This window comes from Scheffersomyces xylosifermentans (genome assembly GCF_036884685.1).
Source record: "Scheffersomyces xylosifermentans strain CBS 12540 chromosome Unknown RJT20scaffold_4, whole genome shotgun sequence".
NCBI lineage: Eukaryota > Fungi > Ascomycota > Pichiomycetes > Serinales > Debaryomycetaceae > Scheffersomyces > Scheffersomyces xylosifermentans.
The window spans coordinates 1,220,762-1,779,621 of record NW_027042942.1 but is presented as its reverse complement, the minus strand read 5'-3'; the positions used below and the strand labels follow the sequence as shown (position 1 = coordinate 1,779,621).

General features: G+C 40.1%; 182 protein-coding genes and 5 non-coding genes across 187 annotated transcripts; 104 read left to right on the top strand and 83 right to left on the bottom strand. All coding sequences in view use genetic code 12, as the record gives it.

Annotated features, from left to right (window-relative positions):
* The first annotated feature begins 992 nt into the window (after positions 1–992).
* On the top strand, positions 993–3,361 carry YKU80 (ATP-dependent DNA helicase). The gene has a single exon (XM_064920230.1). It carries the CDS (start codon positions 1,084–1,086, stop codon positions 3,181–3,183), a length of 2,100 nt encoding a protein of 699 aa, XP_064774667.1. The 5' UTR covers positions 993–1,083; the 3' UTR covers positions 3,184–3,361.
* On the bottom strand, positions 3,240–4,511 carry MTG1 (putative GTPase). The gene has a single exon (XM_064920232.1). It carries the CDS (start codon positions 4,403–4,405, stop codon positions 3,296–3,298), a length of 1,110 nt encoding a protein of 369 aa, XP_064774666.1. The 5' UTR covers positions 4,406–4,511; the 3' UTR covers positions 3,240–3,295.
* Positions 4,512–5,066: 555 nt separating this feature from the next.
* KTI12 (Kti12p) lies at positions 5,067–6,126 on the top strand. Its single transcript, XM_064915884.1, has one exon. It carries the CDS (start codon positions 5,167–5,169, stop codon positions 6,043–6,045), a length of 879 nt encoding a protein of 292 aa, XP_064774665.1. The 5' UTR covers positions 5,067–5,166; the 3' UTR covers positions 6,046–6,126.
* Positions 6,127–6,986, bottom strand: RJT20DRAFT_128528 (rRNA-processing protein). The gene has a single exon (XM_064917295.1). The coding sequence runs from the start codon at positions 6,934–6,936 to the stop codon at positions 6,193–6,195; it is 744 nt and encodes a 247-aa protein (XP_064774664.1). The 5' UTR covers positions 6,937–6,986; the 3' UTR covers positions 6,127–6,192.
* Positions 6,987–7,625: 639 nt separating this feature from the next.
* RJT20DRAFT_145584 (uncharacterized protein) lies at positions 7,626–9,506 on the top strand (the record flags this gene model as incomplete). The annotated part of the gene is made up of 3 exons (XM_064918809.1): positions 7,626–7,665; positions 7,789–8,447; positions 8,499–9,506. 3 exons carry the CDS (start codon positions 7,626–7,628, stop codon positions 9,504–9,506), a joined length of 1,707 nt encoding a protein of 568 aa, XP_064774663.1.
* A 1,275-nt stretch (positions 9,507–10,781) lies between these two features.
* On the top strand, positions 10,782–12,453 carry RJT20DRAFT_128525 (uncharacterized protein). Its single transcript, XM_064917294.1, has one exon. The coding sequence runs from the start codon at positions 10,987–10,989 to the stop codon at positions 12,337–12,339; it is 1,353 nt and encodes a 450-aa protein (XP_064774662.1). The 5' UTR covers positions 10,782–10,986; the 3' UTR covers positions 12,340–12,453.
* Positions 12,454–14,446, bottom strand: RJT20DRAFT_128524 (uncharacterized protein). The gene has a single exon (XM_064917293.1). The coding sequence runs from the start codon at positions 13,995–13,997 to the stop codon at positions 12,510–12,512; it is 1,488 nt and encodes a 495-aa protein (XP_064774661.1). The 5' UTR covers positions 13,998–14,446; the 3' UTR covers positions 12,454–12,509.
* A 16-nt stretch (positions 14,447–14,462) lies between these two features.
* Positions 14,463–16,626, top strand: RJT20DRAFT_45760 (uncharacterized protein). Its single transcript, XM_064920229.1, has one exon. The coding sequence runs from the start codon at positions 14,928–14,930 to the stop codon at positions 16,575–16,577; it is 1,650 nt and encodes a 549-aa protein (XP_064774660.1). The 5' UTR covers positions 14,463–14,927; the 3' UTR covers positions 16,578–16,626.
* A 1,280-nt stretch (positions 16,627–17,906) lies between these two features.
* On the top strand, positions 17,907–19,951 carry IME2 (protein kinase). The gene has a single exon (XM_064920227.1). The coding sequence runs from the start codon at positions 18,106–18,108 to the stop codon at positions 19,789–19,791; it is 1,686 nt and encodes a 561-aa protein (XP_064774659.1). The 5' UTR covers positions 17,907–18,105; the 3' UTR covers positions 19,792–19,951.
* RJT20DRAFT_45736 (uncharacterized protein) lies at positions 19,952–21,367 on the top strand. The gene is made up of 2 exons (XM_064920228.1): positions 19,952–20,336; positions 20,462–21,367. Exons 1-2 carry the CDS (start codon positions 20,111–20,113, stop codon positions 21,190–21,192), a joined length of 957 nt encoding a protein of 318 aa, XP_064774658.1. The 5' UTR covers positions 19,952–20,110; the 3' UTR covers positions 21,193–21,367.
* On the top strand, positions 21,317–22,650 carry RJT20DRAFT_128521 (uncharacterized protein). The gene has a single exon (XM_064917292.1). The coding sequence runs from the start codon at positions 21,543–21,545 to the stop codon at positions 22,545–22,547; it is 1,005 nt and encodes a 334-aa protein (XP_064774657.1). The 5' UTR covers positions 21,317–21,542; the 3' UTR covers positions 22,548–22,650.
* A 506-nt stretch (positions 22,651–23,156) lies between these two features.
* RJT20DRAFT_150574 (uncharacterized protein) lies at positions 23,157–24,959 on the top strand (the record flags this gene model as incomplete). The annotated part of the gene is made up of 2 exons (XM_064919027.1): positions 23,157–23,192; positions 23,300–24,959. 2 exons carry the CDS (start codon positions 23,157–23,159, stop codon positions 24,674–24,676), a joined length of 1,413 nt encoding a protein of 470 aa, XP_064774656.1. The 3' UTR covers positions 24,677–24,959.
* Positions 24,960–25,387: 428 nt separating this feature from the next.
* RJT20DRAFT_141225 (uncharacterized protein) lies at positions 25,388–26,696 on the top strand. Its single transcript, XM_064918628.1, has one exon. It carries the CDS (start codon positions 25,447–25,449, stop codon positions 26,551–26,553), a length of 1,107 nt encoding a protein of 368 aa, XP_064774655.1. The 5' UTR covers positions 25,388–25,446; the 3' UTR covers positions 26,554–26,696.
* Positions 26,697–27,541: 845 nt separating this feature from the next.
* Positions 27,542–29,268, top strand: RJT20DRAFT_45724 (zinc-binding alcohol dehydrogenase family protein). Its single transcript, XM_064920226.1, has one exon. The coding sequence runs from the start codon at positions 27,943–27,945 to the stop codon at positions 29,050–29,052; it is 1,110 nt and encodes a 369-aa protein (XP_064774654.1). The 5' UTR covers positions 27,542–27,942; the 3' UTR covers positions 29,053–29,268.
* Positions 29,269–30,700: 1,432 nt separating this feature from the next.
* Positions 30,701–32,390, top strand: RJT20DRAFT_45709 (zinc-binding alcohol dehydrogenase family protein). Its single transcript, XM_064920224.1, has one exon. It carries the CDS (start codon positions 30,787–30,789, stop codon positions 31,900–31,902), a length of 1,116 nt encoding a protein of 371 aa, XP_064774653.1. The 5' UTR covers positions 30,701–30,786; the 3' UTR covers positions 31,903–32,390.
* A 2,202-nt stretch (positions 32,391–34,592) lies between these two features.
* Positions 34,593–37,607, top strand: RJT20DRAFT_135327 (uncharacterized protein; the record flags this gene model as incomplete). Its single annotated transcript, XM_064918395.1, has 1 exon — positions 34,593–37,607. The coding sequence occupies one exon, from the start codon at positions 34,593–34,595 to the stop codon at positions 37,605–37,607; it is 3,015 nt and encodes a 1,004-aa protein (XP_064774652.1).
* Positions 37,608–39,040: 1,433 nt separating this feature from the next.
* RJT20DRAFT_45706 (uncharacterized protein) lies at positions 39,041–41,063 on the top strand. The gene has a single exon (XM_064920223.1). The coding sequence runs from the start codon at positions 39,081–39,083 to the stop codon at positions 40,800–40,802; it is 1,722 nt and encodes a 573-aa protein (XP_064774651.1). The 5' UTR covers positions 39,041–39,080; the 3' UTR covers positions 40,803–41,063.
* A 55-nt stretch (positions 41,064–41,118) lies between these two features.
* RJT20DRAFT_128512 (uncharacterized protein) lies at positions 41,119–43,696 on the bottom strand. The gene has a single exon (XM_064917291.1). It carries the CDS (start codon positions 43,619–43,621, stop codon positions 41,210–41,212), a length of 2,412 nt encoding a protein of 803 aa, XP_064774650.1. The 5' UTR covers positions 43,622–43,696; the 3' UTR covers positions 41,119–41,209.
* An 889-nt stretch (positions 43,697–44,585) lies between these two features.
* Positions 44,586–46,651, top strand: RJT20DRAFT_128510 (cysteine protease). The gene has a single exon (XM_064917290.1). It carries the CDS (start codon positions 44,793–44,795, stop codon positions 46,503–46,505), a length of 1,713 nt encoding a protein of 570 aa, XP_064774649.1. The 5' UTR covers positions 44,586–44,792; the 3' UTR covers positions 46,506–46,651.
* Positions 46,652–47,022: 371 nt separating this feature from the next.
* On the top strand, positions 47,023–48,197 carry SSU72 (RNA polymerase II subunit A C-terminal domain phosphatase). Its single transcript, XM_064917289.1, has one exon. The coding sequence runs from the start codon at positions 47,252–47,254 to the stop codon at positions 47,897–47,899; it is 648 nt and encodes a 215-aa protein (XP_064774648.1). The 5' UTR covers positions 47,023–47,251; the 3' UTR covers positions 47,900–48,197.
* Positions 48,198–51,051, top strand: RJT20DRAFT_128507 (ribonuclease P/MRP protein subunit). The gene has a single exon (XM_064917288.1). The coding sequence runs from the start codon at positions 48,586–48,588 to the stop codon at positions 50,980–50,982; it is 2,397 nt and encodes a 798-aa protein (XP_064774647.1). The 5' UTR covers positions 48,198–48,585; the 3' UTR covers positions 50,983–51,051.
* Positions 51,052–51,436: 385 nt separating this feature from the next.
* RJT20DRAFT_45673 (uncharacterized protein) lies at positions 51,437–53,059 on the bottom strand. Its single transcript, XM_064920222.1, has one exon. The coding sequence runs from the start codon at positions 52,906–52,908 to the stop codon at positions 51,712–51,714; it is 1,197 nt and encodes a 398-aa protein (XP_064774646.1). The 5' UTR covers positions 52,909–53,059; the 3' UTR covers positions 51,437–51,711.
* Positions 53,060–54,300: 1,241 nt separating this feature from the next.
* Positions 54,301–54,738, top strand: RJT20DRAFT_5955 (uncharacterized protein; the record flags this gene model as incomplete). The annotated part of the gene is made up of 1 exon (XM_064920901.1): positions 54,301–54,738. One exon carries the CDS (start codon positions 54,301–54,303, stop codon positions 54,736–54,738), a length of 438 nt encoding a protein of 145 aa, XP_064774645.1.
* Positions 54,739–55,553: 815 nt separating this feature from the next.
* SYS3 (Sys3p) lies at positions 55,554–59,001 on the top strand. The gene has a single exon (XM_064920219.1). The coding sequence runs from the start codon at positions 55,685–55,687 to the stop codon at positions 58,889–58,891; it is 3,207 nt and encodes a 1,068-aa protein (XP_064774644.1). The 5' UTR covers positions 55,554–55,684; the 3' UTR covers positions 58,892–59,001.
* A 199-nt stretch (positions 59,002–59,200) lies between these two features.
* RJT20DRAFT_95927 (tRNA methyltransferase) lies at positions 59,201–60,079 on the top strand (the record flags this gene model as incomplete). The annotated part of the gene is made up of 1 exon (XM_064921604.1): positions 59,201–60,079. The coding sequence occupies one exon, from the start codon at positions 59,201–59,203 to the stop codon at positions 60,077–60,079; it is 879 nt and encodes a 292-aa protein (XP_064774643.1).
* A 101-nt stretch (positions 60,080–60,180) lies between these two features.
* RJT20DRAFT_45662 (M1 family metallopeptidase) lies at positions 60,181–63,085 on the bottom strand. The gene has a single exon (XM_064920220.1). It carries the CDS (start codon positions 62,819–62,821, stop codon positions 60,281–60,283), a length of 2,541 nt encoding a protein of 846 aa, XP_064774642.1. The 5' UTR covers positions 62,822–63,085; the 3' UTR covers positions 60,181–60,280.
* A 660-nt stretch (positions 63,086–63,745) lies between these two features.
* On the top strand, positions 63,746–65,747 carry DPS1-1 (aspartate--tRNA ligase). The gene has a single exon (XM_064920221.1). The coding sequence runs from the start codon at positions 63,937–63,939 to the stop codon at positions 65,641–65,643; it is 1,707 nt and encodes a 568-aa protein (XP_064774641.1). The 5' UTR covers positions 63,746–63,936; the 3' UTR covers positions 65,644–65,747.
* Positions 65,748–67,324: 1,577 nt separating this feature from the next.
* Positions 67,325–67,747, top strand: RJT20DRAFT_96284 (uncharacterized protein; the record flags this gene model as incomplete). The annotated part of the gene is made up of 1 exon (XM_064921625.1): positions 67,325–67,747. The coding sequence occupies one exon, from the start codon at positions 67,325–67,327 to the stop codon at positions 67,745–67,747; it is 423 nt and encodes a 140-aa protein (XP_064774640.1).
* A 1,069-nt stretch (positions 67,748–68,816) lies between these two features.
* SYN8 (syntaxin) lies at positions 68,817–69,677 on the bottom strand (the record flags this gene model as incomplete). The annotated part of the gene is made up of 1 exon (XM_064918394.1): positions 68,817–69,677. The coding sequence occupies one exon, from the start codon at positions 69,675–69,677 to the stop codon at positions 68,817–68,819; it is 861 nt and encodes a 286-aa protein (XP_064774639.1).
* Positions 69,678–72,579: 2,902 nt separating this feature from the next.
* On the top strand, positions 72,580–74,529 carry RJT20DRAFT_147959 (uncharacterized protein; the record flags this gene model as incomplete). Its single annotated transcript, XM_064918952.1, has 1 exon — positions 72,580–74,529. Exon 1 carries the CDS (start codon positions 72,904–72,906, stop codon positions 74,527–74,529), a length of 1,626 nt encoding a protein of 541 aa, XP_064774638.1. The 5' UTR covers positions 72,580–72,903.
* Positions 74,530–77,270: 2,741 nt separating this feature from the next.
* RJT20DRAFT_145574 (major viral coat protein) lies at positions 77,271–78,989 on the bottom strand (the record flags this gene model as incomplete). Its single annotated transcript, XM_064918807.1, has 9 exons — positions 77,271–77,303; positions 77,331–77,417; positions 77,448–77,489; positions 77,514–77,775; positions 77,803–77,847; positions 77,872–78,150; positions 78,181–78,242; positions 78,264–78,331; positions 78,362–78,989. The coding sequence occupies 9 exons, from the start codon at positions 78,987–78,989 to the stop codon at positions 77,271–77,273; spliced, it is 1,506 nt and encodes a 501-aa protein (XP_064774637.1).
* Positions 78,990–92,813: 13,824 nt separating this feature from the next.
* Positions 92,814–94,558, bottom strand: RJT20DRAFT_45631 (uncharacterized protein). The gene has a single exon (XM_064920218.1). It carries the CDS (start codon positions 94,494–94,496, stop codon positions 93,234–93,236), a length of 1,263 nt encoding a protein of 420 aa, XP_064774636.1. The 5' UTR covers positions 94,497–94,558; the 3' UTR covers positions 92,814–93,233.
* A 25-nt stretch (positions 94,559–94,583) lies between these two features.
* RJT20DRAFT_145572 (glutamate--tRNA ligase) lies at positions 94,584–97,084 on the top strand (the record flags this gene model as incomplete). The annotated part of the gene is made up of 3 exons (XM_064918806.1): positions 94,584–94,702; positions 95,542–96,797; positions 96,822–97,084. 3 exons carry the CDS (start codon positions 94,584–94,586, stop codon positions 97,082–97,084), a joined length of 1,638 nt encoding a protein of 545 aa, XP_064774635.1.
* Positions 97,085–97,098: 14 nt separating this feature from the next.
* Positions 97,099–100,481, bottom strand: SMC5 (DNA repair ATPase). Its single transcript, XM_064920217.1, has one exon. The coding sequence runs from the start codon at positions 100,449–100,451 to the stop codon at positions 97,113–97,115; it is 3,339 nt and encodes a 1,112-aa protein (XP_064774634.1). The 5' UTR covers positions 100,452–100,481; the 3' UTR covers positions 97,099–97,112.
* Positions 100,482–101,883: 1,402 nt separating this feature from the next.
* Positions 101,884–103,096, top strand: MLC1 (Mlc1p). The gene is made up of 2 exons (XM_064920215.1): positions 101,884–102,273; positions 102,351–103,096. Exons 1-2 carry the CDS (start codon positions 102,271–102,273, stop codon positions 102,777–102,779), a joined length of 432 nt encoding a protein of 143 aa, XP_064774633.1. The 5' UTR covers positions 101,884–102,270; the 3' UTR covers positions 102,780–103,096.
* A 1-nt stretch (position 103,097) lies between these two features.
* Positions 103,098–103,871, top strand: RJT20DRAFT_45554 (uncharacterized protein). The gene has a single exon (XM_064920216.1). It carries the CDS (start codon positions 103,192–103,194, stop codon positions 103,789–103,791), a length of 600 nt encoding a protein of 199 aa, XP_064774632.1. The 5' UTR covers positions 103,098–103,191; the 3' UTR covers positions 103,792–103,871.
* On the bottom strand, positions 103,871–105,333 carry RJT20DRAFT_45547 (ribosome dissociation factor). Its single transcript, XM_064920214.1, has one exon. The coding sequence runs from the start codon at positions 105,142–105,144 to the stop codon at positions 103,951–103,953; it is 1,194 nt and encodes a 397-aa protein (XP_064774631.1). The 5' UTR covers positions 105,145–105,333; the 3' UTR covers positions 103,871–103,950.
* A 544-nt stretch (positions 105,334–105,877) lies between these two features.
* ARC1 (Arc1p) lies at positions 105,878–107,358 on the bottom strand. The gene has a single exon (XM_064920213.1). The coding sequence runs from the start codon at positions 107,220–107,222 to the stop codon at positions 106,071–106,073; it is 1,152 nt and encodes a 383-aa protein (XP_064774630.1). The 5' UTR covers positions 107,223–107,358; the 3' UTR covers positions 105,878–106,070.
* An 870-nt stretch (positions 107,359–108,228) lies between these two features.
* ZCF11 (Zcf11p) lies at positions 108,229–110,456 on the top strand. The gene is made up of 2 exons (XM_064917287.1): positions 108,229–108,545; positions 108,702–110,456. The coding sequence occupies exons 1-2, from the start codon at positions 108,489–108,491 to the stop codon at positions 110,340–110,342; spliced, it is 1,698 nt and encodes a 565-aa protein (XP_064774629.1). The 5' UTR covers positions 108,229–108,488; the 3' UTR covers positions 110,343–110,456.
* A 1,346-nt stretch (positions 110,457–111,802) lies between these two features.
* On the top strand, positions 111,803–113,296 carry HGT18 (Hgt18p; the record flags this gene model as incomplete). Its single annotated transcript, XM_064921596.1, has 1 exon — positions 111,803–113,296. The coding sequence occupies one exon, from the start codon at positions 111,803–111,805 to the stop codon at positions 113,294–113,296; it is 1,494 nt and encodes a 497-aa protein (XP_064774628.1).
* A 554-nt stretch (positions 113,297–113,850) lies between these two features.
* Positions 113,851–114,942, top strand: RPL28 (60S ribosomal protein uL15). The gene is made up of 2 exons (XM_064917286.1): positions 113,851–113,963; positions 114,433–114,942. Exons 1-2 carry the CDS (start codon positions 113,915–113,917, stop codon positions 114,831–114,833), a joined length of 450 nt encoding a protein of 149 aa, XP_064774627.1. The 5' UTR covers positions 113,851–113,914; the 3' UTR covers positions 114,834–114,942.
* An 871-nt stretch (positions 114,943–115,813) lies between these two features.
* Positions 115,814–116,518, top strand: RJT20DRAFT_96062 (5'-deoxynucleotidase; the record flags this gene model as incomplete). Its single annotated transcript, XM_064921608.1, has 1 exon — positions 115,814–116,518. One exon carries the CDS (start codon positions 115,814–115,816, stop codon positions 116,516–116,518), a length of 705 nt encoding a protein of 234 aa, XP_064774626.1.
* A 128-nt stretch (positions 116,519–116,646) lies between these two features.
* ERV1 (flavin-linked sulfhydryl oxidase) lies at positions 116,647–117,923 on the top strand. Its single transcript, XM_064920212.1, has 2 exons — positions 116,647–117,189; positions 117,268–117,923. Exons 1-2 carry the CDS (start codon positions 117,092–117,094, stop codon positions 117,749–117,751), a joined length of 582 nt encoding a protein of 193 aa, XP_064774625.1. The 5' UTR covers positions 116,647–117,091; the 3' UTR covers positions 117,752–117,923.
* Positions 117,924–118,095: 172 nt separating this feature from the next.
* Positions 118,096–118,620, top strand: RJT20DRAFT_135296 (uncharacterized protein; the record flags this gene model as incomplete). Its single annotated transcript, XM_064918393.1, has 1 exon — positions 118,096–118,620. One exon carries the CDS (start codon positions 118,096–118,098, stop codon positions 118,618–118,620), a length of 525 nt encoding a protein of 174 aa, XP_064774624.1.
* Positions 118,621–120,135: 1,515 nt separating this feature from the next.
* Positions 120,136–121,065, top strand: RIB1 (GTP cyclohydrolase II; the record flags this gene model as incomplete). Its single annotated transcript, XM_064921613.1, has 1 exon — positions 120,136–121,065. The coding sequence occupies one exon, from the start codon at positions 120,136–120,138 to the stop codon at positions 121,063–121,065; it is 930 nt and encodes a 309-aa protein (XP_064774623.1).
* A 3,816-nt stretch (positions 121,066–124,881) lies between these two features.
* Positions 124,882–127,746, top strand: ASG1 (Asg1p; the record flags this gene model as incomplete). Its single annotated transcript, XM_064921629.1, has 3 exons — positions 124,882–125,182; positions 125,246–127,299; positions 127,357–127,746. The coding sequence occupies 3 exons, from the start codon at positions 124,882–124,884 to the stop codon at positions 127,744–127,746; spliced, it is 2,745 nt and encodes a 914-aa protein (XP_064774622.1).
* A 611-nt stretch (positions 127,747–128,357) lies between these two features.
* RJT20DRAFT_45384 (exosome non-catalytic core subunit) lies at positions 128,358–129,657 on the top strand. The gene has a single exon (XM_064920211.1). It carries the CDS (start codon positions 128,612–128,614, stop codon positions 129,506–129,508), a length of 897 nt encoding a protein of 298 aa, XP_064774621.1. The 5' UTR covers positions 128,358–128,611; the 3' UTR covers positions 129,509–129,657.
* A 149-nt stretch (positions 129,658–129,806) lies between these two features.
* On the bottom strand, positions 129,807–132,479 carry CHO2 (phosphatidylethanolamine N-methyltransferase; the record flags this gene model as incomplete). The annotated part of the gene is made up of 1 exon (XM_064921576.1): positions 129,807–132,479. The coding sequence occupies one exon, from the start codon at positions 132,477–132,479 to the stop codon at positions 129,807–129,809; it is 2,673 nt and encodes an 890-aa protein (XP_064774620.1).
* Positions 132,480–134,412: 1,933 nt separating this feature from the next.
* On the bottom strand, positions 134,413–135,903 carry RJT20DRAFT_45376 (aldo/keto reductase). Its single transcript, XM_064920210.1, has one exon. It carries the CDS (start codon positions 135,504–135,506, stop codon positions 134,451–134,453), a length of 1,056 nt encoding a protein of 351 aa, XP_064774619.1. The 5' UTR covers positions 135,507–135,903; the 3' UTR covers positions 134,413–134,450.
* Position 135,904: 1 nt separating this feature from the next.
* Positions 135,905–137,372, bottom strand: RJT20DRAFT_147954 (aldo/keto reductase). The gene has a single exon (XM_064918951.1). It carries the CDS (start codon positions 137,077–137,079, stop codon positions 136,009–136,011), a length of 1,071 nt encoding a protein of 356 aa, XP_064774618.1. The 5' UTR covers positions 137,080–137,372; the 3' UTR covers positions 135,905–136,008.
* Positions 137,373–138,068: 696 nt separating this feature from the next.
* Positions 138,069–138,476, bottom strand: RJT20DRAFT_5922 (uncharacterized protein; the record flags this gene model as incomplete). Its single annotated transcript, XM_064920887.1, has 1 exon — positions 138,069–138,476. The coding sequence occupies one exon, from the start codon at positions 138,474–138,476 to the stop codon at positions 138,069–138,071; it is 408 nt and encodes a 135-aa protein (XP_064774617.1).
* Positions 138,363–140,627, bottom strand: RJT20DRAFT_141182 (NADP-dependent oxidoreductase domain-containing protein; the record flags this gene model as incomplete). Its single annotated transcript, XM_064918626.1, has 6 exons — positions 138,363–138,996; positions 139,103–139,163; positions 139,576–139,937; positions 139,978–140,254; positions 140,296–140,515; positions 140,549–140,627. The coding sequence occupies 6 exons, from the start codon at positions 140,625–140,627 to the stop codon at positions 138,520–138,522; spliced, it is 1,476 nt and encodes a 491-aa protein (XP_064774616.1). The 3' UTR covers positions 138,363–138,519.
* An 858-nt stretch (positions 140,628–141,485) lies between these two features.
* On the bottom strand, positions 141,486–144,027 carry DBP2 (DEAD-box ATP-dependent RNA helicase). Its single transcript, XM_064917285.1, has 2 exons — positions 142,725–144,027; positions 141,486–141,939 (listed from the first exon to the last, which is right to left on the bottom strand). The coding sequence occupies exons 1-2, from the start codon at positions 143,974–143,976 to the stop codon at positions 141,584–141,586; spliced, it is 1,608 nt and encodes a 535-aa protein (XP_064774615.1). The 5' UTR covers positions 143,977–144,027; the 3' UTR covers positions 141,486–141,583.
* Positions 144,028–145,561: 1,534 nt separating this feature from the next.
* Positions 145,562–145,954, bottom strand: RPC19 (DNA-directed RNA polymerase core subunit; the record flags this gene model as incomplete). Its single annotated transcript, XM_064920886.1, has 1 exon — positions 145,562–145,954. One exon carries the CDS (start codon positions 145,952–145,954, stop codon positions 145,562–145,564), a length of 393 nt encoding a protein of 130 aa, XP_064774614.1.
* Positions 145,955–148,252: 2,298 nt separating this feature from the next.
* RJT20DRAFT_135284 (alpha-mannosyltransferase) lies at positions 148,253–149,860 on the bottom strand (the record flags this gene model as incomplete). Its single annotated transcript, XM_064918392.1, has 1 exon — positions 148,253–149,860. One exon carries the CDS (start codon positions 149,858–149,860, stop codon positions 148,253–148,255), a length of 1,608 nt encoding a protein of 535 aa, XP_064774613.1.
* A 3,503-nt stretch (positions 149,861–153,363) lies between these two features.
* On the top strand, positions 153,364–155,833 carry RJT20DRAFT_45323 (uncharacterized protein). Its single transcript, XM_064920209.1, has one exon. The coding sequence runs from the start codon at positions 153,752–153,754 to the stop codon at positions 155,672–155,674; it is 1,923 nt and encodes a 640-aa protein (XP_064774612.1). The 5' UTR covers positions 153,364–153,751; the 3' UTR covers positions 155,675–155,833.
* A 5,486-nt stretch (positions 155,834–161,319) lies between these two features.
* On the top strand, positions 161,320–162,288 carry RJT20DRAFT_95311 (uncharacterized protein; the record flags this gene model as incomplete). Its single annotated transcript, XM_064921573.1, has 1 exon — positions 161,320–162,288. One exon carries the CDS (start codon positions 161,320–161,322, stop codon positions 162,286–162,288), a length of 969 nt encoding a protein of 322 aa, XP_064774611.1.
* Positions 162,289–162,459: 171 nt separating this feature from the next.
* Positions 162,460–163,360, bottom strand: RJT20DRAFT_128464 (uncharacterized protein). Its single transcript, XM_064917284.1, has one exon. The coding sequence runs from the start codon at positions 163,212–163,214 to the stop codon at positions 162,744–162,746; it is 471 nt and encodes a 156-aa protein (XP_064774610.1). The 5' UTR covers positions 163,215–163,360; the 3' UTR covers positions 162,460–162,743.
* Positions 163,361–168,828: 5,468 nt separating this feature from the next.
* CEX1 (Cex1p) lies at positions 168,829–171,723 on the top strand. Its single transcript, XM_064917283.1, has one exon. It carries the CDS (start codon positions 168,912–168,914, stop codon positions 171,252–171,254), a length of 2,343 nt encoding a protein of 780 aa, XP_064774609.1. The 5' UTR covers positions 168,829–168,911; the 3' UTR covers positions 171,255–171,723.
* Positions 171,724–172,306: 583 nt separating this feature from the next.
* On the top strand, positions 172,307–175,429 carry RJT20DRAFT_118874 (OPT oligopeptide transporter protein-domain-containing protein; the record flags this gene model as incomplete). The annotated part of the gene is made up of 2 exons (XM_064915883.1): positions 172,307–172,651; positions 172,721–175,429. 2 exons carry the CDS (start codon positions 172,307–172,309, stop codon positions 175,043–175,045), a joined length of 2,670 nt encoding a protein of 889 aa, XP_064774608.1. The 3' UTR covers positions 175,046–175,429.
* Positions 175,430–176,036: 607 nt separating this feature from the next.
* Positions 176,037–178,793, top strand: RJT20DRAFT_118873 (OPT oligopeptide transporter protein-domain-containing protein; the record flags this gene model as incomplete). Its single annotated transcript, XM_064915882.1, has 1 exon — positions 176,037–178,793. The coding sequence occupies one exon, from the start codon at positions 176,037–176,039 to the stop codon at positions 178,791–178,793; it is 2,757 nt and encodes a 918-aa protein (XP_064774607.1).
* Positions 178,794–178,975: 182 nt separating this feature from the next.
* On the bottom strand, positions 178,976–181,726 carry RJT20DRAFT_118870 (OPT oligopeptide transporter protein-domain-containing protein; the record flags this gene model as incomplete). Its single annotated transcript, XM_064915881.1, has 2 exons — positions 178,976–181,283; positions 181,368–181,726. The coding sequence occupies 2 exons, from the start codon at positions 181,724–181,726 to the stop codon at positions 178,976–178,978; spliced, it is 2,667 nt and encodes an 888-aa protein (XP_064774606.1).
* A 3,187-nt stretch (positions 181,727–184,913) lies between these two features.
* RJT20DRAFT_45293 (uncharacterized protein) lies at positions 184,914–185,856 on the top strand. The gene has a single exon (XM_064920208.1). It carries the CDS (start codon positions 185,063–185,065, stop codon positions 185,714–185,716), a length of 654 nt encoding a protein of 217 aa, XP_064774605.1. The 5' UTR covers positions 184,914–185,062; the 3' UTR covers positions 185,717–185,856.
* A 3,406-nt stretch (positions 185,857–189,262) lies between these two features.
* RJT20DRAFT_96210 (OPT oligopeptide transporter protein-domain-containing protein) lies at positions 189,263–192,010 on the bottom strand (the record flags this gene model as incomplete). Its single annotated transcript, XM_064921618.1, has 2 exons — positions 189,263–191,550; positions 191,590–192,010. 2 exons carry the CDS (start codon positions 192,008–192,010, stop codon positions 189,263–189,265), a joined length of 2,709 nt encoding a protein of 902 aa, XP_064774604.1.
* Positions 192,011–194,594: 2,584 nt separating this feature from the next.
* On the bottom strand, positions 194,595–197,418 carry RJT20DRAFT_118868 (OPT oligopeptide transporter protein-domain-containing protein; the record flags this gene model as incomplete). Its single annotated transcript, XM_064915880.1, has 2 exons — positions 196,941–197,418; positions 194,595–196,898 (listed from the first exon to the last, which is right to left on the bottom strand). The coding sequence occupies exons 1-2, from the start codon at positions 197,349–197,351 to the stop codon at positions 194,595–194,597; spliced, it is 2,715 nt and encodes a 904-aa protein (XP_064774603.1). The 5' UTR covers positions 197,352–197,418.
* Positions 197,419–200,262: 2,844 nt separating this feature from the next.
* Positions 200,263–201,945, top strand: PGM2 (phosphoglucomutase; the record flags this gene model as incomplete). Its single annotated transcript, XM_064918804.1, has 1 exon — positions 200,263–201,945. One exon carries the CDS (start codon positions 200,263–200,265, stop codon positions 201,943–201,945), a length of 1,683 nt encoding a protein of 560 aa, XP_064774602.1.
* Positions 201,946–203,062: 1,117 nt separating this feature from the next.
* On the bottom strand, positions 203,063–205,816 carry GZF3 (Gzf3p; the record flags this gene model as incomplete). Its single annotated transcript, XM_064918391.1, has 1 exon — positions 203,063–205,816. One exon carries the CDS (start codon positions 205,814–205,816, stop codon positions 203,063–203,065), a length of 2,754 nt encoding a protein of 917 aa, XP_064774601.1.
* Positions 205,817–210,422: 4,606 nt separating this feature from the next.
* RJT20DRAFT_45214 (uncharacterized protein) lies at positions 210,423–211,232 on the top strand. Its single transcript, XM_064920206.1, has one exon. It carries the CDS (start codon positions 210,666–210,668, stop codon positions 211,080–211,082), a length of 417 nt encoding a protein of 138 aa, XP_064774600.1. The 5' UTR covers positions 210,423–210,665; the 3' UTR covers positions 211,083–211,232.
* Positions 211,233–211,760: 528 nt separating this feature from the next.
* On the top strand, positions 211,761–212,900 carry RHO1 (Rho family GTPase). The gene has a single exon (XM_064920207.1). It carries the CDS (start codon positions 211,888–211,890, stop codon positions 212,482–212,484), a length of 597 nt encoding a protein of 198 aa, XP_064774599.1. The 5' UTR covers positions 211,761–211,887; the 3' UTR covers positions 212,485–212,900.
* A 2,166-nt stretch (positions 212,901–215,066) lies between these two features.
* APL4 (Apl4p) lies at positions 215,067–217,722 on the top strand. Its single transcript, XM_064917282.1, has one exon. The coding sequence runs from the start codon at positions 215,154–215,156 to the stop codon at positions 217,602–217,604; it is 2,451 nt and encodes an 816-aa protein (XP_064774598.1). The 5' UTR covers positions 215,067–215,153; the 3' UTR covers positions 217,605–217,722.
* RJT20DRAFT_128448 (DNA-directed RNA polymerase III subunit) lies at positions 217,718–219,754 on the bottom strand. Its single transcript, XM_064917281.1, has one exon. It carries the CDS (start codon positions 219,673–219,675, stop codon positions 217,798–217,800), a length of 1,878 nt encoding a protein of 625 aa, XP_064774597.1. The 5' UTR covers positions 219,676–219,754; the 3' UTR covers positions 217,718–217,797.
* A 1,329-nt stretch (positions 219,755–221,083) lies between these two features.
* SKI3 (SKI complex subunit tetratricopeptide repeat protein) lies at positions 221,084–225,820 on the top strand. Its single transcript, XM_064920202.1, has one exon. The coding sequence runs from the start codon at positions 221,124–221,126 to the stop codon at positions 225,357–225,359; it is 4,236 nt and encodes a 1,411-aa protein (XP_064774596.1). The 5' UTR covers positions 221,084–221,123; the 3' UTR covers positions 225,360–225,820.
* Positions 225,821–228,236, top strand: RJT20DRAFT_45171 (MFS transporter). The gene has a single exon (XM_064920203.1). It carries the CDS (start codon positions 226,282–226,284, stop codon positions 227,905–227,907), a length of 1,626 nt encoding a protein of 541 aa, XP_064774595.1. The 5' UTR covers positions 225,821–226,281; the 3' UTR covers positions 227,908–228,236.
* A 2,117-nt stretch (positions 228,237–230,353) lies between these two features.
* On the top strand, positions 230,354–233,282 carry RJT20DRAFT_118846 (serine/threonine protein kinase regulatory subunit; the record flags this gene model as incomplete). Its single annotated transcript, XM_064915879.1, has 6 exons — positions 230,354–231,261; positions 231,415–232,004; positions 232,053–232,556; positions 232,620–232,724; positions 232,767–232,963; positions 233,051–233,282. 6 exons carry the CDS (start codon positions 230,354–230,356, stop codon positions 233,105–233,107), a joined length of 2,361 nt encoding a protein of 786 aa, XP_064774594.1. The 3' UTR covers positions 233,108–233,282.
* A 1,398-nt stretch (positions 233,283–234,680) lies between these two features.
* AQY1 (Aqy1p) lies at positions 234,681–236,112 on the bottom strand. Its single transcript, XM_064920204.1, has one exon. It carries the CDS (start codon positions 235,962–235,964, stop codon positions 235,158–235,160), a length of 807 nt encoding a protein of 268 aa, XP_064774593.1. The 5' UTR covers positions 235,965–236,112; the 3' UTR covers positions 234,681–235,157.
* Positions 236,113–238,243: 2,131 nt separating this feature from the next.
* On the top strand, positions 238,244–244,559 carry RJT20DRAFT_128441 (uncharacterized protein). The gene has a single exon (XM_064917280.1). The coding sequence runs from the start codon at positions 238,288–238,290 to the stop codon at positions 244,540–244,542; it is 6,255 nt and encodes a 2,084-aa protein (XP_064774592.1). The 5' UTR covers positions 238,244–238,287; the 3' UTR covers positions 244,543–244,559.
* Positions 244,560–244,670: 111 nt separating this feature from the next.
* On the bottom strand, positions 244,671–245,705 carry RJT20DRAFT_135264 (uncharacterized protein; the record flags this gene model as incomplete). The annotated part of the gene is made up of 1 exon (XM_064918390.1): positions 244,671–245,705. One exon carries the CDS (start codon positions 245,703–245,705, stop codon positions 244,671–244,673), a length of 1,035 nt encoding a protein of 344 aa, XP_064774591.1.
* Positions 245,706–247,596: 1,891 nt separating this feature from the next.
* Positions 247,597–248,524, bottom strand: RJT20DRAFT_45182 (mitochondrial 37S ribosomal protein bS21m). Its single transcript, XM_064920205.1, has one exon. The coding sequence runs from the start codon at positions 248,325–248,327 to the stop codon at positions 247,746–247,748; it is 582 nt and encodes a 193-aa protein (XP_064774590.1). The 5' UTR covers positions 248,328–248,524; the 3' UTR covers positions 247,597–247,745.
* A 196-nt stretch (positions 248,525–248,720) lies between these two features.
* On the top strand, positions 248,721–249,752 carry RJT20DRAFT_135262 (uncharacterized protein; the record flags this gene model as incomplete). The annotated part of the gene is made up of 1 exon (XM_064918389.1): positions 248,721–249,752. One exon carries the CDS (start codon positions 248,721–248,723, stop codon positions 249,750–249,752), a length of 1,032 nt encoding a protein of 343 aa, XP_064774589.1.
* Positions 249,753–250,944: 1,192 nt separating this feature from the next.
* On the bottom strand, positions 250,945–253,467 carry RJT20DRAFT_95883 (TFIIH/NER complex ATPase/helicase subunit; the record flags this gene model as incomplete). The annotated part of the gene is made up of 1 exon (XM_064921600.1): positions 250,945–253,467. The coding sequence occupies one exon, from the start codon at positions 253,465–253,467 to the stop codon at positions 250,945–250,947; it is 2,523 nt and encodes an 840-aa protein (XP_064774588.1).
* Positions 253,468–254,681: 1,214 nt separating this feature from the next.
* SRP40 (Srp40p) lies at positions 254,682–256,246 on the bottom strand. The gene has a single exon (XM_064917279.1). It carries the CDS (start codon positions 256,019–256,021, stop codon positions 254,951–254,953), a length of 1,071 nt encoding a protein of 356 aa, XP_064774587.1. The 5' UTR covers positions 256,022–256,246; the 3' UTR covers positions 254,682–254,950.
* Positions 256,247–256,589: 343 nt separating this feature from the next.
* RJT20DRAFT_5894 (triglyceride lipase) lies at positions 256,590–257,741 on the bottom strand (the record flags this gene model as incomplete). The annotated part of the gene is made up of 1 exon (XM_064920872.1): positions 256,590–257,741. The coding sequence occupies one exon, from the start codon at positions 257,739–257,741 to the stop codon at positions 256,590–256,592; it is 1,152 nt and encodes a 383-aa protein (XP_064774586.1).
* Positions 257,742–260,372: 2,631 nt separating this feature from the next.
* Positions 260,373–261,311, top strand: PAN6 (pantoate--beta-alanine ligase; the record flags this gene model as incomplete). The annotated part of the gene is made up of 1 exon (XM_064918388.1): positions 260,373–261,311. One exon carries the CDS (start codon positions 260,373–260,375, stop codon positions 261,309–261,311), a length of 939 nt encoding a protein of 312 aa, XP_064774585.1.
* Positions 261,312–261,421: 110 nt separating this feature from the next.
* RJT20DRAFT_128428 (DEAH-box RNA helicase) lies at positions 261,422–264,997 on the bottom strand. Its single transcript, XM_064917278.1, has one exon. The coding sequence runs from the start codon at positions 264,971–264,973 to the stop codon at positions 261,443–261,445; it is 3,531 nt and encodes a 1,176-aa protein (XP_064774584.1). The 5' UTR covers positions 264,974–264,997; the 3' UTR covers positions 261,422–261,442.
* A 202-nt stretch (positions 264,998–265,199) lies between these two features.
* RJT20DRAFT_128427 (uncharacterized protein) lies at positions 265,200–266,328 on the top strand. The gene has a single exon (XM_064917277.1). It carries the CDS (start codon positions 265,509–265,511, stop codon positions 266,208–266,210), a length of 702 nt encoding a protein of 233 aa, XP_064774583.1. The 5' UTR covers positions 265,200–265,508; the 3' UTR covers positions 266,211–266,328.
* On the bottom strand, positions 266,329–268,525 carry RJT20DRAFT_128426 (FG-nucleoporin). Its single transcript, XM_064917276.1, has one exon. The coding sequence runs from the start codon at positions 268,403–268,405 to the stop codon at positions 266,498–266,500; it is 1,908 nt and encodes a 635-aa protein (XP_064774582.1). The 5' UTR covers positions 268,406–268,525; the 3' UTR covers positions 266,329–266,497.
* Positions 268,526–269,906: 1,381 nt separating this feature from the next.
* On the bottom strand, positions 269,907–270,962 carry RJT20DRAFT_45145 (uncharacterized protein). Its single transcript, XM_064920201.1, has one exon. It carries the CDS (start codon positions 270,645–270,647, stop codon positions 270,117–270,119), a length of 531 nt encoding a protein of 176 aa, XP_064774581.1. The 5' UTR covers positions 270,648–270,962; the 3' UTR covers positions 269,907–270,116.
* Positions 270,963–271,193: 231 nt separating this feature from the next.
* Positions 271,194–272,581, bottom strand: RJT20DRAFT_128424 (Golgi transport complex subunit). Its single transcript, XM_064917275.1, has one exon. It carries the CDS (start codon positions 272,240–272,242, stop codon positions 271,382–271,384), a length of 861 nt encoding a protein of 286 aa, XP_064774580.1. The 5' UTR covers positions 272,243–272,581; the 3' UTR covers positions 271,194–271,381.
* A 4,365-nt stretch (positions 272,582–276,946) lies between these two features.
* On the top strand, positions 276,947–279,328 carry RFG1 (HMG domain-containing transcriptional repressor). Its single transcript, XM_064917274.1, has one exon. It carries the CDS (start codon positions 277,441–277,443, stop codon positions 279,013–279,015), a length of 1,575 nt encoding a protein of 524 aa, XP_064774579.1. The 5' UTR covers positions 276,947–277,440; the 3' UTR covers positions 279,016–279,328.
* Positions 279,329–284,395: 5,067 nt separating this feature from the next.
* On the bottom strand, positions 284,396–285,924 carry DRE2 (electron carrier). Its single transcript, XM_064920199.1, has one exon. It carries the CDS (start codon positions 285,611–285,613, stop codon positions 284,552–284,554), a length of 1,062 nt encoding a protein of 353 aa, XP_064774578.1. The 5' UTR covers positions 285,614–285,924; the 3' UTR covers positions 284,396–284,551.
* Positions 285,925–286,824: 900 nt separating this feature from the next.
* On the bottom strand, positions 286,825–288,500 carry RJT20DRAFT_145539 (major facilitator superfamily domain-containing protein; the record flags this gene model as incomplete). The annotated part of the gene is made up of 5 exons (XM_064918803.1): positions 286,825–287,089; positions 287,127–287,427; positions 287,534–287,732; positions 287,787–287,868; positions 287,908–288,500. The coding sequence occupies 5 exons, from the start codon at positions 288,498–288,500 to the stop codon at positions 286,825–286,827; spliced, it is 1,440 nt and encodes a 479-aa protein (XP_064774577.1).
* Positions 288,501–289,603: 1,103 nt separating this feature from the next.
* On the top strand, positions 289,604–292,739 carry RJT20DRAFT_45097 (uncharacterized protein). The gene has a single exon (XM_064920197.1). The coding sequence runs from the start codon at positions 289,713–289,715 to the stop codon at positions 292,287–292,289; it is 2,577 nt and encodes an 858-aa protein (XP_064774576.1). The 5' UTR covers positions 289,604–289,712; the 3' UTR covers positions 292,290–292,739.
* Positions 292,740–294,838, bottom strand: RJT20DRAFT_45098 (uncharacterized protein). The gene has a single exon (XM_064920198.1). It carries the CDS (start codon positions 294,594–294,596, stop codon positions 293,190–293,192), a length of 1,407 nt encoding a protein of 468 aa, XP_064774575.1. The 5' UTR covers positions 294,597–294,838; the 3' UTR covers positions 292,740–293,189.
* A 2,693-nt stretch (positions 294,839–297,531) lies between these two features.
* RJT20DRAFT_128416 (kinetochore-associated Ndc80 complex subunit) lies at positions 297,532–299,769 on the top strand. The gene has a single exon (XM_064917273.1). The coding sequence runs from the start codon at positions 297,611–297,613 to the stop codon at positions 299,642–299,644; it is 2,034 nt and encodes a 677-aa protein (XP_064774574.1). The 5' UTR covers positions 297,532–297,610; the 3' UTR covers positions 299,645–299,769.
* Positions 299,770–300,220: 451 nt separating this feature from the next.
* Positions 300,221–301,080, top strand: RJT20DRAFT_45086 (uncharacterized protein). Its single transcript, XM_064920196.1, has one exon. The coding sequence runs from the start codon at positions 300,242–300,244 to the stop codon at positions 300,995–300,997; it is 756 nt and encodes a 251-aa protein (XP_064774573.1). The 5' UTR covers positions 300,221–300,241; the 3' UTR covers positions 300,998–301,080.
* Positions 301,081–301,870: 790 nt separating this feature from the next.
* On the top strand, positions 301,871–302,251 carry RJT20DRAFT_135245 (uncharacterized protein; the record flags this gene model as incomplete). The annotated part of the gene is made up of 1 exon (XM_064918387.1): positions 301,871–302,251. The coding sequence occupies one exon, from the start codon at positions 301,871–301,873 to the stop codon at positions 302,249–302,251; it is 381 nt and encodes a 126-aa protein (XP_064774572.1).
* Positions 302,252–302,984: 733 nt separating this feature from the next.
* On the top strand, positions 302,985–305,185 carry RRP9 (Rrp9p). Its single transcript, XM_064917272.1, has one exon. It carries the CDS (start codon positions 303,098–303,100, stop codon positions 304,733–304,735), a length of 1,638 nt encoding a protein of 545 aa, XP_064774571.1. The 5' UTR covers positions 302,985–303,097; the 3' UTR covers positions 304,736–305,185.
* Positions 305,186–306,274, bottom strand: RPC31 (DNA-directed RNA polymerase III subunit). Its single transcript, XM_064917271.1, has one exon. The coding sequence runs from the start codon at positions 306,181–306,183 to the stop codon at positions 305,488–305,490; it is 696 nt and encodes a 231-aa protein (XP_064774570.1). The 5' UTR covers positions 306,184–306,274; the 3' UTR covers positions 305,186–305,487.
* A 1,371-nt stretch (positions 306,275–307,645) lies between these two features.
* On the top strand, positions 307,646–309,852 carry INN1 (Inn1p). Its single transcript, XM_064920195.1, has one exon. It carries the CDS (start codon positions 307,822–307,824, stop codon positions 309,382–309,384), a length of 1,563 nt encoding a protein of 520 aa, XP_064774569.1. The 5' UTR covers positions 307,646–307,821; the 3' UTR covers positions 309,385–309,852.
* A 468-nt stretch (positions 309,853–310,320) lies between these two features.
* Positions 310,321–311,064, bottom strand: PGA34 (Pga34p; the record flags this gene model as incomplete). The annotated part of the gene is made up of 1 exon (XM_064918386.1): positions 310,321–311,064. One exon carries the CDS (start codon positions 311,062–311,064, stop codon positions 310,321–310,323), a length of 744 nt encoding a protein of 247 aa, XP_064774568.1.
* Positions 311,065–313,139: 2,075 nt separating this feature from the next.
* RPD3 (Rpd3p) lies at positions 313,140–315,174 on the bottom strand. The gene has a single exon (XM_064920194.1). The coding sequence runs from the start codon at positions 314,754–314,756 to the stop codon at positions 313,314–313,316; it is 1,443 nt and encodes a 480-aa protein (XP_064774567.1). The 5' UTR covers positions 314,757–315,174; the 3' UTR covers positions 313,140–313,313.
* A 1-nt stretch (position 315,175) lies between these two features.
* On the bottom strand, positions 315,176–316,224 carry RJT20DRAFT_45050 (uncharacterized protein). The gene has a single exon (XM_064920193.1). The coding sequence runs from the start codon at positions 315,870–315,872 to the stop codon at positions 315,360–315,362; it is 513 nt and encodes a 170-aa protein (XP_064774566.1). The 5' UTR covers positions 315,873–316,224; the 3' UTR covers positions 315,176–315,359.
* Positions 316,225–316,896: 672 nt separating this feature from the next.
* ALG5 (dolichyl-phosphate beta-glucosyltransferase) lies at positions 316,897–318,263 on the bottom strand. Its single transcript, XM_064920192.1, has one exon. The coding sequence runs from the start codon at positions 317,991–317,993 to the stop codon at positions 317,013–317,015; it is 981 nt and encodes a 326-aa protein (XP_064774565.1). The 5' UTR covers positions 317,994–318,263; the 3' UTR covers positions 316,897–317,012.
* Positions 318,264–319,239: 976 nt separating this feature from the next.
* CET1 (polynucleotide 5'-phosphatase) lies at positions 319,240–321,126 on the bottom strand (the record flags this gene model as incomplete). Its single annotated transcript, XM_064915878.1, has 3 exons — positions 320,794–321,126; positions 320,541–320,730; positions 319,240–320,372 (listed from the first exon to the last, which is right to left on the bottom strand). The coding sequence occupies exons 1-3, from the start codon at positions 320,953–320,955 to the stop codon at positions 319,240–319,242; spliced, it is 1,485 nt and encodes a 494-aa protein (XP_064774564.1). The 5' UTR covers positions 320,956–321,126.
* A 568-nt stretch (positions 321,127–321,694) lies between these two features.
* Positions 321,695–323,262, bottom strand: IDP2 (isocitrate dehydrogenase (NADP(+))). Its single transcript, XM_064920191.1, has one exon. The coding sequence runs from the start codon at positions 323,116–323,118 to the stop codon at positions 321,877–321,879; it is 1,242 nt and encodes a 413-aa protein (XP_064774563.1). The 5' UTR covers positions 323,119–323,262; the 3' UTR covers positions 321,695–321,876.
* A 3,075-nt stretch (positions 323,263–326,337) lies between these two features.
* Positions 326,338–329,304, top strand: GEF2 (Gef2p; the record flags this gene model as incomplete). The annotated part of the gene is made up of 2 exons (XM_064921622.1): positions 326,338–327,180; positions 327,235–329,304. 2 exons carry the CDS (start codon positions 326,338–326,340, stop codon positions 329,302–329,304), a joined length of 2,913 nt encoding a protein of 970 aa, XP_064774562.1.
* A 28-nt stretch (positions 329,305–329,332) lies between these two features.
* On the bottom strand, positions 329,333–331,254 carry RJT20DRAFT_147939 (uncharacterized protein; the record flags this gene model as incomplete). Its single annotated transcript, XM_064918950.1, has 2 exons — positions 329,333–331,058; positions 331,120–331,254. 2 exons carry the CDS (start codon positions 331,252–331,254, stop codon positions 329,361–329,363), a joined length of 1,833 nt encoding a protein of 610 aa, XP_064774561.1. The 3' UTR covers positions 329,333–329,360.
* A 300-nt stretch (positions 331,255–331,554) lies between these two features.
* Positions 331,555–333,149, top strand: KAR4 (Kar4p). Its single transcript, XM_064917270.1, has 2 exons — positions 331,555–332,906; positions 333,114–333,149. The coding sequence occupies exon 1, from the start codon at positions 331,672–331,674 to the stop codon at positions 332,857–332,859; it is 1,188 nt and encodes a 395-aa protein (XP_064774560.1). The 5' UTR covers positions 331,555–331,671; the 3' UTR covers positions 332,860–332,906; positions 333,114–333,149.
* Positions 333,150–334,390: 1,241 nt separating this feature from the next.
* RJT20DRAFT_t82 lies at positions 334,391–334,464 on the top strand. Its single transcript has one exon. It is a non-coding gene; the product is annotated as a tRNA-Val (tRNA).
* Positions 334,465–337,091: 2,627 nt separating this feature from the next.
* On the top strand, positions 337,092–339,648 carry RJT20DRAFT_118798 (uncharacterized protein; the record flags this gene model as incomplete). The annotated part of the gene is made up of 2 exons (XM_064915877.1): positions 337,092–338,336; positions 338,409–339,648. 2 exons carry the CDS (start codon positions 337,092–337,094, stop codon positions 339,573–339,575), a joined length of 2,412 nt encoding a protein of 803 aa, XP_064774559.1. The 3' UTR covers positions 339,576–339,648.
* Positions 339,649–339,848: 200 nt separating this feature from the next.
* RJT20DRAFT_128394 (uncharacterized protein) lies at positions 339,849–341,143 on the top strand. Its single transcript, XM_064917269.1, has one exon. The coding sequence runs from the start codon at positions 339,991–339,993 to the stop codon at positions 340,840–340,842; it is 852 nt and encodes a 283-aa protein (XP_064774558.1). The 5' UTR covers positions 339,849–339,990; the 3' UTR covers positions 340,843–341,143.
* Positions 341,144–341,631: 488 nt separating this feature from the next.
* On the top strand, positions 341,632–343,135 carry RJT20DRAFT_128393 (uncharacterized protein). Its single transcript, XM_064917268.1, has one exon. The coding sequence runs from the start codon at positions 341,707–341,709 to the stop codon at positions 342,766–342,768; it is 1,062 nt and encodes a 353-aa protein (XP_064774557.1). The 5' UTR covers positions 341,632–341,706; the 3' UTR covers positions 342,769–343,135.
* Positions 343,136–344,526: 1,391 nt separating this feature from the next.
* Positions 344,527–346,257, top strand: MDL1 (ATP-binding cassette permease; the record flags this gene model as incomplete). The annotated part of the gene is made up of 1 exon (XM_064921589.1): positions 344,527–346,257. One exon carries the CDS (start codon positions 344,527–344,529, stop codon positions 346,255–346,257), a length of 1,731 nt encoding a protein of 576 aa, XP_064774556.1.
* A 3,011-nt stretch (positions 346,258–349,268) lies between these two features.
* Positions 349,269–353,744, top strand: UGT51C1 (Ugt51c1p; the record flags this gene model as incomplete). Its single annotated transcript, XM_064921606.1, has 4 exons — positions 349,269–350,539; positions 350,597–350,803; positions 350,966–351,315; positions 351,394–353,744. The coding sequence occupies 4 exons, from the start codon at positions 349,269–349,271 to the stop codon at positions 353,742–353,744; spliced, it is 4,179 nt and encodes a 1,392-aa protein (XP_064774555.1).
* Positions 353,745–354,821: 1,077 nt separating this feature from the next.
* MET2 (homoserine O-acetyltransferase) lies at positions 354,822–356,282 on the top strand (the record flags this gene model as incomplete). The annotated part of the gene is made up of 1 exon (XM_064920850.1): positions 354,822–356,282. The coding sequence occupies one exon, from the start codon at positions 354,822–354,824 to the stop codon at positions 356,280–356,282; it is 1,461 nt and encodes a 486-aa protein (XP_064774554.1).
* A 613-nt stretch (positions 356,283–356,895) lies between these two features.
* On the top strand, positions 356,896–356,978 carry RJT20DRAFT_t83. Its single transcript has one exon. It is a non-coding gene; the product is annotated as a tRNA-Leu (tRNA).
* Positions 356,979–357,189: 211 nt separating this feature from the next.
* On the bottom strand, positions 357,190–358,791 carry RSR1 (Ras family GTPase). Its single transcript, XM_064920190.1, has 2 exons — positions 358,339–358,791; positions 357,190–358,249 (listed from the first exon to the last, which is right to left on the bottom strand). The coding sequence occupies exons 1-2, from the start codon at positions 358,343–358,345 to the stop codon at positions 357,483–357,485; spliced, it is 774 nt and encodes a 257-aa protein (XP_064774553.1). The 5' UTR covers positions 358,346–358,791; the 3' UTR covers positions 357,190–357,482.
* A 2,418-nt stretch (positions 358,792–361,209) lies between these two features.
* On the bottom strand, positions 361,210–362,226 carry PTC4 (type 2C protein phosphatase; the record flags this gene model as incomplete). Its single annotated transcript, XM_064921616.1, has 1 exon — positions 361,210–362,226. The coding sequence occupies one exon, from the start codon at positions 362,224–362,226 to the stop codon at positions 361,210–361,212; it is 1,017 nt and encodes a 338-aa protein (XP_064774552.1).
* Positions 362,227–363,086: 860 nt separating this feature from the next.
* Positions 363,087–363,714, top strand: RJT20DRAFT_135224 (uncharacterized protein; the record flags this gene model as incomplete). The annotated part of the gene is made up of 4 exons (XM_064918385.1): positions 363,087–363,170; positions 363,260–363,331; positions 363,420–363,516; positions 363,548–363,714. The coding sequence occupies 4 exons, from the start codon at positions 363,087–363,089 to the stop codon at positions 363,712–363,714; spliced, it is 420 nt and encodes a 139-aa protein (XP_064774551.1).
* A 144-nt stretch (positions 363,715–363,858) lies between these two features.
* On the top strand, positions 363,859–365,474 carry RJT20DRAFT_44954 (uncharacterized protein). Its single transcript, XM_064920189.1, has one exon. The coding sequence runs from the start codon at positions 364,282–364,284 to the stop codon at positions 365,308–365,310; it is 1,029 nt and encodes a 342-aa protein (XP_064774550.1). The 5' UTR covers positions 363,859–364,281; the 3' UTR covers positions 365,311–365,474.
* RJT20DRAFT_128380 (uncharacterized protein) lies at positions 365,362–367,051 on the bottom strand. The gene has a single exon (XM_064917267.1). It carries the CDS (start codon positions 366,905–366,907, stop codon positions 365,639–365,641), a length of 1,269 nt encoding a protein of 422 aa, XP_064774549.1. The 5' UTR covers positions 366,908–367,051; the 3' UTR covers positions 365,362–365,638.
* Positions 367,052–367,808: 757 nt separating this feature from the next.
* Positions 367,809–369,870, top strand: RJT20DRAFT_128379 (uncharacterized protein). The gene has a single exon (XM_064917266.1). The coding sequence runs from the start codon at positions 367,859–367,861 to the stop codon at positions 369,614–369,616; it is 1,758 nt and encodes a 585-aa protein (XP_064774548.1). The 5' UTR covers positions 367,809–367,858; the 3' UTR covers positions 369,617–369,870.
* A 1,447-nt stretch (positions 369,871–371,317) lies between these two features.
* Positions 371,318–373,249, top strand: VMA2 (H(+)-transporting V1 sector ATPase subunit B). The gene has a single exon (XM_064920187.1). It carries the CDS (start codon positions 371,461–371,463, stop codon positions 372,979–372,981), a length of 1,521 nt encoding a protein of 506 aa, XP_064774547.1. The 5' UTR covers positions 371,318–371,460; the 3' UTR covers positions 372,982–373,249.
* Position 373,250: 1 nt separating this feature from the next.
* On the bottom strand, positions 373,251–376,103 carry ACO2 (aconitate hydratase). The gene has a single exon (XM_064920188.1). The coding sequence runs from the start codon at positions 375,837–375,839 to the stop codon at positions 373,425–373,427; it is 2,415 nt and encodes an 804-aa protein (XP_064774546.1). The 5' UTR covers positions 375,840–376,103; the 3' UTR covers positions 373,251–373,424.
* Positions 376,104–377,436: 1,333 nt separating this feature from the next.
* On the bottom strand, positions 377,437–378,384 carry RJT20DRAFT_96395 (RNA-DNA hybrid ribonuclease; the record flags this gene model as incomplete). Its single annotated transcript, XM_064921631.1, has 1 exon — positions 377,437–378,384. One exon carries the CDS (start codon positions 378,382–378,384, stop codon positions 377,437–377,439), a length of 948 nt encoding a protein of 315 aa, XP_064774545.1.
* A 1,299-nt stretch (positions 378,385–379,683) lies between these two features.
* Positions 379,684–380,082, bottom strand: RJT20DRAFT_5852 (uncharacterized protein; the record flags this gene model as incomplete). The annotated part of the gene is made up of 1 exon (XM_064920840.1): positions 379,684–380,082. The coding sequence occupies one exon, from the start codon at positions 380,080–380,082 to the stop codon at positions 379,684–379,686; it is 399 nt and encodes a 132-aa protein (XP_064774544.1).
* Positions 380,083–380,264: 182 nt separating this feature from the next.
* RJT20DRAFT_t81 lies at positions 380,265–380,372 on the bottom strand. Its single transcript has one exon. It is a non-coding gene; the product is annotated as a tRNA-Pro (tRNA).
* A 658-nt stretch (positions 380,373–381,030) lies between these two features.
* RJT20DRAFT_118770 (oligomycin resistance ATP-dependent permease) lies at positions 381,031–385,845 on the bottom strand. Its single transcript, XM_064915876.1, has 2 exons — positions 385,128–385,845; positions 381,031–385,091 (listed from the first exon to the last, which is right to left on the bottom strand). Exons 1-2 carry the CDS (start codon positions 385,644–385,646, stop codon positions 381,261–381,263), a joined length of 4,350 nt encoding a protein of 1,449 aa, XP_064774543.1. The 5' UTR covers positions 385,647–385,845; the 3' UTR covers positions 381,031–381,260.
* A 1,800-nt stretch (positions 385,846–387,645) lies between these two features.
* Positions 387,646–389,325, bottom strand: ISC1 (inositol phosphosphingolipid phospholipase). Its single transcript, XM_064920185.1, has one exon. The coding sequence runs from the start codon at positions 389,219–389,221 to the stop codon at positions 387,890–387,892; it is 1,332 nt and encodes a 443-aa protein (XP_064774542.1). The 5' UTR covers positions 389,222–389,325; the 3' UTR covers positions 387,646–387,889.
* Positions 389,326–390,216: 891 nt separating this feature from the next.
* On the bottom strand, positions 390,217–391,506 carry ARR3 (Arr3p; the record flags this gene model as incomplete). The annotated part of the gene is made up of 1 exon (XM_064918802.1): positions 390,217–391,506. The coding sequence occupies one exon, from the start codon at positions 391,504–391,506 to the stop codon at positions 390,217–390,219; it is 1,290 nt and encodes a 429-aa protein (XP_064774541.1).
* An 811-nt stretch (positions 391,507–392,317) lies between these two features.
* Positions 392,318–393,193, top strand: RJT20DRAFT_128367 (uncharacterized protein). The gene has a single exon (XM_064917265.1). It carries the CDS (start codon positions 392,395–392,397, stop codon positions 393,118–393,120), a length of 726 nt encoding a protein of 241 aa, XP_064774540.1. The 5' UTR covers positions 392,318–392,394; the 3' UTR covers positions 393,121–393,193.
* Positions 393,194–394,247, top strand: RJT20DRAFT_128366 (uncharacterized protein). The gene has a single exon (XM_064917264.1). The coding sequence runs from the start codon at positions 393,668–393,670 to the stop codon at positions 394,136–394,138; it is 471 nt and encodes a 156-aa protein (XP_064774539.1). The 5' UTR covers positions 393,194–393,667; the 3' UTR covers positions 394,139–394,247.
* Positions 394,248–394,279: 32 nt separating this feature from the next.
* Positions 394,280–394,951, bottom strand: RJT20DRAFT_135212 (uncharacterized protein; the record flags this gene model as incomplete). The annotated part of the gene is made up of 1 exon (XM_064918384.1): positions 394,280–394,951. The coding sequence occupies one exon, from the start codon at positions 394,949–394,951 to the stop codon at positions 394,280–394,282; it is 672 nt and encodes a 223-aa protein (XP_064774538.1).
* A 1,101-nt stretch (positions 394,952–396,052) lies between these two features.
* Positions 396,053–396,814, top strand: RJT20DRAFT_5845 (uncharacterized protein; the record flags this gene model as incomplete). Its single annotated transcript, XM_064920829.1, has 1 exon — positions 396,053–396,814. The coding sequence occupies one exon, from the start codon at positions 396,053–396,055 to the stop codon at positions 396,812–396,814; it is 762 nt and encodes a 253-aa protein (XP_064774537.1).
* An 867-nt stretch (positions 396,815–397,681) lies between these two features.
* Positions 397,682–397,763, top strand: RJT20DRAFT_t84. Its single transcript has one exon. It is a non-coding gene; the product is annotated as a tRNA-Ser (tRNA).
* Positions 397,764–398,013: 250 nt separating this feature from the next.
* RJT20DRAFT_44840 (putative sugar transporter, high affinity) lies at positions 398,014–400,165 on the bottom strand. The gene has a single exon (XM_064920184.1). It carries the CDS (start codon positions 399,857–399,859, stop codon positions 398,144–398,146), a length of 1,716 nt encoding a protein of 571 aa, XP_064774536.1. The 5' UTR covers positions 399,860–400,165; the 3' UTR covers positions 398,014–398,143.
* Positions 400,166–405,836: 5,671 nt separating this feature from the next.
* MHP1 (Mhp1p) lies at positions 405,837–410,032 on the top strand (the record flags this gene model as incomplete). Its single annotated transcript, XM_064915875.1, has 3 exons — positions 405,837–406,860; positions 406,999–409,640; positions 409,812–410,032. 3 exons carry the CDS (start codon positions 405,837–405,839, stop codon positions 409,908–409,910), a joined length of 3,765 nt encoding a protein of 1,254 aa, XP_064774535.1. The 3' UTR covers positions 409,911–410,032.
* On the bottom strand, positions 410,033–411,096 carry RJT20DRAFT_128359 (uncharacterized protein). The gene has a single exon (XM_064917263.1). The coding sequence runs from the start codon at positions 410,772–410,774 to the stop codon at positions 410,427–410,429; it is 348 nt and encodes a 115-aa protein (XP_064774534.1). The 5' UTR covers positions 410,775–411,096; the 3' UTR covers positions 410,033–410,426.
* A 715-nt stretch (positions 411,097–411,811) lies between these two features.
* Positions 411,812–413,675, bottom strand: RJT20DRAFT_128358 (uncharacterized protein). Its single transcript, XM_064917262.1, has one exon. It carries the CDS (start codon positions 413,480–413,482, stop codon positions 411,938–411,940), a length of 1,545 nt encoding a protein of 514 aa, XP_064774533.1. The 5' UTR covers positions 413,483–413,675; the 3' UTR covers positions 411,812–411,937.
* Positions 413,676–413,903: 228 nt separating this feature from the next.
* On the top strand, positions 413,904–415,269 carry RJT20DRAFT_128357 (uncharacterized protein). Its single transcript, XM_064917261.1, has one exon. The coding sequence runs from the start codon at positions 414,012–414,014 to the stop codon at positions 414,834–414,836; it is 825 nt and encodes a 274-aa protein (XP_064774532.1). The 5' UTR covers positions 413,904–414,011; the 3' UTR covers positions 414,837–415,269.
* RJT20DRAFT_t80 lies at positions 415,199–415,280 on the bottom strand. Its single transcript has one exon. It is a non-coding gene; the product is annotated as a tRNA-Ser (tRNA).
* A 1,356-nt stretch (positions 415,281–416,636) lies between these two features.
* CEK2 (Cek2p) lies at positions 416,637–417,519 on the top strand. Its single transcript, XM_064917260.1, has one exon. The coding sequence runs from the start codon at positions 416,646–416,648 to the stop codon at positions 417,465–417,467; it is 822 nt and encodes a 273-aa protein (XP_064774531.1). The 5' UTR covers positions 416,637–416,645; the 3' UTR covers positions 417,468–417,519.
* Positions 417,476–421,012, bottom strand: ADP1 (putative ATP-dependent permease). The gene has a single exon (XM_064917259.1). It carries the CDS (start codon positions 420,813–420,815, stop codon positions 417,684–417,686), a length of 3,132 nt encoding a protein of 1,043 aa, XP_064774530.1. The 5' UTR covers positions 420,816–421,012; the 3' UTR covers positions 417,476–417,683.
* A 1,127-nt stretch (positions 421,013–422,139) lies between these two features.
* On the top strand, positions 422,140–422,783 carry RJT20DRAFT_44753 (uncharacterized protein). Its single transcript, XM_064920182.1, has one exon. The coding sequence runs from the start codon at positions 422,230–422,232 to the stop codon at positions 422,554–422,556; it is 327 nt and encodes a 108-aa protein (XP_064774529.1). The 5' UTR covers positions 422,140–422,229; the 3' UTR covers positions 422,557–422,783.
* Positions 422,784–423,010: 227 nt separating this feature from the next.
* On the bottom strand, positions 423,011–424,360 carry RJT20DRAFT_145513 (bifunctional AAA family ATPase chaperone/translocase; the record flags this gene model as incomplete). Its single annotated transcript, XM_064918801.1, has 1 exon — positions 423,011–424,360. The coding sequence occupies one exon, from the start codon at positions 424,358–424,360 to the stop codon at positions 423,011–423,013; it is 1,350 nt and encodes a 449-aa protein (XP_064774528.1).
* Positions 424,361–426,230: 1,870 nt separating this feature from the next.
* On the top strand, positions 426,231–431,037 carry RJT20DRAFT_128351 (ubiquitin-specific protease). Its single transcript, XM_064917258.1, has one exon. It carries the CDS (start codon positions 426,599–426,601, stop codon positions 430,922–430,924), a length of 4,326 nt encoding a protein of 1,441 aa, XP_064774527.1. The 5' UTR covers positions 426,231–426,598; the 3' UTR covers positions 430,925–431,037.
* A 209-nt stretch (positions 431,038–431,246) lies between these two features.
* SFL1 (Sfl1p) lies at positions 431,247–434,246 on the bottom strand (the record flags this gene model as incomplete). Its single annotated transcript, XM_064918383.1, has 1 exon — positions 431,247–434,246. One exon carries the CDS (start codon positions 434,244–434,246, stop codon positions 431,247–431,249), a length of 3,000 nt encoding a protein of 999 aa, XP_064774526.1.
* A 5,826-nt stretch (positions 434,247–440,072) lies between these two features.
* Positions 440,073–442,355, top strand: SOK1 (Sok1p; the record flags this gene model as incomplete). Its single annotated transcript, XM_064921599.1, has 2 exons — positions 440,073–440,345; positions 440,460–442,355. The coding sequence occupies 2 exons, from the start codon at positions 440,073–440,075 to the stop codon at positions 442,353–442,355; spliced, it is 2,169 nt and encodes a 722-aa protein (XP_064774525.1).
* A 1,311-nt stretch (positions 442,356–443,666) lies between these two features.
* RJT20DRAFT_44742 (uncharacterized protein) lies at positions 443,667–445,060 on the top strand. Its single transcript, XM_064920181.1, has one exon. It carries the CDS (start codon positions 443,828–443,830, stop codon positions 444,836–444,838), a length of 1,011 nt encoding a protein of 336 aa, XP_064774524.1. The 5' UTR covers positions 443,667–443,827; the 3' UTR covers positions 444,839–445,060.
* On the top strand, positions 444,871–446,137 carry RJT20DRAFT_128345 (uncharacterized protein). Its single transcript, XM_064917257.1, has one exon. It carries the CDS (start codon positions 445,283–445,285, stop codon positions 445,919–445,921), a length of 639 nt encoding a protein of 212 aa, XP_064774523.1. The 5' UTR covers positions 444,871–445,282; the 3' UTR covers positions 445,922–446,137.
* A 128-nt stretch (positions 446,138–446,265) lies between these two features.
* Positions 446,266–447,039, bottom strand: ADH4 (Adh4p; the record flags this gene model as incomplete). The annotated part of the gene is made up of 1 exon (XM_064918382.1): positions 446,266–447,039. The coding sequence occupies one exon, from the start codon at positions 447,037–447,039 to the stop codon at positions 446,266–446,268; it is 774 nt and encodes a 257-aa protein (XP_064774522.1).
* A 2,448-nt stretch (positions 447,040–449,487) lies between these two features.
* On the top strand, positions 449,488–450,667 carry RJT20DRAFT_44709 (uncharacterized protein). The gene has a single exon (XM_064920180.1). It carries the CDS (start codon positions 449,892–449,894, stop codon positions 450,492–450,494), a length of 603 nt encoding a protein of 200 aa, XP_064774521.1. The 5' UTR covers positions 449,488–449,891; the 3' UTR covers positions 450,495–450,667.
* A 174-nt stretch (positions 450,668–450,841) lies between these two features.
* RJT20DRAFT_107493 (serine/threonine protein kinase) lies at positions 450,842–453,305 on the top strand (the record flags this gene model as incomplete). The annotated part of the gene is made up of 2 exons (XM_064915734.1): positions 450,842–452,045; positions 452,085–453,305. 2 exons carry the CDS (start codon positions 450,842–450,844, stop codon positions 453,005–453,007), a joined length of 2,127 nt encoding a protein of 708 aa, XP_064774520.1. The 3' UTR covers positions 453,008–453,305.
* Positions 453,306–455,631: 2,326 nt separating this feature from the next.
* On the top strand, positions 455,632–456,567 carry CDC28 (cyclin-dependent serine/threonine-protein kinase; the record flags this gene model as incomplete). Its single annotated transcript, XM_064918381.1, has 1 exon — positions 455,632–456,567. The coding sequence occupies one exon, from the start codon at positions 455,632–455,634 to the stop codon at positions 456,565–456,567; it is 936 nt and encodes a 311-aa protein (XP_064774519.1).
* A 228-nt stretch (positions 456,568–456,795) lies between these two features.
* Positions 456,796–458,637, bottom strand: RJT20DRAFT_135194 (uncharacterized protein; the record flags this gene model as incomplete). The annotated part of the gene is made up of 1 exon (XM_064918380.1): positions 456,796–458,637. The coding sequence occupies one exon, from the start codon at positions 458,635–458,637 to the stop codon at positions 456,796–456,798; it is 1,842 nt and encodes a 613-aa protein (XP_064774518.1).
* A 1,744-nt stretch (positions 458,638–460,381) lies between these two features.
* On the top strand, positions 460,382–461,544 carry RJT20DRAFT_128339 (uncharacterized protein). Its single transcript, XM_064917256.1, has one exon. The coding sequence runs from the start codon at positions 460,440–460,442 to the stop codon at positions 461,328–461,330; it is 891 nt and encodes a 296-aa protein (XP_064774517.1). The 5' UTR covers positions 460,382–460,439; the 3' UTR covers positions 461,331–461,544.
* Positions 461,545–462,848: 1,304 nt separating this feature from the next.
* RJT20DRAFT_128338 (ketoreductase) lies at positions 462,849–464,198 on the top strand. The gene has a single exon (XM_064917255.1). The coding sequence runs from the start codon at positions 462,899–462,901 to the stop codon at positions 463,937–463,939; it is 1,041 nt and encodes a 346-aa protein (XP_064774516.1). The 5' UTR covers positions 462,849–462,898; the 3' UTR covers positions 463,940–464,198.
* Positions 464,199–464,992: 794 nt separating this feature from the next.
* SIS1 (type II HSP40 co-chaperone) lies at positions 464,993–466,546 on the top strand. Its single transcript, XM_064917254.1, has one exon. It carries the CDS (start codon positions 465,182–465,184, stop codon positions 466,214–466,216), a length of 1,035 nt encoding a protein of 344 aa, XP_064774515.1. The 5' UTR covers positions 464,993–465,181; the 3' UTR covers positions 466,217–466,546.
* An 865-nt stretch (positions 466,547–467,411) lies between these two features.
* On the top strand, positions 467,412–468,419 carry RJT20DRAFT_95394 (TOR complex subunit; the record flags this gene model as incomplete). Its single annotated transcript, XM_064921578.1, has 1 exon — positions 467,412–468,419. The coding sequence occupies one exon, from the start codon at positions 467,412–467,414 to the stop codon at positions 468,417–468,419; it is 1,008 nt and encodes a 335-aa protein (XP_064774514.1).
* A 9-nt stretch (positions 468,420–468,428) lies between these two features.
* Positions 468,429–470,694, bottom strand: RJT20DRAFT_44676 (uncharacterized protein). The gene has a single exon (XM_064920179.1). The coding sequence runs from the start codon at positions 470,530–470,532 to the stop codon at positions 468,439–468,441; it is 2,094 nt and encodes a 697-aa protein (XP_064774513.1). The 5' UTR covers positions 470,533–470,694; the 3' UTR covers positions 468,429–468,438.
* A 634-nt stretch (positions 470,695–471,328) lies between these two features.
* On the bottom strand, positions 471,329–474,100 carry RFX1 (Rfx1p; the record flags this gene model as incomplete). Its single annotated transcript, XM_064921590.1, has 2 exons — positions 471,329–473,782; positions 473,990–474,100. The coding sequence occupies 2 exons, from the start codon at positions 474,098–474,100 to the stop codon at positions 471,329–471,331; spliced, it is 2,565 nt and encodes an 854-aa protein (XP_064774512.1).
* Positions 474,101–477,810: 3,710 nt separating this feature from the next.
* On the top strand, positions 477,811–479,083 carry RPL7 (Rpl7p). The gene has a single exon (XM_064920178.1). The coding sequence runs from the start codon at positions 477,951–477,953 to the stop codon at positions 478,800–478,802; it is 852 nt and encodes a 283-aa protein (XP_064774511.1). The 5' UTR covers positions 477,811–477,950; the 3' UTR covers positions 478,803–479,083.
* Positions 478,990–480,847, bottom strand: ADE13 (adenylosuccinase). The gene has a single exon (XM_064920177.1). The coding sequence runs from the start codon at positions 480,626–480,628 to the stop codon at positions 479,177–479,179; it is 1,452 nt and encodes a 483-aa protein (XP_064774510.1). The 5' UTR covers positions 480,629–480,847; the 3' UTR covers positions 478,990–479,176.
* A 1,375-nt stretch (positions 480,848–482,222) lies between these two features.
* On the bottom strand, positions 482,223–482,660 carry DAD3 (Dad3p; the record flags this gene model as incomplete). Its single annotated transcript, XM_064918379.1, has 1 exon — positions 482,223–482,660. The coding sequence occupies one exon, from the start codon at positions 482,658–482,660 to the stop codon at positions 482,223–482,225; it is 438 nt and encodes a 145-aa protein (XP_064774509.1).
* Positions 482,661–483,957: 1,297 nt separating this feature from the next.
* On the top strand, positions 483,958–485,482 carry RJT20DRAFT_44567 (uncharacterized protein). The gene has a single exon (XM_064920176.1). It carries the CDS (start codon positions 484,442–484,444, stop codon positions 485,252–485,254), a length of 813 nt encoding a protein of 270 aa, XP_064774508.1. The 5' UTR covers positions 483,958–484,441; the 3' UTR covers positions 485,255–485,482.
* An 834-nt stretch (positions 485,483–486,316) lies between these two features.
* Positions 486,317–487,459, top strand: ARC40 (Arc40p; the record flags this gene model as incomplete). The annotated part of the gene is made up of 1 exon (XM_064920815.1): positions 486,317–487,459. One exon carries the CDS (start codon positions 486,317–486,319, stop codon positions 487,457–487,459), a length of 1,143 nt encoding a protein of 380 aa, XP_064774507.1.
* A 1,210-nt stretch (positions 487,460–488,669) lies between these two features.
* RJT20DRAFT_44562 (uncharacterized protein) lies at positions 488,670–490,476 on the bottom strand. Its single transcript, XM_064920175.1, has one exon. It carries the CDS (start codon positions 490,280–490,282, stop codon positions 488,777–488,779), a length of 1,506 nt encoding a protein of 501 aa, XP_064774506.1. The 5' UTR covers positions 490,283–490,476; the 3' UTR covers positions 488,670–488,776.
* Positions 490,477–491,964: 1,488 nt separating this feature from the next.
* Positions 491,965–493,953, top strand: RJT20DRAFT_150495 (uncharacterized protein; the record flags this gene model as incomplete). Its single annotated transcript, XM_064919025.1, has 3 exons — positions 491,965–492,255; positions 492,280–492,729; positions 492,760–493,953. 3 exons carry the CDS (start codon positions 491,965–491,967, stop codon positions 493,783–493,785), a joined length of 1,767 nt encoding a protein of 588 aa, XP_064774505.1. The 3' UTR covers positions 493,786–493,953.
* Positions 493,954–496,437, bottom strand: ZCF19 (Zcf19p; the record flags this gene model as incomplete). Its single annotated transcript, XM_064918799.1, has 4 exons — positions 493,954–495,616; positions 495,672–495,717; positions 495,882–496,206; positions 496,315–496,437. The coding sequence occupies 4 exons, from the start codon at positions 496,435–496,437 to the stop codon at positions 493,954–493,956; spliced, it is 2,157 nt and encodes a 718-aa protein (XP_064774504.1).
* A 1,322-nt stretch (positions 496,438–497,759) lies between these two features.
* Positions 497,760–498,932, bottom strand: RJT20DRAFT_135179 (uncharacterized protein; the record flags this gene model as incomplete). Its single annotated transcript, XM_064918378.1, has 1 exon — positions 497,760–498,932. One exon carries the CDS (start codon positions 498,930–498,932, stop codon positions 497,760–497,762), a length of 1,173 nt encoding a protein of 390 aa, XP_064774503.1.
* A 2,930-nt stretch (positions 498,933–501,862) lies between these two features.
* Positions 501,863–503,030, bottom strand: FGR50 (Fgr50p). The gene has a single exon (XM_064920173.1). The coding sequence runs from the start codon at positions 502,931–502,933 to the stop codon at positions 502,043–502,045; it is 891 nt and encodes a 296-aa protein (XP_064774502.1). The 5' UTR covers positions 502,934–503,030; the 3' UTR covers positions 501,863–502,042.
* A 2,102-nt stretch (positions 503,031–505,132) lies between these two features.
* PGI1 (glucose-6-phosphate isomerase) lies at positions 505,133–507,013 on the top strand. Its single transcript, XM_064917253.1, has one exon. It carries the CDS (start codon positions 505,225–505,227, stop codon positions 506,887–506,889), a length of 1,665 nt encoding a protein of 554 aa, XP_064774501.1. The 5' UTR covers positions 505,133–505,224; the 3' UTR covers positions 506,890–507,013.
* A 337-nt stretch (positions 507,014–507,350) lies between these two features.
* Positions 507,351–508,241, top strand: RJT20DRAFT_44481 (uncharacterized protein). Its single transcript, XM_064920174.1, has one exon. The coding sequence runs from the start codon at positions 507,531–507,533 to the stop codon at positions 507,936–507,938; it is 408 nt and encodes a 135-aa protein (XP_064774500.1). The 5' UTR covers positions 507,351–507,530; the 3' UTR covers positions 507,939–508,241.
* Positions 508,242–509,174: 933 nt separating this feature from the next.
* On the top strand, positions 509,175–509,923 carry ARC15 (Arc15p). Its single transcript, XM_064917252.1, has one exon. The coding sequence runs from the start codon at positions 509,324–509,326 to the stop codon at positions 509,789–509,791; it is 468 nt and encodes a 155-aa protein (XP_064774499.1). The 5' UTR covers positions 509,175–509,323; the 3' UTR covers positions 509,792–509,923.
* RJT20DRAFT_44407 (uncharacterized protein) lies at positions 509,888–513,067 on the bottom strand. Its single transcript, XM_064920172.1, has one exon. The coding sequence runs from the start codon at positions 512,918–512,920 to the stop codon at positions 509,984–509,986; it is 2,937 nt and encodes a 978-aa protein (XP_064774498.1). The 5' UTR covers positions 512,921–513,067; the 3' UTR covers positions 509,888–509,983.
* Positions 513,068–516,886: 3,819 nt separating this feature from the next.
* CLG1 (Clg1p) lies at positions 516,887–518,149 on the top strand (the record flags this gene model as incomplete). Its single annotated transcript, XM_064920810.1, has 1 exon — positions 516,887–518,149. One exon carries the CDS (start codon positions 516,887–516,889, stop codon positions 518,147–518,149), a length of 1,263 nt encoding a protein of 420 aa, XP_064774497.1.
* Positions 518,150–518,680: 531 nt separating this feature from the next.
* On the bottom strand, positions 518,681–519,433 carry RJT20DRAFT_128312 (uncharacterized protein). Its single transcript, XM_064917251.1, has one exon. It carries the CDS (start codon positions 519,416–519,418, stop codon positions 518,915–518,917), a length of 504 nt encoding a protein of 167 aa, XP_064774496.1. The 5' UTR covers positions 519,419–519,433; the 3' UTR covers positions 518,681–518,914.
* Positions 519,434–520,990: 1,557 nt separating this feature from the next.
* Positions 520,991–521,684, top strand: RJT20DRAFT_128311 (mRNA splicing protein). Its single transcript, XM_064917250.1, has 2 exons — positions 520,991–521,060; positions 521,129–521,684. Exons 1-2 carry the CDS (start codon positions 521,058–521,060, stop codon positions 521,582–521,584), a joined length of 459 nt encoding a protein of 152 aa, XP_064774495.1. The 5' UTR covers positions 520,991–521,057; the 3' UTR covers positions 521,585–521,684.
* An 8-nt stretch (positions 521,685–521,692) lies between these two features.
* YPT31 (Rab family GTPase) lies at positions 521,693–523,094 on the bottom strand. The gene has a single exon (XM_064917249.1). The coding sequence runs from the start codon at positions 522,594–522,596 to the stop codon at positions 521,934–521,936; it is 663 nt and encodes a 220-aa protein (XP_064774494.1). The 5' UTR covers positions 522,597–523,094; the 3' UTR covers positions 521,693–521,933.
* Positions 523,095–523,764: 670 nt separating this feature from the next.
* On the top strand, positions 523,765–526,505 carry RJT20DRAFT_128309 (uncharacterized protein). Its single transcript, XM_064917248.1, has one exon. It carries the CDS (start codon positions 524,983–524,985, stop codon positions 525,280–525,282), a length of 300 nt encoding a protein of 99 aa, XP_064774493.1. The 5' UTR covers positions 523,765–524,982; the 3' UTR covers positions 525,283–526,505.
* A 465-nt stretch (positions 526,506–526,970) lies between these two features.
* ECM22 (Ecm22p) lies at positions 526,971–529,730 on the bottom strand (the record flags this gene model as incomplete). The annotated part of the gene is made up of 5 exons (XM_064918800.1): positions 526,971–528,182; positions 528,237–528,828; positions 528,850–529,149; positions 529,183–529,632; positions 529,666–529,730. The coding sequence occupies 5 exons, from the start codon at positions 529,728–529,730 to the stop codon at positions 526,971–526,973; spliced, it is 2,619 nt and encodes an 872-aa protein (XP_064774492.1).
* A 4,040-nt stretch (positions 529,731–533,770) lies between these two features.
* On the bottom strand, positions 533,771–535,757 carry RJT20DRAFT_128305 (uncharacterized protein). Its single transcript, XM_064917247.1, has one exon. It carries the CDS (start codon positions 535,568–535,570, stop codon positions 534,059–534,061), a length of 1,512 nt encoding a protein of 503 aa, XP_064774491.1. The 5' UTR covers positions 535,571–535,757; the 3' UTR covers positions 533,771–534,058.
* Positions 535,758–539,532: 3,775 nt separating this feature from the next.
* Positions 539,533–541,206, bottom strand: RJT20DRAFT_128303 (uncharacterized protein). The gene has a single exon (XM_064917246.1). The coding sequence runs from the start codon at positions 541,107–541,109 to the stop codon at positions 539,712–539,714; it is 1,398 nt and encodes a 465-aa protein (XP_064774490.1). The 5' UTR covers positions 541,110–541,206; the 3' UTR covers positions 539,533–539,711.
* A 3,594-nt stretch (positions 541,207–544,800) lies between these two features.
* RJT20DRAFT_128298 (uncharacterized protein) lies at positions 544,801–546,887 on the top strand. The gene has a single exon (XM_064917245.1). The coding sequence runs from the start codon at positions 544,937–544,939 to the stop codon at positions 546,815–546,817; it is 1,881 nt and encodes a 626-aa protein (XP_064774489.1). The 5' UTR covers positions 544,801–544,936; the 3' UTR covers positions 546,818–546,887.
* ASF1 (nucleosome assembly factor) lies at positions 546,887–548,379 on the bottom strand. The gene has a single exon (XM_064917244.1). It carries the CDS (start codon positions 547,945–547,947, stop codon positions 547,051–547,053), a length of 897 nt encoding a protein of 298 aa, XP_064774488.1. The 5' UTR covers positions 547,948–548,379; the 3' UTR covers positions 546,887–547,050.
* Positions 548,380–549,824: 1,445 nt separating this feature from the next.
* On the top strand, positions 549,825–551,098 carry RJT20DRAFT_44361 (uncharacterized protein). The gene has a single exon (XM_064920171.1). It carries the CDS (start codon positions 550,010–550,012, stop codon positions 551,069–551,071), a length of 1,062 nt encoding a protein of 353 aa, XP_064774487.1. The 5' UTR covers positions 549,825–550,009; the 3' UTR covers positions 551,072–551,098.
* Positions 551,069–555,423, bottom strand: TSC11 (TORC2 complex subunit). Its single transcript, XM_064917243.1, has one exon. The coding sequence runs from the start codon at positions 555,285–555,287 to the stop codon at positions 551,127–551,129; it is 4,161 nt and encodes a 1,386-aa protein (XP_064774486.1). The 5' UTR covers positions 555,288–555,423; the 3' UTR covers positions 551,069–551,126.
* Positions 555,424–558,860: the final 3,437 nt, after the last annotated feature.

The window sequence follows — 558,860 nt, the reverse complement described above, 5'->3', positions numbered from 1 at the left end:
GAATTTGGTCACCATCAAGAATTATTTCGTAGAAGATATCTGGAAGCCTATAATCTTATGATATTGCCGAAATTTTGTTTACCAACATCCAATATTTCAAAGTTGCTGGGCAATGTTAATTGCCGTTTAGAATACCTCTCATGCAATTGTGATTCTTATTCTATTAAAAGTAATTTTGAGGATGCCCTAACTATGAAGTTCACTTGAACGCCAAAAAAGATATTCCAACAACGTAGGAAAATACGGATGTCAACAAGTCGCATTAACTAAACTATTAAAAGACAAGTCCATAAACTTTAATTTTGATAATGAATTAGATTTGTGCCCCTCAAAGTGCTTTGACAAAGCCAAATATCTAGGATATTTTTCGGAGTTACTTATATGGATTCTGCCATATGAATTGAAAGCACACTTCGAAAGAATCTGTTTGGTGGCTACAGCCTCTAACACGTCCACTATTAGGAGGTTATCGCTAATCGTTTGGAGAATTTCGTCAGGAAACTCATCCAAGCGAGATACAATAGGAATTTTCTCCACCATTTATGTTAAGGACAACTCAGCTGACCAGTAAAAGTGAATTTAAGTTCTAGATTTTTCAATTAAAAAACCTAGAAATAATTGCTGCCGAATCCAATAAATGTCTAGCTTTTCATCATTAATCGAAATACCGGTTAGATGGGCTGGGGCTTAGCAATGAGTTTGCAGCAATTTCAGAATCTCCAGGCTTCACAAGGCGACCTCTCAAATGGCTCCCCTCACTCACAGCATCTTTCATCTTTCTTTATCTGCTTCTATGCATATAGTCACTACACTCTATGATAAAGCCATAGATCCCATTTTTATTTCCACTTATTGCAACCAAAACATCGACTGTAAAATCAATATCGTCATAGTGCTGTTGTTAAAGTATACGCCAAAACAAGCTTTATCACGTGCATATAAAATTCTGCGGCAAGGGTTTATTTTATTAAAGAGTGTCATAATAAAGATCGAATAACCGTATTTAGCAATTAGCAATTAGCAATTTAATTCACTTGCACAATTGGCAAGAAAGGATTGATTATAAGACTTGAATAAACAATAATGCTGACGAGTAAGGAATTGACATTCTTTGTAGTGGATTTATCAGGGCCAATGGTTCTGCGCCATAGTGGAGAAGAAACAGATTTGGACATCGGATTGAAGTACTACTATGACCATGTTGCAAATGTTCTTTTGAAAAATAGAAAGATCGATAGAATGGGGGTCATTTTGGTTCATGGAACAGGCAATGGCAGCGAGGATGAGCTAGAAGTTCTATTTGATGATGAACAGTTTACTTACGAAACTTTCAAGCGTTATAGTGAAAAAATGAGGGCTGCCAACAACAACTATGAATCTAAGCAAAATGAGGAAGGTAATTCAAACATAATAGACGCGACATTACATGGGCTAGACCAATTCAAAGTGAAAATACACTTGAAATACCTAAGAAACTTAGTTGTGATAACAAATGGAGAAGATCCGTTATACCTTGAGGGAGAAGAGTCCTTGGCTGAAAAAATTTCTGATTATACAGACTTCATTAATACCTATGATATTAAGGTCACGGTTGTTGGAGTAGGTTTTGATAAAAAGATCAAAATAACGGAGCAAAAGCAGGAAAACGTGAAGTTTTGGAACCAGCTAATGACCAAATGGAATGGACGCGTCTTAGATGCTGAAGCGTTAAATCGAAACGTCCAATACTCTCTGGCACTAAAGAAAGTGGCACCGCGTGCCTTATACACTGGACTGATGACCTTCGGTCTTGGCAGTGAAGCTTTGTCAGGAGAGAAGAATAGTAATATAAATGAAGTAGGTGGTTTGACACTAGACGTGCAGATGTTCCCAGCGACTAGACCGGAGAAACTAGCATCCGGCCACACATATGACTTGCTGGAGAAGAGTTCATCTAGTGTCAAGCGTATTACAAAGCATTACTATAAGAAGTATAAGGAACAAGACGACCAAACAGAAATTAAGGATGAAGAATCCGGTGATGATGCTGATTACGAAAAAGTGGAGGTTCTGGTTGGGGATTATGTACCTGGTTTTAAATACTCTAAGCATGACATCATTGCGGTAAACCAGGATCTCGCAGAGATAGCACAACTATACTCTTTGGCAGGTATATCAATCATCGGCTTCATTAAGCAAGTTGACTTTCCGTATGCATACTTCACAGATGAATCCAGTTATGTGATACCGTCAAAGTCAGCTTCTCCACTGAAGATGATACTATTCAATTCGGTGGTCAAGAGTTTGCTTGATTTGAAATCTATTGCATTAGCTCGAGTCGTCACAGGTGACGGCAAAGAGGTTCAACTTTGTTCGTTGACACCACAACTTGTACAGATAGAGGGCAAATATTCCTACTCGTTTGTGGCAATCAGGATAGCTCTTAAGGAAGACCAAAAGATAGGTAGGTTTCCATATTTGACCGAAAAGACTAATTCAAATACTCAAATTGAAGATAACGATCTCGACGATTTGGATGAAGGAAAGTCTGCCAATCAAGATGACTCCAGAAAAAGAGAATATCCTTCTGAAGATGTTATTGAATTGATGGATTCTTTTGTGAAGTCGAAAGATTTGGACAAGAACGACAAAGGCACAAGTCACAAGCACATTTTGGCTAACCAGAAGGTGGCTTTACGAGAAACTGAATTTGTCAACTTCGGTACAACTATAAAGGAGATGAACACAGATGCGAAACTATTGCCCAGCAATCCTGCCAATCAAAAGTACAACACGAATTTGAAGAAAATTGTAATAAAGTCATTAGAGAAGGAGTCACTTTGGGATTTCTTGAATGAGGACAAATTTGTAGAGAAATACTTGGTAACAAGTAATAAAAACAAAGCGTCAATGGAGGAAAAATCTACAAATTTATTTAACCTCAACAATATTGTTAGTGGCAACACTGTGAATACTAAAGATTGGCTTCTGGAAATTAATAAGGATTCCCTTCTAACTTCAGAAAACTTGAAGGACAGCTTGAAAATAAAGTACTTGCTAAAGAAAGACACATCCAAAAGAAGACAGCAAGCTGGTACTGCTTTCGAAAGATTCTTCCGTGCAGACGGAGAATCTGCAGAAGAGAAGAAACCGCTGGGAGGATTTGGTACCTTCTTTGATATCAATGATTTATTGGGCGATTGAACTACGATATTGTATATATGTTAATATTATGAAGCCGATTTATATCTATTTACATGGTAGCTTCTCCGTCTAACCTAACATTAATATCCCAAATAATACATGAAAATGCCATCTAATACTTGAATAACCGGTTCTTCAAGTCGAATTCTCTATCCTTGGCTGTTCTTTTTCTATGCTTTGACTTAGCCGTACCATCTGCTCCCAAACTATTTACAATCTTTTCACTGACCTTCATCCCCAAAGTACGGTCTCTTTCTTCCTTAAACATCTTTCTAAGGTCTTTTCCATTGATTTCCAAAATAGCTTGCAAGTCGAAAAGAGCTTTGTACTTCTGCAGATTTCCCTGCTTCCAAACGCTTATCCAATGGGACGCAATTCCCAACTCGTCATAAGATCCATCACTTTTGACCTGGTCTCTTGATTTAGCAATATTGTACAATAACTCATCAATAGAATTTGTTGGCTTATTCATGTAATCAGAATATTTCGACCCTGATGGGTCCTGGAGGTTGAGTAAGTATAACAAGTAATCAGCTTGGATGACCGGATCTATGAAGGAACTATGAACACATCCCACCATTCCGAGTGACAACATCGTCTCTATATCCTTGACTGTTGGTAAGAACACACCCGGCGTATCATGTACCAATATGTCTGGTTCGCTACTGAGTCTTATGATTTCGCTTGTATTCTTGGTCACGCCTGGTTGACCACCAGTCCTTGCCACTTTACGTCTCTTCGTGGAAATAGCACCGGCCAATTCAGGAGCGTAGCCAACTTCTCTAAGAGTATTCACTAGTGTTGATTTACCAACATTTGGCATTCCAATAATCATTAGTCTTAAACCTAACGGAGGGGGTGGTGACATTTCGTAGTACTTCTTCTTTATCAAATCTATGATGGTACGAGCATCGTTTCTATTTCGACAATCAATGGTCAAATGCTTCTCATTGATGGAATCATGCCATTTTTTTAGTAGCTCTGGTTTTAATGCAGACAAATCTTTCTTCGAATAAAGAACGATTTTTTCTTTCTGAGCTAGAACTCTGTCGAATAGGACATTAGTAGTAGATAAGGGAGCTCTACTGTCTCTCACTTCAAGAACAAGGTCTATTTGTGGGGCAAGATGGCCAAACTTTGTAAGTGCCTTCTGGTGGTGGCCTTTAAAGTTTGACAACGGAATGTTGTAGTTGGGGAAGATTCTTCTTGGAATGAACGACATGGTCAACGTCCAAGTATGAAAACCGCTAAAATAAGAAGTTGTAGCCTCAATCTTTATATTATAAGTTACCAACAGGAACAGTGAAATGATGCTATAACTCTATTATTTCTTAATCAGGCTATCTTCACCACAGATTTTTTCGGTACTTCTGTATTTTATTTCAACTACTCGTTATCCAATACCTCAATCTACTCCTGTAACGCTTAATACTTACTATACTTCTGCCTTTTTATAACAAACATTACCTTCAGAATACTGGAAATGATTGTGAAAACTGAAAAATGTCATTGCAGCCGCTGCAGGAGAAGACCGGCACAGAACATCATTGCAAAATATGTCGTACGAGCGTAATATGGAATGTCGTGAAAACTTGGCCATACGCAATACCTATGTATATGTAGATGTATATAATTAGTAATATGTCCTTCATTTTTAGCTGTCGATACCAAGATTTTCTTCTCATTTCCAATAAATAACAAAACTACAAGGACGAATCTGACTTGGAGCAAAAAAAAAAAAATTCTCTTGTCGACAATACATACATATACTCTAACACTATCAAATATCAAGTAGAGCATCTCTCATGGAGCGACGTTTTTATAACATACAGGAACTTTTTTCAGTTCTTCTTTTATCTTCTGAAAGCTTGCAAAATGCTACAGTCTTTAGATGTTTAATTCTTCAAGATAAAGGCGTAGGCTAACTTCGCAAATGATAAAAAAGTTGTAGATCACTCTGGAAGCAAATATTTTATACCTATAATGCCGTTGATAACATTTACGGGACTTCCTTCCTCGGGAAAAACGACTTTTGCCAAATCTCTTCAAGCACAACTTCAGCTGAAAATTGATTCTGCCAAAGAGTCTAACCAGCCTGGAGCAAATTACTCGATAATATACCACTCAGACGAGACCCTCGGGATCTCACATGACGTATACACAGACTCGAACTTGGAAAAACATGCTAGGGGAAGTCAAATGTCTGCGGTCAAAAGAGATCTCTCGAGAAGTAATATTGTGATCTTGGACTCATTGGCATACATAAAAGGATTCCGTTATCAACTCTTTTGTGAAGCCAAAGGAGTGGTCACGCCACACTGTGTGATCCAAGTTATGAATCCTGTTGAAAAATGTATAGAATGGAACGAGTCCGAGTCCAAAGAGAACAAATGGAAAGGTGAACTCATCCAGCAATTGAGCATGAGATACGAAGAACCTAATAGCGACTCCAGATGGGACTCTCCTTTATTTACTGTCGTTGCAGAAGACAAAGACGAAAAGTTGCCTATAGAAGAAATTTGGGATGCTTTGGTGTTGAAAAGACCACCTCCTCCAAATGCTGCTACTCTTGTTAAAGCTACCTCAGGAAACAACTTCTTACAAGAATTAGACAAACAGACGTCGCAAGTCATAAATAAGATACTTCAGCATCAACAACTTATGTCAATCGGAGGAGAAGTACTTATAGACAAAGATCAAGGGCTATTAATAGAAATGCCTTCGATTTCTGTGAGTATTTCGCAGCTTCAACGTATTAGAAGAACCTACATTAGTCTCAACAGAATGAGGAGTGTTGATATTCCAAGAATAACTCCTCTTTTTGTTGAATACGTAAATAGAAGCTTGAACAGCGATGATTAAATCAAGAGCAGCATTCTTATATTTTAGAGATACTTAATTAGCATAAGCCAGAAAACTACAGGATCTAATATACAGCTGTTTTGTCTGGTAAGACTTTCTATAGATATGCAAGTTATTGATGTATGTATATATGTAACGCTAATCAGCTTAACGCTTTCTTTGGTTTTTCCATTTGAATGTCACAGCACCAGAGGCGTCGACTACCTTCTTTTTACTTCCTTTCTTCATTAGCTCTTTGGTCGTTTCCATGCGTGACTCCACTTCCTTCAATTGTTTCTCTCTATTTAAACTTCTCTGTAATGCCTTGTATTGCTTTAACTTCTTCAAATCTTGTTTATCCTTTATAGTTTGGTCTTGTATAGGGTCGTTTACCAATCTCTGGTTTGTCTGAAGCTGTTCTATTCTCAATCTATTTTCCTTTTTGTCTAGAAGACTGGCATCAGTGCCAAAGTGTGCTGCTGGATCGAACGTCTGTTGATCTTGTATAGAATCCACAAACACCGTGTGTTTTCCACCTGCATTAAAGGTTAAGTCTTGCTTTGCTTTTTCTATTTTCAGGAGTTCTGAGAGTCTTGACGTCCTTATATAGTTGACATCTTGAGTTTTAAGTAATTTCACTTGATCTACAGATAACACTTCAGTATCTCTTTCTGATATTAAAACTCCCCTATCGTCCACTCTCTTCTTAGTCATAGCATGGTAGTACTCGTCTGGGTTATACGTAGCCGCTTTCTTCTTCAACGCCTTTAAGGCAGACTGCTTCTTATGGTAGTCTGCAGCTCTTAATCTATAGTCTTTCTTCTTCTCCAAAAGTCCAAATCTGGCTCTATCCAGAGTTTGGGATCTCTCCTTGTGCTGCTTTTTTTGCACATTATGAACTAATTTGACCATTCTTACTCTGTATACAAATTAGATGTTTATAACAGCTCTTTCAAGGTCCTAATGCAATGCTATATTGTACCAAAGTACTGTCTTTCCTATTGAAATATTTAATTTTGAGATGGTCTGCGCAAGAAAAAATTATGTCGTAAATGTCGCGCTTTATGGTAGACTTTTGCAACTATAATAAGGAGACATGATGGGTATATTATTAGTATAGTAGCTCTTTGTATATGATAATAGGTTTACATATGGATTGAATAAAAACCGAAATGATGGCAGTAGTTTCAAGATGGGATAATATAAAAATGATGCTTATCTATATTCCGAGATTTGTGAATGGGGACATCTATTTGTACTTTTCTATCGGAATCATAATAGTTACTCACTTTAGACAATTTCTTAAAGTAATTGGTAAAGGAAATACCATTTGGTAATATAGTACCGTGTACTTAAAAATTTATTTGAGATGATCTCTTAAAAACTCACAAATGCTACTTCCACATCTCCTTTCTATCCATGGTAAATTCTTCTCAGTTGGTTGTTATCACATCATTGTCGTCATCATATTTATCTATGAAGTCTTGGATACCACTTCAGACCATTGCACGTGACCTCCTCCCCAAATCTCAACGAACTTATAAATTTTCATGTAGTAAAATTATGGAGTAAATTCAAGTTACTATTATCAACACTACGCCATGAGTAGAAGGATAATTAGGCCCTTCGCCAGGATTAGAGGTCCGAGTTACCGTGTGAATAATACTGCTTTGTTTTTCTCTCGAAGCAATAGCTCAAAAATCCAGCAACTGAGCTATCCTATCCAAGAAGAAACATCGAATATACAAGAGTCTAACAATGAAGAGTCAGTTCCTTGGTTCTTACGTCAAGAAAGCGCTTCTCCCTTGATAGAAACAAACGAAATAGAGTTACCTACAGTGCCAGAAAATTCTCCACAAACTGTGCAGAAGTTTTTAAAACTTTTGGCCGAGGAATATGGCTTGAAGGATCTTCAATTGTTCGATATGACCATATTACCTGAAGAGCACCCATCCAGTATTAAGAATCAGCCTTCCAATTATATTATCATTTGCACAGGAAAATCAGAGAAACATATCTTTAAAGCAGCCAGTGAGCTCAGACTCTACATAAAGCATAATTACGAAATACTTCCAGCTGTGGAGGGAGTGGTATCTAATGGAACCAGTCCAGCAGCTCGTAGAAGACTCTTAAGAAGAGTCAGAAAGGGAGCGTCAGCAACCGACAATGATTATGGAAAAGTTCCTAATAGTTGGGTAATGTGTGACACCAAAGTAGACAATGTCTTTGTTCATATTCTCACACAAGAGCGAAGAAGCGAGTTAAATTTAGAGTCCTTGTGGTGTCCTGAAGAAGAACAAGCGAGATATCTTGGACAGGAGACAGTTCCAGAGAACTCTGATGACATTTTTATTGGTGTGAGAAGAAACTATCACACTATGACTCCATTCATGATGCAATTTAGAAAGCAAAATCATACGAATGTTCGTTCTTATTCTACCATTGCTAATTCACACGGAGAAATGGGGTTGGAGAGACTTATCGCAGAGGATTTGCCCATTTCTACCCAAAAAGTTAGCAAGTACAGAGGCGAGTTTGACTTAAAATTTGAAGGATCTAGTTTGGAGTCTTATAGAACGAAATTCCAGTTTTACAGGACTCTTCATTTACTTGACCCTACAGTTGTATCCTTTCAAGAAGTCAGTGACAGTATACTCGAAAAATACATTTCATTAAACATCTACATTAATCATAGTGCGGAAAACATTTCTAAAGAGAAGGTAGGCGATGTAATTAGCTACATGAAGCTTTTAGTAGACTCTCCAGAAATGTCATTCACGGGGGAAAGTGTTGGAATTCATATTGATGAGCTTTTTGATAAGTTATCAAGATTTCTATCCTCTTTACTCACTTTTTCAGACAAAGAAGTTGACATATTATCACATAAGGAATTCTTTCCACTCTTATGGAGGCTTTCGATAGTGGAACAAAACGAGTACATTGGTCCAGATTTAGTATCAGATATCATAAGTGGCGAGAAGGAAATCCCTGAAGGTCTTAATGAAGAAAATGGCATCTTACAAGCTTCTAACAGAGCAAGGGACGTCACAAATATTATTAAATATCACACTGAATTGAATCATTTCATTCCAGAGCCATCATTGAAAGAGTTGATCCTTTTCACATATGGTAATGCTGGAAAGTGGGAAAAATTCTGGAAGGAATGGGATGTCTCTTTCGGCTTCCTTGCGAGCGGTGCTCATAATGAATCACCAATGCACTCATGGACCAGGCTAGTAATATATTTGGCATGCCGTAACGAGAAGTCGCTGTTAGTTCATTTCTTACACAACTACTGGAGTAGCCCTAGCTCTGGCAAGCGTTCTTTGATTGAGGACTTTCAGGCACATGGTGGCTCATTCTCTTCAGTGCTAGAGAAGGACGCATTCGTGGCTGCTATGACCAAGATTTTGAACACGGTTAACAATGGGTCTGCCCTGGGATTTGCGGAGGTAGAGACCATTGTGAATCAAATGAAGTGAATATAATTTGTACATAGAATTCAATGAGGACCATTGTACATATTTGGGTCCACTAATGGGTAAAATAATGCACAACTTGAAGGGATATAATGTCAAGGAATTGTAGAATCAGGAGCTTACATCCACAGACTTTATCAAACTCATCAATTTAGTAATCTGAGATGTCATATCTTAGATTCACTTTATATATATAGGAGTTAAATTTATCCTCAAAACAACCAGAGCTATCTTCAGATAGTGTGTGTTAGCGTTAGCACAAATAATAGTAACTAAGAATTTTGACGCCCAAAGAAGGTTATAGGGGAACTTGCCGTAGAAAATATCCGTGTCACGAATTTGAAAGATTTTCCCCACAAAAAGGGATACGGAGCCAGGGAAAATATATATGAACGACGCCTATCGATTCTTCATCCCAAAAGAACGAAGCAAGTAGGGTTTGAAAACAAATGATAGGTAATCAAAACTATGCAGCTCATCACTGTGTGCAGCGAAGGCGGTGTACATGTATATTCCCCAAAATTAATTTCTTGCTTCCTCAGTTCAGTGGTTATCGAATTTATAAACTTAGAATTAAAAAAAGAACTGAAAACTCGGCTGCAAACAGAAACAGCATATACCCAAGGCATAGTTGGTAAAGTAAAGATTGCAAAAATAGTAGAGCCGCCTGCATGCTGTCTTCTCAAAAGGGAAGTGGTTGCATTTTCTACAGTGTTTCATTTATAGTTTTCATTTATTCTTCAAACTAGGGGCCAGAGTTGATTCACTGTCCCAATAAAGCTCACACTACCCTTCAAGCAAATTAGTATTGAGAAAAACATGTTGTAGGTTTGAATTATCTCTCGTGATAAGTATGAACTAATTCGAGCTGTAAGTTTGAATTGATAAAATGAAATTGAAACCACTGTACTAAATAGAAAAGCGCTACCTGCCTTCATCATTACATACTAAACGAAAGGGGAAACAAATAATGGAGATATATAATAATATATGTACGGACATAATATTTCAATTCTCATCATATCATCATCTTGCTTCTAATACATAATATAAATCTTCCAATACCTTATTCCCACGTATGCTTTGGTTTCTATTCTTTCTATACCTTCTATGCTTTCTATGCTCTGTATGCTTTCTATACCTTCTATACCTTCTATGTTTTCTACCCTTTCTATATCTACTATGCCTTCCAATTTTTCTCATAGTACGTACCAGTATACTTTCTCCGCCCATAGCTAAGCTCCATCTTATCTCACGCGACATGCGGGTAACACGACCGCGTCGCACTTCATTTTTACTTAGCGGCTAATTAAATGTTTACTATGAAGATGGTAGCACGAATGGTTAAAGAAGCACTATAAAGATATAGTAAAGTATTGATTGAAATCATCGAAGTTGTCTTGAAGTGGAGACTGGTTAAATAAGTATTGCTGGTGGGGACTAATAGTTTAACGCCAGAATTTCTACCGAGTCAATCCAACAAATGGAGTCCGAAGAAATACTCCAGGTGAGGAGCGATATTAAGAAATGGGAATATGCCTTTAAGGAAAAGAATGACCGTCCACCTTCCAAACTGGACATCAAAGCAAATGTGACTATACGAAGTCTATACCAGAAGTATAAAGTACTCAAATCTGGAGGAAACCCCAATAAGCATATCAAAAGAGAGAGCTCCAAAACATCAGGATCTTCGTCTTTCAAAGACCAAGCATCTCCTTTTCGTGACGAAAAGAATCAGGTAGTAGAAATCAAAATTAGCAGTGATACTGAAGACTCGAATGATAAGAGTGACCACCAGAATAATAACAAAAGTACTAATATTGAGAACACTTCAATTATACCATTCAGCGAACTAGGCCCAACTCCTCAAGCGAATGGAAAAGTGCTATCAATATTCGACGTCCGTTTGACTCCGCCAGAATCGTCGCCCTTGAAGTCGAAATCAGGAACTACTGCCAACCAAAGCGTGCACACTAGTACTAATGATATCCCTTTTGTCGAGTTCAGAACTCCAACAAGAGCCAAAAAATTGGACCTTGCAAGAACGCCAACAACTGCATCGAAGAGGAAAGAACTGGTGTTCAGTAAACTTCGTAGTTTGAGTGAACAGGACAAGATGCCCAGTGAAGCAGACCAAAACGACCACAGAAGATTACAAGATACTACTAATATACCCACAGAAATGGAAACACCTAGATATCTTGGAAGACACAATAAGAAATTTGAATTGGCAAATCCTTCAACTTCCCATCACAACCTTCCTTCTTCACCATTTAATATAGAGGTGCTGCCCTCAAAAACTCCCATGGAAGTAACACCCGTTCGTAACTCTGTAGTGGATTTTCTGGTATCCCCATCTCCCCTTAAGCCACACAGATTTATTTCAAGGAGACTTTCTGACGTCTTTAATGAAATTAAAGCAATAGAACAAAGCGACATTAGCACCGGCATAGATAGCATCATTGAAGATATCAATGAAGATGAGGAAGAAGAAGAAGGCGATTTAGATCCTACTACTCGCCCTTACAAGAAGAGACACATTAAGAGAACTACAAGAAACTGGAAGATGAAGCCTGTCCTGGAAGATGCCGACAAAGACCGTATAGGCAAGAAGGATATCCATATAGAGATTAAGAAAATGGAGGAGAAAGAAAGAGGCACTTTAAATTCTTATATTACATCAGATGTTGAGTCAGAAGAAGATGACAAGCCTTTGAAGGCAAAACATGTACCTGGAGTTAAGCAAGTGAAGCCTGTAAGAATGAACTACCAACGTCTTAAGATCAACGATCCAAGGTCCAAGGCATTCAAAAGAAGAGGAAACTTCCGCAGGTAACCATTGCATTACATTAGGATGAGATAAAATTACTACGATTCATTTTTCATTTTCTACGGGTCAAAATTGGGAGGAAATCTATAAATTTGCATCTACGCAGAAGTCTATTCGACGACTTCTCATTCTGTATTATATCATTGTATTTAAGTATATAAAACACATAATAAGATTCAAGGAATTGCAACAATACCATCCACTCCCTCCAATTCAGAGAACTGGACTCTCGGTTTTAAGACAGGCTGTGAAAATGTCTCTCCCTCGTCGTGGGTACTATCGGAAGTGCCAGTGTATACTGGCTTGGCCCACTTATTCTTATCGCTTTCAAAATCCCAAATATTTCTACTCATATCACGTTCCGAGCTTTGCTTTGTGCTCCTGAGTTCTTCTTCTAACTTCAGGATTTCGGAGTCTTCGCCTTCAGTTGCCTTTGGCACGCGATGTTTCTCGACCATTGTAACTTTTCCATCTTTTATCACCATCTCAACTGACTTTTCACCTCTTCCTGTTCTAGAATTTACGGTGTCTTCTTGTTTTCTCATTTGTTTTTGTTTCTTCTTAAGTTGGAGAGCTCTTTCCACGGGGGAAAGCCACATATTACCAGAAGATATGCTGGGCAATTCGTAGTCGGCTGCGTTGTCTATAATCTTGGTTCTCTCTGCACTGGTATCTTGAAATGTGAGTAAAGTCTCCAATCTTTCTTGTGCCTTCAATAAATCTGGATTCACCTTGCTTCTTTCTATTTCCAAGTTCTCTATAGCAATCTCTTCGTCTTTGACCTTGTCATCTTCGTATTTCTGTTGGGCTTTCTTTCTTTCTGCTTCCGCTTGTTTTAAAGCTCGATCTTGGGCTTTCCATAGATTTTCGCCAGCATTCAAAGTGACAACAATTTTCTTTGCTTTAACCTTTGGTTGAGGGCTACTCAGTTCTGTCGTTCTGATTTTATCTTGTTTATTCAAGAGTTCATTCTTTTCTTGCTTCAAAACATTCATGATATCAACTCTATCCTTTGCTGTGAGTAATTCGCTTCCACAATAAGAACATGGTTGCAACCCCTCTTTGCTGCATATTATTTTACCACAATTCAAGCAGTTAGGGGCAATTTCAAACAAGGGATGTCTCGTGGCCATGCAATTGCAATATCTTCTTGTATCAGATTGCTCGGCTTTGATTTCCAATTCATTCAAGACGCTTTCTATATCCTTCAAATTGTCTAGATTACGCTTTTTCGCCTTAGCTGACGTCGGCATTGGTGCTGCTACTGGGGCTTTCTTGTTATCGAATAATTGAGAGGTTGTGGTTGATGTTTTGGAACTGACTTTTGAAGTACTGTAATTTTTCAGTCGTTGTGAGTCAGAACTAGTTTGGCCAGCTCCACCCCAAACTTTGTCCACTTTCTGTGGTTTTAGTGTGATGTCCACGTTCTCAGGATTTTTCCTTGGTCTCAAAGGTTTCTCTTCATCTTCTTTCATACGAATAAAGTTGCCAATGAAGGTGAAAGCATCGGTAGTCTCTCCAAGCAAGTTCATGAAGTACGTCTGGATCTCAGCTTCGGTGCGTAGTGAGACGGCATAGTTAATGACCTCTTCACAAGATTCTCTGTCTAGGGGCAAAAGATCCCCTATCGCATTGACTGAGTAACTTTTCAACTTTGAACTCATTACGGCCTGAATTGGGAATTAAAAGAGAGACAAGGATATTTCAAAATTGAAAGGTAAAACATATTTAGGGTTACTCATAGTCCGATCTTAGTCACGTGAAGATGTCAAAAATATAAGTAAAAGTCGTTTATGAGTGGAATGGAATAAAGTAGATGCGACACACGACATTTTGACAGATGAGAGAAGAGAGCTGTAACGGGGGAAGCCTTTAATCTCAGATGCTATCAATTTCAGACTTATCATTTCATTTCTTCAGAGATCAGGGCACAGTTGCATCTCACTCGCAGTCACTTCATGTGAGAGGAAGGTGCGTCTGGTAAGTTCGCTTGTTCGCTCATTTTTGATTTCCCTTTATTTCTCTGAGTTCTTGAGACCTCTCTATTATGTAGACCTCTTTCGTTTCTTTTCTTTTCTTTTCTTGTGCTACTCACTCACTCACTCACTCACTCACTCACTCATTTTGCTCACTTCACTTCACATACACAACTTTTCCAACTCTTCGTTCTCTCGTTCTCTTCCTTCTCTTTATCTCATTGCATTCTTCTTGTCGCATTCTTCCCACTGCTCTGTCGCATTTCATTGTCACGCTTTGGAGAGGAAAAATCTCAACAAGAAACAACGGATTTTTACAGCCATCGTTTTTTCTTTTCTTTGTTATCTTCGTTCTTTTTCTGATATACTGATATTCAATAGATTCACTAAGTTATATAGAGTCTATAGATAGGGTATCCCAGTGGAAAATAGTAATCATTCAGCACGTCAGGTAAGAATTTGATTGGCGTTTCTTTTGTACTAACATCCGTGTGTATAGATATACTACTTCAGTTTGATTGCTTTGGTAGAGTGATTTTCAAGTCACACGAAATTACAACAAAGAATACCACCTAGAAACAAATAAATCACCAAAACATCAAACCAAACTCCCTCACGATGTCAGAAAACATTCAGACACCTCCAGACAGCGACGCTTTGAAAGCAAAGTATGCCGAAATCGCCGCCTTGAAGAAATCCCTCGATGAGAAACGTGCTAAACAAGGCATCTACTCTCCCTATCCAATGCCAAACAATGGATATCGTGGAAGGGGGCGTGGAGGAGGTGCAATTAGAACTGGTTATAACTCTCGTGGATATGGTGGATATGGAAATTTCCGTGGCCAGAACCGGCTGTATAGAGGGCGTGGTTCTTACCATGCCCCTGTGATGCATAGAAACGTCAGTGCTGTATTCACCCAACCTCCAATCGACCAGAGTATGACATACGATGAAAGCCAAACAGTGGAAGGCAGCTTGAGTGATATTCTGACACCTGAAGCAAACGGGGATAGTGCTCAAGAATCAACTTCGAGGATCACAGGATACGTAACAACACTGTCTAGAGGTGGCATGTCTTTAGTAAGTACAGACATCTATGAACGAGATCAGCAGAGGTATGCTGCAATCCAGAAACAAAGGCAAGAAATTCAAGAGAGACTAGAACGCCAACGCAGGCTCGCAACTTGGAGAGCTAGAGTTTCCAAGTTTAAAACGAAGACTGATGGAGCCGATAGAATAAAAATAGGAGAAGAAACTTTCGCTGTCACTAAGCAAGGCACCAAATTGGTTCCCTTGACAGTTCCGCAAGAGCACTCAACAAACCTATACAGTTGGAACAACGTAACGTATAAAAGACAACCAAACGGAACCTTGCAGAGCATAGGAATCCGAAAAGGAAAAATTCCGATAGAGCAGTGTCGGTATTATTCGAGAACTGGTAAGTGTACTAATTTTAATTTAAACAGAGATATAATTACTAACCACGGGAATTTTCTTTCGAATCTTTCAATTATTCTTATAGGTCAATGTAAGAAAGGTTCAAAATGCAAATATATTCACGAGCGTTCCAAAATTAGGGTATGTCAGGCAAATTTGCAGAACAAATGTTCTAATCAAAATTGCTTGTATTCTCACGAATGCAGTGAATTTAATACCCCAATTTGTCGCTACTTCTTAGCGGACAAGTGTACAAATCAGAAATGTAAGTACATGCACTTCAAACCAGATCATTATGGAGAGCAAGACTACGAAATTGGGACTTGCAGGCCATTTTCGATCGGCGGGTGGTGCTTTCGTGGCCGCAGATGTCCATTTCTCCATCTTTTCACCTGTCCTGACTTTGAAGAAGAAGGAGAGTGTCCACGAGGAAAGTCATGCTATTTGCAGCATAACGTCAACCTCAGAACACAGAAGCTCATCCAGACTCCTGGTTTGAAGTATGAACGTATAGACGATGGCGTAGTCGTGGAAGATGAAGACGACAAGAAATACGAGGAAGACATAAAGGATAAGAAGATTGTGAACAGCTTCACTGTTGATCCTCAGCTTTTATTCGTTTCTCGTCTGGCCGTCGGTAAGTATGATATTTATATAGATAAAAAGGGCGAGGAAGAAGCACAAGTTAAGAAGGAGCCTGTTGACTTAGCATATACAATTGTTTTCTCTGACTCGGAGGAAGATGAGACTGAAGACGAGCTCCAAGAAGAAGAAGCGAAAACGGAACCGTATGTCAAAATCGAGGAACAAGACTATATAGGGCTCCGATAGAGAGAATGGGAAATAATCATAGAAATTTCATATACGCAAAGAATGATAATCATAGAAAAACTGTAGAGCAGGGTGTATGCCTCGTGTATCATGTTGTATGCCATGTCTATGTGATATCTATATGTTGTAGTACTTTTGTAGCAGTTTCCATGCCGGATTTGTTGCCTTCTTATCATCCAGCACGGTATTTCTAACTCCTTGACCCACTTTCAATTTTGAGATTGGAAGTCACTAAGTAACTATAACTTGCTCTCTCATTATTGCTGTGGTACGGGTTCTCTCGTCAATGCTCTTTCTCAATAAGACCCTCTCCAAATTTTCTCCATAGCAGGGCCACTTAGAGGCATATGTTTACATATCACCAAAATAATAAATATATTAGTTACCTTATATCTGTATAGCGACATGACCATGTGACCCACATATGTACCAATCACCAATTATGACTACCAACTAAGTATATATTTTTGACTTATATTCCATATTAGCACATTTGAGCATGTAAAATGGTCTTTTAAAGATAACCATAAAATTACCTAAAAAAAATAATATTATTAGCATATAATTCATAACTAGTATGAATTACCATATGTAAGCATTTACAGGTATATGACAATTTATACATGGAACTACCCAAACAGACTGTAGTATACCCAACAGATCATTTATGTGCTCATATGTCTTTACGTATCTCCACCCTTTTTACCCTTCTATTACCGCATAATATATATACAACGAAATGACCATGCAAAAGCAGCTAACCATATGAAATCACATGCTAACTACATAAATCAAATAAATCACATAACCAAATACTAACTATATATTCCATATTAACCATATACTGACCATATATGAACCATATATTAACCATATATTAACCATATATTAACGATGTATTACCACCCATTTCAACCACTCATTAACAAACATTCAACTAATTGCCATATTTCCTGGTTACCCACTCTCTCACTCCCTCTAAAATAACCTGGGGTAAGCGATAACAAACCCACAAGAGATCTTCCGATTAGCGACCAAAATAACACACAGGAACAAACAGAATAAAACGGCCGTCCTTCTTTCCTTTTTCGCTCGCAAAGTGCTGCAAATTCGATCAGTCGTGAACACATTTTATTTTGGTAGCATTTGTGTGGTGGTTGTAAATGAACACAGCGGCTGTTTCTTTAGAGGCAATATAACTGTATTGGAAGTTTTTTGGAAGCAATCTTCTTTATATATCTCAGGTAAGTAACAGAGTACCAAAAAAAAAATTGAGTTTTCTTCACTATTTGGCGTGATATTTGTGATCATTTGTGTTGTCTTGGAGACTCGTTAAAGGCTTTACAGTGCGAGATTCTACAGTAAGAGTGATACAGCGTTTAACCGGATTTTATACCACATTTTATGGGAAGAAAGTACCCAGAAAATCATAGAAACCGTTACAGAAACTTGTTTGAAATCTTTAGTTCATTATATTAGCAAACGCTTCAATTCTACGAAGTGTAATTCCTCTAGCCGCTCTTTCAAAATGAGTCTTCACCTGGAAATTCCCCCAGATCTCAATACACCGCCAAAGAGAATTCCTCTCCAATCGCTTCAACAGCGGTACCAGATCATCAGCAACCTTGGAAATGGAAGTTTTGGAACTGTTGAATTGGCCAAATACCGCTTGGATAAAAAAGACTTGTTGAGAGTTAGCGATGATAAGAAAGGCACCCTCTTGGAACCACTATGGGATTCACAGGTTAACAACTCTAATTTGGTGGCAATAAAGACCATGAACCGCCAGCTTCCAACGCTTCATGATTACACCAGAATTAAAGAGGTGAAGTTTATCTTATCGATTGGGTCTCATCCTTGCTTGGTTCAGATCTACGAAATGTTCATTGACGACATCAATTTCCAGTTGCACATTGCAATGGAGTCAATGAACCAGAACTTGTATCAGCTTATGAAGGCCCGCAAGGACATCCTCTTCTCTCCAATTACTTTGAGAAGTATCCTCAGTCAAATTTTGTGTGCTATTCGCCATATCCATAGACACAATTACTTCCACAGAGATGTGAAGCCAGAGAATATTTTGGTTATACCATCTCAACACTACTACGGTTCGAAAGAGGCAATACCACCCTATAGAAGAGACGACAATTTCGTTGTAAAGCTTGCGGATTATGGACTCGCCAGAAATGTTAACAATGCAAAACCTTACACTGGTTACGTTTCAACAAGGTGGTACAGATCTCCCGAAATCTTATTGCGTCAGAAGTACTATTCAAAGCCTATTGACATTTGGGCCTTCGGCGCTGTCGCTTGCGAAGTTGCAAACTTTTCGCCCTTGCTTCCAGGGTCTAACGAATTAGACCAAATATGGAGGACTCTCAAAGTCCTTGGAAGTCCTGTTCCAGCAGATGCAAATTCAGTACATGCTGGCTCTATTCCTATGGGAGGATTCTGGTTAAATGCGCAGACCCTAGCTAGTAGACTTGGATTCATATTCCCAGCAGATCAAGGGATGCAAATTCTTGACATCCTACCAAGTTCTGATCATAAAGAATTGTCTGAAGTTGTTCGCGCATGTCTTGTTTGGGACCCTTCACTCAGAGCAGATGTTGATAGGGTTTGTTCCATGCTGTACTTCCGCGATACCCTTGTTTCCAGTGAAAACAGAGAGATGCTTGCACTTGCAACGTCTAGGAAGCTAGAGCGCAATACAGTGACACCTACAGTCGGACTTGGTGCAATTAGGAGTTCAGATGGCAACAGGGTTTCCAAAAAGACCAAGCTCGCAAGCGAGACATGGAAAAAGCAGCCAGTCCACGAAGCAATGTTGAGTCCCACTAAGATCCTTATGTACGACGATTTAGACGACGGCTATGAAAATGAGTTCATGAACACCTCGGCCCTCTCTAAACAAGATCACAAAGATTTGGACGAATTCATAATCGGTTTGGAAGAAGAGTCTCAGCTTCCAAACGCCCACCAATATGACTACAAAGAGGCTTCAGTGATAAGTTTAGATAAACCCGAATTTCTGCATAATGCAAGATCTTACCACCTGTCACGGAGAAACAGCCGTACAGAGACTCCCGAAAGAGACAGCAATGCTAATATTCCACGAAGTTTACAAGTAATCCAGGAGTCTATTTACACAGAGCTCGATTTGCTAGCCGAGACTTCATTCGATAGTGGACACGAAATCAATGTCAACTCCTAAGTCATGGTTCTAGAAATTACCCAATAGAGCCTTTCTGTCATTCCTTTTGGGTTTCCCAAAAATACCATCCGCCACTAGCTAATTAATACTCTTTCGCTAAACATATGACTATATCTAGCTGCAGAGTAGCAAAGCTCCCCAGATCATCGGAAATGCGTATTACCCCACAAACGTCACCGAGAAAAAAAGAAACATGGGAGTAGTTGTGGCATGTTATATTAAGTATATTGAATCGAGAAAAGTGTGGATTTATTCCTTGTGTATGAGTTGATTTTGACTATCGAAAACACAAGGAAATTGCAGGTAAATCTAAGTTACAATGTGTATTTTGTTATCTACTACAGAGCACCCTGATTTTCCGTTCATATTGCTATCTAACCGCGATGAGTACTTCAGAAGACCCACACAGCCAGCTCACTTCAGACAGCTCGATCACAACCTGAAAGTATTGTCGCCACTTGATTTGGGTAGGCCAGAGCATGGAACTTGGATAGGAGTTACTACCACGGGAAAGATTGCAGTGTTGGTGAATTACAGAGAAGATCGTATGTATAAGAAAAAAATTTGCCCCCCTGGGTTGCTTTCATGACCTATGAATATACAAAGTATTAATAGTCTAAGATAAGAGGAGGTATCGCTGAATTTCAAACCCTTACTAACAGCCTGGCAGATCCATTCAGTGAAGTTTCCCGAGGAATACTTCCTCTAGCCTACCTATGCTCCAGTAAACCCGATGACAAGTGGCATAAAAACCTAGAAGCCTCTCTCAGTCATGTGTGCAAGGGAAAAGTCTCATTAAACCAGATTGGAGGATTCTCCTTAGTCTATGGAGATCTCGCCATAGATGCCAAAACTGGCAAACTTGACCACTTAAACATCTTGAGCAATAGAGGCGATCACGGCCATATTCATTCTACTACAGCCGCGGATTTGGATAGTGACTTACATGGGGATATATCCGGTAGAACAACGTTTGGATTGTCTAACTCGTTGTATTACGAACCGTGGAAGAAAGTGAAATTGGGCGAGTCTATGTTGCATAATTTGATGAAGGAAGCTAAGCAAGCAGAGTTCTCCCAGGAAGAGCTTGTAGAAGAATGTTTTAGGATACTCAGTCATGACACATATGACAAGGAGGTCAAGAAGGAAAAGGGTTTCGAAGGAAAGTTAAAAGAACTCAGGAATTCGATCTTTATACCGCCTTTGGAGACTGGAGTCCTGCCAAGCCCTTTGGTTACCACTGTTGGAAAATTCTATGGTACAAGAACTCAAACAATCATCCTCCTTGATCGTTTCGGAAACCTCAATTATTACGAGAGAAACCTTCACTCCTCTGATAATTTAGACGACGATGCATCTGTTACCACGAGTCATTTCACATTCAATATCGATCAGGAATAGCAATTACTATATAAAATGTGATACGATAGAGCTGAGCACAAAACGTAGATACGACATATTTCAATCATTCATTATATAAATATATATATATATTTATACGGAAAAACTTCTGCTACTGTACATATCTACTAGTAGTCTTCATAAACTCATAATACTTTCATAGACCCAACCTCCCGTGATTCTCTTGCTAGTATTGCTTTGCATACTCTATTAACGGCTACAAGAATTTAGAGCCGAAAAGACCCTGACCGCAATTAATACGATTTTTTCACGTAGTGAAATTTTCAGACAAAGCTGTTGCTGTAGAAAGAGTTCATAACATGAGCTATGGATAGGACAATTGGAACAGAATGTCATTAGAATCATACCCGAAGCAGCCACTCACCTCGGTATACAGAAAAGAAGCCATCACAAAGAAGGAAAATGGTATCTCCTCGGTACTCGTGATGATCCCAGGCAATCCCGGATTAGTTGAATTCTATGTCACCTATCTCGAGTTGATTCAGGAAGAATTCCCACAATTGGAGTTATTTTGTATAAGCCATGCTGGATTTCAAACTACAGAGCCAATAACTACAAAAGAATTCAAGTTCTACGATTTGGAGTTCCAAGTGAAGCATAAAGTCGAGGTTCTCGCTGATCTTATTCATCAAAAATTGGAAGATGGAAATAAAATAGTCGAGCTCTACTTTTTATCCCACTCTGTAGGGTCATTCATACACCAGAAGGTTATTAGACAATTGTTGGAAGACGACAGTTTGCAAGGCAAATTTGTTGTAAAGTTCACCGGGCTTATTTGTCCGACTATAATAGACATAGCACAGTCACAGAATGGTACATTATTTACGAAATTGTTCGCCTATTTGCCTGTTGTATGGCTCTTAGTGTTCTTCTCCCGTTTTATTAACTTCATTTGGTCCGAAGCCAAGATTCGTCGTATTCTTGGAAACCATTTTGTTGAGAAGCCGAAGAAGGCCGACGCACCATCTCTTGAGAGTTGGCAGAACTCTGTAACCGGGGCATATAAGCTAGTTCTGTCTGAAAGACTAATTCAGCAGGCCGTCACTATGGCTAAACAAGAAATGAAGGTAATATTAACCGATGAGGCCATAAATGACTGGTTTTTTTCAAAGCTCCCCGATACTAAAATTTGGGTATTTTTTGCTACCAAAGACTATTGGGTTCACGATGCTGCAAGAGACTACTTGTTGGCTCGTTACCACGACAGTGACAACAAGAATTTACTCTTTGAGGTTGGTGATGTGGAAGATCCAATCACCCATAGTTTTTGTGTTCATCAGAGTGTAGAATTCTCTCTATTGACCATTCAAGCTCTCCGTTCGATTGCCACTTAGAAACATCATCATATGCCAATAACTACATATCCTCCTTGGATAGAAGCTCATAGTACATATACATATACAGATATAGACATATATACGTATATTCACATAGATATATTAATGTCAGATAAGAAGCCCGCCTCATTCTAATTCACCCTCATTACTGGTTCTCATCCCACATCTCCTTATCGTCCAACTCTTTCCCCCAGTATATGGGCTGCTCGCCGGTTCCTGTAAACCCTGTTTTAACTGCAAAAATCCGCATAATTTATGTGAACACTCCATGACTACGAGTCATCCACGATGACTCGCACTTGACTCAACATTCAAAATTTTTTTCCGTTATGACTCTCCCCTGACTGAAAATTATAGATATATTCCTGAGATATAGAGCGTTAATTTTAAATTCTGTTGGCAGATTCTTTTCTGGGTTGTGATTTGCCAACATTTCTTTTCTTGTTCTATCTGATTCATAGTTAGGGTTTTTAGTTTCAGGCGTGGATAAAGAATATAAAAGAGCAAGGATTCGCCAGACATTCGCTACTTTGTTTAAGAGGTACTCATTTATCACTAACTAACAAGGTTACGTTCACTTTAAGGTCATGACCCGTTCTTCTCACGATGACACCCTCTATGGGCAAGGACTTGCCAAAAGCAGTTCGCCAGACACTACCAAGTTGGTGCCTCAAGAAGCAAACTACAGCACTACCAAGGATGAAGAGCTGTCGATTAGTTCTACTCCGGCAGAAACCTTGGATATTAAGGCTCTTGACCGTATCTACAGAAAGTTGGACTTAAGAATCATCCCAGCATTGTGGTGTTTGTATTTCTTGACGTCCTTCGGTTCTAGTGCCTATGGTTTGACATTAACAATGAACCTGAAAGCTGGCCATTCTTTGGGCCAGCACTTGCATCTCACACCACACGATACCTCCACTGCATCAGCTTTGTACTACGTTGGATACATCATCTTCGACGTTCCTATGAATTTGATCATGACAAAAGTCAGTCCTCAAACCTGGTTGTCCAGAATTGTGATCACAGTTGGATCTGTCTACGCCTGCTACCACGTTTTAGAGAACAACAAAGGTCTCATCGCTATTCGATTCATCTCTGGTATGGTCGGTGCTGGTACATGGCCTGGAATGAGTTACTATGTCTCGCTTTGGTATCCCAACGATAGACTGACCAGAAGAATAGGTTACTATTTCACTGCTGCTCAGATCTCTGCTGCTGTTGCTGGTTTGGTCAGTGCTGGTTTCCAAAAGATGGATGGTGTTAGAGGATATACTGGTTGGCAATGGATGTACTTGGTCTACGGTGTAGTCACTGCAGCTGTTGGTATTCTGTTGTTATGGTGGTTACCTGATAGACCATTCAAGACTGATAAACAGGATGAATCAAAATTTAAGAAGATTTACCACAAATTCTTGACCCCTCCACATCCATTAAATGCCGAGGAAAAAGAATTGCACAGAAAGGATCTTGAACACAGATACAAGTTATTAGCTTGGGGATGGAAGGATATTGTAATGGTTATTACTGATTTAAGAATATGGCCATTGATTATAATGTACTTTGGAGTTGTTGGTACTGGCTTTGGTTTGGCTGTGTTTGGTTCTACTATCATTGCTACCAATAACCCTAACCTTACTTCCATTCAAGTGTCTTTATTATATGCTCCTATTTGGTTGTTTGACTTGGCAGGTATTCTTCTTATTACTCCCTTTGCTGACAAGTTTAAGAGATTCCGTGCATTGTTCTTCTCATTTGCATGTTGCATTATCATCGCCGGTATGTTTGTCACCACTTTTGCTAAGGGTTCTTGGAACAAATATGGTGGATTGTTGATTGCAGGTTTCGGATTAGGACCCACTGTCCCAATTTGTATGTCATGGTCTGCTGAGATTTTTGGACCAAGATACGGTGATGTTGGTACCGCTGTAAGTGCTGCTCTTGTTAGTGGTTTGGGTAACCTTGGTTCTGTCACAGCCACCTATGCCTTGTACTCTGGATGGCCAGCTGACAAAGCCAGATTATACAGAAACTCGAATATGATGTTGGTTGTCATGTTGGGTACCAGTATTATTGCTTCTGGAGTTTGTCACCTTTTGAGGAACAAGGTCAGACAGGTTAAATAAGTGAAGTGGTGAAGAGCAAGGAAAGAAATTAGTCCCTGCTATGTTTAATTCACCTAATACATGGAAGTGAAGTCAATATTAGCATTAAGGAGCTCTTTGGATTACTATTTAAATATGAGTGGACTCGAATCATAGTACATAATAATAACATTAATAATATAAACAGTATTACAATAATACAAAGATGCAATAATTTTGACAATTTCAGTAATTTAAACGAAAAATAAGATACTAGAAAAATAGCGGTGAAAATGATCTAATCTAACGTTTTCATTCATTGGTAATATACCAAAAACACATAATTACACCAATTATCATTAATTGAATTCCATTACGAAAATATAAGTTCCATTGAACTGCGGAAATGGAGAGAACAACGGAAATACCCAAAGAGAAGTAACTTAAGAATCAAATTAGATACTTCAATAAACTGAGGTTCCGATCCCAGCACTTTCAATTATAACATGACCAAACATCCAACCAAGATATATACTTTCCTTCCGATCCTGGTGGTACATAGCAACTAACTCTAATTACAAGCCCAAGATCAAGAATCTCCCCACATTTTTTGCACCCGTCCATGCGACATCCATCCCAAAAGATGAATGTCGTTGCCATTTACGTCGATGCGGCTCATTTCCATTTTAGTGAGAACCTCCAGACGCCAAATTTGGTGATACCGTTGTAAGCTTTAAAGACCTGTTTGTTCCTCTAATTCTGAGGAGTCTTTTAGGGCTGAAGCCACCAAAATTTAAGAAGAAGAAGATAAAATGGTTAAATATGACAGAAGCTTCTCAAACAACCACCGAACGTCGTTTCGGATATCAAAATCAAAGAAAAAAGCTGAAATACCTGGTACTTCGGTGCTTGCAATTAATACTGGAGAGATCCCTGGGTCGGCCATCATGACTCTAGACAAACCATTAAGCAACATGGGGATAAACAAAGGAAGTAAATCAAGTCATAGCTCTTTGGTTTTCATGTTGGACAAAAATAATACATTAAATGTCAAAAAGAAGGATGTTCCAGGAACTTCTATAATAAGAATCATTCAGAAAAAGGACAATTACATAAACTCTGCTACGGAGAGTATTAAATACCCCGAATTATCAGGAAAACGCATGTTCACCTCTCCCAGTAGTGACATAGGACCCACTTTCCATACGAGATTGCATTCCGAGCCTTTTCCAGGGGAAGAGCTCTCTATACAAATAACTAATGCAGGAGATTATGAAGTCATCGACCACCAACAATCGCCAGCAGTTGAGGTTAAAGTCATAAGGACGAGAGCAGTAAACGATAAAGCAATACCTGGGAAAGAAATTACATTTGCTGTAGAGAATTTTCCATCGGCCACCAACCTGTCAGTTAGTACTCCTTTAGGTCTAAAAGACAATATTGACTCCCTTGTGGATCCAAAGAACTTACACGACAGGTTATCTCCTGACTTTAATGCCCACAAGTCTCGAGGCTCACGTAGCAATGGGATAAAACGCTCGGAGTCGCGTTCTCCAGGTGAGAGCACTCTAACATTCGACAATGTTGCTGAAACCACTTTTGCATCAACTTCACACATCTCTAAGCGGCAAATAATAGGGAAAACGGGAATGAAACTACAACAGGGAGTCCGGAAAAAACAGGAGAACACGTTAGCGATGAACATCCGTCGTCCCCACACCAATCTTTCTCCTGGAAAATCTATGAAATTCAAATTGCATAATGACAAACGGCATGTTCCTGTTCCAGGGACATCTATCATCTTTCAGAATAACGAAATTACGAATCTTGGCCACCGAAACGGAGCCGTCACCTCTGGGGTGCGTATGGCAGATCAAGGCTCAAAGAGCTGGCAAATATTTACAGTAGAGAATGAGTAATCGAAGATCAAGTGGCTTCATCTATCTTATCTACATAGCAAATATAAATAGTACACAAACATAGTGAGAAATCATAGATTTCACTTCTAACATAAAATTAAATAACTCCTAGGTCATAAAGATGCATTCAAAAATAAAACAGAATTAATTCTAAAGTTATTGCAAGTAACGAATAAACACATCAATGTTAAAAGATAACAACCGAACCTGTCACCTTACCGGTCGCCCTACCGCAGCATCACTAAGAACTAAATCTTCTCCCACTAAAAATAGTCACCGAAAGATCTCGTTTGCTGCAGCACGACAAATTCCTGTAAGTTGAGATTCTACCGCGAGATGGGGTAGTGGAAATAGACGGAACAAACAATTATGTCGCTATGGATCTCAAAAACGTCTTCTGTTGGCTAAATAATGAGGCGAGACGAGAATCCGCGACGTTCAGTTGTGGAGAAGACACAGGACGTAGGCAGTGCCATTACTTACGGTGGAGTAAAATTCAACATGAAAGAACAGCGTTGATACAGTATTTTCAGGCCGCTTTCGCCGAGACCGATAAGGATAGACAAGCCATAGCACGGAGCCAATGAGGCAACGAAAATGAATCTTGACAAAATAGCAAAGTTAACAAAAAGCAAATTAAATCAAGCAAGTAAAAGATCCTAACATTAGACCAGAAGACCAGAAAATATGCTAAAAATGACGTAGCCCCTATTCTTTATCAGGGTCAACTTTATAGTTGAACTGTATTGTTTGAACACTATTGTTGTTTGATGGTGGATGCAATATTATATGGCCCGAACCATCGTTTCTTAACCGAAGGAAGATCACCATATCCTGACACCATCCTCCCACACACTCTTGTAACTGATCTTATGACAGGTACTCACACCACGGTGCAACAACGAAGCGATGACAAATGAGTGCTTAAATTGGCGCGTATGAAACCACTCTACGGAGTAACTTAAACAGTCTTCTCCGAATGTTATTGTTCCGCATTAGTAATACCCCGAGGAGTACAATGTAGATAGTTGGAGAATGCACATACAATTGCACCAGGTCAAAAGAATATATAATAAATGACTTTGGCAAGTGATCTCCTCGTCAGTGTAAACTTGTAGAAATTTGAGTTAATAACAAATTTATCAATTTTTGGAGTTACCAATTTACCAATTTCTTCAATTGTAATTGCATAACAACTGAAGTTGACTTGGTAGACCTAGTGCATTCATTAAATTGCTCCTATTTCTGTTCCCCACGATTCAGAACGGCTATAAATTCAACCTCCAAGTACCATAGTAAGATCATTACGAATTTGCTTTAGTCAAAAATTAAACACCTGAGCACTCTTAAATTTAGAATATTCTTTACCAATCTTCTTCCAACATACCAATGAGTGCCATTAAAGCTGCTGTCTCCTCTGGATCCCAGAAAACAGGAGAATTAGCAAAATTGATCCAAATTCCTTACCCGGTCGCTAGCGATGACCAATTGATCATTAAAGCTGTGGCATATGCCGCCAACCCTACCGATTGGAAACATATTGTTTTGGGCTGGGGTCCTGCTGGTTCCGTTGTTGGTTCTGACGTCAGTGGTATTGTCGAAAAAATTGGCAAGAACGTGAAGGGCTTCGAAGTGGGCGATTATGTCTCCACTACATTGCATGGAAACCATTTGCAAGAAAGAGGGGCATTTGCTGATTATGTTATCGTGGACCCTGATACTTCACTTAAGTTTGATAAGGCATCATTTGATGAAGCGCAACTTGCACCTGGAACTTATCCACCTTCCCCGATCAAAAATTTCGAGGGAGCAGCTGCCATTAACTTGAGTTTAGCAACAGTAGCCTTATCTTTTGCTGATAGTTTAAAAATTCCAGACGATAAGAAAGAAAATGCCGACACCTTTATTTTAATCTGGGGTGGAGCAACTTCTACTGGTATTGTAGCAATTCAAATAGCCAAGTTGGTTTATGGTTTGAAAGTTATTACAACAGCATCAGCAAAGAATCACGAATTTTTGAAGTCTTTGGGTGCCGACGTTGTCTTAGATTACAGAAATCCAGACATCGTCGAAAGTATCATCAAGGTCGCTGGCGGGAAGATAGCCTATGCCTTGGATTCGGTGTCCTCTAAAGAAACTTACCAGCAAATGTATGATTCCACCAAGGGATCTAAAAAGGTAGCATTTGACAATTTGCTATTTTTAACAGAGAAGGATATTAAGCTAGACCCAGAAAGGAAACTGGACACATTCGGAGGTACACTAGTCTACTTAGCAACCGGAGAAACCCAGGTATTAGGAGATTTGGTTATTGAAGCAACGCCTGAGTTGATAAGAAGTTACAAGCACTTTTGGTACGATCTCTTGCCTCCTCATTTGGCTCAACTCAAGACACCAGCTTTGAGAGTTTTGCCCAACGGATTGCAATCGACAAATGAAGCCCTAGAACTCTTACGAGAGAATAAAGTCAGCGGAGAAAAGGTGGTATTCAGGGCTTAAGATTCTACAATAGATGTTTATCTAGTACAAAACCTAAAATACTAGATAAAAAAATGCGGTACAAGATTCCCTCTGAGTCAAGAACCTTAAAGTTATGGCAAGTCTCCAGTGCTCGTATTGCACAGCTTAGAATGTGGTCAATTAAAGAGATTGTGTTATTTCATGAGCTTATAGTTTGTTTCCTTTGTGTAATGGTAATGACAAAAATTATATTACTTAGGATATTTGTAATCTTTACTAACATTTTTTTAGAAGCACCATTCCACCGTTGAATCCAACAGTTCGAGCGAGTTGTAACTGCCCGCTTAAAGGGGGTCGGTGAGCAATATTAATCTCTAACACCCTTATTTACACTGCCATAAGGACGGAGGTGCATTATCGTCAACGTCATCACAGCATCTTCAACGACTCCGTAAGTATTATAATAGAGTATTATCAATGAGTTCGTGGCTCCTAATATAATTTCCCAAACAAATGGCCTGAGTTAATTGATAATCTATGCTTTAGGAATGATGCAGCAAGGATCTTGTTACGGATTCATCTGAAGATCCCTTCTAGTATAAAGCCTAACTTTAAAACGGAAAATTGACCTTTTTTCTTTTCCGATGACAAGCGCACACTATGGTGCCTTTGTGGGAAACCACTGAGCAGAAAAGACTCTTGTGGGCAGCGGCTTAAATGTACTGTCTAAGTTCTCGGTCTTAGCCGGCTATTTTATGGGCGGTCTGCGGGAGACGACTGGAATGCTAAAAGCATAGATGCTCAGTGCTGCGGTGAGGATGTTAAAGTAGTAGTGCCCCTATTGTGCATACCAGTAAACAGTAACCAATGGCTAACCCACCTCCATTACAAAGCAATAATATCGCCATAAGTTGCCACATACCGTAAGAAAGACTTCTAATCCCCAACTGTTTTCCTGTCGCTTAACCCTGGCAAAAAATACTCCCTACACCCGTAAAAGCTTAAAATAATATGCTGGGAAGAAATGACATTTCCGTCGCATATTATTTGGGGCACTTTTCCGATCAGTTAATTTAATTTTTTTTTCCACAATAAAGTTTTTGGCACAGTAAACCTCATGCAGCATTAATGGTGAAGGAGTGGCTACTGGGCGGAATGTAAGTCGGACACGGTCAATAGAAGCGACAATAATGCGTGGGAAGTGCCAGGATAATGGGTGGACATTGTCAAACACAGTTATTTTCTGACAAATCGTCTTTGAACAACGGCCAATGGCTTTTCGCAATGCAATTGCTGCAGCATAGTATTTGACCCACTTTGGTAGGGCCATTGGATGAGTAGAAACGGTGCCGCAAACCACGGTAAAGGAAGTTTTATTCACCATGTCGTCCCTGTAGATCCAACAAACGCTGGTGTCATATTGAGTAAAAAGGGAGTTAAGAACCACCATTTTGTACGCAAAAGAACATACTCTGCATGAGACTCTTACCAACACCCTTCAACACGCCAAATGCATTACTGAACCTTGTGTGTAAAGGAATTCTCCTAATGACAATCCCATTTCAGGCTGAATTGTACTTGGGCCGATATAGACTAGTCACCTTGCAGCTGTATGCAGTTCAAAAGTAGGTTCCTTCAATAATTCTATATAAATAATTGGATTGACCCTTGGTAAGGGTATATTTAGCAATTGTCAGTTTTTAATTGTAATTAGTGCCGAGAATCAGGAATTCTTTCCAAACAGTTATAAATAATTATAATACTAACATTGAGATGACTGTATCTACCATCAAAGTAGCTTTGGCTACAGGCTCCAAAAATGATGGAGAATGGAGTGAAGTTGCATCAATTCCGCTTCCTCAAATTAATGATGACCAAATTTTAATTAAATCGGTTGCTTTCGCCGTCAATCCAACGGACTGGAAGCATTTGTTCTTGGGCTTGTCACCAAAAGGTGTAATTATCGGGTCCGATGTTTCTGGTATCGTTGAAAGAGTTGGAGCTAACGTCACTAAATTTGCAAAGGGTGATTACGTTTCCGGTTTTATTCATGGGGAGTCCTCGTTCACCCAGGGTGCCTTCGGTGAATACTCTATTCTTAACCCTGGTACTGCTATCAAGTATGACAGCTCCAAATTCACCTCTGAAAAATTGTCAGTAGGCGACCATCCTTCAGACAAAATTAATACCTTTGAGGGTGCTGCTAGTGTATCTTTGGGTTTGGTGACAGTTGCTTTATCCTTTGGTCACTCTCTTAAAATTGATACCAATAAGGAGAGCCACAAGGGTAAGTCAATTTTAATCTGGGGTGGTGCTACAGCTACCGGTGTGCTTGCCATCCAAGTTGCTAAATTAGTCTACGGACTTGAAGTAATTGCTACTGCTTCATCTAAAAACCACAAATTTTTGCAAGATCTTGGTGCTGATGCTGTATTTGACTACAAAGATCCTAATGTTGTTCTGGATATTAAGTCCTACGCTAAAGGCTCCATTCATTATGCCCTCGACACCGTTGCCAGCGCTACCACATATCAAGCCACTTACGATGCTACAGAAGGAGCCGATTCTGTTGGCATCGACAACCTATTGACCTTGAACGGCAGCGTCATTGAAACCAAGAAAGACAGAAAGGTTCATTTCGGACAATCTTTGGCTTACACAGCTCTTGGAGAGAGCATTAATTTAGGAATGGGTGTTATCGAATCTACACCAGAGCTTCAAAAAGACTTCGCTCACTTCTGGGAGAAGGTCCTTCCTCCATATATTTCAGAGATCAAGACATCTAATCTTAAGGTGTTGACTCCAGGTTTGGCTTCCACTAATGAAGCTTTGGATTTGTTGAAGCAAGACAAGGTCAGTGGAGAGAAGGTTGTATTCAGATTAGAATAATTGATTTAAGCACACAATGGGTCCGTTTCAGAGTTCTTCCTTTCATACGTGAAGTGGTTTGAGAATGTTGTAATATAAGAAGATTATCTATATGTTAAAGAAAAATGTATTATAAAATTGGTTAGAGTAAATAAAATTTTCGGAAAATGTTTGTCTATTATTTGACGCTTCCTTTTTGATTGTAAATTCGAACTTGCTGTAAAGGAATTTACTTGTGAATGTCAAGCAGTAGCTGTTACACACAATGATTTATATAAATTTGTTAGCTCTTTTGGAAGGATAACGGAGTGGTGGAGAAAATGGTCTTCTACACTTTCCGATTCAAATAAATGAGAAAAAAAGAGTTATAACCCTAATTACCTATAATGAAAACTGCTATTGAAGAGGATTGAATGAATGAGCAGAAATCCCAATAAATCCTTAGATCCTTTCAAAGGTTGTGCCTAGCCCCATTTTATTTGTCCAATTTTCCGGCGTCGGGCATTTGAGACAAAACAAAAGCCTGCTGCATTTATGACATTTCCTGAGCATAGAACTTGCTTCCTAAATAGGCAACGGCCATGAATAAACCCAGTATTCCTTTGTATTTTGTATATAGCATGGCATATTTAAAGACCCTTTTTTAGCCAGTGTTGCACAAGAGAAGGCGATCTGCTTTCTTTTCTTTTTTTGCCTGTGTACCACGTAATCGCTCATTTTGGTGAGTCTCTCCGTTGGTACATAGAATAACGGTACTTCCAATCAGCTATTTATAATTGACATTCAAAAGCACCCTTTTTATTGCAACTCTAGCCGGTTCTTGCCCGCATCCCGAATGCCCAACTCCGGGCTATGTCCATCGCAGCTCGTCGCCAAGGGGTAATGAAATGGCTTGATTTCTTGGTTCCGCAGCCTGGTTACCTCAGCCGGGCCTATTTGGTGATTGCAGCCATCTCCGACTCGCATACATGATAACCGCCACGTGACATCAATCAAATTACCGTTTTTGCATTCGCCGAGGTGCCGAATTTTTGATCACACATTTTTCTCGCTGCTTTCTTTTTTGTAGGAGCACGAAAGCACAGAGTCGGACTACGAGGGGAGTGGATGACGCTGAATACGACGAGGAGAAATAATTGGCATGGCACAGACTGGAATAGTGGCGACCTGCGTGGGTGCATCGATGAGTACGTAGCAGCAAGTTGTCATTATTACCACCATCACTATCACCACTACCATTAGTTGATTTAATTAATATCATTAATATTATTCATTGGAAATGGAATTTTATTGGTGATAATAATGCCGCTGCTGCGATGACGAAAGGTCATCTAGCCCTGGATAAGTACCGCTGTTTTCCGAGCCCAGTGTGGAGACAGCAATGGAATGTGTTGTTTTATGCCAGAGTGGGGCCACCAACGCACTAACGGTGTGGCAAGATATAATAACTTCCATGGTGTCGCTAGAAATCTCATTACTTCACTAAATTTGTCGCTAGACTTCTAGAATTTCTCTCACCACAGAACGGTTTAGAACGTCTACAATTTGCTCCCAAAATGTGTCACTCGGCTAGCCTGTACACCGACTTTCTGCCAGAACAATACACCAGCGACAGTAAACATTAAACAGAAAAAGCAAAAAAAAAAAAGAACGCTGTCACCTCACCGAGCAAACCACATAAGTTCCCTAATTAAAAAAAACACCACCACCTCATACAAGCACCTTCGACAATCATCGAAAAAAATCTAAGAATTAATATTTCCATCTCTGAAATAGCATCTCATATCTTATCTGACCTGATAATCTCTCTTCCACAAATCCAATCCCTCAATTCTCCCATTCCTTCCTCTTTCCTGTTTCGTTTCTGCTTCCTCCTTTCCCATCTACCCCCCAGAAAAATCCTCTATCAGGTATCACGCTCTGCCCCCCGTCGTGCACCTACCACCCACCCTCACCGTATCTAAGGGTTAAAATAGATCATACAAAAATTCAAGAAATCATTAATTTTCTATCACCGTAAAAATATAAATTTGAAACATATTTACAACCATAAAATCTACCACTCAAAGGTAAGGGCCATTGACCAACAACATCGACTTTGGATAGAAAAACCGCTTTTTCATTTGGATTCTGCTCTTGCATCACCCCCAGCACCAGCACGAACCCATCTCTTCCTCCAGATCGTCTCCTCCTCACCTCCTGAGGAACAAAGTGTCGTACCGATTCTCAAGGTCTCGGTCTCATTACTAGTAACATTTGTCCGCCCACGCACCGAGCCCACTCAGCCTGAGTGTCTAAGCCTATTCACCAAAATCACACACCGCCGACTTTCCAAGCAATTTAACGACTGTCGGGTGACACGAAGAAGGTACCAGAAAACCGATTCCTTCTACTCCATTCTCAACAGCCCGTTCCTGACACTCGGTGTTTCTGTGAAAAAAAGTTCAAACTTAACCGCTGACCTTGCCTTCGGACTCATCCCGCTTGTACCATTTACACCAATAAACATATCACAGAGTCGATCTGTTGGTGTAACTACATCTTTACAACCCCATACTTCTCATACATGATATCCCACTGCATGAACTTTCATCGTGAATAGATCTTTCTTTTTGTCCACCTTGTTTTTATAGCGTTATCACCTATATGCCTTATTTTTCAACTACCAACAACTATCCTAGCCAAAAAAGTTCATTTTAAATGTTTTCAGCATGGAATCAATAGACATATCTTTCCAGTTTGACAACAAGTCCGATCAGTCGCTCATCCGCCTCTGGCGCTTGACCAAAAATGATTTCATAGATTCCAAGTTCCTGTCCACGGAACGCTTGAACTACCGTTCATGGCGTCTTTTGAATAAGAAGTTTCTCAGATCACATACTCGAAAAGAGTCCAAAGACGCCACACCCACCTCAGTTGTAACTAATTCTGATACCAAAGCTGAGCCAAGTCCTATTCCACAGCATTATAGTATCCACGATCTTACAAAGGATACGCTATCGGAGCTTAAGCCCAAATCCTCGCAATTTCTTTCCGACAGACCATCCCTATTTTCACATAGTTCAAATTTGAGTCTTAGTAGTCGTCGCAAGAGCACTAACAACAGCAGCATAGATTCATACAACCTTCAGCATAGTATGAAGAATCCAAATAAAAGCAAAAGTGAGAATGGGTCGTCTAACATTCCCTCTTCGAATGACGATGAAGATAACAATGATTATGATAGTTATGATGAAGAAGATGATATATCAGATATTTCGGACATAAGCGAAGAAGAAGATGATGATGATGAAGACGATGATGTGGAAGAAACAGCAAATAAGACAGATGCAAATACTGACGAGGCAACCCATAAGCCCTCACTGACTTCTGAAATCCAAAAAAACAATAAAGAAACTACTAATTCACAAGTTCATCCAGAAGTGCTATCGATGACGTTCACAAGCAATAATAAGCATTTCACAAATCAACAACCGAGGTCTAACAGTACTCCTCAACCGTCATCCAGGCAAAATCAGCCAATAGTACGGTCAAGGACATCATTTGTGAGAGGATTCTCTCCCAACCACTCATCAGTTTCTGCTTCTTCATCCTTCTCACCAACAGCGGCAATACAGAATCTGAGGCTTCCTTCCACTAGTTCCGCAAATGCCGCCAGTGATGGAGCTGCATCAAGAAAACTCTCAGTAGCTTCTAAAGCTCTGAGCAAAAATATATTTTACATCGCCAATTCGCCTTCACCACCTAGTAATAACAACAGCAACACTAGTAATTCTGGTGACTGTGATAATACTTCGCCTCGTTCTAAAGCAGATTATTCTGACTCGAACGTAAACAACAGTCAAACACACCTTCAACAGCAACAGCAACAGCAACAGCAACAGCAACAGCAACAGCAACAGCAACAGCAACAGCCACAAGCTGTGAATAGAACTTCTCAGAGATCTTCCCAACAATCCCAGCTTTCGATACAGTCACAGATGGCGCAACCAAGTATACAACGTCAAGGTTCATTATTTAGTAATTACCATTTGCAATTCAACTCAAGTAGTTCGAACATAAAAACTGCAGAAAATTCCACGTCTAGCATCCTTCATACTTCCTCGTCTCATGCTGGAGTGTCTACCGTCTCGGTTGACAAGCATGCTTCGCACGACGGTACAGCTGATAATGAAGCTGACGAATACGACTCCACGGACATATCAGAAGATGAAGACGACGTCGCTGATGAGGATGAAGATGACGAAGGAGGTGAAGAAGTAGAAGTAGACAATCCAAAAGAAAATAATGCTGATGATAACACAAATATTTTGGAGTCGAGAAGTCATAAGCAGCAGCAGACTGATTTCCACTACAGGAAGGGAATCAAGAACAATCACAGAACCACAGAAAAGATTATCATTAAAGAAAGAGACAATAAGAGCCTTCATAACGGCACAGATGTGGAAAATGACAGTGAATGGCTCTCAGTGTCATCTGAAGATGACAAGAGTCAACTCGGAAGGGACACTGACTTCCATCCTTTACAATTTACGAAGATTCTCCCAAGTGGAACCCAGCTTTCTAATGTGTCTTCAGCGTCAACTGATGTCATCACGACTCCGGCTGAGGAGCTTACTCACCAGCAACCAAACCAAAAGCGTTTCTCATCTCCTGTAATCACCAAACCGAGATCTCTTCTTTCCGGACTTTTCTTGAACGAAATGGCAACGCTTCACTCCAATACGCTGCTGCTAGAGAACCCATTCACTAATGGGAAAGCTGCAAGTACCTCAAATGCTGCTAATGCAGTAAAGCCGTCGCTAAAGCGCTCATCTACTACTGGAATAATTACAATTAATCAGAATATTTCCAACAATCCGAAGGCGCAAAGACCATCAATAATATTTACCAAGAGATTTGGATCTCTTACTGATATTTCTAAGGATTTACATGACCTTAGAGCTACTGTCACAACACCATTGGATGGCCAATTAAGTTCTACAAAAGAAATAGATAATATGACCGATGAGGTGGAGGATTCGCTTCTTGGAAAACAAAAGTCAATAGTGGGGATATCCGATTTTAACGTCACAACGACGTTAACTGGTAGTAATGAAAATGAATTATCGGAGCACCCACGGACGTATGACCACACAAGAGAGACACTCTCTACTAGTCTCAACAAGATCTCCAGATCTGTTTCTAATAATTCGATTAGAAATTTGTTAAGCAAAAGTTCAATCAATATATCCAAATTGTACTCGAATTCTAAGTCTAGATTTGGAAGATCAGACACCAGTTTCACCTCCGAAAAAACTCCACAGAATCACGGAGTTGCTCCGCCACTGAACTCACGGGCCCCCTCAAGATTGTCACATCCAGTTGAGGAAATTGAACCAGCAGCTGTTATAAATAAACCGCGCTCTCTCAATGAAATGCATCTTCAACCGCAAACAGGAGCAACGCCAATTTCACCAAGTCATTTACTGGTGCCTCCTTCTACAACACCATTGGGGCTGAGTAGTAATGTCATCAAATTGTCTCCAAAATTGGGCAACAAGTCCTTGCTTACATCAGAGTTAAGTGAATCATTAAAGGAGTCGCTTATCATTGATTACAAACTTGGCAAAATCCCGCTTCCAACGAGAGTGATTGATAACGATAAATTAATGAGAGGAAATGAAGGCTTAATCGCAGGGGCCGATGATAGTGATTTTGACGATTACCATTCGAAGGGATGGTAGTTTAGTAAAAGTTGCATATGGGGCTAAGTGGAACGGAATACAAAAAAATAGTGGGAGTAGCTACTCTCAACTATTACTATACAATTACTATACTGTACTATATTATTGGAATATTTATTAAATATACATTCATATACGACTGATAATTGAAAAACACTTGTTGCAAGATTTTATAATTGTTATAGTTGACTATCAAGCCGGCGAAAAAGATTGCACCTAGACAACATGTCAACTTCTTTTTAAAATGATTCCATACATGAAATTTTGACACACCACAACACATCGTACCGTTGTTATCAAGCAATAAGGCCATCTTTTTCACCCAACCAAATAAATCAAAATTGACACAATATAGCACATAACTTCTAACATTACATTTGTTATAATGATGTCAATATATCTCTATTAGGTGGAAATACTTTTATATATAATATATATTAGATATACATAGCATAGCATATACCGAATTCATAGCATATAGAGCATGAATAAACATGTTACATAACATATAACATATTCTACATATATAATATATCACATAATACCATCAATGGAAGGTGGTGGGGGGGGGGTAAGAATACAAAGTATACATAAACTATGTTATATAACAATTAATTATATAAGAGTATGTAAATATATACCCCTTACTTTTGATAGCATATAACATATAACAAAATACCGTATAAAAAAAGAGACATGAAGATATATATTTTCCATATATAGATATATAACATTCATACGATATAAGGATATAAGATGTATACATATATAACATACGTATATAATAAACAGAAATAACTTACATACATAGCATATATCATATATAGCTAGAATAGCGTATATAAAATATATCATATATAAAATAAATAAGATATATTACCCATAACCTATATAAGATATAAGGTAACACTTAAAAAAAAAAATAACATAAAGATATATACTATATCAGAGTTACCAAGTATACCATACAGTCTTCACCTAATATAACATGTATATGGCATATGACATTAGATATAAGGTATACAAGAAACCATAGTCTAGAGAAAGTATATAATAACGATTTAGAGATATTGATTGTTATACGAAATATATATCATATATCATATACCATATATCATATATAATATGTCTATACCATAATAATATTAAATACTACATGTATATTAATGCTATATCATATATATTAATACTATATTATGTAAGTATTTATAGCATATATAACATATACAATATAATTACCACAATACAATATACCATATACAACTTAATATTACCATATAGAACATATATATACCATAAATAACATAAATACCATATATACCATACCAGTTGATAGTCTGCAAAAAAACCACCCCATTCAAGCCTGCACACACCACACCACTATCAATAGCTGAAAAATTCCAATTACGATTTTCATTACTTGATGAAGACTAGGTCTATTCACTCAGTGGGACAAGAAATAGCTAGAAAGCCATGAAAACGTGTTACTACGAACTCCTAGGGGTGGAGTCCACGGCCACAGATGTGGAACTCAAAAAGGCCTACAGGAAAAGGGCTCTTCAGCTCCATCCAGATAAGAATCCGGATGATGTAGAAGCAGCTACCGCTAGATTTGCATTGGTCAGAGCAGCATATGAAGTCTTAAGTGATCCCCAGGAAAGGTCCTGGTACGATGCCCATAAGTCCTCGATTTTGAGGGACGAGGATGACTACGAGGATACAGAGGTTGAAATGATCATTCCTAGCATATCTGTAGAAGAATTGATGAGATATTTTAATCCATCGTTGTACGTCAAGATCGACGATTCACAACAAGGATTTTACAATGTCGTTTCACGGCTCTTCCAACGTTTAGCAGCTGAGGAAGTAACCCATGGTAAAGCTCAAGGTGAGCCCAAATTTAATAAATATAAAGATGACGACGTTAACGTGAATGCAATCGATAGCAGCTTCCTTTTATACCCACAGTTTGGGACCAGTAGAGCAGATTATGCTTCAGAGGTGCGGCATTTTTATAATAGTTGGAGTAACTTTGTCAGCGTAAAGTCGTTTAACTGGAGAGACGAATATAGGTATTCTATGGCGCCAGATAGGAGAACTAGAAGAATGATGGAACGTGAAAACAAAAAGGCCAGAGATGCAGCTAGGAAGGAGTACAACGAGACCGTTCGTAACTTCGTACAATTCATAAGGAAGAGAGATCCTAGAGTAAAGGCTGGAATAAGCGAATTCGAGAAAGCGAAGAAAAAGCAAAAGCAGCAAGAGCTTGAAAAGCAGGCCAAGCAACAAAAAGTAAGAGATATCATGGAGAATAAACAGGCATTCCAAGCTCAAGATTGGCAGCAAATGTCCCTTGAAGAACTTAATGAATTGGAACAGATGCTTGAAGATGAATATGATACTTCTTCAGACCTGTCTGATAGCGAATACGACGAAATCGAGAATCATATGGAGGAGGATGTATACGAGATATATGAGTGTTTTGTGTGCAACAAGAACTTCAAGAACAAGAACCAATTTGAAGTTCACGAAAGCTCGAACAAGCATAAGAAGCTTTTAAGGAAATTGAAGTGGGAAATGAAGAAAGAAGGAATAGATTTGGGCATTGATAAGCATGATATAGACTTGGACGAGTTTGAAACTGCAAGCAGTGAGTTCGAATCAGCTGGAGAGGAATTACAAGACGACGTTGCAGGTGATAATGAAAAAGTAGATGTATCACAAAACAAAGAAAGCGAAGGAGAAGAACAAGTTCCAGTCGAAAACGAGGAGCTTGGTGTAGACGATTATGATGTGGATGATGTGGTTGATAGCGAAGATGATGTGGAAGAAACCAAAAAGGTAGTGGAGAAGAAGAAAAGGAAAAATTCTGATATAAATTCTTACTTAAGCGAAGTCGATGACGAGCTTGCTAAATTAGCAAAGGGAATCAAAATTGACGATAGCGATGATGACTGGTCAACCAGTAAGAAGAAGAAAGACAAGAAAAAGAAGAAAAAGGCTTCATCTAGTGTTCCAAGCTCCAGGGAGCTGTCAGCTATTCCTGAAAGTGCACTGGTGACTGTAGGTAGTGAGAAGTGTACGGTCTGTAATGAAGCCTTTGCATCCCGAAACAAGCTATTCCAGCATGTCAACGCCACGGGGCATGCAGCACTAAAGTCATCAAAGGATAAGAAGAAGAAGGGTCGTAAATAGTAGTATTAATAGAACATAGACACAAAATGGAACGAAAGACTACTTCATGGTGTATAGACAAGTTAATGTAAGTACATAACTGCGCAGCTTTCAAGCCTAGTTATTCATTTCATCATAATCAGTGCAAAAGTTGGGAAGGGTGTAGGGTTCTAGAATGCAAGAGCATAGCTTCATATGTCTTGCAGCTCTATCAGTAACTACATTGCATTTGAAACCATAAATTCTTTCCACAAACATTACATCTACATCATTTGAAGGTTGGTACAACAGCAGCGAACAGTCTACATTTCTTATTAGTTTAAGTATATATCTTAATTGTCGATATGTCTAGGAGTTTTTATTCTATTAAAGTGCACATTACATACTTTCCAAAACTTTGACATTGTCCATATGTTGCGCTATTAATCTTACAATGCATTGGAACCACTTTCTTTCAACCCCGTTTTACTCTGTTTAATAATTGCGACAACAGGCTCGTTGATACCCTTGTTACCATGTGCACCAAGACCTTCACCCTTTACCCAACCCAACTTTTCAAGTAACTGTCTTCCTATATTGTCATGACTGATCTCAGGAGCAGCACCTCCAACAATGTCACCTTCCTTGGGTCTTGCCTGGGAGTGGGTGTGCTTTCTTTTATCTTTCTTGCCATCTGTTCTCTCAATCTCATCCTTCGGTCTTTTCACATCAGTACGATTGAAAATGGGGCGCTGCTTCAATATATGCCCAATTTGATCATACCTTGGAAGGTAATGGAAAGTGCTTCTCGATTTGGAGACTTTCATATACATTTTCAATCCATTTGGTCCACTTCTAGAAGATTTCATGTTGTAACACTTCGCCATCTTTGCGACAGTCTTATTTCCATGGCTATCGAGAGGAGGGAAAGACAAGGTATCACGATTACCATCATGCAAAAATAGTTCAAATTCCTTCCTGATATCTTTTATATGCATCGAGTATGAATAGAGCACAGTTAAGTCGTGCTTTTTAATCGCCTGTTCTAAAATCCTTTCTTCTTTCAGGCCCTTCTTGGCCCTCTTATGTGCTCTGTGCATTTCAAATTGTTCCTGAAGAGATTCTCTTAATTCGTTGTCAATATTCATGGAATCGAGATCAAGCTTCTTTTTACGACCAGTGCCTTTGGTCCTAAGGGTTTCAGTTGGATTATCAAGACTTAAGAACGAAGTCAGTGACTTAGAGTATGCAATCAATGCTGCCAAGTCATCCTCCTCTTCCATCGCACCTTCATCAATGAATTCTGTCACCGGCTCGTCTTCGTCTTCATCTTCTGAGCTTTCGGAAATGTAGACATCGGAGTAGTTTGGATGCTCCTCAACTACATCCTTTAATAAATCACCTGTAATAAATTTTATGAAACTTCTCATCCTATGCTGTTTCACACCTTGCAGCATGGCATAGTCCTTAAGTTCATCTTCGTCGACCCATCTAAAATCGTCCATGGAACCGGTGAGATCAACGTTGCATATGTAGTATTGATTTTGTATACCAAATCGTACATTGCTAACTCTTATTTGCGACACATCAAATTCGTAATCCTCTTCCAAGAATCCATACTCTGGATCTTCAGGCACTCCTTCATCAGAATCGGACTCCTCTTCACTGTCTGAGTCTGAGGTATCTGAATCCAGACCAGAATCAGAAACTATCTCCGAGACATCGTCAAGATCAGCATCGTCATCATCATCATCATCATCATCATCAATATCGTACTCAATGTTTGAGGATGAGCCTGTAGCTATGTTCCTCAGTTCAACTGTAGATGTTTTTGAGTATGTTCGTCTTCCATTCACAGACTGAAGCTTGCTTTCAGAGACTTGGTGCTGCTCATGATTCTCATCCACGAATGTAGAATGCCTATTGACACCCAGTGAAGGAAGGTCTATCACTATATCACCATTATCGTCTGTAAATGTATGAAATGCCACTTTTCCGATGTTTAAGGTAGAATCGTGGTCCAACTCCTCAACGGGTTCCAGGGTAACTTGTGAAGAAAACAAGTCAGAAGCCTGTGGTTTTCTTAAATTATACTTTTTAGCTACCTCTGTATCTGCACCATTGTCAATTTCCAAAGAAATCGAATCATATTCCACTTTGTGCTGGTGGATAATGTTCTTTTTTGTGGATTTCTCATCAGTTATACTGAGATCTTTAACAGATAAATCCTCCACTGCTTGTCCTTCTTCCGGAAGTACAACATCCTGAACTGCGTCATTATCATTTTCGTCGTCTTCAATCTCAATTTCTATGTCGTCGTCCTTGTTAACTGCATCCTCATCTTTTTCATCATCATCATCTTCTCCTTCTTCTTCTTCTTCATCCTCTTCTTCTTCTTCATCTTCGTCGAACTCCGAATCTGGAGTTTCTTTCTTGGAACCACTGTAATCTATACTTTCAGTAGAATCTTCGAGAGATACCTTTTCCTTCTCATCGGCAGTTTTCTTCAACAAGTCAGCACTGGGATCAAACACCTTCTTCGCTTTAATAAACTCAATAGGGCGATTGCGAAACGTGCTATTCAAGATCTCCCCACGATGCTTTTCAGTATAATATATCTCATCCACGAACTTACCTGGACGCCTGGACAAGTTGGACATGCTAATTTCCTTCGGAATATATACATTTGATTCCAAGTCCATCAACTCTGGCACGTCAATACTTGTGTGGACAGCAGGCCCACGGTGGTTGTTAGACTTCCCTTTACTCTTCTTCTTTTTGCCATTTATGATTCTTCCACCACCAACATTTCCGCCTCCTCTGCGGCGATTCGAGCCTCCCCTTCGATTTCCACGGGGCATTATAATTTTACTGTAATAATTGTACTTACAAATCTACAAAAGTCTATATACAACTACGGCTAACTACTATTAATGTCTAATATAATCAGTTATGTCATACTCAACAAGACCATTGCAAATTTAATATTTGATAGAGTCATCGCTATCTGCAGGAGGGACTTGATAGGATGCGTGCCTTAAGTTAAGGGTTGCAACATTGAGTTGGATCGAGTCTATGGGGTTTTCGGTGTTTGGGTAGGAGTGTTGAGTATAGAGCTTAGGAGACAAGCAAAGGATTGCTACACATGACACAAGGTACAAAGTATATGGAAAAATAACGCAATTACATACCGCTGAGATGGAGACTAGATAGAACCTTGTCATTGACAACTGCCGTGAGATTGCTGCTAAATTTCTTTGCCAGGAATCTTTGCGGCCTTTGGGGCATTTGTGGCATTTGTCAACGCGTTTCTTCTGAAGGTTTGGGGGATAGAAATTTAAATACGACAGTTTAGAAGTGGAGGAGATTGTCTTAAAGTCGACTCTATCTTATTGTAATGGGCAAATTTGTCAACAACAATACATTTTGCCCTCCAACTACTGTCTCAGAGAGCCGTAACCACGTAAGATATGTCATACCTGCATATACTCGAGATAATCACCTGTGATTATATGCCGTACCTTATATCATGTGTTTTATGGGGTCAACGAAAAGCATTTAAAACTTGAATTATTTGACTTTAACGTCATAGACATATTGCCTCGGCACGATTTAAACCATATATCAAATTTTCGTAACATCTCGTTACCATCTAAGGCCTATTTCCTACCCATCCCGTTCTCATTACTTAAGGCAGGTCGTGTCCCAACCACTGAATCATACCTCTACGCACTACCCTATCTACACACAGTCCTTATCTCATGTCTTAACTATGCGACGCACTCAATTTTAGTATTGTTATTATTATTACCGCTCACATTAGCAGTGCTACCATAATTGGCATTATAATGTGATTATTATTGTGATTACTTAAGACATGGAATGTGAATGTGTAGCAGTGTTCTTCTTGATACAGTTATTGGCGGCTAATAGAATAGTTTAAAGTTAAGCAGTATAAGTGACGGATTGATAGAGTAGTGTTGATAGACGTTGGTTTTACAGTTGGATTAAGACACTACAAAAAAATCCACAATGACAAGTCGGGAGTCTGAGGTTTCTAATGGCAAAAGCGCTTCTATTCGTGGTGGTGGTGGTTGTGAGGAAATTGCTGGTAGTGGCAGCGATATTGGTATTGCTTCCAGTGGAAGTGGAAGTGGAAGTGGTAATGAAAGTATTGTAGGAGTTAATATTGTTGACGGTGATCGTACAGTAGGTGATGCTGTTGTTGTGGAGGCTGGGTCTTCTTCAGAACAAACGGCTATCCCCAGCGAATCCAATTCAACGCCGTTTAACTTCTCCAACATATGGCAGCAAATTACAAACATAGCAGAACAAAGCAAAAGCAGCAACGAGTCTCTTGCTACACAAAAAATCGTAATCCTCGGAGAAACCTTTGATTCAGTACTGGAATCGGAGAAGGATATCGTCTCCAAGATCTGCCTAACATACAGATACGGGTTCGAGCCCATTCAGAGAGCAGTCAATGGGCCTACTCCCCTTTCATTCATGCAATCGGTCTTGTTTAGTAAGAGCTTGATACATAACCTACAGAACATCCCTAGTCTTATCGAGAAAGAACAATTCACATCGGATGTGGGGTGGGGTTGTATGATTAGAACGTCTCAGTCTCTCTTGGCCAACACTTATCTTCGGTTATTGACGGAAGTGTCAAATAAAGACGTGGAGCAGGGAGTAGATGAGGAATATCTCATTTCACTCTTTAAGGATACATCCGATTCACCATTTTCCTTACATAATTTTATCAAAGCAGCAGCTTCTCTGCCATTGAAGGTCAAGCCAGGCGAGTGGTTTGGTCCTAATGCAGCCTCCTTATCGATCAAGAGATTATGCGACCAATACTATGGCGATAGTACTACAACCGAAGAAGAGAAAGGGAGAAAGCTACCAAAAATCAAAGTTCTTATCAGTGAAAGTACCGATTTGTACGATGACCAAATAAAAGAAATCTTTGAAAACGACTCCAAAACTCGTGGATTGCTAGTGTTGTTTCCAGTAAGACTAGGAATAGATAAGATCAACGCATATTACTACTCTAGTTTATTACATCTTCTTTCTTTGAAGCAGTCGGTTGGAATTTCTGGAGGGAAACCATCATCGAGTTTTTACTTCTTTGGATTTCAGGGTGACGAATTAATCTATATGGACCCACATTCGGCTCAGGCATTTGGCGACACAATCGATTACTCTACATACCACACTTCGAACTATCATAAGGTGAACATCAGCAAATTGGACCCCTCTATGATGGTGGGAGTTTTGTTGCAGAACTATCAAGAGTACGAAGAATTTAAGATGAAATGTAGTGAGACATCAAACAAAATTGTTCACTTCCATTCATTAGCAAGAAGCAATTCGGTGCACAGAAATAGAAGAAAAAATTTTGAATTTGTCAACATAGATAAGAACGATCTAAAGGACGAAGAAGAGTTTATCAGCATTGACCGTGTGAAACGGTCCGAAAACACAGAGGACTTCATTGACTTGGGCGACGATGAAGATTTTGTGGAAACAAACACAAATTTAGATTCAGCAGGCTCTGAAGTTGTAAGCGAATCTGACAATTTAGTAGATGGAGAGAATTTAACTGGATCCACCAACGCTATTGAGTCGCAGCTTGCCAGAGAGTCTAAAAGCGCCGATGCCATCGTTGCGAAAGTGATCACATTGGATAACAACTCCATTACAGAAGATGAAGATATTTTAGCTGAGCATTCTTCAACATGAACGGCGTCCACATTATAACTAATAAAATGCAGAGAAACGAAAACGAGAAGGTTTTATAGAAACATAAACTTGCGGGACAAGAAGTATTTAGAGAAAATAGAAGTCTTATGTTTGATTCAAACGGAAATACAAGCGGAAATTAGTAGCCAAAATTATCGTAGCTTTTACTAAGTAGCATTCTATGAAGCATGGATGGAACCTTTTTGCATTTTTTTCCATATTGTATTATTCAACTAGAGGTTAATACTAATTTTGTCTTCCCAATTTTTCATGAATTTTCTTATTCTTTATATCCTTCCATTTCAAATTATGCCCAGATATCTACATCGATCCATTACAAATAACCACAAAAATCACTAAGAAGCACAATAGGATAACAATTACACTTAATCTTCTCCATCCTATATCATACATACTGGCAGCACGGGCCTCACAAACCTGCTTCCTCAAACAAATAGTCGTGTGCGGTCCATTCTCTCTTAACTATTAACGATGGCTAACAATGATTAGTATAGTGATAAATCTAATAGAACTCATCTTTTTATAATATAAAAGTGTGGTATCTTTACATAGGCGGTTCTATTTATAGGTCAACAGATCACACTTGGTAGTTCTGAATTGTTTCTATCTCTGATTATAGCGTAAGTACTTCTTATTCTGTGATTATTAAATAGTAATACTGCTTCTTAAACAATCTTACAGAAAAGAGAGGGCTTGATATTCTATACATTTCGTACACATTAACCATGAAAGATAGTCTAAAAATCTGCACAGTCTGTGCCTCTAATAACAACAGATCCATGGAAGCACACAAGCAACTCAAAGATGCCGGTTATAACGTAAACTCATTCGGTACGGGTTCTGCGGTAAGACTTCCTGGTCCTTCAATCGACAAGCCCAATGTCTACGAGTTCGGAACTCCTTACGAGGATATCTATAATGATTTGATCTCTCAAAGTTGTCGTAAGATGTATGAAAGCAATGGATTAATTCATATGTTGGACAGAAATAGGAAAGTCAAATCAGCCCCTGAAAAATGGCAAAATAACGCTTATGCCGGTAAATTCGATTTGGTGATAACTTGTGAAGAGAGATGTTTCGACAGTGTTTTGGATGACCTTATGTATAGAATGTACACCAAAGAAGATGCAGATGACGTGAGGCAGATAGTCCATGTGATAAATGTTGATATCAAGGATGATAATGAAAATGCTTTGATTGGAGGAAAAGGCATCTTGAAATTGGTCAATATGATTCACGAATTCAGAGTGAAAAAGCTGGAGTACGAAGATGAGTCAGAAGTGATACTCGAGGATCAGATGATGAACATATTGGCCAACTGGCAGAAAGACCATACGCACTTGCCTACATTGTATGGTGTGAGTTACTATTGAAGCAAGGAATTAGAAGATAAGAAAACACTAGCCAGCAAAACGTTATGATGAGAGTGATATCGCATAGCACGAACTCATCTAGAGCACATACCATAACTAATTCGACCTGGGAATGACCTGAGAGATACTGTGTCTCCAGAATGGATACTCTATTGGGACTCCATTGCATCTTAATATATTGAAGTTATTCCTGTTATTCCTTCATCACAAATGCATCTCACCAATTCACATAGTCAAAATAATACGCCAGAGTCACCCTTCTTGTTATTATAGCTTTATAGGTCTATTAAAAATATATGTATTATAATATCACTAAGTTCATTCTGAACCTAAAAAAAGATCTATCTATTCTATTCACATAGTAACAAATGAATACCATTCCGTACTCCATTCACTAGTATATCTCTTATCATCGCTGCTCCCCTTTACTATAACTTCTTTTATCACACTCCCTTGTCTAGTTCCCTATCATCAATCATTACTGTATGTACAACAATTCAATATACAATTATGCTCTTTCTTCTCATAGCACATTCTTTATCACATTCTTCCCTCCGTTTTAACGCATTTTTCTTCGCACTGAAAAATTTGGGATTTCCCAGGCCTCTTCTGATGATGAATGGAGAAGATGAGTAGTAGATTGTCTTCATAGATATTGGTGGAAATCAGAAGATATATAGCAGAGAATGCCGCCAAAAGGGAATATAAATGCCAAAAAGGCAAAATTGTACAATAGTCGTACTATACGAACTCAACTCTCGGACCCAAGCTTCACGGAGAAGGAGAAGTTGAATATAGCAGACTTCCTCAGGGCCAGAGAGTTCGAGATATCATCGTTTGAAAGATCACAATTGAACACCAAATATGCGTCCTCCACTAGGGTTTTCCAGAACTTGCCTCGGACAATGAGAAGAAGAACCGCCTCCCATAATGTTAAAAGAATTCCTTCTCGTCTTAGGTCTCGAGCTCTACGTGAGATGCAAAATTCTACAAATGGCGTTCCCCCCAAGAAGAAACGTCTGAGAGGAAGACAGATTTACGAACTACAAGTAAGGAGAAAGCTCTTAAAGTGCAGCTCCTTACTAAAGAAGGTAGGAGGCTTGCCAAATGACAAGGTGTACGGAAACCTGAATATACGATCCAAAATACAAGAACTCACCAAGCAAATAAAAGAATTGGAACTGAGTGACAAGGAAAGAAAACCGTTAAACAATGAAGTCGGATCTTATGATAACACCGGGATCAATGCTTATGCATCCAGACCAAGAGGAAATATCAAGTATTACAAACGCCAAAAAGAAAATGTGTGGCTTCCAACTCACATATGGCATGCTAAGCGCTTTCATTTGATAAAACAGCATGGATATCAGATTCCACAATCACCAACTCAGAAATGTTTCAAATCCATGAACCGCCAAAACAAGAAGGGTGCTGTGATATTCGATACTTCTTACTATGATACTATCATTGTCGAGATCAAAGGTGAGGAAGAGTACAAAAGCTTGCTTCTCAATATTACCAAATACAAGAAAAGGCTTCCTGATTCATTTCTAAACGGAACCAAGACCTATAACAACTGGATATACTTGGGAGATGAGACAAATAAGGTAGGAAAGGCCATGATCTATTCCAATTTATCAATTAACAAGATTTTGGTACGCGTTTATCCGTCTCTATTCCTTTCAGTATTCGAATATTTGAAGTCTAAAGTCCAAAATTATTTCTCGGAATCCAATATATACGATTGCCGTTACTCATTGGGAAGTATTGACCTTTGCGGACCGCAGGCAATTCCAGCAATTAGCAAAGTTCTTCACATTGTGAAAGATCAGAATCCTGCTTCTCTCAAAGTCTGGAAATTTCTAGCTTCGTCAAATGACTCAGGTATAGTTCCAGTTGGTACAACCATCGCATTTGAAATATGGGATCCGAGGCTCTGGAAAAAGCCAACTAGGGTCCCTCCACCTCAAATGAATACAGAATTCACTATCAACGACTTAGTTGTGTCGCTAAATGAAGGAAATTGCGATGGAATAAATAAAACCTCCATAGAGCACCTTCTTTCTTCAGAAGGAAGAACTGCTTCTTATAAAGACCAGTTATCTATCAAGGCTATAAGCAAAGAGTTTAATAAGGTATCACCTTTGACTAATTCAATTCAACACAAGGAAGTTGCACCTCTGCGCATTCCTGTCTTGGTGAGCAAGATAGGTCAGAACAAATGGACAATTATTGTGCCATGGTATTGGGTATTACCAATATGGATACTGGCAGTGCATGTTCGGCAAGTCTTGCCAGGTGGTTTGAAGCAGTTGCATCAGTTCAATTTTGAAAGTCTCAATCCCACATTCCCACATGACTTCCCTTTCTTAGCAGATGGATGGTTCGCTAATGAAGCCTTGGGGAAGCTTAATGAAGCTAAATATTCCAAGTTAAAGAAGAGTCTGGTTAATACTGCTCGTCCAGACTTTGAAGATCCTGACTTGTTCAGCCCATTTAATTGTGATTGGACTGCTATAAGGAATTTCGTTTTTCTTCGGAAGTTGTCCAAGAAATCAGTTGAAGACCTTGCAAAAAACGAGCCAACATATGTGAGACATATTGAAGAAACGGTTCACCGTGAATTAAACAGCTTACACGACATAAAACAGCAATCAAAAGAAATTTCAAATATCTACACTGGCACTACTCCCCTTCCAATACCAATAGCATTATACAATAAGAATATCGAATTCCATGCTGCTTTTGTGGCTGGTAGTTACGAGATCGAGAATCTCGTGGCAGTCGCCAACAAACAGTTGCCCGTCATTCAAATTGCCATCGAATTGGTAAACAAGGGCACTATAAGTGATGGAGCTAGATTATATTTTGCAGGTACCGGAGCCGAACCAATCCCACCGAAGTTGGATCATTTTTATACAGCTGGTTTTGCAACCAGTGGTGCCTATAACCTAAGCGAAGGACATGCCACTGCAATTGGTTTAATTCGGGCAGACGTGAAACTTCAGTCCAACCACAACTTTTTATTTATTAGAAATATTGGTAAGACAACATTCCACTTGGCTAAATTCCATGAAATATAGAATAGATGTACATAGCTGCAAAATAATAGACACTAACATGGGGTTGCCTATAGCAAAGTGTAATCCGGGTAACAGTCGTTGAGAATAAAATATATTTGGTGAGCATAGTTACCCGGATAGCTGTCAATGGTATAAAAGGAAGTCGATCTCGATCAGAAATTGTAATTTCTGGAATACTTTTTACTCTTCATACTTACCAAGAGATATTGCGGGAGATCAAGTGTTCCTGTGATAATAGGTTTTCAGAGGCATTGCACAGCGCCATGAGAGCATATTCCAACTTCCCTAATGCTCACATATCCTTCGGGGTATTGAGTGGGGTTGTGTGGATCTTGTAATTTTTGATTTCCTTTCATTCTGATCATTTATTATGAGAAGACAGGAGCTTTACCGGATATGAAATTTTCAATCCGTGAATTGCAAGATAGATTGAATTGTCTGATAATCTTTTAATTTTCTTGAGTCTGGCGATTCAGAATGTTAAAATTTTGAGTGGCAACGCATTCTACAACTTTATATTTGACGTTAATAACATATAGTGCGTAAAGTGTAATATTCTATATAAAGTAGTTGGATTACTCTATGGGAGGCCCTTCGTTGTGATGGTCATTACTCTTCTATATGCACCGAATCATAAATTCTCATCAAATTATTATTATATATTATTAGTTTGAACATACTCTATGGATGTCTATAAGTCTTTTTGGCTAAGTGCTACACATAGCTGCCTTAGTTGTGCATTGGTGGAACATGACTATTGTTGTCTTTGAACAAAGCAGTACCAGCTCCATTACTCTCAACATTATAAATCTGAGGTTCACCTTGCTGGCTGTTTTCAGAGAAGTCGTTTTGATTCACCATTCTAGAATTCTCCCACATACGCATCAACGACTGTTTGAAGAGGTTGACGTTGTAATCAATGATCGTCAACGACTTGTCCTGGTTAGAGGAGCTTGAGCTAAGTAATTCTTCGCCGTTACTATCGTTGAAGTCGCTATTAATGTTATTATTGTTGTTGACTGAATTTCTAATATCGTCGTTTCTAATGATAGCCACAAGCGCTAAACCTCTGATCATTTGCTTCAAGTATAATATGGAGCCACTCGAGAGATGACTGATGGATTTCAATTCTTTGACCAGCTCGGAATCCTGTTTTCTGTTGCTTTCCTCATTCTCCACATACAAATCGTCTAAATCTATCGTTATATCTATGAATTCAGCACAAACCTCGTATGTCTGGATGTCAACTGGTGACGAGTCTGTTGCAACGTATATCTTAGAATTCACATCGAACAAAAAAACCTTGTCAATTGACGAGTGCTGTACCAAGTTATCAAGCATATTCTCTAGAGATGGCAATTCTGGAATTAACTTCTGTACAATACGAGAAAATGCTTCGTAGATGGAATGGTCAAAAATAGAAGTCAAGTAAAATGAAACCTGAACACCTTCGAGTCCCAAGTCTAATAATTCGTCTCCTGTCCTTTGCATGATATCCCTCTGAGCGTCTATTCTGTAGTCTTCTGATAATCCATCAATCTTATGGATTAACACTTCAATATTTATTTTAGGATTTACTTTGTATGCAAATTCGATGATCATAGACAAGTTGGTAAGGGCATTGAGATATTCATCCTGTGAGTCAATGACATACACCAAAGCACCGATGCTGGAGAAGAGTCTTTCCGAGTCATAGTTTGGCTCGAAATAGTTCAATTGGCCTGGTAATTCCATTACCGAAAGATCGATCAACGATGAAAACTGCTCTGTTGTAGGTTTTGAGGTACTTTCCAAATATAACGTATCCAAAGGTTGCATATTGTGGAAAACAACCTTGCAAATAGACGACTTGCCTCCTCTTCTCAACCCCATCAAGAGGATCGTGGCATTGGTGTCTTTCGGGTTAGGCAATAATGTAGCCTCCATTATTGCTTTCTGGGATAGTTGTCTAGTACAATTTTTTTTCAATTCTCCACTGGTTCCGATATTGTAATCTCAACCTGGATTTTACCAACTGTCAACTCAACTCTTATCTATCAAAACACAAAGAAAGCAAACGAACACAACCAGTTTCTAACCCACCACTCACTCATCTGCTTAACTAAGGAAATGTTATCGCACCGGGAAACGTCGCTCGTGTATGCGGTCGTGTTGCTACCGAGCAGCTGTATGTATTGTGAGTTGATGCTTGATTGGGTGGGAAGATAGTTGAGGCAAGAGATGGAGGGTTACTGAGATTTCTTCAAAATAAAGAAAGGGGGCGAGGAAGCAGTGGTTAGGCCGTGGGAAGGTGGAATGTGCTTAAGGCTGTCATGAAGAAAGAATGAAAATTGATAAGTTGGTATGCTTGGTGTGGTATGCTTATGTTTAGGGTTCATTATAGCCATTTAATATGTAAAGTCCGAAATAGGCAATATACCAGGTGTCTTGGATCACATGACAATAATTTGTATGGTAAAACCCAAGATGCAGGACGTTGGTAATATTGGCTTCTGAGCCCCACAAAGCTTGGATTGAACTGCTACTCTATTTAGGCTAGGAACGTGCAAATATTTCAAGATGAGAACCATAATATCTCTATCAGTTATATATACGAAATGAGAACTTAATATACTTCTTTAGTGCTGAATAAACAGTTTAAGCCCAACTACCAACTTCTGTAGATCTATAGGGTTGCTGATATACAGGTACCCCTCTATTGTCATGGAAATGAAGACCCATTCAAGTAGCATTGAACTTTAATTTCTTAAAGAGAATATTCACTACTTTCGCTGAAGCAAGAGCGTTGGGAAGTTGACTAGTATTGTATATAGGGAGACTTCAAGCACCCTGTTAATCCATTTTATTAGATTTAAATGTTCTTCAGTGGAATACTTAAAAATTCATTCTTATGCATATAAAATCGATAAAGTTCTGCATATCTTAGCGTTCTTTGCTTGCACACAACCACCCTCTTACCCTCTTCGTAGACTCTATTGCAAGTGACAGTGGTACCAAAACATTGATCAAAAATCTGTTAGTTGGTAATATCATTGTTGAAGAGGAAGGAAGAAAAGTCATTTTAGTGATTAATTCAGTACTGAAAGCTGTATAGTTATCACAATGGAGTAGCAACTTCACGCCCTATGAGGTGGTGTCTAACATGAAGTCTCTCCTCCGTACCACAGAAGAAATTATAATGGCTGCAAATTGAGGCAGGAAACCGTGGCTGATATAAGTGTGTATAAATACTATGCAACCTCTAGACTTCAAATAACCGTCCTACTCTAGAGAGCAAAGTTGTGCGCTCTTTTTAGCGTCCTTTATTTGATTACGATGATGAGGGAGCACTTCTTATGCAATGTTTTTCAGCATCTTCCCCAAGAACTCATAGTCAGAGTCTTGAAGAGCGTAGATAGAACAACCTTGATCTTCCTATGTCAAGAAGAGAGCTTAATCTCAAGAATTGCTAGGCAAGTGACCCCAATAAAACTCAAAGTGTGTGAGAGCCAGAATCACCCACGTCGAAACTTACCACTTGATAAATGGACGAATCCTTCTGGAACATTCCTTAGCACTAGTGGATTTGAAAAGAATAATTTGCCAAAATATTCGTTATTCGAGTTGCACATATATGATATGGATATCATAGTATTCCACTCAAAAATTCCAGAGTTCGTTTCCACATTAAAGATTGTTTTGTACATATCTGACTATATCTCTGCCATCCCCAGCGCGGATTATAAAATTGCAGATGTCATTTATACGACCAAATAGACAATTTAAGTCAACACCATAGGTTTAAAGGACGGAATTGAACAGCTTTGGAGACGAATAAACGAAATCTTGAATTTTCCGGTGGAAACAAGATCAAATGATATTATTGTCTTCAATGCCCTAGATCTTTCTTGCTATAAAAACATCTTTCCTCGTATGACTGGTTTACATTGTTCTGATGTTGTATTTCCTTTGAATAATTTCAGCAAATTATCTGAAAATTTAAAAGTTCTTATTGCTGTATTCGAAGAGTCAGGAACTGGTCTAGGAAATCTTGTACCAGACCTTCCAAGCGGAGTTAGAGAATTATATGTTAATCATAGAGTGAAAGGCTTTGAATTAATGGATTTGAGCAATGTTAAGATATGTAAATTGAAAATTAATTACCATCTGTGCCAAGTTTTATTCCCCCAATGCATCCAAGATTTATAGAGAAACTTTTGGTAACCCCCCTACAATAATAAATTATTCTGCTTGGGAATCTCTCATCAAAGCGGTTGATTGTGCAGGAGATTTCAAAATTACCACAATATGTATTTTTGAGAGTAGGCTGGGATTGTACAACCATTCCCTACGAATACCTTTTTGGCGGGAATAAATAATATATAGTGCTGGCTGCGAAGTACAATCCAATTTATACCACAAAACACATAAAGTAACCTTGTATCATCAACTGCCATTTCCAGAATAACACCTACCACAATATTCGTACTTATCACGTCCTCCACTTTCTTGCAACTTTGCTCTTGAGGACTTACGAACTAATAAATCACGTGTAAGATCACCCTCTCCACCTCGGAATTCTCCAAACCAGAACACTTCCGATCTCATACCATTCAAGAATTTGGATATGGGAAGTATTAATGTTACACATTGTTCGTTTCTTCTTAGTTGACAAGCTGCAATCTAGTATAAATAGTACCTATAAGCCAGAAATCCGTGATTCATGTTTTCGAAGCTCAAAACCTTCTCAGAGGAGGTCACCAAGAGTTTCAATGAGTTGAATCAAGTGGATGGCACCAATGGTGGCTCGGATCGACGTCTCAATGCTATTGCCATCAATGAATTGAAAAATGGAGCAAAAGTGTTGGGAACAAAAACCCCCGATGCAACAGAATTAACGCAACCTGAGGACGAACCGGTATCGAAAGCTCTGACTCCAGTTCCTGGTGAGAATGGGCAATCATCGGTGTCTCCTACCACATCCAATACGGACAATTATAAGGAACCGAGCTCGAATACTTCAACAGGAGCTACAGCTACTCCAACTCAGTCTAACACAAGTCAGAAACAGGATATTGATCTCAATACGCTTCCGCCAGCCATAAGGTCAAAATTGAAGAAGTTTGTAAAGTATGAGGAAAAGTACCCCATTCTTCTTGAAGCATTCAAGACTGAGAAGAGAAAAGCCGAGCTCATACACACATTCGAAAAAGTATTGCAAGAAAATACACCAGTATCAAGTATAGCGGAAGCTGGTGCCTTGGTAGAATATCTCAATGGTTTGAACGAAAAGACTACGCTTCTCAACACAGAATTGAGAAAATACTCTAGAGATAATTCAAATTTGACAAAAAGCAATACTGATTTAAATGACAAACTCAGAAATAGCACTGATCAGTTAAAACGAGCAGTCAGTGAAAGAATTGAAAATGACAGGAAAGTAGATGAGTTGAACCAAAAAATACTGCTTTTAGAAGCTGATCTTAAGGCTAAGACCGATGAAGTCGCAAAAACGTCAGAATCATTGAAAGAACAGACCGCAAAGACAATTCAAGCGGAAAAAGCATTAGAAGATACCAAAAAGGAGATTGTAGCTCTTCAGAAAAAGTTTGAATCCAACAAAACAAATGAAGATGGCATGAACGGAGAATTGACTACTTTGAGAGTAGAGGCAGCTACATACAAAAGTAAAATCAAATCCTTAGAGGAAGAAGTGGAAACCCTTCAGATTGAGAAAAAGCAGCAACAGATGGACCATTCTACAATCAATGCTAACGAACTCTTGAGGCATGAAGTATCAGAACTCAAGGAGAAGATAGATGAGAAGGATGTAGAAATAAAGAAGCTCTTGGAGGCAAAGTCCAAAACTGATCCTGTACCTGACGCTTCTGCCATAGAGCATCTGACACCGCAGCCACACTCCCCAGGTAACGAGTTGACAAAGAATAAAAAGAAAAAGAATAAAAAGAAGAAGGGCGGCTCAGAACCCTCAACTCCGTCTGTTCAGGTGTCAAAAACTAATGTTAAAGAGGAAGTATTAGCAAATGAGTTCTCATCAGTCCAAGAGGAGTTGGAATGGACGAAAGCCGAAGTGAGAAACTTGGAAATTACTAATGAGGATTTGAAAGAAGAAAACAGGAAAATGAAATCCGAATTACAATTGAAGATTGAAGATGTAGAAAACTTAAGAGATCTGTTGAGAGATATCGGAGATGACTTGGTGCAAGCACGCGATGAAATCAAAGAATTGAAAGGGAAACAAATGTCTCACGTCAATGCAATTATCGAGAGAGATCAAGTAGGAGGAGGTACAGAAGATAAGGATTTAGCCTCAGTGAAGTTGGATAATGAAGAGCTTACAAAGCAGATCGCAAAGAAAGAAGCCTTGGTGGAATCTCTCATAAAAGAGAATAAGGAACTAGAAGCAAAATTAGATGACAAATCCAGGCACTTGGAAAGCTCGTTGAAAGAGCATGAAACAAAATCGACGGATTTTGAAAAAGAGATCTTGGCTCATTTGAAATCCTTAGAGTTAGTGAAGGAATCCGAGGCTCTGTTGAAGAGCGATCATGAAATTTTAAGAAAGAAGCACCGCGCATTGGAGGTGGAACTACAGACAGCTAATAAGGAGATAGAGAACTTCAAAAAAGAAAAGGTAGACTTCAATTTGAGAATCAGCGAACTTAATAAATTTAAGAGTAATGACACTTCATTAAAGTTGGAATTAGCCTCCCTCAAGACGTCGTTACTCCACAAGGACCAACTGATAAGAGAATACAAAGATAGAATCCAAGAATTGTCAGAGCAGAAGGACAAGTTGAATGATACCATATCGAAATTAAGAGTCAGCAATAGTGAACTTCAGTTGGCTCAAAAGGCTCTTCTTGGAGAGAAGAGTGAATTAGTCACGAAACAGGAGTTGTCAATTGAAAGAACAAACTCGTTGACAAAGGAATTGAATAAATTACAAGGTCAGAAGCAAGTGGTAGTCACTGAACTTGAGAAGTTGAAGACCAAGTTCGACACTTTAGTGAAAGAAAAGTCCAGCTCTAGCAATGAATATCTCACATTTAAACAGCAGTATGAAGAATTATCAATGAAGGCGAAGGAGTCGTCACTAAGAATAGAGGGATTGGAGGATGAACTTTCTGAGGCTAGAAACCTTTTGCAAGAGAGGACGCGAGAGTCATCAAGCATTCGCCGTTTACTTGTAGATGCAGAAGAGCAGATGAAGTCTAAAGATTCAGAAATGCGAAATGAATTGAAGAGACTTTCAGATGAAAAGATAGAAATCGAGTCCAGCTGTCAGTCATTATTAAAGAAGAGACAGCGTGAAATTGACGAACTCAAAGCTATCATTGAATCACATGTTCAAAAGATCCAGATTTTGGAGAAGAGTACTGAGGAATTGAGGGACAAAAATGCTGAACTTGATCAATTGCGATCGAAGGAGTACTCCGTTGATGGACAAAATGGATCATCACTTGAAGAGGTTCAGCAGACTATCGAAACTTTGCGCAGTTCGCTTCAATCCTCTGCTAAGAAGGTTAGAGATTACGAAAGCTTGAACAATGTTTTGAAGAAGCTCAATGAAGAGTCCAACTTGAAGTTTGAAAGACTTTCTAAGAACTACAAAATCATTACTCAACAGTACAGACAAATGAAAACGTCGGCCAAAGCATCACCAGCATCAAGTCATGATACTTCTACCGATTCTTTGGCCACATCTCCGCGTAATTCTATGGATTCAAGAAATGGTAACGATGGCGGAAAGGAAGAGAATAATGCAACCAATATTGCATATCTCAAAAATGTGTTGCTTGGATTCTTTGAACACAAGGAACAGCGCGAACAGCTCCTTCCCGTGGTGAAAACCCTATTCCACTTCTCAATGGAAGACGAGAAGAAATTTCTTCTAGCATTGAAGTGAAACCGAGATTATTGAGTATCCTTGACCGCTTTAATCAACTTCATTGTTCCAATGATCGGTTCCGCCATACTTCAATACTATATAGATCATATATGATTTCACGCAATACATCATCACTAACAACAGACATAAAATATTTGGATGCGACTTTTTATTCGCAGCCATAAATTTTCGCATTGCAAAAAGAAAAATTTTAAATTTAAAGCTTATGAACAGTAGATGTCTGGAGAAAGTACAGAGGAGCAGGATAACTACGACTTCAAAGAAAATAAATTATACACATTTGTAGACACTGTAAGCAATTGGAGTATGTTGGACCCCTTTGACCAGAAGAAAAAGTCAATTTTGAGTGAAATCTCGTCCACTAATCTGGACTCTCCAGATGCGTCGCCAAAAGGAACAATCGATGAATTGTGCATTCCCCTCATCGAACTCATAAATTCGAACAATGACATGGTAACAACTTCTTCATGTTCGGGTAGAGTGTCTGTTTTTCTTGAGGGCGTCAAAAATGTGAGTGAAAACGACACCAAAATTGGAGCTAAGGGCAACCAAGGCAGATGGGTGTTCGTAACTCACAATCTGAATGAGCTTAACGAATGGTATAGCCGAGTTAGGCTTTACTTTCCAAAGAAGGACGAAGAAATAGATACTCCAGAAAAGAACATAAATACTCGTTATATCCTTTTCAAGTTTGAACCGCTTATATTGCACGTTAAGTGTAGAAATCAAACTCTGGCCATAGCCTTGTATACTACAGCCATGAACTGCGGATTTAGAGAATCTGGCATTGGAAGTAATAATATTGTTGCTATCAGAATATCTATCAAACTAGATGCTCCCATTGGATTCTTGGATGATAGTGATGGCGAAGAAAAGTTGATTTCCGTGGTCAGCGAAGGCTATTTGAAGATGTTGACTAAGTTAGCAGATGATAGATTCAAGGAGAATGCAAAGAAGATCGATGAGCTTTACAAGGCAATTGGGAACATGAACAGCAAGGTGACCGCACAGCCAGATAAGAAGGAGACTAAAGAAGAAAGAAGGGAAAGAAAAATTAAGGAAGGTTTGGAAAGGCGAGGTGCCGTTAGAGAACAAAAGGATCAAAAGAAGAAGGAGAAGGCAGAGAAGGCAGCATTGGAAGCAAAGGGTAGGGATGTTCAAGACAAGGCAGTAACCTCACCATAGCACCATATAGAATTAGTCATGCTTTTAGTATCGGAAAGAAACTCACATGCTCAATATGTAACGCAGAGCATAATACAATGAGCTGACTTGAATAAGGGCGAAATAGAAGACATACAGTACTCTCTATAGTTGTCTTTTTGCATACGACAATGTAATGGTGAACGTACCATGGTTATCTAACTACTTCTGATCTTAAGTTACTTATTTATTGTGTTTTAACCACTCCGTTATTTTAGAACTGTCCCTGGTTCTCCATTGCAATCTTGCAGATATTTGTTCCAAACTTAGACTGACCCTTTTTTGCAAAGCTTCTGGTTTGTCTTTAAAGAATTGCTCAACTTCGTCCTTCTGTTGCTGAGTGCCTAAGCGTGACAAGCAGGTCCCAATTATTTCAAGATGAGTCACAGATGCGAGGCCCACTTTCTCTTCAATGGTAGTCCATTCATCTTGAAGCCACTTCCAGAGTAAGCTAATTGAATCCGGGTGAAACCGCATGCTTCTTAAGGCGTATTCTATATCTTGTTCCTTCAATTCGAGAACAAGTGTCAAGAATTTTTGCAAAATAGAGGTGTCCACAAAACGACCAAGACTTGCCAAAGCATCGTCGCTAACATCTTCATTGTCAGATTTCTCGTATAGTTCAAGCAATTGGTCGAACTCCTTTTGGGAACCATATTTGGCAATGCATTTGAATATGATAATTCTCTGATCGGGTTCCAAATCTATATCATTTTCCAAAAAGGACTTAAATTCCTGGTTACAGTATTCAATGATAGAAGGTTCCCCGACAGCATATGCTGTACCAAAGATAAGATTCTTTAGCTGTTGTACGTCGTACGAATCCCCCTCGCTAATGACGGTACTTCCTGGAACTTGTTTGCTTATGAGCTTCTTAAGAAAAAGATCTAGCCCCTCAAGCAACTCTTTGTCAGCGAAGATAAAGGCATCTTGTATTTCAAAGAAGTCATTCGTCATTTCACTCCAAACATTAAAGTCGGTCTCGTCACTCCACTGCTTTACTAGATTCAAAAACGACGTTGTGGATGTGTAGCCGGACGCTGCCAATTTAGCGCTATCTGCCAACAATCCAATTCGATCTTCCACAGGTAATTTGCCTTTTCTACCAGCAATGCCTAGCTTTCCCCATCTTTCCTCGGAATAGCTGGTACGATAGAATCCCACTTGGTCGGCATTCAATTTGAAGAAATCATCTTCGGTGTCAATTTTGAACTTCTTAGACCTTTCTGTGAGAACTATCGTATCCACTCCCTTGGAGGTACGGACATTCAAAGACAATGGGAATAAAACTTTATCCTCATCTGGTTTGCAGTCACCGGAAATGAGAAATCTATTCTGAGAAATGGTGACTTCTTTGGATTCTTCATCCTCGTCTACGATAACGAGCGGGAAACCAACATTAGAAAGCCAGACATCCATTACAGCATTGATATCCTTGCCACTAATTTCGGACAACACATCCCACAAGTTCTTGGTAGTGGTATTCTTCCAGCTGTATTTTGTTAAATATTTGGAGACCCCTTCAATGAATAGTTCTTCTCCAATCCATTTTGCAATCATTACAAGTACTGCGGCTCCTTTATCATACGTAATATTGTCGAACCCTTGTTCAATATCATTAAGAGTATTAATGGGTATTTCGACTGGGTGAGACGAACGAAGAGAGTCGAGCAGTAAAGAATTTTGTAAGTTGTATACAATATAGGATGTCCATGGTTTCAATTCTGGATAGAATTCGTTGATGGCATACCAAGACATCCAATTGGCAAAACCTTCATTGAGCCAAAGGCCATCCCAGAATTCCATAGTTACTAAATTTCCAAACCACTGATGAGCTATTTCATGAAATACAGTTTCTGCTATTTCATTCTTATCGTGAGTTGATGCGTGGTCTTCTTCTGCCAAGAGATAGTCATCTTTAAAGGTAATTAACCCAAAGTTTTCCATTGCTTGAACTGAAAAATCAGGAATTGAAACTAAATCCAATTTAGACAAAGGATAATCTATTTTGAACACTCTTTCGTAGAACTGTAAAGCAGTCTCGGCAATTTCGAGAGCATAAGTAGCCTGGTCCGTTTCCCCAGGAAGAGTCCATATCTTGAGTGGAATTCTCAGCTTTTTACTTTCAATAAACTCCAACTCACCTACAGTAAACGCCACTAAATATGTTGACATAAGTGGAGTTTGGTGGAATTGGACCTTTTTGTACCCATTTTCCAAACTTTCAACGACCTTAATATCCATATTAGACAATGCAGTGTAGTTTTCCTTGACAACCAACGCCACTTCAAAAGTAGCCTTTAAATTTGGTTGGTCGAAACAGGGAAATGCAGAACGACATGCAATAGGTTCAAAATGAGTAGTGGCTAGGTACTGAGTCTCGCCTTTATCATCTTCATAACTAGATCGATAGAATCCTTTCATATGTTCGTTTAATTTACCCCTGAATTGTATTGTTAAAGAGACTACGTCTCCTTTGGCTAAAAACTTCGTCTTAAATGTGACTGTTTGATTGTCTTCATCAGGAATCACTTCGAGTGGCTTATCTTCAATTTTTGCTTCTTCAATCTCCAATTCGGTGCTATTTAAAGTTATGGAGTTGGAATCCTGCAAAATGTCTATGTCAATCGTTTCTGAGCCTTCAAAAGTGAAATCAACCAAGTTCACCTTAATGTCGATTCTGTAGTGCTGTGGCTCAGCATTTGGGGGTAAAGTTAAAGCCATATTGTAAGAGACGGATCTAAAATAAAGAACTTGATGTATAACAAAGGCTGGGTGAGAGCGTAACTAAAATAATTCAGAAAATACTTCAAGGGCCAAGAATAGACTATTTATACATTGAGGCTTGCGTCGGTTAAAATACTTTGATGTAGATAGCCTAAAAAATATCTGGAACAAAGACATAAATATCGGCTTGATAAGCTAATTGGAGACCGGGCCGTACAATTAGAGCACCAACATGTGCTGTAGTGAGAATAAACACGAAATCAAAGATGACTCATAGCTACACAGTACAATCAGCTTATTTCTTGGTCGTCCGGCTTTATACAACCGTAGAAAGTGTGGAGTTTCCTGATACGCACAATGTCACAATACACTTGTGTAATTTACATGTGGAAGGTTCTCTTGTACATGGCAATGGGCAAAAGAGACCCACTCTGTTTCATTTCGACTTGAAATAGATTGGGGAAACATGCTTCAATTGGGAGTTTTGATTTTGCCTATGCATCTTGAACGAAAGCCGATCCCATAATGCTGAATGTATTATGCCATAGTGATACTAACTGGAGAAAATACTTTGACAGTTTTGCGTGTCTTCGTTGGGAACTTTTTCACAGCGAGCGCATTTCTGGTGGGGCTACTTTATGGCTCCCTACAATCTTCTGTTCAAAAAGCAACACCGAGTATCATTTCTACAACATCGTCGTAGATGAGATATTAGAAATTATGATTTAAAATCTAGTTCTTGTACTTCAAGTTCACTGCATCTATATTTTATATATTACCACCTCGCTTCCATCAATAGCTAACGCTAACTATCACAATCACCTACCAACATCCTCCACCCTCTATCAGTTACTCTCTCCCCTCCTGTACTAATCTCTAACTCTTCTTAGAAATGCGGGCATGTCAACTTTTCTGTCAACTCTTCTGCGAGAATGTCTAACTTCTTCTGCGAAGTGTCTAACTCTTCTACCCTAAGTCGTCTCATTACATAATCTTCCGTCGCAAAAATTTTCCGACATATGAGTCAGGAGATCATAGAAATGTTCGATGGATTTTTCAATTAAAGTTAGAGTACACTTCTACTCTTACGTCAATTCCAGCTCATCAAAGCCATGTCTGCACCAGCTGAAGAATTAGAGAAGCTCACTGTTACCGAGGCTGCCCCACAGGCTGCTGAAACCCCAGCTTCTGAGGGTTCCGAGCCGGTCATCTTGGGTGAAGACGGCAAGCCATTGTCAAAGAAAGCGTTGAAGAAGTTACAGAAGGAACAAGAAAAGGCACAAAAGAAGGCCGAAAGAGAGGCTCAATTGGCCAAGGAGAAAGCTGAAAAGGAGGCTCAAGCTGCTAATGACCCAGCCAAGGAAAACTATGGTAAATTGCCTTTAATTAACTCGTCTGTCAAGACAAACCAAGTTAGAATCAACATCAAGGATTTAAGCGCCGCCAACGATGGCCAACAAGTCATCTTCAGAGCCAGAGTGCACAACACTAGACAGCAGGGTGCTACCATGCTTTTCTTGACCTTGAGACAACAATCAGACTTGATTCAGACTCTTGTCAGAACAAACAAGGATACCGACTCTAACGCCATCTCCAAGCAGATGGTGAAGTGGGCCGGTTCCATCAACTTAGAGTCCATTGTTGTTGTTCATGGAACAGTCAAGAAGGTTGACGAATTGATCAAGTCATCCACAGTCCAAGATGTTGAAGTCCACGTTTCCAAGATTTACACTATCCAGGAGACTCCAGAGCAATTGCCTTTATTGATTGAAGATGCCTCTAGATCTGAAGCTGAAGCCGAAGAGCTCAAATTGCCAATCGTCAACTTGGACACTAGATTGGATGCCAGAGTCATTGACTTGAGAACCCCTACTAACCAGGCCATTTTCAAGATTCAATCCGGTGTTTGTGAGTTATTCAGAGAGTTCTTGTCTAAGAGAGGATTCACTGAAATCCATACTCCAAAGATCATTGCTGCTGCATCCGAGGGTGGTTCCAACGTCTTTGAAATCAACTATTTTAAGGGATCAGCCTATTTGGCTCAATCTCCACAATTGTATAAGCAGCAATTGATTGCTGCTGATTTCGAGAAAGTCTACGAGATTGCCCCAGTCTTCAGAGCTGAGAATTCTAACACCCATCGTCACATGACAGAATTCACTGGATTAGATTTGGAAATGGCTTTCGAGGAGCATTATGACGAAGTTCTTGCCGTTTTAGCTGACTTGTTCGTCTTCATCTTCTCTGAATTGAAGAAGAGATATGCAAAGGAAATCGCCACTGTTAGAAAACAATTCCCAGTTGAGGATTTCAAGGTTCCAGAAAACGGTCAAATGGTCAAGCTTCACTTTAAGGAAGGTATTGAAATGTTGAGAGCTGCTGGTAAAGATGTTGATGACTTCGAAGACTTGTCTACCGAGAACGAGAAATTGTTGGGTAAGTTGGTAAGAGAGAAGTATGACACCGACTTCTACATATTGGACAAATTCCCATTGGCTGTGAGACCTTTCTACACTATGCCAGACCCAGAAGATCCAAGATACTCTAACTCCTACGATTTCTTTATGAGAGGAGAAGAGATTTTATCTGGAGCCCAACGTATCCATGATCCGGAATTGTTGAAAGAGAGAATCATTGCCCACGAAGTCGATCCTAGCGTCCCAGGCTTGAATGAGTACGTCGATGCTTTTTCGTACGGATGTCCTCCTCACGCCGGTGGTGGTATCGGTTTAGAGAGAGTTGTGATGTTCTACTTGGATTTGAAAAACATTCGTCGTGCTTCGTTGTTCCCAAGAGATCCTAAGCGTTTGAGACCATAGTTGATATATTTATGTTTATGTATATTTTTAAGAACATTTAATCAACAGAATGAAATAAGAGACAATACTGTAGAGCACACCTTCCATGTGTTTATATGTAGATACCATTTTCAAGACTCCGACAATTTATTCAAGCCTTTGTCTTTTAAGTCTGCTAACGATATATGGTTGACATTTCCCACCTAGTTCAAATGATGATAGACTCTCATTAAATTAGATAACATTAAAAACAACCAATAGATCACTGGTGTGTGGACATAAATTAAGACTTACTTGAAAAAAAGTATATACTGGGGAAAGAATATAAGGTTATCAATAATTCCCATAGCCAACACCATAACTACTTCGGGATTTTTCAAGTGGTAGCATAAATATAAAAAACGAGATTTTGCTTCCAGCGATTCTTGCGGGTTATGTTCAAATAATGTACTCTTTTCAAGCAGCGTGTTGTTGCAGTAACAAGAAGGAAACTGCAGACGAAAGAGATTACTTCGATATGTATATTTATTCTTCCTTTCCTATTTCAATGTAGCCATTTAGAATTTCAGAGGAAAGTGTCACTTTGTAGGCACTTCCTAAGGATGTCATGTACCTCGCTGTATAACTATTAAATACAAATTATATGAGAGAAATAGTTTCTGTAACACGAGTATTCTACATCAACTACTTTTGCAATGTTGCAATCTTATATTTTTCGGCACTTAGTATCAATCCACACTTCCGGCAATATGACTTAGCTTCTGGAGGAATTCGTGTGCCTGTCTGATATCTTTGCAGCAATTTGATAGATAAGCCTAATATTCGTTCCTAAACAACGAAATCTAGAATTTCTATCACAAACACTCCAGATAAAAAGGCTCCTATTTTATAAAATGTCAAATATCTTTACAATTTTAATCCTGTAAAGCCATTTTCCTATAGAACCGACAGAAATCACTATTCTGGCACCAGAAGGAATTTCGTTCCGTTTAAGGTAATTGTTCACTTGTGAGATATTCATATAGAGCCTAATTCATTTTTGCTTATAATAAGGCACCAACAGTTGATATTCTATAACAAAATCCTTCATATGACTCGTTGACCCCTTAAAAGTCTCATTTCAACTCAATGGTGTAGAAATATTCATTGTTTCCAGTTTGTTATAATGATGGAATTTGCACCCAAATATTAGCCAACTACCCAACCTATTGGGTCGGAAATACTTTCAAAACGAGGGCTATTTCGAGGCATATATTCTTAGTGCGCACATGACCTCCAACACCGTAAGTCATTCCCATCTAAAATCTGGAGAGAATCTCCGTTTATTACTGGACCATACCTCGGAACCCTTTCTGGCATGAAGATAGTACTAAAGAATTTATAATTGGTTTGTCCATTTAATATCACTGTCACTAGCTGGGCTTAGACTTTTGGAAGAGTTAATGATAATCCGACCCAGTCCTCAAAATTACCACGTGATATTAAAAATGTCGTCGTGCTCGTTACAACTCCAGCGACATTAATTCACCCATTTCTCTCATTCAAAACGACATTATATCCCCATACTTAAAATATACACGGTCATAAGAACCTGTTCCTCTAAAGCTTCTTCATCATCACAGAGTGTATTGTTTTCAATATCTACTTGAGCTAGGCAAAGGCATACTCGGTCCCATTTTGTATATATAAGACTACGAGCGGAATGAATCCGTTGAACAAAATAATCTTTCTTTCAGCGTTTCTTGCCTCAGGATTCCTTCTTATCTTGTTGTCATGCGCCTTGTACAATAACTATAAACCACTTTGGGTCATTCTAATATTCTTGTTGGCGCCATTGCCTAACATCGTGTCATCTTCCATCGACAATTCACGCGACAACTTCTTGACATTCAATAATAATGACGGAAACACACCGCTGCCCGTCCAGGAGTTCTGCAAGTCATTGACAGGCTTCCTCATTCTCAGTGGTATTTCATTGCCATTGACGTTCTATCACACCCATTTGATTGAATTGGGCTCGATGGTGATGAGCATTCTTGGAGGTCTTATAGTGTATGTCGATATTGTCGTCTTTATTTGGTTTTTCAGCGAAGAGGAGGAGGAAAATGACGATTTCAACTTTTAGACAGCATTCAGTTCAAGTATACAGTAAGTTTCAGTATAATAGACGTGGCAGGCCGCCAAACAATGTGATTCAACGAAAGTAGAAAAAGTAGATAGGTACTTCGACAGCCGTGAAGACGTCTAAACAGAAATTTATCTTGATCAGGAAAAAATCCGTAATAAAATAATCGAGGCTATGGTTTCATCATGAAAAGTTCTAAAGTACAAAAAGTTGTGTCACTCATCCAATGCTAAGTCATTCATGTATAAATATAGAGTTGTCTTTTAACCTTGCGAATAAGTGTTCAGCGGATGTCTATATACACTTCTTTTGAAGAAGTGAAAGCTTTCTACTTGTCATGCAACTTCTCCTTATGTTCAGCATTAGTAAAGCACAGATATGAACTTTGCCGAAAGATATAGCAAGTTTCCGCATATATAGAATAATAATATCACGACAATTGAAGGAATGAGAATGAATATTTCAGTAGTAAAGAAGGAGACGTCTATAAAGTTTACAAGTAGTAGTTTAAGTCTAAATATTGATTCTTCTCAATGTAGGTGGCAGACAGTGACGAAGCTTTGTTGATATAAACTCAATTACTTCGAAAGCTCTCCTCAAATCTTCCTTTCAATTATTAGCAAGTTTTGTAGGCAGTACTCAGGGTTTCCAGAGCTCCAAGCAAAGGAAACCATCTCAGTCGGCGAAGAAAGTCCGCAACTCTGTTTACAAGAAGTTTGAGAACCTGAGAGACTAAGATACTTCTCTCGGGTTTCTAAATCAAATTTAAAAAATGGAGAACGAATTCGAGATCCCGCAACATCATAGGTTTAAGAAGTTCATAGTAAGGGAACTATAACGAATTTTATCCATCTGAGGTGGCGCCGAGCTTTCAGGAATATCACTAAAATAAATTCATTCTGTGTTTTCGTCTATTGATGTGGTCAGACAACTAAACTTATGTCTGTTGGAACCGTGTTCTAACTGAACGGTGCTATGAATATTGCACATAGTAACAGAATGGCCACTTAGTTCAGTGTTCATTGTTATCTGTTCATTGTTATGTGTTCATTGTTATCAGCAATTATGGTTAATTTAACACTACTAACAACATGATCAAAATCACTGTAAGAACGACAATGGTCACCAAACTACCATTCTCTCGGAGCCTATTCCGGAATTCGTGCAAGCGGTTGGCAGCTGTGTTGAGTCTATAATGTGCGTCTTCTACCCCTCTCTCTAAATCATTCAATATAATCAAATGATCGTCTAGCTCGGTGTTAATTGTTTGTCCCATGGCGTGCAGTCTACTAATAGATTCGTGAAGAACATCAAGGTTTTCATCTTGTTCTAGTAAGGTTTGCTGGTGCTGAGCAAATAATTGCTGATTGGTCTGAGCATCGAATGACTCGGAATCCGTGATGTTTGCTGGATCTTCATCGCTATACGGTTTGAACGCCCTTGTTCCCATAAGTTCATTTCTAAAATTATCATTATCGTCTATGATATCTTCTTGGAATCTGACTGTTTTCGGAAGCGTATCTCTGGCCCCATTCCTAGAACCATTTCCAAAGGCGCTGCCGTTAGTGACACTGTGGCTACGAGGAAACTCGGAAGCCTCGAAAGCGTATTCTTCCACACTTATGGTAGAGTCCTCAGATAACTTGTCATAAAGCGAATTGTACCTTGAAACAGATTCCTCAAATTGAGCAGTATATAGATCAACATTGTCTCCCTTTCGTATCAATGAATTCAAATCGTCCTGGAGATACTTGAGGTATTTTACTAGTTTTTGTAATAGACTAATCAAGTCATAGTTATCGTTAGCAGATGGTGTAAGCTTGAGAACACTCACCAACCGTTCACGTTCTTCCAAAGAAGTCGCTAACTCCTCAAGATATATACCTATCTTGGCATTCGAGGACTTTACTTCGGTAATCGATGGTGCCATCTTGGTCTTTCGGAACGTATATTACTTAGTGGCAACCAGGTATGGTACTTAACTCTAATAGTTCCAATGCAGTTTATAGCAGTACAATCTCCACGAGTTTGCGGGGTTTTCTGGTCAAAATATTCTTAGAATTAATCCCAAATCAAACTGAGTCTATATAACGAGATCACAATCTATTTCAACAAATGTCTATAGTTTAAACCTATAAAAACCACTCTTTAATCTGTTATCAATACTGTCATATTCACTGAAAGTGACAAATAGTGATATCGCTTATGTAATCTTGAATGGTATATGTGCAGGTGGTCATAATCGGTTGGTGATTTTTGCAACCGGTGGAATATACTGTTGTAATGGGGGGTGGGTCATTGAGAAACACTTCTTTTTAACAGAAAAGCCTCTATAATCAACTTCAAGGAAGTTTTGTATCAAAAGAAGAGTTCGTTGTGGAGAATACCAAAATTCATGAATAGCCTGTTCCAGTGTGTTCTGTACATACATATACTATGCTCTACCATAGTCAAACTAGATTCTTGGGCTCGACTTGAAGTGATAGAGCTAAATGGACAAAAGATACAGCTTGAAAAACAGATAAATTGGAGGTTAACTTGAATTCCTATCAACCCTAAGAAATACTCTTTCATTGGTTCACCATGAAGCAAATCCAGAAATGAATTTCCTTACTGGCTGAAAGGTACACTGGCAAGACATAGGAAAAACATCCATAATCTTCTACAAGTCAAGTTCTCACATACAAAAACGTGTAGTGCAACACTCTCCTCCAATCTACCTGATTTGCTACATGCTAGTACTCCTTCAATGATACATACTACGAACATAAACTGATCTACTGCGATGCTGTAACCTATGATGTATATTTAACACTAGGATATGAAGAAGAGGAAATTTATATTGCTTTCATTTACGTCCATAACAAGTAGCAATACTCAAAGAGCCTCGTTTGGACTGAAGAATGGCAGATTAATCATCATATACTCAACTAAAACATTGAATATGCTGCTCCCTTCAAGGTGCGATTTTTGTTGGTTTTCTCCTGTTGCGTTTAGTGGGTCCGGCAAAGGCCCATAATCTACCTGGTGAGTTTCTTCTATCATTTTCCTTTGGACGATTTTTAACTTATCACTAACACCAACAAAGAAGGTACGGAAGTCCTCGTGAACTATGTCATTAGAATCGATACCTGTCTTACGGTTCTCACAATCGGTGGCCTCCTTATTGGCCAAATTAATTGCAAAATTCAAGGTTTCAATAACGCTGTCAGAAATAGAAATGGCAGTTCTGAAGAAAAGGTCAACCCATGCATTTGATCCGTGAATCCACTTGTGCATGTTTATTACAATTAAGAGATACATCCAATAGACTCCTTTTTCTAACCTTGTACAGTCAAGATATTTACCACAAACATAAAAAACCGTCTCTTTTGATTCAATTAAAGTTTGATTCATCAACATTCCCGATGAGATGTTCAGATTCGATAGAGGATCGTTTTCACGAGCTGCTCCAGAACTTGGTGGATTGGTAACGGAGCCGGTCGTATACGTATTGTTAAGATTCGATACACGATCATCTTCGGGAACCAAACCAGAACTTGATGGATTGGATGGGGGCGGCGGTATTCAAGACGATTGGATTTGCAGTAGTGGAGTTTGAGACGTTGGTAAAATCCTGAGCAGACCTATTAATGAACTTCATTCGTTTACTACTTTGAGATTGAGCACTAGTGGGGGCGGTTGTGCCAGGATTTCCTGAGTTGTCAATATCTTGGACAACTTCACTTCTCTGATCATTTTCGGCAGTGTCGAAATTATAGGTGTTTAAATAAGAATTGAAATCGTGACCACCACTCATATTGACATCGTTCCCCCTGTCTCTCTTATTGCCCGAAATGTCTTCTTGTGTACCTTGTTGGACAGACATTATCGGTTTGTGTTAATGCTTACTTCCAGGGGAGTCGTTATGAAAGTAGAAACATAGAAAAATCAACCGCCAGAGCTTTTGTAAACGCCAGTCACTTTTCGCAGCTACATCCTCAATTATGGTAGCGCCTATCTCGGCCGTTCCAATGAATACTCGTACCGCAGCATTGTCGTATAGAAAGCCATTAAAGAAGCGAAGATAGGACCCGAAGGTAGGTTAAGACGTTAGTTATATCGGGTAATGAACACAATGATCTTTGAAAGCTTAAGTTCAGGATAGCCCAAAAAACATACTCACAAATGGATTATCATGTTCAAAGTAACTGCTATTGTTTCCTTTAAGATCGTGGGTCATGTGAGGCCCTAATCCTCGTAGTGCAGTGCTTTATTGTATACAGGTAGAAGCCTATTGTAGATCCGGTTTTTCTGTATAACAATGTTTATTGTAGAGACTCTAAAGAAGTATATAAACCTAAATATTGAAATGGGACTTTACTGGTATTTTATATTCCATTTCGGCTTCTATCATTCTACAAGATTTCTTACTTCTTGTAAATTACTTCCTCACTCCCGCTACTTAAGTTGTGTGAAAGTAATAGGATTAATGATAACCCCAGTCATCTCTGTCTGTATGGACTGAAGATACGTAAAACCGAGACTTGGCTCATTCCGGTAAGAAGGGAGTTTTGACCGTGATAAGCATCTCCGGATTGAATATCATATCGTGTTTATCTTTGATTTTCGCTCGATATTTCGGGTCCTGTATCTTGTTTTCCTTCAAATCCTGTTACAACGCAGCATATTCCCTGGTTACGTTACCCAGTTTATCAATATGAGCCAAATTGTAATTTAATAGTCTAGTGAAGTCTTGCGCATTCCAATTATGATAACTTAGTGATGCTTAGGCTCTGAAATTGAACTCCGAAATATCACGTACTTGCATAACATGACATGAAACCTGAGGGGAGCACTGGAGCGAAAACTATGAAGCATATCAAGAAAAGATGTTTGAGGCTATTTTTGCAACCAAAAAGATCTGAGACCGTGGAGGACTATATCACAACAACATTTTAATAGGGCAGAGTTAAGACATACTTATTTTCATCAATAAAGTTAAAACCATCTATAGTTTAGTGGATGGACCAAGCAAAAGTACTCTTCCCCCGGGAGTAGCACAGCTAGATGCAGTGACTTGTATATTCGTCAAACTAAAATGTTCTTAGGAAGTTATAGTAGCTACATATCAGGAATGAACGTAAGTAGCACTCAAAAAGGAAAGTTTTAGGAAAATGACCCAGGACAGCATGTACTTGTGCAATAGTGGCTGGTTCCATCATATTGAATTTATAAATGATGTTTTCTCCACGTTATTGGTATCAAAATGGATAAAAATGTGGACACTTCTTACCCTTGTGTCAACTTTAATATACGTAGATATAAAAATGCATGAGTTCTTGTGTCATTTGTTAAGAAACCTTCCTCGAAACGTCATACTCCAATGTTTGCAACGTGTGAATGAGCCAACATTACAATCCTTGTGCATAGCAAACAACATGTTTTTCAAGCTTGCTAGAGAAGTGGCTCCCATAAACTTCAAAATAAGGCATGGAAATACATCAATTACTACCACTCGTTTGCCATCTTGGACAAATGATAGTAGTTATGAAGTTAGCATTGTCGACTATGTTAAAATGCCTTCCTTAAGTTCAAATCTTAGGTTACACATCTTCAATATAGATCTCATCTTACTTCATCTCAATATCCCTCAATATCTTTCCAAAACAAAGATTATGTTGTACTTATCTGATGGCGTAGCACTTATTCCCAAAATTCATTATAACATACAAGTTGTCGTTTTTAACGATTTAAAGCCAGCACGTAACAAGAGTCCAGAACATGGCCTTGAAAAGCTCAAGAATAGTTTGCTCAATAACAGTATGTTCCCTAAGGAATCAAAAAATTTCCGGGTAGCTACATTCGATGCCTTAGATATTACTTGCTATAAAAAGTACTTCCCTTACATTGCTGGGATTAGACAACATTTTAATGGAATCCCTTTTAGTGCACTCAAACTCCTTCCAAAGAATTTGAAAGTTCTTGATATTGAACTTGAGGAGTCAGGAATAGGTCCGAATATTGCACCAGAATTTCCAGCAGCATTGCAAGAGCTACGCTTTGTGCATCTGGTGAAAGGCTTTGAAACAATGGACTTTAGAAATTCCAAGTTGCGTAAAATTATAGTAGAGTATCAACAGAATCTGTGCATAATCCTATTCCCAAAGTGTATCCATGAAATTGTTCTTGATAGAACTTTTGTCCAAGTTGATAACTTGTTTGATGGTCTTCAAGACTGGCTGAGTTTCATCCATTCAATAAATTCTTTGCAAAATTATCCTAGTTTGAAAATACTAACGCTAAACATTGGCAATACGCAGGGAGGAGTCATAGGACCCATGGTTAAGCATACGCTCCACAAACATAGCTGGCGTATCGAGTTTTCTAAGCATGGATCTCTGTACCATTCTTGCTACAACTTTGTGTTTCCAACAGGATTACAGGAACTTAACATCTGCGGTCACCACATGGTCAATATCAAATCGGATTTTCAATTCCCTCCTAACTTGATGAAGCTTGTCTTGCTGGAGTTGTTAGCCGACGACTTGCTCTCATTTAAATTTCCAAATAGCTTTTGTTGTCTAATTTTGAACAAAGTGATATCATCTATACGTGGAGTAAAAACTTCACAGAAGGGTTGTTTCGAATTCTCGACGTCACAACTTCAGAACATTTGGGCAATATCTGGTCCACATTGGGTACTCGAAGACTACATCGACTATATTTGTAGACAACATCAATCTAATAGTGGCCATGGTCTGGTTTTCAATTCACATCTTCTCGGCCTCGACATGAGCTGATGGAGTGAACTGAAGCGCATTTTAGGAAAGTGAAAGCAGCAATGCATGCATTATGCATTTGTATGTGCAGGCTCAAGAATTGCAAATTTAAACTGTAAGAAACTTCATAGAAAATAAAGAAAGATAAGCATTACATACAGGTTGGGGTATATTTTGAATGTATATGAGATGTGCTAGATAAGCTTCATGATAGAAGGGGTACGAGATATGTAGGAAGGCGCCATCTTGCCGCAACTTCATGTTCAATTCATTGTGCATAGATTATTTCTGTATCAAAAACTTTATCCAGTTGAAATCACGGCAGGCCAGTTTCCCCATATACAAATCCCATCGCTGGCACAAGGCACGAGATTCCAAAACCCTGGGCACTGAGTGCAAGTCGGATTTCAGTATGTATCTCTGTATTTATTCCTAATCTATGATGATATAATGCGTACTTGTTCAAGTAACTAAAATTATCCTGAAAGATTTTACATGAGGAAGTTATAGCGAAAAATCGACATATCAGGATCCCACTTGATTGACGAAGGAAGCTCTAGGGAAGAGAAGTATTTGGAGAGGGAAAAGCAAGTATTGTAGCTATACCTATATATTGTGATCTTTCTATATAAAGAGACCCAGCTTGCTCTTTACTTAATATACTTTACTTCTTTATAAATTAGAACATGAGTGAGAAGTTCTTGTATGAAGCTTTAAGTGATCTTCCTCAAGAACTCATTGTCAGAAGTTTGAAAAGTGTGAATAGTTCAACAAAATATACCTTGAGTCATGGAAACTATATCATATCTTGGCTTACACAAGCGATGACTCCTATAACAGTAAATATTTGCCTACATTCAGGATTGACCTTATTACCTAGTTGCATTAATAGTAACATTAACATTAGCCCATCCGAATTTATCAAATTGCCTTGTCAGTACTCACGTCTAGAATTGCACATCTTTGATATAGACCTAATATTATTCCATAGTAAAATCCCAGAGTACACTTCCCAAACAAAGATTGTTTTATACTTATCTGCTTTTGTTACAGCCATTCCAAGTTTCAACTATTGTATAGAAGTCATTATTGCAAAGTGTGGGGATCACCAATGTTATCATGCCCTCGAGCAGGGACTTGAAAAGATGATGACTCGAATACACCACGACAATAGATTTCCGAAAGGTTTCACGTCAAGCGAGCTAATTGCTTTTGAAGCTAGAGGTGTCTCTTGCTATAGAAAGCACTTTCCTTATTTGAGTGGTCTTGATTGCTCTAGAATTTTACTCCCTTTGAAAAGTTTCAAAGAGCTACCTTCAAGCTTGCATAGTCTTGTTGCATCATTTAGGGATTGCTCCAATATTCAAGACTTTCCAGCAAGATTAGATCGAACTACGACTATATTTCTAGAGCTTCCAGCAGCAATAAAAGATTTGCAACTTCTTCCCAGCATCAAGAACACTAAGCTTATTGATATGACTAATCTCAAGTTACATGAAATCGTCGTGGAGTTTCAGGACAATCTGTGCAAAATTTTATTCCCCATCTGTATTCATGAACTAGTTCTTGCTAGGCGAATGCTTTCATTTTCTTATGAGAACAATCTGGATTGGGTTCCGTTCCTTAATTTGATCAATTCGTTGCATAGCTACTCTTGCTTAAAAGTTCTTACACTAAGACCCGGGATAGTGACATACCACGTAGTACAAGGGCAAGAACTCAAATGAAACAGAATCAGGGCCATCTAGAGTCTTGCAAGCTCGAACTCGGGTGCTTGTTTGGTGACAACTTTACAGTTCCCTCAAGTCTACGAGAACTTTACATATATGGCTATTGTCATTTCAATATCAAATCAGAAATTCAATGGCCGTTAAACTTTACGAAACTACTATCACTGGAAGTTAACGCTGATCCGTTGGATTCATTGGGTTTTCCTAGAACCTTGGATTGTCTTATATTGCGTAGAGTGCGGTCAAGTCTACATGGAATTGTAATTCCATGGGAGCTGGAGCTTATTGTCTTCACTGGGGAACATCTCCAGTATCTTGAAAATGACTTTTCTCCATTATGGAAAGTTGAAGAGTTTTTCGAGACACGTTTGGGGAAGCCTCATGATCTTACTGGTGACAACTTGTCATTCTTATTAACTAGCTTACTAGGTCTTAATTCAAAGAGCTAGTGCAAGTATTGCCACCTTACAAGCAAAAGTTATCCGATATATATTTAAATTCACACACATATGAAATGATGGATTCCCATGCAAAGTCATGGCATGTGGCTGAACATCTTTTTTAACCCTTATAATCGTGTAATTATTTTATCTTGCATAACAGGAGTCACATAGTTGAAAGTATCTTGCATAATAATGATATCCAGTATATTCCAATCATTCATGTGCAATCCGAAGTTTCTGGTCCTAGACGTTGAAGGTCACCCTGCTTGTATTTGCTTCTACTTCTGAGGAGCTACTGTCTCTTGCCATGATGATAAAGACCAGTATGATGCTGCCCCTCGTCAATAGATAAGTCCTCTGAAATCGGTAAATAGAAATACTCAACGAGATTTGGATCATAAGAATGTCTACAAAAGACAATCCTATCTCTGGTTATAAATTTTTCCCTTGATCAAGTTCAGAAAGTACTACATCAGTCATTCGTTTTATACTTATTTTGATGTTCGTTTGCTATTCATTACTATTGCAAATTTAAGAGCATAAGTATATATCAATACTGTTTCATGCCAAGATTGTTCGACTTAACCAATCATGTCTTTTGTTGCCTCGCATCTTTAAGAAGCTCGTCCCAATTCTGTATTTTCAATACATGCGTTTGAGTGTTGATTGGATATTTGTTTTTGACAACAATTTCGACTCCAAAAGGTTCAAAATTCGGCTTTGTAAAATCTGGTAGCTCCAAGAAAGTTTTGTCTCTCTTTTCAACTTTGGTAATCGTAACATTAACTTCAACCAACCTATCTGTTTTCTGCTTGTTCGCAAGATACATTACAGTCCAAGAAGACTCATTCGGTGCAAATGCTTTAAAAAGATACGAATTTTCCATTTTAATATGGCAATCGTAACCAGCAATACGATAAATCCATGCATAACTCCAAGCATCCAGTAATTTCATGATACAATTTCCGTTTTCTATTACCAGCTTTTTCAAAAAGAACACGCTTTCGTGAGGTGTTCCTTGTTCAATTTCATTTTTGAATGTAAGTAGGGGATAAAATAAGTATGGATTTCCAAAGCATGGAAAGCAAAAGCAACTTACTATATCATTCTCTACCAGGTACCCGTTTGTTTCTTTTACAATGGCTTTGACGGAAAACACCTTATTTCTTGTATCGACCAAATTAGGGTACGAAACAAATAGATTCGCATTATCAAAACCTGCCATTGTGACCCCTGTTGCATAGGATACCAAGGCATTCATCAAGTTTTGCTCGGAAATCCCTTCCAACGGGTATAATTCCCGTTTCATTAATCCAATAGGAAAGCAGTTCGCAATGAAAAGTGCATAATTGAAGATTATTGCTGGGTATTTCTCAATCTTTCTCCAATTGTAAAACAAGTTTGCACTTGTTTCCTCTTGGTTGCAAGATTGTCCTGAGGAAAAGAGAGGAGGAATGTTTATTTCCACCCTTTCCATCAAGAAGGATAAGCCCTCTAACGTGTCCGGAAGCAACGAGAGCATTACTTGACTTATTGCTAAACAAGATGAATGAGCCTGCAACTCTAATCGATTTCTTCTAACATATTTGACAATAAGGTTCCAAATCTTGTCAGATTTGGGGACATTTTTTGTAAAGCGAGTTGGAATGTCTTCCATGTTGAAAAATTTGGGCATCTTACGACCTGTTTTGCAGTAGATACGTGAAGCTAACTTAGGAAGACCAAAATCAAGTTTAAAATTTGTACTCGGGCACCATTTGGAACACATACGCCATATTATTGTGATTTCTTCGTCGGTGAGTCCCGTGAAATCTAAGACTGTAGAATGGCTTTGCTCCGATATTGTATCAACTGGAATAAGCATAGGATAATCGTCGGGTGATGAAGAGTTTGGCCAATTCCACGCTTCGCCGACTGCTCTGGACCATACAATATGCGCTGTACTGTGCCCGTCATTATACTCGACATTTTCTGCTTTTGTTATGTCTCCCTTTTCGTTGAGGAGTGTAAGTTGGTAGCATCTCATTAAATTCATTAACAATGAATGCTGACTTGGGGAATTTCCAGTTCTTTGGCCAACTTTCGGATTTTTGCAACCCAATTCTTCCTTGTCCAAATCAGTCGTTTCGCTTGCGAGAATCTTGGCAACAACTTCGCCTAACCAGATGAAGCTACTTTTGCCTTTAAAAGTTCTCGTTTTATCATTAAAGCTTACTTCCACTTCCGACAAAAACGAGCTTTGTCCTTGAGATTGAAATGGATGAAAGCCAAGCATTCTTGAGTTTGCCAGGGCTAAAGTAGAAATCATTGCAAGATAATTGCAATATAGTCAGTCATTGTGAGATGAATTTCTGAAGTTGTGTTCGTCTGGAGAATTATTTCCCTTAAATAGTAAAAAGCCTAATATTGAGCACCTGTACTTGACTTTCACAATCTGTACAAATCATCCGCATGTCATTGTTGGCATTTAGTTATCCTTTTTTTGATAAGTAGTTTATCAGAATGCAAAAACTCATTGTCGATGTGTATAAACATGGTAAAGCATGAGGTAGGTCTACGCCTGATAGGTATAATTCATGGAAAGTATTCTGTGGAAGAATCAGGTTTACAAAATCAGGGATATTCATGTACTTCTATTATGTTCAGTTGGAATAGGCGGCCGATAGGTTGCATCTAATATGTAAAGTTAATTTTAGCTTCTAAACCGACTGTTCGCCAAAATGAAATGCAAATCGTGACGCAAGACGCCAATTGAACTATTAATGCAACTGCAACTTCGCAACTCTCGGAATGGGATAGTATCGGTAACTGCAACAACGAGTAAATTCTGTCAAATAACACGTAAAAAAATGGAGTCAGCACCATATTTAAAAAAAGGTATGCGTACTTCATCACTTCAACCGTACGGCACGGGACCTAACAAAAACCACCATAGAGATAGCATGTCTTGAGCCCAGTTATTGATTAACTTGATGGCTTAAAACGTGACTGCAAGTGCGCAAAAAAAACAAATAAGAAGAGTTGGTAGTGTACATAGATAAATTATGACTGTGTCTATTTCTCTATAAATCAAAAAAAAATTCGAAAACAAATATAAATGGACACATCAATTTGTCCTACACAAAGAACATTTGACGATTCTACTGTTCAAAAAGAGCGCGCTTCCTGCAGTGTTTCATTTATATTTGAACCGGAAATGGTTCATACCATCCGGTCACTTCTTTGAATAAAAAATGAAAGCACTGTATCGCCCTGATAGGCTTTGGAGATGTTAAGAATCCGTAGGCCACTGCATCGTAGCCCCTTTAAGAGGCTTATGGATGATGTTCGACAGTAAAAGTACACAGCTCTTGAACGCAAATACACGGTGCATTTAAAGCTACCGACCGATAATGATAGTAAGATTGTAACCTGGACTCACGACCCCTCTATTCTACTAAATCTAAATGAAGGACATAGAAACAAATATTTACGTGGTCAGTATCGAGATAGTAGGCGCACTGGTGGTCTGATACAGTATCGAGGGTTTTTATTAAGCCTGTAGACTATTTTAGGTTTTAGGTTAATTGTATGAAATAGTATATTACTCCATTTAGATACATGAGTATGATTCGGCTTTGAATATACATCACTTATCGCTCATCAAATGTAGTAGAGTCTTTCTTTGATTGCCGCATACGGCAATTGGAAAGACTATCTGGTCTTTTCGCGTAAGAAACATATCTGGATCCCATAAGTTTCCATCGCAGTTTGCTACTTTCGACTCAAGAACCCAAGGAAGAAAATCCGATTGAAATTATACATACTTTAGGCGAAGTTGACTCCAATATATTAATTTGGAAGCAAAAAAACAGGAAGATGAGATTCCTGCTTCATACTATAAGTATAATTGTCTTTATTAGGACACTGTTGAATTTGGAAATGTATATTATGCAGGATTGCCTAGATTAACTTCTGTAGAGACAGAAGGATACGGGATGATTTCGATAGTATGATGGGAATGAGAGATATCGAGGTATCAATATTCACACAAACAAGTTTCTATGTTCCATTATATATATTATATATATTGACTGCACTTCAGGAATGGACTTCGGAATTTAACCAAGGAAATCAACTACCTGCATATATTGAATGTTATTCCTGTATATACTCTTGTCCATTCCGAACGAAAAACATTTTGGAAACAGACAAGCAAAGAAATTCAATAGTAGCCATTGTTATGAGCAGAGAGAGAGCTGTATAACTTATAATCATACAAGGGTTTTTATAAATTCATCTTTCTTTGATAAGTATGGGTGTATGGAATTCATGTAATTCCATATAAATAGAAACCATATCTTTATTAGTTCAACTATATTTAGGACTTTATAATCCTCATATTTATATCTTGTTTATTATATCTTGTTTAAATAGATTTCTCACTGCTTCGAAGTCTTCCAACGGAGTTTTATCATATGGTGGTCTGCAATCAAGATGCTTTACACTGGTATTAATTGTTATTCTCCCAAACAAGATCATGGCCATACTATTGTCTTCTTGAAAATTCTTTTAAAAGCCGTTTGTTCAGACTCCATACAAAGTAAAATATTTGAGGCATGTCAAGGCTTTACGTGGTTGGGTTTAGTGAAGCTGAAATTTTCCCAGAGTGGAAGCTCTCTTGATGGCTTAAGCAAGTTGTTCTTGACAATGGATGGTGGTCTATGTTTGGATAATATTAAACTACAAGCGAAGATACTAACTGGTCTACCAATGTCAAGTATAGAAGACCATTTTGAGGAATTTTCGTCCACAGTTTGGTATGACAACCATGTTGCTCTTCTTATCAATATATTACGTCTATATGTATTGATTGACTTACAAGAGAAGGGAGAATTTCAAAAGGGAAGATTTCTTCCTCTCAATAATAAAACTTGGGAGGTAGATGTCAACAATATTCTTCCATTTCCTGACGGTAGCGCAAAGTTGTCATGGCCGGGAGGTATCGAAAAGAAAGGATATCCGAAATTTGAATACGTCAATGATTTCTTCCCAACTTCATCTTCTCCATATATTGATCTTCGAGGACTTGATATCGAGGAAGCAAGAATTGTGTTGTTCATGATGGGAGAGTGGAAGGCTCAGACTAACTTTAAGGTTGATTTCAACAGTTCTATGTTATGCTCTGAAGTCTTTTATAGATATAGGAAGCCAATTAATGATTTGGACTTGTGGCATTCAAAACCTAAAGGCTTTAAAATGCCGAAGGCTCGTGTTATTTTGTCCGCTTTGCGCAAGTATGTCGTTAGCAACTGCTTGTACTATCAATTCCATATTGCAAGCGATTTAATTAGTCAACTTATGCTTACTATTTATCCTGAAAATGTGGAGGGAATGACATGGGTGCAGCACGCTGCTGAGATTAATTTACCTAAATTTGGTTCTATTAGAGGAAGATATCCCTTCCTTTGTCAAGGCGACAATGCCATAGCAATACCAGATCATGTTGAAGAATGGGCACAATTTATTGCTAATCCATATCTATTATTTTCTAGATCATTGGTATTAGCCACTTGGTTCAATATAGGGTTAGCAGCACGAGATTTCAGGGTACGTAATGGGCTTTCATCGAGGGAAACAATAGAAGAATTTTTCTTGAACCCTGAATCATTTTATGCTTCTGCAATCAGTCTCGCTACAGGATCAGAAATTCCTAAGAATGAAATGAAAGGTGCCTACTTGTTTTACCCTTCTCTAGTGGAAACATGCAACAGTTTGAAAGTGTCCTTATCTCTTCTAGGAAATCAATCGGAGATTGTTGAAGATGATTGTGTGTTTCGCGACGTTCCCTTTGTCGGTTCCCCTTACATCTCATATCCAATTGCGGTGTTTGAAGATGCTAGTCCATACAGTGGAAAGTTTTCCCTTCCAAAACCAATCAGAATTGTAGAACATGGAGCAATATACAGTCCTTTGGATACTTGGAAGCTAGCCTGGCTCTGTGAAGTGGCCGGTTACGAGATTCAAGCCTTCAACAATAAATCTGAAGATCAAGAATATCATCATCCTCGCCAAAGCAAGTGGTTTCCGTTGTCTCAAGCTTGCTCGTTAAGTGATAGTAAAGGCTTCCTCGTTACGGGCTTTGTACGAATAGATAGAGATTCGATACATTTGCCCAATTTTCTCATTCCGGACACTTATCCACCCTTTGAAATAGAAATTGAGGTTTGCGACGTGTCATTAAATGATAAGAATGATACTAGAGAAGGCAGAAGCGCCATTTCAAAAGGAGTCTCAAGTATTCGCTGGCGCAATTTAGCAGATTCGACACCTGAAATAGTGAAAGGTTCAATGAAACGGGTTAATGGCTCATTGGTTGCCACCGATTATGATAGAGACTGCGAGTCGATATTTGAAGACATCCGTAGGACTTAGAGCAGCTTTAACTTCGAGCTTTTCGATGCTTGCCATTCAATGCAATGCGACCATAATTGGGAAGGTACATGATGTGAATGCATGGGTTCTGAGAAAAGATCAATTTAGGCTTAGTTAAATGGATATGTATTTGTATACATTATAATAATAGGCTGTTCCAAAGCGACTTCTTCTGTATGATTGGTACTTCTGTATATCATTAACAACAACTCGCATATGAAGTTAGAATTGGACAAGTTCCTCCAATGGTCATTTATTGCTGCAAGATTCAAAACTCGTTCTAACATTGTTTTCATCAGCTGCAAAGCATCGAATTAAAATCTCAATGTAGCATTTCCTCAATTCCCAGTAAGTGCACACGAGAAACGCTTCGTATCAATAAATAGTCTATAGATTGGTAGTTCATACTTGTGTTAGTTTTGGTGATTGTAGCGACTTCCACTTTCAACTTCACAACGGAAGTGTTCAAAGATGTAATCAGTGATACCTAAATTAGATGATAATGCTATATGTCGCCTAAGCGAAGCGATGTTTCCTTGGTCGGCGACCCTATTTTTTAACAATGGAGTATATACACAGTTTTCACAAGGGAACTTGCTTATAGAATGGATAGGATTTATAACAATATTTGTAACGCACGTAATTGGTCAGAACTATTTCTTATTGTGTTCAATAAAAAAGCTGCCTCTCCTTTCTCTATATTCGATACTGGAGGAATTCCCATAAACTTCGAAAGATTCACAAAGTAGCTAACGGAATACTCCTTATACGTGCGAAACATGGTTCTTTCCCAAAGTGATTTGTCTCTGTTCCTATTTTCGATAACCCTCACTCTTATCAGCCTCGACCTCGCAATAGTTAATCTACTTCCTTTAATTACGGCGTCGAAAATCTTCTTTCTCTCAATTCGCCCATCAAGTTTGTTATCCAAGGCCTGGACGTAGTCAAATACCCCTGGCCACTGAGACGGATCTGTCACTTCAATTGGGATTTCAAAGGCACCACTATTAACGTCAATTACCATATCTATAGAGGCCAAAGGATCTCTCGAGCATCCCCCAACCACTGGATGTGCATTTCGTATTATTTCACAATCATCAATAGATATCTTGAATACACTTTCCACTCGCCGCTGCAACTGTCTACGAAGAGCAGGGACAACCTCTGGAATTGAGGTTCTGCTCTCTAAGTCTTTCAAACGTGTTTCATCTGCCTCAATCAATCGAATAACTGAAATTGGCTCATTCGACTCTATTCTACTATGAGTGATCGTTGCACATGATCTGGTAAGGTATTGCGCTCCTAACCCATCATGCCCCTTCATTCCATGTTCGACTCTTAAAAATTCACTTATTGAAAGAATGTTACATTTGGTAACTTGTGCCCTTGCATTTATTTCTTTCATTTTTTGCATTATCTTAACAGCTGCACGGATTGTATTCAAGCTGATCATAACATCGTCTCCATTATGAACAGAATCCGAAAATCCTTCAACGTCAAAAGCTCCAGCAATGTCCATATATGCCCAGTTCAAAACCGTGTTCATGAAAGTAGTCAAGCGCCAGCCCGATAGCAACGTCCCATTAAGTCTATACCACATGCTTGTATTTGGATCAAGAGCGAACATTCTGTCCACCGAATTAATTGTCCATATCATTGCTTCCTTTTGTGCTTGAGACATATCGCTTGAGTATGCGTCCAAAAAAGCTTTCAAGACAGCTTTCATGGAAGTGATTGAATGCTGGGAATTAAAATCGTCATAATCAAAACAAAAGCTGTCATATCCATTCAACATATGGCCAATCCTTTTATGAACTTTACTCGCTTCGGCCTGTTCTCCGATCGGAAACATATGCTTAAGGGATTCCTCGCATCTGAACATCGCGAAATTGCTTATGACAGTACTTCGGAGATCAGTACCATATATGGCACGCTGCTTGCCCCACTCATACTTGGTGGAAGTCCATGCCCTAACTTCCGGGGGGCTCCTGAAGAATGACTCGATTTTCCCTTTTGGCATCATATTCAATGTTACGAACTTATTTCGGGAATACAACCCTTTAATTATGTAGGGATCATCTTCAATGTACTGTGAGTGTACACTGCCTCCAGGCACCCATTCCCATCTATTCTGAATATAATCTTCTAGTTCCATCTTCGGGTATTTGTATCCAAGGGTGCGAGACAATTCAAATATTTTGAATGCGGAATTATATACCTCTTCAGGTAGAACAGTGGTGCAATTAGGGTTCGTTCTATTGTTTCGTTCTGCTGACCAGTCGACGCTGCCAATTCCCCTATTCATTAGAACAGGCAATTCAAATAATTCTGTTAGAGGCTGCAATTGTACTGAATGCGCTGCTTTCAAATGACTTGAAACTTTCTTTAGTCGAGATAGTAAATCATCTTCTCCGCTGCAATTTTTCCACAAGGCTGCACTATCAAGGATTAATGGAATCCAATCTGTCGAAAGCGAAATGATATACACCATAAAACTAGATACTGTTGATTCCACATTTATACCAGAATCGAATAACAATTTTTGAATACATTTAGCGAAATGATATCTTTCTTTTGATATTTCTTCTGCAGCCAGCAAAATTTCCACAGGTCTCAAGTGTGTATGGTGCTGAGCTGTCACTTTGCTCCTGACATAATCATACGAATCTTTGAACAAATTAGGGCGAATTCTTGGATCGACATCAAACACCCTCTTTAAAAACCATTTTATGTCACTTTCGTTGAAGACAATACCATCAACAATACTATATATCATTGAAATGTTTCTCTTCAAAATAGGACCCATTATGTTCGTATCGTAGTCAGTTTTGAGATATACTCCGTAATAATCTCCATTGCGCCAGAGAGTTACATTCCTGACTTCTCCAAACCACTTGAGCGCGACACTAAAACATAATTCTGAGGAATACGAAGATAGTTGGCTGCTTGGAACTACATCCGCCAACATGTGCGTAGAATTTATTCTCAGGACGGCCTGGATTCTCGCACGAAATCTAACCCAAGTTGGAAAGGTATTCAGATCATTGACAACGTATCTATTTGGTTTTCGACCTTCTCTCGATTCGATCAATGTCAACTTCATCCAGTTTTCTGCATTGTGGTGCCCCTTGTCTACCATATCGATACGTGAAGAGGTACTACTTCCTTTTTGCGAATCGATATATCCCGTAAAACTTAATACATCATCACTTGTTATTACTTGAATTCCAGGTAGATTGCATTTCCTGTTCTTCAAATTCATCGAAAATTCAGTTCCATTATTGTCAGGTGAGTCAATGTGCAGTGAGAGTACCAGTATATCGATTTCCATTTGCTTTGTCAAGATCGTACGTAGATTGAAAGAGACCACACCTTCTCTGCGCTTCAAAGCTTCGAAAGACACATAAATTCCTTCGCCTGCTGAAACGGTTGGGGCTTGATATGGTCTTACCCAACATGAATCACCGGAAGCATCATATGGCTCAGCTTTAGAAGATTGCAAGCCATCGAAGTTTACATATAAGTCATAGCCGATAATCTTACATAAATAAGCTAACTTCCAGGTATCAAGCGGGCTGTATATCATTCCATTTTTTACTACCCTGAGCGGAGGGGGCATCAGGTATTTGCCACTGTAAGGACTCGACTCCTCGAACACAGCCAAAGGAAAGCAAATAAAAGGCGAACCGACAAAGGGCACTCCATGACATCTTATCTCCGACTGTTCGTCGTCCTCAGATATTGAGAAGTGATATGTTGAATTTGGCTTTGTCAAGTCCGGAAAGCTCAAAAACAAGTCTTCTCTCCCCTTTACTGGATAGGGCAATCCTGTGGCAAAAGTGACGGCTGATTCAAAAAAATTGAAAGAACCAAAGGATAAAGTACTTTCAATCTGCTCTGTTGTAGAGAATGGTTTATTGGACAATAAAAAGTCTCTCTTAGCAAGTCCTATGTTAAATACTGTAGCTAAGATCATACCGAAGTTAAATATTAGGTCAGGGTTATTTTGTAACTCCTTCCAGTCCTCCAATGCTTTTGCCTCGAGTAGGGCCGAAATCCCATTGTTCAATATGGAATATCTTCCTCTAACTGATCCAAATCTAGGTAGAGTGACGCGAGTGGTATGTGTGAGCCATGTCATACCTTCAACATTTCGAGGACAAGCTGTAAGCAACAATTGTGATACAATATTTGCCGCCTTGTGAAATTGGTTTTGTAATCCATTAATCATTACATATTTGCAAAGTGCGCTCCAAATTAGGCTTGGTTGAGGGATTGGATAATTGATACTAGTTTTACTTCCCCTCAACCATTCTTCCAATGAGGCGATCCTGCTGTCATATCTGTAGTTTACCTGATGAGCAAGTAAAGGGTAAGAAAAGTCTATTTTGTAGTTCGTTTGAGATATCCACTCACCCAACATCATCAAAACTATTTTGGCCTCTTCTTCCAACAATCCCTTTAAGTTGATAGATGGAATACTCCCTGTAGACGGTAATTCCTCTGAAACATAGTTCCAAACTGGGTAATTGCGTCCAACTCTTCGCCCTGGCCATTGCCAAATAACTTTGTCATCAACGAATTTGAAAGCATCATTAATATCAGAGTGAACGTTTGAGTCAGTACACTTCGGGAAAACACCCTTTGTAAACCCCCCTTTGCTTTCTATTTCACTTAAATAGAAAAAGCGAATTAAATTTACAAGTAAGGCAATGTGGTTATCGTACCAACTCCAATTGAATGCGTCTCTCCAATGATCGCTAACAGTTGCTCGGGGTATACCTAGTTGTTTCAGTAGATCCTCTTGTATGTGATTCGAATCTATTGTACCATCGATTCTTAAATATCTCTCACCTATTCCTTCTAGATACGAGTTTCCATCAGTTTCAGAAGAATACACTTTTCCAACCCATGTATATGTTTGAAGAGCTCTAAACTCATTTGAAATTAATGGTTCATTGCCACCACCACGGATTCCTATAAGGAGTCTATTGACGATTGTGCTACAACCATCGACACTATGTCGAGCATATAATCCGTCGTGATCATCAGAAGTAAAATGCCTTACGTATTTCAACATTGGATTTCAACATTGGATTTCAATGTTGCTCATCAGTAGCACCACTTTAGCTAAGAGAAACTTCATGTTGTAATTGTTATGGAATTTGTATGGAAGTGATATTGAAGTGGAAAAAGGTACGTGCATCTACCATTCACATCAGGCAAATACCCTGTTCAGCTGATGCTCAATGCAAGAGCCAAACTTTTAGCACCTAGCGGAAATAAAGCACATCGACAATATGAAGAATGGTCAAAATGCAAGCAATACTCTTCCGAGGATCAGTCAATTAAAGTTTCCGGATTACTATGTAATGTGATGAAACGGATGATTAGTTGTGTTGTAACCTTAAAATTGCAGGGAGAAGAAGGACGTGTTTGCAGGTTAACACAGGCTCAAGGAGGACGCTGCATGTCCTAAGTAGCCAATTGCCCAAAAACAGTAAAACACGCTCCTGTTTAAAAGTCGCTTTTTTTGCTCAAAAAAACTTTAAAAAGGGGGGATTTGCCTCCTCCAGTTCAGTCAGAATTTAAATTGTTGAAGGTCTAATTACCTCCTCTAATTCAATCAGAGAATCAGAGAATCAGAGAATCAGAGAATCAGAGAATCAGAATCAAAGAATCAGAATCAGAGAATCCCAGAATCTCCTCGTCCAATTCAATCAGAATAAAATACATTGTAATTGACTAGACCAAATATACTGGGAGTACAACACGATTACAGTAATAATTAATTGATTGCTAATGAGTATCTTAAAAGGTATCTCATACGGCAACAATTGGTTATTACCAAGCCAATTAAATGGCACAACAACCGTAGTCTCCGACGTAGCGACTTGCTATGAAATTAAGGGAATTACGCGAATTGTTCAAACCGAATTTATTCAAAGGTTCACCTGGGTTGGAATTGTTAAGGTGATTCTTGTGAACGCCGAGAGTAGTCTAGCTGGTCTCCCAAAGAAGTTCCTTACATCTGCAGGGCAAATAGACATTGATAGTATCATTGACGAGTTGAAGAAAACCAGTGGGTTGAACTCAACAGCAATCATGACTCACATTAATGCACTTGTTGGATATAGATGGAGAGATAATCATGTTGGATTACTTTTCAACTTGATTAGATTGTTTGTGTTACTTGATCTTCTTGAGAGGGGTGAATTGAACACAGGTCTGTTTCCAAGTTTTGACGAGGATGGGGTATTAGTTACTTTGTCATTTGACTCACAGAAGGATTCCGGGCCCTCTAATTTTTCTTTTCCTGGTGGAAGGGATCACTTAAACTATCCAGAATATCATCATGTTGATAGCTATTTGCCTGAAACAGAGGATGCTCATATAGATCTTAGAGGTTTTGATGAAGGAGAGGCCATTATTATCTTGTTAATGCTTGGTAAATGGGTGTCACAGACCAATTTCAAAATCGATTTCCACACTGACAAACTCTGTGAAAGAGTATACTACAGATTTGATAATGAAATCTCAATCATTGATAACTGGTTTGAAAAGAAATCGGAGATCAAATTTCCAAGTTCCTCTCAGGTTCTAGAAATTTTGAGAAGGTACGTTGTCGGCAACAACTTATACAACCAGGCATTCACTGCGTTGAATGTTGCCTCGCAAATTTTGGTGACTGCCGTTCCAGATAGCGCTGAAGGCATGGTCTGGTTGAAGGAAATCGTTGAAATTGCATTGCCTAGATTCACATCAGTTAGAGGAAGATATCCTTTCTTTGTATTATCTGATCCCGGCTTACTCGACTCTGATGCTGTCAATGAGTGGGCAACTTTCATTGAAAATCCATACCTTTTGTTCACAAGATCGCTTGCCTTGGCAGAAGCAGTTAACATAGGTCTTAGTATTAGGGAAAGTCGCTTAAAGCGTTTACTAGGCTCTCTGACTTTTGACGAGAGATATTTTCTCCAGCCTGAGACGATGTTTGCTGCTGCTGTTTCATTGGCAACTGGATTAGATATTCCACTTAACGGAATGAGTGGGGTCTATGTATTCTATCCTAATGTGAGCAGAGCATTAAGAGAGCTTAGTGTTGAGGCACAGTCAATCAGCACACAGGACGGTCTTATTTTAAATGATAAGAGTATTATTAGTATTGGGGTTCCTTCAGTTTCATCACCTTTTCTTATTTACCCTCTAAATGCTTTGAATGAAGAATCGCCGTTCTCTGGTAAATTCAGCATTCCCAAACCGAAGAGGTTAACAAGATCTGGCGCACTCTATTCTTTTTTGGACGCATGGAAGGTTTCCTGGGCTGCACATGTTGCTGGTTACAAAGTTGTCACCTATGTGGCCGGCTTTGGAGTGAGGTACACGCAGTACGGTAGATTTACTTCTTCTCATTGGTTGCCAATGTTAACCAATGGTTTGGATGATAATTTAGAGGGGATACTAATTGTTGATTTGGTTAAAGGTCCAAACTGTCAAGTTGGTTTGCCTAACTTCCTCATTCAATCAGACCCCGAAACTATTGTTTCCATTGATGTTCAGAATCATTTTGTCTTAGATCCATATGGAAATAAATTAAGACAGAGTATTCATTCGAATACTAGAAGTATTTCGAAACAGGCTTACAATACCCATTCGAGGAATAATGGTACTTACTGGAGTCTGATGAGAAGAACTGAATCCAGCGTGATTTTGGTTGACAAAACTATACCTTCGGTTATTCCAGCTGGTGTGAAAGGAGGTGCAATTGAAATTGATTATTCTGATAGTCAGTAGTTTTTGTCGAGTTAGATTGTCTATTTTAATATTTTGTTGTTTAGTTGATTGTTTAGTCGTATAGTTTTGTAAAGTATTAATACTATAGAGAATAGTAAAACAAGTTTGATCCAGAAATTTGTAGCAGAGGATGAGGCATCAATACACTGGCAGAATTTTCGCACACAGTTATGGTCCAAGATCTTCGTTCCTTGTTATACATCTCAAGAATATAACTAATCTCTAGCTGAGATCGAAACTATAAATGTTGTTCATAGTGGTACATTTATTGGGATCTCTTTTCGTAAACCAAGGAACTGTCAGCAGTAAATGGCGAGAATAATACATTTCAGCACTGAATGAAGTTGAGTAAATACTACTTTAATGAGAACAGCGAGATTTTCAAAATACACGATATCCATGCTTGGATCATCATTAAATAGTTCACTGGAATCTAAGCTCAGTGACTCACGATTTCTATCTCAGACAGTACGAACAGTAGTTCTCCTTCAATGCTGACCTAATCTAGTTCTCATAAATTCGTCAGAATTTGAGCTTGAAACAAGCTTACTATAGTAAGAAGTCAGGTAATCGATATCAAACTTATAAAGGTTGTTGGTAGATCCCATCTATTTCAACATTGTTGTATTGTACATTAAACCCTTTCAACACATCTTATATTCTTGTAATAAGTCCATCGCAGTTTGGAACTGCCGTAAAGTAACTAATATATTTGTTCCTTTGCTTGGTGAACTTTTGGTGGTTTATGGCAATAATACTTCTTGGAATACAATAACTCAAGATGTTTTGAGACGGTATTTTTCAGAATGATTTGAGCAGCTATAGAATTGCCTCTCTCGTGCTAGGTTGTATAGGAATTTAACATGGTCAAGTCAATCTCAATGGATGCTTTCCGCTGACTTTTATTTGCAGGCATACTGAATTAGGGAGCTTAATCGTATAGAAAGTGAGCTATTCAGTCTCCTTCAGGCTGAGTAGCAAGTTCTAACAGACTTTGGTTAAGCGCTGCGTTTAATTCTGCTATTATGACAGAAAAGAAGCTTTCATATTCCTTGTATACATCGGCCTCGATTTCATTCGGTGTAGCTTTGGCAAGGCAAGCCACTTGATAGACGGTAGCCAAGGCTATAGAAGTCCGTAAATTGTTGTTTACTTGTTGCTTTCTAAGTTCACAGCACCAATTATTTTCTATTGATATTTTGCATTTTTGAGTGGATTTATACATCTCGTTCATCCATTGGAAGATGACTGTATAAGCAGCCACTTTGGAAGAGCGTTGAGGCTGTAATATTAAGTTAAACATATCTTTGAACTTCTCTGTTACAATGCTGTGTAATCTAGTGATCATGTAGATGCCATCTTTGGGTATAGCTTCAAGGCCGCCGAGTAAAGCATTAAAAGCTGCATCACTTGATACTGGAGCATCGCCTACTCGATTGGGGGCTTCGTTGCTCATGGCTATCTGTTGCGTTAGTGCTGTTTTCACAAAATTTACCTGTTAACATACTCTTTCCTTTTCTGTTGCTACTGTTTTTTAAAGAATAAAGGTTACGCAAAGTAACCACCAAAAGCTTTTGTAATCGCTGGTTTAAAATTTTGCAGCTATGACCTCAAAATATGGTAGCGTCAACCTTGCCTACTTTTTTGCAACTTCAACAAGAGGTGTTCATTAGGGCGCTTATATCTAGGGCCCTTGGCGAGTTTAATCCAATTATAACTACTGAATACTGAACACTATATATAATGTAGGTATGGTCTAATTCTAGCAGTACATTCTTGTTATTGATGTTTGGTAATACTAGCCGCATTTGGTCAAACGATATTTATGTTTTCACGTGGATTCATGAGGATCGAATTAGTAGAAGATTAGAGATGGTAGATTCGGACATCAGAGGATGGGTAGTCATCGCTTGGTACGGTGAAACAGATATGTAGAACAATTTCGTTCTTTCCGATCGGGGTTACAGGGGAATAAGAACTTGCTAATTGACTTACATCCAGCATGGCTGCTTTCAACACTTATACCGGCTGCAAAATTGCCACGCTTTTTCTTAATCGTGGAGAACAACGTGGTCTTGGAGAACGATCACAGTATATGTGTCTCTGGTGGCAGTATTAACTACCAAAAACTACTCAGACTCACTGTCTTTCTCATTCGGCATTTATTTACAAACAATCAAGCCTAACCAATAACACAACTAATACTATAGTCTTCCAAACCACCATTCCATAACCGGATCCGGTCTAAAGACTAAACTTAAGACACAACTAATAAAAAATGGAGCTGCACATTTGAGGCTCGCTCCTCATTAATATGTTCATAGAGATATATTTGACTTTCCTTCTACTCTTTCTTTCCAGAGTTCCAAAACCAACCTCCCTTGAACCCAGAGTCACCTCTGGAAGTAGTAACTTGCTCTTGAGATACATTCTCTGAAACATCGGCCCAGTCCTTGGCATCAAATGGCTTTGACTTTCTAATCGTCTTTGTCACAGATGTGCCGTCGTCGAAGAACTCGGTCTTGGTTTCTTTGAATTCAACTTCATTGGTCTCCGTATTGGACGTGTACACGGAGGACAACGATCTAGAGACAACCTTCTTGCTATCATCACCCACTGGTGCATTAGAGTTGGGACTGGTGGCTTCCACAACTGGAAGTACCTCCTTCCTGGCGCTATTTATATTATCCAAGTATCTGTTTCTAGAATTTTCCCTCTCCTTGCGAATGTTGGAATACATTATGTTCTTCCAGTTCAAGTAGTCGTCGAATTTTCTGAAGTAAACACCCTTCTCGCCCAAATCAATGGTTCCGCCCTTTATGGACGACTCATCAATGCCTTTCTCTTGAATTGCATTATCCAAATCTTCCTTTGTCAAAATCTGGCCACGCAATTTCTCTTGCTTATAGTTAAGGAGTTCTACAGGAACTTCTCTGTTAGGGAAGAGACATCTCCAATATCCTCTTGCGTCCCATACTGATTCGCCACCTTTGTTCAAGCAATTGTGGTAATATCTAGTCGATGGCGTTCTGAATGAGTAATATCCAAAAGGGGTCTTTCCACTACGAATTGAGCCTCCGAATCTATCCAGGAATCTTCCGCCGTAGAAGTCACCCATTCCGTTGAAGACACCATCAAATGGCCCTTCGCGACGTCTACCCCAACCTCTGTTGACGTCGCGAACCTCGTATGGTCTAGGGTAAATGGCATCAATATCGGTAGATTCCTCCACCTCCTTTATAGAGTTATCATCGTTGAACAACGATTTAAACGTCTTTCTGGCCTCCTTGAGCTGCTCGGTCGATTCTTTGTCCAAGTCAAAAAGCCAGCCAAGGGAGTAGTCCTTGGCGAAAACATTGAAATCCGACAACGAATCGTTGGTGCGGTTGAAGAAGCCTCTTGTAAACTCAGAGACGCTTTGTTTCAAATCTTGGAATTGTGCTATCATTCGCTCGTACTCTTCGATATTGGCATTGGTAGTGGCACTGTCCCTATTTCTGTGACAACCATGGCGAGAGTGCCAGTCACATCCTGTGGAAGAATTGTCTCCTGCTTTGGACTCAATGTCCAGATTCTCGCCCAGTGCGGATTCGCTTGACTTAGCCATATTGACTTGAATGAACTAAAATGATGTTATATATCAATGGATATTGCTTTGACAAGAAGAACTACATCACCTCTTCTGTAACTAACGATGGCAAACCCGATTTTAGAGGTTTGTGTCTCCTTGAAAGTTGGGGAGAGTCACGTGTGCGAGATCGGTTCCAGAATCAGAGATTTTGCAGTAATAAAGCTGAGTGAGAGGTGCGAAGAGTAAGTAGAGAGAGCAGAGGGTTTGAGGGAGAGTACTGGGTGTGAGTAGAGAGTAGAGTGAGTAGAGTGAGTGGGGTCAATGTACTGCTCTGGGGTTCGCACTACGTCATGTTATATGATACGTTAGATGATAATGTTGTTAAAGGTTAAGATCGCATTGATTATTGTTTAGAAAGGTCGATAGAGGGAGCAGAACGGATATAGAGGCGAAGACGGGTGAAATCTCCCAGTTTTAAGAATTTCAAACAGTGTTGTGGTTGTTCATCTGCGTCTCGTAGTACTGTCTTGGGAACATAATATATTAGTATTGTCTTTGCTCAGAAGCAAATGGTGAGAGAATCATATCATAGAGAAGAGTCCTGTACTTAATAGAATATTCGTGGAGGTGGATATGTCAACGTTGATTGTAAGACCATATATTTCGTTCTTTTTTAATCACTCTTTCCTATCACTGCCCCTAAAAATACCACTATTTAATATGGTATCACATCACTCAAACTGTTGATTCCGGAAGTTTTTTCTAGTTGTCAATTTATGATGAAATTTAATTGAGAAGAAGTAGTCTTCTGAAAATATCCTTTAACAAAATAGACGTTCTGAAAGTTGGTACAATAAAAAAAATTATGCTATCGCCATATGCCAATATACCATCCATGCCGCAATATATTGTAGAAGTGGAAAATTATGGTCTGCACAAAACCATTCCACTTCATATCGATATATTTTTATTATCCCCAGATTTCACCGCTGTTTCCTTCCATGTCACCTTCACAGATGATTTCAGTTGTGCGAGCGGTGTCCCGAAGACACTACTCTAAGAAATTGAATCTCAAGGGTAGTTCCCGCCTCACGAAGAAGACCGGCCCTTCGCTCGGACACCATAAGGCTGAGGAGATCAAGTCTGTGCACCCAACTACTCCTGCCAGAACAAGGTTTGCTCCTTCTCCCACGGGCTACTTGCACCTTGGATCCTTGAGAACGGCTCTATACAATTATCTTCTTGCGAAAAATACCGGTGGGCAATTTCTCTTGCGCCTTGAAGATACTGATCGAACAAGATTAGTACAAGATGCTGAAGAGAATATCTATCAGAGTCTCAAATGGTGCAACTTAGAAGTAGATGAAGGACCTAATGAAAGAGGACCCTATGGCCCTTACAGACAGTCGGATAGAATGGAGATATACAAGAAATACGCTCAAATACTTATCGATCAAGGACATGCTTACCGTTGTTCTTGCTCAAAAGAGAGGCTCAACAACTTGAGAGAATCGGCTACCAAGTTGAAACCTCCTACGACAGTTACCTATGATAGGAAGTGCCTACATGACCCTTCGGTATCTGATGAAGGCAATGACACAGTTCTCAGATTCAAATCGCCAGATTCTTACGAGCCGTTTGAAGATTTAGTTCATGGCTCTTTGAACCTTCAACCGCAGTACAACTATAATGACAGACGATATGATGACTTCGTGATTATAAAATCTGACGGAATGCCCACATATCATTTTGCCAATGTAGTTGATGACTACTTGATGAAAATAACCCATGTTATAAGAGGAGAAGAGTGGCTACCATCTACACCTAAACATATTGCACTTTATAAAGCTTTTGGGTGGGAAGCACCGAAGTTCATTCATATTCCATTGCTTACATCTCTCGAGGACAAGAAATTATCGAAGAGATCTGGCGATATTGGCATTCTAAGTATGAAAGAAAGGGGAATCCTTCCAGAAGCTCTCATAAACTTTGTAGCTCTCTTTGGGTGGTCTCCCGCTAGAGATGTTCCTGGTGTTAGTGCCAACGAATCTATGTCCTTAAAAGAGATTGTGGAAAAGTTTTCTCTTGATCACTTGACAAGAGGAAATGCCAAGGTTAACGATTCCAAATTATACTACTTTAACAAGCATCACCTTAATGAAAATATTAAAAATCCTGCGAAGCTTGATGCTATTGTCGCTGACTACTATCCAGAATTTGAAAAGCTAAGTGACGGTAAGTATAGCAAAAGCATCTTTAAGAAACTACTTGAGAATTTGGGACCGAGTTTAACAACTTTGAAAGATATCGAATCTGTTCACTCATATTTATTTCGCCGTGTGGACTACACAACATTAACAGCAAACATTGATTCTCTGATTTCAATTGAAATTGCAGAAACTTTGGCAAGTAAGCCATTGTCCTCATTCAAGCAAGTGGTCCAGGAGCTTTTGGAAGAGAAAACCGAACTTAAAAAGAAGGATGTCTTTCAAACAGTCAGATATGCCTTATCCGGCGGCACTCCTGGCCTTGGAGTTCCAGTTTTGATTGATACTCTTGGCGAGGAAGAATGCAAGGAGAGACTTCTTGCCTTCGCTGCTTTTCTCAAGCAAATTACATCATAACTTCATGCATTAACATTCTTGTAAATATCTATGTACTGATAGCTTTTCCAGCAAAATCCATGAAGTCTGGAACTGCCGCCTCTTTATCAACTGGCTCAATTAAAGGGCCTGTGTAAATACAATGAACGACCATATCTGGATGATAGTAGAGACCAGTAAGTAACTTGGGAGTGACCAAGAAATACTGCGATTTGTTATTCTGACATGCGGTGTGTACCAAGTATCTGTGTGCCATTTTCTCATTCTTGGGGTCCATTCCTTGATTTATCTCATCTACAACTCTAAATGGCGAATCTGTCAATCCTTGAAGCGACATTATGAAAAAGATAGTAGATACGGCTCTTTCACCTCCGGATTGTGATTGGTGATCTAATATCTTCAATTCGGACTCTTGTCTGAATTTGACCAAAATTTGTAATTTCCAATCTTTGAATTTCTCTGCCTTCGCAAGCTCAACATGACCATCGCTGGCTACCTTAGTGAACCTCTTATTGAATGATAGAGAGATTTTACGTACCAATTCAGTCAATGCTGGTTCCCATTCTCCACGAACTTTCTCTATTCTGGCATCGAGCCTACTCTTTTCACTTTTCAACCGAGGTAATTCCTTCTCTGATGTCTTTATTTCTTGTAATTTCCTCTTTAAGGACTCGATTGAGCTCAGATCAGCGGTGGCCATTACTGATCTTTCATCTATTAAGAGTTGAATCTTTTCTCTAATCACCCGTTCTGAAAAGTTTTTGGCATCTACGTACGATTTGGCGAGATCTGAAAGGATATTACGTTCTTCCTCGGTATAAGACTTACTCTGCTCCGCGATCATCTTTGCTGCATCTCCCTTCTTAATCTTATTATATTCAGCCTTCAAAACTTCGTATTCTTCTCTTAATGCTTCTTTTCTATTTTCTAAGTCTTCAAGAAGCTTTTTTGCTGCAATCTCTCTGTTCTTTGCTTGAAGTACAGCGAATTCTAGCAAGTTAAATTCAATGGAGACTTTGGTCAATTCTGAGACACATTTAGCAAGTGTTGATATGCAAATACTGGTATCTTTATATTTGGTTTCTATCTTTTCTTCTGTTGCTCTTATTTTCTCTGTGTAATCCTTTTTCGAGTCTCTGGTGATCTTCTTAATTAGTTCATCCGTTGTGGCAATTTTTGCAATTACTCTTGCTCTTTGGTTCTTGGTAATACTTAGTTCAGCGAGACGCTCTTTAAAGGAGTCGAGCTCCTTCTTGATTTCCTTTCCTTCGGTGACTTTGTCGTTGTACAACTGTTGAAGTTTCTTTATTTCGTCTTTGATTCCTTCTTCTTTATCTCTAGCTTCTCTCAATTGCTTGGACAATTCAGCCTTGGCTTCAGCATTTATCCCACTAGAGTTAAAATAGAAAGACCTGCCTATCTTTTCTGTGGAATAAAATACCTGTTTTTGTCCGTACTTGGACCGACCTATAACAAAAAGAGTATCCCCAGCGATAAACTTCTTGAAGGGACAATAGCCATTACTATTTGGAGTGGTTAATTTGGTAACTTGCTCTCTATTTAAGGCTCTTCTGGACACAGGGATCTCTTGCAATTTAGATACATCATAAAGCATGCTAAGCACTTCTGGAGGTCCCGAAATGAAGTCAGATAGAAATCCTTCAAATCCAAACGTCTTCACTTCCTCTTGGGTATACAAGGTAGCAACCTCTCTCTGGAATTTTGTCATTCTCATAGGGAAATTAATTTTTTTCGACAGGGCGAACTTCTGCAAGTTCTGGAAGCTTTTCTCGTCAACGGTCGTAATAGATAAAAGTGTATTGTTATCAATAACTTTCTCTAGATGAGGAGCAAATGCTATGTCTGTAGCGTTGCAGCACACAGCTGGAGACTCGAAATACATCCCTTTAAAAGTTGGTTCTGCCCTTAGGAGTTGATGTGCGCTATACGCTACTTCTTTCACATGACTACGGTAAGAACTTGTTGGCTCAAGCACAACCAATTTATCATTATTCCTCAATTTCTGCTCAATCAGTTTAGCATGGTGCATCACTTGTTTGATTGCAGTGTGCTTAAGATTCAACTTATCATGGAGAGTTTCTGCATCTGCATTCACCGAGTTTAATTGATCATTCTTTTCGTTTCTTAAGGTACTTAATTCTTCAATTTCATTTTCTTGTGGAAGCTCCATTCTGTCACGTTCTCTTATCAATGTATTTTTAGCATGTTGAAGTTTTTCTAATTCTGACCGCTTCTCGGCCGATCTGTTTCTTAATGTATTTATGTTAGATTTCAACAGATCTATGGTATCGTAGATGCTTGCCAAGTCCTTTTTTGTGTTGACATATCTAGAATATATCTCCTTTTGGTTGTTATCCACTACGTCCAACTCGGCTTGTTTCTTCTCTCGTGCACTTTGAGCATCTCTCAATTGATTCTGGAGAGGCTTGGTGCTGTCTATAAACTTGGCCAAATTAGCCTTTGCCTCGTCTCTCTTACGCTTAGTCTCACGCTGTTGAAGTTTCAAGTCTGCTAATTGGGCATAAGGTAGAAGTTTTGTATGGTGTTCTATTTCAAGGGTTTTCTTTTCGAACTCTTTGAATTTCTTCGTTTCCTCCTCAAGCAGATCCTTTTCCTGAATCAACTTTTCGAGTTTGGAACTTATGTCATTTATTGTTATGCCTAGTTCGACACTACGGGTATCTTTCTTAATCAAATCTTCATGTAAAGCCAAAAGCTGTCCATCTCCTAGAGTTCTTTCTGTTTCAAGGAGTAACCTTTCAGGTGTAAGCCCTGCAAACTCAGCCACACGTTCTTGTGGCAAGAAATGACATAAGTTGTCCAATTGGATATTGAACCTTTTCCTCAATTCCTTGATATTCGAGTCTGTGGCAGTCCTTCCGTTTATTGTGTAGCGATTATCCGATTCCGTGAATTCCCGATTTATCACTACGGGAGGTTTGTTATCAAAGTTTTTTAGTGTGATTTCGACAGTGCTTCTTGTTTGGCCGGTCTTTATGATCGACTTGAGGTTTTTCCTCTTGATGAGGTCAATCTTGCCCCCAAGACCCAAACAAATGGCTGCTACGAGAGTACTCTTACCGGTACCGTTGGGACCAATGATCATGTTTAATGATGGAGACAAATTGAATTCTGCATACGAGTAGGTAGTGAAGTTTTTCACCTTTACCTTTAGTATGTATCCAGGACGGTACTTGTCATTGCTGTGTTTGCCCTGTATTGCTGTAGAGTCTGCATCGTCATCCAAATCACCATCACTGAGACGAGGCATAAACTTCCTTCTCTTCGCGCTTGAACTGGCGCCCGTACTGGCTCTAGCTTGCCGTGTGTATTGACCAAAGTCCCCTAAACTGTCTATGCTAGTCATGGAGAAAGGCGGGGATGTGATGAAGAAGAAGAAAGGAGTAAGGGAATATACCATTTGCAAAGAAGAAGCTGCTTTCTTAATATCTTATCGAAAAAGAGCGTGTCAACGCGACTTGCTGTAAAGTTGGTGTGGTAGCGCTGACTACTGCTGATGGTTATGTGCAAAGTTAAGAGGGAGGTGTTGCTAGCAAAAGAGTGTGGGTGTGGGTGAGCAAGAGACCAGTTAATGGGCAGTAGACATCAGTAGAACCACTTGTTCCATTCATTTGAGGCAATATTTTCATTGTACATTGTGCGTTGTTTGCCCGATGGGGGTATTCATGAATACACCGTTAGTCAACCTTAGGTCTGTTGCAGATAAGAGGAAGAAGGATGCTCTAACAATTCATGTGAGGTTTTGAAGTTACTGAGCGATATCCTAGTCAATGGGGGTATTCATTAAACCAGACGTTGCTTTAGTCTTCATGAATAACCTTTAGAATATTTTAGTAGTATACGTATTTTAGTAGTATACGTATTTTAGTAGTATACGCAATAGCCCAATTGTTTTGTTGAGGTCTGTCCTGGCACATTGGTGACTTCAAGTAAGGTGCCATGCAGATCAGTCATATAGTAGTCAAATTCCTGCTGCGTCTTACGCCAGTAACAGTATCATAGGTAGTCTGCTCCTTCCTATGTATCCAATCAGAATGATAAGCGCTCAAGAGTTGTCAATTCTTCTAACGTGGATGCTTCTGCGGGGTTTTGAAGTGGATCACAGTTAGGGTTGAGAGGAATGTGACGTATGAGACTTAAACGATCCCTTTATGGTAGAGTCTGGGCAACCAGTAGAAAGCACCGTCCAGTTCCAGAGTACTTCTGAGAAATCGTCTCTTTTGTATCAGGCAACATACAATACGAAAGCAAATGCTAAGCTGCTTAAAAACAATAAATAGGTAGTTCCCGGTGGAGAAGAAATTACCGGCACAGGTTGGCCTTTGGAGAGGCAATTATATTCAATTCTACCTCTACAAGCGGAATCAATAGTTTAAAAGAGAGAGAGAGAAAGGGAATGGAATATCACTAGGGAGAACCAATAAAGAAGTGACCATTGAACAGTCTCATACCTAGTAACTGTATTCATGGAACGCATGATGTACCACAAATCGTCTCAATTCCCATATATGACAGGTCTTGCTCTACATACGTGACACATGTTACTCATATCGACTTAACAATAGTGTGACAACACACTCAAAAGATAATGGCAAAGTAGTTACAATAATCCTAAATCATTGCTATAATCTGAACTAAGTCTCTTATCCAAGCTTCTCCACAAAAAATGGTAGTAGCATTCTTTTTTGCAGCCTCAATCTCCAATGTCTCCTCGCTTTTTTTCTCCGGCGGCTCTCAGCTTTATATATAATCATTACAATTGCTTCTTCACCCTTTTCATATTTCTCTTTCATTTATTTCAATAAATCCATCTTTTAGGTCTCTCTCTTGCTTTTAAGTCTCTCTTCTTCGCAGCCTTGACTGTTGCCCTTACTCCCTCTCTTCAACTCACCTTCACCTCACCACACTCACCTCACCACACTCACCTCACCACACTTCCTCATCCTGTGTCTTTCCCTGCGGGTAACCCCTGGATATTCTCAGAAAGTCTGATTCAAGTTTTTTTGTTGTTGTTGTCAGCTCTCCAATTACACTTACGTAAGCCGTTGTTTACGTTTCCTTTACCCGCCAAAACGTATTTCCAAAACATCAACAACGACTTGATCTGTGATAGACATTAGTTATTTCAGCATAAATACGTGTTTCCAGACTAAAGACGATATACAATGGTATGTGAACCCTAGAGAAATGATGTGGATGCCTTTTTTTCCTGTGAATCAGCCTTACTAACGTGTTCACTCTGTAGTCCCAGAATACCAAGACTTACAAAGACGCATTTGCCTTGTTCGATAAAAAGGGAACGGGAAAGATCCCTGTTGAGCATTTAGGTGACTTGTTAAGAGCAGTAGGCCAGAACCCTACCTTGGCAGAAATCTCCGAATTGCAGAGCTCGGTCAAGGCCAATGAATTCGACTTCGACACATACCAGAAGATCATAGGTAGAAAGGACGGTTTCAAGCCTTTGGGTTTGCCAGAGGACTACATCAAGGGATTCCAGGTCTTTGACAAAGAGCAAACCGGATTCATCGGTGTTGGTGAATTGAGATACATTTTGACTTCCATTGGAGAAAAGCTCTCAGACTCCGAGGTCGATGAGCTTTTGAAGGGTGTTAACGTCACTTCTGACGGTAACGTCGATTACGTCGAGTTCGTCAAGTCCATCTTGGACCAATAAGTGATAAGGCGACCAATTTAGCCACCAAGCCGGGTGACGACTTCTGAGACGTAAGTGAATACCTACATCCCTCGGTGCCCACCAATTAGACAGCCCACTCTGAAACATGATGTAACGACGTCAACACATAATCTACTTTATATATTTATTTACTTCGTTTCTTCTTTCTTTCCTTTTAGCTATCTCTTTCGTGCATAGGTTCAGTATACAAAGATAGTTTGTTCAGGCGTTTGTCGTCGTCTACCGCTGTAAGTTTACCCTTACTAGCAGTATCCATCCAACTACTAACAAAAACAGTTCCTTATAATGTGAATGTTTTGTGCAGGAGAATATTTCAGCTAAATATTTCCTGTGATTCTTTATGCTGTAAAGGTAATAACAGTTCTTGTAGTTGTATTATTCAATAATCGAGATGGTTGATAAGGTGGACGCTGTCGATGTCCAACTAGAGGCAGAAGATTTACGAAAGAATGAGCGTTTCCATTTATTTCCCTACGAAAGGTTGGAGGCATTCACGTTAACGGCTGGAATCATCGGTGGATTGGCTGGGTTCTACGATGGAGTCAAGAGAGCTTCGTTAAGATATCTTACGGAAAATAGTCATCGATTGCCAAAGACTGTAGGAGGATGGTATTTCTACCATAAAAAGAAGAATTACGTTATGATTATTGACGGAGTGAAGACCGGAGTGAAGCAAGCATTGAAATATTCAACCTCTGTTGGAGGGTTCTTTGGTTTGGAGTGGATCATAGACAACTACGTAAGATGCAACAGTACAGACTTCTTGAACACAACCGCTGCTGCCACGATCTACTCAGGTTTATTTGGATCATTTCAAAGACTTAGTGTAGTACAGACAAGAAAATACGTTGTAAAAGGAGCTGGTTTGGGTCTTGGATTGGGTCTAGCACAAGATATGTTGCGTTATGCCAGAGGAGGAGACGTATGGTATCTCGAGAAACTAGGCATAAAGAGACCACAGCAACATGGCCAGCCATTGGCTCCAGCATAAAATCATTCATAGAAAGTAATTGCTTGTATATAGAAGTTTGGAGTATATTACATTACATTAGGGGCGTATGGAATACGCAGATTAGTCAATAAATATATATTGTAATGCAGAACGATCGTATTTGTCTATTTAAAATCATGAATATTACTCCTATACCATCTATTCTTCCTCGTCATCCGTCTCATCCAAGTCTGGAACTGGGTACTTTAAGAGAGCAGCAACACCAGTCAACTGGTTTAGCTGGATTCCAGATTCATGCAAACTGGAAAAGATGAATACTTTGGCACCCAATTGCTTCGCTCTCTCCGTTAAGTCGATGTAACTTCTCCTGGTGTCTATATCATCACTTTTGAAAAGGGCGTCCGTTACCATCAAGTACCGCACAGCATCTAAGTCGAGTGCTTTCGTCACCTCCTCGAGACCGTACCATGCTCTTCCATCATCTTCATTGAGAGCAGTTTGAAATTTCCCTAGAATTTCGGATTCTTCTGAGAACTTTGTGTCACTCAACTTCTTTCTAGTTGCTGGATCCTTCAATACTTCTTCTAAACCCTGTAAATATCCTGTTGATGCGTGTGTGATAACAAACTTGCTTTTATTTTTGAGAATGTCATTGTACACCTTATTGTCTTTGCTTGAGTTTCCTGAATTCTGCGAGGCCGTACAATCTTGCATTATCTTGTCGTATAAAGACTTTGCCACAAACCCTGGCGATGCTAATAATATAACTTTCAACGAATTGAAGTCGAAATGTCTGAGCATGGTCTCCAGAACCATTGTCAAAAACGAATTCATTGCTTTATCGAGATCACGGGTTCCGTATTCGCTATTCTTTCGAGGAATCGACTTTTCTACCTTGGCTTTTAATACAGTCATGGTGTCTGTAACATAGCATATATGGGCCACGCCTTCTTCCAATATCACGGCTCCTATATCAGCTTTTTTCTCAATGGAGCATAAATCATTCAAGATTGTCATGTCGTACTCATCCCAATTGTCCTTTAAAATAGTCAAGTCTTTGTTCAACTCGATTTCTGCGGTGTGGTAACTGTTCAATGGAACGTATTCGTTTGGTTCCATGGACTTGCCGCTGACTCTCATATTGCTGTCTGAAGCAATATAATCGATGTCTTCCAATACCAACTTCAACTTGACCAAAACTTTCTCCATTTTGCTCTTTCCTTTCTGGATTTGCGCCTGGTTTCCCTTCTTGACGTTTCTGTAGGTTAATACCTGGACTGTGTCTCCTGTTTTGAGCAAGTTATATAAGTACCAGAGGTCCTCAGAGTCCTGGGGAACAAAGGTTACAGCGACATTCTTGTCCTTCAATTTGACTCTATTTTTCACGAGCATTTCTGTGACTGTTTATTTAGGTTTCCTGGTGGCACCCCTTTAATTACAGAAGTAGAAACTGATTCTGGTGCTTGTTAAAGAGAAAACAACCCGTAAAAGTCTTGATTTTTGATATTCTATCGTAATAAATTTGTTACTAAAGAAATGAGTCGTTGTGCTGTATACAGGTGTGCTGACTGATGGAGTTGGGAATGAAGTGAATGGTAAGATGGTATGTTATTTGAAGGAGGGATGACCAGACAAAGAGATGAAGTTATAATGGGAAATATATACTATCAGATGTTAGTTTGTGTTTGAATTGGCTATAAATGTATTTGTAAAATTTTGAAATCGGCTGGATGCTCCATGTATCCTCATAGTATTTTCCTTTAGTAAACTGATGCTGCCAGTGAAAAATTCGGTTGAGATTGGTTTTCCAGTGGTTACATTTAAACAGAGATCTAGTACTGTAAATCCCCGTGTGTTTTTTTTAGTTCTTCAGATAAGAACTCTTTTCTCTAAAAAATTCCAACTCCTCCATTTACTGCTTCCAATTATTTAACTAAGTTGTTGCCAATGTCAATACTCTAATCTGATAACTTGTCCCCAGCTCTCCCTCCATTGACTTTCTTACTGCAAAAAAGTTAAAAATTCGCAGCTGTTACGTTGCGCTACCATTTCAAGCATGATATGAAGAAAGCCAATGACAGGTTTAGCAAAGTAATATAGGTCTTATGAAGAGGTATAACCAATTCACGTTTGATTGACTACTGGCCGATGGGATCCTAATAAACTGATGAAAGAATCACTTAAAAAAATATGAATTACTGTAACATTCTTGCTACCTTTACTTTCTTTCTTCCTTTCCTTCCTTCTGTCTTTCTTTCATTCCTCCTTCTCTGGACATGTCTTCTTGATTCGTATATTTATATTAATCAGTGTTATGTCTACTTAACCTCAGCGTTGACAATAGAGGAGTTCTTACAGAGCTCGCCTCTCTCGTTTACCAATCTCTTTGGCTCCTTTCCTTCCTCTGTGTATGTGACTTCAAGCTTCTCGTTGGTAGAGAATCCTGGCTGGACAGCTTCCCAGACCTTCTTCTTTGGGTTCAATTGCTTCTCTGGGGTACCGTTGAAGCCTTCAAAGAAGATCTTCTCACCGGCCTTAGAGCCAGCTGGGGGGTTGACAAACTCGACAGTGTCATCCTTGGAAGCACACAACACCATGGCGCAAGATTTAACACCTCTCATAGTAACAGGTTTTAAGTTAGCAACAACTACAACGTATCTTTGCTGCAACTCCTCAATAGGAATGTACTTGACCAAACCGGAACAGACAATTCTTGGACCTTCTTCATCACCCATGTCAATGGTAGACATGTACAAGGAGTCAGCATTAGGGTGCTTCTCGGCCTTTTGGATGAAACCGACTCTGAAGTCAATCATAGATGGGTTTGGAGGAACAGCAGGACCCAGGGCAGCTGCCTGCTTAGCATTCTGTTCAGCCTTAGCCTTAGCCTTAGCAGCTTTCTTGGCCTTGGCAGCTTCAGCCTTAGCCTTCTTCTCTTCTTCACTAATAGCAGCTCCACCTTCGGGCTTTGCTCCCTTATTTTCGGCAGCTGGGGCAGCAGCTGGGGAAGCAGCCTTCTTTTCCTTAGCAGCACCATCTTGAGCAGCGGCAGCGGCAGCTGGCTTCTTCTTTTCCTTAATTTCTCTTGGAAGTTCAATATTGTGGTTGACCTTCAACTGTTCTTCTTGTGGGACCTCAACAAAAGTGTTCTGGATCAAGTCTGCCCATCTGATGATATGTCTGTACTTGGCCAAGTCGTCAGTAGAAGACCACTTGGATGCTACTGGGAGAGCCTTTTCAAAGACAACTAAATCGGCCTTTGAAGGAACGTTACCAGCAATGAAAGTTTGGGTTCTTAAAGCGTTGTTTAAGGCAATCAATGACTCATCTTCATCAAGTCTGGTGCTTAATGTCTGAAATTGAGAAGAAAGAGCCTTCTGTTCAGCAGACAATTCCGGAAATAACGAGTCCTTAGCGGACGAAACTTCCTTCAAGGATAATTTTGTGAATTTGCTAATCAAGTCAGCCATCTTAACTTACTTTTTACTATATGGTTGACGGTTTTATCAGTGATAAGACCTATTTTAGCCGTTCTTTTTCAACTTCGATTTGAAGAAAAGTGAATTTTTTCGGGCTGAAAGAGTCACGTGAGCTTCTTGGATGGTGTTCGTAAATATAATAGTAGAGGGAAAGGGGAACATATGTGCCGATGGTATTGATTGTAGATATTTATCCAATGACACATGAAATGGAAGAAAGTTTGCAGTGGGTGGGAGGGGGGGTGTAGAAAAGTTTTGAAGAGTTAGACAGGTATTTTTTGGAGTTTTGACTTGAAATATGGTGGAGTCTTGGTAAAGTGGAGAGTACAATTTTTAAGGATGCAAAAAGTCCAAATTATTGAGAAAAGTGGAAATCTGTGGATGTCTTGTTATGACAAGAGAACACTATTTAGCACATAGTCTTTTTGTTTACAATGGTATGTATAGCAAACAAGTGGTCCAGGTGGAATCGACTGAAACAAGTGAAATCATTAAAAATTCATAAAGACACCCGTGGGAATGTTCCTATATTCATATATTAGAAAAAGCCAAATCTTCATTCTATGTCTATGTTTGTCGACATGGTAGCGCCGTTTTCTACTCACCATTTCATGGCAACTGAAAGCGACAGCAAGCCATCCCAAAGTTTCCATCAAAGGTTTCATCGAGGTATCCTATCCGACCATATACCAAAATCAGCCGATTGTATTCTTATAGCGGACGACTCTCAATTACCTACTTCCAAATGAAAGGCAATTTCAGGTTCCCGAATCTTCTTGCCACTTCCACTCCAATTTATATCCTCTACCTTCTACCTTCTTCTCCTGCTCCCACCGGTCCCAGCAAAGCCTCGTACTTAAAAAACATTTTCTCACAGAGCATCTCTCACAAGCAGTACAACTACTACTCAATACAGCCCCAGTATTCTACACCCAAAACACTCTTAAAACATCCAAAACCGACAAAAATCACCATAAACAACCTCCTCTCAACATCGTTTCTATCCACAACATCCCACCATCTCTCCTTCACCATTATATTCCGCCCCTCCACTGCTAGTCCCCCACAAACCATATGGTAGCGCCGCAACGCCTGATTTTTCTTCCTCGCATAAACCACCGTTTTCGGAGTCGTTTTGTATTGAGAGTGAGTAACCAAAAGGTTTCTTTGAGGTACTATTATACAGCGGTTGTAGCGGTTGTTACTTGAGCAGCAGATTTAGTACCGGAACGAAATACAGATAAATGCGAACCAATCATGAGTAGCGAAGACCCCGAAGGAATCCTTGCCGACAAGGATGATATGGTCAAACTGGTATGTTTACTGAGCATTGAATTCAGATGTAGTATAGGTGTTGTTGAACAGAGAGACGGAGAAATTCGTGGAATTGGGGCTTCTTTTTCTGCAGCAAATGTGAAAATACAGCGTCTTAGACTCGGTGGAGAATGCTTTACTAACTATTCCCCGTAGAAACGTAAAAAGACCAATAGAGCTTGCAACCATTGCCATAAGGCACATATGACATGTGATACCAGTAGACCATGTAAACGATGTGTTCAACGAGGACTCGGGTCATCCTGTGAAGATGCCCCAAGGAAAAGAAAGAAATATCTTGCAGACGTTCCCAATACGGCCCTCATGCAACCAAACCGATTACAGCATACAACGACTATAGACTCCAGTAATGTGCTGGGAAATGACCCTACGAGATCCAATATGTACCAAGCCACATCGTTCCAGCAAAGTGCTACTCTTCCTGCCAATTATACTATGAGTGTCCAGGATGACATATACTCATTGGGAAATTTCCCAAACGATAACAATTCGAATAATAATAGCAGTCAAATGCGTTCGTCGTTCAGCCAGAATCAAAGTAATCCCAGTCAGCTCCAAGCATCAGATTATATGCGTAAAGATTCACTTCAAGCACAAGCAAAGAAGCCATATAATAGCCTGAGGAGGACTAATTTCCTCTCCTCGGCAGCGGATTTGGAATATTCCACTCTTTCCAATATTCTTCAAGACAACTTCATGCATGCAAATCATTCAACTTCGAACGAAGGAACTCCCAATTCTATAAACCTTTCACCAGCACTATCACCACACGCATTAACTAACTCTGTATCGACAAATACGAGAGCAATGACTTCTCCTGAAGACAATTACGTAGCCAAACGTACACAGCAGAGATCGCCTTATAAATCGGGAGCGTCGCAAACTCCCTCACCTAATGATCAGATGACAACGAATACAAAAAGCTCAAGAATATCGAATGCAAGTAACATCTACGAGAACCAAGGCTATCCTAAATGTGATGAGACAATAAATCAGTATTTCCTAGGGCCAACGGAATCTGATCATACACTGATGTTTCCAGACGTGATAACAGCTATAGAGTCGATGAAAGCTACCGACCCTGCTGTTTACATTGAGCGCAACTCCAAGCTGGCATTGTCATTTACTATAGGAATAGTACCAGACGATAATCATTACACCAAGGCAGGTGACTCTCAAGACAACGAGTCCTTCTATAAAGAGCCAGAAGAGATCTACGCGAAAGTAAAGAAGCCCTTCTCATATACACCAGGTTACCATTCATTAATTGCCTATTTGAGAAAACGGTTCACAAAGCCTATGTTGGTTAAAATGGCAGAATCGATGGCTGCTTATAGACCATCGTTTATTGCTTGTACAAATTCCTTGAAGGAAGGTGACTTAATTTTTATGGAACAATGTTTCCAGAGAACGTTATTAACATATGATAACTTTATTAGAGTAAGCGGTACGCCCACAATAGTGTGGAGGCGTACGGGAGAGATAGCATATGTCGGCAATGAGTTTTGTATCTTGACCGGCTGGACCAAAGATGAGTTATTGGGCAAACAGAGAAAGTTTATAGTTGAGCTTTTGGACGATAAATCGGTCTTGGAGTATTTCCAACTCTTCCTGAGGATTGCTTTTGGAGACTTCTTGGGTGCTACCATGACCGAGTGTACACTCCTAACTCCCAAAAAGGATGTAAAGATACGAACAGGATGTATGTGGACATTGAAGAGAGATGTATTTGGTATTCCGATGATGATTGTGGGTAATTTCCTTCCTATTTTATAAGAGCATGTATTTATTATGTATGATACGAAGTAAACGAAGTTAGGGGTTAGACTTAAATTGTTGTATTTTCTATTTGAGATTGGTTTATGTTATAATATATATTTATGATCAGAAGTGGTTAGTAAAGCTGATTGAATTAGGTGAATTTCTAAAAAAAAAAGATAAATATTCGTTGAATGCTGGATTCTAAAGTTTATTAGAAGTCTGTAAAGTGTGCTTTTTGGAGTGATCTTACAATTGGATGAGCTATGTCTTTTTCCGTGGTCTGTTTACACCAATATTGATAATATTACAAAAAAATAGCTGCAAAATTATGAAAACTCGCAACAATCTTTCTCCTGTGCAACGAATTCCATGGTAATTCAAAGAATAAGGGCAATTTATAAATCCAATATCTACGATAATAGCTCTTTTCCACCCCATAGTCATTACCTGTGCCTTGTCTATCTGTAGAGTTTGACCTATTTTAACTGAACTGACACCCACCCAACCTCCCACACACACACACAGATGCAGATTCACTGCGCTCGGCTCACACAATTCTTAACTATGCGATTCTCTCAGCAACACACTTCACACCCTTCACACGCTTCACCTCAGCATCCTAACATCCTAACATCCTAATACCCTAACATAAATCTTATCTTAACATATACAGTATACACATTCTCTTCTCTTCTCCTTCCCACACACTCCGCAGTCTGCCCCGTTTAGGAAATGATACGATTGGGGGTTATTGAGAGGGCCAGGGTTCACTACTGTTAATGCTTAACACTAATAACTCTCTCTGGGAACAAGTATGATGTTACAATTACAGTTACAGTTCCGCTTTGCATGGTTGTAGTATTGAAGAGTCATTTATTTGTTAGCGTAGGTAATTCCTAGTTGTATTATATATATATTACCAAGAGAGCATTCCCTTTACGTATTACATGACGAACGAACCTCTTGTCTCTTGTCTCTTCTCTTTTTCCTATTGCCTATTGTTCTATATTATATTAGGTAAGTTCTTACAGCTTGTTGAGCCGATAATTGCTACTCGTTAAATGAGAAGTACTAAGTTAATTATTTATTTAGTGTCAATTGTCAAGTGTCAATTGTCGTTTGGTGAGTGCTCTCTCTATATATAGATATATATATATAATTTCTGGGTATTGTCTATTTGTTAATTGATAGTTGTCTTTTTCAACGGTGTTCAATTTTCTTCGATCTTCAATAGATACACCATTGATTTTTAAGTTCTTAACAGTTCTTCAATACCCAAAAGCCCTATTGCCCTATCTATCATTCGGATAGGCTCGTCTCGTGATTCATCCTCCGCCAAATAAGCCTTCCAACTCAATCGTGACAGTTTAACATCGCATTCTTCGTTTCTTCTACCTCATCCTTTCACAATTACTTCCCCTAACGAAATATCCCTTTCCCTCACCTCATCCCCTCAACCAGAAGAATCCTCTCTGATGACTCTGGCCCCAAATAGCGGATCCACTGCTAAGTTAACGCCCAAGTTGTTGGCTACTGTGTCTGTGATTTGTCTTGGTTCGCTCCAATTCGGTTACCACATGGCAGAGTTGAACTCTCCTGAGCAATTGATCTCGTGTAGGGTATCAATTCCTGGCAGCGTCCCATATGAACATTCTTGGTTCGGATCTCATGGCTTTGTTAGATGTATTACGCTTACCCCACAACAAGTCGGATTGGTCACTTCGATCTTCAGTATCGGAGGTTTACTTGGTTCATTTTACGTCGGAACAATTGCTGATGCCATCGGCAGAAAGAAGACTAGTTTACTCCATTGCTTATTATTCTTGATTGGTTCCGCCTTGAATGGTCTCAGTAACTCCTACTACGCTTTATTGTTTGGTCGTTTCATTTGTGGATTGGGTGCTGGCTCTGCCATTGTCATCACATCGTTGCTTATCAACGAGATCGCTCCTCCCTCATCTAAGGGATTGTTAGGATCAATGAACCAAGTAAGTATCAACGTTGGTATCTTGTTCACTCAATTATTATCCTTGAAATGGACTACAGACAATGATTGGAGACTTTTGTTGTTCATGGCTGCATTAATTGGATTGGTTAACTTTGTTCTCATATTGTTGTACGTAGAGGAGTCACCATTGTGGCTCTTAAACAAGGGCTTATCAACCCAAGCCTTTACAGTGTTACACAAATTAAGAGGAGGTAACTACTCAGAATCTCAAAACGAGGTCAACAGTTGGAAAAAACATGGCGCTGGAACGTCAGACGAAGATGCTGGGTTATTAGAGGGTCAATCCCTTGAAGACGGACTGGGTCCTTCTCACTCAAGAAACTCCACAGTAACAGTCAAGGAATACTTGACTTCACCGGAATATAGCAATTCTAAGATTGTCGCTACAGGAATCTTGCTTCTTCAACAGTTTGACGGTGTTAATTCGATCATTTTCTACGGTGTGTCTGTTTTGGTGACTATCTTCCCCAATCATGCTATCATTATCAATTGTTTGATTTCATTGGTCAATGTCGTCGTCACCTTTGCATCCGCCACCGTGGTTGATAGCTTGGGACGCAAACCGCTTTTATTGACGTCGGTGACTTTCTTGGGTCTTCTGACAATTATGATGGGTTTCGGTATCATTTACACCAATTCTATCTTGTCAATTGTTGGAACCTTTACATACATAACCTTTTTCGCAATTGGTATGGGCCCAATTCCATTCCTTCTTGTTGGTGAAGTCACGCAACCAAGAGCAAAAGCGCTGGCGCAAAGTTGGGGTACTACCATGAATTGGTTAGCAACATTTATAATTGGCTATGCCTTCCCTATCTTGAAGAATTCATGGATTGGAGGTGGAGTTTACTTCATTTTCTCCTTCATGTGTGTGGTGAGTTATTACTTTATTAGTGAATGGATTCCTGAGACGAAGGGCCACGATTCTTATGAAGACGTATGGGGCATCTCTTCTAATTAACCAGGAATCAGCCATTGAATTTTTACGTAGATTTGCTTACAAGCTAAATGCATGGGTAGCTCACAATCAAGAATTTTCATTGTAAAACTAGTAAAATTGACTTTATTACTATAGTACACAAGAGCCCCAAATACTCCCACCTTTCAATTTTGCTATAAATCCGTATAGACAACATCCTTCAAGCAACTAAACTTTTTTGCAACTCTGCAACCATCTTCTGCCTCTCCAACAAACCTCTCTTACAAACATAACAACCCAACCTCTATATCAGTATCACGCGCTTATCACAATATTTCACCCAGGGTTTCAGCCCTAACCTACCTCCTTTCTCTCACTCACCTCCTACATACACACTGCCAGTGCACATTTCTCCCTCACCAGCGAACAAATCGTCCCTCAGTGAGATACTCCTCACCCTTTCCAGCCATTCATAGTGAGGGATTCTTCCTGTACACACAGCCTTCACGTGAGCTCTCAGAACTGTAACAATTTTTTTCACGAAGACTCTCAGTTACTGCGACAGACAGCGAGAAAAAATTTATCAAGCGGTTCTTAAGTTAAGTGAAATTGGACTTCTCTTTCTTTCCTACAAGTTATACTTAATCTATATCATTAACAATGCCTACCAGATTAACTAAAACCAGAAAGCACAGAGGTCACGTTTCCGGTATGTACTAGAAACAAAGACGTCCAAAGAGACGAGATCCGTGGAGCACAGTGGAGTAGAAGATTGGCTGTAGATGAAAAACCAGAGGATGGTGAAAAATGAAGTCCCAGTAGAACGAGAGAAGAGATGAAGTAAATAAGCAGTAATTCATTCCAGAGAATCCAACAGAGAATCATATTTTAGAAGAATTGGAACCCTGTTGTCAAGTAAGATGACCAGTAAGAACCACCATCACATCATATCAAATTTTCACATCAATAAAGAGCATATCAAGCAACAAAGAAAAAGCGAATCCAGTCAAAGTAACGACGCAAGTAATTTCATTGAAAAACCAGTAACTCACATTTCATATCAAGTATCAATCAAATGATTTTCACAATAAATCCAACATATCTTGACAGCCAGTCTTCAATAACACAATTTTTCATGAAAAATTAAAATTGAATTTAATACTAACTAACTATTATAGCCGGTAAGGGTAGAATCGGTAAGCACAGAAAGCATCCCGGTGGTCGTGGTAAGGCTGGTGGTCAACACCACCACAGAACTAACTTGGACAAGTACCATCCAGGTTACTTCGGTAAGGTCGGTATGAGATACTTCCACAAGCAACAAAACCACTTCTGGAGACCAGAGATCAACTTAGACAAATTGTGGACTTTGGTTGAGGAGGAGAAGAAGGACGAGTACTTGAAGTCCGCTTCTGCTTCCGCTGCTCCAGTCATCGACACCTTAGCTGCCGGTTACGGTAAGGTCTTAGGTAAGGGTAGATTACCAGAGGTCCCAGTCATTGTCAGAGCTAGATTCGTTTCCAAGTTGGCCGAAGAAAAGATCAGAGCTGTCGGTGGTGTTGTTGAATTAGTTGCTTAATTTTTTCTTTCACACTAGGGTTTCTAAGTTATATCATGTACTTTCTATATATTTTACATACTCTTCCGAAAGGATAAAATAAATAATTGTATTACGTTCAAGCAAGTGTACGGGAGATAGTCGGTTGTATGATATGGAAACTTTAGGGTATAAGCGTTGCAATGAATAATATATGAGTAGTTAGAGTTGGCACGGAAAATTACACAGTGCGCCTGAGAAAGGAACGGAGTAATTAACAAGAATCAGCACTTAGAGGAATCAACGTTATTTAAAATAGACTACAATTATTATATACATATATTACGTTTTCCATTGAATCTTCATTTTCTTCTGACAGAAGGGCTTGGCTACCTAGCAAATAAATGAAAACCATACTTTTCTTCAGTAAACCCATTACTTGTGCTATAGGATATTTTTCACATTTTTCACCAGTCCATTTTTCACTACTGAGTGTACCACTGAATAGTTATCTTTTACAGAAACCCACAGGACATTGTAATTATTTCACCAATACGACGTCACCAATACTACTTCTTCTTGACTTTCACCTTCAATATAACCACCCCATACATACTCACCATAGACCACACACACTGTGTCTCTAGCCACTTCACCCAATAACTCTCTCAGCTCACAAACCCACCACTCTTCACCCAATAATCACTCTACCACTGCGGCACGGATCTCTACTATCATGCAATTTTCGCAAAATGATCCATCGCATCACTCCTGCACACACCGTACCGTCTGTTTACATTTCCAAACTCATTCTACTCTATTGGATTGGGAAAGGTGTCAGTGGAGGAGTTTTCCCAAGGACAGTTATTCTTCCTTGTTGGTAGACAAGGTTGAGAATGCTCTTTGCTGGAAGTAGGGTAATTTGTCAGGCTCGTTGGAAAACTGGAAAACCACTTTTTTGGTCTTTTAGTTCATCTCTATTTTCGTATAATAGGCCTCTGTTCTTTCCTGTAGAATCTAAGATGTCGTCAAGTAGTGGAAGCTCGGTCCACAGCACTGCCGTGGATACGTCGGAAAACATATGGAAACCAGAAACTGCCGTTCCAGAGAATATCAAGAAGTTGTTGGTGCCTTCAGCTCCAAACAAGGGCGTTAACTATATCCTAGCCTTTGTTCAGATAGTACGTCTTTTGAAGACCCAGAAAAGAACAGGATGGGTGGACAGAGGCATTCCTCCGGAAAGAGTGGAAAGTATCAGTGATCACATGTACAGAATGTCGATTATTTCCATGACCATACCTAATGAGAACATAGACATCAGTAAGTGCGTGAAAATAGCTCTTATTCATGATATCGCCGAGGCATTGGTGGGAGACATCACTCCCTTCGGTGGAGTGTCGAAGGCAGAAAAGCACCGTCGTGAATTGGATTCGATCGAGTACTTGTCGGAAATTATCAAGCCTTACAACGAGCCATTTTCTAAGGAGATCTTGGAGTTGTGGTTGGACTACGAAGAAATCAGAAACATCGAAGCTAGATACGTCAAGGATATCGATAAGTACGAGATGATCCAGCAAGCCTGGGATTACGAACAAGACTACGGTCTTACCTACGACTTGAGTGAGTTCTACGACTCCAGATCCGCCATTGTCTCCAAGGAAATCGGGGAGTTATGTGACGAGGTTATTAGACAGAGAACTTCTTATCTTGCCGAATTAAAGAAGTAGGACCGATTTGCATACCATCTATTTCTTCTTGCATTAATATACCAGTTTTATATCCTTTCGTGTAGATTAGCTTATAGATATTTATTTCTACGAATGAATGTATATTTGACGAATAAGAAGCGACGGGAAACCGAAGTAGTAGCTGGTATTTCTTTCCGGTATTATGGCTGTACCTACAGCTATTATGCGTGTAGGTACAGCCATTAGATATTAACATAGGGCCCCATAAAAATTACATATCTACTCGACCATTTACTATATTTAAAATTCAAAAAAAAGAAAAAAGAAAAAAGAAAAAGATAAATCCAACATTTAAAACCCCTGAAAAGATCATCATATTCTACACCTACAACATAACTACATACTTCTTTCCATCCCAGCCCTCTTACCCGCCATCATCTCCCTCTTCCATCTTTTTGCAATCATTAAAAGCGCTCGTAAATGTGAGGCAGTGCCTGCAGGACCGCTCAGCACCATTAACTTCTAGAAAGATTGACAGATGCTGACAATTAGGTGGAATAATGGGTTCTTTTGGTTAGTAGTTTGAATTTGTGTTGTTAAGATATATTGGAGATGCCCGAACCAGTGGAGGTGAAAACGACGGAAAACTCTTCCAAGCCGGAAATTGGAGTGACGGGGCGTAAAATCATCTATGGTAAAGATGGCAAACCGTGAGTATAGCTGTTTCTTCGAAGAAGAGATGGAAAGAAGACTTGACATGGATGGATTTACTAACAACTATTTACTAGATGCCGTTCGTGCAATAGTTTATTGGATTTTCAGTTTGCCACGGCTGGTATGACAAAGGGTGCTCCGGTAGTGCCCAATGTACCTTCTCCTAAGATCAAGGAGAATCAGGCTGTCGCCGCCAAAAAGGAGAAATATAACCCATATGCGAAGGACATACCACCAGATGTGGAAGTTCTCGGAAAGTCTTCGTGGACTTTATTGCATGCAATTGCAGCCACATATCCAGAAACGCCCGACGATAAGAAGCAAAGAGACATGAAGCAGTTCTTGAAATTATTCGGGAACTTCTACCCGTGTTGGTTCTGTGCTGAGGACTTTACCAGATTCATGGCTAAAAACGAACCCAAGGTAGAAACGCAAGATTCACTTGGAAGATGGTTGTGTGACGCTCATAATGAGGTGAATGCCAAGTTGGGGAAGCCAAAATTTGACTGCAACCTCTGGAAGAGAAGGTGGAAAGATGGTTGGGAAGAAGAAGATTAGGGAAGCAGGCAGGAAATGGAAAACAAAAAAGAAAACGAAATCGAAAATTGTAATAGATTTCGACATTAGATTCTGTCCAAGTTTCTTCTGTATAAAACATAGACTTCAAAAGGTAACTACCAGTTATCAACTCTGTAAATAGCACATATATACACAAGCACTAATGTCTTTATGAGTATGTCGAAAACTGTTATAAAATGCGACAAAGATTTGAAATGCGACAATAGCAATGATAGTAATCTCCCATAGTTTAGCTCGAACGTTGACCATTGGACTAAACATAACATTGTAAAACAGTTCTTTAGAAGTAATAACCTTCAATTGCACAAAGTTTAGGCATTATCATGTCACAATTGTTAGTCAAAGGTTTGCAAGCTAGGAACAAGACTTTTGGTCCTCAATTGAGTGTTAACTGTCGCCGTACTTTCTTAGGCGGTTGGTTAAAGGCTTGGACGACCCAAAGGTTGATTTACCCACCACCACAACTGGAGTTTACGACAAAGAACCGGATTATTCCAACCTACATCACTTCAAGCACCGAGTTGTACGATTTTATCTTGTTCAAGGAGCCTGTTTTGTTAAACTTCACCTACTCTGACCCAAAGTCTAACAAAGTCACACAGGCACTTTTCGATATCTTGAGCAACAGTAAGAAGTACCCAAAAGATTCGGAGAAAGACCCAGTTTATTTGGTTAACATATCGGCAGATACCGAAGGAGGTAGAGAATTGATGCAAACATATGTAGTTGGAAACCAGATTCCAGCAATTGTTGTTTTAAAGAAGCAGGTTCCAGTTTATAGATATGTACCTAACATTGAAACTTTTAGCGAACAAGATTTGATTGAATGGATAAAGACCATCGAATAAGAAGGGGTTAGTGAGAGAATAGCTATTGAGCAGTTCAATCACATGAGTTAGTTATACTATGTATGTTACGTTTTAAAAGTTTTTTGGATCAATTGGGCAATATATGATTGTAGAGAATGCCGTGAAGTTTGGGAACTTATGGAAGAGGCAATCCACAGTAGAAAAGCAGACCAATAGAGCCAGTGAAACGAAACTTCAACTGGATCTTGTTTGCAAATCCTTAGCAAGTACCGATACTATTCGTATCAGACAAAGAGAATCACAAGGGCCATACGCTCAAGGTATAAAGACGGGATCGGGATTTCAATTTGTGACTTCAGTCCAATTAGACGTCTGGATTCAACCCAGATGAAACTCACTTGAACTATAGATGGTTAAGATAAAACGATGATCTGATATGGGCGATTTTTAGTTCAGAGTGGCCGTGAAAAATGGGGTTTCCGATAGCCATTCCGGAACTCTATTTGATTATTTTGATTATTTTATCCAATCAACGTCTGGGGGCTACAGTAGCAAGGCGTTCCTTACATATTGACATTTTCTCTGACCCTCCAGAACTCTACAAATGACAATTTCATGGCCCACCACCATGTTCCAGTAGTGGATCACCAATGGCTGTGAAATCGTTATCCCGCCCAAAAGAAATTCCATCGGTTTCTCAAGCCGAGGAAAATTGCTTGCTCACTATTTACAGTGAGAGTAGTGAGTGACTGTGAGAGCTAACAGTGATAGCTAACTGTTAACTGTGAGAGGCTAATACTGAGAGACAGCGAGACTCTCATAGTGATAGAAAAGAGCGACTGAGTGAGTGAGTGACACACACTGGAGGCAATTTGACAATATACCCATTCACCCATAAACCCATTTCTAGTCATATACCACTTCCAACTCTAGATTTAAAGTTCGCTATGCCCAGACGGCTACAAACCCCCTCCTAGCGGAAGCATCTCGTACTCATATCGGAGCTCAGCCCTACCGTCCCTATCATCTTTTCCGTACTACCCTCTCCATTCCAACTCCTCACTCTTACAGAAACCCACAGTCCTCCCTCCTACCGACACCGGATAATCATGGCCCAAAAAGGCAACCGTGAAAAATAGCGTTACCGTCACCAGAGCAGAAAATTTATTATTAGTAATTTCTTATGAAAACCAGCGGTGAAATATTAGTCAGTATAAGAAAGAAGCGATATTCCTTTGTCAGCATATAGGTTAAGAAAATAGGAAGAGTAGGTGTTTTTCGGGATTACCACGGTATATATAACGATAGGATCAAGTACACAGTCACATTTTACCAGAAAATTGGTCGTAAGCTAGCTAATCTATTGCTAGTCCGTCTGTTTACAGTCTTTTTCACTCCACAGTTGTACTAACAACTGCTACCAACACAAGCAAGTATACATAAAATACAGTAAATTAAATCAAAATGGCCTCTCGCACACCGGTTACGTCGCCTAAAAAGGCTAAGATACAACAACCAATCCCTTTGGCCAACAGAATCCCAGATTTGAGTCATATGCCCTTGATTTCACCAGTGGTGACTCCTTCAACAAGGTTATCGGACACCCCGGTGCCACCACCAGAAATCTCGGACGAAGTAAGACACCAATTGGCATTACCAGATACACTTCCAAAAGTAAACTGCTTGGCAAGAGCCAGAATCCCAACAACTCAGGGCCCGGAGATCTTTCTCCACTTATACGAGAACAACATCGATAACAAGGAGCATCTAGCAATTGTCTTTGGAGAGGATGTCAGATCCAAGACACTCTTCAAACAACGTCCTGGTGAAACACAGCAAGACAGAATGACAAGAGGAGCATACATAGGAAAGCTTTTCCCTGGAAGGACATCTGCTGATCGTGATGAAAAGGCCAATACGGAATTGAAGTTCGAGGCCAACGGCGATTTAATCAGAGAAGCTGCTACTACATACCAAGAGCCAGTATTGGTCAGAATACATTCTGAGTGCTACACTGGAGAGACTGCGTGGTCAGCCAGATGTGATTGCGGTGAACAGTTTGACGAAGCAGGCAGAATCATGGGCGCAAAAGGTCACGGGTGCATGGTATACTTAAGACAAGAAGGAAGAGGTATTGGTTTAGGTGAGAAGTTGAAGGCCTACAATTTACAGGATTTAGGAGCTGATACCGTTCAAGCAAATTTGATGTTGAGACACCCAGCAGATGGCCGTAATTTTTCTTTGGCCACAGCCATTTTGTTAGACTTGGGTTTAACCGAGATCCAATTGTTGACCAACAACCCAGACAAAATTCTTGCAGTTGAGGGTAAGAACAGAGAAGTTAAGGTATTGGAAAGAGTTCCTATGGTTCCATTGGCTTGGAAGACCGGTTCCGGTATTAAGTCGAAGGAGATAGAAGGCTACTTAAGTACTAAAATTGAGAGAATGGGGCATTTGTTGGAGAAGCCCATTAAAATTAACTAGCAATCAGCTGGTACGACTAACGAAATAGAGGATTAAGATACACTGAATGTCAATTCACTTATATTCCAGTCAGGCATCTTAAGTTGAGATAATCGGAATACGTTGCCGATTGGCATAAAAGCCGGTAGGAGGTACCCTCAAGGCAGGACAATCGCTGGAGAACATTTCAGGTTGTGCCAGATCATGCCATCACATATACATAGTTTCATGGTTATTTAAATATAAATTCAGGTAATGCACATTAATAGGAAAAGAGATTCTTTTATGTAGTAGAGAGAAAATGAAATCCGATAGAATTGGTACTTGAAATTTGGCAAAGTGGATCTCATACTTGTAAATTACAATTTGTGGCTGCGAATTGATGTTTCACGTTGCAACCGCGGCTTTATCCTTTGAGTTTATGGTTGGCATAGAGGATAAAACAGAGTAAAGGGGGCCATTGCCCTAAGGGAATGTTTCTCAATTTGGGTGTTGAGTTATCGTGGAAGAAAGTCTACGAAAATTATCAAAGAATCCAAGCAACAACAATAGCGAGATATTTCTCAGGCTGATTGAACTAATTTCTTCTCTAAGTTTTCTCTCAGGACAACAGTGAAACTGATAAGAGTTATCTATTGAAAGTGCTTAAAAATAGCGGAGACATTATACAACCAGGAGGTCAACATAATACCAAGAAAATTACCACCGTTATGAATGTACACCTCTTGGCAAAAGGTATCCTATTCAGTTGCAAACCAAGAATTTGAGGTGATATGAAACTCTACGAGGGAAAGCAATAAACAGTGTTGCTAATGCTATAACAGTTGAAGCCGAAGTGAAATACAAACTTTGTAGACCTTTTACATTAATCAACGAATTACAAATTCTTTAAATCTATTTTAATATTTAGATAAATATAATTTACCATTAATTTTTAATAAGCCATGATCTATACAAAGTCAATTAAAAATATTAAATTATTTAGATTATTAAAATTTTACTGGACCTCATGGAGAGGTATTCACAGCTTTTTATACGGGCATCAATGTTGGCAAGACTCTATTCTGCAAGGGAGAGGAAGTTAGGGTGTCTTGTGAAAGGTTTTGATTTACGAAGACCTATTTTCAGCTTATACGCATTCTGGTTGCAAACTAAGGTAAACCACATGGTCGTTATAACTCGCCATTGGATGTACACTCTGCCTTAACTTGATCAAAACTAAATCATTTGAAACTTAGTAGTATCACTATCTTAAGCATTCCATTCACGTAGATAAGGTTGCCATTGCGGATTTTAACAATTTTAACAATTTTAACAATTTAACGACTTTAATGCTTTTTTTGTGTAATCACCGTCCTCCATCATTATAGCAATGGCCACTTTGGGTCGTGGTTTTACGCATCCATATTACAAATGTCAATATTTTTTTGCAGCCATTATACTAATGGCTATATTACCACTCTTCCAGGTGGCGGCCCAACACTATACATCACTCTCCTCAATCCTGCCACCCCGCAATTTGAATAAAGCATTCATATTCTTAATCCTTAATTGAAATAATTCAATGCCAGAACTCACACAGATAACCAAGAAATCCAATTTGGGTTGAACGGAAAATCGCGGTTAATTTAACCTCATAGTATCAACGGTGCCCTTATAACATTTATAGGAAGCCGTCCCAAATGCCCTAACAATATGAAAGCCGGATAACAAAGCAGCTTTTTGCGGATTACCCTGTGACTCAGATGACTCAACGAATTGTACCACTCAATGGAGTGGGGAGAACAACGTTGACTTGTTAAATCGAAGATGGGATGTTGGGTGCAAGAGCCCCTCATAGGGGTTGGAAGTGGAAGTTGGGGTTGTCACGTGCAAAGTGATTTTGATGATTTCCGTGGAACGGAATTGGCTACAGATAATCCGTATTGGAATAGAAGCCTGGTGGGGAAGTGATCGGATGGGTCTGAATGGGGCTAAGGTCCCGCAAACAGTTTGGATAAGCTGTTCCTGTGAGAGAACAATTAGTAAGACAACATTGCATGTTGTCGCTTCTAGAATATGGAACGACGGATCTTCAATTCCAGCGGTGCTATCCTGTTTGCTCAGCATTGTTCCGGTGTTTTCCCGAGAATTTTTGACATATCAGTCGTCATAGGTCTGTATTACATGTATTACAATGAAAGGATAGATTGTTGGCTCATATGAATGTGACTATACAGAACTATTGTGTTGTATAATTTGGTTTAGACTCGCAGTATGGATATCCCTGGCAATATTAATGCCGTGGTGTGGTGTGCTGCACTCTCCTATACTTTATACGTCAACTAATTAACTGACTGGGTACTATTGCGCTCCCTTGGTACCTTGAATTGCACCCCCAGCTTGGCCAACTGAATTATGAGAAAGCGAAGTTGACGTGTAGAAAGTTGGGGGAATGGGCTGCAATATGGGCTATTTCACCACAATTCTCAGATTTGTTCTGCCTAATTGCATTTGATATGAGTCTATCGGGGCTGCTACCAGCATATATCAACAGGAGCCAAGAAACATAGCTTTATAGTTTAATTCTTCATTAGGTTCATAGTTTGCGCTATTATTTCCCGTTACACGGCATGTCTCTATGATTAAAGTCAAGCTTTAAGTATGTAATTGACTGTCTAAAAAGCTTGTGGTGACGCTGAAAGCTGAAATCTTTTTGAGGTCTCTCTCGCAGTGCAGTGCTCCCATTTTATTGGTATCCCTTATCCTTTCTTTACGTCTTGTTTCTTGATCTCAAAACAGTATCTACGTAAATCGCTGCTTACATATATTGACTTTCTCCTAACCATTCAATCTTTCTTTCGTATCTATAATGGAAACTACTGACTCTGATCCACCTCTGATAGCCCATATTACTTCTTCTCCTCAACAATTCCATGCTTATCCGGGTATACATCATCCACTCACTTAGCATACCCAGGTTTTGCTTGGTTTTTCTTGGTTTTGCTTACACGCTTTTCTTGTGGGTGATTCACATTACCAATGTCTTGTTCGTTCTTTCAATGTCACTCACCTTGCTTTTGAAACGAATTGTTCAGCTTGTCTTCTGTAGTAACCGTCCTTCTCACCCTCATTGTCAATTGAACTCTCACCCTCACTTTACCCTCACCCTCACTCTCACCCTCACTTTCTCTCTCTCCGTTACACCGTTCTTCCTTCTCCCATCTTCGTTCTTCATTCTCACTGCCTCACCCTCACTCCTTCACATACTGAGACTCCTAACCATCACCGCTACCTCCCACGTTAATCCTTTCATTCCTTCCCTTCCTCCCTCTGACCTCTGACTTCCGTCACCTGACCTATCCTGGCACCTTCAGCTCCCCAGTTTTTTTTTTGTTTGTGATATTCGTTCCTTTCGGTGTTGGTTACATTGAATTGGAATTACCTTTGGTGATTGTGTCTCGGTGAAGATCTGTGTTCCTTCGTGTAATTGTACTGTCGTAGCCATCTAGCCACTACAGGCACATCAACAGTCCATTGAAAGACTCACAAACACGACACGAATTGCAACCTTAAAGCCTTCATTCGGTGTGTTCCAGTCTCAGCTATCCTTCCAGTTCTCCTGCTATCATATAAGTCAGTCTCTCAGTGCCAATTTCATTTCCCAAATCAAACCTTTTGCCGAACGACCCATCTACTATAACAATTTGACACAACAAAATGCCCAAAAGAGAAGTAGATCTGCTCGACGACTGCGACCTCCAGGGTAATGAGCTCCTAGATGACAGTCAACGACAGTCCGCATTCATCTATCCCTCAGCAGATTCATTTGGTCACTCCGTGTCAATGGCCACAACCATGTCGGGAAACTCCATCTACAACACCACCAATTCCCCAGCAACTCCTTCGAAACCCAGCGAACAGAAGCGTCGGCGTGTTACTCGTGCTTGTGACAATTGCCGCCAGAAAAAGGTGAAATGTGATGGGAAACAGCCGTGTATCCACTGTACGGTCTACTCATATAAGTGCACATATGACCAGCCCAACATCAGAAACAAGAAGAACAGTGGCATCCCGATTCCATCGTCACAACCATCAGCAGCTGTCCTTCAAGTAGCAGCAGCAGCGGCTGCTGCTGCTGCCGCCAAAGAGGTTTCTGGTGGCCCCAGTGGTCTTGACCAATCATTATCAAGTGACATCACAAAGACTTTGTCGGCAACAGCGTCTCTCTATCCACAGAAAAACCTTATCATGTGCCAGAATATCCTCAAGACCCTTCTTCCGAAGTTGAAAATCAATTGTTTCGATCAGAATTTCAATTTCGACTTCGAGAAATTCCAGAAGGCTTACTCCACAGTTGTATCGAAGAGCGGAGGAACCAATACGATCCCTTCTCTTAACGAAATAAGTGACTTATATTCCGATAACAACTTGAATATATCGTCACCAAACAACACTTCAGTTGTATCCAAGCATGAACGCCAATCTTCAGTGCTGTCTGCTGAAGAAACTCCATTAGGTCAAGAAATAAAGCTCTACCTCCCAAAGAAAGAAATAACTCTTCAACTCATTTACATTACATGGAACAAGGCATGTGTATTATTCCGTTTTTATCATCGTCCTTCTCTTTTGGAAGAAGTGGACCTTCTTTACTCATTGGACCCGTACAATTATGGCGATAGACAACAGAAATTCCTCCCATTTCTTTACCTGATCCTTGCATGTGGTTCACTATTCTCAAAGTCTGCCACCACTTCGGCACATCAGAATGAAAACTTCGAAGATGACGGATTCAAGTACTTTTTGGAGGCACGTAAGTTGATCGATATAAGTAATGTGGGTGATATCAGCTCGATCCAGACAATTGTGATGATGATAATGTACTTACAGTGCTCTGCGCGTCTTTCAACATGTTATTCTTATATAGGAATTGCTCTCAGGAGTGCTCTTAAAGAAGGTTTGCACCGTAACTTATCCATCTTCCACAATTCAAGAAGAAAATTGGATCCTATTGAGGTGGACACGAGAAAGAGGTTATTCTACACTATTTATAAAATGGACATCTACATCAATTCGCTCTTGGGCCTTCCAAGATCCATCAATGAGGATGAATTTGACCAAGACTTTCCAGAAGAACTCGACGATGAGAACATTACCAGAACGGAGTACTTGTATAGCGCTCAACAGGGTCGTTTATCCTCGTCAGCATGCGCCAACCACCACACTAAGTTGATGCTTATACTTTCGCATATCATTAAGAAGTTGTATCCCATCAAGGTGAAAACAACTTCCAAAGATACACCATTGACACCCGACAGAATACATACAAAAGTGACAGAATTGGAATTGGAATTAAAGACTTGGTTGGACAACTTGCCAGAAGAATTAAAGCCTACTGATCCGAACGATATCAACTCTGGAAAGAATATACCTGAGAAGTTTGTCTTGGCCAATTACTATCTCCATTTGGCATTTTTGAATTGTCAAATCATGCTTTACCGTCCCTTTATTCATTTTATCAGCGATGGTCCTAATAACTTCCAAACGTCTGACCCAAGATCGTTGATTAGAGGAAGAAATTGCATTAAAGTTGCCAGAATGGTAGTCAAGTTGGCAAATAAGATGATTGATCAGAATTTATTAGTAGGAACATACTGGTTTTCCATGTACACAATTTTCTTCTCCATTGCATGTTTAATCTATTACTTCCACTTTGCAAACTATAATAATACGGAGCTGAGTGGAGTAAACTATGCTGGAGTTCTTTTCGATGATGACTTGAACATAGATATGATTAAGAAAGACATTGAAATAGGAAAGAAGGTATTGGATTGCCTTAAGAATAATTCAAACGCTTCCTTGAGAATTTTCAATATCTTGAATACTTTGTTTGAGCAGTTGAACAGAAGAACGGCAACTACCTCCAGATTCAGAAATAACAGAGTCGCTGACCCATACATCATTACCAACAATTTACAGAATGAGAATGTTCAGACTACATTTAAGAACTTCGATAAGATGAACCCGTTCGCTAAAAGTGATAGCCAGAAGCCTGAAGGAGAGGACACTAATGGAGTTGCTGGCGATGCAGGCGACAAAAATAAGTATGCCCCATACTCACAGCAGAACCCTCCTGTGAAACAAGAATCTTTGGGCCAATTATTCAGCGATGCATCCTTAGCTACATTTACTTCCGGAGTAGATCTTGCCAATAGTCGTAACGACACTGAACCAATAGATAATTCTCATCCACCTCCGCCTCCGCCAATAAACAATGTTCAGCCATTGTCCAAGGGGGTTACATCTTTACCTACTATTGATGAAAATCCAAAGGATTCTATGGCAGCATCCGTTTCAATGGGTTCCGAAGAAGGATCCAACTCCACTCAGGTTGACTACATGCCCGGTGTATTCGACAAGCTTGATGCACAGATATTTGGGAGAATATTGCCGCCATACATGTTGGAGAAGAACGCTCAAAGATCAGCAGTGCATCAATATCCAAATGATCCAACTCGCCCAGTAAAAGATAAAGATAAGGATATTTCCCTCCGAGGAGGGTCGTACCAGACGCAAATTCCATCTCCATTAAATGAGCAGGCTTCTCAATTTTCTCAGATTAATTTGGAGGACTTTGACTTTTCTCTGCTTGGAGACCCAAGCAATTTAGAGTACTTAGATCCGTTCAATCCAATTGTGAACGAGTCTCCCATGAATAGGTAAAAGGACATTGCTTTCCATTGAAGATTATATTTATTTGCCATAGTAATTCCTACGATTTCATGCAAAATTGTGGGACTTTTCACTATGTATTTGGCATTTTTGTTACCTTGACTGTTAGTTCATGGCTCTTTCTGAGTCTGTCTGTACTACTATAATAGAGGATTAATATTTTGTATAGTATATTTTTGTTTCTAAACGCAAATTCGCAGACTTCTGTACCAATACATATAACGCAAATCATCCCTTGCTAGAATTAGTGCTACGGAGAGGAAATGCACCGGAACTTTATTGGTGGGGTTGTGAAAACACAAACACATAGTTAACTACTCCACAGCAGCATATATCAAAGGAGGTCTAGTAGGACATCTTTATATCATATACATATTATATACATATCATTGACAATATGTCAAGTACATTTCGTTATCATTCATGGGCCATCTATATGCTACTATGTACCATTCACATCTTCACAACATTTCACCTATGTTTTGTCTTCATTTCCACTGTATCATCTACACTTCACTCGCTTCTTCTACAAATCATCCCCATCATTTCCATTTGTACACTTCGCTCCATCATCTCCATCATCTCCCGTCCCACATCTCCCACCCCCCTCATATCCATAGTTGCAAAATTCTTCACCTGCCAATCTCTCACCTGTACACAACACAGACACCTCTCAAAATCGCATCTCGAATATTTCACTTCTTTGTCAGTGAGAAGATGATGGGATGATGAGATGAATGGATGTAGTTATTATGGTTAGCGATAGGTATAAATTATTGTAATAGTTATATTTGTGTCTTATTTTATAGATATACTTACACTTATTCTTTACAAGTGATATATATTTTTGTAGAAAATGTCAGACAGAAGAAGACTTATCGGACCGTTGAATACTATCATACCGAATATAGGCATTTCGTCGAATGCTACAGAAGCAGATGTCTTTAAAGGACCTTCATCTGCAACAAGAAATGAAGACGGGTTACGCCAGTTCTTCTTGAAAACTGGCATTATCGAAAACGCCAACGGCTCAGCATATTTAGAAGTCGGAGGAAACATCATACAGGTGCTGGTTTTCGGACCTAGACCCATCAGAGGCTCCTTTGTGGACCGTGCATCGTTCTCTGTGGAATGCAAGTTCTTACCATACATCTCACAGCCAAACGAACAGTTGTACAACAATACGACTGTCAACGCCGGTTCTACTGCAAACACTGGCCCTACAAATGCAAACGCCAATGGTAGAACAGGCTTGACCAACATCGAACAGAAAATCTCATCATACATTGAAACTGCATTGCTTCCATCCATAGTATTGGAGAAGTACCCTAAATCAACCATTGATATCTTTGTTACCATACTATCTACTGAAAGTTCCAACAGTGGTAGTACCAAAGTCGATGCTGCTTTGCTAGGAATCCTGAATTGGGTCCTTAACTGTTCCTCCGTAGCCTTGGTAGATTCTGGAATTGAATTGAAGGACGTAGTCACAAGCGGAGTTGCTACATTGAAGAACGACAAGCTTTTATTGGACCCAGAAGTAATCTCGTCTGGAGAAGATAATGAAAATACTCTCACATGTGTGGTAAGTTTCATGAATTTGAGAAATGATGAGATTGTGGGGTTCTGGATGGAAGGAGATCAATCCAAGTTTGAAGAAAGCCAGGTAGAGCAATTGATCGACGGTTGTAACAACATGTCAAGACAGGTAAGAGCCAATATCAATTCATACTTCACTAGCACGCTCGAATAATTATTGTAAATATATTAGTGGTTAAATGATGTAAAATTGATGATTTATTTGAAATATTGTATGGAAAAGGTATTGATGCCAACAAAAAAAATAGTAGACTTGGACGCTCTACTTTCCTTCAACTATAGCACTACAGGAGAGTCAGCGAGGTTCAGATTATAACTTTATATGTCTATTTTAGGATATGTACGTTATTTTTTGGATGACTAATTACACTCTGTTATTGTTGCAATGCTGTTTACAACATGGACAGAATTAAAAGAAAGAAAAAATGAGCAATATCGCATAATGAAAACCTCTACTCTTCGCTGCCGCTCGTATTGTAGTCATTGTCATTGTATGACAATTCCTCTAACACCTTCTTGATGTTGATAATCTTGGAAGCGAGTTTAGTAACATTCAACCCATCGACATCATCACTGAGGAATACTTTAGGGCTGATGTTAATGTCAGTAGACTTGGAAATCAACTTACTTAATAACTTGTATACTTCCAAAACATCTTCTGAGTCGTTGGCAACAGCAGAAATAGAGTCAGTGTTAGTATTGATGTTTAACAACTTGCCGACTATCTGAGTTCTGAGATCAGTTGCGAAAGTATTCAAGTTGTGGTGACTGACAGGAACAGTCAAGCTTGGAATCTTTATTTCAAATGGTTCAGAAATGTACGCCACGTCGTGTTTTCCAGCCAAGTGGTATCTGAATTCATAGAGACCTTCATCCCAGAACAACTTCTCAGCTTTGAACACGGCAGTTCCACTATTCTTCTCGCACCAAGTCCAGCGACCAGATGAAGAGATCAAAGTCTTGTTACGGGAATAGGAAGTCTGCACAATTCTGTATAAACCAATCCAGTCTTGCGAAGAATGAGTAGCTTCAGGTGAGTACCATTTTACTTCGAGAGGTGTTCCAACGTCAACGTACTTAGGTAAATATTTGTTATCTTCGCTGGATTCAGTCTTCAAGCCATTGATTTGCAACTTATAATCTGAATTTTCAAATGATAAACTTTGCGATAATTCGACAAGCTTTTGCTTGGATAACTTTGTTTTCGATGTCTTCAATTCCCTGATGAAGTTGTCTAACGAATCTGTGATAGTCACGGAAGAACTCTTTCTTCTTCTACTTGTTTGGTCATTTTCGTAATCATTACTGAGTCTTCTCTGTAAAACCTCTGGTAGTAAGTGCTTCTTAAAAGTCTTGGTTACACCTGAGTCTTTCAATACCTCGTGTTCACCATAAATCTTGATCATATGCATTCTCTCGACAAAGTTGATACGAAGGAAGTTGTTGGCAACCCACAAAAAGCAGAAAACAAGGTTCTCGACAGATGGAACAATGATAAACACACCCATCACACCACAAACGCCAAAAATCTGCTCTGGGTTGTTTAAGTAACGGTATACACCAGCCTTAGTCAAATGGTTGATGGAACTGCGAGACTTGGGAATAAAGAAATCACCGTAAAACCAACCGAAGTAGCCAATCAGATCAATCATTGAAGAGTTAATCCAAGTCTGGGTGAAGACAAGAAGAGCACCAAGGAATATACGCAAGTAGAACCATTGACTAAATAAGTATTCAGAAACGGTGCCTTGAAGGAAATGGTAAAGATTGACACCGAATAATGAAGCATAGGTCAAGTTGATAAGTGAATTGTAAATAATAGCCCAATTGTTCAAAGACTTCTCAAGGGGAATGTCATTGGCTAAGTACCATTTAGTGAAGAACTTGGAGTGACTTTGGAGTACCAAAAGTCCATTAATTGAAAGAGACTCCACGATCTTTATACAAACTGCAAGCAAGAACACAATATCGACGTTAAAAGAGCCAAAGTTCAATACAAACTTATTGCTTGAAGAAGCAAAGATCGGAAGAAGGACACCGTAGGTCAATACCAAGATCAAATTGACTACATCTGAGGCTCTGAGCCAGTTGAAGTTGTATAACCCCACCAAAGGCTTCAAGTTGTCGAAATTCTTCAAGTCCTTTAACTTGACCAATTGCGAGAGGTTGATTTCGTTCTTGGAAGGACCATAGATCTTGTCAATGTGGGGATTTTCAATGTAGTGAAGGAAGATCATCTGCAAGAAGTGGCCGAAGATGGCAATGACCAATACAGTATAGGACTTGGCAATAAGTGCAAATCCGTAGTAACCAATGTAACCAACGGAATACATAGGATGGGGGAACATCTCAAAGACACCATCGAAGATGAGTTCTTCATTGTTGATCTGACGGAAGAAGAAATCTCCCCAGTACCATGCGTAGTCCTTAATGGTGTTATGGGCATTGACTTTGACCCACAAGTTGAAGAGGATGAAACCTCCGCCAACGACCAAACGTGAGTTGACAAGCCACAGCTTCTGATCATGGAGAAATTGATTGTGGTCATTGATTGCACAGGTGTACACTACAAGAACGAAGGTGACGAAGTCCAGCATAAGGACTAAATCGACGAACTTTCTGAAGATTAACCAGGTGTTGAACTCGATAGGATAAGAGTCTATGTCGTAATTCGGACCTCTTTGGGACTTGATTTCGGCACGGATGAACTTGGACAAGGCGGTCTTTGACTTACCATCGAAGAGAGCAAGTTTACGAGACCATTCCACCAATCTGTTGTAGTTGGACTGGTGGTATAATAAGTAACCGATTCCGAAGTTGTAGGATAAACGCCAGAAGATGTAAAGACCGATGAAGATGTTGATGCGGAGTTGGTTATCAGTGACAAAGTAGAACACCAAGAGGTTGGAGAACAAGCAGGCGAGAATCACGAGCTCGAGATTGGACTTACGAACTGTGGGGTCGAAGAGAGTCTTGACCATGTCGTGGGTCTCTGGGACGACGAAGGTGTCTCCCGAGAAGGTGATACCCTTGGGGCCATTTTGTGGGGAGTCTGTTGCAGTGGAAGAGGAGGTCTTTTTCTTAGCCGAAGCCAGAGCGGTTGATACGGACGCCTTAGAAGTCATGATATCGACTTCGGTGGAGTTGTATGACATGAGTGGAAGACGGCAGCAAAAGGAAAAAGGACGTCAAACAACGAAAAGAACGAAAGAACGTAGATGAACGAAAGCGAGATGCAAATGAAAGCGAGATGCAAACGAAAGGGTTCAACCAGTTCTACTGTGTAAGCTAAGTAGAAGGCAGTGGCGGCGAAAAACTAAAATAACGTCACCTACCAATTAGTCCAAAGTGTGGATGAGCCAGGATGTAGGTAGTAGTTAAAGGAGAAACGAACTATGAGAAGGAACGTTGTAACCGGAGGTCAGGTACTGGCAGTATTAGCAGTATTGGCAGTACTAGCAGCAGCAGCAGTGAAAGAGTGACCAGGAATATGTAACTATACGGAAAGCGGATTAGTAAGGAAGAAGATACTAATACGAAACAATCCAGTAGAGTAGACGCTAGACACTATAGATAATTTTAGCAGTAGTAAGAATATTAATAATACTAATAATACTAATAATATTAATATTTTACTGTGGAATCAACGTAGTAAACTATTCAGATAACTGTGACTACAGTGACTATTCAGTAAAAAAGCAGCGTCGAACGTTAAATGCTGCTAATGTTAGCGATAATAAATTGTAACCAAGCCAATGAGCAGTTAAGAAAACCAAATACGGGGTAAGGTTTTCAGTGCGTATGCTGGCAGTATGAGCGTTTGGAGTTTTGGAGCTTTGGAGCGTTAAAGCGTAGGAATCAGTAAGATAGGTTAGTGGAATGGAAAAGTCGGGTTGAGTCGGCTTTATTATCTAGATTCCTGCTGTTTTCGAGTGAATAGTTGGTTGTCGTGAAAAATGTGTGGTAAACCAGTTACCAGCTATCAATTGTGGAGTTGAGTTCCTTAAAAGGTTTTCGTGGAATCGACGGTTTCGTTGAATTTCAAATTCTTCGGTGGTTGGTGGTCGTTATCCGGTCCTTATAGCAAATCACACAAGACGTTAATGATAGGCAATAAGCAATGCAAGGTAGTAAAGCGAGCGAGCCAGCAACTATGATAAATAGGAGCAGGTACGCAGACAAAAAGCAATTAAACAGAGACTGGACTCTAAAAGCTAGAAGTCAGATATCGAATGGGTACTAAACAACTTATTGAATGTCAAGAAAGAAAAGAAACACGAACATTTCTTGAATCAAAACGTCGCTTTCGAAATTTTTCAGATTCCAAACTCCCGGTCCTGCCCTGACCTAACTCGGAATCGGTATCCAATCAGTTAGATTCACACGATAATAACTGTTGGCTCACAAGATTGTTGGTTGCAAAGCTCCACGCCCCTTTTTCGGAATCACATGCCAATTGAAGATTGGGAGCATGTGATTTTTTGGGCTTTTGACGGTATGTATTAAATCACGTGATGTGGCTCAGCCAATAGAGTTAAACAAAGATTGACAGACGGAATGGCTGAGAATTCGGGCTGTTCTTGTAACGTTGAAGCCATCTACATTTCTAGCTTAATAGCCAACTTTGAGAGACGAAAATACATCTAGATTCTTGTCTATTCATCGCGTCTCTGTTGGGTAACCGTCTAAATCTGGTCGTGTAGAGTCCTGTGGCTCATTTTTAGTGCGTGATCTTCATAATTGGGTTGCATATAATACACGATAACTGTTATCTCGTATATTCTAGCTGGTATACAGTCTAAGAAGAATGGGTGCAATATTCTCTAAGTAAGAAGTTAATTAGGTTAAGCGTGATTTCATGTACGACATGAAAACTCAATTCCAGTTGGCTATATACTTAGGAATTTCCAATATGGATATAATATGGATACAGTTGTTTCTCAAATTAGCTAGAAAACTGAAGGAAATTGTAATTCATCCATTTTTAAATACATAACAGCTACAGTTAATAAAGCAATAGCGAAGTATTTTGCAAATTTTTTAATTTTTAATTTCAAAGCTATGTGCAATTCTTTCATACAATAATAATAAAATATTTAAATATAGCCATAAATCTTCTTCGGCTCATAGGGTTCTTCCAAATATGAGATCTCCTCATCGGTAAACTTCATAGTGAGTGCCTCGAGAGCATCATCCACTCTATCTTCAGAATTGAGACCAATGATTGGGAATGCGCCTTTGCTCAAGACCCAAGCAGAAGCTATGACAGCCATACTGACATTATGCTTTTTGGAGAGTTCCTCAACTCTGTTGATGATTTCTATTTCCGCCTTGGAGTTTGTGCCTAATCCAAAGTATGTTTGATAAACATCAGTAGTTGAAGTTCTATTATGGGAAGATTGAGCACCAACTGGGCGAGCTAAAATTCCTCTTGCAATAGGAGACCATGGGATCAATCCCACTTTACCTAATTCATTGTAGTTGCAAAAAGGAATCATTTCACGTTCTTCTTCACGATAAAGTAAGTTGTAATAGTTTTGCATACTGATAAATTTGAACCATCCATTTTTGTCTGCGATGTATTGCAACTCAGCGAAGTCGACTCCTCTCATCGAAGAAGCTCCGATGTATCTAGCATGACCAGCCAATACTATATCATTCAAAGCTTTCATAATTTCGGCCTTAGGAACAGTGTTATCCAATCTGTGAATTTGAATGACATCTACATAGGTTCCCAATCTTTCCACTGAGCCTTTGATTGCATCGAAAATATGCTTCCTTGACAATCCCTTAGAATTGGCATATTCAAATGGGGGATATTCACTTTCAGACATCATATTGAAATCTGGCTTACTTATGTCAATGGTACCATACAACTTCGTTAAAATAACAACTTTCTCTCTAGGAATTTCATATTTTTTAAGAAATTTACCTAAAATCACTTCAGAATGGCCATTGGAATAGACATCGGCAGTGTCAAAAGTTCTGATACCGTTGTCATAGCACTTCTTCAAGATTCTGAAAATCTTCTCTTCATCCTCAATGATCCATTCACCCCATGACTTCTTACCGTAAGACATGCATCCTACAATAATGGGGGATACTGACAATCCCGAGGCACCTAATTTCTTGTATTCAATTAGACCAGACATTGAAATCCCTTTGAGCTTACAAGAACAATTTGGATATGATTGAACGTGAACAGTATACTTTTGTACCTGGGGAAGGGAGAAATCCCCGCCTTTTATACCACAAATTACAATAAACAATCCAACTCCCCCATTGTATTCAGAGGGACAAGATTCACAGCATTATTTTCGATTCAGCTTATATTCCATATAAATTCTGGTTCTATACCACATTTGGAATCCCCGAGATGTTTAGTATCTCCGAACAACAACATTTTCCCAGATAAGTAAATCCGGCTTCATTAAACGTTCTACTGAGCGGGGTTTGAATATTCTAAAAACAAGCGCCGTAAATGCAGCGGAGATGCACAAAATACTCCTATTAAAGGTACATCGATTCGACATTCATTAATATCTTCAAGAAACTTCATATAATTATTTAGTGGCATATTTATTTACTTGATTTGAGACTACAGCAAAGAAGATCTTATCAATTGTGCAGGACAGATTAAACTTATACTACCCATTAGTTATGTTCGGCAAGTTGTTGCAAAACACCCTTTGGTTCATATGGTTCTTCTAAGTAGGAGATTTCTTCATCGGTCAATGTCACAGTAAGAGACTTGAGAGCATCATCAACTCTGGATACGGAATTGAGACCTAGAATAGGGATTGTGCCCTTGGAAATGGACCAAGCAGTAGCAATAACTGCCATACTAACATCGTGCTTTTTTGCAAGCTCTTCAACTCTGGAGATTATTTCATTGTCAGCTTTTGAGTCTTGGCTCAATCCAAAATACATCTTAAGAGCTGCAGGAGGCAACGTCCTGTTACTAGTCGACAGCCCACCAACGGGACGAGCTAAGATACCAGATGCTAATGGGGACCATGGGATTAATCCCACCTCGCCTAGCTCATTGCTCTGACAAAATGGGATCATTTCACGTTCCTCTTCACGGTAGAGTAAATTGTAGTAGTTTTGCATACTTATGAACTTGAACCATCCATTCTTGTCTGCAATGTGCTGCAACGCAACAAAGTCGACAGCTTTTGTGGATGACGAACCAATATACCTAGCATGACCTGCCAATACAACATCATTCAAAGCTTTCATAATTTCTACTTTGGGAGTCGATTTGTCTAATCTGTGAATTTGGATAACATCTACATAGGTACCCAATCTTTCTACTGAGCCTTGGATAGCATCGAAAATATGCTTTCTGGACAACCCTTTAGAATTAGCGAATTCAAAGGAAGGGTACTGTGATTCGGTGACCACATTTTTGAAATCAGGGATTCTAGTATCAATTGTACCATACAATTTGGTCAAAATGACGACCTTCTCTCTCGGAATATCGTACTTCTTGAGAAACTTACCCAAAATGACTTCCGAGTGGCCATTGGAGTAGACATCCGCAGTATCAAAAGTCCTTAGGCCATTGTCGTAGCACTTTTTCAAGATCTTGAAAACTTCTTCTTCGTCTTCGATGACCCAGTCACCCCAAGATTTTTTACCAAAGGACATGCATCCTACAATAATGGGAGAAACCGATAAACCAGAAGAACCTAACTTCTTATTTTCAACCTTAACGGGCATCGTGTGTCGGAACTGCTGTCTTTATTGTCTGTAGAATTGAACCTCTATACCAAGTCAAGGATTTCTGCCTCAGTCCTAGAATTGCTAGAAGTGGAAATGTGAGACAGCCCTCTTTATAGGTAAAATAAAGCCGAACCCCAGCATTGGAAAGACCGAATTAAATGTGGGGTTAAACGAAATACAGGTACCGAAATATGGTTCGGTCTTACTATAACGCCGAGTTTCTATTCAGAAACACCGAGGTGCAGGCACTTATGTGTCAAAAACTTTTGCGCTTCCCTGCTATGGACAGGTTTCGCTTACATGCGTACTTTGTAAAGCGCTATTGCTGAAGTTAGAATCACTACTGAAATATACGATATTTTCGCACGAAGCAATGAGGGTGCGGTGTTTGAAGCCGTGGAGCGTTATAATTTTATTTCCGAGGCTTTCAGACAATGCAATAAGTTAATAGTTTGCTAATTCCGAGATCCAGCAAACATGCCAAAAAGGTAGATCTTTCTCAGATGACACATGAATATACAAAGTACCGATGGAGAAACAGGGGCAAATAACGAAATGCTCCTTAATTGGAATGAAGAGCATTATTTAAAATAGTATTGTAAAATAAGCTGTACGAACCTATATATAAATAGAAATAATTCTCTCAAGTACCTTTGTCGAGAAGGATCTTGAAAGGAGAGGTTCGAAGGAGCAATAAGACAAGTGAACTATTATCAAGGGGACGTAAAGAAAAAAAACTCATTAAGAAATCTGTTAGACCTGTTTGAAGGATTTTTCCCGAAGCTACTTAGCGAAACTCAAGAGCTTAAAACAAGAAATGCCTTACCTATTTTCGAGAGTTTTACGCAATACCGCGAGTATTCTTAGGTTCATAAGGCTCTTCTAAATAGGCAATTTGCTCCTCAGCCAATTTCAAAGTGAGTGCCTTGAGAGCATCATCCAATCTCTATTCAGAATTAAGGCCAATAATTGAAAGGCACCCTTGCTCAAATTCCAGGCCGAGGCAATAGTAGCCATGCTGATGTTGTGCCTTGTAGAGAGGGCTTCAACAATAGTAGCCATGCTGATGTTGTGCCTTGTAGAGAGGGCTTCAACTCAATTTCAATTTCAGCTATAGAATTGTTATCCAATCCGAAATACGACTGAAGCAGGTCTGTTGCTGAACTTCTATTATGAGAAGATTGAGAACCTATTGGACGTGCCAAAATACCTCTAGCTATTGGGGACCATGGAATCAATCCCACTTTACCTAATTCATTGTAGTTGCAAAAAGGAATCATTTCACGTTCTTCTTCACGATAAAGTAAGTTGTAATAGTTTTGCATACTGATAAATTTGAACCATCCATTCTTCTCGGCAATGTATTGCAACTCCACAAATTCGACGGCCCTCATGGAAGAAGCCCCAATGTATCTATCATGACTAGCCAATACCACGTCATTTAAAGCTCTCATGATTCCTCTTAGGAGTTGTCTCATCTAATCTATGAATTTGAACAACGTCCACATAAGTGCCCAATCTCTCCACAGAGCCTTGAATAGCATCGAATATATGCTTTCTTGACAATCCCTTGTTGTTGGCGAACTCAAATTCTGGATACTGTGATTCTGTCTTGATATTGAAATTGGTAATTCTAGTATCAATAGTAGCAAATAATTTTGTCAAAATTACCACTTTCTCTCTGGGTATGTCATAAGCCTTGAGGAACTTACCTAAAATTACTTCAGAATGGCCATTGGAATAGGCATCAGCGGTGTCAAAAGTTCTGATACCATTGTCATAGCACTTCTTCAAAATCTTGAATATCTTGTCTTCATCATCCATAACCCATTCACGCCATGATTTCTTACCATATGTCATGCATCCAACTATAATGGGAGAATCTGATAATCCAGAGGCTCCCAATGTCAAATGCTTATAAGAATGACAATTGTTTTTAAAGATATGGAATTAAGTTGTTGCTACTAATTTTTTCGGTTTTAATAACGCCGAGTACTAACAGAGGTGCAACTGCAAATACCTCTGAATATCCTTCTAATGCATTCTTGGTTTCAACAGCATCTCTTGATAAAGTACCTTGCCTTCCGGAAGTAAGAAAGAACGTTGGTATATTCAGCAACAAGAGAAACTGGACCAGTAATTATGCAGAAGTAACTCAATCCTGCTATACCGAATGCAGCAATTAAGGTAGAAATGTGACCTCCACCACATGGAAGCGTTTCTTCTTACAAAGTCTAATGGTGACAGTTATTTTAGGAGGTACCATACAGAGTGGCAGTCGTGCTCTACTATGGAGCCTGTTCTATTGTAACCAAAGTTTATTAGCCTTTTACGATAAAATCTTCTTCGGAATCTAATTATTTCAAATGTAAAGGGAGACAAAAAAGTTATAGAGGTAACGTTATACAAGACCACAGTAGTTTCCTCAGGACCTATACTGCTGAATGCAGTGATCATTCAATTGAGATAAATGTGTTCAAGAGCAAATTCTACTCGTGACCGAAGACTCTCTTTGGTTCATATGGCTCCTCCAAGTAAGAGATTTCCTCCTTCGTTAATTTAACGGTGAGGGCCATGAGAGCATCATCAACTCTTGCTTCAGAGTTGAGCCCAAGGATAGGGATAGCTCCTTTGCTTAAAACCCAGGTAGAGGCAATGGAGGCCATACTGACATTGTGCTTCTTAGCGAGCTCTTCAACTCTGTTAATAATTTTGTCATCAGCTTTAGAGTTGTTGCCCAAGTCAAAATATGTTTGGTAGACATCAGTAGCAGCAGATCTATTGTTAGTGGATTTAGCTCCAACGGGACGAGCCAATATACCCCTAGCAATTGGAGACCATGGAATAATTCCAACCTTGCTCAATTCATTGTTTTGACAGAATGGGATCAACAACGCGTTCTTCTTCACGGTAGAGCAAGTTATAGTAGTTTTGCATACTTATGAACTTGAACCATCCATTTTTGTCAGCAATGTATTGCAATTCAGCAAATTCAACTGCCTTCATGGAAGAAGCTCCAAGGTATCTTGCATGGCCAGCTAAAAAAACGTCATTTAAAGCTTTCATAATTTCTGCTTTAGGGGTAGTGCTATCCAATCTATGAATTTGCAATACATCAATATAAGTTCCCAATCTTTCGACAGAACCTTGAACAGCATAAAAGACATGCTTTCTAGACAATCCCTTGGATTAGCATATTCATAAGAAGGATACTCAGCCGCTTCTCTCATGGCATCGAACTCTGGAACATTTGTATCGACAGTACTGAAAAATTTAGTCATAATGACAACTTTATCTCTTGGAATGTTGTACTTCTTGAGGAACTTACCTAAAAGGACATCAGAGTAACCATTTGAATAGACATCTGCAGTGTCAAAAGTTCTCATGCCATTGTCATAACATTTCTTTAAGATCTTGAAGATCTTCTCTTCGTCTTCAATAACCCAGTCACCCCATTATCTCTTACCGAAAGACATACATCCCACGATGATTGGCGAGATGGATAAACCCGAAGCACCTAACTTCTTATATATTGGAGAAGACATTTTTTTTATTTATAATATGGCTATCTTTTGCAACTTTATTGAGAATTGTATCCGACACAAGTAATTGGTGGAAAATATAAAAAAAATTGAAGTCGAATAAGAGGGAAATCAAACCCTTTTATACCTATCCATGGAATACCAATGGGCCACATGTGGACTACATGATTTAATATTGATATAGGCAAAAAAAATAAAAATAGAGCCGGTACTATAGCGTATGAGCTTAACATTGCGTCATAAGAGTTCCATTGCGCTATGCCACACAAAACTAATGGCAATAAATCCAACGTCCGGAAATATGGCTATATAATTGCTACTTAAGAACTCAAAGAGATCAGATAGGAAGTCTTTCTCACAGCTTTACTACGAAGATTCTAGGTGAGCAAGAAACTGTGCATCACGGAGCAATATGAAGAATATTCTACTTGAAAGGTGTTGCTCATCAGTAAATTGTAGTGTCGAATAGAAACACGAATAACGGAAGTGTCACTTCATAATTGGATAGTACGTCTTTGTAAAGCATCATCTCTCTTGAGCTGCCTAAATCAAGTAGGACAAGCACAAGACCGGAAGCGTGAAAAAAAATTCCCGTTCCGCACAACGATTTCAGATTTTGAGACTGGGAATTTGGGTGCAAATTGACTGCATTTTTGTTGCACTAATTGTATCCTAAAAAACAGACACGGATAATGATATGTTAGACTACCTATAATTACCTCTGAAGTTAAGCGGAAGCTAGGATATCAATCCGTTCCGCCATTCATAAGAAATCTTTTAAGTAGCTCTCCTCCGAAATGCACATTGTCATATCCAACGTTAATTACCATGCACGACTACTTGTTTAGAATTATATACAACAAGACTATAGCAAATCATGTATATGAAATAAATATTAGACGAAATAAAAATGCAATAACTCTAGGAAGAAAATTTGACTCTATAGATCTATACCAAATTTAGAAACGACGGTTACCCATTGGAGCACTGTTGGAACCGGTTTGGTAACCCCTGTTACCACCACCGTACCCACCACGGCCTCTACCACGTCCACCACGGCCACCACGTCCACCTCCATATCTGATGTGGGAACCGAAACTTCTTCTGTCGAATCTTTGCAACTCAGGTGGGATAGTTTGCTTGGCTTCTCTCATAATCTTACACAAGTCACCACCAAGTTTGGAGTTGGCATCGGTGAAGAAAGATACAGCAGTACCGGAAGCACCACCTCTACCTGTTCTACCAATTCTGTGAACGTAATCTTCGATATTACCTGGCATGTCGAAGTTAATAACGTAGTTAATACCCTTAACATCTAAAATAATTGTTAGTAATCAGGCCTATGCAAATAAGCGACCTCTTAAATTTAGGATGATATTCTTGTGATGTCACTACAAAAGTAAAGTCAATCGTGGGATCCTTGACAAATGTCCAGGACCCTCAGGACGAAGACGAATTGAAACAAAAAATTAGAGAGGATTCATTTATTGATTATCATACTGAGAAAAGCACATATATATAACATTCAATCTCAAGAAACAACTTTTCATACTATCATCACAATAACAAATGAAATTTGTTACGGAGACACAGTAAACTCGTTCTTCCCTAGGCTGCTTTATTCAAGTTTCATTCCTAATGGTCCCTTAGTGATGATTCGCGTTGTTAGCTTTGCTCAAGGCTGTTAATGCTTTGCTAACCCACTCCATCCTTTTCAAGAACTTTCTGAATTCTTACTCTGCCTTTCGAGATCTCAACATTATAGATCGTTTTAAATGCTTTCCAAAATATGAAATAAATTACTCTCTCTCTGCGTCGATTTTGAGGAGGATCTGTTTTCGAAAATGGCCAGCACTTTCAGATCACCTCTTCTTCTTTTTTCTTTTCTTTTCTTTTCCATTCCTTTGTTGACGCTTGTTCCGTATTGCTATTCATACTCCAGTAGAGCAGACTCATATGATTAGACCACAGGAGTATTAGTCGACTTGCAAATGCAAGGACATGAAAATACTCTTCTATGTTCCTCATTTTCCCATAATAACCCAAGAATACCTAAATAAAAAAGTCGTTAGTAATCGTAAAATCATAAAATAAACATACCAATACCTCTGGCAGCAACATCAGTAGCCACCATGATAGGAGACTTACCGGACTTGAACTCCTTCAAGACCCAGTCTCTCTCACTCTGTTGCTTGTCACCATGAATGGCTAATGCAGGCCATCCGTCGGCTCTCAAATATGAAGTAACTTCGTCACACATTCTCTTGGTGGAAGCGAAGATTAAAGCCTTAGAGTCTTGGTCAGCAGTAGCGGTTTCCAAGTGCTTAACCAATCTGTCACGCTTCTCGTATTCGGAAATAACCTCGACAATTTGTGTGATAGTGTGAGAAGCAGCCAATTCCAAAGAACCAATGGTAGTTTGGATAGGGTCGTTTAAGTAGTCTCTGGTCAAGTTTTGGACTTCCTTTGGCCAAGTAGCAGACCACATCAAAGTTTGACGATCTGGTCTGATTTGGTCAACAATTTTTCTGATTTGAGGTTCGAAGCCCATATCCAACATTCTATCGGCTTCATCCAAAACTAAGTAAGTAACTCTCTTCAAGTTAGTCTTTCCCATCTCCAACATATCAATAAGTCTACCTGGAGTAGCGATACAGATCTCAACACCTCTGGCAAGATCTCTGATTTGGGCACCCTTTGGAGCACCACCGTAGACACAAGTGTTTCTGATCTTAGAAGAGGCACCAAACTTGGAGCATTCTTGTTGAATTTGGACAGCCAACTCTCTGGTAGGAGCCAAAACCAAAACAATAGGACCATCACCAGGACTCAACAATGGTTGAGCATTGATGTGCACAATAGCTGGCAAACAGTAGGACAAAGTCTTACCAGAACCAGTGGCAGCGATACCAACCATATCTCTACCGCTCAAAGCCATAGGCCAACCTTGGCATTGAATGGCGGTTGGGCTTGGGAAACCTTGAGCCTTAACCTCCTTCAAAACGTAGTCTGGGAATCCAGCCTCGTCGAAGGTGGTAATTGGGTTAGGGATGTTGTCACCAATAACACTCATTTGGTGCTCTTTTCTGAAGTCAGCGATCTCCTTCTCAGAACGAGCGGAAACAGCTGGGTTTTCCTCGTAGAAATTCTTCTCAAACTTTGGAAGAGATTCGAGATCCCACTCTGGAGTGGTCAATTCGACTCTGTCGTTGTAGCCTCTCCCGCCACAGCCACCGTAACCACCAGATTGTCTTCCGTAGTTGTTGCTCTTGTAGCCACCTTGGCCGCCGTTTCCTCCGTAGGATTGGTCTCTGCCACCTCTGTAGTCACCGTTGTTGTAGTTGAAAGACATCTTATTAAGTGGTTTTTGATGTGATTACTGGGAACCTTGATAAACTCTCTTAAGAAGAAGAGAAGAGTATTCAACTGTAAATATTTGATGCGGACATGGCTAATCCTTTATAGTAGCGAAAAAAAAATTTTTTGTGGGTTAAAAGCAATTTTTTAAGCGATGGTGATGAGGTAGATTGCCTAATCAGGAAGGATAATTCAACGGCAGGGAATATGTGTTAAATGGGTGGGGGTGAGAGTATGTGTGTGAGTGAGAGATAGAGAGAGAGAGAAGAAGACGGCGAAAAAAGATCTCTATTTCAATGCTTCTATATGCAAATGTTGTAATCGTGGAGAGAATAGAGAGGAGGAGTGACAGGATAGGCTAAAATGTATTAATTTTAATATTAATGTATTAATATTAAAATAAATATTATAAAACCATTGGAAGACACCTTTCTTGTCCTTTCATTCACTTAAGGCAATAAATAAGAAAACGCGAATATATATGCAATGTCAGTGCTATCTGTAAATTATGGAAGCTTTCAATCGTTTATGTTTTGTCTTATGTATGTGATGAAACTCATGGAATGTGTAGTACTTTGAGTGTGGAGTACGCATAGGAAAAGTTGTGTGAGCATAAAAGGATATGGATGTGATAAGGTTGGTATGGCTAAGTGTGTATTAATGGAATCTGATTTCAGATCACAATAGGCATACTTTGCTTAAAAGTAATTTTATATTGCAAATTATTTATTATATAAGATATGGGACTTCCTAACTTTTAGAATTAATTTGGTAAAATGTACTTAAATGTGAAAAAAACCCAACTCCGACGGTTTAACTATTGCTAGCTTAACTATTGTTAGGTTATCATTGCAAGCAATGAAAAATCCTCTTCTAAGAAGTTCACTCATGTCTCTAAAGGCTAACCCACTTTTTCTCCTCTTCGAAACCTCAAATCTTGTGTCTCATTACTCTTCATATATGAATTGCAAGCTACCGTTCCTGTATTAGTACTGTTGTTTCTTTTGCTTTTTTTTTTATTTAGTGGGAAAAAAATACGCCATTAATACGTAAGGATACATAAGGGCCTGAAGAAATGGACCCCATAATGGAGCCATATGAGAAATTAATAAGTCTAAGACAACAATTATGGGCTATATCATACAGCCTGATGATCTATCATTTCATCCGACAGCTTGATTGACATAGCAAATGTCCTCTTGCGAGGCAAAGTTGTGAACAAAGTGAAAAATATATTACAAAACATTATTCTATCTATGTAAAAAGTTAGAAATTAGAAGCAATAATGTGGAAAATGGAAGTTCGGCTTGTATTCAAGCCGAGATGCAAATTGGAAATTGAAGAATGCACTATTTGAAATGATTCATTGAAATTGACAAATGTCAATTCATTTCAAGTTTTGGTGAATGGAATTGAAAAGTGTTTTGAACTTTAATTATTCCAAGATTGTTGAACTGATGGACATTCTACCCACCTCAAAGACTCAGAGTCCATCGTTTGGTATTATTCGGATGTTAGCTTTTTCTCCCTTGTGGGGAATCTAAGTGACTAACTCTTATAGTAACCCCGTTGTTGTGGAATTATGGCTCAGTGGTCTTGTATCCGCCTGCTTCGATCTTCTCGCTGAATTTGTCCTCAATAACAGTACACAATTCAGACAAATTGTCTAAACCTTGATGCAATGCTTCCACGGCGGAAATGTTACCATAAGTTTGGATTCTGATGTTCAATTTATTCTCCGAAGGATGTGGAATGGAGTAACCACAGAACTCCACTTCTGGGTTCTTCATGATGATATAACGCAAGGCATTTCCCAAGGTATGGTCCTCATCGATAATTTGGAATGAAGCAGCAGTTCCATCTTCAGAAGCACCAGGTAACAACTTGATTTTGTCCAAATCGTATTCTTGTTCCTGTTGTTCTTCTTCGACCTTTTCTTCGGTCATGTGGACGTCTTCAGCAGTATCCGCCATCTTGTATTATTCTCGTTGTTATAGCCTATTCTACGCCGTTTAAATGGTATAAAACATTAGTAACTTTGATCTTAAAAATTTTAGAAGCCATCATTGAAGGGTCGTGTGTAAACCGGATAGAGCACATGTGTTGAGAATTTTTATACAGGGTGGAGTCAAGGAAGGAAGGTGAAGTTAACAGACAACAACCCGTTTATTTAGAGTAATGAATATTCTATTCAGTCATACTATTACTATTTGAGCTTTTTGCGCTACAAGCCAGCGCGTCGTTCTACTTACTCTAGATGCCTTCTCTTCACTTTCTAGATACACGTAGCCGCTTGCGTTGTAAGGTATTTGTCACTAATCCATCGATAATGTGCCGGATTTGTCCCCTTTGCCAATAATCACTATACATCTGGAAAGAGGGCTCCTATGTACTAAAAACAGTCGATATCTCCCTAAGAACTCCGCTCTCGATTTGGAATACCAGGCAACTCACAATACTGTCAACACCTAGAGTCCCAGATTAAACTCGAGCAGTGGCCATTATTCCAAGTGCATACTATTTGTGTGTTTCTATCAATTGGACAGAGGGTGCCCAACTGGTTGATCCAGAAAATCAGATTTCATCCGTCCAATACCAATCAATTGCCCTATTGATCGATAATTTTCAATTAGACAGCATCCATTTTCCACCGTTGTCAACCTTTCTCTTGAAGAGATCAGTAAGACGTCACTAGATCGGTGAAACTTCCTATTCTATCAACATTATTATTTCGTGTCAACAAGTCCACTACAAGTGTAGATAGATCCTTTTCTAAGCTAATGTCATCAGGTTCTAGTGAGATGCATAGCAGCAAATTTCTGAGGAGTTCAAATCGCTCGAGAAAAATACAAAGGATAACGACCAAGAAGAATATTTTATGTTTTGGCTTCAATTAAAGCTCTCATCGCTCGCTCATTCGCTTGCACAGAACTAAGAATTTGACTTCATTATTCTTAGTGAACTGCCTCAGAGTAAGTTAGATTATTAGTTTCGTTTATCTAATTTGAAGAAGTTCAAGAACATCGTTAATATTGTACTTAGGGCTTGCTTCATCTGACCTTAACGTCTAGAACGTCTAGAGCGTGAATTTACGGTTTCATTAAGGACGCTTTAATTCGCACTTTCAACCCTTCAGGTCAACACAACGTATAGGATCTATTCAATATACTTTTAAATTGGAGTACGAGTGCGTGGTCAGAGGTCAAGAAGCTTTCTTAATGCTAAGGTCAAGTTCGAAAGGCGTTATCAACTTTTATCAGCTTAGCCAATAAGGAGTCAATAAGCTCGCATGTCGTAGCTCGAGGACGATTAGAGGATAAAAAATCAATGAAGGTTCCTTGTATCTGGCGCGACCATCGTTAATAAGTGTTTGGCGTAACTGCCACAGTCACATAGGAAGATGTTTGGAATAAGGAAGAGAAATGTATGATATCGGATGGAACACCGAACAAGCCAAAGATCATTATCTCTATTGATGCACATATTCTGTATGGTATTTGAAATGCATTAAATGTCAGTCCCACATACAGTAATGATTGACGTCCAAAACGGAATGGGCAAGCTGCTATGTACTTATTAGTGAGCTCGTATTCAAAATTGCAAATGTTTCAAGCTCGGCAAACAAGCGTAGTTATCCTCTTGTTTAAATTAAACTTCAACATCAATATTTGAGTAATTCGGGAACAGTTACAATCATTGTTTCACGTGACGCCTGGGTTCAAAAAATAATAATTGCGCGCGTGTGATTTAGTTCCATGCAGAAGCGACATTTGCGTTAGCGGAGCATCATTCCATTATTCTGTCATATCCTTGTTATCTCATAAGCAATAGGATTTAAATGAAATACTTGAAGAATGAAATAGTTCTCCCTACCCCACTAGAAGAATACCCGATTAACCTTCAAACCTGGTATAAATAGGTCCCATAACCATCAGGATCGGCTCTAATCATCGAAACCGCTGCTTCTCCGTTATAGGTAATATTATTTTTTATGCAGACCACCTATATTTTCATGATTCCAATTGGTATTGTTTCTCACCTTTGCAGAAAGAAGTATTTAACTTTGAAGAGAACATTTGAGACCTTTACTATTCTGGCAATTCATGAGCCCAAATAGGCTTTTCTGAGATTGGTCAACATAAAGATATGAGCAGTTTTCGGGGAGGTCAAATTTCTTTTCTCGTTTCGTTTTTATTCTTATCTTGAATTCACCCCTCTGTGCACTTAAAAGGTGAGAAATCTTATTGGATTATCTATTGTTATGCAAAATATCACCACACATTTGCAATTGTTTCCAAGTATTCTATAAATGTATTATTAAATAGAATTAATTCAGTCTCTCTTACATTTTCGACCAAACCTTTGGCACACCAAAAGTACCCTAAACATCCCAAATTTGGATTCTGTGTCCATCCGAATGATGGCCGAAGCTTTTCTAAGGCTGATGGATTACGGTGGTTAACAATCAAAGCAGCTTGAGCTGTAATAGGACTTTTATAGTAGGAATCTAATGATTCACACGAGCTGAACTCTTTTCTTAGTTCTTTAACTTGTGAGTAATCATAACAAGCTGTATCTTTTTTACATGTACTAAGACCACCATTAATCCAAAGTAATTCACCGTCATCACTAAAGTGAGCTACTTGCGTGGAGCAAATGCTTTTGATTTTGCCTTGACAATGAAGCTTTCCAATTGCTCCCGCATTCTTATCTGAAAATTCAAAAGCTGTGTTTCCAGATAAAAGTTGGCCAAGCCAAAATAGTTCCTTATCACCATGTACTGGTTCACTAGTTAACAGCCACATATGTAAATGACAACCCATTAAAAGGCCACTTAAATGACTTTTTCTATTTATGACCACCACGCCGCTTTCCATGAGATGTCGGCGTTTTAGCTTGAAGAAGGTGTTTTCAAATATTCCTTTGGTTTTAATTTCCATTCCAAAAAGAATCTGCTCTAACTGGCTTGGAAATAAACTTTTAAAGAGTGCAGCCTCCGATGACCACATTTTCTCCAATAAAGCCCTGTCCTTGAAAAATAATGCTCCAGTCCTCTCGAACTTAGGGTTCAGTAAAAGCGTGGTTGGGTTGACGACGGGAACAGTGTCAGCATCCATTAAAATTATTTCCTCAAAAGAAGAAAACAAGACAGGAAGCCATTTATTTCTATATCTTGTAAATCTGCTGAAATACTCTGACAGCAAACATGGACTTGAATCAACAAACCAGATTTCCTGCTCCAATGCATTCAACTTCTTATCAAATGTGCCCCTGCCACTCTTCACAATCTTATCTTGGGAAATTGGAGAAAGATCTCCTTTATGAACAATTTGAATTGGAAGTTCGTTACCTAGAAAACGGAGAACTTTGATCAATCTCCTAACATCATCTACTTGAGATTCACCCACACTTACCACTATTCCTCTCCCACTCATTCCATGGAGAGCTCTTCTCCAAAAAGAAGGACTATGGGAAGACGAAATGTCTGCCGTGGTCGAAGTTGAATATTTCGTAGTGAAAAGTAGCTCACTCTCCTCACCGTTCCACCGGACATAGTTCGGCGGATGTTGAGAGAACATGGGAAAAATGGTTTTCTCTACTTCACCAATATATTTTGGTATTTCGGAGCTAACTCCAAGGAAGCATTTTCCAAAAATCCGTAGATTACGGACGCCTTGCAAAATCTGGTGTTTATCACTGGACTCAGAGATAGACAGTTGCTGTTGCCTCTGAAGAAGGTCTGTAAAATAGAGATCACAGATGCAAGCGATGTCCCGTGCGTCACATATGCTGTAGTCGATGTCTGTCGTTCTTGACCAAAACATGAATGCCTGGATAGAAATTGGAACTTCGAAGTTACATCTAAATAAAAGTACCATGGATACACATATTGTGGAAGAAAGAATGGCAAGAGCTCTCTTCTTAAAACGGAAGTGGAAACTTTTCATAACACTAGTTGGTCAAATGATGATATGACCTTTACTATGTTTGAAGTCAGACTTCAACATCTATTTGGTAATTGGGGAACAGTTACAATCATTGTTTCACGTGACGCCTGGTTCTAAAAATAATAATTGCGCGCGTGTGATTTAGTTCCATGCAGAAGCGACATTTGCGTTAGCGGAGCATCATTCCATTATTCTGTCATATCCTTGTTATCTCATAAGCAATAGGATTTAAATGAAATACTTGAAGAATGAAATAGTTCTCCCTACCCCACTAGAAGAATACCCGATTAACCTTCAAACCTGGTATAAATAGGTCCCATAACCATCAGGATCGGCTCTAATCATCGAAACCGCTGCTTCTCCGTTATAGGTAATATTATTTTTTATGCAGACCACCTATATTTTCATGATTCCAATTGGTATTGTTTCTCACCTTTGCAGAAAGAAGTATTTAACTTTGAAGAGAACATTTGAGACCTTTACTATTCTGGCAATTCATGAGCCCAAATAGGCTTTTCTGAGATTGGTCAACATAAAGATATGAGCAGTTTTCGGGGAGGTCAAATTTCTTTTCTCGTTTCATTTTTATTCTTATCTTGACACCCCTCTATGCACTTAAAAGATGAGGAATCTTATTGGATTATCTATTGTTATGCAAAATATCATTACTTAGCTCAATCTTTGCTGAATGTCAACTTTTCTTATTAAGACAGCCTCGTGATTCGAATTTGCAAAATAGATGCAACACCAGACTTCTTCGAATTTAGAGTTCAAATGAATTACTAATTGATGGGACTGGCATGGATATCATTGCATATAGCATTTCGAAGCCTTTGAGGCTCAAAATTGCTTAAAGTGGTGTAATATGGGCGGCGCTAAATCCGTCGTCGGATACTCTTCTAGAGCGCTCAACCACAAATAAGGTTATTGCCGTTCTCCACTTCGACCTGATGGCTCCCCCGTGGTAATGAAAATAACCAGGAATGATGACACAAATGTGACAAAGACCTCATTAATAATAGTATAAAATATGAAGAAGAATCTTCAAATTCATTCCGCATTGCAGACAAATTGAAGTAACTACCAAAGATAACCCAAAGATGAGATTTCCCTTTTATTAGCTTCCATTGCTGTTGTTTTCCCTATTGTCACCGCTAGTACCGATGGTGTTCTTGTTGATGACAAGGTTTTGTGGTCCATAGAGGTGCAAGAAGCACCAGAAAATGCTAAACCAGATAAGGTGTACTAGCTGCGTTGGTGATGGAAGGCCATGTATTCCTGGAAAGGGCCAATGTCACAATCCCAAGGGCTGCTGGTCTAAAAACGGTGGTCCATTTGTTTGTCAATGTGTTGCGGGTGCCGAATTTAATTTTGACTGCTGAATTCTCTCTTCCTACTTTTTTTTACTAGACATAGTTTTTTTTAGGAATATATATTTTACCAATATCGTAAGTAAGGATTAGAAAGATGAAGTTTCTTTTTGATTTTATATCGGTATGATGCTTGACACCCAATATCCGTTGGGTTCTAGAAAGATATTTTAGATTAAAAACACCTAAATGATAAAACTGATATCGCTTCAACATGTGTCATATATATCGGCGAGCTTAATACCGTCTTAGATGGGTAATGAGAGTACAAAGATTCATCAGGTTCGCTGCAATTATTCATTAAATGAAGCCGATTTTGTGTGACTCTCTTTAGTGAAGCCAAATGTAGAGGTTGGCAAGACAATTTGGTTCAGGGGTACCCTCCTGGTATCGAAATGCTGAGATTTAGAATAGCCATTGGCCAGGGTCATGATTCATTTTTGCCAGTGGAAGTTTGACAAGTAAAAGGAAAGTACCCAAATAAGGCTGTTACCGAGGCCAATGTTTGAAATAGCTCCCGTAATTAGTTTGAATAAAATTGAAAGAACTGTACCATATGATGAAAAAAGTAAAACCAGTCCGGATTATTTCATACTTAAACCCCCCCTCTATACGTTTCAAACCGATACTCAAAAGTAACACCAATTGACAAAGAAACGTACAGAAAATATATACAGATTTAGAAGTAGAAATAGTTTACTGATGTCATCATCTGTTAAAAGCAAATCTAAAAAACAATAAAAAAGTTGCTTACTGTTTCATACATAATTCATACATAAAATACGGAATCTTGCCCTTCTCAGAAAGTTACCAAATAAAAAAACTTTATCTACAAACTTACTTATTTCCTTCAGAAAGCCCCCTTTATTACAATTACAAGAGAGTTTATGCATATATACCGAAACCTTCGTGACTCTTTCGCGTTGCTTGAACAGCATTTGTGATCGTCGGTTTTTATGGATCCTTATCAATCAAACATGATCGCCTGACGTAACTTTGTACTCCAACCAAAGACATTTGATATAATGCAAACTATAGTATATAGATGTAACTAGAAAAGCTCGAGCCTTCCCACAGTTACTAGTAATTGAATAACACGACTCTTGTGGATGTATGTATCAAGAATCACGAACAAATAAATCAAACATGTTTGTCATTATACTGATGCAATGATCGAAGTGATTGGTAGCGTTGTATAACCTAATAACAAGATGAAAGTAGGGTCAGCTTGTTATTAGATTTATTACTGAAGAGTCATCATTTGTTCCGGGATAGATACCAAGGCTGTCAATGAACCTGGAAGAACACTAGAATTGAAAGTCATGCTTTATTACAACAAGTTTTTTAATATACTATTATCTTCATAAATCACGTAGAGGATACTAGCTTAATCAAAAGCTGTAGCTCTCGCATCAGGAGGAGGATAAAAATGGCAGGGAGAAAAACTTATGCAATGATGTCCCATTTCCATTGTGTGTTCATAGCAAGAAAAGGGACCATATTATGGACATGTAAACCAGTCGAACGATATATTTTATGATAGGACATTGAGTAGAGTAAGGGGTAGCAAAGGTTGCCGATATGTTAAACATCAGTTTTTGATAAATCTAGTAAAAAGAGTAGAATTAGGTCATCTGCTTGTTTTGTTGTGCAATGGGTGCAAAATGTGTAGTGAGGTGAGGAACAAAGGAAATGCGTATTATTGGTACTTCAACCAGTGCCAGTTTTACTCCATATTTAAAAGAAATTGAACTAATTGAAAGAGCAGCCCAGACAAACACTATTTTATCTTACAGATACCTCCAGGAACCTCAATTACATCGATCGTCTTCATCCCAAATCGTTCTTCCATAAGAACGAGATCTCACACTTATCTCTTCTCTCTCCTCTCTTCTTCTTTTCCCACTGATCCGCGCTACCACTCATAAACCTCAACAGAATTCCCTTTTCGGCAGAAATTTCAATTTTTCTTTACAGTTTCTTTTTCGTGTTGTTTACAAAAACGCACTTAACCTGTAAACAACAGCCGCTAACATACGAATCTGTCTGTGGAAGAAGGTAAAGTGATAGTCATAAGGTCAGAGAAGTGTGATCTATTCTATACTTTTTGGGATTATATAGTTGTTATGAAAGAGTGTTAGTGACCGGAAGTACTTTAGGGAAGTGATTATATAAAAGAAAAGTCCCAAAAGAGAAGCCTGAAAAAGAGCATCCTGATCTCAGAGAAGAGATCGTTTACAACAATTTAAGGATATTAAGAGATAAGATATAAAGAGATTCGAATTGAAGAAAGGTTTGAGCAAAGACAATCATCAGAACTTCCAGCAGGGTATTAATAAGCATTTAGACATTTTATCAATTCAAATTGAAACAGCCAGCGAAAAGACCTAGTTAAAGAGTCAATTATAACCAATCGAAAGCACATATCATAACCAATAAGGAATTGACCACCATGACAGAAGACCTTTCCCAACCTATTTCAGAATCTTATTTCCACCTTTCTCAAGAAAGTGAATCCGATATCACTACCACTACTTTTGACATGTCGCCAAGAGCAAACCATACCTTTCATGACACTTCTATTTTACTCAAGTTGGCACAAGTCATTGACAAAGAGAACAAAGATACTATACCAAAGTCAACAACTAAAGAAAAGAACAAAGCCAACTTGGCAAAATCGTATAAGAGAAGTTATGACCCTTTGACTTCTCCTCTTCAGTCGAAGTCCAATGGGCAACCAGGTTCTCAGCACACCGAGCCAGCAGAAAATGGCAAGAGGAATGCCGCCAACATGTCTTCGTTGTTTTCTTCTCATTCGACTCCATTACTTCCAAAGCAAGGAACAAATCCAAAATGGAGAAAATTCTCACATGAAAACATATTACCAGACATTGACGAGTCCAAAAATGATGATGAAACTATAAACGAGTTGGTCCACTCTTTAAGAAGAGTGAACCTTGACGACGCCAATCAAGAGAAGTATACTTTGGATGACTTATACAGTGGAGTAGTCAAATTGTTAGACAGTAACTTTGGTGACCAGATAAAAACTTCGTTAAAGGAACTTATTGAACAAAAGGAGCAATCAAAACAGACAGAAAAGAGTATTCCGGCCAAGCAAACATTTCAAACTCCCTACAGAAGAGAAATTAAACCCATCAATAACGATTCATCAGACGAAGAGGATAATCTCAGCTTGAATGCACCACTTGACGTCGGCCGCGAAAGGAAAGGACGCATTGACCATAATGGAAGTTTTAGTAAAGGAATTACGGAAATTGATCACGCCATGGAAAGACACACATCGATAGATCAAGATACACCTCGGACGACCCCTCCACACTCTCAAGAAGAAGTCGACTCAAAGTTACAATCCACAGTTATTGAACCCGAGCCACATGTGCAGAAAATTACCACTGATGCAAAGCTGAACACTGACAACGAGCGATTAGTTGGATTGGAAAAGGAGATGAATACATTGAGACATGAATCACAAATAATCAAGGATGAAAATGACGCGTTAAAGAGCAGGTTGAGAGAATTAGAGATGTTAATTTCCAAGGAAAACAACAGGGAAGGAGATAAGGAAGAGGACAAGGATCATAATTTAAACCTCATAGATATTACACTTGAGTCTGTCGACTTCTCAGAAATGAAGCTTAACGACAAACAAGAAAATGAGCAGTTATTGAATAGCCAGAATCAAGATTTGAAGGCTAGAAACATGATTCTTAGTAAAGAATTGGACAAATTGAAGGAAAATTTCGCGGAACTAGTTAATGAGTTTAAATGGGAAAAGGCTAAAAACGATAAGAGACAATCACTGGATGAATTTAAGGTCCCCAAGAATAAAGTACAAGAGGATATACAGACTGTTGCTGATGATGAATTATCAAAACCAACCGATGGTTTGACAAAGCAATTAGAGGCACAAAAAATTGAAATACTGAAACTTAAAGACGAAATTAAGAGTATCAATGAACAGATAGGTGATAAGTCCAAATTGTTAACGGGTGTCAATGTTGATAGCCGTTTCTCTGAATATTACAACAAACTTGGGCTTGAAAAGGTAGATTCTATGACGAAGGTAGAAATGTCGAATTTGATCAAAAACTTGATGCTTTCACTTCTCATCAGTGATTTCAGTAATTTAGCAGCCAATGCAACAAAGTATGGCAAGTTTCTCAAATTGGCTCTTCGCTTCATGGACCACTTACATGAGATTGTATATCTTCAACAGTGTGCTGAAGTCAAGCCATCATACTACATTAAAACTCGTGGTGACAATGCCAATTTAAGCAATCTACAGGAGTGTCTAAATGGTATGATAGAGAACATCAAATTGCTCCGAATGTCCAATGTCAAGACGATATAGAAATGAAAACAATTTTTTAGCAGCCAATACAGAATACAAATTTACTATATACATCACAGGACCAATAGAACCAATCCTATTTCAAATCTCTATTCCAGTAACCAAAACCAAAGTATCCAGAGAATTTGCAAAATCGGTGAACTTTGCATTCTTTCCGATTTCCGCCCTCTTAGCAACTGTATTCCATGGAATCTCACCTCCCACCACTACACCCTCCACCTCCACCATCCTCTGAAATGACACAAATGAAGATAAGATCGCCCCATGCATATATCACGTGTGTAAAGTTGATTCCCATGACCTCATCGTGACTGACGTCATACACAGGCATTGAACGATAAGGAGGAAAAGGAGATTAGGGACACCAAATGATGCAGACGACGGGGTGTTTTCGGATGCAAGAGAGGGTACCTAAGCGCAAGGAAAGATCTAAAACCTGGGCTACGACGGCTCCACAAGAACAATGGGATTGACGGGAAGGGAAGAAAGAGAGCAATTCTGGAGTCGGGACAAAGTCGGTGATAGCGGGGTCGGTGTCCCAATGTGGTATGTTCCAAGCACACAAATGAACCAATTGGTACAGAGGGAGGTGTTAGGGATAGAGCAAAGACCAAGGCTTTCATAGAAAAAGGAGCTTTGAAGGATTGAAACGAACCAGGCGGAGGCAAGAAAAGGGGGAGAAGTCATCAAAGACGATTATTGCATTATATTGCATTATTGCAAGTGCTGTTCGGTCCCCCCTATAGTATCTATGGTATATTGTAATAATAAGAAGATAATAAAGGCTCCATAAGTAGTTTTGTTGATAATAATATTCTTAAATAGTCATTACTACCGTGGTCGTACCAGTCCAAAGTAGTGGAATATGGATGAGCGAAGATCTTAAGAAAGGATTGGCATTGGATATTATGAATCTACCACTGTATTTTTAGTGATTATTATTACTATCTATTTTTACCATTCATAGAAGTCGACTACGACATGGAAGACTAATTACCACTGCATTCGAGACTGTTTATTATTATCCTTGGAACAGTCATTCTCCATGACTGTGGTGTGGGTTACTGGCGTTACTGGTGTTACTGGTCCAATTCTGGGTCAATTGCATCGACTCATGTCGTGGTTCTTGGTTATTATCACTAGTTTACGCTGTTATTATTCTCTTGTTTGCACCACAATTGGCTGAATGGGCTGTCTGGTCGTAAAACCGCTAATTGTTGACTTCATTGCTATGACGGTGATCATCTTGTGAGTATTGGTTCAGTCTAGCCCCGTTGTGCCACGGAGTTGCTTGCAGTCGTTGCATTGGATGAAACGCATCGCATCGCATCGCATCGTCGCTATAAGTGGTTATGTTGGGGTGTAGTAGTAGGTCTGTGTTGATGGAGGACTCCGATAGGACGGTGAGTCCGTGAGTCCGTGAATCCGTGAATGGCTTCGATCCCAATTATTGCTCGTTAGCTTGGTTCAATGGGGTAGAGTCTGTTGGCTTCATTGTGAGTAAGAATCATGACAGTTGCTGTTTTACACGTCTTGGGTGATATTCGACGGGTTTGCTGTGATCTAATCTACACTATAGATGCATTTCCATGTACATATGGTGGTTCTTAACTAATGTATGCCCTGTGGATATATGTCTTGCTGGTGATGTATTACTGTGAATTGTATGTGAACCCATGACCTGTTTATCCACTCCGACCCGGTATCAATCCTCTATACTTTATGTTGTAGTATGCTATGCTATATATTCCATGCTACATGGTATATGCTATGGGTCATTGGTCATTCCGTCACTTTTCACCCGTTTCTATCATTTGTCATGATTACTATGACCATCTTATGACCCATTCATCATCCTCTACACAGACTACTCTAGACCTCCTCTAGACCTCCTCTAGACCTACTCTACGCCTACTCTCCTACACCTTGGTCCTACACCTCTTTCCCCCCACCGTCACTCATCATCGCCAAAAAGCCCTCTCCACACGCATTCTCGTCCCATTGCGTCCGTTGTTCCTTCCTCTGTTCCCTTCCTCTGTTCCCTCACTGGTCCTGGTTCGTTTTTCCTGGTGGTGATTGCTGGTGTCTTGGCTGTGTCCCGTTCCTCCACACAAACCCCTCTGTCATTTCGTTGCAGTGTGTACATTGAAACAGGGTTGGAAGTGGTTCCTGGCGGTTTCTTTTTCTGAGTGTTTGGTTCCTTTCTTTTTCATCCACTTGTAGTAGGAGTTGATTCACGTAGCAGCCTACAAGGTAGCAGCACATATAGCAGCCATTCAAACATCACCTACAACAACCACAATAACGCGAGTACCAGCAGCACACACAGAAACTGTGCTTATATAGATTTCCCTAGCGGTTTGTAGTTACCAAGAGTATCGTTGTCATTGGCTTTCCAGTGTCCACACAGAAAGATACCCTTTGTACCAACTTAGATCGCTTCTAGATAGTCCATCTGAAAGAGTAACACCAAAAGACTATCCGCCTAGTGCCTAATCGATCCACACCAGATTACCAGTGTTTGACCCAAGATCCAATCATCATCCAACCACAGTAATAACACCCAAGTCGCCATCACCATTCATATCAAAGGCTTTTCATCCCACTCCACTCACTACACTCTCAGCCGCCGTCCGCCGAAAGTGAATGACATCAACCGAAGTCGGTGTCCTTCCATTCTGAGAGTTCATTGAAACTGTTGAAGGTGTTGATTAGTTCATTGGACCCGATAGCGTGATTGTGTGACCGTAAAGGCTGTGTTATCGTTGTAGCATTTGTTGACAATATCATTGATTACGTTGTTTATTATTTTGTTGATATTGGATTCCTTGTGTCTTCGTTCTAAAGTGATACCGAATTGCTGTCAAGAGGTAAACAGCACACATTCAACACTACATCTTATCGTCATATTGCAGTCCACGGTAAAACACTACTCGTTGACCGCTTAACACACTCGATTTGGCAACTGTCTACATTTCATCAACTTCACGGACACATAGCCAAATCTTATTGACTGTGAAATCATAGACGACTCTAGTCAACGAAACTTGCCAATTACACAGCCGGATTCGTCCATCAAGTTGATAAAAATAATAATAACAGTCATACCTTGATCAGTATCTCATCCACCACAATATTCACATTTATCATATACTTGTAACTACTTTACAAACATGGGCAAATCAGCAGTATCTTCTTCCTCAAGGCTACACCATCGGAATACTCCGCCACCTGGGTCTGTTGCACCTTCCAACACGTCTTCCAACGATTCAACAGATTCACACTCACGTAATGCCCTTCAGTCTAACTTCATCTTCAACACAGGAAGGCAAGATCTGATCAGCTCATTGCTTAACAACTATCTGAACGCAGCAAATGTCGGAGGAAGTAATAGTATCAACAGTTCCACCAGTGGAAACATCAATAACAATGCTCATGCCAATAGCGGCAATGCCAATGCCAACAGTAACATAATATCGGCGTCTCCGCCAATTTCCTCAGGAGGGTATACCCTAAACAGTGGTAAAGATCCGTTATTGACTGGTTCTAAGCATGGGAACGTATTACAACGGTCGGCTCAACAGTCTTCATCGCAACAAGGTCTTCCACTTCACCAGCAGCAACAACAGCAACCCCCAATGGATAACACGTATCCCTCCTATTACTTGAACCATAGAGATTCCACAACGGGTCTCAACATTCCTCCGTCATCACTAACCCAACAGCAACCTAACGTCATAGTTAGACCAAGAGGAGACAGCATTTTTCTACCACCACCCATCAGCTCCCAGATTAGAGGAGGCTCGGACCAGTTCGATAGCGGAGCAGGAGCAGGGCAAGGTCTTAACAATAGTAATAGTGGAAATTCATACTCGTCTCGTTCTAATAGCATTTTCAGTTCGCTTATTCAGATTCCTGGCTCCACAGGAAACCTGATAAGTGAACCACTGAACAAGTCTAATAACAATACCGCCGGCAGCGGGAACAGTGGCTCCAGTACTGGCGGTGTCAATTATGGTTCAGCAGGAGCTGGTTCTAACAATAGTTCTAATCCATCCGGTGGTTCGAACAATAATAGTAACAACAGCACTAATTCCAAAGTGGGAACTGGCAATAACAATCCGAATGCAAGAGGCCGTCTGCTATCCATATTTCCATCTCTGTCACAGCAGGGGATTTCAGACATGATATCTCTCGACGACATCGAAAACCTCTTGAGCAAAGAGAGTTTAGGTAACCTCTTGGCATGGAATCAGCAAAATCCCCAAAATCAACAGAACCAACAGCAACAAGATCCCAAGACTCCAGGAATACGGTCCAAGTTTGGATCTCTTGATATGTCAATGTGGAATGATAACAATAACTCCATGGGAGGATTCAACGGATCGATTGGAGGATTCAATGGAAGTTTGACTGATTTTATTGCTGGAATGATCTCAAATGGTAGTATTGATTTGAGTAATATGAGCAATGAACAGAGACGTGATTCAATATTGAAGATTATCAGCGATCTGCAAACATTGAGAGGGCAAAGAATACCCAGCGATGGGAGTGATAAAACTAATGTTGCCAATCACAGGATGTCGATTGCGACTGCTAATTCGGGAACATCCATGGGAACTACAAAGCTTAGAGAGGATATATTTGATCAAAATAAGCAGCAACTTAGAGAAGATATATTTGACCTGTCGAAGCAACAGAAAGGATTGAATAGTAAGGGTCCCAAGGATACTGCTCGCGATAGCATCGTGGATAAGAAGTCGAACGTCGGTGGAGTCAGCAGTAACTTGAATGTTCCAGGAGCAGACAAGGACCATCTTTCCCCGACATCGTCAATGTCCTCAAGATCTTCTGCAAAATATAACGACGAACCTCAATCACCAAAAACGTCTCCTACAGGCTACAATGTTAGGATGAACCAAGCTCAATATTCACCACAATATCAGAGACAACAACTGAATCAACAGCAGCCAGTGTATGCCCAACAGCAAAACCAACAGTCTCTTCAGCAACCACAAAGCAATCAGCAGATCTTACCACAACCGCAAGTTCCTCAACGTTTATTTCAGAACTACCAGAACACCCCTCTTCAAAATGAGACCCAAAGTCAAAACCAAAACCAAAACCAAAATCAATACCAATACAATGGAAATTATTCCAATACTGGCTCAGCTCCCCTTGGTTATGGAAACAGCCTTCTGCCAAATGTTACTATGAGAACCCAACAAAACGCTAACTTGTATTCTCAACCGCAGCAGCAACAGCAACAGCAACAGCGCCAGCACCAGCAGCATCAGCATCAACAATCACAGCAACCACAGCAATCACAACAATCACAACAACTCCAGCAGCAACATCAGTTACAGCAAACAGTTCACCTGCCTTATCAACAGCAGCAACAGTATGTACAGACATATCCACTGCTGCCTGAGCGTGCGGGTGACATTAAAGACTCATCTCGGAAGGGCAAGCCACAGAAACAACGGAAGAATTCACAATCTCGGAAGCCTAACCAGCTTGTACAGCCTTTGAAGTCTCCAATTATAGGAGGTGCAAGCAATGCCAATAATTTAGTTGCGGCCCAGCAGTACGTAAAGTCAGAAGATGGACGCCCTTTGCTTGGAGCTACAAAAATTGACCAGTTGATGTTGGTGATACAAGCTAGAGAAAAGGGAATAACCAACCCTATTCAGCAGGCCCCTGATGGAAGCATTCTTGGCTCTCCTAACTTCTCTCTCTCCAGAGATAAGGAGGATCTCGATGGTGGAGTATTACCTCGTCCTGTAAGTTTAGTTGGGGGTGTGGACAAACCAAGTAAGGTGCGGCCGAAAGAAGAATTGGAAGAGGATGAATTAGGAGATGACGAAGATTCCAGAGGAAAGAGGAGAAAACACAAGAATCAGCAATGCCCCTACTGCTTCAAATACTTCACCCAATCCACGCATTTGGAGGTTCACATAAGATCTCATATTGGATACAAACCCTTTGAATGTAACTACTGCCATAAAAAGTTCACCCAAGGTGGAAACTTGAGAACGCACTTGAGACTTCACACCGGCGAGAAACCATTTACATGTGACGTGTGCAACCGCTCATTCAGCCGTAAAGGTAACTTAGCTGCTCATAAGCTTACTCACGAGAACTTGAAGCCGTATGAATGCAAACTCGACGGTTGTGACAAATCCTTTACACAATTGGGAAATTTGAAATCCCATCAAAATCGGTTCCACTTGAATACTTTGAATCATTTGACTCAAAAATTGGCAGAATTGAGTGGCCCAGCTATCAACAATTTACCACCCGATGAAAAAGAGCTCTTGATTTATTTCAAAGATCTTTATAAGAACTCTAATAAAGGTATCCGTGGTAGGGGTAAACAACAATCCAAAGATGACTCAGGATCTGGAGGTGCAACTAGTAGTTCTCCCGATATGAGTCTCAGCTCTAACCAATTTAATTTACAAACTCAATCGCCTCAGCTGCAACTGCAACATTTACAAGCTCTTCCTAGACAACAGGTTGGGCAACAGGGTCCATTATACCAGCAACAACAGCCTCCACTTGACTTCATGAATACCCATTTGACGGGATCTATGAATGGATTTCAAAACTGATTCTCCTGATATCACAAGTTCATTTAGCTCGTCCTATTATATTTTACATGCTTCTGCAATTGCCCAATATGCTATGTCTATGTACTAATCTAGATTTCAAAATCTGGCGTGGTGGAAAACACGCATTAATGACTTATGTGTTTACTTCTCTCTTATACGTTTATCGGTCTCTTCGTTCTAATTATTATGTGTATTAATCTACGTTGAAGGAATAAGTGGAAATACGTAGTAAACCAGATATTAGTAAAACAAAGGGATATGCCCTGGCGTGACACATCTAGCGCCTCTCTCTGTAATCATCGAAGCTTCGTCTCCGACACACAATACGACTAGTACAGCTTACAATTTTGCTTGATCGCTGCGAGTTATCAACACTTCATTGTATGGTCCTTTGAGGAGAATACAGAAAAGGTGCTCGAATAGAGATTACTTCGTAAGACCTGCCTTAAATTCTATCATGGTCTGGTATTTTGGAGACCAGATGACAGCCACGGATCGACTGTATTCCCTTCAGCATCGAGATATTGTATGAAGTCAGCCTCATAATTGTTGGTATGTTTTTGAATTCCCAAATGTGTCCTCGGACCGCCAAGAGGGAAATGGTTTACACTGACATCGATAGTTCCATCTGGGTGGATCCGGAGAAGATCGACTCTCAGGCTGCTACCTCTAACTTTGGAAAGGTCTAGCTTTAGTCTGAATGGAAACGAAGGAGTATCGTTCACCTTCTCTTTGGCTTCATTTCCGTATTCTACGTAGCCTTTACTGTTATATTCCATGACAATACCATCACGAGGGTCTGGAAAAGGTAGTTCTACACTGTATCTATATGTGTTATCCAACCTCGTCATGTTTTTCCATGGATCAATCCCTCCTATAATAGTGTACAATCCATTGAGCCCAATAGAAAGCGCATATATGGGCATCTTAATAAGAACTTCTAACTAATGATGTCTTACTGTATTCAGAGCCTTCATACTAGGTACTGGACAAGATAATTTGAGTTGAAGTTGAATGAAAGGAAATGACTGAATACCAGTAATGCTCCTGCATAATTTCAAATTATTCCTCTGCCAGAGTCTCTCAATTGTAATTAAAGCTTTGCCAGTTGTGTACGGCGCCAAAGCGCATTTCCAGTTTCAGAAAGGCTCAATCGGTTCTATTTTACAATGGAATCTTTGCACATTCTCACACATCTCCTATAGCAACATGAAGCACAATTTGGAATTTGATTTATTTAATTAAGTACAGATGAAACCTTTAGTCCATGTACAGAGGTTTCTATTATTTATTCAAACTAATGACCGGAATTGATTCATACCTTTTTTTCATGGGGTATATCTTTATTCCTAACTAACTAAACGAATAGATAGATAAGAGAAAGACAGTGTGACAGTGATCATACCATCCGGTAAAAATATTAATACCATATGCCGGAATTGGTTCAAGGGTCCTTTATTCAATCAGACCATTGGAAATTGTAATACCGCCTTGAAAACAGATTCTACTGCGTACTTATAAACAATATTAGTGCAAAATTATTCAGCTACTGAGATATAGTTCATTAGTATTGCTCTACAAATATCAGGGAACCGAATACCAATATTTTATTTTCAACCATTTATTTTCAACCATTCTTTTTATCAAGTCTACAAGGCTGAGAAGAGTCGCTAGTGATTGCAAAATTGAATATACAAAATAAAAATTATCTTGTAGGTAGACTGGGTTTCAATCCTAGGAAACTTCCTGATTGGGGCATCGACGTATTCTATCCGGATCATAATTGATCCGGATCTGTTATCGGTGTCGTTATCGAAGAAGAAAAAACAGTAGCAACTAAATACAAAGGCTGTACAAATATTTCGACAAAGTTACCATTGAAAGGTTTTGGTAAATGGTGTCTACGAAGAAGTAACCTCAGCATACAAACTGCTTACACTGAAAAGGATTTTATGTTTTCTATTTATCGAGTCACGTATTTTTTTGATCACTAAACACGTACTCCATAGTTTCTATAGAGAAATCGATGACAATTATATAGTCAGAGGAATGGAAATAATACGAAGTATTATCCCAATAAACTCTCCGAAAGAACAAAATGTATTGAGGTAGAATTTGGCACGAGGTTAATTATTTTTGTTATAATTAATAAATGCCAAAGTTAGTTACCCACTTTAAGGAAATAAACTTTCTTAAAACAGTTTGAAAGTAATCAGTTTAACCACCATCGACACATTGTCTCTTAGCTAAACGAAGATGCCTGACGTCCCCATGTACAACTAATAAGCACGCTAAACCGCCATCACAATCAGAATGGCTTCCACAGGGTCCTCCAATTCCAACTCCATGAACTAACTCTAAAGCGGTAACGCAGGTGAGCAAAATATTGAGTACCTTCATTATAAATCTCAAAAATAAAAAAAGATATGTTCCTTTTCTGAATGTAAGAAGTTGGCAACATATCTCAAAATCTCATTTTTCGCCATTATTCATTATCACTTGTTTTTATGTCATCTAATTAGGGAGGAATACAGACATACCCCTAGAAAACAAAATTCACATATTTTTGTTCCAATTTAACCTCGGTCACAGTTCACTCTTATCGACTAATCACTTTTTAAAGTTGCCTGACAATATAAGCTTTGTAAACATTCAGTAAGAATGCACAATGGGGAGTTGTCATTAATGTAACATGGGCAAATCCTTGCAGAGTGATGTCATGGTTGGATTTTACAAGAAATCCAATCAAATATGACAGATACCCTCACTTGGAAATCGGCATATCATTTTTCTACTGCAATATAATTAAGAATCCGCATGTTATCTACAGCTCCAAACAGCATTTCAGAACAAGCTCCGTATCCGTCGGTATGCAATAAATTGCCCTATTCTATTCACAATTACAGTACCGTACATATCCACCCACAAGCGCTTTTACATGTGGTTCCACACATATGTCTTGTCCAACCTCGTCATTTTTTTCCATGGATCAAACCTCCTATTTTGGTGTACAATTCGTTGAGGCCAATCGAAAGGGCATAAATGGCATCTTAAAAAGTAATTTAGTTGTGATTTCCTATCCAGCGTGTCTGATGATACTTCTGTAGCAAATTCTATAGGTACTGCTTTATCCATAGACGACTTGGTGGTATATACTCTACAAGACCAATTGAAGGGTATAGGACCGAACCAAAGTTTTCATAGATATTAGCTGATTTCAACACATATCCGCTTATCTACAAAATTATAATGAGGCAACTTCCTGTTACGTACGGCACGAAAGCGCAATACAATTTCGGAAGGCTCAGTCCGGTTCTATTTTATAGCCGAAATCCTTGCATCCTCGTATGCAACAAGTCGCCTTTAAGTGTGTTTGCATTTACTATACTGCACAGACACCTCGCATAAGTGTTTGACATGTTCTATGCCCAAATTCTTCTTGGTTCGATTCAGATAAAGTATTGCTAGTCTGTAGTTGCTGGATACACCTGGATCACAAATAATAAGGGGGATGCAGTATAATTGAGTTTGTAAAAGGCCAGAAATGTAACATGACTTCCCATTCCAAAAGAAGCTACTAACAATACTTCACATAAGAGTATTTGCAATCTAGGAGCGGGCCATAGAGTACATATTTGGATACATGATTCCAATTCAGGAGTGACATGAATTTGCCGGCTCTTGTGTTGAAATATGGCCACAATTTCATTTGGCTCCTAGCTTACGGACATTCCAAGAGCCATGCATTAAACCTTATTACTAGATAACACGTAAGATTAGGATATGAACTTTGGTACCTTTATCTGTTTCAACAGGCCCAAATTTTCTACGCTCATATTATGCGTTTAGGATTTGATAAGTGTAATTATATAATGTCTCATATATTGACAATAAGTCGCAAGAAGAGTGGCGATTATCTACTCTACTCAATCCATCTATCCCTACATGAGTCTCTCTACTATTACAGTTTATATCTTAATACTCAGTGTATCTAGTGCTGCTGTACCAAAGAATGGGCCTTGTACTCAAACACCTAGGGAAGAGTGCGAACCATATGATGATTTGCAAAATACGTGAACAGCTGTACAAATGTTTACGAGCATGAAGTCTCAAAAAAGCTCTAATAGATAAGTAAGCAGCAAGTGTGATTTGGTATGGCATGTTTGAATTCGTACATGAATAAAAGTCTGTTTGCAGATGGGTCATGATCAAATTTTAACGTTCTTGCAACCGAGGTCTTCATACTTGTACTAGGTTTTGAGTATAAATCATAAATTCTTGCTTAGTGAAGTTTATCACTTCATGCAAAGCTTTACGACAATTAAAAAGTCTTTCTTTTTAGAATGGAAGTAGAAGACTATACGGTTTATTCCATAATGTTATACTTATATAGTCAGTAAATACTTCGTGCAACTTATAGATTGTTATTTAACAAGGCGTTCAAAGCTATTTCTATTAGTTACAACCAGTATTAGAAAAAAGTTCTAAATATAAATAAACTTTTGTAATGTAAAAACTTTGACAACTGATGAAGAGTTGCTGGATATTTAGGAGTGGGAGACTGCTGATGAATTGATTTGCTGGAGAGCGAATTTAATCCAGCTCAAAATTTTCAATTCCAGATGGAGTCTTGATAACAACATACTTGATTGTACACAATTATCTTAAACAATTTAGTTAGATTCCACATTTCCAGTTGTCTACGGCACCAAACGCGTTCAGTCTCATATATTCGACATCCATATTTTATCATCCCATATGACCTGTAGAGAAGTCCCTTATAGTGAGTCTACTCCATATAAAATAAACTTTTAGAAAGGATTCCCTTCTCCGATTACTCAAAATCATTGCCTTGGATTGAAAGGATCATAACTTTATGTTTTGATAATTTCTCAAGACAGAAAATTTAGATATGGACCATGGTTATCTTGGTGATTGCGAAAAATTTCAGTCCAAAGTAGGCATAGCCACTTCCCAAACGGCTCACATTTTAAAGCTGTGCTGAATACAAGACCTGAAGTAAAAGTAGTCATGATGATTTTCGAAGTTAAATTAAAGTATGCTAGCATTTAAAAAGACAGAGATTAAATGCAGACTCCCGTTGATAGTATGCTTTCACCCATAAGGGGCATGTGGCTGGCAGTTGAATGTCTAGTTCCTACTACTCGCTTGTATCTTCCATGTAGCTTTGTGGAATTCAGCATTCTTGTTTGAATTATCGATTCAAAAGGTAGAGCTAGTAAGCTACAAATGTTAATTGTTCAAGTTAAACCAGCACCAAGATTTCAACGCACATTAAGTGATATTTTGAGTTCGCTCAAAGACTAAAGATGAACAAGCAAAGAGGAAGCAAAGAATGGGCTTTTTTAAAAGTGCTCTGTAAGTTTACCCCTAACTTTACTGATAACACACTATATAAAGCTGACATATGATTAGGGATCATAAAATGAGCATACCCTTTGCCCGAAATTATGGATTTTGGCATGAATTGGAGCCGTGCAGTCATGACAGAGTATCTAACTTTACTGACAATGCATTTATAGGGCTAACATGTGAGAGATGGATCATTCAACGTGCATACCCCTTGCCCGAAATTATGGATTTTGGCATGAACTGGTGCCGTGTAGTCATTGCAGAATATCGCAAAGATTCTTCATAAGATAAGGCACTGGTTGGTATTTCATTAGGATTGTTTATATAAGACCTCAATATCCTTCTTCATTTTGATCATGGGAGAGAAATTATTTAAAATACATTACCATTTTTATCCTTTTCAATGAAGTTCCCATCTGTTGCTATTATTGCCGTTTTAATCGGTGCCGCTATGGCGATCATCCCACCACCAATGCCTTGTCCCCCAGGCCGCGCCGGTGAAGATTGTGTCCCTCGGGATATTTTGAAGTAAATGGTACCATTTACTTCAATGCAAAGTTCAAGTACGTTTATTATCAAATACCTCAAAAGACAAAAAAATTCAATAAAATAGTTATTAAAAGATATTTGTGCTTGTTCTAAAAATCGGTATGAAGAAAAATTGATATAATTAGTATACATAATAAACACTTCATGCTGAAAAATTTACAGAGAGAAATCTGTTTCAATTGTAAAAGTCCACTCTGTTAATATATTAAAACACACATCGAGATGAAAATATATCATTGGAGACCTCCGCGCTTCCTTATGCAACATGTTTTAACTTACGTCAGCACCTCTTTAGTCTCTCGTCATTTCAGATCACTGATTGGTAAAGACAAAGGGAGTATTCAACATACTGCCACTTTTATTCGATACATTGTAAATATTTCAAGTAATGTCAAGTTGCCCAGTTGGGACTGTGCTTGCTGTAGTCCCCACCAAAGAGAATTGTCAGTTTCTGAAGTCTCAGTACGGTAGGCTTTGGATACCTTTCTTGCAAAATTAGAATAAAGCGCTACCATACTCAAATTCCAAACTATATGCACTCCAATAAATCTTCACGCGACTCAAATTCAAAAGCGTGTTCTTCTTGACTTCATGCTTTGAAGTCTTGGTAAAGGGGCTCTCTCTTTCAAGTGATCAATATAGTTGTTAAACTGTGAAAGTTTAATGATATAGTAAATATACTTTGATATAAACAAAGCTAAATGAACTTTCTTTCGAAAACATTGAGCACCTTGACAGGCTCGTCCATTCCGTACACCTTCAAGGAGAAAATCGTTGACCCTACTAGTTCTGTGAACCTTGTAGACCGTTACTCCATCTGGACAGTCTACAAGGGCGTACGCCCGAAGACCGATACCCCAGTCACTATATTCGAGTTCAATCTCAGAGACCCGGCTAACATTCAACGTGGCCTCGAGCCTCTTGCTCGAAATGCATTTAAAAAATTGAAGGTCATAAAGTTTCCTGGAGTCATATCCGCAATTGACTTCATTGACAATGATTCTTACTTATACATCATCACAGAACCAGTAGTCCCGTTGTTATCATACTTGCAGGACGTGGAGTCAGAGAAGCCGCTATCGCAAGATGCCAAATTGAGCGGCCTTTACACTATTGCCCAAGCCTTGAAATTTATCAATTTGACATGTACTAGTGTTCACGGAAACGTAAGTTTATTGAGTTCAATTTATGTGACAGAACTGGGAGATTGGAAGCTATTTGGCTTCGAGCTTCTGACGAATTTGAAATCAGACCCAGATCAACCCCTATACAGAAATTCTCAAAAATCGCCAGACTTCCGTAATGCTATTCCAGAAGAAGTTGCAAAAGGCGGTGCCGAAGCAGTCAGATCCTTTCCAATTAAACTTGATTCTTACAAGTATGGTGCTCTAGTATTCCAAGTGTTGGGAACAACTGACTTCCTGGCGATAGAGACTACCTTTGAATCCAAAAATATAACCAATAAGAACGTTCCCACTAAAATTGCTGCTACTTTGCGTAAGTTGGTTAATCCTAAGATGAATTTAAGAGCAAGTATTGAAAAGTATCTTGAAGAAACTGAGGCCTACTATGATACGAATTTGCTTGTCACGTTCGGCAAGCATTTGGAAGACTTAAAGTTTCAAAATGAAGAGCAGAAGTTAGAGTTTATTAAGTTCGAATTGGCAAACTATATCAATAAAGACGACGAAGATGGCTACTTTCCTCCTGGATTTTTAAACTACAAATTGTTGCCCGAATTAATTAATCAATTTAATAATCTCTCTAAAGATAGATCCAATGCAGCGATATCTCAGCTCGAAAATCAACAACGACAAGAAACCCTATCCTTGCTTCTCGATTATATTTTGAAATTTGGGGTTAAACTTTCCTCTGCACATTTCAACAAGCAAATTAAACCAATAATATTAGAAACATTCACTCTAGGAGATAGATCGATAAGATTAGTATTGTTGACTCACTTGCCTTTATACGAGGCTTTTTTGACTGAGTCTGATGTACAGCTGAAGGTATTCTACAATCTAATCAGTGGCTTCCAAGATACTAATTTCATGATAAGAGAAACTACATTAAAATCAATTACTATCATTATTGATAAAATCTCCGTTAAACAGGTAAACCAAGATTTGTTGAAGGTTCTTGCCAAATCCCAAATGGATCCTAAACCTTCTATCAGAGTGAACACATTGATTCTCATTATTAAGATTTCTGAGAGGATATATAAGAATTCTAGGAATAACGTCTTAATAACCGCTTTATCGAAATCATTAAGGGATTCGTTTACTCCCAGTAAGTTGACAGCTTTGTCAGGTTTCGAAAGCTTGATAGATCAATTTTCCTTGGATGAGATTTGTACCAAGATATTAGGTCATTTGGCAATCTCATTAATGGATAAGGACTCCACGAAGGTGAGAAAAGAAGCCAAGAGAATATTCCAGTTATTCCTAGACTCTGTTGAGTCTCACGCTTCCACATTACCAGATGTTGAAGCTGACGGCGAGTCTGAAGAAGCGGAGTTCTTTGCAAAGTTTGCCCCTTCAAGTATCGCAACAGGAAAATCAAATGAACAGGAAAGCGGAGCTCAAAGTGGAAGCTCCTTTTCTTTCGGGTGGAGTATGGTTAATAAGTTAGTCGCAACATCAGGTATTGAAGGTCAACTAAATCACGATTTCAATAACTCAACTCCTGACCTTACTAAAGAGAATACTCCGACCGCAGAAACTACGGGAAAACCTACTAATACACTCGCTACGAAAGCAAGAGTTGATGAATGGCTGCAAAGCTTTAGTGACGATGAAGTCGACGGATGGGGATTTGAAGAACCCGAAGTTGTACACTTAGGAGCAGACAGCACCATTACACCTCCTGCCAAATCAGTATCTACAAAGAGTAAACAGACAAAACCACTTGCGACTAGAAATACAGCGCAAAAGAAAACATCAGGTTTGAAACTTGGGGCCCAGAGCAAGAAACCAATTTCGAAATTAAAATTGAATTTAACAGTTGATGACGATGGTGGGAAAGCATGGGACGACGATTGGTGATTGGTAAATAGACTGTTGTGAAGTCCAATTATAAAATGTGTTCTTCACAAATGCTTACTATATAATGCTACAATATATTCGCCTTTTATTTTTGAAGGGGTATATCTTTATTCCTAACTAACTAAACGAATAGAGAGATAAGAGAAAGACAGTGTGATAGTGAATCGCCTGCTTCTGAGCACGCATAGAAATACTATGGATGTCTAATGTCGCGCAAGCGGCTTTTTGAAATGCCACACGTAGGACCTAATGTCACTGCGGCTCCAAGTCTGTGCTTATCAACCAATATCCCACTTTATTGGTTCCATGGATTCAACGTCGACGCAAGAATTCTAAAAATAGAGCCTTCTACAGCCGATGTTTCCTCTGCCTCTCGACTAAAGCTGTCAATGTCAATTTTTGCCAAGAAATTCTTCTCTTATTATCACGTCAAATTCTACAGAATTAATACTACTGGACGGATAATGGTATATCACTCGTATATATTCTGTCCTTCGAATAAACAATTTGATAATATGATCGTCCTTACCGATCACATACGACTTTAGATATCGCCTGTGTTTTTCTATGCACAATAAGCCCCGCAACTTTATCAACGTACAGGGTTCATAACGGTGTCTTGATTTTGCAGCATTTTCGCGGGAGAAATTGCCTAAATTGAAAGATTGACGTTGTTAGAATCCCTGAGATCACTGGACAGATCGGGTCGGCGATGACTCAACTCTAACAATTGGTAACACAACAGGATTCCAATGTACTGCTGATAAAGTATAGTATAACGGAATAAGGCAAAACCCACTTGGGAAACAATAAGTGGCACTGCATTATCGAAGACTAATCACCGAGCCATACCAACGAGAGCGTTTGAACCTTAATTAAAATGGAGCGTAAGTGTTCATCGACGTTTTCTCATACGGCCCAAGAGGCAATTATTGTCACGGCATGAAGATACAAATAGGTGGTGATTAATTCTAGAGAGAATATATATGTGAGTCAAAATGTCCTAGAAGAAGCTTTTGACTAAATATACCTTGTCCTTATCAAACAGCATAATGAAGGACTATAGTGAGATTCCAATCGGTACAGTCACAAGTTCTGGTACGCATCTAGAACTTGCAGATCACGAGGTTGACCTCAATGCAATGGTTTCAAATCCAACTTCAATAGGCGATGTTGGTACCACCTTAACACATGGGCAAAAGAAGATCATCTTGAGGAGAATGCATTTCGATAGCTTAGTTTCATTAGATGAATTACCGCCGCAGGTTACATTTATGATCGGAAAGATCGAGTCTCTTTCCATCGAAGACTCCATAAACATTTTGAAGGAAGCTCTCGTTGAGCATCAAGACGATGTCAACATCCCAACAGATGACTTCCAACTCCTTGAAAGATTAGTTGAAATGAGCCCAAGCAACAAAACTTCAGATTTGAAAGAGAAATTGTCCGTTGGGGTTCTGCAGAAGGTTGTGTTCACAAGCGGGGATTCTTCAACGAAAAGTTTGGAAGAATCAGTGTACGATCTAGATGATCATACCATTATTGATTGGGGATTGCAAATAAGATTAGAGGCTGCGTTGATAGCATATCATTCCCCTTACCCAGAGGTAAGAGCCGTAACCGATCCTTATGATGACCCTAATACCCCTTGTGAGACAATTCGAGTTTATATTGCTGGGATAATTTGGACTGCAATAAGCGCAGTTATCAACCAATTCTTCTCTCAGAGATTCCCGAGTATAGTTTTAAGTTCTTCTGTCGTTCAAATATTTCTTTATCCTTCTGGATTATTGCTCGAATGGTTACTTCCTAAGACAAAAGTCCAGGTCTGGAAGTTTACTATTGACTTGAATCCTGGCCCTTGGAATTACAAAGAACAGATGTTGGCAACAATGCTTTGTTCCATCTCCGGAGGAGGAACAAGTTATGTATCTTCCAATATTCATGTTCAGAGAATGAAAATGTTCTATAATAACCAATGGGCAAATTTTGGTTACCAAACATTGCTAATTTTGTCCACTAATTTCATGGGCTTTGGATTTGCTGGAATTATGAGAAAGTTTGCTGTCTATCCAGTAGATGCCATTTGGCCCACTCTTTTGCCCACTATTGCTTTAAACAAAGCCTTAATGCAACCAGAAAAGAAGGAAAACATCAATGGCTGGGTCATCTCGAGGTATATGTTCTTTTTTTTTGTGTTTATTATATCATTCATATCTTATTGGGTCCCCAATTATTTGTTTACTGCTTTGTCAACTTTTAATTGGATGACATGGATCAAACCGGACAATTTCAATCTAGCTGCAATAACAGGCTCAGTTTCAGGGTTAGGATTGAATCCTGTTCCTACCTTTGATTGGGTAAATTTGAACTCCAATAGCGCTTTGGCTGTTCCTTTTTATAGTCAAGTGTCAACTTATATCGGCACCTTTCTCTCCTTTTTCGTCATAATTGGTGTCTATTGGTCGAATTATAAGTGGACAGCATATCTACCTATCAATTCTAATTCATTGTTCACCAACACTGGTGATTACTACTCTGTTCAAGCTATCATTGATGAAAATAGTTTGATATCTCAGGCGAAGTATGATAAATATGGTCCCCCCTTTTATACGGCTGGGAATTTAGTACAGTATGGGGCATTCTTTGCCATATATCCTTTCGCAATTTTCTATGAGAGTATCTTGAATTACAGGCAAATATGGAGAGCACTAAAAGCAATGGCGAAGGGATTCAGGAACCTAAGGAGTTCCACATACGAAGGATTTCAAGACCCCCATACAACAATGATGAAGGCTTACAAAGAAGTCCCCGATTGGATTTTTTTAAGTGTTCTTGTGATATCTCTTGTCTTAGCAATCGTATGTGTTAAGATTTACCCTGCTGAAACACCTGTTTGGGGTATCTTTTTTGCTATTGGAATCAATTTCATTTTCTTGATTCCAATGGTCGCTGTCTATTCAAGGACTGGATTCAGCTTTGGGCTCAATGTTCTTGTGGAATTGATAGTCGGTTACGCAATTCCTGGAAATGGATTAGCCTTGAACTTTATAAAGGCGCTAGGTTATAATATTGATGGCCAAGCCGAAACTTATATCACCGATCAGAAAATGGCACATTACGTAAAGTTACCACCTCGATCAATGTTCAGAGTGCAAATATTGTCAGTATTCATAGCCTCGTTCATTCAGTTGGGAATAATGAACTTCACTATTGACAATATCAAGGACTACTGTGAGCCATATAATAAAGAAAAGTTCACCTGTGCTGATGCGAAGACATTCTATAATGCCTCTATTCAATGGGGTGTTATTGGCCCTAAGAAAGTCTTTGGAGGTATCTATCCTATTTTGCAATGGTGCTTCTTGATAGGGTTCCTCCTCATATTTCCTTGCCTTTGTTTCAAGAAATATGCCCCAAAGAAGTACACCAAGTACTTTGAACCTACCCTCATTATCGGAGGGATGTTAAACTGGGCACCATATAATCTTTCATATTTCACTGGAGGCTTGTATCTTTCAATTGCATTCATGTACTATATTAAAAAGAAGTATGAAGCTTGGTGGCAGAAGTATAACTACTTGCTATCTGCTGGATTAACTGCTGGAGTTGCTTTATCTTCTATCATTATCTTCTTTTCTGTTCAATACCATGAGAAGGACCTTAACTGGTGGGGTAACTCTGTTTCCAACAAAGGGATTGAAGGAGGATACGGTAGGACATCAAGATTGAATGCAACAGAAACGGCACCAGATGGCTACTTCGGTCCAAGAATTGGTCACTTCCCTTGATAACTGTTATCTGTGACAGTGTTTGAACGTTATGTTAGGAACATCCTTTCGTGAATTTGATATCTTTATCTCAATGCATGTTATATTAAGTCAGCGGCTTGTAGAATTTGTAGTGATAGTGTGAAACCTGCCAATTGCATAAATCAAATTTGAATTTGTGCCGTGCTGTGAGCCAAGTCACTTTGGAAACCCTCAACCAGGTGCCCATAACACCCTGTAGAGACTGTGGCAACTGTGAGTGTGACACACCGAGCCATTCGATGTTGCCTTGCCTTGGTGCTTCATACTTCATTGTGGAGTCCATTGAAAATGCCAAGCAAATTCAGTTATCTCTTGTATGTGTCTTGTGCACGGCCCCAGTTGATAGAGTCGGCTTTATAACAGTGGATAGCGATAAGGTCGACTGTATTTAGCCGAAACAGGGCGGGCAGGAGACGCAAATTTCAGTGTATGCACCCGAAATTTGGAGCCGTGTCAAGAAGTGGATTAGACAAGAAATTTTGGACAGACAGAAAAAAAAAGTTCTGCTTACTGCGAACACTATTTGCAACGATCAATGGGTGCCGACACAAATTGCTCCTCCCACAGACAGTAATGAAAGCCTACATTCATATCCCGTTTGCCACATCACTTCATGCATAGTAATGATGTTTGCCAAAGTTTTGGAAGTCTACACAACAATACGACCAGCAATTAGTACTCTGTAGTTTGTGTTTCTTATCCTGAGCTATATGCAGGCATCGTTAAACTTGGTTGCAAAAAGTCTTGGTATTCAATTATTTCTTGGTGTTTGATTGTTCTTGGTATATTGAATCTCACCAAAGAAGCAGTGTTATCAAGAATTAAACCAATCAGCCACATCAAGACTGGTTTTCAAAGCTACAAGAAGGAAGACGTCCAAGGTGTTGTAATTCTCTTGGCTCGGGTATATATAGACCTAGTGAGTTGCTGCAAATTGTAGTGTTGCATTACTCATGTCTATTCATCAACAATGACAAGTCAAAAGCCGGACTTTACAAATGTAACTAGTATCAAGTCGGCTGCATCGAAGCTAGATGTAGCCGACCATGAGATAGATTTGCAAGCAATTACTTCATCAGCTCTCTCTCTAGGAGACGTTGGCCAAACATTAACAGCAGAACAGAAATTCTTCATTTTAAGAAGATTAAATTTCGAAGGTTTGGTATCTTTAGATAACTTACCTGTTAGTGCTACTTTCATGATTGAGAAGATTGAGAACTTGACCGAAGAAGAATCCTTGGAGATATTGAAGTCGGCAGAACTCGAATTACGCGACGACGTGAACGTTTTGACAGCCGACATGGATCTTTATGTAAAATTGATTGAACAAGCCCCATCCGATCTTGGATCTGGCGTTGGAAATAAGTTGAGGACTAATTTTGCTGATGAAAAGAAGTCCCCTTTAGACGTTCACGAAAGTTCAATAGCTGAAGTGGCATCTCTTTCTTCGTCCAATGAGTACGAAAGGTATTATGACATTGTCGACTGGAGTTTGCAGGTGAGAATTGAGGCAGCGCTCATTGCTTATCATTCCCCTTATGCTGAAGTCAGAGCCGTGACTGATCCCTATGATGATCCTTCTATTCCAGTTGAAACATTTAGGGTGTACTTATTAGGTATAATTTGGACTGCTATTGGAGCATTCATTAACCAATTCTTTGCTGAAAGACAGCCTTCGATTCTGTTAGGTTCAGCTGTTGTGCAGCTCTTTCTTTATCCATCTGGACTAATTTTAGAGACTATCTTACCGAAATGGAAGTTTAAAGTATGGAAATATACCATTGACTTGAACCCAGGACCATGGAATCACAAAGAACAGATGCTTGCTACAATCTTCTACTCAGTGTCTGCCGGGACCAGTTACGTCTCATACAACATCCATGTCCAAAAGATGGAGAACTTTTACAATAATCAGTGGGCTGATTTCGGTTATCAAACTCTTCTTATCCTTTCAACAAATTTCTTGGGATTTGGGTTTGCTGGTATTATGAGAAAGTTTGCAATCTATCCCATCAGATCAATTTGGCCTACAATTTTACCAACATTAGCTTTGAACAAGGCATTATTACAAAGTGAAAGAAAAGAGAATATAAATGGATGGACAATTTCTAGATACTCTTTTTTCTTTACCGTTTTTGCTGCGTCTTTCTTGTACAACTGGATTCCAACTTACCTATTTGCAGCATTGAGTTATTTTAATTGGATGACATGGATTAAACCAGATAACTATAATCTTGCAATGATCACTGGTTCCATTAAGGGATTAGGACTCAATCCCATTCCCACGTTTGATTGGAACATTTTGAATTTTAACGCAGCATTGGTTTATCCATTCTATTCGCAATTGAACCAATACATTGGTTCTTTCATTGCTTTCTTCATTATTATAGCTCTTAATTGGTCCAATAATAACTGGTCAGGTTATATTCCGATTAATACCTCTTCTCTATTTGGGCAAGACGGTACCAAATATGATGTGAAATCAATTGTGGACGAGAGGAGTCTTTTCGACAGAAGCAAATATGAAGTTGTCGGTCCACCGTACTATTCTGCAGCAAATTTGGTGGTTTATGGTTCTTTTTTTGCCATCTATCCCTTTTCAATAGTATATGAAGTTTTTATTAATTACAAGCCCATGTGGAAAGCTCTCAAAGGCTTGGGAGGAGCTCTCAGGAATTTTAGAAAATCAACATTCGAAGGGTTCGATGATCCTCATACAAAAATGATGACTAGATATAAAGAAGTACCAGATTGGGTATTCTTGATTGTATTGGTGGTTTCAATCGTTCTTTCGATTCTATGTGTGAAGTTGTATCCAGCACAAACTCCTGTATGGGGTATCTTTTTCACTGTCGGTATCAACTTTGTGTTCTTGATTCCATTGACTGCAATTTTATCCACAACTGGATGGGGGTTCGGACTTAATGTCCTAGTTGAATTGATTGTGGGATATGCACTTCCTGGTAATGGTTTAGCTTTGAACTTTTTGAAGGCCCTTGGGTACAATATTAATGGGCAAGCACAGAATTATATCTCTGATCAGAAAATGGGACATTATATCAAAATTCCACCTAGAGCTATGTTCAGATGTCAAATGTTGTCTGTTTTTATTACGTCATTTATTGGTTTGGCTGTTATGAATTTCCAAATCAGCAGCATCAGCAATTACTGTGAACCCAACAACAGACAGAAGTTTACATGTCCAAATGCAACAGTCTTTTACAATGCGTCTATATTGTGGGGTGTTATTGGTCCAAAGAAGGTGTTTGAAGGCATTTACCCAATCATGCAATACTGTTTCTTGATAGGATTCTTGTTAGCATTCCCATGTATTGCCTTCAAGAAGTATGCACCTAGACGTTATTCGAAGTATTTTCAACCTACTTTGGTTATTGGGGGAATGTTAATTTATGCTCCTTATAACTTGAGTTACTATACCGGTGGTCTCTACCTTTCCTTTGCTTCCATGTGGTACCTCAAGAAGTACTACACAACCTGGTGGGAGAAATATAACTTCGTATTTTCTGGAGCCATGGATGCGGGCGTTGCATTCAGTGCTATTATTATCTTCTTCGCTGTTCAGTATGTTGACAAAAGCATTTATTGGTGGGGCAATGATGTTCCGTTCCTTGGAATTGATGGCGGAAATGGTAGACAATCTAGATTGAATACAACTGTTGATGCTCCTGAAGGTTATTTTGGATTAAGAAAAGGAAACTATCCTTAGTTTGAAATGCCTTCTTCTTCTTCAAAGCGACTTATATATTATATTCCAATAATACAAATATGACTAAAAATATGCTTATATAGTAACTACATCTTAACGTTTTATACCAAGTTATTCTTACATTTGTAACCTGTAGATATTTCAATGAAAACAAGAATATATTACTAAATAAAAACAATTAACTATGGTAAGTTCCCAAATCTTGGGCCAAAGTATCCATCAGGAGCGCTTTCTGTTGCGTTTAACAAAGTGAAGGAACCATCGCCATCGATACCAAGAAATGGCACATCGTTGCCCCACCAGGAGAAACTCTTGTCATGATATTGAACTGCAAAGAAGAGAATGATGGCAGAGAAAGCAATGCCCGCATTTAAACCACTAGATAAAATATAGTTATACTTTTGCCACCATCCCTCGTACTTCCTCTTAATATAGTACATAAAGACAAATGAGACATAAAGGCCTGCTGTATAAAAGGTGAGGTTATATGGAGCCCAGATGAGAAAACCGCCGATAATAATGGTAGGTTCAAAGTACTTGGTATACTTTCGAGGTCCATACCATTTGAAGACAAGACAAGGAATAGCCAATAAAAATCCAATCAAAAAACAGTATTGCAAAATTGGATACAAACCATTGAAAACTCTCTTTGGGCCAATTACACCCCAAATAACTGAAGCGCTGTAAAAAGTTCTAGAATTAGGACAAGTAAATTTCTGCTTGTTATGAGGATCACAGTAATTTGCAATGCCACCATCCATAGCAAAATTCATAATTCCTAGTTGAATGAAGGATGCAATAAAAACTGATAATATTTGAACCCTGAACAAGGATCTGGGAGGAATTTTAACATAATGCGCTTGCTTTTGATCCGTGATATAAGTCTGGGCCTGACCATCGATATTGTATCCGAAGGCTTTGATAAAATTCAATGCCAAGCCATTACCTGGAAGTGCATATCCAATAATTAACTCCACAAGGACATTAAGTCCAAACGAAAATCCAGTTCTGGAATAAATAGAAGTAATTGGGATCAAGAACACGAAGTTAATCCCTAAGGCAAAGAATATTCCCCAAACAGGAGTTTCAGCAGGGTAGACCTCTACACAAATTATTGCTAAAACGAGGGAGATAACCAATACAATTAAAAAGACCCAATCTGGAACCTCTTTGTAAGCTGTCATCATTTTGGAGTGAGGGTCATCGTAGCCTTCTAAAGTTGACCTTTTGAAGTCCTTCAATCCTAAAATAGAATTCTTGAATGCTTTCCACACTTGCTTATATCTTCTTCCTATCTCGAAAACGATTGAAAACGGATAGAGCGCAAAAAAAGCACCATAACTCACCAAGTTGGCAGCAGTATAGAATGGTGGGCCATACTCCTGATACTTCTTCTCGTCCAATAAGCTATGTTCATTAACTACTGCAGTAACTTTGTAAGGATCTCCAGTATTAGTGAATAATGCATTTGAGTTGATTGGAAGGTATGCTGTCCATTTGTAATTGGAATAATACACTGCAATAATACAGAAAAAACTAAGGAAAGATCCAATGTACGAGGAAAATTGATTGTAAAATGGATAAATCAAAGCAGCATTATCGAGGATAGTATTTATGTCAAAAGTTGGAACAGGATTCAAGCCTAACCCACTTAGAGACCCTGTAACGACTGCCAAGTTGAAATTATCTGGTTTTATCCATGTCATCCAGTTAAAGTTCAGCAAGGCTTGGAATAAGTAGGTAGGGATCCAAAAGTACACAAAAGATGATGCAAATGTGATGAAAAAGAAAACGTACTTCGTTATAACCCATCCATTTAATCTTTCCTTCTTCTCAGGAACTGTCAATGCTCTATTCAAAGCTATTGTAGGTAAAACTGTTGGCCATATTGATTCAACAGGGTATACAGCAAATTTTCTGAAAATACCAGCAAATCCAAAACCTAAGAAGTTGTTTGATAAAATCAATAAGGTTTGATATCCGAAGTTTGCCCATTGGTTGTCATAAAATATTTTCATCTTTTGAACATGTATGTTGAAAGAAACATAACTTGTTCCAGAAGATACACCGTAAAACAAAGTTGCGAGCATTTGTTCCTTATAGGACCATGGTCCAGGATTGAGGTCGATGGTATATTTCCACACTTTGAATTTCCACTTAGGTAAGAGGTACTGCAAAGCCAAACCAGTTGGATAAAGGAAAATTTGAACAACAGATGAATCTAAACTAATACCGGGTTGTCTTTCTGCAAAGAATTGGTTAATAACAGCACCAATAGCCGTCCAAATAATTCCTGCAATGTAGACTCTAACAGTTTCAACAGGAATTGTGGGATCATCAAAAGGATCTGTAACAGCTCTAACTTGAGGGTAGGGGGAATGGTAAGCAATCAATACTGCTTCCAATCTGACTTGCAAGTCCCAATCAACAATTTTGTGGAAGTCACTTTCATTAGCCGTTTCCTCAAAAGAAGCTGATGTCCCATCATACCTTTCCTCATCCAGAAAAGAACCTTTTTGATTATCAAAGTTGGATTGCAATTTCTCTTTAACATTGTAATTTTTTCCGTCATACGATTCGACTAATCTCTCTAATAATTCATAATCTGGAGTGGGAATATTGATATCATCACGGAATTCAAGAATTGCATCTTGTAAAATGGCTACCGCATCCTTTGTGGACAAACTTTCGACCTTCTGAATATAGAAGACTGCTGCAGGAGGCAAATCTTCCACCGAAAGTAAACCATTCAAGTGTACCCTCTTCAAAATTAAATACTTTTGCTCATTTGACAAAGAAGTGCCAACTTCACCAATAGAGACAGGGTTAGAAGTGACTGCATGCAAGTCAATTTCATGATCTTTAAGATCCAACGGATTGGCACTGTGAATGCTGACAATTTGATTTAGGTCTCCCTTCTCACTACCAGACATTTGAATGATACTTAGTAACGAAGCTACTGAGAAAAGGAATAATCAATTTTATAGAGAAATCGCTGGACGTTTTATATTGTGAGATTGCGACTCGATGTTCGACAAATTCATCAAGTAGAGCCGTGGATTCATCATGTTCTAGGTTATCATTTCTGATGATTGCAAAATACTGGGGCGATAAGCAAGATTTCTGATAAATTTCCGGGGAACTTCCGGGGAACTAAACCACAGCTTCCGAAAGAGTAATCTAACATGGTGGCTCATTTTCCAAGATTATCTAGCCGAGTATGGCACTACTTCTTAGATATTTTTCCACCTCTGCGAAGGAGTGGCACATGCACATATCTGAAATCACACTAAGAAACAACTTCTTCAATCAAGTAATTGCATGCTTACACAGCTTGTATCATGCACGTACGGTAATCTCTTTGGACCCTTGACTCCACATAATAAAACTGAGGAAATGAAGCTATTGGTGGAGTAAAGACCTGGGTTCCAATTTTCCGGCTATCAAATTACAGATAGGTACGGACATGAGGGTGAATTGACGCTGGTTGCACTTTCATCCATGCCGAGATCATGCGTACCTGAGGTTCAGGTTTTTCGCAGTTTTGGTGAATGTTCCTTTGGTATATCTCCTCGTGCCACCATAAAGTTACTTATTCCGTATGGCAGATTCCTTATCATCTTGACGTTTTTCTTGTCATTGGATATGCAGGCGTCTACTTGAAATAGCGCGCGGCCCGCACAATGGAAATTCGAATATCACAGGTACCACAGCTCAAACATCCAGGATAACTACATTACATTGTTGGAGGCAGGATGTATGTAGGTCAATATTGTTCCACCGCATTGGCGCACGGCTCTTCCATTTCGGCTAAAATTTTCGTAGTGCACGGCCCCAAATTGAATTGTATTTTTTAAAAATAGCGCACTGATGTGGAGCTATGTCGGAGTAGTCTTCCCGCCAAAGAAAATGGGTATCTAACCGTGGCTTATTGCATCTATCAATAGTTTATCCTGTGATACTCCTGTATATCTCAAATTAATAGAAAAAGTAGGATGACAAACAGCTATCTCTCAGTTATTGCAAGGTAAGCGATGTAGTCCACCAAACGTTCAACGAGTAAACACTTATCATTGACAGACAAAGTCTGTTTGTAATAGCCTCTATAATGGTATATAGACACTGGGAAAGTTATTTCAGCAATCAACTTTGATTTCGCTGTCAACACCTGCAAAGTCATGTCGATTCAGGGGCATGCGAAAGTTGGGAACTATTTTCCAAGGTTGACTGATTGGAAAACACGGGCATCATTATATCTCTGAATTAATGCTTTGACTGACTCATTTGCTTTTTTTCTTCTCTTGATCATTTAGCTGGTTATTCAAACAAAACAAGGGGACTTCTGTAGGACATAAATATATTCAGCACGAAGATCCAATATTTTAGGACTTTTTTACTCTCTGGTAGCACGCCTTGGTCATTTTTCCTTCTTCTATGTTGAGATACTCAATCATGTTACATCTGATTGAAACCATTCAGATCCTCTTCATACAGAGATACCGAACTTATGTAGTTGCACATGTTTAGAGGTATTTTGCTGTTGGCTGTAGAGTCGTTAGGTACATAACAACAGTAGAGAATCAGTTGGTGTTTCCTGGGGTGCTTATTGCGTTGCTAGTTTGTGGTTTAGCAATAGAATACGTTCCAGCAAAATGCGCATAATATTTTATTGAATTGTTGCCTGCAGAGTAATATTTTTTGAAGATGACTTTAGCGATCATTTGCATATGACATAGGTAAGACTGACTCTTTGGCTCCACACCATTAGATTCGCTGCCGTCTCATAATTCGGCTCTAAAACCATCGTCCTGTAAGTGAGGCACGGCCAAAATTCTGCCCAAAATAAAATATATAGAGAGGGGTACTAAATTTATTAAGACTTGCTTTGATATGGCTTTTGTTCTCTTCTTTCCGATGGAAGCTTTGGTTCTTTAATTTGGTACTCCTACAATCCCGATAAGACGTTCACAAGAAACGTCTTCATAAGAAAATGATATAGCCAGATTCACCACTCTTAGAGGATCTCCTCCAAAATCTTTTTTCAGTTGTACTCTAGCACCAAGGGAAAAGGAGAAGGGTCTCACGCCTTCGAAAGGTTCCGTCACATCTATGCACCATATTCTTAACAATATTGTAGGAAACCAGTTACAAATCATCGAGTAAAGTTGTTTAGAAACAATGACTACAAGAGAACATCATATCCATGTGTACAGCTTTTTGATTGATGTACTGTCGTTTGCTTCGAAGAGGAAGAACTGTTCACAAGGTGGACTTCGAAGTTCATTGTTGATTACCAAGTGGTCAAACTCTGTACTGACTCCATTATTTTATAACTCATTTTTGTTGCGTTGGAACAACTGCCACTTCGATATGTGTATACCTGGCGCTTTCTCTCTTTCTTTTAGCATCTACAAGCTGCAAGTCCATTGAAAATGAGGTTCTCTCTTCTCTTATCTTCTCTTATTACTGGCCTTCGAATATTGTTCAAGGTGGTGGCTACCACTACTGCTTGAACAGCGCCTGAAAACCTGATATTCTTTAAAAATGGTATTTGCTATCTTTAAGCGTAGCATGTAAGGCTCCCAATTTACGAAGAGACAAGCATATTTCTCGCCCAAAAGCTGTATTTTAAGCAAATAAAAACTGCTACTGCAAAAAGTCTTCTTGAAATATTTGATGAGATTGCTTAGAGGATACAGTACACTTCTGTGACTTTGTTATTAATACTGAAAAAGCTGTTACTTTCCACAACTGTTCAAACCTTCCTGCAACATTGAAGTGAACTTTCTATCATTTCTAAGGAGGTGTAATGTGCAAAATCAAAATCCTTTAGTTATGTGGAACAATGTGGTGGTTGAATGCAAGCACTTATTGAGTGGTTCTCTTCAATTCGTCGTATCATTTATGGTACGGGGAAACCAATTGCTAGCACAAAATGGAACCAACTGTGTCAAATATTTAGTACTACATTTCCACATTACATTGAGCTACAAATTGACCCCTTTAATTTGGCCCAAAAATATGATTCAGCATGAAAATGTTAATGACCTAGCTTAACTATAGATCTATAAAAGTAGTTGATGGCACAAAACTGCCCAAATGGCTTTCATGTCACATCGTATATCCTTCACCTGGAAATGAGCTTGGTTCCTATTACATCTACCCATTGGTCACTATCACGAAGAAATGACGGATTAACGCAAAGGAAAGGTATTTACAATGGTGATTTATTGCTCCTTAAGCCTTGCTGTGTGTGAAGCCTCCGAACTATGAAGCGACGAGCATGTTGCGCCAAAAATTGGTTTTCTATTTTTTGCGAAAAACAATTGCGTCTGCAGGATGCACTGTCAAGAATTACGATTCTTGGTGGAAGCAATTTTGACGTGGTTGCCAAGAACATACAATACGAGTTAGAGGACTATCTTCTGCGGGCCTATGGACGACGATATGAAACACCTCAAAGGAACCTTCTAGCTACTCTCCACACATCCCTCCGAACCCGAAACACACTTCCTACTACACTTTCCACTGCAGTTCCCAGCATAATACCCACTTCCCCATTCCAGCCAGCCATGTCTCCGCCAATTGCACACCACATTGTCGCATTTTTCTCTCTTCCTCTTTCCCACTTGAATTGCGCACCCCTCGCTCCACCACAGTCCGGTGCGTGCGAGTTGCGATTACGTAAGCAGTCGGCCTCGCTGGGAACTTACTTGTCCCATGTAATAGAGGGTAAACCCTATGTAAAATGTGCACTTTTCTCCTTAGAGTGGAGTCAAAGTATTGTCTCGTACTCTCAAATTAACCCTGAATACCCTTACCACTGTTCTTTCCCTCTTTGCTCACCTGCTCCCATCACTTCCACTGATCTCCTCCCATTCAAAGTCCACCATCTCCGTTTATCTCGCTTACGTAATCACTAACCCTCATCACCCACTCCGAGTCACGTGATCAGATATCCCCACTTCGAAATCACGAAATTTCGAAATCGGCGAATAACGACGTAATGATGAAGAAGAAGCGTGTTAAGCAGTGCTTTGGAGTCGATCTTGGAGATTCTAGCTAGCTGCGAACGTTCCAAATGTATTTTGAACCCCATTGGAGTCTTTTCCGTGAGTTTGTTGCCCCGATATCCCGTGCAATTGAGTGTACTTCTTGCCAGTTGTGTTCATAACCGTATAGTTTATTAGTATTTATTAGTACTATACCGTTGATATTAGGAACAAGAGGAGGTCTAAGCCCGTTGAATTGCTGTTTTTGGATCCGATTTGAAGTCCACAGTTGCTGTTGCTTGTGTTTGGCCCGCTAGAAGCTGTGTATCCGCCTTCGTTTCTGTGTTTTACCCACAGTTTCATAGCCATTGACTAGTGTTCGTCGCTGTTCGTTACTGTTGCTATTGGAGAAATACCGTCAAAAGACGCCTAGAATCCCACTGAAAGCCGCCAAAAATGTCTGAGTTCACTGTCCAGACAGTCCTATCGAAACTGGGTTTGATACAACAGCTCGCAAGTCGATTTCATGATCTTTAAGATCCAATGGATTGGCATTATGAATACTGACTATGTGATTAAGGTCTCCCTTTTCAGAACTAGACATTATGGATGGTACTAGAAGACAACGCTACAGAGATCTCAAAAGCTCAGTGTTTATGAAGAGCAATCGCTCGTCTTTTTATACCTTGGCACTTCGATATCCGATAATTCAGCTAAGGAGAGGAAGTGTGTTCATACAATACCATTGATTATAATCGCAGAAAATGGGGCGATAAGCAAGATTTCAGGTAAACGCCTAAGGAGATAACCACAACTGCACTTACAAAAGCAATCTTAATAGGTGGCTCCATCGGCAAACTATCTATAGGTATGGCACATATCTTTCTCGTATTGCCATCCATCCATACTGTGAATGCACGCATATGGGTGTTTGTTCTGTCCTAAACCGTGGCTTAGTTAACAAAATATGATAATGAAACTTGCGCACAATATTTTGTTAACTAGGACCTGCAGAGCAATATTTTTTGTATCTTTGTGACCAGAAGATTTGCGTTTAGAGTTATGCACTACCCTTGACGCAATATGTGCAGAACTAAGTAGTTTCCAGTGTAGAAACACACGAAAGCTCTACTGAGATACAAAATCAAATACTAGATTTATACAATAGTATATCAACGATCAATGATCAATGACCAATGAATAAAGTCGTCCACACAAGATGTCAAGGTAAGTTGCCACTACCCCTTTGTCTCAATTTAAGTGAATCCAGAAAGGTGCAAGTCGCATTCGTACTTAGTATAACTGAGTACTCTGTATTCTGTTTCATATTGCTGTCAAGAAACGATATAAAGAAGCTCCCAAAACAGAATCCTCAATGAAAGTATATGTATAGTATATTTATATTGAACCATCGATAGTGCACGATCAATCCAAGTTCTTGGGTGATCGAAAAGCACCACCGATTCTGCATTTGCTTTCATCCAGCAGAATTTACAAGTAGAAAATAGTGAAAATGGGAAAGCCTGATAGGCACATTACCAGATATTGTTGGCTTCCTCTGCTGAAGTTTATTGGAAAGAAGATAAGAACCACATTTATGAACAATTCTACATGAGCCTTATACTTAATATAATAACGCTGTATCTTGTTAAGTAACATTTGTTCTCTTTCTAGAAAGCATCCTGGTAGAGTACATCAATACTACAAGTATACATCAAAAGAGCTTCATACTCAACTATAGGTTTTATGTCTGACAACAGTGTATTACATAGCATCTGTTAGTTCTATCACAGTTGTCATAACCAAACTTCCTCTCACTGCATATTAATATGGACTAAGTGATGGTCCAACTCCATGGCAGCTCAATAGGACTTCTCGTTCAAAGATTGTGTCGCCATAATGTATGAAGTATCACACTACAGTAATTGCTCGACATCGATATCCCTGCGCACACAATGTCATTTGGTAATTTAGTTATTCCAGGTGCGCTGCTGTTCACTTTCTGGCTAGCCTATTAGACTCCTTACTAGTGGAATGGCCTAAAATATTGATATAATTGAAAGGAATTGTGGCATGCAGTTTCGAATAAGCTCGCATTATTTTCTTTTTATGTCTTTAAGTTTAATTGGACATACCTAAGCCAAGTGAAACTTCCAACCCTTCTGCTTGTGTATGTAAAAGCTGTATTCATATTGGCGCGCTGATGAAAGCAAGGTCCACCCGCTTAACTGACTCATTTCAAAACTAATTTATATCACTCAGAAGTGGAAAAGATTCACCCAAAGAAAATCAAAAGGCAGAGCAAACCCTGCTGAAGCATTGACCAAATTCCCTTTTCATTTCATAACAGCTGGCAATGTATCACCTTTCTTTATTTTAAATAGATGTCAGGTACTTCTAAGACTTTTCATCTCTTCTATGTATATCTCACACAATATACACTGGAGTGGCGACTTGATAATAAATAAATAGGGTAGCAATCCTTGACAGTATATTTTATATTGAGTTTCCTTAAATTGATTACAATGTAATCTGAAACAACGGAAAATGTTTCAGAATGTGCGAATATTTTAAAATCTCACCTTAGATCTTTACAAAGACATCCTTCGTTTACCCCCAAGCGACACCGGAGCACCACTGAAAGACATTTATGGAACTGCAGATGTTCACAGTGTTGCCCTTAACTTTATATAATCACTTACCAATCCTATTGCACAGCCCAAATTAATTGTCGCATGCCTTGTCGTCCTTCCACGTAAATTTTCATTTGTTATACTGAAGAGTTTGCCTATAAATGAGCGATTTTCTGCCATGTGGTTAGATGAACACTACTAATTTTGGGTGATACCCCCCATCTATGCATTTTGGATTGATTAAACAAGTCGTGCCTATTAGTGCCTTGCCTAGATTCTTCATTAATAAAGACGTGATGGGGCCTAATAATAATGTCTTCAATCATTTTATAAATACGTCATAGGCTAAAAAGGAATATGTCACTTATGTCTTTTCTATTATAAAAGCGTTGCAGATTACTGCTGAACTTAGCGGATTGTAGGTTAATATCGCACATAAAATATTGTATGAGCCCTAGATGATCAAATCCAATTTTCACTGTTGGTTACTATTTGAAACTTAGTTTCTTGTAATGTACTACAAGCACATTGTTCGTCTGCTAGTGGCACCATCTCAGTCTTATGACGGTAAGAGTCTTTATTTGGAAAGCTTGTTCTGTTCTTCATATATTATTGTTTGAATTGGTGATCGCTTCTTGGCTAAGTGTTGTAACTGTCGCTCTCCAATATAGTGTTTTATTGCTCCTAAAGTAGAAAATGTAAAATGTTCCTGTTGATGCGATATTTCGCTATTACCATTGATTACACTTCTCAGTTCCTCATGGGTGTTCTCAGTTAGTGTTAACATTGTTTATTGATTCAATCAAAGATCACTGCATAACACTATAAAATTTCACGTAAACAATTAAGGGAAGTGACCGACCCGTGGTCCAAAATATCCATCAGGAGCTCTTTCTTTTGCGTTTAACAAAGTGAAGTAACCACCATCGACACCAAGAAATGGTACATCGTTACCCCACCAGGATAAACTCTTGTGATGATATTGCACTGCAAAGAAGATGATGATGCTAGAAAAAGCAATACCAGAAGTCAAACCAGTAGATAAAATATAGTCATACTTTTGCCACCACCCCTCGTACTTCTTCTTAATATAGTGCATAAAGACAATTGAGACATAAAGGCCTGCTGTAATGTGGGTGAGGTTATATGGAGCCCAGATACGGAAGCCACCAATAATAATGCTAGGTTCGAAGTACTTGGTGTACTTTCTAGGTCCGTACCACTTTACGGCAAGACAAGGAATAGCTAATAAAAATCCAATTAAAAAGCAATATTGCAAAATCGGATATAATCCATTGAAAACTTTCTTTGGGCCAATTACACCCCAGATAACTGATGCACTGTAATATGTTCGGGTACCAGGACATGTAAATTTCTGTTTGTTATGTGGGTCGCAGTAATTATCGATACCACCATTCATTTGAAAGTTCATTATCCCTAATTGAATAAAAGATGCAATAAAAACTGATATAATTTGTGCCCTGAACAAGGCTCTTGGAGGAATTTTGACATAATGCGCCATCTTCTGATCTGTGATATAATTTTGGGCTTGCCCATCAATATTGTATCCAAAGGCCTTGATGAACATCAATGCCAATCCATTACCTGGAAGAGCATATCCAACAATCAACTCGACTAAGGCATTGAGTCCAAATGAAAACCCCGTTCTTGAAGCAATTGAATTTATAGGTATTAAGAACACAAAATTAATGCCTAGGGCAAAAAAAATTCCCCACACAGGTGTTTGGGCAGGGTACACCTCCACACAAATTATTGCTAGCACGAGGGAAATAACCAATACAACCAAGAATATCCAATCTGGAACCTCCTTGTAAGCTGTCATCATTTTGGAGTGCGGATCGTTAAAGCCTTCAAAATTTGACCTTCTTAAGCTTTTGAATCCCAAAATAACATCTTTGATTGCTTTCCATACTTGCTTATAACTTCTTCCTATCTCGAATACAATTGCAAATGGATAGAGTGCAAAAATAGCACCGTAAGACACCAAGTTGCTAGCAGAATAGAATGGGGGGCCGTATTCCTGATACTTTTTATGATCCAATAAGCTATTCTCATCGAGGATTGCAGTAACCTTATAAGGATGTCCAGTATTAGTGAATAATCCGTTTGAGTTAATAGGAAGGTAAGCTGTCCATTTGTAATTAGAATAATACACTGCAATAATACAGAAAAAGGAAAGAATAGATCCAATGTACGAGGAAAATTGGGTGTAAAATGGAATAATCAAAGCAGCATTATCAAGGATAGTATTTATGTCAAATGTTGGAACGGGATTCAAGCCTAACCCGCTTAGAGACCCTGTAACGGCTGCCAAGTTGAAATTATCTGGTTTTATCCATGTCATCCAGTTAAAGTACAGCAAGGCTTGGAAGAGGTAGGTAGGGATCCAAAAGTACACGAAAGATGACGCAAATGTGATGAAAAAGAAAGTGTATTTTGAGATAACCCATCCATTAATACTTTCTTTTTTCTCAGAAACTGTCAATGCTCTGTTCAAAGCTACTGTAGGTAAAAGAGTAGGCCACAATGCTTCAACAGGGTATACGAAAAATTTTCTGAAAATACCAGCAAATCCAAAGCCTAGGAAGTTGTTGGACAAAATCAATAAAGTTTGAAATCCGAAGTTTGCCCATTGGTTGTCATAAAATATTTTCATCTTTTGGACATGGATGTACAGAGAGACGTAACTGGTACCTCCCGACACGGAGTAAAACAACGTTGCAAGCATTTGTTCCTTATGAGACCATGGTCCAGGATTGAGATCAATGGTGTACTTCCAAACTTTAAATCTCCATTTCGGTAAGATGTACTGCAAAGCTACTCCAGTTGGATAAAGGAAAATTTGCACGACAGAAGAACTTAATTCAATGGCAGGTTGTCTTTGGGAAAAGAATTGGTTAATAACAGCACCAATAGCCGTCCAAATAATTCCTGCAATGTAGACTCTAACAGTTTCAACAGGAATTGTGGGATCATCAAAAGGATCTGTAACAGCTCTAACTTGAGGGTAGGGGGAATGGTAAGCAATCAATACTGCTTCCAATCTGACTTGCAAGTCCCAATCAACAATTTTGTGGAAGTCACTTTCATGAGCCGTTTCCTCAAAAGAAGCTGATGTCCCATCATACCTTTCCTCATCCAGAAAAGAACCTTTTTGATTATCAAAGTTGGATTGCAATTTCTCTTTAACATTGTAATTTTTTCCGTCATACGACTCGACTAATCTCTCTAATAATTCATAATCTGGAGTGGGAATATTGATATCATCACGGAATTCAAGAATTGCATCCTGTAAAATGGCTACCGCATCCTTTGTGGACAAACTCTCAACCTTCTGAATATAGAAGACTGCTGCAGGAGGCAAATCTTCCACCGAAAGTAAACCATTCAAGTGTACCCTCTTCAAAATTAAATCCTTTTGCTCATTTGACAAAGAAGTACCAACTTCACCAATGGAAACGGGATTTGAAGTGACCGCCCATAAGTCAATCTCATGATCCTCTAGATCTAAAGGATTTGCACTATGAATGCTAATAATTTGATTGTTTTCATTTTTCTCAGAACCTGCCATCTTGAATGCTCGGTATAAAGCCTATTGAAGAGTTATTTTACAATAATGGAGGCCGTATCTAGCATTTATATACAAATGCTTTAGACTCCTCCCATATAGCCGTACGGAATTTCGTAGTTTTCTTTCAACTTCTCGCCCAAAGAGAAATTTCAGATACCGCTCTGTTTCAACCACAACTTTGCTGCAAAAGTCTCAGAAAATACTTCAATGGTGAGGCTCCTACAGGATGTAGGCTAATCTAAAGTAATAAAATAATGTGCCACACAAGAATTAGTGTGGATTGCATTATAATGAAGACACCACCCTTTGTATCATGCTGACACCTGTTCATGTGGTCGAATTTAGTTAAGGTTTTCCCTCTCTCCACAGGCAGTTCATAATTATTCAATTTTATGATATCCTAGGGGAAGGATTACCTCCCGAGGAAGAGAAGGAAAGAAGGTATGGGGGTAGACATTTTTGGGCAGGCTTAAAGTCCAACTATTCAGAGGCAACATTACTTTAATTTGACTCTTACAAAATTTAGCTATCTCCAAGATGATCAATTGTAAAATGAGTAACCCTGATAGATAACTGGCATTTTTCTTTTAGTTACTGTCTTTAGCAAGTCATTATTATCTGAATGACGTAATTTGAGAACCGATTTGACGTATGGCCTGCTTACTTCATAATCCTAAAAATCTCTTTTTTTCTTGTTCTGAGACCACCGAGCCACTCGTGGAAGGTGAGGATACACAGTTGGCTCATAAGTTAATTACACAGTTGGCTCATAAGTTAATTATTATAACTCTCTAAGAGTGTAGAGAAAGCTGATTGCTTTACATGCAGTATATTTCATCTGATCGGTGCTAGATAAATGGGGTGGTTGAGGAAACCAAATTTGGAGGTTTCGCGCGCGCGGATTGTCGGCGAATAAAACTTGCATTTTAATTTAAATTAAGCGCATTAAGAGCGCCGCTCATAATTCGGCAAAATACCTTTGTTGACGTCACCCTGACAGTGATACGGCCCCAAATTTTGCGAATATTTGAGAGATATTTTTTGAAGATACAACTTGGCGGCTCCCTGTTCCCGATGGATGGCTCGGCACTTATTATTATGGCATCAAAGATATCCTTTTGTGCTCTCACTTCAGATGCTGTTTTATGGAACAAACATTCCTGAAGGAATGACAATGCATTCTCATTGTCGTAGTGGTGGCTTCTGTGGCGTTCTTAGTGTCAAGCATTACAGACCTTCGCCGAGTGCACTGTTGATATCGGTCACACTAATTCAGAGCATATAACTTGCTTCTTGCAATGTCCTTTTACTTGTCAGTGCACAACGTACAGAAGAAACATAAATTGTCTTGTTGGTAAATCTCCTTGACATATATCAGAGTATGAAGAATATATTCCTACCTAATTGGCTTCTTATCCATGATTTTATCCATGGCATGTTAGTAAATTTAATAGTCTCTTAATATATTTTACACATCTTTGTCACTATCATCAAGGAACGCAAGAGCACGTCAAAGTTGAAGTCTAAAATTCTCTTGCACTTGTTTAAGCCCCTGCAGTGAGTAAAGCCTCAGTGGAAGCGAAAAACTATTCGCAAAAACCAATATTTTTTGCGAAGATCAAGTGAAGGCCCATCGGTCGAAAAGTGATCGCAAAGAAGAACAGAGATAACATATGAAACAGTGAGGAATGTGACACGTGACATGTAATAATGAATTCTGGATGGAAGTATTTGATCACTAATGATGTCCCTGGTAGTGAACCTCTTTTTCCATTTCTCCTCACCTAACCATCTAGCAATGGTACCGGGTTTGGGTCTTGCACCACCAACCCTCCACAATGTCGCATTTTATGGCTTCAACCTAAATTGCGCACCTCATTGACTACTGAGATCCAAGCGGTGGATTGCATGCTAATGGTAGGGGTAGTACACACAGGATGTCGCATGTTATAAGTACTGTTCCAACATATGCAACTACTGCCATGTACCTTTACTCATGAAACGAAGACATAGGAGCCTTCAGGCTTCAATTTAAGTAATTCAGTGAAGAAAAAGAGAGAAAGAAGGTTTACATTATCGTCATTTGAGTTTCCATTGTAATAATGACTACGTAACTGGATAGCGTGCACAACCAATTAGAGATTTGATAAAAAGGGAATAAACCTCATGCAGAATCGCTTCAATAGTTTTTGTTGGGGAACCATGGATCTGTAGGCTTGAACTCAATAAGTAGAGGGAAGGCTACTAAATTAGGGTTTTATCCAGTACCGTTTCTTCTAGAAAATTGGAGTACTTTTCATTGTGATTCCCTTTGTTGTGTAATTGGAGCTTTGAGTAACTATTCTATCATAGGTCCTCTGTCAGAAAGCAGTACCAATGTGTACTTATAATATAGCGGTGAGTCGCTTCTAAATAGTAATGAAATGGAAAATTCTTTTGATGATGCTGTGGATGAATGATATCTCACTATTGCCATCTTTTACACTTCTCAGTTCCTCTTGGAGGTTCTCAGTTGGGTGTTAACACTGTTTATTGATTTGATCAAAGATCACCACATTACACCTATAAAATTTCACATAAACAATTAAGGGAAGTGACCAACCCGTGGCCCAAAATACCCATCTTGAGCGCTTTCAGTAGCATTCAATAGGGATTGGCGACCGAACCCACCGTCAATTCCTTCATTTATGACATTATTTCCCCACCAAGAAATACTCTTATCATGATACTGAACTGCAAAAAATATAATGATAGAAGCAAATGCAACACCAGCACTTAATCCTGCTGACAAAATATAATTATATTTCTGCCACCAACCTTCAAATCTTCTTTTAATGTAGTACATGAACGCAAAAGACACGTATAAACCTCCAGTGTAGTATGTGAGATTAACTGGTGCCCAATTTAAGAAACCACCAATAACAAGAGTGGGCTCGAAGTATTTGGTATATTTTCTGGGTCCATACCATTTGATAGCAAGACATGGAATCGCAGCCAAAAATCCAATCAAGAAACAATATTGCAATATTGGGTACAATCCGTTGAACACCTTTTTTGGTCCAATTACCCCCCATAAAATAGAAGCACTGTATTGTGTCCTGGCATTAGCGCAGGTAAATCTTTGTTTATTGTGTGGGTCACAATAATCTGTGACATTACCAATAACAAAATTTAGAATACCTAATTGGACAAAAGAAGCAATGAAAACGGATAAGATTTGTCCCCTAAATAATGCCCTGGGTGGAATCTTGGCATAGTGAGCCATTTTTTGATCGGTAATATAATTTTGAGCTTGTCCATCAATATTATATCCAAAGGCCTTGATGAACATCAATGCCAATCCATTACCTGGAAGAGCATATCCAGTAATCAATTCAACAAGCACATTAAGACCAAAACCCCATCCGGTCCTGGAGTAAACTGCAGTTATTGGAATCAAGAAGACGAAGTTGATACCAAGTGCGAAGAACAAACCCCAAACTGGAGTTTCAACAGGGTATATTTCCACACAGACAATAGCCAAAACAAGCGAGATAACCAAGACCACCAAAAAGACCCAATCCGGAACTTCTTTGTAAGCAGTCATCATCTTACTATGAGGATCATTGTATCCTTCTAAAGATGATGTTCTGATATTTTTTAATCCAATAGCAACTCCTTTAAATGCTTTCCACATCTGTTTGTATCTATTTCCAATTTCGTAGACAATTGCGAAAGGGTAGATGGCAAAAAATGCGCCGTATGCAACCAAATTTGAAGCTGAATAGAATGGAGGACCGTAGTTTTGGTATTTCTTATTGTCTAACAAACCTTGTTCATTGAGAACTGTAGTGACAGCATATGGCTCTCCCGTATTTGTAAATAAACTATTCGTGTTGATCGGAAGATAGGATGTCCATTTGTAATTGGTGTAATAGACTCCGATAATACAAAACATAGAGATGATTCCTCCAATATAAGTTGTTAACAGGGTGAAAAATGGGATTGCCAAGCAGTTAGTGAATTCATTAAGTACATTCCAGTCAAATGTTGGAATAGGGTTCAAGCCCAATCCACCAATAGATCCTGTAATCGCAGCTAAGTGAAAATTGTCCGGTTTGATCCAAGTCATCCAATTGAATGTCAGCAATGCTTGAAATAAGTAGTCGGGGATCCAAAAATATAAGAAAGATGTACCAAAGACAATGAAAAAGAAGACATACTTGGACAACCGCCATCCATTTATAACTTCTCTCTTCTCAGGAACCATTAAAGCTCTATTCAAAGCTATTGTTGGTAACACCGTTGGCCAGATGGCTTCAACTGGATAAACTGCAAATTTTCTGAAAACACCTGCGAATCCAAAACCTAAGAAGTTGTTGGATAAAACTAACAACGTTTGAAATCCAAAGTCAGCCCATTGGCTATTGTAGAATCTTTCCATTTTATAAACATGGAGAATGCTAGAAGCATAACTAGCACCTCCACCAGAGACTGAATAAAACAATGTTGCAAGCATTTGCTCTTTTCGAGACCATGGGCCCGGGTTAAGATCAATACTTTGATTCCAGATAGTAAATTTCCACTTTGGTAAGATAGTTTCCAAAAGTAAACCCGTAGGGTAAAGGAATATCTGAACAATGGCAGGACTTAAGGTGATATTTGGGAGTCTTTCCTCAAAAAATTGGTTCACCACAGCACCAATCGCAGTCCAGACGACTCCAGCTATGTAAACTCTGACAGTCTCGACAGGAATTGAGGGATCATCAAACGGGTCAGTGATCGCCCTTACCTGAGGATAAGGAGAATGGTAAGCGATCAAAACAGCCTCTAGCCTTACCTGCAAACTCCAGTCTACGATTTTGCGGATGTCACCTTCAAAATTAATTCCTTCAAAAGATTGTGAGTGCTCTTCGTATTTCTCCTCGTCTGAACCCAGGAACTTCTCTACTTCAATGGTGGATTGTAATTTCTGGTGTACATGAGAAGTTTTCTCATTTGCCGAACTAATCAACTTTTCAAGAAACACATAATCAGGTGTAGGGATATTTGAATCATCTCTAAGATCGACAACTGCTTCTTTCAAGATGGCAATAGACTCATCTTCGGTAATGTTTTCAACTTTCTGGATATAGAAAGCAGCAGTGGGAGGCAAATTATCAAGAGACACCAAACCGTCCATATGAACTCTCTGCAAGATAATAAATTTTTGATGGTCCGTCAAAGAAGTGCCTACCTCACTGATCGACACAGGGTTGGAGGTTACCGCTTGCAAATCAATTTCATGGTCCTCGAGTTCTAAGGGTTTCGCACTATGGATGCTGGTTATTTGGTTAAGTCCACCTTTCAAAGGTCCAGACATTTTGTATGGTAGCCAATAGGACGGTACTTAGTCTAAAAATTATAAAACATGGGTATTTGGTTTGGAAATCATTATATTTATAGAATTTGAAAATAAATCTTCGTATTAGAGCCGTTCGAGTAATAGGAAGCTGGGTTTCAGATATACGTGGAGCTGATAAGAAACTCTAATTTTCGGATGTTGGAAAATACTTCTAATGGAATGGCTCATATTACTGCGAAATATTTTTTAAGCAGTTATGCATATCAACTCCTCAAATAATAGCGCTGACGGATTTGCTCAAGCATCGAAATGAGGCATCGTTGGGTTGCTTCAAAAGTCTTCCTAAGCCAAGAATTGTTGCAAGTTTTCACCCACGTACGGCCTGTTGAAGTTTTTGCGCACAATCTTAATCGACAAAGGTAAGTGAATCTCAGTTACTTTAGACGACGGCTACAAGAAAAAGCAGAGCCGCTGTGACTGAATTCCTTGTAAATGTTTGTGGCGGTTAATATTTCAACGAATATTAAAATAACAAAACCTCTGATGCTTGAGGAAGCACAACTTGTGGATGTACAAGACCATAACCCATAATCGCATGACAGTCTACCCTTTAATTAGCATCATAGCTCCACAGCAGAGCCGTTCATTGAAGAGTCACTTGAACAATCTCTCTATCTAAAATTAGAGGCATATAAGCGTCAAGTGTAATTAATTGACAAACCTTGTAACGTACGGCATTCCAAATTTAGGTTTGGCTATGAGGTTTTAATGATACGGCCCGAAATATGAGAGCTTTTTTCATGAGACTGCACGATTTTTGTTTTCTATGGAATTTTCGGTATTTCACATCCTCTGGATTGTCTAAAAATCCATTTCCCTTTTTACTGATGATGCCCTAGTGAATAAATGGGTGGGTGGGGACAAATTATAATCTCTCGGATGATTCCTCCCTTAGTAGCCAAGCCAAGGAAACTTCTTTTTGGTGGTAGTGAGATGAGAGCATCGCCTATTCACACATTGATTTTTCAGGAGGAGTATACGTAAACGTCATCGAAATACCGAGAAGCTATAAGCTGGTGATAGATATACGGTAGATCCATGAGCTATGACTGTTATGAAGCATTACAATATAGTTACAAAGGTTCTCCGTCATGGAACTATATATTGAGAGAAACTATGTCATTCGAATCAGCTCAAGAATTTGTTTCATACCTTCTAGAATACATGTTCAGTAGTTCAAAGGTAGATTAATATAATAAGGTGATATTAACTGTTTGGTAGTCTACGAGGAAGTCACTATTATTTCTCTGGCTGTCTCAAAGTCTTTCGATAATGCTCTATGCTGCCTGATCCCATTAAATTTCTATTCATAGACTAGCAGTCTCATTGTACTATTCAGTCCATCCATTGTTTACCAAAATCAACCAAAGCCAAAGCGCTCCAGGAGACATTGAAGACTTGCATGTCAACTTGCAGTTCTTTTAAGGCCTCCTGTCTGTGAGGCCTCCTTTCACGTAAGCGAAATGTCTCCCAAAAAAATATTGGTTCTATTTTTTGCAGATTAGGAAAGAGTCTGCAGGACGCATCTGTCAAGAATTACAATTCTTGGAGACAGCAAAATACGGTCATTTTCCGAGAGAAATCAATAAAGAATTGTGTAGACGGATTTGCAAGTGACTCAATGTCGAATTAATAATACTTCAAATTTGGCAAATCAAATTACCGCACACAATGGAATCCTCTTGGAAATGCATTATTGGAAATGCATAACCCTGTTTAAGCCAATTCACTACATCCACACATTTACCTCCCCATTTCCAGCCAATCATTAATTCCCGCCAATTACACCGCACACAGCAATGTCACATTTTTGTCTCTTCGTCCTTCCCAGTTAAATTGCGCAACCCCCGCTCCACCCCATTTGGTGTGGTGAGAGTAACTGCTTACGTAAGCAGCAACACACCAACATTGGTAGTCATAATTCCTCAATTGCATGTAGACCACGATTTTTCTTCAAACCAAAACGCTATAAACCCATCTACTTCACTTCCCAAGCGTCTGTTCCACCATAACCAACCTTCATCTCCCAATTTTCACCCGTTTTTCGAACTCCCATACCGCTTCCTTCCCCCTGCAACCCACCCACACCCCACCACACCACATCTTACATAAGTCGCATCCTCATCACCCCACTTTGTCGTCTGGCGCTACCAGTCACGTTACCACATCCCCCACTTCGAAATCACGAAATTTCCAAAGCGACGGACGATGACGAAATGATGATGAAGAAGGGAAGAAAAGACAGTATTATAAAAGCCTTTTGCTATTATTCAACGAGGATTGAGATTGTGAGCGTCATTGGAATTGCCCTGAGATTTTTCCGTGAGTTTTTTCCCGAGTTTTCTGTTACAATTGAGTGTATAGTTGGTACGTTGGTATCAATTTGTAAGGGGTTATAACTGTTGATAGAGCTGTTAGCTGTTAGTGTTATAGATCAGGTTCGATAGTGTGATAGTGTGACTAGTCTGGTTAGTCTGGTTCGTGTGAGTATTCTGTGAATTCTGTGACTTCTGTGAATTCTGAATAGTTTGAATAGTCTGTATAGTCTGTATATCTTCTAGTCTTAGTCTTAGTGTTAGTGTTAGTCTTATCTAAGAGTTATTAGATTATTAGTTGTCAATTGCTTTATCAATTGGTTTATTGCTTTGCTGCTTTGTTACTTTGGCTGAACGTTCGGTGTTACTTTTACCCAACGAGTTCAATAGTTCCATAGTTCCATAGTTGAAAGCGTAGTTATTGTCGTTGTTATTCCTTATCGACATCGTAACTGCTTCAACTTCATTAAATTTCACCATTGCTATTGTTGAAAAATCGTCAAAAGACACCCATTCACCCCATTTTAACCCACCAAACCCTTTTAACAACCAAAATGTCCGATTTCTCGGTCAAAACCATCCAAACAAACCCCTTCTCCGACCAGAAGCCTGGAACTTCAGGCCTCAGAAAGAAGGTCACCGTGTTCCAACAACAACATTACACTGAAAACTTCATTCAGGCCATCTTGGATGCCATTCCAGAAGGCGCTGACGGTGCTACTTTGGTCGTTGGTGGTGACGGTCGTTTCTACAACGACAAAGTCATCGATTTGATCGCCAAGATCGCTGCTGCTAACGGTGTCAAGAAGTTGATTCTTGGTCAGGGAGGTATTCTCTCCACGCCAGCAACTTCTCATGTCATTAGAATCAGAGGTGCCACCGGAGGTATCATTTTGACTGCTAGTCACAACCCTGGTGGTCCTAAGAACGATTTGGGCATCAAATACAACTTGGGTAACGGAGGTCCAGCACCAGAATCCGTTACCAACAAGATCTACGATGTTTCTACCAAGTTGACCACTTACAAGCTCATTGATTTGCCATCTTTGGACTTGAAAACCGTGGCTACTACCCAATTGGGTCCAATTGAGGTCGAGGTTATTGACTCCACCAAGGATTATACCGAGATGTTGAAGGATATCTTTGATTTCCCCTTGATCAAGTCTTTCCTCGAGTCTGCCACCAAAGAAAAGGGTTTCAAGGTCTTGTTCGATGCTTTGAATGGTGTCACAGGACCCTACGGATACGACGTGTTCATCAAGGAATTGGGCTTGCCAATTGAGTCCATCCAGAACTACCACCCATTGCCAGACTTCGGTGGTTTGCACCCAGATCCAAACTTGACTTATGCCAAGACGTTGGTCGACAGAGTTGATGCCGAGAATATCGCTTTCGGAGCGGCTTCTGACGGTGATGGTGACAGAAACATGATCTACGGAGCAGGAACTTTCGTTTCCCCAGGTGACTCTGTCGCTATCATCTCCGAATACGCCGATTCCATTCCTTACTTCAAGAAGCAAGGAATCTACGGTTTAGCCAGATCCATGCCAACCTCTGGTGCCATCGATTTGGTTGCCAAGAGCAAGGGTTTGAACGTCTACGAGGTTCCAACTGGTTGGAAGTTCTTCTGTTCGTTGTTTGATGACAAGAAGTTGAGTATCTGCGGTGAAGAGTCGTTCGGTACTGGTTCCAATCACATCAGAGAAAAGGATGGTTTGTGGGCTGTTGTTGCCTGGTTGAACGTATTGGCCGATTACAACAAGAAGAACCCCGATGGTGAAACTTCCATCAAGGTTGTCCAAGACTCGTTCTGGAAGAAGTACGGTAGAACTTTCTTCACCAGATATGATTTCGAGAACGTAGCCAGTGAAGGAGCTCAGAAGATCATTGATTTGCTTGCCTCTATCGTCGACAGCAAGAAGGCTGGAGATTCTTTGGGCGAAGGCTATGTCATCAAGGAGGCTGCCAACTTCTCTTACACTGACTTGGACGGAAGTGTCTCTTCTAACCAAGGTTTGTTCGTTAAGTTTGAAAGCGGTTTGAGATTCATTGTCAGATTGTCTGGTACTGGATCTTCTGGAGCCACTGTCAGATTATACTTGGAGAAGCATTCTTCCGACGAGTCTACCTATTCCCAGAAAGTTGACCAATACTTGGCTGACGACGTCACGTTTGTATTGGAATTGTTGAAGTTCAAGGAGTTCTTGGGTAAGGACGAGCCAGATGTGCGTACTTAGATGGGTGAAGAGCTCTTCATTATGTCTCAATTCTGGATAGCCACACTCACTTGATTTATCTTTATTCGATCCAGAGATCCTAAAATCCTATTGTTTGATGCCCATGGGCAGTTGTTGTCTACTTCTATTGCGATTATTCATTCTCTTGGCTTTAAAATATACAGATATAACTATCATTGATGAAGGGGATGAAGTGGATGGACGTAGGGGGTTTGAAAGAGGAGGCTTTGGATGAAGTTTAATGTCCACCAATAATAGCAACTGTCGTCTTGCTGTTGTACTATGTTCGTTTAGAAGCTTTGTGGTTCTCTGTTTGTTTTCGTTGTCTTGATGACTCTTCATGGCTCTTTATGACTCTTCATCAGACTTCATAGTCTTCATGGCTCTTCATAGTCTTCATGACTCACCATTGCTCTCCATTACTCTTCATCTTCTTCTTTTCTTTATTACTCTTCTTCCCATCAATTTCTGTATATTTATCAATATCATTATATGTAAATACTATTGGTTTAGTACGTGTTACACCTGGTATAACTATATTTAATTATTGAATTAATATAATACTTAGGGACCGTTTGGTGTATCACAAACCTAATGAATGATACTTATTACCTCTTTATGCTATTTTAAAATCTATATCGTTATTCAAGCCAGCACTCACTCTATGGTTCTTATTCATATATATATATACCTTCTACTACAACTTTTACTTCATAAATTTCAAATTACCTAGCTACACCCACCATTCTTACTTTTGACAGTTATATTAATATACAAGTGAAGATAAATATATAAATAGATATATAGATATGATTATTATTCTGATTGTTCTGATTATATTCTTGTTATTCTTGTTATTATTAAAATTATAATGATTATCGTGGACTGGTGGACAACTTCCTAAAACAAACTAGTAAATAATGGCAATGGCAAGTACAATCTCAACAAACAACATTAAATACACATGTAGCTGCAATAAAAATGGGACAACAACGTTAATTAGACATTAAAAGGAATCATGGGCTTCCATGGCACGAGATTTCGGCTCATAGGATGGTTACAATCATAATCATTCGTTGGGTGCAAAAAGCATTAAAACTCGGTTCGGTGGTGAAGCTCAAAATCTCATCTTCTTGGCGCCGTCCTTATCGAAATCCTCCTCGTTTTCTCTCTTCAAAGAAGGTAACACGATATGGTTGGAGGCTGGAGACAACGACGGAGCAGCAGACGAGTCTGGAATGGCACGGATTGAAGGTAAAATGGTACCAGAAAGCGGGAGTTGATGTGGCTGTGGTTGTGGATGTTGTGGTTGATGTGGTTCTGGGTTATTCAACGAAAACCTGTTGATTCCAGCTTGCATCGAGTTGGCTGGAGGAAGAGGACCGGCAGCTGGATACTGGCTAGTGACAGTAGAAGCGACGACAGCTGGCACCAGAGCTGGTGGAGGTGGAGCAGAAGCAGAAGAAGCAGAACCAGCAGCAGCAGCAACAGAAGTAGAAGCTGCTGGGGAAACAGAAGATCCTTCAGGGTTTGTCAATTGACTAGCCTGAACAACTGGTGGTGGAACCGAATAAGAACCCACAGTTTGAGTCTGGTTAGCTGCTGATGGGGTTAATGGCGCTATAGACACAGCTGCTGGCTCGCTGGCAGTGCTGGAAGCTCCAGCAGCAACGGCAGATGTCGTAGGACTATTGGTAGCCAAGGTAGAACTTGTGGTTGGAATTGTTCTCAAGTTCAACACTTCGTCCAATCGCTTTCTCATCGAGTTCTCTCTCAATCTGGCAGCCTGTTCCATGGCTTCCAACTCCATGATCCTGGTACGATACAAGTCGTTTACCAACTCCAATTCGGAGATTCTTGTCTTCAAGAGCGTCACTTCGTGGTTATTGGTGCTGTTATTACTGTTATTGTTACCATTATTGTTATTGTTACCATTATTACTGGCAAACCCGTTGGCCTGGTCTTTGTGCTGTTGGTTAGGCTGCTGATTATGCTGCTGTTGACCATAACCACCGCTATTTCCATTGAAACTGTTCTGGAAATGAGGCAATTGGTTCTTGGAATCTCCTCCTATGGCCTGAGACAGCTGAGAAACCAAACCTGGACCGGAAACCTGGTGTATAGGAGGAAGTGCCGGGTGTTTCACCTCTGGAGAGTGGATCTGGGATATCGTTGGCGTGGAAGATCTCAGGAAAGTCTGTGAGTTCAGCGGGGTGAACGATGGAGAACCGACCTTTGAAGCTCCAAGAGAAGGAAGTATCGGAGGATGCAGCAGCTGCTGGTTCAACGCCGATGAGAAGATCGCAGAAGAAGTCGAAGGAGACTCTCGTTTTATAGAAGAATGGTGGTTATTCATAAGAGAAACTCCTGCTATCGTGGTATTGCTGCTATTGGCACTGCTATGGCCTGTGCTCGAAGCCTTGAACGTAGCACTGGGTCCTAATTCGTTGGACATGTTCTCCAAAGCACCGGCTGCCGCATGGATCGGATTCAAGATCTTGCTGGTGCCGTTACTGCTGTTTGTTCTTGTGTTGGAGATCGACAGAGACGTCGAAAGCAACAAAGGAGACGTTATACGCTGTAAACCTGGAGCAAACTGGGTTGGAGTCGACGAAGGATAGTGCAAAGGCTGGATTTGACTATGCTGCGATGCTCCAAGCCCGCTTCCATGAGAGTGTAAGTGAGGAGGTAAGTGGTGGTGGTGGTGATGGTGATGATAAGCATTAATTGGATGAGGAAACGAAGAACTCGAACCGTTTGGTGTATTTGCTGAAGTTGACAGAGAACCTCCGTTTCCACCGGCAGCAGCCAAGAAGGGAGTCAACGATGCGTTCTGTTGACTGTTTCCCGAGTTGTTACCAGCATTTTGCTGCTGTTGTGAAAGAATACCGTCGGCAGCAGATTGAGACGATGATTTACCATGTTTCTTGGACTTTGGCGACTTCTTTCCGCTTCCACTTCCTCCAGCGTTCCCACTGGATGATTTAGAGTCCTTGGACTTCAACTCTGGTGTGTTAGGGCTCGAAGACTTATTTGAACCTGGGGTATTTGCTCCGTTTTGCTGCTTGATTCTGTTACGAGACTTGATGGTATCAGTTTTCAACGAAATTGGTCTGGGACGCCCGTGAAGCTTGAGGAAAAGACCACAAGCATTACAGAGGACTTGTCCTGTTTCATCTCTACGCCAAAGCGGAGTGTTTTGAGTCTTACAATTACGGCAAATTGGCGAGGTTATGTTGGTTTTCGTGGTGGTAGTACCATTATTTACATGGGTTGTTGTTTTGGCATTAGGATGAACTGGGTTCAGGTTGAAAGAAAGCGAATGTTGGGGCTGTGGTTGGTGAGGCTGCTGCTGTTGCTGCTGTGAAGGTGGTGTTGGTGGACCCTGTTGATGTTGTTGATGTTGAGTTTCTTCTTGTTGTTGTTTTCTCTCTTCTTGCTGTGGCTGGACCGCCAAAGTTGGCGGATTTTGGGCAGTTTCTGGCTGTGGTGCCGATAACGTACTGACCCCTGGAAGAACTTCTGCTTTCACCACCGTTGGTTGGTTCTGTTGTGCCTGATTAAGGATCAGAGCAGAGCTGTAGGATGAAACCCCGGTTCCGTTGATTTGTGGAGGTCCCGACTGGGGTATTTCGGAGCTTTTTGGCGTCGAAATCGATGCAACCACACCCTGGGAAGACGCTGGAGCTGGAACCGTGGTTCTAGGACCGCTGGTGGCAGAGTTATTGGTACTCCCTCCAGGATTGGCATTGGTGGAACTCGAATTGGCACTGTTATTAGGCCCGCTGCTGCCACTGTTAACGCCCGCTGGCGTGTGAACTACGGGGCCCGATGGTGGCACGGGAGGAAGACGATGCTGAATCTCGCTCATAACGACGTCTTCTACTACTTGGTTCTCGATAGCTAACCTAATGCCCTGGGTCGTTTTCCATGAAAAGTCGCTTCGCTCTCTTTTTTTTTTCAATCTCTCAAAAGATTAAACTGGTGGTAGATAAAAAAAATTTCACTATCGAAACCCACTGCCTGTACCTAGAAGAACACTATATGAAGTAGAAGAAGCTGGGATGGTTTTTCTTAGTTGGGAATCTGGCAAAAAATCGGTTATCTGGTACGGTATTCAGTGGGTTTACAGGAACAATGGAGAGATTGCAAAAAAGGAAAAAGAGGGAAGAGAGGTGAAAAATTGGGATGGAGGTCGAGAGATGGGGGGTTAAAACGGCTGCGATTTCGCTGAAAATGGTACTGGTGGATAGCCACGGTTCAGGAGAGTGTAGTTGAGTCGATGTAGTGGATTAGTCCTTCAACATTCATAGAGAAAACTGGCTAAAGAAGGAGAAGAAGAACGACCACCATTTCGTTTTATGGCCAACGGGTTTTTTTTTTGGGGGGGGGAGGCTGCGATAAAAAAAAATTTTCCCAGCCTGATCCCGTTAATACAGGTGTATAGTTCCTAATGCAGGGCGTGCGGCTCAACAAGCTTGTGGGTAGTCACGGTCACGGTGACGAAGTCAAAAAATGGGTGGGATGCGGGCGAGTTAATTGTGGGTCCTGGTAGCGAGGGCGGTGGAATTAGTGATCCTGTTAGCACAGGTGTGCCTACCTCCTGTTCTGCTACCCAGTCCCGTTTTTTTTTCTTTTTTTTTTCTTTTTTGAATTGTCGCCACCACCATCAGATAAAAAACCCATTTCCATCCCCCCACCCCCCTTTACGCGCGCCGGTCTTATCTCTCGCTGGGTGTGCTTATCGTTAGGGAGAGATAATGTGTGTGAAGAAGTGCATATGTCATTGGTAAATATTTCCCAGTGACTAAGGAGTGTGTGGCAGGGATGGAATGGGGTAGAGGAGAAGATCGGTGATTGGATGGGACGGTGGTGGTGGAGACCCCCTGGAATGCACTTGCAACTGAAAACTTCAACATGAAGCCTGGAGCGAGCCGTCGATTCACCTGGCCATTTTCTCTCCATCGGATTTGGGACGAAAAAATTTTGGACTCATCCCAACGGCCCAATTCTCGTGCCATCTGAGGTTTTTTATTTTGACGGTATGCTTAGTAGACGATCCCGTACGTCCTTAGTGCTCATCACTGCACCGCCGATTGCTCAGCTTCGTCGCTATACGATCCCGCTATGGCCCAACGTTGAAAACCTGCAAACGGACAACGGCACTATCCTAATAGGGTAATAACCCATCCTCTGTGTAGGCTTCCCTCTGGGAATGCCGCTATCAACTGCGTTTTCTACACCGGTGCCAGCGGCCATCCCCGAGAAGTCTAGACCAAAAATGCACCACCACGAAACCTGTAAATATGGCGAGGTCATTAAGCGCCAGTACTGCGGCACGGGTGCAACACTCGAAAAAAATCACCCGTTTTGTGCAACGGCGGAAGATGCAGGCCATCTATTGGCTGAAAAGCTTGTTGCTCATTGGAGAGGTTCAGAAGGAATTGGGTTTTGCTTGGCTTACGTAATGCGATCGCGGTATATGCACCACCTCAGATACGGCAGCCCGTTCGAGATCTTCAGGCTCCTTTGTAGGAAGGGATGATTCATGTTTCATTGTTGATGGAAGGGGTCAGAAATGTATGTATGAAAATGGATATATGTGGACTGATAGAGAAAAGATATGATAACTAAGAAATATAGGAGAAGTAAGGTTCTTTATTTTTGAGTTCAATCTAAATCCTTAAGATCTGTTCTTGAAAAGTCAACTGATATCCATTTTTGGCAACCCAACTCTACTATTTTCTTGAGTAGGAAGGATATTAAAAGAGGTAGAATATCGATATTAAACATGAATATTATTATTATTATCAGCAGTAGTAGTGGTGGTGGTGGTGGTAATTATACTAGTAGTAGTAATAGTACTATTATTATCACTACAGAATTATTATCACTACAGAAGCTTGTGGATGATGGTGCTCCCAAAGTACGGGATTTCTCTCTTGTAGTCCCGCTAGCCCAGGGCATAATGAGAGTAAGAATTGCCTTAGCCCCATTGACCCAACTTGAAAGGATATCAAATAAAGAACCATAGAAACTACGTAGACTCTTATTAAGCTTAATTGCATATAAAACCAGAGCGGTTCTAGAACTCCGTAAAATGAATCCCTTCCCTTTGCATCAATTTTGATCTTTTGCTAGTTAGAATAATGTTCCATTGGTATACCCCACCTCGAGGAACCGAACCTCGCTCAACTCTAATCATACTTGTCGTCCCCATTCTCCCAATTCTTATCGCTATCGTCACCATATGCCGCTACGCTTGCTTCTGTTCATTTTCTTCCATCTTTCTGACATGGCCCCCACGACCAAAACACCTCTGTAATCAGTAGAGAGCTGCCTACATAAATCCCTATCTTCATGTAATCTAATCACCCCACGCAAAGCCCAATCCGGGGTCGTTTTCTATCTTGCCATTTCCACCTCCAGCCATCCTCTATGACCTCCCCGCCCCAATTATCACCCCCTAACTTGAATCTCTCATCTCAGCGCTCCCAACTCTTCCTAACCTCATGAGACTCCTATTTCATTGCCCCTCCCACACAATAAAAGGTACACTCCCATCGTCGTCTAAAAATCTCGTCGTTATCGGTATATATTTCGGTCACGTGATTCATTGTTACCGCAGCGTCGTCACCATTTTTTTAAAAAACCTGAGGACCTGAATTTCACCTCCGTGCCGCAGGCCATTGTCACCCCCTCCGCGGTCCTGCAGCGTGCATCAATATTCTTTTTTTAGAACTTTCCACACTTTCGCTGTGAAATTACGGCCTCATACAGTCTCTCTGGACGATTCCATGGTGGTAGGGACATCTTTTGTTTACTTGCTGGCTGGAGTGAAATCAGAGGAGTTCTTTGAACTCTTTCTCGATAGCAATAGGAAGAAATTGTAATAATTGCGAAGTAGAGCTACGCTAACCCTAGAAATTGGATCGAATCGTTGTTTCGACGTCTTATTTACATCGTACGTATGAGTTTACTGTGGAATATACTGGGGTGTTTGATCACCCGACTGGAATGGAAACGAACTGTTCTCTGAACATTGATGGAAAGACACGAAATATCACGGCTTGAATGAGAGTAAATCCAGCAAATGAACCCGGGAATCGCTTATAAATGGAGTTTGAGAGTGTGTTTGATCGTTTAAATGAGCCTTGGACCATCTGAATAACGTCCTTTTCCATATCCTATTGGCTTACGGCTACTGTTTACTGTGCCTCGAAACTGAATTCACAACCAACGTCTGGAAATTCTGGTTGTTGGCATACCAATACTACTGGCTAGCGTGTTTCAAATGATAACTCTACATATGACTATCTAGTGACCGACGGGTCGATCCGGGAATTATCCACGAATTGGCCCTTCGATCGCTGGCAAGTCGTTTCTAGTGTTAGCTACAGTCATTGTCTATGTTGTTCATCCATCTCGTATCGCTAGATTTCGTCATCGGTGATTTTCGTCGTTAGATCCACAAAAAAGATTTTGTCTATTTTTTCCCTAAATTGGCGAGAGTCGCCCCTTCGATTTGTTTTTTTTTTCCGTCGTACGGGACATTCACTGGTTACAAGAATCAAAGATGCGTGTGCAATAAAAGAGGTACAGAGTGAGCGCGATGGAGAGACATAGCTAGAGATAGCGAGAGATAGCGAAAGATAATGAGAGACAGAGGCATAGAGGACAGTCACAGAGGATAATCTACAGAATGTTTTTTTGACAGTTAGATCCAATTGCAAATTACGTCAGTGCAAAGTGTTGCATAATTGGGATTTTGTAAGTGTGCAATATTCCATATACCGCCAAGATCTGGCTAGGGCGGCCGTGGGGAAGACTATTACTTAGGGAGGCTAATTTTAGCGCCAATAATGTTTTTTCTCGTTTTAGGACATGTATTTTTGCAATTCTTGGCCTTGAGTTGTAGCTACAGAGGGACATAACACAAGATAATATTCGTATTATTTATCCACAGGCGTTTACGAAACGATGCTGAGTGAGTGATTGTGTTAATCACATTAAGGATAGGGCCAACAATTGAGTGGTGGGAGGGGTCAAAATAGTAATAATAGTGATCGGGGCTCTTGGTTGGCGAGTTTTCAGTGGTACAGCCTCTGCCTTGACACGAGCTTTTACTGAAGAGATAGATGAAACGAACTGGAGAATAGCAATGGCTACAATAACAACAAGGCCACAAGAAGGCTTAGTGGAGCTCGCTGATTCCGATACCATCGTAAACGACATTCAGGTCGTCCAGGCAGATATCGCTTGAGTAAATGTCATTGTGACACACTGAGAGATTACTGAGATACTTTTTACACACGACTGCTAGGGAATGGGAAACACAGAGGACAGAGTAGAGAACAGAGAGCAGATAAAACAGAGACCATTACACACACCGAGAGACACGCATACCACACACAAACATACAAAAACACACATACATACCCACACAACACATTCATACTGGAAACAAAACTATGGGAAGAACAGTCGCACTCGATTTTTTGCCGCGAAAATTCCCAGTTTTAACCGTTTTCCTCGCTATTTTTTTCGCTGCGTCGTCGCCAGTGTAAACCGGCGAGTATGCGAATCACGGTAACTGTATGTGTCGTGCTTCACTATGTCTGACTGTGTCTGACTGTGTCTGGTTGTCGTCTCGCACCCAAATCAACTGAAAAAAGTCTCAATGCTCAATTTCCAAAAAAATTGTTTCTTCGCGCGCCGCCATGTCGCTCCCCCTTCTCATTTTTGCTCACACCACCTCGCTCCTGGCGCGCGCCGCCCCCTGCTCACCCCCTCTTGTTATCTACGGTCACCGAGACCAGCACTCATTCCTTACCCTCACATCATCACAATTTCGACAGTGGAACGTGCAGGCACACTGGCTCTGGAACCAGTTACTCCAAATAACTTCCCCAAACATACCACCGCCGCGGCCACCTCCACGTACCACGAAGAGGCACCACCGCCCGCTCTCCGCTGCGCGCTGTCTGTCGTCCGCACGAAACCAATTTTTTCTCCCTAATTACTCTCTTGTCAGGGATACAAACAATAGAAGGAAAAACAAAATAAACCTGGATTTCCATGATCTCCTCAAATCTCTCCCTATCGCCCCCTCCCCACACACACTTGACACACACTGACTCAGTATCTGGTTCCGACGCCAAATCATGCTCAACTTCTCTCTCGTTCACTCACTCGCTCAATAACTCATACGCAAACTGACTCACTCGCATCCTGACTCACCATACCACCACTCAATATCAACTATCTTCCCTTCCCTCACGAATCAAATCAACAATTTTTCTCAGCCATCACAGATCAATAAAAAAGTACTTGTTACCTACGCCTACGCCTACACCTACACCTCACCTAGGCATACCCTAAATAGATCAATTTATTTTTCCTCACCACCACTACGCACCACCGCGCGAGAGACCTTCAATGCAAACTCTTTTCCTTTTTTTTTTCTTTTGTCGTTTTTTTTTCTGTCGTTTCTTCACTCTCACTCTCACTCTCACTTTCACTTTCGCAGTTTGCCAGTCTCCCATTTTCCCAATTGTCCACTTTCGAGGTGCGCCGCCACTCTTTTCGACCACCACAAAAAGTCGGATCTCGAAATTCAACTGGAAAATCAAATCGTTCAAAGTGAAAATCACATTTCACCGGTTGCCGTGTGTCTTTCCTCCATAAGATTCTTGTGATAACAGTAACTAAGAAGTCGCTCAGTACCGCCAGAAGCCGCCGTTTCCCTAGCCGTGTTTACAGTCCAGTCGTCGTCATCCCCGGTGTCGCCCCGTCGTTCCCCCTAGCATCCAATTCCTGTTACTAACCCGCTCCTCCAGAAGCCCCTTTCTAGCACCCTAGATCCGCCCAGCCCTTGACCCCAAGAGCTGCATTCGTGACTAACCTCCATCCTTTCCATATCCCACTCTCACATCTAGCATAATGGTTCCTCCTCCCGCTGAAATCCGCAGAAAATTGGTCATTGTCGGTGACGGTGCCTGTGGTAAGACCTGTTTATTGATTGTGTTCTCCAAGGGCACCTTCCCAGAAGTCTACGTGCCAACCGTTTTCGAAAACTACGTCGCCGACGTCGAGGTCGACGGCAGAAAGGTTGAATTAGCATTATGGGATACCGCCGGTCAAGAAGATTACGACAGATTGAGACCTTTGTCCTACCCAGACTCCAACGTCATCTTGATCTGTTTCTCTGTTGACTCCCCAGACTCCTTGGATAACGTCTTGGAGAAGTGGATCTCCGAGGTGTTGCATTTCTGCCAAGGTGTGCCTATCATCTTGGTCGGATGCAAGTCTGACTTGAGAAACGACCCAAAGACCATCGAAGAGTTGAGACAGCAACAACAACAACCAGTTTCCACTAGTGAAGGTCAAGCTGTTGCCCAAAAGATCGGAGCCTCCGACTACTTGGAATGCTCTGCCAGAACTGGTCAAGGTGTTAGAGAAGTCTTTGAGGCTGCCACCAGAGCCTCTTTGAAGACCAAGGAGAAGAAGGAGAAGAAGAAGAAGTGTGTTGTGTTGTAGGTGAACTCATTGTATCGGTGGGTTGCTGAACGAGTAGAATCTCCGACTATGATTGAGCCAGCCTTGTTGTTTTAATGAGAGCATCCGGAAGAGCACTGGTGATGTGTATTTAATTAGAATGCTCTGTGCATGTTTGCTGTTGTTACTATCACCGTGACTACTACCACTACAACAATTCCTACTGCTGTTTTCCGTCTTCTTGTCCTTTCTACCGCTTCTAACAACATCCCACCACCATAGCTCAAGTAAATATGCATACGACTGCACTGATGTATTTTAAATTTGCAATCCTCCTTTTTTTATCCTTCTCTAATCCATAGTTCTCTAATTCCATTCTCGATGCTATTGCTACACCTATATATTCCTGGTATATAAATTGTTTGTCTCTTTTATATCTTTATTTACTAGCTAGTCTCTGTCAGAAGTGCAGTCTGCCTCGCAGGGATCTGACCCAATATACACTAAGATTACAAAGGAGATGTAGAATCTGTTGACGAAAGGTAGTAGTGTTTCCTTACGAGGTGGTGTCTAATTAGAGATGGAGATCGAAATATTGCACCCAATAGGAATACGTGGAGTTGACAGATGAAGACACCACTCTACATGACCTTACATGAAATGGAATCGTAATTTGGCTGAGAGACTCGTAATTATACCATACATCTGGAAGAAGCATTCGATCTATCCCTATGTCATTGCATTGGAAGACACTTGGACATATGTTGCCATGCGTAACTCGTGAAATATCATGATGTTAAAAATTCAAGGTAATAGTATGACTTCTATCGGTGAAATGTTACTATGTGGGGTTATTCGGTGCATGACACGGTTACTAGCTGAAGATATGTCTTTTGGTGGTAACTAGCATTGGTGGGTCCTTTTTGATTTGGCATTCGAAAGATAAGTTGTTGAAGATGCTCCTCCTCTCTGATCGTAGCCATATAGATGAAAGGTTGTTGTGCTGGCATAGGGGGAGGGTTGTATTTTGTTTATTTCCCATCATTAGACTCACGGATATGTGTAGATTAACTCCCATTGTTAGTTAAATAGTTGTGGAGGACATTGGGTATTGGGGCTTCGCTTCTTGGATTCACATCAGGTGCAAAATTCCATTAGCAAAGGACATTCGCCAACAGCTGCGCAAAGAAAGAGAGACCTCCTTCCTATTAAAATTCCACTTTTGCACTTATTGTGCACAACTTATCCTCCTCCGATATCCTTTAAGACTAGAGATAAGCCTGATATTACTTACCACCTTGGTCTAAAATCAATACTAATATATACCATGTCCCATTGAAGTAACATCACCATTTTCGCAGCCTCCATCAATTTCCCTTCTCAATATTTTTGCAGCAATTGAACGAATTTTGTCACAATCGCGTGTTAAAGAAGATGAAAGAAATGGACATTAAATAAAGCTCTTGAGTATATTGATATGGGAATTTTATGTCAAAGGAGCCGGCAGCTGCTAGAGTCAATCAAATAAATAACAATTGAAATGAAATACAAAAAAATAAATTTATAAATTGACCAATGCCCAGTAACGGTTATGGCTAATGTATAGTATCTACTATTTATACTGGTAAGTAACATTTTCTCTTTCTTATCCATTTGGACTAATTTTAAGGCTATTTACCGAAATGGATGTTTACAGTATGGAAATATACCATTAATTTGAATCTAGACCATGGAGCTGGTAAGTCACATTATTAGGATAGAGCTGCTTGTGTCTACATTATAATAATGGCAGATAATATTCTTCACCAATACGGCTGTGATTAATTCTTAATGCCTTCGTCTCTTCAGTCACATACCATTTTCACAAGAGGCATTTTATTTCTCTTGCATTGTAATTCTATTTGTATTCGTATTTGTATTTTATATGTATTTGTATTTGTATTTCTATTTCTATTTCTATTCAAGAAACCGAAGATTTCCAACAGCCGCTTCCCAAATAACTCCAAAAACTAACATGTCTTCTCCATAAAACCCCCCGTAAACCTACAGCAATACATATTTCATCACACTCGTACTGAAAACCTTAAACTTCACTAACTCCTTATTATACAATGGTTGACTACTCTTACTACTCTCATTCATAATTATCAACTTAAATGATGAATACTATATTTGCCTTGTCGTCCACACTGGTTGATCTCCCTCATGTTCTAATTAACTATGAGCTAAATTACACCAAGTAAATATGTTAGAAATATACATGTACTTTCTTAAAGCAGTTCTTTCAATCGCTTTTTGCACCCATTCGAGGAGCCGTCTAACGATATATTTGTATATATTAACTATTTACTACCCATCATTTAATCAACCATGCTACATGCATATCCGATGCACTCCACACACAATTACACTCCCTTTCCATATCCATCTCCTTGCCACACCTTACCACAAATGTCTTCTTTTGCAACTACTCTTTCAACGCTTATACCCTACCACCCATAACTACCCCACCCACTACTGCGGCGCGGGCCCCCACAAACAACAAGTGTCGTTACCAATTTTTCCTGCCATACAAAATCAGTTGGCGGTTAATTTCGTTGTTTGATTCAAATGCTGTTTTCTATTCTCTTTCTTTGTTTGTTATCATCTTTCCCACCAGAATCCGGAACTCGTCGCCGCAAATTCGACCCAATTCGTGCCGCAATCTCGCCATGGCTTCGTTGAGATCATTCATCAAGGCCGTCCGGAAGGCCAAGACCATTGCCGACGAACGTGCCGTTGTCCGTAAAGAATCGGCTGCCATAAGAACCTCGTTCAGAGACGTCACTCTCGACCAGACAACCCGCCGGATCAACATCTCCAAATTGGTGTATCTCTATATCATGGGTGAAAAGACCCATTTCGGCCAAGTAGAATGCTTGAAATTGCTTGCTTCGCCTCGTTTCGTGGATAAGCGCTTGGGGTACCTCGCAGCCATGCTCTTGCTTGATGAAAATCAAGAAGTGTTGACTCTCTTGACCAATTCCTTGGACAACGATATGCAACATCCAAACGCCTACATTGTTGGACTCGCATTGTGCTGCTTGGGTAACATCGCCTCGCCAGAATTGGCTAGAGACCTCTACCAAAATGTCGAGAAGATCATCACAGGAAGTAACCCCTACTTGAGGAAGAAAGCTACCGTGGTCGCTGCCAAATTGGTGGAAAAGGAACCTGATTTGGCTGAATTCTTCCTCCCTAAAATCCCTCAACTCATCGCCGATAAGCTGCCAGCCCCACTTCTCGGTACCTTGAGATTAATCAACTCGTTGTATCTTTACAGCGAGGAATCACGTCCAGTATTGGTCAAAAACATCCCAAAAATCGTAGCACACTTGAAGAGAGTCACTACCAGTGGATACCAACCGGATTACGATGTCATGGGTACCCCAGATCCCTTCTTACAAGTGACTTTATTGAGCACCTTACGTACATTGGCCACAGACGATCAATGCCCTCCACAATACCTCGAGGAAATCAACGATATCCTCACCCAGGTGGCTTCTAACTTGGACAGCGGCAAGAACGCTGCTCATGCTATCTTGTACGAATGTGTTAAGACTATTTTTGCTATCCAATCAGATCAATCATTGAAAATCCTCGGTGTCAACATACTAGGCAAGTTTTTGTCCACCAAAGATAACAACACGAGATACGTAGCCCTTGATTCTTTGTTATCTGTTATGAACATCGAGCCTTTGGCCGTTCAGAGACACAGATCCACAATTGTCAGCTGTTTGTCTGATGGTGATATCTCCATCCGTAGAAGAGCATTGGAGCTTTCGTTCGCTATCTTGAATGAGCAAAACATCAGAGTACTTGTCAGAGAAATCCTAACCTTCCTTGAAAACTGCACTGACAACGAGCTTAAACCTTATATAACTTCCCAATTGACAATTGCATCTAATAAGTACGCCCCTAACGACAAGTGGCATTTCGACACTCTCATCAGAATGCTTAAACTTTCTGGAGACTATGTGACTTCTGACATCATATCAAGCATTTTAGCTCTCATTTTGCAGTGCAATGATGGCGAGTTGAAGGTACACATCACACAAAAGTTGTTATCGTCTTGTTTGGAGGATTCGACTCAGTACGGTTTGTCATTGATTACAGTCTGGACTGTGGGAGAATACGCGGACTTGATATTGGGAACAAATATAGAAGTGAATGGCAAGGAGAAAGTTGTTACGGATAAGGTTATTCTCAACTTGATAGACCAGTTGATCAATAACTCGACATATTCCGAACAGGAAACCATCCAATTAATCACATATATCTTAACTACCATCATTAAGCTTTCTGTGAAGTTTACCGACGCACAGTCTCTTGAACATTTAAGAGTCATCTTAAACTCCAGAACATACGATAACAATCTTGAGATTCAAGTAAGAGCAGTTGAGTACCAGGAGATCTTTGCTCAGGATAACAGTCTCAAAAAGGGGTTATTAGCGAGAATGCCACCACCCCCTATCAAGCAAAGAGAGTCTTTGTCTTTACAGCGTACAAACAGCAAAGCAAAGAAGTCGGGTGCATCAAACTCTGCATCTGGCAACTCCGGTGCTGCAACTGATGACTTGTTGTTGGATCTCATGGATGATCACGATACTGGTAGATCTACCAGCAATGGAAATCCTAGTGATCTTTTGTCAGATATCTTTGGTGGAAGCAATAATACAGCGGTACCTTCTAATGGCAACGGCGCCAACAGTGCAATCTTGGACTTGTTCAACGCTACATCCCCAGCACTCGACCAACAAGCCGCACCTCCTCACCAAGATGCTTTGCAAGCGTTCTCCAACTCAAACGTAAAAATCTCGTTCATTCCAAAATCATTCCCCCAAAACGGCCAGGCCGTCATAGAAGCACTCATAGAGTCGAACTCTTCTAGTGTTCTTAATCAATTCCAATTGCTCATTGCAGTACCCAAAACCCAGAAATTAAGTATTTCGTCAACCTCTGGAGGAGATGTGTTGAGTCCAGGCAGCTCCATTAAACAAGTTTTGAAGTTGGTTGGAAACCAAGGAGCCAAAATTAAATTGAGAGTTAAAGCCAAATACTCCAACAATGGTGAAATTGTCGAAGACCAATTCGACTTCGGAGGCTTTCCTCTCACACTATAGATATGTCTGTATATTTGTACAATAAATACCCCACAGACGTTAAAAAAAAGGTATGCCAGTAACCCAAGGTAGATCTCATACATCTGAATTCCTACGTTATCTTATTCTATAATCTTGGACATGCAAATTTTATCATTCAACTAACTATTCTATATAGTCGAAAAGTGAAGAAAAACCTCTATTTCATTGTTGTTTACAACGAGTAGATCTCAAACAAGGTCTTGATTCGGTTAAATCTGGCACTGTTGTTGACCTGTCTATTCTGCAATGCCTTTAAGGTCTTCAACTCAAACTCCAACAATAACTCCTCTTCATGTCCCTTGACGTCTTCTCTTTCACATTTCTCTAGCAAGATCTTATGGTCCTCACGGAAGTTTTGGATATTAGTTAAGATCTCCCCCATGCTGAAAATGAGAGAGTTATTTAAGAAGTCGTAGCTACTTTCCTCCTTATGTCTGAATAAGTAGAATGTCTTAGAAGCAGCTCTATCGGCACTTCTAGGCACCTCTTGGATTTCAAGAAAATTGGCCTTGACAAGCTTGTAAAGCTCGTTTCTGACGGTCTTTTCTTTTAATAATACAGAATTGGAGATGGTCTTCTCATCTCCAATTTTCAATGACTTCAAGCACCTCAACACACGGAAGGAATGGACACCTAAGGTGGTTTTTACCAAGGTTTCGAAGTTGTACTTTTTCAATTGTTTTAATAATGATGCAAATGGAACGGTGAAAGTTCCAGGAGTGATCTCAATGAGAAACTGCGTTCCCGAGCCGGAAGACAACAACTTGAGATGGTGTTGTATCAATGATACTGAATGAGAGTCTGAGTTGTCTGTCAACGAACTGATATATCCATTTCCGTTCGCCAAGTGATGATCGCCGTCATCCATATCTTCTGGGCCATTCCCGTTTCTACTGAGAGAGTCGTCTTCCTCACCAGGCTCGGATTTTATTTTCTTAGCTGGCGGTCTATCCTCCTCATCGTCACTCAATGCTGGAACTGCTCTTTTCTTAGACTTGTTGTTGTTTATACTGTTAGGCTTAAGGAAGTTATGAGTGAGAATCGAATTTCTTAAGTCCAAGTCAGCGGGCAACAAACGTCCCAAATCTCGCACATTAAAGACAATCTTCTTCTCATCCACTAACTTGTTTTCAAGTGAGTTGATAAAGAAACGAGCTTCTTCAGGATCATTGATCAAACCCGATATCTGAAGAAATGGGTGTTTCAAGTCTGGACTGGCAGCCTCAACCAATCGTAATGCAGATTCGTATATTCTAGATGACAAGATTCCGACTCGAGACTTGGCCAACGAGACAAGAGCCGTAGTTCTGAGATGCTTTTGGAATCTTGAAAGATTAAAGGTGATAACAAGATTAGGATTCAATCTCTTTATACCATCCTGGGTATTGTACAAGTCTTTGGCACTTTGGCCAGATTCCATCAAATCTGTGAATTTTGCTTTGGTTTTCTCTCTGGCTTCAGCCACACGTTTTACTTCACTTGTGGTGGATGTTCTTGGTGTATTCTTTAAGGTTTCTTGGTACAATTTGTTCCAGATATCATCGATAGGATGATAGTTAAATGGTTGCAATCTGACGAGCCAACGGTCAGTGAACAAGCGGAAAAACAACGTCTGCTTCTCCAACTTCTGTTCTTCGTCTTCTATGTTGTTTATGTAGTCTTCTACGCGGATATGCCCGTTCATCAATATGTTCTGGATGATTTCTGCGCAATCTTCACCGTAGCTACTTTTAATATGAGAGATGATGTCTCCACTGTGGAGGAAAACAAGGATTCCTGCTTCGTTAAACGAGTAGAACACCTGTTTCGAGCTGTCATCTCTCCAGTAGAACACGCAGTTCAACTGGATCAAAGAAACAAGCGCCGATTTGACCTTTTTCACCGGAATTTTGGCTCGGTGTCCGATATCGTGTGCTGTCAATTGTCCATATGACATCAAACAAGACACTATCAACGATGCCACTTCTCCCAAGTGGGTTCGTGTTATTGAAGTGTACAAGTACGACTTTGGAGACTGCGTCTTTGACGCTTCTGGGATCTCCCCGTCCATTAGATCTTGGTGTCTTTTAGAGTCGAACTGGGTGAATACAACCTTATAAGCACTAGTGAAGTATATAACTTTGTTAACTATGGAGAGCTGATGGGCTTCGTATGAAAAAATTGGTAGAGTGTCTGCAGGAATAGTGGGTATGATTTTATCATGTGATTATAGTCATGTGGTACATTATCATGTGGTGTGGATCATGTGATGGAGGTGGAAATTAGGAAGAAGAAAGAGGAAGAGGTGGATATGAGGTAGGAGCAGGAGGTTGGATAGCAGGGGAAGGAGAAGGATGAGAAAGGAGCAGGAAACAGGAAGAGGAAGAGGAAAAGGTGGATAATTATTGGGTGGAGAAGGGCCGGTTGGAAGAAGATGCAAAAATTCGTGGAGTGGTTGAAAACATTGGGAATATTGTCATATAGAGGCACTAAAATTTGAACAATTTGGCAAATCGCTTGCGCTGCTGTAACCTCAGTATTTACTATTGAGAGTAATGCCTTTTCTTTTGTCTGTTTATGTTTAAAGTGTAAGGTAATGGATGTGTTCGTAATTGGTGGTGTCGCAATGGACTGTCGCAGTTTTCTTGACAAACAAACCAACAGACAAACAAACCGAGAGACAAACGAAAAGAGATATACGAAAAGAGACCAGCGCCAGTGAGACAGAGACAATTTGGCTCTCTTAATATTTGTTTGACTTTCGTTTCTTTCATCGACGGTGTTCAATGTTCTTAATTCGTTCTAAAAATTTGTTATTAATTATTTTTTTGTCAATTCTATCATTTCTGGTGAAGGTAGGTTGAGTAGTTAAATGTTTTAGTACTGATATTGCTGCAAAACGCATAATTTGAACCTCTCCTGTTATTGCGGCATGGATCGTTTATCCAGTCCACTGAATTGGAACGATTCATTTCTATAGCTTCTACGAACTCTGTTTGTATGTTAGTCTGTTTGTCTACTCTGTTCATCTACTATGCTGTCTACTCTGGTTGTCAAATCTTCTTGTCTACTGCTTTTGCACGTTCTCTGTTTGTAACCATTATTTTGCACTCACTCAGCGATTTCTGTGTCTGCAATCTTAAAAGTGTCTTTTATGAACATCACCACTACCACCTATGATACTCTGGGACATCCATATTTTCTCTCTTATTCTGTCCCATATTTTACCATTCTTCCTTCATCCCTTCCTCCCTTCCTACCTTCTACATATCGTCGGTTCTTCAAGTGACTACTCTCTTACTTAACACCTTTACACGAATCTTCAGTCTTCTGCCCACCATAATGGATAATGGCACTTTCTAAACCCATACCGCAGTATTAACCCTCAAGTCCACGAAAACTGGAAAATCCTCGGCGGCTATCAAAATTGCAACAATTCCATTTTAGTGATGGTTATTCTTTCTTTCTTTCTTCTCTGTTAAACATCCAGACACGGTAAAAAATCATACGTGGTAAGTGATGTCGGCAGTGAAAAAGGCTCTCAAGGCGGCAAAGACCGCAATTGAGAAGGGAGACCCCGAATCTGCTATAGAATACGCCCAAGAAGCCATTGATGAAGACTCCGAATGCTACTTTGCGTATGTGTTCCAAGGCAAGGCATACCAGCTCTTGAACGACGTAAACAAAGCTGCCAAAGCGTTTGAAAAAGCAACAGCAATCGAGCCTGAGAACTTGCTTGGTTGGAAGGGCTACTTTCAAAGTGTGAAAAGCGGTACTGACTACCCTTTGTTCTTTCAAGTACTCACTTCGTACATAGCTGTTCTCATAGAACAAGAGTTGCCCTTTGCCGAAACTATCAAGGACGTAAGAAACTACTTGGCAGCACAGAATTACAAGGCAAATGAGGGATTGCACGAATTATTCCTCAGATCGGTCTTGCCAGGCTCAGAATTGGGCGATTTGGTCGGTGCCAATTTGGGCCGTCCAGAAGATAACCTCAGAGACTTGATCACACTAGTGGCAAAGAAGGTGGAAAGGGAGGTGACACTGAAGTCACGGAAAGAAAGAGTTAAATTCGGAAGATTCTTGACCGCAGACCAGCGTACCAAGCTCAACCAGCTAAGTTGGTCTGTATATCAGCAAACAGACCTAGAGTCATTATATGAATCTTTCCTCAACATAAGCTCAGATGACGAGCTCAGAACGAAATTCGAAGAGGATTTATTGAAATTCAGATATGAGCTTTTGAAAACATCCCCGGAAAAGGATTTATTATTGCATAAGGTAAAAGAAATGGTAGAAGGAATGGTCTTAGTGAAATCCACTAGCGAATTCTGTTGGAATCTATACTTCAATTGGCTCGATGTCAAGAGCTTGGCTGAAATAGAACAGGAAAAGATTATCTTTTATCTTAACACCTTCCCAAACGAGGGTTTAGCAATTGTACTTTATGCATTTGTGGTGAGTGAAATATCGCCATTTGATAAGGACTTGATGATAAATGAAGTCATAGCTCACAAGAATGAACTTCTGAAACAAAAAGAATCTAAGAGAAAATCCAACTTTAAAAGTAAGGAAGATGAAGAATTGTATGCTAAATTGAAAGAATTCGAAGACGATGATGACAGCGCTCAATACAATTTGACGCAAACAGAAGTACTCACCCAGATTTTAGCTGGTTTTGACAGATCTAGTGATTGCGTGTTGTCTAATCGTATTATCATTGAGTATTATATCCACTTGCGAGAATACTCTGTTGGTTCGGAAAGATGCCGTGAAAGCATCAAACTTCTTGCTGATATGCAAAGAAATTTTGGCGTAGATTTATCAAACACACGAGAGGACTTCTTATGCTCATTGGCTATTATTTATACCTATTACGAGGCACCCAAGAATTTCACCAGAGCTCTTCAATTGTACGATAAAATTTTGGATGGAAACCCTGCAAATGTGAAAGCAAGAGTAGGAAAGGGATTGATTTTGATAGAGAAAAACGATTTCACAAGCTCCAAGGTGGTATTAGAAGAGGTGGTATCGAAATACCCAGATAATGTTGATGCGCAAATTGAATATCATTGGTGTTTAATCTTGTTGAAAGAGTATTCAGTTGGAAGAGAAGGATTACATAAAGCGATGACTAAAGTCACCGGAGTAGACCTCAATAGCAAGGAGACAAGAGCTATGATCAGATGGAGGTTGGCAAGAAGTTACTTTTTGGAGGACGACTCGAACACAGAAAACCTTGCGGAAGCTTACAAGCTCTTGATTGATGCATTGAAGGACACTCAATTCTATGCACCTGCCTATACCTTGCTAGGCATTTTGTTCCAGGACTACTACGGGGACAAAGACCATGGACAACGATGCTTTTATAAAGCCTTTGAATTGGATGTTGTGGAGACTACTGCCGCGAGATATGTTGTGGAAGAGCTAACTTCGAAGAAAGAATGGGATATTGCCGAGGTTCTTTGTAAAAGAATCATCGATTCAGAAAATGCCAGAAGGCAGCTTCTGAATCTTAACAAGGACATCACGGATAGATCGTGGCCATATAGAGTCTTGGGTTTCTGCGCATTAAACAAACAAGACGACGCTGGTGCTATAGGCTGGTTTCAAAATGCTTTAAGAATCTCGCCACTCAACTATAATTGTTGGGCTGGTTTAGGAGAATCTTACCTCAGTTGTGGACGGTTTGATGCAGCTGTTAAAGTTCTACGTCACGCCTTAGGTATGAAGGAGGACGCATGGGAAATCAAATACTTATTGGGTATCACTCTCTGTAAAATGGCACAGTTTGAAGAAGGTTACGAACTATTGTTTGCATCTTTGGAAACTAGACCCGAAGAGGAATGTATCTTAAACGCAATTTACGAGGCATATTTGGAGAACACAAAAAGGTTTCTTAAAGGTGGCTTCTTGAGGAGAGCTAACCAGTCTAATTTGGATGCGATTAAATATATAAGAATATCGGCATCAAAAAACAAATCCTCTCAAAACTTGTGGAAAGCTTTAGCGGAGTGCTTAAGGTTTTACTTACAAACAAGGGAACAAATTGAGTTGTTCCCGCTCGTGATAGTGGACGAGATTTTTGAATCTGTTAATTTTCACGACGCTAGCAATGACTTTGTTGCGCAAATTGAGCACGAAAATGAGTTGTCGGTGGAGGATAATATTGCTTTATTCAATAGTGGAAAACATGTCCAATCAATTTCCAACTTCATAATATTGTGTTCTAAAGCCGCTCTAAGCTTTGTTCCTAGCAAGTCTAGCAGGTATTTGAAGTCTGTAGCTTTTTACAACCTTGGTTTGTCATACTTGGAGAATTTCCATTTAACAGAGGATGAAATAACTCGTGATCAAGCTGTGAAATCCATTAAAAGAGCTATTCAATTGGAGGATAATAACATTGCATATTGGATTGCACTTGGTAATGCCTACGTTTCTTCCAACCCTGGCATTTCCCAGCATTGCTTCATCAAGGCTTCAGCTCTTGATCCAAAGAATATAAACATATGGATCAATTTAGCAGCTTTATATTTGAGAGCAGGAGATATGGAATTAGCTGAAGAAACCTTTTTCAGAGCTCAAGCTGTTGCGCCGCTGGAAACGCAGCCCTGGTTGGGCCAGGCATTGACAGCAGAAGAAGCGGGTAACGAAATTAGAGCAGCCAGCTTTTTCTCTCACGCATATACTATATCCAAGGGTAGGTCTCAACTTGCACAGTTCCTTTTTGGTTTATCGGTATTGCAGAGACGACTTGCTGACACTGACCCTAAAGATAATGACTCTGCTCAAGAGTACAGTGTAGCAAACCAAGCTATGATCGGGTACTTGAAGTATGTTCCAGACGACGAAATAGCTTTACGCATTGCAATAACGGTGGCCGAAAGATGCAAGAATTATATCTTGGCTATTTCTATCGGCGAGAGATTATGCGAAATTTTAGAGAAGAAATATGAGGAGTTAGAGAGCGAAGTTGCCTTGACCGATTATGCAAAGGCAAAGTCTCAGTTAGCAAGAATTTATCTTGGCGCATTGAATTATGAGAAAGCATTAGAATATGCCCAGTTTTCAATCGACTTAGTGGGAGAAGATAGCACTGAAATGGAAGTGTCGTCTATCGTGCTATCTTCAAGAGTTACAATTGGCTTGAGTCTTTTTTTTAACGATGATTTCGAATCCGCATTGAAAGAACTAAAGAGTGTACTTGCTCAACACGGTGATTCCAGGAGAATAGCCACTTTAGTAGCACAGATTCTTTACGCATATGGACAGGAAGAGACTAAGCAAGCTGCATTAGATCAATTGTTCTCCTTTGTTGAGGAACATGGCTCATCTTTAATTGTCGTGCTCACTTTGGGCGCCATCTGCGTATCTGATAATCTTGAGGACTACTTTTCTCCATTGCGTGATGAACTTCTTGGGTTTTCTTTGACTGATTTGATCGAGGATACCCAAAAGGCTGTCCCACAATTATTGACAGAGATCAACAAGAGAATCGATTCGTCGGCATCAATGAACGACAAAACATGGCAAAAGAATGCATTTTTGTTCCCTTCGGATTACAATGTTTGGAAGCAATTGAACATAGAAATGGCATCCTCTGTTGGTTCCCTTGAAGAGTCCAAACTCAATGCACCACAATTATCAGAAGCATACTTATTGGGAGGTAGTTTGCGTGATGCCCAGCGAAGCTTACTCCTTACCCCAGATAGCATTATAAGTACCTCGGTACTTCTGGGCTTTTTTAGATAATGGTCATCCCCCCATGTCTTTATCAATACACAATAAAGTCCCCGACCAGTCCATATTTGTAAGATTCCAGTAAACCTCTAGTTCTCCGTACGTCTCTGTTCACCACGTGAAAAATCTACAGCGCAATAGCATCGTTCAAAAAGAGGTATAATTCCGAGCGCTCATGGCCCTATAGCGATTCCATGACAAATGATATTCAGCATATTCATAGTCAATTGCGTGTCCAATTCATATGAGGCTCTTTATACAAAGTTAACGCCTCGCTTTCAACTAAGATGGCTGCGTTCTAGACTATACTCTTATGGGTAATCATGCGAAAGGCTGGATGAAGAAAAATCTTTTCTAGAACACCTTTACCCCGGAGATATTACTTATTGCGGAATGAACATGGAAGTACGTGATCTTTAAATACCGAAAGAGAAAAAAATCCTATTTCCGTCGTATTTCCCCAAATTCAATTGAATAATTGAATAATTCAATAATATGACTAGCTTTATGTAGAAATGCTTTACGGGCGATGAATCTAAGATGATTCCGTGGCAGACTTTAGTATATAAGCATTAGGCACCCCCAAACATTATAACTTTCCTGCCTATACGATCTCACTAACGAAAATCGCTTAAGTCGTCTGGTGCAGAATTTATGCAATTCGGCTTTTTTGCGACTAATACAATATTCTCGTAACGTTTTCAATTCTCCATCGGAGGAGTTTTGCAGCTGCTTTTTCCAAACACTCCAAGTATTGGTGGCCATTATATCGTTGAGCTTGAAGTGTAAGTCACCAAGTTCAAGAAAATTGCTTGAAGTGAAACGAAAGCAATCTCTCCACAGGATATTGCTTTTTGCTAACCTGTTTACTACATTTCGTGAAGTTGCAAAATTTAGAATAATTGCATCCAGAGCACCCGACATACCAATAAAAATGGAATCGCCTGATAGTCAGAGCATTTTGACTGTCCAACCCACGACAGATGCTACTGCAACTGAATTCCTGAGGAAAGAAACAAACAAATCGTACAATGAAATTGCGTCATTAGCATCGATTGCTGCCATTCCCAATTACGATGAGATTTCATTATGGCGTGAATCGCTATTCATATTTTTAATGTGCATGTCCCAATTAATAACCCAAGCGGCAGTTGCACAAGCTATGAACACCGCAACCTACATTGCCAAGACATTTAATATTGAAAATATTCCTGGAGAAATATCGTGGTTCTCTGCATCTTTTTCTTTGACAGTCGGTACTTTTATTCTCATATCTGGAAGATTGGGTGACATGCATGGGTATAAGCTAATGTACATTGTTGGATACATCTGGCTAGGGACATTTTCACTTGCTACTGGTTTTGTCGGTTTCTCGTCTTCTAGTATCCTTTTCGATATTATGAGGGCCTTGCAAGGAATTGGTCCCGCTATAATGATGCCAAATTCACAAGCATTGATTGGCAGTTATTATCCTCCTGGATTTAGAAAGAATATGAGTATGTGTTTATTTGGATCTGTTGCACCTACCGGATTTATTATTGGTGCACTATTTGGAGGATTGTTCTCTCAGCTCGTATGGTGGCCTTGGAACTTTTGGTTATGTGGAATTGTAAGTTATGCAGTTGCAGCTTTCGCCTACTTCATTATTCCTCAAAATATTGGTGGTAAACCGGGTGGCTCTTTTGATTACTGGGGTTCAATTTCTGGAGTTTCGGGCTTGGTTTTAATAAATTTTGCTTGGAATCAAGGCCCAGTGGTGGGTTGGGATACTCCCTACGTGTACGCTTTATTGATATTGGGGTTCATCTGCATTACTGCATTTATATACATAGAGGGTAAAGTTAAAGATCCATTGGTGCCTCCTGGAGCTTTAAAAGGAGAAACAGGAGCCGTTTTGTTATGTATGGCAGCTGGGTGGTCTTGTTTTGGTATTTGGTTATTTTACACTTATAGGTGGGCTCTTGTCGTTGATGGAGACTCTGCTGTCATGTCAGCTGTAAAAAACATTCCTTCTCTTTTCACGGGATTGATTGCGGCCGTATCAACGGCTTTTATGCTGCAAAGGATTCCTTCTTCTGTTATCTTATTGCTTGCGATGTTGTCATTCTTTGTTGGCATCATTTTAATGGGAACCAGGCCAGTGGGGCAAATTTATTGGGCCCAAAAGTTTGTTAGTCTCCTTGTTCAACCTTTCGGCATGGATATGTCATTCCCCGCTGGTTGTATTATCCTTAGTTCCGCTTTACCAAAATCACATCAAGGAATGGCTGGATCATTAGTATCCACCTTTGTCAACTATTCAATTTCAATTGGTTTGGGGTTTGCTGGTACTGTTGAATACTATATTACCAAGAATATGGAACCCGGTCTCGAGACGAATATACACGGAATAAGAGTTGCCTTCTACATGGGATTTGGTTTAGCGGGTTTGGGGGTTCTTGTCTCTGCCTCCTTTGTCTATTACCAGCTCATTTTAAGCAAAAGACAACTTACAGAAGGTAAGGATTCTTCAACTGGGAACAGTATAAGAGTAGCTTCAGAGTCTAGCGATGATGATTAGAAAGGTTTTGTTATGTCTCCTTATTGATTTACTATTAATGTATTATACCTAACATATGATAGAAAATATATAAACTTCCTAGAGTAATAACATGCAATTTCGAGAAAGTAATAATAATAAGAAGAAGCTGTTGCTAAGAGGATAATCCTCTTCTAAGTTAATAAAAGATATATCATAATAGCTCATGAGATTCGCACATGAAAATGGCTGTGAAAAAGATTAGTGAATTTGCAGTTACTTAAATCTTGCAGCAATAGAGGAACCGGATTCGTTGTCCGTAGAGAGACGAGTATATGGTACTACAGTACAAGTATAACTGTAAAATTCGGGGTTTTGCTTGTTGATAATTTTCAAAGCCGTTCCTGAACACTGTAGCACCAATAAGAATGATAATACTTGGTGCAAGGAGCTAACCTTGCTGGCTACTTAGATCTCCGAACATTATCTAATTGTGATGGCTACCGTATCATCAAATTGTTCATTTTACACATTCTCTATGTCATCAAAATGCAGCAATCTTGGCATACAACTGACACGATTTTGTGAACTGCACCACGTCCGTCCACGAAATCCATTGGTTGGCATGTAAATTCCCGATAACAACCAAGAGATTACAATACGAGTATACTCCCTCTACAATAGTCTGCTCATGTAAACAATGTTAAATGGTAATTTTCATCGCTTGGCGATCACTACGTTCCATCGCCCCCTCTCTCCCTCTCTCCCTATCTCCTTCCCTATCTTGCTCTCTCCGCTGCCTTCTCGCCACTTTCTACCCAACACTCCCATGACTCCGTATCATTACCGTCTCCCTCCCTCCTCCTTTCCCACCAGAATGCATACAGCTCCCCGCCTTGTGAGTGATTGTTATCAACGCAACCGTTTAATCCCCCTCATTCCTCGTGACATTGCCCCACTGATGATACCCCATTCTCCGATTTGCAGATATAGCAATTGGCCCCCTTTCACAGTACAGCACAGTGCTGACCCTCCGTAGACAACCCCAGCCAACCCATCGTTGCCATTGCATATTCTCCATTGTCTCGTTCCCAATTCGTTCCCAATTCGTTCCCGTCACCGAATCTTGCCTCGAGCCCATCAGTCACGTCGTCTCCAACTCCGGTCAGCCCTGCTGCTGGTGTGCCTGACTCCCTCCACCAGCTACTCACAACATCAGTCACACACACTCACACTCAAATAATCACACACATACACGCCCAGCACAACTCAGATGCAGCGACGACAAAATAACACTCTAATAAGAACAGAATGAGACAAAATAAGACAAAATAACCCAATATAAACACAAACTGCCGCCGATTCTGTGACTCCTACACCCGTGCCGCAACACAAATCCACCAAGCATTTGTCTCGTTCTTATCGCATTCGCACTCCTGCACAACGCCTTCCCTCACAACAACTAACATACCCGCTGCCCCCATAGTTAACGTTAACAGTGGGGCCCAGTCCAGTTTTGGTTGTAAAGTATTTATAGGTAGACACCACAGCGGTTAAAACAAAGAAGACGTGATTGTTCTTTTTGTAGTTGGTTAGGCATTGACATAGGCCAGTATATAGAAACGCTACTTGAACCCCAGAGTAGCCTCCCGTCATCCCCCAAAAGCCCGGTTTCTTGCCCGTGCACTCTTATCGTGGCAGTGGTTCTTAGTAGCTGTAGTCGTATCACAGTACTGTGGGTGTTGCTTTGAGTGTAGTTGATCACTGAAACCAGTGCAAACACACACGAAACTCACACATAGTGAACCTAGAGCGTGGTAAAAGTCTACTACCGTAGCAGATCAACCATTGTATCGAGTTTGGCTCTTTCTGTGTTCTGATCGGTGGTGTAGTCAATTCCATACTCACAGATAAAGACTCAGTCGCCTCACTGTTAAGATACTAAGAAAGAACAGCACAAATTGACAGCACAAGACCACAAGAAAGGCCCACATACAACTAATACAACAACACAGCAAGCCGTGTATCCTATTGGCTAAATTGCTTTGTCTCAACTCGCTTTGATAGCCATTGACACGTGTAATTTGCTGTGCTAGTACCACTAAGAAATCTACTTTAACGGCTATCGGTCATTGATTGAGTCATAGTCTTTGAATGATTTCCAAAAGAGTCATCCATAGGTAGTACTTGTTTCGCCAGAAAAGTTTGCCATAATCTCATTGATTGAGACCCTGGTATAAAGATCACAAAAGAGAAGACACACGGAAACTGTGTTTGAGAAGTGATCATTGGCAAACAGAGACAGAAATCAAGTGACAACTCTTTTAATTCATTCAAACAAGTTAATACTAACCGATACAATCAAATCCTCGGACCACGTACATAGTTGAAAATTCAGTTCATCTCACACATTTAGAACTAGCTACACCCATTCCAGCATAACTTCACCAAATCATCCCTCGATAGCCCTTTTGATAATATCCAAAAAATGACAGACTACCAATACAAACTGCAACAGGAACACTATCCAGAGAGACTGTCCGCTTTAGCGGACTCTTACGTCCATAAACAAAATACAAAACTCACACAAGTCATCCAACAATGTTTCAGTAAGGCCGTCAAAGTTGTTCTTCAAGCAAGAACGCTCCCAGATAATGCCACAGCACTTCTCAATTCTACGCTAGCCGACGATTCTGCTTCTGGAAATAAGATAAATCGTTGGTTTAATTTACATATACAGAATACTCAAGATGTATCTAAAGATGAACTCAAGTTGTGGAAATCCAATAATCTAACAACAATGCCACCAATGATCATAGAAACGTATCTTGATCTTCGTCAGCTCACACAGAGCCAAACGGTAGTGCTAAATGATGAGAATGGAAATCCATGGACAGTGGCGAAGAGCGGAGGAAAGAAGGAAGTTGTCCTTGAGCGTTGGCTAGTTGAGTTTGATCAGAGCGAAGTCTCTGGATCCATAGTAGATGAGTTGCCATTGATATATAAACAGGCAATAATATTGTTTCGTACCATATATGCATTTGCTCGTCTCATGCCAACGTTTAAACTCCGCAAGCGTCTTATGGTGAACAAATCGTCTTCCAAATTGAACAAAATTTCACTCGGTAATAAGATTCTCGATGGTAAGAAACCAATTTCGTCAAAGGGACGTATTGGATTGTCAAAATCCATTATTCCAACTCAGATGCTAACTACAGAATCACATATGAGTCTGAAGCAGTTCGAACCCATTCAAACTAGCATGGGTACTCTCAAAGTATCAATTGCGTATAGGAATCACAATGACTTCTGCATTCACGATAATGAAGAAGTCCTTTCCACACATTTCATTAGTATGGATTCTACGCCTATAGGTGCTTCTGTACATAAAGCCAAGTTTGATGTTGATCACGTAGATGACATCGAAAGAACGACTGTCGATGAAAACGAGACCAGTATAACTTCCAAGGATATAGATTTGGCTTACCAGGAGTCAAAGGACAGCCATCTGGAGTTGAATACATCATACAAACGTCTTTCTTTGGCTAGCAATACGCTGATGTCTGTATCACCTTGCTCGTCTGGGCATCCAGCATTACGCGAAGCTTCTCCCAGTAAAAGGGCTGCTCTGCCCACTTCTGGTGGAGCAAGTACGGGAATTCCCAGCGTCATTGCTGGTAGTATTTCGAAACCCTCTTTTCAACCATTTAAGATCGGTTCGATCAGCAACTCTCCCCCTCAAGGGTCACATAATGTATCAAGTGGTTCCTATGGTGGCTCAGTCGAAAGAAAAATATCTATCACTAGTAATAAGTCTACTTCTAATGCTTCTCTAGCAGCAGTACTTCGGAACCCCAGAGGTAGCTCTCTGTCTACACATACCACTTCTAATATACCCATAGCAAATAGTGGCAACAGTGGCCATAATACCAATATCTACAATATGTCGTTTCCCCGGTCCATTTCATCGTCACATGGCTCGAATATGCAGCATGATGATTCTGTTTTCTCAAATCCTGATAGTACTACGAACACGCCAAAATTTTCCACTTCTTTTGGATCAAGAGCTAGTAGAAGGTTTTCGAATACCAGTATTAGACAAAGCACACCGGTTGCTTCAACCTTAGCTGGAACAGGAAGTACTTCTGTGGCAGCAGATAGCGGCTCTATCCTTGGAACAAGTGCAGGGCTGGTAAATTCTTCAATTGCACCTTTAAGTGGGTTATATATTGATGATGATATTAGTGATTTTGTAAGAATGATAGACAGCAAAGGAGATCTCCGTTTCTCCTCCTCACTTAACACCTCAGGCAGTGCTGAGTCTAAACCGTTGCTTACGTATAACCAGCCACCACCCCCAGGAAGTGATGCATTAAATAGGTTTCAAATGTTGAAGAGTCAGCACCAACAATTGGGCGAAAGTGTCAGTGCCAGTTTAATACTTCATCATAATCAACTAGGAAGTGGAAGTGGAAGCGGGATTGGAATCACTGGCTCAAGGAATTCCAGCTCTAGTCGTAAAAGCTCTCATTCTATGCGGTCACCATCTCCTTCGATGTCTGGATTATACGAGAATTCTCATACTCGTGTTGGTGAAAGGGCCGTCGCATCTACAACACATACGCAAACAGTACCAGCAAATTCTTCCTCCGCTACAGAGACTACAACATCTGCGACTACCATCACCCCTGGTGAGACATCGGCCAATTCAGTGGTCAATACGGATCCTGAAAGATCTTCTACAGGAGATGAAGATAATAGAGGCAGCATTGCCTATTCAAATACTTCATTTTTGAGATCCACCAACAAGTTGCTTGCAACAGCATATACATCTACTACCAATGCGCATGCAACAATTGGTCACCGTACTACAGAACCAACGACCGAAACAGCTAGAGAAGACAGCATTAATGTATCTGGTGTTTCTGGATTGGCTACTTCACCATCGATGTATCAACGAACCAGAGAGGCCGCTACAATACATTACGAAAATGTCTTCGAAGACGATGACGACGATGACGACGTATTAAGACCAAAGTCGAGTGACAGGTCCGAGAGCAAAGCAATTGGTACACTGCGAGACGTAGCACCGGATAGTGTCGGCCGCAAAAATACAGAATACGTAGACGAGGATCATTCACATCACCATAGTCATCACCATCACCACCATTCTCAACAACAGGAGGACTTTGATGACGACGACTTGTTATTTACGATGAGTGATATGAACATGAAGAATTGAGTGCAATCTTTAAATGTATTTCACTCGGTATTCTTCCGATTCAACCGAGAAATCAAATTCTTGGGATGAGTGTTCTATCAGACTTATTCTGCGGCATGTTTCAAATGAGAAGTCTAAATTTTTCCACGTATAATTTAAAGTTTATAACTATAAATACACATTATTAATATATTTTAGTAAGGGAATTCTGTAAGCGTAGAAATTTAGCTCCAAGTGCTTCCTGGAATACGACACTGTCATTTTCTATTGCCGAATGCTAATTAAGTCAATATTGACACCTCGTTGTGCATTGCAACCAGCCAATTATACAATACCTGTCATTGGAAGGCGCTACCATGACAGAAGCATTTCATCCCTTCATCCAGTACCCCGATGCTGGTTCCTGATACCGTTGACCCCCGCAACTCAGATAACGTTGTCATCACGATTTGCTCAAATCCAGGCTCCTGTTGAGTAATCAGCAACAGCTAGAATTTACGGATAATATCGAGACCCTTTGTTAGCACAATGGTCATCTAGGGGGGGGGGCTTCTTCAAACAAAAGTTTATACCCCCTCCTTCCAAAAGCCTAACTGCAAAATATTTTCGTTCCAACCACCATTTGGAAGCTGTCATGCCTTTTATCACATTTCCTTCATGTCTTAATGCCGTGTCTCAGGTAACCTAAACTACCGGGTTCTTCCTTTCACTTAGCACTAGTTTATCCCGTTTGGGTGAGCTGCGCCATACGCCTATATTGCTAATAATAACGTACTTCTTTGTCCACGCAATGCATGATGCAAGATCCGCCAGTAATGAAACGGGAACGCTTTAGGTCAGTAACACAGCAAACCGCCTCAGATGTTCTACATAGTGGGCAAAAGGTACGAGGAAATTAGAGAAAATAGAAAGTGTTTAAACTGAAAGTGGGCTTTTGCCAGATATAAGAATGAAACATAGATATCTCCGATGTCTCAGAAATGTTACAATGCCCTGGTCTAGAAGAGCCCAAAAACAGGTAATGTCAATAATACAAAGGCAACATCCATTGCAGTGCGAGCATTGTTCATCGGACACCACACGCACAGGTATACACTTTATATCGGCATGCATGTAGATTGGCTACAGTCACGTTTGCAACTTGAATTACGGATAAACACTAATTAGGAATAGTACTGGCTATATGGAGTTAAATTTCTTAGCCATGGATATACGATCGACAGCAGCTTTCCTGAGGCCTTAGCATTCCCGATTTCAAAACTTGGCTCAAACTCGCTGCACCATATTTCACTTGTGGTAATTAAAGAACGACACCGATTAACGAGACAGTAATGATAAAATAATCCTTTCAAACAATGAACCAATCCTTAGATACACAGGATTGAAAATATCATGATCCAGATAATATCCCATCCATTGTAAGTCGCGAATAAATTAATCTAGTGTATGCACACTAGTTGATGGGGCGACTTGGTGCTGATGTTTAGTACTGCCAGCTGTCACCACAAAGGGTCTAACTGGGGAATGGGCCAGTTCGGGACTGCGGTTGCTACTGGCCGGCGGGTAAAAGGTAAGAATATCGAAATATAAATAAAAAGAGGGAACCAAGAGGTTGATGGTGATAACGGATTTCGATTATCATCTGGGGAGTTCTCCAAGAGCATCCCTTCTCCCCTCCTCCCCAGGCGGAATTGTTGGAACCAATTATACACTAAAAAAATGGTTGAGCCACGGTCGAGTAAAGTATCTGCTGGCAGAATGTTCAATTGAGTAATGTGGGATGTAGCTCCTGTTGTAGGTTGTAATTCAAGTATCTGTATGCTACAGGTGTTGTTAGTTTCAGGTAAGTACAGTACATTAATTAATTAGGGCTATCATTAAATACATATTTCTCAACGGAGAATAATGATAATTATGAAGTAGTTTCGAAAGAAACTCAATGAATTTTCACAATTTGTTTCTAAAACAGTAGAAGTAAAACCCCTCTGCCTTGCGGTCACTGTGTTTGACCGATCCACCAATGCTCTAATATTTTTTTAAATGAACTTGATGACAATGACCATTAGTAAATTTATTGGTCGGCGTCTTGGCCAGGGTTACAGGTCTCGTAGTTCAAGAACTTGAAAAGCTTGTAAACGGCAGTAGCAACAACGGCACCCAAGATTGGTCCGACCCAGTAAATCCAGTGGTAGTTAGGGAAAGATCTGGCAGCAACACATGGACCGAAAGTTCTGGCAGGGTTAAGACCAGCACCAGTGTAGTAGATACAGATCATGTGTCCTAAGAAAAGAGCAATACCAATGACGAATGGAGCCATGAAAGTAGCTCTGTGCTTCTCAACGGCCATGAACAAGACACTCAAACACAAAATGAAGGTACCGAAAGCTTCAAGGAAAAGACCTCTGGTTCTGGAAGAACCTCCACCAAGACCGTTGGTGAACATAATCTCACCTGGGGTCATAGCAGAAGCAGCACCAGCAGCGGCCATACCACCAATCATTTGAGCAATAATCATGATAGCACCTCTAATTGGAGGAACGGCTTGGGCCAAAACCAAAGATAAGGTAACTGCTGGGTTCAAGTTACCACCGGAAACTCTGAAGAACATGAAAACAGATAACATGACACCGAAACCGAAACCGAACGAGATCATGATCAATTGCATTGGGTCAGAACCATGACCATCCTTTGGAATGGTTGGGTCATGGTTGGCGATTTGAGCGATAACGAAGGCAGTCCACAAGAAGATGAAGGTACCGAAGAATTCACCAAGGAATGCGATCAAATGGTTCTTGGCTGGAGATGCCGTAATGGAAGAATCCAATTGAGGGTTGTAGCTGACTGGCTGTTGGGCCTCTTGGTCAATAGATGCAGTCATATCGAATTGGTGTATGTGATTAATGAGAATAAATAATTACGCTTTTGTAATGATGAATATTAACATTAACTTTGAATTCGAAGGAGGACATCGCGGCAAATTTATACTTTCTGTGATGCTTCTCCTGGACGTTTCTTTATTTGGATTTTAACTATCAATGTACTGAACATACAAGGAAAATTTTTGTTCCACATCTCTGTTAACTATTGCATCCAAATTATTATTTTTTTGGACATGGAAGCAATGCACAATCTGAATAATATTTTTTTCTTTTATTGCCTATTCCATATTGTGCATGGCCAATGTAGTAGAGTTCACAGATTTTCTAAATATAGCCATTAATTGGACGCGACCAAGTTTCAGATGGAAACGAAAGAGAGCAAAGAGTCAGGAGAACACCGGATTACTCCTTGATGCGTGGAACGAGCTGATGATGGGTAGAAACCGGGCTGACGGGCGCTTTCCGGCGGTACATAACCATAGAGTTCGACCACCATACGGTGGATTTACTAGTACCCTGCAATTGCACCTACGATCGACCCTTCATGACATGGCTTGAACTTGTGGAAATGTATTCAACAGTGATGAACGGTCATTGGGATCCCCCAATATCACACTGATTATAAATGATCGCTGACCATCTAAACCAAAATTATTCCCGTACTGCATAACCTAATGTACGAACATAGTTCCAATGCAGAGGTGCATCAGTAATATGCAACTTATTAGGTATTTTTATTCTTCTTCCTGTACACTTTGCTATTTTCTATTGACAAGTCCGGCATTAACCAGCGGCCAAGCCAGTTCAAGTCAGTTATAAGCAAGTACTCAACTGGCTTAGTTCCGATGGAGATTTCAGTTGTTTCCAGTCGTAGAAAATTTTTGTTCGCTTTGAAGAACTTACGTATTTCATTTCATCCCTTTAGTTGACCTCATTATAGTTGTTTCGGCTATATATAACTTTTCTTGATTATTTTGGTCAGAACTCACGTATATTACTTGGTACCAGACCATTTTGCACATGTCACTATCACCAATGACCCTTGACCCTTACACATCGAACAAAATATAGATCTTGGCGGATGCGATGTTTCTTTTATTTTGGCCTGGTGCGGGTCCCTGTGTCTGTCGTCAGTTGATCTCTGGGGCTTCTTTATGACATCAATGTGTCTGAGCTCTGAGCCTCGGAAGTGTCATATTTCCAGCAATATCTGTTCCTTGATTCTGGAGGACTACCACTAAGTGAAAATTTTGCTCCATCGCGCATGTGTTGGTGCATGGAATGTTTCTGTGACCCAAAATCTTTGTTATACATCTACCCCCACCTTACATCTATGGATGGATAAGGTTACGACCCGATCTTAAAACTATCTCAAACTAAAGACAAAGAAATTAACATCACGAGCGCTGCGATGGACTTGTACAACACAATAGCGTAAGGCAACTTTTCCTTCTTTAGAAGTTTAATTTACTTTTTAGTAGTGGCTATCTAAGTTTAGGGTACTTATCCACCTTCTACATTCTCATTTGGGTACCTTGCGCCTACCCTTTGATGGGCATTTTGGTCTGGCAATTACATATTTCATCTAACTGCCGTGCCATAGCCTACCTTTTGTCACTCTCGTGTCCAGGGAATCATCGTTTATGTGGTAACTATAAAATAGTCGTCGCTTAAAACCTTCCGTTTCAGATCCGCTGCCTTGACTGGCCTTGTATTTCACCTTCTGAAAACTAGTGACTTAACTCTACTAAGGAGTGTATGGGCTGGAACTTGGCTAACAATAGAAACATTTGATACGAATTGGGTGTGTGATGCGCACAGTCACAAAGACTCATTGAAAATACTGCAGTCATCTCTGGAATTGGATGTTGTTTTTGACATGGGTAAAAAGAAATTTTTATGTCGCAGAAAAATATGTCCAGCCGAGTGTGTGACATCAACCCGTATCAGCACGTATAATAGCATGGGGTTGCTTCCAAATGTAGAAGGGTACTTCGAGTGGCTTATGTTGAGACGTGTTCTTCTGGGGTTCCCTGTGAATGTTTACACCTGGGAGTTGACAATTGACAACGAATACACAAAAAGCTGTTTGGGACAGGTGAAAGCGTCAAGTTATGTGTCGTAAGAAAAGTCGCCATTTTCGGTGTCAAAATCCCATCACGTGATTCATCATCACCTGCCCAAAATCACGCTGATGTCACATGACTGAAATAGTATCGAAACATAATTCTTCATTTACCAAAAACCTGATTTGTATCACTTTTATTCACAGCAACAGCAAGCAAACAAGCCCATATTGCTTTGAAATACACAATACCCACTATGGGAACAGGGAACTTTCCGTCCCCGTTCAAAGTGAAGCCATTGATTAATCCAGAGGCAGAAAGCACTAATACTGACCATTCTGAGATCAACAGCAAGAATAGTATTCTTCACCATTCATTGCTTGCAAATTCGTACCAAAGTACAGTAGCGCCAACCACTACGAATGAGTCCACGTCCAATGACTTAATCAATTGGATTAATGACGTCGATTCCAGATTTAAGAACTTGTTGAACGTACAGAAATTGGAGTCAGCGCGATTGAAAGTAAAAGACAATGAAGCTCAATTGAGAAGGAAATACCAGACTAAGATATATGATGAAAACTTCAACAAGCTAGGCGATTGGATAGCAAAGAATGAAATAGCTCAGACTAATGGGAACGACATCAAACGAAACGAATTGTTGGAAAACAAAAAAGAGTCATATGTGCATAATGATGAAGAGGAAGAAGAGGATGAAGAAGAAGAGGGTGAAGAGGGTGAAGAAGAAGAGAATGAAGAGGACGTTGAAGAAGATGATGACCTTATAGAAATACTATCTTCCGAGGTAGACGAAGATGTACAGCCCCAAAATGACATTCAAAATGCAGACCATAGAGACTCAGAAGAAGAGTATGACGAGAGCGAGGATGATGAAGAGGAAGAGGGTGACTATGAAGAGGAAGAGAGTGACTACGAAGCGGAAGAGAACCCCGCTGATAGCATTAATCATGACTATCATGACAATCCTCCTTTAGGGCATTCACCCACAGAGCAGTACTATCAAAGAGTTGAAAACCAAGAAGAAAACCTGCAAAGTGAGAGTGAAGATGAATATGAAGAAGGGTATGATGACGATGACCAAGCAGAGGAAGACGAATATGGAGATCAAGAAAATGAAAATGAACAATACAATATTGACAACTCCTTTAACCAAAATTATTCCATTCATCCGCAATTACAACTCCTGCAACAGCAACTGCAACTGCAACAGCAACAACTGCAGCAGAAACTTCATTATAATACACAGAATGTTCAATTGTCATCCCAGCACCAAAGTATAAATGGTATTTCGTATCATGTCCACCAAGGAAGACCACGTCTTTCGGATACTTCAAGGTTTGAATACTCTGATCCTATTGGTGAAGATGAAATAGAGGAAGAGGAAGGAGATGAAGACGAAGATGTGGATGAAGTTGACGCTGATAACAACAGTGAAACAGAAGCAGTAAATGAAGCAGAAGAACAAGAATCAGAGGAGGAGGAGGATGAAGATGATGAAAATGGTGATGACGACGAAGACGAAGAAGAGGATGCAACTGAAGATGCTGAACATGAAACTTTGGTGTCACATAACAGTTTAGAAGGTCATAGGAACGTTTCTCACAAGGAGGCATTTGAAGACACTGCAACAATAGACCACAGCATAACTCAAGAGAATGATAAAGGAACGGAGAATAGCCAAGGAGAAGAAGATGCAATTATTATCCTTGATTCTGATGAGGAGGCAGGAGAAGAAGAAGAAGAGCAGACATTGCACCAAGGAAAAGATACGTACCACCAGGACGTGAGGGAAGAGGATACCGACGACAATGATGAAGATGATGAAGATGACGAAGATGACGATGATGAAGATGATGAAGATGATGACGACGATGCTGAGGATCAAGAACAAGATGATCAAGACAGAGAGGAATGGAGCTCCGGACAGACGGAAGTCAATAATAATCAAAGCCCTCGATATGAAATTGAAAATGAAATCTTCCGTCCACAAGACCTTTTAAGCTTGGCAGAAACTGCCCTTCGACACGCTCAAGAGGAATCTATCGCTTCTGTGGAAGCTGCAAATAATAAATTACATAATAGTCAAAATGAGAATAACGATAGATTCCAATCTGCTTATAAGGAACAAGAGCAATGGCTCGTAAATAGAATGGCTGGATACAACGCGGATGTCGAAGCTACTGAAAGCAATGCCGATGTGATACCAATTTCAAAAGAGGATGAAGAAGACGAAATAATAGAAGATCATGTCAAAGCTGAAGATACGGCACCTATTCCAAACCCATTCTATGCTACAGAGTTTCAGGTTAGCCACGACTTGGAAGTACAAGAAGCGGACGAGAACAGGTCAGATGCATCTTTAGCTGATGTGGAACAAAGTGATGCAAACATCTTGAAGCAGGGTCTTAAGTTTGGGAAACAGATTGCGTTGGATCAAAATCTAACAGAAACGGAAGTAGAAAATGACCTGAGTGGAGAAAATGATATCAAAACAAACGTAGTAGAGCCTAAAAGTGAAAGTGAGAATGAAAGTGATATTGACTTTGACTATAATGGTAAGGTACCTCTCTTCAAAACTATGGAAGAAGAAGACCCAGAAACAGTTCTCGAGCAATTAAGAGAGACCGAAAAAAAATTCCATATCAAATTGCAGGTGGCTGAAGAATTGGAAGAGGAGATTAAAATGAAGTCATCGCCATGGAATTCGTCATTACCAGGCTCTCGGCATGTATCCATAGAGCCTCCCGTCCTCGAAGAAATTATTGAAGAGTCTATGTATTATGAAGACGGAGAGACGCTTGACTCTGATGAAGATTATTCGGATGATGAAGAAGTCACGAGTACTTTTGAGAGCAATGTTCTAGGAGATGAAGCCACCTTAGAAGAAAAGAAGGAAGACACCATTACTGTAGAACCCCTTGGATCCTCTCCTCTCCCACAGACGCCTGAGGCCGAGTATGAGTCTATTACAGGAAAGCCTGAACAACCAGTGGAAGAAGAAGTAGAAGAAGCAGTAGAAGGAACAGTGGAAGAACAAACTGATAGTCCCCTAATCCCTTCACAAAATCAGATCGCCATAACTGGGGAAGAGCCCACTTCACAATCAAAGGTAGCTATGGGTGAGTCACAAGGCCAGACCATGGTTGAAGACGACAAGCCAATTACAGAAAACATATCAATTCAAGAATTGGATGGAGAAATGGATGTTGATAATGAAGAGACTCCGATTATCTCTTCTCGAATTGCGGATTCCAAAGAATCAGCGTCCGGAGCTGAACGTAAGACTGGATCCCAAGAAGTCAGTGAAGTTGTAGATGATTCCTCAACAGATTCGTTCCAAAATATACCTGTTCCGAAATTAGACGACCTATCCAATGAAACGGCGGGTGATGCTGACGAAATTACTTTTGCTGACGATACTATCCCCTCAAATGTATCGGAAGTTGAATGTCTTCATTTAGACTCTATTTTAATTGATGATTCTAATGTAGATATCACCTTAGCTGATGGAAGTGCTGATATTGAAACCACGATACCTGATGTTATCGTCGAGAAGGTTGCAGATGTTGAAAACGACAATGCCGCATCGGTCAATGAGCGGGACTCAGTTCTTGTTGACAAGTTGAATAAACCTGAGAATGAAAAGGCCACAATTGAGACTGAAGAGGATTTTGAGAATCAAACTGACGAGAATATTTCAAATAATGATAGTTATTTGGAAAACGCTACTGAGGAGCCCGACGCAGCTCTATCGCAAGATGATAATGATAGTATAATCCCCCCTACAAGTGACAGCATTGATACTGGTGAAAATAGTTCTACACTTGAGAAAACAAGAGAATCAATTCCGGAAAGTGATCCATCAGAACTTGATTCCGAGTTCGTAAGTATTATTCCTCCTCAGCTTGACCCTCTCGAAAAAGTTACTGAGGTCACCTACGACGACATCGAGGACAAAAATGGTGATATGGTGGATACTCAACACCTTGAACAGAACGTAAATCAAGACTTTCAAGGGGACCGAAGTTCTAACGACTCTCCTATTGTACATGAAGATATAGAAAAGGACATCATTGAAACTGAGAATGATCTCATCTCAGAAGCAGCAAAATCAAAGGAAGCAGATGAGAAAATTGCTCCTGATTCAGTTGACAAGGACATCCTTCTTAAGGACGCCATAGATGAAGATCCCATTTCAGTGGAGGGCGGATCGGATTATTCGGTGACATCTACTGTTCTGTCAGATGAAATTGAGCTGGCCGAGCAAATTTCTTTAGTGGAATTTGAAGAACCCTTGGATACTGAACCAATTGTCACCGAATACAGCGATCTTGCATTGGTTGAATTACCCGAGGGTGAGAGTATAATTCAAGCGACCCTAGTAGTCGAGCCTGAAGAATTGGATGATTCCAAAGACACACATAATGCCTCGTCTCTTTCAGCAACTGAAGAAGTAAAAGAATTAACGGCGTCTTATGTCCCCGAGAATGAAGACAAGCCATTGTTACCAACGGAAATTAAAGAACCTGACAGTCCTGAGCCTGAATTTATAGAGGTTATCGAAGACGATATCGAAAATGCGGATTTGATAGATACACCTACATCTATTGAAGTTCCCCTTACAAGATCTTCCACTCCGACTGCAGAAACAGTAATTCTGAGTCTTTCAGTTGAAGAAATTGGAGAAATTGAAGGCCCTACAGAAGTGGTCAGCCTCGGTGAACTTCCGATTTTGAGTACGTTAGGATCAGTATCCCCTCGCAAGAGAAAGGCTGAGTCATCCTCAGCAGAGGAAAGGCCTATACTCAAGAAACTCAAGAGCCTTGCTGGAGCGCTTCGACCAAGCAACTGGTTTAGACGTGAAAGAGAAGACCGTATCGGGCATATTGAAGTACCAAGATTGAATTCTATTGAAGACGAATTTGAATACGATGAAGGTGAATTATTCGGATTGGAAAACAAGCTCGATAATGAAGAAGAAATGCATGATGATGAAGAAGAGCATTCAAGCGAAATAGAAATATCCATTGAAACAAATGCCCTTGTGCTGGAAACAAAAATAGAAGAGTCGCTTGACGAGTCCGCTGTGGAGACAATGGAAGACAATCTAGAATCAGTTAGCGGAATAGCGGTCGAGGTACCTGTAGAGATTGATGAAAAGGTTGTCTTGGAAGAGGAGATCAGTGAACTCCTGGAAGAACTAGGCGGAGATGCTGTTGAAGTCTTGAAGGACTCCCTAGTAGGGCCAATGCTTAATGTTGAATCAGCATCGCAGGAACAACCTGATACCGAATTGGAGGCCGCTGAAATATCCTCTGAGCAAGAATCTACCCTTACACAGGGAGCTTGCGTACCAGACGAAGCTCCAGTAGCTAAAGACTCAACAAAGGACGAAGTTGCACCAGTGGTAGACAGAGAAACGCCAGTTGTTGAACCAACTATAGAAGAATCACCAGTTATAGAAGAACCTCCAGTTATAGAAGAACCTCCAGTTATAGAAGAACCTCCAGTTATAGAAGAAGAACTGGTGGCAGTAAAGGTGCCTGCTGTTGAAGATGCTCCAGTTATTGAGGAAGACCTGGTGATTGTAAAACCATCTGCAGTCGACGAAAAGCTTGTAGTAGTAGAGTCGGGGGCTGTCGAAGCAGCCCCATTCGTTGGAGATGTCCCATTTGTTGACGACGCTCCATTTGTCGAAGGGGCGGCAGAGGTTACAAAAACATTGCAGACTTCTATAGGTGCATCTCCGCAAAGTGAGGGAAACGATTCCCTATCCGAAGATTTCGGATCTCCATCCAAAGACTCTCCCATTAAAGAAGATAAAATCTTAACTGAGACAGAAGGAAAGCAAATCAACGAAGACAATGATAGGTCTGTGAAATTGGAGGAAAGTCCAGCTCTGGTAACGGAAGACTCTCTTTCACACGCGAAGGTAGAAGAAACAAACCCTGTTTTGGAAGAACCAATCTCAATTCCTGCTAGAAAAACTAAAAGGGCAGCTGCTTCCAGAAAAAAACACAAAACTGTTTTGGGTTTAGACATAGAGGAATTCCCAATAGAGGAAAAGAGGTCTCTAAGAAGCGGCCACAGGTTTGGAACGCCGAAGGAAGAGCCAGAAGAGCACATTCCCGTTTCACCAAGGAAGAGCAGAAGGAAAGTGATAGCCAAATTGGATGTCCCCAAGCAACGGGAGTTGAAGAATACCCTATTAGTACCACAAGAAGAAGAATATTCCGCACCACCATCTAGAAAGACGTCGGGCTCAAAATGGCTAGAACTGCAACTGACAGATCATCCTGCCTCACGTACTCGTTCAAAGTCACCATTGAAAAGAAGCATGCAAGAAATACTCTCTACCGATAAGGAGGATGATGGAGAAGAAGAAAGTCAGCCCAAAAAGAGGCAACGTCGTAGCAAGAAAAAGGATTTGGCAGTAAATGAAGAGGCTAAGGAAGAAGAACAAAGAGGGAGATCAAGAAGGAGGAATTAATAAATTGGTTCTAAGATAATTGTAATATTATATAAAGTCTATCAATTCCGTGTAAATATATGTACATGAATAAATATGATACCTAATGCGATGTTATAGCGTTTCTGGTGTGGTCCAAGCGCAAGTATCTAGGCAATGTGTGCCATAGAAAGCTCGTAGACACTGAAGAAAACCATATTAACAATGAATGAACGCGCCATGGAAATGCTCAATCCTCTGTATAACCGTTTCTCGATGGCTCGGAAGTGCCTCTTCTTATCTGGCAAAGGAGCTAGCCCTTGCTCTTTCCTTAAAATATTAGTGACGACGTCCTTTTGAATCAAGGACTTTGTGGTGTCCACTGGGAAAACGAGAGCACAGGTGAACATTCCGGATAACCCTCCTGCAAGGAGAATGGATACCTGTGACTGTTGGTTAGGATCCGAGTTAATCAAATTATTTGTGGCCCATTTCATGGACTCGTAGATTGAGTAGTATGCACCAGCAGAAAGCGAGTCTCGTAAAACGTGAAGCTTGAAGCCAGAGTACAATCCCTTTGCACCTTCATGCTTCACTATATCTCTAACAATTTTAGACATTGGAGAGTTTGTCTGTTGCTGGTTTAAAGCTGGCAAGTTTGCTGGAATTTCCTTCAAAGATTTGTTCTGTACTAATCTCTCGAGTTGAGCATAGATCTTGGTGAATTCAAAAGGACATGCAAAGAGTGTTAATGCTGCGCCCGCGATTGAACCAGATATAAAACAAACAGGAATATTTCTAATGAATGGGTGAGAAGGGACGGTCTTATCATCACTTCTGTACAATGCATTATACGTGTATGGTTTCACGAACGTGAACATTGACACATTGAATGACTTCGAAAACGAGGTAGACACCAAAGGTGCCCAAATTCCTCGAAAGAAACCTCTTACGCCTTCTCTTGTGTATGTCTTTCTGACACAATCGAAGTAACTGGTGAAGTTCTTATGGGTTTGCATTCGTGTTTTCACGGTATCCAATGGAAAACCCAAGAACGTTGACACGAAGGTAGCACCATATGCTAGGACACTTCCTCTGAAGGGTTTTAGTTCTTCTGGGAATAAGTGGAATGCCTTGGAATGGTCCAAAGCACCCGTTATGGCAGGAATTCCTCCTCTCGTAGAATCCCTGTTCAATTGTGACATTGCGATAGTAAGTTTACAATTAAACTTGAAGAAATATTGAGATAACGAGATTTCAGATTGTTGTTTCGTTGGTCAACTTCTCAGCAGTTCAACCGTAATTTCCACCCAGCAATGTTAGGTATTTATTGCCAGATTTATATTGCTTCGTCCTATTTGCTATCTTCTTTTCTTCTATAATGGCAGATCGCAATAGGCTACTTGTTTTATGAAAACAAGAAAACAACCAGAATTTTTGGGTGGCTCTTGGCGTACACAACGGCTGCTTATGATGGGCACAGACTTGGGTCGCTTCCAGTGCCAAATGTTGCAATTTCTATCAGTCGAGAACAGATTTCGAATTCCCAGATTTTCGTCAGTGACCCAACAATAACTTCGTTTTCAGCGATTCACCAGTACCAAAGCTGTTAATATTGCTGGCAAAGTACCACTGATATTTATAATATAATATGATATGATATAATATAATACAGTATAATACAATACAATACAAGTACAAAAAATACACTATATATATTATAAGTCCAACACCAAACTCGATTCTCGTCAGTTTCAAATCCCGCAAATTCTATGGGATACACTAGTTTCTTGTTTCTTCGTCGGCACCAATCCAAGTGCTGTCCACTCTTCAGAAGAGAGTTGCAACAACGAGATTGTCTTGCAAACGTCAGATGACTTCTTTATCTTCCATTAGCCGCTGAGCCCAAAAGCCGGGTTTGACACATCGAGATTGCCTCCTGTATATGGACAGGGCGCGAGTCATGAGAGTCATTGTGTATGGTAGCGCTGTATGGGTGACTACGTGACGACTATGACTATGAGTATGAGATGGGTATAGAAGTAGTTGTATGGGTGTACAATTTGTGGTATTGGGATTAGAAGAGAAGGAGATTGAGAAGTGTTGAGAATTGCGTGATATGGGATATGAAAAGAAAATAGATATGGAAATAGATATGGAAATGGAAATGAAGCAGAGATGAAGAATTGGACGTGGGAGTAAGCTTAATTGTTGAGAGAAGCTTAACTATGGAGCTGAGAAAGAGTTTAACTATGAGTTTAACTATGGGAGTGGATGTATATTTATATTTAGGAAAGCTTAACTATGGAGGTAAATATGGGGCTTAAGTATGGTCTATATTTGGTGTATGGAGTACTGTGGATGGTGTATTGAATTAACCTGGTGATGTATGGATGTTATATATATATATGTATTTATATGTATTTCTTTGTATATACTAATGTTTAAGGTGAATTCTTTTATGGAAAACCATTCTCTTTTTTTATCCATTATTCGACAATATTCAATCAGAAATGTCAATTCTATAGCATTGGGCTATAGATAGAAGTATTTAAATCCCTAGGGTCGAATTTCAAATACGAATAAGAATTTACGAATTCTTTTGCTAACAAAGCCTGCAATTTAGATCGTGGCGATACTTTACAAACTGCTATTATATAGATCGTATTGACTAAAATTAATGGACACTGATATTAATATCGCTAATAACGTGACACTGCTGACGGTGAAAAAAAAAATAGACAATAATCTGCTAAATGGGATCGAAATGGAATCCTTCATGGAAGAATTAGTAGTTATCATAGTTGGAAGAAGAATCCGTAATTTTGCAATCCATAATTTTGACTACATGGCAACTCTCTCAGGATACATTGGGAAATCCTTAATCCCCGTTGATAATCCTGTTCCACCATCTCGGATAATGCTCTGTGACTCTTACATGTCCTAACCTAGTCATAAATTGATGGTTCGTTGATATGACGTATATACAAGATTGTCATTATATGTATCTATATGACGATACATAAAGGGGTGTGTTCTATATGATATGATGGACTTGATGGAGAATAGGCGAGCAATTACCTACTTTTAGGTCAATTATATGATCCCGATTGGTACTGAACATGAAAAAAGTATACTTTTCTATTTTACATTCAAGCATCTGTTGAAATCCCAATTTTGAATCCCTGCCTTGTTAAATTTTCATGTGCTTTGTTGTTGAGTTCATCTCTAACCCAACAATAACCTTAGTATCCTCTTCTTCTCGCATCGTTAACCTGGCTCATCAAGTCCTTGAATCCGTCAGAAAACTTTCTTCTCCACCATTCTCTCTTCTTTTGCTTGGCGTATTTGGCTGGACGAATATATCTTTCTTGGACCTTTTGGTGGTACTTTATTCTGTTGGCATTACCCAATCTACGAACCCCGGCAAAGGCCTTTCCCAATCCACCGTAATGGACATCCACTGCTCTTCCTGCTACTGGGCCCATTTCTCTGATGTTCTTAGCGACGTCTCTTGGGTTAGGAATCATATCCCCGAGTCCATACTCACTAGACTTCGAGTTTAAATATGACGAGTCCGAGAGTTCAAGCGAACTGTTCAACAATTCGTTGATATCGTTAATCCCGTTGGAATTATCGATTTTCTTCCCATTCTTATGAGTATTACTAATATTACTACTACTACTATTCTTCTTGATTTCCTTATTCAATTGGTCGAAAGACGTCGAGTTAAACCGTACAAAACCACTCGAAATCCCGATTTTTGGCGCCATGGCCATTCTATAGGGCCCTACAAGCACATTTCTCTTGAGTAGACTCGCAAACATCCTATTTATCCTGGCGTTATCCCACAATATCAGCTTCCTTAACCATACCTTCAACCGGTTAATTTTTCACAGCGGCTAACAAAAAAAGTTGGTTGAAAAAATCACTGAGAGATTTTGGGCATTGGCACACGACCTCTACCATGATGCAGGACTTCAGGAACACCACGAATCAGCGACATTGCAACAGATGTCGTGCTGCTGTTTCCGAGTAATGTCGTCCTACTATTATCGCAATCTCCGTATTACTATGTTATACGAGATTAAGCAAGCAACAGGAAGTGACAATTGCTTCTCGTTTAAGAAGGATCTGAGCCGAGAAAGTGGTATAGTAAGACCGTCTTTTGTAGTAATTAAATAGACCTCGAAGAGAAACCAGGGTTTTCCTCCCGTAAAATGCTGTACTCGACCGAGATTATATCGACAGTGCTCTTCCAGAGCACCAATGTAGCAATATACTCCATTCCTCCGGGCGAATTGTCGCTCTCCAAGTGGGATTTGAAGGAGCTGAACATCATATGGACCGGACATCTACGTCTAATTGAAGAAGAAGTTATCCGCGATAACGTCGACTTGTTTGCATCGTTCCCCGATGCGCTTCACAACCATAATCAGGTTGACGCTCTGGTGTGGGACGATTCCGGAGTTCACGGTGACAGCCACACAGAAGACGTGGAGCGACTACATGGCGGACGTCAGCAAGAAAAGCGTCCCAGCAAACCATTCGAGTGCCTTAGAGCAAAATTGGAGCTTTACAACGAAGTGGTGATCCCACCTGGTGTGGGAAGCTTGACTTCCACGAAGAAAGACGTCATATGGGCCGAGACATGGTACAATCCTAGTCCCATACTTGCTGAGGACTTGGGAGCCGATGAATACTTCAAGATAGCAAATAATGGTCAAGAAACAATCCAAATGACGAAAGAGTCTTCCAAATACTATAAAATCATAGCTCAATTGCCGGGCTCTGGGTATCACCCTTTTACAAAGGACAACGTCCAAGGATTTGATGATGATAATGGAATGTTGCTCCAGGTGGCGCTAGGTCTCAAGTTCTACGAGTCCTTTGACAATATCTCATTCAGCGAAAGCTTGAATATCTACAAGAGAAGATTTAGAAACTTTGAGGATCAATATCGATATGAACTTAAACTCCTTGAGATTCAACAAAAACTGTCAGTGTTATCTATCAACGATCAACCTCAGAGTAATTCGCCAGACTCTGTGGACGAACCATTGTTTCCTCTAGATACTGGTAAATCACGTTCACTGCCGAATCCAGTAAATAATATGTCATTTGAATACAGTTTCTCTCTTGGTAGAGGTGAAACAACTCCAAATTCACTTCAAAAAGAGCGTGTGCTGGTTACTGCCATTAGTGAGTCTGATGATGACGACGATGATTTTGGTGATTTTATCACGAGTTAAGATGTATGCCCTTTTTACTTTATGCATGACTAATTAATAGAGGATTACAGCAGTTAAGTTGCTGACAAAAATATGGAATAGTAACGACATTTATTTCTACTAATTGAAGAAAGAAGTATAACCCGGATTTTTATAAATCAACTTGAGTTACAAGTCAGTCCGCAAAGATAACTTTTGCTTCATCTATATATTCTAGTATCTCGTTATCGTTGCCATCCAAGGACTCTCTGGCTATTACAAAACCATTGAAGTGTACTCCGTTCATCTGTACTTTTTCACAGCTTGATTAATTTGATTTCTATCTAAACCCTTGTTGGCATATTTGACAGCTTGAATTGTGGCATTCTATTGTATTTGCGAAATATCCACCAATCAGTTGTGACTTACCTACTAGAGAGTAAAGTGATTTTGGTAAAACCAAAACATTTTCTTTCAACCACTCGAAGATAAAACTTCTCATATCAATAGTTTTGAAATTCACAAACTCCTTAAGATTTCCCGCAAGTTGGTTGTTTTGTTATACTACACTCGATCATTTTAATGAGGTAGGGAGGATCTCAGTGACAAGACGTTACATTGAGCATTTCCTCAAATTAACAACATCCAAGGCAACTTGTAAGCATTAGTAACACCTTGAAATGCTGAGGTTATTATCACTCAGTAGTTGATTATCATAAAAGTCAAATACCCTCAAACATGACAACTTGAGATTAACGTGTAAAGGTTGGGAGCTGTTACAGCTAATGTCCAAAAAAAAAAACCAATTCTCTACAGAAGCCTTCATTGAAACCCCCGTATGCGATTACGTGAGAGGAATAGTTCCTTCAAATTATTTGCCATTTGCCAGTTTAGAAACCCACATATTTGATTTCCTCCATTTTCAGGATTCTAAGATTGTATGGTAGAGTCGATGGCGAAGTAAGGATATCGCTGATGTTGCAGTTACTCAAATAAACGCAAAAAAGTGAAATCTATTTCCTCTAATGATTTGACATGAGTTGGTTTGGATGGAGTACACTGAAGGGTCTACATCTCAGAGATCAATGGTCAATGTAGTTGATACATTATCTAATTAATATATGTTAATAGATCTGATTCTATGAAATAAACCCCTTAATCCTTTGTTTTTGTTTTTATTGTACTTGATTAATCGACTATGGCAATCGTATTTTGCTTGCTTGAAAGTACTATATTATTTCTTAACTCCCTTCTGGTAATACATCTTCTGGATCAAAGGATGATGATCCTTCAAATCCTTATTCTTATTTTTACTGTATTCGACATAGGCCATATCTTCTCCTCCGGCTAAACCAGCCATCGATCCAGCCGTTCTTGTAGCCGATGAGTTCTCCAACTTCATTCTAGTGGAGTTCGAAATGAAATTCGTATCCACATCATCACCAATCTCTACACCAGCTGCATCTTCATTCTTCAATAACACTTGTTGTAACAATTCTCTCCTTTCTCTAGCAGAAGAGTATGCCAAATCAGGTAATTGCTCCATTCCACTCAAGTGCGTAATAACCTTAAAGGCATAACCTTGATCCACAAGGAAAGCCTGTCTCTTTGTTGAATAGTACATCTCCTGTGTATCTTTGGAAACCAATGAATAAAAGAAGGCATTGAAACCTTCATCATTACGTCTCTTGGCTCTTAAGATACGTCCTAGTCTCTGGGCTTCCTGTCTACGAGATCCATAGTGTGATGATATCTGGATCAAACAAGTGGCCTCTGGTAAATCAATGGAGGTGTCACCCACCTTTGAAAGAAAGATAGTATTAATTTGATCGTTGTGCTGGAAATTCTGAAGAATCTTCATTCTCTCTTGTTGAGGAGTAGAACCATAGATGAATGGTTTTCCTAGTTTCAAAGCATATTCTTGTAAAGCATACACATTGTCGCTGAAGACAATGATTTTATCACCTCTCTTCTCATGATAATGGATCAAGAATTGACATGCCTGGAATTTAGTAGGATTCATGATGTACAATAACATTCTCTTCCTGGCCGATTCCCTCAAATATTCCTGGTAAAACTCCGAAGTCATTGGACACCAAACCTCGGCACATTGCACGTTTGCAATATGTCCTTTCTGGGCCAAGTCCATCCAATTAGCTTCATATAATTTGGGACCAATCAAGAAATTCAAATCGTGAATCTTATCATCCTCACGAACTAAGGTGGCAGTGAGCCCCAACTTTGCGTGTGCAGCAATGGTTGTAACCACACGTCTAAACATAGCAGCTGGCACGACGTGGACCTCGTCCAAAATGATGAAACCCCACTCCCTTCCTCTTAAGAAGTCCATCACCTTTTGAGAATCATGGGAACGGTTTCTGGTGTTGGCAACCATTGAATAGGTAGAAACAACCAATCCAGACTCACTTGTAAACATCTCCTTGTTTTCAGATGTAAATACAGCAACATTCTCGGGCTGAATTGTACACCATTGAAGAAACTGCTGCCTCCATTGCATGACAGACACCGAAGAGGTGCATAACACTATAACCGATTTACGAATAGTACATGCTGCAGTGATACCAACTAATGTTTTTCCTGCTCCACAAGGTAACACGATGATACCAGAACGAGCACGTCCGTTACCAAACATCTTGGATAGAGACTTCTCTTGATAAGGACGAATCTGGGTCGACGGCTTCAAGTCAATCTCTAAATCCGGGTTACGAGCATCGTTCCTGAAATCGTACTCTTCCAATACTGGGTAGTCGATCTCTTGACATCTTCTCTTGACAATTTCAACTGACTCGTTGGCAATTTCGAATGAATGCACAGTGTCTAAGTCATCATCGTCATCATCGTTTCGATTTCCTACAACAGAGGCATATATATCTTCCACACCTTCATTCTTTTTCTTATCTTCTTCTGCGTTCTTTTTTGTCCCTGGAATGACCATATTTCCTTGAGAAGGAGCAGCTGATTGCACTAAACCATTTCCTGTAACAGTACTTTCTGACGATTGAATTCTAAGCGGTCCTATCACTTCATCTTTAAGAAGCATTTGAAGTATGTCGGCCTGAGTACTTTCCACGAAGTATCTATTATGTTTCAAGACTAACTTCACCTTACCATATGAAATAGTGGCGCTACGAATAAATTCAAGAACCTTCTCTGCCACGGGGACTTTCGATAGTCTACTAAGGACCAGGATGATATCGTCTGTTTCCAAACCAACTGAAACCGCTGCATAAAGCGAGTATGGAGTAAGCCTATATTCATGGATGTGCGATGGTCTTGATATTGGTTCTGCAATGGTGATCAAAAAGTCCTGTGCTTGTTCGGCCAAAGGACAGAATGATTCTAAGATGATACGACCATCGGGAGACATCCAAATTGGACGAGAGAAATGGTCTGGCTTAAGTTTCAAGTATGAGTAATCTGCCTTTCCAAATACTCTAGAAACAGCGTCTGGAACGTAATCTGCTGGGATGTCTGGTGTGAGATCTAAGAGCTCATCTTCTGAGTACTGTTCGTCTTGCATCTCAGTCTTGATGAGATCTATGGCTTGTTCAGCCTTTCTCTTTTTTGCAGCGTTTCCGGAGGCTTTTGGCCCGCTTTTCCTCTTCTGAGGCCGTGATCCGTAGGCGTAATCATCTTCTTTACTGACAGCAACCCCGTCATCTGAGAACGAGTCGTCCGAGAAATTACCCTGATCCAACTCCGCGTAGTTCACTCCTCCTGGTCTACGGTACGACATGGTTATTCCGGATCGCTGGCTGTGTTATATTGGTGAAGAATTGCTATCGAATATCTTAAAGAAAAGAAGAAGAAACAAGAAATCAATTAAGATGACATATTACTTTCTATTTATTCACTTATCATTTTCTTCATTATTCATATTTGTGATTATTAAGCGCTGCAGGAGAGGTTGTGTCTGCAGGAATGTGAATTGAGGAGGATGATAATGTCGTAGTAGTTAGGGGAGGAGGAGAGGATGGTTGTTGTAGTAGTGAAGTAGAGGGGAGATGGATGATGGAAGTGAGTAGGAAGAAAATCTGGCTTCTAGGGGGTAGGTGAAGGGGGGAGGGGTCCTGGACGAGCGTGTATAATAAGGAGTGTTTTTTTGTTTTAGTTGTAGGTTGTAGTTGTGTTCTTGCATTCTTTCAATGTTCTTTTACTGGGGGAACTCTTTTACTGGTAGAGTAGAGGTACAACATACAGGAGATGGATGGAAGGATTTGGTAGGACTATTTTCCCACTAAAAAATAGGAAATAATTTGGGAATACGGGTTGGCAGAAGCCTGACAGGTCTATCAATTTGGCCCATTTTGGAAGCCAATTTACTATTCTTTCATCTCAGACTTCTACTGGTGATGACTTACTCCGAACTGCCCTTCCTTTGGGTGCAATTCTGGTAGTGCATAATGGACGGGACTCTTTCTTGCGACATAGGTTGCATATATATGCGACATTACCAATGGGTAGTTAAGGAAGTAAGATACCACCAACCACGGTTCATATACTTGTTTCATGGGACGGAAGTGGTCTTGAATGTAGATGGAAGGTGATCTCTACATCAGCAGAGTTAGCAAAACCTGGCAATTCGGAGGGTGAAAAGGTGTGAATAGTTGCTCTGAGAAGCGCAGACCAGCATGGAAGAGAAAAGGTTGCAAAATTAATGCTAATGGAGTAGAACCCCATGGTGGTGGCTGAAGTAAATGAAATTCGCCAAGATTCCTTGCTAGGGCCGCCTAAAAGAATCTTCTTTTCCAACTTTTTAAATCCATAACTCTTGGTACGGTGCATTAACAAGGTATCTTTCAAGTTGTTAAATTATCTGCGCTACCAGTTATTCTTTTTGCAATCAAAAGAGATGACTTGGTCAATCTCTTTTGAAGTTAGTAGAGACATTTTCATGATCTCCCAACATTTAAACTACATAGAACCGTCATTAACATCCTTAATACATTATCCTTGATATATTTATTCGATCTTTTTTTTTTATTATTATTACTATGCTATTTGAGAAATCTATCCGTGATACCTTCTATACATACGGTCCACGCTGCTCTATGGTAATCGGCTATTTAGCAATATATGCCACCTTGAATACCTCCTCTATTCCGAATTGCTTGCGAAATATGTTCTCCCTGGCATCAAATAGGATCTGTCTGTGTGGCGACCATTGCCAGGGTTCCCTTCTTTTGTGTTCGTCGGAAACACTAATGTACAATACTCATTTAATCAGTGAACTTGTAAGAACCAGATGCAAATGTGATGGAGCCTCCCTTGTAAGAACCTCTCTTCATCTTGTTCTTGTTCTTGGTGAAGTCCTTTCCTCTAACGGCACCCAATTTAGTGTTTGCTATTTCTCCCCAGGTACCAGCGGCACCCTTGTATGTGTTGTCTTGCAAGACTGAGTCCTCAAAAGTAATCTTGTGTCTTTCTATTCTGGAAAAGTGTTTTCTTTGACCTGGCTTCAATTCATCCAATTCAGCAGGAATTCCAGTTGGTTCAGGACTTGTAGATTCGGATGAAATAGACTCGGTTTGGGAGGAAGAATCTGTTCTTGCTTTCTTGATTGGAGAAGGAGTCTCAATATCTTCGGCCTTTCTCTTCTTGGAATCTTCTTCCGAGTCTGAGTCTGAGTCTGAGTCTGAGTCTGAACTGGAGTCTGAGTCTGAACTGGAGTCTGAGTCTGAACTGGAGTCTGAGTCTGAACTGGAGTCTTTATCAGAGTCTGAATCGGAATCTGAGCTTGAGTCTGAACTGGAGTCAGAATCAGAATCCGAACTGGAGCTCGAGCTCGAGCTAGAAGACGAATCTGAATCAGAGTCGGAATCTGAGCTATCGGAATCAGAATCAGAATCGCTCGATGAGGAGTCTGAGTCTGAGCTATCAGAACTGTCAGAACTGTCAGAACTGTCACTGTCGGAGTTGTCGGAGCTTTCTTTATCTTCTTTTTCTTGTGGCTTCTTTGACTCTTTTTCTTCCTCTGACTCTGAGTCAGAATCGTCAGAACTGTCGCTATCAGAGTCCGAGTCAGAACTGCTGTCAGAGCTGTCAGAACTGTCGGAGCTATCAGAACTGTCAGAGCTTTCAGAAGCCTTTTCTTCCTCCTCGTCCTCTTTGTCGTCCTCCTTCTTGGTACTTTCACCAATTACATCTTCAAGTTTTTCATCAACCTCAGCAAGCTCTAAACCTTCACTTTCGATAGCTTTGGCCAATGCCTTAGAAGCCTTTGAAAAGGCAGGGTTTCTGTTTAAGTACTCCTGAATGTACGATAATACCACTTCCGTAGAGGCACTCATTCTCAACTTGTGTTTCTTTCTGGTGATGTCTTGGGCCCTGTTCTAAAGAGAGTATTTAATAGTATTATGCTACTGTTATACCGATGAGCTGAAAAAAAAAAGAAGTTGATGTCACGTGAGTTTCGATAAATTTTTTTGAGCCGCAGTTACCGTAAGAGGGTATTTTTCAGATGAAGGTTATAAGCTGGCTATGTATTGGTGGGGTATAATGATAGAGTAGAGAAGATGGGGATACGGTGGGAGAACTGTAATGAGGTCTCTGGTGTCAATACACTATTTTGATTCGGAATTCTTTTTATATTGCATTGAAGGGATTGGGAGAGAAACATGGTGGTGCAGATTTGGCAAGTGTAATCTCTAAGTGAATAGTTATATGGCTATGAAGAAATTATGGCCTCATAACATCTTTCACATTATATCTCCAACCATATTAAAATAAATACTATAATTCAGATATTTTGGCCATCCTACTCTCCTTTTTCAAAAAAAAAAAAAGCTTTGTTCATTCTAACATAAAACAAATTTGTACGCATAACATCATTATCTGAACTTCAAATCTCTAACTACTCTAAAACTTGGCCTTGAACCCATAGACGCTGGTTAAGTCACCTTCCAACAACTTAGCAAATTGAGCTTCTCTGATCTTCTCTCTGTTGGGACCCAATTTCACCTCTGGTAATGTCTTCAACTCCTCTTTAAAGTCTTGTTGTCTCTGTAAAGTGAACTTAACAAGTAGCTCAATGACAGCCTCTGGCTTCTCGGCATTAACCAAATGTTCTCCACCTGGAATGTCAGCAGTTCCAGCCAAGTATTCATTTTGAATGGCGTTTCTAATATAAGGAATACTCTCAGGAGGGTTCCATTTTGCCTTATCTCCAATAACATGAAATACAGGTATGATAATATATGGAAGCATGGCCATACCCTTATGTATTGATAAGACAGCGCCCAAATAAGTGGCCATTTGATTCTTTGCCGAGGATTTTGCTTTATATCTCTTCTCTCCTGTCTTCGGATCAACAGTAATTAATAATTCGTCCCCTACAAAATCGTCAAGAACAGAAGCTTGCATGTTCTTATAGAAGGAGAACTTTCTGTAGAACTCTTGGAAGTCATCGTTGCTATCGAAGTCGTCGAGAAGAAGAGGAGCCATACTACCGAAGATTTTAGCAAACCTTTTGCTGGACTTGTCGTCTGAGTACAACACAGCTTCAACTGGAATAATTGCATCAAGCAAGTTGGGTGCATAGTAACCAGCAGCTACAACCTGGAAACCTCCTAACGAGTGGCCAACTGCAATGTTTCTGGAATAATGGTTGTTCTTTAAATCACCTGTTGTTCTTTGCTCGTGTTTGATAACTTCAAGGAGGTCCTTTCCACCCTCGTCCCACTTATAGATCCATCCGACCTTGTCACCATTCAAGACACTCGAGTCCCCATGTCCAACGGCATCAGTAGCAACAACGGTGTCTAGGTACCATTTTCCACCGCTTTTCTGGGAAAGTTCAAACAAGTTCTTGATGGCAAAGTGCCATACCGACTTGTTCATTCCCGTGCCATGGGAGAAGATGAAATTGAACCTTAAAGCATCTGCTGGTATGACTTCTGTTGTCTTGTACTTGTTGTATACGATACTCAATCTATCATCTGGGAGAGTAGTACTACCAGGAGCTCTTGGGTGGAAGGCTTCCGAGACCTTTTTCTCCAAGGTATAAGACATTGTGCGGTGTAAATAAGCTTGTGTATATGTTTTCACTTAGCAATTACCATCCAAGTTGAACCCAGAGTCCTGAATTGCTCTTATAAATAAATAAATACCGATTTGATCTGGTTCATATGAAGAACGTTTTTGCCGAGGTCCACTTTGATCTGGTTCATATGAATGTTTTTGCCGAGGTCCACTATCCACTTTGGACTTGAGGTCGGAGTATCCGCTTCGAATTCTAGGTTATTAGGCCTGAGTGGACTTGTACTATTATACCGGAGCTTGGAGAGTAGTTTAGTCGTCAGTGCAGTAGTTCCTTATTTGGTTGTTTAGTGAGAGTTTTAGAGTGTATGGTTGCTGATCGGAGATGGTTGGTGAAGTGTGGAGAAATTGGGGAAGTGAGAGTGTGAGAGTGAGACTGAGTGAGAGTGAATGGGCACAGTGAGCATAATTATTGGGGCTTAATAGAGGAATATACGATAAGATTAGAAGTTTCTATCGAATGTATAGTTGAGAATTGGGATAAGTTTAGGATATAGAGTACTTCACATGCGACGGCTTGCGGTATCATGAAATGCTTTCTATTCTCTCTATTCTTTCTATGCTTTCTATGTATCTTATTATTATGGGCTTAACTATGGTGGAAAATCAATTTAGGAGGTTTCTCCGCAATTCGCATATCGCGGAGTTAGAGACTTTAAGGAAGAATACCGAACACAAGAACGGAAATAATTAAGATAGTAGATTCCGGCCGCTTGGCTGGCGGGTTTAAATGTTGCAAGGGAAGGGAGACCTAAGAAGCGAAGAAGCGACTACGGACTTACTCCGAGATGAGGCGTATTATAATTATCTGGAGTACTTTTACAAGAGGGGACGCCGTAGGGTGCATTAGATTTGCAGCAGTTTTGGGCTATCAACTCCGAAAACCGTTGCAAAATGATTATTTCCTCGGCTAGAAAGCCTACGAAGTGAGTTCAGTGGGAGTTCAGCCGGTTTTCTTATTTGTATAAGTATAAGCGAGCTGCAAGGAGGTTTCCGAAGAGAGGATCATGTTTTCCCTGTGATCATAAGAAGTCGGATGTACTTTGGGGATTCCATACATGTTGTGAATAGTGACGTAACGAAGAATGCTGTCAGAGGATATGTTGAAGCCGGGGGATGATATTCTCAAATTCGTATCTAATTTTGAAAAACAGATGCATGCAAATGCAAATGTAGAAGGGGTATTCTGTTGCAACTTCATCGTCATTGTGTACAGTATTATTCACATGAATGTCGTTCCATTCTCAAATAAATTCCCTTACCGTAATGTTAATATTTTAGCCACTGTAGATAGTAAATATTTAGGTTTGGTATCAATTAAACTATCCAATACGTGCGACATTGAATGGGACTGAACCTGTGAATAGCACCATTCAATTGTTACAGATATCCGATTTTTGTTATTTTTGCTTTAGCTAGATAGAATTCGTGATATCAGATTATACCAACCGGTTTTGCGGACACACAAAGAGCAATACTGCTTGTCTTAGCTCAAACCCATCATAACTGAATCTTACTCAATGTCGCGCCCATTGATCAATTGATTTACTAACGAAGGGTCTTTTTTGGTTTGCATGGGAGTCTCAATATTATAGATATGAAGTGGCCATTTTCTTGAGAGATGTGCGACATTCATCTGAATAATACTGTATGCCTAGCTTCATTTTCATTGCAGGATCTGGAATAATTTTCTATCCCCTTGCTCTGAACAATGTTTAAGTGGATATACATATCAGCCGTTGTAATCGTGAGTACGAAAGCTTATTCCTTTAGTTAAGGTGAATCATTTACCAGAAAACTGTGTAATCGCATCTCAAAAGAACAGGAGGTGCTATCTAGGCAGCATTTCACTTGATACTTGACATGCTGCTAGGCAAATGCTTTCATCTGTTTTTCATATCGTCACTACAATTTAACTACAATTTCCTTTGGATTTGTTCCCTTCCAATCTTTTTATCGTCACTCACTTGAAGCACCATAATATAATATAATCTCATCAACACTTTACCAATCACACCCACCTTAACTACACTGCCACAATGCACCCTAACCACACCTGAACGACAAAGTTCAAAATGAACCTAGCAACCACACTCAAACAACGCCCACCCAATCTCTAACTATACACCCACCCACACCACCCGCTTTAACTATACTCCCACACCATAACAACACCCACCCAACTTCCCGTGCGGGTCGCATTTTGCAGCAATTCGCATCCTCGGGCCATCATTTTTTCATGCAATGCACCAACAAAATCTTAAACGATGCAAACGAGATCACTACCATCTCGGTGTAAGATGACAGTTATTAGTCACAGGTATTTTGTTGACTAATAGTGATTTTCCATAAAAAAACCAGTTGGCCCCATTTATTTCGTGGTCTACATTCATATTTTTCGACAGTTTCGCTCCAACACTCCTCTCCATCGAGATATCTCTCCCTTCTGTCTCATCTACTCCTACTGAACCCTCACTAACAAAGTGAAAAATCGGAGTATCGCAGCATCGGGAAGTGAAAAAAAATTTATTTGGAGACGATTTCCCCATACTTTTCAGAGCACCGGGAGGAAGAACCAGGGTAAAAGAGGACCCACAGAAAGAAATGACACTCTCAAATACCATCAAGATCCTCAGAACGGTGCAGCAGGTCAGACAGTGGCGGTTGCAGTGTCTTTTGAACCGCGAAACCGTGGGTTTTGTGCCTACTATGGGTGCGCTTCACGATGGACATTGCTCATTGGTATCCCAATCGTTAAAAGAAAACGACCGTACCGTCGTTTCCATCTTTGTGAACCCCTCGCAGTTCGCTCCACATGAAGACTTGGACGCCTACCCACGAACTGTGGACTCCGATCTCAGCATGCTCTCGTCACAATTCAAAGAAAAGGTGGTGGATGCAGTTTTCATTCCTAAGATCTCCGAGATGTACCCTTCGGGAATCACCCTCGAACTCAGCAAGCAAAAAGGAGCATTTGTCACAGTTCAAGGTTGTTCAGAACAACTAGAAGGTGTGACACGACCACAATTCTTCCGTGGTGTTGCCACTGTGGTGACGAAGCTTTTGAATGTTGTTACTCCAGATAAAATCTACTTTGGCCAGAAAGATGCTCAGCAATGCGTGGTGATAAAGAACTTGGTCAAGGACTTGTTGATTAATACAGAAGTCAGAGTCATGCCCACATTACGAGAAAAGAATGGGTTGGCAATGTCATCCAGAAATGCATACTTGTCTCCATCTACCAGAGAAGGAAGCGCAATCATTTACAAGGCTTTAAGCTCGGGACAACAAACCTACGAGTCTTTGTCGAAGGGTTCTCCACCAAGAGTCCCCAGTTCAGTTATCCTCAACAATATCAGAGGCGTATTGAATGAAAAGAAAGATTTCGAGATTGAATACATAGCAGTAAGTCACCCTGAGACATTGGAAGACTTGGAATACGTAGAACCAGGAACAGGTGCTATCGTATCCACCGCTGTTAAAGTCCCTAGAGCCGATGGATCGGGACAAGCAAGATTAATTGATAACATCGTTCTTGTCTAGGCTTCAAAATGTAAATAGAATAAGGTCTGATCGGTTTTAATGTTACAAACCTAAATAATTTATTATGATTTTCTAAATAGAAATATACACTAATGTTACACGTTTAAAATACAAGGATTTATCAAGTCATGTTAGATTCCTCTTCTTTTCTTGAACTTCAATGTCTGTGGCTTTGCTTCTGCGAGATTCATTTTCTTTCTATGTGCAGCTGCTTCTTGTTTCTTCTCAAACTCGTGTGTATCTCTTTCAAGTGCTCTTTCGATATCACTCCTATCAGGAAGATCAATGTTCACAACGCTCTGGATTCGCTGTTTGTATTTGTCTGCAATATAGAAGAACTTGCTTCCATACTCCAAGAGCCAAAGTGGATCTACCACAGTCACAACATTCATATACTCTTTGGTTGTTAAGACCAACTCGTGGTAAATGACATAGATGCTTTCAGGAGTGCTTCCAATCAACGAACTTGTTGGGTGCAAATACATCTTCATGTAACTATGACGAAGGTTGAGAAATTCCGTTGCTCCACCAACATTCACTTTCACCAATTTCGCCAGTTGTTGATAAAATGAAGCGCATAGACACTTTCTAACGTCTTCATCAGATTTGGATCGAGTCAACGGAAAGTTGTTTTTCTTCATGATCAAAACTATTTGGTTTTTGATGTCTTTGGCTCTTAACAACGACTTCAATTGAAGAAAATTCTTGTTACACCACGAGTTGATCTTGTAGTAGTTGTTTTTGAATTTTCGAAGGTTTGTTTCCCATTGTGTGTAGATGTTCAACAATGTGAGGTGGTCAGATTCTGAAATTAAGAACTTCTCTCTAGCCAAGTCAGCCTCTGCTGCCCTTTCTTTAGGTCTTACAACAACCGATGGGACGGAAAGCATTGCAACTATGGTGATAATTTCTTCTGAGCAATGGAACTCGGGTCGGCTGGACAAGAGAATTGTTTTTGAAAGAGTTGGTTCGATTGGAAATTTTGTCATTGCCTTGCCTAATTCAGTCAATTCCCCAAGATTATCAAGTGCCCCAATGGACCACAACTCATATAGAGAACAATTCAACAAATCCTTTGGAGGAGGATCCAAGAAAGGGAACTGGTTAATATCATTGACCTTAAGTGACTTCAACAATAGTAATACGTTTGTCAAATTGGTCCTCTGAATTTCAGGAATAGGTTGAACATACATCTTGTCTTCTTCAGTAGCTCGCTCGGTGTACAATCTATATGTAATACCAGGTCCTGTTCTACCGGCTCTACCACTTCTTTGCTGCGCATTAGCAATTGATATTGGAACGAGCTGCAACGTATCCATACCTAGCTTTGGGTTATAAACCTTCAATTTCACCAAACCAGAGTCGACGACATACTTAATACCATCAACTGTTAAGGAGGTTTCAGCAATATTAGTTGCAACAACGACTTTTCGCTTCAAACTGTTGCTCTTGCTGAAAATCTTCTTCTGTAAATCAGCTGGTAATGTAGAGTATATGGGAAGTATATCCAATGGAGGTGGATTCTCTAATAGATCAAGTTTCTCCTGTAAGAGCTGGCAAGTAATTTCAATATCCTCTTGACCCGTCATGAAGACTAGAATGTCACCATCATTCTTTTGATTTTTCGTGTTCTGTAAATGTATTGTTAGAACTTGTTTAACGGCAGCTTCGACATAATCAGCATTACTATTCTTACTGAAAAATACTTCCACCGGGAAAGTACGACCGGGTATGGTGAATTGGGGAGCATCGCCGAAGAAATGAGTAAATCTATCCGCATTCATTGTAGCACTGGTAATGATTAATTTTAAGTCTCTTCTTCTTCTGATGAGTTGCTTAAATAGTCCCAAGAGGATATCTGTGTCGAGAGTCCTTTCGTGTGCTTCATCCATTATAACACAGGAATACTTCTCTAACATGGGATCTGCCAAAATTTCTCTTAGCAAGATACCTGCTGTCATGTACTTAATAAGCGTTTTCTTTGGATCAGTTTTATCCTCAAATCTGATGGCAAAGCCAACCTCTTCACCTAGTGTACAATTCATTTCTTCGCTTACTCTTTTGGCAACAGACATAGCGGCCACACGACGAGGCTGTGTACAACCAATGATCCTTCTTTCTCCGTTTGAAGAGAGGTTGGAGCCAAATCCCTCTTCATATAGAAATTGTGTTAGTTGTGTCGTTTTACCAGAACCAGTCTCACCAATAACTACAGTAACCTGATTTTCAGCGATTGTTCTCATGAGATCGGATCTAACCGCAAATGCCGGCAAAAGTTTTCTTTGCTTCTGGATACTTTCTGCTTCTTCGTTGGTAGGCTCACCAGCCTCTGTTTCATCTTTATTGTAAGGTTTGGTTTCTGGTTCCTCGTCAGCTCCAAGAACGCTACCTAATTTTGAATCCCCGTATCCAGCTCTTTCCTTTGCTTGCTGAGCTCGTTCTCGCTTGGATTTCCTCTCTTTGACAATGAAACTTCCAGTTTTTGCCAATATTGCCAATTCCGAAGTTGAGTCTTTGATGGGGTTTATGGTTGGTCCAATACTTCTGCCAGCAGATCCACCATCCAATTGAATTTGTAGATATTTCTTTGTCGCCTCGAGGAAAGGAGGGACGAAGCTATGAGACGAAATTGGGATTCTCGAAAGGTCTGCAAAGTTCGAGGATTGTTCATGATCATAATCTATATATTCTCCTGTGGAATCGTCAAACCCACCCCCCGATCTATTACTTGGGTTTCTCTTCCGCACTTCAAGTGTAGCTCTGGCTGAGAGCTCCTTGAATTGCAGATCTATATCATCGTATTCTTCTCTGGTAGTTTGACCGTATTCTTCCGTATTGTACCATTCTCTATCATTGTCTATATTGAAGTCTAGCCTCTCGTCTGCCATTCTAAGCTCGTCAAGCGAAACTTCGTCATCTTTCTGATTGGCAGTTTTATCGTTTTGCTCTCTTTTCGATAACTCTGACAAGGATATAGTTTTTGGCCTTGGATTCTTTGTTTCATTGAATGCTCTATTATTGTGTTCATCTACTGATTGTCTTTCTGGTGAAACGTCAGATTCTTCTATATCTTGTTTAATGCGTAAAGCATCTTCTTTCTTTATTTTTTTGAATGTAAAGGCTTTTGACTTGCCTTGTGTTTGTTGGTCTATTTCCAATTGGTTATCCTCTTCTTCATCACTGAAGCTAAGCGAGAGTTTACCTTTCGCTTGTTTTATTGGTTTAGCTGGTTTTGAAAATCTTGGTTTTTCCTTTCCTGTCGGTATACTCTTCTCTGGAAGCAATTCATCCTGCTCATCATCGTCAAATACCATCGAAAGCTTGGGCCGTTTGGGTTTCTGCTGTATAGTCGTAGCACCAGAAGGTGCTGCTTTAATACTTGAAAGTGTATTATTCTCTTCAGTATTGACTTTATTGTTCTTAACATACTCCTCAACAACCCCAATATTGCCCTCTACCAAGCTGAATATATTCTGGGCGTATTCCTCAATCGAAACCCCGAGGACTTTCACGTAATTCTTGAAATCAGAATACGATTTGCTTCTTCTGTAGAAGACTGCTAGAGACTCTATAAGCTTATCGTTGACATCTCGATTCAAGTAAACAGATAATTTCCCCCGAATGTCCAGCACTACAGAACTACAATTTACACCGCCACACATATCTCTTACACCATCTACTCCAAGTATAGAAACACTAAAGAAAGAACTATAAATACAATTAAATTCCAATTGTTGCAAAGTCGTTTTTCACGTCTTCTTGGTATAGAATGTCGTGAAGATGTGAATGTAAAATGTCGTCTTGACGTGTTTTGTTGTCATGTATATAGTGTCACATATATCAAGCGGTTTAATTGCAGGAAGTGAAAAGTTATAGTCTTTCTTTATGATTAGTTGATAGATTTGTTAATTGGAGATTTATATTGGTTGTTCATTGTGATTGCGTTGGTTACAGTGACGTCTGGGAATAATTTATTGAAATTTAAGTGGTGAAATTCGGGATTTCAGAGGAGATATACTGTTTATTTGTAGTAGAATATCACGGTATTCTTTAACAATACCATACAATTCGTGTTTCCACTTCAGCTTTGCTGTTCAAGGTGAAAAATAAGTGAAATTAGATTCGTGAAATCTTCAGCTACGTCGGACTTTCTGGAGATATCTCCTTGAAAAATTTACTGGAAGAAACCTACTCTCAATGCTTGCTTCTCATGTGGCTAGCACATTTAGACATCATATAGCAGTGAAAATGCTAGTGTCTCCACCGCCAACAACTGCTAAGGAAGCCAGACACCTCTTAGAAAACTTCAGGACAATAGGAAATGTGGAACTTTTCCGCTTTGAACGAGAAAAATCTGGTTGTGCTGTGTATGGACAAGAATTGTTGCTTCTTTATAACCCTTCCAATGGACTTCTGCCTTTTGGTTCAGCACTACTTGACAGTTCGGGAGACATGTCGAAGGAAGTCGAACTGCAAGAAACAGTAGTGAGCAATCAGAAACGCATTCTAGATGATCTACAAAACATCGTAGCGCTTCCAAGGTATTCATACATCGAACATGATGAAAAGTATATGAATGGTCAGATCGAAATCCCGTTCAAGCATCGATTGGTGAAGGAGGGCCTTCAATATGACAAGAGGTACACCATCCCATCCTCCACTATTGATAGCCAATTTTCAAGGATAATACCAGTTGAAGACAGTAATTCAGGAGACACGGTTCTTGACAGCAACAGCTATGGAGCAATTAGATCGTATATACGGCATAATTTCCAGAAGTTCCATAAGTTCGATTCGATTTCAATAAGAACGAGTCCAACTTCAATCGGAAAGTGGATTACACCGAAGATCCATACAAACCCTCATCGCAAGATTAACTTTAGTGGGTTTGAAATGTAGTTGATGACGGGATGTGCCTACGAAATAATGCTTTAATGTTGATAAACTAATGAATACTAAATATGATAATCGTGGCTACAACGTATGTGATAGCCCTTTTTGATTTGATGAAGGAATTGTAAATATATTAATGTACATTAGTTAATACCTAACTACTACTGAATCTCAACTTCGTTACTTTTTTAACTTCTTTGAATTCTAAATGACATTGATTCTTATTAGAATCATCTTTATATGATTGAATACTCTACTTCTCAGCAAAGCATTTCTATAAATCCTCTGGTTTCTCACTTGCGTGATGTTCTTTCAGCTATCTCAAGATCTTTCTCCAAAACATCGTTCAAATAGTTTAATCCAATTTGCTGTTTCAACAATACCTTGGACAATTTGCCAAGAGTCTCCTCGATGTTGCCGTTCTTTGGATCGGCTCCTCTCTGGTCTTGTTTTTCATCGCTGTTCAAACCACTCAATCCGTTAATAGAGATCTCAAATTGGTAGTTCAAGTCTTCGGCCCTCTCTTTCAAAATAGCCAAACGAGCAAAGACATCACTGAGTTTTCCAATTGGACTATTAGGGTCATTCAATTTAGATGTTAAAACATCAAACTGCTTAGAGATTTCTTCTTCCTCCGGCAAAAGAGGATATCCCTTTAACTTCAAAATAGCCAAGACTGTAGCCAATCTGAGCAATCTCCTGGATAATTGAGTGTGCTTTGCCTTTGCCTTAAGTATCCTCGTAGTATTTTCCAAATCGTGTTTGGACGATAAAGCATTCAGCTTTTCGTTGATCTCGCCCAATAGTATTCTGGACTTTAAAACGTGCTCGAGTTGTGTTTCTATACGCTGTGCTACATCATTAAATGAAGTAATTTTGATGGGATAGTGGTTTGGTGTAGGTCTCTTACTCATGGCACTATCCCAGTCTTCTGGGGTTTCGTTATTAGGACGTTGTTGACTCAAGAGAATGTTGATTTCTTGGTCATTAAACTTATTGTAGAAATGGGTTTTTAATGCACACTTTGGAGAATTTGGGTCCCATTGCTCCTTAATTTTAATAAGCTGGTCATTAATTGCTGGTGTGTACTTGTTGGAGGTGTTTGTAACTGGTGCAGAGTTGGGTATTTGGTTGGAGCTTCCGAATGAGTTGTTTAATTGCAGTTGATTTGCCCCAAAGTTTGACTTCTGCTGTTGTTGAGTAGTGCTCCATCCAAAAGCTGGCTGGACATTGTTGGTAGTATTGTTTCCCCCAAACAAGCCACCAGATTGTTGTTGTTGTGGCTGTTGCTGTTGTTGTTGCTGTTGTTGTTGCTGTTGCTGTTGTTGATTACCTCCAAATAAACCGCCAGATTGTTGATTTGTAGAGCTGCCGAAGAGTCCCCCACCAATTGTTCCAGTTGCTGCTAGTTTGCTTCCAAACAATCCTCCACCCGTGTTTGAGTTCGTTGTATTTGAGGCGCCAAAAAGTCCTCCAGTGTTTCCAGTTTGGTTGTTATTAGTTGCACCACCACCGAAAAGACCTCCAGTAGTGCCAGAAGTCCCAGTATTAGAGCCAAATAATCCACCTCCGGTTGATTGAGTTGCTGCAGGTTTGCTTCCAAATAATCCGCCACCTTGAGTCTGGTTTGCATTATTTCCTCCAAAAAGACCACCTCCTGTGTTCTGTTGGGTATTCTGAGCAGATCCAAACAACCCACCGCTAGCTGGTGCACCAGAAGTGGTGGCCGGCTTGCCAAAAAGTCCGCCCGATGTGTTGTTGTTCTGTCCTAACAAACCTGAATTTGTGTTTTGTCCAAACCCGCCCAGTGTAGAGTTGGTAGCTCCAAAACCAGTATTGTTTGATGTTTGGCCAAATCCAGTGGTACCAGAATTAGCATTATTAGAAGCATTGGCACCGAAAGTTCCTGAATTGGAAGCCCCAGAGCCAAAGAGTCCTCCACTGGCACTACGCTGATTTCCAGCGGCTCCAAATAAACCACCTGAACCAGTGACACCAGGAGCACCTGAATTAGACTGTCCGAAGCCCGACGTTGTGGTAGCATTATTACCAAAGCTCACTCCCGAGGAGCCAGTCTGAGTTGTGTTTCCGAATGCGTTTGTTGATGTTGCTGGTTTTGCACCAAACAAGTTAGAGGAAGTATTGTTATTGGCACCAAATAAACCGCCGCCACCGCTGTTATTTGCACCCGACGAGAACATTTCTGCGATGCTAGAGAGTGTGGGATTCTGTCGATGTGGTACCGCTTATGGGAGCCGTTTTATTTGGACTGAAACAGGGCAATTATCGACAAGGAAACACTGTTTAAATGGATGGTTTATACGACTTTTAAGAAAATGAAAAACGACTGGTGAGAATGTCGCGGAGGATGGAATGTCGTGGGAGTGGCCGTGGCAGTATGAGCTTAAGTATGGTAGATGGTGATGGGGAAAGGGAGGGAGAGAATAGCTAGAGAGTTCATAGAAGGGCTGACGGGTTGACGGGTTGACTGGTCTACTGAAATGTCAATTGAGGTGGTATGGGGTGAGGGGTGAGACCTTAAAAGTAACAATACAAAAAAAGCAAAAAAAAAATGTGATGAATTATAGAGAGTTGCAAAAAAGGACATTTGGTAGGTGAAGAGTAGATAAATACCTTTACAGTAATAAAGTGTAAAGAAGTGTTTTTAAAGAAGAGAGCTTGTGTATAGGAGGAAATGGCTAACTCCTGTCTTTTTATTGAATTTCAATTGTTTTGGAGTATTTTAAAGTGTAGAAGTTAAACTTACGGAAACTTCTCTCTTCGTGCTTGAGTAGATATATATGTTATATATACTAATTGTACAACATTCTCTCTCTCTCTCTCTGTCTCTCTCTGTCTCTCAGCACACAGAACTTAAAGAGACTCACACTAAATATTCTATTGGAGGTTATATGCACATGGATGTATCGATTTTGCGACATTTCTAATGAAAAGCCAAAGAAAACGTGTGTTTGTGTGCAGGGTCTGTGTTTATATAAGAGATGATGGGAGCCTATTCATGATAGATATGATTGATAGATATGTTATATTATGTATTATGATATATTATAGTAATAATTTTGCAATTAAAATATGGTTTACTTATTGATGACGAATTACATGTTACTCCATATGGTTTGATCTTAAATTGACCTGAAGGCAAAAATGTCATTGTTGAACGTTCTGAAATCCCAGATTCGGCTCTCTCGCCCTCTCTCTCCAATTACATCAAATTGAATGAATTGACCATGAGTCTCTCTATACTTAAATACTATTAAGTAACTCATCGAGGTGGAAATCACTTGACCAATTACACGTGAAACCACTATCAAAACCCTGAAAACCTTAGTACTACTACTACTACTACTACTACTACTACTACTACTACTACCATTACTACTACTACTACCATTACTACTACTACCATTACTACTACTACCATTACTACTAATACCATTACTACTAATACCATTACCATTACACAACTTCTCATCCTCTACAACACCTTAAACTACTTTTATATATATTGATGTGAGATAAATAACTTCTCTCTGCTATACTGCATACCCAATTGTGACGTTGCAGCAAAACAGAGAATCATTGTATGTCATGAAATGAAATGCAGGTGGAGCAGAAGGCTCAAAGAATTGCTTCTCTGAAACCCATGTAGACGCTGTCAAAAAGGTCCAAGTTAACATCCATATCCTCTTTAAATGTCTATGGGTGACTTGAGTACCCCTTTTCAGGCGGACGGTCAACTTTGTATATCTTTTTCCTCGATATCTTTACGACTACACGTCTCCTTCTGTCTCCAGAGTGGTAAATGCCAGAAACGGGTGCAAAGTGTCGATTGGACGTTCAAAACCCACTCTTTCGATCGTAAGTGCCCTTTTAATCAAGTATTCTAGCGATCTAGTTGGTTGCTGGAGCAGCAGCAGCGGCCTCTCTGGCTCTTAAGAATTCAGCGGTCTTCTTCTTATCTTTAGAAGTACCCTGGTAGATAGGATTCTCGTTCAAGTGGATTTGTGTCTCTACACCTGGGATCTTCTTTTCCAACTTCAAGTTGTTGAAGATACACTTGCTCAACACACCTTCAGAGCTTCTGCAGTGTCCCAAACGGTGGTTTTCTTGTTCCAAGCACTCGTAGTGGAGCTTGAACTCATCAAAACAGTATTTATTGATATCCCTCAATACGTCGATGGCACATCTAGTAACTCTTCTTCCCTCCTTAAGACATTCAATACTTCCTCCGTTGTTTTCGTCCTTACATAACATGAAATCATCGTTGTATGGCTTGCACTTGGCTCCAATGTAGAACGCAGCAGAAACCAATGGAGCAGACGTAGCACCAACCTCATCGACATCGGGCACGTCCGATGGCAACGGGTTTTTATCTACGTTTTCCCATTGGTGTCTGCTGGTGAATAAGTCTCCCAAAACCATTATATGTGTATTTATCTGCTGACTACTAATGGTGTTTAGCAGAGTTACTGGAGTCTTTCATTATACTTAATGAAATTTTACTATGAAGAAAAATGCGTAATAATTGTCGTCGTTTGGTTGGTGCTGATAATTACGCTTATTGATGGAAGGTGCGTAATGGTGGGTATTAAGAGGGAGTTGTTTGTCACGTGATATGTGATGGAAACGGGAGAGTAGGGAAGGTTGGAAGGGGAAGGGGAAGGGGATGGGATAATTGGGTAAGGTTCAAGGGTTGAGTTTTGGCAAATAAATGCTAGAGTCTTGGTGTTGAAGGAGTAAAAAATAGGAAGGGGTAGTTTCATTATTTGGAAGTATAAAGAGAATGTCAATTTGCTAGATTGTAAAGCTATGGGCTGCGAAAAGTAACATTTGAATGCATTTTTGAAGTATTTTAGCTGCAAAACAGAAATACTTGAAAATGGTACTTATATAACCATTAATTTAAAATAGTGAGATAGGTCGTCGTTCGTTCGGTTACTCTGAAATTGGCCTTCTAGACTTATTTCATTGGCATTTATATATATATGAATATATACGTCTCAATCGCTTTAAGGGTGCAGTCTTTAGAATGAAGAAACTCTGCATTTGCATTACGAGTAAAAGACTACAGTCTCCCTTGCCTATTATATTGCTGAGGATATCCCACCTATTGAAGCTAATATTACTTTCTTCATTATATCATACATAACCTAACGCTATTTCCTCCTTATAATCGACAAAGCATCACTCTCATGGCCAATGACCTTGTACACATTCAACAATTCAACGACTAGTGTGTTCAGCACAGAGTCATTCCCACTCTTAATTGCACTCCTTAAAACATCATCTAAGTAGCTTTTGAATTCAAATTTCAATGAAGAAATCTTGGTTTTCAAGTAATTGTCTATAAACTGGTTTGAGGTTGGTGTAACTCCATTTTTTTCCACTTTAGATTCGGTGCTAGAGGGTATTGATAAGTCTTGATTTACAAGATATTGAAAAATCTGTGATATGGAAAGGTACAAGCATGTCAAACTCTTTGTCTTCTTCTTCACACTGTTACTGCTGTCTTCGTCTATCGGTACCGTATCCAAATCTGCTTCGTCTATAATTAAAGCATTCTCAAAATTGGTCACCTGGTCATTCAAAAGCAAGTTCAACTTGGCTAGAGTCTTTAACCGTATCAATTGTTGTCTTACTTGTAATGTATTCTCTATTAACTCATGCGAGTCTTCAAATTTTTGGTGATAATTTAGCAAGTCGAGTCTGAAATTCTTTAAATCTCCTGAGATCAAGTTGATAAGATCCAAACCACCATTGATCGATTTTCCTAGCTTGATGAAATCGTTGTAATCGTTGTTAACCAAGTCCAAGAGATTTTGGTTCAAGTCCGTAGCTAATTTTGTGAGTTCCTTTATGAGTAGATCTATTGACGTGAAACGGTGGTTTTTGTAGAGGAAAACATCGATTTCTTCTTGGTTGAACTTCTGAAAGTCAGTTCTGTTTATAGAGATCGGATATGGAAAGTCATCTGTTCCATTGAGGATATCTAATTCTGATGCCATGTCGTTCAGCATTGTATATAATTCAAATATTCTATATAATATATATAATAAGCACAGTTGTCTGTATCGGCCGTTGTTATGAACGGGCCAATGAAAACTTGATTTTTCTTAAATTACACAATTCTTGCGTAGAGTTTTATTAAATATGCAGACAAGAGTTCTGAGTCTTTTCCTTTAATCATAAAACAACTGAGACAGTTTCACTAATACTCTTTTAATTGCAAACTTCTGATTTCACATAGTTAACGCTGTTAATTGGGAGCATTTTTCAAAATAATCGGGATTCATTGAGTTACATAAGAAATTAGGTAATACAATTCGTCTTCCTTTCCTGTTTCCTGTTTCCTGTTTCCTGGACCAGATGTTATCACGTGCAAGTATACCATTTTCTGGAAAGCATTTGAGTTTCCATGGAAACCCCACCACATCTGCCAAAATCTATCGAAGTAGCAGCACGCACAGCAAAGCTGAGAACGAGAGAAAGGCCGTCGGTATTATTTTCTACTACACATGCGGGACGATGCTGGAGAAATTAGCGCAAAGTTTTTATGCTTTACACCAGTTGCTGCCTTGCTAGCGCTACCACATTTATTAGAGCCCTCGCAGATACGGAACTATAGAGTGCTTTACTGGTAGCAGTAGGTGACAAAAAAATTTGGGAAGGTAACTGGCAGGTTTATTCCCATGTGAGCTAAGAAAGACTAAGACACAACCCTCACGATGGCAATGCTCCTAAGGAAAGGAACTCATTGTGCCCATCGTATACATGTGCTATGCCACCTCTGCGATGTTTATTGTTTGTGCACCTTGACTTAACAGAATTGCCCATCGTCGGATCTACCTTTTACTCTTTTGGGATCAACAGTCCGTCACTGTTGCAGTAATTCCCGATTAGGACAAGTAGACTCTGAACGCACCTCTACCAATGACATAAGGAGAACGACGAAGGCTTTCACAAAATTTCAGGTATGGCGACAACAATAGTGAGAGATAGAAGCTCTGATCATGTTGCATCCAATCAGTCGTCCTATTTACATCATCAGATGTAGGTGCGACAATGAGTTGCGACCAAGAACAATCTTGCGCATTATAAAATCAAACCCCTGGTTCCTGATGACCTGGGCAAGCATTGTTAATGTCAAAAAAGCGAGATTGCATTGACAAATAAGACAATGTATGAATGTGGAAAAAAGGTGCTCCTGTAATTGTTATGACATAATGACGATCCGATTGTGTTGTTATTAGTTCGGGTAAGTCATTTAGGAGGAAATGACAGATGTGAATAAAACTCCTATATATTATTCTAAGATGGGCCAACATGTGCAGTACATAAGATATTTTCTAATATTCAGATCAACTTCTCTAAAAGTGCAGTGCAACAATAGGCATGATCCAGAAATGATCACACCCTCGGAATTGGATTCAGGGGGTTAAAAATATTGTTGATGTCATTTAGTGAGCTTTTTTTGTATCCTGGTTAGCAGGGGGTTCCAATATTTAAGTTATGAACTGCATGTAGAATACTGGACAATAGACTATTTCAGATCCGAATTGTACATAAATTGTAATTTGCTACAGGTTGCTGAATCCTCGGGAACAGAATCTAACGGATGGTAGTTGGGGGAACAACTAACTTTTACGCAATCTTGACGGTTTGACCTGTTTTTAACAAGAGGACTGCCATGGAATGCACTCCTATAAAGGTCTTTGCTTTAATGAGAGTAAGTACCAAGAAGAGGTTATCAGCCAAAGATGCTGTCATTTATGGTCTTGGACCGTCATTAACGCTTCCATATGAGAAAGCATCAACTTTAGAGACGGACATGGCAGTTGTACCGTTCAAAATATATGCGAACATGTGAAAATGCCATTTCGAGTTTGTGTATTTCATTCCACACGTGAAAGTGAAACCTCAGATTGGAGATTGTCTCCGTAACGAAGCGAGCCTACAAACTAATGAGAACAGCCTCCTTGAACTTATAAAAAGTTATTTGGCTCAACGAAGAATTCATGCTTCCATAGGCGACATATCGAACCGAAACACTGGGAGCGTCGATAATCAAGAGAATTGACAATTTCTTGTCAACAAAACTACCTTGGCTCGCAATTTACTTTATACGCACGGCTGTAGCATGTTCTAATCTACTCACACCATTTTTTGATTTTTATAGAAGCTGGTACCCTTGGTATTGAAGAGATATATCTTGGAACATGCAGATATCTTGGTAGGGTCTATTATCACTTTTGGACAATGATTTATCTCCAGCGTCCAATGAGTACCTTGAAATTTCAAGCATTTTGATGCTCTTAGTACTTACTAAACAATGTTTCCTCTATTGTTGAAAACCTCTTCAAAGGTAGACCCTGTCCTTTGCATAAAATAGAAATACTTTTACGATACCTACTAGAGTGATCTACATCAAGATGATCGACATTGCTAAAGTTGGTGGATAATCGAAGTACTGGCTCGTGCAACAACTCTAAAGTTCTCAAAGGAAATTTAGACTTCAAGGCAACGAAGTGCGCATGGTTCTCTCTCTTCCAGGTATTATTGTCTCCAGTTCTACAGCAAGATAGATGTTCTCATCCAAGAAACTCTATAATTTAGCACTTCTTCTCGCTTAGGCAAGACTTTCTTTGAAAAGAATCTATAAAACGGTGCAATTAAAGCAAGCATATCTTGATCCCCGATAAATCCTATTTCCTGCTTTAGTCTCTGAACATTCCTTTGCAAAACGATTGAATCAGCCCGTTAAGTTCAATTTATAGTAAGCTAAAACACCACAAGCGCATGTCAAGCGGCAGGCAATGGTCGACCTGTGACTTTCCGATTCAACTGATGTTTCTGCCACTTAGCATAATGTATGTGCACCGCAAATTTCAAAATTACCACAGGGTGCTGAACCCTACGCTACTTTCGAAATCTCAAATGATACACCACATTTTGGACATTTCGACAGTCAATTGTAGGGTTTGAAAAGCTAGCCGTATACCTCGGTCAATATAGCTCATGCGCCACAAGAAACTTCTTAGCTTAATAGAATAGAGTTATGCTCAATCAAGATTTCGTCTATTCGATCACTTTTCTACTCGCGGGTAAATAAATTAAGTAGACTGGAAAAGGAAAAAAGATAGACTGTACTGCAGCGGAATTTCAATATACCAGGAATAACATTTTGCTTTATTCTCGAGCGAGACATACACGGATTGAGCTATGTAGAATAGTAACCAAGGCTTCTGTTGTCACTTCATTTCATTTCCCCCCCACTGTGTGGAACCCTATGAACCATTAGAAGATGGTCTCTTGAGCTGATGTCTTGCAGCAAATGCTCTACGCAGGCCCCTCAATTTAAGGTTCTCACCAAATATTTTTAAGTATGTGGGAAGCGAAGACTATACTCCATTTGTAGAAAATATTACATTGTATTGTCAATTCAATTATTATCACCAGAATTCTACGGAATATCCGTAAAGGACACTGCAATTAGTAATTAGGAGTTCTCCTCAACAATGAACGTAGTACAGAAGTATCATAGAACTGGAACGGACTTAAAAAATACCTTCATTTCTTTGAGAGGTGAGCGTCGAAAGGTCCCCTGAGTCGGTAAGGCAGAGAATCACCTTAATTGAAAAGTCGAAGTTAGATGAGGGATTTGACGAAGACGTATGAGACAGCTCTGGTTAGAGGAGATTATTATGGCAACTATTACCGTCAAGGTGAAATCTACAACTGGAAAATGAGTAGCTCGATACAGCTGTAACGAAAAAATAATACATCAGGGTTTTTGCCCTATCAATAATTATAATCAAACGGGTGAATACCACTAACCATTGACACGAATTTAGACCGTAGCGCATTATCATTATTTTCGATAGCAATGTAGCAGGAAGTGGACTCATTACAAGATTCCCATGAAGTAATCTCCGTCAACTACAGCTTTTACAATGGAACCAAAGATAACAGAAGGTGAGACAAAAAAAAAAATATGAATGGCAGTGTTCACAACCATCATCACTGCCCCAATTGACCCAATTGACAGCAGGTGTACAAGCAAAATGAGAGCAAATTCATACCAAAGCAACCAGAGACGAGTCATGGTATTGGTTTCGCCCCCTCCTCTCATAAACCAGTCGTAGACCTGAACCTCTTGGGCCTGACCAACCCGGCCGAATTCCGACGAGGTCAAAGCGAAACTGCAGCCGACAGACGCTCGACACTTAAAAAATACAGCACCATTCTGGTGTTGCATTCCCAGTCGGAATTCTCCTTAAGAAATCCTCCTGGACAGAACTCTATTTTTCCCATTGGTGAGAATTTAAACGGGTAACGATAACCCCACCTCGATGTTCCCAATCATGATTCGACCACTAGCACAACATTGAGGACGGACCTCTCCTGCTACAACAGGTGCAGAACCTCCTCCCTCAGAATAGGCTTTAGACAATTGCTTATTCCGTCTGTGCAGACCCCCTTGGTAAAAAATATCCGGTTCCCCCAAACCTTAGTGCAATACTTGCCTATTCAGGCAGCCAATTTCACTCTACTGCTAAAGAAATCAACGTGCCTAAAAAATATTCTTTTATTTTTTCCCGCGCACCTCCATGAAAAAGGAACTAAATAATTTTGGCATACATGTACAATTTTCACTCTAAATATACAGATTTAATTATGGCTTTTTTTTTTGACCCTATGTTTTATCATTTTCGATGTTATACCCATAACTATATAAAAAAAAAATATTGTCACATCTACTACTGGTTAGCTATAACTATATATGTATATATTTATATATATATCTATCCAAATCACGCTTGTACAATTTAAGACAACCATCAGTCGAGGTTAAATAGTACATTTTCACTCAGTTATTTAGTTTCCTTGTCGTTGTCCTTTGTCGTGTTCTACTTACCTTGTCCATCGGTACCTTTCCAATAAGAAAAGTTCCTTCTAGACGATATAAATCTTTGATTTGGTTACCTAGTCAGCTCCAGTAACTGGTAAAGAAACCAATAACCAATCTGCCTTACAAACTTCACAGCCTGTTAACCCGTGGGAACCCTTTTCCAGACCCTTTCCTGTTCTCGGCTGCAACTGACGTTTTCTTCACATCTCTGTCAGATACTTGATTCATAAGAACCGTCCGTATTAGTGCTATCGATACTAGTTATCTACCGTCCTTTCTTCCTATTCCGTCCCACACCCACTTGATATGTCTACTGCCGTCTACTACTCATCAAACCATACTATGCCAGTTGATGACGTTCATTCCAAACACACCTTACCATCGCTAGCCCAGATTATACCTCCTCATACTAGCCATCAAGTTAACCAACAGAATCAGCAACTTCTTCCACAGTCCGCTGTGTCATATACTCACGACGCTACCCTTGCAGCAGCAGCAGCCGTAGCCGCCGCTTCAACCTCGCCAACTAACTCTCAAGTGTCCCCCAGCCTTCTGGCCAATAGTCTTGTACCAATGAACAGTAGCATTGTTCCTATTTTTGGAGACTCCAAGGTCATGTACCAAAATACTAACAATAACAGCAATAATAACCAGAACTATAACCACCAGACGCCTGAGGTATACTCTCAGAACTCTCAGCCTTCTACCGCAAACAGTACTCCAGCTTCATCATTTAGTGGAGGAAGTACTTCCAGTTACAGTACTGTAACTGGTATGAACATGGGCAACAACCACAGTGGTTCTATCAGCAGTGCAAGTTCTATGAGTAGCAATGTCACAGAAAAGTGTATTTGCAAGTCCAACGCCAACCGTATTCCTAGACCTCGTAATGCGTTCATTCTTTTCCGTCAGAAGTACCACCAGTCCGTACTTGACGAAGGAAACGTTATCAGAACCAATCCAGAGGTATCAAGAGAGCTCGGAAGACGCTGGAGAGCTTTATCTGCTGATGAAAAAGACCACTGGAACAACTTGGCAGAGGAAGAGAAGAAGAACCACGCCAAGAAGTACCCTGGTTACCGTTATACCCCAAGAAGAAATGGCAAGAACAAGAACTGTAATATCTGTCGCCAGAATTCTTTGAGACAACAGCAAGCTCAAATACAACATCAGCAGATGATGCAAATCCAACAGGACCAATACCAACAGTACTTACAAATGCAGCAAGTTCAACAAGTGCAACTTCAGCAACAACAAAACCAACAACAGTTACAACAAAACATACAACAGCCCATTATGGCCCAGCAGCAACAGTTGCAACAACAGTTACAACAGCAGCAATTACAGCAAGTTCAATTACAGCAACAGGGTAACCTTATACCGCAACATGGAGCTAACTACAGCAACACTGGCAATAACCAGCAGTTCATAATCTCTGCTAACCCATACATAGCAGCTCCACCATTACAAGGAGTACCAACGGCACCAGGATATCAGTTAACATACAATAACAACAGCGAGAACGCCAACAGTAGTAGTTCTAATGTTGGTTCTGCTGCTCAAGACAAGCTTTCCCCATTGTCTACGGGCCCATCACAACAGTACTCAGTACACCCACAACATTCCAACAATCAAGCTCCTCCTGCTGGTTCAGGTTCTGCTCCTTCTCATTCCAACAATAGTTCCAATGCATCCAACGAGTACTTGGGAGGAGGTAATGCTCAGTACGGAATGAGCTATGACCAGCTTCAACAGCAGAATGCTGGCCATTACCAACAGCAGCAACAGCAGAGATATGGTTCGTTGCCTACGCCTGTTAACAATGGAAGCAACAACTACGGCTTCGATTCGTTTGGCATGCCACAACAACCCACTCAGTAGTAAAACTAGAGACGTTTAAGAGAGTGCTCTATTATTACAACAAATATCAATATTTTGATAGCTCTTGTGCTATGTCTTCTTCGTTTCAATCAGCGAGGAAGTTGAAGCATTGCGCTGTTGATTCCATTTGAATGGGCCATTAAGAGCTAGTTCTTTCCTGGACCAGTTCGGTTTCCTTTCCATTTGTATATTCCATTTCATCAAGAGAGATTTCTGCCATGGACCAAAGAAGTTTCAGCCTCATCATTTAATGTATAATTAATCATTTCCATATATTTGTATTTATTTTATAAAATGACTTTTACTTATCAATGTATGCTAAATATTTTCAAAGGTTAGACCGTATCAGAGCTATTTGTTAGTTGAATATAGTTCATAATATTATGAAAGAGACTCTTACTGGGTCATTGCAATCTCATTATGCTCGCTGCTGTTGTTATCAACAACGGCTCTTCATTATAATAATCTATTATTATCAATATAACAATAGGTATGTTATTGTTGTCTTTTGCTAATAATAATATTCATAATAATAAAGATGATGATGATAATTATTTAGCAAAGTGGAAATCCCTGAAAAGTATCTCGGATTAAAATAAGATGAAGATGACAGAAGTGACAAAATAATTCTACATGATATAGCAGATTGAGCTGTTTAATCTTAGCTACGGTTGTTGCGTTACTCATACCCCTTCACTGATCCCACATGATTACTTAGTGAATGAACACTAAGCGAATATCCTCTGAAGGGAGTATTCATCTCTAAAAAATACAACACATCGTAAGGTAGTGAAGGTCATTCAATGCAAGAATTTCTTATTTGGTCGTTACCGACGAAGATACAATTCTCTTTGATATCGAAAAGTATCCCTTTTAATTAGAGGATAATAAAGTTAACGAAGGTATCTAAAAGAAGAGAAGGAAAAATACATCAATCTTTACTTTGGGTTCACTGAATAATTTGGCTAATATCTCATTGAATCACTATAATTAAACTGTTTAGATCCTCGTATTTCTAAATAATAATTACTCTTCAATAATTCTTTGAAGTTAACCTTCAATTGGAAATTAGTTTTATCTTCATTCCTTCGAGCCAGCTGCAATTTATAAGGCTTTGTCCTATGCCAATTGAAGACCTGGCTAATATTTCTCTTTCTTCCACTTACCATTGTGACTGCAAAACATTCTAGCTCATTACCTTTGTAATCTCTAAGCCGGCAATTTCCTAAAGTAACTCTTAGCAACCCATCGATTCACATTAACTGGGATAGATTTCAAGCGAAAATAACGCCAAATACCAAGAACATAGCCTTCCCATTAGAGCACTTTCTTTATCTCCTATTCGTATATATGACCCCTATCTCTAGTGCAATATACGGAGAGTTTTACGGAACCTAACGAGGAGGTGATGATTGGATAGGGGACTGTTCAATCCGGAGATAGTAATTCAAAATACCAAGGAGAGGAAGGAATAGCGATCGTGGTGAAACGTCCCACATAGAAAAGTGCAGTGCTTTATGAGGCGGATTCGTGTAGCCTACCTATGAGAACAACGGGTCTAAACCTGTAGAACATGCTATTGTACGACTCTGGTTTTAAGGAGAACAACATAAGGGTCCACACATCTTTCCAAAGCTAATGATAATTCTAGACACTCTAAATAATTCTAGAAGGACACTTTTCCGAACCAATCATACAAGGAAGCAAAATCAACTTACTGTACTTCATCGGATATGTATTTAGCTTTGTAAGTGCAAAGAAATTGAGAAGACCGATTCAGTAATAAGAAAACTTTAGGTAACTATTCGGCCAGCCCTATCCTGAATTATTACATTTAAAACAGTCACTGGTACCAACCTCACAAATGCTACTCATGATGATACGGCTCAAAGATAATCACCGAAATTGGCCATAAACAACACAACATAATTTGAGTGGACTGGACAATCTTATTCAACACTTCAGGATGAACTTCAGGAACCAAAGTAACCTGCGTCTGGAACGGCCATTTTCCCCAATGATGCACCAGATACTTCTAAAAACCTTGAACTTACGGTACTCTGCTACCTCATATTCGATTGAAATGAATATGATTTGGGATATAAGAGTCAATGCAGTTTGGTAACTGGGGCGGATAAGACTACTCTAGATTGTACATAAACAGCCCATCAGCTGTTTGCTGTATTGGTCCTCCTCGAAATCAGCATATTCATTTAGGTACCCCTTAGCCTGTAATTTTGAGAGACACGAGCATAATTAATCGGGCTATGAACCTTTTCATGTGTTCCCAATTAGCTACATTCTACGGTGCATGGCTTACTCACCGGCATTATCCTCTGTTGGGGCAACAAATCCTTTACTGTAGTGCTTGCAAAATTGCTATGCAACAGTAACATTGCAGCCTGTGAGTCTTGGAACCAAAATGGAGTCGCTGATATGTCACAAAGGAAGCAAGCAACTGCACTAACGTCCTCGTCAGTGTCTATCAACATGGTATTGAAGTTAGTATAGTGACGACAAAAATTTTTCTACTTTTTGTTCCTATTTAGCCACCATGAATGGGGCATCCGCTGGCTTGCTTTGGTGAGTTTTTTTTTCTGGTGGACCTTTATTTTTATGCTCGATGATTATGGGATAACGATTAAGTACATGTACGCATTGGATTAAAAAATCTAAAATGGTGGAAGTGTGAAATTCGACCTAGGTGATGGAGAAAAATCCGTCTGCGATCTACCATGCGGCCATGTGTAAGTTTCGGAGTAAAATAATGCTGTACCTGAAAGATACAATTGGCGGAGGTTTTCTGTACCATTGTTTTGACTAAAGACAGATTGTTCGTTCAATTCCACATTGTCCATGACAGGCGTTCTAGGTAAGCAGAGCCAAAGACTGACATGCACCTGTGAATTCCGGATGCACACAAATTTAGTCCCCATGTACTCTCATTCCGGGCACGTACACAGTTTCCGTAATTGGCGCATGCACACCCGGATCTCCTCTAGATCCCCAACCAGAGTGAGTCGGTTACGAGCCACCGTGAGGAATACCGTGGTTACATTGGGGTTGTACTTAACGAAACAAATATCGGGAAGAAATAGTCGTAGAAGCAGTTGATGGATTGTTCAGCTGTTGGTACTCCTGACCGAAATAATATCTGTAAATAATAAATAGTCCTCAAATCAGCAATAATACTAAAAAGTAATAGCATAATATGTTAAATAATATCAGAGTTTGTTTACCTGGTGCTAGACGAAGCACGGTGGTACTTGTTTGTTATGTTCCTGGCTGCTAATAGACTATTGTCCTATGCTAGTCTCCTGCTTTTTGCCTGTAAACAGAAGGTTTTCAGACGTGCATGCTGGCAAAAACAATAACCAGGAACCATGACAGCAGTATGTTGAACGATCTTTGGACCGGAGCATGCTCAGGAACCGAATTCTTTTAACGACGTGCCTTCTCCTTTGAGTAAAACATTAACAAATAACTATTTCACATTTTGACTCGTGAAGTATCATCGTATACGTCAGTGGGACAAATACCTGCTGACGTCGACATACCGTCACATTTTAAATTTACCCCTGGTATAGAGTAAAAACCGGCTTTATACTTGACCTAAATAATAATATATTATTCACATCTTTAGTCTGAAGTTGCACATTGGCCTTTCCTTACCAGTCGACAAACTTCCTCCATATGGTTTCCAGATAATACTTTTAGACATCGAAAAATATAGCTATAAGATGAAATTGCTCTAAACAGAATTAAGCTCTTAAGCCATTTCGTAGTCAACTCTATAAGTTAAGATCGCGACCCTGTCTGCTAGTCAGATCTCAAGCTTTCTGGGCTTGTCCTGAAGCATCAGTGATGCCCATCACCTCCACTTTGGTCCATCGCAAAAGTACTCTTCCGGCTCTTGCACTGTAAACCCAGCGACCATTTTCATCACATCCGGAATGGTCCTAAACAGGAAAAATACTACAGCATCAACTTTTCGGACCGGTATTTAAGCCCCATAGCACTAATTTTTTCCATCACCGGGGATCTCAAACCCGGTAGTACAGGTATTATCAATGTACTTTCTCCTGAATTAACATGTCGATCCATAAGTAGCCCCCTTAATAATAGAACCTGGTGTTTAGAGCATCGGCCATACTGTTTTCTAATTGTAAGTATCCGGATTTCACTCGAATGTGAATGGTTTTATTTCTAACGGTGCCATCAAGCTGTACAAGACACTGGGCTCGTTACCACTAAGTAAGCGCACAGTCCTAGTTCCACTGGAATATCCCCCACAACTACGGAGGTCACTGGACGCTAACTTCTGGTTCTACAGCATACTGAAAAAATATTACTTTAGCATCAATACCAGGATCCATGCATAGAGTTTATGTTATCATATGAAATTTTAATGTAAGATCCTATGCACTGGTCAGCATGTTTGGAATTCTATCTGGTTGTTCATCACTACTGCCGAATTAAGGTATTAGAATCAACATTACCTTATACGGCACCACAAGAAGGTTGAGCTACAATAGGGACCCTAGATCAAGATCTGCTTGTCCTTACTCTTTATCACCAAAGAGCCTAAGAAAATGTCATCCGGGCCGGGTTTCGGTTTGAACTCTGAGAAGTGCCAAGTATAACATGCACTATGAAGCACAAGCACCCCATAAATATTTCAAAAACCTTGTAGCATAGCAGCTCAAAACGATACACCGTCTTGATGGAACCTTTCCCGAATCTCTAGCTTCTTCCTATCCTGAAATTTGCAATTTTTACCTACGGCCCCTATCGACAAACAGCAGTTCTTCCAAGGCCCAAAACCAGAAACTCTATTCTATTTGACTTTGCGTATACTGCCGTTACGTGCAGACAATAAGTTATTTACACCCTATTCTCTTCTTCTCCTCTTACTTTGCCTTGCTATTATCCTAATCTGGTCGCAATTGAATGGTTGCAATTTTATTTTGGCGATCTCGTATTTTCTAGCAACAATAGATCGATCCAATTTCAGCATAGCATAATAGTTTAGGTTCCACGGCCTTAGCAGTACATAGGTTTCGAGCACCAACCAACTCGTGGCTGGTTATCCTGGTAAAGAAAACCTTGCCACATGTGAGGTTGGTGACGAAATTGACTCGGATTTATCAGCCTCGATTCAACTGAATTAGTCTTCTCAATTCGACGAATTATTATCAGTCCAGATATTGTTGTCGCCAACATAGCCGACTATTTTGACAAAGGGAATCGCCGTGAACCCTTGCGAATCCTTGAGAGGTATGCCGAAGGCATTCATTCTGAAAGCGTTCTGAGCTGTCGTGTGGGGGAATCCTCTTCGTCTTGTTATGCTCTTGCGATCAAGGTTCTCGCCCAGAACTAATTAGAGTTTGATCTCTATATTTTGTAGAAGGCTTTGTCTTCCCGATACGAATGTTACAATAGCAACCGTCTCTTCTCTATTGAGTTAAATTAAACTTTTATTAGATGCTCAAAATAATCCATAAACCTGAATAAATATACTTAGTCATACTTTCCCTTATATGTCCTCGCCTAAACTGTCTATTGTTACAACTTCACCTGGCTTAAAAGGCGGTAAACCCAAGTAAGGACAGCCATCGCACCTGAAAGCATCGCCTAAAGCACAAGAGCCGCAACCACCAGTCTTTCCTTGAATTGTAAAGTCTATTTCAGCCAAATCTTCATCTGTAAATTTCACAGGCTGCTTCTTCAATCTCTCCTCAATCTTGATGGCTTCCAACGTAGCGGACTGTGCCATCTTACCCAAGATAGAGTCTTGAAGGGATCTTTGCTGTGATTCTTCCTGTTCTTCGATCTCTTTCAAACCACAGGTGCAATCCTTACAAGCCTTTCTTCTCTTCTTTCCGCTAGGCAACTCACATGCCTTTGGCACTATTAAGTTTGCTCTGAGGCCCAAAGAGTTTGACTCTGAGATTAAATCGTTTTCATTAATGATATCATCAATATCATCATTGTCATCGCTGTCCTCTTCGTTTTCGGAATCACTAAAGTATGTCAATTTTGTATCGTCTAGTTTGCGTTTCATTGCGTTAGCTTCTTCATTCTCCTCATCGGTATTGGAAGCTGAAGTGTCAGTTAAACCAACAGCGCTGTTATTGCTAGGAGAAGAAACGACGCCCAACTTCTTGAAAGCAGGAAGCTTTTTGACACTTGCAGCAGCGGTTTTCTTCTTAAGGGGTATAGAGACTGACTCCACAGGTTTTGGCTTAATCCAGGTCTTGTTATCCAGATCACTGACGATGAATCCAGTCATCAACACGTCTAGCACTTGATCCGTTGGCAAGTCGCCTGAGAGTTCACCGTCATCCACCAATGTTTCGTAGAGATGCTTCATTAACAGCACCGGTATGTTCTGGTGGTCTTCATTGGGGTTTATGTAGACGATTTTATCGTATGAGTTGTGGGTTAAGACCACATCTCCTCTGGTGACACGGTCTATGATATGCTGTTCAAGATGGTAGTCTGAGGGGTTACTTTTCTTGATATTTTGCTTGATTGACTCGACCAAATGCTGGTCGGTGACCACCGTAGGGTGTAGTAACAAGAGAATATTAGACATTCTACTTTGATCTTATCGATTTTCGTGTGTTGTAGCCGACTTCTATCGGATTACTAATTGGCAGTAAACGGTTCTCACAAAAGAGCGGAGACAAAGTCAATGAGTACAGCGGTACGGACACAAAGAACGTGAAGAGACAGTCAGGCAGTCAGATAGGTAACTACTCTGTGTTTGTATATCAGTTCACTATCACTTCTATAACAACAGATAATATATCTCTCACTATCTGATTAGATCTATAATGAACAATAGTATACTTATACTTACAAATATATATATTAATTATAAAGAGACACCATCAGAAATCTAACTCCTTCCAAACGATTCTGCGTATTAGACAAATTAGTAAAAAGAAAGAAAAAACTGGCAATTTTTTCGCTAAAGAACGTGAATTTGGTCACGTGCTCATAGTTTCCGATAGCGGAGTTGGCAGTTGTGATTACGTGAGCACATTGGTAATGAGCAGCAGCTGGTGGTGTCAGCAGCCCCGATTGGGACAGGTGATGCATAATCAGACAAAATTGCAGCCAATCGACACAGCGAGAAAGTAAGCATAGGTAAGATGGTGGGCCAGAAAAGTAATCACGAGAGGGATTCTCCACTTTTCGGAACGGATCTGGACCTGGGATGGAAATCTGTCTGGAGGTGTCTGGAGGTGTTTTGAGGCGGGGTCTTGAAAGGAGTACAAAAATGGTGATTTTCGCCGGTGTTAAGCTTGATGGGAAGGATGGTAAGGGCGTAGGTTAAATATAAAATCCTTGTCATTGGGGCATCCAAATGTAGTATTAAAGTAGGTTTTTGGATTTAATTGCTATTTAGCAAAGGCAATGATAAAGTGTTGTTGAGTTCAATAGCTTTTAGTTACCAGAAGAGCCCTGATATACTTGGGAAGAGGTTTAAGAATATAAAAGTTACTACTAACCTCCGGATGAGTTGCATCCATTAACTTCTTGAATTCAAAAGAAATAACGTGAAAATAAGTCTTAATCATTAAATTTTTCTAAATACAGATTTTTACCTAACTTTTTATTAATCCTAATGAACAGCTCTCTTCACACATTTTGAAAATAGAAGTGATCATAAACAATCACTTGATGAAGTGCTATGAAGAGCCTCGTTAAGGCTACCAGATGGCCTTGCTCCTGAACAAAAAATAAACAACATAGAGCCTCAAAGCTTCCATCTGAACTTCTAACATTCATTTATTGCGCCTAAGAAGAAATAATTTCGTCTTCACTCTCCTTATGGGCATGGGATCTGGCGACCTTCGACATCCTCTTGCTTTCCTTAACCGTATGATCATTATTGAAAATAATCTCGATCTCTTCCAATGTCAAAGCACATGTCTCGACAAAGAAGAAGTATATAATTAAGAACTGGAAAGCATCCCAAAACACAAATAAGACATAATACCAATATTTGATATTCTCCATGGCAACTGGTGCAGAATACAAGTTCACAAATGAAGCAACATTGCTAAAGTGCCATGCCTCTAGCTCTCATATGGTTGGACATAATTTCAGCTGGATAAATAGGTTGCAATGGTGTGAATGCAAATGAAAAGAAAACCGTCATGAAAATATACAAGAAAGCAATTCCAGCAGATGCTGCAGTATCGTTTTTGGGATCCGCATCGAAAGCCTTCACTGAACCTGCCAATGCTGCAAAACAGATAACAAATCCAGCGTTAGCGTAAAGCAAAACCCAACGCCTAGGAAGACGATCTATAAGCAAACCACCACAAGTAGCAAATATGTAACTTAAGATAGAGTTAATACCTGATAACAACAATCTCGTGGTTGCATTTTTAATTCCTAATGTAAGAATAAGGTTGTCATATATTAGGTGGTGACTTGATTACCACTGAACTGGTTAAACCAGGACCAAGCAAGAACCAATGCACTTCTTTTCCTATTTGACTTTGTGTGGAAGAAAGAGCTGAATTCAAGTAGTCTTTTGGTTTTAAGAAACCATTTGTTTCAAATGAGTAACCTATCTCTTCCATTTCCGCGTCAACAATAGGATGAGAGGCGTCTCCATTGGCATGAAACTTCACAATGAAAGCTCTCGTCTCCTCTACTTTGTTTTTCGAGTAAAGGTATCTAGGCCAGTCACCAAACTTCATACAAAAGCATATCACAGGTCAAAGCAACAGGATACCTGGACACAAGACCTGAAGCCATAATCCAATTTTAAACGTCTGGGCACCGCTGAGATTCTTGTTTGTTCCATACATTGTCCATGTTGCGATGATACTTCCAATATAGTAAAACGTGTTATAGCAACCCACCTACCACCTCATGTCCTGAGGAATGGATTCCGTCAAAAGCATGGCAGCAGCACAGTTTGCAATAGTAGAAAAGAAACTCAATAAGAATCTTCCACCAATATAGGTGCCATGGTCATTGGTACAACTAATAATGATGGCAGCAACAATAGTTCCCAGCAATCCGATCATAATTGTGAGCATTCTACCAATATAGTCGCCCAACCAAATAAAGACAGTGGCACAGATAGCACCTGCTGGGAAGATACTAAATACCAAACCAGTGTCGCTGGCGGAATCTCTAAAGTTGAAGTATTCCTTGTACTCTGGCAATGTCTCAATAGCAGTTTGCAAACTTCCATCATACCCGTTCATGGTACAATAAAGGTATAATCCGAAGACCACAATATAAAGCAAATCTCTGGATCTGCAGTATGACTTGACAGGGTAAAGCTTGAGAATTTGCTTGATAGATTGTTCCGGGTTGGCGAGTAAATCCTCTGCTGCGACAACAGCGACCTTCTCGGACTTGTCTTGGCCAAGCACTTCATTGCCTGTAGGTGTCTCGGTTAGCGCCTCCTTCACCTCGCGTGAATCGCCTGAAGTAACCGAGCGAGACATGGTGATTGAACCGAAGTTTGAGTTTTAGCGATGTAATTTATAACGTGTGCCTTGCAGCTTTTCCCTCGCAGCTTCTTATCGCAATGCCGATCGCAGCTGACAACCAATTATAGATAACAATTGATTCCAAAGAAAAAAACAACCAGCCAACTTGATGATTATTGTAAGCTTTAGCTATTGAATAGTCTACTCCATCTGTTTTATTTCAAATGGCTATGCTTTCGGATCTCTGTCCCTCTATTTATATCCCCAAACCGCATCTATTCCGAAACTCCCCCTCCACCGTAACCTATCTCCAAACTACGTTCTAATCTTCTTATCTTCACCCTCCACAGAATGTAAGAAAATAAATGCAGTCATTAACTAGCAACTACATTGTGGGGAGAGCCCGGTAACAAGCAAATTCTGGGGTACTATGAGAAATATTATTCTAAGGCCATGTTGGGATCACGCCGTGTAAGAAGGAAGAAGATTCGGTAAAGCAGGGTTCTCTAAGCCGTGCTTTACCGGCACAGTAAATAAAGTTCCATAGAAGAAAATGCAAACGAGTCTTCAATACGCTTTCATCAGGCTATGTAGAACCTGATTTCTGGGACAGTTTTGATGAATTTGGTGGACATTACAAGAATGTCAGGTTCGTACGAAAAGTTCATTGCTTGGCTCTCCTCTTCTACCTTCCCATCGTCTTCTTCTTGTCCATATATCCTAACCACTCCACATATCCAAACCATTGCGAACTGATGAGAACCCCATGGGAGTGATGATATGTCAAGAACGGACAACTACACTGTTTTCAGAAAAATACCAAGACAGTATCAAAATCCCGGCCCATTATACCAAATACAGCAAGACGTCCATTGAACAGTGTCAACAAGAGCATATCGAAGATGGATTTCTATATGAAATGAGGTTTTTCCGACATAGAAGTATTTTACCCCGGATTTTCTTGGTTTTTCAGTGGGTGGTGCAACAATGGAGCGATGGAACGGAATGAAGAGGGGAGGTCTCAAGAAATAATATTAGTGGTCTTTTTATTGCAGCAATTTGGATAAAGCAATCGGTATTTAAACGGCATTTAGAGGAAGCAAACAATTCTTGGAACAGAAAGCGAAGCTGCACCTCGAGGTATCCTGTTTTAGGGCACTTAAATATCAATTGGTTTTCTCGTCATCTTCTTTATCGTTTTGAAACTCTCATCAAATCTCATCGAAAATGTTTGAGCAACAAAGCATAAAGATTACAGACGCTACCTTCCAGAATTCTTTGGAAATCACCAATTGGTACTTTCGCCAAGTTTCCGATACCCTGAATGAAGCTTCGGGTATTGTCGACAAATATTGGCACAAAGCTAAGCCTGGTACGAACGGACAACAGGTCCACTTGGACTTGTTGCACAACAAGCTCATACCAGACCCTTTTATTGATGATAACGAGAAAATCGTTCAATGGGTTGGTCAGGCTGATTGGGAATACGGTGCTGATTTTACGGTAGACGGGGTTAACGACTGCAAGCTGTATTATCTCGTGTTCGACGGTTTGGATACATTCGCTTCTATTTACTTGAATGATAAGCTCATTCTTGAGAGCGACAACCTGTTCAGAAAATACAAGATTGATGTGTTGGAGGAAATTCGTTCCACCAATAAGTTGAGAATTGTATTCAAGAGTAGTTTGCGTGAAGGCCGTCTTCTTGAAAAGAAGTTTGGTCACTTAGATTGTTGGAATGGAGAATCCTCCAGAGTTTACGTTAGAAAGCCCCAGTATCACTACGGGTGGGACTGGGGTCCATTGCTTTTAACGTGCGGTCCATGGAGACCAGTCACGCTCCATTGTGGACCATATGTTGAAGACTTTTTTGTTCAGTACTCCTTAAACGAGGCTTTAACTCAAGCGGAATTGACATTTGGAGTGGACCTAGTCCTTCCAAAGGAGGAAGAACTGTCCACAATGCAAATCTCCATTATTGGACCGGATGGATTGGTAGACACTATCGAAACTTCGGTAGTCAAGGCATCTACAACGATTCATTATGCCCTCAAAAACATCAAATTGTGGTTCCCAGCAGGTCACGGTGACCAAAACCTCTATACCTTCAAGTTGCACCTCTGTGAAAGAGTCGTTGACGAGACGAAGACAGGCTTCAGGAAAATAGAGCTTATTCAAGATTCTGATAAAATTGGTCGTTCATTCTATTTCAAAATCAACAACATCCCCATTTTTATGAAGGGTTCTTGTTGGATTCCAGCACATTCTTTCATCTCCGATTTGACTACAAAGGATTATGAAGACTGGATACAATTAGCTATTAGTGGAAACCAAAATATGTTACGTGTGTGGGGAGGAGGAATCTACGAGACTGATGATTTCTATCGTATTTGTGATGAAAAGGGTGTCCTTGTATGGCAAGACTTTATGTTTGGTTGCGCAGTGTATCCCGCTCACAATGAATTTGTGGACAATGTTAGACAAGAGGTTATCGATCAATTAAAAAGGTTAAGAAAGTATGCTTGTATTGCCATATACGCTGGCAACAACGAAGATTACCAAGTCCTTGAAGTATTACAGGACCAAGACCCTTCCTATACCAAATTTCCAGCCAGAGTGATCTATGAAGAAGTTCTTCCAAAACTTGTGGCAGACTTAACGGCCCAAACTGCCTACCGCTTTGGATCGCCATACTCCGACACAGGTATACATACTGCAGACTTGACTATTGGAGATATCCATCAATGGAATGTGTGGCATGGAACCCAAGAACCATATCAGGATTGGGGTAAATTAGCAGGTCGTTTTGTTTCCGAGTTCGGAATGCTTGCTCTTCCGGACTATTCTACTTTAGATCAAGCCATTACCAGAAAGGAACAGTTATTTCCACAGTCATACTTAATGGATCACCACAATAAGTCAACTGGGTTTGAAAGACGTCTCGCCTTATATGTTATGGAGAACTTCGCCTTGCCAGTCAACTTTAACCTTAAGACATGGGTGTACATCACTCAGGTCATGCAGTCAGATTGCCTCAGTTTGGCATATCGTTACTGGATAAGAAAGTGGAAGGATTTTGCATGTGGAGGCGCTTTAGTATGGCAACTCAATGACTGTTGGCCTGTCACAAGCTGGAGTATCGCTGACTTTAATCATGCTCCCAAATTAGCCTATTATGGCATCAAGAGAGAATGTGCTGCTACTGGAATTGCCTGTTATAGGGTTAAAGAGAGAATCGGTGATCCGCATGAACCGGAGAACTTAGCTGAGCAGACGCCTTTGCATGATTACGTCGCTAAGTACTCCTATTCTCTTGATGTGTGGTGTTTCAGTGACGATGAGTTGCACAATCTCTCTGCGTCGATTTCTTTGTATGACAAGACGGGAAAGCTTTTGGAGACACAAGAAAAGGTTGATATTACGTTGGCAAAGAACTCTGTGACTGATGTATTGACAAGTTTCACTTCGCCTAATTTAGATGGCAATTGTATTATTGAATTACTCTTGCTAAATGAGGAAGGCGAGGTTATGCATCGAAGCAGCGACTGGCCGCTGCCATTAAAATACTTGGACTGGAAAGTTCTTAACGAAGGGTTGAAGCTTTCGTACGAAGAAATTGACAACAAGACTATTAGAGTGTCTACCAACAGACCTGTCAAGTCTTTGCGTATTTCTTTGGAAACCAAAGAGTCTTACCACCTTTGCGACAATGGCTTTGACCTCTTTCCGGGAGACCCTCGGATTATAACCGTAGAACATACCGACCAGAAGTTGGCACCCGTCAACTTCGAGCACATTGTCTAGAGGCGTGTAAAGAGCACCTTCAAGAGCACCACATGGATGCACCTATCGGGCTATGAAAAGCTTTAGGCTGTCAAACTGCTAAGCGATTGCCGGAACAATGGTTATCCGGTCTATTAATTTAGGAGATAACAGATATAATTGCACATTTATATGTACCCCTTGACCCACTTGTACCCCTTAGCCCTCTTATTCATACTAGACGGCATGCCACCGGAATTTTTTTGACGCATAGACATAGAGAAAGCCTATTACTTGGCGCAGGAGACCTAAGGCTTTTTAGTGAGTATAAACCGTTGATCTTTAGCCATGCCTGGTCTAAATTTTATCCAGGGTCCCATTAAGAAAGGGTCCTCATGTTTTGGGGCGTGCGACATGAAACACCAACAAAGACTTTTAACCATTTAGGGAAGAGTAGTAAATCAATGGTGTAGCCGTTTCTTTGTTCACTTCAATGGTGGGCGATTTTAGTCTCTAGTTCAAGAACGAATCGCTTTGTTGTCAACACTGTAAATCTCTGTCCGGGGAATGAAAGTTCGTAGCGAAAGTTTCTAATGTAGCAAAAGTATATTTAGAAATACATAACGAAGAAATTAAGTTAATGCATGGCAACCTGTTTGATACTTGCAACTTCAAAAAATTCAGATAAAGTAAAAATTAAAACTAAGAAGAGAATTGAAGAGAATTCTAAAAGTAGGAAGCTGGATCTTGCCGTCCCGTAATTAGGAGTGAGACGACAACAAGACCTTGCGTTGCGTATCTGTCGCACTCGTTAGTGTAAATAAGTGTCTCGTACAGAATGAAGCATGAAGCATGAAATTGAAGCCCCAGGATTCAAGATGAAATGAAGCACGGTTTCTTGAATTCTTTTTTTCTGAAACAAGTTTAAGGTACTCTCTGCACCTACAAGTCGTCGTCTGTAAGGTCATCGTCGATGTCGGTAGCATCACTATCTACTGAATTTGCATGAGGAAGTTTGTTCTTCTTCTTCTTATCGTTTACTAATCTGGATATTGGTGGAAGGATGGGAGGTGGCTGCGAAAGTGCAGTCTGCGCGTTTACAGGGCTCTGTACAATAACCAGCGAGGAACGTGAGGATGACGGCGAGTTTATGTTATTGTTGTTGAGGCTATGCGTCCTGCTATGAGTGAACTTAATCGCCTGTGGAGACGATAAAGACATAAGCGATAATACTGCATCCTGTTCATTCGGATTCTTTTCAAAATCCTTCGTATCAAAACTCAGCAATCCAGATGGAAAGTGCTCGTCTCTGATTTCTGTTCCCAATGCTATATTAAGTGGTGGTAACTTTACCGGATGTGAGTTATCTGTACCATTCTTCGCAGGTGCCTGCTGTTGCAATATGAGAGTGGAGCCTTCTTCATTGGAATTGATGATCAGTGATCTACGTTTCGAAGAGCTTGAAAACGACGTCCTCGACTTCCTCCTTTGGCGCGATAAGGCAGCCAATAAGGCATTGTGAGCGCTTGACTCCTCATCAGGAGATGGCATATTGATATATTGTCTGCTTTCGGAATCGTTATGCAAAAATGGTGATTGTTTCAAAGGTGAATTGGAATTTGAATTGATGAAGTTGGCAGGTTGTATTAAATGCGGTGATGAATTGGTCTTAGGAATGGGAGATTGTTGTAAGGTCTGAAGGTTTAAGTTAGCCCTTTGAAGAGAGGTTGAAGGTGACCATACATGTCTGTCATCTTCTTGTTTGAGTTTTTTTGTGGGGGACGATTCTGAATCAAATGAAAGTTCTGTGAACGATATATGATTCTTCTGTGTGCCATTAATATCTTCTCTTTGTAATTTGCCAAGAGCTGAGCTCAACCTATTCTTCAATTGTGAGGTTATTTCAGAAAGATCTTCTTTGTTAGGACTACCGGAATTTCCCGCATTCGGTATGCCATCTTCATTCTGGAACAACTTCTTAGCTGAAGAGAAATATTGTGGTGTTTTCTGTAGCTTAGAACGTCTTTCAGCCGAGTCATAGCCAGTATGTCTTGGAGTCTTTAATAAATTAGCGGAGTAAGGAGAAGCTAAGTTCTGCTGGTTCAATTTGTAGTCTGGAGATTTGTAACTGCCCGAGTTAGTTCTCTTCAATGAGGGGGAAAAGGGCACTTCTGCCGTTTGTTCTGGTGTTGTTAAGTAGTTTGTTGAGAAGCGAAGCTGGCGCTCGTCTGAGCTTGTTGATACATGCGACGCAGATGAAGATGGAGGTGGAGTCGAAGGTCTTATCCCACCTTTTGACTGGAGAACTTTGGGCGAAGACACAGGTGTGGTTGGTTTGCCTGTGCTCATTGTGGACTGTGTGTTTCGTGACACACAATGGATACGGGAGGCGCTGGGCAAGCAGAACGGCTACAAAAAAGGGGTTGCTTGCTCTAAGACGCTGTTCACGAATATCAGCAAATCCCTGGTTCGAATGGTTCTAAATCCTGGACTTTCCGTGGTTTTTCCTGGTAATGAAACTGGTTTCTATGGCAAGTGTCGATTTGAACAATCCACTCAATCACGTGAGCTCAGCTGGAACGATGATTTTAAGGCACTTCTAATACAACCAACTACCACGGACAACAACGTCTGTTCAATGGCAATACTGGGCGTGGCGGCTTGTTTCTATCGGCAATTATTGTATTTATAACACTCTAGAGACTGTTCTGTTCTCGTGCCGACTCACAAAACTCCGTCTTCTGTCGACAATCACTGTCTCTAGTAAAGAAACTGTTGTTGTAAAGTGTTCCTTTTCTGTTTTCTGTTTTCTGTTTTGGGATTTGGAAGCGGATGGTGTTTTGCAGGTTGTGGGTGGTGGTGAGGGACAGGCACGCATTTTTACAGGTTTGGAAGGTTTTTTGGGGGAGTTTCACATTGGGTGCGGCTCACCTTCCGAAAATAGCCCAGCAGGAAAGAGCGGAAAATCAGCGGCATGGATGTAAATATAGTGAGGCTAGTGAATTTGCGGTATGGGTGTTGGATTGCTTGAGGATATAGATCACGTGAGTGAGAGAACCTATAAGGAAGTTTTTAGAGCGAAATAGGTGCAACATAGTGACTGATCAGAAGGTCGTATGGGCTTCAGGAAGGTGACAGCAAGTAGTGGTTCATTACTGTCATATCAGAATGCGATGTAGTCAATATTTCTGATTAAATCAAATATGCAAATAGCAGTTCCTTTTCCCCATCTGTCTAATTCTCCCCTTGTTATACTGCATATACCCCAATACCTGGATACAATTTTGCAACTATCGATTATGAGCTGTCACTGGGTAAGTGGAAAAGACTGACAGCGGATATAGATGGGAATGGGGAAGATATTGACTGATGGTTGAAACGATAGTTACAGTACTTCAACTCACTGTGAGGCTGAATCTCCGATCTTATACTAGGATTTGTGGACTTGACAAATGTTGGTTATAGTCACTTTGAGCCATCAGAATGTGTGAACATCCGAAAAGAATTGAGGATTTAAAGGTCAATGCTTTTCCGTGAGCAGCCCAGTAACATACTAATTGTGATACTTGTGGGCTTCGGAATCAGTAAATTGGATGTGACTTACCTCTCCTAAACTCTAAATGGTATTTTATGCCTATTGGCAGCACATTTTCAAGTTAAGCCGTTATATGATATACAACATAGATTTGAAGTCAATTGCATTGTGAAATCCAGGATGGTTATCGGTTATCGCGGTGGAACAAACCAAAGCCTAAAGAAGCTCTTACTCGGTGATCTTCTGTTTACTTTGATATATTTTAGTCCGTAGTGCGTGTTACCTGTCCTTGTAGTAACTTTTTCAGGAAGCTTCCTCGTAGAATCCACGGTATTCCAAGATATGACCTAGTCGTACCAATCGCAAGAAGTAACCAGAGACGATCTTTTCATTTTTTGCTACGTTACTTCTTTACAACCTTTTTTGTTATTGCCATTGTCAATGTGTTCCTTTCTTATAAGTTTGGTACTTCCACGATTTCGAAATGTCTTACGATTCCTAGCAATGGTAAATAAGAGGAATATATGGTATGTACGTGGGATGGTACTGCATTGTTACAAATTCCATAGACGATATAATCTATACAGTCATTCTATTTATAATAACTACACCAATTCGTTGTTTAATAAACATCCATATGCATTCGCTAATGCACTTAAGCAACCCGTTTGTATACTGCATTTGCCGTATTACATAGCATAGTAGATGTCATGGTCTTCTCTGGTTGTTAATTTTATTGCTAGTATTAACAGGTTTCTTATTCAGCTTTTTTTTGGGTATATGTCGCTACCTATCATTCTAGACAAATCGTTTCTACACCATTCCGCTCGTTCGAATGACATTCCTGGTTCTTCATAATGAACGGCTATTTGTCCCATAACACTAGACACTTTCTCGAATCATTAAAACAATCAAAAGCATCACTATCTTTTTGTTATTGTCACAATAACACCGCTCGCAGTAACTCCCGCTCACCGTAACTTTACTTAAGCAGCACTATCTTTGCATAGCACCTCTCCAACCCATCCCATACTTCTATCTTTAGGCCTCCGTAAACTTCCAATTTTTCATGAATTCCATAACCATTGCATACACCTCGTACCATCTTGTTCAGTTTCTTCCATCTTCCGACATCACTTTACATATGTATACATAATTTTACCATACTTATAGCACTACTCCAGCCCTGTACTATATCACTATACAGTATAACTGTACAACTATACAGTATAACTGTACAACTATACTACATAACAGTACTATATAACTATACTATATAAAAGTACTATATGACTATACAGAATAACAGTACCATAAACTACTACATCACTATACACTATAACAGTACTATATAACAGTACTATATCACTATATTATATAAACAACTCTATATCCCTATTCTAAATAACACTACTATACTATATAACACTACTACATAACACTACTATATAACACTACTATATAACTCTACTATATAACTCTACTATATAACTCTACTATATAACTATACAACATCTACAGTATAATAGTACAGCATAACTATGCTATATATCAATACTATATCAATATAACACTACTACTTAACTACACATATACTACTCCTTCGTGCGACTTCCATACTATTCTTACCCATAATACTGCAGCATGGATTCACATATACATCTCCTGCACACACATCCCCCAATGTTTACTTAAATTAATCACTAAAACCAAATCAAACATCAAAAGTAACCACTTCTTCCTCTGGTGTTTCATTGTAAGGACAGTAATACTCATAGCGTCAGGGCGTTAACCACACAATCTATATTGCCGTGTAACCCCAGAAATCATGAGTAATCCGCCCTCGTCCTTGATACGCAAGTCTACGGGCAAAAGCCTCACAATGGGCTCTGCAGCTCGGTCATCTTTTCATATCGCCAGACTACCATTAGACGCCAAAAGTCTCAGTAACACCATCAACAGTACCAACGGTGCAAGTAACGTAGCGGTGGCTAAGAGACTCTCGCTTCTCTCTACTCCAGCTTCAACAAATAAGCGTCGTCAGAGTCAATCTTCCCAGCAATTACATCCTCCTTCATCGTCACAGCACAGCTCCCAACAAACACCACAGAATTCACAGCAAACTTACACTTCGAACGCGATTTCTTTGCAGAAACAGCAGCAGGTTCAACAACAGCACACTCCTTCACAACAATTGCTTCATTCGGGATCTAATGCGGTAGACCAGCGTCCTCTCAGAGATAAACAGTACCAAGCTCTCATTCAGCTGGAAATTTACGATTTCTTAGTAGCAAATAAGTTCGAACTAGAAACAAACCACGCCATAACACAGAAAAGTCTCCAGCAACCGACACAAAAGGATTTCACTCTGATTTTCAGGTTTCTCTATAACAAAATCGACCCTTACTATCAATTCCATGGTTCTGTCGAGAAAGAAGTGCATACGCTATTGAAGAATTTGAATTATCCATATATAGACGGTATAAATCGTTCCCAAATCGGCGCCGTTGGAGCTCAAAATTGGCCGTCCTTTCTAGGAGTTTTGTACTGGTTGGTGAAACTCAACTTGGCCATTGTGAATCTTGACGTTGATGACTCTTTAATTTCTCCTGGAGATGAATTCGATAGAATCTTTATCAAGTACATACGAGACTCGTATAATGCATTTATCAATGAGCGAGATGACTATTCTGAGTTCTATAATGAAATGAGACTCCAATTTGAGCAGTTGAACGCCGCCTTGATCGAAGACATCCGAAGCTTGGAAGAAGAGAACACTAGACTTCAAAGTCAATTCAATGAGATAAACGGACAATTGATAGAATTGCAGCAAGCTGAGAAGAAATCTCGTGCTTTAGACGATGATCTTAGAAAGTTCAGAGCATATATAGATGAAATGGAATCCAAGAAAGTCAAATGGGCCGAAATTCTTAAGAAGTGCTCAACTGAGATAAATAATTATGAAAAGGAGATCCAGGCACTTAATGATGTCAAGCGGGAGTACGAAGAAAAAATTGAAAGCCAAGGTATAACGGTAAACGACATAAACAACCTAAATATTGAAAGAGACCAGTTGTCCAAAGCAATAGATCAGATAAGCAAGAAAATGGAGAATGCAAGATCAAGCGTTGAAAGCAGACAGATAGATTTGATCAAAAACTATCAGAGCCTTGAAAATTTTATTAATCTGTACAATAATACCATTCAGAAGGTAAAGTCGGCTGACTACAACTTCGAGATCAAACTCAATGAAGATATTCTAAGAAGTGCGACTGATCCGAATACTAGTATTGTCCCAGCTTTTGAACCTGACGCAATTATCAACAAAATCTTAAGGGATGAAAAGGTGAGTCTCCTTCAATACAGAAGCGAAATCAAGAACAACGTCCACAAGTACAAGGATGACAACATAAAATTACTGGAACAGTATGATCAGTTAATGGAGAAAATACAGGAACAACAGGAGTACTTTGAAGACTTGCAAAATAGATATAATCGTTCAAGAGACAATTACCATGAGTCATATGATGCCATGATGAGTGATAGTCTTGCTTGCTCTGCGCAAATAGAGCAATTAAATCGAGATTTGAAAGCCATACAGGTGAACGCTAATGAAGGAGTGATCGGCTTGGAGACTGAGCTAGTCAATATTAACTTTAAAGAAAGTGAAGTGGACCATCAGATTTCAAGGTCCAGAAAGGAATTGTACGAGAAGTGTGCCAAGATGTCGCAGTTCATAGCCAATTTCAAAGTCCGTATCCAGAGCAACTTGTTGGATCTTGATGATCTCACGAACTCAGAGCTTGAGAACGAGAAAGATAAGGAGTTGACAACGGGTGAATTGGGAGAAGTGGAGTCATGAGTCCAATCTTGGATAGAAGTGAAACAACAAATGGGAAATAGAGGTTATTTAAATTTAGCATATGTAACATTAGAACTCTGTATAATTAAGCTGAATAGATTACTACTTTCCATCATATTTTGGAGATGAAATTGTTAATAATAACCAAAAGGAGAAATTCTGTAGTGGGAATGGATCTTCCAACTTCTATCCTGAAGTCAGCCTTTCAAGATTTATCTGATTCTTGCAAAAGTGACCTTATAGAATTACCTATTGAATCTTTTAGAGCAATCATCTAATTACAATTCATATCTCTGTACCTAACTATCACATAATAGTCTCTACCTCTGTATATCTCCATATCTACACCTCTTCACCTCTACTCTCCTTCAACTCTACACCTCTTCACGTCTACTCCCCTTCACCATACAATTCATACAATTTTAAAGAAATTCACGTGATCTCTCCTCTATATATCTACCATATTAAAACATCCACACATCAACCACATATGCACTACTCTATTTCCACCAGTTTCCCTTTTAAGAAAATTGTTTACGATTCACGAAACAATTCAATATAACACTTCTTTTGTGATTGCAATAAGATTACGTTGAAATGAGCGATATCAGCATATATGTGACGTCTAACTTGACGTCGTCGGAAAGAAGAATTTCTCCACAATGGGACTTGCATTATCTCAAAACAAGATTGGAGCTTATCACTGGAATAGAACCAAAGTACCAAACAATTCAGTATTATCCTATTGCTAACTCAAATGAATCACGCAAAATCGCTGATTCGAGTAACTATAATGAGCAAGCTGACAAAGAGGTAACGGTAACACAGTTTAATATTGTTCCTTTCAGTCGCTTGCATGTCATTGACACGAATCCTGACTCCGAGCTCGCAGGCTTAGACGAAGACAATATTAGTCCTGATGCGGAGTTCAAACTTTCAGAAGAAGAATACGCAAAGAAGACCAATACGGTGCTAAGCTGGAAGCAGAATAATAAACTCGGACGATTCAATCCTGAATTCGACAGCGCCAAAGTAAAGTTATACGAAGAAAACCTTGCTATCGCAGAGACAATGAAGGTTGGACAGAGATGTAGGGTCATAAATATTGGAGGAGAAAGAAGAGGGGTTGTTAAATACATAGGGAAGATCGAGGTGTTGGATAAGGGTGAAAACATCTGGGTTGGCGTTGAATTCGACGAGCCAACGGGAAAGAATAACGGTTCTATCGACGGAGTCAAGATCTTCGAAGCAAAACCAGGGCATGGAAGTTTCCTCAAGCCCAAACAGGTTGAGGTTGGAGACTTCCCAGAGTTGGATCCATTTATGAGTGATGAAGACGATGATGAGCTCTAATTCAGGAGATTTGTATTGAATTCAAGAATGAAGGAGAAACGTATTACCAATATGCAATTTAATTTACTCTAAATGAAGCAAATATGGCGTAGCTAACTTCTTGAACAGTTTACACTATAGCTGTGAGTATTTTCTTCCATCTTTTGGGCAAAGCTGTAGATTACAATGCAAATAGGACTGGTTGGTTGTTATATATGTCGTATTATACGTTGTCTTAACATTCCGACATTATTGCTAATGGTTGCAAACGACATTTCTTGTCTTTGTAAGCTTTTGCCCAGTTGTGTGGGAGTAATAGGAATACTCCGAGGGGGTCTTTATGAGCTGTTGTATTCATTTTATTGTAACTATAAGTTCTGTGCTGTGTGAATAGTCCTATTAGCTACCGTCTTGACTTATTCTTTTTTTTTTCTTTATGGTATAAAAATACAATCCATGTTAGGATGATATGTATTGTTGTAATTGCTTCTAGGAGCTCTGCGGAATCTACAAGAAAGCTGTCCTCCTTGCACAGAGATTACTCCCCAAAGCACATACGCATTCTTCCCTTCATCTTCTACGCTGCAGCCCTATCACTTATACTCAACCCTCGCTGGTGAACCTCCTTCCACCACCACCACCACCACTTGACATATGTAATGTCACTCCCTGCACATACACATCGCCTCCATCACTCTCGGCGCTACCACTCTTCTCCCAGCCGTGATTTTCGTGATATCCATCGGCATGAGGGATTAACAAAACAACTCTGACAAATAATTCAACGCTCTCTTTGTAGTCAACCTAACAGTATAAGACCAGGAGGAATTCGTAGTTTCGGATCGTGTTCTTATTAACTGGAAAAGTCGCTTCAACCGTAATATATTAGGCATAATGCTCGAGTTCCTTGACGACTACGTCAAAGACAGAGATTCGTTCATCAAGTACCTTCGTCTTGTAGTGTTTGTTTGTTTCTACTTGATCGCAAGACAGTACTACACGAAATATGCCACCGAGAAGCTTGCTCAAAAGCAGCATGCCGAGGACCAGCGCGAGGCCGCATTGAAGCCCGAGAAGGAGAAAAGGGAGAAGGAAGAGTTGGAGGAGAAGTTGAGAAAGGAAGCCAAGACGTTTGGATGGGGTAAGAGAACCAGAAAGAATGTCAAAAACACAGAAGCTACATTGCAAGAGGCTGCCGAAGAACTCAGACAAAGACACCAGACTGCTTACGACGCCGCCGAGGACCATGACATTGAGGACTTATTGGAAGAGTAGACAGAAGAAGACAATTTTGCTGAGCATGAGAACTGGGAGATGTTCTTCCCAAGTCCGTGAATAGTTCATATACTATGGTATCGTATATGCCCAAAATCTACGTATCTACCATATATATCATTTCCGTTCACCATAATCTACTATATCCATTATTTCCACCATAATCTACGATACCACCATATCCACTATTTCCACTAAATCTACCATATCCATTATCTCCCCCATATCAAGCATACCAGCCAAATCCACAATACCAATCAAATCCATCATATCCATCTCCAGCAACAACTCTCCGTCTTCACAAAGCACTCTCTGAATGTTAACAGTGGTAGTGAGTCGCACTCATAAAAAATGTCACTAAAAAATGTCACCGAAAAAAATCATTTACAAGTGAAATATTTCACTGGCACATACTTTTTTTGTTAAGGGAACCGTTGGTTGTGTTTGTGAATGAGTACACAAATGAGAAAGGGCTTGAAATAACACGGATTTTCTTGATACAAAACTTGCCTTAATTACGTGGACCCGTATCTCTTATCTCTCCCTCCAAAACCATATAGACCTTAGCTAGCTGTATATATATAGCACCCATAAAAATAGAATAATGTTATCACTAACAAGCATCTTTCACAGTATTTTTAAGCTCACTAAGTGCTCACTAAATGCTTACTGAATGTTCTCTTTACTCTGTTGATGCGTTCTACTGAAAATTTGTCACGTGATCAGATATCCGATGGCATCGAAAAAAATTCAGATTTGTAGTGAAAAATTGGGTTCATGGTGAAGAAACGTTGAAGTAATCGGTTCTAGTGTCGGAAAAACATAGTTAAATAACAAATAAACACCATGGCCGGAGACCCTTTCTTGTCAGATCCCTCCAGGAAAAGAAAGCGTTCGTCCAAAGTCACTAGCACCACGTCGAGATCGAAGAAGAACTCAAGTCGATCCAACACTCCACAAAGAGCACAAGACGAAGATGATGAAATAAGCGGAATGAGTGATTCCGAGGAAGAGAGCGAAACCCTTGAAGTTCTGTCTAATGAAAACGATGAGGACCAACTCTCGTCGGACGAAGAATTTGCCGACGAAAACGCCACGGAGAAAAGAAGAAGATTAGCAAAGCAATACTTGGATAACTTGAAAGCAAACGAATTGAATGATGAGGAACAAGATTTCGATGCCCAGGACTTGGATAACGATATTCTTGCAAAGAGATTACAGGTGGATGTGGCTGAAAGTAAAGGTTATGTGTACAAATTCATTGGGGACAAGATTTCATCTCAGATCGATGATTCTACCAAAGTCATCACCACTAGAATAGGGTCTAAGAACTTGACCTCGTTAGCAGTGAAATATCCATTCATATATACTGTGTCGAAGGATGCAGAACTCATCAAGTGGGAAATCTCCCATGATTCACGTAAAAAGCCAAAGAGAATAAGACATAATAAGGGAGGTCACAAATATATCAATAATGAAAGCTCCACCAATAACCATCATTGGGGTGCCATAAACTGTGTTGCAGCATCACCAGATGGAAAATACGTCGTGACAGGTGGCTCTGATGCCCGTTTGATTATATGGTCGACGGAGAGTTTGTCCTGTTTAAAAGTGTTGGAAACAAGATCAGCAGTGAATTCTATTGTATTCAGAAGAAACTCCGATCAATTATATGCTGCATGTGCTGACTTGAAGATAAGAACATACTCCATAAACCAGTTTACACAACTAGAGATCCTCTATGGCCATCAAGACAATATCTGTGACATCTCTGCTTTGGCCAGAGAAACTTGTGTTTCCGTCGGTAGTAGAGACAAAACAGCCATGTTCTGGAAAATTGCTGAGGAATCGAGACTCACATTCAGAGGAGGTGACTCTGACGAAAAGAAGAGAAAGAAGAAAAGAAGAGATGACGATAACAACAACGAGGCCGCCCCGGAAGATGAGTTACCTTTCCATAATGAAGGCTCCATAGAAGTCGTTTCCATGAACGATGAATCGCATTTTGTTACTGGATCCGACAATGGTAATGTAGCTTTATGGTCTTTGGCCAAGAAGAAGGCTCTCTTCACGGAAAGATTGGCACATGGGTTGCAACCACAATACACACCAGCCAAAGCCAGTGCTGAGACATCGGAAGAAAAGGCAGTTAGACAGGTTCCAGAACAGAATCCATACTGGATCACCGCCATTCACGCTGTTCCTTTCAGTGATGTTTTCATTACTGGATCTTTTGACGGCTCAATCAAGGTATGGCAGGTGGACAACGACAGGTTACACAGATTCAAATTAATTGGTTCTATCTCTAATGTCAACGGATATGTGGTGAGAATTGACAGTGCTGAGATATCTATGGATGGAAGTGAGAAGAATAAGAAGTTGTCGGTGTATGCCTTGGTGAGTAAGGAGCACAAGTTCGGTCGTTGGTTGGGTAAGGTTGAAGGAGGAAGAAATGCATTAGTGAGCTTCACCTTTGATATTTAATATATCCACGTGAATAATAAAACAGAGAATGACGAGGACGACTACAAGCACGAATAGGAGTCTCATCTCAAGCATATTACGTATTCAAAGGCATGGCACGAACACTAAGGTCACTACTCTAGATCATATAATACTTCTTAGGAGAAGTCACCATAAAAGCAGAGGCATCACATTAAAAGTGGAGTTCATCACATCAAGTCGGCTCTGATAGCAAAGTACAATCATAGTCCTAGCATAATTGGGCTCAATAGCCCTCATATCTTGTATACATAGATAGAAGCATTTTATATCATATAAGCATTACGATAAGATTTTGTAGAGGAAAATGCTCTACGTAGAAAGCTAGCAAGTGTAGTTATTCGGCAGATAAGGTTGCATTGTGCTATATTACTGTGAAGCCACGAATGTTATCATACATTATATGACTTTCTTTGTAGTGATTCCTTAAGCTGTATCAAGGAATGTATGTCTGTTGTTCTCTAGAATCCTTTGTATATATTTTAAGGATCTCATATATATAGCTAATATACATTTTGGCTGTTTCTATAATACAGAGTAATCACTGGCTCTAAATGGTGTAGTTTATCCCCTAAAAACTACTTTTAGATATGGAGACCAGATCATCTTACAAGAAGATCTTATTATCACTTCATTCTTTCTAAACCAGTATATGCTGATGACGACTTCCTTGCTTCTATTAATTAAATGAACTCTCGTCATTCTTATTTTCCCTCTATTACAACTCAATTTCCCTAAAATGCTGCCTCGTCGTCTCCACCAGCATCCATTCCATCGTCATCTCCATCATCGAAATACTTTTCAGCATTGTAGTCATCGTCATCGTCTTCATCAAACTCGTCATCTACATCTTCTTCCAAATCCTCTGCTTCTTCGTCCTTATTTTCATTATTGTCATCCAACTCCTCAGCCATGCTCTTCAACTTCTCCAACATGGAATTAGCCTTATCATCATCATTACCGTTAAGTACGTTATATTCGGTTAATCCACCATTTGATTTGTAAGTTGACAACGACAAAAGCTTCTTTTTCTGTTTATTTGTTATTCCCATGACAGAGTATAGTTCTTCTGGGAACATCTCCAACTGATATGGGTGCTCTTCTATGGTTCTTCCGATTTTTTTCACTTTCTTATACTTATCTGAGTATCTTTGTATGCCATCTGGAGCAGTATTGCTCTTTTGTTCTTGTACCTTCTGGCCATTACCAGCAACATCGCTTACTTTTCCAGTATAGAACGGACCGTCTGCCATTAGTTTAGCAAACGAAATCGACTGCTTTGCTGCCAACTCTTCGTTTTCTGTCAATGGTCCATTCACAGGTAACACCAACTGAGGTTTTTCAGTCCCAAAGTCGGTAGACAAAACGTCACTATAGTCAAGCCCAAAGGGCAAAAGTGCTTTTCCGGAGTTTCTATTCCGAAACGACATCTTCTATGGTCTCTACAAGCTACTTAGCCAGGTCTATAATACAACAACTCTACTGTTATAGTACTAAATACCAGTTCTTTAACCGTCTTCAATGCCCTTAAACATTGAGATGGATGAAAATCAACCGCTGTGGTCCTGCACTAAAGGAAAACTTTTCCGCGCTACCATGTGAATTGTGAGTTTTTTCGGTGAGTTGGAACCACGCCGCAGTATTGTAGAGTGTTTGTCACGTGATGAAAATGGCCCAAAATAACATTCCCAAAAATGTCTATTTTCATGGATTTTAAATAGCTTAAAAGTAGTAGGGATTCCTTTAAAGCACTATGGCTCTCCATTCTTCAGGTAAATATCGCATTTTAGCCGTTTTTCATCATTTTCAATACAGCATCAAATGTCATGATATAAGTGACCTGCATACACGTTTCTGTGATGTCGCTTTTTGTGGGAGCTGGATCCATTCATATTGATGGCGACATCCGCGACATTTCTCCGGATTCTGTTCTACCAACAGAAGTAACTAAGATCAATCGCCAATTAAGAAAAGTATATGTTGAAAACACACTCCTTTTGGTGATATTTTGTATCTCTCGTCATGCACTGGCAACTTAATGCCAATCCCAAAAAAATTCCATGCCCATATCTAGCATCCCAAACTGGTTGTTTACCTTCCGTAGCAATTCTTCTTCCTCTCTGGGCACCCCAATTCCCCATCTTGAGGTAGTGGGGTGAGACACTAAGAAAAGTAATAGTCACAGGTCTGTCATAGTCATTGTCATAGTTTGTCATTGTCATAGTCTGTCATACTCATACCTCACATTCACTGTCATTGTCTTTGTCATTGTCATTCTAATACTCATTGTCATACATACTCATTGTCATACTCATACTCATACTACACACTCTCTCATACTCATACTACATACTCTATCATACTAGTACTCATACTTATTGTCATACTCATACTACATAGCATCATACTCATACTTTTTCTCATAGTCTCTCATAGTACTTAATAGTACTACATACTAAACTACATACTCCTGCCATACTCACAGTCTCTCATACTACTTAATCATACAGTACTGCTAATCAATAACAACGGAAGTACTGCAGACATACACACACACTCTCTCTCTCTCTCTCCCTCTCTTCTCTCTCTCTCTCTCTCTCTTCTCTCTCTCTCTCTCTCTCACTAACAGTCTCTCACTCTCTTTTGTCTCACACACAGTCTCCCATCTCCACACAAATTATCATCACAAAATCATCACATATCATCGCTGTTTATATGCACTACTCTCCCCCTCCCTCTTCTCACTTCTCACTTCCCGTTTACTGCAAAAAGGTAAACAAATAATTTTTCAAGTTGCAGTTTATTTTTTAAGTCACGTGATCAAACACAGCCAGCATCTTTTAGGTATGAATGATTGATTCTTCTACTATGAAGAATAAGTTAAGTTTATGTCAAGTAGGCTTTTCTAGGTCATTGATAGAAGTCTTGGATTCTGTTGGTCTTATAGAGCGGCATCTTCAGTCCAAAGTTTTTCAAGTGAGTTTATCTCGTTGTAAAGTTACTACTCGGTACCCTGCGGTTATAACTACCCACCGTCTCTGTGGCCATAGTATTAAACTCCTTGGCCAATGTCTGAATACGGTTTTGCAGCACCAGAAGGGTTTGAGACATACGAGCCGAATTACTCAGCAGATGGTGTTCTTACTGTGTTTGTAGACAGCGCTAAAGACCTTCCAAATAGAAGAAAATTGGACAAACAATGTCCCTACGTAACTCTACGCATCGGACCCACTGCTAGAAAGACCCCGGCAGTATTTAGAGGTGGACAAAGACCACAGTGGAACCACGAACTCCAATTTGATCTCACCAGAGATCGTAAGCCAGTAATTACGCTTGACGTCTTAGACGAAACAAAAAACGATCCAACGCCAATTGGACACGCTGATGTAGATTGCTCAGAAGTGATGCACCCTGTTAACGAAGTCGACGGTGTCTATCGGATGCGTAGGTCATATCCGCTAGAACTCAATGGAAGATCTGCTGGGCTGATTATCTTGGATATGACTTTCCATCCAAGTGCTCCCGTGCTCCCGCCGAAAATCCCGGTGGATGCAACCGGATATGAAGTAGCTAATAGTTATGATTTCCATGACCAAGAGAATGATAGAGAAGATAGATACCAGCATATGATTCTGAGAAGTCCTAGTCCTCCAAGGGAAGCTTTTTCACCAAGGACACTGCAAAATGGTCAACAATCACATCAAGTCAAACAAAGAAATGTAACGGATGATATCTTTGTCAATGAAGAGGACACGAAGAAAAATAAGACGTTTTCTTCTTTCATGTCTGCTAGCATGAGCAGTAGCAGGAGTCTGAACGCATATTCTTCCAAGGCTAACAGGGACGTATTTGTAGGGGTGGCACAAGAAGAGCACAGCTTGAAACCAGGGAAATTCCTCAAGAAGATCAATAAGTTATTCAATAAAGAGAATATGTCTAACTTTGCATGGCACGAGCCTTCCAATCTGATAACCCCCGTGGATTCGTCGCCTTCTAAGAGAATTACTTCGCCCATAAGCCAGTATGGAGTAGAAGACGATGAAAACGTTGTCTCGCCGTCTGTACCGCTGCCACCACCTCATTTGGTAGAATCGGATCATTTAAAGAAACCTGTTTCTCACAGTAGGGCTAGCTCCAAGTCCCCACACAGAAAGCCTCCTTCAGACTACACCGAAGACTTTCGTAAGATGCATATGAGCTCCACCACTTCGATACCGTTTTCAGCAGATTCAATAGGTGGAGAAGATCCTGTTCCGACCAAGGTATTCTTATTGGACAAGCAAATCACTTCCTTAAGCAGAAATAAGGACTTGCCTCCCGACGTGAATCCTGATGATATTGGCATTGCTCCATCCCCCAGCGAGCATTTCACAAGACAGAGAAGATTGAAAGATGGGTACGGTATCACCAATGATGACCTAAAGGTGGATTTGAGAACCGATAGAACTGGATACTTGGGAGATGGCAGATTTTCGCCATCTGTGTTTCAACGTATAGATCACTTCGATCTAGATGGAGACGAGGACAAGCCGCCAGTCCCACCCAAGACGCCAATGGGGCTCACGGCGAAGGAGTACTACGCTACGAATAGAGAGGGCTATTTAAAGGACATCAACGGTAGACGTTTCTAAATTGTATTATTATCATCATTTAATATATGGGACTTTATAAACGACTGTGATTCAATGTGATGAAATGCACTATTCTGTGGATGAAAGATAGACCACAAGATCCTTTTCCCTAACCCAAGACTAAACTTAAATTGTGTGATCTTTCGATCTTTCAAGGCCTGAATCGGAGGATATTTGGTCCAGTAGAATTAGTATTAATTTGAACATTCTGTTCTATTTCTTTGTCTCTTGTTGTAATGTTACACAAGTGAATTCCTTACGATTTGTTAAATGAGACGATTGCTATACAGGCAGAAGTAGTCATTACTCTGGTCTAACTTTCCTACTTCAGTTCACATATTATAGTTTTCTGTTTATTTTGGTGTAGTGATACTTATTCTCGTTTGTGAAAATCGTTAGCTGGGAATCCCTTGAGTTTGTCCTGTTGAAGAGAGGAAAATGCAAAATATTAGGATAGAAATAGATAGTAAAATGGGCGGACCTCAACCAAAGGAGAGCAGCAGCTAAACGGAACCATCAAGAACTAAATACCTAGAGTAAAAATGTAGCGTGTAGCATTATGTCGACACTAATAACCACAAATTCAAACTTTAATTGAAGTAATAAAAACATCAATGAACTAAACAAAACAATCGACAAGAATTGGAGGTCATGAATTGGAAGATAAAGCACTGTATCTTTCAGCTTGGGTAGAATTCACGAGATATTAAGAATCTGATTGTCATTAGTATGAGCAGCTTCAAAACACCGACTTCATTTCCAATTCACTTATAATACACTTTATAACGACGGAAGAGGGGGTATAAGGATTTTGAAGACGAGGTCCATCTATTACAGCAAACAAAGCGAACTAAGGACTAATTGAGTAGCTAGACACTTCGCAACATTGTAGAATGTAGACCCATCTGTAGAAACAAAGGAATTGTTTCAAAAAACTTAGAGTAAGAAAGCAGCGATGGCTCCAATCAAACCCAAAGCAATACCAGTAGAGGCATCGCCAGCGATATGAGCGGCGCCTGCCTCCGAAGAAGCCGAAGTGGCAGTGGTTTCAGCGACAGAACTGCCTTCTCTGGTTTCTACTGGTAATCTGGAAGTGATATCACTGTGAGCAGTGATGGTGGTATTGTGGTATGGACCAGTGGTATTGTGGTAGGCGGTGACAATTGAAGGAACAACTAAAGAAGTTGAACTTTCTTCGGAGGAAGTAGAAACAGCCTCGGAAGAGCTGTTGGTAATGTTGGCAGATGCAACGGCTACAATACCTCTGAAGTGGTCTAAGGAGTAGACGGCTCTGGCAGCAGCTGAAGCGTAGAAGGCAGATTCTACGGAAGCAACTGATGCAACAGAAGCAGCTGAGGCAACAGATGCCACGGAAGCAAGAGAGGCAGCAGCCTCTTGGGAAGCGACAGCGGCTTCAGAAGCGGCAGCAGCTTCAGAAGCTCTGGAGGCAGCGGCAGCAGCTGAGGCAGCCGAAACAGAGCTGATGGAAGCAGCGTAGGCGGCAGCAGCAGACACGGAAGCTGCTGAAGCGGACGAAACGGAGGCTACACTACTGGACTCTTCTGGAGTCAACAATGTCTTGGTGATGGTAATTGTGGACACAATGGTGGTGTCTTGGTCAGCTTTGACTAAACTGAAGAGGGCTAATAAGCCGACGGCAGCGACTTGATTGAACAACATTGGAAGGAATGACTGGGGTGGTAAAACGAGATACGAGTGTTTGGAAAGTTGTTTGCTTGGTGATAAGTTAATTCAAAAACGAATGGATTTTCTTGTGACGGAGTAAACAAACACAATACGGTACAACACTGGGGGGTTTTAAGGAAAGACTAGGGTAAGAATGATCTGCAAGGTAGTATGGTTTAGATACTAGCTACGAAATCGTAAGCGCTGGTGTGTGTAAGTGAGTGGTATATACTTGTTGATAATACTAGTAAGACTAAAAGAAGTAAAACAGGAAAAGAAGAACAAACATAAAAATCCTTTAATTGAATTGACAACATAGCGAATTGACGTCGTAATATATTTATTGACAACTGCCAATTTACTGACAATTACGGGCAGGCGACAAGAGAATTAATGACTACCGACAAGAAGTTCCGACACACAAACAGAACCACACGGCAATGCATAATTGGATATTAAAATGGGCAGCAGTTACAGAGAAAAATATTTAACTTTGGGTAGAGGTGGAGTTGGCAAGTTTTGCGACAATCGATAACAACAGGGTTTTTGGGGCAATTGAAGCCGGGGAACGACGGGAGTTTCTGAAATGGTGCCAATGGCAAACAGTTCCGCATGGTTGCGGGTGCCATTTCCATAGGTTTGGGCTTGGTCAAGGTGAAAACTTGGCTTGTTGTATGGTCCTTGTGGTGAGTGTAACCGTCGTGTTCATAGCGACAGTTGATCGCCAAAGAAAAAACTTTGGCACTCGCAGCCAAATCGTGCATTGTTTGTGCGGCAGAAATTGGAATTGGAACAAAATTTTTTTAACAGACGAGAAACACGAACATGCCGCATACAAACATTCGCGCCAGGGCGCCCTAATCGGGAAGGAGCACTTCTGCATTGGATATGGGATGCATGGTGGAGTGCACACAAAACGGCTATTTTCCTGCGTCCAGCGGTTTTAGAGATGGGCGCACGACGTTTGGTCAGATTCAGGTCGTTTTGAGACGAAAATACGACGGCCTACTACCAATGTTTCGACTATCCGCCCCAATGCGGACGAGGTGTCAACAAACATCAGCGCATGAAACATAACGCTCGTCTATTAAGTGCAGATCGTATACTGATGATCGAGTCGGGCCACCTCCCGAGACCCCTGCCGCAATACTATGGCTAGTGAAAAAGCACCCGTGCCGCTGCTCCACCAACAAGCATTTTGGTTTCGTCACAACAATCACCCTACACAACATCCCGTTTGGGAATGAGTTTACAGAGTCTTCCTGGGCACCAGGGGCGGGTCTATGGAGGAAGCCAATGAGACTCCACAGTATACACATTACATAAGTTAATTACAGGCCTTAAGTGCACACAGTTGATCGTGCAATTAAGGTGTAATTCGATATATAGGAGTCAAATTTAAGTGAAACAACGCCCATGGAAGGGGGAGAATTAGTCCGCCTCGGTAAGAGAGTTGGAAAAAGACACCGTAGGAACAGCACCCTGAGTATGTGAGCCAGTGCCCGAGATGAACAAATGTAGTCAATTTAGACCTCGATAAGACGGTTGTAACAATGGCCCTAAATTCAAAAATTACAAAGGGCAGTATTAGACGTAATGTAGACTAAGGAGACGAGCCTTAGAGTGGTTGCAGAAGCAAATTTCACTGTGTGCAAAGAAAACTAGTTATTTTGATGTTATGTGCAATAACTAATGTTATATTGATAGATGTACCTGCCACCGTGCGTAGGCTGGAGTTACACAAGATAAGGGTCTACTTCTGGATGTGGGCAAGATAAGTCTTGGTTTGGTTACCACATGACACTTGAAATGTGCCTGGACTTGGTAAGGCAGGGGGTGCTGGCTACATCGACTGATCTGGAGGTATGAAGTTCCATACTCCGAAGCACGAAGCATGTGCTACTACATTAAGGTAAGTGTTTTCATTGCTACACCGAAGTCTATTACGAAGTCTGTTACAACAAACTAGAATACATCGCATAAAGAGAGGAGCCAATCTAGTTTGGTTCACAAACGAAGACAATGGAGATTCTGAATTACGTGATCACCTCGAATGGTGTCAATGTACTAGATTTGAAGATCTCGAGATTTCGACTAACAGAATAATGATTCGGGCATTGCTACAATGTGCATTATATTTCTATTGTTCCTATATAACAATAGAGTATGGAACGGAATCAAAAGTGACAGATTGGGCCATCAAAGCAAACTCAAGATTTTCGTCATTGATCTGGAGGGTGAACTTACACCGCAACCTTGTTTAGTAGTTCAATTTCCTTCATCTCAGTGTCCGTCAAGACAACTCCTCCTCCATTACTATTACCATTGCTATTACTATTTCCATTGGTGACGTCAATGTTTCTCTCTCCATAGTCCTTATCCTCGTCATCGTAGAATTCATTATCGGGCTGTATAATTTTGTCTCTTGCGTACATCGAGCCTCCTTTCGTGTCACGAGAGTCTTGCTCGTCTTCATAAACGTCTCCCCAATCTTCCATATCATATGGTACATCATGCATTTGCACAGAAGGGGCGTGCTTGGTATGGTCTAGATTTGTTATCACACTAGTCAAGATCTTATCTAAGTACTCTGGTGAATTAGCGTTGTTCATATTGGAGGATCGCACATCCAATTCATACAATGGTGCATAATATTCGAAGTAGCCGTTATATGGTAACTCCTTTGGTAGTATAACATCATTAAGTAGTCCTGTCTCGAACGCCCAAGTCCTTGCAACATTTCTGATAGTGTAACCCCCACCGCCTACAACCATCATTGGAATGCCAAATGACTTGACATAGCTTACACAGTTGGCGTGGCCTCTCATAGATAAATTGAATGGTCCCAATCTATCTCCAGATAAAGAGTCTCCCCCGCACTGTAATACAATTGCGGATGGTTGGTACCATTCTATAATCTTACTAATGATTGGTTCGAATATAGACTTGTACGATGCATCATCGATCCCATCTCTCAAAGGAACATTGACAGCGTGGTACTTTCCTTTGCCAATACCGATATCGTTCAAATTACCAGTACCAGGGAAGAATTCTCCAAATTTGTGAAATGAACAAGTCATGACTCTGTCATTGGTGTAAAATGCTTCTTCCACTCCATCGCCATGATGCACATCAGTGTCAATGTAAAGTACTCTTGGATGGACCCTCAATAACTCAATTATACCTAAGACAATATCGTTCGTATAACAAAACCCAGAGGCTTCTGATTTCTTAGCATGATGTAATCCTCCGGCATAGTTGATTGCTACATCACAACTACCATTATTCATTCTTGCAGCACCTTCCATGGAACCTCCACACGATATTTTGCAAAATTCTGCTAACCCATCGAAAACAGGACAATCATCTCCCACATTAAAGATGATCTGTTCTCTTTCAAACATACTCAAATTGTCCGGCGTAACCCTATCTATAAAGTCTATGTACTCATCAGTGTGGAACTGTGTCAACTCTTCGTTGGTAGCCGGCTTGGCTCTATATATTTCCATCTTTTTGTACAACTCGTAGTTCATGATCAAGGAATGGGTCATCCGTATTCTGTGAGGTTTCATACAATGGCCCGTTCCGTAGAAGTAATTACCCACATCTCGATCGTAGAAATATGCCACTCGCTTCTTGCGGCTAGGGTCAACCTTCAATTCGTCAAAGGGTAATTGAACATACATCTTTTACGACCCTCTTTTTGATACCTATCCAAGTGTTCTTTTACTTTTTCTCTCCGTCACGATCCACAGGACCTTTTTAACTCTATTCCTTGCGACTCTTCGTGTGTATAGTTTATACACGATTACACTACTACTACTACAATCAACTATTCGCAATAGAACTTACTTCCTGTTCCAAATGATAAAGAAGTGACTTCTTTGCCGTTCAGTTTTCTCAACTGATTGGTTTATGGGGTTTTACTATGGGGGCTGGTCTGTGTGCAGGTGGATTTTGTTTTTTGCAAGCATTTAATAGCCTTATATATGATGGTGTAATTATGTAGTAGGTCTATGTATACCAGTGGATTAGGGTTATTTTGACGTGTTGTTAAGTGTAAGAGCAGTGTAATTACAGTAAATTATTAATTATTAGACATTTATTCGTATACGGAAAAAAATCACCTAGTATACTCTTTCTGGACCTTTACTCGTTGCCTCTCACTACTCCCCTTATATAACACTATATAACTCCATACACCATAGTAATACACCTTTATTACTCAACTCCCCCGAAACTCAAAATTTAACATAGTTATGATAGAATAAACATAAAAAATAGTCCGCCTATTTGGCTTTGTCCTCGACATCGTCCTCGACCTTCTTGATCTTACCACTCTTAACGTCGTAAATGTAGCCTGAAACTGGTACGTTCAACACGAGTGGACTGTTCTCAAAGAAGTGAACGTCATCCTTGACACTTTGTTCGAGGTCGGAGAATGGCAAGAATGCAATATGGTCCACACTCTCGCCAGTGTCCTTCTTGACAATATCTCTCAATTCGGCGTCGGAGAAAGTCAACATACCACAATCGGTATGGTGAATAACCACGATTTCCCTAGTGCCCAACAATCTCTGGGAGATAATGACACTACGCAAGGCATCGGAGGCTCTTCCTCCAGCATTTCTAATTACATGGGCGTCACCTTCAGTCAAACCAAGAGCAGCTGCTGGATCAATTCTGGCGTCCATGCATACTACAACGGCGACTTTTCTGGCAGGGGGTAAGGCCAAGGAGCCCTTGTCGAATTTTGCAACGTATTTGGTGTTAGCTTCCTCGAATTCTTCGGCTACAGTCATAATTAATGATAATTAATGGGCAATTGCGGTTATTCAGTATAAAAAGCTTATTCAGAACAAGTGGTATTAAACTACATAGAATTCCAATTTTCACCCTTGCCGGGGTCAATGGCCCAATTTTATACGACTTTCTCTCCCTACCATCTAATCTTGCACCATTTCCCCCCATACATCCCCTTTGCCTCTTCGTAATCTATTCCATATTGCTATATAATATGGCAATGATGCCACAACTGACGTCATTTTTCTAGGAGCGCAATGTATATAATGTAATAAGTATAAGAGAGATCCATTATCTAAGTAAGCGACGGGCACAGGTACACAACCGGGCTAACAAAAGCCTGAAAAGCGGAGTATTGTGTAATCTGAAATATGTAATAAGGAACCTCGATTCATGTTCCAAGTAATATTCGTATTCCAATTAGCCTTGAGTGTTCGGAATACGGATAGCCTCTGCTTGAAATAGCTTATAACAATACTCTGTGATTAATAATTGTGGAGTCAATTGCTGCAATTGCGAAAAAATATGGTTCACAGGGAGGTGGTATGACGGATGGTAGATCGGTTGGAGACAGTTAGGAGGCGGGCAGAAGAGTGGAAAGAAGACGGTGAGACGGTAAGACGGTTAGTTTTGGGCCGTTGACATGGCCGTTTTAGTTATGTGCCGTTGCGGTTATGTATGCCACCCACGGTTATCGTATGGTATTATGGAAAATACTGTCTTTGACGTAGGCTGCAAAATTTATGTTGCATGAGGAGTTTTATATATTTGTGTTGCTGGTATGTTGGAAGTGCTAGATTAGGAGGACGATGTACTATTATGTACATAATTATATATATATGATGAGATAATGGATCTAATGATAACAGAGACAGATAGGTATTTATGCTGTACAGAAAATGAAACATAATTCCACGCCATTATCCCTTTTACTATATATATCTACATGATGAGATAATGGATATAAGGATAACGGACGGAGACAGATAGGTATTTATGCTGTACAGAAAATGAAACATAATTCCTCCCTTTGACTCCCCTTAACATCTACATTCATGCCTCAATGGCCTATATCGTTATCGGTGAAAAACTTGTACTACCCATATCTATCATATCTATAAACTGTTTAGCGAAATGGGTTATACGTTCTTCTTGTTGAGTTTCCCGCACTCATCCAACTTGTAGATACCCAAGATGTAGGCTATTCTGGTCACCACAAGATCAATGGCCATCTCAATTGAATCATGAGCAAGATCGACTTTGGATCCGTCGATTTCCTGCCAATTGACCGGCAACTCCTTCAATTTCATGTTTTGAATTTCTCCCAAGAGTAAAACTTCCACATCGAAGATCCATCTTTCTGTATGCATGTGAGGGAATATGTTCTTGACAGCGTTGTAGTTGAACATTTTGAACCCACATTGGGTGTCCTTAACATCTCTGATTCCGAATATGTAAACTAAAGTGTGTAATCCGTACATCAAGAAGTTTCTGATGAATGATCTCTTCACAACAGCATCAGTGTTGACCATGTGGGCACGAGAACCAATGGCCAAACCTGGCTCATTTTTATCCAAACCGTCCAAGAATGCAATTAAATTATCAATATCGGCGAATTTAGTAGCTCCATCGGCATCGGCAAACAACATGAGTCTACCTCTGGAATGCAACAATCCGTGGGTCACTGCACCACCTTTTCCTCTGTTCTGCGTCAATTGGATGACTCTTAAAACATGAGGCTTGAGTTTGAACTCGTTGGCCTTCTTGATAGCGTACTTATCAGTGCCGTCGGACGAGCCGTCGTCCACGATCAAAATCTCGTATTTGTTTGGATATTTGGCCTCCAAGTACTCAAAGGCCTCGTCCAACATCACACCAAGTCGCTGGGTCTCATTGTAGCAAGGAATGACTATACTGAGCTCGATTCCAGTGTCTTTAAAGGTAGACTTTTCGGAGGAGTCGATTCTGGCTGGCAACGGGTATTTTTCACTGGTGCCGTCGTTGGTAGTATATTGATCCTCAGTAGGGAACGGAGCTCTAGGCTTGTGGGAAAAGACGATCACCGTAGCGTAGACGGCAACTACCACTGCCACGAGGAAAATAGCAATGTATAGGAGCATGTTATGACTTAGTTTTCTGGCGGATATGAATAAGTCAATCCGATGCAGCTAATAATGAACAGATTTATACTATGAGTACTCTGTACTAAAGACCCGGTGTTTCTACCGAAAAATTACCTTTTTTCACTAAATAAACGACAATTTCACTCTGGCTACGGGAAAATGTCCTACTATCTATATTTTACTGTATCTATATACCATATACCCCTATATATGTCTGCCTATACCACCATACACCTGTCATTAAAGACGTCTAAAAAGACGGCTTTTCTAAATTTTCGTTGAGCGCGTAAATTTTCGTCAACACGAGTGGGTGTACCTGCAGGAGAGCCTTGGCTAATAATAGGAAGAGTTAAAGGTGTGGGGTACAGGGAGGTAGAGGAATAGAGGAAGTGGGTGGGTAGGTGGTAGAGAGAGTTGTTGGTCGAGTCGGGTGGAAGAGATATGAGTGATTTAGGTTTGGGTGTTTGTTTGGTTATTGGTAAAAAAAAGTAGAAAGAAAATGGGACTTGGGATGTGCATGGTGGGAGCCTAGAGAAGGTTATGTTAAAGAAGGTTTGACATTGGGAAATCAGGGTGGAATTCTCTTTTTGACGGGATTTTCCTGGAATTTATAACGAGCATGGTCTACATATGTTCATGCCGTGATTTCAGATTGGCACTAGTATCCCTCTTTGGATATCTATCCAAAGTATGGTGGTACTGTAGAAACTTGGTGTGAGGAGACATTAGCCATGACATGTCGCGTGGAGTGGGTGCAAAATGCGACATTATGTAGATGCTAAAGAAGATTTTGGTGGTGTGATACATACTCTTGGCAAAAACATGCTATCGTCATGATAGAGTGACTTTAGTATTGCGTTTCAAGGAACGAAAAGAGAGTCCTTATTGGGTACCTGCTTTTTGTCTTCCTTTATGGGCTATAAAAATAAAATGAGAAAAAATAAAGAGAGACTCATTCTCTGAAAATCCTTTCGTCAGAGACCTTCTCACTTCTCTCTTCCCACTTTCTACTTCCATTAGTCGTCTTCTTCCCCAGTTTCTCCCAGTCACCTCAGTATCTCAAAATGGTTCTATAGAAAGGTAATCTTTTTTATTAAATAATATTATCTATAAGACATTAACCAAATCAATTCAGAATTATTACAAGTAATTGTTCATACGCAGCAATAATGCTTAATAACTGAACGTATCATGACCACCTCTTTGAAACCCTTCGTTGTTTCCTTTCCTCCTCGTAGTCTCTTCATGGGAGCGCCAATTTGGTCACCCTATTATTCAACACTCTTGCATTGTTTACAAAAACCTCAACTAATTCCTCCAACCGGAAAGTATCGGTTCCCAGTGTGATCTTATCGATGGCATTAAACACCTCTGGTGTGTCGATTTCCATCTCAACCTCAAAATGAATGTCATGATTAACGATCTTCTTACCGTGTTTATTTTTGGCCTCATGAGGAATCAATACTCTTGTTAAGTCAAACTGGGTGATGGTTGGTGCATGGGTCCAAGTATTTCTCTTCTTTTCTCTGACTAATGAAGCTTTGTTCTTTGCGATGATGGCCTCCACATTTCCTTCTGGAACTGGCATTTCAAGAGATAATGATAATCTCAAATCGTACATACTAGACGGGTTGTGAATGTACAAGTCAGCAATTCTCTCCTTCTCAATTGCTGTAAATCTAGGTGGCGTCAAGTTATTGTCCTTCGAAACTCTGATTTTCCTTATATGTTCTCCCTTACCACCTGTTTGGTAGAATGTATCTGTGATATCTGAATCCAATGTGTTGAATTTTCTCTTTGGCTTATCTTTTCCGATGGAGTTTCTAAGTTCCTCTTGGTAACCTTTCTCCAACTCTTCTAAGAACTTTCGTATTTCGTTCCAAGCGATCTCTTCCACTTGCATGTCAAAATGAACACTCGAATGGTCGGTGAAAATGCATTCAGTGATCACATTAAGATTGATTCTACTACCAGTTCTCTTGTCGATGATTTTGCCGAACTTCAACTCCAACTCAACAAACTTTCTATTTTTGTCATTGATGTTGGAAAAATTGGCGAAGATCCACTCAGCCATCGTTCTCGTTATTGATGGAGGAGGAATAATTCCTGTTATGCTACATTGCAAATCCACGCTTCTCGTCGTTGTGTAATCAAACACTGGCTTGTCCGATAATGCAGTTCTTACATGTGAACCATTGTGATTTTCAACCTCCAGGTGATCCACCAAATGTGCTTTGTTAGGTGGAATATATTCTTGTGCCCAGATAGGCGGAGTAGCATAACGCTTAGGCTTAGTAGACTTCTTTAATTGCTGTATTTTTGTCAATTCATCTACTTGCTCAATTTTGTGATTGTTCTGGTGGTGGTTATTGGAATCTCTTTCGATGGTGATTTCATTCTCGCTCTTTGGTTCTATGTCACTCCTGATTTCCGATTCTGGACTTCCCACTTGATTATTCGACTCGTGGTTAAGAATGGACTTTTGGTCGTCTGAAGATTCGGCTGAATGGTTATAGCTTGAGTTGTTGTTCAAGTCGTTCAAACTGGCTTGTCTGCTGATATTGAATGACGTTTCTTTGCCCGTTGTGATGTCTACATCGCGATCATTGGTTATGTTAGCAATAGAATTGCGTTTAATAGGAACTGCCCGAGGAGTAATGGGACTAGATTGCACTGGAGGACTTGAGCTATTATTGGCATTTACTACGGGTTTCACAAACGTCTGAGGCTCTTCCTTGTCTTCTTTATTGGCATCATTACTGCTAACTGCGCCATTGACCCTGTTCCCACTGTGAACCGGAGTCACAGACGGAGTATCATTCAATATATTGGTTATAGAATGGCGTTGGTGCGCCGACTGTGATTCTCCGGCTATTCTTCCCGACGAAACCGCTTGTTTGGGTTCCTTTTCATGGTCACTGGGTGGAGAATCGTTGTTTAAGATGGACCCGACGTTCATTATACGACAGTTATGAGGACAGTTATTTATGGGTTTTTATCAGTTTTTCATGAAAATTTCGGCTCCAGATATCTCGGGAGGAATTCTAAACTCTCAATTGACTTTTTCTACTTCTGAAAACCCTCTATTCACAGTAATAACTCACTCTTACCACCATCAATACGATGGTCTTCTTTTAGTTTTTGGGTTTTGAGTTTTGAAGTTCAGGATTTTTTCCGGTTGTGAGGGTTTTTTGTTTAGGGAGGGAGAGAGAAAAATGGTTGCTTGGTGCAGGAACGCGACTGGTAGCATAGCATCGGAAAAGAAGGGTGCAGTTCAGTTGGGGGAGTAGACGAGAGAGATGGGAAAGGATGAAGTATTTATGTTTTGGTATGATGTTGTCTACGGGGGTGTAGGGCCCGTGGTGGCTATGGTTGTAGTTGAGGTAGGAATGGTAGTTTTGTAATGATAGGAAAGAAAAGTATACAAAAATTTGATTTGGAAACTTTTGATATACATGGTAGGATAGCGTTGTATAGTGTACAAATTTTTGCAGTAATAAAAGAAAATTGCAGCCATTCTAAAAAAATGGGAAGAAGATGCAAAATTACTGTTAAGTTTAAATCATGTTAATTGAATCAATTGATAAAGACGAATTCATAAGGCGAATTGGAAGAAGTACAAGAAACATCGACATGTTATATGTTCTACAAACTCATAATCTACAGGCTTTTAGCTGGAAACCCCTTACAGGCTCACTACTGTTCTCTCAAATCATAATTTCAACATAAATACATAGCATATACTATACATGGTATGAATTATATGTCATAGAGCTACGGAGCAGGGCCCGGCTGCAAAATAAATCACACCAATATCCATAAATAAGCAGAAGAGCTCAGCTCTTCTTAATGACTATAATCATGCTGCAGGGCATGCTAGTCACTTAGTATCCCCCAAGTTCTTGTTCAATCTGGCAGCAACGGCATCAATGAACTCCTCAGTGGTAACATAACTGGCCCTGTCGGATTTGCCTTGAGCCAAGGCCAAATCCTTGGTCATGATGTTGTCCTTAGAGACAGTCTCGATGGTGGCCTTTTCCAATTCCTCACCAAACTTAGTCACATCTGGAGTATCGTCCAATTTACCTCTTTGGATCAAACCTCTGGTCCAGGCAAAAATAGATGCAATGGAGTTGGTGGAGGTCTCCTTTCCTTGTTGATGTTGTCTGTAGTGTCTGGTGACAGTACCATGGGCAGCCTCAGCTTCGAAGGCCTTTCCATCTGGAGTCATCAAAACAGAAGTCATCAATCCTAAGGATCCAAAACCTTGTGCAACAATGTCCGATTGAACATCACCATCGTAGTTCTTCATGGCGATGATGTAACCACCCTTGGACTTCAACATCTGGGCGACCATATCGTCGATTAATCTGTGTTCGTACCAAATTCCAGCAGCTTCAAACTCTTTCTTATACTTGGTGTCGTACAAGTTCTCAAAGATGTCCTTGAACTTACCATCGTATCTCTTCAAAATGGTGTTCTTTGTGGAGGAAAACAAGTTCAACTTACGGTCCAAAGCCAATTTGAACGAGGACTCAGCAAAGTCGGTTATAGAAGCATCAGTGTTATACATGGCTAAAGCGACACCAGCGCCTTCGAAGTCATAAACTGGATATTCAACAGCCTCAGAGCCATCTGCTGGCTTGTAGACTAATGATAACAGTCCAGCCTTTGGTACAACAATGTCAGTGGCCTTGTACTGGTCACCGAAGGCATGTCTACCGATGATAATTGGCTTTTCCCATTGTGGCACGATTCTTGGGATGTTGTCAATGACAATTGGCTCTCTGAAGACAGTTCCTCCCAAGATGTTTCTTAAAGTACCGTTTGGTGACAACCACATCTTCTTCAAGTTGAATTCCTTGACTCTTTGCTCATCTGGGGTAATGGTAGCACACTTGACACCAACACCATACTTCAAGATGGCATTGGCTGCGTCGGTGGTGACCTTGTCTTCGGTCTCATCTCTGTACTCGATTCCGAGATCGTAGTACTTCAAGTCGACGTTCAAGTAGGGCAAGATCAACTTGTCCTTGATGAACTGCCAGATGATTCTGGTCTGCTCGTCACCGTCCATCTCGACGATAGGGTTCTTCACTGTGATCTTCTTAATTTCCGACATTTTGGCGATTTGTGGCGGGCTGGTGGATGATGGCGAAGCTTGCTGTGACTATGTACGACTCCGAGATGCTACAGAAGTCCTATGTATTAACAGGTCTATGTTATCCTAGCTGATGGTTCTCCAAATTTCAACCTCTGTTCTTGTCCCGCACAAAATGGAATTGTGCCTCTATTTATAATTTACGGCTACAACCCCACTATTAACAGAATCACTGCAGCAAGCGGGACTTGTACCCAGACGGAGCCCAGTTGGGAAATCAGTATTATTAATGCTGCCAGTAATGACAGGATGGGACAGGAGTTTCGGGGTCAAGAAACACCCCGGGAATATCGTGTATGGTCACGTGATGGTATTTGGGTGATGAGGAGAGGTAACGCCGATGGCAGTCGAAATTATGGTGATGAGAGTAGTAATACGGTAGTGTCAATGGAGGAATCCGAGACCAAATTGGCTAATTTTGGTAGCTGTGTGCAATCCTCGGAGTCGGATTAGGGTATGTTGGCGTAGGATTCGGAGCCACGTCGGCATTACAAGCGTCGGTTGGAGGAGATTTCTGATGGGACGACACGAGAAAAGACGTGGGACAGGGCCCATCTTACGATGGAAGTCGGGTAATGAAAAGTTTTGGGTCTTGTCGTTGGCCAACAGTTCCCCAGGCAGGTAAAATGGTTTGGTTTATTCTAGATCTGGGATGGAAACAAGATTCGGACACTGAAACACGTCGATTCGGACCCACAACGTAGGACTCCGTTCCTGAAGATGGCTCCCATCCATTGACACCCTGTTTGGCCATACACGTCGTCGGCATTACTACAATTCGGAGCATATGACATTATTTAGACAGAACGGGACGGAAATTGAAACGGAAGTGGTAGCCCCGCCCCTCTCCGGATTAACTAGAGTCAGTTTTTGGGTCCATACGAGGTCAAGAATTCATTTGATGGCGATCTACAGTATTTCAGCTATACATACCATACTCTGCCATCGAATGATCACCCTCTCCAATGGTCCTACTACAGCCTTACCTCCTACCCCAGATTTCCATCACCACCGCTTCGTGCACAGAACGGCTCGTTAATGAAGTGGGGTCCCCACAGAAAAAGAGTTCTTCTGGCTGTACACTACTGACACTCCTGTGCAGATGAGTTTCTCAAGCGTCTTCCATGGAAGTTATTGTACGCGCAAGGAGGCTGCCTGATCTGTCTCCGGTATCTTCCTCGAAGCCACAGGAAGACACCCGCTAAATTCCTAGCCCGGGACGAGGAGGTCGGAAGAGACTGGTATATACGAGGTGTGGTAGACGTAGACGGTAGGATTTGGTGTGGTGGTGTAGGAATTGAATTAGTGGTTATGGTTGTGGTAAATGGGATGTTAGTATGGGCCGATACGAAATAGGCAATTTACTGGAGAAGGTAGTAGCTATTCTTAGTTTTCGTACTACTACGGATAACGGATAGGGGCCGTGGGTATATCTTTAAAATAATACCTGGTGAGAATTGACATTTGGCTATCGTCGTGGAGAGGACCTCCATGAATAGATGCCTCTGGGTTGACGTAATAGGTTCCGTCAGATACGTAAAAAACAGTATAAGCGACCAATGAGCCGAAAAACTGACGATGTTCATTGCCAGACTTTCTTACTGCTAAGGAAAAGAATGCAGAAACCTAAGCTGTCCTGGGCTTTGTCATATCTAACCACACTCTTCTTACATCGTCTTCTATACATCTGCTATCTTTTTTCTTTGTTACTACGGGCCTAAATCAGGCAAGTTAATGCGCACGGAGTTTCGCACCCTAATCTCTCGGTAGCTACTTCTTTTTTCTCCCCCAATCGCTCCTCCAAAGTATCCCCCACCATTAATTAACACTCAAGTCTCTTCTGTAGCGAATTTAGTGTCGAAAATTACTAAGAAAACCGCCCACTTTACCCTTCCAAGCAAGTTGTTGCAACCAAATTCCTATTCCAGTTTTGAATATTCTTTACTGAGTGTCATAGTAATCGGCAAGATTCCCTGTGAACCTTGCACCATTCTCATGGACCATCCGACTCTCATTGTCTTCTGGTCCCCCACAGTCTCTTTGCTAACATTGTTCTCACAAAAACATCTCTCTCTCTCCGCATTTCTCGGCTTCAATTCCCTCGCTAATCAGCGAGCATATTCTCTTAATACTAGTTTTCGACGCGTAACACCACCCAGATTCTATATTTAGTGGCTGTAGCTGAAAAGGGAACAAGTCCGAGGAACCCCAGACCATCGTAAGGTAACTTGAACCACTATGTCATCAAACGAGCTGCTGCCTCTTCAAACAGAAAATCGCCTTTCTTGGCATTTGTCATGTTTATGGAGAAACATGAAACATAAAATGCCTAGCAATTCGACCTCATCGTGATCCAAGATCCGCAAGGAGTATTTCCTGGAGTACGTTACCATGTTATTCCGTTCTCGCTGTTATTTTTATCGTGTTTCCTGTTATTATTAAACTCTTAATAATAATAAAGTGTAATATTCCTACATTATTCCTTAACTAGCAACAATTCTGCTATGACAACGGTATCTCAACGACCCTTATAACACCGCACCGTAGCCAAGGACAACCTGTCATTAGCATGATCGCATTGTCTATTATTCTCGATCTTCTCATAAACCCGTGGACCACCGGCTTCTTCTTCTTCATCTTCTTCTTGTTCCTCTTCAAATCATATCTTCTATCTTCTTCCCAACTGTTCTTTCTTTCCCCCCACCTGATCTTGTCACTCTCCTCATTCATACTCCTATCCATATATCCATTCTCTTATCGGGAGTATCCCATTAAACCTTATCCTGCCCCATTACGTCATCGCATCTCGCGTTTGATATAATACTAGATTTCTGTTTACATCAACACTCTTCGAGGCTCAGCTCAGTTCGTTGATTCCCCATATTTTTCACAACTTTAGTTGTTCCTTCTTTAGTTGGGGGTGCTTCTACTTCAGGATTCCAGCTTCTCGGCTTCTCAAAAGTAATGCCCGAGAATCGCCAGCTTCGGTCCGTAAAACTGGGCCATCTCGATCCCATTCCCTCAGTGGAACAAGGTCGTATCCAAAACCATAGCCAGGGCCATCGATTTCCTGATGCTCTCTCATTCACGCCTTCCCAAATAAGTAGGAATCCAAACATCATCGAACCTCCATCTGCGACTTCACAGCTGCATCTGTCTGTCCTCAGGCTGGCCAGGACCATGCCTAATACCCCAAACGTCCTTCCAAGCGAGCCAAAGCTCAATTTGTCCAAGATCAAATCTCTAAGTAAATTAGATATACGGTCGCCGGTTATCTTTGGCACGGGTTCCTCCAACACAAATGCCTTGGAGCGAGTGATTAGTAACAGCATTAACGAACAGACATCGCTTTATACGTCCCAAACAAATGGCACTGTGGCATCCAAACTACTTAGCATCGGACCCAAAGCGATATATGCTTTAAGAAATTACTACAATGACTTCACCACCATAGACTGGGCCAAAGCATACATTCTGACCAATAGATTTAACTACGAATTAGAAAAGAACAAGTGGATTGCAAATCCACCCGAAAAGTTCGACAATTCCTACTCTTCGATAGACGAACTTTCAGGAAATACCATTCCATTGTATTATAAGTCATACTTGGTATTGGGCAAATGGATACTTATCGTGATCATCGGGTTTGTGTTCTCCCTTATTGCATTTTTGATAGACAAGTTTGAGATCCTATTGGTGGGTTTTAAGCATGGCTACTGTAGAACTAACTGGTTTGCCAGTCAAGTATCCTGTTGTGCTAATACCATACACGATAGTAGCTCAGGAACAATTCCACAAGTAATGCTCATGAATTTATTCAAACTGGGGTATTTGTTGAACACGAAGAATGGTGCTGCTATTCTGGAATCTTGTCCTGATTGGGTCTCTTGGTCCAATCTCTTTGAGACTATTCCTTTTTATAGAAACTTCAGGTTTGATTTTCTCATTTATGTGGTTCTTACCGTCATTCTTGCGCATTTGGCATGTATCATTACACTATCCACGAAACTCACTGGTGGAGTTGTTGTTACGCCTGTCGATAAAGCACTGGCCAGGTCTGAAGCTGACGTCGATAAGTTTACATCGCCATCAGATGGAGCGCATAGTAAGACAGATGAAAACACATATGACTCTGCCACATATGAGGTGGCTCCTAGGATTATGTACACCGCATGTGGTTCCGGTGTTCCTGAGGTGAAGACCATCCTTTCAGGGTTTGTGATTCGTCGATTCTTAGGTACGTATGCCTTGATCACGAAGACTGCGAGTCTTATTTTAGCCATTGCGTCAGGTATGTCTTTGGGTAAAGAAGGCCCATATGTTCATTTGGCAACAGCCGTAGGCAACATTGCATCAAGATTCTTTCCATTTATAGATGAGAACGATCTCTTAAAGAAACAGATTTTGTCGGCCAGCGCTTCAGCAGGAGTCGCTTTAGCTTTTGGTTCTCCGTTGGGAGGTGTTCTTTTCATACTTGAAGAGATTAATCACTATTTGCCTTCCCACCAGTTGTTCCAGATATTCTTCTGTGCCATTATTTCCACTTTATTTTTGAAATTCTTAAATCCGTATGGAACGGGTAAGACAGTTTTGTTTGAATTAAAGTACTCTTCGGATTGGAATACTGTGGAGCTTATCTTTTTCATCATTATTGGTATAGCTGGCGGTATATTCGGTGCGTGTTTTGTCAAATTTGTGGAGTGGTGGCCCAAGAAGTTTCGTCTGTTAAAACTCATCAAAGATCGACCAATATTTGAAGTGTTCTGTATCGCCATGCTAACAGGACTAGTAACGTTTTGGAACCCTTATACCAAACAAGCTTCTTCAGAATTGGTAATGGACTTGGCAACACCATGTGGAGTCAATGAGATTGACCGCTCATTGTGCCCTACAACCACAGATCAATACTTCAAAGAATTTGGATCCTTGCTCTTTGCATTCACAGTCAAAGTCATATTGACATTTGTTACATTCGGCTTGAAGCTTCCTTGCGGTATTTATGTACCCTCCATGATAGCAGGAGCATTGTATGGAAGAATGTTTGCCATGATCATTCAATGGTTCAATCTCACCTACAATTTAAACATCACCAACAGCAATTCGTCCACGATGGGCACTACTACTACCATTATGAGGTTTATTTGCTCTAAGAATTCTACTGAATGTGTTGATCTCGGCATTTACTCCATGATCAGTGCCGGTGCATTCATGGCCGGTGTCACTAGAATGAATATCACTCTTGTCACTATATTATTTGAATTGACAAGCTCCTATACGTATGTTTTGCCAATCTCAATTTCTATTGCTGTTGCAAACTGGGCAGGAAGCATGTTGGAAAAGAATTCATTGTATGAATCCATATTAATTCTGAATGACTACCCGTTCATGTCGTCTGAAACTGAGGCAATAAACCCTTTCACAACTGCAGGAGACATCATACACGATATCGATACTTATAATGAGAAGGAAGAAAATGAATTACCAGAAACTCCAACATCCGCTTCTTTGCTTCCTGAGGTTGAAATCAGCCGTGTTGAGCAATTAACAGATGAAGACAACAATAAGCTTTACATTGATTTGACAGAATCACCCTATGTCACAGCATCAGTATTGCAAGCGAAGTTCATCCTTTTGTTAGACCAATGCCTTTTAGACGGATGCCTTCCATTGATAAAGAACCAGGTATGTGTGGGTTTGATTTATTTCTCTGAATTAGAGTTCTGCTTGGACAAATTGAAGGAGTTCAGTTTGAAGTACGAGGTTGTAGAAGAGATATACTGTAAGCTATTATCTACTGAGAGATATGAGCAGACTAATGATAGTATCCGAGTTCATGAAAAGCACAATGCAAGTGTCATACATCGTTTGTACGAGGAAAGGCTTGAGATTGATTATTTTAACTATGGGTCGGTTATGACACTCAATCCAGATTATTTGGAGTTAAGCGCCTTATTAGATGATATGACGAATCTTGTGAAATATGTTGATTGCTCTCCTATATTTATCAATAATGACAGCGAACTAAGCTTTGCGCATTTGATATTTGATAGAATCGGTAACAGAGTCATTGTTCTTTTGAAGAATGGGCATTACTACGGTGTTTTGCATAAGAAAGTGCTTATTGATTTTTGTAGGAGAGAAGGTTGAATTTAGCCACTACATGGCGATTAGAATATATGGTGTATATTGCATTAAAATACTCATTAACCAGTCTTTGAGAAACTTCTTTGTATGACCAAATTCTTTATTTTGCAGCAAATGAAAATATGTGATACCAATGTAGCGAACAATTCCAAGTTGGACGTAAGTTCGTCATAATCAATGGTAGAGTCTCCATCCTTCGCACAATCCATTGGGATTTCTATTAGTTGTAGGAGAATTGGATTGGTCTTGATATATTTCCTCCCCGTTGAAGTTCCCATTGAAGTTAGATGTGATTTGCAGTACCGGTTGTATGTGAGAAATTCTTCCACTAAATAATCGAAGGTATTTTTAAATCTTGGGTTTGTTAGAAGACTAATCTGTACCAGTAAGTCCTTAATGAGTTCATTCAAGTGCGTGTTGACCTTAGGAGGATTAGAAAAGTATGATAGAAGCGTTTGCAAAAGCATTCTACTAAATGGTGCCAAGGGATTGAAATAGTGAAAACTTCCTGACATTGCAGAGCTTATCATGAGAAGGAAACCTCCTCTAGAATTCTCTCTCTGCTTAAGCACATTCATACATTGAATGCGCAATTCATACATTTGAATAGGTTCATATACCTTATCAGACTCATTTTGCACATCACACGTCCCAAATAGTTCTAGAGCCATTTGGTCATGATGTTTCAAAGTGACTTCTAATAGGCTTAAGGTTGTATCTCTTTCAGTTTTCTCCTTCCAAGCCATATGCATGAAGTCAAGAATTAGGGAATTGCCGAATATCTTCTTTACTAGTGGTGTTAGCTTCTTTCTAGAAATCATCGTAAAAAGTATTCCCTGTATAATTGCTTGATGAGGACCCACTTCCGTGCAATCCAATATTCTATTCATAAACTGGGTTTCAAAAAAATCAAAGAAGTACCATGCCCAGTTCTCTGGGATAATCTCTAGTATTGTGAAAAATAATCCCAAGTATTCTTGAAACTTAGATGTAAAGTGAATCCTGTTAGCCTGCTTTTCTGTAAGAGCCATATTTGGATCCATAACAAGCACTATTCCATTAAACAAATCAAAGAATTTGTCTATGAAAATATTTGCTAGATTTGAGCATTTAGCTAGCCAACAAATGAGCAATTCATTGCTCTTGGAAAGACTTATGAGTGACAGTAATATTCCAAAGGAAGAAACGTCTTCTTCTAAGAATACAATTCTCTGTATAACATGGTAAACTGGGAGGTACATGGACTTTGTCACTGTGAATTCTGCTCTAGATTTCCTTGAGCCTCTCAACAAAGTGGTTACATGTTTCAATCCATTGTCATTTTGTATTTTCAAGAGCCAAATGTCCAAAATGTCTGGATGAAAACTGAAGACGAGTATAACGTTAGAAATAAGATTCTTCAAGTACGTCTTCTGGTATGGTTGCAAGCTTTCGTAACTATCCAAGATAATGAGGTATTCTCCTAATATCTGGGCCAAGACGAAGTTTACTTCATCGTCAAACCTAACACTTCTTTGCCCCATAAGTAGTACAAACGATATCAACCGCTTGAACAAGATTGCTTGCAGGTTAAACAAATTCACATCGGTATCATGGATCTGAATCCTACTCAATGATAAGAAGAACCCGCTCCTGATTGCGTACTCCATTATTTCTTCTTGATTATTAAAATCGAGATGCTTGTTGAGATTACACAAGTCCGAGCTTAATGCTGATGGTAGAAGAAACCGGTCTTGGTCTGATACGCCAGAGTCCGTCTAGATAGGTGTCAGTATAAGCTTCTCTTATTTGCTTCCAAATTTTAAACGATATTCTTACAATTTCAATAAACTGAACCACTGTTCTCTGTGTTCTCTGTATCAACGATTGTATACTCATCAAGTCCAAGAAACTCCCATTGCTGACTTCAGCACCACCAATGTCATCAGAATAGTAGTATTTCTTCAGAACCATTGTCGGCTAAAATACCAATTTTTGGCTTTCACTTTTCTGAATCCACTTGCTTTCTCTTTCAACCAGTTTACTATTAGCCCCGACACTTGAAACCTCTTGAAAACACCAATCACTGCTTGTAACCTCTTTCCTCACCCAATCAGTTGCCTTGAAACAGACGGTTTTTATTTGCAGCCATTTTGTACCCAATGTCCTGCAGAGACCACTTCTGAAACAGTAATCTTTTTACAGCCAACTTTCCTATAAAAGGTTGTGGATCCGTCGTTTTTCTTATTGAAGGCAGTGTTCTGGAAGTAGTGATAGATCTATTTAGAGGATTTATAGTATTATATATATATATATTGCTATTATTGTATATATTGTATACAGTGTGTATTGTCATATAAATTCATTGATTTAAAAATTGTATTGAATACTATGTCTAAGAATGTGGAACATAGTAGGCAGTCTGCTCCCAGCGAGTCAAGTGTTGCAGCCTTATCTAATCGATACACATATAACAAGTTCGGCTCCAGAAAAAGACTACTGGATCGCCTTACAGTTGCACCCTCAGGGGAGACTTTGAAGGACGAAGTAGGTCTGTCGAGTGAAACCAGATCTCCAAGTGAAAACCGTAAAAAGGTGGCTTTCAAAGAAGAGCGGCCATCTGTATTCGTTAAGGATCTCGATTACAATAATCACTATATCCATACAGGTCAATCTCCTGTCAGCCAGATCCGAAATATCAAAAACCCAATCGAAGGGTACCCAAAATTGAATAAACTACACACATTGAAGAAAGCACAGGTAGTCAAACATTCCACTAAGCCTTACGGTGTGAGAATCCGGTCAGATAGAATCATTCCAACGATTAACTCATGGATCGAGCAGTATAGCTTGAAATTTGATGTTATTATGATTGGTGCCTTGATTGAAAATCAATTTATTTTGCCTTTACTACAATCAATACCTATTCATAAGTTGTGCTCCAAACCTGGTTTCTTGTTTATTTGGGCAACAACTCAGAAGATTCTGGAGTTGACAGTGTTGCTAAACAACGAAAACTTCAATAAGAAATTTAGAAGATCGGAAGAGCTCATATTCCTTCCAGTAGACAAAACCTCGCCATATTATCCCGCTGACAAAGGTGATGGGTCTTTACTACAGAAGCAGCAATGGCACTGCTGGATGTGTATCACTGGAACTGTGCGTAGATCCACTGATAATCACCTTATCCATTGCAATGTGGATACCGATTTACAGATTGAGTCTCCGAATGACACTCGTAAGAATGCTGTTCCAGACTCGATGTATAGAGTTGCGGAGAACTTCTCAAACTCTAACAGGAGATTGCATATTGTCCCATCGAAGACAGGATACGACATGCCCATTAGATTGAGAGAAGGTTGGGTCATCATGGGACCAGATGTCATATTGAATAACTTCCATCCCGCCGCTTACATCAAAGATTTGAGCACCTCGTCTTTGCTACAGTACAAAACATATGCTAATGGCTTAAACAGTGTATCTAATGCACAATACTTAGTTCCTCAAACCGACGAAATTGAAGATTTGAGACCCAAAAGTCCCACCATTGCTGGCAAGAAGCTTCAATCGCAACTTTGAAACTATTGTGGCTGTAACTACAACAGAAGAATCAAAAAAGTCTCAGTCTAGCAACATGTTAGTAAGATGTAATCAATATCATAGTTTTCCATGGTAGTTGAATTTGAAATCTAAAGTGGATATCAGATAAATTGATGAATGTTGGAAAAGGTTGTTATCAGCATCGCCTAAACTAAGAGTGAGCTGAGTAAGGTTATCATCAGCAACAATAGAATTTCAATTTCTTCTACATGGTAGTCCTTATAGGTACATACAATTTTGCAGAATTTGCTATTCAATGCTATAGGAAGAAGAAGAAGTAGAAGAAATACTATATAGAAATGCCATTAAATATAATCCGAAAATTTTTCATCCATACATCTGAAAGTCGGGTAAGTTGTGTTTCTCTGTGCAGGAATATCTTTGCATAATCATCGGTAAGGGCTAAGCTGCAAAATGGATACAAATATAACTAATATCATATTGGTCTACATTTTCTAATAAACAATTTTATAGAAAGACATTGATTGATTCTAAACAAAATGAGTCTAATTATATCAATTAACAAAATTCTATATGGAAAAATTTTGAAAACCGCTGGAAAGTTTTGTTGGGGTTGATGGCTTAAATTGGCGGTAGAAGTATCCAACAAAGAGCCATGGCTGGAAAGTATGAGTAGGAGTCCACCCAGATAGAAGTATCTAATCATTGGCCAGCCAATTGCCCTGGAAAGTTTAATTAGTTTAATTAGTAAGTTTTAATGGATAGAAGTATCTAATTAATGGCCAGGGCAATAACTTGTCGGAGGAATTTCGAATCTTTGCATTTTTCATCTTCATTGATATAGCCTAATAGCAGAAAATAACCTAATATATCTTAGCATGCGATCCCAACCCTTCGTCCTCATACAATATATATCATTCGATTACCGGAGTCTAATGGTTGGAACATCTTCCCAAAGGGAATTTGTCTGACTTCATACGAAAATTATTCTAACATTTGTGTGAAAGAGGCCCCCTTTAAATAGTCCGAAATTTTGAATCGACCAATGTGACTCAATAAACTCGGTCCATAAAATAGTGTGATCCCCTCCTTTGCAATAATGTAATTACTCACAATGGTAAATTAGTCATTTTCCAAGAATTGTAGCCTAAGTAATGGACAATGTTTCCCGTATTCTGCTTGCTTTGTAGACTATTTAGGGGAGTATGACTAATTTGAATAATTCTAATTCTCAAACAATTCCTGAAAATTTGGCAACAATTATAAGAAATCACATCAAAAGCAGGACCCGTTTCAATATTTCAAGTGTTTTCTGAAGAACGAGAAGTCACCTATTTATTGTAATTTAAATAAGTAAATCATAGGTGAACCTCTGCATCATTTTATAAGCAATGAATTTTACATATTGACCAATATGGGAGATGGTTTATTAGGTTTGAAACAGATATCTCAATATTGCGGCACGGATTTTTTTGCCATTTTCACGTGTATTTTAGAACGTGAGCTAAACACGAAGAGATTAGCTTGATACAAATATTAATCAAGAAATGGTTGCGTGGTCTAGTTGGTTATGGCATCTGCTTAACACGCAGAACGTCCCCAGTTCGATCCTGGGCGGAATCATTCTTTTTTTTGTTTTTTGACGTGAAGCTGTTATCTAAAAGAAGTTCTTCTGCCCCTGCAATTAATACGAGCTAATCTGACAGTGCCATTGTTAGAGGCGGCATTAAAGCCTTGTAAGTGCGCTTATGAATGCCATGCATTGTGGGTATTTTTTTTGGGAGAGAAGTATTTGATAGAGTGATGATAGCCTTGGTTCGGCTTGTAGTACAAATCAAAGAATAACTGTGAAGAGAGTATCATAAGAGATGAGAAGAGATCAGTCTACGCAGGCAAAATAATATGTTATAGGCTCTTTTCTTTTGGTGACAAGGAATATCCAAGAAGAGGAGGACATGTGGAGTATTTATGTCACCATTCCTTTTATGCTGGTTATACCACGAGGAATAATGAATGTCACTTAAGTAAGAGTTGTAATAACTTATTCCCCACTTATCCCCCCTTCTACATTTCAACAAATCTCTTCGCAACGATGTCCCCACGATGGATCCTTGGATTTGAAACAACATCGGGCGTCAGGAATTTATCAAGTGTGGCCGTGGGAGAAAGCGGAAAAATCCACTGAAAAGATAAAGTTCCAAATCTTCAAACGGTGGAGAGTGCAACGTGGAAAATGAAACAAATTAGTGATGGATTTTAGTTAGCAATTAGAAGGACTATTCCCAACTAAATGGAAATTGGCCACTTGAGTGGTAACAAGGTAATCCCCTTCACTTGTGGATTAACAGGAAGCAGGTCCACTGATGTGCATGTTTCCCCATCAACCGTAGATTCCAGTCGCAGGCCAATTTTCATCCACAGAAGCGGGCTAAGGTGCTGTGGGGAAAAGTGTTCGAAGGTATTACCGATAAATGTATAATTACCGTAATATCCTAGAGTCCAAAGACCTTACATCAGCCAGCATCCCACGACGTAATAGCTCCCATGACCGCATAACCATAACCGCATAACCACAACCGTTGATCCCACAGTCATCCCCGAGCTCCACTTCCCGTGAGCGGTTTTTTTTTGGGTCACTGGGGCCGACACCGTGATATGAGTCTCGCTAGCGACTCGCTACGCAGCGATACACGCTGCCACGGTAGAGAAGATTAGATCATCGCGGCTCATTGAAGAAACAAAGCCGCGATCAGGCTGTACAGAGAAGGGGGCAGAGAGGTTGAAGGCGGAGGGAGGGGAGATTGTGGGCACAGTGGTCGTAGGCACAGTAGAGACAATAGGCACAGTAAGTTGGAAAGACCGACGTAGGCGATGTTCTTGTTAATAGAGACCTGAAGATCAACACAAACGAGAGATATTTATAGAGTCATTGTTGTGATTACAATTGATTTGATGAATGCGGTAGTGACAAGAAAACAGCCAGCCTGTGAGTATTATCAGTGTACATCAACACAATAATCTAATAATCTTAATGATCTACTACTGTTTCCCTTAGAATCTCCACAAATGTAGCATCATCACTTCGAAAGCATCTCTATCTATCTATCTATCTATCATCTCGTACCTCGTATCCCATCTTGTTCCAACACCACTAATGTACCTCCAACGTACCGTCCCCCCTCTCCCTGGACATCCCCTAATTGCCTTATCCCTCCCGATCAGGGAGCCCTCAAAAGAAACGCTTGGTGCTGCCACCATTAAGGCGCAAATTATAGACGGCTCTGGTTCTGATCCCAAAAGTCTGGATCCGATTCTCGTTGTAGTTCTGTGAGAAGCGTAATTTCTCTCTATCTACTCCCTGTCATTGCCATTGCCGTTGCCGTTGCCGTTGCCGTAACAGATGCCTTTCAAAATTGATATGCTCTGAAGTAATATTACTTTGTAGTCTTATATTACGCATTCATACTGAGTACTCAGTATATATGCCTTCAAATGACGACATCTTTGTTCCGATACATACTTGAACTACTGTCTTCCTTTAAACAACTCTTCTTTCATCTCCGCCTTTCTTCCTCAAACTGTCACTCACATAATCTTATATTGTACTGGTAGTGTCATTCCGTGGTGACGCTTCTAACTTGAGCGGCTAAAAGAAGATTGGAGCATATCACTTATTAGCTATTAGCTATTAGCTATTAGTTAGTTACTTAATACTCACTTACTTAATACTCACTTAATTAATACTCACTTATTCAGTGCCTCCTTCATTTACTCACTTACTCAGTGCCTCCTTCACTTATCGATTTACTCGTTCCTCGTTTCGTCGCTAAATACGTCTTAAGTGAATTCGTGATTTTGTCTGTTCCTTTGTTCCTTTGTTCCCTTGTTCTCTTTTCTTCTTTTCTTCTTTTCCCTTTCTTTTCTTTTCCTTGGATTGGGCTTAATTACCTGGAACAACGGGTCTCACATTCGGTGGAAGCTTATTAAAAGTGGGATCGACTGCGATTACAATTTACGGATTTGAGTTTGCTTTGCTCTTCACTCTTTCTTTTCGGTAGAACTTATCAGCGTGGTTTGGTTTCTGGTTTCCACTTTGACATCTTTCTTCCCTGTGCATTTCCTTTGGATCAGTATCCATCCCCTCAGTTCATCAACTCAAGCTCCGGCTTCACCTTGATCATACATACTCCCTTATCGCATCGACTTCAAGCCACATCTTCCGTCCCTATCATTCACACAAATCCTTCCACATGGACCTTCCGGCCCCGTACAAGCTCCTCCTGGTGTTACTGGACGAAGTGTCCAACACGCTTACCCTTCATCCTCAGATAGCCACGTTGAACCAGCTCTTCCTTAAGTGTCTTAAAGAACCCCGGTATCAGGCGCCGCTCACCATAGTCGAGTTATCATCGTTGTTCAAGAGCTTCTACCGTGATCTCAACTCCCTCGTCATCAACATCTTTACCCTGTCCAATCTGACAAAGAAAAGCCTTATTGCCAACTCAGAATATTTCAATGCTAACCCCAAAGTATTTGATTACCTCCTTGCCATAGCCAATTATAGCACATCTTCCATCAAACTCCTTAAGCGGTCTGATAACGACGCCCTCTATCAATTAAGAATATTCAATTACTACAAGTTCTTGACTGTGGCGGAGTCCATTGAAGCCACCCATTTAAGTCTCTTCAACTCCATCAATAGCGGTGAAAGCGTAACGTTGTACGATAAGTTATTCCGCTTTGATCAGAAGGATATCATATACCAAGAGTTCCTTGAAGAGAAACTTTCAGTATTGAGGGGCCTTCAGCTCTCTTTCACTTGCTTTGTAGACAAGGGAGTCTCCAACCAGGACAAGATCGTGCTTTTCTTGGAGTCTCTAACCGAAGAAGAGTTGGCTCCTATCCAACAGAATATATCAGATCTCAACACAGTCAATGTCACACCATATCTGAAGCTAAAGAGCATTGTACTCATTCATAAGAACCTCATAAAACTTTATGTGAAGGCAGGCTTCAAAAACAGTGAAATCAACAATGATCTCCTTCTTCCTTCCCTAATCTACCTCATTATTTACAAGCTCTCGAGTCGTGATTTGTACTTGAACTTCTTGTTCATTCAAAATTTTGCAAATCTCTTTGATCCATACAGAGTGGAGGTCTTTCCAGTCAATCTCAACTCCTCATATTACCCTTCCCCGGAGAAGACCGTGTTATCGACCAAATATAGAATCTGCAATCTTTATGAATTGCTTAACTTGAACGAGACACAAGATCAGCCTCAGGTGCTGGATCATTTAGGAGGTGAAGATTTAAATTTCTTCGATAACGATAAAGACTTGATCCACTACTTGGCAGAGACGTATATGAATACAGGAGAGTTGCATTACTATTTGACAAACTTTGAGGCTATAATAGTCTTCTTGTCGAATATTACTATATCTGAATTGCTTGTGACTGATCCTCAAGACAATGAAGTCGAAGAAGTAAGTGACTTAGTTAACGGTGATTCCGATGAGACTAAGGAACGGTCAGTCAAAAGCAATGGCAATACTCGTAATGGCGCTAAGCAGAACAAACTTCTTCTTGCACCTATCTCCAAACTCGTTGATGAGGAGCTTCTTTCTCACTTCCAGTTTCCCGATGGAAAGCTTAGCGAGGAGATAATTGCCAAGGAAGAGACGGAGAAGCAGCAGAATAGATCGAGGTCATCGTCTTTAATGAACACCATAAGTAACAGGATCAATGAGACGAGATCCAGATCTAACAGTTCGATCTTAAATACACTTAAAACCACCAATGTCTCAGCATTGAAGGAGAGCTTCCCAACTCTTTCTTCACCACCAGATATTGAGGCAGCCACAACATCTACCAGTGACTACATTGACTCGGAAAATACTGGCTTCGCAATGATGAGAAATATACTAGGCCGCTTTGGCTCAGTACTGGTGGCTCTGTTTAAGTCCCCTACAGAGGAGCATCACCCACTCTCGACTGTCCAAGATCAGGAATCTGTAAGCGACGACGTATCTCTCTCATCGCTGTTGTTGCAAAAGCGGTCGAATACATTAATTAGTAAATTATCGCCCAATCACTCGAGGACAAGGTCTCTGTCATTAGAGAATTCGAATAATGGGAATGGAAATGCATTTCTTAATAATCATTCTTCTAACAACAAGAGGAATTCGATTACTGCTAAGCTTACAAACGGAGTGTCGGAGTTCATGACGAAGTTGAACTCAACGCAGCAGGCTTCGCAATTACAGACTTCAATTAACAAGAACATCTCCAACAGTTCATTACACTCCTTAGAAGGTGGAGAACTGACAGATGCATTACCGTCACTTCTGAGAAGACCCGATTACATAAGAAGCAGAACCGCCAGTATCCAAATCATGGATAAGTTCTTTAACAATATTAGTGCAAATTATCAACAGCTGCAACAACAACAGAGAATGCCATCATTATCTTCTAATAGTGAAGAAGTGATGGTGACACCTGAGGAGTTGATTAAGTACCAGCGGGTAGATTTTGAGAGCTTGACTATCAAGGATTTAAGGATAATCAAGGGATACTACGACCAGCTCTGTGATTTGGTAGTTCCTCTGCCTAACGCAAACTCGAATGGCAAGGCTGAACGTAATGGATCCATCGATGGTATATTCAGAACCAACACCAATGGCAAGGCCAACGACAAATCTAACGACGAAATTTCTACCGATAGCACCAGTCTTTAGGCGATGCTGTAACGAAATATATAGAGCATTAATATACGCGCATGGCGTATTCAGAAGCACCTTTAATTGTAGACTGTTTCATTGTAATAAAAAGAGTTAACATTATGACGATTTGCATCCAATTACCAAAAACCTTTTTTATCACCATCTTGGTTTGCACCCACCACGCACCTTTCTTATCCCCACCAACTGCAACCACTGCCCAGCATACTGCACAGTATCCCTCGGAGTTGTTCCAGAAAAATCTACCAGTTTGGAAATGACAGGTTTTGGCATACTACGGTTTTACTATGGAGTATTTAATGTATGGTTCATTCTCCATTAATACGATAGTAGAGCTGTATTAGTTCTTTTACATAGTAACGATTGGTTATATTTGGACCTCGTATATGGGCAGAGTAGTATGTTATGACATATGATTTCTTCTGGAAGAAAACATGGTAGATCATCGGAAGATTTGGTGTCTGACCTACAAGATGAAAAGAGAATAAAGCTCGATAATCTTTTCAGTGGACTCTCTATTGCCGAGGATAAGAGCAGTGATTCGGACCTGGAAGCAAAAGCACATTCCAGGACCAAAGCGAGCTTTTCTGATGATGATTTCATCATAAACCCCAAACTTGAGGCTTACTCGGTGTTTAAGAAACCAAGTGGAAAGAGCAACACAGCAACCGGGACGGGAGCCCACTTTAATGATTACATTACAGAGAAACTTATTTTTCATTTCAACGAAGAATTGGCTAAGAATTTCCAGGTGCTTCCTTGGTACGATTATCGATTTCTTGTGATATACAGGTTCCAACGATGGGCCGTTAAGATGTTCAACAGGTTCATCAGAGAATACAACAAAAGGCATGGCACCAATATCAGACCCATTCGTGTGTACGACAAAATTGTCCAATTGGTAGCAGAGAACAAGTTGACCACCGGCGAGCTATTTAATATTCTTCTCCAAGAGAACTACTTGGAAATGGTACGGCTTGACAAGAAAATAAGACACCGGGAACAAGCGAAGCAGCGTCTGCAGAGGGAGGAAGAGGAAGAGATGGTGAAAAATTTGGGATATGATTACTGGGACAACTTGAAATTTGATCTGGACTTTGATATGATGGACTCAATGGAGCCAATACGGCAGAGACCTGTGCGACAACAGCAAAAAGTAGTGGAGCTAATATCAGATGAGTCAGATATGGAGATAGACGAGGTGATGGAGGAAACTGCCCGACGGACTATGGAGTCCAATTATGGTTCCTATTACTCGGGATAGGAGTCAGTTTGAAGTTGAGTGCAATGGCTTATGTGGCTAAGTAATATGAGATGGAGTCCGATGCATAATAGCAGACAAGGTATATAGAAAGGATTCCGTCTGTTGATAAGGAACTGCTATAGAGAATCATTACCCGAAAACATTGACGATTTATGAGATCGAGAACAACAGATAGAAGCATTTTTCATAATGATATCGTATAGTACAGTATAGTACAGTAAAGCATAATTTAGCAAAGCATAGTATAGCATAGTATTACACAGTATAGTGTGGTATAGCATTGTAATAGACTTAGTTGAGCACAGCATAGTGCAGCACATCATAGTATAGTGCGTGTAGTAAAGTGCAGCATTGCAGTAGAGGAGTATAGTACAGAATCGTAGAATATAATACAGCATAGTAGCACATCACAGCACAGTAAAAGATACCACAGTAAAGTATAGTACATTAACTGATGCAAATCATAGAGCAAATGCAAATCATAGATACTGAAAAATCATCTCCATCTCCATATTCAACAATTAAAAAACCCCACACAAATCACTAACAAAACAACAGAATAAATCCCCCTGCCTCCTCCGTCACATTAATCATCCAAAATTCACTATTACCATTATAACTACGATAGCCACGGTTGTGGTCCTTTTTCTTATCTTAATGTGGAGAAAACACTTGAATCATACCATGACTCATGAAGTCATGTATATAAACCTTCACTTGCTGATATAATCAGATAAGACAATGTCCAATGCTACAGGAACAAGTCACTGGTCCTTGATAAGACAGCAGTCTTATTAATTTTATTGTAAGATAAAGTTTTGCAAGAAAGCTTCTTTATCTCACCGGATAGAAGTAATACGCTTCATGGTCTCTATTATAAATTTGCCCCACGAAGTGGTGGTCAAGATCTTCAAGAACTTGACACCCGGCGAGACATCGCTGGTCATCGATAAGTTGAAGTCAGACGATACCAACCACACTAGATACGTGGATTTGTTGATCCGGTTGCTTTACCAAAGACTATTCAATGGAAAACTCATGATAATAAACGAAGAACCAAACCAATCGTTTGAATATGATACGTTGTTAACAATAGACTCGTTTGAAGAGCGGTTTGCTGTCGAGAACTACGAGAACTTGTTGTTCCAAGAAATAAGACCAAACTACGTGGAGATAAAGTTTACCCGTCAGGTTAACGATTATAACAACTTCATCAACAACTTATACAAATTCTACAACTTGCTTAGTAGAAGTGATGACGAAGAAGACGTGAGACTCTTGAAATACTTCGAAACTAAAATCTTACAATTGAATTTCTACACCGACGGAAATCTCGTTTTGATTGAAAATCCAACGTCTCTATCGACAATCATAATCAAGATCCTCATAAATTTGGCCAATAATAAGAACCTCACATTCAAGATGATGCAATTTACAATTAAGTCGACCGATGTTGGCAAGCTTTATATATCACAGTGGAGTCAACTCTTGAAGAAGTTTGTGAATCTTGAGATGCTTGACCTTTCCAATAATATCATCTGCTCGGATTACGAGGAGTCTACGGATGTCATAGCTACGTCATTCAAATTGCCTTTGAAATTAAAAACCTTGATTCTAGACCACAATGTCTTGCGTTACGTTTCCAGAGCCATGATTCAGAATTTGCCCAAAACCCTTGAAGTTCTACTGTTGAACAACAACAAGATTACACGGGTGGAATATTTCCCGATGGCGGTCGAATTACCGAATTTGAGGTCACTTCGGTTGAATTTCAACACACGTTTAGCACATTTGGATCCTAAGATTTTTGAAGATCATGGCAATAAGACCTTCACCCTCCAGGTCCGAGGAACATGTCTTGATGACATAACTATTCAACGCTTAAGGCGGGTTGCCAAAGCACACAATTTCTGGCTACATGTGTAGAGGACAAGAGAGGAATGTACATTTACGGAAAAGGAGAACAGGGATTGAAGACATAGCGAAATACAATGCCAAATGTGGTGTTGGCACTACTAATATTATTAACAGAAGGCTGATAACTAAGCCCCAGCCATGGAAGCAACACTGGCAGATAATCAATGGATGAACAATTAGACTGCGAAAAAAAAGGATCAGCGACAACTGTGGAGAGATAATGAAAGACGAACAGAGAATTATGGATAAATTATGGCTCAATGATATAAGATAATGATAAGAGAAGCTGAAGCGTCTTTTGGATAGTTCCTATTTAGTGGGACATTTGAGATTTTTATACATACATATACATACACGAATATATACATATACATACACGAATATATACATATACATACGCATATCTGCCCAATTATAAGTGATTACATATGGAGGTATGTTAGTGCTCACTTTAAAGTCGTAGTGCGCGCGGTGATAAACTATGGTGGTCATTGTTAACTATGGAGGACGCATAAGGCATAAGGCAGAAGATATTGGATATTGACAATAGAAGAAATAATGCTGGAGAATAAAAATGAATAAGAGTTGAATAATCACACCTTCCTTTCACCCCATTCCATGTCGTTCAATTGCCAATGTAAATGTCAATGTCATCCTATTCTTTCATATTATTTCCTTTCACTTCATTTGGTTTCTATTGATTTAACTACTATTGATTGCAGTTCTATTCAATTCACTTCTATTCAACTATATCCTTCCTTTGTCCCATTTGCTGCAGTTCATCCATCAATCCATACACTTATGCATATATATAAAAACATCTAATTATAATCAAAATAATCACCAACATTCTTCCCATATCACTACCCCACTTCTTGCAGTTGCTAACTCCATTCTCTCTTTTTTTTTCTGCTCTTCAAACTTCTCAGTTCTGACTTCTTTCACTTCAGACTTCAGACTACATGCATCTCACGTCTCTCTTCTTCTCGTTACTCTCTTTTCGCGCTTCTTTGTCCCCTCTCTCACTACCCTCACTTCTCTCACATCTCACTTCTCACTCTGTTTCCTTGCTTCCGTGTTTCCTCCATTCACAGTGACAATCCAACGCCTGCACACACTCCCCTCATTCCAAACCCCCAAAAGTTCGAAGTCGGTCCGGATCTCGTTCTGTCAAAACCGAAACTCGCTCACATTAACATTATACGGCGGTTAATAAATCTCAATTAATCAGTAGTCCCTTATAGACAACACCCCGTTAAAAGCCCTTAGATCCGTTCCAATTGCTTCAAAAACATGTTGGGCACAACCAGAATACTTCTACTACCGCATGTGTTCAGAGTGGCGGCCAAAATTTCGCCGAATTCTCAACTTAAATCTGCTATCTTCTCCCGTACTCTAAGCAGTTGTCGATCCAACATCAATGGCATAAGAACCCCTATAAATCCCAGGGAAAGCGATAAGTTTTCGCTAAAAGTCGCTCTAGACCATATCGGACATCGTTCGGGAGTGCTTTTAACTACTCATATTCGAGCAAGAAGGTTTAACTCTTCGGCGACTCGTACACAATCAACTACCCAACAGATTTCCAATACTAATCACAGTAATGGCCAGGAAACACATGAGCTCGAGTCACAAACTTCTCCAAAAAAGGAACCCAAACCCCAATCACTCGGAAAAGAAATCATCAAGTTACTCAAACTCGCAAAGCCCGAGTATGGACTTCTAGCGTTTGCATTGTTCTGTCTTGTGGTGACGTCGGGTGTTTCCATGTCGTTGCCCTTGTTCATTGGTAAAATCATAGATACAGTAAAGCCAGCAGCGGTTCCAGAAGGTGAAGAGTTAACAGATGAAACCCGTATATTACCTACTGCAGAAGAGACGGGCTTAATTTTGGGCTTAGAACCATACCAATTCTACACCGCTCTTGGTGTCTTGTTCACAGTAGGAGCTGTTGCAAATTTTGGACGTGCTTATCTTTTGAGATCAGTGGGAGAGAAACTTGTAGCAAGGTTGAGATCCCGTCTTTTCCTGAAAATTTTGGCGCAGGACTCGTACTTCTTTGACATTGGCCCTACCAAGACTGGCATGAAGACAGGAGACTTAATCTCCAGAATCTCGAGCGATACTCAGATCATTGCAAAAACCCTAAGCGGAAATATAAGTGATGGTGCAAGATCAATAATCAGTGGATTCGTCGGATTATCTATGATGTGCTTTGTCTCATGGAAATTAACCCTCTGTATGAGTTTGATCTTCCCTCCTCTCATGGTAATGTCGTGGATCTATGGTCGGAGAATCAAGGCCTTGTCAAGATTAATCCAAGAGAATATTGGAGCTATGAGCAAGGTCACCGAAGAGAAGTTAAACGGGGTAAAGACTATTCAAGCTTTTTCTCAACAGCAACTAATGGTCCACGAATACAACCAAGAAATCAAAAATATATTCAATAGTTCTATACGGGAAGGCCGTCTTGCAGGTATTTACTATGGTTTCAATGGGTTTTTAGGAAATGTGACTCTTATTGGATTATTAGTAGTGGGAACGAAGTTAATCACAATGGGAGAGTTATCTATTGGTGACTTATCCAGTTTCATGATGTACGCGGTATATACGGGAAGTTCAGTTTTCGGCTTGGGCAACTTCTATACTGAGTTGATGAAAGGAATTGGTGCAGCAGAGAGAATCTTTGACTTAATAGAGTACAAGTCCCACATCCCCATTCATCTTGGCAAAAAGGTTGATAACCTCCATGGAGATATACAGTTTAAGGATGTCAAGTTTGTCTATCCTTCAAGAACAGAGTCTGTCATATTCAAGGGATTAAACTTGAAGATCGAAAGGGGTCAGAATGTGTGCATCGTAGGACCATCAGGTAGTGGAAAGTCTACCATTTCGCAGCTTTTACTTAGATTTTACGATCCAGCACGCGGAAGTGTGCTAGTCAATGGTCATGATATTCAAGACTTGAACTTAAACTTTTACAGGACCAAGTTAGGCTATGTCCAACAGGAACCTTTACTTTTCAGTGGTACTATCAGAGAGAATATCTTATTTGGTAAAGAAGATGCAACGGAGGAGGAGATAGAGGAGGCTTTGAGATTAAGCAACTCCGCATCCTTTGTTAACAATTTACCTGAGGGTATTAATACTAAGATAGGTTCGTCTACTAGCACTCAACTTAGTGGTGGGCAGAGGCAGAGACTTTCATTGGCCAGAACCTTGATTAGAAGACCTAAGATATTGATTCTTGATGAAGCAACCTCAGCCTTGGACTCCATAAGCGAGGAAATTGTATCTAAGAATCTTAATCACTTAAACAAACACGAAAATGTAACCATAATCTCCATAGCACACAGATTGTCTACAATCCGGAACGCCGATCGCATTATTGTTTTGAATCATGACGGAGATATAGTAGAGGACGGTAAGTTTGAAACTTTATACCGCAATCCAGATAGCGAATTTAACAGGTTGTTACAAACCAATAGTCTTGAGTAGATGACAGCTCCAACTAATTTCAAAAGTTTTTGACTACGGGAGCCCTGCTAGATGTGGACTTTAGCAGCCATTATGCATATGACATGTCGCGCCAGGAATCGTTTAGTCCGAACTTCGCATATGACGGGATCTATGTAATGCCGTCACAATTTTTCATTGTACATAATAGAACTTCGATGTTCACCTTCTATATATTGCCAGAGCAAGCTCGGTTGAGTTTTCAGTCCGGCTGGTATCTAGGCAGTCTCCAAAATATATCCTTGTAATTATATCATCATCAGGCGATGTGTAGTATTCCTTAAATGTTTTGCAATACGGACTGGTTCCGTTGGAATAGGTGCGATTTTACGACAAACCCTAATTCCACGTCGGTCGTTACTACTGCAATTATACCCGTGACAGCTTTGTGTTCGCAAGTGCAGATGGATCTTTTCAAAAATCACATGCACTGGCCAGAACAGTGGTTCCATTTCATGAGAGGCCTAGTACCCAAGTCATTGATGAATTGACAGTCATTGTGGGTATTATCTTGTTCCATGACCATGCAAAAGCACATGTTGTTTCTAGTGGCGATGGAACCAAAAGGAGTAAACGAGAGAAAGTAACACCGTCCTGAAGAAACTGCCTGATATATGGGTGTAGTGATTACATTACATTAGCGATAAGCGATTTCGAATAACGGCTGATCGAGGCAACACTACAATGAGGGACGACTTGACAGCACCCGTTGAGCCCTAATATACGCCCTTTTGCTAGGTCTTCTGACAACAAATGCACACGTATCGCCAATACTAGTGGTTCCCCTGATAATGTGTTCCTGCCTCTTTATATGCTGAGGCGGCTGCAAGTATTTTTTATTCCCGTCATGAGCAGCAAACATAGATACGTCTAGTCTTTTCTCGGTACAAGTAGCATTCACGTTTGCCATGAAATCGAACCATAGTATGGAGATAGCAGTCATAGAAGCTTAACCTGATCCCGAGAATGACCTCACTGGTGTGGAGAAATTCCGTGATCCATGGGTTTCAGCAATCCGTACCAAATCAACGTCGACTTACGGAACTAGTGGTTGCATATATGAATGCAATATAACAATATTATATATGTATGATTGAAGCATAATAATGTAATTATTTCTATATAACCAATATACTTCGTAGTTTTACAAGTGGTTTCTACAATGCCAAGGTCAAAGTTTCAGTGTTATTCACCGATACCAACCAATAGCTCAACTCAACTCAACTCAAGTCAACTCAACTCGACTCTTTGAATTGGCTGCACCTCACGTCCTCTTCGACTCCCCGCCACCACCACCACGTCCTTCAGGCTCTCTCGCTAATTTCATCAGTGGGAACTGCTAAAACCGTTAGACGCCCGAACACACTCTTCGCTGCGATTACAGCACTGTGCTCATTACCGTACTGTGTTTGTATATCTTTGCACCTTCATACTAATATTGTTATTCACATTATAATATTTTATTCTATTATTTTTCTTATTATTATTATTTATATATTCCGATATCATTAGGATTCTTGTAACTACCTCTTCATGGTCCCTTGGACAATCTCATATATAATAATAGTTAATTATTATCGTGTTGATTAATTATTTATTGGTTATCTAGGTTATTTTGTTCTTATTTTTGTTCTTTCTTCAATCAACTTGCTTCTTATTGCCGCCTTTGCCGCTTATTGAAAACTATCTTCACCACCATCTTCCCCAGTTTATAACTTCGAAGGCATACCCTAGCATTGACTTCTTCACCATTCCTTCCATAGTCGCCTCCAGACACCGGCCAAAAAATGACACTGTCGTCCGAATCGTCACCACGAGAAGCCCGTCGGTCTACAGAGCTGAACAGACAGGATTACTCTCTGGGACCATCGGTCCGAGATGGATCTTCTCTTATTAAGAAGTTCACCAAGGCGCTTATTCCACCTCTCCAAGGAACATTGGCCTATCTCCATTCAACACCGGTCTCAGAAGACGAGCTGTCTGACTATGAAGATAACAGTCACAACATCATAACCAAGAACCTTCGCCCCGAAATACCTCACCGGAGGGGGAGCAATGGGAGTCGGACTAGCCTTCATCGAAGTCGTGATGAAGTAAATAAATCAACAAAACATCTTAATCAACATGGCGATGGTGTACATGGCATTGCGCTCCCTGGTGATGCCCCACAGAGTGATGGCGATACAAAGGGCCATGTCTCTGGAATACCCCACAATAAGAGCAATCTCTTCATGACAACTAATTCTTCTCGCAATAGTGGAGAGGACGATGAAGAAGACTATGCCGACTTAGTTGGAGGGCTGAGGCCCGTTAGCTACTTCTTGAATATGGTTACAACAACATCCATATATTCTGGTATAGGGTCAATATCAAAGTTGCTAAAGACTTATGCGCTAGAAGACTCAAAACTGCGCAGACATAAAACTCACCATTTAAGACATAAACCAGGGAATAAAAAGCACAGTACTTTAGTGGGCTATGGCTTGGTGGATACCAGCGAAGAAGAGTCCAGTACTGATGAAGAAACAGAAGATGACGATGATGTAGAACATCGTCTACACGAACTGTTGGCAAAGTTACATGATTCCCCGCTGAAGGTATCAATACATTCATCCATTGTAGAAGAAAAGAAAGCAACTATTGGAAGTGTCATAAGTGGAACTTCAGTTAAATTAGAGGAGGAAACTGCCTCGGTTACCCCAGAATCTATTCAGCCAGAGCTACAAAGGCACACTCTCGAGCACCCAACCCCTACAAAGACTATACGTACTATGATGGAGACTGATACAGCATCGGCATCTTCCATTTCGGCAACTTCAACGGCAACAACTATTTCCTCAACAACCTCTTCCCCAATAATTCCAACTAAGGTAAGTCAAAAGACCCATCCAGCTTCAGCTGAAACAAACCAATCCACATTATCCACTATTCATTCTCTGAGTACGATATCTCCAAAGAAAACCTACTTGACAAATATAATCGATTCTACTACAATGTCTAATAGTCCATCATATGGTGAGTCGGATACAGATAGGGGTGATGTTTCCACGATAGCCTCCTTTAAATCAGCACAAGGCGAGGAGACTACGGAGGTCCAGCCTCAATTGACTTCTATTAAGGAATCGTCCAAAGTGTCACTACCAGAAACTTATCTGAGTGATACTAAGAAATCGAAAGTGCCAGAACTTAATCCTGAAACAATAATCACTAATCAAGAACGTCCCGGTTTAGAACGTAACGCCAGTACAATTTCTTCCGATTTGGTACAGAAAAATACCTTAGGCTCGGCTACTACTCTTGTGACTAAACGTACCACATTCCAACAGTCGATTCTTGACAACTTGGACCCCAGCTTGATCAAAAAAGGTCTACTCGTGAAACTTAAAGGAGAGCAGGGAGGTCATCATGATGCAGAGAAATTGCGGTTAAGCATAGCTGATAAGTTGCAAAAAGTCTTCGATTTAAGCGATGATGACTACTTCTATGGTAATTACAGTAGTTGGTTAATCAAGGATGTCTTATTACAAGGTCATTTATACTTGACCAGAGAATGCATACTCTTCTTTGCCTTCTTGCCCAAACGTTACTCTGTTCACCTGAATTCGGAAGATAATTTTGATGATTCTAATAACATCATTCAATCTGGTACGTTGGGAATGAAAACTGCTAAGTACGGCGACTCTCTATTCACAACAGTTTTGACACATAGATACTGGGCAATTTTGAGACCTGAAACATTAAGTATTTATAGCTCTTCGACTGATCTTTACTTCCCTCATTCCGTGATAGACTTGAAATCTTGTATACGAGCTGAAATAGTTGATAAGGACAAGTCGGAGATTGTGAAGAGCTCGCCTCCTAAAACAGGGTCTTTCTCTGGTACTGGCGCTAATACTCCCAGATACCACCGCGATTCAAATGAAATGAGTGATGAGGAGATGGAGTACTCCAATGTCTTGGCTCAAGAAGCTACGGCAGTGACTGAAGATAATGCAGAAGGCATATCTGGAGGTGTATGGGTGCGTGTATTATCTAAGAAGAAAACTTATAAGTTTTATTGTGACAGTCTCTTCTCGGCGAGACAATGGTGTAACAACATAACAAAATTGATTTTCCAGTTGAACAATACAAACGAAGGTGATGAAGTCTTGATCAAAATTCCGATCGAAAACGTCGTTGATTTCGGCAAGAATAGTATATTCGATATGCAAGGCGTCGATATAAGGGGAATGGAGGACGAGATACCTCTTTGCTTATCTATTCTGTACTTCAGCGGAGATGATAATGAAGAGAAGATTGTTTCAACAGGTAAAATGAAAAGAAAGCTCATGGGATTTGATGTCGGAAGAAAGAAGACCCAAGACGGAAAAACTCCAACGATCCACGATTTTGCAATAGAGCTGATTTACTTCTTGTTTTTCAGAGATGGATTTGATTGCTTGGAAAAAATCAAACAAATAGTTCAAGACCATAAGAAATATAGCGATGATCATACAGATCTTTCTAAAAGGAAATCTAAGTCTGACAAGTTTCTAGACAAGGCAAAAAAGATATACAGAAAGGATGGAGAGATGAAACAGACGAAGAGCTTTTCCACCTTATCCTCTTCTGACTATTCAAATACCATTGTCAGTCAAATTGCCTCGATAAATAATGTATCTGTGCCATTCTCAGAATCATCTACTACGAGCCCCCCACGATCAATTTCACCCACTTTAACAAGCATCTCCGGAGGAATTGCAATGAAACGTCTAGGAAGAAGTTTATCTAGTCCTGCAAAAATATTTTCAAGTAAGAAGTCATTAGCTGAACTGCCAACCCTGTGTACTAGGTCAATATCGGATTTCACTGAGCTAGACTCGCCAGGTTCAGAGCTTTCTCTCTCTCCTTCACAACAACTCAGTTTTCCAAAGCCGCTCACCATCGCAGGACTCAAGAACATGCAGATGTCGTTTGAAACATCACATAGAGAGGTAGACTTGGAGGCGTCGAGATACAAACAAGGCGATGTAACTAATAGCAGGAGGACATCCATATCAAGTCCTCTGGCTACCAATTCTATAGCCGAAACAGGAACTGCAAAATCCATTTCGATCCCAGGTCCCTGGAGTTTAAGAGATCCCTCGGAATACAATGGCGACGGCAAACAAACAAAGCTTAATGCAATTGGCAAGAGTATCAAAGCATTGTCAAATGTCAGTAATAAATGGTCTGCATTCCCTGCGCATTTTGTTGAAAGTGGTCCTGATGATCCTTACTATGTAAAAGACAAGACCATCAGAGAATCTACTGAACGCCATTATCAAGAGCATTTCTCTTTGAATCTGGAAAAGAAACTTATAGGTACTTACTACGCACATTTACAGCGTTCGATACCAGTTTATGGTAAGGTATATCTCGGAGATACCATTCTTTGTTTCAGAAGTTTGTTGCCAGGAGTTTCAACTAAAATGATATTGCCATTAACTGAAATTGAAACATGCTATAGGGAAAAAGGGTTGAAATTGACCTATTCAGGATTAGTTATTGTGGTGCATGGTCAAGACGAATTATTCTTAGAATTTAGCTCACAGAAGGCAAGAGATGATTGCGAAAGCATGCTATTGTGTGAATTGGAAAAGCTCCATGGAAACGAAACGTGGGCGCCAAGTCCTCATCAATGGGGTCCAAACTATGAATTGGAGTTATCAAAGACTAGATTAATGAATGGATTCGACAATACAACAGTTCCTTCTTGGAGCGAGCTGGATTTGAAGATTGCTAATATGAAGATTGCCCATGCCAGAATCAAAATGTTTGAAGATAAGTTAAATGCTGCTGCTGGTTTAGACATTCCTATTATCTTGGAGGACTCGCCAATATTTAAGACTGAAGTTAGACCTTCAACCTCCTATAACTTCACATTATTAACCATTGGATCAAGAGGAGACGTACAACCCTATATAGCCTTGGGTAAAGGGCTAATGAAAGAGGGCCATAATGTGACAATTGCTACTCACGCAGAATTTGAAGATTGGATTGTGAAACATGGCATGAAATTCAAAGTTATATCAGGAAACCCTGCTGAGTTAATGTCTTTAATGGTAACTCATGGCAGTATGTCAGTAGCCTTTTTAAAAGAAGCCTCATCTAAGTTTAGAGGATGGATAACTGAGTTATTAACCTCAAGTTGGGAGGCTTGCCAAGGTACTGACATCTTAATTGAAAGCCCCTCTTCGATGGGTGGAGTTCATATTGCAGAAGCTTTGGGAATTCCTTATTTACGGGCCTTCACCATGCCTTGGACGAGAACCAGAGCTTACCCACATGCTTTTATTGTGCCCGAACTGGGTAAAGGTGGATCTTACAACTACTTGACCCATGTTATGTTTGAGACTGTCTTCTGGAAGGGAATCTCGGGACAAATAAACAAATGGAGGGTGAAGGAGTTAGGTTTGCCACGTACAAACTTATTCCGGATGCAACAAACAAAAATACCTTTCATGTATAATGTGTCACCAACTATATTCCCTCCAGCTGTAGATTTTCCTGATTGGGTAAAGGTTACTGGATATTGGTTTCTAGATGAGGGAGCTGCTGAAGATTACGATCCACCAGAGGAATTATTAGAATTCATTGAGGAAGCAACACTTGAAGGCAAAAAGATTGTCTACATTGGGTTTGGCTCCATTGTTGTCAAGGATGCCAGGAGTTTGACCACAGCTATTGTCAATGCTGTTTTAGATGCAGATGTCAGATGTATTTTAAATAAGGGGTGGTCGGACAGATTGACCAAGGATAAGACACAACCAGAAATTGAATTGCCTCCAGAAATTTATAACTCAGGGGCCATTCCACATGATTGGTTATTCCCTAAGATCGATGCGGCTGTACACCATGGTGGATCAGGAACCACTGGAGCAACGTTGAGAGCTGGTTTGCCAACAATCATTAAGCCTTTTTTCGGAGATCAATTTTTCTATGCCAATAGAGTTGAGGAGATTGGAGCAGGTATTGGCTTGAAGAAACTTAATGCGAAGTCTTTAAGCAAAGCCCTTATTACTGTTATCAGCGATTTAAAAATCATTGAGAAGTCGAAGAAGATCAGTGAAAAGATTAGACGGGAGAATGGTGTTCTGACAGCAATTGAAACAATTTATTCTGAATTGGAGTATGCCAGGAACTTGATTGCCGCTAAACAACAGCACAATGAAAACTACAGACTCCATCATCAACCATTGTCTGGTATGCAAACACCAGCCTCGCATGACAGTGACTCTGAGGAGTACACAGATGATGAAGATGAAGATGAGTTTGATGAAGACGACTCTGATGAAGATGGTTCTGGCGAAGATACGGATGATGATAATGACTCTGAAGATGATACTGATAGTGAACGCATAGCACCGGAACCTGCGAAGACAGAAGAAAAAGAAGAAGAAGATAGTGAAGAAGACATGGATCTTGCCTCCCCAGCGCAAGGATTGTGATAAGGGTTCCGTTTCTGGCTATTGCCGCCAGATAAATAATGTATAGGATGTATAGATGTTAATGAATTAATTATTAATTATGAATTATAAATGTCAAGAACTTTTATGATCTATATACCATTACCTGGATACCTGTATTGCATTCCAGGTCGTTGTAAACAGGCTTCTATTTAATCTCAGAAGGAGACTTGCAGTACATTCCGCAACACCTTTATCCTTATCTCTGGTATAGTTACAGATCACTGTGTTGACTACTCCTTTCTACATTCCCTTGGTGTCATCCACAATTAGTAATTACCACATCCTTCCCCAACAAACGTCATGTCTCATCTCCTGGTTACTGTTATTAAATCACCAGACTCTTCCATCATCCCTCATTTACATCTTGGTGATATCACATGATTTGCAGCCAGGTTTGCTGCAAAACGTCACCCCTGCAGGCGCCTGCCTTGAAACGTGGTCCCGTGACTTGTGGTGATCTTGACTCATAGGATTTCCATGGAACCGTCTTTTAGCTAAAAGACGGTTGAAAGCCAATTGTTTGTGAATATTTTTGTCTCTTGTTCATCTAGCACCGCTTGCGAAGCACTATTCACTTGCAGAAACCCTTGTTTGTAACCACAAAAACGCCTCTTGGCCCCACCTCATCGTTCAGCATCGACTTGCCTATTCCAGCCACTAATTATTACCAGAGGATCCACAGTTCTTCAAATTAACCACCGGTCGCTAATCCCACCCTAAACACTCGGCCACTGAAATCTTACTATACCAGATTCGTATTTTGAGTCAGTACAATATAGTACTATCACCCGCCGAAAAATTTTTGTAGTAGCTACAACTTAGACCTCCTACACACTGAGGAGTGGAATTTTTCAAGTATTTATATCATTTAGTCATTTGGCGTTAAGATCCATGTTCACCACCAGCAAACACTTGGTATTGTATTAACACTTGGTGGCAAGATAACATCGCAACACGATTGGAAGCTATTATCCCCGAATTTCCCGACTAAATAGTACATTACTCGCACCACAGCATCCCATCCGAACCATATTTCAATATAATTATTAGTGCACCATGACTGCTACTACCAATCCCGTCTACAGAGATATTACGGAAGAACAGAAATCAACTAACCCCTATGCTAGACTTGTACCGGGCCAAACTATTGTAGAGATCCCAGCTTATGTCTTAGAGTGTGGTGAGACTTTGTCTAACTTCCCAGTTGCCTATAAAACATGGGGTAGATTGAATGACGACCAAGACAATGTGATTTTGATCAACCACGCCTTAACAGGGTCTTCGGATGTCCAAGACTGGTGGGGACCATTATTAGGGAACGGTAAAACGTTCGACCCATCCAGATTTTTCATCATCTGTATCAACTTTCTCGGCTCACCTTACGGCTCGGCTTCCCCTGTCTCGGTTGACAAATCTACAGGCAAACCATATGGACCTTCTTTCCCATTGGTGACGGTAAAGGACGATATTGGTATCCACAAGTTAATCTTGGACTCTTTGGACGTCAAAGGTATCGCCTGTGTGATCGGAGGGTCCATGGGTGGTATGCTTGCACTAGAGTATTCGGCCACATACAATAAGACTCCATATGTGAGAACTGTGATTGCATTGGCAACTTCTGCCAGAGCTTCGGCCTGGTGTATATCTTGGAATGAAACTCAGAGGCAATGTATTTTCAGTGATCCATTCTACGATGACGGTTACTACTTTGAAAATGAGAATGGAATTAAGCCTGACTCGGGATTAAGTGCTGCTAGAATGGCAGCTTTGTTAACTTACAGATCCAGAAACTCGTTTGAAACAAGATTCGGAAGAAAGTTGCCAAATCAAATTGCTGCGGTGCCCCGTTCTGAGAAAGATTTAAAAAGAGTTGAAGAAGAACAAGGTATCAGATTTCCAAAAACAAAGGACGAGGAAAACTGGTTATTGCATAATGATGGATCTAGATCCTCTTTGTCAAGAAACTCGTCCCTCAGTGAGTCGAATAGCCTCAATAGCAACAACAGTGCTACAAAGCCTCAAACATATTTCACAGCCCAGTCGTACTTGAGATATCAAGGTAACAAATTCATAACACGTTTCGACGCCAACTGTTACATCTCTATTACTAGAAAGTTGGATACCCATGATATCACAAGAGGCAGAATTGAAGTGAATGACCACTCGGAAGATCCATTGCCAGCCTTTTTGCAGAATTTGCAGCAACCTCATTTGATTATAGGTATCCAATCGGACGGTTTGTTCACTTATGGTGAACAACAGCTTTTAGGAGAAAACATTCCAAATTCTCAATTGAAGAAGCTTGACTCTCCAGAAGGTCATGATGCATTTTTGTTGGAATTCGAATTGATTAACAACTATTGCTTGAAATTCTTGCAAGAGAAGTTACCAGAGTATTATGATGACAAGTCCGGAAAGTATGAAATTTTTGAGGACTGGGCGAAGTTCGTTGATAGTACAGACAATGGAGGTAACTCCGTATTTGGAGAGGCAGAGAAGAATATTACCAATTGGTAGATTTTGGAAACGATCAATTCCAGAATATTTTCGCTATAAAAAGGTAATTCAGCAGCTTTGTGCTGGTCAGTATCGGAAAATAGGAGTAAATAGTTAACTAACTTATAATATATGAAATTAATAAATGACATCCATATAATACCAGTAGAGGTGGGGGGGGAACGGAAATTGGCTGCAAAAGGCAAAAAATGTGTTGGCCACTTGTTTCTATAAAAAAAGTTCCTTCGTAGGAGCATTGGCTCTGGTACTTGAGTACTTTGCTTCTCATCTAATACATAACACCACTTCTCTTTTATTTCTCTCAACGAACTCTAATTAATGCAAATTTGAGCATATTGCTCCAAAATTCTCATCTTTTACTTAATTGTTGCTCCTTTCAGGCCAATTAAAGAGATAAAGAAGAAACATTTAGTTAAACAAATAGCCCCTAGGCACCCTTTTGGCATCATCTATAAAGAGTTACTTATTGTTACTTAATATTTACACCACCATGTATTCTTAAACGAACCCACTTTCTGGGGGTATACGGCCAAAAATTCAGAAAATCCTACATATAACCAAAATTTTCGCAGTGTCGTCATATTAAGCAAATAAAATTCTCTTTCAGGAATTGGGTACTCTGGCCGAGTTGGTCTAAGGCGCCAGGGTAAGGTCCTGGTCTCTTCGGAGGCGCGAGTTCGAATCTCGCGGGTATCATTATAACACACCAGCAATTCCTACCAACACCTATTTTCCTTTCTTTTTTTGCATCTTGTTTTATGATATTCCTAAGGCAGCGAATAGATGGGAAATTGCCATCTCTTGGACGGTAATTGCGAGTTCACAATTGCAGTGTGTCTCAATTCATCTTCGTCGTCGAAAGTTTGAACAAATACAAACATCTTCAAAAAAAAAATCATTCAGTAATGGCAGATTTACCTATCCTTTACTACTAAGCTACAAAACCTGTTTCCGATAGAATATTAGTAATTGTAAAAATAAGAATAAATACAGAAATATGGGCTGGAAGTGTTCAACACGGTTCTAATCAAGTTATAATATGTCTATTACTATCTTCGAAGTAACAGATTATATTCTTATCTTCATATTACTTGATAGTTAAATTATTAGTCTTTTCTAAAAAGAAGGATGATCTAACACTAATATCAGTAATTTGAATCATCATCTTCTTCTCCTCCTTTTCTAAGATCAATGTGACCTTCACATGATAGTACAGCATTTACTCTCTGAGGACTTAGCTGCTTCAGCATTAGATTGTTTGGCTCTGGTATTAGCGGCAGCAGCCTTTTCTTTGACGGCAGCTGGTTCGCCTTGCTTGGAAGCAGCCGCATTAACATTGATATTAAGGTTGGAGTTACCAAGACCGCTTGCCACAGCTCCGCTATCAGAGTTGCCCGGTTGAGTCGAAGGGTCTGTCTGTTGCTTTTGTATTTCCTTTTGTTGCTTCTTCTCGGCACTAATAGCAGCCTCTTTTCTCATAATCTGTCTAACCACGTCGATGAAAGCTTCATCGACGTTGGTCTTATACATTGCACTGGTCTCGTAGAATGGAACTAAGCCCCAATCTTGTGACACTTTAACACCAACATCTATACTCAATACACGATCTTCTTCCAAGTCACATTTGTTACCAACAAGAACCATAGGCACATTCTCGGTATCCTTAATACGAAGAACTTGTTCTCTGAGCGCCAACAATTCCTTCAACGAGTTTTCATCAGTGACTGAGTACACCAACAAGAAACCCTTACCACTCTTGATGTACAATTCTCTCATGGCTGTGAATTGAGCCACACCAGCTGTATCGAGGATTTCCAAATCACACGCTCTACCATCGATTTCTATCTGTTTACGGTAAGAGTCTTCGATTGTGGGGTCGTAACTCTCGACGTAGACACCTTGGACGAACTGGACTGTTATGGAGGATTTACCTACACCACCAGCTCCTAAAACGACAACTTTGTAGTCTGCAAATGTTAGTATCAATTGAACAAAAGGCTCAATCACTCGAGCTTCCCATGGAGACGCCTTTGAGTGGAATCACTGTAATACATACCTCTCATTGGATATTAATAATTTTGTTGAAGATGCCTGAATGCACTAAAGGGCTGATTTCGAAGCCTATTGGATATATGAAGCCACCGCTTGAAGAAATGGATAAGCTATTTACTGGAAGTTTATGGACCCAGAAAAAGCTCGGTTAACGAAAGTGAAGGGTGGACGTTTAATTAACTGGATCTTAGATGAACTGTTTGCAGCGTTAGATGGATGCGGTTAATCGTAAGTGTTTATGTTCTACACCGCTCGACGTTTCGTGGGCAAATATAACTGACAATATTAGCAATATCACAACTGTATAGGTGACAATAATATAACACTATGACACTATAACTAGGAATTACGCTAAAGAATACAAATACCAATAAATGTTTATTAAAAACGACCTCTCACTGACAACACAAATCAAACACACGAATTCTTACAGCCAAAAAAATGTAAAAGGCCAAATGCGAAAATGCGAACCGCCCAAAAGAAGTCAGCGTCTGTCGTGTAATTGTAAGAAATTTGTGGTGTTTTGAAATCGGCCGTAGCGTGTGGTGAGGGAGACGTGAGGGACGTGAGATGAGATTTGGGAGGGATGATTTAGGAGATTTGAGTGCGATTTGAGTGCGATGAGTGCGATTTCAGTGAGATTTCAGTGAGATTTGAGGGACAGTTGAGCCTTAGAGATACGGTATTTTGTAAGCTGCTGCTGTGGTTATTATTTTGTGAGGATGTCACTGTGCTCTGAGAGGACGGGGAATTTTTTTTCAGGTGGTATATTATTATTAGTTTGCAGTGACAATTTTACGTGTCGCACAGCGAGAGGCAGTCAGAGTGAAGAAACCAGGTACGTTCACTTCGAATGAGGCAGGAAGCGGTGTTGTGGTTGCAGAAAAGGGAATTGGGACAGAGCTAAGCTAAATAAGTGCCATTTTTGACCGAATTAGGACAGTTCAGAGGTAACTCTACAGAAATCTGGTAGTGATGGTACAAGAAAAGCAGTCCTGTTGGTGGGTACTGGTGATGGGTGTCTGGTCTCTCGCTATTGTGGTCTCTCGCTAGAGTCGCGCTAGAGGCGTCGCTAGAAAAACCCACTACCATGAGAAACACAGTCAGCCTCGCTAAAATTCGCTGGAACGCCGCTAGGCCCTCTTCAACCATTTAAGGTTTCTATGACTTTTAACCTTTCAAACACCGTTGTTATTTAACAACACATACATGAATAGAGAACCCTCATTCTTGGCTGTTCAGCAAAAAGCAAGACAGCTGGAGTTAGAAATTTAATCTTTAGGGTTCCCATTGTTAATGTTGTCGCACGATAAAACCTACAGGGGTAAGGTTGGGGGTGGGGGGAATGCTGTCAAAAGCAAAGCAATAGAATAGTATGAATTATCAAGGAGTAGAGGAAGCAGTAGACTCATCAGGTAGTAGCCGCTCAATAGTATAACATTATAATAACATCATAGAATCACGGCATTAACCAATTCATATCTGCACGTCTCACCCAACTCCCACCAGAGACTAAAAGCAAACTCTCCCAGTCTCACGCACCACGGCACATCACATTCAACATAAGTGCTCAGGGTTCACTTAGCCTACGGCTTACATGCATATCTACGCGTGTAATATTCCAACATGGGGTTCTACTCCATAAGTTAAGGATCCGCGGACGAGCTCTTCTAACAATACACGTTTCTTGCCATGCATCTAGATCCGTGCCACAAACACAGTCCTATCCTAAACTCAATTTCCTATATCAGCATAGACCAATTGAGAAAAAAAGCTGCGAAAAAGACGCGTTAGGCTGGAGGCAGTTGATGCGATAGGAAGAGGTAGTAGAGATAGGGAGAGGTAGTAGGGATGGCAGAGGTAGTAGACAAGGGATCATATTGTAATTACAATAGTTCATGAAGTCGTTGTATCTTGTAGAGCTTGAAAAAGAGGGTGGTAAAAAAACGTTCCCCTGGCTATGGGCTCCCAGAGTTGGGCACGTTATTCCATTACTTCTGGCATGGGTTGATGCAAAAGAAGGGGCATTATTGTAGTGTTCTTCGAATTCCGTACCCACGCCTTTTATACCTAGCTTCCAGTGATTTCGCCATTTCATGTATGCATGAATTGGACTACTCCTACAATACTTGGATATGAGCTAACTCGTACAATAATTGGATATGTACTTACATGGATATGAACTTACTTGCATTATGTTACTTTTTCTTTTAACTGCATGTTGCATTTTGTCGCTATTGCCCGTGATGATGTTCGTTGGAGAGAAAACTCTAAGCAGAATGGTAACCATCACATAATAGTATCACCACATCTCTAAGTTGATTCAAAGTTGGCTAGCATCCTCTTTTAAGCATCAGAATCACTTCATATTCTGTAACTTATTCGTAAGTTCGGTCTACGGGTCCAGGAGGTCGCCAAAGACGACTGAACACCCCCCAAAAATTAAGCCACAATGGACTACGGGAGGGAGAAGCTTGGCAATTTCCTTCTTAAGAATTGTAGCATAATTCCTAAACCGTCATTACAGGCCTCGACCACTCTTAGGACTAATGTCGTATATATACTAAGTAAACTAAGTAATACCATAGATGTATAATTCCTCCAGAGCGGCGAAAGATGAATATTAAAACCGCATGAGTATAGAAGGATGAGGACCGTGACGTGATAAAGAACTGAAGGTGGGAAGTAAATAAATATAGAATGCAAAATTGTTGGTACTCGAACGTTGAAAGTCCAATACCTTCTGACATATGTATAAGTTATGCATTGGAATAGAATCGAAGGCAAGACTCTAGCGGTTTATTGAAATCATGGATAAGTTGGAGTAAAGAAATTGTCTCTATCAGTAGTTAATTACTCTTAAACCAAGCGTATACTAAGCCAATCCCTTCTCTTTGTGTATCTTGTGGGTCATCATCTCATACCACTGATCAATAGACCCCTTGGAATGCATAGCCACAATGATAAGTGTCATATTGTCGAACCCTATACCTGTGTAATTGTTGGCCATAAGAAGGCAGTCATGCAATACAAATTCCACAATTTTGTTTAACTTCCAGCCCAAGGCAAGCTTATCTCTAATCAACTTTATCAACTGACTATTCTTATAACAATCCCATATTCCATCACATGCTAAAACTATGAATTCTGGTACTCCGCTAGCTTCCACCAAGTCATATACGAGTAAATCTGGTTCGACTGTCACCTGGAACAACTCCGGAGGCAAATGTACTAAACTGTTCTTGAAATGCTTTTCGTTTTGATTGATGTATTTGTTTCTAGATGAGTCAATAAACGGCAATTTAAACTTAAAGTCGCCGAATGCCCTCGACAAGGCCAATATCTCATTGATTCTATTGTTGAGTATGTAACCATTGCTATTTTCCACTCTTATCCTTTCATTCATGATAATCGGTTTATGATCAAATGACAATGTCTTGGCTACACCATCGATCGACAAAATGCACCTTGAATCTCCCGTATTTGCAACGACTATGTACTTATCCTTCACTACAGTAGCTACGATTCCCGTCGATCCACAATTGACCAAGTTGGCCATTCTCAGGAGATCGTGGTCCACCTTGAAAAAGGCATCTTTTATGATTTTCATGTAGTCTTTCAAGGGCAAGCTGGCCTTATTTTGATAAGAATTTAAATGCTTGAAGATGTATTTCACCAAGTGATCTGCCAAGTAGTCTGAACAAGTCTTACCTCCATGGCCGTCAAACACCCCGAACACTGCCAACGATTCATCCTCGTTGATTCTAACGTCGTGTGCATCTTCCATGGTCATACGGTAACCCTGCATTGTTCCGATGACGTAAGACAAGGTCTCATGGCTATGATTCTCGATTTCCTTATCCTCAATGGGATGTGATAATAACTGGCCCATTGAAGCAGTTGGTAGAAGTTCCCACTACCGGCTTTATGAGATGATGGAATTATTGTACGATCCAGACTACAGTACGGTGAGCACTACAGAGCGTAAACAGACGGCAATTTTTTTGATGGTAAAGGGCTCGCAGTGGTGTCGTTGTGTTCAACACGTCGTCCTCTGTCGATGCAACTACTATAAACTCCGAAAATGTCTTGTTCTTGAGCCAATGAACGACGTAACAGCTTCAAAGGATAAGAAGGCTTCACGAGACAGTATACAGAAATTAAAATGGTGTTGGGTAATAAACGGTTTGTCGCAGAATAGGAGAGGGAAAGTCCTTGAAGTGACGTATAATGTCGTGGAGTTGGCATATCTAACCAAGTCATTTTATTTAATTGGCTCAGATAATCGTTCATGTATAGACATAAAACAGTAAAATATAACATTAGATCATTCATGAATATCCGTTTTTAATTTAGAAATTTCTTCAATATTACCTTAAGTAGTTAGTGCTTATTCTAATAGTTAAGTGTGAAGAGTGTGAAGAGGGTAATGTGATAGTAGTGTGAGAATAGTGATTTGTGCAAGTGAAAGGGCGGAAAAAGACGACATCTGAGGAGGGAGAGGCGGCTCTAATGGGAACCAGTAGGAACCAGGGGGAACCAGTGGGTTGTAGTATTTTGTTCTTTGTCCATGCTTGTGAGAAGTACCAATGGAAATGCATAGAATTTATATATCTTTGTAAGGTCAATACATGGAATTCACAATTGGCCAATTTTTCACCAATTGGCATGCAAATTGTTGTAGACAGTTAGTAAAGTAGTTAGTGACTAAAGTGGCATCATATTACAATTCGCCGTCCTGGCTGTGCAAAAATGTCCTACAGAGCGGAAGGAGGTGGCCCCAAGGGCCAGAATATCCCTCTCCCAGGTTGCATGGGAGCTACGGAAGAAGCTCTCGTAATTGTACTGAAGAACTAACAAGGCGCAGACTACGGAGACGGGCTACAGGCTTTAACGGGTTACAGGCTTTTCTACGGACTTACCAGTGGAGATCGGAGATGCGAGCTATGGATAAACAGGCGGCTGTCGTATTGGAGTATTCAACCATAAGTAGAGGGGTAAGGTACATCATTACTCTCAAATATGGTAATTCCAGAGCTGGTAATAATGGAGGCACACGACATCATGGCTCTGGTGAATTTATAGAGGAAACAAGTTACTGATAATATTGGTGTAGCGAATGTTGTTATTGATAATGGCGCACAAGAAGAAGAAGAAGAAGAAGAAGAAGAAGAAGAAGAAGGTACGCAATTGATATTATTTGCATGTTTTAGAGAAGAGTCTTGGCGTTCAATTAAACTTTACTATTTTCGTTGTCAAGAAGTCTTTACTTGAGAAAGACCAATATGGTACATACGACAGAATACTTTTGATTTTGGCTCATATGATAGTGACATTAATAGTGACATTGGCCGTTTATTCTATTATATCTCCAAGTTGAAAAGCCCCGATGAATGTATAGCTCCACTATGCCTCTATTATGAATATTCTTTTACTTTACCACATAATTTATTCAATGTTTTGACAAAATCAATGCCACTTAAACAACCAAAGGAAAGGATAGGAGAGAAAAAGAGACTACATAGGAATATATATCAAAAAGAAGGGAGGTTAGGACCAGAAAAAGAAGAATTCATAACATAGATTATATTCAATTCTGTCAATTTCTCGTCCTGAGTTATCTGGAGAAATTTTTGCAACTATTCATTTCAACACAAATCTGGTAACTAGATGCTAAATTGAATATTCCTCAAATAATCCGTACCACCCTTTATTCCAAAACCTTAACTATTTCCCCACTTTCAATAGTCGCACATCAATTAGCCACCACTCCCCACTATATCACACCTTCCATACCTAAATTGTCTTATCAAACGATGTCGCATCACATGTCGCATAACCCCTTACAGATATAGGCCCATTTAGACGTAGAGAACATGGTGGTTTCATCGCTTAAAAGGTTAAACAGTGATTAATTAATTTTATAGTTTACAGTGGTACGTTCACCATGATGTTACCAATGATCTCCAAAGAATCTCGCTTCGGTGACGCTAATTACAAAGCCCCCAAATCGTTCCCAATTGGGCCTTTCACCAAGTACGAGAACAACCCCATACTTCGCCCCAACCCTGACAACGATTTCGAGTCTGCCTATTTGTACAATGCAACAGCAATTGTAGTTGACGATAAAGTTTATTTACTCTACAGAGCCCAAAATGAGGCGAAATTGTCCTCGGTGGGACTCGCCTGGTCGGAAGACGGAGTTAATTTCACTAGATATTCTATTCCAATTCTCACGGCTACAGAGCCATGGGAACAAGGTGGAGGCATTGAAGATCCTAGAATTGTTAGAGACCCAGTCTCTAAGCTCTTCATAGTCACCTATACTGCTTATGATTTGCACCACGCCCGTTTATGCGTGGCAACCTCAGAGGACTTGTTCCATTGGAAAAAGTATCCTTCCTTTATTCCTGAAGACTGGCACGATATTGCTTATAATGGCAATGGAGACCCACACGTCAGGAAACAATGGCTGAAATCTGGAGCTATTTTCACCGAAAAGGCCCCAGATGGTAAGTACTACATGATTTGGGGAGATAGCTCTTTATATTTGGCCGAGTCAGACGATTTGGTCAATTGGTCCGTTTTGGATAAAGATTTCACTAAGGCCACTTTTGCCGACCGCAAGTTAAAATTCGAGTCCAGACTTATTGAGCTGGGTCCAGCACCAATCAAGTTGGACAACGGTAAGAACCAATGGATCTTTGTGTACAATGCATCCACTACCGGACTGGAGGACTTACCACCGAACTCCTATACAATCAGTGAAATGCTTATTGATTATGATAACATCAAGGCTGGCCCAATTGCTAGATTAGAAACGCCTATTCTCAAGCCAGAGCTGGACAATGAAAAAGAAGGTCAAGTTAACAAAGTTGTCTTCTGTGAGGGAATGGTTCAGTTCAAGGGAAAATGGTTCCTTTACTTTGGACAAGCAGACTCGGAGTTGGGAGTTGCATTTGCTCCAGTAGAGTAGATAAAGGGAGGAGAAAAGTCTTGGAAGTACAAAGAATTGCAAAAACCTTAGTATAATTCATAAATATGGTCTGTTCGTAAGTGCTTATATACCTATATGTTTTTGTTTGGAATTTAATATATATATAAAGAAGTATAAAAAGCAGTTGTGATGTCTAATATTAGTCGTCATATATGTATTTGAAGTTATTTGGAATAAATGGATATACCTTATCGTCTATTTTTTGATTACCATATGAATAAAATTCTGAACCCGATCCATGCTACCTACCTCTCGTTTATAGTTTTGTCAACTCCCTAGTGTCAATCCATTTACAGATTTGTGTTATTTATGCCTTATTCTTACCTTTCAACAACTTCTTTCTCTCCGAAATCTCTTTAATCATTAAAGCCAATATCTCGTCGATATTGTCATCCAAATTGTCTAGAGCTACAAAACCACATTTCCAATGCTTTGCCACGGCCAGTCCATTTTCAATCAATTTTGGTGAAGACAATTGGTTCTTTGAGTGAGTACAGATTATCCAAATTGGTGGAGGACAATCAGGGTCCGCTGGATCCATTGAATTCTCCAATAAGAAACTTTTTCCGTTTCTGATTTCATTTCTTCTGTTCTCAACATCTAATATACTCTCTTCTTTCCAGAAGCTCTTTAGAGCATTCTTGAACGAGAAGATATCATGTTCCTTACCTTGTTCCCATCTCTTTTTAAATGTGTTATACTCTCTCCATGCTTCATCCAACGCTCCTTTCATCGTAGCCAAAAGGCTGAAGGTCTCATCCCCTGGTAAGGGGTCAAAAGCAGGCAAAATAGAATTCTTTCTTGTCGAATCAGCTGGAACTTCAGCAATTTCGTCATATGAAGGTGGATTGTAAGATGGCACGGCGCTGTATACAAAGAAGTAGCCATCTATGTAGCCGTTTAGTTCACTGGCACCACTGGCAACCAATAAAGGGTTGGTTGAAACGGGTTTTCTTGGTTCATTTGCAAGGTTTCGGAGGATGTCTTTGTCTAACTTGACATAGATAGAGGCTTCCAAAAAGGGCACTACCTGAGCCGGGTTAAAGCCAGAAGTGTCAATTAGCTCTACTAGGATTGGGCTAATGTGTGGTGGTATGTATGCCTTGTTTGTGCTTTTAGCAATGTTATTAATGGTACTCCCTGTTTCAGACACTTCATTCTTGTAATTGTAGGCGACATAGTACTGGTTTTTGGAACTGATTACTACATCATTGGTATGGCTTGCTTCGATGGCCTTCTTCTTAGGAAGTCTAGAATAAGACTGATACAAGACTGGACTGAGAAGTATATGTGATTGTTTAGACAAATAACCCAAGGTGCTCTCTAGCTCTTTTTCATCTAGTATCAATCTAGATATTTCGGTAGTAGCATTGTAGTGGAAAAGAATTGGATTCACTTGATGAGTTGGATAATAGGTATCTCTAAAGTTTCCCAAGGTAAGCTTCGAGATTGTCGATGTCTTCCCTGTTTTTGCTCCTCCAAGAAATGCTATCCGTATAGGATTTGAATCGTTGATGGGTTCCTTCAAGTCCTGAAGACTCGTAGAAGCCGACTTCTTCAACGAAAAAGAGGACATTTTGGCTGGAAAGTAAAGTCCGACACCTTTATTCGCTTCTTAATTAACACAATAAGCAGCTCAATCGCAATATTAAACAACGAGAATAAACTTACACCAGCAAACCTATGGAATAAATAACCGTTGAAACCATTGAAAAGCCAGAGATTCATGAACCCTTAAAAAATGGTAGCGAGGATGACATCGGCGTGCCGGAAGCGAAAAAGTGCGACAGATATTTCCTAAAGCGTACAATGAAAGTTGACAGAGAAGACCTGTCAAGTGGGAAGGAAAGAGACGATGGTAGTAAGAAGAGGGAGAGGGAAGTGGGAGCAAGTTGTACAAATTCATGTTTAGAGGGTATAAAAATGAATTAAAAACACATGCTCCCTGAGATATTGCAATTTTCCTTCTTTTTGATTTTAAAAAAGCCGAATTGGCGTGAGATACTTATGTCTTTCAATAGCTTTGTCTCTTAACTATGTGCGCTCAACTACACAGTTCTTAACTATGGGAATTAGATTTCGCATCCTAAAAAGCGAGATGAATTCTTCGAACCGGAGTGCCGAGCTTGCTAAATATTGTGAGTTGAAATTTTTCACTCAATTCCAACTAGCAGCCATTCTTCTTTCCATAGACGCCCCATTGCGCCACTACCCTAGCCCCAATATCCAATACTCGTTCAAGACTTCTACATTACTTACATGTGTAACAATAATCTCACATCACATACTATAAAATTTGTAGTACTGTAACGTGAACTGTACCAAAATAATAAAAATAACAGCGGCATGGATGTTACATCCAACCTTTGCACCTCCTCTAACCGAACCCCTCTAACTACCACTCACACCACCTCTACAACCAAAACTCATGAACCTTTCCAACCAGCACTACTTAAATTTTACTCTTTCTATATGATTCTTCTTTACCAGGAATCACTATTAGTCAGCTGTATTTGTCCAATGGAGAATGTCATCAGCTTTCGACAAGACTACAGATAAGTCTTATCTGAAGCAGCGTTCTTTTTCCTCCAAAAATGACCGAATAGTACTGACAGTGGCGTCCTCTGATAACAAAGACAAGAAGAACAGAAAGGATAGAATGGATAAGAACTACAATAATAACAAAGAAAATGATAGAAAGTATGGACAAGACAGGGAATACCATGATTATTTGACTCGATTGGCCAGTCTGGTTATCGAAGTGGAAGCTGAAAGCGACTTAAGAAGAAACCAGATTAATGATACGCTCAAATTAGCCGAACTGCTTTATGACGAGAATCGTGATTTAGACAACATACGACATTCCTACAAGGAGTTTACATTTCTAACAGATGAAGATGAACCGCCATCGGCTCATGCAATAACTTCTTTGTCTTTACAGCTCAATAGGCTCAGGATAATGAACCTAGCGATGAAGAATGAAGGTATCCAAAGGTCCAATCAACTCAACAAGGAAAGAATATCCAAACTTCTGGAAGAAATAGCACAGACAAAAGACAAGGTAGCACGTAGTCAAGATGCTCTAGAAGAAAAGAAGAAGTCAATGGAGCAATCTTACGAAAAGGCATCAGCAAAAGTAGATGTCAACGCCAGAGCTTATCCTACCAAATTGCACGAAATAGAAAGACAGCTTGTCAGAATGCATAGACAACGCTTCATAGAGTTAAAGGAGATGACTTTTTCCAGAGGACCTAAGAATGAGTTATATTTTCATCACCAGCCGATCTTACGTCTTGAGTTGTTTAGAGGCCAAAAGTTCAGTACTCATATCAGCCACTTCCTCGAAAATTTAATCATACTACAGAGAAACTTGGCAACCTTGTTTGGATTGGAGCTTCCATATTTAACTGAACTCACAAAGATGCTTCCTGGGGAGGAGTTTTTCAACGCGGTAAAGCAGAAAGTCAATGACATCATGGAAGTACCGGAAGAAGACGACAAGGAGAGTGAGGAAGAAATAGAATATGAGAAAAGGAACTCGACCGATGATAATCTGCAAAGCCATGATGATAATGGCAATGCAGCAAGAGTTATTAAACTTGGAGAAGAATTGAAGTTGCCACTATCTTCCAAGACCATCAATTCGCAAAGAAGGGCCCTGCTAATGAAATCCCCCGAGCCAATAACAGAAATACCTGTGATCAAGGAAAGGTCTCTCTCGCCAACTAAATCAGCATCACCAAGCATGGGAGCAGGTAACAAGAAGAATTTGATTATCATTCCGCATATAATTCTCAACAAGCCATTCTCCAGTTTGACTATCTACGAATTCCAAAAATTTGTCCTTGTGGTAGCTAAGATTGTAGCGAATTTCCAACACTTCTTGATGATAGTGATGCATGATGAAACGCAAGATATTGATACCATATGCAATTTTAAATCCATCTTAGAAAAGGTGGTTCGTGTGGAAGAGCTATTTGATTCCTCGCTTGTGCACTATGATAAGATCTTACGTCCTGATATGCATTCTGATCCCAATTTCACGGACTTTGACAAGTCTATGTACTCGTTGGAAAGTGCTTTGCTCAAGAAGAAGCAGGAACCTGTAGAGGAGACTGAACTCAAAACACTCTGGGGTGCAATTTACAGCAAAATTGACAAGGGTAAAGTGGCTAAGAATAAGGGGACGAATCGCCGGCAGATTATGACTGACAAGAAGATGAAAAATATTCTAGGCCACCCGAAGATGGATGACTGGGATCTTGTAAGTCAGATGCTTCAGTGAGGGGTTACGAAGATGATTGAGGATGACATTACTGAGAGTTGAACGAGTCTGATGAGAATGTGATATGGGTGTCCAGGATGAAAGGAGTGAGAAGATTATATAATTCATTCTGCATACTTATTGCTATTAATTGCGGAAACATGAAGGAGGTACAGTTGGAGCAAGACAGTCGCTGGTCGATTAGGGTTAATGATATTTATTACGACATTACGATTTCTATAGAAATAATATAAATAATATAGATTTGAAAGGGGTAGTGAATAATACTGCTTCTGTAGATGAAAGAATTGAATTCGGCTTGTTAGATATAAATCAATGGGCACGACGGTATACATCACTTTTATCACGATGATCACATTCCCATTTTTGCTATCCTTCAAGTTCTTTTCAATTACTAGGGTTATTACCCATTTGCACCCATCTAGAATCTACACCCTGTATATAAACACAATTCAAGGAAAATGCGAAACTGGTAGCGCCGAGAAATTAATTAAGCATTTGATTACGATGTGATGACGGAAGAGGATGTCGAAATGTCTGCTCTGATAAGGGGATTGAGGTTATGGGGAGTTTGTCTAAGTAGAGTTTAAAGTACTCAATTGCGTCAATTAATTCAATTGACCCTTTGTAAGGACTTTGAAAATAATAATGAAAGTCATTCAAATGAATTTGAAATGAAGTTTCGGTATCTCTCTCTTCTATCGCTTTATTAGTGGATTTATCGTGCATACTAATTAATTTTGACAGTACTCATGGAATTCTACGAGCTCTCTTTATGTAGTAACTCGGTCCATAGTGAGCCAGCCTAGAAGGTATGAAGTATTCCATTGTAATGATGTATGTGGTGGTACCATTAGGCATTCTGGTGATAAATTGTTACAAGGTGAGTATCTTCATGGTAGCAGCAGAATTGTGTAATTGAATAATTGTATATTCTACGTATAGAACATCTACAATGTACATATAGAATATATAATGCACATATAGAATATCTACAATGTACATAGTAATCCATAATTACTGATCACTTCACAGCCGCACTCTTCACCACTTGCACTCTTACAGATCACTCTTACAGACCACTCTTACAGACCACTCTTACAGTCTCACTCTTCATACAGTTGTACTCATAATACAGTGGTACTCTCAATATGGTAGTAGTCACTATTAATACAGTAGTATTCACTATTAATACAGTTGTACTCATAATGCAGTGCTCCTCTTAATATAGTAGTACTCACTATTTATACGGTAGTATTCACTATTAATACGGTAGTATTCACTATTAATACAGTAGAGCTCTTAACAGTACTATTAACACAGTAGTACTCTTAATACAGTAGTACTCTTTTTGAGTCTCCTTCTTACAGTCGCACTCTTAACAGTCCACTCTTATTGCTTATTACAGTCTCATTCTTCCCTTATTGCAGTCTCACTCTTCCCTGAGTCTCCCTCTCACTGAGTGTTCTTCCCTCTTATCCCACTTCCCTCTTATTAAGTCGCACTTCCACTCTTAATTACACTCACACTCACACTCTCACACTTAATTACAGTCGCACTCTCAATCTCAATTTACACCTCACCTCTCCCCCAGCGTAACTTCCCTCCCACTGTGCGTACTTCTCAGCCCTAATTTCCCATTTCCCATTTCCCATTCATTTCAACTCTCACTTTCCAACGAGAAATCCCCTGCGAAAAAATGAGCCTTCTTATCAAAGTTATTAGCCGCTGGGTTGGTTGAGACAGTTTCTTTAGCTCGAATCAACACATTGAACCGGTGTTAAAGCGTCGTTTCTCATCAATCGCGTTCGTACCTCTCCACAGTTGCCAGCCTCATCGCCACAATGTCGCTCTCAGATAAAGAACTCTTCGAGTTAAACAAAAAGGCCGTCACCGAAGGCTTCAAGATTAAGCCAAGAATCAACTATAACACCGTGGGTGGTGTCAACGGTCCCTTGGTCATCTTGGACCACGTCAAGTTCCCTAGATACAACGAAATCGTCAATTTGACCCTTCCAGACGGCTCCATCCGTCAAGGTCAGGTTTTGGAAGTCAGAGGCACCAAGGCCATTGTGCAAGTGTTCGAAGGTACCTCGGGTATCGATGTCAAGAAGACCAGAGTAGAATTCACCGGTGAAAACCTTAAGATCGCCGTTTCTGAGGATATGCTTGGTCGTATCTTCGATGGTTCCGGTAGACCTATCGACAAGGGTCCTAAGATCTTTGCTGAAGACTACTTGGACATCAATGGTTCGCCAATCAACCCATACGCTCGTATTTACCCAGAAGAAATGATTTCCACCGGTATCTCAGCCATTGATACCATGAATTCCATCGCTAGAGGTCAAAAGATTCCTATTTTCTCTGCCTCTGGTTTACCACACAACGAAATCGCCGCCCAGATCTGTAGACAGGCTGGTTTGGTCAGACCAACCAAGGACGTCCACGATGGTCACGAGGAGAACTTCTCCATTGTGTTCGCCGCCATGGGTGTTAACTTGGAGACATCTCGTTTCTTCAAGCAGGATTTCGAAGAAAACGGTTCCTTAGAAAGAACATCCTTGTTCTTGAACTTGGCCAACGATCCTACCATTGAGAGAATTATTACTCCACGTTTGGCCTTGACCACCGCTGAATACTTGGCCTACCAAACCGAGAGACACGTCTTGACTATTTTGACTGATATGTCTTCTTACGCTGACGCCTTGAGAGAAGTCTCTGCCGCCAGAGAAGAAGTCCCAGGTAGAAGAGGTTACCCAGGTTATATGTACACAGATTTGTCCACCATTTACGAGAGAGCTGGTAGAGTTGAAGGAAGAAACGGTTCTATTACCCAAGTTCCTATCTTGACCATGCCTAACGATGATATCACCCATCCAATTCCTGATTTGACCGGTTATATTACCGAAGGTCAAATCTCCATTGACAGACAATTGCACAACAGAGGTATTTACCCACCTATCAACGTGTTACCATCGCTTTCGCGTTTGATGAAGTCTGCCATTGGTGAAGGTATGACCAGAAAGGACCATGGTGATGTTTCTAACCAGTTGTACGCTAAGTACGCTATTGGTAGAGATGCCGCCGCCATGAAGGCCGTCGTCGGTGAGGAAGCTCTTTCCACCGAAGACAAGTTGTCTTTGGAATTCTTGGAGAAGTTCGAGAAGAACTTCATTTCCCAAGGTGCCTACGAAAACAGAACTATCTTTGAGTCCTTGGACCAAGCTTGGTCTTTGTTGAGAATCTACCCTAAGGAGTTGTTGAACAGAATCAGTCCTAAAATCTTGAACGAGTTCTACGAGAGAGAAAGAGAACAGGACGACGACGATGAGCCTGACAAGTCTCACGATTTGATCGACGCTTAAATGATCATCTGTTAAAAAGTTGTTTTTTATTCATTTCATCATTAGAACACTCATACGCTGTCGGTGGAGTATACTATTTATAATCTGCTGCATTATGGCAGTACACAATATCAAACATTCTTTCTATTTGTCTCCTTTGCCTCATTTTTATTTCTACGCCTTAGGCTCTTTACAAATAAATTAATAGTCGTTATTCTTCTAAAATAAACGCTATAATCATTAACAGTATTTCCGACTAGTCATTTTCTTTGAATTGGTACGTACCATTTAACTGCTTGTTAAATATTAATGTTTATTATTATTGTTATATACACTTACTTTTAAGGCAAATAGCCATTGTGATAATGCTGCAACTCATAGAGCTAAAGGATTTGAATAGAATAATGTGGAAGAAGTGAATGTATCCATGCACAAAACGGAGAATGATAGAACACTCCCAGTTTTTAAGCACTAGCATTTTGTGCTCTCTTCAAGTTACCGATATGGTTGATAGCAGAACCAGCCTTGAAGAAATCAACTTGATCCTTGGACATCGTATGCTTACACAAAATGTCAAAAGTGGAGCCGTCTTTCTTGGTAACCTTGACAGTTAAGACTCCACCATTGTTTCCGTCCTTGGCAATCATATCTTGAAGATCAACAGTGGTCAAAAGATCTCCAGCAGAAATTCTGTCGTAGTCAGTTTCATCAGCAAAAGTCAATGGCAACATACCTTGCTTCTTCAAGTTAGTCTCGTGGATTCTGGCGAATGACTTGACCAAAATTATAGAGCCACCCAAGAATCTTGGGGATAAGGCAGCATGTTCTCTAGCAGAACCTTCACCATAATTGTGTTCAGCGACAACAATCCATGGTCTACCTTCTTCCTTCCACTTAATCATCAATTCTGGAATACCATATTGGTCTCCGTTCAAGTCGTATGCCTTGTTCACTTCACCTGTTTCTTTATTCACTGCTCCAATTAAGGTGTTGTATGAAATGTTCTCCAAGTGACCCTTATACTTCAACCAAGCACCAGCAGCAGAAATATGATCAGTAGTACACTTACCTTCAACCTTAAGTAAAACGTTAGTGGATAATTCCTCACCAGACCATGGCAAGAATGGCTCCAATAATTGCAATCTGTCAGATTCTGGAGAAACGTTGACAGAAACTTCAGGTTTTGGTTGAGGACTTGGGTCTGGGTAGAATTCTTCACGACCCTTAATGAATCCGCGGCCTGGCAACTCATCACCTTGAGGAGGTTGGAACTTGAAGTCTTCACCATTGTCCAATTTGATAGAATCAGTGATAGGATTGTAGTTGACATCACCAGAGTAAATCATGGCGGTAACCATATCTGGGGAAGTTAAGAAGTTCATGGTATTTCTGTTACCGTCATTTCTGGCTCTGAAGTTTCTGTTGAAAGAGGTGAAGATAGCGTTAGTCTCAGTTGATGTCTTGGAGACGTCAGTTCTGTCCCATTGACCAATACATGGACCACAAGCGTTGGCCAATACAATGGCACCGTTCTTTTCGAAGGACTCAATTAAACCATCTCTCTCAATAGTGGCTCTGATTTGCTCAGAACCTGGAGTAACGAAGAATGGAATCTTTGGCTTTAAGCCAACAGCTTCAGCCTGCTTGATAATAGACACAGCACGAGACATGTCTTGGTACGAGGAGTTGGTACATGAACCAATAAGACCAGCAGAGACAGTTTGGGGCCATCCTTCCTTCTTGGCGGTCTCTCCAAAGAGAGAAATTGGAGTAGACAAATCTGGGGTGAATGGACCGTTAACATGAGGCTCCAATTCAGAGAGGTTCAATTCAATAACCTTGTCGTACTCAGCACCTTCATCTGCTTGTAAGAAGCCGAACTCCTTGTTAACGGCATCAGCTGCTTGTGAGATAGGACCTCTTCCAGTCTCAATCAAGTATCTACGGTGAGCATCTTGGTAAGGGAAAGTGGAAGTAGTAGCACCGATCTCAGCACCCATGTTACAGATGGTGGCCATACCGGTACAAGACAAGGTCTTGACACCTTCACCGAAGTATTCTACGATGTAACCAGTACCTCCTCTGACGGTCAATTCACCGGCTAATTTGGTGATAACGTCCTTTGGAGAACTCCAACCAGACAATTCACCGGTCAATTTGACACCCAAGATTTTAGGAGCTTTTAATTCCCATGGAGTTCCTGTTAAAGCATCCACGGCATCGGCACCACCAACACCAATAGCAATGGCACCTAAACCACCAGCATTTGGAGTGTGAGAGTCAGTACCCAACATCATTAAACCTGGAACCGAGAAGTTTTCAAGAACGATCTGGTGAATAATACCAGAACCTGGACCCCAGAATTGTATTCCGTACTTTTCACCACAACTTTGAAGGAAATCGAACACTTCCTTGTTGGTAGCAATCGACTTGACCAAGTCCTCCTCGGCACCGTCTTTACCCACGATCAAATGATCACAATGAATAGAGGCTGGAACTGCTGTGGAAGGCATACCACAGGTCATGAATTGCAAAAGTGCCATTTGAGCAGAAGCATCTTGCATAGCGACTCTGTCTGGGTTCAACTTCAAGTATTGTTCACCTCTGATGTTAGACACCTTTCCTTGTGACGCAGCTAAACTCTCCTCTGGATCCACCAAATGGGAGTAGAGGATTTTTTCAGCCAAAGTCAAAGGCTGGTTGTTAAGAATTCTGTTAACTGTAGTCAAGTTGTTGATCAACTTGGAGTATGGAGGGGTTCTGGACTTGTATTCTTCAGGCACTTCGAAGGAAAAGCCGTGGCCTGATTGAGTAGCAAGGCCTCTGGAGGAGAGGCTCATGGCTCGTCCGAGTCTTATGGAGTTTCTGGCGGACAACATAATAGTAAGATATCAAGGCAAAAGTAACCTAGATTTCAGCGAGATCGGTGATAAATACGAACGACAATATCAGATAAACTGTAGTGGAGTAAAGGGTATTGAATGGTAGAAATATTCTATAGACGATATTCTAACCCAATTTCTGGTAATAAGTACCAATAGAAGACTACAAAGACTTTCAATAAAAAAAGACTTTCCAAAAGATAGATGATTTTCAATTGCAAAGACTTTCACTAACAAAGACTTTCCAAAAGACAGATGATTTTCGACTTTCACTAACAAAGTCTTTCTTTCACTAACAAACACCTTTTCCTAAAAGAAACCTCCTAACACAGATCAAGCAATAAACATACAAAAGCTCCAGAAATTTTTCACTTCCAAGCCGTACAAACTCCTCCAAAAAACCCACCTACAACTGTATACAGAGTTCCCTTCCTTCATAAAATCCATATCCACCATATCCACCCTCTCTATACATGAATGCTATCTATTGTATGGACCAATGACTAACGAATGAGTGCTGATTATTCACTCCTGCGTGTAGGCATTGATGAGCTTATGACTCAGAAGAGCGCGATTGCCGTGTGTTATCAGCACGTGACGAGAGATGTGAAGTGAGGAGCGACATCCGGGGTGAATAGTATGGTGAGGGTGTATGAATATGTGTGTGTGTGTATGTATATATGTATATGGTTGTTTAATGATAGTTGAGAAATGAAGCGAAATGAAGTAACAGAGAATACAGAGCAAGAGCGATTGTCTAACTAAGAAGAAATTAAACAACGAACAAGTTGCAAATACATTAATTAGAAGAATTACGTATAATGTCGCAGATTTTAGTATGTATATTTATATGCAGGTCGTTTATATCACCAGTTTTAGCCCTGTTTGATTTCAATTAAAATGATCAGAAATCGTTGATGTGAGAACATAAACATAAAGAGACCCATGAAAAGTATGTCATCCACCGACTCTTTGGAAGTTAAATTATCTGCCCGTATGCTAAAAAATACAACTTATAAGAATTGCAGAAATTCACGTGACCTGAATCCAATTTCAAACCGCGGCACGGATTTCTAAGATTATAAAAATGTCGTATTAATACCGGGCCGGACCGGTCAATTGATACAAATCGAGTTTCAGATCTTGTATTATATATAAATATATGTTATCTGTATTCGATTGGTAGTTCTCTGGTCCTACCCAATTCCGGGGGCCCGTTATTTATGACAGTCTGATAATTTCTTTGTAGTGGAATGTGGAATGTGGAGTGTGCGGTGTTAACATGGTTTTTGCACCCAAACCACCAAATAGATAATAGGAATGTTTAAAGCTCTTCAAAATGAATATGAATGTGAGATGGGGAAGTTGCTACTTGAATTCTATTATTTTGAGATGCAGAGAATATATGATCAATGAGGCAAAGTCACTTGACAATGAGCAGTGGTAATTGGTAATTTACGATATGCCATAGTAAACTTTCATGACGTTTATTACTATACTCACCAAATAATTAAAAAAAAAAAAAAAAAAAAAAAAAAAACATATGATATCTTAATATTTACATGTCTCGGACTTTAAAATCTTACAATGAAACCTATTTCCTAAGGTTCCTCTCCATATCATCAGCCCCAAGATTTGCCAAACGGTCAGCATTCTCATTTCCAGGGTGTCCCAGATGTCCCTTCACATGAGTAAACTCAATATCTCCCCACTTACGCTCATTGTAGTTCTTATTCACATAGTTTAAAATTGGAAGCGTGCTCTCAATAATATCTCTGTTGGCGACATCTTCACCATTCAGATTCTTCCAGTTATTCTGTACCCATTTGTCGGACCATTCATTTAAAGACTTGATCGAGTATTGAGAATCCGAGACAATATTATACTTCGTGTCTTGGTTGTTGTCCAAGTCATTTGCAATATCTGTGAGAGCATGCTTAATAGCGTGCAATTCCGCTCTCTGGTTTGTTGGTTTTGTATTCTTGATATTATCCACTGTGTCGAGTGATACAGCAGAATTTCTTGAGTCATTATAACCATAAAACACACCATAACCAGCGGGAGCGCTGTCTGTCTTACCATTACCTCTTGCCGCTCCGTCAACATAGACATTTTTGACTTTCGGCTTTTCGGCGCCCCTTACACCGGCCTTGTACTTGGATGGTGGAGCCTTGTAGCTGCTCACTTCGGAGCTTTGCAATTTTGACTGATAGTTCTTTGGACCAAAAGCATTGGAAGAAGGTTGTCTCACCGAAGCCAGGGCTGAAGAATATTCAGATGGAGAAATATTATACCTAGCATCCGATGACGACCAAATACTATTGCCACTCGAACTAGCACCTTTAGAAGTTGTTGATGGCTTACTAGATTGAGCCGATGATCTCCACAACGACAGACTGGAATTCAGATAACCGGAGTTAGAACTTCTAGTATAACTTGACAGTCCCAGCTGGCTGCTTTTTGCTGGTGTATACAGCGACGTTTTACGAGATGCTGAAGTGTTAGACGAATTTTGCAGCACAAACGCACTAGCTTCTGCCATAGTATTGAATTTCTTATACTTGGCGCCACTGTACTGGTGGACATTCAGTTTACACGAGTCCCAGTCCTTGTAGATACCGGCCTTGTGGCCCTTGGCGACGGCATAGTAGGGCATTCTAGTGATGGATCTAATTTTGAGTGGTTTTGACACGAAGGCGTCAAAGCTAGTTTGAAGCGACTAAAGGATGGTAAACTATCCTGGAGAAAGGGGAACTATTAGTTTAAATTTGTAGACTTGTTGAGGAAATTACTACACCATAGATAATATCAACACGCTAAAGTTCCAATAAACACCTTATCTCAACAACTGTCACAATAACAATGGAAGATAAAACACATTAAATTCATTAATCTTCTTCTTTCCTGAAGTATGAAGAAGAAGAAAGGGATGAAATAATGTCGTGTTTTAGGTGAGAATATTAGACGACATGGAGAGTGAGGAGGAGGAAAAGAGGCGTGAGAATAGCTGCGAAATGCGACATTTGTTTATGTTAGGGGCCTATGAAGGTGTTGTACATGGATGGAGACATGGTGAATAGAGAATGGAATAGACAAATGGTGATTGGAGTATGGTGGGTGAGAAAAGGTGAAATGGTGAATGGAGACTGGTATGGTGAATGTAATAGAAAAATGGAAAATGGAATATATAATGAAGTATGGAGAATGGAGAAAAACAGTGGGAATAAGAGGTGCTATATCATAGTTAAAACTTTCAAGGAATTCAGACAATACTATGATTTCAGTCTTTGGAATGGTTAATTGGTGGGGGACAGATTTTCCTTTTAAGAACTTACTTGGCAGTTAAAAGTTGTTTTTTGCAATTATTTCGTATATTGAGTTAAGTAGTGGTTGGAGTGCAATTGGCGGAGCAGACCTTTATCTGTATCACCACCAAGATTGCAAGCCCCAATAGTTCCAAAAGATAAAATATACAGCAAGATTCCCATTGATTGGACGGGTAAGATCTCCACATGTACAAATCCTTATAATAAAAAACTCTATGATAGCGTAATATGCCCATTCAAAATTGGCTTCTACGACTTTTCATTTGGCAGATCAATCCCTTCATCAAAGTCATTCCTTGATATGAATACATTTCCTATACGATGTCGTCAGAAGAAATATCTAAACAACTGCATAGACTCTCATCTCCAGGCTGAATAGCTCTTTGTATAATATTATGTCACTGTCACACCTGAGATTTCAGGCTCTATAATACAAGTGGTTGTGACGTCTAACTCCATAAGCATCTACTCTTTTTGGAACTTTTTGCATTACAGGAACCTCTTATCGGTTCAAATTACAAAGTACCTTTCCAGGCTCTATTAACCCAACCACAATCCCTCACATTGTCATCCTTAGCATCTATTTTCCAGTTCGTTGCTGAATCTTCGTACTTAGACGAGATCTCTCCAGCAGGCTTGGATATACAGAGATAGCGGCCATCCGGCAAAAAGCAACGTAATTGTGATGAAGGGAAAGGACATGGGCAGAATTTTGGCGCTTCCACGCAAATCCCAGTATCTGGACACAAGTATTTACCACATTTCGTACTCAAAACTAAGTTTTCATATTGTTCAGGGCTCTGAGCTTGGCCTGGTTGTTGCCCAGGGTTACCGAAATTGTTGTGCAAAAAATCAAAGATATTGGCCGAAGCAAAAGATAGACAGAGAAGTACTGCTGTGAAGATGTATAGCATGTCGTCAATAAGATTATAGATGTACAGTAAGATGTCTTTTAACAATAATAACCAAATAAAACCACTAATCATAAATAGATTTAACATTGAAAATAGTACACGTAATTATTCAAGCTGGACGCCGGGTAACGATGTTTGATTATCTGCAGGACAGTATTTACCTTGAAGCGCAAAAAAAGAAAGGGGCGAGCTGGGAATTGAACCCAGGGCCTCTCGCATATTTGTAGTTCATGTTTAGCAGTGCTAAACAATCGCCCAAAGCGAGAATCATACCACTAGACCACACGCCCTTGTAGATGTCGGGAATTTGTATATGCTTTTTGAAATTATGAAATATATAATTGTGCAGGATATTTCGGAAACATCCGTACCGCAAGCAATTTTATTTGAAATCCATACAGCACAAAACACTTTACTGGAAGGAGGAGCAAGCAACACAAATAGAAAGGAACTGGAATAGATAATGTTTGATTAGACAATGCCGGTTGCCATTGTAGTGTTGCTTAATGCATGCTGTAGTAATGCATAGTAAACAGGGTGAAAATATACTAGAAATACTAATCTCTTCACCCAAGTGCGGTGATAACTGGACTCAAAATATACCAAATATACCTCCTTTTTTTTTATTCTCGTACGGCACGATTGATAAGTTGTGGAACATCATCAGCAATATAGCTGAAAGAAATAGTACTTCTGTGCAATCTAAGCCATATCTGCAAAAGGCTAAGCTGGCAGCTGCCTATAATGAAATTAAACTTTTACTGATCTTGAGAAGAAAATTATGAGTCATAAACCTAGTTGTCTCACGGATCCCTGTGTTTTTGTTAGTGTAGGAAAAGGCTATTGTTTGCATACCTAGGACTTCATCTAGGAATTTGTTATTGCAAAATATAATTTTGAAATTTACCATTTAATGGGCTTTGTCTTCCTACGTAAATTACAGATATTTTGTATTCAGTTACTTGGCGATATATATTCTCTAATAAAAATGAAACGGAAAATAGTCGTAGAAGTTTAACTTTTTCTTAACCATTTGAGATCTAACGGAAGCTTTCTATTAGCCCACCAGAAGTCAAACAATTCTATTTACGCTCTTAACAAGAAAATTTCATTAAATAATTATGCAAACTGACTATTTACAATAAAAACAACTCAATTGTTTTGTAGAATTGGAATTTCTAGAATTTTGCAGCATTAGCAAAATCCTCAGCCACGATATTTGACTTCTGACACATCTGCTGGAAGATACTATTCTTGGTATTGAATAAATTCCAAGGTGTGTCAAATTCCCTAATCTCACCCTTATCAAGAACAAGAATTCTATCATAGTTAATGATTGTCTTCAATCTATGAGCAATACACAAAATAGTACAGGCTGAGAACTCTTTAATGATAGAAGTCTGGATTTTTGAATCTGTCTCGTAATCAACAGAGGAGGTAGCCTCATCCAAGATCAAGATCTTAGAATTTCTAACCAATGCCCTGGAAAAGGCAATTAATTGTCTTTCTCCCAATGAAAAGTTAGAACCATCGTCCTCCACACTCTGATCGAGATGGAACTTATGGAGCACATTAGCTTCATCGTCACTATCCTCTTTGCTTTCATTTGCATCTTTTTGAACTTTAACTTGAGCCTTGACGGAGTCTAATCTATCAGCCTCAATCAAGCCCGTTCTTACTAATGCGTCCCACAACTCATCGTCCGAACTTTCGTTAAATGGATCCAAGTTCTTTCTAATAGTACCTCTAAATAAGATAGGATCTTGTGGAATGATGGATAATTTTGATCTCAAGTCGTGTAATCCCATCTCGGTGGTATCGAGGTCATCAATGTAAATTCTACCAGATTCAAGCTCAGATAATCTATACAAAGCCGTCATGATAGAGGATTTACCAGCACCCGTTCTACCACAGATACCAATTTTCTCCGAGCCCTTAATTTCGAAGGACAAGTTCTTTAATACCAAGGGTAAACCTGGTCTATATGCCAAAGAAACATTCTCAAATCTAATTTCACCCTTCTCTGGCCAACTGGGTGGTGGAGTCTTCTCAGTGATGATACTTGGAGCTTCTTGCTGCAAGTCAAAAGCGTAATGAGAAATTCTTTCTACAGAGTTCATCTCATTCTCAACTTGCGTGTAAGTTCTAATAAGCATAGACAACGTACCACCAATTTGGAAAACGTAAGATAACAATAAACCAACTGACGATGCACTGATTTTGAAAACTCTGTTTACACAAAGCAAAGCAATTAACAATGAAAATAAAACAGCAATAATGTTCATTTGAACACCTAACCAACGTTGATTACCGATTGTGAGGTAGTACGATTCATTCATATTATCTATGAAACGATCATTCTTTTCCATGAACCTTTCTTCTGCTCTATAAGCTTGAATGGTGCTGATACCACTCAAAACTTCATTGAAGTTATTGTAGACAAATGATCTTTGGACGGCTTCTAATCTCTTGATTTCTCTTGCTGAAGCCAGGTAGAAGTTGGCGACAGAAACAAACAAGAACCCAAGGAAAGGAATAGCAATTGCAAACCATGGTAAATAAATGATACATAAGATCAACACACCACAAACATTACTGAACATGTATAAGAGGAAGTTGATTTGCTCTCCAATTTCATTATCCAAAACTTCAGTATCCTTAGTAAATCTGTTCAAGATTCTACCCATTGGAGTGGTATCCATAAACGACATTGGAGCCTTCAAGACTCTGTTAACAGCTAGGACATTCAATTTCACTGCCGCTGAATTTGTCAAGTAAACCAATAAAACGAATTCCAAAGACAAGAACACATATGAGAGAATGGTGAACATAACATAAATACCAATGTAGAAATTGTCTGGTCTGTTTGGGAACTTCAAGCCGGTCCAAAAGGACAACCACGTGAATGTGAAGATCTGACAAAACGTTGCCAAACACATAAAGAGTAACATTGGAGGAATAATACCCCACTCAGTAAATCTGCCAGATCCAATCTTAATGTATCTCAAGTAGATACCAAGAGGGATGGCATTAACAGCCCTCTCTTCATCTTCTCCTAAACGTCCATCCTGGTCGTTGTTCACATTATATTCCCTGTGGATACCCTCTTCATCTTCGACTACTGATTTCCTTGTAACTTGACGATGGATCAATTCCTTTTCAAACTGATGGTCATCTTCGAATTCATGTTTGACAATTTCAAGGTCTTCTTCAGGTTCTTTTTCATCTTCGACATTTTCACTTCTGTATGCCATCAAACCTGCAAATCCCGCGTTCCTGGCCCTGAGTTCATCTGCCTTTCCTACATCAATAGAGCCATCACCATTCAAAAAGATCACTCTGTCGGCAGCGTCTATAAGTGACAATTGATGTGTAGCCAAGATTCTTGTCTTGTCTTTAAGCAAGTCTAGAATACAGTGGTTCATGATATGTTTACCAACTCTTGCATCAACAGCAGATAACACGTCATCCATTAAAACGATATCTCTCTCACCATAAACGGCTCTGGCCAAGTTAATTCTAGCTTTTTGACCTCCAGAAAGGGTAATACCTCTTTCACCAATTTCGGTCAAATCTCCAGCAGGCAAGATCTCGATATCACTTTCCAATGAACAAGCATAGATCACCTTGTTGTATTTCTTCTCGTCCCATTCTGAACCAAACACAATATTCTCCTTCACAGTAGTGTTTTGAATCCATGGATAACCACAAAGCAATAAGGAACCATTCACATTAACCTCACCTGAGGTTCTCTTCATAAATCCTGACATAGCACTTAACAAGGAAGTTTTACCAGAACCAATAAGTCCTGTGATGACAACAAATTCCTTCTTCTTAATAGTTAAGCTTATGTTGTTCAAACCTGAGAACGGTGAATCCTCGACAGATTTAATATCAGTTGTGAACTCTTTTTCGCTGAACTTAGGACTATCAACCTTTGTCAATGCTTCCTTTGCTCTTTCTGCCTCTTCCTTGGCCTTGTTTGCCTTCTTGTCTTTCTTCTTGTCTTTCTTCTTGTCCTTAGCCTTCTTAGGATCTTCCTTTTTATCGCCCGTTTCCTCTTCGTCATCATCGAAGGTATCCCATAAGAAGGTGGCATTGTCAATCTCAAGAGCAATGTTTTCCTTTGCCATGAGCGAACGCTTCTCGTTATTAGCTTCAATTTCAGTCTCACTGATATTAACCTCACTGGAAGTCAAAAATGCTGTAAGTCTAGTCATACCAGAGAAAGCCTCAGCACCAGAACTCAAAGCCATTGGCAACATGAAAACTTGGGTTAACAACACATTGAACAATGAAATGGAGGAGAAGATGTTAGCTGGATCTTTTCTGCCCCTGTCAAGGGCGTACAATACTAAGAATGCAATCAATGAAGCAAAACCGGTCAAACTCATGGCAAAAGCAATGACAATATTAACCAAGGTTTGCATGACGTAGATAAGTCTCATCTCTAAAGTTCTAGTCTTGGAAATACTCTTAAAGTAAGCTGGTTCCCACGAATAGTACTTAATCATCTTCAAGTTATTCAAAACTTCTTTCATATAACTCACACGTTCATCTGTGTACTTACTGGCCTTGGTTCTGTAAACGAAAAACTTTGCCGTCAAAACACCAATGAGAATTAAAAAGAGAATAAGCACACCGATACCAACCAAAGCAGATACACCAATGTTGACGATCAAAATAGCAATGGCAATGATAATAGGGAATGGGAAGATGAACAAAAATGGTTGAAGACCAAGACCAATATCGATTCTGGACAAATCAGTCCCCATAATAGAGGTGATTTTACCTACAGAGAATTGGTGCTTCGACTCAGCACTGAGTTTGAACGCTTTCTCCATCATGACTTTGGTTAACACGGCCTTGGCCTGGGCACCTGTCATCATAGACTTGTAGAAGAAATGATTGAAAAGTATAGCAGTGACAAACTCGATGGCACATGCACCAATGGCGTATCCAATACCTCTCCCGAGAGGTTCTAAAAGACCATAAGCTGAAAGCAGAATCTCTGGATGGTCTTGACTGAAAGCCTTAGCTTCAACAAAACGAATCAATTTCTTGGTAAGCAATGGGTTAGCAGCTTGTCCACTATTGGCGATGCCTAGGAAGAGACATGCATAAAAGTATTGCCATTTGAAGGTCTTAAGTAATGAAAATGTTACGGTCCAAGGACTGACTTTAAAGTCTTCCAAGTCCTTTGCAGCTGGAACTGAGCTGTTTTCCAAAGTTTCACCTCTTTCTTTACACTTCTTTTTAAGATGGTTTGTGGTGACACGATCAATATCGTATTCGAAGTTCTTCTTGAATCTTGCTGTCATAGTTTCGACCTTAATGTCATCTGATAGGGTGAAGAGATCTTGGGCTGTGAGAGTACGCTTGTAGCCTGTGACCATCACAGGAATGATCCACCAAAAGAAGATCTTGGAGATGAAGTTCGCTTTCTGCTCGGGGTGTACTAATCTCTCGTCATCCGTTGGCAACGGAGGAACCTTTTTAGAGAATAGCGCCGAGAGAAGGCGTCGCTGCCGTAGTAGTTCGGGCTGTTGTTGCAGTTCAGACATCGTGGTGAGGTGGCTATGTTAATAGAGACCTACGTATGATGAACCGATAGCAAATAATATAACGGTGCAAATATTTCAATAATCTGATGAACCTTTTGTAAATGCGTACGGCTCGGAGAAATCAAAGGAATAATGGCATATAAATAGTAAAAATATCAAATTGTGAAATGCTACAAAAGGTACTGAGATAATCTACATGCAATGCCGCTTATACCCAAACAATAAGCACGGAGAAAAAGATTAAAAATAATAATAATAATGAAAGCATAATAGGAGCGAAAAAAAAAAAATTAATAATAACGAATTGAATCACAATCTTGTTGATCGTATTTGAAAATAAAAGTGACAGAGCGGAAGGAATTGATAAATAGGGACAATAGTGAAAAGATCAAACTGGGTAGGAGAGGATACATGTGGTACGGCTCTGGTGCTGCCATTATTATCAGGTTCCGGATGAAAGTTGAAATAATAATCATAATAATAATAATAGTTTTTTGTAGTGAGAAAAGAAATGAGCTCCTCTTCAACACTAGTAGAATTTCCAAATAGAAGCTTCATCCTCTGTTTAGGCCTGGTGGAGGCTGCATCATGGATTCTGCATGCAAATCATGAAATTGAAACTGAAGCGGCGATAGTTGGGACGTGGACGGGGTGTAAAGCCATGGCTATCAGGCTGGAACCGGGTAGACATTAGCATCTAGGAACAAGTTCTGGTGATAGAAGCCGGAGTTATCGCGAACTATGTAATTGTTGGAGTCATGAGTATCCTTAAAGTCTTGATTGAGCCGCGGATTGCTGCTGGAGTCATTGTCGTCGTATACATTTGCAGGGACCTCTCGCACTTACCGTGTGGCTCTCTTTTTTTAAGGCTTTGGGGCTCGGCCGGAATAAAAGACAGCCGCCGTTTCTCACCCACTGCGACTGTTCCGAATCGTATCACTAACTGTTATTGTGATGGGGTGCCGCGATTGCGCTTAAGTAAGCGTAGTTGCAACCCTCACGCGCGAGTGGCAAAGGGCTTATTGCCCATTTGGGACGGCCGCTTTTCAAATCCGCATTTTGCTGTGGCCCAATAGGTGGACAATTACGAACAATGTGCAACATATACGGGATTAGGAATTTAGCGACGGCGATATGTCAGTTTTGGCTACAAGGAGTGATCAATCTGCTCCCAATGTCCATTGTACAATGCAAACCGTGGCAAGGAGGCGCCAAAGGGGGTTATCCGTGGTAGAAAATGGGGCTCAATGGTGTTATTCTTCTTTGTGTGCCAACCGAGTTTAGCCGTACCAACCCTGTGTCGTCTCTGTAGATCAATTAAGGTTTTTTTTTGCCACCAGTTGTCCTGGAAAAGAGTCATAGATTACTATTTTTAGAGGAACTACGGTGTTAGGCGGATTTATACCCAAAGGGAACATTAGCTATTGGTTATCTGGACTCTTGATTGCCTTCTACAGCAATCTACGTATTTGACAGGAAAAGGATGTTTACCCCTTTACCCCCACATGATAAACGTGTAGGAATTTCAGCAGGTAGATGGGTGCATGCGGATGCAAAGTTATCTCATCAGCTAGTGGCAAGGGAGTAGCAGCACGCTTTCCGATCTATGCAAACTCGGTGTTATTCCTAAATTGCTGTTTGGATTTCCGTTTCACTGTCAACATCGACGTCAAGTCAATTCCAATTGTTTCCTATAATAGATGTCTCAGGCGTAGGGCTTAGCCACTGCAAATAGATACGTGTGCAATAGAGTAAGAAAGAAAACTCTCCGATTCAGCGAGGAGCCCACCAAATCCCAAGGCTCAATTGTATCTGCTAATGTCATTTTCAATGTATATGTAGAGAAACTCGAAACGCATTTCCGTGGAAATGACAAGTTCATAATGTACAATACTACCAAGTAAGTCTAAACAAGTGAAAACAAGGCTAAGCTATACGTTTGCCACCAGTTATTTTCTACATGATTTTGCATCTATTTATGCACTATTCCTAAGCTTAAAAAATGTATTAATTATTAGTCCGGACATGGCTGCAATCCAAGGTCCGTATGTTAGATGTATGTATGTATATAAATAGTATGACAGTTGGGATCGAATGGAGGAGCTTGTAATTAAACCATCGATATATGCCCACAAAATTTGGGTAAAAATAATTCCCATTAGTTTCGATTTCAATTGCAAATATGAACTTTTTGTGCTTCAATTGTTGGAGCCTTTTTATGTTTATTAGCACTTGACTCTTGTTTAGGAAAATGAATCTCTATAGCCCTGTAACGACGTGAGGGCATCATCCACTTCCATTTGGACCTCTTGAAGAGCCCTCAGCTCTGAGCGGATACCACAATACCAAATTAATCCATTGACGACACCAGTGATACCGACTAAAGAATTGGTGACCATGATGACAACGGAGAGCCAAGCTTGCTGCTCCGAGACAAAAGTAATAGCAAAGTGCAAGGCAATAACCACAATAATGGAGAGGAAGAAATGGTATTTTCTCCATGTTGCTTGGAATTTGACGTTATCTTTACGATATTCTGCTATCTCTCTCAGAAGTTCTCTGTAGACTTCTATCTTCTCAGAAGTACTAACGCTTTCAGCTGGTTCCGCTTGTTGATCTTTTGATCTTACAACCAATTCAGTGCTGTAAGCAAAATGGTCAGAATAGGAGCAATTGAATGGAGGAGATAATTTCTCCGTGAATTTGACCAGTGCATTGATTGGTTTGATGTTGCTGGAGTCGATCAATGCATAGTCCAATCTACAAGCCTCCCAAATCTCTCTATGGGCCCTCCAGGTATTGAGCTGTGAATCACAAGTAATTCCAGCCTTTGTTATTTGCTCTATTGGCTGCATTTTGGCGATTTCTTCAGTAGAGAGAATGGTATTGTCATGGCATCCATCCCAGGAATCACTTAATCCGCCCTCCACTGTGAACAATTTGTAAGGCAATGAACCTGGTTTCGAGTTTAAATCTCCAACCTGAATTACAGCATATCCGGACTTTTTCAACATCTTAACAATCTTAGCGAAGTCCCATGCTTGGCAAGCTCTGTGAGTCGAATAGCTATTCTCTCCTGACTGAGCATATGGTGCATGCATATGTGAGTTTAAAATGGCAATTGGTATAGCATTTGGGTGGTGTGGTTTCAAGAGTGTTATGGCTATACTCTTTCCAACAAGCCAATCGCCTCTGAAAAATGCCGATGGTCTTCCATTAATTGGAAATCGGTACAAGAAAGATTCATCAATAGCAATCTTTGAAAGAATCGCCAAGCCAGGTCCGGCGACTATTCCCGACTTGAACACTCTGCGGTATGGATACAAATCCTTACAAGTTTCATTGATGTAGTTCCAGTCGCCTTCGCACCAGACTTCCTGGAGGGCGACTATGTCGTATTCATCATCCGGAGAATTTGGAAAAGCGAGCTTGTCAGCAATGGCAACAAGTCTTTGTCTTCTGTATTTCGACACCCACTTCAATCCCCAAGTGTTGAGGGTCAAGAGTTTTACTGTATTTTCGCTTGAAGGCAATTTTCCATTTTGAGCTTTTGCGCTAGCATCAATTGGTTCCATTACACATGTAAAGTAGTTATAGGTCTGATAATCCGCGTGACTTTGAATATCAATATGCTATGTTATTATGAATATGCTATGATATTTTATAGATCTAACTTACAAGATATCAGAACAAATGACGTAGGTTTTTCTTCCCTTCGAGCTAAGTACTGACTACAAGTTCTATAAATTAAATAACTTACCTGTTTCTTTTCAAGATACTGCTATGAAAAGACTTCAATATGTACATTCTTTTGTATGTGAAAGGATTATTTCTATTATTATTGATTTACGTCATTTAACGGTTTTACTGTTTTCGGGTCGGATTTTGAGGTTTGCTAAGCGCAGGAGATCTGTGTCGCAAAAAATGAATACTGTTTAAATGTCGTTAAGGCGACTTTGTATGACAGTATGAGTTTATGACTATATGACTATATATGAGTTTATGAGTTTATGGGTTTATGGGTGTATGGGTGTATGGGTGTATGGGTGTATGGGTGTATGGGTTTGTGGGTTTATGGGTTTATTAGCTTAAGACTATATGAGTTTGAGGCTTTAAGACTTTAAGAGTTTTAGATTTTATAACTTTTAGATTTTATGACTTCAAGACTTAGCATGAGTTTATGACTTTATGACTTAGCATGAGTTTATTAGTTTAAGACTTTGTGTCTTCATGCCTTTGTACCCTTTATGACTGCATGCCTTTATTCCCTTAGCCTTTGTATAACTTTAGTAGGTTGTATGACTTTATATGGTTGCGACATAGAATCACATGTATAATGATAGTGTTGCTTAGAACACATATATCTCTCTCCACGGCTAAGGACTCCATGGGCAATAACATGCTTTCGGTATCGTCCCCGAAAATACAGCTGTTTTTGTAAGAACAAATGGCTCTAATTAGATAACAACTATTACTTGAAGCATATTACAATTTATTTCACTATTTTATCTTTCGTTTCATTCATATATTAAATTAGTAATGGACATTAATATCTCTACGTAGTTTGTCACTACTGGTTCAACTCGGCCATCTCTTCATCTGCATGGATCTCCTCCTCAACATCAGACCAAATAAACTTGACACGGAAGTATTTTGCAACAAACGCAAGAATCAATAAAATTGGAACTTCCAAAAGCGGGCCAAAAGTGGCTGCAATTGCTTCTTTGCTACCAGATCCGTACAATGAGATTGCAACTGCCAAACTCAACTCGAAGTTGTTGGAAGCAGCGGTGAATGTCTGTGTTATAGTTTCTGCGTAATTGGCAGAACAACCAGAAACCCATTTAGTAGGATGTTTGGATATCTTTTCTTCACAACCACACAACAACTTCGAATTCTCGTCAGCAGACTCTTCGGTGCTAGATACCACATTAACTTCACCTCTCTTAGCTGATTTCTTAAAAGCAACCAACTTATTAGAAGAGGAAAGCCATCTCAAGAAGAAGAAGGTGCCAAACCACATAATCATGAAGTAAGCGACCAATGGTACGAAACAACGCAAGGCAGACCCTATTTCTTTAATGAAATCATTACCCTTCTCAATAAAAATCACAATGATTGTATATAAGAGTCCGATCAAAGCCCAAGGACCAATCAAAGGGATCATCTTCTTTTCGTAAGTGGCCAAACCAACTGTATAAATGGAAGCAAATCTAATCAAGACTCCAAATCCCAAGGGGATACCCAAGAAGAAAGCAACACTCTTGGAGACCAAAGAATAGGAAATGCCTGCGTTGGTTACACTGGCATTGTAATCCCCTGTGATAACGTAACAGAAGAAGATCTGGTAGGGAGCATACAAAATGACTTGCAATAAACTATTGATCAAGACAATAACGGCACACAAGGTGTTATCGCCTCTTGCGATTTCATTCCAAAGCAAAACCATAGCAATACAACGAGCCAATCCGATCATGATAATACCCCTTCTGTATTCGTCTTCATCGAAAAGTGTCAACCAAGCGAGTCCAAACATTAAGAAAGGACCAACGATCCAGTTGATTGCCAAAGAAATCAAAATAGGCTTTAAGTATTTAGTCCTGGAGAAGAACTTGAAAAAGTGTTCCCATTCGACCTTGCACAAAGGCGGTATCATCATGACGATTAAACCTACAGCTAGCGGGATAGAAACTCCTACAATCAGAGCTCCATCAAACGCTTGTCTACTTTTGGGTACATATACAGATAAAAGAATACCCAAGATCATCGCCAAGATGATCCAAACTGGCAAGAGCTTGTCTACCAATGAAAGGTCATTGAAGACGCTGCCCATATCTTTTTTAAACTGCTTTGAAACCATGTTTGCTGATAAGAGTCTTATCATTCCTTTGAAATTTCATAAGAATTTTGTAGTCTCACTTCACCATACAAAGGAAATGCAACATGATGAGATAAAGAAGATGATGGGTGAAAAAAACAATTAGAGCACTTGGATGCCTGACATATATGTTTGTAAGCATTTCCCAATTTAGGGTCCCTGGAGTCACTGTAGAAGTATGGGAGGCCGGGAGTTTTCTTATCCACTTACGAAGTATGAAGGTTTAAGTACAAACAAAACAATGACTGGAAAAGATTGCTTTTTTCTTTGGAACTACGGTTAATTCTACTTTCTAGTATAGCCTCACAGAGAATGGGGGTCCTTTGGTGGTCATCTCGTACCGTCTATTCAAACGCTTATGGCAGCGAAAAATTTTCGCCTCCAATCTGAGAGAAAAGAAGCCATGGAGAGTAATAGGAGGAGGAAAACACCATGAAGCGAGGAATACTAAGAGGAAGAAGACCATGAAAAAGACCAAGAGCAATACCATGAAGAAGACTTCGACACACCTATAAAGTTCTCCCTTAACTCGAAGGTGATCAGAGAAATCATCTTCACTTCTCCAAAAACCATCCTTCCCTATTTACGAAGGGAAACTTAATCTTTTTTCTATGCGAATATAAACGGATGCACGATGGAAGATACATGTACATATGAGTAAAATTTTTATGCTTGATGCATCAAACATCAAAACCTTATGTATATTATATACAGGAATACACGTTTGTGCGTTGTATACATTTTTTAATGTCTACAAACATTGAACCTACAAAATGGAATGGATTGGAGTAGTGACAAGAGTGATGGCTATCTAAATAAGAGGATTACAGAGGTTATCAATCGTAGTTGGCTTATAAAAGAAATGCAAATATGAGTACTGAATCGGCCATAGACCAATTTGACGCGTTACAGCGTCAGATGAGCGAGTTTTCCGCTAACGTTGACCGGACTCTAGCTGACAAGCGAGTCCAGCTAATCAGCAATAGAAAGGACCATGCCGTGAAACTCGAAGAGTTAAAGACCCAAAATACTAGTTTACAGTCACAGATTCGAGAATTAGAGGAAAAAGAGAGCAAAACAAAAGAGAATTTGAAGCTGGCGTTCGAATCATTGCAATCTCGCCGAGTTAAGGTGGATGAGCTAGTTAGTAAACAAGAACAATTGAAGCAAGAGAAGGCATTACTTGAACAACAAATCGGTGAAATCAGCAAAAACATTGAGTCTTCTCTGAACCAATTGACAAAATCACAAAATAACCTTGAAAACCAGATGAAGAAGAACTACCCCGAACTTTTCAAGTACGAAATGTATTTGGGGCTAAGGATTGAAGTTATCCAAGTGGATTTAATGAAGTTTGTCTTCACAAACATAGATCCAGAAAACTACGATAGGCCCTTCTGGGTGGAATTGAGCGTGAGTGAAGACGCATACAGAGTAGGACGGTCTTTCCCAGAAATTGAGCCAGGCATTATCAAGCTTTTGGAAAATGAGTTTAATGAACATAGAGAACTTGTGAAGTTCTTGAGAACCGCACGTAATTTGCTCCGAGAGTGTAGCGAGCGGGAGAAGAACGGCACATCAGCCCCAGGTTCCTGAGGCAGGAGACGAGAGTATTGTTAGTAGTTCAATTCTAGATCTTTCGTGTGTATTAATATTATTAGTAATGATTCATTTCGCATTTACAAATGGTCTTCACGTAGATAAGGCTCACTAGAGCAGGCATTCTTTCTTGTCGCATAATACCAACAATGATTAAAATACTAATACACCACATTATTGCACCCAGTTTACATTGCTGAGCTTTCCAAAAGGGGAGTAATCACCAACACCAGCCACTGTAATCCACAACGCCTTGAGTCATCACCTCCATATCACATATCAATCCCAACTTCCATGTCGTTTTTCAAATCAATCATATCTTCCATAATAATCTCAAATGCCGAGACTTATTTTATATGTGGACACCTGCATGGAGAAATTACGCAAGAACTCCAGGAATGTTCTCATGGTAATAAACTTCATCAATCTCCACAGCTGAAAAGTGGAGTATAAAGAGGACTTGATGTGCCAGGAATTTGTGAAAAATTGATAATTCGGAACACTACAAAACACTCGAGAAAAATTTCTTTCTGTAAAACAAACAATGTCCTCTTCTACCTCTGCTGATTCAGTTGCTGCTGCTATTCAAGCCTGGTTGGAACAATACCCAGACGCTCGGTCTAAGGCTAGCTACACCTCTCCTTCCGAAGTTTTGGATTTGCTCGAGAAATCGCCAGAAACCACTACCGTTCTTGATTTGAGAAACGACAGAACCCCTTCTTACCTCCAGCACTCGATTCATATCCCTGCAACCGGAATTGCTGGATATGACGCTCTTGGTTCCACTGTCATCGACCAAATCAAGAAGGAAAACCCTGACCTCAAAAACATTGTAGTTCACTGTAATAGCTCTAAAAAGAGAGCAGCTAAGGTTGCTGGATGGATCCAAGATTACATCGAAGAAAATGATGTTAAGGACTATAATGTCACAATCTTGGAAGGTGGTATTGCTGGCTGGGTTCAATTGGACGAGCCATACCAGAAACTTTTGATCAAGAGTGACGAGAAGAACTAAGAGATCTGCCTGATAGTCATTGCTTGCCCTAGCAGAGTAGTAGTTAGAGATAGATATTATAATGGGGACTAGAAGCCTACAGCTGAAATATAAGTATCATTTTTTATTATTCACTATATATCTAAACTAAATCATTGCTATCTACTTTGTCAACGACTTGAATCTGAGGATGACAAAGAATCCCTCAAACAAATGCATCAAGATCCACTGGATTCTTTGTGGGAATGGCACTCTGTACTTTCTGGTTTGAGGAAGGGTAAAGAATGTAACTTCAGTGAGATGAACTAGTCCAAGCACTATAGCAATCTTGGCTGCGTTGCTTTCAAAGAGTCCGTAGAGGTTAGTTGCAAACGCTGGTAAGTAAGGAATTATCTTTTGGAAGATTGCATCTTTGCCAAACAAGTTTCTCAAGATGTATGGGTCATAAGCATTGAGGAACAAGACAATGAATGCGAGATACATCGGAGAAGAAATGGCACTTGGGTATAAAACCTTCTTGATTTGCTTGTGGGAGAATCCCTGTTTGTCAGCAGCGTATTTGGCCATGGCCACTAATTTGTCCTTAAGATCTGACAATTGGGTAACTTTGACATTCTCGTGTTCTGAAGCGTCGGCCCAGTCAATTGAAAAGCTGTGAGTTTTAGAGTCTTGGGTGCTCTTGTAGTCAATTACCAAAGTCTTTTCGTCAACTTTGCTGATGGCAACTGAGGGCTGAACGATTGTGGAGAGCTCCACATTTCCATAAACTACAAGGTAATCGATAAGGGCCAATTGATGGTCCTTGTTCATATGACCAATGATTCTTTCTGACATTTTCCAAGTACTTATCGGCGCCGGATTGAGGTGGTTTAACTACCTACAACTATTCAATGCCGTTGGTTAACAAGAAGCAGAACAGTAGTTATTCTCAATTGACTCCAGAAAAACCAAATCTAAAACATGGAGTAATGTCCATGTGAAAAGTTCGTTTATGCGATCGCGGAAATAAGCAGTAGAGGAGAAAATTGCAATCGCTCAGAGGTTATAGGGCCATTTTTAATTTGTTACCAGAAGAGATTTTTTTGCAGTTGATTTTTTCAGTTTTGCAGTAATAAACCGTCGGCTTGAGAACCAGAGAAGAAATCTGTTGCATTACCCAACTTGCCAACTCAAACACAAGTTACCAAACAGTTACCAATGTTTACATTTGCGTAGTCATGGATCTCTAATAGGAATGGATGTTACAGCTTGCATCGCACCACAGGTGACACATCTCGTTACTAAATTATATAGAAGTTCTTGTCAGAGTGTACTCTATACAAGCTGTAGAATTATATGACCCTGACTACGGCTTACGATCAACTTACTACCACTTACGATGCTCCAGCCGCCTCTGGCAGGTCTGCCCATCCTCTTCCAAGTCATTCCCACAGCGACGGAAAAAATCGTTAACCAGGTCACTGCTTAGGGAACAATAGGAACAATTCCATGCGAGCACTATTTAGTAAAGGAAAAATCATACGGTTTTCCCCTGCACATACTAATTTATGTATTATTTATGTAATTTCTCAGTTCATCACCTCTTGAGTAAAAATGGACAAGGCCATTTCTTTTTTTAATAACGCAGATAAAGTCACGTGTGGTACATTTGCAGCATTACCGCAGCACATTTTGCAAAGAAGGTTATCACTTCTTCATTTGGCTATCAGGATTTTTCGATGAGTGATGTGTGGAATGATCTTTTTCAGTAGGTACTCAGGATACGTGCCAGTACGGCAGGAAGAGCTTAATTGTTTTTTCAGGTAGTCCGAAGTCCGTATAAATAGGTTCCGATATTCGTCGAGCATTTTGATATCATCGGCCTCCTGATATTGCAAATATCATTAATTTACTCGTCAAGTTAAGACTATAATATTCACTACACTACAGACCTCCATGGAAATGTTCTACCCACATCAATATGCCAATGATGCCAACAGGAGCTTTGACTCTACCAACAGCAGCTTCAGTCATGAATGCACTCATCGCAAGAAGCAGATCGACCATAGCACCGAGTTCGTGCATAAGAAGAAATGTGAGTTTGAATTAACCACCAAAATCGTCGACGAAATGACTTACTTACGTTGGTATGCCAATGTAAAGAACAACGTCAAGAACTCTCCTGATTTTGGTAAATATATGGTTCTTGATTTACTTCCAGTGGACTATGACAGCCGTCTGCACTACACAGAGAAAGTGAAAGCCGCTGAAGGCCATTGTCTTGATAATCCTCATGTAAACCAGTATTTAAACGAACAATTAATTCAAACACTCCCAGCGGAGCTTTACTACCTAATCTCCTATAACTATACATTCAATTGCAATTTCGAGGCAATCAAGTCATATTTTGCCGAAAGAATCAATGCGTTCTACTTGTTGAGCGTGGAAAACCATTTAACATTCGACACTTCACACGTTTTGCAGTTCCTCATTGACTTGGACAATGTATGCAAAGTCTACAAATTCATATTCAGGGAGAATCCTGCTCATCAATTAAAATTACAATGGATCATGAATGCCGTAAATAAGGATCCAATCAATAATGCAGAAGTACTACTGATGCTCCAGCAGAATTGGGAGAAGATAAATTTGGACCATATGTTCATAAGGAGAATGTTGACTAACTACTCCAACTCCAAATTGAAAATAAAGCACTAGATTCATTGACATTTCATAAATTTTGCATACATTTTATACTTGTTAGCGATGCTGGCAGGAGATCCCAAATTGTATTATATTATCTTAATAAAGAAATCAATTCAGTTATTCACTAGACAGCAAGGAGTTGTAGATTCTGATTTCTGTCCAATTGAATAGTACTTGCACTAGCTAAAATTCGTGATGATATTTACCTGCTTCAACACTGCTTCATTTTCATAATAGTATATGAATAGAAAGAAAGATTTAATTAATTTATTTATTTATAATATTTTATTTAAAACATTAAACTTGGAATTAATCATACTTCTATCCATTCAAACTTGCTAATTAAACTTTCCAGGGCAACTGGCTGGCCAATGATTAGATACTTCTATTTGGATTGACTCCTAATCATACTTTCCAGCCATGGCTCTTTGTTGGATACTTCTACTTGCCGAACTGATCAGCCATCACCCGCAACAAAAATTTCCAGCGGTTTTCAAAATTTTTCCATATAGAATTTTATGAATTCATTTTGCTAGAATCAATCAATGACTTTCTATAAACTTGTTTATTAGAAAATGTAGCCAACCAGACCACGCAACCATTTCTTAAAATTCAATGCATTGATCAGTTTTTTTTTAAAAATGTTGATGAATATTTCCTATCAACTACTTATTGGGTTTAAGTAAGCCCATTAACTATTAGAGATCATAAAGATCATATCATGGGGGAGGTTAATACGGAGAGAAATCAGATCTACTTCTCACGTGAATGTGTACACGTGCTCCAAACCTATATTCAAACATCCATGCCGCGCAAAAATGTGTCACGTGAGTGTAGTGGATCGTGGAAACTAGCTCTTCCATTCATTCATAGATTTCAGGCAACTTGTCCGAGTGGTTAAGGAGAAAGATTAGAAATCTTTTGGGCTTTGCCCGCGCAGGTTCGAATCCTGCAGTTGTCGTTTTTTTTTTTTTTTATAATTTGCTTACCTTACATTGGTTGCAAAATTTAAATCGATGGATTGATGGCAACTTAAGAATGCTTTCATCTAATGCTAAGAGTGTGCTCAACTCCAAACTGCTGCAAATATTTTCTTGTAGTCAAAGTAATAAGCTTGGCATTAGCAATTGTTAGTTCATATTCTAGAGCTTGTTCTTCGTGAGGATTGCTACTAGCTTCATCAAATTAGGAAATATACCTACATTGTATTATGAGGATTAAAATGCTAAGATATTATTAAGATTTGTATATAATTAGTAGTGAAAAATTTCAATAACGATCAATTAAAACATTGTATGTAGAATTTACAAGTGTAATTCTTTCAAACTACTTGAGACCAGCTCAAACACTCTCAGAGCGTTCCTTTTCAATGTGGGAAGCATCAGCCTTACCTTCAAGATCAGAGTTGGTTTCTCCGTCCAATAATTCAAGTAAACCGACTTCTCTAATACAACGGTCGTGGATTTCCTTCTCGATCTTGGAAGTACCAGAAGTGTCACCGAAAAGCTCATCAATTTCATCCAAGGTACGACCCTTAGTTTCTGGGGTGAAGAAGAAAACGTAGAGAGCACCGAAGACACACATTAAACCCAAGAAAATGTAGGCACCGTACTTGGCCTTGGCAACGAAATCTGGGGTGGACATGGCGACAGCGAAATTGTTTAACCAGTTAGCAGAGGCACCAAGAGAAACACCCTTAGCACGCATACCCAATGGGAAGACTTCAGCAACAAGGACCCAAGCACATGGACCCCAGGAGTAACCGAAACCGATGGCAAAGATCCAAACGAAAACAACGGCAACCCAACCAGCACCGACGTGGTTAGCAAAGTCACCACCGAAGCTACCTAAGATACCAGCAACAACGAAGTGACAGATACCCATGATAAGGGCACCGGAGATCAAAACTGGCTTTCTACCAAGCTTGTCAACCCAAAGAACGGCTGGAATAGTAGCAAGGAACATGACAATACCGACAACACCAGAAGCCAAAAGGGAAATGGTGTTACCAGATAAACCTAAGGTTTGGAAAATGAAAGGAGCGTAGTACAAAATGAAGTTAACACCAGTCCATTGTTGGAAAGTCATAATCAAACAGGCCAAAGCAGCACGCTTGAAGGTTGGCAAGTGGGTCAACATAGACTTGTATTGGTGTAAACCGATCATGAAGTTACTCTTTGCAGAGCCATCTTGGAATTGTGGGTAGTACTTAACAGAAAGTTCCTTCTCGAAGTTCTTTTGAGCCTTCATTTCAAGGAACTCCATTTGAATAAGTTGATCGTTTCTGTCCAAGTTACGCAACTTACATAAAGTGTCCAAACATTGCTCTTCTTGACCTTCGTTCATCAACCATCTTGGAGATTCAGGCATAAATAAAATACCACCACCCAATAATAAAGCTGGGACTAATTGAATGCAAATTGGAACTAACCAAGAGGCCTTACTTTGACCTTCTCCGGTACCGCCAATGTAGTTAGTACCGTAAGTGATCCAGTAAGAAATCATAATACCGAAGGTGATAGCTAATTGTTGCAAAGCGACTAAAGAACCACGAATTTCTGGAGGACTGACTTCGGCATTGTACAATGGGACAATCATGGAAAGAATACCCACACCGATACCCACAACAAATCTACCACCCAAGATGTAGTCGTAGTTACCACCACGAGCAACGGCTTGCACAATAACACCAACAATGAAGAAAAACACACCAACAACGACAGAAAGCTTACGACCTAATCTATCAGCAATGTAACCGTTCATCAAGACACCGACCCAAGCACCAAGCTCAAGAATAGAAGTTAACAAACCTTGCAAAGTTGGATTATCCTGAATTTTAGTAACACCAATGGCGATACTGAAAGAATGCATTCCAGAAACTTGTCCGAACATACCTTGGTTGTAACCGTAGACTAAACCACCAAGGGAAGCAAAAATAGCAATGAACAAAGAACGCGAGTTAGCGACCAAACCAGCTGGACCACTCTTACCAGCGATCTGGAGACGCCTTTCGGCGATCAATTCTTGAATATCGTTTCCGTCTCCTCCTACGTGCATCTTGAAGTATAATTATTTTAATGATGTAAATAGAATCTAGGAACCAATAATTAGAGCAATCGTCGCTCTACTTATACTGCTGCACTTTTGCACATCCTTCTCTACTTTGAATATCAACCCCACATCGAAGATTAAGATTTTCGTAAGTAGCAATGCAGCATAGTGCCTGACTCCACTATCCCAGTAGCAAATATTTCTAATTACACCACAAAAGGGTGCATCATTTTTGTATCTCTTTGTGGAACTTGCAGATGATGCGGTATATGATTGATGCTCAGGAAGGTTATTCCGTATTGTGGAGCAAGAATGCGGGGGCCGCATTAATTAACTTGGAGTACAGACGGGATCGGATTGAGGATCCACCTTCTTGCATGAAAAGGAAATTCTTCAAAAAATTTTGAAGTCAAAAAATATTGAAGTTCTCCATTGTTGTGTAGCTTGCTTAGTGTAAGTTTCTTTCATTTCTCCTTGGAGACATATTATCATACGCCAAGTAGCGACCAGAGCAGATGAGGTAGTTTTTTTTCCTGAAAATTGCCGGAAGACCTCATCCAACATAGTTGACGGTGACGAATCACCAAGAATTCGTTTCGGCAAGTCCCACATCGTGCGATGTACTTTGGGATGAAACTGCGGTACGGGGCTTTTAGTGGATTTTTTTCCATATTTTGTAATTCTGGAAAAATTGTTTTACCTCCGGCTTACCAATCAGATAGATATTTTCTGCCATCCACAACCTTTTCGGATTTTCTATGGGGCAGCTGGAACAACCCCGGAATGTGTGTGAATACGCAGAACCATATCTGCACGTTTAAGTCGTACTTCTTTTTTTTAAGCTTTCGTATGGTTGGTGAAGTCTTCGAAAGAATAAATGAGCTAAGCAGCAATTCTTGGGAGCTACATATCACACAATTTGGTATCTTGCCAAAGAAATTAACTGGGCATTAGCAACATCTTCCTCTGGTTCTTTGTCGTGCACGAACTTTGTGGGGTCGCAAAAATTATATTATGAATGTGTCTGCCCCACCATCCAGCACACTTGATGTAGGGCTTGCCTCGCAGACGCAAGACGTGCATCTCTTAAAGCGTGTCAGGGAAATCCCCAAATCTGGTGCCCCCTCTTTATCCCTTCTGCTTCAGAAAAGATGTGTGAGGGATCTATGCACTTTAGAAAAAATATAGATGGCTTGATACCTGATCGGTCGGTCTATATGAACCTTATTCAACACATTGGAAAAGACCCATAGACGAAAGTCTTCTACCTTCCTATTGTCGGGTTATTTATCGGAAGTCGCCAATGTACATATACCTAAATTAATCCGATACAAGTCGAATCTGCAAGATCACAGCATGCTCGTGTATCTATTTTATCTTGCACTTAGGTTTTCTCCTCACGAACAAGGCTTGAGTGACACTTCCAGCAGACATAACTGCATTAGATCTGTTTCACGTTAGTGGGTACGCGGTATCTACTGTGGTTGTGGTCTAATAAAATAATACAGGTAGCTCATTTAGCATTCTTTACTTATTAATCTAAGGGGATGCGTTTACAGAATTACTTTTGCCGAAAATCGTTGGTATTGGTGACACAGAAACTGCAGCATTGAAATACTAATGGTGCTAATTTCATGTTTAATGCAACTTGATGTATCTACAGACAATGTCATTCAAAATTTAGCGTATTTTGATTCTTCCTTTAACCTTTTGGCATATGCACAATGACAGTTTACCTTTAACGATCTGCTAACAATATCTAATTTATCGCTATTCAGTCGGTTGTTCAACGTGAGACCAATACGACCTGTAAATTTGCTGTAAAAACACATAAGAAACCCAAGATGAAAACCGTACGATGCTCTCGGAAGGAAGGAATGCTCTTTTCGAAGAAATGACAAATCCACATATAAAAAATTATATTATGGTATGCAATCAACGCAAAGCAGCCTCACGTTGCAAATTAATCGCTCATACAAGGGTACGGATAATTGTCGGACATTCCTTGGAAACTAGGGGCTTATGGCCATCAATTTTATTAACCTTCAAATTATCGAATTTCTTTCACAATTGTTCAACAATTCTTTTGAGCAATTCTGTTAGCTAAGGCAGTAAATAGTGAAATAGGAAATTGCGTTGAAGATCTTATCCATTTCTCCTGAGGCATATATAGAGGTCGAGGTGGGGATCTCCCTTCATTTTTTGGAGTCATCGTAATGCTAATATTGATCGTATTATTATTTTATATCAGATGAAAAAATTAGCTAGAAAGGATGTGGGGAAGCTGACATTTCTTTTTTATCCCGAGAACATAACTCAGCTGAATTAATCCTTTTTGTGAATCACTTTTAAACCTTGCAAAATAGATTTTCCACCTCCCTAAGAAGTTTCGGGAGCTTGAGTGCTTAATTTTGTACGGCTTAATCATTTGTGACAATATTAATCCTTATGAGTGACTCAACAATCGAGATATTCCATAAGAATTCTTCCGCAGTCCAAAAAACTGTTGGGTGGGGGGTTAGTTGAGTTAAGAAGGGTGCCACAAGAATAAGTTGTCAAATTCATTGAGGATAGAAGCCTTCTGATTTAACAAGAATAGGTTATGTCTGAAGATATCAAGTTCTTTTTGGAGATCTTCCAAGATCTACTCCTTACTAGTCGGACAAACAATACCACAGACAGAGGCTAGGCCAACGTAGCACCACTCCAAATTCACTTCCTAATATGAGTGAGCATTATCAAGAAGTAGTTCACTACAAAATTCAAGGGATGTGTATTCTAATTTTATGTTGGTGGAGTTGCTACTTCCTTATTAGATTGAATCCTTTAAAAATTGGAGACGAAACCAATCTGAACTATGCTTGGTCTTTTAGGCATATGTAGCTACGCTACATCTCATACCACTTTTCGAAATTACGAGAAATTAAGGAATTTTTGATTACCATGGTTGCCTGGATTGTGCTAGTCCTCGACATATAGATTCAAAGGACTTAGAGGTGAAGTATCGACAAACTACTGTTGCTTCATCACTTCCGCTAAAATCTAGTGATCAACCTGCGGAAGAGAAGCTGACAGCAGCTGACAGCATACTCAAATTGAGAATGACTCGAAAAAGTATGGTCATTTAAATTTACTATTCATGCCAACGAGGATACGATCAACTACTAATCCCAAAGGCAAACTACTAATCCCAAAGGCATACACATAGGCGCCCACCAATTTCTGGCCCAAATAGCAAACAACTATATCAAAAAGTATCCAGTCAGTTGCAAAAAGACCCAAAGCAGACCAAGCCTAAACTCACAAAACGGCCGATACCAAGAAATCCCGAAGGCGATTGTCTGCGCGACACAACTAACGCAAATTTTCGACCTCTTGACATAACCTTGCGTCAGTGAATTTGGTCATGCAACTCAAATTGGTAGAGTTTTTGGTGGAGGTTCACTTTTAGTGTGAACCCTCGGAAATGTTCAGATCGCGCTGGAACAACTTTGAAAATATGTCTCGGTCACGGATGAATGACGGAACCAGCAGATTTATGCAATGTGGGGCACTAAGAAGTTTAGTTCGGGGAGTCCAGTGCTATGAGGGCACTAGGAGAACAAGATAAGATGTCTTTTGATCACTTCTTTTATGCAGCAGACTCATATGTACGACAACGTTAGGAAGGATCTTGGCTGATAGCTACCTCATTATTGGACCAGGGCTAACGGGTTGTCGTAGAATCTCTCGGGTAGCACTGTCATGCCGGATTGTTCATCTTCCGAAATGTGGGGTGCTGCCCTTTTAGACGCATTGTTCATCACGGTACCATACCCCGTGATCATTAACTATGAGTATATGGATCTTGAACAGGAAGGCGATGACCATATAGAACTTAAAGAAATTAGTGGGATGCGGGGGTGATGGAATTTAGAAGACTAAATACGAGAATCACAGATAAATAAAAATGCTATCTCCAGAAGACCTTCATTCCAACCCCCTGTACAGCTCTTATCCAAGCTTCCTTCCCGAACAACGATTAGGTTTCTGTGCTTCCACTTAACCTGAGCCTCGTCTCCGATTTGTGTTCGGTGCTAAGCTAACTTTTGTCGAATTTCGTAGCCTATCGTCAGACTCATGGCTTTTCTTTTCCTTTCATCACAACACCCAACTCATCACCCACTGGTGTCGTCCTCCCTATATTCACAAGCACGACATTCGTCAACACGCCATTATTCACGTTTTCCTGCATTCTCACCTCACCCCATACTATCTCTTTCTTATGCTTTTGTTTTAGCAAGTGATGATGGTTGTTCGTCAGTGTCCGGTTAGAGGTTGCCTGTCTTCTGATATTCTTCTCCGCCGTATTGATAGGCTGGTTTTTGTTTGCTGGTAAGAGCCTCTCGCTATTATTTATTTTTATTTTTGATCCTTTCACGGCGAAGCCGTGCTGATGAGAGACCTACGGCAATACTAACAGTGTATGTGTTCTTTAACCGAGTACTGTATCATACGGTTTTAATTGACAATCCCACTATAGTCGCTATGGTCACTATGGTCACTATGGTCACTATGGTCACTATAGTCACTATAGTCACTAAAGTACTGGTTGGTTACTGGGACAGGGTGTTAGTTACTGCGATTTTTACCCCAATTTACCCCAAGAAACTGCTACAAAATGCGGAGACTCTGGAACAACACTAATTGGAGTACTTTTTAGTTTCTTGTCGTTTTATTGTAAACTCATTATCTTTCTGTTTATGTGTCTGTCTCTATCTTTCTGTCTGTCTCTCCCTTTGTGACCCTCCCTCTCTGTGACTCTGACTCTGTAACCACACGCCGCTCGCCCCTCCTCTCCGTCTTACCATACCCACTGTTAGTCGATACATGGCCCCCCTCTTCCTTTCTGTTGCAACCCCAGCCCTTCTCTCTCTCTCTCTCTCTCTGTCTCTCTGCCAGCCTTTCCCTTTCCTGCTCCTTGTCCGTTCTCCTACCTCTTCCTCCTCCTACGCCCTCTTACATCCTCCTCTTACACCCTCTTACACCCTCCTCTTACACCCTCTTACACCCTCCTCTTACACCCTCTTCCTCTTCTCATGTCGCACACACCACGACATTCTCATCCTCTATTAGTATTATTACTATTACTACACTACACTACTATTATTATTATCCTCCGTAGTGTTGCCTATCACATTTCGTGTCTATAAGATCATCAACGGTTCTGGTTGTAGATACAGTCTAATTAAATTTTATAGTGTCCGGTTGTCGTAAGAAAGAGAGAGCATTAATTACATTTTCATTATCTTTCATCTTCATCTTTCATCTTTCATCTTTCATCTTCATCTACATCTACATCTACATCTACATCTACATCTTTATCATATTCAACGCCTCCATTCTGCTACCTTCATCCATCGCTTTGCTAATACTCACACCTTTTGCTCTACTACTCTCTCCTTTATCCATCGGCCCTGTATAACCGCCGTCGTGTATACCAGGAATTGACATTGTGGATAAAGAATTAGCTGATAATTAAACCTCCCAGCGAGTTGTTGTTTCCAACGCAATCTAAACCGGAATCAACCTTCTTCTAGTCCATCCGGCGGATCTATCTAGAACCTTAAACCGTTGGCGATTCATCTCCACTATCTACCAAGTCATTGTTCTACTGTTACTCCTGAGAATAACAGCTACAACACAATAGAGATTGAAACATAACCAATAAAGATTCCATCATACGACGACCCTCCAAAAGGTATTCTCGTCAGAAAGTAGTACTTCGAACTATTCCATCTACATCATAAACAGTATTTATACAATTCATTCCATTCATTCGTCAACAAAACGTTCACTTCATAGACGGTCTTCGGATGTCCACTATTGAATAACTATAACAATCAATACATCCGGCCGAAAATCCATAAGTCCTTCCAATTTGTCATTATACTACAAAGGATTCCATCCTAACGCAGCACCTTAACCCCATCAACCCCCCTTAATGTCCGAGAAAGAACCGTTTGATCTCGGCGCCATCCGTGATATTCTCGAGAAGGAATCCAAATACCTTAAAGGTGTCCAGAATACCGATGTCGACTGGTTTCTCCGTGACTCGTCTATCGCTACATCCAGTCCTAGACATTCAACGTCGCTGTCATCTCACCACAACCATTCATCCTCCTCTAAGTCTCGTGCCGGTTCGGCTTCTGGCTCCAGCAGTGACCACTTGAGTCCTAAGAAGGTTGTTTCTAACAATTCCATTTCTCCAGTGACAACCCATTTGAATACGAATATTTCAAATACCAACGACAACAACAGCACCAAGACTAAACCATCTATTGCTCCTATCCAAGAGGAGAATGTTTCTCCTTCTTACCCTCCACACCATGCCGTGGATTCTCCTCCAACGAGAAGCAATAGCACGGCAAGTAGAAGAAGAAGCAGTGCTTCGTCCTTTAGTGGCAGCAATGGTGGTTTCTTCTCCAAGCTAAAGGGTAAACTTTCTACCCATCCTAAGGATCTGCCTCCTTCAACTCCACCATTAACGGCGCATAAGCACATACCAGAAGTGGATTCAAAGCCTGTTTTCAAGTCGAACTACGAAATGAAATCTCATGAAAGGCTGAAAAATTCACTGCCTGCGCCAACAGGTCATCATAAGACTGCTTCTACGAGTGCTCCAACTGACTTTGATGGAAATTTCAAACTCACTCGTTCCATGTCCACTCCAACTGGTGCATTAGACGACGACGTAGATCCTAGACTAGAGGAGTACATCAAATTTTACCAACAGAAAGATATAAGGAGAGGTTCTGTTGCTTCGAGGCGTTCTTCTGTTGCTTCAGATTCATCAAATGGTTCAGTTAGCAATTCTTCCATTCCAAGTCATCCAGCATTTTCTCCTTTGCCAAGTGCTTTGAGGAATGGATATGAAAATGTTACTTACAAAAAGAACAGTAGCGACGGTGCAGAAGCTCAATCAACCTCAAGTAAGCTTTCCTCCTTCTTGAGAAGAAAGAGTACAGGTGCATCTGCTCCTAGTAGCACTTATTCTAACAACGCCGGTTCCAACCTAAGCTTTGGAACAATTCTTGATAGGAACGGTCATTTAGCCGAGTCTACTTATTCTCTCAACAGTGTTTCATCCACGCCACCACAGTCAGCTCTCGACTTGGACCCTAATTTCAAGAACTTAAAGCCATTGAAGAGAGTAGCATTCCACCTGTCGACCTTCTTAATAGATCCACCTCAACAAATTCCCTCGAGATCACCCCGTAAAGGTAATGTTGAAATTCTTCCCACAGGTTCGTTGAAGATACATCCTCTTACTGAAGAGGACAAAATTGCAATCGAGAAATCACAAATGGGACAAGGTGGCGGTATTGTTGTTGGAGGTACTGGTGCGTTGGGTTTGATTAAAAACGAAGATGTTGCAGAAGAATATGAAGAAGGAGAAGGGAATGAGAACACGGAAAATGGAGATAGCAAGAAGACCGGAGATGCTCAGAAAGATGAAACCATAACATCTCCAAAATCTAAGAGTGAAGCTACGCAAGAAGTTGGTGAAGATGAACCAGCTGTCGATAAACATGCCAAACTGTTGGGTATTGATAAACCTATGATCCACGCGCAAAGCTCAAACTCATTCTATTCTATTCCTGTTAAGAAGATGGCCTTGGATCTTATGTACACACGTTGTTGCCATCTTCGTGAAATCTTACCTATCCCAGCTATTCTTAAACAGATCCCAAAGGGATCGATGGCTCCGCTTCCCGTGCTCCAACTCAGAAATCCAACACCAACCCTGGTAGAGATTCAAACTTTTGCTGACTTCCTTCGTATTGCTCCAGTAATTTGTGTGTCATTGGATGGCGTAAGCTTGTCGCTTGAACAGTTCAAAGTCCTCCTCTCAGCAATGAGTGCCAAAACACAACTTGAAAAGTTGTCTTTACGTAATACTCCAATTGATCAAGAGGGCTGGGCCCTTTTGTGTTGGTTCCTCTCAAGAAACACTGTTTTGAACAAGTTAGATATTACTCAGTGCCCATCGTTGTCTGTTAATGTTTTGAAAAAGAGAAAGAAGAAGTCGGCCGACCCTAAGAAGGAGGAAGAAGTGAAGAGAATGACCTGCAATAGTGATAATAGATCAGATATGGACTGGTCTTTATTTGTTGCAACTCTCGTTGCTAGGGGCGGTATTGAAGAACTTATCTTAACTGGTTGCTGTATCACTGATTTGGAAAATTTTGAGAAGCTAATGAAACTTGCTGTGGCTAAGAAGACTTACCGCTTAGGATTGGCCTACAACCAATTAACTCCAAAACATATCAAAATTATTGTAGATAATTGGTTCTTCCAGGACTTCGCCAGAGGTATTGACTTGGGATATAATGACTTTTCGTCTATTCATATGCTTAAGATTCTTCTCGACTATAAACGAGAGCACAAAAACTTTGACCAAATATTAGCAAAGTCGAGCCTTGCTTTCTTATCGTTGAATCTGACGAACTCCATGTTCACTGAGTACTTTAAGGAAGTTTTTGAAGATATACTTTTACTTTTGCCCAATTTGAAATACCTTGATTTCTCCAATAATCAACGATTGTTTGGTACTTTAGCAAAGAGTGTTAGCACGGAGGGAACTAATGACGCTAATGATACTAATGATGCTAACGATGCCTCCAGTATATCAAGTGGCGCATCAGATGCATCATCTAAGGATTTGGGTTTAAGTGAGTCAGCGATTACACTGTACTTCACATCTAAGCTTCCATTATTTCCTAAATTGATTCGTTTACATGTCGAAAACAACAACTATAGTCCTTCTTCGATCCTCTCAATAGCCAAGGTGATCCCATTTTGCAAGAATTTGGGATATTTATCGCTTTTGGGTAATAAAATCGATTTGACAGCCGCGACAGCCTTAATTAATGGATTAAAGAACTCGAAGACTTTAATTGCATTGGAGTGTGATATTGATAACTTCCCAGACTTATTCAAAGAAAGAATTGGTTTGTATTCTATGAGAAATATGGAGCGCCTACTCTATGCTTCTAAGAAGACGGATCTTGGTTTATCAAAGAGTATGAATTCGGAAATTGATGAGGGCAACCAAGAATCACTTACAGAGACTTTGAACAAGATTCTTGCAGTGAAGGCCAAACAAGGATTGGATTTGAAGAACCCAGAGGTTGTGAAATTTATAACAAGAGCTAAGACCATCCGTCATGAATTAAAGGAAACTATTGACGAGTTGTTAAAGCTCCAATTGAAAAATGAATTGGACTTAGAGGGAAAAGAAACATTGATCAGATTCATTTTCATCGACTCTTCCATTGAGAAGGGTCTTCAATTAATTGATCCTTCACTTGTAGACACAACTAAAGACTCACTCAAGTCTTTGGCTATACCTGCTGAAGACGAAAAGAATATTCTGAAGGTCATGAGTGATGGATACGAACAGGATCTGAAATTGCATGTACCTAAAGGTAATGACATTCCTGCAAGTTTGTCTCCACTCAGCATGTCGAGGTCAACTTCAAGGACTAACTTATCCAATTTGGATAGACAAGAAGGTTCTGTCTTGAAATTGTCGAAATTACATGACTACCATCACAACACTGATGGGCTCATGGACAAGTTAGAAGGAATGTCTGGTGAAGATATGCGTAAGAAGCTCAGGGGAGTGGAATTCTCTGATTTAGACAAGATTATATCCTACTTGGGAGAGTTAAAGGAACAGGGAATTTCTCTTGGAAAAGTTTTTGCTCATGATCATGGCCATGAGCACAGGAAGGCTTCAGATGTTGTTCTCGATCTTGAAGCGATCAAAAAGAGACTAACGAAGTTGGCTGATGAAAAATTGGCTGCAGAGGGTTCAAGAAGCCAGGAGGGCGAGGAAGCACCCGCCTCTCCAGAGCCGCCAGCAGCTTCTAAAACACCGCAACCACCCTTGGATAAAACAGTTAGTTCGGAGAACTTGGACCCACGCGGAGGCCTAACCCTGGATGGTGACGGTGAGAGGATCAACGAGGCCTATGATAAGGTGTTGAGTAACTTCGTACCACTTAGATAGAAGATACAGGTGCGAAACGGTATCAGACATAGTCATTGTCTCAGCGATATGTAAGGTTTATTTGCTGTACTATAGAGATTTAATGTTTAATTTCTTCTTTCTACGTTTAATAAAAGACTCCTTTAATGTTAAAAACTTTTCAAATTCATTATGCTATATGTACATATTATTATACCTTATTTTTCTATATTTGTCAGGGAAATCGGATTGTGCCTTTATGAGAAGTCCTGATAAGTTCTGATAGATGCCTAGCCTGTAGTACATCAAAGACGAGTTTGAGACTGAACCATAGCAAACGGTAATTTAACACGATTCTTATGATACAACTACATCCAAAAGGGTTTTCGTTCCTGCAACGTCATTGTTCTTATATCAATTTTTCATATGTTCAAAGTCAATAAAAGATATCCCGTTTCAAGTACCCAAAAAAAAATGCCTATTTTTCGAAGTTCAAATCCTCCAATTGGCTTATCTTCATCCCTATTAGCTCCTATTCTCCTAATACTCCCAATACTCCTAATACTCCTCATCTCCCGAATCAACGGTTGTACGAGCTCTTCCTTCGAACTCATCATCACTGTACTCTTCACCTTCTTCTGGTGCTCCGTTCTTCTCTGCCTCCTCGGCCAAATCCTCACAGGCATCGATCCAATCCGAGTATATGTCAACTGGCTGCGATAACGAATGTATAGAAGTCTGGAAACTCTGTCCACAGATCTTACAGTGCAACTCTCCCAAGAGATTCTTCTTGTCCAACGTGCAAATCACCGACTTTTCGTGATTACAGAACAAGCAAGTAAACGTAATATCCAACGTCTGTTTGATTTTCTTTTGCGGCTTGGCCGACGACTTTCTTTTACCCATTTATATACTACTACTACAACGACGATAACGACAACAGCAGCAGCAACAACTACTACACGCAACTACTACTATAACTATTAGCCATGAAGCTCCAGTCTTCAACTCTTCTTCAATTCCATTCTTCTGCCATCGCCGTGGAAAACTTGAAGAGCTCAAAGACTCCGGTAGACGCACGCCCACGCTGGTGGATTTGAGTGAATGGTGTGGCGCTACCATATTTGGTTTGGGTGCAAATCTGTGAATCTGTGACTCTGTAAATGTGATATGTGCAAATGTGCAAATGTGCAAATCTATTGGAATGGTTACTTATGTGGAAGGGGGAGGTGGAGGTGGTGGAGGTGTGCTGAAGGTGTGGTGATGGTGTGGTGAAGGTGAGTGAAGAGTGGATGATAAGTGGATGGCTAAGGTGAGTGAAGAGTGGATGATAAGTGGATGGCTAAGGGGATTTGATGTGAGAGAGGAGGTGAGGTGGATGGTGTAGAGGAGTTGATTATGAAAGACGAGGTAATGATGTAAAAGAAGCAATGGTTTACGTTTATCTGTGCAATATGGTAAAGATACAGACTTTGTGAGGGTTATGGTCAAGTGGACGAGAATGGTCTAAAGATAGTTGACAGCGATGAAGAAGTTATGGTAATCTGCAACTTTCTTTCTTCCTAAGAATATATATGTTATTCAAGAGAAGTATATCGAGAGGAGAATAAAGGGAAATGGTTTGTAAATATTTTGGTTGTATTTCTTGAAGGTGGTGGTTATTCTTTATAATTGTCCCTATACATAATGGTGCATTTATCACGTCTACCGACTACTACATATATTTCCATACTACTGCTAACCTTATATTAGAAGAATGTCAACTCTAAATTATTGGATACTGATACCTCAATTGTTCTACTTTTAGACTCTTTAGATTACTCTTTTTTAATATCTATCGAAGCTCTTTGCACAGCTTTCTTCTTTGTTCATATTTATACATCTGAATTGCCAAAGAAATAACATTTCATCAACTACGACAAGCTAACCCATCTTAAATAAATGCTAAATCCTCCTTATATTATATTTGTATGATATGCTAATGTGCGGAATGCCAAAAAATTAATAAAAATGCTATAAATGCTACAGATTATCCTGCCACCATTTTCCCGCTCCCTCTTCGTCCCTGTCTATTGCCTCAACATCAGTTGTGCCCTCTTCTTCAACCTCATCTCGAGTCGAATCTTCTCAAACCGCATCTGTTCTGCTCTGACGTTGTCACCACCGGGAGCGGGAGGTGGCTGCGAAACTGGCGGTGCTGGCGATCGTGAGGGGCTGAGCGATGCTCTAGCACTGTTTGTTGACTCGACACTGCTCCTGGCACTGCCAGTGTAACTCATGGTAATCCTCAAATTGGGGTTGTATGCATTGTTTAGTTTTATTCCATATTCGTACAATTTAAGATCAGTTTCTCTCTTTTCGTAGAGCTTCGCCGCATCCTTATACAAGGTTGCTATGAATTCGCCTCTTGACGCTTCGGTGTTGAATTTGGCAGGAACTGGATAGTGTAATAATAAAGATAAAGCCTCGCTGAAGTCACTAGTAATTAAATGAGTTTTCAACTGGATCAAGAGAACTATTATCATGAACATCACTAAGTCCGGAATTGCTGTGATTGTATTGCCATTATGGTGGGAGAACTGTGCAGCCACCAATTTGTCCCACAATAAACTTGTAGTCTCCAAGTCATTGCCTAACTCACGTAACAAGAGCAATCTCAAGTATCTGATGATCCATAATTGTGATTCTAACTTGAGTTTATTTATCAAGTTATAATGGATAAGCTGGTCCACTTTCATCAAATAAACATTAAATTTCTCTATAGACTTCCAAAGAACGTTCTCGTTTTCGTAGAAATGATTTATCACTCCGCTCTGGAGTAAGAACTTGTTCAACATGGTAAACAAGTCATGTGGTAGATAGTGGATGTCAAATAAGCTCAATATCCTCAAGTCATCTGCAGAAATAGTGTTTGTACTTGGAATTACTAGAGATTCTCGGTAAAGATTAATATACATCAACCCTAAAATCTCATGAATTCCTTGTTTATATCCCACCTGTGGATTACATTTTGCCCAAACATATAAGATCTGTATCATTTGTCTTTTTGCCAATAGTGAGTGTGGATTTGACGAATGGAAGAATTCTTCTCCCGGAAACAACCTGTCTATATCCAAAATGATCGTTTGTAGTAATTCCACGTCTTCTTCTGTTGTTTCTGAAGAAATCAATGGCGGAGTGCTGCTACGCGATCTACTACTGACCCCAGCCAGTAATGGATCTTCCACATTACTCACTCTGGTAAGTGAAGTCTTACCCAACGTCCGTGTTCTTCTTACTGTAGGGTTTCCTTTGAGACTGGATTTCCTGGAAAGCTCCTGGGTTTGAAAAAACGGACTGTCGTGCTCTAATAGCCACCATGGTATCACCATATCATCTCTTCTCATCAACTGGTGGTATACCACTCGAGAGTTGGATAGCTTTGAATCCCACGTCTGAATTTTCAAACTATCGGTGATGAGACACACTTTCCATACGAGTGTCCTTGTGAAGCACGTCGAATTGAGAGGCGTATACTCGTTATCGGTGATAGAGGACTTGAAGTGGTTGAGATTACCTTTACATCGGTCGATGGTGAGAAGCACCTTAGAAATGATCTCGTTTTCCCGGATCATTTCCAGTTGTTTTGATGAAAAAGTAGGTTTGTTGCAATGCTGATGTCTTCCACGTCGTAGATATGTGGATTTCAGCCGTCATTCACTCCCGAAATGTGCTAATTACTGTGTATCAACCCGGTTGTTGAAGTGATATAAAGATGTGTATTCTTGTCTCGCTGTGGAGACACGGCGAAAAACCGCGTTTTTAGGGAGAAATCCTGAGAAATACTGAGAAATACTGAGAAAGACTGAGAAAGACTAGGAAATAGCGAGAGGTGAATGGTCGATGCGATGAGGGTGTCGCGTCTCTATGGCGGTGCGGCTCCCAGTGAAACGAGTATTTCATAGCATTTCATAGAACTGGCTGGAGTCTTTAGGGAGACTTTCTCGGTACGCGCACTTTTAAAATAGCCAGAGACAATCTCCACTAACAGTGGGAAGATGAAATATTAGTGAAATATACAACAAAGAGGAATTGGAGGAGCCATTTTCTTGATCTAAAGGCTGGATTCGTAGCTCTAGAGAAAATAGATTCCAACTGGTACCAATGTCGGAAACAGAATCGCAGAAACTCCAGAAAAGTTTGGAGGAATTGGCCCTCTGGGAGAAGGGCATGAGCATAGCAGAGAGAGATGCTGAAGTGTACCGTCTTAAAAGGACCCAGAAACAGTATGAAGCAAGAAGAGACATCCTCAAGCTGATTCCAAAGTTCTGGTACATCGTTCTAGCCGAAAATGACGATTTTGCCGAGTATGTCAGCGTAGAAGACTTGAAATACCTTGAGTCCATTGAAAACTTGTACGTATACTACCCAGTGGCAGAGTCTGACTCTGAAGACGCTATAGAGCACTACAAGGACTTCTCTATCACTATCACATTTTCAGGTGATAGCAAGGACGCATTGGTTCCAACACAAGAGGTGACAAAGTTCTTCAAAACAATCTTTAAGGACGGTGAAGAAACCATTATTTCCGAGCCTGTTGACATCGAATGGCCTGAAGAATTAAAGCAGATCAACCCAAAACTCATTAAGCAGGAAAACAAGGGAAAGACATTGACGAAGGAGCAAAAGGCAAACTACAGACTGGGAATGAAGTCGTTTTTTGCATGGTTTGCTTGGACTGGTGAAAAGCCAGGGAAGGAATTCAGAGATGGTGAAGACTTGACAAGGTTGATCGTTGATGATTTATACTTGAATGCATTAAAGTACTACGTTATGGCTTTACCAAATGAGGATGATGACAGCGAGGGAAGCGATGAAGAAGATAGCTCTGAAGGAGAAGAGCTTGACTTGAGTGAAGATGATGAACCAGAAAATAGCAAGCGTTCAGCTGATGCCACAAGCGAACAAGATGCAAAGAGACAGAAGTAGAAGTTCACAATGAAACGGATTTTGTCTTAAATCTCCAAAGATTTGGATGAGTACAACAAAAGCATCAACAGCATATAAAGAGCAAGTGCATTCTAGAGCCATCAAACTTACAACTGTTTTAGACATTCTTTAATTAGAATATCTTAATCTACATTTAGTATACCTAGATCCCTTCTAGAGATTAGAGAAATATATGGGTGTACAAAGAAATCGTCTTTTTGGAAGATTAGTATAGTAAAAAGTCAACATTAACACCTCTTCATATGAACTTCGAAACTTACAAATATAGAGTGTAAAAAGTAATAAGCCCCAGAGAGTGTTTAACAACTCTACAACTAAAGGTATACGGGTCAAAAAAATAACGACAACTGCAGGATTCGAACCTGCGCGGGCAAAGCCCAAAAGATTTCTAATCTTTCTCCTTAACCACTCGGACAAGTTGCCTAAACGATGTTGAAGGTTCGCGTTTTTGATTTTATAATGTGCAACCCAAAATTTTTCAAAAAAAATCGGCAATAGCCGTTTCTCTTTCAATATTAACCTAATGAGCCCCAAATAGCACTATTTAGGATCAATTGAGCTAATTTATCATCTACTGTAAAGAAAAGTTGAATAAATTCAAAAAAAAAGTTGTTTTGATTTTTGAACATTCTTGTATATTCGTGCTAAATTTTTGTAAATAATTTGGTGTTATACTTAAACTTAACTAAATTTTATCAATTTATCATGAAGACATTTTGAATAAGCTATAACACTCAGGAAAGAAAATCAATGGCCCTAATATTAGTTCGTCTGTTATGATTCCAGGTCACTGTCGTGCTCAAGGGCTGCAATAATGGACTAATTTGCTAAGTCGCTAATGACATACAGTAATGATTGGCAAACAAGTAATATTTTGGATATCGTTTAAAATATCTTATTAAGAAAAAGAAAAGGAAAGTATGAGATGACAGAGATCAATAACTAGGAACTGCAAGTGTGAAACTGAATGGTTGTCGTTATTTTTTGCGTCAATGAGCTTAATTTATTTTACTCTAGCCTATTCCACCTGATTTCTAAGCCCAAAGCACGAAAATGAAGTTGCACGAGTAGTCAATGAATTAAGCACTGATTATCTTAAATTAATTCAAAGTATTAAATAAATCCAAGTCCCCTCTCTGAAGGTTTCAGATATATCAATCTGAAGATCTGAAACCTAAAAATTTTTGAACTTAACACATTTCGGAACATTTCTCTGCACAGAGGAAGTATTTTTCAAAAGATCTCGTAAATATGCATGTAATTACCATTTTAGGCAACATAGAATAACCCTGCATTTCAAGGATTGTTTCAGATTAAAGGGGTGTAATCATCTTTTGCAGCAATATACTTAGCAGGTAGGTCTATGGGTGCCTACTTGCCGCAAAACAGTATATTTAAACGAATCAGAATGACCGCCAATAGTGCAGGTTACTTCTTGTGTAAATACATGCTATATCAATGACTGCTTCTATGGTTTCTCAAGATCAGAAACTGGCCCCAAAGACAAGGATGGTTATGTTTAATATCTCTCAAAGCTTCAAGGTTATAAAAATACTTGGAGAGGGAGCATATGGCATAGTTTCTCTTGCACTACATACACCATCAGGTACACAAGTTGCGATAAAGAAAATCGAGCCCTTCGAGAAACCCTTGTTTTGCTTAAGGACGTTAAGGGAAATAAAGCTTTTGTCCAAACTCAACAATCACGAGAACATCATTCAATTGTATGATGTTCAGCAACCTCAGGATTTCAACTCCTTCAATGAGGTATATCTCATACAAGAATATATGCCAAGTGATTTACTGAATGTCATTAATTCTCAGACATTAAATGAAGAGCATGTAAAATATTTCACATACCAACTATTGAGAGGATTGAAGCTTATACATAGTGCCAATGTCATTCACAGAGATCTCAAGCCTTCCAATATTCTTGTAAATGAAAATTGTGATTTAAAGATTTGTGACTTTGGGTTGGCAAGGTTAAATACCATACAGAAAGGTTTGAAGGGTGATTTATCTGTTCCTAACATCTCCCCGTTGACAGAATACGTTGCTACAAGATGGTACCGTGCTCCCGAAATCATGCTCAACTCCTCGGAGTACTCTGCAGCTATTGATGTATGGTCTGTTGGGTGTATACTTGGAGAAATGCTAACCTATCGGCCATTATTTCCTGGAAAAGACTATCAAAATCAATTACAATTGATCTTTCAAGTCTTAGGTACACCTCAAGGAGACGATCTTGAGTCCATCAAATCTTCAAGAGCGAAGAGCTTCATAAAGTCTCTAAACTTCAACCAGAGACTTAATTTCACTAGTCTTTTTAACAGTCACCCAGCAAGATTAGAGAGACATGGACGAGATCCTATTAATCCTTTAGGAATTGATCTCTTGGAAAGATTACTTGTTTTCAATCCCAAGAAGAGAATAACTGTCGATGAAGCATTAAAACACCCTTATCTCAAAAGATACCATGATCCCAATGACGAACCCATCACTTCTCCAATTGGATTTGAAGAATTTGATTTTGATGTAGAGAAAGAAAAGCTCAATACATTGGAATTGAAGAGGCAATTATACTACGAAATCAAGCATTTGAGGAGTTAATACCAATATTAATACCAATACCGTTTATTATAGTATTATTTTATTCTAATTCTTCAACTCGTATAGTTACTAGCTTTTCCTTGATTAAGGTCTCTATTTTAAACTATTTGGACTTCTTGAAATACTTCACGTAGGAATAATTATATTCTGAATACTTTTGGGCGATCTACTGTAGATGTAAAATGGAACTAGAGAAATCCTTGTCTTTTTTATCCATCACCTCTTCTCGATCGTAAAGAAGTGAAGGAAAAGGTATCCCAATGATAAGAATACAACCGACAATCCACCTAAGAAGCTGACGTCCTTCCAGAATGCACCTACCTTGAAACCAAATGTACTCAAGATGACTGCTCCTGGAACCTCGATAGACAAGCCGTATTTCTTTTCCCGTAAAATTAAGTCTTTGACTTCATTAATAGATAAGGCCTCATAAGCATAGTGGAAAACAGAAATCCATTCTAACCATTTGATTTGAATTTTCAAATCCTCGCTATTGATAAAGAGGCCTGCAAACAATAAAGATAACAACAAGACTAACACACCAATCATGGTTGAAGTGCCCGGCTCCTTGATTAAAATACCGACGATAAGCATCTCAACAGCTACTGCAATGTTGAATAAAATGAGAACCAAGATTGTCTTCAAAAAGGCATTGTGTTCCATTGTCAAGCCGACTAAAGGATAGGAGATACTTATTAACAAAATTGGTGGAAGCACACGCAATGGAAGAACATCACAAAGGATCTTACTGAGGTAATAGCTAAATGGGTGATAGTAATTGTTTGCTCTTTCACGAATAAAGATAATTCTCTCTGTTGAGAATGAATGCAAACCTGTCAAAGACGAAAATCCAAAGAAGGCCAAAACAAAGAAGAAGAGACCAAGTCTGTTTTGGAAACCACTGATATCATTGGATACATTATAGTATAAGTAACCGCAGAACAACCCGACAATCAAGGACAAAACGTAATGGGTTAACAATAATCTGGGGTTTCTGTATAAGTTCTTGAATGTCCTCGAAGACAAAATTAAAACCTGGTTAAAGAATGTTGCCTTTCTGACTATATGATTCTTCAAGTCCAAGGGAACTGGATTGAGCTTAGCTTCCTCAATTTCTTGTTTCAACTCAAGGGCCAAAGTAGACTCTTCAAAAATATGTGGTAATTTATTCTTGATCTGAATAAATCTTCCGTCATTGCCAGAATTCTTTGCAGGGGAAAGAGGAGCGTAATTGTATTCGTCCCTGTGAACTGCAAAATGCTCCCATTCTCTTGTAGTGTCAACTTCCCCAACGGTGTTGTCTATGAATGCTTGATGGACATCCTCATTCTCAATTGATGCATCCGTGGAAATAGTGTTTAAGATATCCTCTTCGGATGGATTTACTCTTATTATCTTCTTGTGGTCAACAGTTATATCAATCAAGTAATCAGCAATATTGTACCCTAATGGACATTTATAGCCATACTTCGTGAAGAAGTCATTACATTTAATCATATCTCCTGAGTAAATCAAGTCACCTTCGCTCAACAAAAGGAGCTTATCAAACAAGGAAACAATATTACTTCTTGGTTGATGAATGGTGAAAATGATCGTACGATTGTAATCTCTAGACAACTTAACCAAACACTCCACAACGTTTCTTGCGTTATACGAATCAAGGCCTGAAGTTGGTTCGTCCAAAAACAAAAGAGAAGGAGAAGTAACCATTTCACACGCAATTGAGACTCTTCTCTTCTCACCTCCGGAGATACCTCTCTTAAAGTCAGATCCGATCACCCTATCCTTAATACTCAAAATCCTCAATTCATTCAAAACCTCGATAACTCTGGCTTCCTTTTGTCTCAAGTTCATATCTCTGGGCAATCTAAGCAATGCACTATTAAGGACAGTTTCGTACACGGTAAGGGTAGGAATCAATTGATCCTCTTGGTCTACGAAACCAACAATTTTCTTGTAATCTTCAGGATTTAAGACATTACCGTTAATGTAAATAGTTCCACCAATTTCACCATCTTTGTTCTTGCCTGCTAAAATGTCCAAAAGAGTCGTCTTACCAGCTCCAGAGCCTCCCATAATGGCTAAACATTCGTTAGGCAGAACCTTACCAGATACTTTATTCAAAACTTTCTGACCTGTGCGGACCTTATAACTGATGTTCTCAAAAGCAAGAGTAGCAGGAGTGAAATTCTTGTTTAAAGCACTCAGGTCTCCGTCCAATGGATCAAAACTGGTGAATTGACTTGGTTTGAATAAGGGAGATTGACTAATGTTGTGGATAGAGGTTGCAACAATCAAACTAGTAATTAAAACAACTCCAATTAACAAGAGTATGTTGCTCAAAGTGAGCTTTGTATGATCTGGCAACTCATAGCCAGGAATCTCACTCTTGTGGATACACTCACCGGACCTACATTTCAATGTAATATATGGGTCTCCAAACACGCTTTGAATCAAGTCATTCATGCTGGGTTCTGAAAAACGGCAGTTTTTCTCTTGAACATTACAAGTGAAGTCACCAGGGCCTTTAATTGTTTCAGTTAAGAAGTCTGAGATGTCAATAGAACCAGCTTCTCCACACAACATTCTGTCAGGTAAACACTTGCATGCCACGCTTTCACAGTTATAATGAGTGGTGTTTCCAGCTAAATCGTAATCCAATTTACATTGTCCCAAATCACAGTAGAAGGACTCTTTTTGGTCAATCCAAAACTGGAAGTTACAAGTCTGAGCAGTTTTGTTACAATTGAACGTTGCTTGAGGCTTTTTGCCTCCCAAAACGGAGATAATCTTGGGGTTGGTCACATCACACATTTGGTGCAATTTGTTGACTATGATACCGGATTTGTAGCATGTTCCCTTCAATCCTTCTGGCATGAACGGATCACACGAAGCATCTTCTGTACACATGTTACAGTTAATTCCTTCCCAGCCATCCTTACACTTGCAAACTGCCTTTTTTCTTACTGGTCTGTTGCTATTGCCGTCGGACAAGGCTCCACATAAAGGCTCTGAGCAATCAAGACCTCCAAAACCATCACGGCACTCACAACTTCCTGTGAAAGTGTTACATTGAGAAAACTGAGTACACTCAAAGTTGGGTAAATTGCAATTGAAGCAGGGAGGACATTCTTTGTCATCTTTCTCGCCGCTAGACAACTTTCTATCTCTCTCTTGGTCTATGAGAGCCTGTTTGATATCGAAGATATCATTGATTACAGCGCCTCGTTTGATTCTGTCGAACGAGTTGTATAAGTCGTTTTCATTCTCGACTCGAATAGACGCAGCCAATGGCGTAAGTGTCGCTAGTCCCACTACTGCTAGTGGGAGCAAAGCGGTGAGTTTCATTGTGAAGAGTAAAACAGAGAATAGGAGAACGGTGAATGCGACAGAAGGTCGAGTGTTTTCGGGCAAAAATCAAGCAAATTCGCTATTTTTTTTAATCAGAGTAATGCGACGAACTAACAGCCAAGAATATCTCAATTTGGTCTTGCTACTCACTATTTTGGTTGAATTGGACTCAACTATCGTAAACATGAATAATCCCATTCACGGTCTCGTTTTACGAAGAGGCTCGGGTTTTGTAAGGTTATCAACGACCTGCATATTATAATGACCAGCGATAAACAATATGTTGCGGCATGGGTGCAATGAATCACGTGACTCATGATTGCTAGTGTACTATAAATGGATTGCTGTGGAGTTTTGGGGCGGCAACGGGAGGAGGTAGTTTGTGATAAGAACGAGATTGAGTGATGGCTTAGAGTTGTGTGAATTCTGGAGATCTTTGTGAGAGTGGATTGAAGTGGAGTTTGAAAGAAGTAAGTAGTAATACAGGGTGTACCGTATACGGTATGCTGTAGTCGTCGTAGTACTACATTACATTACCATACTATGGATTTGTCCCATAGTTAAGCCTACTGCGTGGACGGAGTTATAAATGGCTGGTGGGAATGGGTGCAGGACAAGTCACTGATTAGAGAGGTGGAAGTGAGTGGAGGGGCCTGTCATTAGGAGGGGAGGAGGACTAAGGGTGGAGATGTGGGATGTTTAATGGGAGATGTATGGAAAGAGAAGTAGATGGGAGGAATGGGGTGGGAAGAGATGTGGGGAGGATGTTATGGGAAGAGAAGGAGATGGGATGAATGTGATAATGGAGTGGGATGAAAATGTCAGTAACATTGAATGTGAGATTGAATAGACTTTAAGGAGATAATTCACGGTTGATTTGTAAAGTTTTGGTATAAGATCAAAAATATTGTATGAGATTTAGAACACGATGTAGCAGAGATGAAGTAGCCTTGCTACCACTCTTACTTTACTCTCTCCATATAATCGTTGTCACACTTCACTCGTTGCAGCCATCACTTGTTCTATCCATCACTCGTTGCAGCCATCACTCGTTGCAGCCATCACTAGTTCTAACCTTCACTAAGTAAACGCTATAGAGAATATAGAGAAACATTTCAGTTCAATATTTATCCCACTAATATGGAACGTCAAGAAAACAGTCAAGAAAACAATGCCCAGTAGTTAACACCACCACCCAGCCAAACCCACCTCCATATCGACTACTAATAAAACCCTCTCCAATAACCTAATAACGGCCATATACCGATCCTGTACACAAATTGCGCTTTTGAAATCAAAACAAAATTTCGTTTAAGCGCCAAAATACGTCAAATGTATTCTTTTGCATCACTCTTCTTCTTTATTACTTTTGCCTCAATGGTTTGTATACGGATTGAATGGAATTGTAAGTATGGTGGAAATTAAACAAAATAGAAAGACGTACAATCAGACCAATTTCAAGCGAATTCTCACTTCAAAATTGAACAGCACTGAGGAGGAAGAAGGAGCAGATTCAGGAAATTCAAACCATAAAGTACTGAAGCCAAAGGGACGTAAAAAGACATTGAAAAATGACAACAGCGACTTGCTAATTTACTTAATTTATGTAAACTATTTGAGTGAATTGGTTGCTGAAGGAGGAGACCCAAAAAATGGGGGTTCAGGCATGGAAGGGGAAATAACGGTTGCCAGAGTGGAGAAAGCTCACGAGATGTTGATGAAGAAGTACAGAGGTTGAATTAGCAAATGGAAACAAGGAATGAAGATTATCATTCTGTGAAAGACCAGAAAATCAGTAAAGGTTCTAGATAATCAATTTCAACGAAAAAGGAGTCACTGCAAGACTATTAGTAGACACGCGTACAGCCATTGATAAAAACAACGTACAAGTGTTAGGTATTGTTGTCCGTTCTTCAATGAATCTTCCAGCAGGTCTAGTAGATTCTAAAGACGGCTTATAAGAAGAATACTTCTACAAATAGTAGTTGCACAAGTGTAATCGGCCAAATTCCAATCATACGGTGCATTCGAGCAATAAGACATAGTCGATCCTAATTACCAACTTAAATGATACATTTTGTATATATACATACCCAATTTTGGTTCCTATGTACAACTATCGAACCGCATATTAGCGCTCTAAACAGATAACTCAATACAAATTATTAGCACAACACCAAATGTCCTTGCCTCTAAAATACAGTGTTTGGATTCTTCAAAGACTCTATCATTCTAATAGCCAGCTCAGGGTCCCTCTTATTGTAAACAAACAACCCCTGTAATTGAGCTGTACTGACTTTTCCCAAGTTCAATTGTCTGAACTTCTCCATGAACAACTCACACATTTCTTCCTCATTCTCGTAGAACCTCAAGAACATTTGCTTGACTTGGAAGTCCGTGGCGTTGTCCACTAATACTTTATAATCAACTCTACCAGGACGCAACAATGCTGGGTCCAATTTTTCTGGATGGTTGGTGGTCATAAAGGTTATGCATTCCTCTGCACTGGCTACACCATCCAATGCATTCAATAATCCGGAAAAAGTTACTCCAGAAGTGTATCCTTTTTCTTCGGATTGCTCTCTCTTGTTGAAAGCAGCGTCTATGTCTTCCAAGAGCAATATAGATCTCTCAGGAATATGGTTCATCAAGTGATTTAACCTGTCATCGGTTAAGTTGTTTTCTGACAAGTTTAAGATGCAAATGTTATAGTCCAATTCACCAGCTAAAGCTTGAATAAAAGAGGTTTTACCACTTCCTGGTGGGCCATACAACAAATAGCCTCTTCTGTATGGGATACCTCTTTTATGATACCAATCTCCACTTGATAAGAAGTCTTTAACGTCGTTTACAATTCCATCAGCGACATTTTCATCTAAGATCACGGACTCAATCATTCTTTTCTTCCTAGGTTGACCGAATGGTCTCCATTCAGGACCCCAAGAAGTGTAGAGCACAGTCTTACCCTCACGAGCCTTTAAAGCCAATTGCTTGGCCTCTAAGAGTAAGTCGTTAAATACATGTCTATCGCTGTAAAGTGTAGTTAACGTAACTGTTTCGAATGGAGTTCCTGAGGTCATGTCAAGCAACTTACCTGATCTTTCTCTATTGACTAACATATAGGCACCTTTATACTTGATGAAATGCTTACCTGGACCAGGAACTAATGAAAATTTCGTGCTTATTGAGCCATTGTCGTGCTGCACAAAATTAGTTTCCACTGATAAGTGTCTTGATGAACGATGCTTGTATTGAGACATCCATTCGAGAAACCAGAGATACGACTTGTCTTTGGATGGGATTTCGAGGTCTACGAGCATTCTTCTGTATATGAAGCCCGACGATTTCACGAGACCTTGTCTTGCCAATGCAAGTCCTGTTCCGAGAAGCATGAGTCCACCACCGGCTGCAAAGTATGGGTTGCTGGTAAGTGCTTCACTTATTCCCAGACGAATCATGCCAGTATACGAGCCATCTGAATTGGCCTTTATCTTCTCGAAATCGAGCGGAGTAGGGCCCGAAGAAGGTGAAGAGGCAGACATTTCCGAGCTATGGTTTTAAGACTACAATTCGTTTACAAATCAGTATTCTGGACCTACCTTTTACTGAAAAAAATCAATTCATTAAATCCAAAAAGAAGCTCCAAAAATTGAAATTTTTCAGTTTCCGATATCGCTCGGCGCTACCATATCGCAATATAAGGTAGCAACATTTTGATTTGGCAGAGGGTATGGCTTGGGGTTCGTTTGTATTGAAGTTTTAGTGCTGGGTCAGTTAAATGATAGGGTTGTTAGTTTGATAGTTAGGAATAAGGCTACAGAGGGCTTATTGACTTCATTTATCGTGGAAGTCCGATTTTTCGGCGGAGTAATTGGGGGTCCCTATTTGGAAGCGTTATGTATCTGTATATAGTTAAAGGTCTACGTCACTAATCAGGCTAGAGCAATTATAATGTAACAAGAATATCTGGAACATGGAGTTTTGAAAGCGTGATGATAGGGGTAAATATTGAATCTGTGATCTTTGGTGAACACGTAAGTGTCATTTTCAGGGAAATCGGCACCCGTTCTCTAAGTTTTATCTGGTGGTTCTTGTAAATTTCACAGCCATTTTCGTTTATCTTCACACACTGCCAATTTAACAATGCCTACCACCACCAATTGTCTTTATCATGACCCCCAAATTTCACCAGAAAAAGGACAGAAAACACCAAAAAACCCGCATAATCACCTCTAGCCATCTACTCCGAATTTCCTTCTAAAGACCCAGTCCATAACCCAACCTTCATCCCATCGACACCTCACCTCACCTCACCTTACCAGTGTCTAAAAATACTACCCCGGTATAATGGATGCCTATATACACCACCTACATCCACTATCTTTATCACCGTCACTCTGTTCTCTTTTGGAACATTAGTTCACCGTAGTTAAGAGGAAAGGACACAGTTCATATAGTTTGATAGACAAGTGCTGATGAAATGACCCCCTATTCTTGTAAAATGGTATCTAACTTAGCTGTGCATCGCTAGAAACCGAGAAGCGCAGGCCAGAAGCCCATCTCACCACGTCAGGTCTCCAAATATTTCTTCCCTTCCAACAAGGTTCACCATTGCCATCATCTTCACCGCCACCATCACCATCACCACCACCCATAAACTCTCTCGTATTAATCCCACTCGTATCTCCCTTCTCTTCTCTGTATTCTTTTCTATAGAAGAGTAGACAACTCGTACAACGCTACCATATACAAATCCGGTGGTACACATAATCATACATCGCGCTACCATATATATATGCACACACTAAACAGATCGTGGTACAGTGGTTCCATTTATTATTCAAACCAGGGGCCAGAATTGATTCATATTAAGCCCCAATAGAGTTCACAATATCTTTCAAGCAAATTAGTTATTACAGAAGGACATATTATAGGAGGTTTGAATTCTTTCTTGTGATCAGTACGAACCAATTCGAGCTGCAAGGTAATCGCAGAGTAAGCATATCCGGTGGTACAACACTGCAACAGGTACCAAATCCGGTGGTACGTATCAACTTAACAGCGCTACCATACACACTATACAAACACTACCATACACATACTAAACAACATCCAGTGGTACAACACTACCATACAAACACAACTAAACAACACATAAACTTACAACACTACCATACACAGAGTAGACAGACCCGGTGGTACAACACTACCACTCATAGAGTAAGCACATCCATTGGTACATCACCACAACACACATCTAGTGGTACACACTTGCAATCCTACAACACCACCACTCACAAGTATCAATTCTTGTGTTACAGATAACTCGTACAACGCTACCATACAAACTACTAATCAACATCCAGTGGTACACAAACAATCTACTACACTACCATACACAGAGTAGAAACATCCAGTGGAGCAACGCTACCATACAAACTAAACCCTTAACCACACACACAGATTAAGCACATCCGGTCCCTAGCCCCATCTTACAACGCTACCACTCCCCATTTCCGACCGCACCCAAATCAATTTCATAAAACCCGCTTGATCACTCACAGTTAAAAGCATTGCCTTACTCCTAACGAACCATTATTACACCGCCAACGCCCGTGTAAAAACCAATCCAGTCGGAATTCACTGATCCAAGTACTCGGATAATACCACAACTCAAGCTTTCCACAGCCGTTTGCGATTCGGACTGGGATTTACTGCTGTGTAGTCTTAGTCACAGAGAATTGTTAAACCCTGGCAGTAAATCCACAGCGATAGCAACAATGACACAAGATATCGAGCAATCGGTGTCCTCCAACTCCAGTGGAGACCAATTGGACAGCAGCGGGACCCTACTCAACGAACAATCGGGCCCATGGCGTAACGAGGACTCTCATAGACCTCCATTGCCTTCAAGAAACCCATTCAATCGAGGAGGTGAGAATGCGAATGCCACAACGAGTTCAAACACCACGGAAAATAGAATTAACAACCAAGCAATTGCCGACACGAACTCTGCTGATACTTCCCTTTCATCTGTAGCTTCCAGCAATGCCATTCCTTCTGAGAATTTGGCTATTTCAGAAAACCCAGCATCGGACTCGTCCCCTTCAACCGACCTGACCAGCTCAAACTCCCCCAGCGCAGCCAGTGTTGACGACAGTATTTCACGGACATACCACAGAACAGCAATTTCACCCCAAGAACTTGTGTTGCTCCCATTCAAAACCTTAAACAGAATCCTTGACGACCTCAAATGGACTGTTCCCATGAAAATCAAATATAATGTCAGTTTGCTCAACTCCCGTCCCATCGATTACGCCTCAGAACTTAGCAAAATTGCCGGAGTAAGCCATCTTCAGCATGAAGCAATTACCTTAAATAATGCGTTGAACTATTCTCCTTCGTCTGAACGGATTGAATTGGAGGAAAGGAATCAGACTTTAACCATAATAAGAGGATTGTTAGTTAACAAGGATAACGTAGTGAGGCATTTCAGATTAGCAGTATTAGAGACTAATCTGAACCCATTTGTGAATAGCATTTTGGATAAACATGAATACCATCTAATTTCGAAGGACAGAGTGTCTGAGGACGATTTAGAAGTATTGGGTCCTGCCGAGTCTATCAAAGTAAATGGAATCGAAGCAGAAGACGACGGTAGGAATATTGAAAATGAGACTGGAATAAGAAATGGATCAAGTACCCAAAGAAACGGCAAGCATGCCATTGGAGACCACGATGATAATGATATTAACATAGATAGCGACTCTTCCGATTCCGAACCGTTGAACATTGCTAATTCTAACTCCGCTATTATTGACGACGCCTACTACAAATCTGCCAATAGCCCCAACGGCCATATTCTCAGGGTAACCTTATACAATCCAGAATTCTCCCAGAGTGATCTTTTCCCACTTATTGATCAAGAGACTATCAAAAAGAGGTATCTCGCAGGCGTTGAAAAGCATCCTTCATTATCCCCAGACACAATTCCCAACGTTGTACATTGCTTTAAGACATTGATTAAAGTACTTAGAGGTCCCGTCCTTTTGAAACCGGAAGAATCTATTAAAACCATCAGTTTGGCTAATACAGTAATGGATGCTCAGATCGAAGTGAATCTTCTCTTTCAGAAACTTGGCTTCACTCTCAACAAAGAGGAGTCCGATGCAGTGCCACCGAACTTGGCTCAAAGACCTGAGCTCAAAGAATCTTACATCCGTAAGATCCAAGAGTTGATCTATCTTGGCCGTGTCTATGGCAAAGCAGTTGAGCATAATGAGTTCCAGACGGTGTATCTGTACTCCGATAACCTTTCGCTTGTTTTCAAAACAATTGGAGAATATGACAAGCATATTAATCAGGTCCACTTTAAAAACCATAATCTGAATCAGTTGCCATTTCTCATCTCTTTGAGTGTTTGCCTGTACTTCCAAGATGAATTGGTGATAAAATGCTTTGAAAATAGTGTCACTTCAGATCCTAAGAACAGATTACACTACGTAGATGCCCTCAGAAACACAGCAAATTTCCGAAGTGGCTCATCCACTAACAACAAACTCTCGACATATTTGAAAAATCTTGCTTCTTCAGGCGATTTGATAGGTTTCCATGACTACATAGATTCTATGAAGGTTCTTGGCTTAGACGTGGCTAATCCCAAGGATATAGATTCCATTGATGACGATGTTATTGTGGCCATGTACAAAGCAAGTTATAAGAATGATACCAAGAATTACCAATATTATAACAACCAACTTCAGACTATTGCCAGGGCCAGGCAGTCAAAGGAGCTTTGGGAATTTTTAAGTAATGAGATTATCCCTGTCAGTATTGCTTTAGATGAGTTAAACATCGAAGAAATCACAGAAGATGATGTCGTGGTTACGGCTTATGAATTCAAGCTTGATGACATCATGCAAGCTAATGGATTTCGTGATGAAGCCAGTGAAGTTCAATTTCTCCACAAGGCCTTGCTCTCTGTCGCAGTCAATCGAAAGAGCTATCTTCTTTTGAACTATATTGAGACCAAACTTCCCGAGATTATAAAGTTGCCCAAGAATGATATAACGTTTCTGAAAGCTCTTAACATACTCGGAGCGGATCTTAGCACTTCAGACTTCGAGCTTATTACTAACTTCCAGAACAGATTGATTATGAATAACAAAAATGATATCAATAGCGACATACGAATTCTCAGGTACTCACTCAAGCTTATCGCTGAGCAGAAAAAGCTGGACATCTTAATTAGTTTTCTTAAGAATGGAAAAATTGACTCTACGTTGCTCCCAGCGGAGAATTGGCCAGCAGGCTTAGACAATATTGGAAATACCTGCTACTTGAACTCGCTTTTACAGTACTACTTTTGTATAAAGCCGCTTAGAGAGCTCATCTTAAGCTTTGACGAGAATGAAGTCGATGTATCTGCCATCTCCAAATCCCGTAAGATTGGAGGGAGAAGTGTGGAAGAACTGGAGATTAAGCGTAGTAACCAGTTCATTTACCACTTGAGGTACTTATTTGACGAAATGATCCATACAAACAAGAGATGCGTTCAGCCTTCGAAGGATCTAGCTTACTTGTCATTTTTGGCATTGTCGCAACCGGTAGAGTTCAGAGATTCAAGTGTAGAGGTAATTGAAATTCCAGATGACGACGAAGACTTGAAAGAAGAAGAAGCGATAAGAGCGGCAAAAGAAGCCATAGCAAAAGAGGAAGAAGAAGAAAGAAGGCAAGGAATAGATGGATCTATAATAATAGGTTCTGCACTGCCTTATGATGACAACGACATTGAGATGGCTGACAATGAGGACGTGGATAATATCGAGATGGTAGAAGAGGGTGAAAATAAGAACCAAGAGAATCTCATTGATGGAGATTTTAGTCATAACGATGTTACGACTCCTGAAGGTATAGACGGTGGCCTCCGAAGCCACAACAGCATTGTGGGAATTCACGTTGAGAATGTCTTTGATAGTACAGAATTCGACGAGGGCAAACAACCACAGCATCTTACTCATCCAGGCGGACCTAAGCTTCTCCCTATCAGTACGGACCAGATGGAGAGCACAATAGAGGTAGGAAGACAACAGGATGTCACCGAGTGTATTGAAAACGTAACGTTCCAAATAGAGACAGCTTTAAGTCCAGAGCGTTTGGATGATGATGGCGAACAATACGACCTCATAAAGAAACTTTTCTATGGTAAGACAAAGCAGACTATCACTCCAATTGATGAGCTGACATCTACTATCAATGGTAAGCCGCGTATTTCAATTGAACGTTTTTTCAGTTTGATTATCAACGTTTCAGATCATCCTAAGAGTATCTACGATGCCTTGGATAATTTTTTCAACGAAGATATTGTCAAACTTGATGAAGGACTAGTGAAAAAGTCTATAACTGTGAGCGAATTACCCGAATTCCTCCAATTTCATGTTCAACGTGTCATGTTTGACAGAGAGCGTCTAATGGCGTATAAATCGTTGGAACCAATTCCATTCAGTGAAAAGATCTATTTTGACCGCTACTTGGACACGGAAGACCCTGAGATACTTCAAAAACGTAATGAAGTGTTCAAATGGAAGCTGGAGATACAGCAAATCCTTGATCAAAAGAATGAAATATTACATATTGATGATGAAACAAAACTTACCATTATTGATACTCTTGTGACAACCAAGAAATTTTTGGAGCTGAAAATTATGCCTCACTCGACAATGGGTATCAATCCTAGTACTATCTTTGCCATACAAGATGAGATTGACGCCTTGAAGCTGAAATTATTAGAGATTGACCAGAGACTTGAGATTTTAAGAGAAAAAGTAGCAAATCAATTCACCAATTACAACAAGGTCGGTTATTCTATATTTGCTATTTTCATTCATAGAGGAGAGGCGAGCTACGGCCATTACTGGGTTTATATTAAAGATCCACAAAGGAATATTTTTAGAAAGTACAATGATGAGACGGTGACAGAAGTTCCATTCTCAGAAGTCTTTAACTTCATTGAAGGAAACACAGCCACTCCTTATTATATTGTATATGTGAAGGAGAATTTGGAAAGCGAGTATATTGATCCATTAAGAAGAGAGATTAAGAACTGAATTGAAGGAGGTTAGAGCATATACTTATATCCGTATATAGTTTTATTTCAGTATACGTCTTTTAAGGTTGAAAGTACTCTAGTGAGCTCTACAAATATTTCATGTTGAATTTTGATATATTACATATTCTATTAGATATAGTAGTTCTTCAATAAAAATACAGATAATATTACGGTACAAGATCAAGTAAAGCAACCACATAACTTTGTTAAATCATTTCTTCATTCGGACGACTTGTCCATCTTCATTTTGAAAAGCAGCACATGGACTTAAGCTCATAGAAAATAGTGTTGGAGGACATCAACTCTCATATGTTCATTGTCTAAGCCAACTTTCTCTTCTTGAACTTTTCATCCAGTTTCTCTCTATCTGCGTTCAATAACGCATACATAGGGCTCAGATGCAATGGTGGTAAAGTTGGCGCTCCAGATGAAGAGCCGCCTTTGATGGACTTATCCAATTCACTAACACTTGGCAATTGATTCTTGGAAGCAGAAATTTCATCTGCTTCCTGTGGAACGGATGCCGCAGAAATAGGTGATGACGAAAGGGGTACTCCACCAGCATTTCCTGGGGTAGCAGTACTCTTAGGCATGGAAGTGGGCTGCTGGGAATATGGAGGAACGTGGTGGTTGTAGTAGCTTTGACTTTGGGTCTGACGAGAGTCATACATAGAAGTGAATGAGTTTCTCTGGTTGTAGTAAGACAGGGAAGTTGTCAGGGAACGAGGTTCTGGAGGAGTCAATGGTGCTCCACCTACAGCAACACCGAGTCCAATACTTCCTGCCCCGCCACCAGTCGTATGGTCGATAAGTGGGGTAGGAAGAGAATTGGTTCTTGCATTTCCATTGCCTTGGAAAGAGTGGAGATGGTGTCCACTAGCCGGCATGGGTGGAAAGGGATACTGCACCAACTTGCTAGCAGAGTTGCTGATATTGTTGATACCAGTGTCTCCTGAACCATTCACCAAGCTTGACAGCCTTGAATTATTTTTCACCTTGGATGAGTCCACAATGGAAGACCTTGAGGATGACTGTGAATGTTGAATAGGGGAGGTGTCATTCTTATTAGTAACTGATGAAGGCTGCTGTGAATGGCTGTATGGTGGTTGTAAGTGTTGTGACAGTTGGTTTTGTTGGTTATGAATCCCAGTACTCGTTGCAGCCTGACTATTAGCTCCACCCACGGTTAAGGGACTATAACTTTTACTTTCGGCCCTCAATCTGAAGTTATTACTATTGTTCTGTTCATCTATTAACACTCTGGAATTATGACGTGATGGAACTGGCTGCAAGGGGTCCATTAGGATCGACAAATGACGGTTAGGATTGACTCCAGCAGGAGTTTCTTCATGGCCCTGCTGGTGGAGATGGCCCTGCTGGTGGAGCTTCACATTTCTAAAAGCAACCTCACTCAGTGAGTTGTAGATCGTATAATGCGGATTCAACGGATAGTGCTGGGGAACGATTTGGATATTGGAGTTAGAAGGATTACGTGATGCGTTTGCCGTAGATGTAAGGTGGTATGTTGGCTGCTGAGGCTGAATTTGGGATTGCAAAGATTGAGACTGCGAAGCCAACAGAGACTGTTGCAATTGCTGCTGAGAAGATGTCCTCATTCTCTGAATTAAGACAGCCTTGAAACTTCCAACATCTTTTGATAAAGCGGAAATAGAACTTGACTTCTCAGCTATATCCGTCGAAGTGGCAGGTAAAGATGTATTTTTAGGGAGAACACGAGACATTGGTGAAGTACTGCCTTCTTCTTCTATAAGTCTGCTTGCAGCATTACCAGTAGCACTGCTATTGATTGGCGTCTTGTTCATGTTTCTGTCTATTATCTCATCTTTGCGAGTACTATTCGTGGTATTAGAATTGGTCGTACTGCTCTTGAATATATTGGAGTTCAAACCGGATTTTTCGGTTTCTTTATCCGTACTAGTAGTCTCCGTTGCCTGTTCAGTCAAAGCATCAGCTTTCTCAGATTTTATCTTTGCACTAGCGTCGTTGTTATCCTGAACCAACCTTTCAAACATTTCCAATATCTGCAAGGTATCGTTCTGACTCCTTATAAGCTCGCCCTGAACTTGCTCGTACTTGGAATGCATCACACCCAATTCACCTCTCAAGGCATTTAATTGGTTGTTCAACTCTATAAACTTGAAGTTAATCAGGTTTTCGAACGAAGGGTTGGTGACTAATGGCGGTGGCTGCAATCTAGGAGAAACAATACTTGTTTGGCGCAGTGCTGGTGTATCACCAGGTGACTGCGGTACGTGTGGTCCGAGAACTGGAGTCGCCACAGAGATGGGAATTTGTTGTGGATTTTGTGGGGGCACCTGAGCATTCTGAGGATGCTGTTGGTGGAGTTGTTGGAAGTTTTGTTGTTGGTGTCCGCCTGGAGTGAGTCTTCCGTCATTTTCAAGCAAAAGAGACTGCTGGTGTAATCTTAAAGACTGGTGATACTGCTGGTGCAAGTTATCAGAGGAGCCATGAGGGCTTCTCAAACTAGACATAGAGGCAGTATCATCATCACTGTAGCCGTAGTTTTGCTGGTATTGATGCTGCTGCTGTGGAGGATACAAAGCCATTGGATTGGCCATCTGGTTTTGAGCAGGATCCATTAACGGATTCAGAGTTGGCGGAAGCAGCTTCAAGTTGACGATTTCCTTGTGTGAGTTGATATTTTTAGACAGTCTTCTTTTGATATGCTTCAACGATTCCACATCGCCTTTTCTGAATTGGTTTGTAGAGTGTCTGAATTCCCATTTGGTTGCAGTTCCAGCAGCATTACCTGAACTTCCAGCAGAACCAGAAGCAACGGGAGTTCCTGCTGCGGAATCTCCTGCTGTAGGTGTTCCTGGAGGTCCATCTTCTGTATTTTGGAAAGTATCATTCACTTTGTGAAATCCGTACATGTTCAACTGTCGGATGAAACTGGCGATATTGGTGTGTTTGAAGTATTGAGCCAACACTTTAGAGAACTCTTCGCCTGGCAAGAGACAGAACGAGTCGTTGGTCGACAGCCACCAGATGAGATGCGATATCGAATTATCATGGAGCATATCATATAACTTATGGATGAACACCGTTTGAGTCTTTCCGTTAGAAGAAGCGGCGGCAGCGGCTGAAGATGACGACGCCAAACCTGCGTTCGACGGTGTTGGAGACGATACGGTAACTGTCGTCGTAGGCGCTGGAGTATGAGACTGTTGTGGTGGACGTTGTAACGACGAAGACGCCGTAGCGTCTTGATGAGTAGACAAGCTGCCGTTTATGGCAGTTTCACTCGGAGTTGCAGCAGGTATGATATTGGTGGACATGGTGGATGGACTATATGTACATGTTCTTACCCTACAAGGTTATTTTTGTCGGTTGTAACGAACGAGATGGGCAAGACCGAAGAGTTCAATCGGAGTTCTCTGGTTTTACTACGTGAAACGATGAAACGATGAGGTTCCAACAAGAGCACGGCAGCAGTAGAAAGCGGTTGTATGTATTGGAACCGGCTGTTTAATGGATCTGGCACGACGGCGGTGGCTTGGAGTCACTATCGGAAGCTTTACAACGGATCCGCTTTGAAAACACTTGGGCTAATTCGAAGTCTTCACTGAATGGGTGTGGTACCAAGCGGCTTTAAAATCCCTCGGCAACGAAAAAACAGTGAAGAGTACTCGGTAACGTTCACAGTAACAGCAGTGGCAGCGGAAATATGACCAAGAGATGGTAGTTCTGGGGTTGGAACGTCACTAGATACGATATTCACACCCACGGGAGAAACGAAACACAGATGGAAGTGGTGTTTTCGTACTGTTGTAGAAGATGAAGATGGTATAGATTAGTGAAAAGTTAGTGGCAGATTCTTGTTGGTTTGAAAGATTCCAGCGAGTGGTGGTGGTGGGTTGTCGTGGAGTGCTAGCGAGGGAGAGCAGCGAGAACAGCGAGAAACGATGAAAATGCTGAGAACGATGATGAAAAACAATGAGAACGCTGAGAACGCCGAGAACGATGAAAAACGCTGCGAACGATGAGAATGCCGATGAGAACGATGAGAACGATGTGAACCGAGTTAATGGCAGCGTGTGGTGGTGGAAGTGTGTGGTGGGGGGAAAAGAAAATTTATGAGAGTGTCGGTGGTAGGTTTTTGACAGGTGGGAAGTGTCCGAGAAAAAAACCGGTAGTGGGAAATATTGAATAATGAAGAATAGAAAAGACTAAATGGAGTGTTGTAGTTGTGTATTGTCCCCGTGTGATGAGATGGTAAGCCTGGTGGGTGCTAGTGAGCCAGATGTGCTGGTGTACTGGTGTAATGGTGTACTTCTGTGCTAGTGAACAAGCGAGCTACGGTGAGCTAGCAGAGTGTTCCTAGTAGTAGTAGTAAGAATCCGTCCGTAGTAGACAGAAAAACTTGCAGTGCAGCAGCGCGCAGCGAGCAGCGATAAGCGTCCAGGGAGAAGTTCCGTTCTGTCGGTAGTGGGGGAAAAAAAAATTCCCTAAGTTTGTGCAAAGAGATGCCACAATGAAGGAAGAAGAAGCCGCGAGAGAGAAGCTTGCGAAGAGAGTATCGGGACGTAGGAGGCTTTAACAATAATACTAATAATTAATATTAATAATTGATGTAAGATTAATATTAAATAAATATATTAGTAAATATGTGAAATAAGAATAAACTCGAATTTTTTACCTAGGTTTCGGTAACACCCCAATTGTCCCCTATGTTGCAGCGTTTTTTAACCTCAGATGAGCTAGAATTAGTAGAAAAACAACAGAGATCGTGATCATCCGTCTTCGACAACTCGAGGAATCACATTACATATATATACATGAAGCCTCTAACGCAATACATATATCTTACATCTTACATACATGTCTTAGGGAGGCTACGATCCATGATTGTAAATCTTATGTACAGTGAAATGGCGTCCATGTATGAATGCATGGATATATGTATCGGGGGCTCTGTGTAGGCTTTGTATATGTAAGTTATATGTATTTTTGCATAGATAAGATATGTATTGTCATCCAGATGTCTGTATGACGGCTAAAGTCTATCTATGTGTCTATCTGTGAAACCATCTTGCTTATCCATGTACCTGGCAAGTGGATGTATGTACCGCTGCCAAAAACCTTCATCACCCCGAATAATAATCCTTTGCAATAAAAATAAATCCAAGAAAGAGCCCTGGCAGAATATACGAGTCGTCCAGAATTCATCTCACTATAACCTCCCATGCTTCTAGAGTAATCCGAGGCGACGATCCAGCCCGAAAACTCCAACATGGAATGGTCCTGCAATCCAAACTTGGAATAAACATTCTCTACTAGAAGGGGAAACCTTCGGTGACGAAAACTCTTCCTTTCGACAACAGCGACATATGCAATGGAGAAATTTGTAAATCCGAAAATGAACAAAATCATGTAGTCCAAAAATTCACAAGGACTTGCCCACAACTGCCTAATCTGGCTATTGAAGCAGCCCTAGCGAATTTTTTTTTAAACGTTTCAGGGTTGCTTAGGCATACCCCTCTCGTTTCTCTGAATTGACTTGACTTGACTTGTCTAGTCTTGTGTCGTGTTGTACCTTGGATTGCTTGATTTCACAGATGCAAAAAAATGTAACAACACTCTAGACCCAAATCCCTCCTTCAAGCTCCAAATTATTCTAAAATTCTACTTGGTTTTTAGTCCAACTATGACAGGACAGACAGCAACTACCCAGCCCCTCCCCCACATCACAATACCCTCTCGTAGGGCTCCAACTCGTACCACATTCCCTTCTATGGAAGGCACTATGCGCGCATGCTTGTTCCAGTTCGAATCTGCAAAACCGGCTATCCTCAGATAATTTTGCCGCCCAGGGCATTTCGCGGTGTATACGCTTGCCAAATAGCCCGCTTTGCTGCCTTCATAACCCTCGATCTCATTAGCACCCTTCGTCAAAATGAATCTGTTCTTGCTGCCGCATCGCTGTAAGATCCTTTTCATAGAATTTTTTTTCGGCACGCATACAGGAAGGCAATTTATGCGAAGCCTCGAAAAAAGGGCATCACAAGAGAGGCAAAGGAAAAGGGTAGAGAGAAAGAGTCATGAGAAGAGGGCTTGTGAGTATTCATGTGCATTCCTAGTATACAAACAAAAGAAAGATCTCTCCCGAGGAGACAATAGGTCTAAATTTAAGAGGGGAACCTCGTAACAATAACCATAACCGTAACCGTAACCATAACCGTAACCGTAACCATTTTCCTCTTGTTGGCTATAGTGAAACACACGAGCGTCGGTACTAAACTACGGCAGGGTACATATGCCACCCTCTTAGTGAGGAATGGGCTCAAACGGCCAAACGGTCGTGACTGTATTTTGGTGGGGTAGTCAAAACAATCCAGCACTCAGACTTGCAACCAACAGCCCAAGATCTAATCCACGCATAATAGTCATCTTTTTGGGGGCTCGTAGGGCGTAAAGACTGCAAAAACACACATATAAGATACCGTAAGCCATCCTGAATTCCAGAAAACTGTATATGTTTAGATAGTTAACTACTTTAGGATAGCATTAGTCTAAAAATACCACAATTAGCCATCGTAGCGGAAGCTCATTCCGTCTATACGCGTCATACATCCGCTCTCATCGTAGATAATGTCTTTATTGTAATTTACTATCGCTACGGCAAAAAAATGTGCGTCAAGCGATAAGCTGGTGCGGCATGATGGGGGGTCACGTCACGTGATCATAACCGAATATAGACGAAACTTGCTGCTATTGTCGTGGAACTACGACCCGACAATTGTTCGGTACACTGCATACGAGGTAGTTACGCACCATTCACAGGCTACGAGGCACATGAAGTCACCGTCGCAACAAACAAACCCCACTATTGATTGCCGAGAGTAGGTCCCCCACCTCAAGTGGTAGTAAGGTTGCAACTACAAACTTGGAATCCATGTCCAAGGCTGTTTCTTACTAAGAAACGAAACTCAAGATGGAATTTGTTAAACTAGCTAACGGAAAGTTCAAACGACGGATTCGGGGACGTCACGTGCATTAGAATGAGCTGTGCTGCAGCAGATCTTTGCTGCTAAAACAACGTTGGCACCATTACCCTAGTGTCATGCCTCTAAAACTGGCCCCCCAACTTCACAAGTTCCAGTTAGTCACTTTTCCATGGCAAAGACACAGCATGCGGAAGTCGCCTACGCCAGCGTACATGCCCTCCAGTCCAAAGAACTCATCACATGATCTGAATGGTTATATGCACACAGCAACTCGTATATCGCAACCATAAGGGTCACGTGACAGAGGCGGAAAAGAAATTCATGGCTTCTACTTCGGGCTAAAATCACTTCAAACTAGAATAATATCCGCGACTTTAACCATATCGCCTAAGAGTGGCATGCGAAATGTCGGAGCGATTGGCAAAAAAATAATCTGACACAAGTAATCTCGTGTCTGGTCATGACGAATGCTAAGGTTGGCAGCAAACATCATGGCAAAGGTCTGGGCCGATGGTGACAAAGCAATCAGTAGTGGCCCCAAGTGGATGGCCGACGTTCAAAAGCTTGGGATGCTGCAGAATCTGCTACGTATCCGGAGTGCAGCGAATGACTGATTAGATGAGTACAATCTGAATTAGACTCCGTACACACTAAATGGGCCTCCAGAGCCGTAGCTGTATCCATACGACTCGATAATAGATTGAGCATGGAACAGTTCGTAGATAGAGCCATAAAAAAACGACGTTTCTATACGCAGTAAACACAATAATACAACCCTAATGACGTGCCATTCTCCCCATAATTTGGACTCGCATCTGGAAACGTCAACCACCACAGACCCCAAGCCTGACTCAGCGGCGGACGCCGGTAGCGTCCCGATCATTTCACATTAGGTATTTTTAGTCCAGCAATTTACCCAATTACACCGCAACTGCCTCCAAAACACAAAATTGTCCGCTTTGACTAATTTCATCTGCCTCATTTCTTTTTTCTTTTTTTCGGCTTCGCTGAGAAAACCACATCACAACTTTTTTTAAATTGCCTTTTCTTGGACATATTGTCAATGCTCAAATTCTCGTTTCTGTTGCAGCTCGGTATTGGGATCCTCCATATTGCCCATTATTTCCAATATTGCTTGGGCTCTCGACATATGATTAGTTGATTAGTGTTCCCATTTAAAATTTTGCCTACCATTAAAATTGTTAAATAATAAAAATATCAAGAATAATAATATTATTCAATAATAATAAATTTAATATTATTGAAACAACACTGACTGTCTCACCTGTACTATGTATTATTTGCATTTTTTTTCCCATTCCTGCCATTATTTCCTCTGGTTCCCATTAGCTATTTCTCGAACTCACTCACCAAAAGTCTCACTTTTCTCCCCCATTTCCTCATTTCCGCTGTCATTACTCAGTTTTTTTCCTGTCTCATCCTTCGTTTCTTTGATTTCTTTCTTGAGTCTTCTCACTGCACCCACTGCACTCTCCCACTCATATCACTCACTCACTCACTCACTCACCTGAGCGGGTATTTCTTTTTCTTTTTTTATTCCATATCATCCCTTAAAAGAAACTCCTCCTCCTAATCCATCCCACCGAAATTTTTTTCATTCTCTGCTTACTACCTGCTTTGCCTACCTGCCTGCCTTCCTGCCTGCCTGCCCTCTTGATTACCGTGCACAGTCCACTGGCCCCAAAATATCGCTAACAATAGCTTCCTCTCACTAGCTCCAGAATTTCTTCTTTTGTTCCCTTGTTCGTTATATTTAGTGACTAGCCTAGCAGCAGCAGCAGACGTTTTACGTTTTTTCCGTGAGCATCGTTTTGTAATCAGTTCTATACCACTTTCTTTTCCTGTTGCAACAACACCCGTTTGTTTGTTGATTGTTTGTGCTTCATCGTTCTTCCAGCATCAAACTGCCAACACACTCCAGGAATAACTCCCCATTCATCGCATTCATATCCACCCATCTTTTCTACGCACGGGTCCCATTTCCAGTCATATCTCCCTTTTGTTCGGCCCTTGTTACTCGTCATCTTTGTATCGGCACATAATCCCTCATATCACACCAAAAACCTTCATTATCATCGCCGTCCAGCCCCCAGCTTCGCCTACTCACTCCTACTCACAACTAAAGGCTTTCTTCCCATGATGAACTCCCAGTTGAACAACCCAGATAACCAGGAACAGATCTTCCAGGAGGAACAGTTCAGACAGGTGTGCTTCGACCCCCAGCAACAACTGGCCTCGTCTGCCGCCACGGCGTCCTCCGCCGCCACATCGTCCTCCGCTGGTGCTGCCGGTGTCGTAGCTTCCAGCTCCTCCTCCAGTCACCAGACAGAACCGGCAAGCTCGTCCACCAAGCGAAACTCGTCGTCCACCGGCTCAGGCAGTTGTTCGTTATCGGATCACGCCAAAAGAGTCAGATTAGACCCATCCATTTCAACCATCCCCCAACCTCCCACCATCGACTCCCCATACGCCACCTCATCAGCAAACGACATGATTCTCTTAAAGAAGTCGTCGCCAGTGCAGAACATCGCCACCGCCACTGCCTCTGTTTCCAATACCTTATCATCAACCATCCCAACCTCCAACAGCAACTCTTCCAACAGTGGTGCCATGAAGACCAAGGCTCCGAAGTTCATTAGAAGATTCAGATCCAGGTCGTTACCGATCATTAACTACAACTCTCAGAGACCACATCACTTCCACCACCACCATCATCACAATAATAACGGAACCTCTTCCAGTAAAAATGCATCTTCTTCCAACTCGTCATCCTCCTCCAACATCCCGCCATTACCTCCAATCAACTTGCAAAGCCTCAAGGAAATCGACTTGCATGAGATCTTAAAGAACCCACAATTAAGACATGATATCTTGTTTGACCCACAACTCCAGTTCAGACCTAACTTGGACGGAGAGCGTGGAAAGCGTAAGAAGTCTATCATCGATAAGTACTGGTTGGAGATCCAAAAGGAATGCTCGCAGTTCTTTGCTGCTACGAAGCAACCTATCAAGATCAACAGATTACCAATCTTATTCGCAACCTTGCGTGATATCCTCCTTAGTCTTTTACCAACCAAAGATCGTCAGCAAGTCAATGAAATCATGGACATCGAGTTACTTATTCAACAGTTAAACCACGGCTCTTTCGACTTCGTGGAAATGTCCAAGTGGTTGGGAGATGTTTTCAAGAGCCACTGTGCTCCTATGAGAGACCAGTGGGTGATAGAAATGAACCAGAAATTCGTAGATGCATACAATTTTAACTCGGTTGAATACCTTGTTGGAGGTTTGAGAATGATTTTCCAGATCTTGGAGGCAATGAAATTGGACGTTGCCAACCACCAGATTAGAATTCTCAGACCTGTCCTTATCGAAACTGCTGTCGACTTCGAACGTGATTACTTCCAGACTTTGATCAACCACCAGAAGATCAACATCAACGATTCTCTCAACTGGTTTTACAAGAAGTACATCAAGAAGGCCAGTCAGTTTGAAGAGTTAGCAGAAACTTCCGAGGACCACCAAATCAACGAGACTAACTTGAAGCCTATCATAATTTCTTCCATCATCGACTTGTTGAGTTGCCGTCAAATGGCAACCGAGTTCCCTTCTACCCTTGCATTTGATCATACCCGCTTAGTACTTCTTAGAGCCGATGTGAGACAGTTAGTCTGTGTACAATTATGCATTGTTTTATACAAACAACTTGTCATCAACGCCAAGCGTCCTATGTCGTTATTGTCCGCTGCCAACATTCTGAAAGTTCAACAGGAAATTTTGGCCATTGTTACCGACGATAACGGAAACATTAAGTGGACCAAGAATATCTCATCCATCTCCTTGCAGTTGGTGAAGAACTTGACACCAAACCAGAATTCATCTTCAAACTTGCCACAAGATTTGATTGAATTCTCATACAACTGGTTAAGCAAGCACATTCAACCAAACTCGGAGGTGTACGGTTTAATGGAAATCAAGATTTTCAAAGAGCTCTTGAATGAGATCATGACCAACATAAACTTGGAAGACTCTGCCACTGCTACTGTCAGCACCAAGGACGAGACCTCCAGCACTGCTGCTGCCGATGCTTCTGCTAACAACGAGTTGAAGAACATCGCTACGAGAATCTCCACGTTGGTGAAATTCCACTGGAATGTTTTTGGCAACTACTACATCGACCACATAAAGTCACAGCATCATAAATTGCAAGAGGATAAGAAGAAATTCATTGTGACCAAGAAACTCATGGACTACAATGACTCGGATAACAACAATGACAACGACTCCAACGACTCCAACAACAATAACAATAACAATAATAATGCCAATGCAATGAACTCATCATCCTCGTCATCTTCTAATAATACCAACGACGATAATAGCAATGCTGCCACTAACGCAGCCCTATTATCCGCCTAAGCATGCCGTTTCTTCTTTATTCTCTTTATACCTGGTCTTTCTTCTTTCTTCTATTTTTGTCTAGGTGACACCTCGAACAATTGGTCGACAGACCAGTCTTTCTTTTCATCCAGACACTCAGCATACATCTATTTCAACTAACACGGCTGTTCATTTATACAGGTATATACATTTAATTATAAATCATCATGTCGAGTTAACGGAGTATTCTTGCGCTTGTTTAAGAGGTTCAATTTCAATAAGTTTTGACGACACTGAGTTTCATTTATCTATCTTACGGGGAAATCGGAGAGGTCTATATACGCAATAAATGTATAAAACATTTAAATGAGATTGTAAAGATTGTTATATTCGAGTTGAATTGTGGCAATGTGTGGAAGTAAATGTTGTTACATTCGTAATTTGGTTATCGTTAAATGAAATCACTGGCAAAACTGTGTTTTGAAGCATGACTAACTCTGGATGACTAGTACTACGGACTATCCCAGTATACCATTAAGATAAGCAAGAACGAGGCAGATGAAAGCACGGCTAATACTACCATGGATGAACGTACGAAAAGAAAAGTAGAACAAACCACCTTCTTTCCGAATCAAACCAGTCACATATATTCCAGTCCATTATCATATCAAAGATCTTTGTTATAAATTATCACCATTTCTCTCTTTCTAACATTCTCACTTACTAACATTCCTTATATAAAGCTAAATCCCTACTCTCAACAAGCACTAAAGACACCCAAACAAATGGCACTTCCAACAATAAAAGAGAATCCCAAATAATACTCCTACACAGTCCGAATCACTACGTACCATCACTTCCCAACTTCTTTTGTTCCCTTCTAACCCTAACATAGTCCCTTCCACTTCATACACAGCATTTTCACAGCCAAATGAAAGGCTGCTAAATAAAATCTTAACTACTATACAAGTCACGTGCACACATACATACCACAATAAAGCAAGTCAAAGCGGCTAATGAAGTAAACAAGTTTATCCCTCTTCTTCTTTAACTTCTTCTTCTTTAAGATTGCTAAAGAAGCAAGAGTAAGATTCGGTAGCTTCTTAGTTGACGAGTAGATAAGAGAGTTACCGACTAAGTTATTGAGTGATTTAGTTGGTGGAAATTGGACTGAAACCGAATGAATCATTAAAAGTGGAGAACCAGATATATGGCACGGATAGCAACATAAGTGATTTCAATAGCATTATAACATTATTGAAGTATAGAATCATTGCATTATAGTATCATTGCATTATAGTATCATTGCATTATAGTATCATTGCATTATAGTATCATTGCATTATAGTATCATTGCATTATAGTATCATTGCACTATATTATTATTGCAGTATAGTATTATTACATTATAGTATTAGTATATTATAGCACTCGTATTATAGCATTGCTGTACAATTATTGGATCTACCGATAATTAACAACAGATCTCACTACTATTATCAATACTCAACATGTTGGCTTACCTAGCATACCCGTTTGTGGTCTTCTTCAAGATTGGAGCAAGTATCTTCGATTGGTGTCTCGTAAAACCTATATACAATTTACTGTATTTCTTATTTATATTGGTGAAACATGCAATCGTGATACCGCTCCAACTCCTAGTTGACATCATGGTATACAATCTTTTCATCCGGATCCCAATAGTGATCCCATTGAAGTACCTTTTGGAATTGAACGGTGTCGAGCACGGCGAAGATGAAGATTTTACCTGGCTTATGGCCCAATTGCAGCTTTTCGTAGTGAATGCCTTCCATTACTTAATGGTTAGTGCTTTCTTGGGTGTAGCAGTCGGGGCAATTATGGGCTTCAATTTGGTCATAATACGGTACTTATTTACTTGGGGCAAGAACAAGAAGAAGTCATCAATAATGACAAGAGCGAGAAAGAACGGTACAAGAGTTGGCCATGGCCCTGGTGGAGTTTATCTGGTTAGAAACAATAAGCCTCTCAAACCTCGGAGCAATATCTCCTTCACATTGACTCCTGTTTCTACGAAGACAACGAGTCCACGTAAGGATACTTCCGTACAAACGACGCCATTTTTGAGCGGTTTGATTAATTCAGTTATTGTGGGAGGAGGCGACGAACCTGTCAAAGCAACGGGATCAAAACTTGGCCAGTCCAATGCAAATTTGCGTAATCGTCTTGGAGCTCATAAAAGAGAAGAATCGGCTCCTATGTATGAAGATGACGATGGCTACAATTACAATTCATTTCTGCTGCCGCAATTCCTGAGAATTCCACAGAAGGTTCCTCTGAGGTTGCAACCTCCTTATCACAGTATTCAAAGAGTAGGTGCACAGACACTGCCCACTGGAACTGACGATATGAATATAATACGAGAAGAGGACGAAGAAGATGGAGGAGGTGGAGATAGCGAAGCAAATACAGTATTTTCAAAGAGCAAGCCAAGCGAAGATTACATGAATACTATAAACACATCAAATAACGAAGATAAGTAATATTTGTACATTAATTTTAATAAAAAGGTGTAATAAAGAGAACAAATATTGTAGAGATTCTTTCTGTCATACTTGGCCACGTTCATATTAACTGCTGCCCCTTGATCTAAGCTACCAAAACAGCTCAGATACACCGAGAGATATATAACAAGATATACAACACAAGAGGTAAGTTGGTCTATGTTTCATATCATTACACTTATATATAGCTGAGCATGTTTCATAATTTGTTTCATATTTGTTTCACAAATCACTCTCAAACAATTTTGCAACAATTCATTGTACAATCCTGAAACCTCATACGCTCATTTCACCTCTATCGTCTAAATAGTTGCTTTACCCCTGAGGAGATATAAATATGGATAGTCATCTACAAGTCTATCTTTGCAATGAGACCTGTTCTTGTAAGTAAGGCACGCTCTCCAAAACAAAAAAAAAAAGAAAATGGATACATTAACAGTTAGCAAGACTGGTCAAAAGGGCCATCTGAAGAGCCAACTGGCAACTCGTAAGCGAATTAGAGTAGAACAATTTGTAGGATTCCAAGACGGGCAGCCCCCAAAGAGTGCAAATCTGGAATGGAATAAAATAACATGTACAGTCCAGTTTATTGACGAAGAATCACAACAAAAAGGCAGTATTCAGTGGCCAGTACTCAAGAGACGACCAGCACCAAACAAATTTGAACCATCCACAAAGCTAGCAGAATTGGCTCGTAATCTCATAAATTACTTGAACGAGTTGGAATTTACTACTTCAACATTAAATAAGAAAGATTCGAAGCTAGAATGGTTTCACAAAGAACCTGAAACGAAATCTTACAATTGCGATCTTAATGTTTTCTTCTGTCAAGATAAATTCGAAATACGCTTAATATTACAATACCATACTAGAAAGCAAAATTATCATTTGCATCCCAGTTTATATATTTCTAACCAACAACTTCTTTATCATTTGGTGAATAAAATAGTGTTGAAGGTGACTCCGTCTCAGGCCCAACAAGAATTTGAGAAGAAATTAAAACTCTTGTTATGTCTTGTTTCCCTCAAATGTTATATTAACGATTTAGAGATAGAAATCTAATTAATATCGTGATGTATGAAACTCGAAAATATATAGCCTTGAGCATTGTATTATTTGTCCTAAAACACTTAGGGACTCAATAGATCCATAAATACTAAATCCCCGATAATAATCTCCAAATGGGGACAGAAATAAATGCAACCTGTGCAGCATGCTTGTATGTGCGTATTTTTGCAACAAGGGGTTTAATGAATATCTAAAGTCTGTATGTCTTCATAGCCAAGCTATGAAGACTTGATAGTTGGAGAGATATTGACTTACTACACATTTACCCTAATATTTTTCTGATTTATTCATTCATTATAACGATACTTACTCAATAAAACAAACAATTCATCAATACTCTAACGAGCAGTGAAACCTCCTGAAGCAAACACAGTTTGTCCAGTGACCCAGGCACCATCACTTACCAACAATCTGATAATTGGAACGATATCACTAACTTCAGTTAATCTTCCATTGAGACCCACTGAAGCTAAATATCCAACGGCTTCCTTGGTCTCCGAACCGTGCAAAAACGAGGTGTCCATTGGGCCAGGGGCAACAGCGTTAACAGAGATACCACGCTCACCTAACTCCTTTGACAAGGCCTTCGTGTAAAATTCAACTGGAGCCTTGGTACCTTGGTATGGAGAATAGAATGGTGTGTAAGCAGCTAACAATGAGGTGACGAGAGAAACAATTCTTCCGTTGTCATTGATCTTTAATCCAGCTTCCTTCAAGAAGAAAAATGCAACCTTGTGGTTAACAAGGTCCAATTCATCAAATTCTTCCTCAGTAACTTCAATGAGTGGCTTCTTGACAACCTTACCAATATTGTTGATAGCAATGTCGATACCCTTAGGGAAAGCAGCTTTGGCAGCATCGAATAATTTAGTCAAATCCAGAGCCTTTGTTAAAGCACCTTGGTAAATTTCCACCTTAATATCTGGGTATTTAGCTTGCAAATCTTTCTGAGTCTTCTCAGCAGCAGCTTGGTTTGTACGATAGTGCAAGAATAAGTTAACACCAAGCGAAGCTAAGTCATGAGCAGTGGCTCCACCCAAGTTGGTAGTACCTCCTGTGATGAGAGCTACTTTACCTTTAATATCCTTAGAGTTGTCGAATTTTCCGGCCATGTTGATGTTTTTGAGTCAATTGAATTAGTAGAATATTTTTGTTAGCCTTTCTTACCAAAATGCTAGTCGTTAGTTGCTCTTTTTCAATAAATACCTATCTACTAGCAAAGACATTGATATTTATACCCCATACTTTTCAACCCAAATCTGTATAGCATAACACTACAGAGCTTCTACGCATCTTAACTATGTAGACGTCACACGAATATGCAGTACCAATCATGCACAAGTGAAACGGAAAATGCTCGGTCGAATAAATCTTCACTATGAGAATTTCGGATTTTGATCCCAATCGGGAAATTCAGTGGTTTCAACAAGGAACCACACCTTAAACAAGGTTGAATCCGTGGACACCTAACGTTTTCCACAGTAAAAAGTGGTGGAAATCACGGATACCAATCAAAAACATGGTTGCAAATGCAGCACGGTTAATTGGTGTTGTTTCTGCTTATTGAAAATGATATCAGAGTTGAAATAAAACACATTTTCACACATTAAACATCGTAATATTATCAGTGACAACAAGTGCTGTCATGAACAATTGACAGGTCAGATATGGTTGAATTAACCGAGTTTAATTCAGAAAACAGTGGAGAAACTTTAGAAAGTGTGCAAGGGAACAACTCAATGTTTCTAGAAAAGAGAATTCGCTTATAACTACTGACTATCTCATTGCTGCAAAACCTTTTGGAGGAAAAATCTTAAATGTGCTATCTGTCATAGAGACATAACACAACACCAATTTCTAAAATTTGAAAAGACTCATAAACTCCCATTCACTATAGTAAATTGAATTGCAGCTGTGGTATCGATTAAAGAGGATACTCAGGGATTGGGGACACATGGTTCAAGTCAATTCCAACAAAAGAGACAACAAACTCTTTACATATCCATGCTACTGACATGAAATACCAAGACTTGTGAATTTAGAAAGATGCGGATGTGAAATACGATGTTTTAGTGTCCTCTGGAACTCTCGCAAGTTCAGGCGTGAAATAGCTTGCAAAATAGAGGATAATATCTCATACTAAACAAAGAAACCAACATATAGCTCTATAATACAGGAATGCAACAACAAGGGGCTTTTGGAATGTTGGGGGAGTCCTTTCGCATGTAATTCAGAGACCATGGCATATGTGAGAATTTGAGGTTCTGAATTTCTACATCAGAGCATCATTGAATGCCATGAAACCACAACCTAGTGGAGACGAAATTTGGTCGGCATTGTTAAACGAAAATCGAATTTCCACTGTTCTTCAGATATTTTTTGTTCCAGCAAATCATTTTTGTTTATTATAATGTCTCCAATTATTAGTATAATAAGTTTGGAGGGATGAAATTCGGAGGTTCAAGCCACTGCTGATAGTGAGCACAGGATGATCTGATATAGCACGAGCAACTTTAACCTTCTGCTGCCAAGAAACATAAAGTCTAACGAAAACTAGAACTCCAAGACAAATAATTTATCAACAGATAAAAAGGCAAGAACAAAATAAATATGCGTTTATTTACTGCTTCATGCGCGCGCAAGTAATTTCCCAATTAAGTAATTACCAAGAATTTTAGGGTCCTTCTCTGCTCCTAGACACGAACCACCATACTACTTAGCAACAAACCTCGAAAACTTGCACTATGGAATAACTTTCTAATGTCGTTGTCGTTTCGGGTTTTTCTTGGGAAATCACATTCAAGAAAGGGGAAACGGGCCACAAACTATAGCGTGATTGAGAGTCTTCAGAGCATGGCTCATAAAGACGAGAGAGGCCTGGGTTCATAAGTGCTATCACCAGATAATGACCACCGGAATGCCATTGGAGGAAAAATCCAACAACAACGCAAGCCACTTATTAATAGCATATGGCGTCACCGAAGCAAATTCTCTGCCTTCACCAAACCTAATTTTACCCCGAATTCTATCCATAAAACTTACCGTAAACTATCAGGCGAGGATTATCCTGCGGACAACTGGGGGCACGCAGCCAGTGTTCACCACTGGTCTGATCATATGTGACTATTTGGCCTCGTTTTCTTACAAAATTGTTTAGTTCTTTTATTAACATCACGACGTCGACCGTCGCCCGATCTTCGTATCTAATCCATAAAAAAACTCGAAATTAACCGGGGCTCCTTGAGTGGTGTAAAGTCCTGTGACCACCCCTCAAATTTTCACCCAGTGATGATAGAAATTGGGCTCCAGTGGGCCTTTGTTATTGTAGTAGTAGTAGTAGTAGTGTATTATATTAATCTAATCCAATAGTCACTAGTATTATCCCGCTCTACACAGGTCAGCATTCTGAAAATTTTTTCTTTTTACACAGCAAATGTTGCATAGTAACCACCAAAGGGAGTGAGAGATGCTGGGTAGTATAGCATTAAACATTAAACATTAAACATAAACTTTTGTATTATTAAAGTGTATACTGGAATAAGATGCAGAGGACAGGGCCGTTGATGTGAGATTTTTCACAAGCAAGCCCAAAGTGAAGAAGCACAAGCTTCTTTGATCTGAACCAACAATAATACCATTATTGCCAACTGAGGAGGCAATCTCATTGTAGTCTAATTCATGATTTTCTGGGGGCGCTTGATTAATTGAAGTTACATAATAATAGAATAACATGAAAAGCTTTGCAATAATTGTTAATCTCTCCCTAATCGCCCTAATCCACAATCATAAGGGACTGCATTCTACACTGCTTTTTAGCATTAAATCTCGCACTGACCGCCTAAAAGGCCTCAAACAGTAGTTTCATTTCTCGTACCCTAAAGCAAAGCAATAATAATACTGTGTACCACCAGACAAAACAAACTTTTGTGGGCGGTAAAAATGCAAACAGAGACATTTCTCACTGATGGCACCTCCCTACGGGGTGTCCATCCACACCGCACTATCTCTGTCGTCAGTAAAACATAAACATCTATTTTCACAGCAAAGTCACACCAGAGCCCGCCAGAGCCCATCGTGGCGACACCCAGAGCCTCCAACACACCACCTCACTCATCGTCGTCGTCGCCGCCGGCCCAAGCAATCAAAGCCGTTTCGTACTCAGTGCCGTTACCTGCCCGCGGCTCGCATTCGGCTCATCTCCTACATCTCGCACACCCCCCCACACGCTGTTCCAAACACATTTTTGCGGTATGCCCTCTGTAATTACCTCGATTCTCCCCGTACTCATACAACCAGGCTTAGCGCGAAAATCACCTCAATTTTCCGCATTACTAAAAATCATATAAATCTAACTGCTCCTTTTGTCATTCGCATTTCTCAGGTGAAAAATCCCTCTCTTTCTCTCTCTCTCTGTGCAATTTTCTCAATTGTCATTACTCCTTTCTCATCATCTCCAATTTGTCATTCCTCAATTGCAAATTTCTCTTCACTCGCCAATTCCGATTTTGCATCATTCACTGGCTTCTCAGCGTTCTCTGCTGCTCCCCTGTTCAGCTCCCCCTGCTAAGCTCCCATTTTCGAGGTACTCATTTTTCTTGACATTTGTCATACGAATCCTCACTTTCTGGCTAAGTTTTTTCCATAATTTTACACCCATTTCCTACAGAGAACTTCTCGCACAAGTCTCAGAAATTCTCAAGATTTCCCTCAGAAAAACATCCCAGAAATCCCAAACTTCCTCCCAAGAAACTCAGAATCCTCGCAAAATCCTCTTAAATCGCACATTCGCACTCACTAAAATCACAAAGCGAGAAAAACCGATTTTTGTTCTTGTCGTTTTTTGGCTGTAAAGACCCAATTTCTTTGCAACCACCAGTTCAAAACCACCAAAACAAAGGGAAAAGTACTCGAGAAATGGGCGACTCAAAGTCCAAGAAGACCATCACCAAGCTAGGCAAATTTTTCGGGGTGCTGTCGACCAACTTGAGCCAGTTGGACGCAGACCACGCCATCACCAAAAAAGACCTTACCACCACAGAAACAAACGAGTCTGCCGCCGTGAAGTCGCTTTCGCCTTTGTCGACTATTACTAATGACAATAGCGAGGGCGTCGTCGACGATGACGACGTCATACTATCCCAGCAGGAAAACGACATAGTTTCTCCTTTGCCCAATGAAACCAATAATAACAATAACAACAGCACCAACATTAATAATAGCATCCACAGCAGCTTGAAACAGGCCACGAACTCATCTTCGACCGGAAGTAACATCTCCAATATTGGCTCGGCAGCAAACACGCCTAACACCATAGTAACAAGCTCGTCAAATTCCTCGCCAAAACTTACCTCATCAAGATCGCATACTCCTGTTAACCACCAGAACATCTCATCTACAACCACCTCACCATTACTGTTATCATCTCAAAAGGACTCCTTACCAGTTCTTGGAGCAGTGACTCCATCGATGCCTAATTTTAGTGGCGACCCTAGCATACTTCAACCAAAGCCACAGAGTGCTCTTGACCAGAACTTGCACAAGCTCAACTTGAACCCTTCTTCGTCATCACATAATATAGTATCTACCAATGAACCTACGAATGCCTCTGCGCAAACACAACAGCCACAGATTCAGTCACTCTCAGGAAGGCGTGCTTCTCCATCTGTTTCCCGGTCATCTTCAACTCATGCTAATTCCCATCCCAGAAAACATGCAAACACCATCTCAGGTCCATCCAATAGTAAGATTGGCGCAGTATCTCGTTCATCATCTACGAAACGTGCTAACGGTACCGTTTCTTCGCATCCCTCGTCCATCGATTTGAACTCTCAATCGCCTTTGATACCTGCCGTAAAACCAAGATTCCGTATGTTGGAAAATGGTAACCATGAGCATAACTTAAGATCAGCAAAAAGACAGGAAAAGCTTTCCAACATGTTAAAGGATTTGCTTGGAGCAAAGAAATTGCGTGATGAAGCTCGAAGTGAAGTGCCGAATATCCTCCAAGGAACTGTTTCTCAACATGCCTCTTCACAGCAGAATGCCAATGAAAAGCCGCCAACGCTTTTTGCTGGTTTGGTGAACCACGTAAAGAACAATACTTCACCTTACCATACAGGTGCTGGTGAATTAGGGACAGGGGAAGTCGGACAGACAGTTCCATTCATGCCTAGCAGCGGTACAAACAATCTCGGCGATTGCAGGTCATTTGTAGAGAAGTACGGTCGTTGTCAGGAAGTCGTGGGAAGAGGTTCCTTTGGTGTCGTTCGTATCTCACACAAGAAGATAGCTAAGGATGGCGATGGCGAGATATTGTACGCAGTCAAGGAGTTTAAGAGAAGACCCTCAGAATCCGACAAGAAGTACAACCGTAGATTAACTTCGGAATTCTGTATTTCATCCTCGTTGAAGAACATGAACATCATTGACACTTTGGATTTGTTAAAGGATGCCAAGGGTGACTATTGTGAAGTTATGGAGTTCTGCTCTGGAGGTGACTTGTACACTTTGATTATTGCAGCTGGAAAGTTGGAGTACGCAGAAGCTGATTGTTTCTTCAAGCAAATAATAAGAGGTGTCAACTACATGCACGATATGGGAGTTAGTCATCGTGATTTGAAGCCAGAAAACTTGTTGTTAACTCAAAATGGTGTCATTAAGATTACCGACTTTGGTAACGGAGAGTGCTTCAAGGTTGCATGGGAAAACGAAATCCTGTTGAGTGAGGGAATATGTGGTTCTTCCCCATATATTGCCCCCGAGGAATTCACGCAACAGTCATTTGACCCTCGTTGTGTAGATATCTGGGCTTGTGGTGTGATATACATGGCCATGAGAACTGGACGTCAATTGTGGAAGTTGGCCGATCCTACGAGGGACGAATTCTTTGAGGAGTACTTGGTCAAGAGAAAGGATGCTTCAGGGTATGAACCAATTGAGAGCTTGAAGCGTGCCAGATGCCGTAATGTGATCTACTCGATCTTGGATCCTAAGCCTGAAAGAAGAATTACTGGTAAGCAGATTTTGAGCAGTGAATGGGGTAGAGAGATCAAGGTTTGTGATGCCGGAGAAGGCCATTAGGGTAGCAAACTACATAATACGAGACATAGACTGAACTTTTTTAAGTTGTAAGTTGTCAACTCATTCAATCATTTGACAATAGACATTCTGCTTACAACCAAATTTGTTCAGTTGATTTATTTAATAACTATAATTTATTAGAGTCACCAACAACGTGAGCCAGCCAGTAATACAGCAGCGGGCAGCTAATGGGACTTGTCCATTCTTTAGACGTTTTCTTTTCTTTTTCTTTTTTTTTTCTTGGACACTGGGTAAATAGCGGTACAATCTATTTAATGTATATTTCAGGACAAGAGGGAGATTTTTTATCTGTAGAGTGTTTTGTAAGCACCATGTGTTTTCAAGTCATTGAATAAGATTGAAATTCACACCTATGAAGCAATGCATCCACAGAGAGAGAGGGAGAGAGAGAGGGAGAGAGAGAGGCAGAGAGAGAATCAGCAAGTAGCATGTATAACATATAATCGAAAGAGGGCTTCTTCAGGGCTTCTGAGAAGCACAGCGCTACCATACAACCATGACGCGTTCATTTTTTGACTTTTGTTTTTTTGATAAAATTCTAAAGGGTTGTGAGCCGCCGCCGCCGCCGCACGGAATCATCTTTCTGTGTCTATTTCCTAATTGGGCGAGTGGTGGAACAAACACAACGATGGTGGTGTTAGAAGATGGAATTAGCAAAGGACGTTGGTAATAGCCATGACCTCAACTGGGATATGGGATACGGGATATGGGATACGGGATATGGAATATGGAATATGGGATTAGAGCAGTGGCGTTTGATATGGTAGATGTTATGATTTTTTGTTGGGAGTGGTAGATTAACCTTTTAATGGAGGTCATGTCAAAAGACAAAAAAACAGTTGGCAAAAAGGCCAGTCGTACTACTATCTTACTATATTATAGGATGGTAATTTAATATTATTATTATGATTATTATTATTATGGTTATTATTATATGGTTATTAGTACTTAGTAGTATTATTAATTAGGTTTCTTATGATTTTTGTTGTTAAGTCCAGGACGTTACATTCTTTACATTCTTTATATTATAGTATTATAGTATTATAGTATATTATAGTATATTATAGTATATTATAGAATATTATGCTATTCTAGTTATTAACAGCACACTATTATATTACAGTATCATGCTTATTACTGTAGAATACGTTAGGGTTACGGCTTCTCGTGGTACATGGTATCTACTACTTCTATTTACTTCTAACAAACTAGTACTATTGCTCACTGTACTCTCCCATTCCCTCTCCCTCTCTCTTTAATTTTGCAGTAATTCATCACTTCGGAAACTGTCGTTTCTTCCCACTTCCCGTTTCTTTGTCTATTAATATCCACTACTATACGTATTATATACTCTACCATGCTAACACCTTAACACCCTAACACCTACCTCCATAACACTATAACACAGAACACACTCTTTCTATACATTTCCACCACCACAACCATACTCTACTCATGGTTAGCTCCATATTTTACCATTTCTTCATCACACACTCTTCACCACTCCTCGCCACTCCTATCCTCTCTCTTACCTCTCTCACATCTCTCACATCTCTCACACCTCCCTCATACCTCTCCCCCACCCCCTCCTCCTGGACTGTATTTATTCAACCGTTTTCAGTTCCCAGTTTTACAGCGAGTCCCGTTTTGGTTTTGTACGGTAGCTCGATTCACAACAAGCATTAAAACCGAAGCCAGAAACTCGTGATTGTTTTGTTAATTAATCCGTGTTCTTCTGGTAGTTTTGTTGTTTTTCTAGATTGTTCCTTCGTTCGTTCGTTCGTTTTACTTTCGCTAACAGAACCTTATACTTTACCCAGAACGTGTAGTCCCCCATACCCCTGGTCACACTCGTTTCGCAGTGTCAGTACGTATATATTATCGTGGTTCATCGCCGTTTGCGTCGTGCTGTTCATGGACGTGTTTTGAAACAAAACACAGATTTTTGACGACGGAGTGATAATTTTGTGATTATTGTTATTTGTCCGTTATTTGTCCGTTATTGGCGTTATTGTTGTGATAGCTTCGTCATTATAATTATTATTATTCGGCTTTATTATTAAGGCGTTTGGCTGTTAGTCCAGATCCTTGACTACTGTAATTATTGTTGTTAATTATTGGCTTTGTCATAATCTAACATCTTTGGACAGTTAAAGGAAAAGCCAGTATACTATCAATATCATCATCATCATCATCATCATCATCATCACCTTCAGTTAACATCCAAAGTATCATTACTGTGTGCTTGGAGACTTTGCTACACGTTCTTTTATTAATTTTCAACGATTCGTATTCCGCCCGTCCTACGATCTATAACACGGACTTCCCATCACTTCGTGTTCTTACCCAACTTACCATATTGAAGTCATTCCCTATCAAACTACCAAAAAGCTTGGAACAACGTGACAGTCTTGAAGAACGTGACCACCTTCTAGAACAACTTCCAAACAGCTCAAAAACTTGTGCCCAGCATCTTACTAACCATCTCTCTTTAGAATCACATCTAACTATCTAATTCATAGTTCTCTCTCCTACCGAAGGCTTCAATATTCAGTCTCCTTTCGGTTTCACACTTTTGCATACCATACATTAACAACCACACAATGGTCGAACTATCAGATTACCAGCGTCAAGAGAAAATCGGTGAAGGTACCTACGGTGTTGTCTACAAAGCCCTCGACACAAGACACAACAACAGAGTTGTGGCGTTGAAGAAAATCAGATTGGAGTCGGAGGACGAGGGTGTCCCATCCACGGCCATTAGAGAGATCTCTCTTCTTAAGGAAATGAGGGACGAAAACATCGTTAGATTATACGATATAATACACTCCGACTCACACAAGTTGTACCTTGTATTCGAGTTCTTGGACTTGGATTTCAAAAAGTACATGGAATCCATCCCTCAAGGCGTAGGCTTGGGTGCCAATATGGTCAAGCGTTTCATGAGCCAGTTGATCAAGGGTATCAAACACTGTCACAGTCACCGTGTTTTGCACCGAGATTTGAAGCCTCAGAACTTGTTGATCAACAAGGAAGGTAACTTGAAGCTCGCCGATTTCGGTCTTGCTCGTGCTTTCGGTGTCCCTTTGAGAGCATACACCCATGAAGTCGTTACCTTGTGGTACAGAGCACCAGAAATCTTGCTTGGTGGTAAACAATATTCTACAGGAGTGGATATGTGGTCCGTAGGGTGCATTTTCGCCGAAATGTGCAACAGAAAGCCACTTTTCCCAGGTGACTCTGAAATCGATGAGATCTTTAGAATCTTCAGAATCTTGGGTACCCCTACTGAAGAGATCTGGCCAGACGTGTCATACTTGCCAGACTTCAAACCTACTTTCCCCAAATGGAGTAAGAAGAACTTAGCTGAATTCGTGCCAAGTTTAGACCCAGATGGAATTGACTTGCTTGAACAAATGTTGGTATATGACCCAAGTGGAAGAATCAGCGCCAAGCGTGCTTTGGTGCATCCATACTTCCAGGAAGAAGAAGACGGTGAGAACTACGACAGCTTCCCAAGATCCGTCAACATGGGATAACTAACCCGACTGTGGCAATAGAGCTTGTTTTCCTTAATTAAAGAAACACTTGGCTCTCCGTTCGCCATGAACAATGGGCATATATTAGTTCAGTACTAACTCATAGTCGTTAGCGGTTTAAACTAAATTGTTAATTCATTCTGTTTCATTTCTATAAGTGCTCTTTCATTAATGATTGCATTTACTCGTATTTTAGGTTGATAATATATAATCGTATATTTTGAATGCCTAATATAAAAATGAGAGTATTAGAAGAAGTAAACTGAAAATTAAGATAAATAAGGTCAAGCTTAAGTTTGCCAGCTCGTTGGATGCTTTTGTCTTCGTGCTAGAATTAGAATTATTTTTATTAGCAAATCCACCTGGAAGATCTGTAGGTGAATCATTAGTAGTAGTTGTAGCTGTGACAACTTCGGTTTCGATATTAGTTGTAGTATCGCGTGCCTTCGAAGAAGAATTAGACTTAGTCGTCAAGTGTTCTTCGTTTTCATCAAGCGAAGTGACACGAAGGGACTGCTCCATCTGGTCGTTTTCTATTGACAGATGTACAGTTGAAACGGTAATGGCATTATCATTCAGTGTGGGTAACAGGTGTCGTTGTTTAGGCTGGGATTCTAGGTGGCTATTAATTCCCGTAGCAGATTTAACGGAGCCCAGTGAAAGCAAGTTATCAAGAGAATAAAAATGCTTAACGCTTGACTCCCCAGCTTCCAAAGCAATTCTATCATTAACGGAGACCTTTCTCCGGTGATGTCTATTTTGATCAGATAACGTCCTTGGAACAGCGCGAAATCCTCCGTGTAATTGGATATTTGGGTTGGTAATATCCCGATACAAGGAGCCACTAACGGACTTGTCCAGGAGAGGAAAGCTCTTGTGTCTGAGTTTTTCGATTAATCTAATGTCGTGTTCATTCATCGTGGTTCTGGTAACGTCAATTGAGCGAGGAGAGGGAGTTCCAAGCAACGATAAATGCCTGGTAGCCGATGTTTTTACAGGTATCTTAGAAGGTGTTATCCTAGCAGGGGTAATTCTGTGAGGGGTAGATGGTACAGATGTCGACGGGGTTGATGGAGCACTTTCTTTCAAGTTGCGTTTATACTGATGTAGTTGTACTTCGATTTCCTTCAAATCAGACTTAATCGAACCAATACGTTCAATTATGCGTTCATTGCTTGCTGACAAAGTCACCAAGTTCTCAAAGTCTTCACTATTCTGTTTCTTAAGTTGTCGTATTTCACTAGCGCAGTATTCAAATTTAGAGTCGAGGCTATTATGGAATTTCTGTAAATCATCAAGTGACTTTCGAATGTGGAACAGCTGTACCTTGATATCATTTTCTTCATCCGAGGTTAAAACGTCTTCAATATATTTGACACTGTTGTCATCGCTTGAGTCGTCCAAGGGATCTAGTTCATCTTTTAAATCACTCAATGGGTCGCTGTCGATGTTGGGCCCGTTCTTTATTAAAATTTCATTTATGATCTCTTCATCTACATCCATGATAGATGGCGAGCTTCTATACCTCTTGTGAGTAGGCGAGGTTTCCATGAGCGATGCTGTTTCGTCGTAATCATCTATATCCAAGTCATCGTCTTCGGACCTTATGCTATTAGGTGATATCTGCAATACAGGCAAATTTTTATTGAGGTCGATTTGGTTGGAATCGTAACTAAAATTCGTTTTCTGTCGTATGTCTTTTCCTCTTGAGCTAGGCTCAAATTCATTGATTTCGATATGTTTTTCTACCTCATCTGCTGTCAAGATGGTGAATGTGGGATGTGTGTCTCCTTCTGTTTTCACTATCTGAATGTCGCTTAACAACTGCTCCAAGATATTAAAAGCCTCTTCCTTTGCGAGGATCTTAGATCCACCCATTTTTTCCGAATTAGTGGCCAATTTCCCGAGAATCAAGGGGTCGTTGCTGAATACATGTTCTGGTCGGCTAGTGGTGTTGAGTGGGTCAATAAACCCTTCTAGTTCGTCCAAGAGGTTTTTGAACCCCCTGACTGTGACTTTTCCGTCGGATTTGGCGGTGACCGCATCCCACACGGCGTCGTATATCGACATTTCATTGCTATTTGTGAGTTCCGATTGCTTCAGCATTCAAGGGTCAAGAACAGGGGTTGCTGGAAACTGCTGTTCTAGAAATGGGCAAAAATTATGGAAAAGTGACGGCCGTTGCTGGGTGAAATGTTAAACTGTGTGACGGCGGATAAAAAAAGATCAATTCTTTGCCTCAATGCAATATGCTATGCTATTCTATTCAACGACTGTTTGTGTGTAATATGCTAATTAGATGGAGAACGATATCTAGTTTTCTTCTTCAACGGTTTCCTTGAAGTATATACTTCAAACGATGTATCAAAACTACAAACACAAAAGAAAAGGAGAAATACCACTGGAAATATAAACCAAATAAATTGATCATTGCTTCTTGTTAATTGGCATTGTTATTCTCTTGGTGAGGACACGCCGCAGTATTTAGATCGAGATCCTGCATTGGTTGCCTAAATAGGAAAGGTAATTAAGAATTGGATGAGTTTTAGATGATTGTTGGAGGGAGGTGGGTGCAGGATATATTTACGAGACGGAATAGGCAGGTGGTAGGAAAGTGGTGGGATGGTTGTTGCAAAGTGATAGGCGTTGGAGAGTGAAGCAGAGTAGACGAGAGACGAGAGGGAGGAAGAAGGAACAAGTTGGGATAGAGTGTCAACATGAAAAAAACAAGAGAATTTGGAGAATATAGAGGAAGAGAAAGAGATAAGAAGAGATGAGAGGAGGTGAGATGAGAGGAGAGGAGACGGTTAGAACAAATGGGATATAATATAAAAAAAAGTACAATGAAATGTATTCTTTAGAATATTCGATATACAAAGGCCCAAAACTTTTGGGGAAATACTGTAAGAGGAACATGGAAAGAGCTGAAAAAAATGGGAACCAATGTTGATAGAGAGTGATGGGAAGTGATGAGATAACTTCCCAAGAACAGAAATCCATCAATACTGGTAATTTTTCAGCACAATTATGCTTTATTGCATCCATAGAACTACTCAACAAAAAAAAAGCCGATCAGCCCCCCAACTGCCATTAAGATGGCACTAGTTGAATAAAAACCACATGACCCTTCTAATTGTGCTATGACTTGTATCTGTAGTGTGTCTTCTATCTCTACATTCTACATCTACTATGTTTTTCCAGTTCTGATTTCTCCATTATTTCTCTTACTGTGTCACAGCCCTTCACTCTCACAGCTCAATCTCTTTCTCACACAAACAAATGACAGCACACCGTACCTGACATGAATATGAAAAAGAAGAGAATGCAAAAGACAAAAAGGTCACACCAGAAATGTCAATAATGAGGCGTATGGGTCACGTGGAATATAAACTACATACAACATTCCCATTCCCATTCCATTCACTTCCCTCTTTTTTTGTGTAGTTGTGTGTCTTGTGTAGGTGTGTCTTGTGTAGGTGTGTCTTGTGTAGGTGTGTCTTGTGTAGGTGTGTCTTGTGTAGGTGTGTCTTGTGTAGGTGTGTCTTGTGTAGGTGTGTCTTGTGTAGGTGTGTCTTGTGTAGGTGTGTCTTGTGTAGGTGTGTCTTGTGTAGGTGTGTCTTGTGTGTCTAGTATCCTGTGTCGTGTTGTATGTCACTGTGTCCTTCTTCTCGCTCTGTCATCTAAAAACCTGTAACCCACTTTACACTTTCACCCCCTCATTTTACATCTTACAACTCCCCAACTTTGCATGTTGGCTCGCGGCTCACTTTTCTCAAAAGACTTCAAATTAATTCACCAACGGATTTGAAGAAACCATTGTTCTTCTCCAATAAGCCGAGATTGCTGGAAACTTAATTAGTAACATCCTGTAAATGAGTGAAGGATCGGGAAGCCAAGGTGAAGACCAATACTACGGTGGCTCTTACAGCTCCAATTACCAAGGATACGGCGGAGGTAATGAGTACTATGGAGGATCCTCGTATAGAGGATCGTCCTCTGGCTACAGAGGAAATGGCGGAAGAGGCCGCCGAAACTCGCATAGAAAGGGTAGCTACGACCATTACGGGTCCTACGGGACTCATACAGGAAGTTACAGCGGACCTAGCCGGTCAGAAAGAGGCAGTTACAGTCGTTCTTCTTCATATGTAGCTGGAAATTCGGGCAATACCCACGAATGGGATGAACATGACTCTAGAGGAAACTACGAGGAACAGCAACAACCACAGCAAAGCACATATAATTCAGAACAGCAGGTAGCTAGCACAAGATACGAATCTTACAGAGGCACCGCTGATAGCTACAGAGGAGGAGGGGAAAGTTACAGAGGAAGTAATTATCGTGGAAATTATAGAGGACACAGAGATAGCCACGGCCGTGAAGGAGGGTATAGAGGTAGAGGAGGTTACCACCACAGATCCAGTTATGATGATAGTTATTCAAATAATGGACATGGATCCAGTGGAGGATCCACACATCACCAAAAGAGCATTTCAAGTCCAAGCGGAGCCATAAATGGTGGAAAGCCGGCAAAATCATTCAAAAACCCATGGATAGAAATAATGGGTATAGAAAATGAAAGCACCCAAGAGACTCTCGAGTCGAGATATAGTGATTTAATGGACATCAACAAGGAGATCAGACAGTTGCAGAGGGCCAAGTTGAAATTGGAAAGTTCTGTGATCACTTTAGAGAAACAAGCCGAAAGAGAAGAGCTACACGTCCAGATCACAAACGATAAACTTGAGGAGTTCACGTATTTGTGAGGTACCAACTGCTTGTGCAAACTTGAACGTTTCCAAGGCATTGTTCCCAGTTATTACTTAAAATATCAGGGAGTGATATCTCCTCCAATAGAGCCTATATCAAGCTCTAGATGTATTTTAGCTTATAGATGTATATATAAATGTATTATTAATGAATTGATTTCCGATGACAGCTTCGTCTATGCAAATGTAGAGAGGAAAGGGGCGATAGGTTCATAATTAGACTGCATTTCTTGTGGTCTCCGCCAACTGGGATATCACTATATATAGAAAACTACATTACACACGACGTGTACAGATGACCAATATCATTTGGCACTTGTAGCAGAGTATTTTACTTCGTCTTCGGTAAGGATTAAGTCCATAGAACTCACGAGTCCCAACAACTTCTTATTAGAAGGTAAGAAATGGGTGCAAAAAAAACATTCCTAGAGCCATATAAACTCACTAACCAATTTATGGGAAGACTTATCACATAGAGTAATACAGACAACACTGGATGAATGCCTACAACTCACATACATCACATGTTGAATTTATATACTCTAGTAAATAGTCTAATATTTTGAGTAGCTACGTCTCTTTGTCAGATAAGTGTATAGTTGCAGTTATCCCTTGCTGAATCAGTCCTCCATGCAACTACACTTACAATGTGCTGACGGAGGCAAGCACACATTAGCAATGAAATGGTGGTTTATCTCTGATCATGATTGGAATACTGCAAGTTATACTTACTGAACTTGTCACCCAGCCCACTCTATGACGTCAAATATGGGTTATAATATCAAACATGGGTTTTAACAAGCAACTTAACTTAACAATCTTAACTGAGAACACCTTAAGCGCCCAAGTAAACATGGATATTACATTGAAGTTAAGTGTGCCATTCACTTTTGCGCTACGTTTAACTATACTAAGAAACTAGTGATGAACCTTAGCTGTTTAGATAAATATTTGCCTAGTGGTTAACTCTAACTGCGATGAAGCTTAACTGTGAACAACTATGAGAATTTCAACTATGAACACTTAACAATGAACAACCTTACTGTGGACTCCTAAACTATGAACATTTAACAATTAACAGTTAACTATGAACCTCTTAACTATGATCTTTTAAATATAAACACCTTAGCACTTGACTATGACCACTGAACTACAAGTTCTTAACTATGAACATTTAACTATGGACATCTGAACTGTGAGCATCTTACTATGAACATCTTAACTATGAATAATGAACGCTTAACTATTGAACACCTCTACTATGTCCCCTTATCTTATTGATCATAATAACTATCATCCTTTAGTTCACTCTAAACCCCTAAACTATAAAAATCTTAGCTATGCTCTTTAACAATAGTCCTTGACAATATGATTTAACTATTATCCTCAACTATGATCCTTAACTATGGCCCTTAACTATGGCCCTAACTATGCGCGTCGCATTTTTCAGTGCTAAGAAAAATTGAAGTTCACAACTTCTTTGGTGGTAAGACATTGCCTCCTTCTTCTTTTTGGTTGATATCATTGACAGGCAAATCTCTCTCCATTTGTCCCCAGATCCCACCATGTCAATCTACCAGTCTCTTCAATCAGTCACCGACTGCAAAATCGGCCAAATCGCTCTCTTCGGAGCCCTTTTGGTCGGTGTCTACAAGATCACCGTCTTCACCCTCAGCTTGCTGTCTTTGGTGTTGGACTTGTTCGTGTTGCCCGCCACGGACTTCAAGAAATACGGCGCCAAAAAAGGAAAATGGGCCGTTGTCACAGGTGCCTCCGACGGTATCGGTAAGGAGTACGCTTTTCAATTAGCCGCTAAGGGCTTGAATGTTGTCTTGGTGTCAAGAACTCAGGACAAGCTCGAAATTCTCGCTACCGAAATCGAATCCAAGTACAAGATCGAGACTAGAGTAGTTGCCTTCGATGCTTCTACCGATGAAAAGAGTAACTACACTGCTTTGGAGCAAGTTATTACCAGTTTGCCAGTTACCGTATTGATTAACAATGTAGGACAATCTCACTCCATCCCAGTTCCATTCTTAGAGACTGAAGAAAAGGAATTGAACGATATCATCACCATCAACGTCACTGCTACCTTGAAGATCACTCAAGTCGTTGCCCCTATAATTGCTCAAACTGTTGCCAAAGAAAATAAGAAGGTCAGAGGATTAATCTTGAGCATGGGTTCTTTTGGTGGATTATTGCCAACCCCATACTTGGCCACCTACTCTGGTTCTAAGTCGTTCTTGCAAGCATGGTCTTCTGCCTTGGCTGGAGAATTGAAGCCACAAGGAATCGATGTGGAATTGGTTATTTCTTATTTAGTCACTTCTGCTATGTCTAAAATCAAGCATGCTTCGTTGGCGATTCCTAACCCAAAGAACTTCGTTAAGTCCGCTTTAGCCGGCGTGGGACGTCGTAATGGTGCTCAAGAGAGATTTGCTACCAGCACACCATATTGGGCCCACGCATTCATGCACTTTGGTATTGACCAAACTGTGGGTGTGTATTCCAAGCTCGCCAATAAGCTCAACTTTGATATGCACAAGAGTATTCGTGTCCGTGCTTTGAAGAAAGCTGCACGTTTGGCTGCTCAGAAGAAGGATTAGAGTATATGAGCGAGTAGCAGATAACTGCCACATTTAGGACACATTTGATACTTGAAGGTCATGACGAAGAAAAGTAATCAATTTCAGTGAAGATATCTCCAGTACATAGATGTATGCTATAGAAGGTATCATGACGAAGAAAGAAAATCAATCTCTAGTAAAGGTATTCCCGTACATAGATGTATGCTATAGAAGATATCATGACGAAGAAAGAAAATCAATTTCTAGTAAAGATATTCCCGTACATAGATGTATGCTACATATTGCAAGGGTATGAATTCAACTTGAAACTCAACTTGTAGTTTAGCTGAAGATAATAAAATATAGCAATATTATCGATTGTTACATCCATTCCAAAAATAGAGTAAATATTCAGTTCTTGAGCCCATTCAAATAGAACGTTAAGCAATTTGAAAGTTAAAAGATCATGAAAGTGAACACCCATTGTCTATTCTATTGGTTCATATTAAAATGGTAGCGCCACATATAAACTAAATTTTATGATCACTTTCATTCTATTTTTGCAGCCAGGAGGGCTGATTTTTCTAGGAGGTTTCTGTTTTGAAGATAATTTAATATTAAAACATAGTAACTCAAACTACAAATGCCTTTAAGGATAATCTTGCTTCATTCTTAGAGAGCCCCACCCACTCATAATTCACAATTCTCTTCCTTTTTCTTAGATTCTCATGGTATCTTCTAGAGATTACTTTACAGCCATAGCCTCATAATGGACTTCGAAAAAAAAAAAAGAGAGACTACAATGAAGAAGAGAGGATCTTTCAATTCATTCAAGTAGCCAATTTTACTCGACTTCAACTCCTATTTTAATACTACTCTCATCAACATCTCCATATCACCCCACCATCTAATAAAACATCAGACCCCCAGACATTAGCATCCAATCTCCCCTTCACAGCAATCTTTGATGTAGTCACGTGCCAGAACATTCTAGAAGGTTCTCGATTTTCATCCTCCGCGCGCCTAAAGCTTTAAATATCATTGAGATCGTCTGGTTGTAAGAATCACCAGAGTGTTACTCTTCATTGAAGTCACTATCCCCAAGACATTTGATAGACAAGTCAATAGAAAGAATAATACCAATTGTTCAAGAAAGCATAAAGAACACCGATCTTAGTGAAATTAAGTAATAATCCCGTTAATTGTCAATAGTTAACTATCATTGAGACAGTTCTAATCTATTATTTACAAGACAAATACTTCTTCAGCGTCTAATTCACAATGGTCAAGGAAACAAAACTTTACGACTTATTGGGAGTTGCTCCTTCAGCATCAGAGACTGAAATCAAAAAGGCATACAGAAAAACCGCCTTAAAGTACCATCCAGACAAGCCTACTGGAGACACAGAGAAGTTCAAAGAGATTTCAGAAGCATTCGACATTCTTTCGAATCCAGACAAGAGACAAGTATACGACGACTATGGAATTGAGGCCGCCAGAGGCAATGCACCAGCTGGAGGTAACCCATTCAGCGGAGCCGGTGGTGGTGCCGGTGGACACCCATTCGGAGGTGCTGGTGGTGGCTTCCACCCAGGAGGATTTTCACAAGCTGATGCTTTCAACATCTTCTCGCAAATGGGAGGATTTGGCATGGGCGGCCAAGGAGGAGACGACTTTGGCTTTGGAGGTCATGGAGGAGGATTTAGCCAACAAAGCTTCGGTGGAAGTCCATTTGGCAACTCTGGTATGCCAGGTGGATTTGGCGGCGGTCGTTCAGCAAGACGTCCTGAGCCAGATACCGTCACTATGCCTTTGCCTGTATCTTTAGAGGACTTATACAATGGTGGTGTTAAGAAGATGAAATTGAATAGAAAGGGAACAGATGGTTCCAGAGAGAGCAAAGTCCTCGAAGTGAACATCAAACCTGGTTGGAAGGCTGGTACCAAGATCAATTTCGTTAATGAAGGTGACTACCAACCAGAATGTCAAGCTAGACAAACAATCGCATTCGTGATTGATGAAAAGCCACATCCATTGTTCAAGAGAGACGGTAATGACTTAAAAATGTCGTTGCCATTATCTTTCAAGGAATCGTTATGTGGATTCAGCAAAGAGGTTACAACCATTGATGGAAGAAAGATTCCGTTATCGAGATCTCAACCAGTCCAACCTAATTCCACCACCATCTATCCAGGTTTAGGTATGCCAATCAGTAAACTGCCAGGACAGAGAGGTGACTTGGAAATCCTTTTCAAGGTTGACTACCCTATTTCATTGAATGCGGAACAGAAGCAAGCTATCCAAAACTACTTCTAAGGCCATCAGCTTGTTCGATACATACGCACATAAAAGAAAAAATTAGAACACAGCATGATGATCTTTTCCAATGACAACCCTTCATGATTCATAATTTATAGACGCAAACAACTGCGGGTCTCGGTTCATTGGAACGCATCCAAAGGTGAACATGTATATGACCCACACTTCATTTCTTGAGAACGATACGTTATCCTTGTATAGTTAGAATAAATAAACAGTTCAGTTATTTAAGGGAAAAAATGACAGCATTTTAGGATGTAGATGTTTATGTAGAGTAGATGAATGCATTTTTAGGACGGAAGGTCTGGTTGAGAAGAATGAAAGCTCCTAAAGATAACGCAATCGTATCTGGGATCTTTGGCAGAATCAGTGACCAGAGCTCTGGATGAGAGATAGCTATTAGAGCCATTCATTTAGAAGATAATGTGCCATTGCTAGAAAAATTTGTGCAAAAAGTACCTACTGGTTCCACTAAGCTGTAGAGATAAGTTGATATCTATCAACAGACAACAACAACCGAAGAATTCACTCCGTAATCACTGAAAAAAAAGCACAAAACAAAAACCTCATAAAAGCTGCAAATCCTAGAAATCACTTCTTTCATTTCAACCAACTGCCTTCCATAATACACTTTTGCTAACACCTTTTGGAGCCAATTCACCTAAAGCATTAGCATCTACTTGCATTCTCTAGCTGTTCATGATTTTCACGTGACCCATGAACCACCATTGAAAACTCGCCAGCACCCTAATTCGAGCTCATTTTCTTTCACAAAACTACCATTTTGACCCTTTACATATTCAAACTCCCAGTTCCATCTCCACCTTCCTTCCATCCCCATCTTCCAACCACCTACTACTCTCTCTCACTCTCTCTACTCATCTCATACTCATTCTCATACATGGTAGCGCCATACACATACTTCCTCACGTCGCCCAAAAAGTCGCACTCCGAAAAGTGAAATATGTCAGTGTCTCTCTTTGGGAGGTGATAAGAAAGAGAGTGATAAATGGTTTCTTTATTCATTGTATTGGTACTTGTGGTGTTGTTAGTACTTTTGGTATAGCATTGTAGTGTGATAATATATCATATAGAACAGTTATATAGGAATTTAGTTTTTAAATTGTAAATTTAGAAGCGAATTGGAGTTTGCATTGCCTGAATAGTACAACACAGAGGTTAGTAATTGGAGATGTCAGTGATCTTGGCTTCGGCTGGTTACGACCACACTATCCGGTTCTGGGATGCATTAACCGGAGTTTGCTCGAGGACTATACAGCATACAGACTCCCAGGTCAACCGGTTGGAAATAACGTCCGACAAGCGGTTCCTAGCAGCAGCAGGAAACTTATACGTCAGATTGTATGATATACGACAAACAGGAAACTCGGGTAATGCTACGGCCCAGGCTTCAGCTACCAACAATGGAGCCCCCAATGGAAGCCATACCAGCGGTAGTAGCAGCCATAATAATAATAACAACAATCCTGTGATGACATTTGAAGGACACACTAATAACGTGACTTCATTGGCATTCCAAATAGAGAACAAATGGATGGTGACGTCGCTGGAAGACGGAACAGTCAAGGTCTGGGACGTACGAGCCCCCTCAGTTCAAAGAAGCTATAAGCATCACTCTCCAGTTAATGAAGTGGTTATACATCCCAATCAAGGAGAGTTAATAAGTTGCGATCAAGATGGAAATATAAGGATTTGGGATTTGGGTGAAAACCAGTGTACCCACCATTTGATCCCTGAAGACGACGTTCCCATCAACTCGTTATCAGTTGCCAGTGACGGGTCGATGTTAGTTGCTGGTAACAATAAGGGTAACTGTTATGTTTGGAAGATGCAAAACCAAAGGGATGTGACCTCCTTGACTCCAGTAACAAAGTTCAGATCACACCTGAAGTACATTACAAGAGTCGTCCTACTGACGGATATGAAGCATTTGGCTACGTGTTCTGCCGATCATACGGCAAGAATCTGGTCTACAGAGCAAAATTTCAATTTAGAAACAACATTACAAGGTCATCAGAGGTGGGTATGGGATTGTGCATTCAGTGCCGATAGTGCCTACCTCGTAACTGCTTGCTCCGACCATTATGTACGGTTATGGGACTTATCAAATAGCGAGACCGTCAGACAGTACAACGGCCATCACAAAGGCGCTGTCTGCGTAGCATTGAATGATGTATAGAGCAAATTCATTATTAGTTTCATTGAAAAAGTGCTAGCCTGAGGACTGGCATTTCTGCAATTGGGATGAAGACGTCTTGCCTTCTTCTATCGCTGTAGTCAATCTTGAATGTGCCCCTCTTCTGATAGACCAAATGGTCCACTTTACCAAATTCAAATAGCTTCATCAAGGATGCCCTGAAAGTTTCTTCTTTGAAATTTCTTGGAGTCCAGGGAAACTTCTTCTTCAAGGTTCTTGAAATAATCTTTAAATAAAGGAGGTGTGTTTTGATGTCGTGACTGACTCTTCTTGAGTATTTACAATATGTCTGAAATGCTTGAAAGTAAAAGAAGACACAGCAGGCCACTAATATATGGAGTATTTCATCATAATCTTCTACCCAGTCGGAAATCATTAGAGGAATGTACTGCTGATCCTCCTTATTAATTCCTTTCATGCTTTCCAACAACTGCTCCAAGAAACCGGCGAGTTCCCTGAAGGTATTGTTGGCTATCAATCTTGAGTCTTTTATTTCGCAAGGAAAGTTCACTAAAAATGCCCTTTGAAGACCCAATTGAAGCTCTATAGCCCTATTCTGGAAATCAAGCTCAAAAGCCGGTGCTGTTGGTAATACTGTTATGAAATCTTCGCTATCAAGTTGGTTGATGAAATTGCTAACTGGGAAGCAGTAACCTGGAACTACTTTGTCTCTAATAAGGATATTGACGATATTTCTTATCAAGCCACTATTTGGACTGCCAACACTAAATCCTCTGGATTTCATTAGGAGTACTTTTACTATGCCCTCAGTAGAGTACACCTCCTGAACACCTTCAATTATATTTTGTGCTATATCTTCAAACTCGACGATGTTATACTCCACAGAAAGCGCAGGTTCCAGGAGAAATAGAGTAGCCAAGAGCATACGGTGCAACTTGTTGTTGAAAGCTAGCTTATCTAAGTCAATTGAAGTTCCACATGACTTACATTTCTCTTTCAGACCCTTATAATTGAACTCATCGATGGATTTGAAACAATTCGTGGCATCCATGGAGCAAATTAGACTTCCACATTTGGTGCAATTATACGAAAAGAAGATATCGTGGGGCTGACAGCAAAGTCGGCATTTGCAGTGGAAGTAGAATCTTGAAGACAACTCCATTTGACGCAAATCCCTAGGAATACTGGTAAAGCAGTAGTTAGTGTAAATTTCGCCCGAGGTACCTTTCTGAGATTGTTGTATACCTTCAATAGTTATCAATCTTGACACCAGCCCATCATCAGAGGGATAAACAATAGTATTTGGAATACAACGGTGGTTTATCAATGAAAATGAGGGTAAAAGGCATTGGCCAATGGTATCCTTAATTAGACTTAACTGTGAACTAAAGTTAACAAGACAGACACATCCATAGAAGTAAATTTCCTCACGAAGAGCTTTCAATCGATTGGTGATCATGTTTAACTTATCCATCAAGTAGATAGCGTAAACTATTTGATTCGCGTAGCTCTCCAACATTATGTGTACTTCATCATCAGAATCGATCAAATCCATATGACTTGTTAAAACTGTAGTCTTACGACGGAAATTGATATCCACAGTACATCTTAAGAATAATCTGATAATCAACCTGAAGAGACCACTATTCATGAATTCCATACTACTACTTGGTGAATACCAGTTAACTTTCAGTTCGATATCCCTGTTCTCGTAGAGACCCAACAATATGACTCTTTCGTATTCAAAAATCTTTGGAAGGAAGCCAAAACCATTCATGCCAGAATTAGAACTGCTTCTACTGGATGAATTACCCCTTTGGACTTCTCTTTGTAGCTCCATGTAAGGATTGTCACCATGAAGTTTCTCACGACAATCCTTGTAACTATGGCAAAGATCTTTACTGGAAACAGTGACTAAGTTGTTGAATTCCATGATTGGAGTTAATGAAGGAACATGGGTTGACTTAATTGCCAATCCCCTTTTCTCTGGGCCGCCATTAACATTGATAAGCTTAACGTATGGTTCGTCAATCATGGGGAGCGATCTGCCGCCAATAAGTGCAGCCAGAGCATTGAGGTACGCTTTCAAGTGCAACACGAACTGGGCTTCAATAACCTCTCTAGCTTCCTCCATAGTGACAATTACGGGGTGGTGGTAATTGCTTTCGACTCTGTTATATATAACCAGAGAAAGAGATGAAAGGAAATAAACCTGGTTTTTGGTACTGGCAAATGAATTATATTAACGCCCTACTCGATCCGAAACTACACCAAATCAATATATCGATTTTTTTGGGTAAGCCACTTACAGATTTCGCTACTGAATTTGAAGTCAACCCAAATATATATAATACCACAGAACTATCACCTCAATTAATATTAAAATGAAAGTAAAAAAAACCTAAACTTCTACAGCTCAACAATATCACTTCTCACTTACAACAATTACAATAACAACAATAACAACAACTACAACAACTACAACAACAGACAACAATGACAAAGTCTAAATCATCTTCAATTCCATTGCATTTTAATAGCCGCCAGTAACCTCCCAAATCAAAGTTTGTACCTGCGTGGAATATTTTGCAGCTGCAGCCACGCAAAATTGTCGTCTCATAAAAATTGCGAAGCGAGCGACGTTTCCTTTTATTTACGACACTTACAATGGATGGAACCAATGGTTGAAGAAGAGTAGTTATATGGTGGACGACATGACATGATGTGTTAAGCAACTGGTAAGGCTACGGAAAGGCGGTATAATGCTAAGTATGTATTGGTATGATATTTATGAGAAATCCGAACCGGGTCCGGTGGTCTGATATGGGTGGAAAGACGTGCCCGTTTTATAGTTGAATTGGAAAACAAGTTCGAATGATATGACTACTACCTATTTACAATATGGAATAAGGAGAAAACACTCCGGTTGACTAACCGAGAATGCTTTCCACGTTGCTCTCGTACTTAATGAGGATTTCGTTGGCTGCAGTAGCCATCGAAGACACATTCGATCCTACTAATCCAGGGTTCTGAGGGTCCACACCATAGGTACCGTCCAACAAATCAACTGCACCCAATGATGAATTAGGATTAGTCGAGGTATTGCCAAGATCAACGTTGGATAAGTCGAAGTTGTCAAGATTGTTGATGCTGAGATTTCCGCTGAAGTTTCCTACAGAATCATTACCTGAAGGACCAGTTCCCGAGTTTCCTCCGGCAGTGGTATCGCCAGAGTTACCTTCTTGGGCTTCTTCATTGCCAGTTTGTCCCTTAGATTCTCCTTCGGGCTCGCTGCTGGATTCAGAGTCTTTGCCTTTAAACTCATCCTGGAGGAATCCTCCAAGTTCGAAACTCCAGGAAAGGTATTCATCGACCCAACAGCGGACAATCCACCAAGCTCCAAAACGTTGACCGCCAACCAAACTGATTTCCCTCAAACAAGTCGTGAGTAAGTTACTGGTGAGCAAGATGAATAATCTGGGGTTAATGTCGGGGAATTTACCAGGTAACTCGGCGATATAGTTTGCAAACTGGTTCATGATGGCAATATCTACTGCAGATTTGTCTCCTTGTTTCTCTGCCTTCTCCAGTTCTTCCTTGCCACTATTCATCAAATTAACAACATCATTGTTCAAAACAGTGAGGAGCAGCTCGATGTTCTTTTCTCCACAAGGAATTTCACGGGAGATAATCTCTTGCATATCCAATTTCAACCAGTCTTGAATCATGCCGCTCTTTTCGCTACTGTCACATAATATTCTCGATGCAGATTGACCGGTTTCAATGATTTTGACTAAACGGTTTAAAAGATTGATGAAGTTCTTGGCCAATTTCAATTTCATGAGAACAAAGTTCTTGGAAACTTTACTGTTCAAGAGGTTATTGGTCAAACTTTTCACATAGCCAGCGGAAATTTGCTTCAATTGAGAAACAACCTCCTGTGGAATCATGAATTGCAACAGTAATTTGTTAAGCATTCTAATCATACGTTTGTACATTATGACATCACACTGTTTAACCCATTCAGTAATGCCCTCACTGGTGTAAAGCTTGAATACTGGGGCAGTTAAAATACTGTTGAAGCTGTTAAAGCTTGCAAACAACTTCTTTAACTGCATGAAACGAAGTGACTCAAACAACGAGTTTATGTGTACCTTATAAAGGGAATATAAAGTATCAGCAATATCGTAATCGGTATCCTTTGGTAAGTAGGGGTATATAGAAGGCAATTGAATGGGGGTATTGGGATTCGAGTGAGAGGCAATGTTCTCATTTAAGAGTGACAGCAAGTTAGGTATGTACTTTAAGTGTGATACCAGTGGAAGCTGATCTGCAATGGAGTTCGAATTTGCAATCGATGGCGAGTTGATAGGGGTATAAGAAGGCGTATGGAGATGAGAGCTTGATCTTGGCGAGTCTTCAAATGATATGGAAGAATTAGTAGAAGAGATCGGCGACTGGATTTGCTGCAGACCAGAGAAGTTTCCAGGCAAGCCCAAGCCACCAAGGAGTTGCTGGGACGACAGAGGTTGTGGAACTTGCAACTGCAGGGACAAGATCTGGTCTCCATTCAACTTGATACCGCAGTAATGGTACTTCGATTGACCTCTCATACCCAAACGTCTTGTGGTCAAGTTAGGGAACAAAATTCTGACTAGCTTACCAAAACTTGCTGGTGACAAGGGCGTTAAGTTGTTGTCAGCACATACTTGAACGTATCTGGCGTAAATACGGTTACGAGGGACAACTGCCGTTGGTGAAGATTCACACGAATTAAGTAACCAAACCATACCAAAGAGTTGACGTTGTCTTTCCTTGTTCTCTTTACCTTTATGGGACTCAGAGCCTCCAGGTGAGTTAGCTATTTGAGAACTTGGTCCAGGAGCCGGTTCGTCGGCCTCCATTTGTTTGATTCTAGTAGCCAACTCATCCAACGGAACGTCGGCGGCTTGAAATGCCAAATGCTTCAATTCAGTGTCACCGTCGTCTCCTGCAATTGCGTGGTCAGACTTTCTCGCTCTCTTTCTCTTACTGGAAGACATGGATGAAGGCTGTTGTTGCATGCCTATAGAAGAAGCTGACGGCTGCTGCAAAAGAGCTGGAGAAGGAACCAAGACGTCCGGTGATTGTGATTGTCCTACATTATAGTGGACCTGTTGTTGCTGTTGGTGAACCTGCTGCTGTTGTTGTAGTTGCTGCTGTTGAAGTTGAAGATGTTGTTGTTGCTGCTGTTGCTGCTGTTGCTGCTGCTGCTGCTGTGGTATGATATGCTGCTGCTGGTAGAACTGTTGCTGGGGAGCCGAGAACTGCTGCTGCTGCTGCTGCTGATGCTGAATTTGCGAGTTAAAGTCGAAAGGGTAGGGTTGCTGTTGTTGTTGTAGCTGCTGCAAGTGCTGCTGCTGAGCGCTGTAACCGAAACCCGCCGACGATAATGATTGGCCCGGCATCGCTTTCGAATATGGAAGCTGCTGTACCGAGGAAACCGTAGGTTCTACCTTCACAAAAGGATGAGAAGAGTCCAATGACATCTGCTTTTGCAGGAGCTGTTGAGCATTGAACTGAGGTCCATGGTGATGCAATGAGTCTTGTACTGAAGACAGAGACTGTAATAGGTAGGAGTCCTCGAGCTTTTGAAGGTGCTGGCGCTGCTGTTGATGCTGCTGATGCTGCTGCTGCTGCTGCTGCTGTTGATTTTGGTCCATTGTGAAAAACGTCCGATGTGTAGTCTATAAGGTAACGAAGGATAATGATAAAGATTAAACTGATTTTTGTTGGGTGAAGTTATAAAGAATAACCGTCTATGAAATAACCAATAAATATGAAGCCGTGGGGATAGTGAAAAAGATGCTAGATGCTCAACATATAATTGAGATGGAGATAGGATGAAACGGTGGTGAAGATGCTGATTAGTGGTGATAGAATGCTATTTGACCCTGGGTCTTGAGTTCACTGATGAAGAGGAACCGTTTTGAGCCGGAATCTCTGGTTTTGCTACTTCTGCCTTGGAAGTGGTGGTTAAGGTTTGGTGGATTCCGAGATCCTTTCGTGGGCGATGGGCACAAACGGTAAGAGGTGTTGTGACTATACGTGAATATTACCACAACGACTCAAGAAGGGATACAAAGGAACACTGAAGGTAATGAAGTGACGAGCTTGCAGGCTAATGAGCTTGTGAATGACTCAGGATGAACAAGTAATTAAACTGGAACAAATGGAGCCAGCTGGTGCAAGGAGCAACTTACGGGAGCTTGCTAATGACCAAACGAATAAACTAGCTTAGTACAGACTAGCAATATGACAGATCAACCAAAGAACTTGTGACCTAATGATGTGAATGAGCTAATGAACCAACGGACCAAGCAACAATAAAAACACAATGATAATATAAATAAACGGTTTTCTTTTCCAACGAAATGCAAATGGCAGTGATGCTAGGCAATAGCTAGGAACCTGGACACTGGCACTACGGGTGGTGTCTATTGGGGTGAATTTCAAGATCTTTTGCACGAACTTTGGCACGATCTCTTCCAGATCTTGTTCAGAACGGTTCAACAAAAGTAGGCAACGATCTTTCAAGGTATTTCTTATAATACCACCAACTATACTCTCTAGCAAACGGGAAGAATGGCGCTTTCCTGGTGAAATGCGCTTTCTGGCTTGTAGATTTTTAACTCGTACCACCTTAGGAAAATAGCAGCTCCTTGGAACGTAAACTATTCCTCTTGAACACTCTACAACGAAGAAGCTCTCACCACGAAAACTCTACAACGATGACTTTTTCCGTGCTTAAACCGTAGTACGAAATGTCACTAAACAAACGTCTTTTTTTTCTCGGTACTTCACAAAAGCAAAATTAACCTCAATATCTATTACCATCCAGCTGCCTACCAATGATCCTCAGTGATGAGCTTGATGCGAGATGCCAGATCGGGGAGAAGAGAAGAGGAAAAAATTTGGTGGCACAAATGGGAATTTGCAATTAGGGTTACGGGCTGGGCTTGGGCTGGACCTGGGCTGTGTGCCGGAGGAGGGTGGGAGTAGTGGGTGGTAGGGTTGTTTTAGTAGGAACGGTAGTTTGTACGGTAGTTGGTAGGAAGGGTAGTTGATGGTTGTTAGTAGGAAGGGTGGGAAATGCCGTTGAGATATGCTCTGGTGGCAGGGAGCGATAGCTGTAAAAAAAAATTCCGTTGGAACGAAAATCGGGTGAAAAATTAGTTTCTATGGTGGTTAACGTCGGTGGGGGGCAGGGCCAGTAAGAAGCCAATAGAACTCACTCACTGTAACTTTCTGACACAGTAATTTCTGTCTCACTGACGCTCTCTCTTCTCTCTATGTGAGTGTCTGTAGCACTTGCTTGCTTTTTTAGTTACTGGGCAAAGGTCTAATTAATAGTGGTCCAAGCAAGGGGCTATGTGGAATGTACAACTTAACGACGGCAATTATCAGGAAAATCGTCGATGGCGTCAAATATACTCAACTTATGCTGTTCTAGTGTCCTCCACCTCTAGTACTCCTATTGGTGGTGTGAGATGAAGAAAAGTTAAGCCTCCGGATTTGAACCCGGTATGTGCAAAGTGCCTTAAAAATCCTAGACAAATCCAGGCTATAACTATCTATAAATAGTAACCGGTTTAGTACTATGGCCTTCTGTAGAATCGTTTATACTTGGTACGCCAATAGCACGGCACGCAGCGTATAAGCTAGATTTTAGTTCTGTCTCAAAGGGTAATGTTTATCCTCTGGTGCAGCTGCTGGTCCTCCTATTTGCCAAATACACCAATGCAGCGAATCGGGAAGTAGATAGGAGCGATCCTGACGTAAGGTAAGCGTATACGACGTAACAGGGTGAGTGAAACTGTTACAGAGGTGGTGCCTGAGTTCACTAATATTTTAGCTTGAAGTTTGTTCTTTGTTATCTTTTCTTGTTGGGGCCTTTGGCTATTGGTCAATTGGCTAAAACCTATTGTCAACGGTCTTTTCTTTAATTCTTATTAAATGTAGAAGTGATTCAGAGGCTACGATTTACAGAAAAAGAAGAAACAAACACAGCAGATTCCAGACAGAGAATTAGATCTATGTATATACTCGATTACTCTCCCTTTATCTCCTTTTCTGTAGTCTTTCATTCATGATGCCACGATTTCATTTTTGACATCTCCAATGGCTGTGAAACTCTGGGGGGTGCTTGAACTCTATTGGATCAAGAACCGAAATTTCACCTTAAAAATACGTATGCATGTTATTAAGTTGTACTGACTCTAAATCAACTTTAAAGACGATTTAACAGATCCGGGCGTGTATCTGAATACGGGCCCCAAGACCCTTCAGATCGTTTGGTGCCAACTGCCTTGCGGTTCTTTCATCTTGGCCTTAGATCTTTTTTATGTAGCGCAACAATGGTAACCTACTGGCTCCGTAAATGCTCCTTTTGTTCTTCCAGTGATAGCGATATGTAACCAATTGCTGTTTCATATCCGCAATTCTCCATTGTTGCTAGCTGAAACGAGGAATGTTCGCTTAATGTTGTGTTGTGAAATTCCCTTGCATATTAAGCTCTGGCCACAAAAATGAGTCCGTATATGTTTGAGGAGAAACCTGGTTGTGGGGACGGCCAGATACCGAGGTTACTTCATGCTTGGAACACTTCATTGTGTCATGTCAATGGCAATAGGCTAGTTAAACTCTCGCCTAGAGTCCGTAAGGGTCTCGCAGTAAGTACGACTAGTTGTTGCTTTGGCGATAGCTCATAATGGCACATGTGAGACTTTGCTCGCCATACATTTCGAAGGTTATTTTTTTTACTAAATACTGGATTAACGGTGACCAAAATCATAAATAATATTGGTTGACTAAAAACTAAGTGGTTCTGTAATAATTCGAACCCGGATCTGCTAAAACATAGAAGAGCCATTGTTTGGATATTTCTTGTTATCAACGTCTTTCACATCATCATCAATGTATCTTGATATCTCTGACTCGCATTGTAAAAAAAATAACTTACTTAGAGAGAAACTAATGGATGGCCATGAATATCAAGTAAGATTCAATGGAAAAATCCTTTCCAATCTGACCTATTTTCTAATTATTACATGCTAGAGTGTACCTTGACTCGATATCTTTATCATTGTTGAAGCATTTACTTCTGGCTCCTTCTCCACCACCATCATCTTTCCTCAATTTTTCAGCATCTATCTCACATACATCACAGACCTCTCCACAGCAATAAACCCCCATTTATCTCCATCAAAATTCCTCAAATCACTAATTTTTTTTTTCTATATCTCCAAACTTACTACTCACCTCACAACCCTCCAAAGTTTACTTATTCACCCAGTCCGCTCCTCTACCCACAACATCGTTATCATCAACACCATCATCTCTCTTCCTCCAAAATCCATTTTGCAGCTATAGACTATCTGCAGGAGCATCCATCGCTTCTGAAAAAAAAAATTAAAGAAATGAAAAATGAGAAGAGCAGTGATTTTAATGGTGAATTGGAGCCAGTTTTAAGAGGATTTCAGACAGTTACTGTAGTATAAGAGCACTTTAATAATGGCCGTATTAAACTCAAACCCGGAGATTCTTCTTCGTAAAAGAAAAAATGCCGACAGAAAGAGATTGGAGAAGCAGGAACAGGCCAGAGAGAAGTTGTTGAAGGTGAAGAGCCAGAAGAAGAAACAGGCCCAGAACAAGTTTATAAGAGCCGAGACTTTGATCAGTAACCACAAGTCCAACGAGTTGGAGAGAAAGAGAATTAGGAACTTGTCTAAGAAGAACAAGAGCATTTCCAACTCATCTACGACTAACGACAATAGCGAAGACAATGAAGACACAGACTACAAGCTTTTATTCATAATCAGAGTGCCTAATCACACCAAGGGGTTGAAGATCCCAGCTAAGGCCAACAAGTTGTTGCATGTGTTGAAGTTAACCCAGGTCAACACTGGTGTTTTCATAAGGGCTAACGAACTGACTTACGCTTTATTGAACTTGATAGCTCCATATGTTATCATTGGAAAGCCAACTTTGAACTCCATTCGTAAGTTGTTCCAAAAGAGAGCATGTGTTTTAACTTACGAAGAGGATGAAGAGGGCCAGAAGACCGCTAAGGTCACTAAGTTGGATAACAATCAGTTAGTTGAAGACAAGTTCGGAGACTCTCTCGGTTTGATCTGTATTGAAGATTTGATCCACGAAATAACTAACCTTTCTGACAACTTAATAACTATAACTTCATGGTTGTTGCCATTCAAATTGAACCAGCCAGTCAACGGATGGGGTCCACAGGCCAAGTTAGCCAAGTTACTCCACTCCGAGGAGAACAAAAAGAGCATTAGTTTAAGTCAGGACTTCAAGTTGACCGAAGTCGAGGACATCGACGCCATCATTGACCAGCAGAATTAAAGAGGTGGATTTAGCATAGTTGAAGTTGAAAGAGGATTTTCGGAGTGTACGTTTTTATCATAGTATAGTATAATCTTAATAGCGAAGAGAGTACTACTTTTCTTTTTCTTACTGAATTTCGCTATATAAGAAATAGAATTTATTGCATTTAGAACTGAGATATGAATGTAGATGTATATTAAAATTATTCAAATTATACAACGACTTGTATAAACTCCCTTACTTGGAGATCTTAGCAGTTATACAAAACTACTACCACTATAGATATGATATCAAATTCTTCTACTTTGAAGACTATACATTTTTTAAATATCAAACTTAAAGAACTGAAATATACACCAATAACTAAATACAACGAATCACCTTTCTCACACTCAGACGTTCAAGGAAACAGACTCGTTGGTGATGTACTTCTCGTAAGCAGCAATGGCCTTGGCGACGTCGTTCTTGACGAACTTCTCGGTTTGCTCTGGGGCTCTTCCAACGAAGGTCTTTGGGTCCAACAACTTCTCCAAGTCGTTCCAGATTGGTTTGAAGTACTCAGTCTTCTTAACTCTTTCGATCAAGTCGTTGTCGCCACCTTCTTGTTTGACGACAGCAGAAGCTTGGTGAGACAAAACTCTGATCTCTTCATGGCAGTCTTGTCTAGATCCACCCTTCTCGACCATAGCCATGATGATGTTCTCAGTGGCCATAAATGGCAATTCAGACATAATTCTTCTTTCAATGACCTTAGGGTAGACAACCAATCCACTGGTGATGTTTTGCATGGTAGACAACAAGATGTCGACGGTTAAGAATGCTGATGGAAGAGAGATTCTTCTGATAGCAGAGTCATCCAAGGTTCTCTCGAACCATTGCACAGAAGCAGTTTGGATGGCATCGCTCAACAAGCCACCCAAGTGTCTAGACAAGGAACACACTCTCTCACATCTCATTGGGTTTCTCTTGTAAGCCATAGCGGAAGAACCGATTTGGGACTTCTCGAATGGCTCTTCAACCTCCTTCAAGTTAGCCAACAATCTGACGTCAGTAGCAAACTTGTGAGCAGTGGCTCCAAAAGAAGCCAATGGAGACAAGACATCAATATCGATCTTTCTGGAGTAAGTTTGACCGGTGACTGGGTAGACATGGTCAAAACCCAATAATTCAACGACTCTCTTGTCCAACTTCTCGACCTTGTCGTGGTCACCGTGGAACAAAGACAAGAAAGAACCTTGGGTACCGGTGGTTCCCTTAACACCTCTTAAACCAATGTCGTTTCTGGCTCTCTCGAAGTTTCTCAAATCCCACAACAACTCTTGGATCCACAAAGTGGCTCTTTTACCGACAGTGGTCAATTGGGCTGGTTGGAAATGGGTCCATCCCAAAACTGGCAAGTCCTTGTACTCGAGAGCAAATTGACTCAATCTGTTGATGACATTGACCAACTTTGGAATAATGATATCATAAGCATCTCTGAGGAAGATCAAATCAGCATTGTCTGTGACGAAACACGAGGTAGCACCCAAATGGATGATACCGGCAGCTTCTGGACAAGTCTTTCCGAAAACGTGAACGTGAGCCATAACATCGTGTCTAACGATAGCCTCTTCCTTGGAAGCAGCCTCGATCTCCTCGTCGGTGATCTCCAAGTGCTCTTTCATCTGGGCGATGGCCTCGTCGGAAATGACAGATAACCCGGTTTCCTTCTCGGCAATGGCCAAGTTGTACCACAACTTTCTCCAGGTGGAAAATCTGTTTCTCAAGGAGAAGATCTTGGACATCTCCTCGGAGGCATATCTGGAAGATAATGGAGTAGCGTACTTGTCGTTAGCGGAGGACATTGTTGAATCTGGTCGGTTAGCTGTTGAAGTTAAGGGTTTCGGAATGCTGTCGAAGACGATGACTTTCGACGTCTTTTCAGGAGGAATTGAGTCTCAACGGTTGAACTTACGAAAAAGATAACTGACTTTTTAGTAGTTTCGCTGTGCTGTGGACGTAGCTAAGAAAATCCTGGTGGGCTTTATATGGTTAAAACTGCTGTACAAAGGACTTCTCCATCTAGTTCCTATACTAGTAACCTGATATTAAGTAATTTGATGAGGACCGGTTTTGACTCCGGCCGCGAAGAGTGCGATCTGAAAAATTCGGAACTGGAGATTTTCTGACTCCGGCGTGGATGTGCGATGAGAGAAGAGATAGATGAAGTGGATGGGTGGTAGAGTAGTTAGTAAGTAGTAGTAGTCAGTAAGTAGTGGTTTGTAATTGGTAGTAAGTAGTGGTTAGTAATTGGTAGTTAGTAATAGTGAACATTGGATGGTGGTGGGAGGTAGTGGGTGGAGGTTGGGACTTGTCGAAATGGGATGTCTTTGTCTTGTGAAATAAGCATTAAACCGAGAAAAATATAGTGTGTCCCAAACTGTCCCATCGTGTGTCCCATATAGTGGTAGTATCTTCATGCATGCTATTCCCTTTTTCTATGGCTATAGCTAATTCTAGTCCTAATACTAAATTGTGTTGCTAATGTAGCTTCAGGTATACTGTATGTACCTCTTGCCTGTGTTTGTTAGTAGATTCTAAATGGTGTAATGCTCTATGTAGGCTGTTGTCTAAATTTGGCAAGAATGTGGAGTAAACCATTCAACTTGAAAAGTGTAGCGTGATTCGCATATGGCTAAGTATGTAATAAGGTTGCAGTTCTTGAAATGAAATGAATGATGTCATAAGGTGAATATGGTCTATACACTTTGCAGAATAGTAAAGCGAAAGTTGCTACAGGAGCTACCTCTGTTCTTTGTAATTACTCACCTTGAACATTTGTACATTGACCGTATATTTGATGCTCTTGATGTACCAAGAGTTCCTGTTCCTGTCTAGCTCGCATATTAAGAGAGTTATATTCATCGATTACTTACTGTTCTAGCAATCAGCGACGTCCATTCCGCTATTGTCCAACTCAGTCAATTGAATGTCATTCCCCTCAAAGATCAGCGGTCGAGTTTCTGCTGCAACTTAAGCATAACTAGAAATCACCAGCTTGCGGCATAAACATAATGAAAGGCTGATCCCGGAAGGTTTCATCCGGGATTGGGTGTCGAACAGCTCATTCTGTGCCTATGTTACTCCAGTCCATCTCTCCGTGTGAAGGGGATTCCGTGCATTTGTATCGTTTCCAGAAGCCAATCAAACTCTTTACCTAATTAAGCAGTTTCTGAAAAGGCAATTCATGGTTCATATTGCATTCTCTGGTGCTTTTTGTTTGGAGGCGACGATATTATGGCATGGGCATTGTAAGCCAATACTTCTCGTGCATTGGATTTAACAGCTTATGTATGAAAGCCTTGTCTATTGGTATATTCTCTGACTATATGAATGTGACAATTGCTTAGTCCTTTCAACCAATAATTAATTTTTTACATCACAAAATGTATTCCATCGTTAGTCTACCACTATCTCTCCCTTTGTAACATTAGGATCCACGTCTTCGTCTTCATCTTCTTCCTCTGGTTGGTCTTCTCTTTCCACGCCTTCTCCGTCCTCTTCGGCCAATTCTGCGTTATCCTGTTCCATGAATAATGTGTAAACGGCTCCTTTGAACAAGGTGTGAATTAATCCGATTTTCATCTCGAGATTTCTTAAGTTGTCCAACAAGAGATGTCCTATTCCGGCGGTTTGTGCTGATTTCCAATCTTCTGTTTCGTCATCCTCTTCTTCAGCCGACAATGGGATTGATTTCAGGGTCAACTTACTGATTTCCCTGTTCAACGTCAACAACTGGCTATTTAAGAACTGGTATTGCGTTAGAATCTGACTTTCCAATGGTGAAAGCAACGCCGATTTGGAGTAGTCAATGCTGGATAGATCTTTGGTCAGCATGATGTTTGATATCAACTTGAAAGTTCCTGGTAATCGTAAGATCCAGTAAGTCCAGTATTTTTCTAAATAAAATATACAAATTGTATCAAACAATTTCTACAGTTACAGATATTCAATTAAAGGGCCTTATACATGGATATACTACTAGAACTACTACTTTCTCTTACTAAAGAAGTGAATACGAACTGTCGTAGATGGTGTATAAAAGACGTTTGTTTACTATTGTTGGAGATATTGGGCTCTGGGACACGACCTGCTGCAAAAAAATGGGAGGACGTGTATGGAGGGGGGACGGTGATTGGAGAAGGAGAGCGGGAAAGGAGTGGGAAAAGTAGAATTGGTGGTAGTCGGGACGAAATAAGCTATATGTGTTCGTTACTGTTGATTTTTTGATATCTATTAGTATTTAAATCGGAGAAATTATTGCTCTTCTGGCGAAGGCACAGTGAGAACTTTGCAGCCATTGGACTATGAGATTTCAATGCATACAATGTATTGTAATTGTCATCGAGGTATGCTTTCTCTTCCATAAGTGCCAGGTGGATGCTGTGGTACAGTTCAATGTTAGTCGCTCTCGATTCGAGGTATCTTAGCGTTAGGAGATAACTTTTCTAGCTCTCTTTTGGTAGACCAACAGATAATATAAAGATGGCCATTGCCCGATATTTTCTGAGATTCATAAGTCGGGCTGAGACTGTATCGATAGCTGCCCAGTCGTTCAAATCAATCATATTGTATGGCTCCACAAGGCCATTGTTTGACTTTTTTGCAGCTCTTGATGGTAATTTTTCAGTGGCTAGATGCGCTCAATGACTCAAAAATAGACATCAATCCCAGTAACATCCATATAACTGTGTACAAACATAAGCAGCGAGATTTTACTCCACAGAGACTATAGAAATATGTATATTTATAGATACAATTCGGGACAAACGAAAGACTTCTAAATTCAGCACTTTTCCCACTAAATAATGTGAAGTCAGACGGGAAGTGTTGCGAGCCACATATAGTAGTACGTATAACATATACTACTACATATCATGTATACTACCCAATCACATATACTACTAAATATCACATATACTACACTTACACACTATACACTGTACAATGTACACTATACACCATGTACACAAATACAGTGTTTTCACTTATTATTCAAACTTAGGACCAGAATTGATTCAACCTACATAAACTTCACAGTACTCTTAAAGCAAATTAGTATTGAGAACAACATATTGTAGGTTTGAAAAATTCTTGTGATTTATGAACCAATTCGAGCTGCAAGTTTGAATTAAAATTGATTTCACTGTACACTATACAAAATATTCACCATACAAAATATACACCACTCAAATATGCACGACTTCTATCGCAACCTTGCCAAATAATTAGAGACCCTAGCTAAGACATAAGAACATAATTTCTACCTTTCAAACAGCAACATTTACCACACTCTACCACTCCACCACTCGCCGCTCAAGTAACTCCTCAAATCTGTTCCTTCCTTCCAATACATGGACTCACCACCCCTACTTCCATAACATAAAATAACATATCGTGCAATCATCACGTGATGCACTTGGATGTCATTTTCCCGTCAGACACAAAAAATACCACTGAAACTGCTCTCCTGCAGACTGCCCATTTCATCTTCTATTCCCAAAACCATTTAACCAAATGAACAGGAACAAGATACTGTTTTCAGGGCCATTGGCAACAGTTTTTGCTATTCAAAGTCACAGGTCTCTGCTCATACCATCAATTGACTTGCCCAGAACATGTCGTCTGCTTCTAACGGGTCAAATACCGCCGTACAACAGGAACCGGCCGTGGAAAATCCCGCAGCACCAGCCTCTGCTGTGCCTGCTAACGGACCTCCCAGCGAGAACCTTGCTGCCGCCACGAAACAAGTCAAGAAGAGAAAGCTCGTAAAAAAGGCCCCACAATCCAGTAAATTGAAATTCCAGGTCTGGCTCGGAGGACACCTCGCTACCATTGCTTTCGGATCCATTTCGTTCATATTCCAGATCTTATGGTTGCCAAACTGGTATTACATTAACAGTATTGCCTACAGATTGTCCCTCTTGGGTGCCATTGCAGCATTGACAGCTACTTTCAGTCACAAGTTCGGTCTCCACTTCCTTCCTTCTGCATCCACCTTGGTTTCCCACCAGAATTTCCAATATCTCATCTTAGCCAACATTTGGTTGTTCACCTTCAAGTCCATTTTCAAGATCATCCCATTTTTCTTGATTGCCATTTTGCATATTGCCAAACACCAGAAGATTGAAATTATCACCAAGGAATCTGAGTTTTTGGCATCTATTATTGCTTACGATGAGTTGATTTTGATCGTCTATTTGTTATTGAGAACTCTCTTTTTCAGAGGATCCTCCGGTTACCAATTGACTGCGTTCTTAACTTTCTACTGGGTTAGAATTTTATACAACAAGGAGACTCAGACATTGTTCGTAGCCATTGTTGAGAGATTAGATGGAAAAATCAGTAAGGTTGAGAATCCTAAAGTCAAGCATTACTGGGAGAAGACAAAGTTGTTTGTGGAGGCCAAGAGACATGCCGAGGAGGAATAAAGAGGAAGAATACTACTAATGGAGAATTACAGCTAGGTCGCCATATTATTGTGTGTATCTTGTTAAACTATCTATTTGAAACTTCTTCAGCCATTCAAGTGTTCATGTGAATGTTAATGTTGTCTTTGCAACCCCTTTCTCACCTGTTAAATATTTTCATCAATGTTATCTAATCTACTCCAAGTAAAAGACCGATAGCACATATTATCCAGTTCAATTTACTTTTATCTTTATCTATATCTTTGTTTTAGGTCATTTTTCATACCTTTCTTAAATCTTTTTATTGTTTTATTAGAATTATCTTTACCATTTTGAATATCATTCTTTGTAGACGACACACAATTTACGTATTTTAATCGTTTTTTTTACAGAAACTTTAATGGGCCAGTGCACCATGGAATCGTACCCTCTTGACAATCTCTAACTCGAACTTTAACAACTCTAACCCCTATTAAAGATGGTTAATCATCTCGTAATCACTGGATATATATATCCACCTGCATATACTCCTAATTCGACATTATCACGTGATCCGAACCCCCATTTTCACATCATCCTAAAAGCATCAAATAACATGGATAAAATGCCATTCAAAATCCCATTTCCATATATAACCAGTCTCTATAACCTTTTTCATCCATTTTCCAACATCCCAGCTCAATTCTCATCATTTTTAAATACCCCTTAATCTACTGACCTTGATGACCTGCATATAGTAAAGTCCTTGTTCCCCTCCAAAATAATCAGGATTTTGAAAATCGCTGGAAATGTCAACGGTTCTTCTTGTTATCAACGCCATTGACAGTTTATTATCGGTAGAGTCGACTCCTGGTAACGTCATAGAGTGTTATTTCATCAACTGTTTTCATTTGGTGGAAAAAAATCGAATTTGTTTGGCTTCTTTTAGTGTTTAAACTGATCTATATTGTGGAAGGTATAGCCCTGTCTGTTCAAAAGATTAATATTACGTGATAAGTGTATTCAAGTCTTAATTGTTTTGATAAACAACAATTGCTTTCATAATCTTCAATTGTCTAGGTCTCAACTTATTCTTGTAGCGAAATGTCTTCTCCAATTGTCTATCAACTTGGAAACTTGCCTATCAAGGACCATGTATTCTCACCAGATCACTCTCTTCTTGCAGTGACCAAGGATAACACGGTTGAAATTTACCAGGTCAACCAATCGAATCTTGGGGTGAAGCCTAAGCTTTTCACCACCTTGGCTGGCCACGATAAAACCGTGACTTCCGTGGACATCTCGTTCGATGGAACCAGAATTCTTACTTGTTCACAGGATAGAAACGCTTTGGTTTGGGAATACGACTCCGCCGCAGGCGAGTACAAACCTACTTTAGTGTTGTTGAGAATTAGCAGAGCTGCTACTGTTTGTAAGTGGTCTCCCGATGGACAGAAGTTCGCCGTTGGTTCGTCGGACAGAATCATCGCAGTTTGTTATTATGAACAAGAAAACAATTGGTGGGTTTCGAAGCATTTAAAGAAGCCATTGAAGTCAACCATCACCAGTTTGTCGTGGCACCATAATGGTGTCTTGTTAGCCAGTGGCTCCACCGACGGTCACGTTAGAGTATTCTCTGCTTTCATCAAGGGATTGGATGAAAAGCCAGAACCTACACCATGGGGTAGTAAGTTGCCATTCCAGACTTTGTGTGGCGATTTCATCAACGAGACAGGTGCTTGGATCCACGATGTGGCTTTCAGCCCAGACGGAAACTCGTTAGCATTTGTCTCCCATGACTCCTCTGTTGGTATTATCTACCCAGATGGTGAGGGTTTACCACCAAGGTCCATTATTAACGTCAAGACAAACTACCTTCCTTTCAAGACGTTGGTTTACTTGACGAACAACAAGATCGTAGTTGGTGGTCATAATTGTAACTTGATTGTTTTCGAAGGTGATGAGAATGATTGGAAGGAGACTCGTGTTATCGAGTCTCAAAAAGACTTGACCAAGGAAACCCCAGCTGCGGGTGATGATGACGAAGAGGAAATCTCATCTCATCAAGCTTTGAACATGTTCAAGCAAATGGACTTGAAGGGTAGATTGAACAAGCCTTCCCCAGGAGGAAACGGCAAGGTTTTGAGTACTACTCACCAGAACACCATTGCTAGCATTAGAGAGTTTTCCGGCAACCAGGTCTCTACTTCTGGTATTGACGGAAAGATTGTTATTTTCCGTGTCTAAATGATATTGATAGAAGATTCGTAATTTTTGAAAAAGAATAAATGATTATATGAAAATACTGACAATTGTAGGCAATGCTAGTGGTATGTTCCCACTATGTATATATATATAATGATGAGAGGACTACTGTTGGTATACAAATTACATCATCCAATGTGGTGGAGATCGTCTATTCTTATTTCTATTTAGATATACCGACAAGTCAATTGTCTCATTTAATGTTCACTTAATTTCTGTTAGTATGATTTTCATATCGATTAAAATTATTACTCGAACACCACGTAATTGCAAAGTAGATATCAGCGAAGTTTTTGGTATAATTTATTATCTTCAGGTTATTTTGGTTCAGAAGCAGAACTGAAATTTAAGTTTCATCCTTCTAATTTGCAATGCCGTGGCTATTTGGAGTGAAAGAACTTACCTGTTCACGTATTTGTACCTCATATAACACAATACGGTCCGAATCAACAGTCGAATGTCAACAGCTGTAATAAAGTTAGTAATTGCTTTTCTGCACACTTTCCTTCAATCGTTCATTTCTAGTCAGATGGTGATGCATGTTGTATCCATGGCTCAGGGTTCACCGGATTGAATGTTGTGTAACAATCATCATACAAAATTCACGAAAAAGCTTAAAGATAGTAGGTAAACTTACTTTTACAACTGCTGGTAAATTTCACTCGGGTTTGGCCTCTTTCGAACCATAACCAAGAGTTTTACCTTCACTAGACTAATCAATTCAGAAGGTACCATGGCATAGATAATACTGCGATGGGGGCCACAAAGATAGGTCAATAAACAGAATTTTCAAACATTATATACTGAAATAAACGCTTGAAAACACTTAATGACTTCGTTGAGAGTATATCAGACACTTCAACACACCTCTTTAACAATCAGACGAAGGCTTGAAAGCAATGAGTAAGAGTGGAAAATTAATATTTTTATACTGAAAAATTTTTCGGTATTCGAAATTTTTGGTGAGGTGTCCGGGTAATCCCATTTCTATTAGGGTGGGCTTATATAAGAAGGATGGTATGATTGGGATAGTTGACTCCATGGGTACGGGGAAACCTAATATTGTTTGCTACTGTGGTAGATAAACCAATATTTTGTTTCCTAGTAAAAAACTTTTATTTTGTAAAATTCTTTAATTAAGCATTATTCTATGATATTTCGTTGTTTCGGTAGGAATTAAACTGGCTGCGAAAACAGTTCCTATAACTTTCAAGAGGATGATTTTTCTATATACAAATTTTTGATGTTGTGGTTTCTATAAGGTCTATTATTCTATGGTGATATTATGCTATGACGTCCCTACGTCTTCTCGTGGCTCTTATCAAAGCAACTCGTGAACACCCGCGAGAATGGAACTGCCACTCCAGTAAAGTCTCCCAGGTCAGAGTCTTCAGAGGTGCCCAATAAGTGGTCTCTTGCCTTGATGTATCCACGCAAAAGAAGCAAGGAAGCAGCACAAGCTAGGAATGCACATCCCGCAAAAATAGAACAATCAACATATTGGGTTGGGTCGACAAAACCACCTCCGCCTCTCTTCAACTTGACACCTATAACAGGGGAGAAGATACCGGCAACTCCCATAATCATCCACACCATACTGAAAGCAACATTCATTTTCTTCAACCCGAATGTTCTGGCGATGACTGGCGCAATCATACCATAGATAGAACCCATCGTGGCACCCATTATAAGAGCAAATACTATCACTGTAGCAAAATTTCTTGCAGGAATCCACATGGCTAAACAGAAGATACCAGAAATCGTATATGCAACCATGGAGACAGTAGCTCCACCAAATTTATCTGATAATAAACCAACGATTGGTCTTCCACAACATGAGCCTAATTGAACCATGGCTGAAACAATGGATCCTTGGTGTTCTGAGTAACCCAAGGACGTGGTAAATTGATCCAATGTATATAAAACAATGACGTAGCCAAACATACAAGTCACGACAAAAAATGAAAGTAGCCAAAATGCTGCTGTTTTAAGCACTTGCTTGTCGTAGAACGTGAAATCGATCTTATGCGTAGATTTAGTTCTTACCAAGGAAATGGCAATCCAAGAGATACCAAAACCAATGATACTTTGTGTACGAAGAGCCCAGAATACACCACGGCTGTCCACTACACGTTGCATGCCTAAGTTGAAGCAGATACCTCCCACTCCAGATCCTGCTGTAGCAAGACCACCAGCTAGCACTCTTTTCTTCTTGAAATATTGAGGAAGAAGTGTTGTTGCTGGAATACTGACTATGGCCAACCCAAAACTTTGCATAAGCCCTTGGGTCAAATATAATTCCCATAATTTCCTTGACCAACTTGCCAACATCAAGCCTGTGAATTGAAGGCAGTTCCCGAAGATCAACATTGGTATCGTTCCGACTTTTCCTTGGAGGAAGTTGATCGCAGGAGCGCAGAATAAACCTACTCCAAATGCTATACCACCTATGTAACTGTAGTCCATTTTGGAAGCTTCAGGGAAGGTATCGTGGTTCAAGTAGTATGAGAAATAAATAGCAAATCCGGAGTTCATACCCCAGGTGCTAAAGTTGAGTAGGAAACTTGCAAAGCAGATGACCCACGCATAACCTCGGTCGATATTCTTGTCTTCGGCATTTAGCTGCTGTTTTTCCATGTCTATGGGTGTCTTTTCATTTATGTTGTCATTTTCTAGCTCATTTTCTATAGAAGTGGTGGGTTTCATGCTATTGAAAAGCTTGTTCAGCCTTTCCGTAGCAATGATCGGATTAGACATCGAGGTCTCCGAGCGGGCTGTTTCTGATGAGTTATGCAGTGTGGCCATTACAGAAATCTACACTATGTACAAGTTTTTCGCTGCCCAGTTAAGTTTTACCAACAGCTGTCAATCTAAGACTTCTATTGTCACTTTTCACTTAGCGACGGCAGAACACCTCTTCCCATCTCTCTCTCCATCTGTCAAAAAATGAAGATTATGCATATTATTTATACATATTTTCTATTTGACGTTTCTCCGGTACAAAGGCCCGTTTACTCGGAACGAAAGTTCGGAAAAGCCTTTTTGCGCTCGGCAGTTTTTTCCGCATTGAGGTCGCGTGGAGGAGTCCAGCCGCAGAGTGTGTTAACAATACTAATGGTGTACGATTACTCATCACGAAGGTGACGGTTCGGAGACGGGTTTTGGTGGTTAATTGAAGTTTCTTGGGAAGGCGATGTTTGATTGTAGAGTGGAGGAAGTCCCGAAGTCGCAAGAATTGAAAGAAGTAGAAACAAGTAGAAACAATATAATATGTCGGCAGCCGCGTTACTGCCGAGAATCTGAATATGCTGCCCTGGTGAATGTGTGGTGGTTTGTCCTGAACAGTATCGTCTGAGTCCTATTCAAATTTGCATCATCCACTACCAGAAAAGGACAATATCACTGAGTCATGGATTTTGCAACTTCTGTGCCCTTGCAGTTGGTGCATTTTCAGAGAATTTTCACACCTCATAATCGACTTCAGACTTTGAGATCGTTTCTAGAGAAACGAGACCAATGCGAACAGAGGTTAACAGCTTGTATTTTCAAGCACATTGCCTTCCAATGTCTGTTCAAACACTTAAACCAGTTGTATTCATGTTCCATCATTACTTCGTTACTGTGGTGACTCAAATTTTTCACGCTTGACTCAATTTCATGTACTCCTGTGCCATTTTCAGCCATGCAGTTTATTTCGTTGGTTCCATTCGATGCTGCTGGTCTTATGACACAATTCTACTTTCTTTCCCATATTGTTCCATTTTTCTGTTCCAATCTTGGAAATTTGCTTCCAAAAATCACATATTTCTACGTTGTCCAAGGCTTTTTAGCTTCCTCCCCTAAAACCATAGTCTCCCCATCAGCTTCACCACTTCTCACAGCAACAATAATTTCTGTCTCCCCGTCTCTCCCTATCCCACTACGACGTACTTCGTTCCTGCGTCTCTAGCTCAAGCATCCTTACCGCAGTACGCACCGCCCTTTCGATTTTTCCCTCGCCTCGCGCCGCACGCCGCAGCATAAAATGCTTCTGTCCCTGGCTCAACCCATTACCGTTGTCGCTATCTCTCGCTATCATTGTCTCTAATTTACTGAGAAAAATACGAACCGCCCGATGCGATGTCACTACGCTTGGCGTGTAGTGAAGAATTCAGTTTCCCCGGTGTTTATTCTAAGGTTGTATAAGTGGTTTCTTTCTGGGTAGAAGGGTAAACTGCCTTGAATTGCTGTGTTTCTCTTATTGGACGTGCTAGTCGTATATATAGCTTCAAAGTAACTGTTTGCTAGCAGATTCCATTCAGTTGAGTGGCCCATTTTCGGTGGTAAATCTCGTTCTTTTGCCTTCTTTCGGAGCCAATATCTATCACTATTCGTGTAACTCCGACGGGTTCACCAACTGGTCTATTCACTAAAATTACAAAAAGGTTGAAAGTCGACGTTCACAACGTGTCCGGCTCATTCAGCTATCCTCCCTAACTCATCGAACCATGGTTGTTCCCGAAGAAAACAGAGATGAGACTCTGCCTCTTATCCAAAGAACTCCAGATAACTTTGCACACAACCAAAGGTTCAGAGCTTCACGTTCTCCGTCTTCCATTGTTCGTTCGTCCAATTCCAGTCCAGCATTGAATAAGCTTCGTTACTCCGTCCCCACGATTAATCATGCTGTCGATAACGGCGAAGATCCACATGGAAATGGAAGTGCCAATCTAAATGGGCCAGCTCCGACCAGTGGCGGCTATGAAAATATCTCACCATACCACAGAAACTCCATATCTGTAAGTGAATTCTACAAGCAGAAGGAAGTCCCACAAAGGCCGTTGTTTCATCGTTTGCTTTCAAATCACTTCACGGTGACAAACCCCAACTCTCCACATGAAAATCTCATGTTACTACAAAATTCAAGTCTTAGTAACTTACAGCATAATAACGGTAGTACAGTATTCCACGACAATGCTAGCATGTACTCATTAGACCCTGAACAGCAAAATAGAAGGTTGAGCTTAATGAACTCGTTGAGACCCCAGCGTCTTATCGGTACTTACAAGGTATTGGCCAATTGGTATGATCTGTTTGTGGAAATTGACCTGGTCAAGAAGAGCTGTAAGAAGTACTATGAAGACCAAAACTATCTTATAATGAAATTCCAAGAAATAGACAATTTCTTAGATGCTGGAAAAATCCACTACAATATGCTCAGCAATTACGGGAATGATTCAGGAATCCTAGCCACCCATGTGGAGGTAGAAGAAGTGGATAGTCCTGTTGACTCGCCCTCGAAGCCTTCACCTACCGAAATGTCCAAGGTTGACTCATCAAATCTGAAATTTTCAAGATTTTATGACGTGCCAGGTAATGTGGATAACGATGGTTCTAAGTTCTTGGGATATGACGAAGAAGCCGATAATGCCAATGTCTTGATCGCCATTTTAGTTAATTTTGCAGTTAACTTCGTTCTTCTTATTGGTAAGATTGTCGTAGCCCTTCTTACTAATTCCATATCCGTGATAGCTTCATTGGTGGACTCTATTTTGGATTTCTTGTCTACATTTATCATCTACATCGTCAACAGATTGGCAACGAGCAGTGATTGGAAAGTCCAATACGCGTATCCTGTTGGTAGATCAAGATTGGAACCTTTGGGAGTTTTAATTTTCTCTATCATCATTATTCTTTCATTCTTCCAGGTTGGACAGGAATCATTTAAGAGACTCTTTATGAGTCTTCCGGAGGATAGACATGTCGTGAAGATTGGATTCGACGCGATTGCAATTATGGCTCTCACAATTCTCAGCAAGTTTGGCTGCTGGGTTTGGTGCTCCAGCAGCAAGTCTAGTTCGGTACAAGCATTAGCACAAGACGCAATGACGGATATAATTTTCAATACGGTTTCGCTATTAATGCCAGCTGCTGGCTACTATCTCAACATATGGTGGTTCGATCCATTGGGTGCGTTGTTGTTGTCCTTCTACATCATTATTTCATGGTGTGTGACCGCATTTGAACATATTGACAACTTAACAGGAGCTGCAGCAGATCCCTTGGATTATAAAGTTATATTATATCTTGCTTATAGATTTGCTGAACCTATTAAGCAGATTACTTCTTTAAAGGTATATCATGTTGGAGACAACTTAAATGTGGAGATTGACGTTGTGTTTGCGTACGAGGAATTCGATTTGTCATTTAAAGACTGTCACGATATTGCAGAGGCTTTGCAATACTCGATAGAATCTTTACCGATGGTGGAAAGAGCGTTTGTCCATATTGACTATATGGAGGGAAACTTCAAGGGACATTTGAAGTGATCTACTCGTAACAATGCTTGACATTAACAACGATTAAATCTGTGTAAAGCATCTAAACGATGCAATTATTTATTTATTGGAAAGAAATCACTATATTAACAATTTTATCACTTTCCGATTATTTATTTATGATATATACATAAGTCTATAATTTCTAATCGAGACACTTTAAGGTAAGTTCTCATATAAATAATTTTCCAACCCAATCTTGTACTTCGTAATGATGTCATCCTGGTTATCCTGTCCGACTCTGCTGAACTTTTGAATCAAATTCCTGATATCTTTGATGATCACCAGATAATCTTCGGAGGATGCGGATATGTCTGACACATCTGGTTCCTCCAAAAGTTTTAACTGATCAGTATCCAAGAGATACTTCACGATATTGATAAGACAAATACCACAGAAGTAAAAGCAAAAGTGTAATTGATCTGAAAGATATGCAAAATAAGAATCACTTTCAATGACATTTATAAAACGGACGACGTTGTAAGAATATTGAATCATCTTCAATAACGTGATTTTGTCACTGTTCTGTAATATGAACTGAATATTGTTTTCATCGTAAAGCTGAGACGTAGCAATTCTGCTACTGCTGCCATTATTTGGAGACTCTTCCTTTCTACTTGGCTTAATGATCTGTGACTTCTGGTAAACATACGAATAGTGTGCAATTAAGTTGCAGAAGTTGTAATTCAATTCAACAAATTGTAAGCCCGGCTGTGTGAACAAGTATTCCCATTGTTCGTACCATAGCCTGATTTCTTCTTTCACAGCAAGAAAGCTACTTTCACACTCCTTCATCGTCTCTGCACCTGCTACACTCAGATTAACCTGAATATAATTGTACGCAATAAGAAGAATTCCGATTTCACTTACCATTCTGCCATCGAAATTAGTAGCACTTGGTAAGCTCAAGGTTGAAGTACAATAATTGAGTCTAATCTCGTCGACAACGCACATCCTACCAGAGAATACGCATTGAATGAGGTGGACGAGACACATGTGGTTGTAGATACGGAGAACCGTCAATGTCTGGTGTTCATCTGAATCTAGTTCATCGTATAGAACAGTGAAAGGAGCATTATTAGCAGTCATAAGAGTCCTAGGCGATGCATCTTTGTTGACAGCCACACTCTTGAAGAGAGTTCCAAAGGTGGATTTCGTTATAAAAGTAGTTAAGCCAATACTGGAAAGGAACCACGGATCCAAGTTGAAATCTTTCAAGCATTCATCTAATTCGTCTTCAAGTAATGAATCATTATCTATAGTAGTTGGAACTATAGAAGACAACGAAAACAGATAGATAGAGAGAATAACCATAGCCTGAAGAAACTCAATTTCTCCACTTCCATCTGTAGCTCCATGGAAGGCCCCGTATCTTATCAAAGCCTTATCCATGTCTCTTATTAGTTGCTTTATGAGATCTTTATATGTCTTCTTCTTCCGGTTGAAATTAGCTGCGTCGCCAGGGTTTATTCCATTTAGGGAGTATCTAAGTGACAAGCAACAACAGGTCGTGAGTAATAACGACGACTTGTTTCTGATTCTTTCAATGAGAACCTCCGTCGAAAGTGTCTTGGGGAACGAGACCCACCTTCCATAATTCTGTCTAAAGTCATTCATCAAGTCTATAGCTTCGGACTCACTTAGAATTTCCAATGAGAGTAAGTCTTCGCTCAGGTCAAAGTAATTATTTTGTCTCACTCCTCCTGATACTGTCGATAGGTTCATCAAGTTGAGAAGTGGTCTTGGTATATACGTAGCTTTCACTTGGTTGTTTATCACTGAGAACGGGGACATTTTCAGAGTCGCTGTTGGAGACTGAAAGCTAAACTGATTATCAACATTATCACTTTCTTCCTCCTCATAGATACTATAATCACCATTCAGATTTTCCAATGGAGCTTGATGTGCTGTAGAACTGGCAGACTCTGGAGGAGGAAATGATTTACCGTAAAGCTGATCTAAAAACTGAAGTGATGGTGTACTGGGGACTGAAGATTTCTTCATTGAGCTGGCAGCTTCAAGTAAGAGCCTAGCGTCATGAGCAATCAATTGGTGGTCCATATTTTGGTTTAAACTGGTATTTTCACCTGCCAATGAATTGTTGGTACTACTATTTGATGTCATACCTGTGCTTCCGGTGTTTTTCATCATGGATATAACTTCATGAATACCATTGTAAATTAGATCCAATTTTCTGTTAGTCTCGGCCTGGTCGTTTATTATAGTTGTCAATGAACTAGCACTTGGTGTCATAGGCATAGCCTCCACTGAAAACTCAAATGAACATGGCTTGTTGAGAAAAGTACATCGCAAACAAGACTTGTTCTCCGGTGAACGAAAGCACCGAGTTTTCTGTTTTCTGCATAGGTCGCAAGCCTTTAGTGTTCTCGTCGCCTGAGCTGCCTTTCTATTCTTATTTTCACCTGCTGAAATCAGCTCTGAACCGGTCTTTTTGGTGTTCTTTCGTTTTTTGGTTTTGGGCTCGTTCGGCTCCTCCGCGGAAGCGGCACCATAATCGACGTTGGTAGAAGTATTTGTCAATGTCGAGATATTTTGAGGTATTGATTCTAATGAGGCAACCGAAGAGCTTTGAAACTGTTGCTTGACCCTATTCACGTGGTTTTGTCTTAGTTGGTTATTCATTTTGAAGAAATTTCGAAATCACGGTGGCTATTACATATATATAATGGTTGTAGTGTTAATACTGGGTGTTTTCAGTGGGAAGAGCACTGTGATAAGTCGTTGCTTTTCACGATCTTTTCAATTTTTTGGACTGGGAAAAATAAGAGTAAATATCACCAAAATTTCTAGCTTTAAGACTCTATACAGCTCTTCGTGTAGACTTCCTAACTAGAAATATCCCATTAAACACCTAGATTCGACTAAAAATTATGAAGCAGATAAGACTGAAAAATCTGAATGATAACAAAGTTCGGTATTATGCAGGTTTGATCTTGGATAAGACAAGAAAAAAATGAGACATTTTATGTAATGGAAGAAAGAAGAAAGCATCGGAGGGACATCACCACAGAAAATTTAGTTGAGATCAAAATGAGTTTTGAGCGTCGACATGCCATTTTTTGGCAATTTTCAACACATAATTCAATTTATAAATTATGCATTTCGGCTTTACTATAGCTAAAAAAATACAGCTATATGAAATACCTCCAAAAATCCATTGTACTAGGGGATCCTACCTAACAGTCGCACTCTCAGAGAAAGTCCGACATTTCGCGACATAATTAGTACATGCAAGCATGCACATACTGCTGCACTGACGGACTTTGGTATAATGGCTGCGAAGGATTTGAAGATGGTAGTGTTTGGTGGGTTAATATGGTAGACGGTAGATAGAAGAGATGATCCCGATTAGATGGCCCTAGGGAGTATACGAGGAAGGAGAAATCTGAAGGAGAAATTTCGAAGGAGAAAATTTGATACTGAGATCAAGGCAATTTTGTATGTGTATGAATGAGGATAGTTGCATTTGGCGGGTTGAGGCTACAATCTTTGAAGTTATACTTTTGAAGTTATATTTTTAGCTATCCATTGACGTCTCCTCCTATTTATCATGATCTCACCTTATGCTAAGGACAAGGTAAGTCATAGTTCCTTTTATTGGAAATGCCACAAGTATTCGTTAAGGGTCAATTTAAATTGGTAAGCTACAACTTTTTATCCACAGCGACTATTCAACAACGCCAAGTTAAGAGTTGAAAAAACATTGCAAAAGAAAGTTGCTTGCCGTAAATATGAATCGACCAACCATATGATTTGTATAATATTTAAATCGTAGAGTAGAAACCCCTATTTTCTTCTTTTATTCAAAAATGTACCGTTACGATGAACAGCAAGTATCTGGATAGGCTAAAAGTAGCCAGTAGCCAGCTCCATTACTTTTTACTTCAGTATGTCCGACTAGCATCTTCCTTAATTACTAGCGGCCGTACAACACACCAATTCAGTCACATCAACTTGTATTTCACAACCTCACTTGGCTTGCTCTTGTGTCGCATAATCAAGTCCATGCTTTGAATTTTCACTCCTCTATTAATCATGAGGTGGTCAAAATCAAATGTACCCTTGTATCTCAAAATTCCCTCTTCAAACTGATTTTTATCCTTTATTACAAATTCCCCCGTGAACACGACGTTATAATCCCGGTTCTTATTTACAATCAGATTATCTTTCATGTCCACGATGGGAACCTCATGTATGCTGCCTCTGGATCTATCACGAGACTTCATTTGTGCCTCTGTATCCAAGTGATCGAGTTTTAATCCCACTTGAATAAGTATGCCATTAATTATGGAACTGATATTGATCAGTTTCACGGTCCAGAATGCATTGTACGAAGTCCTTTTATCTTCAACTTTTGATTTCTCGATGTCTATTTCAATTCCGGAAATACTTGGGTATTTCGTTTCAAGCCAGATCTGGAATTTAGAGTCCTCTAGACAGTTCACTGTTAGAGGAAGTCCGAAGATCTTCTTAACTCTAATATTAGAAGAGACCTGCTCCAAAATGGTGAATTTAATGTTGTCCTTTTCGAGTATTTCCAAGTAGTTATTCAAATCTGATTTAGAAGACTTGTTGAGTTGTGCCATTTCTGTCTGAAGATAAGCGGCATAGTCTCTGTCCAAGTAGTTTAAGCCTCCTGGGAAAGAAAATGTCTTTTGGTAAAGCAAGTTGCTGTTGAGCCAAAGCGGTAGAAATATGTGCTTTCTTGAGATGGACTCGTTGGAATCTTCCTCGTTAAACTTAACCAATTGTATTACCACGTATAATGCCATGGACAATGTACTAGATGTCGCTATGAGAATGAAGATCGTCCGTAACGACAATCTCCGGTTGTCTTTAATGCCGGTAGAACCATTGCCCACCTTGGAACCGTTTGCAATTGTTGATTGGATGATGGATTCCCGGAGCAATTGGTCATATTTCTGCTTCTCGTACTCCTGTTTGTACAGATGGCTGGAGCAGTTGCTTTCGTTGCGCCTGACTAGATTTCGGGATAGCACTGGAAAGGGTCTATAACTGGGGTTTCGTGTGATGTTCCATGACGATTTCAATGGCGATCTTGTGGAGGAGCTCACTGAACGTAGTACTATTCTTGAATTGCATCTAAGTGGAAGCATCTCCCCAGAAGATAGATAGTGTGTGCGTTAACTAGATCTGCTATAACTATAACAACTATAACTATCACAACACAATACACTAATAAAACATCGGAAGGTTCCTCCAAAGCAAACATGGCTTCACATAACAAGAAGGCATATAGTTCACCACTTGATCATCCTATTGGAACCAACACGCAGAGAGACCGGAGTTTGACAATGAAGTGGTTGGTAGCGCTGGGATACGGAGAAGGAGAAGAAGCTAGCTTGGAGTAATTGTAGGGGGTTGAAGAGGAGTAAATGGGGAGTATATCGATAAGGGGAACATACTGAAGAAAGAAGTTGTAAGGGGGATGCTGATATCTGTGGTATGTATAGATATAGATCTTTTTATATATATATATATATATATATATATATTTGCGTGTATGTGTGTTTATGTATGTCTATCTATCTATCTATATATAATTATATATATATCTTGGCCATAGTGAGAAGAGCCTACGGAGTAAAAAAAGGTGAAGGAAGTAATGTATGGCACGAATGGAATGTTCCATTCCAGAATGAAATAAGCCGATATAAGCGGCAATAGGTGAAATGCGGTCCAGAGAGCTCTATCGGTCGTCTAATAACGGTAATAATCTTTGTGTCTTACAGGCACCATAATATAAATCGGAAGCTGATTCTGATTCTGATTCCCATTTCAGTTAGAGAAAAGCTTAGACGTAGGCTCATTTAATGTATGAGGCGGGCTTTAACTCTGAAAGAGAAACAACCATGTCCGATGTAACTTTTCTCAAGAACGAAATAATATGAGCTCTTGTCATGAAAGAAACTTCTATATTTGAATGAATAAAAGAGAGTAGAACGTAGCCCTGTTCAACCAACCTGGGACAAGTCTATCTGTATATACGACCCTAAACTACTAAGAGTCCACTTGACCTGTCTTTTTCTTGCTTTCTGGTCAAGCCCTCATTTCACCTATGATGAGACTTTATTTAGAACACCTACTACACCTGTCCATCATTAATGTTACCTTCCGTGCTTTGATACTAAACCTTCCACTCTGCTTATAAGTCCAATCCGGAGCGCAATTTAAGTTGTCACGTGATCGTGAATTTGCGCTAATTTCAACAGAAACCATCAACAGATGACATAGAGACGTAAGGGAAGTGATGATCATATTGGAGGAGAATCACTATTACATTCAGAAGAACATTTAAGCAAAGTAGAGTGTACTATGAGATTCATAGGTATACTTTCTTGAGCATAACAACCGGTAACTACCCCAAATTCCTAAAATTTTGTTGAATCTAATTCCCGGAATCGGTTTACAGCAATCCAACTTGGGAGATTCTTTAAAAAACAGGAATAATCGTTGATAATTTGTGTATATAATTTTTCCTAACTTATAATTCTTTTCAAGACAGCAATTTGTTATTTTATTGCCAAGTTTTAACAAATAGATAGAGACAAAGAAAACTTTAAGATTCAACAATTTATGTAGGATACAGACATTGAATCGAACATAGCCACATTATAGCTAAACCTTTCTAATATACTAATTATTACACACACAAATGAAGATCGATAATTTTGCAGCCTTCTGGCCCTTTAGTAATGTTTTGATCGAAAGTACACGCCTTTAGAACTCACGTGACATAATCAGCGGCACAGGTTTTTAAATAAGCTCCTTACCTCAAATGTTGGGCGTGTAGAGGCAAATATAGCGTCGTGTCCAAACCAGTATTTAACTTGTATAGAGAACTATAAGCAGAATAATTCTACATCTTAGATCATAAGAGTTTTGACAAGGTTTTGGTAGCACGTTACTTGATTCAAACGTTCTGTTGACTTAAGAGTCTTGAAAAAGTGGAAGTTGTTATATGTAGTAAAGCTAAACACCAGTACCGCCGAATGTATACTGGGGGGTGAACACTGTTATGGTCGTGCCAGACACAACTATAGCTACGTAATCATTTACGTAATATGATTCTTACCATTGGTACTGCATACCCATCATCAGTATACCCATAATTTGCAATAAACCAATCTTCCAAATTAAGTCCTGAAACTTGAGTTGTAAACTTTGTTGAACGGGAAGTGGATAGGACTATTGCTATAGGCTTTTACATGTTTGAAAAAATATAAATTCATTTGAATAACTTTCGGTCATTGCATTTTTCTCATTTAACTAAAATTCTGCAATCATAGAACCTCTACTGTTTAATCAGGACAGTTTCATTATATAAATTGTTCCTTAGACGCTTTATTGTAATATCTGATGTATCAGCGCATTGCTCTGGCTTTGTAATAGTGATTTACTGAGAAGCGGCAGGAGTGCTGATGAGAGAATAAATGATTATGATATCTTTCTTACAATCTTGTTGGAAAATTCTGCAACAATATCAAGAAGAGATTCAATGATTTTATTGCTTGTTAAAACCCATTACTAAGATCTAAGCTTGTGTTACCATGGTTAATTACGTTATAGTTCCAAAGTACTGTTCACGCAGTAGTAATGCTTGCCACTAGCTTTGGATTCTTTGAGCTTATTTGCAAAACATGGACTGTAAACTGCAGCCTTGGTAGCAGGTGTGATATATGTTGAATAAGTACACTTCTTCCTTAGAAAGACTGACAGTGCCAAAGAGAGATAAAATGGGCTCAATGATTAATAATCCATTTTTTTTGTCATTATGGTTAAAGATAGAATGAAAATGGAACGTGTCTGACTTATTCTTCCGAATGTGACTTGAGGCATCCCACATTTTCAGAATGCTTCTTATTAATAGTCTCTTCAAAAGCTGGCGTTGAAGACATGCAGACCATACGTACACCTACATGGCGGCTCACAAGAAGATAAATGATATAAGAATAATCACTGTCAATTCATTCAATAAGCCTCTTGCACCCACACTACGCTATTATTAGAGTAGAATGACCGCAAAAGTTAATCGACATTTTCGTGATAATGGTTGATTTGAATATATATATGTATTATAATCGAAATTATAACCATACCATTGCATTAATTATGAATTGATCACTATGGAATTATTGGATTCCAATCATTGTCTTTGAAATGGAAGAGATTTGCACTGTTTCTATCGGAGGGATTCTTAGTTTTCTTAATCAAAACTTGCCCAGTCCAATTCCTTGGAATCTAGTTGTTCCAAAAGCTTGAACATCTCTTCTTCGGCCTTTTTATCTTGCTGCTCCTTCTGTAGCCTTCTCTGCTTGGCCTCCTCTTCTTTAGCTGCTTTAATTTCACGCTCTCTTTTTTGACGAGGAGTTTCGTACTTCGATGATTGCCTCAGCTTAGGAGCATTAACCTTTTGAGGCAGTGACTTTTGAGGTATTTTCTTGCGATTATCACCTAGTGATAGTTGACCAAGCCTCTCAGCCATTGTCTTTTCATTCTTACCTGAGCTTCTTGGTGGAGTGGGCAATGCTTGCTCTTCCTCCGATTCGTCGTCCGTAGTGACAAATCCATCGTCGTCGTTTTCCTCTTCATCTTCCTCCTCAGATTTCTTTAATTCTTGTATGTCAACGTGAGCATCTTTTTCGATTTCTCCTTGTCCATGGTCTTTTTTGGCGGTATTACTGCGACCTCCATTATGACGATCATTTCTAGGTTTTCGACTACGAGATTCATTGGTCGATTGTGGATGCTGTTGCTGAAGATGGTCGTGACTCTTTCGCCTGTGATCTTCTCTACGTGGCTTCGGCCTATATTCATCCTTCTGAGATGACTGATGATTGTGCTTTTCTCTATGAGCTTTAGGGCCCTTTGGTATACTCTTCGATGGAGAAACAGGTTCTTCCAGCTTCGTTTCCTTGGGCTCTTCCGGAGCGTTAGCCCATATGCTCTGCAATGGCTTGTTTTTTTCGATTGTCACTGGCGTCGACCACTTGCTTTCCAATGCTGCTGGTTTCTTATTTTTGATCTTTTCATCCTGTTTCTTGGCCTGTTCCACCAAAGAATCATCAGTAGCCCATCTTGAGGCTAATCCAGACATAGCGGCTACGATTTAGTCAGTTGTATAATATGATTTACAAGACTTCAACCCCACTTTCGGCCAAATAGATAATTTTAACGTATTGTTCACTCCTCCTTACTCTATCAAACACAAACAACATATATCATAACAGGAATCTATCACTTCCTCATAGTTCTTCCTTAGATTAGTTCCCATACATAGGGGGTGGGGATTAGATGCCGGAAAGAACACTGTTGGTGGTGTCTGCAGGAGATAGAAGATGCCATGAGATATTCGAATGGCGTAGAGTAGGTGAGGTGGATGTGAATGATGTGATTGATGTGATTGATGTGAGGAGGGAGAGAAGAGAGAGGAGAGAGTGGATGGAGAGGAGGGAGAGGAGGGAGAGGAGGGAGAAGAAATGACGATTTTGATACGATATCTTCGATCTGTATCTCATTTGAGTGTTTGGAAAGAAGGTAATCAAGAGATGAAAAGATTGGGGCTTGAAAAGCCAATTGAGCCTATATTTTAGTATGGGCGTCCCAGTTCAGTGGAATGCGGTTGACAACTAATAATATGTCAGTTACATAATAATGTACCGATGCTCAGGTCAGCTCAGGGCAGAATTTTACATCACGTGACTTGACCCAATAACTCCTGTGTACCTTAAACACCTTAAATGTGAAAGAGGAGCTATTGATGGGGCTCGCATCGAACTGTCAAGTAGATGCTTGTGACCTTCGTGCTAGGTCCACAGGCGTCGCTGCTCGAGAAACAGAAAATGTATTCAGGAAGTGCCTTCCAATGGCTAAAATTTGCCCAGACGACCAATCCGGGGGAAGGTGCACGCATCAAATTAGGAAGTTGGCATTGTACAGGCGGAAGATGAGCCAGTGAGTAAGCTGGGTGGGAATCTAGCTACGGAGAGAAGGATAGAGGTATTACTGAAGAGACCAAAATCAAAAGTTAAGGAATAGTCCGAGTTCATAGCAGAGCCTTGAGGTGGAATAATATTGATAAACGAGATAAAACAGAGAAAAGAGACGATGCTTATTCAGCATTGCAATTAACCATGTGTGGTAAGTGCTTACTCACAAATTAATAAACCAGGGCTAATGTAAGTATTACCGGCCGACAGTGAGTCCGAAACCGACCGGAGATTCCAAGGACAGAGAATGAATTAGAGCCCATGGAAGACATCCAGTTGTGGGGCAGAAGAGGCCCGTGATTGAAGTCAAAACGTGGAACTCCGAGGGGGTAGAAATTGCAGGCGAATAGAAGTGTATGTGACAGCATAAGCAGAGTAGTAATAATGTAGTAAAAGAGTAGTAACGATCACTCTAGCTTTGGTCAGTAATTGTAAGAGCATCAGATGGTTCACCACCACGTAACTACACCGGTCGGTCGCACTGGCGGACAGGAGGGCTCGCGGCGGTACAATTAATAATTTGGTCTGGAATGAGATATTTCTCACTAATTAGAACCACAGAGTGACACAGGCACACTAAATGACCAATAGAGAACTATGCTGTTTGCAGAATACAGAATACCACATTAGGTGGGAAATAATATGGCATAGCATGTAAACAAAAAATGAAGCGAAGCCTTAAGAAATTGAATGATAATTCTATTCACATATAATATGTTGACCCATTGAATCAGCAGAAATAATGTATAATGTATAATGTATAATGTAAAATGTAATATCCAGCGCATTACAGAGGAGTACTATAACGTTATAAATCTACATGAATAGATATTTAGAGTTTTACATCTTCACCTTTTACATTAATACACTCAGCAGACCACACAAGACACAACATGAAAAAAATGATCACCTGTCACTCTCAAACCTTCCTTCTATTCCTCTTCTCACGTGAATGTCCCATTATTCTACTCTCCCACAGACACAGATTCACATACACTCTCTCAGCTACACCAACCCAACCACTCTCTCTAACCTACCACTCTCTCACTACTCTCACTACTCTCACTACTCTCACTACATCATCTCTCTCTATTACACCAACTCCTACTACACCCACCCAACTCTGTAACCGCAGCTTCAATCGCTTCTCTCCCCCACCCACCGCACTCACACTCACCACCCACACTCACTCACTCTACTGGGAGTTCTCCCGACCGAAAAATTGGGATCCTCACGCCGCCGCTTCTGCCCACAGAAAATATATAATAAAGGGACAATCCGCATTGGGGACAAATTATTTGCTGCCAAATGTCAATTGCTTGAACCGTCAACGCAATTGCTGGATTACACGCCGTATCTAATAGTAGCAAACTACCCAGAAACATCCGAAAACATCGCCATGTCTTCGTCATCCGATTTCAAGTTAGCCTCCGAGTTGTCAGCCTGGAAAACTCTCGAGCAGACCTACAAGTCTTCGGGCGAATCATTCAAGGTTAAAGAAGCCTTTGAAAAAGACCCTAAACGTTTCGAAAAACTCTCCAAAACTTTTACCAACTTCGACGGGTCCAAGGTCCTCTTCGACTTCTCCAAGAACTTGGTTGATGACGAGATCTTGGCCCAATTGGTCGCCTTAGCCAAGGAAGCCAACGTCGAGTCCTTGAGAGACGCCATGTTCGCTGGTGACAAGATCAACACCACCGAGGACAGAGCCGTTTTCCACGTCGCCTTGAGAAACAGAGCCAACAAGCCAATGTCCGTCGACGGCGTCAATGTCGCCCCAGAAGTTGACGAAGTCTTGCAACACATGAAGGAGTTCTCGGAAGAGGTCAGATCGGGCTCCTGGACTGGTTACACCGGAAAGGCCATCACCGATGTGGTTAACATCGGTATTGGTGGTTCCGACTTGGGTCCAGTCATGGTCACCGAGGCCTTGAAGCACTACTCCAAGCCAGGCTTGAACGTCCACTTTGTCTCCAACATTGACGGTACCCATCTCGCTGAAACCTTGAAGAACTTGAACCAGGAAACCACCTTGTTCTTGATTGCTTCTAAGACCTTCACCACCGCCGAGACCACCACCAACGCCAACTCTGCTAAGAAGTGGTTCTTGGACGTTGCTAAGGACAAAGCCCACATCGCTAAGCATTTCGCTGCTTTATCCACCAACGCCGAAGAAGTCTCCAAGTTCGGTATTGACACCAAGAACATGTTCGGTTTCGAGAACTGGGTCGGTGGTCGTTACTCTGTTTGGTCGGCCATTGGTTTGTCTGTTGCCATTTTCATTGGTTACGACAACTTCGACAACTTCTTAAAGGGTGCTGAAGCCCTTGACAAGCACTTCACTTCCACTCCATTGGAAGAAAACATCCCAGTGTTGGGTGGTTTATTATCAGTGTGGTACAACAACTTCTTCGGAGCTCAAACCCACTTGGTTGCTCCATTCGACCAATACTTGCACAGATTCCCAGCTTACTTGCAACAATTGTCCATGGAATCCAACGGTAAGTCTGTCACCAGAGGTAATGTATTCACCAACTACCAAACCGGAACCATTCTCTTCGGTGAGCCAGCTACCAACGCTCAACACTCTTTCTTCCAATTGGTTCACCAAGGTACCAAGTTGATCCCAACTGACTTCATTCTTGCTGCTCAGTCCCACAACCCAATTGAGAACAACCTCCACCAAAAGATGTTGGCTTCTAACTTCTTTGCTCAAGCCGAAGCCTTAATGGTAGGTAAGAACGAGGAGCAAGTCAAGGCCGAAGGTGCCACTGGCGGTTTGGTCCCACACAAGGTCTTTTCCGGTAACAGACCAACCACCTCTATCTTGGCCCAAAAGATCACCCCAGCCACTTTGGGTGCTTTGATTGCCTACTACGAGCACTTGACCTTCGTGGAAGGTGCCATCTGGAACATCAACTCCTTCGACCAATGGGGTGTTGAATTGGGTAAGGTTTTGGCCAAGGTCATTGGCAAGGAATTGGAAGACAACTCCAAGAAAGTTGACACTCACGACCAATCTACTCAAGGTTTGATTAACCAATTCAAGGACTGGGCCGATTAACTATCTGAAGAGCGGTCTAAATTGTGATTGAAGTGAGAAGAGTAATAAGGACTTCAGTCATTAGCTATTTCCGGGACTCTAAATGCTAGTATTTGTTTTAATAATGTTACACTATTGTGAAGAGATGTTGTAGGTTTCTGTAGCGAGAAGGGCTCATTAACTTGATGTAGCGTATCATCCCCGCAGTTGACTTCATATGTTGATTTGATATCTTGTAGTGAAATGGATATGGTCCACCCATAATTAAGTACCCCATAATCAAATGAGGGATGATACCTGAGGCTAAACCACTCTTAAAACTAGGATTTTCTTATGCAGACATTTAGAACGAACAAATACCTTCTCCTCTCTACCATCTTCCCCTTCATCATCATCATCTACTTCCATTATCACCTTCCATCAATTATATAACTCTAACCCATTAAAACTGGATGCAAAATATATATATATATATAACTATACGCAGGAACATCGAGGTGATGAATTTTTTTTGTGCCTTCACTAACAATGTATGGGAAGAGTATCAAATTGAATGAAGTAGGTTATACATTGGCGGTATCGAGTCAGAGGAAGACAGGCTTGATCCAAAGGATTGATAGGTTTCTGTGTAGTGTACTGTAGAATCCAAATTTAAAAGAAAAATGTCGGATAACGAGGACTTTCCTGCTCATTTGGAGCAACCAAATGAAGACTTGGATAACCCATTGAGAGTGATAATAGTGGTCAACTCGCCGTCTCATCCCGAAGGTGAGATGGAAGAAAGGTTGCTAGACACTATACAGAGCATAAATGACGTTAATACGTTTTTCGATACTTTTGATGAGAAGGTAGCCATACCCAATGAGGGACATATCAAATACGAAGTAGGAAGTGATGGTTTAGTAGTTATTGTGGTCGATACGATGGAGTTGAGAGATGAGGCATTAGGATTCATTGACGAACATGTGGCCAAAGTTAGTAGCAGCACCAACAAGAAACAAGAAGCCGAAGAAGGAGAAGAAGAAGTGGAAGAGTCCAAGTCCAACAAAAGAACCAAAGTTGCAAATTAAGGCGAAGGAAGGGTTTAATGAAGGAATAAAAGACAGAGTACGACAAGACCAACAAATGACAATATAGACAGCAACAACGATGTACTTTTGGCGATTATTCCATAGTAATCACAGCCATTTCCATGTATATTAGTAAATTCCAGACACAGTTGAGTTCTCGAAGGTGTTTGTGTTTAGAGAGTATAGATTTCAAGTTCAATACAGAAGATCAGTGAATTATATCTATTAATAACAGTATTGCAAAACCATTATTAGTAACACAGTGTTGAAATGTGGATCTAAACGGTTTGGAAATGTTCACATGGACTGATGGTTGAGAGTAGAAAGGAATGCTAACACTACAACGAGCTCTGAGATAGTAAAAGTCATAGTAATAGTTCTCTCTGGTTGAATACTCCACGCTTGCAATTACGAATTGCCAGATCGTAACGGTATACACATAATGTTATTCCTATCCTGCTGGTAATATAGTGCTGCATTATCCCACTTATATTTTCGATATTAAAAGAAACTACTAATTGTCTTCTTCCTTTAACACTGGTAGTTTGAAAGAAGAAAGTATGAGTTAACACCAGTATTATTGTCAATAAGGTCAGTCTGTCTAATTAAGTCGTTAATGGATATGCAACAGCTAATTTATATTTAGTCGTTAGTATTGTTAATATACTTAAGGGACTTTGTATACTTAATGCACTTAATAATATACTAAGTGACTGTATATATATATATATATATATATACGTAATTGACTTAAAATACGTAATTGACTTAGTATACTTAATCGGCTTAGTATACTTAATTGAGATAATATACTTCATTGACTTACTGTATTTAATATACTTAATATACTTAGCATACTTGACATACTTTACATACTTAAAATACATTACATACTTTACATACTTAACATACATTACATACCGTAATATACTTAATACACTTAATATACATAGTATACTTAATTGACTCAATTGACTCCATTGACTTAGTATAGCAGCAGCTGAATTATATAGCAACATAACTGACTTAGTATGCTTAACATACTTTCCATGCTTTCCATACTTTCCATACTTAACATACTTATCATACTCAGCTCCACAGTAAAAGACCCACTACTATTTCTCACTACTGCGTCAGGGATGTTTCCCTGCTCACTTCTCAAACCCTCAACGGACTAAACGCTCACTATAAGGAGATATACAATATATATCATGTTCTTTCCATAGTTAGGTAGTCTAATAGTATCTAATCGAGCCATTGATCGAGTTCAATTCATCGTAGAACACCATAGAAGTTGCATTGGGCCGGAAATCAATTAAAAACCCGACTTTTGTTACCTTTCTTATAGAACTAGATCTAATATATCCACATTTATTAACTGCATCATGGAAGACTGGAGAAGAATCGACATCGACGCTTACGAGCCAGAAAACCACTTATCCAAGGAAGAATTAATACCAGATTTGCCTCCAACGTCCCAGGCAGATATAGTGGCCGTTTCTAAACAGGTCAGATCGGCATTGTCTTCCGGTCAATTCGTAGAGGCATTAGCTTTGGCATTGGACAGCGCTCCTTACATAGCCGACGAAGCGACCAAGAACCTACACTCGGAGACCATCTTCGAGATCTTATGTTCCATCAAGAACAACCACAACATCAACGACTTATCGTCATTTGTCAAGAAATTGGATAGCAGCCAACAGGATACTTTGGTGAAATACTTATACAAGACTATGGACACAAGCTATGGCCAAAAACAGGGTGGTTTGTTGTTGAGTTGGTTCGAGAAGACGATAGAAGTCACCGGATTAGGTCCAATTGTCCGTTTTATGAGTGACAGAAGAACCGTCTAGTCTTAGATATGTTGTTACGTTCAAATCACCAAAAAACTAGCCAATGTAAACCTATGTTATACTACAATGCTACAATTACATTCTTCACTCTTTGTATATTACATTACTAAAACAATATAAAACAAAAATTAAACGAGGGGGTAGGTATCACGTAGAAAACAGTAAACATTAGCTATTAATAGGGGGATAGGGTTAGAATTGGGACGTAACAGTCGTGCTGGAGTTATTAGAAGAGATCTTATGCACTTTATGCTTCTTGGAGTGAGATGACTTCTTTTTAAGCTTCTTTCCCTTGGACATGGCAGTTATCATTGACTTATAGTTGTTAGAAGGAGCCAAGATATTTCTCGATTTGTCAGGCGAAGACTGAGCCGACGAGCTATAGCTATCTGGAGTGTTTTCCTTACTACTTTCCTTATCGTTAAAGATTTCCGAAGGATCGAATGTGTGTCTAACCAAAGTAGGAGTTGGCTCAGGATACATTATGTTCATGGTGTCCAACAACGGAACACTGACTTCGTCCAAGAGCTCTTGCTTGTCAGACAACAATTGGTCCTTCTCGCGAACCATCAGGTCGTACTTATCAGACCAGTGGGAAGCTGTGCCAGCCAATTCATTTTCCAACTGTGAGATCCTTTCCTTTAAATCAGTGATCTCTTCTGTTTTAATAGACATAGCAGAAGTATGGGAGCCAATCTGGTCGTTCAAAGCGTTAACTGCGGATGAATAGCTGACATTAACTGATTCTAATTGGGACTTCAAGGTCGAAATCTCGGAAATGAGATTGGAAGCATAACCGTCTTTCTCACTCAATTCTCTTCTCATATTAGCAATTTCAGCTTCCTTCTGCTCCAATTGGTCGCTAATAAAGCCCAATTGAACTTCACTCTCCTTCATTGAGATTTCACTATTCTCTTGTAATTTTGCAGCCAATTCGTTCTGTTTTTCATTAGCACTATTTAACTGTTGCTGAAGATCCTTTATTTGATCCGACTTAGTTTCCAATTGAGATTGTAAAGACTTGTTTGAATCTTGCTCAGCAGCAATATTCAAACTCGATTCCTTTAATTTTTGAGTCTTTGAGTCCAACTCAGACTTCAACGAGGAAATGGAGTGGCCAAGTTCTTTCAATTCAGACCTCAAAGAAACAATAGTCTTTTCCTGCTTTGTAACAGTAGCAGATAAACTGCCCACATAGGTCTCTTTCTCTTGGATCAAAGATTGAAGCTTTTCCTCTTTCATTTGCAATTCGCTCTTTAAGTCAGCCACATTAGTAGATAAAGATTTCTTTTGAGTATTGTATTCGTTTGCTTGAATTTGAAGTTCGCTAACATTAGCCTTCAAGATTTCAACTTGCTGAGATTGAGTGATCTCTTGCTCTTTGATCATCTCCAAGTTTGCCTTCAAATCCTTTATTTCATTAAGCTCATTATCTCTTTTGTTGTTTAATCTTGCTAATTCATTTTCTCTTTCTGTCAATTGAGCAGTCAAATCAAGGATCTTCTCATTAGCATCACTCAACTCGTTACTGATCAAGCTCTTCTGCTCCATTTCTTTTTCGTATTCTGACTTCAAAGTTGTATTGTTCAATTGAGATAACTCCAAACTATCCTTAACAGTTTTCAATTCTTGTTTCAACATTTGGTTCTGTTGTTCCAATGTTGTGAAATTATCTCTAATCTCTTGAACCTTGGCTTTGAAATGACCGTAGTCATCTTTGAAAGCCTTGATATCAACCTTGAGTTCAGCTACGATGGATCGTTGCAGTTCTAATAACTGGTCATTATCTTCATTAATTCTTCTCAATTGGTCAATCTTGGAACGAAGCTGCATAATTTGGGAGTCTCCTTCTATAATAGTCAAGTCATCATGAGTCTCTGGCAATTCAGTGTTCAATTGGTCAACAAGGTCCCTAACATCCATTTTCAATTGAGCATTATCGACCTCAAGTTCGCTTATTGTCTTCTTCAAGTTCTTGATCTGGATTTCGTTGAAATCGTTCATCAAAGACTTACTGTTGTTGAACATAGGAGCCAATTTGCGTACAGGAGAAGAGTTGAGAATCATTCTGGATGGTGGTGTCGAAGGAGATCTCAACAGCTTCGGAGCGAGATTCGGCTTGTGCAATTTTGGAAGTTTCAAACCAGTTGAAGCAAGCTTCTTGCGGGCCAAGGCACTGTTATTACGAATTGGTGACAGTAAGGAAGATGAAGCAGTTGGCCTGGCATAGTGTGGAAATTTGGAAAGTGAGCTAGGATTAGGACTTTTAAAAGAAGAATCCAACGTGAAGTTACTAATAAGATCTGCTATGTTATGCAAAATAGATTTAGCTAACGAAGCATCTCCATATTTATCCAAATGTAAAATAATATGAACATTGCGAGCAGTGTCCAGTTTCTTAAAGATCAAATTGGTAATTAAATTGGAAGAGCGACCCGTCAAAGACTTCTTGGTCAACAATTGGGTAATCGAAGACATATTCATATTGGCAAAAGTATTTGATGAATGGGAAGAGGAGACAGTAGCTTGATTGGTTGCAACATCATCAAACTTCTCATTTCCCATGAGGTCAATATACGTCATTCTCTTGTTGCTGTAGAAGAAAGTAACAATTAAGCACGATCTAGAGGATTGAGTGTTTGAGTTGGTCTTTCTGGTCAACCTCTTCTCGAAGACGTGCGAGAGAACGTCCTGTCCTTTTTTGAGACAGTCTAACTTTGCTTTCTTCATGTGGTTTTCAAACGACAAGAAGTGCTTGACCTTTGAAGTTGTGTTGCCTAGTAAATCTGCAACATTATTGTTTTCAGTCAATTCGAATGCAGAGACAAACGAGATGACTTTAGCTTGGGTCAAATGATTGATCTTAGCATTAAGAATTTTTCTTAATGAAGTGGTTTTGCCGCTTCCAGTAGGGCCCATGAAAATGAAACACGAGGATTCATCAGTATCAACCAATTGCTTAAATTGTTGAATAGTCAGTGGTGTATATATCTGGGTGAAATCGTACTGTTTCTGTTCAAATTGAATGGCCGTATCTGACAAGACTTCGAACAACGGAGTTCCCACTTCTTCCTCCGAAGAGCGCTGTCCTGCGTTCTTAATCTGGAGATACAAAGGTATCGTTGACATTTTTCTCGATCGATACTACTAGAATTGGGAGAAGAGTGTAGTTATTATCGTTCTATAATATTTACCACCTTTTGTTGTCTTCAAATATGTCCTGCCGTGTAATTAATGTTGTCTTCATTAGAGATGCTAAATTGTTGTGTACCATGTTTACAAAATTACCCGATTTGGAAGTTATGATGTTGCAGCATCTTCGTCTGCTATTGTCGCAAAGAAGTGTCTAAAGTTGAGGTTTACATGAAGTATTCGACAAAACTGTTGAGACCTGGTGCGATGCAGGCCAATGTCGAAAATAGATTTTTATGACACAATTTAGAAATTAGCGTCGGTTATTTATTTATAAGCCCAGCACGTGAATGTCATCATATTAAGACAAGAAAGGTTAATTAGGGGGAGAGGCGATCATTGGAAATGAGACGAAGGTCTGGGGAAGCAAAGATCAACATGAGGCTGCTTCAAAAAGAAAACGGGAAATTACTTGGAAAGTTAGTAACTTAGTAACAGCCTTCATTAACCTAATTGGGTCTTCTGGAAGTCGTTGGGGCGACATACATCCTGACGAAGGGGCTCTTGAAACGTTGGAACAATTGATAAAAGTGGGGAGTCCCAAGGAATCTGCTGAACCCCTTCAATGGCTTCGTATTTTTTACATATGGGTTACCTGGTAGAGTCCAAGTAGTTAAAATTGAGAGTAACTAAGAGCGGGGGACCCGACAGGCACAATTACTCATTTGTATAATTTGACCCAACTGAAACAAAAGTATTGACGAAAAAAAATAAAAAGTAGTGCATCAAAGAGTGTGAGTAGAGATGTATTTCCTTGTTAGAGATAATTGCCATAGCAATATTATACAAGAAGAGTTTTTGGGGTATATCGGGGTATATTGGAAAGCGATGACATGGATGACAAAGGAAGGCAACCATATGGTGCCGTACAGGTATTAGGGGAAAGGAATAGGCAAAGAGAACAGTAAAGTTGAAGTTCTTGAAGGGGTGCACATCATCTATTTTGACTGCGAAAGACTCTATTGATGGTAGGAGCCATTTCAATGAGCCCTTCGGGTGGGAGCCTAGACCACCGCATCTGCAATTATAAAGAAATAAACTCACCGATGATTCGGATTGAAACAGGTCCAAGAGTTGATATAGAATCTTTCGGCCTAGTCGGTGGGTCCGCCTACTGACCCATCATTCCAGGAGAGGAATTAGACATGCCCGATTGCTAAAAATATCCTTAAGGTTTTAAATCCGTCATCCACACCATTACTACAGGCAATCACTAAAATTTTCACCCAAGAAGTGCTTTGTCATCGATTTAGCGATGGTGCTTTTGAAATACGGATTCAAGGTCATTCGAGAAGCTTACCATGCCATGGCAATTAAGCAACCCAGATGGCAACGTAATGACACCAACTCAAGTATAAGGGGTAATAATGTCCGTGGTAACACATGGCATGTGTCCCTAAGGCACTGTAATTATTAGGTATCATGTAGATCCAACAGTAGTCGTAGGGACAATCGGTGGTGGCACAAAAAATACTACCGGGAAGGAATTAGGCTGCGGTAGACTGCTGTTTAGCACGATGAAGTGATGAAATCCGGTTTTCTCATTTTCGAACCTGAGTATGAGCAACATGGTTGGATGCCAGCGTGACGTGAGAGTATAGTAATAGGGACTGGTGTGACTTGTTGAACAGGAGTGAATCCGTGTGGGCCAGAAATCGGGGGTTATGGGAGCATCTCATGTTTAGATTAGATGACAGCCCAGTATTTTGGTTGCAACATTCTCAGCTGACGACCCTACCTAAGACAAAATGTCTGTTGTTTCTTTGATGTTTCTTTTAAATTCGTGGTGCCACCGGGGTGTTTTCCTGTTTACACCAGTGTTTGTTCGTTTCTCACATTGATAGTGAGTTAGCTCAAACCAGATTGTACCTCAGGCCTTTTTTTGGTTGCCTCAAGATGGCCCGGATCTCGCCAAAACACTCCTCGAATGACCGTATCAATACCCCCCAGCACACACACCGTCCTGTAGACAACTACTTTCTTGCGACGTGCACCGCCTTCAGCAAGAAATAAAAAAAAAGAAAAAGAAACCACAGCCAGCACCCACAAGCAAAATGGTAAACACCTTACTCATTTTTCTCCCCCGATACACTCTTTTTACACTTTCTCTCACTAAATGCGAAAAAACTTTCACTCCCATCATGCTGCACACACTCTCAAATACTAAATTATCTACTTCACACACTCTCACATATACTAATCTCAACTCCATACACTCTCGCGAGTTGCTATACACTCTTGGGACTTGCTATACACTCTTGCCAGTTGCCATACACTCCTTTCCTACTATCCAACCCTCTCCCAACACTCACCACACTCTGTTAATTAGTCGGATTGTCAATTGTCGTTTCTCGTTTTCTCGTTTCTCGTTTCTGTTTTTTTTTATTATTTTATTTTTCTCTCACTAAATTCTCGCAAAAGAGTCTCGATTCTGTCGATTCCGTCGAATCTGTCATCTCAACTCTCGGTTCTCGCCCAATTTTGCTGCCATTTGCTCCCCGTTTCTCATCATTTCTCACCCATTTGCTGCCATTTTCTCCCATTCTCTCCTGTTTTGCTTTGCTCATGTTCGTTTGACACGCCGCCCACACGAGCCACCCCAAAAATTTCTCATTCTCACTCGCATTCGCATCTGCATCTGCATTCTCATAACCGACATCACCACCACCTCCCACCTCCCTCCTCCCACAATTCACCCACTTATTTACTCTCACACACACACTCTCATACACTCTCACTCACTAACTCACACCCTCACTCACTAACTCCCTCACTAACTCACCACTAACTCCTCCTCATGCCTACCGCCAGTGCCACTAGTTACTACCAGGACTGTACGCTGCAAAAAAATTTTTAGCGCCTAGACTTTGGGAGTCAGAAGCAGCCAGAACGGCTAGGACTGGTGATTTAATGATTTGATATTCGTCTTCTTCTTGTTTCTTGTTCTTCTTCTTTTCTGTTCTGTAGGCCAAACACTCTCCCCTTTACTGTTCTAACATTTCTTCTTCCACAAGAACCCCGTTGGTACACTTCAGATAATTTCCAGTAACATCCATTCGAAACGCTAACCGCCGCTCGAACCGCTACTGCTGAATAAACCAGGGAATAGAAGAAACTCTAGGACTCATCCAAGGAAAAGGAACAAGACGGAAGATTCATCATATACCACGAAATCCCAGCTATTTGCCACGGTATCGTCGTATATTTGCATCTTATAACTCATCCAGTTTGGTTATAAGCTTTGCTTCTTCGTCTCTCCTGACACACACCAGTGACATAGTCGTCTAGTCTCTAGTGTCAGTGCAATCACAAGAACTTGGACTTCATTTCAGGAAACAGAAAATCTGGTACTTTTTGGTTTCATTCAGTTGTAACTAGGTACTAACGTGTTCCCAGCAGTAATAATCTCGATCTTTGCTGCTCTACAACACAGGGAATATATTCACTTATATATCCTTTCAGCAGTCCTTCCGCTCACTGCTAGCGAAGTTCATTCAAGAAATCACCACCGCCACTACGACACAGCTGTGTTACTAATCGTTGGTGTTCCGCCCCCAGATTATTAGACTCGCCTCGATTTACCAAAAGAGAGACATCTGCTAACAATAGTAGATATATATTACAACAGTACGATCCACAAGGTAGTAAGAAAACTTCTTGCTACGAATCACTGCCAACTACTAATTGAACGAGCTTTTAACTAAGTATTCGTCCATCTAGTATCTACTACCAGAAAATCAACCCAACACAAGAGATCCCCATCTCCTTATAGAACGTATTATCACATCACTTTGATTGTCATATATAAATCGTCACTTTTAGTATAATCGTTAATCAAGTTACCGATTGTCAACCTTACAAAACAGTTCAACAAAATCTACTGCTATCAATATTAAAACAAAAATGTACCAGACTCACCCTCAGTACTATCACCTGGGAAACCCTGGCCACAGAGCTACATCTTCATTCAATTACTTGCCGCAGTTCTCTGCTCCAGGTGATTATTATGGACCAGTCCAGCCAGGACAACCGGTCCAAGCTCAACAACAGGCTGCTCACAGACACTCTAGATCGATCTACTCTGCTTTCCAGCCATATCAACAGGCTTACCCATCCATTAACCACTCTGTTAATGCTCCGCAACCAGCAAATGGCCACCACATGAACCCACTCGCAGCTTATGCTTCTCCACCTAAAGAGCCAAAAGAGCAAGTGAACGGTGGTATCAACTCCGTTCTCGAGTACGACTTGAACAACATGGCTACTTTCCTTTCTTGGTGTGCCTTTGGCATGCTCAAGCAACTGAGAAATCCTACTAAGGAGTTCGAGGGATTAGTTGTTTCTGTTCTTTTCGCTACTCGTTTGCCAAAGTCAACAATTGTGATTGCTTTAGAGTATATGAACCAACGTTTCTCATCCAAGAAGGACTTGACAAACTCTATTCTCACTGAACACGAGATCTTTGTCTACTTGGTAGTAGCTCTCATCTTGGCTAACAAGTTCAACGATGACAACACATTCACCAACAAATCTTGGTGCGGAGCAACAGGATTAGAGCTTGCTCTTTTGAACCGCTACGAAAAAGAGTGGTTGGAAGAGTGCAAATGGAGTTTAAATGTTGTGAACTTTGAGTCCAACATACTTACACTCGAAGAGTGCTGGAAGACATGGTTGGAGAAGTATGGAAGTATTTCTTCTCCAGCACAAGCAGAAGCAGCTACTACTGTCTTGCAATCTCCACCATCGAGTGTTTCTCCAGGCTACTATCCAAACTCGTCCCCAATTTACAACCACCAATATTCCTACAAGTCTTATGCCAGTATCCCAACTTCTCCAGTTTACTCAGCAGCTGAGAAGCAATACTACTATCCATCATCATCACCAGTGGTGTCGTCGCCTCCAGAAGCACCTATGCTCTGGTCTCAACAACCACCTCACTTGCATCCAACCAACAATATTTGGAGTTATACGCCAACTGGTAGTATGTATCCACCTTCATCTAACATTGGCAGCGATCCAGCTGTTCAATATGTTGGTAATGTGCAACACCATCCTCTTCATCATCAACCGATTGGTTTTCAAGCGCCTACCAGTGGTGTATTTTTGTCACATCACCCAGGGAACTTCGTGGGATATGCCAACCCATATTTCATGGCCTCTTGTTAAATCTAAATGTTTACATGAAAATAAAATAGAAGCTTAGAAGCTAGATTATAGAGTTCCTTGGTGGTTGCTGAAGTGCTAAATACTTTAACTGTGTTGTGGTTCTTCTACTGTGATCTCAAAGCCACAGAGGATTATAGACCACATTCGTTTGCATTAAATTCTTGAGTTCACAATTGCGTCGTCATCTGATCGTTCTTCATTTGACGGTATTCATTTTCATGGTCGTTTGTCAAACAATCATTGCCAACGATTTACTTTTTTTTTGTTTGAAATACTTTGCTGCTCCTTAATATTACTTGATTGCTGCATCGTTAGAAAATGTCTGCCCCTTGGCAGTCCAAAAATACAAAAACATGGTTGATATTCCTTTCGTTCAAAATACTTTTCTTTTATCATATTCCGTTCCTTTTTTAGCCATTTTTTCCTTAGCAAGGAAAAAATTGCAGGTCATAAAAATTCATGCCCTTTGGCATAGTGAATTGCCCATTGTCTTTATTTTATGAATGTACATGGTACTAAATCATAACACGTTTTGAAGTTATTGTAGTGTAGTGCAAAAGAAGCTTCGTAGATGAAGAAGCTGTGAAGTTCATGTTTACCGTACAAATTTATTTACACTCTATTGATTGCTGATCGGTTGATTTATGCTTTCTATTTTCATACTATACGTTTTATACAATGGGTCGTCGTCATAATAATTCTACAAACACAAAGTAACTTATTGATAGACTCATACAGCCGCTTTACAGCGGTAACGAATTCAAATTAAGCCTTGACTTCGTCATACTCTCCATCTTCTTCTTCTTCATCATCTTCTCTGATAATACCATTTTCAGCATCCAATTCCTTGGCGGCCTTGGCAAAGTCGATGACCTTACGTCTCGTTCTTCTTCCCGTAGTGATGATGTTGGACTCGTCAATCTCGGCCAAGTCGTCTTCATCGGCATCGTCGTTTCCAAGGTTGTCCTCATCGAAATCTCCGTCTTCTTCTTCCTTATCTTCATCATCATCTTCCTTTGTTTCTGTTTCCTTTGGAACATCATCGTCGTACTGTCTTCTTCTTCTCTTCTTGTGCTTTTTCTTGTCACTGTCTTCGCTAGATCTCTTCTTAACGTCTTCCTCAGCAGCATCCTCAGCAGCATCCTCACCATCTTTAGTCTCTACTTCTTCATCAGCTTTGGTTTCTTCTGGCTTTTCTTCCACAACCTCCTCCTTAGCGGTCTCTTCGACCTCAATTGGCTTGTCTTCCTTACTTTCTACGTCGGCCATAGCTTACTTTCTAGTTAATTGCTATCATCCATAAACACGTCTACGGCTCCACAATCAATTAAAGAAATCCCATAGTGTAGAGGGGTCGTGCACTGGCGATATTTCACTTGGTTGGATGGTATGCGGTATGGATAGAAGGTGTAGAAGGAGGCCGTCAAAGGGTGGTATTAGAGGGTTTTGGAGTGGTGTGAAATGAGACGGATGGGTTGTTGTGATTGTGGGTGAAAACTGGAGATTTTAGGGGTTTTTGGTGTAGTTGAAGATGTAGTTGATTTGAATGGTAATAGAGAGTGCCATAGTTAAGAAAATATACTAGGTGCAATAATGCTAAGAGTTAAGAGTTAGTTAAAAGCATAGTTAGGAGTAGCATAGTTAGGAGTTAAGAGTAGACTATTAAGATTAGCATAGTTAAGAGTTAAGTAGAGTTAGCACCATAGTTAAGAGCACCATACTCAAAGACCACATAGTTAAGAGCCGCTGTAGAGAATGAAGAGAACAGAATACAGAGAAGAGCAATAGCAAATACGAAGATGAAGATTCCAATTTCAGGTATGACAGTTGAATATTCAATTCTATTTTATATAGGCCTTTGTTAGGGTGTAGCCCATTGTTATTAGTTGTTTAAGAAAGAAATGTCATTGCATGAATGAAGTCAAAGTATGGAATTTGAATTGGGCATGAATAGAACTTAAGACGGTTGTTGCTTTTCCAATAGTTAAGAAGTGTCAAGTGATTATCATAGTTAAGAATTATTATAGTTAAGAATTATTATAGTTAAGAATTATCATAGTTAAGAGAGCGTCATAGTTCAGAGAGTGTCACAATTAAGAGAGTGTCACAGTTAAGAGAGCGTCATAGTTGAGAATTATCATAGTTAAGAGCGTCATAGTTAAGAGCGTCATAGTTAAGAGCGTCATAGTTAAGGGTTTCATGTCAAGTTCATCATACTTAGAGGAGAGATTACCACCATAGAGAGAGTGTCATATTAAGTACGACATAGCCAGGAGAGTGTCATCATAAACCAGTGCCATAGTTAAGATACATTGCTCCATAGTTAAGCTTATTATACTGTACTACTCACAGTGAAAGAGAAATAGTAAATTTAGACGACTAACAAAATTCACCACTTCAGTTGTAAGTTTCTTCTAAAATAATAGGAAGCCTAATAGAGTATTACATTATGAAATAACTTCCACCAATCGGCCTGGAGCAACCCAATTATCAACCATAACAATTCAGTACTAACCCAACGAATGTTGAAAATAGAATATTCTCTTCTCTTTACTCTCCCACTCTTAGTCTCAGCCAATGTCACCGTCGTACCGCCGTAGAAACACAATTAACACAAACATATGGCATCTCCTAGCGAAGTATAATCATGAAAAGAGACAAATCTCTCAGTAACTTTGATGGTACTACGTCGCTACGCGCCCTACCCTTCTCCCTAGCTTCTACGCACTGTTCCTTAAATTTGTCGCTAACTCTCTCACTGGCTCACATTAAATCTCACTAAACCATCACAGAATTACCGAGCCTCAGAAAACCTCATAAAAAAAACCGTTGCAAGTGAAAAGTTCCAGTCACAATCACTTGTTCATCTACACTTATACACATCATAAACCATAACAACCCCATAAAAATGGTATGTAAAAACTCCCGAGAAACACCACGTTCCCATTAATCATGGAAAATTACTAACATTGTCTCTAGGCTACGAAAATTGCTGTATCGAAAACAACAAAGATGTCGGACTTGATACATTACCGTCTCAAGATATCAACTATAGATAACAGGTACTTCATAGGGTCGTTATTAGCATTTGATAAGCACTTGAACCTCGTTCTTTCAGACACAGAAGAGTCCAGAATAACCAAGAAATCGATTCTGACGTTGAAGAAGAACGCAGCTTCCGATGCCCAGAACGCACATGAACCACCAACGTTTGAGAAGAGATCGTTGGGACTTATAATCTTAAGAGGAGAGCAAATCGTCAGCTTGAGCATCGAAAGCCCTCCTCCTTTAGATCCCAAGAAAAGACTCGGCTTGGAAAAAGGTAGAGGAATATCCAAACCTTTGAAGACTCCAGTAAGTGTCAAAGCAAGAAAGAACCTCACCGCTCCATCGATAAAGAGAACAGGAGGAAGCGGTGGATTCAGACGTCAATAATGTCATTAGAAGATGCCAAGCAGCTCATCGTTCGAGCGTAAATATGTACTATAGTTTAATTCTAGATAGATAACTCATTTAATCTACAAATTACCATATACCAACGAATTTCTATTTGAATGACATTTATTACTAAATTACACTAGAATCATAGGAGCAACAGAGAGCATGACCCTTTCTTATGTATATAAAATAGCTCGATAGCAACTGCTAGTCTTCATATGGCCAATACAGTATGAATGGAGCTTGCGTCCGTAGCATGAATTGAATTCGTTACGACGGTACTTTCTACTGGAGCAACAGTGAAATTGATGAAGCCTCTTCATCGGTACTCTACATCGGGGCTCGCTTAACAGCAGCCGGAGTTGTTCTTGCTCTTCTTCTCTTGTGGAGCTGGGGTCAAAGAAATCGTTGGCCCGCCTGTTGTTGGCTTGTTGGCCGCACCGTCATTGGTGTCCAACTGGTGTTTACTGATCATCTCATAGATATTCTTCAACAACTGATGGAACGACAAGTCCACGTTATCGGAACTTAATGCAGAGGCTTCGGTGAATAACAAGTTATTCTCGTTGGCGAAATTTCTAGCTTCCTCGGTTGGAACCGCTCTGAGATGGTCCAAATCAGACTTATTCCCCACCAATTCAATGACAATATTGGCGTCGGCGTGTTCTTTCAATTCCTTCAACCATCTGGATACTGATTCGTATGTCTCGGTCTTGGCGATATCGTACACGATGAGGGCACCGACTGCTCCTCTATAGTAAGCGCTGGTGATGGCTCTGTATCTCTCTTGTCCGGCGGTATCCCAGATCTGAGCCTTGACTCTCTTTCCATCGATTTCCAACGTTCTTGTGGCGAACTCGACACCGATGGTCGAACGTGATTCCAAGTTGAACTCGTCTCTGGTGAATCGGGACAACAAGTTGGACTTACCGACACCCGAGTCTCCGATCAAAACAATCTTGTATAAGTACTCGTAGTCGTACGAGTAATCGTCTGTGTTATCGGCCATTTTGCGTTATGTGGTGGAGATTTTTGAGTTCTGGTTACTGGGACGCTGTGGAGACGATATAACCGACAATTTGCGCTGGATTTGCTCGACTAACACCTATTCAAACGGGTCTTTGTGGGAACAAGTTGATCTGTCCTTTTTGTTTTTAGTCTGAATCCAGTTTCGTAATTAAAAAACAGTGAGAGAAAAGAAATAGTGAGAGTGTGGGAGTGGGGCAGAGAATTAGTGAGGAAGAGGGTGAGAATTAGTGAGGGAGAGGAGTGAGCAATAGTGAGGAAGAGGTAGAGAATTAGTGAGGGAACGGTGAGGGAACGGTGAGAAAACAGTGAGAGAGTGAATTAGTACGAGGAGTCAATTAGTGAAGGAGAGAAACAAAAATAGTGAGCAAAAACGCGAGTCACAGAAAAAGAAAGGGGTACGAAACGGCGACGACGGGCGACGAGTTAAAGTGGAAGGAGATTAATTGGGCGCGGGAAAAAAAGAAGTTAGTGGGGGATGTGGGTGGAGTTGGTGTGGGGGTGTGATGTGAGTATCTTAGTGAGGGGGTAGTGAGAGGAAAATGTAGTTAGAGTAATAAGAGTAGATGGAGGAATAAGAGTAGTTAGAGGAATAAGAACAGTGAGTGTTATAAGAGTAGTTTAGAGTAATAAGAGTAGTTACAGGAATAGTGTAGTACGGGTTAAAATAGTAAGGTGTGTAGTGAGTGTTATATGTATGCTGTGTAGTCAGAGTACCGAGTGTTAGTTAGTAAATTAATAGTTAACTACGAATTCACAGCTATGTTCCATATCAAGGTTGTGATTGAACAGGCTATAGGACTTATCTTATGACTCCGTAGTAAGGTTAGGTTAATTTAGTTGCCTACAGTGGACTCTTGGCTGTTCGTACATAGTCAACACCTCTTCAGTAACTACATAATCCACCATTGTTTAATTGGACTGAATTTTTTGCAGCGACTCGTCTCTGCGAATGCAAAAGAAACTGGGAACAAGTCAATTGAGTAATAAATACAATTGTGTGGAGCCAGTTACTCGATTTAAGATGTGAGAAAGGAGAATGGAGACGTGAGATGCGAGAGAACAAATGTAAGAAGTGAGAAGTGAGACCAGTTAATCTAGGAAATCACGGGGTCGTTGCTTGCTTGCTATAAAGAAAATGCTTTCAATGAGAATGCTTGATTTACTGTGTGAATTAGCAATGAAGGTGAGCAGGTGGTGTATTGCAGAGTAAGACATTCTTAAATGTAGAGAGCTTCCAGCGAGAGAATGAGCATGGGGAATTTGACATTTGGAGAGGACAATCCTTTAGCGAAATTAACTAGGAGTGAAGGGGGAGAGAAGTTGTGACGTTGTGTAAATAAGAACACTAAGACACCGTGCCATACTACGAGCTCCCCCCACCAAGAAGAGCCTATTGATAGTGACTCTCTACTATCTCCTTGAGACACAAAAAGACACGCTTACACAGACATACAAAAGTACACCGAAAATACAAGTTCTGCATAAAGACAAACAAAACTGCATAAAGAGAATTACCTAGGTATTTCCCAATTGGTAGCGCCGACGAAATTGGAGTACTTCAATTGAGTGGAATCCCAGTTAAATTTCCCAATTCAAGGTAGTATACTGCTCCCAGCTACTTTTCAAAGGAATAATGGAGAATCTGACTAGCGTTTTATAAATTAAATGTGTAAAAGCTTGAGGATATGACCTTAAATATAAGGTCGCATGGTATTTGTTAACGAAAGATCCGCGTTTTGGTAGCAGTCCTGAATAGAAGAGACATTTTCTGTGATAAGTCAAATGCGAACGACATAGTTGCAAACAAGAGCTTTAAGGAGACATTCTTGGGAGGATAAGAAAGTCGCTATTTCATGTTGATGTGGATGTGAAACCAATGGCTAGAAAGTAAGGTTATTCATCGGATAATGATGGCAAATAAGGATGGAATGAGGTTAGAACGCCTTTGCAAGTTTTCAGCTCTGTGGGGCTATAGAAGGGACTTAATGTAAAGGCGCCTCAATGGTAACTCCTTGAAACGGAGTCACTTTCATTCATGGAAGGAGACAATTCCTGAACTATTTAAGAGACCCAATGCCCTCCACCAGCATAAAGTTTATAGTTACTTTTATCTAAACATTGTGTATTTGGATTTATTTCGTTCTCTTATTCTTTAGTATCCAACCACTTGCCAAATTTCCGTATAATTATAAGCAACACGCTATGTCTTCTTCATGACTGGTTTATTCACTACACTCCAAAAGCCTTGGAAGAAGTCAATTTTTATCCCAATGTTTCTGTTTTTTACAGAAACTTATATACCCTTGGTAATTATGAGGAGGTGTATGTAAAATTCGTAACTATCGACTCTGCAATTGAAACTTTTGATGAGCTTGTTATTGGTGCCTACATGCATTCTTCGAATCGATAAAAGTAGATATATCGTAGTTGTACATAATTATGAAGATGATCTTGTTGCTGTAGTAGGCGAACTATCACATAAGAATGATTACAACAGCTACAACTCAAAGATCTATAACGCTAGTGATTTTGCAATTGTACCTCTTGTGGAGATATACGATAAATCAGAATTGACATTGGAACTTTTGTTAGAAAAAGCTAAGAAGCAAATGGGTGACCGTTTTCCACACTTTATGAGAGAGATACGTTGCGGTAGCTCAGAATAAATCATTGCAAATCCAGCTGTATAATTGCAAGATGGTTCTTATCAGGTTCTTATTCAGGTACTTATATAGTTAGTAGTAATGAAATATATTATTTGTTGATAGTTCCAAATTATGTAGTCCAAAAGCCAGTAAAAGAGAAGATTGCTTAAAAACCAATGAATTCTTTGTCTGGAGAGGAATAATGTCAGAGATAAGCGAGTTTCATGGAATGCAACGTGTAGTATACCCTGATTAATTCCAATTCTATTTGAACAGCTCTATATCAGGAATAAATAGTCTTAAATTCATTATATATGTTTCTTACCCTTTTGTTTAAGTGTGTTGTTTGAGCCAGTAAAGGAGGAAGTCAATTCACTTCCATGACGTAAGAGAACGTCTGTAGGCACTATCGAGTCAGTCTTCATGGCTGAAATATTGGGGAAGAGAAATACCTTGCAATACAAGTACTGATATGAAATTGCAATACAGTTTATTTTATCTCGCTTCCAATAAATAGTAACTGAAACAAGGGTGTAGAGAAATTTGGCCCAAGAGTACAAGTCCGGTAAAAATCACTAGGTAAGTCATCATTTTTCCGATTGGTCTTGGACAGAACATCGGACAATCAAGTTGATACCCGTTAGGGGGTTATTTTGGAGCCGTTCGCATCAGAGGCCTATTCGGCTAATTGACTATTGACTGATACATGTTATATGAATAATATCGTAAGTGTATCTTATGTGTATTTTATGTGTAGAATACATGCAAGCAGCAACCTTTCTATAAGAATATTGCACATTAATTATGTCTATGAAATACATTTTATAGTGAATTGTTAGTCTCTGGTTGGTTCTGTTAGCATCCTGTTGTTGCCATGTGCATTGACATCTTACCCTGCAGAAGAGTTACATTATCAGATATGTACTATATGTTGCAAATATCAAGCCAAGATGAAATACGCCATACCTGGCACGGAGACCACAGCATTGTACATAGATAGAAGAGCTGCTGGTCTACTATTACTTCCAAGTTTATCCATCTACGACGCACTAAGTTTTATATAAATTTCTGTTACTCTCTGATACTCTCCGTAAGACCTTCCAATGTAATGGGTGCAAGATCCATAAAATTATGTGCAAATACTTTGTAGTAGTTCCAGAATCGTGCTATACATATCGTGGGCTGATAGTCATGGAAAGTCTTGGCTATGTAAGTAATTCTGAATATCTTGGCACCCTTGTTCGTGAAACAGGCATGTACAATTAATTTCTTAGTTATAATTATATTTATTCATATGGTAACATTTATGCGTATATGCTCTCTTCCGAGAGTAAAAGTATGACGATATGATATCGACAGTATAGGAAATATTATTTTATGTAGTATGCCTTTGACTGTGATATTATTGATCGGCTCTACTGTTATGACGTATCTTGGTAGTCCAGAGCATTATTGGCCAATTTTAATGAGATACTAGTCTAGTCATATCTACATATATTCCGTTCACATTCGAGGTTTGGCGATCTCTCTACACTTTGTAAACAATCCATGGTACAGTGGCTCCATAGGAGCCAGTCTAAATTATATATTATTTTGTAATAGTAACAAAGCCTTGTCCGTAAGGCTAAAATCCAATATGCGAAATCAAAAAAAATCCCTATAACCCAAGGGGAGAAGATGCTTAAAGCCCTAATCAGTAATGAGTTGGACTAGTTGCCGCTCAAACCCATCTTTGCCATGATGTCGAAGTCATCACGTAAAAGCCCGCTTTCACTAAGACTGGAGAAATCAACATCAACTTCTATTCCTTCATTGAGTCCAAAGCCATTTACATCTGTAGCCGGAGAGTCTCCGTTCTTCACCATTCTCGGATAGTTCTCTGGTTTAATATAGTTCTTGAAGAACGATTTGATAGGAACTTCATTCAATCCAATAACCTTATTGAACTCCTGTCTTGTTTCCTCCACATTGGTAATCGAGTTTCTCCATGCACGAACATCGTTAATAGGGAACTTCTCCTTAGCTATAGGCTCATAAACAATGTACCTATAAAGTAGACCAACACGGATTTGTAAGAACGTAATAATTCTAATCAAGTATGATGACATACTCTTCAATTGAGGGATAATAGGAGCATATACTTCCCAAGGAAGTACATTGTTGATAGGGTTGTCCAACTCACTGAGGAAGATGTCCACATCTTTGTTAAGTGCAAACACATCCAACATAAGAGGGCTATCGAAGTCTCTCAAAAAGAAGAACTTAACTTGGGGGAAAATGGCAAAAAGAGCCTTCTTCAACACCTTATAGAATAAATATAATACCTTCTCCAATGGATCTGAAGAAGCAGTGATCATTGACAATCTTGAGGGAAAGAAACGAACCCAGCGGTAGATCATGTCAAAGAGTAACTCCTGTTGCATGTCAAGATCAGAGAAATTTTCAAGAATACGGGGAATGTAGTTGTTGATCGTGTCATTGGTGTAGTCTGTAAGGTCTTTAACCTTAAGACTGATGAACTGAAGAGTCTTAATAGGTGGGAGGTTGTTGTTAATGGTATATTCCTTCATTTGGTTAATTACTGGTCTGACCAATGCTCCATATTCATTTAGCACTGATTGGAACTCATGGAGAAAGCTGGGGTCGTAACCTGGCATGTAAATAGATCTTGCTATATTATTCATAAGCTTCAAATGCACATGTATTATAATAGGTACTATCCCGCTTTTCTTTATCGATGTGCTAAGATTGTAAGATAAGATACTAAAGAGACCGTCTCTAAAGCAATTGGACGAGTTGAGGGTGGCTTCAGGGTCGTAAATCGACATTAAGCTGAGAATGTATGACACACTGGCACACAAGTCTGGCTCCTCGTTCCTATTAAGCAAGTAACGTAAATCTTTTATCACCTTCGCATAGTGCTTAATCGACTTAACAAGGGCAACATTCTTGAGCTTTGTCTTATCCAACAATACAGAAAGCTTGTCAGACAGCTTCGTGTTTTGAGCAAGTGCTACTTCGTCAATCTGCGGCGTACCGAGGGGAATGTACTTTCGGTAAGTAGGGCAGTTCAAGAAGCAGTTTGAGATGAGGTAGTTGGTTGTTAAGTTGAGCAAACAACTCATCATTATCTCTGATTTGTACGAGCGGTAGATAAATGAGTTCAACCACACATAATACAAACTTCTAATCGTGGGCAAGGGACAAGTACCGTTATCGATGGAAGGACCGAGCACTTTAAGAGTTTCCATGAGCTTTAATTGGTAGTTTGGTGATTCCCTAGCCTTCACCGTGAAAGTTACAGGCATGTGAATCGCATTAGGCAAAGAAGGAGCTAGCGGAGCCGGAGTTAGTCCTGACGGAACAGCTGGAGTCCCGTTAGTGAAAACAAGGTTGTCCGAGTTGAAAAGAGAACTCAGGAAGTCGTCAGGGTTGTCGAGATACATCGCATTAGAAGACGTGAAGTCCATAGCATCTGGATAGAACTCCTTGTTGCTTGTGAAAATGTCCGCAGGAGCGACTTGATGCTGAAGTGGTTGGTTAAAGTCTGGGAGCATTGCATTAAGACTGTGGTCGTCAATAGAATACACTGGGTAGATGATAGGTTCTTCTCCTTCGGTGATGTTGTTATTAAGCAAGTTATCGAAGTTTTGGGTAATGGACAGATGCTGGAAGTTCAACATGTTGTTTAACGAGTCCGAATTATACTGCTGTTGGAGTTGCTGTTGTTGAAGCTGTTGTTGTTCTTGCTGTTCTTGCAGAATGGGTTTATGTGGCTCACTAGGACCAGCAAATGAAGCAGGCTTCGTCGGTACCACCACCGACAGTGCCTTAGGGTTGATATTAGAAGCGTTACTCAAGGAGTAAGCCTTTTGCTTGGATTTGGTTCTATTTAAGGTGGTTCCATTAGATGATACTGACGAGGACGAAGTGGAAGTAGCAGCTGTAGAATGACCACTATTAGCGCCAGAAATCGAAGTAGACGTTGATGAAAGACCATCTTTTTCAGGGTTACTCACGGAAGTAGTGAGTTCATCGAACTCTTGGGCTAGTTTGGCTTGTCTGAGGTCGTTGAGTCTCTCTTCGGAGTAGTCCAAATATCCACATTTCACCTTGTGCTTAATACAGTTTGTACAAGCCGGTAAGTCTTCGGAGCATTTGACTCTTCTCTTCTTACAGTTGGGGCATCCGAGTTTGGAGTTCTTGTGTTTCTTACGACGGATAAGCTGCTTCTCAGCAGCGGATATGTGATGGGAATGCAGCGATGGACCGGATGAAGATGAGGTGTTGAGCACGTTAGTGGTGGAACCCGAGTTGTTGGAGTTTGCGTCGTCGTTTGCATTAGAAGATATGGTGTTGGGAATACTGTTACTAAAGGGAGAGTTATTCGAGGAGTTAGGCGACGTTGACGACGGGTTATTGGCGGGCAGCGAGTCGTTGCCCGAGTCGAACAGAGAAGGCGACGGCATGGGTGTGATTTAAAGTATGATCCACGGTGGGTTTTCTGGTCAAGGTATGGTTGCTCAACGAGTCTTTTTGGGATGATTTATGAGTCAGATGGAGTCTTTAGAAAACTCTTGGAGACGATGGCAGCCAAGATTAGACTAGGAACGGAACGATAGTAGGGCTTTGAAGCGGAATTCGTGGTGGAGAAAATGGTCTTTCTGGTAGTAAAGATCTTCGAGTCGGAGTTCAGAGCCGTCTCCAATTATATATATATATATATCTCAAATAAGTCTATATCGTGGAAGATATAAAGACTTAGATATATATGACGTACGCCAATCAATAATATTCACCAGAAAGCAAATAAAATAGCAAAAGATAACCTAACAAATATAATATAAAAATTATCCAGATTCCAAATATATTAAATATGGCAAATATCCAGAATTTTAACAATACCCACAAGGACAAAAATATATCTGACGTAAAAGCTAAGTATCACCAATTCTCTCCAACAAAGCCTCCAGAAATTATTCGGCTTAGTGCAACTAAACAACCGGATGTAGACAAGATGATGAAGGCAGAAAAAATTTGATAATTTTGATATATTTTTGTGTCGATCAACAGGGAACAGATGCAGATGGAACCAGCAAGCTACGGAATTAAAGGGCCAAGATTGGATGTGCGGAACGGAATCAGAATCAGAGTAGGAACAGGACTCGGAATGGGATTAGTGTATGACAAATAGAATTTAGACGGAAGAGGCAGTGTGCGGACGGCTGAATGGGGGGAAGAAATGATGTCAGGAAGGGATACTGAAGGTAATAAAGAAGGGATAATAAAGAAGAAGGGAACGATGATTTGGATTTGTTGGTAATAAATGTCACCCGATGACGACTATATTGAAACGTAGTGGTGTATGACGTAGTTGAACCAAAGGGTACAGTAGGTAACTTTGGTATGGTGATGTACTATAATACGGGTTTAGCGAAGGATGCTTAAGGACAGGAGGATAACGATGACAAAGTACAAAACGATTACCACCGACGCACAATGAACAGCCCAGTAAATTGCTTATTCCAGACCGAAGCCGGTTGCAGATGTCAGAGGACAACCCCATATCTATATATACATGAGATCGGATGAAACAAGATAATTCTACAAATCCTTCATCGTCTTGTGTTACATCAATAACTCGCATGCACCCACACCAAGAATCGAGAAAACTCACTCCTTCTCTCCCTATATCGTTGAATCATGAAGCGCATTACTACTATCAAACCGACATGGACGACAGGATCAGTATGCAACGATCAGCTGTAAGGCAGAGTTGAATAGGAGTCCAAGGCATTCTTGCAAGCGGCAACGGCGTCTGGTGAATAATAATCATCATGACATGAAATAATAATTAATATTTAATTTTTAATCCCAATTTTAAGATATTAAACTAATCAGATCCACGTTATTCTCAATGGGGCCGGCCAAGATGTGGTTGTCCACAATTACCAGTAAAAGCACTGATATGGGCCACCACCTGCGATTACTGGCTTTTGACGACGTACCACGGAGCCTTGACCACAGATGGTGATATTAGACATTTGTGCCCTTGCAAGGCACACGGAATTAATGTCAAGAAGCGGAATACCAACGGAATAGCCACCTCGTTCGGTTATGCCACAAACGCAGCTCAGGTTAAATGGGTGATGCTGTAGAATGTAAGCTGGGGAATTAGAGGAGAGATACAAGGAGTAGAGAAAGTTTCACCGAGAGACAATAGAGAGCACAATTTCGCATCGGCCATAAGAGAATGTTACTGCTAAATACAGTCAACTGTTCCCTTCGGTATGGTTTCATGCATTGATGGTTATGATGTAATCGCCTTCTTTCGTTGACGCCGTAGACATTCCCTCGATATCTTTATTTTTGGTAAATCTAACTCCACATGATTAACTATTTGTTATATTATGTGATCGCCCATCGACCCCATGTTTTCTATGCGGCGACTATCGCAATGGAAACTCCACAACATTCTCTAATGACATAGGTTTTGACGGTCTCTCGAATAAATATTTATTATTAGAGTGATCCACAATAAACTACCAACGTAACCGACGCCGAAGTTGAAAGCTTAAACAGGAAAATACCGTAAAACTCGCATACATATGATTCCTGTACTAAGCCATCAATTGGAAATTATTAGTAATTTAGTCAATTTAGTATTGCCAACTTAAAGGAAGCAGATTAAGAGTCGGTGCATATTGATGAGTACTCGATGTTTAACGAGAATATTTACCACAGCAAGAAATGTAAGATTAGTTGTAGAAGACAATTGAAATAAAAATGATCCAAACGAGTTAAAGCTTAATTGCTGTTTGTAGTTATTCGAATATTCCAATACGTCAATTGCTTATCTTAGATGATTTGTTCAATGTGGTTTACGTCGTTTCCACTATGTCTATTGTTTTCCATTTACCAATTCATAATCTAATCTTGTCATTATTTTACCATGTTTACGAACCGGGGCTTCTATTTGCTTGAACATTGCCGAATGCCTCAAAAGCTTTCAACCGAAAGATAACGACTATTGAATTGATACAGCACTCTAATTTTAACTCCAGTGTTGATTTTCTTCTCTATAAGGCATTATATCTCTTGATTATAAAGCTTCTAATTCTCATTGGTAGATCCTATCGTAAACACTATGCGCAATACAACCCCGTACAAAATATTGATATCAAAACAATTATTTTTATCCCTTTTAACACTTGTTACGCCTGGAAGCACTTAACACCACTGCTTCCTCAACTGTGTACAGTATTATTCAGATGAATGTCGCACATCTCTCCAGAAAATGGCCACTTCATATCCATAATATTGAGACTCCCATGTCAACCAAAAATGACCCTTCTGTAGTAAATCAATTAATCAATGAGCGCGACATTGAGTAAGATTCAGTTATGATGGGTTTGAGCTACGACAAGCAGTATTACTCTTTGTGTGTCCGCAAAACCGGTTGATATAATCTGATATCACGAAGTCTATCTAGCTAAAGCATAACAAAAATCGGATATCTGTAACAATTGAATGGTGCTATTCACAGGTTCAGTCCCATTCAATGTCGCACCTATTGGATAGTTTAATTGATACCAAACCTAAATATTTACTATCTACAGTGGCCAAAATATTAACATTACGGTAAGGGAATTTATTTGAGAATGGAGCGACATTCATGTGAATAATACTGTACTTTTACCTCCACGATACGGCGGTTGCACTTCCTTAAGGAGATTAGAACCCCATGCTGGTTTCCGTTTCTGGAAGGGCAATATGTGAGTTTACACAGGACCTCTGCATGTCTGACTTAGAGGACGCCGATCTTTAGATAAGCAGAATAGAGAGGGGACCACTGTAGAAATATGAGTGATAGTCTTTCTTCGGCGTTCTTGTGGATGTCAAGTGTGTCATTTTCATAGTTGCGTCCCCTCTTGTTTTGGAACCAAATAAACCCCTATTGGCAGGCGGAGAAATATATTTCCCTCCGTAATTTCGTCATGCTGGGAGGCTATCTTTGCGTTTTTAATGAGTACGGGAGACTGCCTCCAGTGAGTAAGGGATGTAATCACAAAATATGTCATCGGTGCCCGTAAATTTCATACTCTGAGTTATTTCCTGTAACGGTGGTTCCTTCGTAGAAACTGTCTCCAGGTTGGTAGTAGTGTTACTGAGAGTCTAAATTCGATAATTAACTAATGATTTTAGTGGAATAAAACAACTGAGAAAGTGTCTCTAAATTTATTATTGCACCCTGTCAGAGAATAATAATTCTATATAACGTTGAGCTTAGCCAAGTTAAAGGATGTAGCAATAAAAAGAACCTGCCCTTTGTTTATGCTCTACATTATGCATGTAGAGAAAACCTTCGTTTAAAGCTACTGAAACAAAACCCACTAGGATCTACCCTATTGTCTATCCGGAATCGTATCGGTTTCTTTTCATTGTGCTTATTGTAATTGTATTCCAATAAAAATAGGTGACCTCACAGTAAATGAATATTAGTGGTCATGTTTTGCCCAAAAATTCCCTTATTACCATTTACAGGGACCTCTTCTGGGTTGCAACTGTAATTGGTTTGCTTTTATAATTGCAAATTACCGTAAAAGAAAGTAAGTGGTAAATATTAGTCAGAGAAAGAAAGAGGGATAATTGAATAAGAAGAGAGATCATTATGATATTCTATACAATAGAAGAAATTAATTAACTAAGTAACTCGAATTATTCTAGTATGATAGCAATATTGATTTCTACAATACTGATCCATAAATTACTTTTATTACCCAAATATTATACAATTCTAAAGATTAAAATAACGTACGTTTAAATCGTCATAGAAATTGTCCACTTCACTAGTTGTCTTATTGTCGTTGGCATCGTGTAATAACTCTGGTGAATCTCTAGTTCCAGATTTCGATGCTGCCTTTTTTTTAGCACTTTTATGATGCTTTTGCTTAAGTTCGGGTTTATTTGCTTGATGGAGAGCAGTTGATGAAGATTCATAATCAAAGTTCAGCGAAGATGCTGTTGCCACAGTGTAATGATCCAAATACTTGCTGAGTTTTTGGTTTCTTAAGTTGTAAAAGTTTTCAATCAAGTTGTAGATCTGGGTACTTGTAAACAAATTTTGAAGTCTACGCTTAAAAGGATTAGTATTCATTTCCATAATGATATTGAGAGGGTCTCTGTCTCGCTTCATTAACCCAGTATCCGACTTGAGGTCGATCTCTATGAGGGAACCATTAATGGAATTAAGTGAACGGACTATGTCATCATCTTCGGCACTTTTGAATAGTTCCTCGTAGTCCTTGGATATTCGAGTAGCTAGAACCTTGGAGAAACTATCATCAAAGATAGTATAATAAGTAACCGGAGTCCATGGATTGGCGGAACCGCCGGGAGATGAAGGATTCCCCTGAGGAGCTGATGGACTAGTAACACTCTCTTGTGGGGAGCCTGATGCTGAGGACGAAGAGAAGGAAGCATTCGATGTATGGGTTGAATGCGTCGAACTTCCATATTCATTGATGGCACTGACGTCAGCTCCGAATAACGGCCTTCTTAAATTTCTATCCAGCTGAGAGTCGATGACCTCTAAATTCTGTTCTTCTTGAGTTCCTTCTACATCCAATTTCGATAAATTATGCATGTGGAACCTTATGATAGGGTCAACATTTGTCGATGTCAAGATAGACTTGGAAATTTTGCTGGAGTTGTTAGATAAGAAATGCTGGTAATGGCTCTGATTATTATAGTATAAACTATTTCCATTGAACCTGTAGTGTAAGTTGTGCAACACTGCATTAGTCTTGGTGAAGCTGACAACCTTAGGAAAATGAAGGTAGTGGTAGAATCGTATCTGTGTTCTATTAAATGATTTAATCATTACCTCATTGATATTATTTTGGATAACTTGTGGGGACAACTCCTGCTTAAGCCTTTGGTCCCCAAACATCATCAGTAGGATGTTACTCCTTTTACGAAAGAAAGATGCCACTCTGATACAGTATACTTCTATAATACGTAACTCTTGAAAGAGGGGATTTTGTTGAGCTTCTGTCATGTCGCTGTAATGGTCTTTGTAATCCAGGGTGTTGTCGAACCAGATAGACAATCCTCCACTAAAACTCTGAAGGAAATAGAACATCACCGCAGGAAATATATGATCTAGAATCTTGGTTAATGCTCGAAACAAATGCATGAGTGTTCTTTCAATGGGGTCCGATAAGTAAGTGAGGATATGCATTTTAGATGGTAGTATGATCAACCATTGCCGTAATAATTTGTATAATATAATGGGATATTGGTCCATGTGGACTGTATTATGTGACTGAATTACCTCAAGTAATTGCTCAGTGTATGCTTGTAAATGATTGAAGTGAAAGACTACGATCGACGGAGGCTGTTGGCCATATTCCTTTTGTTGTTGCAAGATCAGCTTGAAGCGTAACATCATATCCTTGTATTCCAGTAGTAATGCAGGGTCGTAAGTGGGGAAGTACATGGATTTGAATGCAAAAATGAAGAAATTTATAATCCAGGAGACATCGTTCAAGGTATATGTTAGCTGTTCCTTCCTCTTAAGCAAATGAATAGGCAGGTTGATGTTAGATAATAAGTCATTAAAGAGGCCTACTACACCTTTCGAGAAGGTAACGCAATGGTACAAATCCGAATACTCGTAAATAGAGATCTTGTTCAATATTGACAGTGAAATGATGGCTATGGTTATGTTGTAGTCTTTCGAGGCTAATAAAATCCGTAATCTATGAATGGCCAAGCCATAGTACTTGTAGGACTTGGTCATAAGGATTTTTCTGAACTTATGGTAACCTTCTATAGCCTCTGGAGTGCTTGAGCCGAAGTTTTTGAATGCTTTAAAGCTATTACATCGTATGTAATATGCTGCTAGAGCTAGAAGGGTATTGATAAGAAGACCTGAAGTCGAATCCAACGTCTTAAGAGTAGTCCGACGGAATAGCTCCTTCTCCACGCTATCCATGGACGGAGCATATTTATTGTCTCCGAAAACTGATAATGTCAGTGACCAAGAAGAAACCGATTCCCCCGTAGACGTAGACGTGTAAGGACTTTCGTCGGAAGCAGCAGTATATCTGTTTATGTGGACGTAGTTGAGAGGAGCGAATGAACTCTGTAGGTATAGGGCATATGGTAGAGCATTCTGCGGCCCATTTGTGGTATCAAACGACGGTTTATATGTGGACATGGTCTGGCATAGTTATGGATGTGATAACCACGAAATGATGAACCTGGTGGCACTAGAATGGTGGAATCGAATATAATGACTGGTCTGTAATGGAATTTTGGGGTTTTAGCCGTACCCTAACTTGTTAGGCGGTAGCACACTTCCAATCGGTGGAAAATGCCTATATTAGTATAGTGAGAGGGGCGATTTGGAGGATGACTCGTACTGGGGAAATTAGATTAAGAATTCCAGTCACGGTAGATATTGTATTAGATTGTTCAGAACCTGGGTTCCTGGCGATATAACAGTATTAGTTGGTAATAACTTTAAGGTCAGGATTGGCAAAGAGCTTTAAAGAAATAGATATTCACTGCTTGATGCAAAGTCGCTAGACAACGGCCGACAAGACGTACAAGCAAACGGCACCAAAGAATTTTGTCCGAGCTACGAGATTATAAGGCGGTATCGGTATGAGGCAGCACTGCTAATCTTTTTCCTATGACAACGACTAGAGACTATGTCCAGTTCATATACTCCGAGGTTATATGGTAATAAGAGTATCATATACCAACTAACTGAGGCACTCCGAATGGTAGGAGATGCAATAATAAACCAGATAATTATGCTAATATAAATAATAAACATTCAACAATGGCATTTTTAACATTTAGCAGACAAAATAATGATAAAATATCATAGTCATAGGAATAATATATGAGGAAAATAATAAAATTAAACAGTAACAATAGTAAGAGGAATAATAATATTGCCAGTAAAAATATTCATGTTAATTAGAGTATTTTTTCGATACCACCAGGAACTGACAAGCACTAGCTCCCAACCGGAGGTTGGATCTTGTGCGATATATGGCAATTTGACACAAGAACTGGGGGCCAGCAGTGGTTAGGTACGGGTTCTTTGTTTGTTAGCTGCGCAATGAAAGCTTGGAACATGAGCCTGACGTCAATACCAAGCACGTAGTTATAGTTGTCGCTAGGTGTAATTTCAAATGAGTATCTGCAAGGGAACGAATGATGGCATGCACGGCGTGAAATTAGGTTAGGATTTAGTGCGAATGTAACAGGCACATGCAACCAGGCATAAAGTCGTGAACAGTGCTCCAGCTGCTGCTGATTGTTAGCATCAGTGTCCAAGTAGTCGCGATAGTCCAGCGGATAGCATCCGGAATAATCGTGGACTGTAGCCGATACACCCGACGGTGAAGGGAATAATGAGATAGTACTGCAAGGGAGCGTTGTAGAACCTCGGGGCCTCGGTGAGCAACAGCGACGGTGCAAAAAGTTGTGAAGAATGTGATAGACAGCTGCAACAACCTGAAACGTCACTGTCACAACGAGAGGGCTTACCACGGCTAAAGTCCAAAATACAACTTTAGTTCCAAATTGGGATTTGTTGAAGTCTTGTTCTTATTCTGGTGAAAGGAGAGGCTTTAAGGGCTATTCATACCTGCAGTTGATCCGAGAGGAGGAGGAAGATCACATCTATGGCCATAGTATCGTAATTCATGTTGACATCTTGCCGTTGGCGTCACCCATTCGTAATTTTCAGTTGCACCCTTTGCCTGTCCCAAATTTTATCTATTCTCCCGTATTATCATAATAATACTGAAAATATTCTGACACAGAAGAAATAGAAAACGAAGCCCTCTCCACTGTACGGTGCTGAAATATTCGATACAAGTATCATTGCTGATCTCCATTGCTAGGATATGGACAATACAATTGACCGATTGCTGTAGCAGCTACAAAATATTCTGCTTTGCAGGGGCAGCCCAACGGTATTTTTCACGAAAGAGCAGACCAACCGATACCCATTGAACAGAGACCTTTTCATCTCTATGTGCTGCTGTAATTCTGGGCGTGGATTCAACCCCACTGCTGAGATGTAATGAATGGACCCCATAGTTAAAACTATAAATCATTTCCAATTATGTTCTATCGATGCGCCAATGCCATACCCTATTTTTGACGCCGACTGTCTGTCTAATCTGTGTTGGTTACGAGCACAGATAAGGTTATCTAAAGGTTGCAAACTTCTACATACATATTTTTGGACGTTTTGTATCCACCTTTAGAAACCATTTGAAGACATTAGTGATATTATTATGTTGTGCAAAGTGGGTTAATCGTGTTTACGCCCCGTCGATGTTCCAGTTGTCGAATTGTCCATGGCTGGAGGAGAACTTCATGGGGGATCGTCCCCAACTACAGGAAGTTCGTTGACCAAAAAAATCACAGAGAATATTGGCCTTTTTGGCGATGTGATTGTCGGCCCAAGGAATGATTGTCGTCTGCAAGCAGATCATCAGCGATTGTTCTGCAGATGGTTGGAATGAGTTCTTAGTACTCGGAGTTTGATCTGCAGAGTCCGTTAATTGCGTTCTAACTCATAGAAATCTCGGGTTATCATCTTAAAGATGCCGAATTAGAGCCGGACCAGGTGAGGAAGGTAGGTGCCTTGGGTGGAATTTTCGTATCTTAGATTGTTTGTTCCCTAGAAGTGATTGCTTCCGACGGTGGGTGTCTTTCATTTACGCCGTTCTATAGAACTAAGTAGCAATGTTCTTTTAGGTTCAAAAAGTAAAATACAGAATTATGTAACCTTCTCCCTTATTGTTCTTCTTGGAAAAAGCCTAATGTGCAATAATAGAAGAAACCTTGTGGCTCACCACTTGTCAGAGTCTTTCGAAAGTGGTAACGGCATAGCCGACCGACGATGGCAGATTCATGTAAATAATAGCATTTACGCTTTAAAGTTGTAGCCTTGGAGCTGTTTTGAACCCTTGTTGTAAGCTCCTTACCCCTGCAACATATTTGTTTTGGTTTGATTTGATCCCTAAGTGACCAAGCTGATTTACGGTTTCCACATAATGAAAGCTTAATAGTTTGGTCCTATGCGTATCCTTTTACGTTCCTATTGTAAGCCTGCTGCTCTTGAGAGAATCAGTTTACGTGGTCATAACACAGCATATTCTCTTGGTTCTATTACTACATCGGCCCAATTCGAATCAGCCGCAAGCAAACCGTTAAATCACTTCTATATATTACGCTCATCTCCGAACCCTTGAAAATGCTACCAAATGCTCTACTTATATGTACATATATTATTTTCAAACGGTACTATACAAAGCCATGGGGATCCAATAGCTTATTTAAACCAAGCAATACAAAAACCTTTATCAAATATACCACTTAAACACCAGTCTTGTCGACATTTTTCTTTTTAATTACTGGGCCCACTTCAAGACTTCCAAACTGGTAACTACGATAAATATGGTAGTTGGTAAAGTCAAAACAACATAACCCCAGAACAAAACACCAGCCATTTCCTTCTGGTAAATACCATTTAATTGACTTATTTGCGATAACTGAATAGCAGGAGGTGAAATGGTTAAGATGAAGGCTACAATCAAAAAGATTGGATCATCCAATATGGAAATCTTGACAAACTTCACGCAAAGTGCAATCAAAGGCAACAAGATGAAGGATGGAAGTATCATTCTTGACAATAAAGAGCCAAACACAATACGGCTGTAGTGTTTAGATGGTGGTGGAATGTCTTGTGAAGGATATAAGTTCGAACCCAATACGATCAAAATCAAAGGAATAGACACTGAACCCAATTGTGTTATGGAATTGGTTACTGTACTACGAACAAATGACTCTGGGTTGTTGAAGAACAAGTTTTGCAAGTATGGAACCGATGCCACTATTACTGATATCAACATGGCGTATAATGGTGGATTCATGAATGCAAGGAAGCCGGAAACAGCTGTAGAATTCACAATTGCATGCCAGAATTGCACCAATTTAGATGGGTGTTCGTATATAGGAGTCTTAGAAGCAGTAAGAGCAGCAGCAGCAGCGGCGGCTGCAGACCTCTGTGTGTTAGAGTCGTCGTCAATGTAGAGAGTGCCATGAGACGAGTTTCTGTCATCTTGTGTAAGAAGACTTGTAGTTTCATCGGCGGCTTCAACGGCAGTGAAGGTCTGAACAACGCCGTTTTTGGTGTAGTAAGTATTCAACTCTTCGTGTGATCTTTTACGTAACAATTTGTTGAAACCCCAAGACCATCTGAGAATTTGACCCAATTGTTGGAAGATCAAGAGATAAAGGATACCACGGGATGCAATCTTGTCTGCTGTGTCGTCTTCTATGTCTTCCCACAACAAGTCCGGCAAGGTGTAGGCTAATGATAATGTCAAAGATACGGGCAACGAATTGGAGTTACCGAACACCGCCATTGCTGTGACGAAGTCTGCTTCTGGTTCGTTAAGCAGGAGGAAAACACCGACTAAACGAGAGCACAAGAAGGCAATCCCCGTTGACAAGGCGTAGAACACGGGGATGATGACGATATCGGCCATCTTCAGGAACGACAACGATGGCGCCAATTTGGTGAACACCAAGCATGGAGTGAAGAGGTCGACATTAAGCTGGGAAAGAACCTTCTGGGCGTTTGAGTTAAGGAGACCAGTTTTGGCGCAGATGAAGCCGGCGAAACAGATGATCACCACTTCGATGATGGCCTCGAAGGTGAGGAAGGTGATATCCTGGAAGGACAAGTCTGGGTTTGTGGAGGCGACATCGAGGACTTCAAAGTGGGATAGAAGCTGGATTATCATCAAAGTTGCTGTGTGAGGTGTAGGTGGCGGGAGGGAGAAGGAAGGAAGAAAGAAAGGGAAGAAAGGGAAGAAAGAAAGAAAGAAAGAAAGAAGGAAAAGAAAACAACAGAAACCCGTCTATGAAAAATCCTGATCAGGAAAAGGAACCACACTGATATATATATATGGAGAGAGAAAGAGACTATATAAAAGAACAGTGAAGAATAGAATGTACAATAATATACAAAAATATTAATAATAATACAGTATACAATACAATTGTAATATTAATATACCAGACAGATAGAATATACAGATAATGAATGATGCACGAATAGAATAGAGAATGCAACAGAAGAAGGACTAGACAAGAAGGCGGTGGAGAAGACATAGAGAGACGGAGACGGAAAGTGATAGAGAGAGAGAGAGTGGAGTCGTGACTTAGGCGGCCGGAAAGGGCTAAAAACGTTTTACTGAGTCAAAAGGTGTAAGGGGACTTACTTGGGGGTCAAAGTAGGGTTAAATTAGAAGATCACCAGATTAAGAGATTTCAGATCAAGAGATTCGAAAACGTTTAATTCAGGATAGCCCATGTAATAAAATAAGAATAATAACATTAATATTAAAAGTTATTATTAATAAATAATTGGTATTGATATCAATATTGGTAATTGGTGATATTAATATTAATATTAAGGGTAATCAAGATTGGTATATTCCAACTAATAATATTATATTATTTAATATTAGTATTGAAATGATGAAATAGAATTGATATTACCTATTAATCTACTTCACTACTACAGGTGTCACAGCAAGTGAAAAGAGGAAACCGAAAGGTGGAATTCTACTGTAATGATGATGCCCATCATAAAAAGAAGAAAAAAATTCTACGTGACAATGGACAAACACGCCGCAGACGATCACACATACGGTGAAACCCAGATGATAGACCAGATGATAGACTAGCATAATCACTCTGGTATAGGCTTTGCTTCGTGTGATGAGGCGATGTCCACCGAGAGATAGCAAATTCTTTAAATTGGTGCAGCAATGTTTGCAGCTGCGTGGAGGTGACGTGGGCAGGCAAGGAACGATTCAAACAGTACGGGCAAGTGGGGAATGGAATTGAATGATATGGAATTGATGGGTTAGAGGCGTAGGGGCAGTGAAGATGCCAGTGTCTTTTTTTTTTTTTACAATCATTGCGTTGTTTATACTCTTACCATGGAATGGTACGATGAGGGCTCGTTACTATTCGATATGTCTCCCTAATTACAAAATAGAACTCGGCCCAAGACCAAGCAAATTAACTAGTGAGATTATTATTTTCTGGTTACCCCTTTATTATTGACAAATTCTATCACGCCAATTGGTTGTGGGATCTCTGTTTTGTTTCCTGCAATTCCACTACTGCTTGCTGCTGCTGCTACTACTGATGCTTCTACTCCTCTTTATCCCTCCATATACCACACGACCACTGGGGCCCACCTTCATCTGACCATTACTGTTCAAAGCCTCTTCCTTTATCTCGCACTGGCAATAAATCCAATTACCGGCAATTGTGGCTGAAAAAAAAAAAAATTACTGTGCAAACACCATCTCTAAACACTATCTGTAGTACCGCGAGAATCTCGCAATTACTGTGCCCTGTTTTTTGTAAGACTACAGCAGCGTAATCACTGGTTTATTCATGATGGACGAAGAAGGTTTGCAGTTCTTCCATCATCGTCTTCATTCCTCATGCTCGTGCCTTGGGTCAAGTTCTCTTGGCTTGGCTTGCATGTCATGTGCGCCTTCTCCTTGCGTGGCTATTTTATTTAACGTTGTTGTGAACACTGCCTTGCTGTCACTGCGATGATTCACTCAACACAAAGTTTGCTTATCCACGTGTTGGTCACCGCAAAGTAATAAAAATAACAATAATAAATGATAATAATAATAAAAATAATTGCTTATCGCTAAATTGGCTTGCCGCAATGGGAGTATTGGGTCACGTGTGCGGCGGGAGGGGGGGGGAATGATTTGTGTTTGCGATTTAGAAAACATTGCATCCATGCCGCAGAAGCTTGGGGGTTATTGATGGTGATGATAAGAGACACGGAGGAAGATGTAAGAGGAGAAACTGTGGAGGAGAGTTCTAGCAGGAAAGTGTGGGGTTGGAACATGAAGAGAGAGAGAGAGAGTGAAGGGAGAGAGACGCTAAAATGGAGAGATTATGCAAAATTGGTACTAAATTAGCTCCTCTCAGAGTCAGTTCTGCTTGGGTTGTATTGAATGCTACTCATTTAATTAAATGAGCAGCTTAATATAAGATAAGTGAAAATTATGGGACCCTAATAAATTGGATTGGTCAACGATGGGCACAAGACATGGAGTAAATTTAAATTTGTAACACGCTCAAGAAGCGGATGCACTTGTGCATGCAACAAGATGGAAGAAGAACCATCGTGGGCTCGAGTCATTGCAAAGTAAGCAGTGGGGTTCCGGTGGTTTCGCTATTTCTTCGAAAATTGTAATTTTTCAAATAAAGAAGAGTAGTTTACATAGTATAGATTGTTCAATAAAGACTCAACGGAGAGTACTCCCACTAACACGATTTTAATGGGAATGCCATATGGTGTTTTAGCAGTTGGTTCGGATACCTCTTCCATATACTGCTTCCTCTATAACCTCCTTTGTTTAGTCAAATATTTTACCCCACGATAGAGCCCCAACTACACCGCTTGGATCAATAACGAATCAGTTTACCTGATGCAACACACCTCCCCACTCCCTCCCTCCTAATCACATGGGCTGCAAAATAATCCTGCGCAATTGACAGAGAACCTTTTCAGTTCGCTAAACACAAGATCAATGGGGGCATTGTATGAACAGGTACAAACCTGAGTTGTATACAGATCTGGTTTTGCAGCTATTTATACCATTGACTGGGGAAACCGCAAGGACTCTTGCAGCAGGAGGGGGGGGGGGGGGGGGGGGGGGTGCGGCACTTTCGCTCCGGAAGTAATGGGACAATTGTATGAAATGCTAGACATCTCTGCAATCGTACTCTTTGACGTCGTTCTATTGGTAGTCAAGTGGTGAATGGTATACACGAAAACTGGAAGAAACGAAAAAGACGGCATCTTTCGGGCCATTATTACTGTGGAGAGCCATCCACTATATATAGGATGCAAATACAATGTATGTTTTATTATTGCTATTATTTGATGGATGTTTTACTTAGAAAATCGTGTCATTGTTTTGGACTTTTCCCGTACATTACAGCCACAGTATTGAAAGGTCAAATTCAACTCTTTTTTACTGTATTACTCCTATTCTTCACTTCGATTGAAGACTTTTCCTTTAATGTCTCTCTATCAGAAGAGAAGATATTTTTTTATCGCATTGTTTTGTACCGGCATACAAGCCGGTTCCTCATTACAAGCGTAAACAGCACATACAGTACTATATATGTAATCCATGGATTATACATGTCGATGTATTTTCATCAAAATATCACGAAAATTGCCCAAACTTTCTGTATCCCTTTATATCACCTCCTAATACACACTGAACTCGTTTTCTCCACTCATATCCGTCTTTTTTCACCCCAATCAAACACCTCCACTTCCTTCCTCCTCTCCTCCCTCCCCTGGCCACGTCTCCTGCACATGTCCTGTTGCGAAAATGTCAAAATCTAAAACAGGCCTATATGCACGACCGACCACTTTGTAAACAAAACTCCTTCAAATCAAGAATTTCATAAAGAAGAAAGAATATGTTTATGATAGTCCCATCTAGTCGAAGAGGAAGTAGCATTGTCGACGTAGAAAGTAAAGAAACAACAACTAAAGAAACTTGGGATGGCACTACCTCGGCAGGGACAAGCCGGGAGCCTTGCTCAGATCCCCAATCTCCAGCATCCTGGAGCATCCTCTGGCAGTACGAACAGCAAGGGTTTAACAACGACACGGGTAAAAATCGACCCAGCAGAATCGTGGTATTCCAGCAAAAACGACGATTCCTCGGACGAAGACAGCCACAACAAAACCCCGTCTCCAAAACACCGGAATTTCGATTTTGATGTGGTAGGAGCAAGCACTCCATTGCATATATTAAAAGGACATGGCACGAATGCAAATGATACCGTACTGTTTCTTTCGCCAATGAATAAGCTCAATAATCTTCATTTGGAGTCGGAGCTTGCAGAGGAGGGCGACGAGAGCTCAGATATTGAAAACGGCAACAATTTAAGGTTACAGATGAATATGAACATGAGTATGAATGGAGACATACCACCCAATGACTATTACACTGATGATGACGATGATGATGACGACGTAGAGAATGAAGACGACTTCAGCTTGGGAGATAAAACTATTACCAACGACACAGACAGCGATATTGAATACCACGACGATATTGATAATGATCCTAATGACAACAATGCAAATGAAGAAGAAGACGATAGTTTGATTCCTCTCTCTTCTTCATCTCTCAATGCTTCATTCATTGGAGCGCCCAAATTCATAAATAGACGCAAGAGACTGCTCACTGATTCGCCATCAGACATGGTGATAACGCCAAAGAACCAGTATAATCACTTGCTGTTGAATTACCTGTCTACAACGAGAAAACTCATTCCGACTGATGACATGTCCATTTGTAATACCAGCACTTCGAAAATTAGCTTTTCCAACAGTGACTCAACGCCGTGTCCTGTTCAGCCTAAGCGTAAGAAGTTGAAATTCAAGAGATCCAGTGGAAACGATGGAAGTACCTCGATCACTAGAACGTTGAGACACAAGCCAATCTTAGATCTTTCTCATTCCAAAAAGACGACGATATTAGAAGCTGATTTACTCAATGGAAGTGTCTCATCGTCATTGGATGACAATTATTCTGAATCATCGGAATCCAAAAATATAGAAGGTGACGATGAAAAGATAGAAGATATTGAAGCGTCAACGCCTTCCAACGTTTCCTCGGTGCCAGCAGCCAATGGTTCAACGCCCATTTCCCAGTCTACACCGTCTAACTCGCGAGCTTCAACGCCTCCACACAAGTATCAAGAATATGGCGAGTCCATAAATGGATACAAGTTTGTAAAGCCAGTGGGGAAGCCACATCAATTCAGCTACGAGACCCCCATAAACAACCACAGAACAACAAGCGCAGCCAAGTTGAGAGAATCATACAACAGAATGGACTACGACAGTGCAACTCCAATCTCATTGGAGGCTCCTTCTTCTGGAAAATATGAAATTGTAGGCGAATTCCCCGTGACTTCAGCTGGAATGATGGACGAGAGCGACTCTGAGGTCCATATAGGTGATAAAAGGATAAATGATCCGTATCTCAGTACTCTGAGGACACTGCTGCCACAAAACAGTAGAGATTTCCGTAGAGAGTATTTTGAAAGCTTTGAAAGAGATCAGGTAAAGCTTCCTTTGCCTCCTCCATACTTTGATAATCAGAACGAGTTAGCATACGACCATTTGCTTAATTTAGTAAGAGACGGAGATGTAATAGGTCGTTTCTATGAATTGATAAGTGAACAGGAAGAGTCCATGGTGGATATTATTAAGAGTGAGAGGATACGGTGGCATCCAGATAGGTGGGTGGGTAAATTGAATGCACAGGAGGAAGAAGACAAGAATAAAGAGGGTGTTTTTGTAGACTTGAGACTAGTCGATAGCTTGAGTCAGACGTTGAACTCGATGTTAGAGGAAGCGTCTTTGTAATTCTTATTTGTTAGGGTACATATTTGGGTAATATATGAAGGTTTATAAGGAGAAATTGTCATGTCATGAGTATAATTCATAATGTTTTGCATTTACTTGTAGTCTTATAACATCCACATCAGTGGACAATAGTTCATGCTTTATCTATTAAATTTTATAAATACATAGGATTGCTAATATACACAGTCTCTGAGGAATTGGATATAATGTTTTCTTCTTCCTTCTTCATCATCTTAGCTTTGTTGGGCATCAATTGGTGTTTCGCCACCATTTTCAATTTCTCCTTTCTCTATGTCCTCCTCTTCATCTTCAAGATCCTCCTCTATATCTTCTTCTATATCTTCTTCTTCTTCTTCATCTTCGCCGATATCTTCTTCTTCTTCGTCATCTTTACTAGCGTTCTTGCTTGTCTTTTGTTTTTTTATCTGTCTTTCATCCCCATCATCTTCATCTTCTTCTTCTTCTTCTTCCTCTTCCCCTTCCCCTTCTTCTTCTTCTTCTTCTTCTCCTTCTTCACCCTCATCTCTTTCTTCATCTACTTCTTCTTCTCCTTCAACTTCTTCTCCCTCATCTCCTTCCTCTTCCTCCTCTTCCTCCTCTTCATCTTCATCTTCGTCGTCTACGCCCTGTTGTTCTGGTGGATACTCATCTGCTGCTCCATCTTCATTATCCCATACAATATTAAATCTCGTTACTCTAGGCTTCTCGGCCAAAATATTTCTCACAACATGGTCAACTTGCACCTTTGCTGGTGGATTTTCTCTCAACTCTTCTGAGTCGTATTCATTATTAACATAGTAGCCCACTCTGACGAATTCTCTGTCGGCGTAAGAACAACTTAACAAAATGACCGTCACACTGACCAATTCACTGGCAGGAATCAATTCCGGACTCGGTGGGTCTGCTTGGAATAAGAATTTATTGATACCAACGGGAACGGGACCCACAAGTATAGAATCCAATTCTTGATCGTGATCAAGAGATCTGGAAGAACCGACATAGGTTAATTTCCATTCAAGATCTTCTTTGAGGGGCTCAAGGCACTCGAATGTGATTTCGAACTCGTATGGATCTGAGAATTTGGCAGGGTTATTGAGGACCTCGATGCCAAGGAGAGAAACGATCGACATGGCTAGTTTTAGCAATTATAATTAGTGAAAAGTTGGTGAAATCGGTATGAAAAATCGAAACTTTTCAATTTCAGTTGTGGTTGGGATCGATGATCGTGTTAAGTGCTGGTTTCAGAGTCAATTTCTTGCTCAATTGGTAAGTTTTCGGTTCTTTTATAAAGCCTTCTGGGGGGAATGAATAGTTGTAAAAACTGATGAAATACTCGATTCTGATGGCTTGAAAGTGTACAAAAAAACGGGCTTTTTGGGGCGAACAAGTGGGCAGTTGATTTTTGGGGTCAATTATGATTCTTTTCCTTTCACTTGGACATACAATACTTTGGTAGACTTTCCTTTAAACTGGCTTCAACTAGAAGACATGGAAGGTTTCAATAAGCAAAAGAAATAGAAAACGAAAACACGACGCGTATGTCGCGTGTCGTGTGTCGCGTGTTGCGACGTGGAAAGTTATTGCGACATTAGGGGACATTGGGGACAATTAAGAAGTCGTTGGCAAAAGAAGTGTGGATGTTTGGCACGTGATGTAAAGGAGTGTATGGTGTATCCTGTAATAGGTGTATGGTAATGCTGGGGGTATAAGTGGTATAAGTAAGGTAATGGTGTGGTATGGTAAAGTTTGGACGGTGATGTAAAGGTATGATTTGGTAAAGGTGTGGTTTGGTGTATGGTTTATGTTGTATAGTGTATGGTGTAAGGTATGGTGTATGTGTATGGTGTATGGTGCATGGAGTATAATGTATGGTGTAATGGTAATGGCGTATGGCGTGGAAATGACGTGGGACGGTGATGCAATGGTGATGGAAGTGAGCTATACTTGATAGTAAGTGGATGTCTTTCTTATCCTCCTTCTTTTGAAGAAAGTGAAAGAGCTTGGGCAAAAAGTCGAGGTATTTCCAACCAAGGGTGTAGGAGGTTTGAAAGTGGACATATATTATTTATTACTCTGAGTATTCCATAAGTACTAAGTAAACTTTGCTGCAAAACAACATTAAACTTTATAGTAGGAGGACTCTACCAGCTCTACTAATCAATGACTCAAAGTAAACTATAAATCTCCGAGTATTTGGTATTTTCGATGCATTTTCATCTATAAACTCAGGTATTAAGTATTAATCAATTTCTTAATATTGTTGCTAATTGCTGCGAAATCTCATTACGATGGAAAAAGTACGGTATGAGTAGGTGATACCACTGGTAATCTCTTCAGTATAATATTAAAGCGGTCTATATTTTTTTCTGAAGCAAAATACATAACAACAAAGTGTTACCATAACTTTCACAATGAAATGTATAACTCCTTTCCATAGACAATGTAGCATCTACCCTCTACCACCCACCATATACAATACACATACAATACACCGTATGCCACATATTATAAATACATACAGTATACCATTACCATAGTGACAGTAAAGACAGTAGTCCTTGCGACACCTCCGCGACTTTCTCAATGTCGCATTCTCTCACTGAAAAACCAAAACGTCTCAGCGGTTAACTTTCTTCGTAGTGAAGAATAAAAAGAGAATACGTTCCTTGGACTGTAGTAGATATATATCTATATATATATATATCTGTATATATAGATACTGGAAATCACTCTCGTAGCAGTGATTATAATTGGTGTCATTATTTAACATTATCTGCTTTTTTTTTGAGGAGTTTCAGTAAAATACTACGGGAACTAGCATAGAAACTCTCCCAATAAAGCAAATCGAGACAACGTTTATGATTAGTTAAAAGTCATAGATTGATAGATTGATTGATTGATTTTACTTGACTAGCACGGAGGAATATCCGAGAAAATTCCGAATCAACGAGTTTTTAGTCATAAATTTGCTGCTTGATCTTCTGAGATAAGAGAATACTTTGGCCATTTATTTCAGAATTCAAGACCAACGACCAACTTAACAAGGAAACTCGAAGTTTCTTTAAACTAGTTCTCCATTACTCCATTTCTACCTGCTCAGAGGTAAAAATACGGTCACTATAGCAATTTAAACGGCCCAACAGCAATACTTGTACTACTTACTTGTACCACTACTTATAGATAAATTCGCTAATGACAGAATCAGAGCCCCATTCGTCGGACTCATTAAAGTTATCCACAATAATAGAAAATGTCCCTTCGGACGATAAACACAGCCAAAACGCCGGAGATGACCACGATATAGAAGACAGCATCGAGGATGTCGAGGAAGAATTGGACGACGATGATGAAGAAATTCAAGAAGAAGAAGAAGAAGAAGAAGAAGAAGATGATGATGAGAGCCACGAAAAGACTAAAGAGATAGAGGGGGCCGAGGCTGAGGAAGATGAGGATCTAGAACATGACGATACTGAAGCTACAGAAGCTGCTATAACTGATTCCAGCTCAAAAACATTGTCTTCTCATACAACTTCAAGTAAGTCTTCAAATTCTACTTCTCACCCAAATAGCAGCAATTCAACAAGCTCAAAAGACTACCCAAGAATCTATGAAAGATACTACGAAAAATTTAAAAAGGTATATGCTCAAAGTAACAAACTTTTCGAATTGGAAAAGTCTCAGCGTCAAACACTTGCATATTATCAAAGAAAAAACAATGCGTTGTTGAAGCTACTAGATGAATTTGAGACCGCTCATGGAAATCAGAACTTACCAGATTCACTCGAAGAGATCTTCGCTGGACGCGATCGCTCGAGGTTAGAAGCAATAGTAGAGCAAGCTCCACGATTAGCTGCTTCTCTTGGGCCATTATTCCAGCTTATAGGAGGCGATGATGAAGAAGAAGTTCCTGATAATAAGGTGGAAGTCGAAAAACATCACTTAATCAACTTGTACATTAACGAAAGCATTCCAGATTTAATCAACGATGATTCTATCAGCATTCAAAAGAACCCTCAAGATCCAGAGAGCTGGACTCGCCGTCACTATCCAAATTTAACCACTTCAAGATTTAAACCAGTTGATTTCCCTATCAATGGTTTGATCAGCGAATATGTGGGACATGATTACCAAATCGGCGCAGACGATCACCCTAAAGTTGCTGCCCCTGTTACGACATCTAATGGTACCACTACTAGAGGAAAGAAGAGAAAGGGCAGTGGCGAAGATGGCACTAGTTCCAGAAAAAAGAAATGATTTAAATGTATATTTAATAAATATCATATTCCAATCTACGCATTCGTAGTTGTCATTATGCTCTGATCGAGTTTTTCCGATCTTTCTTAAGTAATGTCTCAAAGACCCTTGTATCAAGGAAGAGATCAAAGATAAACTTGCGCTTGTGATACTTGAAGTTTCCTTTGTCAATGGTTTTGACAACCTCCAAAAATAACGGTATGCTCTCAAAAATTTCAGGGTTGAAACGTTTAAGCTTCGATAATTCCTTGACAGCTTTTCTTTCAATCTTACCTAGCACTGAATTCATGTGCTGTATAAGGCTGATTACACGATGACGAATGCGCTCGTTCATATCAATTACATTACCTTCCTCTTCTGACTCGGTTACTGGATGAGCCGAAGGAATTGCCGAAGAAGGCAGTGATGGACCGCCCTTTCCTTTATTCTCTTGGTCGCTATCCTTTTCTTCATCTTCGTCCCAAATCATCGATGACATTGCTCCACTTCCACCAGCAGAACTACCGAATAAAGAGTAGTATCTTACATCACGGTATGGATTGCTCATCTCGATATTGAAAATTTGGGAAACATCTTGCTTTGGATACGTGAGACATTTGCTTTTGGTATATGGATCTATCACACTCACCCAGTTGGATTCATCCAAGATCTCAATACCTTCAATAGTTGAGGACACCATTCCCAAAACGTAAAAGCAAAGACCTCTGATATTCCAAATAGGGCACTGCTCAAATAATTGGAGTATCGTACCAATAATAGACTTTTCAAGATTAATATTGTACATGGGGTCTAGTAACTGAATGCCGTAGTGGCCAGATGCAATGTTTCCAATAATCCATAGATTTTGCTTGAATTCTCTTATTAGCGTTACTTGGCTTTCATTTTGACAGTCCAAGTCAAAAAAGTCTTCATCATTGAGTAGTCTATCGGCAACCTCTTCAACATCATGAATTAGCCTTTCAAGATACAACTTTTGTTTCATATTGCTAAAGTAATTGAGACCTTCTTCAGTAGAAAGTAAATTTTTAAAGAAGTTGAATGCATAGAGATCATCTTGCTCAACCTCAGTTAAAGATACTATGGGGAAAAAACTCACCAGGATCAAACGTTCAATTGTCCTGAGGTAAGTGTGATTTTGTATATTGGTCCATTTTGTAAACTCTTGATCAAGGAAGCCCGAATCTTCCAAAAACCTGAAACCACTAGGCATATTGAGGAAGTTTATGAGTAAGTTACGGCCACTAGCTGTTCTAGAAAGGATCTGAATAGATGGTCGTAAATTGATGAAGTAGTTCAAATTAGTGAAGTTATTAGAACTATAGTGGTCGCTTAACATATCAATGGACTTGTGAGCGATTTCAATCAGTCCATCATAAATGTTATTAGATAAAATGTTCACCACGAAGAGCTCACATTCTTTGATGAGGATTAGTTGGGGTAATAAATGTCGAAGTAAGTATATCCTAATTTTGTAGTTTGAATTCTTCAAACTCTGTTGAAGCAATATACGAAATTGACTGTCTAGCGAGAAATCCACGTACTTGAATAGAGTCAATATAAGCGAATTGTTCGAATCTGAATGACTGCTTCCTTCAATTATATTAAGGAAAAGGTTAAAGAATTGCCATTGTTCAAGCATTTTGAGACCAGCTGTACAACTGCTGAACACACCAATAAACCTTACATAACCCACACTCACCGTATTGTCTAGTCTCCTGCGAGCCAATATTGGATCTTTTGTTGATAAACCGCTGTACAAGTCCACCTGTGCAAAAATCTCAGACAATTGAGGAAGAATTTTGCTAGTTGATAAATAGCGAATACCACTATCAAGTGAAAGAAGCAACTCAAATAATTGGCAGCCAATGCTAATATACTTTTGGGCATTTTTTGATGTCATGGGAATATTACAGAAACGGAATTTGAATGGGCGATAAAAGGACATGAGTCGTTTAAAAAATTTGGGATTCTTTTCTAAAATCTCGTCAAACCTTTTCGGGTTAGAGAGCGGGCCCTGTATCAAGTTCAAAAGAATTGGCCAATTCCATTCTTCGAATTCTTTTATTGTGAGGATTTTGGTAGTTGTTATCATATTTCTTAATTCAGTGTCATCGACATCGTATCGCGACTCAATATTAATGTGTTTAATGGATGATTTCAAATTGGCATTATATCCGGGAGTAGGTTTAAACTTCTGACGAGTTACTTTGACAACTTCAAAAGATGCCACCGCTGATAAGTTTGGAAGGAGAAGATTTTTCTCAACAAGCTCGGGAGGAAGGAGGTTGTTGGCCATCGAGTAAAGATTTGTTACTAACAATGTTGCCTTCTTAGTGTTTGGTTCATTCAAATTTTGTTCTATGACGTCTATAAGATACGTGAAGATGTCATTCTTTATAAGCACAAGGGACAAAAGTCCTCTATAGTGATTGACAATATTGTATGCGAATTCGTTTTCTGTCGGATCTATTTGGGGATACTGGAATGAATAGGATTCATTGTGGGAATATTGGTTGTACTTTTTTATTGCTTCGCCAATAGGGGAACTTGCCAACCAGGGCAAGCTCTTTATCCTGAGAATGTCCAATAATATATCCATGATGTAGTCGCGAACTCTAGTGTTTTTCTTCTTAAGATTCGAGATTAAATCAACGAGTGTTTTGAAGTTATTTACAGAAACAGCCATAAGTCCGTTGAAGTTTTTTAACAACGAAGTTAATAAAAATGAAACCTTCTGGAGCCTATAGTTATTCACTCGCCTTTTATTGGCTGCTGGATTATCCCCAACTTCGTCTGTGATGTTCGAAAATACCGCAATTAGGGAGTTTAAGTCATATCCATTCCTAAGGAACTTTCTTGAATTCAGACCATCTAGAACGTTGTAAAGCACCATTAGGCAGTTCATCGACATCTCAATATTTCCATCAATTATTATATTTAACATTATTTTAAATCCTCCACTGTGGAAAACGAGTTCAGGATTTAGAAGGGCAATTTCACAAATAGTTTCAACGCAGATATTCTTGAATCCTTCGGGTATTACCTCGGCTTCATGGTCGTGTTGGTCTATGAGGTCGGATCTTGTTGGGTTTTCAAGGTCATTTTCTGAGTAAAAGTGTTCGTTGCTGCTCTCTATGAGACTGATGAGAGACTTGATCACACCAATTGATAGGTTATCTGTTCCTTTGTCTATGTTTAGGAATTCACGTATTAACTTGAGTGCCTGCTCCTTTTCTCCCAATGATGATCTCGTCGTGGACATGGTCACAATTATAAATATAAGTACCTTCGACTGGACTAGGATCATGAGACTTTCGTAGGACGATACAACATATCTGAGTATTCTATAAGCGCTGCTCCTGACCTCAGATATGCGGTGATAAAGCATGAACAGGATTTTATTTATGAAAGTTTTGAGTACGATGTCCTTTTTCAAGTCTGGATATTGCTGGAGAAGAACTACGAGATCGTTGCCTTTGGCAACGAGAAAATACTCATCCTTGTCCTTATAAGTTCCAAGATTTGAAAGAAAGTCGGATAGAAGCCAAGTGGGACTTTCTAAGTTACCATTACCAAACGAAACGGTCAAATTTTCATTATTAAGACTTGAATTTGATTTATTGATACTGCCATTTGAAATGCTATTGGCATTGTTGGAAGTTGAGTTCTCGCCGTCTTCAAGGGAATTACTTGTACTTCGCCTGATGAATTGTGGAGAACGATTGGTTGGTGCAATAATCGCACTTTTCATGTCCATTATTGCCGAAGTTGTGGCACTTCTAGTCCTTTTCATGTTTGGCCGAGAACCGCCAGCGCCTGCTGCAGCATTGGTGGTTTTGGAATCAATCTCTACATTGAGGATAGGAAGCTCTGTATTTATACTTCCATGCGATTGACGTCTATGATGTTTGTGGAGATGATGATGACGAGCATCCAAATCCGAGTCATCTTCGGTATCTTGAGTATTGCTATTGCTATGGAAGCGAGTATTGTCTATAGGTTGTATATTGAATGAGTCGAGGGTAGAGCTTCTTTCACGACGGAGTTCCTCATATTCAACTGGAGACATGGGCTGAAATAGCGTGTTCTGTTGAGATTGTTGATGCTGGAACTGCTGTTGTTGTTGGAAATGTTGGAATTGCTGGTGGATTTGTTTCTGTTTCACTAGAATTTGGTTCAAGTCCTCTAGATTAGAGGACGCTTTGGTTCCTTTCATTGAGACAACACGAACAAGAAGCTATGGCGTTATACCGGTTTTGACATGAAGATGATGGTTTTTACTCGGATGATGCAATGATGAAGAGATTTAGATTCAATTCGTATGATTAAATATGTTATATTGTGACTTTTTGCCTCTAAAGACTAAAGAACCATTAGCACATTTCTTTAATCAGTTAACTGAAAAGTCGATTTTTGTTGTCAATAAAAAAAACGGGTTGTATCTTGGGCGCTACCATATGTGATTAGTGGAGTGGGTGTATGAGAGACATGGGAGAGTGCTATGAAGTAGAGAGGTTATGTTATAATGATATTATGGTGTTATGGTGTTATGATACTATATTGTTATGTTGTTATGGGAGGCAGTTATTTGTAGGTTGAGGTAGTTCGGTTGATATTTTCATATATGGCAAATAGATAAAAATATGATGACTTTAAGTGGTTGGTAAATACATTTGTTCCATTAAAGAGACAGGAGGGTATAATATAATGAGGAACGGTGTGCTGTATGTGTGAGATATCTGCAACAACGCGTGGTGATTGCAAAAAAAGTGAACTATGTGTTGCAGAAGTCGAGTTGTGGGAGTTAGAGAGGGAGTTGCAGAATCGAATAGATATTGTAGTGGTAGTTGCACCCCATATGGGATATGTGTGGTATAGTTGTGTTAAATAGAAATATTGAGACTACGTCCCACTGGTAGTATGTCCTTTTATCGAGGAATAGAAGTGTTCACACACTGTAACCTTTTAGTTAGTTAAAGTTAAGTATGTACGAAGGGCTACGACTTTTATCTTTTAGAGGCCAAGACTGAGTTAAGTGACTCCCGTTATTATTATCGATTATCGAGAGATAGGCGAAACCTGAAGTATCTGGATTTATCGATCAACTACACCGTATACCACGAACATAAGAGAAAGAAAATCAATGAATAGTAGCAAATTTGCCTATGGTCATTTGGAAGGTATGACTTCCTTGATTGCAAGTGATTCCAGGTGAACTTTCATTCAATTTGAATAATTTTACATGACTTCTGATTTTTCTCCCAATTTGGAAAGCTTCCAAATTTACATTAAATCATTTTGCATTCTACAGTAATAAAGATTAAAATTGCTACAAGGCTCCTTGTATCCATGGGTCAGAGCCAACGGCACATTGCCGAATTTCACAATTGCTCAATGACCATGTAGTGGCACTTATCACCTCTCAGTGAATTTTATGTCAATAATATTGCTGTCCCAGTGTTCCAGGAATCTATGTGCTGGAGACTTTCATGATATAGCCCAGTTTCATTGCAGCTAGTATCACCTAAAACGAGACATTGTTGCTACTACGGGTTTACATTATGAATACAAAAACATGCAGAGCGTATTTTTAGAAAGGTTTAAGAGGAAGGTAACCCTAAATTTACCGAAGGCAAGCTAACCTAGGAAATACGGCCTCGTCTGTGACCAAGATTTAAAAGATGGATACTATACAAGATTCTAAGCATTAAAACGAAAAATGGGCTATGAACCTTGGGTTTTAACCAGTGCTACAATACATGGACCTGAAACTCAATGGCAACTTTAAGTCTAAACTATGTACAAGTCCATCAATCTTGCGTGATCTTGTTTTAAAGGATCATGCTTTGATATGACTTGCTAGTTGGGTAAGGTTAATCATTGGTGTAACCATGCACTAAATATTGCGTTTGTGGAGAAGCGCTACGATTCGAATGCCTTCCATGAATTTGCGAGAAGCCGTTCGGTTTTCACGTATTTTTGCTGCTTAGCTCCGTCAGGCAAGGTAAAAAAAAGCAAGGCTATACCGTTTCATTCGCCTACAGAATCCATATTTACACTCTTGGTTTGTTTACTCTGGGGAATAGTTGCCACTCCTCAGCCTTAGAGGTTCTTGTCATCACTGCGGAATAATTAGCGGCAGAGCACAATCTCAAAAAGATTGAGAAAAAGGTAGATTATTCCGGACTGTATACATATCGGCATTAGAAAATAGTTGCGAACAAAGGAATATGAGATTTCGTGGGGGCGCGAACAAAGAGAGTAGTTCAGAATGCACATCAAAGATAACCGCTCCCTGGCAGGGTTCATGGAGTAATGGCGGAGCCAGCAACCAAAGGATCACGTAACTTTGTTGTCGTCTCTGGTAACGTGTCACCAGAGTCCATACGCGTAGTTATTTTTACCATTTTTACCCTTCCAATTGACACATTTCTTCAAAACAGGAGACCATCAAATAGGTGGAAAATGTCCCAAGATGTAAATCCCACCCACTGGAACCTGCAATTACGGTGGAAACTCCATCCGCAAAAAGTGATCATTCATTATCTTATCTGGGAATAGCAGGTTAGATGTGAGATATTGGAATGGACCACAATCAACCATTTTACAGTCGTGCGGGTGCGAATCACTACGGCACAAATAGGAAAATTCCTAGCACAGACATTTTTTGTTTCCCGTTGCTTGGTTTACAGTTTCTCAGTTCTTGTTTTGTCTGAATATAGCTATGCGTAGATTACTGGCAAGTAATTAGATACATAAGGGTACAGATGAAATAGTCGAAACCAAACCAGAACTGGAAAGGACAACAGTTAACGGATGTAATGACGCTATGACGTCGATGACGTAAGGATGTGTATGTATCGTAAAGCGGAATACACCCCCCATGTTGGCATTAAATTATAGTGGAATTAATTAAGTCGGCGAAATTAGTGGGTGTCGGTTCCTGAAGACGTACCCGCACTCCCATAAAATTTAGAGATGGGCTCCCAATGCATTTTATTTCCTTAAAGAATAACCGAAATAAGTCCGATTTGATGCCTAGAAAACTAGCGAAACAAGTAGATTTCAAGATATATATAAGCCTGTAGGGGACTCAGATAGAGGAGGAGTATATTTTTGTTGGCTCAAAGGGGCGGAAGCTAGTTCTGCCCGGCTATTGTAGCTAATCTCACACATCAAATCTGAGTGTGCTCGGCTTCTGGAAATTTTAAACACAGTCAATGGTTATGTCAAATGACCGATGGAATGTAATTAAGATTCATTTTGGAGCCGTTGTAATCATGTAAGCTCACGTAATAGGAGTGGGATATATCGTACCACTGCTAATAGGCTCTGGCCGTGGGAACACTCCACATGCTGGAATGATGCTCAATCGGTGAAGATTAAACTTTTTAGTGTAGCTGTGAATGTAGCGATTGACTTCTACTAACAGCTGTGATGACGCCTCTACTGCATTAGAAAAAATCGATTTTGGTACCAATCGGCCGATAGGATATATCCATGATCCAGACTTTTCATGATATCGACTTTTCATGATATCGACTTTTCATGATATCGACTTTTCATGATATCATTTGTCCTTTGCTTTGTATCCATGAAGTGTTTTGCCACCGCCGTTGCCATCCCAAGTCCAAGGGTATTGGCAACACTCGAAAGTGATGGTCATTTGCAACCTTCAATTTGTCCCTGAGGGTGACCATTCGCAGCGCCTGACCGCGCCGACAGTTCCAAAACCGGCATCTGGTGGTTTCGGTGCCTTAGTGTACAGAGGTCAATTTACACTTTGCTA